At 41.9% G+C, this 576716-nt stretch overlaps 4 protein-coding genes, 1 long non-coding RNA gene and 2 pseudogenes across 26 annotated transcripts; 2 read left to right on the top strand and 5 right to left on the bottom strand.

Annotated features, from left to right (window-relative positions):
* Nucleotides 1-33901: 33901 nt before the first annotated feature.
* MTFR2 (mitochondrial fission regulator 2) lies at nucleotides 33902-48916 on the bottom strand. 3 transcript variants are annotated; one of them, XM_037843331.1, is made up of 8 exons: nucleotides 48782-48916; nucleotides 48295-48411; nucleotides 45289-45393; nucleotides 44729-44841; nucleotides 43792-44015; nucleotides 42035-42404; nucleotides 36341-36515; nucleotides 33902-34760 (listed from the first exon to the last, which is right to left on the bottom strand). In XM_037843331.1, exons 2-8 carry the CDS (start codon nucleotides 48355-48357, stop codon nucleotides 34728-34730), a joined length of 1083 nt encoding a protein of 360 aa, XP_037699259.1. In that variant the 5' UTR covers nucleotides 48358-48411; nucleotides 48782-48916; the 3' UTR covers nucleotides 33902-34727. The 3 variants fall into 3 exon arrangements, with proteins under 3 accessions (XP_037699259.1, XP_037699260.1, XP_037699261.1); XM_037843332.1 differs by lacking the exon at nucleotides 48782-48916 and adding an exon at nucleotides 48626-48643; XM_037843333.1 differs by lacking the exon at nucleotides 48782-48916 and having other exon boundaries at nucleotides 42035-42206; nucleotides 48295-48544.
* A 7879-nt stretch (nucleotides 48917-56795) lies between these two features.
* On the bottom strand, nucleotides 56796-87604 carry BCLAF1 (BCL2 associated transcription factor 1). 6 transcript variants are annotated; one of them, XM_037842591.1, is made up of 15 exons: nucleotides 87481-87601; nucleotides 86740-86858; nucleotides 81566-81669; nucleotides 78887-79000; nucleotides 76973-77881; nucleotides 75051-75713; nucleotides 74735-74904; nucleotides 72188-72293; nucleotides 71024-71108; nucleotides 68472-68647; nucleotides 67174-67354; nucleotides 66065-66211; nucleotides 59628-59840; nucleotides 59378-59468; nucleotides 56796-57155 (listed from the first exon to the last, which is right to left on the bottom strand). In XM_037842591.1, exons 4-14 carry the CDS (start codon nucleotides 78988-78990, stop codon nucleotides 59463-59465), a joined length of 2760 nt encoding a protein of 919 aa, XP_037698519.1. In that variant the 5' UTR covers nucleotides 78991-79000; nucleotides 81566-81669; nucleotides 86740-86858; nucleotides 87481-87601; the 3' UTR covers nucleotides 56796-57155; nucleotides 59378-59462. The 6 variants fall into 6 exon arrangements, with proteins under 6 accessions (XP_037698519.1, XP_037698518.1, XP_037698521.1 ...); XM_037842590.1 differs by lacking the exon at nucleotides 86740-86858 and having other exon boundaries at nucleotides 87481-87604; XM_037842593.1 differs by lacking the exon at nucleotides 86740-86858 and having other exon boundaries at nucleotides 76973-77875; nucleotides 87481-87604.
* A 49690-nt stretch (nucleotides 87605-137294) lies between these two features.
* On the bottom strand, nucleotides 137295-312043 carry MAP7 (microtubule associated protein 7). Of its 11 annotated transcripts, none has more exons than XM_037842480.1 (19): nucleotides 295369-295684; nucleotides 294875-295033; nucleotides 203599-203700; nucleotides 191915-191992; nucleotides 176554-176717; nucleotides 175416-175533; nucleotides 171737-171847; nucleotides 166549-166662; nucleotides 161799-161950; nucleotides 157655-157764; nucleotides 157033-157316; nucleotides 155037-155208; nucleotides 153853-154024; nucleotides 153545-153646; nucleotides 152733-152783; nucleotides 152574-152631; nucleotides 150356-150458; nucleotides 139056-139276; nucleotides 137295-137461 (listed from the first exon to the last, which is right to left on the bottom strand). In XM_037842480.1, exons 2-19 carry the CDS (start codon nucleotides 295005-295007, stop codon nucleotides 137451-137453), a joined length of 2256 nt encoding a protein of 751 aa, XP_037698408.1. In that variant the 5' UTR covers nucleotides 295008-295033; nucleotides 295369-295684; the 3' UTR covers nucleotides 137295-137450. The 11 variants fall into 11 exon arrangements, with proteins under 11 accessions (XP_037698408.1, XP_037698401.1, XP_037698399.1 ...); XM_037842473.1 differs by having other exon boundaries at nucleotides 294875-294994; nucleotides 295369-295497; XM_037842471.1 differs by having other exon boundaries at nucleotides 294875-295011; nucleotides 295369-295493.
* Nucleotides 259201-262434, top strand: LOC119539190. The gene is made up of 3 exons (XR_005217808.1): nucleotides 259201-259245; nucleotides 261830-262041; nucleotides 262298-262434. It is a non-coding gene; the product is annotated as an uncharacterized LOC119539190 (long non-coding RNA).
* A 5147-nt stretch (nucleotides 312044-317190) lies between the features above and the next one.
* On the bottom strand, nucleotides 317191-533909 carry MAP3K5 (mitogen-activated protein kinase kinase kinase 5). Of its 5 annotated transcripts, none has more exons than XM_037843556.1 (30): nucleotides 533059-533908; nucleotides 466681-466820; nucleotides 452915-452938; nucleotides 447589-447782; nucleotides 446641-446809; nucleotides 445352-445458; nucleotides 443350-443520; nucleotides 420569-420681; nucleotides 412759-412918; nucleotides 409944-410097; nucleotides 399646-399753; nucleotides 392080-392129; nucleotides 389083-389178; nucleotides 386258-386339; nucleotides 371416-371549; nucleotides 364184-364311; nucleotides 363627-363763; nucleotides 362587-362692; nucleotides 353988-354145; nucleotides 352743-352920; nucleotides 351985-352005; nucleotides 343608-343788; nucleotides 343347-343515; nucleotides 339868-340053; nucleotides 336618-336723; nucleotides 326879-327122; nucleotides 321622-321734; nucleotides 320630-320742; nucleotides 319014-319090; nucleotides 317191-318369 (listed from the first exon to the last, which is right to left on the bottom strand). In XM_037843556.1, exons 1-30 carry the CDS (start codon nucleotides 533483-533485, stop codon nucleotides 318309-318311), a joined length of 4107 nt encoding a protein of 1368 aa, XP_037699484.1. In that variant the 5' UTR covers nucleotides 533486-533908; the 3' UTR covers nucleotides 317191-318308. The 5 variants fall into 5 exon arrangements, with proteins under 5 accessions (XP_037699484.1, XP_037699486.1, XP_037699489.1 ...); XM_037843558.1 differs by having other exon boundaries at nucleotides 343608-343785; nucleotides 533059-533907; XM_037843561.1 differs by lacking the exon at nucleotides 533059-533908 and adding an exon at nucleotides 490607-493468.
* On the top strand, nucleotides 335640-336492 carry LOC119539572 (annotated as a pseudogene).
* On the bottom strand, nucleotides 518834-520009 carry LOC119539568 (annotated as a pseudogene).
* Nucleotides 533910-576716: the final 42807 nt, after the last annotated feature.

Raw genomic sequence — 576716 nt, 5'->3', positions numbered from 1 at the left:
ACAAGACCAATTAATGGACATTAAGCATGACTGTGTTTATAGGTAGCCAGCTGGCCATAAACTAATCCTTACATTATGAACCAAATACTGTTAAAAACCATCATGGAGAGAAGAGAGTGTGCCTGGGGTACCAAAGGGTGCACTGATCAGAGCAGGGACAAATAAAGAGACTGTCTCTTGATTTTAAAGTAAGTACTCCTCACCCTCTCCAGAAAGAACTAGTCTGGTAAACCTTTCCTAGAGTTGATGTCAATAGAACCCTGTCTAGAGATGAGATTTAGTTCCATAACAAAACTTAATAATCTGTCATGTTTTCACAAATTCCACTCAAATCCTACAAATCCAAGCCATAGGAGTTGTCAGTAGCCCATGTAAGAATCAGATCCTTTCTGAGAGCAGAGGCAAGAGAACTCCAAGGTCATTTTCTTAAATAGATCACCCTAAAGTAGATTCGGTTCTCTAACGTTTTCCAAATTGTTTTAAACCTGTGAGCCAAAAGACGTCCATTAAATGTTCCCTGTGGGAAAAAAAAACGGCTTCACAGTAAAAGAAGTTCAAGAACTGATGCATTAAACCAAAAGGATCTCCCCTGAATGCTTCTCAGAGCTTGACGATGCAGCACCCAGCATTTCCCCATCACTGGCTGCAGACTCTGTTTTCTGGTACCCCAAATGCTACCTGGGGGACCTAGTGTTTCAAGGAACATGGTTTATGTTTTCCATCACAGTTTATGAGCAGACCCTTCTGAGTGGAGCAGTAAGGATGATTCTCCTGAAGGACTTGGGGTCCAAAGACCTCTAGATCATCTCCCATCCAACTGGAAATGAGGCCTCTGGAAGCGCCACACATTTGCTTCCTTACAGTATTCCTAGAGGTCCTCTAGGACACACACATCCAAGAAAAGATGGCGGGAAATCCCAGTTCTCAGTTTTGAAAGAGACCAAGGGAATAGCAGATGAGTCTGTTATTTCATCCTGGCTACAAACACGTCAGAGTACACAAAACCTGTTCCTGCTCTTCTCCCCAGAAGTATTTATATGAGCATTTTTAAAGTTGTAAGCAAAGCAGGCCTAATGGGCAAAATTTAGGAACCATTTTTGGAGAATCAGGCTTTACTTGTCAATGGGCTTTCATTTTCTCAGAAACGGACTCAATCCACATTTGATGAAAAGTAACTTGTAAATGAAAACAAAATGCCTATCGTGTTTTATGACTGTATAAGCGAAAATTATACTCTATAATTACAGAGAAACTTTAAAGGGTTGACCTGGTTGGCATGGGGAACAACAAAAAGTTGTGATAGATCTTTCAAAATGTAGGTTATATGACATGCTAGGAAATATTTCCTAGCTGCTACTGACTTCAGTTACTAAAAATATATTAATCATCCCATAAATATCTTAACAAAATTATCTCTTTGCAATAGTTGATTTCTTTATCTTCAACTCTAATAGGAAGGTTAAGGGTTGTTGTACATTTTCTTCACTCTATTTGTGTTTTTGAGCAGCAGGTCTCTAGTGATTAGTATGATTTAGTGAATGTTCGGCCCCAAGAAGAGTCTACGTAAGTGACGAGCAGCCAAGCACAGGCCATAGCCCCATGGTGACTGAGCAAGCAATCACTGCTCAGACAGTGACGTCCCGGGAGCACCAGTGCCAGCCTTGGAGCAGGATGAGATGAAAAGGGGCTTCAGTGGGGGCAGGTGGACCCCATATCAAGTGTATATCCAAGGGCCTCTACCTGCTGAGAGTTTGGGGGTGTTCCAATTTGCTAGAGCTGCGACTTTGTGAAATATCAGAAATGGGTTGGCTTTTATAAGGGGATTTATTAGGTTACAAATTTACAGTTCTAAGGCCATAAACATGTCCATACTAAGGCATCAACAAGAGGATACCTTCATTGAAGAAAGGCCAATGGCATCCAGAAAACCTCTGTCAGCTGGGAAGGCACATGGCTGGCGAGTGCTGATCCTTTGCTCCCAGGTTGTGTTTCAAAATGGCTTTCTCCAAAATATCTCTGGGCTCCTCTGACTCACCTCCTGTGCATCCTTGCTTCTTTCTCCCAGGGCATTTCTCTCTAAGCATCTGTGGGTCCTCTCTTAGCTTCTCTGGGGCAAACTTGGGGCTTCATCTCTTAGCTTAGCATCTCCAAATGTCCTTCTGCCTGCATCTCCAAGCATCGGGGTCTGTGTCAGCTCTTGAGCTCTCTTAAGTGCTCCAGTGAACCAATCAACACCCACCCTGAATGGGCAGGGTCCACACCTCCATGGAAATAACCCAATCAAAGTTCTCACCCACAGTTGGGTGAGTCACATCTCCATGGAAACACTCAATCAAAAGTTCCACCCTAATCAAGACTAATAAGTCTGCCCCCCCCACACACAAGATTGCATGAAAGAACATGGCTTTTGTGGGGACATAATAGATTCAAACTAGCACAGGGGGTATGTCTGTGTGTCAAGGAAAGGGACCTTGAAATTGCATGGGGGATAGAACTGACCTTGACTGTCTAAAATGTCCATGCACATTAATGACATTTCACTTGGGCTTGCAAGCAAACCATGGGGCAAGCAAACCATGGGGCAAGCAATTCCTGGGTGTGGTTGTTGATTCTTCATAATAATCAGAGCTATGTTTTAGGTACACTTAAAAAACAAAATTTTACCCATGGTTAATAAAGGCTCTGACCTTATAGATGTCAAGTATATCATTAAGCTTTGTCCATATAAATCAATTCACTTGTAAGAAGCCTCATGTTTATCGGAAGCATATTATATAAGCATATACATATTGTATTGCTATATGTGTATATGTGTAATATATCACATGACTTTACTGAAAGGAAGCAAGAATCATGTGAAACACTGTGACTTCTATGCTGTGAGACTAAGAAGTAAACAAAATTTTTAGAAAAGCTATTACCTTTTTGTGATAATTTTACAGAGTATTAATTAACTTTTTTTTAATCTCAGAGAACACAATTCTGGCCTATGGTTTGACTCCTGGTTCCACTTGTTGGATGAGTGTGAACTGTGGGCAAGTTATATAATCTCTCTGAGGCTTAATTTCATTTCTGAAATGGTGACAGTACAACCCATTTTGCGAATCTGTAGTGTACATTCAAGCTAATGTGTATGAAGTGCCTGGCACGTTATTGCCACGCAGTAAATAGTGGGTACAATTGACCAAAAGCAGTGGTGCTGTGTTCCACCTGTTACAATGGATGATTCAGTTCTTCTAACTCCAACGAGACTGTCAAGGAAGACAGGGGAGAAGGAAAGGAAATGACGAGGGGAGCGAGCTTACCTTGGTTTTTGTTTAGGGAAAATAACATATAAAGAAGAATAACCAAGATGAAGCCAGATCGCTCCCCCTCTTGCCAGTCCTCACCCCCCACCCGCCGGCCCCTCCGCTCACAACCACTCACACTCACGCACACACATCCCCAGATCCGCCCACTGAGGCATATGGGGGTGGACGCTGGAGGCTTGAGACAGGGCCATTGTTCTTCATTTTCAGAAAGAAAGTCTGGGAAATCTGGAGAATCTCACAGGAAAGAGGATCCCACCTGATGACAGTGAGTCGGGTTCAGATTTGACCATTTTACTCTCATCATTGTTGATGTTCCAGATGCTTCGATCCATTCGGCGTTAAGCACCGCATTCTGTTAGGCGATGGGATCTAGCGGTGACTGCTCTCGCTGCGCTTTCACCGAAGATGAGCACCTGGAAGGAGTCTAATAAGGAACCAGGAGACGGAGGAGTGCTACGGGACAGCGAGTGCCGGGGCGGGGAGGGGTCAGGGAAGCCCTCCTGCAGGAAGTGAGGCCCAAGTTGAGGCCTAAGTGACGAGTAGGAGCTCCTGCAGTGGGACGAGGAGAAGAAGGGAGGAAGAATGCTCCAGAAACAGCAAACAGCCCCTGAGACTGGGTGTGAAAAAAACTGAAATTATTTTTTAGTGTTTGTTGTGGATCGGATTATGCCCCCCCCCAAAAGGTATGTTCAAGTCCAAATCCCGGCATTGGTGAATGTGACCTTATTTGGGAATCAGGTCTTTGCAGACACAGTCAAGTTAAGATGAGGCCACCTGGATTAGGGTGAGCCCTAAATGCAATCCGACAGGTGCCCCATGAGATCAGGAAAATGTGGCCACAGGGAGAAGACGCCCACTGAGGCAGAGGCTGCCGCGATGCAGCCACAGCCAAGGGCTTCCCGGGCCACCAGGAGCTGGGAGAGGCCAGCGGGCCACCTCCCCAGGAGCCTTGGAAGGGAGCATGGCCCTGTGGCACCTGATTGCAGACTTCTGGTATCCAGAAGAGTGAAAGAATAAATTTCTTTGTTTTAAGCCACCCAGTTTATCATACTTTGCTATAGAAGCTCTAGAAAACTAAGACAGGCCTCGAAGGAGTTTTTAGGTATTTGTGCTGACAGTTAGGAGACGTTAAAGAGATATGGGAAAAGGTTCACGAGGTCCCAGATGGGATACAGAGACCAGGAGGCCTTGGAAAGGAGGGTGGGCTTGTCGCCACTGGGAAGGAAGGTGGGCCTGTCACCTTTGTAATAGGAGGAAGGGGGTGGACAGGAGGGACGTAGCCATGTTTGTGTATTCGGTGGCAGAAAGTTTCAAGAACTCTCATCTGGTGCCTCTTCCTCTGGGTAAAAGACAATGCAAAGACATGAGCTGGAGTGGAGGGGGAGGTGGTGGAGGAGAAAGGGTGAGGGAGAGAAAGGAAGTCAGCAGAGTCACTGTGGAGCACGGGGACAGGTTTGACTAAGGGGACGTCAATGAGCAAGGGGCAGCAGCCATGTTAGAGATCATGAGTTTATGGCAGCATCAGTCGAAACACGACATGATGTCTCCAGCAGCTCTCAGCCACCAGACGAAGGCAGAATCAGATCCTTCCAAGTGCTGGGTCTTGCCAAGAGAGAAGGCACAAAGCAAAAAGGCGGGGGAGTTGATTAGCATTGTAATTTAAGCTAAGTGGAAAAGACAAGACCCTTTGGGGTTAGAAGACAGTGGAGAGGTAAAGAAACTTCCAGAGACTTTCCTTCACTTGGGGAGAAGGAAGAAAACCAGAGATAACTGGAAAGTTAGGGTCCATGTTCCTAGAGAGTGGCAAGTATGAATTTTTACTCTACAGGGCTAGCAGTTTGATGTGATGGCAAGATGCAGGAAGCTTGGTCACGGGAGCCAGTGGCCTCAGGAGTGTGGAGAAAAAGGTTATTATAGACAAGGAACAAAAGGGACCAGCCGGAGGATGATTATCCACATCCCGGCTGATGTCCCACAGGCAGGGCTTGGGTTGAGAAGCCTGGACCCTCTCCAGGAGAGAGAAAAGAATGTCCAGTGATGGCAGAGAAGGAGAGGGGATGCTTCATGGCAGGAGCCTCAAGAAGGGTTTTAGGGGCATTTTTGGGGGATCCCTCAATGAAGGTAGAGGATTGGTGGTCTAGATGTGGCAGTAAGATGTGAGGAAGGCACTGAACCCACCTCCCAACATTGACATGAAGGGCAGCTGGTCACAAGCAACCTCCACGTGAAAAGCTTCTGTAAAACGGGATCCTTGGGGGACGGTTTTCTGTTAAAGCATGGACAATACAAGAATATCCTGTGCAGAGATGCAGGGTATAAAGGATGTGATTATACTGATTTGGAAAATGTGCTCTAGAGAACATACTAGAAGGTCTGGGAGGGAGGGCTATGGAAGGTGAAGATTGGATCAGAGCAACATGAACAGTGGACATGGGCAAGGATAACTGAATTAGTCCCAACATCCCCCTTGTGGATGGCAGAGACATCTCCAAGCCTGAGGAGGAGGGAGAGATGCTGAGCTTGTAGACGACGCAACCCTTGGTCTGAATGACTGTGATGCCCCTAGGAAGGTTCTGGGCTTGAGGCAACTCACACACAGGTACCCAGAGAGTGGTGGTCAGAGGCACTGCCTCGGAGAGCCTGGGCAGGAAGGGGCGGCAGGAGAGACCGTTAAGGGACCACTAACGACTGGGCAATGTTGGCCCACAATCCAAGGCCAGCAGCACTACAGTTAGGCCGTGTGAAGTCCGACTTCTCAGTCCTTCTCCCTGTGTCCCCAGAGCTCGAGCCCAGGTGGTTTGCCGTAATAGAACTTTCCATTCCTAGGAGAATCTGAGAGGCATGATAAGTCTGGAAACTGGAAAGAAATCCGCCCCTGCCTAACCAGATGAGCCATTCCTTAATAATGGAGAGGGCAAGGCAGCAGCAAAGACCACGAGTGGGTCACCAAAAGGTAAACAACTTTTGATAAATGCTTCTAGATACACACTGGAAGTGCTGGCACTTCCTTTGTAAGGTATGAATCAAGCAACATGCAGGCTTTAATCCAAGTTCAGAGTCCTGGGTCCAGTTCCAGGCCACACTCGTTTCAGGGAGAAAAAGAGGCCCCACTCAAGCGCTCCCCTATCTGCTCAGAGTGGCCCCAGAAAGCCACGGAGAACTTGAATGAGAAGAGCTCATTTTGACAGCCATTCATGTACAGTGATTTCCTATTAACACTTAATACAAGAGACAATTCTTAGAATTTGAGAATTTGCTAGAAAATAAAATATTTCTTTTTCCCTGAAATTGACCTTTCTGTCCAGACGCCTTCAAGACTTCCTGGAAATTTTAGTAGGATTTCCAGAGAGTTTAATAAAGATTTTCAAATGCAACCACATCTTCTGCTAACTTTATATGCAGAGGCCTACTTTCTCCGGAAATCACAGGGCATCTAATCCACTTATCTCTAGAAACAAAATGACAATATGGTCATTTTCTCACCAACCATATGCCCAATTTCAACCAGAGTTTGATTTCCAAATTGAAACCCAAGTCATCAGTCATTGTGCTTAAGCATGCCAACATACTGACATTATCCCAAGTCCATTGGGGTAGTCCATGGCTTGATTACTGAAACTCCTCAAAGACCTTTCACCAAAAGAATTAAATATTCTGGCGGGTTGCTCAGTTCCCCTCTCTAAACAAATTAGCAGTTGCAATTAACAGGCTGTCATACGCCAACGCAGTGATCGCTGGCTGGAATTGATGGGGAGGGAGCCTGGAGGAACGGGTGCCTGCAGATCACCTGGACATGAAATCTGGCTCAGCCAGTTACGAGCTGTTTCTCATGGGCTGCTTTCCTAATCTCTCTGTGCCTCAGTTACACCAGTGGGGTGGTAATGGTACCCTCCTGGGGTGTCATGAGCATCAAGTCAGTTAGAACAGAGCCAGTCATATGCTAATTGCTCCATACAACTTTAAATTTATAAAAGGGCACATGAACAGAAAACATGAAAAGATTCCCCCTTGACCTCCTGCCCTCGCTCAGAGCTGAAGGAAGGAAGGTCACTGCAGCACATGTCCAGGACACGTATGGCGCCACATGGGCTTAGGGACGGTTTTGCTCCTGGGGTAGGTGTTGCAAAATGTTGTCATAACTTTGGAGTTGGTGCCTCCAGTCAGGCCTTCTCTGGGACTGTCAGATTCATCTCGTCAAGCCCAGAATACATCACAGTGTCCAGCAGGTACTAGGTCCTCCATAAATGATTGCTCAACCAAACGGAACCTCAGACAAAATAGTTATGGAGGCCTTACGCTAAGAACATCAAGAAGGAGACAGGGGACAAAGAGCAGGGAAATCCAGGAGGGGCCAACCAAGGTATGAGCTGACCCCTGGAAGGAGGCTGTGGCTCCAGCACCTCTTTCCTGTCTCTTCTGCCCTGTTGTGCTCTCACTTATAATTTGTCTGCACTGGTAAAGCCTGCTGACAACAAAGCTGCTTAGAACAAAGCCCCAGCATTTCCTGGGAATAAATAAGGCCGACTTCCAATACCTTGGTGAGCTGAGAACAAAAACAACAAATATACTTGGAAAAGAGACCCAAGTGGGATATGGACAGCAACTGTAAAGAAAAACAGAACCCACTCTGTCTTCATGAGGACTTTTCTGCTTCCAGTGGCTGACTCATTATAAAAAGCTCCAAGCAAAATTACCTCATGCCTATTTTTTTTTTTTTTTTTTTGGATCTCCAGAACTCTGGCAGCTTAATGCTGCAATTTTTCATTTTCCAGTCATGTAAACAACAGGTTGAGGAAGAATAATCAGCAGTGACATGTACAACGTATAGGAGGAAGAATGAGAAAAGTCACTTCCTAACTAGACTCAGTGGGATTCAAGTGCCAGGGAGTCTACAGTCTTCGGTCAACTGATGAAAATAAGAACATGTAGGGAATTATAATATCGTATCAAAACATAACCAGAAATAATCTGGGCATAGAAACACCAGAAGCTTACCCTCCCCTCACCCAACAACATGAGATAATTTTCTCTACTTCTGTACGTTTTACGATAGTGCACACAGATTAATCAAAACTGCAATATAACCAAAACTGTATTGTACGAAGACCTCCCCAAAGCTTCTCTATAGACTGTCTGCATGTCTCACGTACTCCCGAATTCATTGCAATCTGACTTTCTCTCTTTAAAATACTCCTTACTCCTTAAAGTTCCTCCCAAATTCAGGGGACATTTTGCATTCTTACCAGACATGATTCCTGAAAATTCTGTCGTCATTGGCCACTGTCTCTTCCTTTGAACTTTCTTCTTTCCTGGGACATTGTTGCTCCTATTTTTCTTCATGGCTCTTCTGGCCATTCCTTTGTGGATTGACCAACCACCCCAGTTTGTCTGGGACTGTCCTGGTTTTAGCACTGAAAATGCAATGTCCCCAGAAACCCCGTAGTTCTGAGCAAACTGAAACAGTCACTCTAAACCTTCTCCTTGGCAGGCTTCGCATCATCCACTTGCTCTAAAACTTCAGTATCCCAAGGGCTCCATCCTTGGCTCTCTGTCCTTATCATCCTCACATTCTCCTTGCTGACTTCGTCCAACTTGAGACTTCGTAACTATTGATATATTTGTAGGATGGTTACCAAGTCCATATCTTCTCCAAACCCCAACTGCCAATATATCTTAGCATATCAAGTCAAAACACATCTTCTCTAATAATAAGCAAAATCTGCTTATTATTATCATCTATTTACAAACTTGGCAAATGACACTACTACCCATTCCCCCTCCATCTAGTCACTCAAACCAAAACAAAGCTGGAAGTCATCCTTAATCCTTTCTTCTCCCTAACCCCTAATTCTACCTTCTAGATGTCCATTCCCTCTTCTCCAGTTCTCACATACAGCCTTTGTTCAGGCTTCATAATTCCCCATCTGAAATGTCCCAATCTTCTCTGCCAATCCAATGGTCTTTCTAAAATGCTAACCTAATTAACCTTTTTGCCATCATTTAATGGTTTCCCATGTGGCTTTTCAAGATATGTTTTAGTTTCCTAGGCTGCTTAAAGCAATGCCATGAAATGGTTCAGCTCAAGCAATGGAAATTTATTCACTTATGGTTCGAGTCCAGGGATATGTCCAAACCAAGGCATCATTAAGGCGATGCTTTCTTCCTAAAGACTGACTGTTAGTGATCCTTGGCTTCTCTGTCACATGGGAAGGCACATGGTGGTGTCTGCTGGTCTCTCCCTTCTCTCCCAGGTTTAATTGATTTAAGCTTCTTGTTCCCATGGCGTGCACTCTTGCTCGCACTCTCTCTCTCTCTCTCTCTCTCTCTCTCTCTCTCTTCCACCCTGCTCTTTCTTTCTCTCCATTCTGTTTATGAAGGACTCCAATAATAGGATTAAGACCCATCCTGATTGAGGTGGGTCACACTCTAACTAAAGTAGCCTTATCACAAGATCCTATTTACAGTGGGTTCACACCCACAGGAATGGATTAGATTTAAGAATATGTTCTTCTGGAGCACATAGAGCTCCAAACCTCCACAGGGTAAAATTCAGCTCCTTGGTTTAGAATATTTAGACACCAAGATCCTCCTACTCTAAACCCTGCCTATCTTTGCAGCATCCTCTCCACCCACTATCCCCTTGCCCCCATCCCCATGGCTTTGGGCCAGTTGTCCCAAATATTTGCAGGTCTCTGAAGCACACATGCTATTTCCCACCAACGAGCCTCTCACATGCAAGGCCCTCCCCTGGAAACACACACTCCTCACTTACTCTTTCTGGATCTTTCCAATTTAGATAATGATACCTTCTGCCTGGCTTGGCTGCCCCTCCAGACAACCATAGCTCCCTCTATCATAGCAATCCTCAATATTCACTACTGAACCCTAAGCAACTTGAGAATATAATCCATGAGCTATTTGCTGAAATAGTGATTGAACAGTGATGCTCAATATATGCTTGCTGAATGGAAGAATGAATGAAAAAAACAACCCATGGGCCAACCATTTAACACCTGGGAACCAGATGGATTGGCTGTAAGTGATTTCACGAGCTTTATTCCTTCAAGCTGATGTTTCCACATTATCCACACATTTTAGAAGCTGCAGAAGTTTCCAGAGTAGTGAGAATGGAAGCAAGATTCTCGCTGAGGGAAAACAGGTATGTGAGAGAACTTAGTTAAAAATATGCATGACTTTGTAAGTGTGTTGTGGAAAGGATTTTTTCAAAAACGCCTTCAGCTGTTGAATGAATAAAGTAATCATTGCTTGAGTGTTGTTGACCCTCTGGCCGCTGAGGAAGTAAGTGCACACTGGGAAATGTTCCGTAGATAAAGAGTAATCAGACAGTCCTCCCAGGAGCTCAGTATGTGTTTGGAGAGGTATATTCATTCCTGTTGCTGCTGTAACCAAACACTTTGGGGCTGAAGTGAACAGAAATTTATTCTCTTACGGTTCTGGAACCTGGAAGTCTGAAATCAAGGTGTCGAAAGGACCATGCTCTCCCCGTTGGCTCTAAGAATCCCTCCTGGCCTCTTCCAGCATCTGGAAACCCCAGCACTCCTTGGCTTATGGCAGCATCACTCCAACCTCAGCCTCCGTCTTCACATGGCCATCTGTGCTCTGTGACTGTGTGTCAGTTCCCCTTCCTCTTCCCTTGTAAAGGTTAGGACCTGCCCTCATCTCATGTGACCTCCTCTTATTAACCGACTCCATCTGTAAAGACCCTCTTTCCAAGTAAGGTCACATTCGTAACACCCCATAAGACCAGGGGTTAAGACTTCAACATATCTTTTTGGGGGACAAAATTAACCCATAACCCCAGAGAATGGCAGACAGCTGACCCCTGGGGCAGGACAAGCTCCCAGAACATCTGGCAAAGGTAACAAGCCCAGGAGATGCCAAGGCAAGTCCACAGAGGCAGAGACGAGGCCGGAACTTTAAGGCAGAAAGTTCATGTTTCCTTATGCTTGTTTAATGTTTTTTTTCAGTTTTTCACCTTATTTCCTTGGAGGCTCAAGATGGCCCTGTCCGGTGGTGGGGTAGGAATTACTGTCCCCATTCGATAGCCAAGGCCTCAGGAGCCCGGCAGCACTGAACTGCCTGCCCAGGTCCCACAGGAGGGAAGAAATGGAGCTGGTCTAGGCTTCAGATTCTAGTTTGGTTCTCTTTCCCCTCAGCAGAGGCCTCTCTGATTGGAGCCATGCCCATGAAAACGGAAAAGCAGAGCCAGGGAAGAAGGGAGGCAGGCCTGGCCACCCGAGCCAGCAGGGCTGGGGTTTGGGGCCCTGGGAGAAACCAAGTCCCACATCCCGGGAGCCCCCTCAGCCAAAGGGGAGGCGAGTGGTCCCAGGCCGAGCAGGGGCGGCAGCATAGAAAGGAGACCTGAGCCAGACCCTCAGCTTCCCGGGGGCCCGGGGTCGCCCGTTTAACCCCACCTGGCAGAGTGAAAATGGAGTTGGTCATTAATGCCCAACTTTGCAGGTTAGTTGAACTCTGCGAATTTACCTTTGTATTTTTCCTGGTCAAAAAAAGGTTAAATTTCAATATTAGGTCTCAACCTAAACTCTGTAGTGTGGTTAGAAGGACAAATAAGCACGGATGTCTCAGCATCTTGGTAAGCAGTGGAGAGCTCACAAATATGAAGCACGGTGAGTATTATTTTAAAAAGGCCCCTTTGTCATCAATAGCAAAGTGGACACGGGGCTGGGGAATCCAAGAACCTCACTCAGTGGGGAATTCTTGCTTTGTTATTTTAGAATAAAACTTCCAACAAAATCAGCACTACTCTGTTAAATTTTCTCATATAAAATTTTATCCTGCCCAAGAGTCTAGGTTATTCTGACATCTTCCAGATAATTGGAGAGCAAGTCAACAAAATCAAAGCCTCTGGCCTCTGAAGACGCCGCAGGTGTCTAAAATCCCATTTTATGTACGTATCACAGCAGAAATACACACACCCACGAATGGACGAGTGAGGCCAGAAGCGATGTGGTCGGGAAATATGAAGGAGAGAGGCTCCTGATTGCTGGCAACCGTGTGAACTGTGTGCCACCAAGAAGATCCGTGTGAGTAATTGCTGGGAAATGTAATGATGGCACTTCGGACGCACACAGAAGCGAAGGAGGCACGGCCTCTGCCTCGCATTCCGCAACAGGAAAGAGAAAGAGAAAGGAAGGAGTCAGAAGAGAGGGCTCCACAGAAAGGGCACAACTTACCTTCCGTGCCAGAAGTGAGCTCAGGTGGGAGAGCAGTTTAGAGCCTTTGAAACGGCCCCCTTAGGGCAAAGGCTTCACTAGAACTTTCCACACACACCAGCGCCACATGGAAAAGAGAACTGGCCGCCTCCCTCGTTTCTGCTCTCTGAATTCTGCTTACATGACTTGGTAAGGATGCGTTAATTTGCAGGTAAATCCTTTGTTCCCTTTATAACACTGAAAGTTGTCATCACCTGTAAGGAAAAAAAATTGTTTTCTCAAGCTTCAAAAGACCAGCAACCTGTTTCATTTACATTCAGTGGTTCAACAAACTTTGAAAGGTAGTGCCACTAGCAAAAGACTTCCAGAAGATGGAGAAGGGATCGAGAGCCAGGTTAGCCAGACAGCTGGTGGGCCTCCTTGCCTCCCACCTCCTGCTGCCCAGTGGCAGCACCAGGCAAGTTCCCAGCTACTGGGCCTTCAGCCTGGGACATCCAGAGAATGGGGCAGATGACGGCAATCACTCCTGACCGCTGTCCCCCCAGAGAGACACACACGATACACGTGCATGCATATACACGCACACACACGTGCATGTGCACACACGCATGCACGCATGCTCACACGTACACGCATGCACGCCTGCCCAGACACACATGCACATATACGCACCTGCGCGCTCGCACGTGCACACATGCAAATTCACATAACGTGCGTACACCAGTGTACTCACATCCACATGCACAAGGCAGAAGCACACATGCACACACACGTGCATGCACACACACACACATGCACACCTACTCACACGTACGTACATGCATGCACACATGCCCAGACACACATGTACATATATGCACCTGAGCATTCGTACATGCACACATGCAAGCTCACATAATGTGCATACACCAGTGTACTCACATCCACATGCACAAAGCAGAAGCACACATGCACACACACGTGCATGCACACGCTCCTGGAACTGGAACCACCCATGCCTTTGGGGTCCTGGTAAGAGGTGAAGAACTCTGCCCTGGAGGAAGGAGGCAGCATTAACCTAAGGGGCTCCCAAATTTTGGCAGCTAATCAGTGGCAAGTTATACGGGGAGCAGAGTGGGAACCCACCACAAATGCTGATGCTAACAGAGAGTCACTGGCCCGAGGTGCCACTGAATCAAACGGCCAGAAATATGAATCTTTCCCAGGCCTCACTGAGGTTCTCAGACAGCCTGCCTGGGAGTCCAGTAATGTGGTCATGACAATGATGGTGGCAGTGGTGTTGGTGACAATAGCAGCTGGCATTTATTAAGAACTGACCAAGGCACTGTTTTACATGCTGCCCTGCATGGGTACTCACAATGACCCATCGGGTGAGTACTATTATATCTCTCCATTTTCCAGATGAGAAAACTGAGGACCAATGCGGTCGCAGTTGACTCGTCTGGGCGGGGGAGGTGGCGGCCGGTTACCAAATCCTAGGCTCTCAGGATTGCTCGGAGGGTACCGGCGGCGGGGGCTCTTTCCCGGAGGCGAGGGCGAGGCGGGGGACTGGGCCCGGTCCCCGGCGTAGGCGTGCAAGTATGGAGGGCGGCGAGAAAGGAACAAGCGGGACACGGTTCTTTTAGGGTGAAGAAGCCAAGAGAGTTTATTAAGGGAGAGTACAAGCTTATATCGGGCGTTTAGAGGGCGGGGTAGCTGTAGAGGTTAAAGGCTTGGATTGGTTCTGAGAGGGCGCGGAGGTTGATTGAAAAGGGGCGAGAGTTGCTCCGGTAACGGTGTCTGGCAACAATGTATGCGCACTGGTGGTGATGGGAGTTGCACTGGCAACGGGGAGTGTCCGGGCAAGATAAGGGGGTGGGGAAAAGGCGGTTCCCTCTGGCAAGCCTCCCCTAACAGTGGTATTTTGGGTGAGGAAATGGGGCCTGCCTCCGGCCTCACTTTCCCAGGCCCGGGGGGCTGTGGAGGGCGCTGTCGCCCGTGCCCACCACCCTCCCCAGGGGCTGATCAGGTCCCCCAGCCCAGGCCCGCCAAGTTGAAGCACGTAATCAGTGTCCCACAGACCAAAGGGTTGAGTCATTGTCAGTATCAATAAAACCAGGCTAGAAGGTTCCAGAGCCTGGGGGTGCTCCTCGAAGACCCCCTCAGCTGGAAGATCACAACACAGGCCAGTGTCTAATGACAACCAGGCCCTGCGTCGTCGGCATGTATGTGGAAGGCTACACAGGCCCTTTGTTGGGGGTTGGATTATGTCCCCCCAAAAAGCTATGTTGAAATCCTAATCCCCAGTACCTGTGAAGGGGACCTTATTGGTAAATAGGTTTGTTACAGATGGAGTCAGTTAAGACGAAGTCACACTGGAGTAGGGTGAGCCCTGAATCCAGCACGACTGGTATCCTCATGAGAAGAAAGTTTGGACATAGAGACAAGTAGGTTATGGGACAAAAATGTAGGGCGTGTGACTGGAGCACTGCAGCCACAAGCCAAGGCGCACCAAGGATGGCTGGAAAACACTGGAAGGAAGGAAGAGGCAAGGAAGGAGCCTGTCCTAGGTATCGAGGGAGCGTGGTCCAGCCACCACCTTGACTCCAGACTTCTCGTCTCCAGACTGGGCAGAAGACATTTCTGTTGTTTGAAGCCCCACCCCCAGGGAACTAAGAGCTCTTTGGAATTAGAAAGCCCACCTCCAGGAATTTATTACACCAGTGTACATGTAGACAGTTATTCGCTGGTGCATGGTTGTGGTTTGTGCAGGAAATAACCCACATTCCCATCACAGGTAACTGGTTAAATAAATTGCAGTGTGTCCACCAGGGCTGAGTCTGCAGAGCTGTCTTCTTTGACCAGCACCCACCCTGGGCAGAGGCAGCTGCAGGACGCCGCTCAGCAAGTGGGCAGCTCGTGGGCAAGAAGGAGATGGCACCAGTTGCTGTAAGTGGGAGCAGTCGGAGGCAGGTGCATGCACCCGCCACACACTGCTGGGGTGGACCTGTGGCCTCTCTATGGGGCACCCCGCAGGGACCAGAAAGAATGAGGCGCTACAGACCTCCACACCATCGCCAGAGCATCTCAGAGGGCCCTACGCAGAACCGGTAGTCGTGGTTGCCTCTGAAAGGGAAACTGGGGCTTGAGGGATGTGCTGTTCTCGTATAAGTCTTCTGCTGTGGTTGCATTTTTTACCTGTACCTGTGCATTTTTACATGTACCTGTGATCCGAGCCTACTTAAAAATTTCAAATTTGAAATTAAGTGTTTTAAATAAATAAGTGAAAATAAAATGGTCATTATTGCTCAGTCACAAAAGCTTAGAAAACAGTTTTTTAAAAATCTAAATGGCCAACAATTTGGGGAATGGGAGGTGTGTAAGAGGCTGTCTCTTTGGGGGAATGCTGCCCAATTATTAAACATCGGGGATGGGAGCTCTTTGGGCGTAATGTTACCGGAAGAGCAAAACACCAAACTGCCTGTGGAGCACCAGTGCAGCCACAGGACAGGAAGAGAATAATCTTCTCTTAGCGGCTGGAAGGATTGTTTCTCCTAAAGTTGGGGGGGGGGGCTCTGGTTGAAAAGATGGTTCTGTAAGCCCCTTAGGGCAGGAACTGAGCCCCTGGGGAGCTCCTCCAAATCCCCAGAAAAATGGGCTGCAGTTCCTACGGTGACTGCATGCGTTCCTCATAGTCCATGTAGGAAAGCGGGGTTATGCCATGATGTACACAAGGGAGGAAGGAATGAAATAAACCATGGTAAATTGCTACATAATCATGTTGGCAAGGGGTTCCCATAATTTTTTTTATCTTACAATTTTGGTGATATGATTTTATTGCCACTGTTTTTTAAAAAATCGACAATGAGATGTACACATACAGACTCACTGAGACACAGCTCCTTTCCAGTCACTCACCCTGGGTCAGGGGCTAGGAGTGGATGCAGGGGAGGGGCAGTCGGGGAGCAGCGGGCAGGAAGGAGCAACTGAGAAGCGGAAACAGCAGGTATGGTCTCTCATTTTTGGAAGACTCCTTCCCCTAGAAATGCATCTCAAATAGATAACCGATGCTGATGGAGAAATTATGTTTCAGTACAGAGCAAACAACAGGTCTTTTCAGGTTCTGTCTGTCCCATAGGCAGCTGTAAGACCAGTTTCCTCAGAAGTACATTGGGTTACGGGGTTCAATTACTGTCTGGTCACAATTGATATCGAGGTAGATGGATAACCAGGAGCTGATGATATTTTATAAACCATATTTTTAATTCTTTTACATCTTGTACTCTTGCACACCCATTCATCCTTCACAGCTCAGCCTAGAGCCCATGGGATTTACAGCCAATGGTGGAGACCCAAGCTAACTGAGAGAAAATTTGGTGACTTCCCTCATTTCTGCAGCTCTCTGGGCCTCAGAACCCCTGTCTGTAAAATGGGGATGATAACAATATCATTATAACAATATTTGACATTATTTTGAGCATTAAATGAGTTAAAATATGGAAAGCCCTTGGCATTTTAAAGCCCTGTGTAACTTTATCTTATCCAAAGTTTACAAAGCTAATGCTATTTCAGAAAATACAGGGAAAAACTCTGCATAATATAGGTGGCTGAAAAACACAATTTTGGATATCACATTATGTTATAGTATTAGCAGATTTTCTTTTAATACACAAAACTAAAGAGAAATTGTCTCCTGGCCTTTATGTTATTTCCAGAGGCTAAATTTAACCCTCTGTTATTTCAAAGCTCCTTAAAAAATAAAAAGCGAAATAAATCAATGAAAGACTTTTGAAAGAGAGTTTAACCAAAGAAGAAGGAAATGTCACTCTTCAAAATGTGGCAATGCTACAGTTTGTTTTTAATGAAACCTTCAGCAATGACTTGCTGAAAACGATAAATTCCACGTAGCCAAATGGTACCATTTCCTCCTTATTCTTTAACTGATTTTTCTAGGTAATAGTTTTGTTTCTACATTTACCTTTCTTTGATTCTGTTGAATATAAGTACATTCGTGATATTAAATGATAAACTGCTGTGTTGTTGGAATTGCTATTATCAGTGTAAATAGACTTTTATTAACCAATTTCAAGTGAATATTCTCAATGAAACACAACTGCAGGCCCAAACCAGGTCCTGAGGCCACCAGGCTGCAGCCAGCCTGTCCGTGTGGGGGTCTGCAGCCACACTCCCCATCACTCTGTCCCTGACAAGCAACTGGCTACAGGTGTCCAGGCTGGAAGCGACCTTCAAGGCCTCGGTGGCGGGGAGCTCAGGGCCCCACGCTAGCCCTCTCCCTCCGCGGGGCCTCGGCCGGGTTCCTTTCCCTCCCACCGCGAGCCTGGGGCTTTCATCGGCAGCAGGGCATAAGATCAGTCCCTCTTCCATGTGAAGACAATGACCATGTCTCCCATAAATCTTCTCTTCCAAGTTAAATATATCTAATTATATCAACTCTTCCTTGTAAAATATGATGCCCTGACTCCATCACCTTCCAGGTGGGCTTCTTGGGTGTCCCTGTGGGGACCACTTGCCCCAGATGAAGATGCTATTCCCAGCATCCTCTAAGCTGTTCAGCGGGCAAAGGAGCTCCTCCTACGAGCAGATGCGATCTCAATCATTGTAACCTAAGTTGTTTGGGGGCTGGGGAGGTATTTGTTTGGGAATCCTCATCTCATTCCAGGCACTTAATGAGCCTGTTGGAATTTTCATGGTCACACAAATTAATGTCCCTTTAAAAAGTTCAGAAAACAACTTCACATTTTTATTTAGATTCAGCATCCTTATCTTCCTCAAGGCCAAAGAGAGAAGAAGTACATGTGTCTTACCATAAAGTATTTTTAAGAAGTAAACCACAAATCTCTACAGAGATCAGGAGATGTCTGAAAACCTCTCTGCAGTCAAAGCTAAGATGATTCTTGATCTTCAAAATGTGTTAGCTAAGTGTCCACGAGGAAATGGGTTAACTAGGTCCTGTACTGACTGGATAGATCGCAAGTAAGAAAACTGTTTTAGCTAAACTTTGATAATCATAAGCCAGACGAAGCAAAAACTGGAGTTTGGAGTGAATTTGGAAGTCCCCTGGGGCATTTCAGGACAAAGCCTGCAAATGGGCCCTGGTGGGCATTTGAGGGCCAGGCCTTGTCCCGGTACCAGGGACACAGTGTGACGCAGTCTGTGCACACATTGTGGGTATGTGTGTGGTAGCGGGATTTACCTATCAATGAATCAATAAAAGCAAGAATACAGATATTCATGGTTCACCCTCATTTTCCATCAAAAACAGCAAACTGGTATACATATGGTCTTAAAGCCGTAACTATGAAATAGAAATGTTTCATGGCTCATCGTCTTACTGAAGTTCTAGGAATTAATTTGGCACAAGAAAATATTTCAGGTCTTCAGATAAAATAAATCAAAGAATGGAAATGTCACCTTAGCCTCGTCCACTTAACTAACGAGAGGTAAGCCACTTTTAGTCATTTGTGTGTCTACAGGTAAGAAAAGGAGAGTGATGTGGCCTTAAAACACACACATGTTTTGTAGCCTATAAAGATTTAGTTATAAGGTTTTCCCAGAGTCTTCATTTTAATTAATAAATAAATGCGGGATACTGATTACGTGCTTCAACCTGGCGGGCCTGGGCCGGGGGACCGGATCCACCCCTGGGGAGGGTAGTGGGTACGGGTGACAGCGCCCTCCACAGCACCCCGGGCCTGAGAAGGTGAGGCCGGAGGCAGGCCCCAATTCCTCACCCAAAACCAACCGTTGGAGGAAGCTTGCCGGGTAAGACCGCCTCCCTCGTCTAACCACTCAACCCCTCCGTTACAATGCAACGTCCCCTACTGCCAGTGCGCATGCACCAATCATTGTGCAACACCCAACAACCAACCTCCGCGCCCTCTCAGAACCAATCCAAGCCTTTAACCTCTACAGCTACCCCGCCCTCTAGACCACCCGTTATAAGCTTGTACTCTCCCCTAATAAACTCTCTTGGTTTCTTCACCCTAAAAGAACCGTGTCCCGCCTGTTCCTTTCTCGCCGCCCTCCATACTTTGCACGCCTCCCGCCGGGGACCTGGCCAAGTCCCCCGCCTCGCCCTCGCCTCCGGGAAAGAGCCCCCGCCGCCGGTACCCTCGGAGCAATCCTGAGAGCCTAGGATTTAGCAACCGGCCGCCACCCTCCCCCAGACGAGTCAACTGCGACCGCAAATAAATAAATAAATAAATAAATGGAAACAGAGGCCAAAGCCTTGGCTAATATTAAACAATAAATTAGAGGCTTTGCAAGGACAAGCTCTCCAGCTGCCCTATGTCTATGGCTCTTTGTAGTCACCACAGTGTCTTCCTGTGACTTCTAGAAAGAGGAAAAGGAGATGAACAACTTTAATATGCTTTTCCTAAAACTCTAGATCTGAAATCAGGTTGAAAGGGCTAAAGATGGAATACTTATAAAATAAGGCTCGCACTAAAAACAGTGAAACTAACACTTGGCACAGCATATAGTAGGTTAAATGTTCAAAAAAATGACTGGTGGAATTTAACAAAGTAGTGTTTTCATTCACTTCAGATGGATCTCACCAGTGTCAATAATTCAGGAGATTAGGGGTTCCAGCAACAGGCACATGCCACTCAAGTAAGGGAAATTCACGTCTGTGATGCTTTACCTCCCTTCTGTTCTTGTAGTGACTAAATTTGCTCATAATGGTCAGTTTGAGTGGAAAATAACAGATGGATGTAAAAGTCCTGTGTACACTTAAGGAATACAGGAAAACACATGTATTTATGATGCAATGATTCAGTCAAAACCAGCCTGCTTTAACCTCGAAAGTCAAGCATGTTTTCATCTTCATCCCAAATCTTAAACTCCATCGTCTGTTAAAATCTATCATTTTAAAACTTGGATCTGAAAACACCTATCTAGCAACATCAATCACAAAATATTCTGATGATTTTAAAGTCCTATGACGGATTTACTGAACACTTCTACCAGAAATTCTGTATTTAAAATGAGAATTGTCTTCCCAAAAAGTCATCCTGGGTAACACATTCAGTGCAGCCACTGCTCAAAATATTTTTGGAACTAGTCTTTAGAACATGCCTTCAAGCTCGATTACAGCCTCACAAGAAAATCACTCGAATGACTTCAAGTCACACTTCATTTGTGACCAATCGTGATATCGCCCAGCTCGACTGCCCCCTCATTCATCAGGTTTGGCATTTATTTGGCTATTTCCAAAACCCAAATTCATCCTCAAAGGAGAAACGCTTACTCTCACTGAAGTCATTTTTCAAAGACTTGGAGCCCATCCTTGGGCAGCTCATACTGAGACACGGGCAGAACCAGAGCTGGTGGCAAGGGAGACATGCTGGGCAGGGCGGAGCCCCCTCCCCAGTCTGTGCCTGGGGTCAGGCCAGGGCGGCCAGGGGTGGAGGCTGGCAGATGTGGCAGGAGAGGCACCACCAAGCATGAGGGTTTGGAGTCCGCGAAGGCTGAGAGCAACCGTCCTGGGTTTAAATACAGCTCTGGAACCTTCTAGCTGTGTGAATTGGAGCAGTGAATGTACATTATCCTTTATGTGCTTGGAGGGTTTGTGGCTAACTAATAGATGCAGTTTTGCCTAACCACATTTACATCGAGTGTATGTTCTGTCACATTTGTCGACACAGGACATACAGGGTAATAGCATCGCAGGTTCTAGGGTCAGACAGGCCTGGGTTCAAATCCCAGCTCTGAAACGGGGTGGCACTTGGCCTCAGGAAAGTTACTTGAGCTCCGTAACTCCATTTCCTTCAAGTGTAAAGTGGGGATAATATCTCTCTTGAGTTGTTGTGATGAAATGAAATAACCTCCATACTCAGCACTGTCCTCACTACATTGCACTGCAGGGCTCCCTAACTTGGGGCTCTGGTGGCTGTCTGGATGTAGGAGGAAGTGAGATGAGTAAGACACGGCTCCTACCCTCAAGTGCTCAAAAGAGCTCTTTGGAGTTGGGGAAAGACAGACCCGGAAGCAATTATAATTGTAATAAATCCAAAAGCACAAAGAAGTTCCTGGGTCCATGTGAAAATAAGTGTAAAAAACTCACACTTGCTGGGGGGAGAGAGGGAGGGTCTGGAAAGGCTTCCGAGAGAACATGCTTGAAGTTACAAGCAGGGATTCCCACAGTTGGCAACGGTTTACGCCAAAGGACAGTCATGCCGGCTCAGCGCTTCGGGGAGCTGGAAGCCAGGGGTGGCTTTTGCAGCATGGGAGTCACTTCTACTCTCAGAAGGGAGCGGCTGCTTAGCAACTAAGAGCTCAGACTCTGCGACCGGACTGGCCAGACTGGGGTCCTGGCTTATCGGGAGGGTTGAACTATGCCCCCCGAAAAGACACTTTCAAGTCTGAACCCCCAGTCCTAGGAGCGGGCCCTTACTTGGGAATAGGGTCTTTCCAGATGGAATCAAGTTAAGCTCCGCTTCTGCTGGAGGAGCGTGGGGCCTGGTCTAATGTGAGTGATGTTCCTAGAAGAAGAAAAGAGAGACGGACAGACAGATGGAGGACAGGCATGGGAAGACAGAAGCGGAGACTGAGCGATGTGCCAGAAGCCAAGGAGCTCCTGGGCCACCCGCAGCTGGAAGAGGCCCAGAAGGAGCCGCCCCTGGGACCCGTGGGGGGTGCCCGGCCCTGCCCACACCTTCATTTGGGATTTTCTGTCCTCCTGACCTGTGAAACAACAAACTTCCGTTGTTTGAAGTCCCTCGGTTTGTGGGACTTTGTTCCAGCAGCCCAAAGAGACTCAGACACTAGAGGCCTGACTTTGGGCATGTAGTTAACCTCTTCCTCAGTTTTCCTCATCTGTAAAAAGGGAGTGTGATGTATCTACCCCGTAAGGTTATTATCGTGAGGATTTAACAAACGAATGTTTGGCAAGTGCAGGGGCTAGCACATCTTAATCCACATCGGTAGATGTTAGCTCTTGGGATTAATTGTCACATCTTTATAGGCAGGAGCGTGAGCTGGTTTCCAGGGAAGGAGGGCTGCAGAAGCAGGCAGGCAGGCATGGGCCCCATAGCTACCCACTGTTTAGGGCAAGGCTGAAACCTGGAAGGGAGCAGGAACCTCAGTGAGGGGCCCCAGGCAGGAACCCAGGTCAAGACTGAACCCACGGTGACCCGGCGTACTTGGACTCTGTGTAGTTCTGGTCATCCTGGCTCCTGGGCCACACCCAGGGATCCACACCCCCATGGATGGGTCTGAAACCACTAATAGCCCATAGGGTTAGTTCTGGATGCTGCTCAGCTCAGCTGCGGGAAGATGCTGGGCAGACACACATGGCTGATGCGCAGGGGCCACCACTCTGAAGGCAGGCCATAAAAGCCACCTCCGAAATTTCTTAAGCAATTACAACATCTCTGGGAACATTTGCATGGATCAGTGAAGGTATACCTAAAAAAATATACGCCCACTTAAAACAGGGCTCTTCCACACAAGAATATACCAACCTTAACTCGGATACAAGCAAAAGCTGTAATCATATTATTCAAAAGAAGGCTGGTGCTTTTCCCTCATAGTGGGAGAAATAGTTGCATTCAAGCTACAGAATTTGTGAGAATCCCACTGCAATCTATAGATTTAATAATTAAGCAATTCTATCCTTGCTTTTTTATCATTGATTTTTATATTTACTATTTGTTGGGAAAAGAGATTAGCTTGAACATGAGTCTCTCAGATCCATCAAGAATATGGCTACTTATTATCCATGAATACAGTCCAAAATAAGCTACTTTTGCAAGTTGTGCTGCTTGCAATACAACTTCCAAATTTTTGATATCCAAATGTGATCCCAGGTTAGCGTCAACATCAGCCTGTCAGCTCTCCTGTGTTATACTGTTCTCTTGTGGCGAAAACGGAAAACTGCAGCCTGAAGGATTTTAGTTGTCCCCCCACCCCCACCACAAACCCCTTTCAATTTCCGGCTGTTCCTTTTTTTTTTTTTTAATTCATTTTTATTGAGATATATCCACATACCATGCAGTCATACAAAACAAAGCGTACATTCAGTTGTTTACAGTACCATTATATGGTTGTGCATTCATCACCAAAATTAATTCTTGACATCTTCATTATCACACACAAAAATAAGAATAAAAATTAAAGTGACAAAGAACAATTAAAGTAAAAAAAGAACACTGAGTGCCCCACCGCCACCATTCTTCTACTCATCCATCCATAAACTAGACAAAGGGAAGTGTGCTCCATATGGCTTTCCCAATCACATTGTCACCCCTCAGAAGCTACATTTTTGTACAATCGTCTTCAAGATTCATGGGTTCTGGGTTGTAGTTTGATAGTTTCAGGTATTTACTGCTAGCTACTCCAATTCACTAGAACCTAAAAAGGGTTGTCTATATTGTGTGTAAGAGTGCCCACCAGAGTGACCTCTCAGCTCCTTTTGGAATCTCTCTGCCAGGGAAGCTTATTTCATTTCCTTTCACATCCCCCTTTTGGTCAAGAAGATGTTCTCCGTCCCACGATGCTGGGTCTGGATTCCTCCCTGGGAAGCATATTCCACGTTGCCAGGGAGATTCACTCCCCTGGGTGTCAGATCCCACGTAGGGGGGAGGACAATGAGTTCACTCTCCAAGTTGGCTTAGCTAGAGAGAGAGGGCCACATCTGAGCAACAAAGAGGCATTCGGGAGGAGGCTCTTAGGCACAATTATAGGCAGGCCTAGCCTCTCCTTTGCAGCAACAGTCTTGCCAAGGGCAAGTCCTGTGATAGAGGGCTCAGCCCATCAAACCACCAGTCCCCTATGTCTGTGAGCACATCAGCAACCATCGAGGTGGGGAAGCCCAATACCCCTGCCTTCTCCACCAGCTCCTCAACGGGGCACTGCATATTTTTTTCATTTTTTTTAATTTTTTTTTTAAACTATATCAAAAAAAATTTTCTTTTAAATACAATAAAAAAACATTTCAAACAAACCGTAACAAGTGAGTAAGAAAAAGACAACTAACCTAAGATAACTACTTTACTTCCAACATGTTCCTACTCTACCCCAAGAAAATAACCTAACATAGCAACATTTCTGTGAACTTGTTCCTACCATATCCATCAGAAATTAACAGACCATAGTCATTCCTGGGCATTCCCAGAGTATTAAATTTACCCATGATCACTTATCTATTCTTATTGGGTTATCATTCCCCCTTCCTTAATTGCTCTCTACCTCTAGTACCCCTACATTCTACATTATAAACCATTTGTTTTACATTTTTCAATGTTCACATTAGTAGTAGCATAAAATATTTCTCTTTTTGTGCCTGGCTTATTTTGCTCAGCATTATGTCTTCAAGGTTCATCCCTGTTGTCATATGTTTCAAGACATCGTTCCTTCTTACAATATTCCATCATGTGTATACACCACATTTTATTTATCCACTCATCTGTTGCAGGACATTTGGGTTGTTTCCATCTCTTGGCAATTGTGAATAATGCTGCTATGAACATTGGCGTGCAGCTATCTGTTCATGCCACTGCTTTCAGATCATCTGAGTATATACTGAGAAGTGCAATCACTGCATCGAAGGGTAACTCTGTATCTAGTTTTCTAAGGAAGTGCCAGACTGACTTCCAGAGTGGCTGAACCATTATACAGTCCCACCAACAATGAATAAGAGTTCCAATTTCTCCACATCCTCTCCAGCATTTGTAGTTTCCTGTTTGTTTAATGGCAGCCATTCTAATCGGTGTGAGATGGTATCTCATTGTGGTCTTAATTTGCATCTCTCTAATAGCTAGTGAAGCTGAACATTTTTTCATGTGTTTCTTGGCCATTTGTATTTCCTCTTCAGAGAAGTGTCTTTTCATATCTTTTGCCCATTTTATAATTGGGCTGTCTGAACTATCATCATTGAGTTGTAGGATTTCTTTATATATGCAAGATATCAGTCTTTTGTCAGATACATGGTTTCCAAAAATTTTTTCCCATTGTTGGCTGCCTCTTCACCTTTTTTGACAAATTCCTTTCAGGTACAGCAACTTCTAAGCTTGAGGATTTCCCATTTATGTATTTTTTCTTTTGCTGCTTGTGCTTCAGATGTAAGGTCTAGGAAGTGGCCACCTAATACAAGATCTTGAAGATGTTTCCCTACATTGTCTTCTAGGAGTTTTATGGTACTGTCTTTTATATTGAGAGCTTTGATCCACTTTGAGTTAATTTTTGTGTAGGGTGTGAGGTAGGAGTCCTCTTTCATTCTTTTGGTTATGGATATCCAACTCTCCCAGCCCCATTTGTTGAAAAGACTGTTATATCCCAGTTCAGTGGCTTTGGGGGCCTTATCAAAGATCAGTCAGCCATAGATCTGGGAGACTATCTCTAAATTCTCAATTTGATTCCATTGATCAATATATCTATCTTTGTGCCAGAACCATGTCGTTTTGACAACTGTGGCTTTATAATAAGCTTCAAAGTCAAGGAGTGTAAGTCCTCCCTCTTCATTTCTCTTTTTTAGAGTGTCTTTAGCAATTCAAGTCTTCTTCCCTTTCCAAATAAATTTGATAACTAGCTTTTCCAAGTCTGCAAAGTAGGTTGTTGGAATTTTGATTGGGATTGCATTGAATCTATAGATGAGTTTGGGTAGAATTGACCTCTTAATGACATTTAGCCTTCCTATCCATGAACATGGAATATTTTTCCGTCTTTTAAGGTCCCTTCTATTTTTCAGTAGAGTTATGTAGTTTTCTTTGTACAGGTCTTTTACATCTTTGGTTAAGTTTATTCCTACGTACCTGATTTTTTTAGTTGCTATTGAAAACAGTATCTTTTTCTTGAGTGTCTCTTCAATTTGTTCATTCCTAGCATATAGAAACATTACTGACTTATGTGCCTTAATCGTGTATCCTGCTACTTTGTTAAATTTGTTTATCAGCTCTAGTAGCTCTATTGTTGATTTCTCGGGGTTTTCCAGATATAAGATCATATCATCTGCAAACAATGACAGTTTTACTTCTTCCTTTCCAATTTGGATGCCTTTTATTTCTTTGTCTTGCTGGATTGCCCTGGCTAGCACTTCCAGCACAATATTGAATAACAGTGGTGATAGTGGGTATCCTTGTCTTGTTCCTGATCTTAGAGGGAAGGCTTTCAGTCTCTCACCATTGAGTTTTTTAACGTCTTTGGATTTGATTTGCAAGTATTTTGCTGAGAATTTTTGCATCTATATTCATTAGGGAGATGGGCCTGTAGTTTTCCTTTTTTGTAGCATCTTTGCCTGGTTTTGGTATTAGATTGATGTTAGCTTCATAAAATGAGTTAGGTAGTGTTCCATTTTCTTTGATGTTTTGAAAGAGTTTAAGTAAGACTGGTGTCAATTCTTTTTGGAAAGTTTGGTAGAATTCCCCTGTGAAACCATCTGGCCCTGGGCATTTATTTGTGGGAAGTTTTTTGATGACTGATTGGATCTCTTTGCTTGTGATTGGTTGGTTGAGGTCTTCTATTTCTTCTCTGCTCAGTCTAGGTTGTTCATATGTTTCCAGGAAATTGTCCATTTCCTCTACATGATCCCGTTTGTTGGCATACAGTTGTTCATAGTATCCTCTTATAATTTTTTTAATTTCATTGCTATCCACAGTAATGTCACCTTTCTCATTCATTATTTTGTTATATGGGTCTTCTCTCTTTTTGATTTTGTCAGTCTAGCTAGGGGCTTGTCAATCTTGTTCACCTTCTCAAAGAATCAACTTTTGGTGTTATTTATGCTATTGTTTTTTTGTTCTTATGTCATTTATCCTTGCTTTAATCCTTGTTATTTCTTTTATTCTACTTGGTTTAGGATTGGTTTGCTGTTCATTTTCTAGCTTCTTCAATTGCTCCATTAGTTCTTTGATTTTAGGTCTTTCTTCCTTATTAATGTATGCATTTAGTGCTATAAATTTCCCCCTTGGTACCGCTTTTGCTGCATCCTATAGGTTTTGGTATGTTGTGTTCTCACTTTCATTCATCTCTATATATTTAGCAATTTCTCTTGCTATTTATTCTTTAACCCATTGATTGTTTAGGAGTATGTTGTTTAACCTCCAGGTATTTGTGAATTTTCTAAGTCTTTGACGGTTATTGACTTCTACTTGTATTCCATTGTGGTCAGAGAATGTGCTTTGAATAATTTCAATTTTTTTAAATTTATTGAGGCTTGTTTTATGTCCCAGCATATGATCTATTCTGGAGAAAGTTCCATGAACACTAAAGAAGAATGTGTATCCTGGAGATTTTGGATGTAATGTTCTATATATGTCTGCTAAATCCAATTCATTTATCAGATTGTTTAGGTTTTCAGTTTCCTTATTGGTCTTCTGTCTGGTTGATCTATCTACAGGAGAGAGTGATGTGTTGAAGTCTCCCACAATTATTGTGGAAACATCCATTGCTTCCTTTAGTTTTGCCAGTGTTTGTCTCTTGTATTTGGTGGCACCATGATTGGCTACATAAACATTTATGATTGTTATTTCTTCTTGTTGAATTGCCCCTTTTATTAGTATGTAGTGGCCTTCTTTGTCTCTCATAACATCCTTGCATTTAAAGTCTATTTTATCTGAGATTAATATTGCTACTCCTGCTTTCTTTTGGCTGTAGCTTGCATGAAATACTTTTTTCCATCCTTTCACTTTCAATTTCTTTGTGTCCCTGTGTCTAAGATGAGTCTCTTGTAGGCAACATATTGATGGTTCTTTTTTTTTTTTTTTTTTTTTTTTTTTTTTGATCCATTCTGCCAACCTGTATCTTTTGATTGGGGAGTTTAATCCATTTACATTCAATGTTATCACTGTGAAGGCATTTCTTGAATCAGCCATCTTATCCTTTGGTTTATGTTTGTCAGATATATTTTTTCCCTGTTCCTCTTAATGTCCTTTAATGTACCCATACTGAATCTCTCTAGTACTGAAACTTTCTCCATCTCTCTCTCTCCTTTCTTTGTTTCTCTGTCTGTAGGGCTCCCTTTAGTATCTCAAGTAGGGCAGGTCTCTTGTTAGCAAATTCTCTCAGCATTTGTCTGTGAAAAATTTAAGCTCTCCCTCAAATTTGAAGGAGAGCTTTGCTGGATAGAGAATTCTTGGTTGGCAGTTTTTCTCTCTCAGAATTTTAAATATGTCATGCCACTGCCTTCTCACCTCCATGGTGGCTGCTGAGTAGTCACTACTTAGTCTTATGCTGTTTCCTTTGTATGTGGTAAATTGCTTTTCTCTTCCTGCTTTCAGAACTTGCTCCTTCTCTTCCATGTTAGAAAGTGTGATCAGAATATGTCTTGGAGTGGGTTTATTTGGATTTATTCTATTTGGAGTTCGCTGGGCATTTATGATTTGTGTATTTATGTTGTTTAGAAGATTTGGGAAGTTTTCCCCAACAATTTCTTTGAATACTCTTCCTAGACCTTTACCCTTCTCTTCCTCTTCTGGAACACCAAGGAGTCTTATATTTGAACGTTTATATTATCTATCATATCCCTGAGGTCCATTTCGATTTTTTCTATTTTTTTCCCCATTCTTTCTTTTGTTTTTTCATTTTCTGTCCTGTTGTCCTCTAGGTCACTGATTCACTGTTCATTTTCCTCTAGTCTTGTACTATGAGTATCCAGAATCTTTTTAATTTGGTCAACAATTTCTTTTATTTCTATAAGATCATCTATTTCTTTTTACTCTTGCAATTTCTTCTTTATGCTCTTCTAGGGTCTTCTTCATGTCCTTTATATCCTGTGCCATGCTCTCGTTCATCTTTAGTTCTTTCATTAATTGCTCTAAGTACTGTGTCTCCTCTGATATTTTGATTTGGGTGTTTGGGCTTGGGTTACCCATATTGTCTGGTTTCTTCATACGCTTTAAAATTTTCTGTTGCTTTTTGCCTCTTGCCATTTGCTTAACTTGATAGGTTTCTTTTAGGGTATGTAGACTGATTCAAACCCTTATCTCTAATTTGTCAGATCTACAGCTTCGTGGAGTATGCTTTGTCTAAATAACCAGCAGGTGGCATCTGTGAGCCACCTAGTCCCCTCAAGCCAGTTCTCCCCCACTTTGTCTTTGTGGTGAGTAGGGGTATGAGTCTTGTGGGGTCCAATTGTTGCACCAAGCTTGCGTGTGTAGTTGGTGTTGCCCGCCCTGCATATGGGGCGTGTGTCTGAGTGGTTAGGGAGGGTGGGAAGCTTTAATAATCAAAGCTCCCAGGTGTTCCTGGAGATTTAAAGCTGTTTCAAAAGTCTAATCCTTCAGTTCAGTCTTGCCACAGTTTGTCTCTGCCGCTGACCCACAAGTCCTTGCTATTGGTATATGTTCTCTGGAACTTATGAGTGGGCCCCTCTTCCAAGCCATGCCCTCCTAGGTCCTCTGCTGACAGACGACTGTGCTATATCACAGGTGAGCGCTGTCCCCCAAGGGAGGTTCTGGGCTGCAGGACTGTGTAGGGGTGTTCCCAGTCTTCTGAAAGATGGTTGCATGGGGCGTGTTAATTTCCCCCTTTTCACACAGCTCCCCCTTCCCAGCTCTGGGACAATTAGCTGAGGGTGCAGGAAAGGCTCTTGTCCATGCCTGATATTATGGTGTGTGCGTGTGTTGTTGGAAACACTTCCCTTCACACTGGGTTGTTTGGGGCAGCTCTGGGCTGTGGCGCTGGTGCCGGGCAGGAGTGTTCCCAGTCCACTGGGAAGATGGCTATGAGGATGCCCCCCTTTTCTTGGGAAGTTGTGTTGTTTAGCGAATTTTCTCAGCCACTGGGCTTATTGCTTTGTGTCTCAGAGCTCTCTTAGCTCTGTTCTTGTCTGGTGCCAAATTGCAAGTCTTTGAGGCTTTCTGTAACAAGCTTTTTAATTGTTTAGAAAAAGATTAAAAAAAAAAAAAAAAAAAGAAGGGCCCTCCTTGCAGATCTAATGGGCTATTGAAATGCTAAGAAACAAGATTAGGGCCATTAAGGAACAATCAAGAAAGCAGAGAAACTGGCTCTTGAGACAAGGAAACTCCTCTGGATTTGCATATGAGCCTGACTCTGTTTGAGCCCTGCCCTTCTCCATTCTATGTTCACCAGAACTCCAAAAAGTCTGTTTTTATTTTAGGGTGTTTTTTTGTTTTTTGCTGTTTTTGCTCCTCTCCACTGGGCTGACTGCTCCCGGATTCTCCAGTGTCTGGTCTCAGTCTATCTATGTTTGGAGTTTGGATCAGCCGTCTGAGTTTTCAATAAAAGCCGCAACTGCAGTTCTACCTCCTCATTCCCAGCACCAACGGCCCTCCTCCCACGGGATTGAGCCTGGCGGGGAGGGGCACGGGTCCCCTGGCCGTGAGAACTTACAGATTTTGTTGATCTCAGCTGTTCCACATGTTCGTGAGTGTTGTATGAAGTATGCCCAAAGTCAAATTGCTCTCCGATGTCTGGTCCACGCAGTTCCTGGCTTTCTACCTACTGCCCTGGAGGAGTAACTAAAACCTACACCTCACCACTCTGCCATCTTGCCCCGCCCCTCTGGCTATGTTCTTTTAATGTGTGAGCTGCATTAAATACTTTCTGGAATAAGGTAACATCCAAATAAATATATAAACAAATTTATAAGATGGGCAGTGTTGCCTGGAAGTTACGAACATGGGCTGAAGGAAACCCATCTGCCTGGGTTCAAGCCCCAGCTCTGCTACTTACCAGCTGTGAAAACCAGGGTTAGCTCAGTAAGCTCCCACTGCCTCTCTCCTCATCTGTAAAATGGGATGACGATAGTACCTACTTCTGAGTGTGGTAAGAAGTAAGTGAGCCAGAATGGGACAAGCACTACAGCAGCTGCTCGTGATCAATGCTATCTAAAATGGCATTGCTGTTACCTACTGCTACACGTAAGAGATGAAGTACAGCCCACTCCCAAGTCCTCAAGGACCCTCAGACACGCTTTCCCACTGTGTCCAGCCCAAGACCACATCTCCCCAGTAAGAATGCTTAGCACCAAGTACAGAAGCTGAAATTGCCAGTGAGCTGAGGTGTGATTACACCTCTTTTCACAGAGCCAGTCATTCGTGAAAGGCTCATGCTGAACAACTGGCTCCCAGTTTGGCCCCTCGTATTATAAGTGACGAGCTGAGGCCCAGATAAGTCATGTCAGAGAGAATTGTTCTCCTAGCACATTTCCAGCACTTCTTCCATTGGTCTGTCCCCACGGCCACGTGATGTGACAACTGATTAATGCTTCGAGTCTTTGTGAACATAAGTCATTTCCATGATGAGAAATGGATAAAGCTGTGACTCGACAACCAGATGCTCCTGGGGTAGGGACGGCAAGCAAGCCCAAGGCACGGAAACCTGAAGAGAACAGATCTTTGGAGACAGTTTTCCTACTCCTCCCCCACCCTGTGTTTTCAAGAAGCTAGGTATAAGAGACAGCTTGGTGGAAGGATGAAAAATAGCGATGGGTACTGGGAATTCAGGACAATTCATATCACTGGAGCTAAGGGCAATGTTGGACAGCCTGTGTAACTCAAGGCAAGCTGTTATGTCTAAGGGTCTGCGAGGTCTCCGGAGCCCAGTGCCTGTCACAACTGTGACACACCACCAGGGCCCTTGCTCACGACTAGCGGCCCCCTCTGGAAACTGCCCTTGGCTGGAGAAGGCTGCCCTGTACAGTGAGGCACCGCCCGGTGGCAGGCACCGCACTGAGGGAGTAAAACCAGTGCCCGAGCGCCCTGCGGGCCTGCTGAGGCCCTCAAAGAGGTCATCACAGCCCACCTTCCCCTGTGCCCTTCCCTTGCACACTGTCCCCTAAGTGCCATCTCAGCCCTGCTTTCCACAACCCCGCCTGTGACAGCCCTTTCTGATATAAAACTCGCCTGCCTCACTCCCCACCCCAACCCACGTGTTGTTTACAATAACTGAAAACAAGTTCAACTGTATACTTAATCTCCCCAGAGTAGGGTACATGCTTAATACCCAGCAAAACTTATTTTAAAAAATCCTCTTTTCCCATCTAAATTATCCTCCATGTAAATAGCTGCTTCTCCCCCAACCTAGTTTTTATTTTCTGTAAATTTCATAATTTAAGCACAAATACTTTCTCATTGTAAACACAAGGCCTTCCATTCCAATACCCTCACCCCTAACAGTCCCATGCCACCAGAAGTGACCACTATTTTCAATTTAGAGTCTGCTCAAGATTCTGACATGCTCCTAGAAAGACGTCTGCCCTTCCTAACCTGGAAGCCACTGCTGTCATCTGAAATCTCCACCAATCAAGAGGTTGAACAGCATTAACTTATGCAGTCTGAATAATAAAACTAATTATTTTCATTTTCCAAATAAGATGGTATTAGAATGCTTTGTCAAATGCTATTGTTCAAACACTGTAATTAGCTTATGGGGATTAACTAACAGGCAATCTGGAAGGAGAACACAACTTAATTGAGGCGTCTGAGAAGGAGGGAGAAGAGGAAGGGTTCTTTCTAAGGTCAGTGTGAGAATCAGTGTTTTAGAATCAAGAAAAGAAGCTACCATTTTTATAACTTGCGAGAAAATAGTTTTCAGCATTCCCAGGATAGAGGATCTGGTGTTAGGCCATTTACACGTAGCTTAGTGATGAAAGCCAAAGCGGAACCCTGTCCCTCAGGAGTCTGCATCAAACGGTCCCAGGGGCCACCCTGCCTATGGGGAGGCTCTGTAAGAGGTCCTAGGGCTTAAGGTCAAGTCTCGCAGGACCCCAGGAGACACTTCTGAATAAAGAAACTATAAAACTGAAAATGCAAGACTACCTTGGGGGTTGAAAAGCAGTTATTTCAGGGGGAAAAGAACACTTATTACAAGACGAGACAAGGAAGGGCCAGGTAAGGGGAAAATAAGGTGGGAGGTGGGGAGGAACAACAAATAAAAGCAGCAAAAACAAACTACACAACATAAGATGCATCAACAAACCAGTGCAGAAGGAACGGCAGGCCGGCAGCGCCAATGCCCCACTGCACTTGCTGCACCCTTACAAGTGCTTTGGGCCCCAGCAAGAGAAAACCCAGGAGGTGTTTTCCTCAGACAAGTCTGGAGAGCTCCTGCTGGTTCGCAGCCCTGAGACGCTGGGGTTCCCTCTCGGGGTGACTTGAAGCCTTCCCCTCATGGTCACAGGACCAGGCCATCAGTCCTTGGTCACATTAACAGGATAACTGGCCCGCTGGGATTTTTATGAAAGAGGAACGTCTGACAAAGTGGGGGGCTGCCGAGTCCACTGAAATGGCCTCTGCAAACATCAAAGGGCCTCAGGGGACAATCAGATTTCCTTATCACTTTAGTACAAGGGCCAGGAGGGCAAAATACACAAACTTGTGTGTGCTACATTGCAGGACCCAAAAAACTCTATCTACAGAACTTTCTCTAAAACAGAAAAGGTTCAGATTTTATCAGTGAAGTAGTGGGGAGCAAACATGAATTTCAGTCACTGCAAAACACAACCAAGCTCAAAATGCACATTTATTTCACACTCCCTTTACAAAGGAATGGAGGATAAAATAATGAGGCATATGCATTTACATAACAAATGTAGGCCACTTCCAGACCTGAACAGTCAAAACCAGCTTCTAAGAATAAGAACATTTACCTCAGGAAGAGTTTTTAGGCGGCTCAACCTATAATGCTTCAAGCTAGGACTATCTTAATGAAGAAATTATAATTTTATCTTATTTGAAAAGTTGCTGGAAGCCAAGTAAACCAGATCACTACTTATTTTTAAAAGATGCAAGCCTCTTTGGAAGTCATAATTGATTTTATTAAAGAACCCAAACATATGGCATTTGCTGAAGAGTACAATACAGACCTAGTTGACATCAATTCCTTAATCCATTAAGGAATCCTGTTACTCATGGTGAGATCCTACTGTTCCCTAAGGAGAAACATTAAGCCATTTAATATTAAGCTGTTAGGAAAATCATTCAAACTGTGCATTCAGCTTTCAATAACATTTACACACATGGGAAAAAAATCCATACTTAAAAAAAAAAACCCCAAACCCAGTAGCCAGGTAGCTGTTGGATCTTCCAAAACCAGAGACAAACCAGAGACAAGTATTCTTAAAATCCATCAGGGCTCTTCAGACCTCTGCACTAACAGATCCCAGGATGGAGACTTAAGTTAACTGTTCAAAGATGACCGTGAGAAGGCAGGGAGGACCTCTGGTGCAGCCCTGTGGTGTAGTCACAGCCCAGCAGTGTAGACACGGCTTCCGCTGGTGACAGGTGGGATGGTGCCTTTGATATCGGTCAGTTCTTCCTTAAGTTCACTGTCCTGACTGTGAAATGTGATGTCCAAACTGAAATAAAGCAAATGTTTAACATGGAAGTCAACTGAGTGTAAAGAGATCATTGCAAGACAACTGCCAGGCGACGCTCTAGTTGAATTCACTCAACTTTACTCATTTGAGAGTCTGCCTTGTGCAAGGCACTGGGCTCAGAGCTGAGCAGGAGGGTGTGAGCAACACCCCAGCCCCAGAGACAGGGCCCCTGGTCAACTGCATCCCTAGAGGTGCAGCCCTAAGTGAGGTGCTGGCAAAAGACACAGAAGAGGATAAATCTCCCTCAGATGCTCGCAGCAGGCTGGAGAGAAGGTGCTCAGAGGCTCGCAGCAGACTAGAGGGCAGCACACAGTGACTGCACAGCGACACCGTGCTTAGCTACCGTCATGGGGGAGCAGCACATCCCACCTGAGTGGTGCCTGGGCTAAGTGAGGGCTTGCAAACGGCCTCGAATTCTAACAAACCAAGTTCTAGCCTCTGCTCTGCTGCTCAGCTGTGGGCAGACCAAGCACTATGAGGCTCGTTTTCCTCATGAGTGAAGAAGCAAATATTCATCTACTTTCCTTTAGGAAGGTGCTGTGAAGATCAAATGAGATGAGTAAAAAAGTGCTGTGCAAAGTTAAAATTTTCTACACATAAATTAAACTGTTATTTTAGACACATTTGTGTTTTTTGATGGAAATAGTTCTACAATAAACTATATACTTCATTCCCTTCTTAAATAGAATATGCTCTGAGTCAAACATAATAAACACCAGGTTTGTACTGTATACACACACACACACACACACAAGGGTAACCTCAGGCACTGCTAACGTAAGGCCATTCCCTCCCATAGGCTCTGTGTCACCACCTCAGTTAAAACTTTTCGGTTTCCTCCCTTGCTAATGTCTGTCCCTCCTCAGTCTGTCTGACTTCAGATGCCCTCCCTCTTCCTCACTGGTCCTCTTTTCCACACTCCTCTTTCCAGAGCATTGTTCTCACTTACTACTTCAGCTGTACCGTGAGATGGGAAAACCACCCACCTCCCATTAGAATTATGTCTAAATTAAAGAAAAGAGGCTTCAAGTAATGGGCAATCTTAAGGACCAAGTGTTTGAAATACAATGTTCTTTTAAGTATCCAATAAACATTTCATTGAAGACAATTATCTCATTTGTTGTTTTAAAAGCACAGTTAACACTGCAATTAATAAAATAATTCAAAGTCTTATATGTGACTGAGAAAAAATATCAGAGGATTCACATTAAACTCAGACTAGACTGATCATCACGCCATCCTTCCCAAGTTCTCCAAAGTTTCAGATGCTCAGTTTGTATTCAGACAAGACATTAAGTAAGCGCCTGTCCATAACAAATGATTTATGAACTTAAGCACGCTCATTTTTCAAATCACGTGCTGTATTTCAAAAGACCTCACAATAGGCTAAAAGCTATAATGAGTATGTAAGTTAAAACAACAGAAACCCTAGCGGCACTGACAAACAGATGTACAGCCCATTCGGCAGAAGTGCCTGAAGAGAACCTGAAGGCAAGCTCTCTCAGGAACGACACACTCGGAAAAAAGAGAAAGGTAAACTTCACATTATTACAGCTCACCCTTGACGTTTCTGGACTAGAAAATGGAGAAGACTCCCAAGGCCTATTTTCTTTCTCGAAGGAATCATCTTCTTGGAAGGCAAATTTCTTTTTCAGGGCATGGGATATTAAAGACATGGGGTCCCAGTGTGAGCTGTGCCTTCTCCTCTTATGAATGGGTCTGCCTCCAGGTGACCTATTTATTTTATAAAGTTGAGTCAATTAAAACACTGATGTAATTTAAGCTCCTGCTCCTTGATGATAAATAAAGCAAGGAACAAGCATATTACCATCTAATTAGACTGCAAGAAGGGTGGCATTTTTGCCATGGAGTAAAGAACCTGGAAGACACAATGAATTAGGAACCAGAAAACCAAGAAATTACCTGGGGGTGCTCCGCCATAACCTGGTAATAACCTGGGATTTGTCAAACATCACTGGGCTGAAGATTTTTAATTTTAATTTTCTAATTTTACAGTGGGTAGGAAAATTTACAGAAATATTTAAGAATTTAAAAAGGACTATAGAATTCATGAAAAGAAAACGATTAGGATAATCCTTCATTTGTTGGGTAATTCACTTGCTCAACCTTTGCTGAATGCCTACTCATGTACCAGGCTCCATTCAAAGTGTTGTGGACACAGCAGTGCCCTGCTCCCATGGAACATTCCGGTGGCAGATCATAAACAGACAAGTAAGCAAGATAATTTTGGATAGTGATAAGGGCTGGGAATTAAATAAAATCCAGGGGGTGTGACGGTGACTAGGGACAACAGCACTTTTGGTAAGACCTTGAGGAAAAAGCCTCTTTAAGATGACATCTGATGGGAACCTAAATGACTAGAACTCAGTTTTAGAGTAAACGGCTGATGGATGCCCCAGGAAGAAGCTTGGCATGTGTGAGGAAAGGAAAAAGAAAAACCAGTACAGCTGGAGTGCAGATAGCAAAATGGGAAGCGGGATGCAAGGAGGTCAGAGAGAGAAGTGAGGCCACATTGTGGAGGGACATAGGGCTTTACCCTAAGGGCAGAGGGAAACTGAAAGGTCTCCAGCAGGGGCCAGAGGTGAGCTGACTTCAGCTTGTAAGGGATCACTCTGGCTGCCCTCTGTTGAACACATAAGGGGCAAGAAGGAAACAGAGATGCCCATTACGGGGCTAGACAGGGAGAGGACCAGATGGGAGGCGGAAGTGGCCCAGGCACAGGCGGTGATTGCAAGGGCAGGCAGGTTTGAGTCACCTGCCGATGGAAAGAAAGGGGTAGAAAGGAAAAGAAAAACCAAGGATGGTCCTAACATTTGGAGAGAGCAGCAGGGTGACTGCCGGTGTTGCCATTTACTGAGATGAGAAAGGCTTGGGGAAGAATGGGTTTTCTGAGCGTGGAGGAAGGGGACAGTTAGGAAGGAAGAGTTCTCTGCTAGATGTGTAACCCTGAGGGCCTGGGTGGCAGGAAAGTGAAGATGCCACGTGGGCATTTGGATTTACATGCCTGGGCTCAGAGAGGCCAGGACTAGGAAAATAAAGGTGGGCATCATTGGTATATGGTGGGTACTGAAAGCCATAGGGCAAGATAAGCTCAGCAGAGGAAATGCTGTGGATAGAGAGGAGAAGGGCACTGAGGCCTGAGCCTGGAATTGCCAATATTTAGGGGGCAGCCCAGCAGGAGGAGCTAGCAGAGGCCCAGGAGTGGCCACGGAGATAAGAAGAAACCCCAGAGTGTGGTTCCAAAAGGCAAGTGAAGGAAGTGTCTGAGCAGAAGGGAGTCACATACGGTATCACAGGTGGCCAAGCGGTTGAGTAAGATGAGAAATAAGAATTGACCATTGAGTTCAGCAACATGGAGGTCACTGATGACCTCGACAGAACAGTTTTTGATGGTGTGATAGGGACAGAAATCAAGTTACAGTGGAGTGAAGACAGTGAGAAATGGAAACACAGTCACTATAGGTGACTCTGGGAATTTTTATCTGGAAGGAGAACAGAAAAACAGAGCAATAGCTGAGGACATACATGCTTTGAAAATGAGAATACTCAGGTGTGAGGAGAATAAAGTCAAGAAGCAAAAACTGATGATGCAGACTAAAGAAGGGATAATTTTAGGTGAAATCCTCAAGAGGATAACAGAAGGGGAAGGAGTGAGTGAGGAGAAAGCCTGGAAAAGACCAGGAAAAATTTGTCCACAGTAACAAGAAGGGAGTCAAAGAAGACGGGGGGTGAAGAGGTGAGGGTTCTCATGTGATTTCTCAGTAACATACTGTGATGGTTAGGTTCATGTGTCAACATGGCCAGGTGATGGTACCCAGGTGTCTGGTCAAGCAAACACTGGCCTAACCGTTACTGCAAGGTTTATTAAATGATCAGTCAGTTGGCTGCGCTGTGACTGATTACATCAACAAAGTGCATGTTTTCCACAACAAGAGAATGCAATCAGCTGGATTTAATCCAATCAGTTGAAGACTTTTAAGCAAGACAGATAGAGGACCTTCACTTCTTCAGCTAACCAGCGAAGCATTTCCTGAGGAGTTCATTGAACATGTTCATCGAAGTTGCCACCTCATTCCTGAGGAGTTCATCAAACACATTCATCGAAGTTGCCCGTTCGCTGTCTGAGGAGTTCATTGAACATCTTCATTGGAGTTGCCAGTTTGCTGCCTGCCCTACAGAATTTGGACTCATGAATACCCACAGTTGCGTGAGACACTTTTATAAAATCTTATATTTATAGATATCTTATTGATTCTGTTTCCCTAGAGAACCCTAATACACATACAAAACAAGCTTAGGCGTTGAGGCATAAGAGAATAGGCAGATGGAGATGGGGGGCCTACTGGCTTTTAGCTGTTTCCCCAGTGACGCCAACAGTCACAGAGTCACCGTTTTACATGGGCAGGGCCCCAGGACACCAATGAGATACCCAGGTGGGGCCAAGTGTGTGCCTACAGCTGCAAGATTTCTCTCTGTACAAGCAGCCTCATCCAAGGACCAAATTCAACCTCATTAATGATGCAATGACTCATCTTTCCTAACACTACTACACAGGAAATCTAGTTAGACTCACCAAAACCCACAATGAGGATTTCCAGGAAAACAGACAGATCCCTTGTGAAACCTACTAAAATGAGAATAAAGAAATGAAAACGATATATACCAGAAGGACAAACAGATAGCAAGAAACAGAAGACAAAAGTCGCAACAAATGTTGGGAACTGGAAAGCCGATGAGAGCAGGAGACGGGATGAAGTCCAAGTCCACATCCTACATGGCACACTCCTCCCCTGCCCTCTTGCCCCACCCAACTCCCGAGCTAACAACCTAGCCTACATCCTCTACGTAATCCTCAACCACCCCGACCAAGAAGGAACTGAAGGACTTCTTTCTGGGAAAACGTTCTAACTCCAAAAAAAAAAATGGGTTCTAGTTTGCTAATGCTGCCTTTTCACAAAACATCAGAAATGGATTGGCTTTTATAAAGAGGGTTTATTTGGTTACACAGTTACAGTCTTAAGGCCATAAAATGTCCAAGATAACGCATCAGCAATCGGGTACCTTCACTGGAGGATGGCCAATGGCATTCGGAAAACCTCTGTTAGCTGGGAAGGCACGTGGCTGGCGTCTGCTCCAAGTTCTGGTTTCAAAATGTTCCTCTTTAGGCCGCAGGTCCTCCTCAAAAGGTCACTCTCAGTTGCTCTTGGGGTGTTTGTCCTTTCTTAGCTTCTCCAGAGCAAGAGTCTGCTTTCAATAGCCGTCTTCAAACTGTCTCTCATCTGCAGCTCCTCTCTCAGCTCCTGTGCATTCTTCAAAGTGTCCCTCTTGGCTGTAGCAAGCTCACTCCTTCTATCTGAGCTTCTTTAGTGCTCCAGTAAACTAATTAAGGCCCATGCTGAATAGGCAGGGCCACAGCTCCATGGAAACTATCCAATGAAAGATCTCACCCACAGTTGAGTGATCACATCTCCATGGAAACATTCAATCAAAAGTCTCCAACCCAAACAACACCAATAGGTTTCCTGCCCACACAAAATAATGGCGTTTTGGGGGACACAATACATCCAAACTAGCACAGATTAACAACTACCAAAATATGGAGTCCACTCAACAAAACGGCCAGGTCCTCTACCCCACCACTAAACCAGGAAGCCCACCAGTTGATCAGCCCATCTCACATGAACAACCTGCAGTCTGCTGCTCCTTGCCTCACTCCTGAATATGAGTGTACAGCCAAGAATTACCAGTTACTTAAGTTGTCTCCCAAGTCCAAAGATAGTGACTAAATCAACAAGAGGCCAAAAAAAAAAAAAAAAAACTTGGGGTAAAGTGATAGTTCAGGTGAGATAAAAAAAAAAAAAAAAAAAAAAAAAGGTGCAAAAAAAGGAACATTCAGGGAAAAAGAAATGACTCTTAGAAATTAAAAATATGATATCAGGGGAAAAATGCAATATAAGAGTTGGAAGGTAGATCAAAGAATTTTCCCAAAAAGAACAATAAAAAGGCAAAGAGAAAGAAAGAGTAAAGGAGAGATATGAAGATTAGAGAAGATAATTCTGGTATTCAAACTCCTAATAGGAGTCCCAGAGAGAGAGAACAGAGGGAAGATGGGAGAAAATTATCAAAGAAATTTTTCCTAACAATTTCCAAAAATAAAGGACATGAAACTCTAGTTTGATTAAGCCCACAAGTGCCCAGCCCAAGAAACAAAACAGAACTCTCCATGGCACATTATTATGAAATTTCAGATCACCAGAACTAAAGAAAAGGTCTTAAATGTTTCAAGAATAAAGAAACAGATTTCATACAAAGTACCAGGAATCAGAATGGCATCAACTTTGCAACAGAAACCCTGGAAGCTACAGATCAGTGAAACAATGTCTTCATTTTTCCTGCTGAAGAAAAGTGATTTTCTGTCTATTATGTACCCAGCCAAACTAGCAATCAAGTGTGAGAAAAAAATAGTAACATTTCAGACATTCAAGGTCTTAAAAATAATCTACCTGTTATGCACCTCCTCTCAAGAAGCTGCAGGAAGAGGGTACAGCAAGTGGGTGACACAGCACAGAAGGAAGGGTAGAGAATGCCCAGGAGACACTGAAGGGAACCTTGGGCTGTAGGTAATGCAGCAGCTTTAAGAGCAACAGGAGAGCTTGGAGGAGGAGGAGAAGGGTTCATGGAGGGCAATTCCCAAGAAATGGAAAAAGCAGAACTCATAGAGGCAATTAACTTCAGTAAAAAGTAAAATTATTCAAGAAACAAATGTAATCATGGTATATGGAATGGCCTAGCTTATTTTAATAAGAATGTAATTTCTGAATTCTGAATACTGATTTAACTCAAGATTATGATTTAACTCTCTCAGGAAGATGTAGCGAGATGTGTGTTGTGTGTTGGGGGCAGGGGGAGTGGGGGGTGGGGGATAAATTGTCCCAGAGAACATATTCCCAATCTTCTACAATGGGACATAAATATAATTAAAATTTCAAGAAATAGCATGAGAAGTATATTGTTAAAAATATGGAGATGAGACACCAGAAGGGACAGTCAAATATAAGTTAGAAGTGATTATCTTTGGGAGGGTCCTTCAGGGATGAGAGGAATAAGAGAGAAGATTCATATTACTGTATGATTTTTTTCTGAAAGATGCACATATATTACTTTAATAAATACAATTTTTTAAAACATCATTGATAAAATTTCTGTTCATTTCTCAAATTATGACAACATACCGTTCAATAGCACGAAGCTTAACCTTATTCATGTCCTTTAGAACATCCAACATGTTGGGAACATCTTTGTTTCTCTGGCTTTTTGAAGGATGGTTGTAACTGGTGTTCCTGGCACCTGGGTGCTGTTTTTTCATTCCAGCTGCTGAATTATCTGAGTCATAAATATTAGCTCCTGGTTGTATAGAAGGAGGAGGACATGAAGCCTGCAAAGAAGACAGCTGAGGAGGAAGCAGTGGAGGAAGAGGAGGGGGAGGAGGGGGAGCAGGACACACTGAACTTGGAAACTGATCTGGTTTGACTCTCAGTTGAGCAGTCCCGGACGACAGCATTTGGCCCAAACGACTAGACCTGTCATTCAAATCAAAGGAGCCTAAAAACAAAGCAGCTTGTTGAAAATCCTGCAAAATTCTCTCCAACATAACATATACATAGGACTTATTAGAACCAAAACAGGAAAAACTTCTGTAATGCTACTAAAATAATGATATGGTGGCCAGGAAGGACAAGCAAATTCCCTCCTGCTTAGTAATTTCTGTAAGAGTCAAGCCAAATAGCAAATTCACTTATAATCCAATTAGGAATTCTCAGTATAGGCCCTTAAAAATTGGGGAAGAGGAGAGGGGTCTGTGCCTTTTAAAGAGGGGAAAAAAAGTGCTTTTTCATTAATATACATACAATCTAAATTTCATCCTCCATTTAAAAAAAGCTAAAACATGATCAACAACTTGTAGTTAGAAACACTCAAACTGGTATATCCACTGTATGATGACATTGTAAAAACACCCAAGCATTTATTTTCCTGGCAAAAGCCTGAGATGAGTATAGATTTGCTCCAAAAGGGTTCTGTATAAACATGATTGCTAAAAAAATTAATTATATATGTGTGTATATGTACGTATATCACTGTATTTATTATATTACATACATTATATATTATAAATATGTTATATATTATAAATATATTATAAATATGTGTATATTATATAAATTATGTGTTTACATGTATATATAGGTGCACATATGTATGTATATATGCCTACACACACACTCCACATACACACATTACATAATGTATTTTTAAAGTAATCATATTTAAACACAGCCCTTTTAAGGAGCAATTCTGTTGTGAAAAGTACTCAGTACCCACCTCACTTTACATTTACACATGCACACACATATATGCACACATATACATACGTTGTATGGGTATGTGTGTGTGCACGTGTGCATTGTTTAAAGCAATTTACATCTCCAAAAATTTAGAAAAGGATCATCTGGAAACCTCATTCACCTGAACTTGGTGGAAATGTAGTAGCAATAACTTTAAACAACAAATATATGAGGTTTCAAACCTACACTCTTCTTTCAAACAAATGTATTCTTACTCTTTAATTTTCAATGCTTTTCTGAAGAGTTAGAAAAGCTTATAGAAGACAAGAGGTTTTTAATACAACAAATAATTTTTTAATAAATATTTTTTTAAAAACACAAAATTTAACACAAAATTACAATCTTCGGCACTACAGCTATCTCATCTTTAAACTAAAGTCATCCCTCTCACTAGAAATTTCTTGACTTACTCTGAATAAAAAACAGACATCATAATTTTATATACACAACCTTCTTTTATATTTAATGTCATTCACAAGATATATTAGCATTCAAAGTTCTTATTCAGAGCAGTACTGATTTAAATACTAGAAGAGTATCATCTAATTGCAACAAAATTCCAACATTTAACTTGCCAGAATTTGTACCGTTTTTCAGTTCCTGCATTTCCACAATCGCGGCAATCTGGGAGCGAAGAAAGGCGAGCTCATCTTCAAGAGCAGCTATTTTTTTTATCGCAGCTTCACTTACAGGCTCATCATTTTCCAATCGTTTGTCACATCTCAGAGCAGGGGGCGACGGATCCCAAAATGGTTGCAAAGGAGGGAAAAACTCAGCGTTCTCCTCCCCTTCATTTTTCCATACACTATTTCTGGGGTGGCAGGAAAGAAGAAACAGAAGGCAGGGAGGAAAGGTTCAGTCAAAAGAGCAATAAATTCTTTCTGAAAAGCGAGACACCAAACAAAACCAGAGCAGCTCTCTTCCCCCATGCTCGTCTCTAGACCCACAGGGGAAGCACATCTCATTTACCTCTAAGTCTCTGTGTCTGGAACAGAATGTCAGTCACCCTTAGCAGGTGGCCAGTCACTGGGCATGATACATAAAAAATTGGGGCAGAATATTTGAATAATTGGCATCCTTCATTTTCTGGCCATGCCAGAAGATACTACTTACTATGCTTGCACCTGTATCTGAATATACTAACACGTTAGTACCCCCAGGAGTAATACATCCCAAATCGTGCAACATATTGAACATCACTGCATGTTACACAGTAAGTGCTATATAAGCTTTGGCTAAATATATAAGTAAAGAAATCTAGTATCCAGTATTAGAAACAGTTTTCTCCTAAAAATGAACAATGTTGCTCTGAAATCCTTTAATATCTTTCCTTCCTAAACCTGGTGCTGCTTACTTAGATTTAAATGTGCATGAAGAAAAACCGGCTAACAAACTGAAGATATTAGTAGGAAACAGGAGAGAGATACAAAATGAGAGCTCAACCAGCAAGAACAAACTTCCACACATGCAAAAACTCAGCTTATAGCTTCCACCCCACTTCCCCAGGTAAGCACACAAAATTACCGAAATCTGAGGTAATGGGCTTCTTCTTCATTTGCCACAAACAAAATATCAGCAAAAGATGGAACTGTAGATCCACAGTTCTCAGAGTCTACAGAGTTCAAGAACCGGATCAACTGAAGGAAAAAGGAAAAAGAGTCATACCTCTGCAAGGGGTGGGGGTGGGGTCGGGAACATGTGCCTGGTGGAAAGGAAATAAGTTAACATCCAAAAGTGAAAAGGAAAAAGGACAGCCAATAGAAAAACATGCGCAAACCAGCAAGAATAAATACGGGTGGAAAATGTTATTCCAGAGTCGAAGCACATAGCAATAGTCTCTCCTCTGATTAATCTCTCTATCACAAACACAAACTAGAAGAATGTTCCGTCTATCTTTGCATGTAATTATTTAAATGATTTAATGTAAGTATTTAAAGAAACGAACACAAAAACATAAGGGAAGTGACTTGTTTCCATGGGTAAACTAAATGATTTTTTCCCCCATGGGCTCTACCCTACATCCCTAGGAGTGGCTAGGATTCTTTTAAACAAAGTATTCACACAATGCATGTTGACTGGCTTACCTCAAAATTAGGCCTCGGACAAGGCTCTAAAGGAAGAATTTTCCCAATAATGCGAACAATACTTCGAGCTGATCCATATTCTTTATTTTCCCAAACTGGAAAAATCTATTTAAACATAAACACTGTTTAAAATATACTCTGATTAAGCATATTTATATATCTCTGAAAAAAGCCATACTTGGAAAAGTAGAAAGACACAGATGAAACTAATTTTAACAATGTCTTTCATTTAACTCAATATGTATATAATATCATTTCAACATATAATCAATTTTTTTTAGTTAATGAGATTATCTGACTTTTTTTTCATATGAAATCTTTGAAATCAAGTGTGTATTTCACACCTACAGCAGAACTCACTTTAGCCATCTCAAGTGTTTAAAAGCCACAAGTGACCAGAGGCTACCACACTGGACAGTGCAGCCTTAGTGACACAGATCCCAGACCTGACACGGGATCTCTGGCAGCAAGGCCTGAACACTTGCATTTAACGTGTTCCACAGACCGTCCAGATGTGCACATCTGCAGAGAACCACAGGCCAAGAGGCTTCCGTGTGGTGAGGGCAGCCCTGCTCAGCTGTCTGTAGTCACAGAATGCTTGGTGACCATGATGGTACCTGCGTATCTTGCGCTGCAATTTCCCTCCTGATAAATGGCCTGTCCTTCTAACTCTGTAGTGAATTAAAACCAACAGGGGCTTTTCACTTTGTCATGCTGCCTCAGCATCTCCAACCCTGACGTTAGTAACATAAAGGCTCTGCATTGTCACGCTGCCTCAGCATCTCCGATCTGACGTTAGGTCCTCCATAACCACCCCTGATACCTGCTCATACGAGAAAACCAGCTTCTCCCTCTCCTCCCCATGACCTACCTGGTTCTGCACCCCTGCAAAAGCCAAATACAAATTCCTCAATCCCCACTCTTGCTTGACCAACTGCTACAGCCCCATCCCACTGCAAAGGCTCAGTCCCAGGTTCCCTGTAACCTTTGCTCCCCACCTGCTCAGCTGAGTGGGTCCTCCTGACATTTTTCCTGTGTGACCCTGCAAGACCTGCTGCTTATCTCTGTTCTAGAACCTGTGAGCACTAATCAACCCTCCTTTCATCCATCTCTGGGGTCACCCATCCTTGCCAAACCTGACTCTCCATATAAAGATCCTTACAACTCACTCTCTCATTCCTTCATTGCCACTGACCCTCTTTACTATTTTTAAAATTTTGCCTCCCTTCCTCTATTCCTGGTCCAGCACCCTCATTTTGACTATACTGACTTCCCCACCAAGTATGGTTTTTCAGTTAATTACCTCAGTGATACACTCATTGCCACTCAAAAATGATTCATCTTTTTGATATTATGCTTTCCTATATTGCTAATAGATAAACCACAATTACTTTTAGCTAGAGAGAAAAAAAATTCATAAACCAGCAATATTTAGAAAGACCACAAACCCATGCTGACTTCAGCTGGGCCACAGAGACCCCCGCATTCAGGTCGTGCTCTCCACTGCATGGCAAACACAACTTCCAGTCTCCCAAAGCCCCAACACCACATCTCCCATTACCTGCAAGTGTTCTTGGCTCTGCTCTTGAAAATACCAAAGACCCAATTTGGCGTACCTCAACTTCACTACTCACCCCTCGAGACCCCTCTCCCCACCTCTCACTTGGCTTCCATCTCTAAGGAAGGAATGCCCCAAGACTTAAAGACATGCCCAGCTGCATTCTCCAGGGCACTGCTCAACCTCTCTCTCTCTCTCTCTCTCATTTGTGTCTTCAATTTCTTTCTGTGAACGTCTTCCCTGATGCGGACAAATATACTTAAATTAGCTGTCATTGAAAAGAAAATATTTCAATCCTGTTGCCACTTCAAGCCAATGGCCTCTACCAGTTTCTCTTCACTAGCAAACTTTCCAAAAGAGGGTTACAGGCCCCCCTTCCCTATCCTCCCAGGCATTCTTCAAACTACTACAATCTGGTCCCCATCTCCACCTACAGTCACTGTTAAAGCACAGGTAACCTAATTAATGATAAGCAAACCTTCAACTGCTGCTGTTTCATTCTCTTCTGTCTTACTAATTCTGATATTCAAAATGCTCCAATGACATCTAAGGTTCTATCTTCCATTATGCCACCAATTCCCATGGCTTCACTTATCAAAGCAATGCAGATCACCTGAATCTCTACCTAAGTCCAAACGTCTGCAGGATATTTCTACTTATATTTTCTAACAGCACCTGTAGCTCCTCTTATCTCCCTACTCAAACTAGTTCCCCACACTGACTTACCTATTATATTAACCACACTATCACTCTTGAACTTTCTGAGTTCAAAATCTTGGAATTATCCTTAACAACCCTCTTCTAATTTCCCCCAAATGGAAATGATTTGCCCATTCTGTAAGTCCTCATACTATTTATTAGTCTTTCTTATATTCAGCCTTGTATTATAGTTATTGTAATGTTTCTTAGTCCTCCTAATATATTCTAAGTGAGGCCAAGAACCATGTATTACTCCTCTGTATTGCCTTCAGAACCCATGCATGTTGTCTCAGATGTAGTAGATGCTCAAGAAGGAGATTAGTTAGATTTGCTTACAATCCACAGACCCAAATTATCCTCTCCTTCAGATTTATTCTGAATTTATTGAGCTTTACATTGCTATCGTACATCCAAATATCAAAATTTTTATAAATTACCTCAAATAAAACTGATAAACAATCAGTTTATCTATGTGAGAAATAGAATTCTCTGGAGGTCATAGTCTATATTTTTCTTCTTTTCTATCTTCTTGGTCTTTGACGTATCAGTGATAGGCAAATAGGTTCTTAACAATATTATCCCTTCTTTAATTCAAATTATCAAAGCTATACTATTGCAAACAAGGCCTCGCTCCACCTAAAGAGAAGTAACACTTTTGCCTTAAATGAAATGATTACGTTTAATATTATCAAATGAGACCCCAAGAACAAATACAACAGGTTCACTCAAGTCCATGAAAAGACATTTACCTGGTCTATGGGGACACCAAAATATTCCAGCATCTCCCTTAAGATAGTCACTAAGACAGACATTGATGAAGCTAATACAGAAGCAAATTCAAGGAAGCATTATCGGTTTCTTGATGCCTTTGGGAAGAAGTTTAGAAATTACTCTTGAAGTCAAGTAAACTGTCACATAAATTGTATTAAATATCCTGGAAGCGTCCTTTCAGGGCACAGCACACCATCAACTAATCTCTCCTGGCCAGAACTGGCAGGAAGGAAGGCGGGAGGGGAGGGAAGGGAGACGCGGAGAGGCTGGGAGGGGGAGGCGGGAGGGCTCGAGCGCGCTTCGACTTACTGGCTAAATTGCATCAAAACCTCACCGGCTGCTTGAGCCTCAGAAGGGGTCTAACCGGGGAACAGTGTATCACGGATGTCCGCTTTTAGCCGAGGCTGGGGAGCGGCGGGCCCCACCTCCCCGCAGAAGCGGCGGGCGACGGGTGCCGGGGCTCACCTTCCCGCAGGGCCCAGCCCCGCGGCCGCCGGTCCGCTCTTCCGCCTCGTAGGCGCCGTGCCTCGGCCTCCAGCCGCCGGCCGTGGCGGCGTCCCCCAGGATCCCCGGCCTGGCCCGGTTTCCCTCAGTGAGCCACCCGGCCTCTGGACGTGCCCGCGACCCCCGCAGCCGGAACTTGGGCCCACCGGGGCGAAAATCAAACTCCGCGGGCCGTGACCCGGAACCGATCTCATTGGACAAGGCTGAAAGCCGCCGCTTGGGATTGGCCGTCGGGTATTGCGGTTGACGGGCCCACGAAGTTGCTGATTTGTCCCCCTCCCGCAAGGGAGCGGGTCTTCCATGAAACAGCCAATGGAAGCCAGTAGGCACCTGGTGGAGGCGGGGAGGGTAGGCGGGGATTAGGCGGGGCGGGACAGGAGAGTGGCGGGCTGTGGTTGGGCGCGGCAGGGCGGGACACTCAGCCGGAGGGAGGGACTTGGGCGGGGCGGGGAGGGCAGGAGGTCGGAGGGCAGGGCTGGGGCGGGGCAGAGGCGAAAGCGGACGCGGTCCTCAGGGGTGTGGCCAGTTTCCTGAGCCCCGCGCACCGCCCCGCCACTAGCCGGCGGAGGCCGCTCTCCAAGACCGCCCCGCCGCAGAGGCATTTGTTCGATCTCTCAGGTCAGGACGAGCAGAGGCTAAGACTGCCCTCGAGGGCTTTGCAGCTGACCAGTTGGGGATCATCGGTTCGCGCACCAGGCGCTCCCCGTACCCGGACTAACAAACGTGGGCCGGACCCTGCCGAGGCCTAGCCGATGGCGGTAAAGTGGTAAATCAAGGCTGGCGATGTCCCAGTGTGCAACTCTGATTTGAGGTCACATCCTGGTTTTATGGGAGACGATAGCTTCCCTTCTGATATTTCTGTGAGAATTCTGCCAGTTGCTGACCCGTTACATAGTAATAAATGTTGGGTTTTTTTCAACTTTTTCTCTACCGTTCACGTCATTTATCCATTCATTCAACCAGTATTGTCTACTGTGTGCCAGCGATTGCTACACCCTCCATGAATACCTTGAAACCTTCCCGTGAGAGTAATCCTTCTGAGATCCTTTTTCCACCTTATATGGTGACTACAGCATTCACAATTTGATAATATCTCTAAGATTTGACACTGATAGTTTTCTGTTGCTCATTTTTATGTGAAATTTCTCTGAATTTCTAGAATGAGGCAGAGTTCAGGAAAGCTTGACTTCACAGAGCTAGTTTTTCTGTTGTTTTTGAAGTGTTCAGAAATAAGATGGCTTGTCCTCTAGGTTTCTAACCATGCTCCCCTCCCCCAGCTCGAACTAGGCTCTCCCCTTCACCTGTTGTTTCTATACCACTGTTTGATTCCCCTTCCAGCATTTTCTCATTGTGGAAGTCTGTTCCTAGAAAGGAGTCTTGGCAGATCAGTTTTGAGAGTTCATAGGGGTAATTACCCCAGCACTCAGTTCTTAACTTTGGAATTTAGAGAAGACAAACCCCTTTACAGATTCCAGCTGCTTTCCAGTGAACACCTGATGACTAATTTGGGATTCTCCCATTCTCAGGTCTGTAAGAATCTGCCTCCAATGGGGGTGGGGTGGGGGGAATGTTTCGGTTCTTTTTTATTCTAATTTTTATTTTATTTTTTGGAGTAATGAAAATGTTCAAAGATTGTGGTGATCAATGCACAACTATGAACTGATTGTACATTTTGAAGGGTAGTATGTTATGTGATTATATCTCAATAAAATTGCATTTTAAAAAAAAAGAATCTGCCTCAATTTTTCTTCTTACTTGCACAAAACCCAACAGCATATAGGTTGGTGATCTGTTGCTATCCGGTATTTTGGGGTTCGTGGAATTAGCTTGTCACCTAGTTTCACTGCCAAGTTCTATGCCAGCTGCCATCTTTCCAGAACCAACTTTATTGTAGTTAAATACTATATTCTGGATTACCCAAGACCAGGAGGAATTCTGTTCCATTCATCTTTGCACAACCCATGCTAGGCACAAGGGCTTAACTACATGGTTTTTGAAGAAATGAATGGAGAAAGGCTGAGGGCTGGTATGGACAAAGATCACAAAGACGTCTACTCAAGCTTCCCAACTGCCAGCGTTTTTCGTTACCCTTGTAGCACAAGCCTAAATATTAGGTGAACTAAAATGGCTAGAATTACCTTAAGAAATGGGTCAGAATTCACTATAACAATTCACCAAAGCAGGCAAGAGCTGCTCCAACCTTGGAGAACCATAAAACTCATGTAAGGATGCTCTCCAGCCTGGGGTCCATGTGCCCATAAACCTCATTTTCTTAAGCTCTACATTTTTAAGAAAATATTCCTTTCTCCTTTATGTGCTATCTATGCTTCAGGCCCCTCTGGGGCCCAGTAATGCAATACTTAAGCCCAACAGTGCTACTTTATAACATTACACACCGATAGAGGTGCTTTATAGCTTTACAATTATTTACTCAAAAATTTTAAATATTGTTTGAGAGGATCTCATGAAGAGCAAGATTTTCCGTGATACTAAAGTCATGCTTCTAATTAAATTCTCCTGAAAAATTCCTTTTTTAACTGACAATAAAAAAGACTAAGTAATGAACAACAGAGTTGAGAGACCTACTACAAGTGTATCTATCAACTATTTACATTGTAGTGCTGTAATATTAAAGTTACAAAATCTAACTCAAATGAAATGTTTATAGCTTTCTGAAAGTAGGACTTTATTTGAACCTTTAAATGATAAATTTATGTAAGCAGTTATAATCATTTTTAGAAGATTTATATGACTGATAGATTCTATAATCTATTTCCAGACACATCTGCATGTTCACAAGTAAGAATGCCTTGACTCTTGTGACTCACTTAAAAAATAACTGGTTCAAACCTAAAGAACAAAGATAAAGGGTGTCCACTGTGACTATTTCCACTTCTGGATCATCAAGTGAGTCCAGTTAACAATGGCTCTCCTAATATACCCAATTCTTTACATTGTTAGCAATAACGAGCCCAAATAATTTTCAGTATTGTCACTGCCCAAGCAGCACAAATAAAAACAATTCTACTTCATAAAAACTCCAAGTAACTTATTTTAATTACCTTGCAGCTAACAGCAAATTTGTTATCCACGCATTTAGCATAAAGGAAATGACATAAGGTCTTAAAAGTTTTAACACTGTATTATCGCTTTTTTAAAATTTATATTCTGATAGGAATGAACAGCTAGAATTTTTAAATAAACTACCCCTAGTTGGTAACATCCAGTTAACAAATCAACCACATGAGAGTGATTTGGTACTTCATCATGAATTAAGACATAATCAAGAGCTCCAGAAAAAGATTTAGCAATCGGGTAGCACAGCATTCCTGCCAAGTAGATACCCAGATTCTGCATACTTCCATAGCAAAAAACTTGCTATTCACAAGCAGCCTGTTCTACTTACAAATATTATCTGATTATATTGAGCTAATAAAAATCTACAGGACTTCCAGGAAGATGGCGGATGAGGAGAGACAGCAAAATAATTCTCCTTTGTGAAAAACACTTGATAAAGGACAGAAAGTGCTCCAGAACAGCAGTTCCAGGGTTCCACCGGCTGGGCAAGACTTCTACGCCACATAGTGAGTACACAGCAGCCAAGAGACTGCATTTAAGACCAGTGAGTGTTTCCCGGGAAACGGGAAGTTGGAGCCAGGTGACGAGTGCGGACAAGAGTAGCCGTTCAGGCCCTGGGCACCCTCCTCAGCACTTGGCTGGGGTGATAACCTTTGCACACCTGTGGCCAACAGCCTCCGTGCCGTGGACTGGTGGTTGGAGCAGGCAGACAAGCGTGGAAGGGACAGTTTTCCACGCCCCGTGCAGCCTATCTTAGCAGTTGGCTGGGGAGATAACCCTTCACAGTCCTGTGGCTGCTGAGCTGTGGACTGTCCACTGAGCACGAAGACAGCAGCTTTCCAAGCCCCATCTCTGCAGTGGGCTGGGGAGATAAACTTTCACAGCCCTGTGGCCGAGAGCTCCCTTGAAGGAATTCAGGATTCACTGGACTTGTGACAGCAACCACTCTTTCTCCACGGAAGCCCACGGTGTGCACAGCCTAGAGGCATGTAAAAGACCTCTACACAGAAAATTATATTAACTTTACTAAAAGAAATAAAAGGGGATCTAAAGAGATGGAAAGATACTCCATGTTCATGGATAGGAAAACTAAAATGTTCTTTTAAGATGTATACCCTACCCAAACTAATCTTCAGATTCAATGCAATTCCAATCAAAATTCCAAAAACCTACTTTGCAGACTTGGAAAAGCTAGTTATCAAATTTATCTGGAAGGGAAAAAGGCCTCAAATAGCTAAAAAAAAAAAACCTAAAAAAGAAAAACAAAGTGGGAGGACTTATACTTCCTCACTTTGAAGCCAACTATAAAACCACAATAGTCAAAACAGCACAACATTGGCACAAAGACAGACATATTGATAATGGAATTGAACTGAGAATTTGGAAATAGACCCCCAGATCTATGGTCAACTGAATTTTGATAATGCCCCCAACTGGGATAGAACAGTCTCTTCAACAAACGGGGCTGGGAGAACTGGATATCCATATCCAAAATAATTAAAGAGGACCCCTACCTCACAGCCTATACAAAAATTAACTCAAAGTAGATCAAAGACCTCAATATAAGAGACAGTACCATAAAACTCCTGGAAGATAATGTAGGGAAACATCTGCAAGACCCAGTATTAGGAGGTAGCTTCTAAGACCTTATACCCAAAGCACAAGCAACAGAAGAAAAAATAGATAAATGGGAACTCCTCAAAATCAAAAGCTTCTGTACCTCAAAGGAATTTGTCAAAAAGGTAGAGGCAGCCAACACAATGAGAGAAAATATCTGGAAATCATGTATCTGATAAAAGACTGATATCTTGCATATATAAACAAATCCTACAACTCAATGACAATAGTACAAACAGCTCAATGATAAAATGGGCAAAAGATATGAAGATACTTCTCTGAAAAGGAAATACAAATGGCTAAAAAACACAAGAAAAAATGTTCACCTTCACTAACTATTAGGGACATTCAAATCAAAACAACGAGATATCATCTTACACCTAATAAGAATGGCTGCCATTAAACAAACAGGAAACTACAAATGCTGGAGAGGATGTAGAGAAACTGGAATTCTTATCATTGCTGGTGGAGCTGTATAATGGTCCAGCCACTCTGGAAGACAGTTTGGCAGTTCCTCAGAAAAACTTCTTGGCATATACCCAGATTTGAAAGCAGTGACACGAACAGATTATTTGCACACTGATGCTCATAGTGACATGGTTCACAATTGCCAAGAGATAGAAACAATCCAAATGTCCTTCAACAGATGCAAAGATGAACAAAATGTGGTATATACATACATATGATAGAATACTACGCAGCAGTAAGAAGGAACAAGGTCATGAAACATGACAATGTGGATGAACCTTGAAGACATAATGCTGAGTGAAATAAGCCAGACACAAAAGAAGAGCTACTGTATGTTACCACTAATGTGAACTCTGTGAAAAATGTAAAATAAATCTTAAAATGTAGAATATAGGGGATACCTAGTGAAGGGGAAACGATAACCTAGTACGTGCAGATATGATAATAAGGGTGAACTTAATGGTATGGGAATGGTCAGGTGTGACTATGGTTTAATAGTTATTACATAAGTATCCGTGATACACTTGAAGGCAAACATGTTCATAAATGGTTGTTTAAAAGCATTTAACCCACAGAGTAGCATTGCAAACCTAAATAAGTGTTAGCATGATACAAGGTATGACACTGATGCAAAGCGTTAACAGAGTGGTATATGGAAAACCTATCCATTACATATCATAGACTATATTTTATAGGAATATCTTACCAACACTACACTAATACTTAGGGATGAACAATTAGCAGCTGATAAGAGCTCTGGGATGTTTAATGTTATAATTGTTTCAAGTTGAGAGTGATGATGATTGTAGTGAAGATCATGTAAGAAACTGACCGTTTATCTTGGGATAGAATTAAGTGAAATTAGGAACACACTACTTAACAAATCAGGTCCTCAGCTTGATGCTTGTTCTTGTGGAACTTAGGGCTGTAAATGGGAGGTTGAGCCTTCCTATAATTAGGCCTAAAATGCACCTCCAGGGAACCTCTTTTGTTGCTCAGATGTGGCCCTCTCTAAGCCCAATTCAGCAAATACATTTATTAACCTCCACGCCATGAAGGACATGACTCTCAGGGGAATGAGTCTCCCTGGTGATGTGGGACATGACTTCCAGAAATCAGTCTGGCCCCGGCAGCAAGGGACTGAAAATGCCTACATGACCAAAGGGGGAAAAAGAAAGGTAATAAGCTGAGGTTTCAGTGGCTGAGAGATCCCAAGGAGTCGAGAGGCTATCATGGAGGTTTCTCTTACGCAAACTGCAGCTAAACATCCCGAATGGCCACAGTGTGCCATGCCCTTACCAAAAGCAGTCCCCAAATACCTATGTCCCTACCTGCGGTTCTATAAAGATTCATTCACTGAGTTTTATCTGTCAGAAACTTAAATCTACCAGTGTTCTTATGCCAGACAAGTCCTAAAACCCAGAGGTAATAGCCTCTTTAAGAAAACAATCATGTGCAGCCCCCTTCCCCATAGTGTCGACACCCCCTTTCAATAGAAACATTAGGATGCTCACTGCCTAGAAAACCCTGAAGATAGCTAAAGACATTAAGTGAGAGGGAAGAGGTAACTACAAACAAGGTAAGAATGAACAAAGGTTCAATCCCTAAAGGTTCTCGAATCAGATAATGGAATACAACTAACTTCCACACATTCCTGGATCCTAAGAAATCAATGAAAAATAACAAGACATATTCATTTAAGAGTCCATTAAAATTGTCTCTCTTGAAGTCTACCTCAATAAAATGAAATCTTAGATCCCTCACATTCAGATTGTATGTTTTAACTGTTTGAAAACCCTAAATATTTATAACAGATAATATCCTATAATTTACTTAAGGTATGCATCAAATCTACTGCACAGAGACCAAGTCTAGCCAAATACAAACCCATGACAATTAAGTTCTCTTCTCTATTTGCCTTCCCTATTAAGCAACTTCATAAATTCTCTAGTTCTCCTTCTGAATGTGAAGGGGTACCATTCTATCCTGAAACTTAGGGTATATTTGAAAGGGATTCCATTTGCAATGTTTGAATGGCAAACTTGAAGCAGAGAAGAAAATAGCAAAAGCAACTACGGAACCACCCACCACCCACCCCCAATTAAATAAATGTCCCTAACAAATAAGACGGCACACTTGCTTGTAGGAAACATGTACATATCAACAAAATTACCCACTATATTTAAGATATCAATAGTTTATATGCATTGAGTTTTGATTTCTCTAATGAAGTTTTATTTCAAGGGATAATTTTTCATACGCATGAATGAAAATGTTTCAATATGTCTTAGCACACAAGTTTCTGTGAAAGTGCTTTGTTTAAAGTTAAGGCAATGGCCCATTTTATATTTGAAATAACTTATAAGAGTGGCCTGGTTAAGAATTACACTAGATCTTACTCAAAATGCAAAGGATAACTTAAGGCAAATCTTTTTAATTATTAACTGGCTACTATATTTTTAGAAAGGAAGAGAATTAATGCTGCTTCTCCATCATTATATAATGGCTGACAAGTTGCCATATTAACCCAGTAACACAAGTTGATCTAGAAATCTGGAATTCCTGTATTCTTTAATAATTTCATAAACCCACCAATGTAAAACTCCCCACTTTCCCATGGGAAACAAGAGTAATAAACTTAAATAGGGGTTTGAGGAATTTTATAAAGCATTTATCAACCCCAAAAAGCCACACCACACCAGGAAGTTCCACAACAGATGGGTTGATATTGCTAAATCTAGAACAGGATGCAGAAGTTAGCTGTACAGAACAGACACAGGAATAGTCTCAAAATTATGTAAACAAACAGCAGTTATTACCACTTATGACATTTTATTGGCATTTGACAATTTACAAGGATCCCTGTTGCATTATACATCACACTAAGAGTTGTTTAGCCATCTACATTCATTCTTAACGGGCAATATTTTTTCTCAAATTGTAATTTCATTCCCAACATTGATTTTAACTCTGACAAAGGGGAATAATAGTAATTCCATAAAGTAGACAGCAATTAAAAAAACATATTTTGATTTTATATTAAAATTCCTAGGATGTGAGATGGTATACACACCTAATAACTGAGTCATGGCCTCCTTCAACAGCTTTCTTAGTCCTTTCTGGAAATATCCTTTGGTTCATTTTTATTTCCCTTCACTAGGCAAAAGGAAGTCTGTCAACGCAGGTATCAAAGAGTTAGTACTTCTGGCACTTATAAACGGGTATATCCTCAACAAGAGGAACCATTCAGCTTTTATAGCATGTCATTAGGTGTGGAGTTAAACCAATTTAAAAAAATATACATGGGCTACTTTTTATAACCTTAGTTCTGAAAAAGCTAATACCCACCAACAGTATTCAGCTGCAGAGTTCTAACAATCACTCTGTCCTCTGTATTCTGGTATAGTACTCTTTCCTTAATTTTGTTTAAGAAAATAAAAGTGAGCAAATCATGTACATACTTAGGTTACAGCAATGTTTTTGCACTTAAAATATGACCTGCCCCTGGGACTTAAGTAGCTTTACTCCCATTCCCTTTTAAATAATTTCTCATCAAATTCCTTCTTCCTACTGTCTTAAGTGGAAAAAACAAACTACACATTTATAGCTGTGTGCAGAGATTTAGTATCTACCCAAGTAGTAACTGGCAACTGTTAAAATAAAAGCTAAATTTTTCTGCATAAAATAAAATGTTTATGAAAATTCTGCTCTGTTGTAGTTACTGATCAAATCCATAAGAGACTGCTTTAACATATATGTATGTTCTCAATAGGAGACTACTAGTTACATCCTGATTAATGCAACACATACTTGCATTGACATATTATTTCCTTTGCTTTAAAAATTTCAGAATGACAAAATAAGGGAAATCATGCAACATTAAAGATCTAAAGGGCATAAAAATATCACATATATTGAGTTTTGGGTTTTGTTCATTAACTCTTAGCATACAGTCCTACAATTTTGGAGTTAGAAGCACTATAAATGTAGAAAAGCAAGGATGAATGAGCCATATACTTATGATCTTTAAAAAGTTTACATGAAAAGAATAAGCATTTCCTTTTAATGTAAACATAGGCAACTAATTTGATTGCTGAATTAACATGAAATTTCACTAGTTTTTTATATATGCTCAGAAGCACACAGATTGAACACTGAAATTTACTACCTCAGGTTTTCATTTCTTTAAAAGCTATCAACATAAACACAAAAGTTAATTCACGTTTGAAAGATTACCTAAAGAACAGAACCCTTGGGAAGGAAAAGAAAAACCATTTACAAACTGCAACTGGAACAGGGAAAAAAATAAAAACCAAGATAGATCAATGCTGCCACAAACTTCCCACCAAAATTTTTTTATTGGTGACATTAGAAAAACAAGTTATTTAAAATACTAGTACTATGAATAGTTATGTTGCCACTGCCTAATTTTTCTCATGGTGAGACTACAAACTAATGTTTTTAACTGCCAAAAAGCCCAAATAAATATGTAAGATATAAATCTGTACATCTTTTTAATGTATCAAACTATTCTGCAGGCTATTCCAACTCCACACCCACAAGATTACAGGTTTTGTTCTGTTTTGGTTTTTTAATACTAAGATGTTTGGTAGGAATGCGGTTTTATTTGCATTATTTTTGCATGCCAGTTTCTTCTCTCAAAGAAGAGCTGAAGTCTAGACCATGACCAAAATTTTCAAATTAAGAATGGAAAGAAAACAATGGATTTTGAACCCAAATAGGAAAGACTCTTAAGAATGTTTTTTAATAGGTCACCTCACTTCTTACTTTCAGTGTATCAAAAAAAAAAAAAAAAAAAAAAGTCCTCAAGTCCTCAAACTTTCCAATCTAACTTTTATTATTTTGTACATTTTCACTAATGGCAAAGCATTTTTTTTTTTAATTCTTAAACACTTGTTGAAGTGTTAAACCAGCTTAGTTTAACAAAGTTACAACTTTTCTGTGGTACTTCAAAAATTAGTCACCCTGTGGTGTAGTGTGTCTGAATTAAGAAAAATGTTAAACAGCTGTATACAGTTAAAATAATTAGTGTGGTCTCTATAAACAACTTCTGTTTAGAGATCTGTATGTAGAGCTAAGGCTTACTTTAGAGTAAAACACTGACAAACAGGGAGGGAAAAGAATCAAAATTTTCACAGAGCTGTACTTGACCATAGCTGAGAGACAAAGCAGAATTACAATGCTTGTAACAAAAAAGCGGAAAAGTTTTTTTTTTTTCAAGTTGATAGTTACAAATATGGTACGTAACAATTTTCTACTTTATTTCAGTACAATTTTCAACATACAGTCTGCTATTTTTCAAGATATTTAACGACTTAAAACAAAATTTCTACAGACTACTTGCAAACAGTAAAATTTAAGTAAAATGCTTACATTCTTATTTGAAAACAAAACTCAGGTTAAAAAAAAAATAGTGGGTGCAAGTTCTGCTCTCTGTTGCAATCTTACTTCAGATTCATTATTCCTAAAAAACAGAGAAAATAAAGATTAAAACACATGTGGAGAATGAAAAGGAACCATAATAATGACTGTTCTTAAAAACTAAATCATTAACTAATTTGCCCTCCAAACCCACATTGAAGAAAATCGTTCTTCAAGTCACTAACAAGTTGAAAGTTTCTACCTTTTCTTCTTTGCGTCTGTCCTTCTTGTCTTCATTATTTTCCATGGGCTCTTCTTCATCTTCAACAATCCCATCCCCTTGGTATTTGTCATGAGTCCACTTTGGACTGCTACCTGATTTTTTGAAGTTAAAGCGCCCTCTGCCACGTTGAAAAGTACCACGACCTCTTCCTCTTTTGGCCCAATAATCCACACCATCATCTCTGTCATCATGCTACAGAAAGGTTAAAAAACAATTATCAATGAAATGACTTTCCTGTAAGGAAGACGATTACTTTTCCAATCTTAAGTCATGTATTAATCTTCAGAAGATTGGGTACAAGACATTGACAATGTTTCAAAAATATAAAACATAACCAATGAAACTAGACTTTCCAACAAAAATATATTCCAATGAAGGCTACCCAGACAAATCTTTGGAGAACCTTGACTGCTATATTACCCACTGATTTCCAGAGTTCTGGCCTTTTTGTTTCTCACTTATATTTTCATACAAGTTCACTTGTTTACAATGAGATAAAAGGACCAATTATTGTTCCCTACAAAACTGCCTTAATCATAATGTTACAAAAACTCTTCAAAGATATCACTACAACATTATCAATAACATGTACTAAATAAACTAGGTGGTGTTTGAATTATACTCTACATATAAAGATTAAAAATGCTACCACAGAGATTCAAATCTAGATCAATATGTATTAACAACTCCTCCTTCTGGGTGAGGGATTCTTATATGCCAAATCACAATGCCCTGGTCCCTAACACCTCAACTCTTCTTTCTTCACCAACCTGAGGTACTGCAACTATCACATTCCAACCTTAATATTTCATTAACTGTATCCAAATACAGATGTTCCCCATAGCATACAAATTGTTCCATTAATAAAACAATCGGCTAAACTCAGCAGTATTTGACTTTGTGGATGAGTAGACATAAGCAATATAACCCAAAATCCTGAACTCAAATAAAGCCAAGGGTCTTCTATTTGTAATAACTGCTCTCCACTTCAAACTTAACCTCCCAAGTTTGTCACCCAAATAATGGAAAAATGAGGCAAACTGATACAACTGTAAGAGACAACTGGCATAATGCAAACAAAATGTTGCAAAACCTATGGAGTACCAGTATTTACCAATTGCTCAAGAGTTACTTAAAACTTTCTTTCAAATTATACTACCTTTTCAATACAAAGAATGTGCCTTTATGAATATTCATTTCGTACAGATGACCTCCTTCCTTAGTTGAAATACCTCAATTACACTCATAATCAATACTCTATGAAAGAACACTTTACCAACTTCTAATAATCTATTTTTACCAAACCAATTAAAGATCACTAGGTATGTATGACTTCATAATCAAATAAAGAACTCAAGAACTATCCAAAGTATAAACTTCAATACATCACAAAGAGTTTAAAGGAAACCCCTAAAGATGTTGTCACAAACACTGGGGCTGGCGGTTTGATGTGCCAAGCCCTCTATCACGGGACTTGCCCTTATGAAACTCATTACTGCAAAGGAGAGGCTAACCTTGCATACAATTGTGCCTAAGAGTCTCCCCCGAGTACCTCTTGGTTGCTCAGATGTGGCCCTCTCTCTCTAACTGAGCCACCTCGGCAGGTAAACTCACTGCCCTCCCCACTACGTGGGACCCACTGCCCACCCCCCTACATGGGACCCGACTCCCAGGGATGTAAAGCTCCCTGGCAACGCAGGATATGACTCCTGGGGATGAATCTGGACCTGGCATCATGGGATTGAGAATATCTTCTTGACCAAAAGGGGAATGCAAAATGAGACGAAATAGTTTCAGTGGCTAAAGAGATTCCAAATGGAGTAGAGAGGTCACTCTGGTGGACAATCTTACACACTATACAGATAACATCTCCTAGGTTTTAATGTACTGGAATAGCTAGAAGTAAATAACTGAAACTATCAAACTGCAACCCAGTAGTCTGGACTCCTGAAGACAACTGTATAATAATGTAGATTACAAGGGGTGACAGTGTGATTGTGAAAACCTTGTGGATCACACTCCCTTTATCAAGTGTATGGATGGATGAGTAGAAAAATGGGGACAAAAACTAAATGAAAAATAGAGTGGGATGAGGAGATGGTTTGGGTGTTCTTTTTTTACTTTCGTTTTTTATTCTTATTCTGATTCTTTCCGACGTAAGGAAAATGTTCAGAAATACATTGTGATGATGAATGCATAACTATATGATCATACTGTGAACGGTTGACTGTATACCATGGATGACTGTATGGTATGTGAATATGTTTCAATAAAACTGAATTAAAAAAAAAAAAAAAACAATCTGCCACTCAAAATGATGCCCACGCAATTACGTAATGTCAGACTCCTGGCACTAGCCAACCCAACTCTATTTAAAATTTTTGATTTTCTCTGTTGCACTGCAACCCAGTAGCTTTGATTCTTGAAAACGACTGTATAACTATGTAGCTTAAACAGTGTGACTGTGTGTGAAAACCTTGCAGCTCACACTCCCTTTCCACTGTATGGACAGATGAGTAGAAAAATGGCGACAAAAATTAAATGAATTATGGGGAGGGGTGGGATGTTTTGGGTGTTCTTTTTTACTTGTACTCCTGTTTTTGTTTTTTTTTTTTGGAGTAACGAAAATGTTTAAAAATTGTGGTGATGAATGCACAACTAAAGATGGTACTGTGAACAATGAGTGTACACTATGGATAATTGTAGGGTATGTGAACATATCTCAATAAAACTGAATTTTTTAAAAAAAGCAAACAATGTTTCACCATCCCTGGACTGATATAATAAGATAAGCTGGAAAGTAAAAAAATTCTGCGGTTTTCTGTTTGTGGTATTTACCACGGTATGCCATAGATTTGGGGGAAGAGGCAAACATATTCTGGAGTCAGAGACATGAGTTTAAATCCTAACTCCACCACTTACAGGAACTCTCTGACCTCGGGCAACCTCACCAGGAATTTGGTTCCTGGTTTTGAAAAAGGGAGATAGCCTTGAGGAAACATTAAAAAAAAAAAAAATCTGTAAATAAAGTGCCTGGTCCGATCAGCATCTGTCAGGCAAGCATTCCACAAATGTTGGCAGTAATAACAGTACTTCCATCATGACCACTATGGGGGAGGCACTACCTGAAGACTTCACATGTAGTTACCCATCTAATCCTCAAGCCCCTGCGAAATGGATATCATTACTACTTCCATTTTATAACTGAACTAAGGCACAGAGAAATTCAGTAACTTGCCCAAGGCCACAAGAGCTAGTCCTTCGAAGTACTCTTCACGACTGTGATCACCCAAGAATATATTCTCCAGATACCCTGGAGGCAGAAACACCACCACACCAGGCAGCTGAGAGCAGAGCAGCAAATACAGACTAGAATTAAACCAGCTACTGGTAAAGAAAACAGGAGCTAGGAGAGTAAACTGTGTTTTTCAGAGTGTGTCCTGGCAGCAGCAAGATTTTTTATGCTAAACACATGAACTCTTAATACTGAAGTTCTTACTCCCAAGATGTGAGTCTCGTTACAATACAAAAAAATTTAAAATTTCACAGATGGTAAGGTAAGTATTATACACAGCCAAGAATATGTTAAAGGAGTTCATACTGGAACCTATATGTTTCTCAATCTTATCTCCTCTCCACAGAACAATCAGGTTGCCAAAGGATCAGTCTGAAACGCTAATCCCAGACACCCTTTACCGAGGGGGATTTTTCTTTTCCTTAGAGGACAACATCAACTCAACCCTGAAAACCTGCCAACTTCAGTATTCTCCCACTTACTCCAACTCTTCATACTCACCCCCCTCCATGAAATTTCAGTTTTAAATAAGACTAGTATCTTTCCTGGAACATTACTGAAAACAATACCCTACGTTTGCATAAATCTAACTTTAGAGATGGAAAATTTAAGAAATGAAGGCAGTAAATATTACTGCTTTTCAGTACAGGAGGAATAACAGTAAACTGCTTACGAATATTGGCACTGGAGGCCAACGTATGGGTTCGAATCCAGGTCTACTTCTACTCCGACCTATTAACTTTGACCAAGCTACTCAATCTTTGTACCTCAGTTTCTCATTGAAAAAGTAGACTAGACTACTCAAAAGCATTAAATAAGTGAGTAAATGTAAAACACTTAGAATGGTGCCTTGTATAGTAAATGCTTAATAAATGTGTTAATTATTATTACTATGTATTAATGTTTCTGTGATATGGACAAATTTAATTTTCCTTCCTGGTCAATTATTCTGAAAGAACCTAGGGTAATGTCTAGTTTTCAACCGCATTTACTCTGAATTACATTTTTATGTTTCCATTGTCAACACTAGCTGTCTGAAAAGTCAAAAGATTCTTTACAAAAAAATGCAAAATCTTTCAAATTCAAATATCCATGCAAAAAAAAAAAAAAAAAAGGTAATTGCAATTTTGAATCACTCATAATTAAGAACCCAATAATTAATTTTGGGAATTGGTTAAGAAAAAAATTAATGTATTAATTTTACTTCTAGTGAACATCAGTCTATGACTTGCATGTATACGTTTTATAGAGAGCAAGATTTTTAAATACAGCCCTTAATAGCAACATAAAAAATGTTACTGCTATTCAGAAGTGGCAAAATTGCTAAAATAACACACTGTTCTTGGTCAGCGAAACTACCACCTAATTAAAATCCAACATAAAATGAGTATCTCTCAATGTACGTTAGAAGCTACGATATCAGATTCTTAAAAACTGCCACAGAAAAATGAACATCTGGACTGAATTAAATATTTGTAGAATATTAAAGTGGTAAACAGTTGATTACTGTCTCCTTATTCACCCCTCATGCCTCTCAACTTGTACCTTTCCCAACTGGTCAATTTGTCTGGCATTTTTACTATCCTTCACTTTTTACCCCACCCCACCTTTGAAACTGCTGGCCTTTTAATCTCTTCTGACTAGCAGATCCTGTAACAGTTTTAATTATGACCTCTAAGATGACAGCCTCTATATTTTTTGTCTTCTCTAGACCTCATCTCCACCTGATTTCCCACAGGCACTTTAAGTTCAGCCTGTCCAAAACAGAACTTATCTTTCCCCTCCAGTGGGCTTCCCTATCTTAAGATTAAGATATCTCCTAATCACTCTCTGTTTTGTAGGAGTGCACCATTTCCTTCTTTAGGAATCCATCATAGGTACTTAGAATGTTTCTTTAGCCATTACTATAAGCCAAGAACTGTAATCATTGTCATTTTTTCTTTCCATCTTTAGTACCTTGCATAAATAATAGCCTCTGAAATAAATTCTTCAATCAAGGTAGATAGATCTTTTAAACCCTTCCTGTAACTGAGTCAAATGCACCTTTCACTTTCCAATTCAAGTGACTCAGACAGGCATAAACCTTTCCTCAAAGAAGCATGCCCTGAGCAAACATTATGCTCAACACACTCTGTAAAAATTCTTAATTTAATTTTTTCGGACCTCTTGATCATTTAAGTACCAGAAGAGAGGGTACTTACTTTAATTTCAAAAATTTCTTTTTAGAACAAGTATATTGCCCATTTTCCACACAAATCAGAGATCTGCTTCAAAAAACAGCTCCACCTTTTAATTAATTTAGCAAATACGCCACAATCTTTCACGTTTATTCAAACGTATTCATAAAAAGCTGAGTGGAAGACACCATTCTGTAAAACCAGTATTATTTTCCTCCTTGTTTCCATATAACCAGGAAACTCTGTCTGAAATACAACTTTCCTGAAAAGCTACAACAAAAATGAATGCTTCTGGTAATAGTGTGGTATTTTCTTCAGTCAGTGTCTATAATACAGGACACTTTTCCCCTTGCCAAACTGCAGAAAATGTCAATCCTCACATAGAAAATCCTTCGGAATCCACCACCCTCTAGCTTTATCCCTTGGAAATCTATTTCACAGGGTAAAGCATCTCCACCAAAAGGAAGCATCAAATCATTCTATCTAGCAATCTTTCCATAATATAAATTTTCATCTACCTTTTACTCCAATGGAAATTGGCAGCTTCCCTGAGATTCTGAATTACAAGTAACATGATTTAAACAAACAGATGTGATGATAGAAGACAAATCAAAAGTTTCTATTCCTGTGACTGTCTTATAGACAGATATGAAACATATATAAAACACTATTACAATATAATGTTTTCTAAATGAGGCTATCAAATCAGGTATACTTTTAGCTTACCCTGATCAGCCTATAAGTGATGTCATGATAGTATACAAACAGGGCTAAAGGGACCCACATTTTCAAAACTTTAAATCATCTGGGTAATGAATTTTAAAAAAGGTTCCCCATTCTGGTGAAATCTTCACATAGTGGTGGATATCTATACTTAAACGTATTTACCCAGTATGCTTTGAGAATTAATGCAAACCAAATAAACACAGATTTCTAACACCCACCAAGAAGTACTTCTTGCTCTTTGGGGTATATTCTGGATCCCATTCCTCTTCCTTCGGTCTCTTTTGAAAAGTAGTATTTGAGTTGTTTGGACCAGTATTTGTCCCAGCAAAAACTCCTCTGGCTCTTCCTCTGCCTCTAATTCGAAACTGATTAACATTAACAAAGCTGTTTAGTAATGCAATCAAAAGGTACTTAGTTACATGCAAACTATAATTTTACTGCAGTAACAAAAAAACATATTCCCTAATTTTTCCTAAGTCTCAATTTCACAGCCACTGCAGATGGAAAAGGACGGCCATTTTTTATCATAGGCAAAAAAATTCTGCCTGACAGCTGAATAGGTTAAGAAGAAATGCCATCAACCTAGTGTTAGAATACTCCACTTTCATGACATGAGCTTATTTTTTTCTTTTAATAATCAGTTTGTTTTGTTTTCTTTTACTAATCAAAAGAGTTGCCTAATTCCTTTGAATTATCACAGGAGTCCCAAGTGTTCCACCACACCTGTCACCAAGTCAAGATCTTCTCTTTCCCAAATGATCTAAACAACCCTACTGATACTCAACTAAATCCTCACTTAAGGTAGGAATCTGAATCTAGAAACTAAAGAGGCAAAAAGATGCAGTACTATTAAGTCATTAAACTATTTACAGTAACAACTTTATGGAAACATAGGAATAGTGTGTGTGTGCTACAGAGAGTAAGAAAATAAATACATGAATTTCTATGATTAATATATAAATACGTATATACAAGGACTTGAAGAAAATAAACAAAAACAGCTGTAATACAGAAACAAATGCTACTTTTTTAATCAATTGAAGATAACTTCCCTTAATTCTTCAACAGGGGTCTTTTTAAGGACAATGCATAGTTACTAATTCCAAAGTCAAAAATAGTAATATCTAGTTTATACAAATGCTTCACAATCTAAAAATGCCGTTTCTTAATGAAGCTGATACATCAAACATCATTTGTTCTGACTTTAGAAGTAATGACTCTCAAAACAGACAATGTCTAAACCATATATTTGACTAGCTCCTTTTCTTATGTACAGCACTCTAAGGTAAAGTACTAGCAAGTGACCAAAGACAATTTCATAACTTACAAAGGTTCCTCGTGGTCGACTAACACCTGAAAAGCCTGAATATTCTTTCAGTTCATGGTGCGTTTTAAATTCTTCTTCTCTTTCTTTCTTACTTTCCTTTTCTTCTCGAGAACTGGGAGAAGAAGGTGATGCTGAAGAGGACGAAGATCGAGAATGATCTTGGTCTCTACTTTTATGTTTACTGCAAAATAAAGGAAACAAAACACTATGGGCTATTTTTTAAAAGATAAAGACCCTGTTGAATCTTATAATAAAAAGAATATTTTCCATATATAAAAAACTATCCCTATTAAAATTACTACATAAGTAAAATAATAGGGTGTTAAACTTTGACAGTCTGTTTCCATTCTCCTCCAATATCTGCTTTACATTGCTACTGAAAAACATGCTATGGCCAGTCAGTTAGAACTAGCATTCTGTGAACTTCAAGAAAAAGGTTCAGTTCTTCAACAGATTTAAATTAACTTTTTATTGAATTTTTTTTTATTTAAAGGAAAGGAAAAGAAGAGTCGGGAAAAGAAAGATTGTTCTCAAGGCCAAGTTTCAAAATGACTGCAGTTTGCATACCGGGGGTGAGAACAGCTGGTATGGTCTGGGCCATAACACCATTATAAAAATGAAAAGCATTTAACATTACAAATACCAGTTATAAAGAAACACAAGTAAAATCCACCATTTACCTAATGAATAGCAAGAAGAACAATTATTGCTAAGAGTACTTTGTATTCCTATTATTTACGTGGCTCTATGATGATCAAATATACATGATTCTAACACCACACCCAGAAAGGCCATACCTGCAATAACTCTTACCACTGCTAACAGTATCCATGGAAACATTACTTGCAAGTCTAATGCACATTTGCTATTTCATAAACATTAGTCCTTCCTCCCCCCATCTCTCCCATGTTAAACCACTAGGTATCAGTTTAAAATTCTTGTACTCTGGGTGTTATGAGTTGAAAAAGTGCGGAATCAAGCATAACGAACCAAAGTTCTTACACAAACTGTTTCTAGAAATGCACTGCATTGAAGTCCAACCTCCTGATGTAGCCTGGATAATAGGACACATTAATTTGTCATTTTTTTTTTCAGTGTTAGCTTGCTATTCCAAAGTTTTTGTCCTCATCCACCATAAGCCGTGTAAAAGACAAATACATTTTTGCTGTAAAACAAATAATTTTAATTGTTTAAATTTAAACATTCGATTACACAGTCAAAATTGAAAGCAATTAAGCTGACAATTATTAAAGGCTAATTAGAAGCTAAATCCTAACTCAGACAGTTGTAACAATTACCTGTCATCTTTGTAAGGTTTGTACTCCTTGTAATCTTTTGGAGTTTTTTCCTGCTTTCTTGATCCACTGGATTCCCTGGAGCCCTTGGAATCCCCCCGTTCTTTACTTCTTTCTTTTCTACGACGATCAATGTCATGTCGAAGATCAGCAGAATCACACCTTAATTTTTTATCTCCCTATAAAAAGAAAGACGTAAAATATACATTTCAGGAGAGAAATAAGAAAAAAATAGACATATACAGCCAAATTTTATGCCAGTTTCAAAACCAGCATTTTAGTATCAGAAAAGAATGGATCATAATATACTACTTCTATAACTTAAGTCTTTGCTAAAAAGCATTCTTCATGTGTTTTCACTAAACATTTGTGTACTCAAGAGCAGTGGGCCTGGGGAAGTTACCAAAACCAACTACCATGAGAATCATATAAGTTTCTGTTCAAAACAATGCATAATGAACTTCTGTACAGTAAAATGATACAATTTCTTTTCCCACTCAGCACATTCTTACTAATTATTATCCCCTTGTCCTTTCACAACTGGCTTATTTTCTTTAAAAGTTCAAATAGCTGAACAATGACAGATGTTATAGTCTATAGTTGTGTAGCCGTTCTGCTTATGAAATTAAGGGGCCCTAAAGTAATGCTTCTCATTACTTAAGCCTCATTATCATCAAGCACTTCCCAAATAAGTAGATCAACCCAATAAAAGACACTTCCAGAATATTCTGTAATTTCCATAACATGCAAGTGGAATATAATCAATGAAACCCACTGAGGTTGAAAAGGGGTAAACAAAGCCAGAAAGATATTATTCCCAATCCTGTACTCAGTATTTGGGCCATATACTGCCCTTTTTCAATTCAGGTATTGCAACGGACATTAGTTTAACTGGGTCACAATTCACCTCCTTCTTGTTCCATTGCTTTTTCAAATACTATATAATTTAGGAAGATGGAAAGAGGCATCTAGGAATGAAGAAAAATCATACATCAGTAAGATGCTAAGCAACGTGGACATCCTTGCTAGTATTCAACAATAAGTATTTTACTTTGGAAGCTCTAGCTATAATATTCATAAGCGTCCATAAAATTGCAAGTATATATCTCCAAATGATATCAACTACTCATCTATGTGCTCCCAAGGTAACAAAGAAAAAAACTAATCAAGAGCAAAAAACTTCCCATTCAAACAGGTATCACCAAGCCCACAAGCAATGCAATAACAAGGGAAAGTACTCTGTAGACTTCAAACTATTATACATTTTAATCACATATTAATAAATGTACATTAATTATTCACTCAGATCACAAGATGAAGAATAAAAAGGAGTTAATTCTCCTGCCCATCCAATAATTATCATTCTTCTCTCTCCTTCCTGATCAAAATCTGGTCGGAATAATGAGAAGGAGTGGTGCAAAAAAACTCACTGTCAGAGCACAAGGATAGAAGAAATTGTTGGAAAAACAGAAGTAACCAACATTCAACCCAAGGTATTTAAACTAAAAGCCAAAAAATGTGTTTATGTCTCAGTATCCTTGTAAGCTCCTAGATTCCATATCTAATAGGTTAATAACATGCCCTATTAAGTAACTGGTACTGTTAATAACAGCTTCTAGTGCTAAAATGCCATGTGTTTTACATAATAGCCCATATTCAACCAATGTGCAAAACAGATGTGTCTGTTCTCATTTTTCTGATTAGAAAACCAAGATTCAAGAAGCTAATTATCTTCAGGATATCATATACACAGTAATCAGTGACACCTCCAACTGGAAGCAAGCAATACTTCCAAGTCCCCTAATTTCTTTAACGTAAGAGACAGTTCCTCTCTTTCTACCTTTCCCCCCTTATTTCTAGCTTTATAGACTCTTCATTGCCTATCCTAGGTGACTAGTCCACCCAGAAAATGTCTACTTAATAGAATCGGTGGATCAGAGTTCTCTCTAACCACTGAATTCCATTTTCTCCAACCCTTCCCTATCCAGAATCCTGCACAGGTTCATTCTCAAGAAAGGCCTTCTTCCCCACAAGGCCACATGTATTTCAGTAACGACAAATAGCTTTTCTCCCAAAGTTCATTTGTAAGTCGGTTCTCAGAACACAGAATGCTTTTTTTCTCTGTTGAGACCAAAAATACCTAGCAACGTGGGGATTGCTATTTGTTCTGTGAAGAATCTAGATATATTAGGCACACATAAATCAAGTAACATTTATTCCGGGTCATTCTGTGTCACCTCAAAACTGTATAGAAACCCCAATATAGTTTTTACCTTTGCTATTACCATACCATTTTCTTTTATCTATCCACTGATTCTTCACCCTTTTCTCACTACTAACTTCTTCCTTTCACTACATTTTCAAAAAGGACTCTTAGTTTAATTTTATGTAGTATCAGTTTGATTTCTTCTAAGAAGGAATTCTAACTGTACACTGCCACATATATATATAATCCATTTACAAGTTAAAAACAGAAGACAGAACATTTTCACTTGATAAACTATATTTATTACAAAATAATTAAGCTGAACAAAAATGTGTATTCAAAAACATACCTTTTGATTTTCTTCTTTAAAAACTCTCTCTTCTCCTGCTAAACGGGTATGCTTCCTCAGGGCACTTGGAGAGATGTCAATTCTCCTAGAAGTAAATAAAGTGTATTTGTGGTCAAATTAACTTCATGGTTCCAAAAAATTCACAGTACTGTCCATTACTGTACTATACTACACCTATACGAGGCAGTTATTTCTCTCTCAATAGACGAATAACTTCGCACAGACTAACCTAATTCCTAATAGACAATGAGGAAAACAAAAATATATCCACTATGAATTAAAATGCCAGATGGAGTTTAATCATCTAAAATGGAAATATATCTTCATGTTTTAATTAAACCGAATATTATCATTCTTTAATTAAACCGAATATTATCATTCTTAATTGTCAGTCATCATGCAACTAAAATACATCAACATTCTCACTGAACAGGTATGCACAAGACTCCTTGGTAGAGTTCAAACATTTTTACGTATTCAGTGGATCTCTGTTCTTTTCCCTGTGCCTTCCCCCTTGCCTTCCCTTGCCTCTTTAAGACAGTGACAGTATCAGTTGTAACTGGACAGGGCTTCTTTAGCATCACCACCAAAGTCACCTCTTGCTGCATCCAACTTTCCACCTGCTGCAAGGTGGGAAACAGCTGCCATTTACTAAGCACCCACTAAGTACCAAGCACTGGGTTAGATACCTTACAAACAGTATTACTGTCACAACCACCCTGCAAAGTGGGAATTATCCTGAATTTGTAGATGAAAAAACTAATGTGCAGAGATTAAATAACTTGTTCTTCACACCACAATGAAGTGATATAACTTGGAAGATATGAACACAATTGTCCATTTTCAACATTCAAGCTTTTTTCATGAAAAATTTAACAAACAAACTTTCTGGAAGTAAATTCAAATTCAAGGGTTAATTCTATTCCAAAATGAACTGGTAACTACTGAATTCCATACTGTAGAGTGATGAGTTCAGTTCTATAAACCATTTGAAACCAAGTTAACTGAAAATTAAGAAATAGAGTTACAAAATCTGCAAACAGGATATATATTTATTATTTATTCAAGGATTAAACCAAAAATAAGAGCAGAGTTCTACTGTATCAGGATTTGGAAGCATACTCCTAGAACATCACCAACCCACAGAAGTCAGGGTGCACACACCTGTGGATCTCAGGGCTCTTTTGCCGGGCACTATGCTCTTCAGTGGCTTTCTGATACGAAGTGAACCTCTCGTTTAGGGTCATTCCAGCTGATTTGAAGTATTGCTCTGTTGATTTAGGAGAAATACTGCCCAATTAGCTATCTATTTTAAGACAGGTTTTCACTTGTGACAGAAGGGCATGTAGCAGGTAAAAGGAAAATAGAAATACTCAAGAAACCTAGCAGAAGAGAATAAAGTGTTATGAAGAACCCCTACCCGTTCCCTTTTAACTTCTTGTACCTCAACAGGTAGTACTTGCAAAAGAAAACTGCGAAGTTCCTCACAAGTCTCTGTAATATACATACAATCCAAACACAACAAATAGATTAAATCAAGAGTCTCTAATCCCATTTCACTGATGCACTACTTCCTCAGACAAAAAAAAATATGAATTTCCTCAAACTTTGTCCATATAAACCAATGAAGTTACTTCAAGTCATCATTTGCAGAAAACAAAAATTACTGAAATAATTATGAAGCTGGTGTGAGTAAACTAATAAAATTATTTCATCAGGAACTATGTTGACATAATCAACAGATAATGGATATAAGAAATTACTACCATCTCAATTGGAAAGATATTATTTTAGTCAATTAACATTAATTATTCCAAAACATCTGGCATCTTGGCAAACCTGACAGCACATTTTATATTGTCTTGCCTTTCTTTAAACAATTTTAAAATTAGTAATCAATACTGATTAGTTTTTAAACCAGTTTAAGAGGTATGCCATAAATGTAAAGAAAAACGTATAAAGTCATGAGCTATGAAATGTTACATCATGAAGGAAGCTATCTGCTTAACAGGTCAACATACATCTGTGTCAACTTACCGCCCAATATCCAGCATATGTCTCATAACCAATCATTAAAACTTGAAACAGCCACTACAAGGGTAGTGCCTCAATCATAATTCCATGAAACCCAGGAATTTGAGCTAGCAACTCAGTTTTTATGCCATTTTTGCCAGGAAGACAGAAGATTCAACTTTGCCTGTATCTTTCAACAGCTATTTTACTTTGAAACATGGATTTTGCCATTTCAAAACATATTCCAGGACCTAGTTACAATGAAAAAGAAAACATCACTGGGCATTTTCAGCTCTATATAAAGTAAGAGCTGTTCAGTTCGGTTGCACAATACCAATAATGAAACATAACTACAGTTCTTTTAAAAAAGGAAAAAAGAAAAGGAAAAAGGAAAAATGTTATCAAAACCTGATGTCAAAATCCAGCAACAATAAATTGTAAAACGTGGAGACAGGTCAAAAAAAAGGTGAAAAAAGAAAAAATGTTAATGTTTCATGTTTTATGTACCACAATATAGTCATAAACTGGTTCTCATATCTAGTTACTTGCCAAATAGCAAAATTCTTACGTTACCATGTTCAAATAATTACACAGTCAGAGAAATTTATTATCTACTCACTGTTTTGGAAATATCACGTGCATAAAGAATTGCTGGTGACAAGTTTCAGCTATCATAATAAGTTACTCACATGTCAAAAGACAAACTTGCAAAAAAAAAAAAAAAAAAAGTTTTTAAAACCAACAGTCACGTAGGTTCCCCAGAAGGAACCAATTTCACTGTAAGCCGCCTTTTAAACACAAAAAGAAAGTAACAAAAAAACAAAAACAAAACTTGACCTAATTGCCCAAAAAGTCATACCCTAGAACCTCTGAAAAATATTAGTAACTTTGAAACTAGAATTACATATTGGTGGAAATAAAAAAATTATTACTTTAATTGAAATGAATACCCTTATCTTTAAGGATCTAAAATTTCATCATTAGCAACTATAATCAAGTTAAAGTATAATCTAATCAACCACTATCATCTAATCACTAATTATCTAATATAGTTTTAAATATCTTGCAATTTTTCCCCCTTAAAAATCCTGATAAATTTTAAAGTACATTAATATATATCTTGGTTTATTTATCTTCATTAAAAAAAACTAAATACTAGAACAAATTAAGCAGCAGAAAAACAAAATGGAAGATTAATGGTGTTTTCCACCAGTTTCAGGTTTCTTTAAAAGTTAAAAAGAAACTCTTAGTAATATTCAGTAACAACACTGCCTCACTTTGTTATTAATCTATGCAAAAAATACACTAACACAAGTCATAAGCAGGTGATAAAAGATAATCCGTGTTATTCTGTACTTCAGATGCAGTATAATCTGGATATAGCTGATAATGACATTTCAAAAGGACTTTCAGCATTAACAAATCTACCTCATGTTTTATCATGGTATTGATTTCTATGGTTATGTTTTAACTAGCATTTCAATTGCCTTTCATTAAAACCTCTGGGAGTCTCCATGCTAAGCAACACTGATTTCTCTTGTCATGGAACTGCATTTTTCCGATTTTTAATGGTATTGATATAGACATGCTAGCCCTGAGACACATTAATTATGAAGCACAGCTATTAGTTTTTAATCAAGACATTTTTTTTATCTGCAGGAGAAATTTAACAGACAATACTAAACATACTAAACATACCTTTAACATGATGAACCAAGGACACAATGTGTTGAATAAATGACTCTGAAGTGCTTTTGCTGGCCTGTGGCAACTTAATGTGGTCAAAGATGGATCGGAATTCTTGCTCCTTCTTGACAGAATGGACTAGTGTACTAGCAAGTAGCCTGTCTTTAGTCAAGGAAGCAGGTCTGGAAGATATTGATAAAAACACACAAACAAAACATACCAATGACTTGAGTACCAAAATGATAAATGTGTTCAGAGAAGATGATAATTAACTGGAATGTTAACTAACCACCCACAAAGTATCCACCAGGCAACAAGGTGGAATTACCTGTTGGAATCATCAAGAGGAACAGGTGCCATTTTGAGTTTGACTTCAGGACGATGAGAATCACTGGCTATCATTTTGATCCTAAGTGGGCTCTCCTCACGGAAGGTAGACTTTTCTCGGGCATCCAGATTCTTGTGTAGAGGGGGACTGTAATCAAAGAGGTCTTTGAGCTTTTCAGACTTTACCTGCTCAGGTGACTGAGTTTCTTTCTTTACTGTTATTCTCTCAGAATTTTTGTCGTCTTCCTTGTGCTTATCTTTTGTAGTACTAGGCCTTTCTACTACATATCCAGTCTCTTTAAGTTTATAATTTTTTTCTTCTCTAAATCCATCACTTTCTCTATTGCCTTTCAGTGAAACTTTAGACTTGTACTTGGATCCTTCCTCCTCAGCATTCCGGTGAGATGTAGTAGCAAAATTTTTACCCTGATCTGCAAGAACTGACTTCCTGAACTGTCTATAATCCTCTGTCTCCTCTGTGTCATCCCCTTCTGAATCAAACTTTTGTTTTCCAGACTCTTTATCACTGAAGTAATCTAGAGCTTCCTGATCTTCCCATTCACCCTCTGTCCTCCCTTTTTCTGATCCTTTCTCCTTTGGGGCCTCTTTATCCCTGGTATTACCCCTATCAAGCAGGAATACTCTAGACTCTTCATCTGTGAACCTGTGAATAAGCAAAGAAGAGGACGGTAACTCTGGATTGCATTCACTGTAGATCACCTCTATACTTAAATGTGTAGCTCAATACTAGAGGGCCAGCAATAAAAGAAAAATTCCTACTGAAAAGTTCAAGACTCTACTTTTAAAAATCATTAAAACCATACATGTACCACACTTATGTACTGACATTAAAAATAAATTTACATGTCAATACTTCCTGAAATTTATAAAGGATGGTCATCCTCAAAAACCTTTTCTATCTAGTTAAGAGCCCACAATTCTGCACTAACAAATCCAAATTTTAAGAGAGCATCTACAACCCACGGCACAGCCAAAGTTTAATTTTTAGGCAAAAAAAAACACTTACAGGAAATACACATATCTATCAAAATTTTTCTTATAATTATACTAAAAACTTCAGACTATTTCATTCAATCTATTAATATATACAGAAGTTCACAAAAGTGGATAACAATGCAGTTGATGATAATAGGTATTTAATACTCTCACAAAACAGGTCAGGACTTATGTAACTTCACTCTGGAAAATAATTTCTGGCAATATTAAGTTAAGTACTGGTTCATGTTAAAATTAATTCTAGGTTGTACAGTACCCTATACCATAAATAGCACACTTTCTCTACACTCACTTATAAAACAATTGCACTACATTAGAAATCAATTCTCATTAAGTTTTTTAGCCAACTCTTTGCAATGCTTGAAATCAAAATTTACAAGAAGTATCTCTTTTAAAATGCCATGATTAGAGTCACATGAGAAATACCCATTATCTTTTCAATCAGGCAGAATTTATTAAAAATTGATAGCTGGACTGTTTATAACACCACACAAATAAAGACCGTGTACTATTGCATTATTTATAGAACTCACATCTGTGGTGAAGAATAAATAAGCTTTTAATGCTCAGCACAAAATTACTCGCAGAGTTTTCACAGTTTTACCCTATATTAACCTTTAGTTATGCTTTATATACTCAATTTCTCATATTTTTCATTCTAGACTGGCTGAAAATGGCTAAAATTAAAAGGTGGAAAATAATTTTAAAACACATACTTCCAAGGACTGCCAAATGTGACTAAAAATCAGATTGGAATTATCTTATTAAAAAGGAAGCCAGGAATTAACACCAGTACTTTTAAAATACCACACACTGCAATTTAAAGTCTTAGAAATCCAAAGAGAATTCAAAGACTCTAAATTCTAAATGTAATGTTACAATCTAATTCTCTACTTTAGGTCTTACCTTTTTAAGAACTTTCCAGTCTTTGCAGTTTCCTGATCTCCACCATCAGGATAAAATGAGGACCGCCCCCTGGTCTCATCTCTCGGAGCATTCTGTGGTGTGATTGTCTTCGCAGGGCTTCTCCGTGACGGGATGTGATGAATTGGACTATTCTGAGAAGGACTGTATCGACTTGACCCGTTTCCTACAGAACCAGACCCAGACCTCTCCGGACTATGCTGAATGGAATGTGAATGCTGGGAGGGGGTGTTTTTTGCAGAGTGGACTGTACTAAGCATGGGGGCATCAGAGCAAGACGAACTCTGACTAGGTGGCGTGGCAATAGGTGAAGGACTATGGGGTGACCGGGGACTGTTATCATAAGCTGAAAGGCCAGGCCAAATATCACCAGATGTGGCTGATTTATTAAACTCATCAATAGATTCAGATGGGTCATGTTCAAATGTATCTTTCGGTTCCTCCTGTGATTTATTTTTCAAAGGACTCTCTTCTTGGGGCTCCCCTTCAGCTTTTTTGGTCTGTTTTTCCTGAGACCCACGTCTTTTAGAGACAGGTGACTTGCTATATGGGGATGAAGAACGAGAAGAGGAGGATCTTGGAGACCTAGAGGATCTATATGAGCGGCGAGATCTGCTTCGGGATCTCTGAGAAGAAACAGATCTTCTTTTTGGACTTCTGGAGCGTGAACGACCTCGTCTAGGACTCCTAGAGTGTCTTCGATTCCAGACTGGTCTATAACCACCTCGATGATATCTACCTCCTCCTCCTTGATAATACCCTCTGCCCCTTCCTCTGTACCCATAAGGGCGCCTCATTCCTCTATTATTTCTGTAATCTCGACGATAATCTCTAGAATAAATACGATCTCTACTACGAGATCTTGAATATGTCCTGGAACGAGACCTAGAACTAAAAACGAAATAAATATCAATGCAAGAAAAATAAGCAATTCCATCCTACCATGCTAAACACCTCTGGTTTAATAAAACATGTAAGTAAACTGTCAAAGCTGAAAATGTATATTTAAAAACCCCTCACTTACACAAAAAGTTTATTGTTCCCAATCAGAAAAGCCTCATTTCTAAGGTAATTAGTAAGAGAGTAAATTAAAGGCCTTATGAGTGAAGGCAGAGAGAACAGGAAAAAAAGTGAACATATCCAACAGGATATATTAGTAAATTACAGTACATCTACACAGGCACTAAAAGTGATAGTGTAAAAGAACATTTAATGGCATGGAGGAATGGTCATCATGTTTTATTAAATGGGGGAAAAAAGTTACAAAATACTATGTACAGTAAAATACCATTGATTAAATACACATACACTTAAAAATAGGCCTAGAAAAGGAATACAGAAAAAGCATAAACTAGTGTTAATTCTTAATATGATTATGTTCACTTTTATTTTCATTTTTTTTGATTTTTATCTTCTGTGCTAAGTACATATTACTATTTGACGTAAAACAACCCAAATTAATTAATCATTTTTATACAAAAAACAAAGAATAAAATTGAGACCCCAGAATCAGAAATCAAGAATGAGAAACTGCAAAACAATATGCAGATATTGTTTACTGCCCCAAAATTCTTAGGTCATCCAATTTCATCCCTTAATCCACAGATAAAAGCAAGGAAGGTCACCATGTATTAACAGGGTATAATAATGTGAGATCTGGAGTCAGACTAACTGGATTCAAATCCAAGCTCTGCCATTTTTACTAGCTTGCAACTTAGGCAATTCTCAATTTCTCCAGCTCTAGAATGAGGAGAATAACGATCCATTTCACAGGGTTCTTTGAGAATAAAACAACAGTATATTAATGGGTTGAACACTGTGTCTTATATAGTAGGTACTCAAACATTATCTGATAGGATTATCATTATTAAAAGAACTAAAAGCACACTAAGTCACCTGTATCTCTTCTTTCTCGAGTGTGATCTTGATCTTGATCGAGAACTAGACTGTGATCTAGACTTTGATCTTGAAGAATGTGATCTAGAATTGGAGCGACCCATTTCTTTACTCCTGGTCAAATGGAAGGGTAAAAAATGGTTAAAATCATAGTACAATTGAAGTACATTCACATGGGTTTTTAACTAACTTTCAGATAAAAATTGAATTTTACAAAACAGCTTCTTTCTCAAAGGATACTATTCATCATTATCATCCTTTTCAAATGAGTATTCAGAAGACAATTATCCCTGACTAAAATTGAATTTTCACCTGCGTAACAGGTACTGTATTTTGAAGACACAACAGAAGATTTCTATGGACTGCCCCACCTATGTGCCTCAATCCAAAAAGGCAGCAGCTGCAGAAGCCAGAAAGAGCAATGAAACCAGACTGCAGCAGCAGTATGTTAGATGTTATTCCATGCCCAATACAAATGCCTACCTCTCCTGTAAAAAAGATAAATAATATCAGAGTTTTACAGTTAAGGAACCTGAAACAAAGAAAACACAAGTGGCATAATGCTAAAGAAAAATAAACCTACCAGGCTGTCATGGTAAGTGCTTTATGGCCTTGAAATGGGACTAAAGTGGCCACTCCATGTATGCAATACTGCCTGGAGTGGTGCTGGATACTCTCTTGGGAGAATAAAGGTCACTAAGCTCTGAACAGCTGGAGCCCAATGCTCTCTTATACAGGAACAATGGCTCTGCCCTCAGTAGTCATGACTGCAGAAGAAAAATGGACTCATGTGACAATGCCTAGTTCACACTGTAGCTTTCTGGTGAGAAGATGAAAAGGTATAAAAGGTAAAGACATTGGAGATTACTGCATGAAAGAGATAATAAAACTATTATAAGAAAAAAGAAAATCTGGGCACCAGTATATTAACTATTTGAAACACTCCATAGGATCTAATGCCATCCATAATTAGACCTCCCTGGGCACAGAAATCAGCAACAGTCAGGACTAATTTATTTATAAGAACTACTTTTTACGCAGTTAAAAGTATTCCAAATATAGTCTCAAAATGATTCATAAGACTATACAGTCTTAACCTACCAAATTTATTTCTGCTACATATATAACTATTTCCAAACTTCCACTAACTTTACTACTCAAAATTAGATGCTCTAAAAATCATCTTACTAAATTTCTAACAGTCTCCAAGTTCCACATATTTAAACCATGTCTCCTACCATCAAGTATTTTTGAAGGCACTTATTTTACATACCTAGACTTTGCGCATTATTATGAAATAATACTTGGAGATACTAAGAGGAGTTGAGTTATAGGAGAAGCAATGAAAGCGTCTGCATATTTATTTCCTCCTCAAAGAACATAAAAGACAAATTCAAGAGATTTCAGATAAATATTTATTTCATAAAAAAAAAACACCAGTCCTCTAACAGTCAGTGACCTTTGTTTTCTACTCTCACTCGTCTTCTCAATCCCAAGTAAGCAAGAAATACATGAAGACAGAAGTAAAATATAGGTCCAGGGTTCAAAAAATGTGGAATAAGAATTCAGCAGAACATATGAATTTAGCATCAATACAAGAGAGATTTGGTATCCGGCAGAACACAAGACAAATCTGGTTTGGCAATCTACATCACTTTATTTTAACAATACAATGAAATTGGTAAAATATCACATTTCCAGTCTGTAAAACAGGGAAATCTGGACCACTGAGAATTGTGACACTTTAAGTGCTATTTGATTTCAAAATACTGTCCCTCCCACACTCTTTACAGAACATACATTTGTACTTTCCATTCTTTATACTTTGATTTATGTCAAGAATTAGATTTTTTCCAACTCTTAGTCACACTATAAGAAATAAAAAAACCAGGGCTGCAAATGATTTTAGAGACCCAGCAAAATGGAAAAAGTCATTTTCACTGTTAACTAACCAGTAAGTAAAAGAAACACTTGCAAGTTAAGAGTTAAAGAGGCTTAGCAATGCATATATCTATATGGTTAGAATCTCTGTTTTAACTTAGGTCTTAAGTCTTTTTGAAGGTAATTCCTGATAGGCGATTCAGGAATTTTCTAGGTTTCTCCAGTCCTGAATATCTTGGTTGGGATGGAATAAAAAATGAAGATTTTAAGAGATTCTTGGTTAAGATAACAAACTCTCAAGATTGCAGGCCACCCAATCAGGTACTTTTGACAACATTACCTGAGTAATATTACACATGGTATTAGAAACTATAAACCATTCACGAGACTGAAAACTCGGACAGTACCTTTTGTCTTTTTTTGTTCACTGATATATTCCAAAGATAAATAGCACAGTTTGTAGTACATGGGCAAAATGGGTGTTGAATAACTATTGACTAAATGATTTCCCCAGAACCTGGATTTTTTTTTAAGCAGCCAAGTATGTTCTAAGTCATTTAATAGATGCATTTATAGAAGTAGAAAAAGGAGATCAGGACCTAAAAGCAGAAGAAATGAGACTCTTTCCGAAAACTAACCTTTAAAATCTGGCTTACTTCATATAGGCCACCAAAACAAAACAAAACAAAAAACATTTAGACCACTCATTTTTGTTCATTTAATTTGAATCATCAGGTCAGTAATCACATTTTCTCAAATAGGCTGAAAAAGAAAACAAGAAAAATAAATGTTATTTACCTTGCGCTTTACAAAGAACTGAACAGTCCAGCGAAGTCTTTGAGATACCGTCAAATCCTTCTCGGAGACAATGTTCTGAGAAACTAAACTCTAAATCCAAATTCCTAGCAAAGATAAAAAAGTATGATTTATGGTAAATTAAATATTCACTGTTTACAAAGCATACTGGGCACTGCAATAAACTCTAACAAAGGCACTTAAAAGAAGGGGGGGTGATTTCCTAATTTTTAACTATAAAAGCCTAAGAAACACAATCTTTTTTTTTTTAATCATGAAACTGACAGCACTTTAACGTTCATTTAAAAGCTGAATTCTAGTTTTAGCAACTTAGACTTTAGAAAATGAAAAAATAATGCTGTCACCCTATCAGAAAATTCCAAAGTGGCTAACATGCCAGCCACCTCAGTATATCAAAACATAGCCTATAATTTGTAGTTAATGCTCATAAGTTATAATGTATAACTTTTTTTATTTTAATGCTCTGCTACTTAGTCCTCTGGAATTTCCTTTCATACAGTCTAGTTTCAGCTGAATAGATTTTTTTAATTCAAAGCAGCCATCACAGTAACTCTGAACTCTGTGCCTAAACTACTTTGATACACACACAGATGTTCAAATAAAAGAACAGCAAATGAAACATTTTTTGGAAGCCAATACTTATCCAAGAGTAATTTACCATTACTAAGCAAATTTCAATTTTGTACAATATTAAAGTTATCAATACTGAAAAGTTCAGCCTTACGAATACTGTTCCATAATTATCAATTATGTGCAAAGAAGGGTCAAAAATCATCAGGGTAACAGAAAGGAAACTAAACAAATTCAAGACTGATATATGCCTACATTCAAGGAACTTATAAGCCTACTTGAATGAAACAATATAAATAAGAAAATCTATGAATCTTATCAAGTAACGGTCAAATAAAAAAAAATGGCAGTAAGACTGAAAATGCAAAGTAGAAGAAATGACAAGATTTAAGGATGGTGCCCCCTAAATAGCTATCTATGGCCCTATATGTTGGGAGATTTAAGTGGAGATGTGAAGTTCAAGCTAGGGAGGAAGATTAGAGACCTAGTAATTAAGGGAAACACACTGTAACAAAAAGTATGAAAAACTAAAGGCCAGACAGACTTGGGTACAGAAACTAAATGAATTCTACAAGCATACTCCTTTAGTTTTAAAAATATCAAAATTCTGAAGTGGGCACTCTTAACTGGTGTCTTACGAACTCCATTCTGACCTACAAGTTCAATACTACTGATTTACTGCTGGCAGCAGTACAAGGCTCACTTTGGCTAACACATCCCCCAAACAATTCTAAAAGGTTAATTTTACTTCCTATATATCCAAAGAACCAACTGCCAAGTCCCTACCTGTTCCAAGTCAAGTTTTTTTGAAGTTCCAAGAAAACAGATACTAGAAATAGCAAACTGACAGAGATGGGGCCGAAAGCTTTTAGACTAGTAGATATGTATTCATGTTCACCGGTTAAAAATATATTTCATTCAGGTGTCCTCATGAAGAACACAAATGAACATATGTGAAGTGACATGCGACAGTCATTATCAAAGACTGTGTGACTGGCTCAGCTAATTAAAAAAACAAAACTGAAAATCTATGTACAAAACAAACTGGGCTAGATGTTTGGGGAGGCGTGACTGTGTGAGAGGTTCCTGCCCTCCCAAAAATGGAGAGGAGCAGAAATAAGCAACAAATCATATAAACTTCTAAATAACAACCATACACCAAGAACCAAGAACCATGCTAGGTGTCTTCCCATAAGCCACATACTAACCCATCTTTCAAATAATGAAAAACTCAGTGTGTTAATACACATGCGTTTACTGTGTGCTCATTACGTGCCAGGCACTATTATTCTAGTATTGGGAATAGAGCATTTAAGTGAGAAATAAGCTCCCTACTACCATGGAGTGCATGTTCTAGCAGGAGGAAGAGAGAAAACAAACAAAAAAATAGCAAACAGTGACAAGTACCATGATAGGAGAGGGGGTAAAAACATAACGCTCTGTGTGAGGAAGATGTGGGGACAGACTGCTTAGATGGGTCCTTGGGCCTTTAAGGAGTTAACATTTAAGCTAAGGATAAGAGTCCTCACAAAGATCCAAGGGGGGAAGGGGCCATTCTAGGCAAAGGACACAAACTGGCAGAAAGGCCAGTAAGGCTGAGGGAATGTGACCAAGGAACTGGAGGTTGGGACAAGGTGGAAGAGGTAGCAATGGACCCAGTCAGATAACAACCAGTAGGCCAGAGTGAGGAGTCTAGACTTTATTTTAACTGCAATAGGAAGCCCCTGTAGGGTTTGATTTACATTTTACGAAGATGACTGCTGTGTTGAGGATGGATAACACGCAAAGAGGAAAGCAGGAAAACAAATTAGAAGGTTGAAGTTAAATATAATGGTTGCCTGGATAAGGCGGTAGCATCAAAAGTGGAAAAACAGAGGCAAATCCAGGATCTGATTTGGAAGTGAGGTCAACAGGACTTGCTCATAGATTGTTGGAGATGTGAGCAGAGTTTTGAGCTCAAGCATCTGGCTGCAAAATGATCAATGCTTTGATGAGTTGGAGAAGTCTAGGTAAAGGGAGAATTTGGGGGAGAAAAAAAATGTGTTTGAGCCTTGTTTAAACCAAAACTTGACTGTGGTCTCCTCACTCCAACTCTGAACTCTCTACAATACTCTTAACAGGTGCCTTATGTGGCCACAACTCAAACACAAAATTCAAAATGCCAAATGTTCTGCCCTTTATTACAACCAAGATCACTCATTAACAGATTCTACTTGTAAACAAATAAAGGGAATAAATCATCTTATGCATCATTATCCAAATGATTCACCAACCGGTGAGGAATACAAGAAGGTAAATAGATCAAAGATTAAAAAATAAATAAATTCCTTAAGTATCTTAACATATCCTATCTCATGGAAAAATATGTAACAGAGAAAACACAAGTGATGCCAAGAGCAAAGAAAATTGGACTCAACAAAATACCCAAGATGAAGCCCCAAAAGACTCTCTAGGTTACTACTTCACACACAGCAGATTCAGGGAGTTCTGGCTCCAGATTTTTGTGATCAAATTATTGCCATTTTAAATAGTAATAATCCTTAAGATAATATCCTTTGACTACTACTCCAGTAGGATAAGTTCACCTCCTGGGTCAACCATTAATTAGCTGTCCAACACTGGACAAGTTACATTAATCTCTTTTAGCTTCAATTTCCTGAGGTTAAAGTTCCTGAGTACTACTTTACTCACAGGTTTAAGGTTAAATGAATTAACGAACGTAAACAGCTTAGCTTAATGTCTGGCAGGAGGTATGCACTCAATAATTGTTAGCTATCATTGGTAACCCCGGTTTGTGAGTCTTTTTGCAGGTTATTCATCAAATTTTGCTCCAAATGATTCTTCTACTTAAGATTACTCCTAATATTTGTGACATAACATTTATTAGCATTATATAAAAGTCCTTCAAGAAATGCTTAATAACAAAACGTCTGGAATTTTGCTTTAAAATACTTCAGGAAAAAAGTAGACAACTGAGATTAAACAAAATTGGTTAACTGATAATTACTAATCCTAGATGATGAGAAAATATGAGTTCACCAAACTATTCTACTTTTCTCTGAGATTTTCCATAATTAAAAGTTAAAAAATAAGAAAAAAAAAACAAAAAAAAAGAGTCCTGGTCACAAACTTTTGTTTCATAATCCAGTTTGTTCTCACTCTGTGAAAAGAAGCACTTAACTGAGTACCCAGGATACCCACTTCTAGACCACGTAGTGCCACTCCCTGGTTTATTTGGCCTTAAGCAAGTTTTCTACCTTTTTGGCCTAAATAAATAAATAAATAAAGCAGCGAACTAGCCATTCCTTCAGAATTTTATTCAAGGATCAAAATGAAAGTATTTGAAACCAGTTTTAAAACCCAGAACATCGCACTAATGTACACTAGTATTATTACCTACTATATGAAGATGGGTTGTTTTTTAATCTTGGATAGTCAAATAAAATATTAAACGTTTACGACTCTGATATAACACTAATGAACGTTGCTTAAGAAGCTGGATGTGAAAAACCAATTCATATCCCACAAGCATAACCTAAACATTTACACATCTACTCAGATGTTAGGTCTTCTTGATTCCCTCATCTACTTCTTTGTTAATGAATCATTATAAGACTACCCAGAATCCAGCTAGTGTTCAATGATGATCTCCAAAGACAGCTTCTAGAAACTCTCAATCCAATGTTCTGTAGACCTGAAAAGACCTCCATTTCTACAAGTCATCTCATCATAGAATCAATCTAGTACATCTTGCTACCTAGCTAAGACTTGCAATAAATTCAAATAAACAGGAGCCTATCAAAAGCTAAGTTCTTTTTATAGCTCTATCTCCAAGTTCCAAAATACTACTGTTCTTCCAAGTCAAGAAAGGACTCTACCTAAATGTCTCCTCTATCATTATCTTAATCATCAGACTTAGGAGGGATTCCAGTGCTCACCACAATGTAAAGGTCAAAACTAAATGTTACAAGCCATCAGCAGGAAACCATTTGATCTCTCCCATCAATTTATCCTGAATTGGCTAGGGTCACAAAAATGCAAATAAACTTCCAGCTGTTCTTCCTGTGTAAAAGGTTGTTTATCGTCCAAAGATACCCCAACCACTCCAATTAAGAGTCCAATCAGAATGAGAATTCGAATAACGGACGACAAACTTTTCGTTTCGCCTTTTTAATACCCCCACCCAAAATTTAAAAATCGCTGCTGCAGTGGGATATAAGTTTGAAGTAGCTCATTTTTTTAAATTGCTTTTGGCCACATTTGCTTTCAGCTTTAGTCTTAATTTTTTCAATTCTAAAACTCTAAAATAAAGGTTTGGTGTAAAAAGAAGTTGCAGGTATTACTGCTTGATCCTTAAGAAAGTAATCTCGAAAATAAATAAACCGAACTTATGTATTTAAAAGAGAGTAAGGTCCCTAACCTCAACTTCCACCCAGTTAACACTTGTGACACGAGGTAATGGGCTTGAATCACACGCCGAGGACAGGCCTTCGTTGTGCGCGGGCTGCCCTTCCGCCCGGGTGTGGCAGGCCGCCCCCGGACCCATCAGCTAAGACCCGGTCCCACGCTAAGAAACACACACCAACCTCCGAAGTCGGGAGGGCACGTTCGCTTCAGAAGAGTGGGTTGCCAACAAGGACCTGAGAATATCAACACCGGAGAAAACTCCCCCACGGCACCGGCGGCCCGAGGAAGCACCAGGGCCCTAAGACCGAGCAGAAAAACAAAAATGCAGACGGCGGCCTAAAACTGGGGAGGAGTTTGAAGGGTCCGCCTCTGCTTATCAACGCCCCAAGCAGGCCCCATCCAAGCGAAGGACGCGGAGAACGGTCGCGACTGCAGCCAATGCGAGGCGGACACAAGTTGCACCGCGGGCGGGCGCGAGGGCGCGAGGGCGCGCGGGAGAGAGGGCCCGCGGGCGGGGCGGGCGGGGCGGAGGGGCGCGCGTGCGCAGGGAGGGCGTCGGGGGAGGAGGGGCCCGCGGGGCAGGCGGGCGCGCGGGCGCGGGGATCCGAGCTGTGGCAATGGGGGAAGGGCCGAAGGAAGACGACGTGCGCACGCGCACAGGCTGGCCTCGCGGGCTTCGGGGCTCGGGCCAGGTTCGCGGCCGTGCGTACCGTTCGCACGGCTCACCCCAGCCCCCCACCTTCCCGCGTAGCGCCTCAAAAACCTGTGGGAAGCCGACTGTGAACCGCATAACTAAAAGCGCAACGTACCCAACTTAGCTGTCACCGCCAGCCCGTCACCACCCACACAATAATCAACAATATTCACCCGTCCTCGATATTTACTGCAACTTCAGTGATCTGATGCCGCGCGAGGACTACCTGATAACGCCGGGGAGCCGCTCCGAGGCCTCAGCTTCGTTGTAACTACACAGCGGCCATTTCCCGACTCAAGAACGGGAGGAAAACCATAGAGAAGACTTCGACGCGCTAGCTCGGTCCGTCACTTCCGGTTGGGGGCGTGGCCTCCGCTGCTGCTAAATATATGGGCGGGCTCCGCCCACCCTCCTGCCCCTTGACCGGCTCCCCGGCAGTTGGGGCGTTGTTGCCCGAGGCTTTCTGGGAAGTCGCGTGCCTAGTCTCGCGTGAAGATCCGATGGCACCGCCCTTTGGGGCCCCCCCTCCCTCCACACGACCCCGGTGTGGGGCGGTGGTGTTGCAAGGCGGTTCGGGTCTCTTTGGAGGCACTTTTCGGACTTCCCTGTCCTCCTAGTTTCTGCTGCGTTGAGCGTGTAGTGTCCATCCTTTTTGTGCGACCCACTCAAACCGGGCCAAACAAAAAGACAACCCCGCCCGAAGGCGGCATTGTGGCCCCAGCCCGCATCTGCCTGCGCGGGGTCGGCGGAGTGTCTGGTTCTTGGAAGCGTAACGGGAGACGAGGAAATGCCTCCTTTGCTGTGAATTAAAATGCGCCATACGGGCTTCGAGAATACAAAAATGGCCACGATGTAAATCTGTTTTCTGAACTGCTTCTGAGCACCTCATCGCTGCGTGACGGGCGTCCACCCCTCCGGACTCCCAAAGTGCTTAGGCTGGGTCGGTGGTTGGCGTCGTGGGTTGCTTTTTTCCCCTGCCTGTTTGTTAAAACGTTACGTTAGCGATTTTGGAGCATGGGCCTAGCCATAAAAATAAAGAAGAGCACTAAGCAGTCAAGCTTTCAGCCTGTATGGTCATTTGAGCCGGCCGAAGCACAACTTGGCCTGCCAGAATTATAAATCAGAGTATAAAAAGGCAAACCAACTTGGATTGGGATAGAATTTCAAATAATAGCAGTGGCGCATTTTCTATTAACACTTCTCTGACGGTCAGTATCTTTCTTAGAGTTTGATACCGTTTACTACTTTGATTTTCAGGGACATGAACGACCTTAAAAGCTGTCAAAGGATTTCAAAGTTGTAATTAGCAACCAGTCCTTTGTCAATCAGTAAATGTATTCTTGGGTCCTAATTATGTATTTAACTGTGGATTCTCTCAATCCAGTTTACCAACTCAACTAGAAGTTCCTTATTTTCTTTTTATGAGATGAACACTTCTTTTTTTTTTACTGCACAGTCTTTCCCCTCATCCCATCGCTAACGTCAGAATGTAGAAACAGGAATCGTTCTGTTTTGTTCACAGGTGTGTCCTGAGCATCTAGTAGGATCTTAGTTATTTGTTGAATGAATGTGCTCTATTTTTTAAAAAGAGAGAGAAAAAACCCCGTTAATCATTGACAGCACAGTGCAGTGCCTCTAATTCTGCAAGTATGGGTAGGAGGTGGGTGGGGAGAAGGGGGACTACCAGTGCTAACAGCCCTTATCTATTTATTCAAAATATTCAGAAGTCAGATTGGATGCTTTTCAGGGTAAGATACCATCTTAAGTCTTTCTCTACAATTCTATTGCACATGTACTGAAAATGAAGTCATCTGTCTGACAAGGTGCAGCTGATTGTGACATTAAGCTGAGGTCTAAACAAAGGAGGAGACATGTTGAATCAAACCCTTTAATAAATGATCCCCTATGGAAAAGCCGTCCAGACTTTTCTTGAACTAGGTCCATTCAGTATATAATACTTGCCTTTACTGGCCTCCAGAATTGGAGGTCCTTGAATTTAGGTCATGTTTTTTGCCTCTCATAGCACAGTCACTGCATTGTCCTTTTGTTTCACAACCTGAAGCTCCACCATTTCAGCTTCACTCCTTGTAATGAAACTTTTGTCCTATTAAAATAAAATAATATTGCAAAGAGCATAGGAAAAATATCAAAAGCCCACTTGACAAATGGGCAATGAATGAAAGTAGAAAATTATCCCCCAAAGAAATACAAATGGAGGACAAATGACCAACCTTAAGAATAATAAGATAAATATATGCAAAAACAATGCTGAGATAGTATTTTCCACCTAATAAATTAGTAAACTAATTTTAACTGTTAGAGTCATTGACAGTTTCCTGGGAACACACTTATAAAACTTTCCATGGAGGTTTTTGTTTTTTGTTTGTTTTGTTTTGTTTGTTCAAGATAATTGAAAGAGAAAAGAGAAAACAGGAGAAGACGTATCTGAAAAGGACAAGAACATGGGAATGAGAATGAAACTGGGAGGCTGAACTACCACTCTTCTGGTTTTGTTTGTTTTGTCTTGTTTGTTTTAGGTGGAACAACATCCAAACAATCTTCCTATTTGGGGCAACAGGAGTTGAAGTGGGTTTTGGAGTCTCCCGCTTCCCAGCCCCTGATAATAGTGGCACTGACACCCCAACAGCGGTGGTGAGAAGTTAGCCAAGGAAATGTGGTCATCACGGGTTCCCTAACTATACTTGCTGGAGCAGACATTGGTTGCAGGCCCTGCTGCCTGGCCTCCTTGCTGCCTGTCCTTCCCCAGGCTTTGCGTTGATTCTTTGAGCTAGCTGATAGCCTTCCAGGAGATTTCTGTTCTGAGTGAGTTCACCAGAGTTGGTTTCTGTTGCTTGCAAACAAGACCCTGAACTTTGTGTCACACTTTTAAATAGAGGCAGTTCCTGTTTGTGAGGACAGTTTTCCCACTGGTCTGGCATTTTTCCAGATCTGTACCAATGAAATTAACGTTGTACCTTGCCTAATCTAATTCAAACCAACTGGGTTTTCTTTTGTTTTTTCCCTCTTTCTACCCCCCTTTTGCCAGTTAAGAATTCAGAAGTTTTTATTTTTCAAGGTTTAATTGCCAAAATTATTTATTCAGGAAATATTTATTGCAGTGTTGTTCTAGGAAACTGCTTTAAATCTCTCAATTTGGAGAAAAATTAAAACTATCAAAATGTGACTGTTAATTATTCTTTTTAAGTCTCACCAAGATTAATTTCCATCTTTCTCAGGAAGATTATTGCAACAAATGGAACATGTATTACTTGCAAAGTTTTCACTTAGAATCTTTGCCCAAAAATTGTGCCACCTTACTGTTTAATATATCCATTAAAAAGCAGAGAGGAAAACCTACCTGAAAGGAGATAACGGGGTTATGATTAGCTTCATCATCAGGAATCATTTCTTCCTTAAAAGAGGTTGTGAGGAACACAACAGACAGGAACAGAACACTTCCCCCTTTAAAGCAGTTACCCAGTTGCAGATGAATACTGCATTATCTACATTTTTATATTTTATCTATTTTTGTCTGCCCTGTGGTGATTTGAAGCTGTATGTACCCCAGAAAAAGATGTTCTTAAATCTAATCCATTCCTGTGGGTGTGAACCCATTGTGAGTAGGATCTTTTGATGAGGCTACTTCAGTTAAAGTGTGACCCACCTCCTCCTATAACTGGAGTCCTTTATAAACATAAGAGAGAAAGAGAGAGAGAGAGAAAGCCACAGAAGCAAGAAGCTGAAATCAAAGAAACCTGAAAGAAAAGAAGGGAGACCGGCAGATGCCGACATGTGCCTTGCCACGTGCAGAGGCACTGGCAGCCTGTCTTCGTTAAGCCAACCCATTTCATGGTATCTGCTTTAAGCAGCCTAGGAAACTAAAACAACCCCCTAAAAAATCTAAACATTCAGTTCTATGAACAAAGAGTTTATCTCACAAGCAGAGGACCAAAACCACACAAGCAATATGGTAATATCCAAAAGTGGCAAAGCATTGCATTGTGGGAAAAGGGGTGCAATAACACTTTACATTCCAGATCTCTTGGTGTGCTGAAATGTCCGCCTTTTCAATTGCTTGGAAAGAACTAAGAGGCCTTTCCCAGAGAAGGAGTCACCCTTGATGTCAACAAGAAGTCTCTACTGGTTTTTCTCAAGATGCACCTCTTGAAAATAACCGGGGCTCCTAAGTAATTGAGCCCCACTGTACACTTACTGAGGCACAATCTGTGGGGGAAACAAACACTCTGAAGTTTGAGATCCATTGATTATTGAGTACCTGTAAGATTCCAGATATTACGGGCTAGAAAGCAGAATTAAGATGTCTTTTTTGCTTCTCTGGGAGAGCTCAAAATCTAGCAAGTTTAGGGTGTAACTCCCATAATAGAGGGAACAAAAAGGCATCTAAATGGGAGCAGGTGTCAGTGGTGAAAGAATCAGTGGGATTCACTGATTGAAGAAATCCACGTGGAGCAGGTGCCACGTGCAGGTGCCAAGCCAGGGGCTTGGGCCGGGGCAGTGTTACAGACTGCCACAAACGCTGCTCCCAGGGAGGCTGCCACGCTGTGAGGGGGGTGGACAGAACACACGTAAACAGACACAGCTTAGTCTGATACCAGTTAGGAAATGATGCAGAAAGAAAGGGGGGACTTACTGTAGAGAAGGTGCTTCATCAGGGAAAGCCTGTGTGAGGAGATGACATTTCAGGAAGACCTGAAAGATAAGGAACGGGGAAAATAAAGGAAGATCAGTCCAGGGAGTGACCTGTGAAAACTCCTGGGAGCAGAAAAGAACGTTTTATGTTTCTGGAGTGGAAAGAACGACACTGTGCACAATGAACCAGGAGGAAAGTGGTTCGAGGGCAGGTCGTGCTGAGCCTCTAAACGACATAAGGGGTTTGGATTTCACTCCAAAGGCAAGGAAAAGTCATTGAATGTCTTAATCAAGGGTATGACATGAGCTGCAGTATTGGAAAAACATCATTCAGGCTGCTATGTGAGAAATGGATTGACAATGGCCAGGGGGACCAGTTAGGAGATGTTTTAGTTGAGATAACAATGATCACAAGAAAGGATCATGGTAAATATATTTAGGAAATGGGATTAACAGGTCTTGCTGATAGATTGGATTAGGAATTTAGGAAAAGGGAGAAAATAATGTGGAAATCTAAGTTTTTGCCTTGATTGGGTGGATTTTGATTCATTATAAAAATGAGGAATATTGGAGATGAGAGTAGGAAAAGTGAAGGGAACAGGTTGGGACAGAGAAAGAAAATCAAGAATTCTATTTTGCATACATTAGGTTTGGGAAATGTGTGAAATATACATAGGGAAGCAAGGTATGAAGTTGACTCTGTCAACCAACAGTTCAGAGGAAAGTTCTGGCCTGGAGATAAAACACAGAAGTCATTCGTATAAAGATGATATTTAAAGGCATAGGATGAAAAATACAGAGAAATAAGAGAAGACTCAGCACTGAACCATAAAGAATTCCATTTAGAGATTTATTTTCAAAGGAGGAGCAACCAGATGAAGAAACTGAGAAAGAGCAGTCAGTGAAGTAGGAAATCAGTGACTTATATATTAGTTATCTGTTGCTGTGTAACTAACAACTCCAAACTTTAGCAGCCCAGAACAAACTCATTTATTGTCTTGCAGTTTCTGAGGGGCAGGAGTCTGGGAGTGGCTTCTCTGGGTGGTTCTGGCTTAGGGTCCTTGTGCTGGTTTGGATGTATTATGTCCCCCAAAATGCCATTTTCTTTGATAAAGTCTTGTGTGGGCAGGAAAGTATTGGTGTTGATTGTGTTGGAGACTTTTGATTGAATGTTTCTGTGGAGATGTGATCACTCAAGTGTGGTCGAGAACTCTCATTGGATAATTTCCATGGAGGTGTGGCCCCACCATTTGGCGTGGGCCTTGAGTAGTTTACTGGAGCACTACATAAGCTCAGACCAAGGAGCAAGCTTGCTACAGCCAAGAGGGACACTTTGCAGAATGCCCAGGAGCTTAGAGAGGAGCTGCAGATGAGAGACAGTTTGAAGATGGTCGCTGAAAATGAACTTTTGCTCTGGAGAAGCTAAGAGAGAAAAAACTCCCCAAGAGCAACTAAGAGTTACATTTTTGAGAAGCTGCAGCCTAGAGAGGAACATCCTGGGAGAAAGCCATTTTGAAACCAGAACTCTGGAGCAGACGCCAGCCACGTGCCTTCCCAGCTAACAGAGGTTTTCCGGACGCCATTGGCTGATTGTTGATGACTTACCTTGGACACTTTATGGCCTTAATACTATAACTTTGTAACCAAATAAATCCGCTTTATAAAAGCCAGTCCATTTCTGGTGTTTTGCATTCCGGCAGCGTTAGCAAACCAGAACCATTCCTCATGAAGTTGCAGTCAAGCTGTCAGCTGGGACTGAGGTCATCTGAAGGCCACCAAGATTCACTCCACCCACATTCATGTGGTTGTTGGCAGGCCTTAGTTCCTCTTTGGCTGTTGCCTTGGACATCAGGTGCCTCACAACATGGACCTCTTCCTTGGAGGCCTGAGGGTCTCCATGACATCGTATCTAGCTTCCGCCAGAGCTAATGATCCAAGAAAGGGAAAGAAAGCCCAAGACATAGCTGCAGTCTTTCATAACCTAATCTCGCACCACCTCTGTGGTGTCATAAAGATCACACAGACCAACTCCTGGCAGTGTGGAAGGGAACTGCACAGCGCTGTGAACACCAGGAGGCCATCTCGGGCCATCTTGGGGGCTGGCTACCACAGCAAGGGAGACAAGTATTTCAGGTGTGTGAGGTGAAAAAGAACAAAGGCAAATAATATCCATTGGATTTTGCAGCATTGACGTTGTTGATGACTTTAGCAAGAGTCTCAGTGGAGCAATGGGTGCAGAAACCAGGCTTTAGCGAGTCAAAGAGTGACCAGAGAGCAAGGAAGTGGAGACTGCTTGCATGTAGAAGTTTGGCTAAGAAGAGGAGCCAAAAAAAAATGAGCTGGAAGTTGCAAGGAGATGTGGGGTTAAGGGAGTTTTCTCTTTTTCCTTTTTGATGAAAGATAATAGAGCCCATTTATTTGATGTTGGGAATGAAGCAATAAGAAGAAACCTATGACACAGGACAAAAAGTAGCTGTTTGCAATCCTGAAGCCTTTGGGAAGACCAAAGGGTATGAGATCCTGTGCAAATGACAGGCTTGGCCTTCAGTAGGAACAGAGACAGTGTAATCTTTATTACAGGAGGGAAAGAAAGAGTACAGACAGAGTTACAGAAAGCTTTGAGGGTTTGGTGGTGGGAAAACAAAGATCAAGCCTGAACACTTTTATTTTCTCAAGGATACAGGAGGGACAACAGTAAGTGAGGGTGAAGAAAGCAGTGTAGAGTACTTAAAGACAAGTGAAACCAATATCCAGAAGCACAAGAGAGAAAGCCAACTTCAGAAACAGTATATGATGTCCACTTCAAGTGCCATATAAGTTTGGAATCAGGATTTTAAAATGAAATGAGACTTTGGATAAGGATGGCTGTTTGAACCCATTATTCATATCCTCTTTCTGCAGAGAGTCAATTAACATGACAAACTTCTGATCTTATATAAAGACAAATAGAACAAAAGCAGAACATCTATAGACAAGAGCGTTTACCAATTATGGAAACTGAGATTAGTTAACTGAAATCTTGTTGAAATGTCTGTTTCCCTTACTAAGATGTAAGCTTCGTTGAGGGCAGGAATTTTTTTTCTTTTTTATTCTTATTCCCCAGTGCCTAAAAGAATTTGGCACTTTGAGGCTCTCAGTAAATGCTTGTTGAAGTTTGAGTGAATGAAAGCCTATGAAAGGGTTACAAAATAGAGAGTCAAACTGTTGGGTGTCTAATAAAGCTTGTAGAATGTCCAAAGGTAAAATTAATACAACCCTCTATATAAATTCATACAGCTTATACTGGAAAGGACAAGCCATTTCCAAAAATGGCTACAATTTTTATCATGGCCTGGATTTATTTCAAGATTCTCAATAATTTTAAAACCTGAACTAAGAATTATTCCCCTTCCCCACATTTGCTCCTTACACCCCTTTAATTTCATGAGGCAAGATTCAGGCCTTTATCTCAGGCAGCATGTGGCCAAATGTCTGGAGGAGCAGGTGGGCCCCGTGTGGCACAGGTAATTTATTTTCTATCTTAAGAAAAATTTGCAGAATACAAGATTGAAATACAGACTCATGATTTAACCCTCGATTTCATCTAGTTTTCAAAATTCCATCACCTTTTTTGGAAGTAACACAATTGTTTATCTCTGGAAAACCAGAGAGCAGGTGCCTCCCATGCAGGTAATCCATATGTTTATAACCGAGCTTGTCTCCCACAGAGATCAGGGTGTCTAACTTGCTTCCCCTCCCGCACCTCTAATCCCACTATATGTTCCTTCAGTGACTAATTTCTCTTAACTCCTCTGGATGTGATTGATATGAAGTCAGAAAACACTGCTTTGGGAATATATTTAGCAATTATGCTTATAAGCAAAGAACCGATCAAAAGATGACCTTTCAAATTACTCAGCAGCTGTAACCCTTTGTAAGCTACAGCACTGGTTGTACCTATATTTCAACAGTTTGGAAAAATGATGGTTGAGCTCAAAAGGCCTGGATTTTTCCCTTGCAGCTAAAGAACACTTGTTCACTTATGGGTTGGTATGAGAATGGCCGTATCTGAAGGCCAGCCTGTATTCAGGGGTTTTCATCATGTTTGTTTCACTCCTTGTCCTCATCAACATCCACATCAATGTTGTAATAGACTGGAGCAAAAGGTATGGGCCTGCTCCTAAGAAGACAAAGGTTTTGCAGCTACTCGGCTACAAGTTTTTCAAGAAAACAACTCATCTTCAGAATAAAAATAGTATAAGCTCAAGTCCCAGTGAAAATTACAAAGACATAACATACAATAACAAATCCTCTTTGAAAAGCTGATGAAATCATGTTTGTCTCTTTTAGTTTATCTATTAGTAAATCCAAGAAAGACTGCTAGAAGTAAAGGACATTTATCTCATTTGAAAAGAATGATCTGTATATATGCGTAGAAGCAAGACAAAAAGAATAAACTACCAAATGATAACATGTTCATAGTTGGACAATCCTATTATAGTCGAATTTTAAAATTTTTCTTCCATTGCTTTTCTGTATTTTCTAACATTTCTATGGTAAGTATAACATATATAATAGGAAAAAAAAACTTTAAAAAAATTAGACCATTGAAATTTTATTGGAATGTTGTAAAGATAATTATCATGGATTGAATTATGTCCCCCAAAAAGATATGTTGAAGTCCTTACCCCTAGTAACTCAGAATGTGACCTTATTTGGAAATAGGGGCATTGCAGATGGAATTAAGATGAGGTCAGACTGGAGAAGGGTGGCCCTTGATCCAATCTGGCTGGTGTCCTTATGAGAGGACACACAGGAGAGGAGACCTGAGAGGACGAAGGCAGAGGCTGGGGTGACACAGCCACAAGCCACGGGAGATCAAGGAATGCCGCGACCAGAAGCTGGAAGAGCCAAGTTTCAGAGGGAGTGACCCTTGACTCTCGATTTCAGACCTCCAGTCTCCAGAACAGCGAAGGGATGCTTTTCTGTTGTTTTAAGACACGAGTTTGTGGTAATTTATTATTGAAGCCATAGGAGACTGTTACAACCATGAGGAACTGAGAAATAAGGAGAGAGATTTTTTAAATGTGGTTCTTAAAAATAGGTGTCAAAAATGTCACTTGACAAAGAAGAATAAAATTTCCATCACTAAATTGCATTCTTGAAAAGCCTGATTCTGGATCTCTGCAAGGGGAATATTAGCTTTGAGAGAGAATATTCTGGTTACTTTGTTTTCTTTTTTTCTCTAGCATGCCCAACTATTATTGCAAAGGTGTCTATTTCTTCCCTTCAGTTTTGCCAGTGTTTGCCTTGTGCATTTTGGGGTCACCATGGTTAGGAACATGAGTATGTATGATTATTTCTTCTTGGTCTGTTTCCCCTTTTATTAATGTATGATGTCCTTCTTTGTCTCTTTTAACAGCTTTTGACTTTAAGTCTATTTTGCCTGATATTAGTATAGCTACCCCTGCTCTTTTTTGGTTACTATTTGCATGGAATATCTATATCCATCTTTTCACAGTCAACCTGTTTTTGTCTTTGTGTCTAAGTGAGTCTCTTGTAAACAACATATAGTTGGATCATGGTTTTTTATCCATTCTGCTAATACATGTCTTTTGATTGGGGAGTTTAATCCATTAACACTCAGTGTTACGACTGTCAAGGCAGTACTTACTTCAGTAAATTTGCCCTTTGGTTTTTATAAGTCATACTTTTTTGTTTTTTTGGCTTGCCTCTCTTTCTTTATTGCAAACTCTTTTTCTGTATAGTTGATCTTTTGTGATGTATCTGACTGATCCCTTTCTCGTTTCTGTTTCTTTATATTTTTTAAAATACTTTCTTCGTGGTTACCCTGGGTTTCTATTTACATAACCTACATCTAAGCCTACTAATTTGAAAAGATATCAGTTTAGCTTCAATAGCTTACACACTGACTGTTCCCATAACCTTCTGTTTCCCCTTTTTATGTTGTTTTGCCTCATTTTATTTTTATTTTGCATGTCCATTATCAGAAAATATGCCTGTGCTAGTTTGAATATATTATGTACCCCAGAAAAGCTTCCATTCTTTTAATCCAATCTTGCGGGGGTAGACCTATTGTGGGTGGGATCTTTTCATTAGGTTGTTTCCATGGACATGTGACCCCACCCATTCAAAGTGGGTCTTAATCCCCTTGCTGGAGTACTCTATGAGATGAGAAAAGGCGGAGACATTTTGAAGAGAGCTTAGAGATGCTTAGAAAGCAAACATCCTGGGAGAAGCAAGAAGGACTCACAGGAGAAGTCAAGACAGAAGCCCAAAGACATTTTGGAGAAAGCCACAGAAACTAGAAGCTAAACCCAGGAGAGGACAAGCAGACTCTGGCCATGTGCCTTCCCATGTGACAGAGGAACCCCAGATGCCACCAGACTTTCTTCAGAGAAGGTATCGTCCTGTTGATGACTTAATTGGGACATTTTCATGGCCTTAGAACTGTAAATTTGTGAACTAATAAACCCCCATTGTAAAAGCCAATCCATTTCTGGTATATTGCATTCCAGCAGCTTTAGCAAACCAAAACAGTGCCTTTTTTTAATTCAACTGTACTCTGACTCTTAAAGGAATTACAGAGTAGAGTTCTATTTTGAGGATTGTGCCAGTTTGAAACTGATAAATACCCCAGGAAAGACAATGTTCTTTAATGCAGTCTTCTGGGGGCAGACTTATTATGAGTGGGACATTTTGATTAGATTGTTTCCCTGGAGATGTAACCCACCCAATTGAGGGTGGGACATTTTGATTAGGTTATTTCCATGGAGATGTAACCCTACACATTCAAGATGGGTCTTAGTTAGTTCACTGGAGTCCTTAACAGAGCTGACGGAGACCCAGATGTTTGGAGACACTGAGAGAGACAGTTTGGGGAGAAAATACATATTCCAACATTTGTCCCCAGGAAAGGCTAAGAGACAAGCTAAGAGAGAAAATGCCCAGAAGTATTTTGGGCCATTGAGCCAGATGTTAGAGATGCTAAGCTAAGAGAGGAAGCCCAGAGTTTGCCCCAGAGAAGATAAAAGAGAACCCATAAACACTTAAAGACAAGGCCACTGGAATCAGAAGCTGAAAGCAACATGAACTGGGAGCAAAGGACCAGCTGTTGCCAGCCACATGACTCCCCAGCTGACAGAGGTGCACCAGACACCATTGCCTTTCCTCAGTGTGTCAGTTTAGATGCATTATGTCCCACAAAACACATGTTCTTTGATGCAATCTTGTGGGGGCAGACATATTAGTGTTGATTAGGTTGGAATCTTCTGATTGAGTGTTTGCATAGAGATGTGACCCACCCAACTGTGAGTGACACCCTGGATTGGGGTGTGACCTCTTTATTGAATGTTTTCATGGAAATGTGTCCCCACCCATTTAGGGTGGGTGTTAATTGGATCAGTGGAGTCATATAAAGGAGTTCACAGACAGAAAGGCAAGAGAGCAACTGAGAGTGACATTTTGAAGTGGAGCTGCAGCTAAGAGAGGACAAAATGCCCTAAGAGCAACATTTTTGGGGAATGCCATTTTGGAATGCAATCTGGGAGCAAGGAGATGTCAGCCATGTGCCTTCCCAGCTAACAGAGGTTTTCCAGATGCCAATGGCCATCCTTCAGTGAAGGTACCTATTGTTGAGCCTTACCCTGGACAATTTACGGCCTTCAGACTATATCTTTGTAGCCAAATAAACCCCCTTCATAAAAGCCAATCCATTTCTGGTATTTTGCATAATGGCAGCATTAGCAAACCGGAACACACAGTGAAGAAATCCTCTTATTGATGCCTTAGTATGGACATTTTTATGGCCTTAGACCTGTACATTTGTAACTTAATAAATCCCCTTTACAAAAGTCAATCCATTTCTGGTATTTTGTATTCCAGCAGCTTTAGCAAACCAAAACAAGGATACAGGTATTTTGGGTTTTGAATTTACCCTTTAAGTTACCCTTACTAATGATCTTCATTTCTTCACACTATCCCAAGCCACTCTCTCCTGTCTTTTCTTTTCAACCTGCAGAACTCCCTTAAGTAATTCTTATAGGGCAAATCTCTTGTTGATGAACTCTCTTAGTTTCTGTTTATCTGTGACTTTTAAAAATCTCCCTCATTTTTTTTAAAAACTATAATTTTACTTAAATGTATTCACACACCATACAATCCATCCAAAGTGTACAATCTATGGTTAACAGTATCATCACATAGTTGTGCATTCTTCACCATAATCAATTTTAGAACATTTGTATTACTACAGAAAAAGAAATAAAAAGACTAAAGAAAACCTCAAACATCCCATGCCCCTAATCCCCCCATTATTGACCCCTAGTATTGCTCTCTGCCCAATTTTAAGACTTACAGTAAAGGTAGTTTAGCTAAGACAGTGTAATATTGTCAGAGACAGAAATACAGATTGTGGAACAGAATAAAACATCCAGGAGTAGATCCAAACATGCAGTGGAAGCTTTTTTCTCTTTCCACAGTCCAAGGCAGCTGTAGTAGGTTGGTGGATATTTGCTTCATGCAGTGATTCTGGGGCCTAAACTTCTCCCATCTTGTGGCTGCCTCGTCTCCTAAGGTCCATGGATAGACTTCAAGCCTGTCAGGAGGCTTGCATGGGAAAAATTACTTCAGGGTTAACTGCAAACCGAAACTTACCATTTCCTTTAACTATGGATGCAGGCAAAGCCACAGAAGTATTTAGCAATACTTTTAACTTTGTAACAAATAGAAATCAGATTTTTTTTTTATCAGATTAATGTTGTTGCAGGTCTCTTGAAAAATCGTTTCCACTCAGTCCGCTTTCTGAATGGCAGTAACTAGACCCGCCTCTAGATCTTGTTTAATATCATTTTAAAATAACAGAAAAGGCTGTAATAGACAGCCTTTAGGGTGGGCCAGTGTTTTGGTGTGCTAAAGCTAACGAAATGCAATATACCACAAGTGGGTTGGCGTTTACAACGGGGATCTATAAACTTACAAGCTACAATTCTTAGGCCATGAAAATGTCCAAATCAAGGCATCAAAACGTGATACTTTCGGGATCCCTGAAGATTGGCTACCAGCCATCCTCAGCTCCTCTGTCACATGGGCAGGCATGTGGTGATGTCTGCTGGTCTCTCCCTTCTCTCCCCGGTTTCGTTGCTTCCAGCTTCTGTCTTCAGTGGCTTCCTCTGTGTTTCTGTGGTTTCTCTCTTTTCTGTGTGTCTTCTCTCAGCTTCTCTGGCTTTTCTCTCTGAGCTTCTCTCCGTGTTTTTCAGTTTGCTACAGTTGGCTGGAATGCAATATACCAGAAATGCGTTGGCTGTAATAATGGGGATTTATTAGTTCACAAATTCACAGTTCTAAGGCCATGACAGTGTCCCAGTGAAGGCATCAACAAGGCGATACCGTCTCTGTGGAAAGGCCACCGGCCTCCGGGGTTCTCGTCAGACAGCAAGGCACATGGCCAGCTCTCCTGGCCCTTTGCTCCCTCAGGGCGTGTTTTCTCTCCAAAATTCTCTGGGTGTCTCTCTCTCTGAGCTCTCTGGGCTTTTTCTGCTTCCTTTATCCTCTCATAAAGGACTCCAGTAAAGGATTAAAACCCACCTTGAATGAGGTGAGTCACATCTCAATTGAAACAACCTAATCAGAACGTCCCACCCATAACAGGTCTGCACCCAGGAATGGATTAAAAGAACATGGCACTTTCTGGGGTACCTAACAGCTGCAAACCAGCACTCTGTGTTTTTCCCTTTCAGCAAGTCTATGTGCATCTCTGAATTTCATCTCTTATATAGGACTCTGGTGAGAGGATTAACTGACATAACCTAATCAAAAGTTCCCACCCACCACAGGTCTGTACCCACAGGCATGGATTAGCTTTAAGAACATGATCTTGACTGATGTCCATAAAACCTCTAAACCATCACAGCCAGTAATCCCAGATTTCATGCCCTTGTAATCCCCTTTCCTTGAAACTGGGCTGATGTGCTGATTCACTTCTGATGAATAGAATATGGCTGAAATAATGGGATGTCACTTCTGAAGTTAGGTTACAGGAATTGGGTGGATTCTGAGCTCCCACTGGGAGTCATCTCTCACCCATGGCACTGGGGAGTTGTGTGCACAGGCAGACTGGTTAACGGCTTATAAACCCCTGTGTGTGTAGAAGAGACCATAAAGCAGTCAGGATTTTCCACGCTTTGTCCGAGGACTTCGAGAGGCATATTCGGAGGCAGCCAAGGCCTCTAATCTGAAATCCCTTTGCAGTGGGACAAGGGGCATGGCTTGGGAAATGGTCTGTTGTGTCAATTCTAAGGCATGTTTTGGGGGAAGTTTGGGGGGTGAAAGTGGCAACTCGGTTCCTGTCTGTATTAAAGACTCTCAGCAACTTATCTGCCCCTTTTCCTTGTCCTCTTCAACAAATCTTTATTGGGGTGTGCATCAAAATGCTATACCCACCATACTATTCCTATTTTACATGGGAGGTCTAAAGGAGACCTGTATGGTCCTCCAATAGGCTCATGTCATGCCTAGAAGACCATAAAAATCCATGTAAGGAGAGATAAAGGACCCTCAACTTTTAGGGGTCTTAGAGGCCTCTTTGTTCTCACTCTCCTCTATATTGTCATACTTTTTACTCTGGGTATTGAGAGAGCCAATATCTCTCTCTCTCAGTTTCTCTCTGTGTGTCTATCTGTCTGTCTGTCTGTCTCTCTCTCTCTCTCTCTTTCAGTTCCAGCATGCTCTTTTTTTTTCCTTATAAGTTGTAGGTTTACATAAAAATCATTCATAAAGTACAAAGTTCCCATATACCACCCTATCCTCTCCCACTTACATGTAGGGGGACCCTGGTGGTCATGGGTAAGTAATTTACCATAGAGGCCTGGAGGGTTGTGGAGTACATTATGTAATTTGGAGTCCTTGGCCACCCCTGAATTTTATGTGGGCCTCTGTGTCTTCTCAGAACAATAGCTGATTAACTTACAGCAATTTTCACTGCTCTCACTGGGTCCTGTGCTCCTTTTTGGGGGAGTGATAGGGACCCTTGCCCCCCTCTTTCTCTGCTAAGGCAGGGAGCTGAATGAAGTGGTCTACAGGGAGCTGGCCCATGCCTCTCTGCAAGTCCCCAGGCCTTTAATGGATCTGCGATTTGGTGTGGGTAATGTAGGTAACACCCAACAGACACAGAGGGTAGCTGTGCCCAGCAGCACCAATGAATGATGGCAAGCAGTGGAGCCTTCCCAAATGGTGCCAGTCACATGGGACAGCATGTGAGCAAGCCAAGAGCAGTCCCACGCCCTTCCCACCTGGCTACCATTGCCGTCGGTCAGCATCAAATCCCCGGGCTTGCTGCACCAATTGTTGGGGATGTTATGTGGAAGTTCTTTGGGTGATGAGACACTAACATTGATAGTCAGACAGCCAAGAATCATGAAAGGACAGCTTTATTAGCTCGAGAGGCCTGGAAGGGGCAGAGGGGAGAATGAGGGCAGTGGGGGTGGGGTGGGGCTTACCTAACCTGGGCTCCCGTGGGGTCAGTGGAGGAGTGGGAGCAGGGGATGAGTCCTGGGCCCCCAGCTGTATTGTGACCCAGAGGGGAGGAGTGGATGGGGGAGTTTGGCAGCTTCAAACAATGTGGTGTGAAGGGCAGAAAAAGCAAGGGCCATTTGGGGAAGCGGAGGGCAGCTCTTATCCAAACCGTGTGTTGGTACAGGCCTTGCTAGTTGTGGTTACACCCAGGGCAGGACTCTCTGGGGAGGTTGCCCAAAAGGGGAACTTGTGACTAGGCCAGACAAGATGACAAGGCACCAAATGTAATTTATTTTATGTCATTACAAGAAGATTGGGAAAACTTATACTTCCCTTGAGCCTTTGTGCCGCACGCCCAGACACACTGCTGGATCTCAGACCTGATTATCCCTGGGGCTGAATATCCTTGTGCAGATGATAATCTCCATAGCTACATGGCAATCGGTCATAAACAGAGGCCATTCTGGAAGTTCCTTGGCAAAACAGCCCTTGTCCCCACTGCCCTCGTCCTTTGGAACACCCAGCCCTTTGTTACCCTGCCCTCGGCGACTTGGGGCCTCAGCACCATCTCCCTACTCGCCCAGCAGGGTTATGCAAGGATCCTGCTCAGTTTCATAATGTTGAACAATCAGACTTCACTCAACAAATAGTTATTGATAAATTGTTCCATGGTTGCCTTGGAATAAATGAATGTTGTACATTTATGACAGGTGTTAAAAGAAATAATACAAAATAGAGTTACTGTGCTAAGAGATTTAATGAGGAGCTGGAGGTCTTCCTGGAGGTGACTCTGATGCAGGACTCAGCCCGAGATCAGAAACTGCCTCAAGCAACAATGTTCCTTGAAACCCCAAGGATGTCTGGACCATAAAACAAACCACAGGATAAAGAACTCAGTAAACTATCTAACCTGAAGGACAATTAGAGTCCCCAAATATCCACCAAGCACAGACAACATGTCTAATCTTCTTTTCCTTTAAAAATCCTTGCCTGGAAATGCCAAGTCAGAACATGATTTGGGTTGCTGCCTGAATCTCTGCTCCCCAAATTGCAATTCTAAGACCTGAAATAAATGCCTTTGTTGTCTTACAGTTTGTTATTTCTTGGTTGACACTGGTAAACAATAAGAAATGAACTGTTTCCTTGAAACACAGAGGAGCATATCAAGTAGCTTCTAAAATCTCTATTTCATTGAAACATCACTCTTTGTTATCACATATATCAGAAAAAAAATATAAGGGAATGTGTAAATGATTACCCCAGTTCTATTGAAGAAACATCTAGTTTTCAAGAGCTCTTCTTTGAGAGGATCCAATTGGCCCCTGGGGAAGATCTTCCCAGGAACAGTATTTTGCCTTTGTGCCAGGTGATCTAAACCCTCCCTTCTGTCAATAGTTTAAAACAACACACTGGTGAGTTGCATTTGTGCAGTATTTTAAATGCAATTTCTCTCCAGTGCAGTGGCATGAACGGTGACACTGCCCTCCTCTTTCTCTGGAGGTTCTAATTCATCCCAGGTGTTGCTAATAGAGCAGTGGTTCTCAAAATGGGGTCCTTGGAGCAGCAGCACCAGCCTCATCCACAGACTTGCTAGAAAATTCTTAGGCTTCACCCCAGAACTACTAAATCAGTATCATTAGGGTGGGGCTAGCAATTCACGGTTTTCCAAACCCTCCAGGTGATTCTAATGTACACTCGAGTTTGAGAATCCCCTTGACAGGCCCATTTCCCATTGGTCAGATGACCCCCAAATGCTCCTTCATGCGATAGGCTGGGGCTGTTATTCCACAGAGTAGTCTGAAGACCGGGTTCAATCGGGGAAATATGGTGAGTCTGGGCAATGGAAAAACACTAATGCTTTGTGTGGCAGTTGTGTGTGTCCTTAAGTAATAACTCAAAATTGAGTTGGAAGCCACTCTCTGCTTCCAGTACATATTACATACAGCATACTATCCTCTTTATAAAATTATAAACACCTAAAATGAAAATAGACTTTTAAGAATACATATAGGTGAGAGATAAAGCTGTATAAAAAGAAAGCAACTGATTGATGAATGCCTGATTCTGGATGGTGGTACCTGAGGTGAAGGGAGGCAGGTAAAGGATAGGGAAGAACACACAGGTAATGAAAGCTATTGTCCTAGCTTTTGTAATGAGCAGTGGGTTCATGGAACTTCATAAAACAAAGATGGATGGATGGGTAGATGGATGAATGGACGGGAAAATGGATGGGTGGGTGAATGGTTGGATGGTGTGCCAGTTTGAATAGATTGTGTCCCCCGTTATCTTTGATGTAATCTTGTGTGGGCAGACATTATCAGTGTTGATTAGATTGTAATTCTTTGAGTGTTTCTTTGGAATGAGCCCCACCCAGCTGTGGGTGATGACTCTGATTGGATAGTTTCCATGGAGGTGTTGCTCCACCCATTCAGGGTGGGTCTAAGTTGATCAGTGGAGCCATATAAATGAGCTGACATAACAGAAGAAAGTCAGTGCAGCTGTGAGTGATGTTTTGAAGAGGTGCTATAGCCAAGAGGGACACTTTGAAAAAAGCACAGGTGCTGCAGATGAGAGACAGTTTGAAGACAGCCGTTGAAAGCAGACTCTTGCTCCAGAGAAGCTAAGAGAGGACAAATACCCCAAGTGCAACTACGAGTGACATTTTTGAGAAACTGCAGCCTAGAGAGGAACATCCTGGGAGAAAGCCATTTTGAAACCAGAACTTTGGAGCAGACACCAGCCACGTGCCTTCCCAGCTAACAGAGGCTTTCTGGACACCATTGGCCATCCTCCAGTGAAGGTACCCAATTGCTGATGTGTTACCTTGGACACTTTATGGCCTTAAGACTGTAACTGTGTAACCAAATAAACCCCCTGTTACAAAAGCCAATCCATCTCTGGTGTTTTGCATTCTGGCAGCATTAGCAAACTAGAACAGATGGATAGATGGATGAGTGGATGGCTGGGTGGCTGGGTTGATGGATGGATGAATGGATGGATGGATGGATGATTGGGTCAATGGATGGCTGGGTGGATAGATGGGTGGATGGGTGGATGGATGGATGGATGGGTCAATGGACAGATGAATGGATGATTGGGTCAATGGATGGCTGGGTGGATAGATGATATATGGACAGATTGATCATTGGACATTCATGGGCCAATGGTAACAGTGAATTATGACCAAGGATTGTGTGGACTTTGTTGTCTGATGAAACACTGAACAGAAAAGAACAAACCATAACAAAAGCAGTAGCCAGTACCTAACCCAGAACAATAAGAAAAGAAGGTGGCTTTGATTTTGCAGAGTTAAGAGAAACAAGTAAACCCGCTTAGCCACAATGTGATTAAAACTCAAATTTAAAGTGATGTCTGAGGGTAGGGGAAAGGAAGATAACTTTCTGCTGTGAGTGATAAGAGTTCTGGTGTCAGAGACCCTCCAGTGTCGGGACAAATGGTTTTGGTAAAAACAGGCCCCAACAAGGAAGAAAAGAAACTGGACTGGGCCAGAAACATGTCAATTCTCTTCATTAGGACTAAGAAATGTCACTGGCTCTTTCCTACAACCCTCTGCGTGTCCTATGTGCAGCACATTCATGTCTGTCTGCTTCCTACAGGGCGTGGTTCACTCATTTCAAAGGAATCCTATTGCTGTTAGGTCCCCAGCCAAAGAGCCCCTCCAGGTGGTTGTGTACCTGCTTGGATTGAGTGGACCCCATCTGAGTATCAGAGCCCAGACTCTGGAGCTCAGGGAGAACAAAAGCTCATGAGGATTATTTCTGCTAGAAGTTAAGGAATTCTGTGAGGGCAGAACAGCTGGGCGGGCCAATCCCTGCACGGTACACCCGGGCAACAGGCCTTGGGAAGGCAGGTGTCTGCTCGGCTGAAGGTGGCTCGCTGCCTCCACCTCCTGGAGATTTGGGAGAATACACAATGGTGCTGTCGGTTAGGTGGTTTTTTTTCCTTATAATCCCGTATCACCATTGTCATCACTGTAAATAGGTATCGGGATAAAAACATCCAAAATCCTATTATGTAAAGATCTTGTAGCCTGCGGGCTTTAAAATACCACATTCTTTTTTCATGTCATTATTTTTTCTTAAATCTAGGGAAAGAGACACCAGACTGCCTGGCATCTCTTTGTGCTCACAAAACATATCCAGGCTAGAACAGGTATTCTTGTCATCAAGAGGTAATTCCATTTTCAACCAAGGACCAATTCAAAAGTTGCCTTTTTTCTCCCACTTATGCAGGACTCTGTGGAACTTTGTATTTCAGACACCTTTTAAATAACCCACCATCCATTCACGATAAACACTCTTAGTAGTTTAGTCCTAGAAGGGAACTTCCTTTATCTGATGATTAAAAAAAAGAAAAAACCTACAGCCAACATTATTCTTCACTGTGAAATGCTGAAATGTTGAAAACTCTCTGAGAGGCCAGGAACATGCCTGCCATCACCACTGAGATTGTACCCCAAAACACATGGCAAGAAAAGGGGCAAAAGGTATAAGTATTGGAAAGAACTAAAGAAAATTGCCATTTTTCAGAGATTATCTGACTCTATACGTGGAGCAAATTTTTTTAAGATGCAACTAAATTATTAGAACTAGTAAGAGAGTCTAGCAAGATTGCTGATACAAAGTAAATTTTTAAAAAATGAATTGTATTTCTATTTACCAGCAACTAATGGTTACAAAATGAAATCTTAAAAAGATAATGTTTACAATAATATCAAGAGATAACAAATACATATATGACTATAGAGAATATATAACTATAAAGAATAAATATATTTTCTAATTATAAATATATAAAAATGAATATGTATGAAGAATATAAAGAAAATGTGCAAGACCTTCAGATAGAAAACTAAAATATTAATATTGAGAGAAACTTAAAAAAAAGAGTCAATAAATGAGGAGCTATCCCACTTGTATGGATCAAAAGAATCAATATTTTAATGGACCAATTCTCTTCATATTTGTCTCTAGATTCAATGCAAACCCAAACAAATTCCCGTAATTTTTTTTTTGAAACAGAATGTGCCAGCTTGGATATATTGTGTCCCCCAGAAAAGCCGTGTTCTTTGATGCAGTGTTGTGGGGGGCAGACATAGTAGTGTTGATTAAGTTGGAATCATTGGTTTAAGTCATTTCCATGGAGATGTGACCCACCCAACTGTAGGTGACAGCTCTGATTAGATCATTTCCATGGAGGCACGGCCCCACCCATTCAGCGTGGGCCTTGATTAGTTTATTAGAGCTTTATATAAGCTCAGACAGGAGTTTGCTGCTGCAACTTAACAGACTTTTTTTTGTTCTTTTTTGTTTTTTTTTATTTTTTTTATTTTGAAATAAATTCAAAGTTATAGGAACAGTTGCAAAAACAATACCAGCCCCATACACAGAATTCCATCATACCCTGACCCCCCCCCGATAGCCCAATCCACCAACTTTAACATGCAGTCACATCGCTATTTCTTTCCCTCCCTCCCTCCCTCCCTCCCTATCTATCATCCATCATCTATTGCTCTGTCTTCTGAACATATGAGAACTAGCTGCACACACCCTTGAACAAACACTATAATTCACATATACACTTCCCATGAACAAGAACATTCTTTTATGCAATCCCATTAAGCGCAGCTAAGAAGTACAAGAGATTCAACAATGATACAAAGCTTACATTCTATATTTCCTTTTCCTTATGTCTCAACTGTGTCCCTTTGAGCCTCCTGACCTCCAACCCCTAATCCCATCCAAGTTCATCCTTGGCATTCAATTGTCATCTATTTAGACTGTCTTTTTTTTTTTTTTTTTCACTTGTGGAAACATATATACAGCCTAAATCTTCCCATTCCACCCCCTCCCTAGCCTTCCATTAGTGGGATTAATCACATTTAGAATGTTGTAATGCTCTTTCCCACCATCCATTACTAGAAATTTCCCTTCACCTCAAACAGCAACCCTACACTCATTTCTTAACTCCCCATTGCCCCTTCCCCCATTTGTCTTAACCCAAACTCTACTTTTCATCTCTATGGTTATATTCTCTGATAGTTTCTTTGTGTTTACTGTGGGGCTTAAAATTAACCTCTTAAATCCATAACAATCTTGTTTTTCTTTGATACCACCTTCATTTCAATAAGACACATAAACTATGTTCCTATACTCCTCCATTCCCCCACCTTTATATAGTTGTCTAAAATTACATATTTTACATTGAGTTCAAAACCACTAATTTGTCATTAGAGTTTGTGTATTTTATATCGTGTAGGAAAAAATAGTGGAGTTACAGTTCAAAAATTGACTTCTATTTGTATTCCATTGTGGTTGGAGAATGTGCTTTGAGTATATTCAATATATATTTTTTTAAATTTCTTGAGGCTTGTTTTATGTCCCAGCTTATGGTCCCTTCTGGAGAAAGATCCGTGATCACTAGAGAAAAATGAGTGTCCTGGTGATTTGGGATGTAAGGTACTATATATGTCAGTTAAAATTCTCTGTATCTCTTTCTCCTTTCTTTGTTTCTCTGTTGGTAGGGCTCCCATTAGAATCTGAAGTAGGGCAGGTCTTTTATTGGCAAAGTCTCTCAGTATTTGTTTGTCTGTGAAAAATTTAAGCTCTCCCTCAAATTTGAAGGAGAGTTTTGCTGGATAAAGTATTCTTCGTTGGAAATTTTTCTCTCTCAGAATTTTAAATATGTCATGCCACTGCCTTCTCGCCTCCATGGTGGCCGCTGAGGAGTCACAACTTAGTCTTATGTTGTTTCCTTTATATGTGGTGAATTGCTTTTCTCTTGCTGCTTTCAGAACTTGCTCCTTCTCTTCAGTATTTGAGAGTCTGATCAGAATATGTCTTGGAGTGGGTTTATTTGGATTTATTCTATTTGGAGTTCGCTGGGCATTTATGCTTTGTGTATTTATATTGTGTAGAAGGTTGGGGAAGTTTTCCCCAACAATTTCTTTGAATACTCTTTGTAGACCTTTACCCTTCTCTTCCCCTTCTGGGACACCAATGAGTCTTAAATTTGGACATTTTATTTTATCTATCGTATCCCTGAGATCTATTTTGATTTTTTCAATTTTTTTCTCCATTCTTTCTTTTGTTCTTTCATTTTCTGTTCTGTGGACTTCTAGGACACTGAGATGTTGTTCAACTTCCTCTAATCTTGTATTGTGAGTATCCAGAGTCTTTTTAATTTGGCCAGCAGTTTCTTTTATTTCCATAAGATCTTCTATTTTTTTATTTACTCTTGCAATGTCTTCTTTATGCTCTTTTAGGGTCTTCTTTATGTCGCTTATATCCTGGGCCATGGTCTTCTTGATGTCCTTTAAATCCTTTGCCATGTTTTCATTCCTTGATTGTAGTTCTTTGATTAATTCTGCCAAGTACTGAGTCTCTTCTGATACCTTGATTTGTGTGTTTGGAGTTGGATTCTCCATATCATCTGGTTTTATCATATGCATTAAGATTTTCTGTTGTTTTTGGCCTCTTGGCATTTGCTTTGCCTGATAGGGTTCTTTCAAGTTGTGAAAAAGAAGATACCAATCTAATTTTTCAGATACACAGTTTGGTGACGTACACTTTCTCTAACTAACCAGCAGATGGCATCTGTGAGTCATCTATACCCCTCAAGTCAGTTCTCAACCTTGTCCCTGTGGTGTGGGGGAATGATTCTTGTGGGGTTCAGTTGGAGAACTCAGATTGGGTGTGTTGCTGGAGCCATCTGCCCTGAATGTGGGGCATGTGTCCGGGTGGCCAGGAAGGAAGGGCAGCTTTAATATTCAAACCCCCCAGGTTCCCGGAGTTTCAAGGCTGCTGCAAGAGTCTAAGCCTTCATTTCATTTCAGCCCCAGACCCTCTCTCTCACTGTCCCACAAACAACCAGATTTGGCATAGTGTCCCTGGGTTCTCCGAGCGGGTCCCCCCTCCCAGCAGCGATCCTTCAGGAGCTTCGCCGAGGGAATGCTGTGCTACATCACAAGTGCATACTGTCCCTCAAGGGAAGCCCCAGTCCTCTGGGCAGTGCAGGAGCACCCTCAGCCTGATGCAAAGATAGCATCTCAACCCCCTCCTCCTCGCACAGTTCCTCCTTCCCAGCTCTGGGACAACTGGCTGGGCTCTGGGCTGTGGGCATGGCCCCGGGCAGGAGTTTATCCAGCCCTCCGGGGAGCCAGCTGTGGGCCGTGGGGTTTCTTTCAGCTTCCGGCTCTCCCCTCCATTCCCTTGGCACCGAGGGTATCTGCAGCGGACTATCCTCCAGGCCAGACACTGAGAGGCCAGCCCAGCCCCCTCTTGCTATGTTTTACTGTGTGGTTCCCACTCCTGCAATTACAGCTGCTCCTGGGTTTTTCCCTTTTTTTTTTTTTTTAAAAGAGCCAGTCGGTCTCCAAACACCAAGCCCTGGATTCCCCCTCACTGTGCCGTGTGCTGGGTCTTCCAGCCAGCTTACTCACTCATTTCAGAATGCAGACTCCCGGTTTCACCAAGTATATGGTCCCTGTGATACTAGCAGACCTCGTCCAGCTGGTGAACCGCTGTAACCGGTATTCTGGGTCACTTTCTGGTTTTTATCAGTGTTTTTCATGGAGGTGTTTTTTTGCCCTGTCTCATCTAGCCGCCATCTTAGTTTCTCCCCCAACAGAGACATTTTGAAGATGGCTGTTGAAGGCAGAGTTTTGCTGACTCTTTGGAGCCCAGAGTTTGCCCTGAGAAGCTGACACAGAGACATTTTGGAGAATGCCATTTTGAAATGCACCCTGGGAGCTAGCAGATGCCAGCCACGTGCCTTCCCAGCTAACAGATGTTTTCTGGACGCCAGTGGCCTTTGTCCAGTGAAGGTACCCCATTGTTGATGCCTTACCTTGAACACTTTATGGCCTTAAGACTGTAACTTTGTAACCAAAGAAACCCCCTTTGTAAAAGCCAGTCCATTTCTGGTATTTTGCATTCTGGCAGCATCAGCAAACTGAAACACAGAGTCTCAAGTTTTTATGGAAATACACAGGACTAAGACCCACTTGGTGAAGAGTGAGGACCTGCTCTAGCTGAAAGTCACGGCCAGGTGGTTTTCGCTCAAGGATAGACCAAGACTATAGGACACAAAGAGAACCAAGAAACAGACAAGGATAAATGGACATTTGATTTATGACAAAAGTTGTCATTGCAGAGGAGTTGGGAAGGGCAGTTTTTCAACAAATGGAGCTGGGCAATTGGTTATCCAGAAGGAAACATTAAATTAGATCACCACCAAAAATTAAATCTCCAGTGTGTTCTAAAGTCTTCATGTGAAGGGCACAATGATAAATATTTTCAAAGACCACAGAGGAGGATATCTTTGTGACCTAATATTGGGAAAGATTTCTTAAGATGCACACAAAACTCACCAAGCATAAAGGAAGAAATTGCTAACTTGTACAACATTAAAATTAAGAACTTTTGGTCGTTAAAAAACATCATTAAGAGAGTGAAATTGCAAGTTCCACCTTGGGAGAAGATATTTACAATACACATAACCAAAAAAGGATCACTCCAGACCATATTAAAAATGCTTACCAACAATCAGAAGAAGATGAAACCCAAAAGAAGAATGGGCAAGGGACATGAATATTCAAATGGTCAATAAATACTAGGAAAAATTGTTCAGCCTCCTTAGTAACCAAGGAGATGCGAGGAGACAGCAGTCTACACCCACAGGAATGGAGAAAATAAAAAAGGGTAACAAGACTAATGTGGGGTGAGAATGTGTAGCCACAGGAGCTCTTTGTTGGTTGGAGTATAAATTGGTGCATTTACTTTAGAGAATATCTTGGCATTGCCAACTAAATTTGAATATTTGCATTCCTGTCACCAAGTAATTCCACTTCCGGTATGTAAATGTGTGTATGTTTGCACCAAGACACATGTTTGAGAATGTGTGTAGTAGCAATAGATGTATAATGGCCCCAAACTGTAAACAACCCAAATCTCCATAAAGAAATGATATGCACATTGCAGTGTATTCATACAGTGGAATTCTATAGAGCATCAAAAATAAATAAACTGTAGCTACACACAGTACATTGCAGAATCTTAAAACCTTAATGTCGATCAAAAGACACCCGGCACAAAGAACACACACTATACAATTCCATTTATATAAATTACAAAGACAGCAAAACCACAGTACAGTATTTAGGGCTGGATACTTGGCATAAAAAGTTTATTTAAAAGCATGAAGAGAGCAAAAAAGTGATTGCATTAAAGTAAGGATAGCGGTGAGTTTGGCAGAAGATATAGTTTCTGACTGGAAAGGGCTTGGAGGGGCTTTCTGGGGTTCTGCTAACGTTCTGTCTGACCTGGGAGGTATTTACATGGCTGTAGGATTTTAAAGAATTCCTTACACTCTAATTTATAATCGACGCCATTCTCTTAAATATGATATTGCAGCGTGCGTCCTCCTGCACCCCACATCCTACGGGGTGCAGAACCCAGCCCATGTGACCGTGGGTTTGGGGGTCTTTCAGATCCACAGCACTAAGGAAATATAAGGCCCCGAGGTGAGGCCGAGCTGCTGGGCTGCCTCCTCGGCCTGTTCGGATCTTAGTGCCTGACCCACCCGGTCCCAGAGGGAGTGACAACTGCTAAGTGACAAAGCAAAAGGCTTTTTGTGTCCTGTATGATCATTCCCTGACCAGAGGAGAACAAAATGTTTAAATTTTTTAAACCATAGAGTTTGAGTCTTCAGTGAACAAAAGTTTGGATTTCCTTTCAAGGTGAAATGTATTATATCTTATTCACTCCATAATGACACTCACTTTCTTTTTGAAATTTTAAAAATTAGTTTGGTGGCAAGATAATACTTGTGAATTTTGAAAATGTTTAGAGATGCCAGATGACACGAAGCAGGACTTTTGCTGTCTGGAATACAATTTACCATTTACATTAACTAAAAATAAGTTTTTTTAATTAATCTGCAGAAAGTTTTTAAGTTATTCATTTGTGAAAAGGTATAAAAATGGAGGGATAAATAGTGGATAAATGACACAGTGCCTCTAGCTACAATCAATAAATATTAACTGCATGGTATAAAAGAGCTTGATAAAATCTGAGGAAGAGGAGAAGGAGGAGAAGGAGAAGCAGAAGGAGAGGGAGAGGGAAAAGAAATGGTTGCAGGACATAAGCAAGGACACAGGACATTTGAAATAACCCTCAGAAAGCAACTCATAGCTCAGCTATGGCCACCTCCCAGCCGCTGGGAAATACCAGCAGCCCTGCTGGACTGGCTTCGGGGACGCTGGTGTCCTAGTGATGACGAGAAGAGAAGTGTGCTTATTTAAAAGTCTTCTGGGTCCTCCGAATAGACCAGCTCTCCTCTTTGGAAGCCCCACATATTTCCATACCACGTGGCTTGAAACAGCCCATATTACCTGATCCAATTGTGAAGGCCTGATTGTTTTGCATTCAGGCTGAAAGCTTGAATAACACATTTTAGTCCACTTATTTTCTCTCTTTTCCACCCTGCCCTTTGTTGTACATTTCCTGAGAGGATAAATCCCAGCACAGAAGGAGCCACAACAAGGGCATTTAGTCCTTTACAAAGATTAGATGCAGTGCTCAGAAAATGCCCAGGGATAAAATGAAGGTTAGAAAGGATTTCTTTGAGGGCTGTGTTTCCTGTAATCCCATTTTCTGTGGCCTGGGGTAGGATTAGAGTTGGAAGGGAGGGAGAGAGGGAGGTTTCAGAGAGAGGGAAAAGTGGGGCAGGGACCAGTGTGTGGCTGCATTTTCCACCAAATCGCTCTGCCAGTCTGCGGGGAGGAGAATTTCAGGTCCATGGAGCTGTAACGTTAAAATACCATTAAGTCGGTGGAACTTTCTAGTACAAGTTATCTTCCCTTAGGGAAGCTAGGTTTTATTTTATTCCTTTTTTGTGCCAGGCATTTTATTATGTTAGAGGAAAATCTTCTATACCTATTCTCTTAAAACACACATGTTTTTTTGGGTTTAGAAGAAACACCTTCACTCTTTAATCACCATCTTTCTTTTAATTTGGAGGTCTAAGTAAACTGATGATGGCAGCAGGGAGTAGCAGGGAAAAAGTAGCCTTCAGAGGGTGGCACGTGCGGCCTCCAATCCCAGCTCCGACCGTGTGATTTGTGTAGTTCCTTAATTTTTTTCTGCACCTTGGTTTCTTCATTGTTAAAATGGTCACTGGCTGTACTAATGTCTGCCTTGCAAGAATTGTGAGAATTCAATGAGAAATGCAAGCAAGCAAGCAAGCCAGGAGCCTGGCTTGTGTTAGTTGCCACACTCAACAGGTTTCACCTTTGGATACTAATGTCCTTACATGTATCCATTAATTTTTAAAAAACTTTTTATTTTGAAATACTTTCAAATTTATAGGACCATTACAAAAAATGATACAAACCCCATACATAAAATTCCAACATGCCCTTATTTGCCAGATACCCAGCTCCACCGATTTTAACATTTTGCCACATTTGGCTTATCATTCTATCTATCAGTCCATCTCTCTGTCCATCTATCTGTCTATGTATCAATCCATTTTCTGAACACCCGGGTGTAGGTTATATACATCACTCCTTGAACAGGTCGTACTGCCATGTACATTTCCTTAGACCAAGGATAGTCACTTATGTACGCACTTTAAGTGCAGTTATCAAATTCAAGAAATTTAACATTGACATAAAGCTTACAACCTATATTCCAGTCTTTTTCATATGTTCCAGCATTGCCCTTTTGAGCTTCTTCTCCTTGTTAGATCCCTATGGGATCATATATTACATTTAATTGTCATTGTCACTTTAGTTCTTTTTTTTCAAATTGTAAGAACATATATACAACATAATATTTCCTGTCTCAACCACTCCTACATATATCATTAAGTGGAATTCATCACATTCACAATGTCGTGGTACCCTAACCACCTTCCATTACTAAAACACTCCCATCTCCCCAACAGAAACCCTACACCCATTATGCATTTTTAATATTTTAAACTGCAAATTTTAATGAGATATTCACTGTGCCAGTTTGTATATATTATGTCCCCCAGAAAAAGCCATATTATTTAATGCAATCTTGTGAGGACAGATTTTAATCTTTCGAGTGTTTCCATGGAGATGTGACTCAATCAACAGTGGGCTAGACCTTTGATTAAATTATCACCATGGAGATATGGACCCCGCCCATTCAGGGTGAGTCTTAATTAAATAACCAGAGTCCTATAAGAGAGAGACATTTTGGAGAAGCCCATTGAAAAGCTGATACTTGGAGACGTGGACAGAAGGACATTTGGAGATGCTAAGCTAAGAGATACTAGCCCAGAGTTTGCCCTGGAGAGGTAACAGAGGAACCCCAGATACTTAGAGAGAAACGCCCTGGGAGAAAGAAGCAAGGACCCACAGGAGCTAAGAGACAGGAGCAAAGACAGAAGCTCAGAGACAGATTGGAGAAAGCCATTTTGAAACACAACCCTGGAGCAAAGAATCAGCAGACACCAGCCACATGTCTTCCCAGCTAACAGAGGTTTTCTGGATGCCATCAGCTCTTCTTCAGAGAAGCCATACTTGTGTTGATGCTTTAATTTGGACATTTTCATGGCATTCTGACTGTAAATTTGTAACCAAATAAACCTCCTTTATAAAAGGTAATCCATTTCTGGTATTTTGCATAACAGCAGCATTAGCAAACCGGGGCATTCACATACTATATAATCCATCCAAAGTATACAATCACTGTCTCACAGTATCCCATTCTGCATTAACCCCCCATTCCCCCTGCTGCCTGCCCCTGGCAGCCTGAACCTTAATTTCTATTTCTATGAGCTTGCATACTCTCCAATATTTTCTTTGCAGTCATCATGTGGCTTAAATTTAACATCCTAAATCTATAACAATTTAATTTACTTTGATACTAACTTAACTTCAATAGTATAAGCAAAGTATGTTCCTATACCCCTCCAACCCCTACCCTTATGTAGTTTTTGTCATAAATTACATGTTTATACATTATAAGTCCAGAACCACTGTTTTATTATTGTATTTTATGCATCTGCCTTTTAGATCCTGTAGGAAGTAAAAAGTGGAGTTATAAACCAAAAATGCAATAGTACTGGCATTTATATTTACCCATTTCATTACCCTTACTAGAGATCTTTATTTCTTTATGTGGCTTCAATCTGTTGTCTAGTGTCCTTTCTTCTCAACCTGCAGAACTCTCTTTAACATCTCCTTTAGGGCAAGTCTAGTGGTGATGAACTCCCTCAGCTTTTGTTTATCTGGGAATGTCTTAATCCCTCCCTCATTTTTGTTTTTTTGTTTTTTATCTTCATTTTATTGAGATATATTCACATACCATGCAGTCATACAAAACAAATCGTACATTTGATTGTTCACAGTACCATTACATAGTTGTACATTCATCACCTAAATCAATCCCTGACACCTTCATTAGCACACACACAAAAATAACAAGAATAATAGTTAAAGTGAAAAAGAGCAATTGAAGTAAAAAAGAACACTGGGTACCTTTGTCTGTTTGTTTCCTTCCCCTATTTTTCTACTCATCCATCCATAAACTAGACAAAGTGGAGTGTGGTCCTTATGGCTTTCCCAATCCCATTGTCACCCCTCATAAGCTACATTTTTATACAACTGTCTTCGAGATTCATGGGTTCTGGGTTGTAGTTTGATAGTTTCAGGTATCCACCACCAGCTACCCCAATTCTTTAGAACCTAAAAAGGGTTGTCTAAAGTGTGCGTAAGAGTGCCCACCAGAGTGACCTCTCAGCTCCTTTTGGAATCTCTCTGCCACTGAAGCTTATTTCATTCCTCCCTCATTTTTGAAAGATTGATTTGCCAGATATAGAATGCATGGTTGGCAATTTTTTGTGGATAGCACTTTAAATGTGTCATCCCACTGCCCTCTTGCCTCCATGGTTTCTGATGAGAAACCAGCATGTAATCATACTGAGGCTCCCTTGTACACGACACATTGCTTCTCTCTTGTGGCTTTCAGAACTCTCTCTTGGGCATTTGACAGTTTGATTATCAGATGGTATGGTGTGGGTGTATTTGGGTTTATCCTCTTTGGAGTTTGTTGAGCATCTTAGCTGTGTCTTACATTAAATTTGGGCAGTTTTCAGCCACTATTTCTTTGAATATTCTCTCTGTTATTTTCTCTCTTCTCCTTCTGGGATTCCCATAAGACGTATATTGGTACACTTGATGGTGTCCCACAGGTTCCTCAGGCTCTGTTCATGTTTCTTCATTTCTTCTTCTTTCTGCTTCTCAGACTGGATGCTTTCAATTATCTTGCCTCCAAGGTCACTGATTCTTCCTTCTGCCAGATGCCAGATTCACTTTGCTGTTGAACCCCTCTAGGGAATTTATCTATCTATCTATCTATCTATCTATCTATCTATCTATATGTATGTATGTATATTTTTATTGAGATGTTCACAAACCATACAACTATCCAAAGATCTAAAGTGTACAATCAGTTGCCCATGGTACCATCATACAGCTATGCATACATCAACAAAATTAATTTTTTTCAATTTTTAGAATATTTTCACTGCTCCAGAAAAGAAATAAAGACAAAAAAAGGAAACTCAGATCCTTCTATACCTCTAGCCATGCCCCCTCCATTATTGATTCATAGTTTTGGTATAGTATATTTGTTACTGTTGATGAAAGAATGTTAAAATACTACAAACTGTAGTATATAGTTTGCAATAGGTATATATATTTTTCCTTTATGCCTCTCTATTATTAACTTCTAGTTATAGTGTCATACATTTGTTCTAGTTCATGAGAGAGATTTCTAATATTTGTACAATTAATCACAGACATTGTCCACCACAAGATTCATTGTTTTATACAGTCCCATCTTTTAACCTCCAACTTTCCTTCTGGTGACATGCATGACTCTGAACTTACCCTTTCCACCACCTTCACACACCATTCATCACTGTCAGTTATTCTCACAATGTGCTACCATCACCTCTGTCCATTTCCAAACATTTAAGTTCACCCTAGTCAAACATTCTGCTCATAATAAGCAACCGCTCCCCATTCTTTAGCCTCATTCTATATCCTGGTAACATATTTCATGTCTATGAGTTTACATATTATAACTAGTTCATATCAGTGAGACCCTGCAATATTTGCTTTTATGTGTCTGTCTTATTTCACTCAATATAGTGTATTCAAGTTTTCTTCATCAACCCATTTCTTTTAAGATGGTTTTGTTCACACACCATACATTGTCTTAAGTAAACAATCGTTGGTTCCCTGTATAGTCAGATATTTATGTGTTCAGCACCATCGCCACTATCTATATAAGGACATCTCCATTTCTTCCACAAAGACAGAGGAAGAGTCAAAGAAGGCAGAGAGGCAAAAGAAAAAGAAAGGAGAAAGAGAAAAAACAAACAAAAAAAACAAAACAAAACTTGATAGCTAGAAAGTGACAAAAGGAAAGATAGCAGTAACTCAAAGTAGAATCAAGAGTCAGACAACATCATCAGTGCCAGGAGTCCCATACCCTTCCCCTATTCCCCACCCCACCCTCATATGCATTTAGCTTTGGTATATTGCTTCGTTATATTAAAGGAAGCATGATACATTTCCATAAATTATAGTCTCTAGTTTGCATTGATTGTATTTTCCCTCCAATCCCACCCTATTTTAACACCTTGCAATGTTGGCATTCATTTATTCTACCTCATGTAAAAACATATTTGTACCTTTTATTATAATCGTTGAGCACTCTAGGTTTCTCTGACTTACACAGTCCCAGTTTTTATCCTTCGTCTTTTGTTCTGGTGTCCCACATGGTTCCAACCTTCCTCTTTCAACCATATTCACAATCATCTTTGTTCAGTGTACTTACATTGCTGTGCTTCTATCTCCAAAAATTGTTTTCCAAACCTCTCACTCCTGTCTTTTCCTTTCTGTCTGCAGTGCTTCCTTTAATGTTTGCTATAGAGCAGGTGTCTTGCTCATAAACTCTGTCATTGTCTGTTTGTCAGAGAATATTTTAAGCTCTCCCTCATGTTTGAAGGATAGTTTTGCCAGATATAGGATTCTTGGTTGGTGGTTTTTCTGTTTCAGTATCTTAAATATATTACCCCACTTCCTTCTTGTCTCCATGGTTTCTATTGAGAAATCCACACATGGTCTTATCAAGCTTCCTTTGCATGTGATGGATAGCTTTTCTCTTGCTGCTTTCAGGATTCTCTCTTTATCTTTGATGCTGATAATCTAATTATTAAGTGTCTTGGCGTAGGCCTATTCAGATCTATTCTGTTTGGGGTATGCTGTGCTTCTTGGATCCATAATTTTATGTCTTTCATAAGAGACAGGAAATTTTCATTGATTATTTCCTCTATTATTGCTTCTGCCCCTTTTCCCTTCTCTTCTTCTTCTGGGACACCAATGATACATAAATTCTTGCTTTTTGTTTTGTCCTTAAGTTCCCAGAGGCATTGCTCATATTTTTCCATTCTTTTCTCTGTATCTTCTTTTGTGTGCAGACTTTCAGATGCCTTGTTCTCCATTTCCTGAGTGTTTTCTTCTGCCTCTTGAGATCTGCTGTTGTATGTCTCCATTGTGCCTTTCATCTCTTGTGTTGTGCCTTTCATTTCCATAGATTCTGCCAGTTGGTTTTTCGAACTTTCAATTTCTACCTTATGTTCACCCAGTGTTTCCATTATACAGTTCAGCTCTTTTGCCATATCTTCCCTAAACTCTTTGAATTGACTTATTATTAGCTGTTTCAATTCCTGTATCTCAGTTGAAACGTAAATTTGTTCCTTTGTGTCATAACTTCATTTTCCTTAGTGCAAGTTGTAGTTTTCTGTTGTCTAGGCATGGATTCCTTGGTTACCCCAGTCAGGTTTTCCCAGACCAGAATGGGCTCAGGTCCCAGAATGAAGAAATATTCAGTATCAGGGTATGTATTAGAAAATTGGTATACCCTGTGATGCCTCAGGTCACTGTGCTTTTCCGCCCAGCAGGTGGCACCTGTCAGCCTGCAACCCCAGACTGGTGTAAGGAGGTGTGGCCCATGGCTGTTTTCCCCCAGGCTCTGGGGTCTAGTTCTAAATGGAAGGTGGGTAGTAGAGCTGGGTCCCACCCCTTTCCTCTTAGAGAAGATAGACCCCCTAGGGAGAGTCATTAGCATTTCAATGGTCTCTCTCTGCTTGTGCTATCTCCACCCTTGACTGGGTCAGAGCAGTGGGGACACTGAGCCGAAACAGGGACAGAAGTTCCCCTTCAGGCCAGTCTGCGGCCACCCTCTGGCTCTCCAAGGTCAGTCATCACCCAAAGCCTCTGTCTGCTTGTTGGAGATTCATAGCACATAGTGAGCAGTCCACACTTGCTAATTAAAACCCCAGTTGGAGCTCAGATGAGCTATATTTGCTTCCTGGAAGAGAGCTGCTCTCTAGCACCATGAGGCTTTGCAGCTCGGGCTTTGGGGGGAGGGGGTCTCTTGGCTTGGATTCACAGTTTTTACTTACAGATTTTATGCTGCAATCTCAGGCATTCCTCCCAATTTAGGTTGGTGTATGATGAGTGGACAGTCATGTTTGTCCCCCTGCAGTTATTCCGGATTATTTACTAGTTGTTCCTGTTTTTTTATTAGTTGTTCCAGGGGGACTAACTAGCTTCCACTCCTCTCTATGCCGCCATCTTAGATCCTCTCTAGGGAATTTTTAACTTCTATTACTATGGTTTTCAGCTCTTTTTTATTCCTTTTCATAATTTCCATATCTCTATTGATATTCTCTTTATAAATTCTCCTGATTTCCTTTATTTCTTTGTCTGTTTTCCTTTGGCTTTTTGAGCATAATTAGGACCATTATTTCAAAGTCTTTGTCGGGTATGTCCCAGGTTCAGTCCTCCTCATTGATAGTTTCTAATGCCGTTACATTCTCCTTTGCCTGGGCCATCACTTCCTGCTTCTTTGCATATCGTGTAAGCTTTTGTTGAAACCTGGACATTTTAATATTTTAATGTGTTTTTGCTGTAATTTAGATTCGGAGCTGTAGGATCCTTAAGCCTATGTTGAGCTGATGTTATGACAGAGCTTTCCTTGAATGCCAAGAGCTAACAAAAATTTTTTAAAAATTGATAAAGAAAAAAGAAAATACCTTTCCCGGTCTTTGTCGATTGACCTGTGTAAGTGCTCTCCTTCAGGGCTTATCCATACAATGAGTTTAAAGAATAGCTGGAGGACAAAGCATAGGGGCCACCCTGATCCTTTCTGCAAGTGTCTTGTCTTAGGCACATGTGTGTGGCCCTAGCAATTCCCCTGTTTATATGGATATAAACGCCCCCTCTTCCCTAGGAAACAGTTTCTTCACACTCTCAGGAACTGCACAATATTTCTTACAGCCAGCAATCCCTTGCCCCAGGCAGCACGACTTGTCTGCTCTCACACAGCATACTGTAGGAGAGCTCTTTGAGCTGCCTTCTACATGCAGGGCAAGTTCTGGGATGGCAAGCCTGTGATGGGTGTCCTGGTTCAGTCCCTCAGGTCATCACTGGAGAAACTGGGCCAGACATACATGCTCCCAGTATGTGCACGAGGGTTACTCTTCTCCCTCCAGAACCAGGACCAGGGACCTGCACTGGGAGATGGGCCAGCTCTGTGTGGAGCCAGTGAGAGGGTGGGGGAGGGGCCAGCCAGGGTGCCACGAGATCCTACCACTTTTCAGAAGGCTTTTTCTGGGTTCAACACTTGCCCTGTTTCTGCAAGTCTTTGTTCTCTGGAGCTTTGAGAAAGACGTTTCTGCCAGCTCTGCTGGTTGTTCCAGTTCTTGCTGATTGTTGCTTGGCCACTAATTTTTCTATCAAGAGTTTCTCATCTACTGAGTATTGACCTTTTGAAGGACAGAGCATGTATTTTTTGACATATATATCTATTTTTAATATGAATCTTGAGAAACAAAGAAGAAAATAGCACAAGATTGGCCAAGTTAGAAACCTCATTTAGAGATTAAAGGAGAGAGCATTTGGTGGCACATTTGTGACAACGTTTTATCTGAAAGTGATTTCTGTTTTCAAGAATCTCTGCTGTTTACGAGAATAGAATACATCTCAATGTTAAAATTGCAGCAAATATGTCTTAATTGAGTGCCCTGAATGGGTGTGGAATGTCTAATTAGACCCCACAGGTATCAGAGACGCCCACCAGATTGTGAAATGTCTGCTCATCAGAGAATTTCCTTCTACTCTCTGAGAATGTTTGCCAATGGAGAAATATTTTATTGGGCCCACATCTCACTATAAAATTCATCTCACCATCAGTTTCTAAAGAAAACAGGAAAGGGAGTAAGAGTGAGCAGGAAGAGGCACAAATCTGCTGAGAAACTGTCCTCCTTCCTGGCCTCTCTCAAAGCTCTCACAGCCACCTCCCCTGGGCAGGCTGAATTCCAGATAAATTGAGGAGCGATATCTCCATGGGAACAGCATTGAGAGAACAAGATGGAGAATGAAGTTAATATTTATAGTCCATGGCTGCAGATTTTATGTGCTGGCTTTATTCATTATGTTTTCTAAGAGCTTTGATGTGTACTGGAGGGTAAATATCAGCAGTCCCTTAGTTCCCAAATCCATTTTTCCAGCCCTTCTCCGACCTACTCCTAAAACGTCAAGCCGTAGTAGGGAATGTTAGGTACAGAGTTCATTTGGGCTGTGTTTGGTGGACAGAGCACAGGTTTTGGGGCCATGGTGACGTGGGTTCAAATCCCAGCTCTGGTCCTAAATGAGGAATCATATACTTACCTCCACAACCTGTTGAGGGGATTCAAAATGATGCACAGACAGTGCCGGAGCATGGCACACAGTGGGCCCTTAACAAATGGTGGCTGTTACGCACATTGTGGCTAACTAGCTTAAATGGTTCTTATCACATTTACAGAAAAATAAAGCAGGGATAAGGAAGAGAAGGAAAACTCCCATTCTCCAGCAGAGATCAATGTCATCAGTAGAACTTGTATCTAGAATTGGAAGAAAATATTTTATAATTCAACCTCTGGACTTTGCAGGCCTAAGAGGCACTGTTTTCCTGGTCTTATTTGCCTGCTATGTTCTTTGTAGCCATCTTGTCAAAGTGCCAGCACCTTTTCTAGTTTACTGTGATGGCGAAGCTGTCAGACAGACTGATGTCGCTGGTCATGAGAGCCAAGGGCTCAGAGGATACACACACCCACACACAAAAGCCTCTGCTGGCAAAGCCCATTTGTTTTGTCATGGCAACCCCTTGTCATTTCCATCTGGCGAGTGAGCAGTGACATCGTTATCAGTGGGGAGCAGGGCGCCGGCTGCAGGAGCACAGAAAATTATATTTCTGAGTTGGATGGTCATGGCGTGGATACAAATGCTCAGCATAAGACACTTAGACTTCACACAAACAGACACCATCTTTGATAAGGAAAGACTGGGTTTGAAAATTTGACTGCAGAGCAATTCCTGTTGGGAGGGGTTCATGAGAGGGAGGTATGAAGCTCCCCCGGTTTGCAGACAGCTCTGTGGGGATTGGTGAGACTGCCCTTGACTGTCGCCTTCTGGGGGTTCTTGTAAGACTTGGCCTGGGGGCATGTGCTGACCAGGTGGTGGAGACAAACGGAAAGGTGGGTGGGAGACAGACCGGCTCCCAGAGAGGGGGCTCCAGAGCCTGAGGATGTGGCCTGTTGTCCAAGCAGTGTCCTTCTGAAAGGTAAAGGGGCTCGATCCACGCTGATCCCAGGAGAGTGAGTGAATGGGGACTGTCCCAGGCAAACGAGGAGGTGCAGTCACTGCCCATTAGTCACAGAAGCTCCATTTCCTGGTTCCTTCATAAGAGAGCAGCTCTGACATTTTAGCCTTGGAAGTGCTGCCAAATAGCAAATCATGGCTAAGAGGGGGACCCTGGTCACCTGCACACGTGTCACCTCTAACAAATCCGCCCTGGCCAAGGCTTAACATATATTGACCCCAGCAAGAAAGAGGCATTTCCCTACCTGCTTGATTCCAAGAATCTCCTGGGACAACTGGTAAACCATAGGCTCTCAGGCCTGCCTCCACCACCTCACCAAATGAATCACAGTTTCCAGCAAAGCCACCTGGACACGTGTCTGATGGAGGCTCAGTGCTGAAAGGAGGTTGAACAGTAGCCCAGTGCCAGAGTTGTGGGAAGGGGAAGCAGGGGCCTGGAATGGGACCCTCTGTGTTTGCAGCCCCACCCGGCCCCTGCCACAAACCAAGACATGGCCCAAGCCAGGCGCTGAGCTCCCTGCGCCTCCTGGCTGTGTGGAGAGGCTGGCGCGATGTCTATAAAGTGATTTGTGCCCTGACTCTGCCTGGAGTGAGACTCCAATAGACGGAGGCCATCGTCCCTGCTTGACCTGCTCAAGTTCGAAGGCCATTTACACATGGCTGAGACTGGGGTCCCCTCAGCTCTGTCACAACTATCAGCACATCTTCTCTGCCAGTGGCAGGCAGGAGACTCAGAGAGAATTACAACTTGCCAGTATGTGGTTTTTAACTTTTTATTTTGAATAATTTCTAATTCATTGAAAAATTACAGGAATAACACAAAAACTCTGGAAACCCTTCACCCAGATTCCCCAATTGTTAGCTTCTTACACATCTGACTCTCATTGGTGCTCTCTCTCCCTCTCTTTTCCTATATAATTTTCTACATATGTATAAATTATATATACATTATATATGTGTGTGTACATAGGTACGTATCATGCGTACATTTAATATCCCCACCCCCCCCCCCACCAAGCCATGTAAGAGTTACAGACATGTGCCCACCACCCCATGGTAGTGGAGTACGTGGTTTCTACCAAGACGCTCTCCCACTTAATGAGAGGACAAGTGTGAACATGAGGAAATTTACATAGATACATTACTGCCAAGTAACACAGACCCCATCTGTTTTGCCTATTGTTCCAAAAATATCTTTATAGACAAAGCAGCCAACCCAGGAGCACAGGCAGCATTTCATTCTTCTGTGTGAGTGTGTAGGCATGGTTTTTTGGTTCTGTTTTTAAATTCTTCTTCAACCTGGAAATGTTTGTCTTTCCTTGTCTTTTATGACCTTAACACTTTTGAAGATTACAGGCCAATTATTCTGTAGAACAACCCTCCGTTTCACTTTGGCTGAGGTTTTCCCATAATTGGATTCAGGTTATGCATTTCTTTTTTGGGGGAAAATCCCAGAAATGATGCTGTGTTCCTCTTGTGGTATGCAGTCAGGTGGGACACGAGTTCTACCTGCCCTGTCACTGGCGATATGAATATTTATCAGTAAGGAGGCTGTCTGCCAAGTTTCACACTGTACAGTTATTATTTTTTCCATTGTAACTATTCTAGTTGGCTAATGCTGCTGGAATGCAAAATGCCACAAATACATTGGCTTTCATAAAGGGATTTATTTCGTTACAGAGTTACAGTCTTAAGGCCGTAAGACCTGGGAGTCATGTCTCATGTAGTGGGGAGGGCAGTGAGTTTACCTGCAATGTTGGCTTACAGACAGAGGCCATATCTGAGCAACGAAAGAGGTTCTCTGGGGGTGACTCTTAGGGACAGTTGTAAGTAGGCTCAGCTTTTCCCTTGAAGTAACAAGCTTCATAAGAGCAAGCCCCAAGATCGAGGGATTGGCCTACTACAATGGCAGTCTCCAATGCTTGCAAGAATATCAGAAATTCCCCAGGTGGGGAAGTTTAATATTTCCAATTATTCCCCAGTCCCTCAAGGGGGCTGTGCAAATACTTTTTATTCTCTGCCCACGAGGCTTCAAGCTAACCTTTACAAACCACCCAGATCTCACCCCCATTCAAGGTTCCATGTAATTATGGTATTAAAGTAAACTGACCATACAAGGTACATTATGTAGCATGCTACAGAAAATATAGATTTTCCACAAACTAAACATCCTTTCCTTTGGTGTCACACAGAAGTTGAAGTTTTAGAACACAGTCAATATCATCCTTTTCCCTTTAGTCTAGTTTACCTTAGTCCTAACCATGTCCATTTTGTTCATATCTCTAATTAAATTCTGATCTCTTTTTCAGCTTCTTTAACATATGCTGAATGGGTTAATGCTAACATTCATAGCTACCAAACTCTGGCTCTGAGTCTCAGGTGTCACACAGATACCCAAATTTCCAGGTTATAAACCAACAGCTCAGCATCTCAGAAATTAGAGGTAACCATTACAACTCATGAATAGATGTGGCTGCTGTAAGAGCTTACAATCTGGGAACCTTTACCATAAGCCTTCCCCTGATAACCTATGCTCTCAGATTCAGTTCTCAGAGTTTGCACATTATAGTTAGTGCATATTAGTGAGGTGTTATGTTTGTCTTTTCAATTCTGACTTATTTCACTCAACATACTGTCCTCAAGGTCTATTCAACTAGCTGTATACCTCACAACTTCATTTCTTCTTGCCACCACTCAATATTCCATTGTACATATACATCACAGTTCACCATTTCGTTTATCAGCTGATGTACTCTTAGCCTACCTCCATCCACTGTGAATTGCGAATATTGCCACCATAAACACCAGTGTGCAATGTCCATTCATGTCTCTGCTCTCAGTTCTTCCAAGTATATACTCAATAACAGGGTTGCAGGACCATATGGCAACCCCATAGTTAGCTTCCTGTAGAACCACCCCACCGCCCTCCAGCAAGGCTCTGCCCATTCTACTTCCCTATCAAGAGAATAGGTACATCCCTCTCTCCACATTTTCTCCAGCATTTATATCCCTGTTTTATTTTTTTAAAGTTTTATTCACATATTATACAATCCATTCTAAGTAAACAATCAATGATTCCCAGTATAATCACATAATTATGCATTTACCACCACAATCTATATGATGACATTTCCATTTCTTCTGCAAATAAAGAGGAAAAGGAGAAAAAACAAAGAATAAAAATAAAACATAAAAATAAAAATAAAAATAAAATACAATACAGTGAAAAGGTCAGACAACACCACCACCACCAAGAATCCCATATCACTCCCTGTGCTAGTTTGAAAGTATTATGTCCCCCGGAAAAAGCCATAATCTTTGATGCAGTCTTGTGGGACAGACGTTCTGGTGCTGATTAGATTTGCATGGAAATGTGTCCCACCCAACTGTAGGTGATAACTCTGATGAGATATTCCCATAGAGGCCTGGCCCCACCCATTTAGGGTGGGCCTTGATCAGTGGAGCCATATAAATGAGCTGACAAAGAGAAGGAACTCAGTGCAGCTGTGAGTGATGTTTGAAGAGGAGCTACAGCCAAGAGGGACATTTTGAAGAAAGCACAGGAACTGCAGATGAGAGACAGTTTGAAGACAGCCATTGAAAGCAGACTCTTGCTCCAGGGAAGCTAAGAGAGGACAAATACCCCAAGTGCAACTAAGAGTGACATTTTTGAGGAACTGCAGCCTAGAGAGGAACGTCCTGAGAGAAAGCCATTTTGAAACCAGAATTTTGGAGCAGATGCCAGCCGTGTGCCTTCCCAGCTAACAGAGGTTTTCCGGATACCATTGGCCATCCTCCAGTGAAGATACCCGATTGCTGATGTGTTACCTTGGACACTTCATGGCCTTAAGACTGTAACTGTGTAACCAAATAAACCCCCTTTCATAAAAGCCAATCCGTCTCTGGTGTTTTGCGTTCCGGCAGCATTAGCAAACTAGAACACTCCCTTATATCCCCCCTCTTATAGACATTTAGCTTTGGTATATTGCCTTTGTTAACAATTAATGGAAGCATCTTACAATGTTACCACTAAAGATAGACTCTAGTTTGCATTGACTGTATTTTTTCCCCTTTGCCATCCAATTTTAAACACCTTCAATGTTGACATTCATTTGTTCTCCCTCTTTTAAAAACATTCTTATATTTGTATATTTAATCACTATCATTGACCACTCTAGGTTTTGCTAAGTTGTACAATCCCAGTCTTTATCTTCTGTCTTTCCTTCTGGTGTCATACATGCCTCTAGTCTTCCACTCTCAACCATACTCATATACTCATCTTTGTTCAGAGTACTTACAATATTGTACTACTATCACACAGTATTAAACTTTCCATTTCTGGATCTACACAATCAGTCCTGTTGAGCCTTATGTACTCCTTCAGCATCAAATGCCCATTTTCTAACTTCTATCTCCTGACAACCTGTGTTCTCAACTTTAACTCATCAACGTTAGTTCATATTAGTGAGACCATACAGTATCCTTCCTTTTGTTTCTGGCTAATTTCACTCAATGCAATGTCTACTGTCTACCATTTTGTCTGTCATATCTTATTTTTATTTTCTCTCTCTCTCTCTTTTTACTCTTACTGGTAGTCTTCATTTCTACTCTCTTCTCCAAACCCCTCTCTCCTGTCTTTTCCCACCTGCCTGTAGTGCTCCCTTTAGTATTTCTTGTAGAGCAGGTCTCTTGTTCACAAACTCTCTCAGTGTCTGTTTGTCTGAAAATATTTTAAACTCTCCCTCATTTTTGAAGGACAGTTTTGCCAGATAAAGAATCCTTGGTTGGTAGTTTTTCTCTTTCAGTTTATCATGCCAATGCCTTCTTGCCTCCATGGTTTCTGCTGAGAAATCTGCACATAATTATCAAGTTTCCTTTGCATGTGATGTATCTTCTTTCTCCTGCTGCTTTCAGAATTCTGTCTCTGACATTTGATAATCTGATTATTATGTGTCTTGGGGCAGATCTATTTGGATCTATTCTGTTTGGGGTTTGCTGCACTTCTTGGGTCTGCAATTTTATGTCTTTCATAAGAGATGGGAAATTTTCAGTGATTATTTTCTCCATTATTCTTTCTGCCCCCTTTCCCTTCTCTTCTCCTTCTGGGACACCCATGACATGTATATTCATGTGTTTCATGTTGTCATTTAATTCCCTGAGGCCCTGTTCATATTTTTCCATTCTTTTCCCTCTCTGTTCTTCTCCTTCTTCTTTTGGTAGGATTTGAGATATTCTGTCCTCTAGTTCCTGAATCCTTTCTTCTGCCTCTTCAAATATGCTATTGTATGTCTCCATTGTGTTTTTCATCTCTTCTATTGTGCTGTTCATTCCCATAAGTTCTGCAGATTTTTTTTACAAACTCTCAAGTTCTTCCTTATGTTTGCCCAATGTCTTCTTTGTATCCTCATGTCTTTTGCCATATCTTCCCTCAACTCATTGATTTGATTTTTGAATTGATTTAGCATATTTGTTTGAAGATCTTTAATTAGTTGTTTCAACTCCTGTATCTCATTTGAAACGTAAGCTTGCTCCTCTGACTGGGCCATATCTTCATTTTTTTCAGGTGTGATTCATAATTTTTTGTTGTCTAGGCATCTGGTTTCCTTGATTACCCCAGTCAGATTTTCTCATACCAAATGGGCCCTGGTCTCAGAAGGAGGCTGTATTCAGTATCAGGTTTCCCTAAGGACGAGACCCAGAAAGCTGTCCGAGTTTTCTGTGAGGCCTCTAGCTGCTGTGCTTTTCCTATCCTGCCCAGAAGGTGGTGCTTGTCAGCCCGCAGCTCCGCACTGGTGTAAAGAGGTGTGTTGCCTTTAATTCTCAGTAGACCCTGTTCCTGCCAGGGGCTGAAAGTGTCAGAAGCCAAGTTTAAACTGTTTCTATTGTCCCCCCCCCCACCCCCAGACCCTAGGGTCTGAGTTCTCTGAGGGAGGGCAGCCACTTGAACTGGGCCCCACCTCCCGCTTTTCTTAGGGAAAATAAGCCCTTTAGGGATTTATCTCCTACACTTGATTTCTTCCTTTGACTCTCTATCTTAATTCCATCCTTGCCTGGGTCAGCACTGATAACTGAAAATGCCTGCGTCTTTCTCTAATGAGCTACTTAGATTGAGAGAAATTAAAAAAAGGAAAAAAGAAAGAAATCCCCTTTTCAGAGCAAGTCCCCAGTCCCCCAGTTACCAGTCAAGAACCAGAGTTGATTCCCTGTTCTATGTGCCCCTTTTCTTGGGACACAGCCCCTTTTCAGTATTCTGAGCTCAGCTGACTCCAAAATCCTCTGTTTTTATTTATTCATGAATTCTTTTTCATCAGCCCCACCTCCTCTCTGCTGGGAGGAACCTCTGGGTTCCTTTCCTGTTTCCTCCAGGTTTATCTGTGTTTGTAGCTTGTATTCAGTAGTCCAAATTCATTAATTTAAGCTGCAGTTGGAGCTTGGTTGAGCTACCTTCCCTTCCTCCTAGTAGACTACTTTTTCCCACAGGGAAGTCTTCCAACTCAGCCTGCTGTGCCAGTGGGGGAGGGGTGTCAGCACCATCCTTTGGGGGACTTTACTTACAGTTCTTATGCTATCTCAGCCATTCCACTGATTCCATACTGGTGTATAATGTTTGTCCTGTCACAGATGTCCCCTAACATTGTTCCAGACTATTTACTAGTTGCTCCTGGCTATATGCTAGTTGTTCCAGAGGATTAATTAAATTCCACACCTACCTATGGCACCATCTTTCCCTGCCTCCCCCATCCTTTTCAAATAAGCTTTTTATTATGAGATTACTGTAAATTCATGGACAGTTGTAAGAAAATAATGTAGAGAGCTCCCTTTACCCATTTCCCCCAAAGGTAGCATCTTCCAAAAACAAAGTTCAGCACCACAACTGGGATCTTGACTTTGATACAATCAAGATACAGACCATTTTTATCATCACAAGCATCCCTTGTGTTGTCCTTTTTTAGTTTGTTTCATAGATGTTCACCAAAATCCTTTAATGTGTAGTAGAATCCTTTTGATACTAACTTTAAAGTTGTTCTTAATTTATTGTAGTTCTCTTTCATGATTTTTAAATTCAAACCCCAACTGTTCCAATATTAGCTAATGTCCTTGAGCAAGTGAATTACCCCTTTGTGCCTCAGTTTTCTCAACCCACAAAATTAGGATAGTAGTACATATCTTCTAGTGCTGTAGAACAGGTTAGATACACACTAATCCCTATAAAGCATTTAGAACAGTGGCTGGAACTTGGGTAGTTGACAATCAGCTATCACTATTTCTAATATTCCTTCCTCTTTCCTTCTCCATCTTCTCTTCTTTTCCAGTGCAGCTCTCTAAAACACAACTACATGGGCAATATTCAAAACTTTCTTAGATATTGTCTTAATAAAGCTATTCTTTCTGAAACTATGCATTCCTGAATCTGCAGCTTATGGGCTGGCATACGCCTGGTGAAATTCATCCCTATTGTATGTCTACCATGAACACACTCTAAAGCAGAACTTCCCTTGCATTTTCAAAGATTAATATGAGTGATGTCAGCAAAAATGGTGGATAAAAACCTCTGAAAATTCACCCCTTATTAAAAGCAACAACAACAAAAAGGCAAAATTTGTCAGAATCAACTTTTTCAGAATTCTAGAAATTAACCAAAGGTTTGCAGCAACCTATGGAGAACTTATGCAAGAAAAATGGCCAATCTTGGCAAGAACAGTGAGCTTCATAGCATTTTTAACTTACCCAATTCCATCTCTTCTCCCAGCTCGGCAGTAGCCTTGAAAATAACAGTCCACATTCCTAGGACTGGAGAGAACAGATGGGCCTCATTTCCAAAGAGTTGTCATTATTTGATCTGTCTGGTGATTCCCTTGAAGGTCTAACTAGAAAGGCTTGCTTTATCGATCACTCAGTCCTAAAAGCCTCCTCCCAGGGAGTCATCTGCTGAGTATACTTCCCTGGGCAAAGTGTTTTCATGGCATGGCTGCCTGAGTTGATGGATAAAAGTTGGGGCAAACAATGGACCCACTAAAAAGTTTAAAATGAAAAGCTGAGTAATGAGATGCGCAAAGGGGCTTCAAATAGCTCCAACCTATTCCTGAGACTCTAGAGGGCCATGCAAGCTTAGGACAGTGCTTGCACTCAGGAAAGAACGGATAAGGCCCTAAGCTTTCACCTCTGGCTGACCTTGAGGCCACATGAAAACTTTTACACACTGGTTCAGAACAGAATTATCTACAATAGCCAAAATGTAGAAACAACCCAATGTCCATCAACTGATGAATGGATAAAGAAATTTTGGTCTATCCATATTTGTTGGTTTGGAGCTGTTACATACCTCCACAAAAGGCCATGCTCTTTTAATCCATTTTTGTGGATGAAGACCTATTGTAGGTGAGCCCTTTTGGTTAGGTTGTTTCCATGGAGAGGTGACTCACCCAATTCAAGGTCGGTCTTAATCCTTTACTGGAGTCCTTGAAGAGAACTCTTGGAGAGAGGTGAGAAACACCCAGAGACATTTTGGAGACAGTTATTGAAACCAGAATCAGGAGAGGAGGACTGGCAGATATCATAATGTACCTTCCCATGTGATAGAGGACCCCTGGACACCAGCAGCCTTTCCTCAGAGAGGGTATCTTTCTCTTGATGCCTTAATTTGGACAGTTTCATGGGATTAGAAATGTAAATTTGTAACCTAATAAAACTGCATTGAAAAGTCAACCCTTTTTTTGGTATATTGGATTCTGGCATCCTTAGGAAACTGAAACACCACACAATGGAATATTATTCAGCTATAAAAAGGAACAAAGCTGTGATCCATGCTACAAAACGGATGAACCTTGAAAACATAGTAAGTGCAAGAAGCCAGTCACAAAAGACCACATGTTGTACCATTCCATTTATACAAATGTACAGAGACAGGAAGTAGATCAGTGGTTGCCAGGGACTAGGGAGAAAAGGATAATGGAAAGCAGCTGCTGAAACGTACAGGGTTTCTTTTTGGAGTGAAGAAATGTTCTGAAATTTGATAGTGGTGATGGGTGTACAATCCGTGAATCTACTAAAAACCACTGAATTGAGTCAGGGTTGGAAATTAAAATTTGTTATTCATCTGCATTTAAGTGGGAAACAAATGTGGATGAGGTCTCTGTGCAATGCTATTAGAGCTGAAAGGGAAGATGGTGAAGGGCAAAAGTACATGGCTGGGTTGGGCTGGAAGGAGAAGGCAGGCACGGTGAAGGAGACAGTAAGGGTGGAGGAGCTGGGACACTGACTGATAGGGCCACAGAAGCTGTGAAGGATACTGTGCACTGACTTCTCTTTCTGACTTCTTGGCCCCAAGTGTTCAGTGAGGCATTGAAGGATGTGAGCAAATGACAAGCAAGATATTTCCGAGTGAAAACTTAGGTATTTGGGAGCAAAAGCAGGATGGGTTGTGTATGTGTGTGGTGTTTCTTGAAAGTAAGGTCGTTTTTAAAAACTGCTTTCTGTAATCTGATCCACTAGCTATTTCAGCATGCCTTTTAATGTTCTATGTCCAAAACAGATGAGGGCCATGGTTGAACAATTTCCATTCATTAAAAAAAAGAGGAATACAGAAGAAGGGAGAATTTATTGGTGCCTGTTAAAATGCTGCACAGTAATACACTTTAGTATACACTGTAGGGTGTAATTTAAATTGAACCTCATCCTAGGGGTGAGTTAGACAGCATCTGAAGCACCCCGTTCAAGTGGCTAGGCAGAGGTTTTAAATACCACCATCTAAATCTACAGCAGAGTATCAGTCAGTACAGGGATGTTTTTATTGGTGAGTGGAGTTTGAAAGGTGAAAGAGTTTTACAGGCAACACACTTGAATGAGGTGTGAGAATCGGCAAATTCTGCAAACTCATGCCTTTTGATTTTAATTTCTCAGGTCCACAGCTGTGTTTGCTCCTGCTGGCCCCCTTCTTTCCAGCCAGTTAAGGACTGCTGCCTGATCTAACCCGGTTACCCAGTTCCGCCTTAGGATACCAGTGCGGCTGCTTCCCCGTGAATCTTTGGGTCAAGGCGTTTATGGGACTGCCTGTGAGCAGGGAGGGAACTTCCCCAAGCCCTCCAGAGGGTCTGCTTGCTCATAAACACTTGCTTATGTGAGAGAATTCCGTTGGAGATTTGCTTTTATTGGAACATCCCACTAGAGAGCGAGACCTGCAGGAGACACTTGACCTTGCCTTCCCTGTCAGCACGGGAGGCTCCCTACCTGCCGAGTCCATGGCTGGCCAGGGACTGAACTGGTCTGGCCACCTGCCATGGTGAGGGAAGGAGACTAGAGGCCCACGTGCCCTCATCCTATGGTGAGGGTCACACTCGATCCCCGAGTACTCCCCTTGGTGTGGTGCCATTCTGCGGACACCCCAGGCCAGAAGGTGGTGGACGGCAAGCCACCGGCCATTTTCAAGGTGACAGGCAGCCTCTAGCTGTGTCGTCCTGAATGCAACTTAGTTGAGAATTTTACACCTCTTCTAAATAAAACTTTATTATTAGCGGGCTTTTGGTCTTTGTTAATAATTGCACAAGTTTAAAAAACAATCCTTGAAAAAGGAAACGTTAGCCAAGATAGCCCTAGTGCTCTAAATTTTAAATAAACCTATTCTACAGGCTGATTCCACAGGGGAAGCTGGGGAAATGTCACCGAGGCAAAAGGAAGGGCAGGTTGAAAGCTCAAGGCTCAGCCTAAGTTATAATTTGTGAGAAACCTACAAGTAAAACTATGCCAAGCACATTTTATTTGGTATTTCATGCTAGGTAGACTGAAATAAATAAAACAGCTTTTTTGTTTGTTTGTTTCTTGGAACACTTTTTTTTTTTTTTAATATAGTGACTATATTTTTAAAATACATGGACAACTGAAAATGGGAAAACCCCCAAATTAATGTTTTAACAAATTATAGCTGTTACTGAAGACCACACACATGGGTTTGAAAGAGACAGTCCCAATGGATGAATAGGCGAAAAGTCTCCCATTCAATCTAGTAGATTAGCCAGTCCCTCTTTCAATAAAACAACACACTGTAGGGGCAGACGTTTACCTTTTTCAACACTTCATATAAAAACCTGTGTTCCTTCTCCTTCAACAGTTATTAGTAGTCTCTAAAATGGTAAAACAAAGCTGAATTTATAATAGCAAATAAAAGTGCACGTTCGTACAGCTAAGCTCAGCAGCAAAAGTGAAGGATAAGAATGAAAAATGGAAAGCTGATGGACTGGACTGTGTCCCATGTGCAAAACAGAGTCAACATTCCATCATTTCTTCATTGCTCTTAAACGAGCAAAATCAAATTCTTTTTTTATTTAAAGAAATATTAAGTCTTTATTTCCTCCCGCATAATTTGTGATCAAGTAAGGCAAAGATAAGTCCCACCATCGCTAGGGACAGCAGCAATATACAGACTTCAGAAATAACCCTGGATCATCAGTAACATTCTCTCATAGTTACATAAGAAGCAATGCGATCTAATAAACCAAATTTGCAATGTTGTCACATTTTTCTAATTTATTTGATTAGTTCATCTGGAAAAACTTTATAAATACACCATTTAAGTGGACAGTAAATTATTTCCTGCTCTGAAAAAATAATGTTTTTTTCCTCACATTTTAAAACTTTTTAGTATGCTTTTGCAAAACGAGATGCAAGAATGTAATGACAATTGAGTTTGCAGAATGTCCATGTACAAGTTGCATTTATAAGAACCTGGTAATCTACCTACAATTTGTCTCTACAAATAGAGCTCTTTGCAATAATATTTAAACAAATAGGCTTAATTTAAACACCTCCCTTATTCACTCTACTTGTAGAGCAAAGAGGTACTTACTTTTCAAGTATTATATTGTAAAAGGTACATATTTTTATTTTGCCAATTTTACATGTTAACTTTTAAGACCAAAATATCTACATGAAACATGCCTAGTCAGCCCATTTCTTTTATAGCCAAATGCTCTTATCTTTTAAAGAATGCAGAAAAATATTGATTTGCTAAGAAGGAGCACACTGGAAAAAGCCATTTTAAAGTACTGAAGAATAAGGAGCATTTTTTTTTTTTCTATTGATGAAAATTACTAGAAAAGCTATCCAGTCTGTTGTCTTTAGCTGGTTTTAATAAAGTCTTTTCAAAATCATGTTCAAGAAATCTTTAGAAAACTGGAGGGGGGGATGCTCCTTTATAGCATAGAAGGATTTCCATTATTCGTAGAAATTCTTATTAAATCTCAGCTTTGGTTCTTCAGAAGAAATGCTCATATAACTTCTATATTAGGGGACAGAAAAAAAGAACACATTAATATGACATTTATCAAACATCTCATTATAATATCTCACATTTTTAAGCTTGGTCACGCTTTCATATACATTGTCTTACCTAAGCAGAGGCAATTAATCAGGGTTCATGGTCTTCTATAGTCAAATGAATTCTACCAATAAAACATCTTCTTTACTTCAACTTAGGAGATCTTATTTACTTTTCTAAACTGCATGCATCAAGAGTATTGTTTTCTTTATGGTTAGGGAATATTCATTGTCTTGTATGTGTAACACCCAATGTTTAGGGCTCTAAAAATGTGCTGAGGTTAAATAATGCTTGATACACAGTCACAACCCCAAAAGAACCCTGATACCACCCAAGGTCATAGGCACTGGCCTGTGCTTCCAGAGAAGAAAAGGACAACAATGACAATGCAGTAACAGAAGACACAAATCTGGAATCCGTGACATGACAAAGCAGGAAGCTGTACCACGAGAATTTCCACCAACATTGGAGTCATGGATTGTTCCCAAAAGCTTAATCAGAACGTCAGACCTCAAAGAGATGTTATGGCTTCCTTCCATAACCTAGAAAAGTGGGGTTCACTAAAATCACACTCCTAAGGTCAAGAGGTTAGAGGAGGAAAAATGGCTAACTTCATTTGGATGGATGCCTCCACACTGGCATCTCCAACCGGTTCAGTGGAAAATACCTGTTACAGGTTCACAGATGGGAAGTAAACTGCAAAACAAGTTGACCACAAGTGATTCTACACCGACCCCATGTTCAGCACCGTGGCTTAGGGCAGCTCTATTCCTGACAGGATGGAGAGAGATGTTGGCCAACATGGGACAGCCATCTGCTGGCAAGAGAAGCCCACAGGATCCACAGGGGCTTGAAAAGAGATGTTGCTGGGTGACCTCCTGCATCCTCAGCTCTGTGAGGGGACTGCCTGCTATGACACGACTGCTGAGTCTGTAATATTTGATGCTGCTCCTTATTTCTTTGGGTCCTGTAAAATGACTGTCCTTTTTGTACAAAGACTTCAGGTGAACTTTAGGTCCCAGTTTAGAGAGCCCAAGTGTACTAGAGAGCCCAAGGGACGGAGCATTCTTGGCTTAGTCTGATACTGGTGACGGTACATCAATCATAACTGTCCATCATCTGATGTCACCTTTAAAAAGGACAATCATCCAGGCTGTTTAAACCCAAAACAAGAGAAAAATGTTGAGAGAATATGATGGCAGTCTTCAAATATCTCAAGAGCTGAGAAAAGGGGAAAAACTCCAAAACCTTTTCCCCGGGGGAAGAACTCAGCTCGATGGTCTTACAATGGTGGGGCGGTGGGGCAGCCTTGTCTTTACATGAAGCACCTGCTGACAGTGACAGCGGCCGGGCAATGCGAGGGCTGCGCTAGAAGTTTTCCAGTCCAACCTGAAATCCAATTTCTATCCTCCAAACACAATCATTCCCTGTGGCTTATTTGGCCCCTCAGATTCCCCCCAGACACACTGCACAAGGGAACAGTTCGTTTGCTCTTTTGGGGTTGTATGTTTCCGACAATTACAGAAGTAATCTGCTAATTACAGATTACGCTTACCTGCTGTCTGCTGTGTTTGAACACCATCTACCTGAGGCAGGGGCCCAAGGGTCCCGTCATCATCAAAGGCCAAAATTGGATTCAAAGGAATTTCGGGGTTCTCGGTGGTGACATCTAATCTGGATGGTTTAGAGCCAATGGGTAAATTTATAATTTCTTCAAAATTTTCATTCTGAATAGACACTCCGTTTTCATTTGGCTGTTTTTCCAAATTAAGCATGCTGGAGAATTTTCAAAATTAAAATTAAAATGAGTTACTGTTAAAACTGGAAGACATATTCTTAGAACAACCAAAAACTGTTTTATAATAAATAATTTTACAACGCTACAATCAAAATGTCAGACTGATTGATCAAATCATTACTACCAAAACTGGTGAATTCTAACACATTTGTATTTTAACTTCTTATTTAAAAAATAAAATTCAAATGGAGTTGAGAGGTCACTCTGGTGGATGTTCTTACGCACTATATAGATAACACTTTTTAGGTTTTAATGTATTGTGATAGTTAGAAATAAATACCTGAAACTATTATCCCCCCCAAAACAAACAAAAAACAAAAAGAAACATCTTTTTTTCTTTTTTTTTAACAAAATTTATCAAAGAGAACACTTTATTAATTAGAACAGATCATCATCATCATTAACAACTTTACAAATTTAACAATTTCTACTGCAGGCATTTTCACACTTAATTGTCTAATAAAGAACAGCTCTTATGAGGACCTTCAATTCAAAGATGAGGGGCTTATGATTTGGAGGCTGGGGCATGATTTGTACAAAGTCACACAATTACTGAATGAAAGGGCAAAACCCTTGATCTTGGATTTTTCTCTCTAGACCATTTCATACACTCCTTGGCTACTGAAATGCCAGCCATTCCTGGGTATCACTTGCTGCCTAAAATACTTGCACAGTTCCATATGTAAACTGTTCAACACCAACGTTCTTACCTTCTCCCCTTCAATCTGCCTCCATCCCCACCTTGATGCTCAATGATTAATTAATGCCTAGTTATCTTGGATTTATTTTTAAGGTACATTTAACTGGCCATCAAATCCTCAATTTTCTGTATAGTATCGCTTACATTTTTTAGTCTTTTTACAATCTCCCTAAACAAAAGGACAACCATCAGTGCAGCAAAGCAATAAGTAGGCATGGAATGATGCTAGGTTAACTCTGCTGTCCATTTTATTTGCTTGCAGCAAACATATGTGGAAGTTTCATATTTGTTCAGGCTTCAACTCATATATCAAAAGGGACCCTGTATGTAGAAAAGGTAATTGACAAAATCCAGCACCGCCTCTTGATAAAAACATTCAGAAAACTAGGAATGGAAGGGAATGTCTTCAACATGAAAAACCCACAGCTAACATCATACTCAATGGTGAAAGCTTTCACCACTGTTACTCAACATTCTACTGAAAGTTCTAGCCAGACAAATTAGGCAGGAAAAGGAAATAAAAGACATCCAGACTGGAAAGAAAGAAGCAAAACATTCCCTATTTGCAGATGATACAATACTACATATAGAAACCCTGAAAAATCTACAACAGAGCCGCTAGAGCTAATAAATGACTTCAGCAAAGTGGTGGGAAATGAAATTAACACACAAACATCAGGTGATGTTTCTGTATACTACCAATGAACAATCTGAAGAGGGAATCAAGAAAAAAATTCCACTTCTAATAGTAACTAAAGGAATGAAATATATAAAAATAAATTTAACTAAGGATGTAAAGGACTTATACACAGAAAACTATAAAACGCTGCTGAGAGAAATTAAGGAAGACCTAAATAAAGGGAAGGACATTCTATATTCATGAATTGGAAGACTGAATATTGTAAAGATGTCACTTCTACCCAAAATTATTTGCAGTCCTTCTTTGCAGAAATAGAAAAGCTAATCATCAAATTCATATGGAAGGTCGGGGACCCTGAATAGTCAAAACCATCATAAAAAGATTAACTAAGTTGGAGGACTCACACTTCCTGATTTTTAAACTTATTACAAAGTACCATCAGAACAGTGTGGTACTGGCACAAGGACAGACGTATAGATCAATGAGAGCTCAGAAATAAACCCTCACATCTATGGCCAATGAAGTTTTGACAAGGTGCCAGTCCACTCAAAGGGAAAGTATAGTCTCCTCAACAAATGGTGCTTAGAAAACTGGACATTCACCTGCAAAAGAATGAAAGTAAACCCCCACCTCATGCCATATACAAAAAATTAATTTAAAATGCATCAAGACCTAAATAGAAAAAATAAAACAATAAAACTCCCTAAGAAAACATAGGGGAACATCTTCAGGACCTTGTATTAGGCAATGGAGTTTTAGACTTTATACCAAAAGCACAAAGAACAAAAGAAACACTAAATTTGACTTCATCAAAATTAAAAACTTTTGTGCATCACAGGACTTTATCAAGAAAGTGAAAAGCAAACTTACAGAATGGGAGAAAAATATTTGGAAACCATTTATCTGATAAGGGTTTCATATCCAGAATACATAAAGAACTCCTACAACTCAACAACAAAAAGACAAACAACCCAATTTAAAAAGGGGTAAAGGACTTGAATAGATATTTCTCCACAGAACATATATAAATGGCCAATAAGCATATGAAAAGATGCTCAACACCATTGGCCTTTAATGAAATGCAAATCATAACCACAATGACATGCTACTCCACACTCACTGGAATGGCTATTTACGGAAAAAAAAAAAGAAAAAAAAAAAAAAGGAAAACAGCAAGTGTTGGTGAGGGTGTGGAGAAATAGGAGCCCTTGGGCATTGTTGGTGGGAATGTAAAATGGTGCAGCCACTGTGGACAACAGTTTGGCAGTTCCTCAAAAAGTTAAGTATAGAATTCTCACATGGCCTGTCAATCCCACTTCTATGTATATAACCCAAAGAACTGAAAGCAGGAACTCAAGCCTATTTGCACATGCAGCATTATTTACAAAAGCCAAAAGGTTGAGGCAACTCAACACACAGTCGAATATTACTCAGATATGAAAAGGAGTTCTGATGCAAGCTACAACGTGGATGAACCTCGAAGACATCATGTTGAATGAAATAAACCAGACACAAAAGGACAATCATTGTATAATCTCATGTATATAAAATAAATAGAATATGCAAATTCATATTTAGAATTTAGAGTACAGGTTGCCAGGGGCCGGGTGGGGGTGGGATAATGTGCAGGGAATGGGAAGTTAATGTCTAATTGATTCAAGTTTCTGTTTAGGATGATTGAAAATTTTGGGTAATAGATGGCGGTGATGGTAGCACAACACTGTAAATGTAAGTACCACCACTGAACTGTATTCTTCACAGTCATTAAAATGGGAAGTTTTAAAGTTGTATATATGTTACCACAATAAAAGTTAAAAAAAAAAAACAAAAACCGCAGAACTGTATAACACAAAGAGTGAGCCCTAATATAAACTATGGATTCTAGTTAATAATATAATTATAATAATATTGGTTCATCAGTTGTAACAAATGGACTACACAAACACAAAATGTTAATAACAGGGCAAACTGTGCGTGCGTGTGTGTGTGGGGGGGTGGACTGGGATATGGCACTCGGTATTTTCTACATATTTCCGTTAAAAAAAAAAGTGACCCTGTCTGACAAAATTCTAGAGTTAAAACGTTCAAATGGAAAATGAAAGCGGCCACAAATATGAGGCAAAAGATCTGAAGGTTTTAATTTCTCATTCCTGGTGACTATAAAGGGGGTGTTCAGCTAGAGGGGGGGCCAACAGGAGAAGCAGGGACCAGAAAATCGGCTCCCCCCCGCACTGGCAGCACTGACCCTGAGCAGCTTCTTCTGTATTTGTATGCCTCCTTCCCAAATGGAAAATAAGCCTACAGTAAATCCAATCTTCCCACTCTTTTTTTTTAATTTTTTCCGAATAGTCTCCTTTTTTCTCCCAAGGAAACAGTTTACTTACCCTATGCAGTGAGAAAAACTGACCGCATGGTGCACCTTCTAAAGCAGGTCTGATTACAATTTTTTGTACACTTGTCAATTATTAACTATCCTCTTCTAGAAAGAGAGTTGATGCCTGTCTGAAGTATCTCACAAAGCCTTGCAGGGTATGCTGAAAACGTCACTTGTAAGAATGCTCTGAAAAGGGATGCACACACAATACATTTCCTCAGAGGAAGTGATGCTCTTCTGCTCGTTCCCCGAGGAGGGGAGAGGGGCCTGGGCATCACGATGGTGTGCGTGAGAAAGGCCGCATGCACACATGTGCACACACGCTCACAGCTCACACGTGCACACACACGCCTGACACCTGCCACTCTAGGTGCCTGGACGGCCACTCCCCTCCCCTGTCCTTCCTCAGAATGAACGGGCTCTCGGTAACCAGGGAAACAGTTTTAAGTCTCAATCCAAGAGACTCTAAGGAGAAATGCTGCCGGCGTGCAGCCCCAGCCCTCTTCCTTGGCGCCCTCAGCCTGCTGCACCAACAGGTCATCAGGGCGGCGGCTGCGCCCGGGCTGGAGTCAACTGGAGGAATAACGGCAACCTGTGCTTTGGACTAACCGGTTCATAAGTGTTCAGGGGAGATGTGGCCGCAGACACTACAAACCTGAAACTGGAGGGAGTCCCCGGCCTCAGGTTTTATGGGTCTGTGTGGCCCTCAGCAGGGCACCGGGTTTGGACTCTCCTTCTTTGGCCACTCTCCAGAGGCTGAAAGCTCATGCAAGCCTAGCGAGGATGGCGTATTTTACATGGTCAGTCCGGAGCACACATGGGGACTGGGGTTGGGACGTGGTGGGAATCTGAGAGTCCACGGAGCTTATCATAGCCAGGACCTTATTTTTCCTTGATGTTTACTCTCATGTAATAACAAGTAACTTAAATCAAAAGGGATATATCGCTTTCTGTTTGCATGATGGGGGTTTGGGAGTGTTAGATTTAATTTTGGGAAAACAAAGATAAACTCAGAAGATTTGAAGGAAAAAAGACTTGGTCAAACATCAAATTTACTACAAATCTCTTATCTAGGAAAAGAGGCCCATTCTATTGTTCATAGGCCCCCGAGGACCATGACAAGGACATGTTTTTTGGGTTATTAGGAGAATCAGGAGAGTGAGAGAGTGGACTGTATACCCAGCTGAGCTTTCCAGCCTCTAGGATAGGAATGTATCAGGATAACCGGAGACACATAAAATATTTCTCTCCTTTCTCCTTCTGATGTCCTCCCCAACTCATACACGCTTGCATGCAATTACATTATGGTTACTCGCATAATTATCTTCTCCTTTGTTTCCTATGGTAAACAAGTTTCCACACATGAATAAACACGCCCCTCCATTCTATGGGAGCTGCCCCTGAAAAAGCTGCTCCCTCGAGAACTAAACCTGGCTTCTGGAGTAATAGGGACTCACTCAGGTTCACAAATTTTTTTACTTCCTTAAAAAGCTGGCAGGACACTGAGAGCTCACATGCTCTACTCTGTACCGACAGTGGGAACCAGTCAGGCGGACATGAGTTGGGGAAGGAGAACATCTTCTTTCAGCCTCTAGACGATCCCACAGAGGCAGAGGGCTGGAGAAGCTGGGGCCCTCGGGGTTGGAAGTAAGACTCAGGGTGCTCGTGGCTGAGGGCTTCTCTGAGAACAGGGATCTGGCCTTTGCTGCGAGGAAACGCAGCGTCAAGAGGACACTGACCCCTGGCTGCCGTGGGGCAGTTTGTGGGCGCACCTCTGAGGGCAGAAAGGGGGCGCGAAGGTGACCCAGCTCACAGAACTCATTTGCTTTTCCGGGAGAGAAGGCACCTGAGACGTGGGAAAAATGAAACTTCTCCCAGTGTGAGTGAAGAAGGATCTTCATTCCCAGGAGTGGAGCTGTCTGGTGAAAGCAGACCCGGCCGCAGTGCTTGTGGCATTTGCCACGGTGGATTCCACAGGGCGTATCAGCCACATCCGGTTCTTCAGAAGGGAGCCTGGGGACATCCTATCAGCGATTTAATTCACTGGTGGAAACTGCTCTAACCTGGGCGCAGAGGAGGGATTTAATAAAGATGCGGACTGATTCAGAGGATCGAGGAAAGCGTAACTAAACATGAGGCACAGAGGTAAAAACACTGACTTCGGCAGGTGATCTCAAGATTGACTTGGAGTAAACTGGAGCATCAATGGATGTAACTTATTTGTAACTTTAAAGTCTTTAACAGGATTGCAGACATAAAACCATTTAAAAATGCAAGTCCCCAATGAATCAAAGGGAATGTTTATTCAAGCACAGGAAACGGACTTAGGGATGGGTATCGGAAGTAGGTGCCCATGGGTCCTTCTCTAGCTGGAAGCACGTAAGTGCTGAGAGCTCCAGGCATCAGTGCTAGGATTAATTTATAATAATCTGGAAGACATGCGGGATGGAAAACTAAAGTATGCAGGTAATGTTCCTTCTGGAAAATGCAAGTCCTAAGACTAATACCTTGAGGACAGCGGAGAACACTGTGCAAGGAGGGACGGTAGGCAACGTGAAGCAGAGAGTCTGGAAAACTGTCCTTTAAAAGTGAGAACTATGGGTCACCAGGGAGGCAAGAGACCATGGAATCACTGTGCGCCAGTTTGACCGTTATGGATCCCAGGACAGCCATGTTCTTCTAATCCAATCTTATGGGTGCAGACTATTGTGGGTGGGGTTTTTTGATTAAGTTGTTTCCAGGGAGATGTGACCCTACCCATTCAGGTTGGGTCTTGATTAGTTTACTGGAGTCCTTTAAGAGAGCTCACAGAGAGAAGGGGCTCAGAGAAGCTGAGAGCGCCATTCTGGAGAGAAGCTAAAATACGTAATCCAGAGTTTGCCCCCAGGAGAAGCTAAGAGCCAACACAAACCCAGAGGCTTGAAGATGCAGACAGGAAGATGTTTGGAGATGATTAGCTAAGAGATGAAGCCCAGAGTTTGCCCCAGAGAAGCTAAGTGAGAACCCACAGTCACTTAAAGAGAAGGCCACTGGAATCAGAAGCTGACACAGGTGTTCCAGATGCCACAGCCTTTCTTCAGTGAAGGTATCCTCTTGTTGATGCCTTAGTTTGCACACTTTTATGGCCTTAGAACTGTAAACTTGTAACTTAATAAATCCCCTTTATAAAGGCCAATCCATTTCTGGCATTTTGCATAACAGCAGCTTTAGTAAACCACAACATGCTGAACTGTCACACTGAACTGTTTCCTGGTGACACTGACACCATATGGGAGGGAGGGAGGGAGGGAGGGAAGGAAGGAAGGAAGGAAAGGACACCAATAAATTGCTAAGCATAAGATTTTGGGATACCAGAAGCAACAGAAATGCATTTTTCTACACCATCACTCTACTGCTAATGCCCAAGCCTGTGTCTCTTCTGGAGACTGCACTTTGAGAAGGAGAAAGATAACATCTAATACTTGTAAGGTATGCAGCTGTTTTCAGAGCTTTTTGCAGACACTATTTCATTGGACCCCCCGATACCTTGTGGCGGAATGCTATTTTCATGTTCAGATGAAGCAACTGAGGCTTAAGGAGGTTATCCCAGAGTCCCTGAGCTTCTCAGAGGTAAAGCCAGGGATCAGTCTAGGACTTTGGTTCTAAAGCTGCCTTTCTCCCACCCTGCACTCGTGCTGAAGAACCTCTAGGAAACAGGACTAAAATGCTCAAAGAGCTGGAGTGGGTGCTTGTGAAAGGTGAGATAAATGGGTCGGTTACTGATTTATTGTCTCTCAGGTCCAAATCCAGCCTTCACTGCTGCTCTGGGAAACTCGATCTGGGTCCTTTAAATATGTCTTCTTTGTCACCTGGCAGGGTCATAAGCTTTGTCAGCAGAGGCTGCTGGAGAGACGCTGAGGGAGAAAACAGTTTTGCTTCCTGGTTCCCTGCAGCGTGCGCGGGGCTTCCTCTTGTTGGAATAAGTACAACAAACTGCATAATGAGGTGCTTTTATTCCTCTTAGGGCTACCTTGTGGCTTCACAATTAGAACCCAGAGTGGTCACAGACCAGGTTTTAGATCAAACTTTCCACACCCTTCATCATTTTGTATCTATTCCTCTCTGCGTTCACCTTCTAAATGGAAGATTCCTAATATGCTCACTCTGTCAACCTGAGTCTGGCGAAGATGTGATGCATCATGAAAACACAGACTGTTTCCAGACTGGTCTGGACACATTCAAGGAGGACACATTTATAAATAATTAAGGGAAGCCGAGTTGCTTTGTGTGAATCATGCAATGGGGACAAACTTAACATCACATTAAACAGTCCCCACAGGCCAGTGTTTCTCAGAAATGAATGTTTCCCACACTAGGGTTCTTTACATGAATTTTAAAAAAACTTGTTTCACCCTGATAAAAATTTTTTTTAAGTCAACAGAATACTCTGATCATGATGTGGTGAGTTTTGCGACATGATTTTTTTTTTTTTTTTTTTTCTGTTAAATTTTTTTTTTTTAATCATCATTTTATTGAGATATATTCACATACCACGCAGTCATACAAAACAAATTGTACTTTCGATTGTTTACAGTACCATTACATAGTTGTACATTCATCACCTAAATCAATCCCTGACACCTTCATTAGCACACACACAAAAATAACAAGAATAATAATTAGAGTGAAAAAGAGCAATTGAAGTAAAAAAGAACACTAGGTACCTTTGTCTGTTTGTTTGCTTCCCCTACTTTTCTACACATCCATCCATAAACTAGACAAAGTGGAGTTTGGTCCTTATGGCATTCCCAATCCCACTGTCACCCCTCATAAGCTACATTTTTATACAACTGTCTTCGAGATTCATGGGTTCTGGGTTGTAGTTTAATAGTTTCAGGTATCCACCACCAGCTACCCCAATTCTTTAGAACCTAAAAAAGGTTGCGACATGATTTTATTCCTCAATTTTGAATGTGGGTTCCAGAGCATATTGACGTCATGTGGTACCAGCTGATCCGACAAGGACTAATGACAAATGAACAGGATCAACTGGCCAAATAAATAATGGTAGTGCCAAGGGCCATCAGGCTACACTGTATGAAAAGAGGTTTGAGGTTTTAAAGTTGTCTCAATAGAGAAAAGCCTGGGGTGAAATGAACCATCAGGGACCCACAGAGTCATAAGCATCCCTAGTGCAAAAGGGGACAAAGAGTGGCAAGTGTGTACTGTAGACTAAATTTCAGACAAATATCATTCTTCAAAATAAATGACTTTTGTTTAATTTGAATGTGCTTGGTCTCTCCGTTTTATCTATGCTTAAACAGTTGTGATCTGTTGGTTTGGCTTTATAGATGAATAAGAGCTACAGAAGTCTTGAGCCCCATTTTATGCTTGTACATCTAAGTAAAAGTAAATCAAGTTAGATCTGCTAGAATTTTTTTCTCCCCTTTACAGTGGTTTTAATATGCTAGGGTCTTCCTAATAGCATATCCTGATGCTTGTATTTGATACTATTCTGGCTCTGCCTCTACTGGTAGGAGAAAGAGAAGATGCAGTCTGTGCTTAGCGCTGCCTTGATGATTTGACAGGGATCACCCTCCCTTTGTGACAAGAGACGATTTATTCTTTAGGTAAAGATGGATATGTTTGCACCTATAGCCTCTGTGAACCATTTTCACATCTTTTATAAAGCAAGTATTCGTATGCCTCCTCTGATGGTCAAAGAAAAATCCTAAGATATGCAAAGGTTGACTTTCAGGATTTGAACTGGTAGTTTTTAAACTTCTTTTAGAATTTCAATTTCCAAATATTTTTTCTCAATAAATACATGATTTAAATATACCTGACAGATGGATGAACTAAAAGGCCCAAAAAATAATTTTCTCTTGTAAACACAGAAATATGCATCCTGGATTTAAATAATACAGAAAGGTACAGATGCAAGTTATAGGACTACACTTTTGAAAAATTACAACTTGTTATTTTTCTATATGCAGGGGAGGCTAAAAGAGAATAGGATTCTATTTTAATTCTATATAATTTTTATATATAATTCTAGATTACTTATATCCTGTTACATAGCAAAATTATGCTTCAGGTTCCTATCTAACGATTAATTCCTTGGTAATTTCACCATTGAAAAGAGTCAGCGAATGAATAAATTAATTTTATTGATCAGACAGACTTATCAGGAGGTTAATAAGCTGTGGTTTGTGTTGCTGTTCCTCTCATAACAACAGGGTCCCATGGTACTTATTATTTTTTCCTCAAAACCTCTGAAGCCAACGAATTGAATATTGTATATTACAGCAGTTGGGAATGAATTTTTTTGGGAAAATCAAGTCATAACTAAAACTAAGAGAAAATATAATTTAATTCATATCTTAGGTAATTATGACAGATTTATTCAACATAAATAAGAACTTATTAAGATCTCTCTCAGGAAAATTATCCTTTTTGTCTTATACTAGGCCAAAAAGTAAAAATGAAAAACAAAATCCATAGTCATAGAAAGCTACCAATAGTTGGATGACTTATCTTTGAATTGCTGCCAATTATATTATAAAATGTTAAATTGTATGTTTTTATAAGAAATAACATTAATTTGAGGACCTTCAAGTCTCCAGTGATAGCAGCAACTCTAGTATTATAGATAGGGAAACATAAAATAATTATGTAAATTTCAAATTTTTTTTTTTTTTCAAAAAAAGTCATTGCTAAAGTCTTGGAGCATTATTAAAAATATTCCCACACGTTCCCCATGACTCAGTTTTTAACTACAGGCTATGACTACCTTTATTTTCATATTTGAAAAAGCTCTTCTGATGTTGTTGATACAAAGCTAGTGAAGAAAAAGGCACTCTTTCTTCCACCCACATTCCTTTGCTGACTGTTGTTAGCAATTGATTCTTTAGTCAGAAGCCCGGCTGCTAATGATATTCCATAAGAAATACTGGCGTCTACATTACTTTTATTACAGGACACACCTGAGGCCCACCGTGACCTTACGTTGGCTAAAATACAATTGGTATATACCAGGAAAGGGCACAGATATGGGCCAGGTCAGGTTAAACACACACAAAGAAAACTAACAGATCACTCCCTGTAATTTTCTTAAATAGTCCCACTAAAACCTCACCATCATTTTTACAGACTCAAGAAAAAAATTATTTTCCCCTTTTCTCAGAGAACAGAATTACTAGCTCTGCCAAAAATTAATGAACTTCAATGAAAAAAAAAATCTTAATGTTAAAACTCCGGAATTCCTTCAGGCCCAGAAAACCTCGCAGGCTGGAGGGGTGAGGGGTCCGAGGAGGACTCCTTTGTCCCCCGTGTTAGGGAAAAGGCCCCGCTGCTTCACTCACCTCTCCATGGCCACTGTGGATTGTTGTGAGGTGAGCCCAAGTGGGCTGGACGCTGGTTCTCCCTTTCCTGGAGAGTCTGTCGAGCACGGAAGGGCAGATACCGCTAGACACGGCCAAGGAGATGGAACAGAGGGTTACTAGTATTATACTATCGAGCCCAAGCCCCCAGAGTCAGAATGCCTCGGTTTATGTTCCAGCTCTGCCACCTACCAGCTGTGTGACCTCAGGCAGGTCACTGAAAGTTTCCAAGCCTCACCTTCCTCGGTATCCACATTTGCCTGCACTAAATCAACTCTGAACAAAAGTATGCAACGTTCAACCAAAGTGACGAATGGAACAGCAGTAAATGCACTTGATCAGGTTGACAGGGAACATCTCTACTTAAGGACACAGAACAAATCACCATGGGATATCCAAAGCTACAAAAAATGTTTTTTAAAACTCAGTTCGGTTCTCGTTCCACTTAGAACAATGAGGATTTCCTGAGTGGATGGCACCTCGCTTGCCAACTCAGTGCCCAGGATTAGCGTCAGCTGACGATACTGATGACTCACTCTAAAATCAGGGACAGTTACTTACAGGCTTATAGGTCTTCACAGAGGTCAGAGTTTCAGGAAAAATGGTAGTAGCTTATGGTTTGAACCCAATGTGACAGAGTAACTGAAACAATTTCAAGGAGTTTTATTTCACAAGCTGGCACAAATTCAATAAAACTGCCAGAGGTTTCACCTTCCCTCTTCTCTCTGCTCATTTTTGGTTGAAGTACAAAGAATACTAAAAGAACTGGTAGGGAAATAGCAGGAAGAGGAAAGATGAAAAATGACAAGGAGGCTGGCCATGCACACACTACAGAATCAGCTCCTCAAATCACCCCAAGGTGGTACGATTTACATCTTAAGTGACCATGCTGACAACTCACAGTGGTTATGCCTCTATCTACTGCAACATTCTTGGAGATGGCATGCCAAAAATGCAACCACCAGGACTACTGGCCAAAGAAATATAATTAGGGCATCTTTAAGACAGCATGAGCACCCCATTATAAAGGAATTGGGATATACCAGAAGTTAGAATAGCTTCTACTGAAACAAAACCAAACCCCATATTTTGATAATATTTTACATTTGAAACCACCCCCCCCCCCACTTTTTTTAAACAGGTAATGTTCTTTCACATAAATACTATGGTTTGATCTTTATTCCAGCCCTGTGAGGTGCTCTAGTCTTTTTGTTTTTTGTTTTTTGTTTTAACAGGAAAAGAAACTGAAGTAGCTCTGATCCCTTCTGATCCTACTGCAGATGAGGAAAGCGGAAGACTGAATGACAAGCGATCGACTCAACCACCCGCAAACACGACCAGCATTTGAGCCCATCCCTTGACCTGCAGGCTCCCCAGGGGAGGGTCCCTGCCTGCTTGTTTGCACTGGCACAGAGAAGAGGCTCCAAAAATGCTGTCTATTCTAAGAGAAAGCACCCTCTACCTCCCAAGGCTGCAGTGAGGATTAAACAAGAAAATGCACAAAAGATGTACCCAACATCAAAGGAGACACTTAGTAAATATTAATTGAATCAGAGTACTAAACTTTACTTCTATTTAGCCAAAATTTGGTTTTAAATAATTAAGAAATCAATAATCTCTGCCCAAAGCCTGTAGTATATTAACAACTTTCTAAGGGAATTTCAACAGATTCTTAATTTTAATGCTATTCTTATATCAGAACTAAATGAAATAAAGTTTAGATCCTGTTTTCAGAACTGCCACAAGTACAAGGTGTCAAAATGCAGAAATTTAAAGTCTTCAAGACAAATATAAATATGTGTTATTTTAGCAGATAGTACATGGTGAATGAAACTTAATTTTAAAAACTCAAAGGAAACTCCTAATCCCATGTATATATACATATGTGTATGTTTATACATATATATGCATACACGGATACATACAAATATACATATCTACACAGAAATATATACATAAATATATGCACACAAATATATATATCTGATATAAAGTGATTTAAGATATTAAGCACTCCATTAGAGTATAACGAGGAGCTGAAAAATCACTTGCCAGGGATGTTAGGAAGACACACACCTAAGCTTCTGGGGTCTATGAACAGCTTTTTTTTTTTAAAATCAGTCAATGAATATCTTGACCTCTAGAGAATCACTTCAAAATTTTTATGTTTTGATTGACTTGACATCACGGAAATAAATACCTGTTTCTTCGGTGAGGGTTCCTTTAGCTACATCTCCATTTCTCTGGTCAACAGTTTTCTGCCAAAAAAAATTTTTTAAATTTACAATTTGAGTTATCACCAAAAGTAAAGAAAACAAAAAACTCCACATGCCTTAATAGGAAATGGCCATCTCAGTACCTTCTCTGCAGCTTCTGTTCTCCTGGTTCTTTTCATGATCTCTTCAAGTCGCTACAAGAAAGGAAGAATTTGGCAAAAGAATCAGATACGGGAAGAAAGCCAGTCTGGCCCATTCTACCAGTGAAGCAAAGAGCAGAGGATTAAAAAGTAACTATTATTTTGGGAAAGTGTCATACCCACGGATGTGTCTTAACCGGCTCAAGCCACACAAAGCGGAAGCATGGAGAGGGATTTCTTTGGAGGAGAGTATCAGTGCTGAGAGCCACTCCAGTTTATCTGGAATGGCTGCAACACATTTGCGTTCTGATGGGCTGAGCTTGCCCTGGTTGAACGTCTCCCCCACGTTCTGGAACGTCAGAACACGCCCCTGTTTGAAAAAGGGTCTTTGCAGATGGAGTCCAGTCAAGATGAGGTCACTCTGGATTACACTGAGCCCTCAATCCTACATGACTGGTGTCCTTGTTTAGGAAGAGGGCAAACTGGACACAGAGGGAAGATGGCCGTGTGGAGACGGAGGTGGAGAATGAAGTGAGGCACCATGAGCCAACGAGCGCCTGGGCCTTCAGGAGCTGGGAGAAGCCAGGAAAGGGTCTTCCCTGGGAACTTTAGAGGGATGTGGCCCCACTGACCCCTTGATTTTGGACTCCAGCCTCCAGGATTGTGAGAGAATAAACTTCTGTTTGAGCCCCCACCCCCTCTGCGGTAGGACTTTGCTGGGCAGCCCCAGGAAAGCAGCACTGAGCGGCTCTCTCTCCTTGGACTGCGTCCAGTCCCCGCGCTGAGGGCCCCAGCTTCTGCCGCGGTGCAGCTACCTTCTTCCTCTCCAGGCGCTCCTGCTCCTCCTTCTGGAAATGCTTCTCTCGTTCCTGCCGGGCCCTCTCCGCTTCTTCCCGGACACGAGCTTCTTCTTCTTTCTAAAAACGAAAGCTTGGCAGCTGCTCCAGCAAATGGGCAGCTTCTCCTGAGCTCTCAGGGGCCCCGGAGGAGGAGCCCGGATGGCGGGTGGAGAGGGCGAGGCAGTGAGAGCTCAGAGCCCGGACACCCCGGGTGCTCGGCCTCCCTGCGAGGGCGAGGGCGAGGGCGAGGGCGCGGGCTGCCCCTGCTCCCGGGGCCCCGGTACCTGCTTGCGGGCGCGCTCCGCCTCCTCCCGCTCGCGCCGGGCCCCGGTCTCCGCCAGCCGCCGCAGCTGCTCCTCCTGCTCCCTGGCCTGCTCGGCTTCCAGCCGCTGGGCCTCTTCCTCCCGGCGGCTCCTCTCCTCCGCCGCCCTTCGAGCCAGCTCCTCTTTCTTTTGTCTGTTTGGAGACACGCGGGAGGGTTATGAAGCGAGGCCGGAGCTGGGGGAGGCGCGCGGGCAGTCTGCTGGAAAGGCCGGGCAGGAAAGCTGCTCGTGCGGGGCCGCTCAGCCTCCTGGCGGGACACGTGCGGGCCGTCTGTCCCTCCCCTCCCTTCCCTGGCCCCGGGGACACCTGTGGGCGACTGAAGCAAAGCGCAACCACTGCTATTTCAAAGAGAGCTTTCTTCTTTAAAGGATCTGCTATGTAAGTATTTTCAAAGGCAGAGAATGGTTTAATCCAAAAATGTGACATTTTAGGAACGAATCTGAAGCCAAAATAAAGAGGAAATCTTTGCAAATGAATAAATAAAGGACAGAACGTTCTGTCCACCACGAGGGCGTGCATCCTCAGCTGCTTTCCCAGGACAGGAGATGCACAGGCCACCCCTGTTGGGAGCGGGACGGGGAGCACCGAGGGCTTCCTTCCCCAGGGGAGCAGCCACCCGACAGCAGCCTCGAGACCCCAGAAGGCGCCGGCAAGCAGATGGCCCCTGGCGTAGTGTCCGGTGGGCGCCCAGGTAGCCTGGACATCTCTCCCACCGCCTGAGGGAAATTCAGTCCGGGACACAGACACCATGAGCGCTTAGTGTGAGGTTTAAGATGAACATCACTAGAAAGACGAGGAAGCATGGAGATTGGAGATACATTAAAGTAGAAAAAACAGGCTGCACAACCGTCCCTCTCTTGTGGTTCTGAGTCTGTAAATACAGACGGTACAGGGCAACTAAAAGGAGCGCCCGAACTGTACACGTCTATTAAAAACTGCTGAGATTATGGACACTTTTTTTTCTTTAAACCTTCCTCCATTCATGCCGTGGTGTTGTCATTACAAAAAGAAAATGGGATTTTGAAAAACCGCTTGGAGGACCACCACCCAGAAGCAGTTCTGAATTGGCCCACCCACTGGCCCTGCCCACCTGCCCATGGCGGCCCTCCCCCCCCGGAGGCGTCAGGTTCCCGAGGGCCTTTACCTCTCCAGCTCCTCCCGCTCCCGCTCCTCCTTCTCCCGCTGCTCCCGAGCCAGCCGTCTCTTCTCAGCCAGCAGCCGCGTGGCCTCCTCCGGGTCGGTGGTGCCCGCGGATGTCTTGGGAGAAGGGCCGGGCGCCACAGCGGGTGGCGGGGTGGGGGCTGTGGCCGGAGAAGCTGGACAGACAGGTACAGGGAGAAAAGCAGCTGGGAACAAGAGGCAAAGAGCACTGCAAGAGCCTGCCGCGCACCCCAGGCCGAGGAGCCGTCATTCTCAGAGAAAGGGAATGTCTGCGGCTCTGTGTTCTCACACTTTCTCTGTATTCCATCTGTAGCTGAGCAACAGACAACAAAAAGCGACACATGTCAGGCCAACATCCCGATGAGGTCACGCTCTGTCACCGAGGCTCCTTTTTAGCCCAGTTCCAGCATCTACCGGCTGTGTGCTGAGTGAGCGCAGAGCTCCGCCTTGGGCTCTGCGGGAAGTTACACGCGGAGCAAAAAGGAGACGAGCTCCGCCCTCTGTCTTCATTACATTTTAAAAGTTCCTGCTCTTCAGTAACTGTATGTTCCTAGGGCAGGGAAGCCCTTCTACAACCATCCTCAGCATCTGTGCCAGGGGCCCAGGTTCCCGCTGGGGAGATGATACCCAAGCAAGAGGCTGACAGGTCTAGGATAGGAGGGACCTGGGGCCTCTGCACATCGCGGTGAGTCCTGATGCCAAGATGCAAGAGGGGGGCAGAAGTTCCTGACCTTATTCAAATTTAGGACAACGACCCAGAGAGTGGGTGCAGCAGGGACCCCACAAAGAAACACTTCTGACCTCTGACTGCACGAGACCCTCTTGTCAAACTGACCTTTCACCTTCTGCTCTCCCAGAGTTTTCTTTACCTTCATGCCACTCTTCAGCCCTTCTCTTCTCCCTCTTTCCTTGTAAACAACACTGGGCTCTTCCATGCTCTGACAACACTCACATCTGTCCTGAATCATCTATTCTTTCTTTGCCCCTACCTCTATCTTCAAATGAAGTCTGAAGGAGAAAACTCCTGAATGAAGACAATTTTCAGCAAGGAATATTGGATTCCTAATTTCCGCTGATTTTAAACGTCTAAACAGCATCTGGTTAGCATGGCAGAGATGAGGTCCACTGGGCCTTTTGGAAAACATTCAGAGCTCCATCAAGCATGTAGGCTAATAAGCCAGTAAACTCTATGTGTGGAAACAGGGTTGCTGGATTTAACAGACTGTCCTGTGTTTTATCTGGCAACCGGACCTAAGAATCAACTGGCAAGCTTAGGATCCTTGGGGCCTGGGATCCACTCCACAGGGTCTGATTCGGTAGGTCACAGGTAGGGCCCAGGGATCTGTATTTTGAAAAGTCACAAAGTTGCCGCAGCTTCCTCCTTATTCTCTCTCCTAGATCGCTCCCTCTGGGGGAATCCAGCATGGCCAGCACACAGGCTATGAGGACATCAAGCAACCCACAGCAGGGCCCACAGCCAACAGCCTGTGAGGGAGCCTCCTCCACACCCCCAGCTCCCACTGAAGCCTGAGATGACGGCAGCCCCGGGGGCAGCTCACCTGCAACACTACGGGGTGCCCTGAGCCAGAACCGCCCAGCAGAGCTGTTCCCAAATTCCTGTGATGAAATAAATGCTTGTTCTTGTTTTACACCAAGCTTTGGGGTAATTTGTTAAACAGCAAAAATAATGGATGCGACAGGTGATTCTGCTGCAGGGCTCTGAACAGCAAAACACTCAACTCAGCCAATAAAAGGACTCAGAAACCATGCTTGAATAAACATGCAGTCGCCCCAAAAATCGGTGTTTGGATGTATGAGTCTACTGTCTTTATACTTAAGAAAATTATACCCAAAATTAGCCTCACAGTAAAATTTCCAAGTCCCCAAAACGGAAAAAAAAATGCCGAGTAAAAGCAGCGCAGGGAGCAAGTGCTCCTCCCAAACCACCCGCATCCCCTCCCTGACCAGCTACATCTTACCCAGGGCGGCCTCTGGTTCCAGCGGTGTCCCCTCCTCAGCAGAAGCTTCTTCCACCCTCCCTAGAGGAGCTCTGCCCTTGAGGGTGGGCTCACCAGCCACCCCCTCAGGTCCCTTCTCCAGGTCTTTCTTCTCAGGCTCCCCTCTGGCTTCTCTCTTGACTGGGCGGATGTTGCCGGGGGACGGGGGCTGGCCCCGTGCAGGGGCGGCCTTGGCCGAGCTGGGGGTCGGGGAGGAGACTGGTCTGGGCGTGCCGGGCAGGTGAGGAAAGGACTTGGACGGCAGCCTGGGCAGAGACGAGCAGCGTGTCGAGAAGGGCCCATGCCCGATGTGGCCGGCCGGACCCTGCCCGCTTCCCTTGACCCCACCGTGGGCCCAGAGCACCAATGGATGGAAAAGAAATGAAGACATGCAGCTGGGCGTGCTGGTCTTTCACAGGTAAATGCAGGCATAAGTTCACTGCAGAGGCCCTTCCACTTTTCTTTCTCCCTTCCTTTAAGGGGGGAAATGCTATCGGCCAGGCCAAAGTTAAACAGAGGGGGAGAGCAGTTCCTTCCCAGAGGACAGAGGCTGTCTGTCCTTCCCCAGCCCAGAATGAGCCAGCTGCCTCCATTTTCCACTTACCAAAGCCGGGAGGAGCCTGGGGCCCTTGCTTTGGGATGAGCTGGAGATGGAGCCCTTCTGATGCCCGACGTGAGGTGGAAGGGGACATTCTCCCTCTCTCTCTTATAACCCTGAGTCCAGAGAAACACAATAATTAGATTTTTCCATGAGCGAGGCAACTGCAGGGGGCTGCAATCTATCTAATGCCTCGGTGGAAAATTTCTAACTTGGTCACATAAACCAGACCAACCCAACAAAAGGCTCTTGCTAGCTTAAAGTGGAATATTATAGGTGAATTAACACAATGCCAACATTAAAAATAAGTTTCTGGGTGTGTGATTTGGAGTTATATTTGTTAAAAACAAAAAAAGAAAGAAAGAAAATTTGACACACTGTTAGAAAGGACCTATACTCGCCATCTAATATTACCTGGAGCAAAATATCTCCTAGTCTGGTCCACCCCACGCAAATGTCAAAATAAACTATCACTTTCAGGCTTTATTCTTCCCTTTTAATTAAAACACATATTTATCTCTTACTTTCTTTAGGATTTTTTTTCATCCCATACCTGTCTCCCCTCTCCTTTTTAAAAATGTACGTGTCTGCTATCAGACTATATTAATTCACTGTTTTCTTCATATTGATGATACAGAAACAGGTCTTTGCTCACCTAGTGTCCTCTTGCCCTTGACAAAAAGCCAGGTTCAAGGTGAGGAATTTTACCTGTCTTCACTCTTCTTCACCTACGGTGCAACTAAAACCTGAGGGTGGGTCAAAACATCAGCTCTCCTTTGACTGCCAGCAAAGAATTCAGCCAGAGAGATGACACTTTTCCCAGGTTGAAACGAGCAAAGGAAAACCCAGAGAAAGGGTTCTGATATTCTCCAATCACTCAAGAAAAGAGAATGCACAGGGTAAAACAGACTCATTCCAAGTATCTGAAACTTTCCTACCTCGTTCCTTTAAGGTAAGGGATGGGAAAGTAAAATTGCTGGGGACACCTCTGTGGACCCCCCAAGTCAGTCCTTCATTCTCTGGGGCCTGTGAAGGAAACCTGAATGCAGGGGTGCAAGGGAAGGGGCAGAATGCTATGCCACTTCAGGGTAAACATGCTGGTAGTGTGCCTTTCCTTTCCTCCTTTCCTTACCTGCTCAAGCATCAACTCCCTATTCCTTCCCTCCCCTTTCGTTGCCCTAAGAGTCCCTTCCAATTGCTTCCATCTTCCTTAGTCGTATCCTGGATGATGGACTGGGCTAGAGGTGGGGGAAAAACATCTAAGAGTCAACTAACACTCAATGTCTTCCTGGATTTTCTAAAGGGAACAACTGAAGAAGGGGACAGGAATGAGCTTTACAAATGTGAGCCAGCCGCAGGACGGCCTGGCCTGCAAAGGCAGGAGGTGGGCCTCGGAGGGCAGCTGCATCTGCAGCTGCAACCATCCTTTGGGGCCTCCCTGGCAGGTGCCCAGGGTGGCAGTTATGTCTCCGGCAGATCAGTCCCCAGGGTAAAATGCACACGGTGCTCCCCAAGGAAGGGTTGGGCAAGGCACCTGAAGTGGCATCCCCCTCCCCCCCAAAAAAAAACCCAGTTTATTTCTGTTGCAGTCAGATCCAGGAGAGATCTGTATGGGAAAATAAATCAGGAAGGGCAATTTGTTATGTGGGGGCTTAGGAACAATTTCATCCTCTGTATATTGATAACAGAGGAATCAGAGAATGAACCTACATAGAAAGTACACAACCCTCGGACAGGCATCTTTTTATTAAAGCACTATTGAGACAATTACTTCTTTTTCTCCTAAAGTTGACCTCCCTTTAATCACCTGGGGGCAGGGGGAGCAGGGGAGGAGGAGCTTGGAGAAATGCTTCATAAGTGAGAAAATTGCCTCCATTCTCAGTTTCTTAGGTTTTCTGGACCCTTTACTCTCATGCTGGTTTATTCTGGATGTGGCTTTTTACATTTGGAGACAACACCCTCCCAGGCAGGTGGGATTTTTTTTTTTTTTTTTTTAAACCACCTTAAATCTTTTAAATTTCCTTTCACTGGTCTCGGTACCCAAACACCCATTTGGGGACCACACAGGTGAAGGGTGCTCCTGACTCCCCGACCTGAGCTAACAGCCAGTGGTCTATCCGTTCATTTATCTTTCCCTTCACCACTTCCCACGAGGCTGGGGGGGCAAGGGGGGGGCATGCACAGCAACCTGCCCACGCCAGGGACCGGGACTGTATTCTGGAGCTCACCCAACCTCAGAGAGGGGCAACGGCATCCCACTGCCACTGGTGAGACAGATAACCCAAGACGGTCTCAGGCCTTGGAGGGGTCCCGCACTCAAAACCAAGCACCACCTACCAGCAAGAGGATGATTTTAGTTTTCCAACTAGAGGTAAGGTTTAGAGCACATAAATATCCCCCAGAGAGATGACACACTGACAGATCCTCCACGGCAGTGCTGACCAACAGAATCTTCTGCAATGATGGAGACGGTCTATGCTTTCCAATATGGTAGCCATTAGCCACATGGGGCTATGCGAATTTAGATCTAAATTAATTGTAAGTAAATAAAATGGAATATTCAGTTCTTTAGTCTCACTAAACATATTTCAAGTGCTCAATAGTGGCCGTTTGAATTTAAATCTAAATTAATTAAGGATTCAGTTCGTTGGTCTCACTGCATTCTGAGAGCTCCCGGAACTGGACATACAGCGCCAGGGTATAAAATACCCCTGGACTCACTTTCGGGCAGTAGTTATCTGGCTAAGCCTTTGGGTGTCAAGAGGTGAAAAGAATGCCAACAGACAACATCAGGAAAGAGAAAGGCAGAGAAAAAGAAAATATGGGAGGAAAGTGGAGGCTTAGAACACATGATGACAAATCTGTCTCATTTAATCTGTTTGCCAAAGGTTGGCCTCATCCCTCATGGAGGGCTAATTTTTGTTTTTGGCTACAACAAGAAATTTTGCTTTAGTAAATGTTCTTCTCCCCTCCCCGATTAGTATCCAGTGTTTGGGGCTAATGCTGTTCTGTTTATTGCTTTTTGGCCACAGCCGGGATCTCTCCTGCCGGCACGCTAACAAACTGAATCTCCACAGACATCAAAGGGACTTGCACCTTTGGCTTAAAGGGCAGGAGGTCTGACTCAATCATGAATTAAATGCTGATTCCTGAAAGCCTGAAGGGGCTTGAAAGAAAATTGCCTGTAGGCAAAATCATCAAACTTTCACAACCCTCGAATTATCCTCAAAGGTTTAAGCAAAATCCTTTTAAGTGTCCATCAGATTTAAAATCTCAATTGCACCAGGAAGTGAAGACTTAAAAATATGGTTCCCGCCTTTCATTAAACAGCTCATAGTACTGTCGCGGGAGAGAGGCAGTGAGAGCTGGTGGACTGCGAGTCCCATAAAACCAAAGTACAATGTCTTAGGACCACAGAATGACATCTGTATCTTTCAACAGATACAAAATAATCACACAGTTTAAAGCAAAGAAGAAAGATCCCACGAGACATCCAAGCTTCCTCATTAAATTTATAGCATGGTGAAAACTCACATTAGCTCAGCCACCTTGCCAACTACAACAAGTCAAATTATATTCTCAGCTTAGCAAAATGTGAGTTTATAACATAGCCCAATAGCCTTTCAAGAATTAAATACTTAGCAAATAACTAGTATTTTCAAAATACTTTTTCACTATATTTAAGCTCTTGGCAGGGATTGGCTAAACAGGATAACTGTTCTTGAATGTGCTTGTTAGTGAACCATGTTTAGATGTCACCCAGCTTCTCGACAAGGTTGGAATCAAAGTGCCGAGTCGGCAGTCAGGCCCCTTTCCCCTACAAAGGTCCCTTGGTTTTCTTAATTTCAAAAATAAAAGTTTCTGGCATTGCATTTATTCGTATGGAGGCTCCATAAGACAGTCAGCCACTCACACATGCTTGAACAAAGAGCAAACGGCCCTCTTCAATTCAAATGTTTGGAGGGAGCAAAAGCCCCACGTGGAGAGAAAGTGAGGGGACGCCCCGCCGCTGGCCTGACGCCGGCTGGTGCCCGGGGGTGCGGACAGCACGGCCTCCCACGCAAACCCACGCCCGCCTTGGTGCGGCGTCCACTCTGCACAGTGGCTGCACCTGCTCCCAGGTGTGCCGGCAGCGCACATTGCCACTCACCGCCGTGCCAGGGTTGTTCCTCCTGCGTGCAGAGCCCTCAGGGGCGGTCGCAAAGAGTCGGGGTCGCTCCAGGGGGTTTCTAGAGTGTGCAGCTTTGTAGGGCATGATGTTGATGGGGCTGCAAGATGCTGAACGAGGACAAATGGGGATAACTAGGGTGCAGGTGATTGTTTTACACGCAAGAGTGCCAGAGGAGCAGTTGGAGGAGAGCCAAAAGCAGGTTCAGGAAGAGGAGCAAAGCAGAAATAGAGAGAAAAGTAGGGAGAAGATGTTATTACCTAGAAGCTCCCAGAACCATCATACTCAACTCTCCTCAGTGTCCTACAAGTTTTGATGTGTCCAAAAGGAAGGCATGTTCAGGCTGGAATACATTGTTAGCTATTTGGTTCTTAAAACACAGATTGAAGCTATAGATGGAATCCAGTGACAATGGAGAGCAGATAATGGCTTTATATTCCTATAACCGGATGGTTCTGGTAAAGTGCTACATTAAAGATAAAGGTAATTTTATATAAGGACTGGTTTATAATCAGATTTTTGCTAATTAGTTTTAAGATGGAGCAGGAAAGCAAGGAAGTGAGCAAGCAAGCAAGCAAGCGAAGATATACTAAAACTATTGCAGGAGTCAAGTTCAACAGCCAGTGGGGGAGAAAAGCAACTGAATTTCTAAAATGTTGAATGACCAAGTCTTACCAGGTGTTAAGACTTGTTACAAATATAACAATTTTCAGGACATAAAAAAATATCTGCACATTTCATCTATTTAAAGGCAAATCAAATGCATGCTTCTGGATTTTCCCAAATGCCAAGGCATCTGATGGTTCATAAGCAACAGCAACAGAAAATATGGGGAGATAGGTCATAACTCTTTAAAATGGTGACGAGAACATAAAAATGTTAGAAATGCAAAAATAAGGTTGAATCATGAATAGCTTTTGCAGTCTTACTTAAGATGAAATATTTTCTTTCAATTTTTTTAAAAATACAAAGTTGCTGACCATCCACTTTCAAAGGAACAGCAATTTTGAGTAGCAATGTCTTGAAAGGAATTCACGTAACACTGCACAGTATCAAAAGTGACGGGCCTAAGGTTCCATGGTTCATGTCTGAATCTCATCCAGAAATCTTGCTTTCCAAGCAAAAAATAAAAAAACTCTTAAACATGACTACTGATGAGAATCCTATGTATTCGGTTTGGACCATGTTATAAAGTGATTTTACCCAATTCTACTCATTGTAGGAACCCTTCAAAGAGACTCTCACACCAGCTGAATGTATTACTAAATTAAAATTAAATAAATTAATAAATAAAAATCTCCAGAGTTAACAAGGCAAATTTGTGGTAATCTTTATATCAGAATTATAGACGCTTAAAAATATTCAATTATTTTGGTTTAATCTACAGACAGGAGGCGGGTCAGTCCACATCTTTATTAATGTGCTCTCTTTCGTTAAATGCCCCATAGTATCTCCTGGTTGTCACTGAACAGTCAAGACAGTGATGAGAACAGAAGCTGCACTGTGTTTCCCATCATCTATACATCTCCTATTTCTTCAGGAGAAAAGTCACTTTGCTTTCCCTCAGTTCTCTTTACAAGAATGTGTCTTACTTGGGAATTGATAAAAATTTCGACCTCAATGGTGAGGGAAGGTTCGTTTGTACGGTGAGGAAGGGGAAATGACTTGAAAATCATCTCTTCTCAGATGCTACCACAAGGCACCTGCATTTTCCAGGCAGGGAGCATAATTCAAAGCCCTTCCAGGCCAACCAAGGGCCTGACATCCTGGCACCTGGCACCTGAGCAGGCTTAACTCCAGCAGGTACATGGGTCTAGGGCACGTCCAAGGGTCACGAATCTCTAGAAAACAGGCCAGTGCCCAGGCCTTCAGTCAGACACTGGAAAAGGAACGCAGACCAGAAATAAGATTTCTTCTTCTTCTAGTGGAAAAACAAATTCAAGAGGTGTCTGAGGTGCAGTTTCCGAGGCCATCTGGACCTGGGTCCTTCTCATCACGCCTCCCTGTTCATCCTTTATTCTGGTGCCAAGGCCAGACCAAAAAGGGACAGAAACAGCCTCAAAGCAACTTGAATGTGCTCTATCGAAAAATCCTCAGATTTAATCATTCAGCGAGCACCTTCTGGCTAAGACAAACATTATACATTCTTTCTAAGGGTACTAAGTTTCATGGAAGACGTTATCTGTTCCGAACAGCAACTCCTATTGAAACCTGAAAACTTTAAATCAACTATTCTAATAATTTTGCCCTCCTGAAGAAAGAATAAGGGTGATATATAGTTATTATTTCTTTTCCAAAGTGCCCCTTCACCCCAAAGTTTAATTAAACACGAAAATCCATTCATGGAAATTCTCTGAGATGGTCTTTCATGATACCTATATTTCCTCCTGTTCTTGGTAGCAAGTGCCCATGAAGTTATCTCTTTCAAGATGTTTTCTATGAAATAGTTGCAGAAGAAAGATCACGCAGGTCAGCTGGCTGGAGTGCAGCACAGAGAATAACGGAAAAAAGGCACAATGGAGTAATACTCTGTGCAGGTTCCATTCTAAGCCTTTTACACGTATTAACTCATTTAATCCTGGGCTCTAATGAACACATGCATTTTAAGTGTTCTGAAAAAATGGACATGGAAAAGTCAACCCCAAGCAGGGGCAGCAAATGAGAGGGCTGAGGCTCTGATTTCCACCCTCAGCTGCTCCCACTGTGTGCTCGGGGATTTGCAATCACCCACAGCCCTAGGGGGAAGGAGGGCTGATTCCACCCACTGCCATAACCCAGGCTTCAGGTGTGGGTCACTATCTTGCCAATGTCAAGGGACAACACTAAAATGGGGAGACAAGAAAGAAAAATCAAGGGGAGTAGATGGAAAAATAAAAGGGAGGGGAGGGAAAAATAAAAGTGATGGAAACAGTGTTTCTGACAGGATAACTGGAAGAGATGTTTACATATACAATTCCACATGGATTTTTTTTTAAAAAAAATCAAGAATTTGGGTCCATTAAGCATAAGCTGTACCAATGCAAGAGTAACCACGATCTCGAGAACATATTAATAAAACTGGCAACTCAAAGATGTGCATTGGCTCACACTAAAATGAATTATAGGAATGTATCAAGCTCTGAAAAGAATAATGGAAAGCTGTGAAGCACAGAAGAGCCAGTCAGCAGATGAAAAGCACCTTGATTGAGCATATCAGTGAAGAAGGCAGAGAGGAAGACGGGCAAGAAGAATGGGTGGAAAATGAGGAGATGGTGTTGGAAAAGACTAGAGGAAGAGTGAAAGAATTAAGAAGAGTTAGTGATGACAGAAATAGGAAAGAAAGACAATTTTCTAGCTGTGAGGCAGTCCCTTTTAGCACAAAACAACATACAATGTGGAGATCCAGAAGCAAAACTCAACTATATAGATCCTAAGAACTGAAAAGCAATTTTGCAGGTCCTTCAATGAGCTGAATATGAAAACATTCTTGACTTGTATTAAAGTAATAAATTTGTGGGCATAAAAAATAAATTATTTTCAAATAACCCATACTTCTCCTTCCAGAAAAGCCTCAGATGCAATAAGGAACAGCTCTGAGGACAGGAGAGTCACTTTACAGAAAACATATGGAATCCTGTGGTCCAGTTAGTTAACTGCCCAACTGTCTACAAGGCATTGGCCAGGGAACTGAGGATCAAGGGTAAGTACGTCTAGGATCTGGGCCACTGCCTTTCCAGGAGGCTCAACTGTCACCACACTTGTTTTCCAAGAGTGGGTGGTGGGGATACCCCCACCTGCTAATGTGAGAATTAGAGTTAATCCTCATGAGCTCATGGGCATTGTAGATGAAAGACACCAGAAAACCACCAGGAATGATTTGTAAGGAGGGTTGATGAACCTGCTTGCAGAGGCAAAGCATTTTTAAAAGGGACTTCAGTGGCAGGCACTTTCCTAACTGCCAAAGATGAAGGCTGGTGGACAGGTCACGGAGATATCCCAACTGTGCCCAGAAATATTTGGGAAACATGAATCAGTTTACTACGTGAGAGCTGGTACCAAAAACCTGGAATGTACCCTTCTTTCCAACTACATACAGGCTCTAGGAGAACTTCTCATTAAATTAATTGGCTCATTGAGGCATGTTTTGCATTTTAAACAAGTTGAGGATTTATAGCTAATTATAATAACCAGTACTTGGCAGGTTTTACACATTTGCAAAGAATTTAACAAATAACACTATAATTAGCCTTCTCTGCACTTTTGGCGATTGGGAAGGGTAGTATTCCTCGATTACATATAAAAGACTGGCACAGAAGCAGAAGAGGCAAGAAACTCTATGCTTCAATAACAGGATTGTGCTCTGATTTTATTCCCAAGTCCACACACTGTTATTAAATACAAAATTATTTCTATCTCTGACCATCTGCTCAGAAGGGCAGTAGGGAAGGGATACTTTTCTCTGGAAACGTTAGGAACAGACAGAAGCACCTGATGCCATCCGATCCCGGGGAGCTGCATGCTTTGTCTGCCTGGCGTCTGGAGTCCAGATAAGATGCTACAGGCTCAGAAAAGGAAACAACACCAGGGGCCTGAAACTGACACCAGCAGACACCTTTCCAGAGCCACTCCACCCAGAGCAGAGAGGCACACGTCAGGAAGAACCCGAAGCGTGAGCGGATGGGTGCTGGCTGCTCAGAAACACTTTGGAGGGGCTGCGTTTCCTCCCCAGGGGAGTCCCGCTTTGGCCTTTTACCTGCGTCTCCAGACAGCGCGGCTGTGCTTTTACTTCTGGCCAGGAAGGAGTGTGTGGGCGTCAGGAGTCTGTGAACGACGCTGCTCTCCCAGGGGCTGAGCTGCAGGCGGCGAGCTAGATGTCACCATAAGCAAGATGTTAGAAGCATTCCTCCCAGGGGCTGGAGCGAGCCGGGCATCACCGGGCACCACACCTAGCGCTCTCTGGGTGCAGTGGGCAGCCTCCAGGCTCTCCAGGGAGGAGCCCGGCCCACGGGGAGCAGCTACTCCATATGCGGATGCTCTTGGAAATGCTGAGCTTGTGGCTGGCTCTAATCGGTTCTAAGACCTACATTTTGTTACCCTCCTGTGGTGGCACACAGGTCTGGCATGAACACTGCTGACCCCAGGCACACCGAGCTGAAGGACAATGGACAGTAGCCAGGAAAGGGCTTGGATAATTCACACCAGCAGAGGCTTGGGCAAGTTAGGGGAAGACTGGATTTATATAACAGATAGAACAGGTCCCCATTACATTGTGTTTGATCTCCAATTGGGGGGTTGGGGCGGGAGGAGGGGGATTAACTATAATACAAGGAGAGAGGTCTCGTGAAGTTTTGTATGGAATTTCCTTTCTGACTCTTCCATTCAGCAAGCCAAGGTTCTGACAGCTCCCTGTTTGGCAACGTAAAAATTTTCACTGAGGAGCCAAAAGGCTAAGGCTGAAGCAAGATCAAATTAAACAGAAAAGCCAGAATCCGATATAAACATAATTCTTGAAATTACTAGTGGGTACCTGAAGAATCTAAAAAACAAATTTAAAACCATGCAATGAAGGATGGTCCTAAATTATATCAAGACTAGGCAGGATCACTGTTAGGAAATGCACGCCAATTATAAATTAATTACTTTGCTTATATCATTGGTTTCCAGTGATGGCCTGTGAAAATACACAAGGACATCTAAATATCAGGTGAGACTCTTGCAATACCTACAAATATTATTAGCATAAAGTGATCACACATCTCTATTTTAGAACACACACTCAAGTCACATATGTTTATATTTTAAAGGAATGGCGTTTAAATTCTAGACTCTCTAGGGTTAAATTAAATCTTATCTGGCATTCAGACACTACTAAAAAGATCTGTTCTAGAAACTTCTTTAACAGTTACAAGGTTAGTAGACTGAATCATGGGATAAGTGCTATTACAAACTATAGTGTGTCAGTGTGTATGTGCACTTGTGTATGTGAAACACCAACAGAAAACACTGAACCTAAAATTAGAATACATTCACAGAATAAAAGCATCCAAACAAACAGTGATTAGGGTTAATTGAAGATCTCCAACAGAACTCGATTTTCAGAAGAAGAGAAAGGGAAGAAGGAGATGACTGCTTCCTTCTCGTACACTCTGTGGCATGGCTGTGGTCTAGGACTTCAGAGATGGGTCATTATTGCAAATGTAAGTTTCTTTTTTTGTTCTAGAGTAAGAAGTTCAATTACTTTATTTCTGTGGGTTTTCAAGGCATTAACCAATGAATTTGCTTCAAATGAAGATCTTTAAAGACCCACTTTAACTTGTGCTTAAAACAAAGCCAAAGAGATTTGTTACAGAAATCCCGAAACTATGAATGAAAGATTTCACCATGTAAAACATGGTTCCAATCTACTGCATTCACAGCTATGCCTGGAACAAGACAGAGCAGCAGAGCAGGTCTCTTACATTAGATGACTTTTCAGAAAAGGTTAGTAAAGGAGTTATTTTTTTTTTTTTTCTATTTTTATTTTTTTAACCCACCACCTAGAGGGGTCTGAGTTTTAGATCATAAGCTCCTGAAGGAAGAGAGGAAAATTTTCACGGAGCAAATCTACGGTACTGATCCTATGTAAGTACTTAACAGTGAGATTCCCATAGAGGCCATCTAGCTCAGGGAAGGTGAACTCACTGGCTTCCAAGGTCACACAGGTGAACATAAGCAGCATGGGCAGCCCGGGGTCCAGGCAGGAAAGTGCTAGTTAGGTCCAGGTAACGGGCGCCAAGCAGAAACGCAGGCAGGTGGTACCAGGCCCTAATTTTTCATGAGAAGTGGGCATTCTAAATGTTATAGGAGACTGTCCATTGTTTAAATGTTGGCAGTTAATTCAAATTAAAACAAAACAAAACCACTGCTGTTTGCCAAACAGGACATTATCTGTGAGCAGAATTCAGGGTGTGGTCCACCACTATGTCTTCTGATCTAGATTCTAGGAAAAACTGTATTGCCTGATTTTAAGCCAAGGGTAGGCAACTTCATGCTTGCTTTTTTCAAACTCTTCTTCTTCCTCAAAAAACAAAACGTTGATTAAGCTTAAAAAGAATAAAAAATATATGCTTTTAATGCAATTATTTCTAGTGGCAACATTCTCTGCTGCAGCAATTAACAGAAATCTCTAGTAGCCAGAGGTCTCCTTTGACCTGGGTCATCTTATCAGTCTGTGCGACACTATGTTCAGTGAAGCAATCAACATGTTTCAAAACTGGGAGGGCGCAGAGCTAAGGACACTGGTCACTGGCTCTGAAGGCCCAGCAATCCCTCTTTCCCTGCTAGACCACAAGGGCGTGGGAGCCGGGTCCTCAGGGAGGGCCTGCGGAAGCACAGTTTGGGGAAGTGGCTATTGGGAATTAGCATGGGAATACTTCAACAGCATGTTTAACAGAAAGTAAATATGGATTTACTTTGAAGGAGCACAGACCAATACTTAGTTCCCAGATGGACACAGCCCTGAGTGCGACCCTTTCCGTCTGCGATCTTATCAGTGTCCCTGCTGCCTCTGTGTGGGGACTGTGTCGCCAGACAGAGCCCTACCCCCTGGCCGCCCCGCTTCCTCATTTCCCCCCAGCCCTGTCTGCTGATCAATCGATTCTGTCTCATGAAAACCTGCATAGGTGGCATTCATTCTTCCTTACACATCTTTTACGGACTCTTTGTCTCTCAGGAATCGGGGGCACTTGCTCCAAACATAACATATATCTTGGGGGAAGAGCTCAATGTTTTAAACACCCAGTAGAGCTGTACAGATGCCTTCCAGCTGAATGTCAGCCCTGATGGTATCCAAGGCTTAATTTAACACTGTCTTTAAGGTCTGTGCTGTAGGGCTGAGAAGCCTCAAACAATTAGGTAGTGACATAGGAATCTCTAGATATTGACTACAGGGACCCCCTAATTTAATAACTGGAGAAAAGTGCTTTCTAACTAGATAACAGAGATAACTAACTTTTAAAAACAGATAGCAGCAAAGAAAATTATTGTCCCATCACGCCAGGCTACAGGCAATTTCCTAGGCCTGTGCTGCGAATCAAAGGGCAGTTTCCTGGCCCCAGCTGTGAACTGGTCATTGGCCTTCCCTGGACCCTGGTATCCTAACTCCCCACTTCTAACTCCCCCCTAAAGAGGAATGAATGTGGGGAATCAGAGCCAATCCCAGGAACAACGCCCATGAAGGGATGTTCCGACAATGCGGCGTAGCAACAACAGGGGCCGCGGCTGGGGGGTTGTTCTTGGCCCTCTGCTGCCACGATGAAGTCAGGCCCAGCACCTCGGAGGGCTCTATGGACCCTGCTGGAGCAGGTGATCCAGCCAACAGATTCCGCCCGGTTCCAAGAGCCTATCACCTTCACAACATCCAATCAGACACTATCGTGCGGGATCCACAAAATGCCTTCAAATTTCTGATTTCCAAGGACATTCAGGATGGTCATTCCACTGAAGCATGGCCAGGATGTTCCACTCCCGCACCCTTACCCCAAGTTCAGCTACGGGAACACAGGAGGCAGTAAGCAAGGTTCAACTTAAAATACTGCAAAATCCTAATTGCAGCTTGTCTCAGGTCCTGATCTACAGAAGTAGGAAATTAAAGTGCTGATAGGTGACCAATTCAGAAGAAAAGATGAATAGACATTTGAAAGAATAACTTACATGTGCTATATCTTACATTATATTAAGGGAATGGGTTTGAAATAAAAGCCATTTATAGAAAGGCATTTTAATTCATAGTTCTTTTCTCTAACATGTGAAAGTCACCCTAACTTGATTACATGTCTAATATTGATTTTGAAGAAATGATTTAAGCAAATTAGATTTTTAAAAAAGGAATGGTTTTGGTCAAAAGGCAAGAATAGAATAGTAAATTGCTCAAACATTCAGCGCTTTAAGAGGTTAGTTATGAAATAACATTAACACATATAATATTGTACATTACAGTGGCACCGTAACAACTTTAATACAATATAAAATACACAAATACACATACACACATACAAGCATGCACACATTACATACTTTTTAGAGACTATAAACACTGAAACTTTCCCAGTTGGTTTCTTAATAAAGAACTCAAAGTAACCACAACTTGTTACCTTTAAAGACTGTGTTTTCATATTGCACAATAATTCTTTGGTTTCTTATTTAAAATTGTCTTAGGTATATAGAAAACAAGTAGCTTGTCTTAAAAGCTTGTTTTTTCCTTCTATCATATATAAATATGCAAAATAAAATTTTCACTTTATAAATAAACTCAACATTCATGTACTGTAAATCCATGGAGTAATTAAAACTCAAAATTCAAATAAATTGTTAATTGTCAGACTATGATTGTTAAGCTTGTCACAAGGCTGTGATGATGAGGAGGACATTCTTGAAGTTGGTCAAATCCCTTAAGAGCAAATGAATGGACACCAAAAACCAATCACACACAAGAAATGCAGTTAGAAAGGTGCGGTTAAATGAGAAATAAATTGGCAAAATGAAATCTACCAACATGAATCATTTAGAAAAGTTTTTTTTTTTTTAGAAAGTCACAGCCCGGAATTCCCAAAGTCACAGAAAATGTGCTGGAAGTCAAATAAATGTTCGTGACAAAGATTATTTGCATTTTGGCGGATAAGTGGGTGATTTCTGGAGCTGTAAAATCTACTAAAAACTTGAGAGAAGCACCGCTTTCATCACTGCTAAATGCAATCACTCAGCCAAGTTCTAAAATGAGAAACGTTCTTGTCGCAAGGAAAATGTTGCTCAGCCGTTTATTGCTTTTTTACTCTGAAGTTTTTTTCTTCCTATTTAAGAAACGTAGGGAAAGCAACTTCAGATGCTTATTTTTATCTGTAAACATCCAGAAAAAAAAGCATTAAGTAAAGAACAGAACACTTTTTTTTTCCTTTGGACTGTACCTCTATCTGGAGAATTTAGTAAAGTTGCAGATGAAGAGGAGAGCCGCTTGCTAATGACGGGATCGACATGTTTCGAAAGATTCATGGTGGAAACTGAGCGCCTGTCTGGATCTAAAACAAATGGAGATAATGCTAATTGACAGCCAGCATGCAGCATTGCAATTTCCTAGTTCATGATGAGAAGAAAAACTAGGATTGGAGGCTTTCAGCTCTAGGACTAGATTGTACATAATAGCACAGTTTTCTAAGTGGACATTTTAAAGGTGACTTAAAAGTTGAAAATAAAATTCATTTTATTTTTTAAATGGGGCAAAGCGAATACTCAGTTCACCAGTTTATCAGCCAGGGAAATTCAAAGATATTGTTATGATGCAACAAAAGAATGAAGACAAAAGGACAATCAGGTAAAGTAGCTAAAGCCCTGAAAGTCAAAACAAAGAGAGGGCAGTGAACCCTTTGTAACTTTCCAAAATAGGAACCCTGGGGTGCTGGTAACATAGAATGCATACTTAGCCGGGAAAAAGGAAAGAGGGGTCTTTTTTCGAATTTGCTGGTACTTTTGCCTGCCGAGTCTTTTTATCTGGGACATTTCAATGTAGAAGAGAAGATTAAAAGAAAAACAAAAAGCACTGTAGGTGTGGAAAGATGGCCACCGAGCATTTCTTTTTTCAAAAGTCCACTAACCATCACACTTCTGTGTGTATAACACAGTGCTTAGTGTGGTTTACAAATGTAGCATCAACCCACAAACTCGCTCAGTAAAACTGGTAGTGATATAAATAAAACCAGAGAACATTGTACATTTATGAACAATATTATTGTCTTGTGACCAGTCAGGTAATTTTAGGCTTTTTAGAAAAAGTCTGAAACTTCATGTATTTAGTGAGAAAGGAAATTCTAGCCACATACAAGGCAAAACTCAGCCTGCCAGTCTGTCGGTACAGTGCACCTGAGCAGCAGCCGTGCACAGCAGCACAAGCCAGGTTCCCCCAACAAAACTGCATATAGCAAAAGTCTAAAAATCTAATTATGTCTAATGAGGAGGCAGGTGGATGCTCTGTTAAGGGTTGTGCCATATTCTTTGTTTTTTACAGTGAGCACCTTCTAAAACTAAAATAAAAAATATTCCTTGTGGTTGATGCTTTCAAAACCCAGTTCCCATTGATTTAACTAATTCTGATGATAAAAGTTTTGTGGTGAACTTTTTCCTACAGAATAACAGTTTTCTTTTTTATTGTCAGTGTACTGGATATAAACAAGCCTTCCATCCATACCTGACATTCGTATCTTCTACTGGGACCCATTTCTACCGTTGAAGCACTTTTATTTAAAAAACAACAACAACAACAAAAAAAAAACACCTCTGTGGCTCACACTGACAATGAACCAAAGGCTTTAAGGGCAATGCCAACATCAAGAAAAGACATACGGTAAAATATCAAAAGGAACACCTTGATGATGAAATACAAGGCACAAAGGAACAGGAAGGAGAATGAAATTTATCTCTAAGTGATTTCATAGCAATACACTTTCCGATACTGCTTTGGTTGGGAAAAATTGTGTCTACCGGCAGATCCATCCTCGGGGAGATTTGTAATGGGTTATTATAAAACATTTAGCTCTACTTCAAAGAAAGTGCAAGAGAGCTAGACTAGGTCTTCTCAGCCCTAAAAACGGTGGTGAACAGTAAAACACCCAACTCTGTTACAGATGGATAAAATTATGGAGGTTTAACATACACTTATTATATTATTTAAAGGATTTATGAAGAATCAGTTCTAAAGGTATTGAGGTTTTCAGATGTGCCAGCAGTTGGATAAGACTTTAATCTGAATGCATTTTAGGATCTGTCCGTTGGTCAGCAAACCTTGAGTGTCCACAATGAGCCAGGCACTGCCCTGAAGTAAGGGGATTCAAAATGAATAAGACTGTATTCAAAATGAATAAGCCGGTTCCTGCTCTTGAGATTGTTGTAGATAATTTTCTGGGCTTTAAGAACTTGGATAAATTCCAATTATTTTCAGAAAAACTTCTCTTTTCTGGCAGAACTTCCTTTAATTCACTACCCTGTAAAAAGCTCACAAATATAACACTTGTTTTTCTTGCTCTAAGAAGCAATAATAAAAAAACTTTAAACTTTGAGTGCAGATACAAAGAATGAAGGCCAAGCAGCTTTATGTCTCCTCAAACATGTTTGAAAATCTATAATGGTATATCTGCCATACATGTGTAAAAATATGAAGTCAAGTAAGAGAAAAATATGATTTATGAAAATATATACCATGATAGCTTTTCTGCATGGAGAGTATATGCAAAACTATCCCTAGAATGACATGTCACACGTAAATGATCCTTATGATCACAGATTTGATATGTGCCCCACCAAATAGAAGTGGATCATGAACAGACAAGAGAAAAAAAAAAGTGCTTTCAAATTTTGGTCATTCTCAGACAAATAACAGTTGTGATATGCTTTCAGATTTTTAAAAATAGCACGGTTATAGAAGATAAACCGAATGTTAGGAATAAAAAAAAATAGAACAAAAAAACAAAACCCATAGTTATTTACATCAAAGCTAAAGTGGCAACAGCAACATTGATTGGGGGAAAAACAAACAAACTGGATATATTTTGAGCCCAGGTAATTTATTAACATTTTAAAAAAGGCTTTATCCAAAAAGATCACTTAAAGGGAAAGCAAGTACGGTACATGCAGTTATTTATTTCAACACCTTTAAGTCACCTGAATCACACTGTCACACTCAAGAAAACCTGTGCCAGGTACAAGATCTAGTCTATGCACCAGGATACCAAGCATGCCTTGTGTCTACGGAGGTGACGGCTTGGCTAGTGACGCGCTGGCCCTAGGTCTCCAGTGCTAGCTACAGGCCAGGCAACCAGCAACCCCAGGGATGTCTGTACCAGGTTTTATAGTATCTCCAAAAGCTGTGAAGGGGTGGTCCGGGCCTGCTAAATTGAGAAAGGTGAATGATGATTCAACAAAACCACCTGGGGACAGAATGTAACACAATGATTTTTCAAAGTAAATTAAAAAAAAAAAAGTTACTAGACTCGCAAAATGAAAAAGAACTGATATGCTATGTACAATTCAAAGTGTTTTGAATTTACAGTACAAAAATCAAGCCTCTCCTAAGTCCAAATTTTAGTAAGATTTTGTCCATTCAAAAAGGAAAGAGCTCTGCTATCTCCTACTATTTCTAGCTTGCAGAGTATTAGTGTTGTATACATGTTAGGGTTCAGAATATGTAAAATCCTAGTATCAATTTCCATCAGTCAATACTACTGTGACTCTTCCAGAGAAAATGATAAAGCTGGTTAACTTATTCCATAATCCTGAAACCTTTGTGCAAATGAATTACTTCAAATAATACAGAGTTGAAACTAGCATGTCTGTTTGGAGACACTGCCTTGATTTTTTCTCTCTTGAAAGGACTTTTGTGACCAACGAGAAAAGCAGCCTGCTTAAGGGGAAGAAAGAACCTTCTCTTCTTACTTCCATCATGCTCTTATTCTTCAACACTGGGAGTGTACATTTAATTGCACTTAGTTATTTCAGCAGGATTCCTGTTTTGCAAAAACAGACTTAGAAAAAGAAGCAACTGCACTTTTACTGCCAGGGAGAAGAGGCTGACTCTGAGCAGGGTCACTGTCTGTTTACCTGGGCCGCGGAGGCTGGGGCTCCCATGGAGAGGGCCTCCCCAGGACCACCGGTTCTGCTTCTGCCTTGGCTTCTGGCCCCTTTCCATCGTACGCCGAACCACAGCTTCGTGGCGTTCCTTCGAAGGAAGCGAGGAGCGGAAGATTAGATTCAACCTGGTTGTTCGGGACTTCTACATTTTAAGGCCAAGTGGAGTGAGGGGTTATACTTAAACACTGGCCCTATTTCTCCTAATCTATTTCCTAACCTCCCAGACCTCAAACACCTTATCTCTAAGTGGGAATAAGATCAACCTAGCAGGGTCCTAGGAACGACTGGGTCCCTGCTCAGAGGGGCTGGGATGGCCTGCAGCCATTTGCACAGGACCCACATCACCGGCACTGGGGGCGGTGATGCTTCCACAACTCACAGAACCAGAGGGGGGTGTGATGCACTGGCTTGTGCCCCACGCAAACCCCCGTCTCAGGGATGGGAAGGCATCTGTAAACAGGATCTTTGAAGACGTGAAACCGAATGAGGGTGGGCCTCAGCCCACTACGAATGAAGTTCTCATCAGCAGAGAAAATTTGGACTGCATGCTGGACTTCCACCCTCCAAAACTGTGAGACGGCAAATTCGTGTTGTTTAAGCCAACTAGGCATGTACTTTGTTACAGCGTCCCGGCCAACGCGAGCCCAGTGCAGGTCCAAGCTCAGCCAGAGGCTTAAGAAATGTGGTACGGTACTTAAGGATGGAATTTGGAGTCTGAGCATGTAGAAATTCCAACCACCTCACTTATGGAGTTGTATGACCTTGTGCAACTTAAGCATTCAAGAGTCTAAGTTTCCATGTTTTCAAAAACTGATATGTAACACTTATAGGGTGAGTCAGGGTTAAGTGAGATAATCCAGGTGAAAATGTTCATGAATGGTAAAGCCCTGCAGAAATCGAATTACTCGGCGTGGTCTTAATGTATCAGTACAGACCGCCTGAACCTAAATAAATTACAGGTCTGGACGTTTCTGATGCAGTGAAAACCGTCATCCGCACTCTATCACCCTCCTGCACCCTGCAGCCCTGGAAAGGGCGCCTTTGGGCAAAGCTGACTCGCTGCGCCCCAACTCAGAGGCCCCCCCCGACCCTCGCCAGGGCGCCCTACTTTGTCCTCCTCGAGCCTCTGCCTCCGCTTCTCCTCCACGGCCGCCCGCCGGCGCTCCTCCCGCAGCCGCTGCTCCTCCAGCTTCCTCCTCCGCTCCTCCAGGTGCTTCTCGTAGTGCTGCCGGGCGCGCTCCTCTCTCTCCAGCCAGACGGTCTCCCTCGCGGCTGCGGAAGGAGAGCGCGGGAGATCAGACGCCCGATGGCGAGACTGCAGCAGCCGGCCGCGGGCAACCCCGACGTGGGGTTCTCAGGTTTTGTCTTAACCCAGTGTGGCCTTCTCTTCCTCAAATTTCCGGGGAAAAAATTACAATCGCTTTTTAGCATAACTATGCTAATATATCAAACATACACTTTGGTGTATTATTGTTCTAGAATAGTACAGGATTACATTCCCTGGACGCAATTCTGATATTAATATGATGCCCTCAAAACTGCATTGTTTGCAAAATGTGCTACACATCCATACAATGCTGTATTATTCAGCCTTAAAAAGGAATGAAGTGCTGATTCACTTGGAAGAACCCTGAAAATAGTATGCTAAGGGCAAGAAGCCAGATACAAAAGGACGGATGCTGTACTATTCCGCTTAGGTGAAATCTGTAGGATAAGCAAAGTTGTAGCAACAGAAATCCCATCAGAAGCCACCAGGGGCTGGAGGGAGGAGAAGTGGGGAGTTATTAGTTAATGGGAGCAGAGCTTCTGTTTGGGGTGATGAAAATGTTTTTTGAAATAGCGGTGATGATTATACAACACTGAATGCAATTAATGCCAATGAATTTTACACTAAGAAAATGGTTAAAATGGCAAAGTGTATGTTATATATATTTTACCAAAATGAAATTAGAAATAAATAACAGTGTCATCTACCTTTCTCTTTGGGTTCATTAGTATTTGTCTTGCTTTTTTAAAAATGTGATATCCTCTAGATCAAAACTCTGTGAGAAATTTGTTTCAACATAGTGATTTTCTGTAAGTATTAAAAGCATTTGGGAGGGTAAGGGGCAAGATGGCAGCACAGAGAAGAGTGGAGTTTAGTTAGCCCCCTAGAGCAACTAATAAACAACCAGGAACAACTAGTAAATGATCTGGAACAAGTGCTGGGACAACCATGACTGTCCACACATTGTGTGCCAGCCTGGATTGGGAGGAATGCCTGAGATCACAGCATAAAATCTGTAAGTAGAAACTGTGGAACCATGCTGGGAGCCCCCTCCCCCCATGGCAGGCTGAGCTGCAAAACCTTGCTGTGGGAGAAAGCAGCAGTCCCGGAGTGAGTGAATATAGCCCAGTCTAGCTCCAACTGGGGTTTTAATTAACAAATGTGGACTGCTGACTACAAGCTACAAACACAGACAAACTCACTAACAAGCAGACAGAGGCTTTTCATGACAACTGACCTTAAAGAGCCAGAAAACTCCTGTGTCCCAGAAAAGGGAGCCCAGAAGACCAAGTACTATTTCTGGCTGATTGGCAAAACTGGGGGGCTGTGGACTGGCTCTGAAAGGTAGCTTTCTTTCCCTTTTTCTCTCTCTCAACCTGAGTGGCTCAGTGGAGAGAGCCTCAGCCATTTTCAGTTCACAGTGCTCTGACCCAGACAGGGGTGGAGAAAACAGAGTCAGAGAGACAAAGAACAATTTGAATGCAGAAGATAACTCCCTATGAGGTGTATCTTCCCTAAGAGGAAGGAGGTGGGGCCCAGCTCTACTGCCGCCTTCCCTTCAGAACTCAGACCCCAGAACCTGGGGGAAAACAGCCAAAACAGAAACTAAAAGGGCCATACTGCCTTACACCTGTCAGGATTGACTGGCTGACAGGGACCACCTGCTGGGCAGGTTAGGAAAAGCACAGCGGCTCGAGACCTCACAGGAAACTCTGTCAATCTCTAAGACACACCCACAGGGAGACTTGAAACTGAATATAACCCCATTCTGAGATCTGAACCCATTCTGGTTTGGGAAAATCTGATTGGGGTAACTGGGGAAGCCAGATGCCTAGACAACAGAGGACTACAAACTACACTGGGAAGAGCAGAGATATGGCCCAGTCAAAGGAACAGACTTACACCTCAATCAGGATACAGCTGAGATACTGTTTCACTTTACTGAAACAATCAATAAAAGATTTTCAAAGAAATATGCTAAATCAAATAAAAAACCAAATCAATGATTTCAGGGAAGATATGGCAAAAGAGATAAAGGATATAAAGAAAACACTAGATGAACATAAGGTAGAAATCAAAAGTTTGAAACAACTGGAAGAATCTATGGAAATGAAAGGTACAACATAAGAGATGAAAAACACAATGAAGATATACAAGAGCAGATCTCAAGAGGCAGAAGAAAACACTCAGGAACTGGAGAACAAGACACCTGAAATCCTGCCTACAAAAGAACAGATAGAGAAAAGAATGGAAAAATATGAGCAATATCTCCAGGAACTCAATGACAACATGAAGCACACAAATGTATGTGTCATGGGTGTCCCAGAAGGAGAAGAGAAGGGAAAAGGGGCAGAAACAATAATAGAGGAAATAATCAATGAAAATTTCCCATCTCCTACGAAAGACATAAAATTACAGATCCAAGAAGCACAGCATACCCCAAACAGAATAGACCTGAATAGACCTATGGCAAGACACTTAACAATGAGATTATCAAACACCAAAGACAAAGAGAGAATCCTGAAAACAGCAAGAGAAAAGCAATCCATCACATACAAAGGAAGCTTGATAAGACCATGTGTGGATTTCTCAGTGGAAACCATGGAGGCAAGAAGGAAGTGGTATGATATATTTAAGATACTGAAAGAGAAAAAACACCAACCAAGAATCCTGTATCCAGCAAGACTGTCCTTTAAATATGAGGGAGAGTTTAAAATATTCTCTGACAAACAGACAACGAGAGAATTTGTGAACAAGATACCTGCTCTACAGGAATTACTAAAGGGAGCACTACAGACAGATAGGAAAAGATAGGAGTGAGAGGTTTGGAACACAATTTTGGGTGATGGTAGCACAGCAATGTAAGTATACTCAACATAGTTGACTGTGAATATGGTTGAAAGAGGAAGGTTAGGAGCATGTGCGACACCAGAAGGAAAGAAGAAAGATAAAGACTGGGACTGCATAACTCAGTGAAACCTAGAGTGCTCAACAATTGTGATAAAATGTATAAATGTTTTTACATGAGGGAGAACAAATGAATGTCACCCTTGCAAAGTGTTAAAAATAGGGTGGTACTGGGGGAAAAATACAATCAATGCCAACTAGAGACTCTAGTTAACAGAAACATTGTATTATGCTTCCTTTAACATAACAAAGGCAACATACCAAAGCTAAATGCCTATAAGAGAGGGACATAAGGGAGGGGTATGGGAGTCTTGGCAATGGTGATGTTGTCTGACTCTTTTATCTACTTCAGTTTAATTCTATCTTTCCTTTTATTGGTTTTTAGCTGTCATTTCTTTTTCTCTTTCTTTTTCTTTTGTCTCACTACCTTCTTTGACTCTTCCTCCTTCTTGGTGGAAGAAATGGAGATGTCCCGATATAGACAGTGGTGATGGTGGTGAATGCATAAATATGTGATTATACAGGGAACCATCAATTATTTACTTAAAACAGAAAGTATGGTGTGTGAACAAAGCCGTCTTAAAAAAGAAACGGGTTGATGAAGAAACCTTGAGGGCACTATATTGAGTGAAATAAGTCAGATATAAAAGGACAAATATTATATGGTTTCACTGATATGAACTAGTTATAATATGTAAACTCATAGGCATGAACTATAAGTTATCAGGATATAGAACGAGGCTAAGAAATGGGGAGCAATTGCTTATTATGAGCAGAATGTTTAACTAGATTGAACTTAAGTGTTTGGAAATCGACAGAGGTGATGGTAGCACGTTATTGTGAGAATAACTAACAGTGCTGAATGGTGTGTATGTGGTAGAAAGGAGAAGCTTTGAGTCACATATGTGACCAGAAGGAAAGGTGGAGGCTAAAATATGGGAATGTATAAAACAGTGAATCTTGTGGTGGACAATGTCTGTGATAAACTGTATAGCTATTAGAAATCTTGTTCATGAACTAGAACAAATGTATGAAAATAGAACTAGAAGTTATTAATAGAGGGGTATATAGGGAAAATATGCCTATTGAAAACTATGTACTACAGTTAGTAGTATTTTAACATTCTTTCATCAACAGTAACACATGTACTATACCAATACTATGAGTCAATAATGGAGGGGGGGTGGTTAGGGGTATGGGAGGATTTGAGTTTTCTTTTTTGTCTTAATTTCTTTTCTGGAGTAATGAAAATGTCCTAAAAATTGAAAAAAAATTAATTGTGGTGATGGATGCACAGCTGTATGACGGTACCGTGGGAAACTGATTTTGTACTTTGGATCTTTGGATGACTGTATGCTAAGTGAACAATCTCAATAAAATTAAATTTAAGAAAAAAAAGGATTTGGGAGAAGATAATTAGCTGATCAGATGCCTCACATATACATAATACTGTGTCAGCTAAGCAATGTGAGGGAATAATAAGCAGCAAACCCTGAGTCTGGAGAAGATTCAGTTCAGTTAGGAAGACTTAAAAATATGAAAAGTTGAATGAAAATATATAATTCAAAGACTATTGTTCAATGATGGAATGTTTCTTCTTTATAGATACATGTTCCTGCTTCATCCTAAGGGGAAATATACCCCACAAAACTATTTTTAAAAATATGATGCTTCCTTCATCTGTGATAACTAATATCATCTTTAATATGTTAGGCCTAACACTGGTTGGCCAAAATGTCTAAACAAAATTTAGAACATAAATCTTGAGGATACTACAAGGCATGCATATAGATTAAAATGTTACTTTTTAAGGTGAAAACTAGAAATTCTGAACATTTCCGTTTTCTCTAAATGCTCTGTAAATTCTCAGAACCCAAGTTCCAAATTTACTTCAAGAAAAAGCACATAGTACGTGTTCAATAAATATTTACTGAATAAGTGAATATATAAAAACAAAAACAACACCTTAAGAACCCATGTTAAATAAAAGTAACCAGCACAGGCAATTACACAAATGGGAAAGAAGAGAACATGGCTGTATCTGTAAAGCAATCCTATGAGACACTCCAAATTCTTTGTCTTTATATTATAAGAAATACCACTCCAATCCTTCCTTACTGTAAAAGTGCTGAATGTTGACCATTTTAGCTGATGGATGCCCTTACATGTCACCAGAGGCAATGCCTTTCCTAAAGAATAAAATGAAGCAAGCAAACTCTGAGAACTTACTATGCAGTCAAATCATGGCATATGGATTACATGAATACAGACTACAGTATTAAAGATTTACAGACACACACAAAAAAGAGAAAAATAACGGTTTCACTGGCAGAAAGGAAGTTAAATCCCATTCAAGCTACTAACAATTAAAAGGGTCAATACCATTGTTAATGCAGAGAAAGTGAAATGATCCTAAACTAACTGTTCATACTAATGGCCTTGACACAAACTAATTTTCTGTACAACGAAGACGGAGAGCATAATTCTGACACTTTCTTAAGAGACGCTTACTTTGCCCACACACTCACATACACAAAGCACCTTCTGGTTCTAGGTGCGCACGCCTCACTGGCAGGCTTTTAAGGATACTACAGATTTCAATTCATTAATTCACTTTAAAAAGGTGGACTTACAATGGTAACCTTTGTCAAAACTTCAACAGTACAAAATATTAAAAGATTAAAAAGTGACGCGGCCTCGTAGGATACCCACGCGTGGTGTCTCCTGGCCCGGGGCGCCTTCCCAGCCTGCTTTCTCCCCTTTACAGTGGAGTGACTGAGGAGCTGGGGCAGCAGTTTATACCCATGGAAGCCAAGGACTACCCTCCAGGGCCTTCCCTGCACACGGGCTGAGGGACTGTTGAGATCAGAAAGCCGTCGGCCCAGGATGTCTCATCTCCAGGGCTGGCTGAGGAGTGTGCAGCCTCGGCTAAAGTAAATGGACTGCTGTGCAAACACATGGAGCAAGGACTGTCCTTGGGATCACCTGCTGCTGCCTCAACCCTAACCCACTTTGACTCCTCACAGTGTCGCCCTCCTCCCCTCCTGGCTGTCACCCCCAGCCCCTCCCTGCTGGACCAGGAGCACAAACATCCCTCTAGCACTGCTGCCCCTTATCTCGGAAAACTCGGGCTGCTCCAGGACCTCCCCCGTCATCTCTTTCGCCACCACCAACGCCACGGCGAGGTGTATTCAGCTCTTGCCAGGTGCTGACACCAGGTGATTTACAGGCATCATCCTGACGGCTGCTCCATGAGGTAGACCTGCTATTAAACGTCTTTTATTATGCGATGTCTGAGACACAGAGGAGTGAAGTAACCTGACCAATGTCTCGAAACCAGTGGTGGGCTGGGATTCAAACGCTGACCTGTCTGCCCTACAGTCAGCCAGGACACTAAGCGGCCCACCGGGGAGCCCCTCCCAGTGACGAACGCGCCTCTACACTGGGACAGGCCATCGGATGGGGGATCCTCATCTTCTGAAGTCGCTCTTGGCTCTATCACCATCTGTTCCCAATCCCCCCTTACTCTTCAGATCCTCAGGTCTTTTTATCTTCAGCCTTAAAGGTAAAGTAAATTTGGGAGAAATAAATAGTGGTTGGTAAGTGGCAATGACTCATTTTGTTTTAAGGCTTCAGCCTCTGAGTTACCTAATCCATGCAGCAACAAGCATCTGTTCTCTCTAGCCCTGAGCTGACTCACGATACAGCTGCTCTGGGGTGTGCTAACGTGCCCGTTCCTCCCACGGACGTGTTCGCAGACCCCTTAGCTGTTTATAACCTCTGACAGCCTTATGAGCTTTGTGTACACTTTATTCACTAAGTGAGAACTTTGGGAGACATACGTGGAGATTGACCACATGTGTGTTAATGTTTTATTCTTTAGAAATGTGGATTAAAAAGACTGCTTCCCTAGAGCTCTTTTTTTTTTTTTTTTGTGGACAGTCTATAAAAACAAAACAAAACAAAACAAAACAAAAAACTCTGGTAAAAAAAACCAGTGACTCTCCTAATGAAATAATGTGAAGTGGGAAATCAGGGGACATTTCACTTAGAACTCCAAGCAGGGTCACCACACCATTGACTGTTTACTAATTAGTCTTAATTTGGCTATCAACATTTTTGAGGTAGACAGAGAAAACTCTCAAATGTAATTTAATTGAAGTTGAACAAACATTTAAGAATATAATCCTCTGTAGAGTATCTTATTCTTTCTAAAATTTTGCATTATGATAGATCTCTTGTACTGCTTTGAAATTAGCTACAGAGTCCAATATGGATGAATTGAATTATAGATTTTATAAGCCCAAATTTTTCTTGCTGAGTTATGTCAATCAATCATAGCATCCTTTGATAATCTCTCATGATTTTATAGAATCCAGGAAAGCCCCTACTTGGGAATGAGATACTACCCATATAAAAAATTTGGTCAAAGAGAAAAACTAAATTATTAAATGTTTATTGAATGTCCACTATCTGCCAAGGCACTTACACAAGTATTAAGTCTAGTCAGCATTTCAAACTTAACCCGTATCACCTCCGAAAGGGTGCTGTGGACTGAACACGCCCCACGGGGACCTGTCCTGTGGGTGTGAACCCATCTGTAAACGGGGAGGCCAAGCCGAGTCGGGGTGGCCCTAACCTAAGGTGAGTGGAGTCCTCGGGAGCAGAGAGCATTTGGGCACAGGGGAGGAGGAGAGACGGAAGGAAACAGACTGCCACGGGATGGAGCAGAGATTGGGTGACACTGGCAGCCACCACCGGGTCGCTGGGGACTTCAGAGAAAGCAGAGTCCTTCCAACACCTCGATTTTGCATTTCTATCCCCAAAACTTAGAAAACAAATTCCTGTTCTTTCAGCCAATCAGACTGTGGTATTTGTTACAGCTGACCCGGCAAACTCAAGACAAAGGGAAGTCCCGCATGTCCCCAAATGTAGAGGACTATTTGTCTGCTAAGCACTGCTTAAATATTCTGTTGGATCTTCTCGTTAGCACACTGTTGGACTAATAATTTTATGACACAGATGAAGAGGAAGCAGATTTAATGCACAATTATTCTATAGATTACTTCTGTATTCCTTTCATCTATCTGAGAAAATGACTACGAATTGAAGACCATCCCACTGACCTAGTGTAAGGACAGGTCTTACCCGATAATTTGGTAATATCTTAACTGATTTGAACACACTGCACTGAGCTCTACTTGAATAAAAATGCCTGGACTTAGCACTCATTCAGCACCCAACAAATAATTGTTAGTGACTTTGTGCCAGGTACTGTTTGTTCTAGGCACTGGGGCTACAGAAATGAAAAAGACAAACGTCCTCTCTCTGATGGGGCTTACAAGCTAAAGCAGACAGACAGACAAAACAAATAAGCAAAATATATACAACTCGCTATTGAAAGCACTTAAAGAGAAAAAGAAAGCAAGGAAGGGGGACAGTGAGAGCTGTGCTGGAGGAGATGCAAATCTGAGTAAGGCGGATGAGGCGATGCATTGAAACAAAGACTTGAAGGAGGTGGGTGAGCTCTGGGAGAGCGAGGGAAGCCATTCCAGGTGGGGGGCGGCAAGGCTGAAGGCCCATACAGGGTCTCCTAGGGCTGCTGTAAGGAATCACCACACACTGGGTGGCTTAAAACACCTGACATTTATTTCCTCGCAGTTCTGGAGGGTGGAAGTTCAAAATCACGGTGCTGGCAGGCCACGCCCCCTCTGAAGGCTCCGGGGGAAGAGCCTCCTGGCCTTGTCCGGCTTCTGGTGGCCGTGGGCAATCACTCCTGGGCCTGTGGTGGCTTCAGTCCAGTCTCTGCCCCCAGTTGCACGTGGCCGTGTTCTCTGGGTATCTGGGTCTGTCCATGGTCAAGTTGCCCTCTTCTTAAAAGGACACCACCGACTAAGGTCCACTGTCATGAATTTCAGACAGAAACTATTTGTTCCAGTTTGCAAATGCTGCTGGAATGCAAAATACCAGAAATGCATTGGCTTTTATAAAGGGGGTTTATTTGGTTACAAAGTTACAGTCTTAAGGCCATAAAGTGTCCAAGGTAAGGCATTGACAATCGGGTACCTTCACTGGAGAAAGGCCATTGGTGTCCGGAAAACCTCTGTTAGCTCAGAAGGCAAGTGGCTGGCATCTGCTTGCTCCCAAGGTGGTGTTTTGAAAAGGCGTTCTCCAAAATGTTGCTCTTGGGTGTTCTGTCCTCTCTTAGCTGCAGATGCTCTTCAAAGTGTCACACTCAGTTGCTCTGAGGCCCTTCTGTCTGTGAACTCCTTTATATGGCTCCAGTGATCCAATTAACACCCACTCTGAATGGGTAGGGTAACAGCTCCATGGAAATTACCCAATCAAAGGTTTCACTCAGTTGACTGAGTCACATCTCCATGGAAACAATCAAAGAATTCCAATCTAATCAACACTAATACTTCTGTTCCCAAAAGACTGCATCAAAGAATATGGCTTTTTCTGGGGGATATAATACATACAAACTGGCACACTATTCAACTCAGTATAGCCCTGAATCAGGAACCAGGGTAAGGGTGGGGGGTGACAGCGGGGGTGAGGGTGGGGGTGACAGTGGGGGTGAGGGTGAGGGCGAAGGCTGCAGCAAGGATGACGGTGGGGGTGAGGGTGGGGGTGAGGATGAGGGTGAGGGCGAGGGCTGTGGCGAGGGTGAGGGTGAGGGTGGGGGGAAGGAGCAGGAAGGAGGCTGTGGGGCTGGAGCAGGGTGGGCGAGGGAGAGAGCACCTGGGTGGGAGAGCTGCAGGCTGCTGTAGGATTCTAACTTCTACTCTGAGTGAGACGGAAGCCACCAGAAGGCTCGGAGCAGGACGTGTTTTCGCTGGATCACTCTGGCCACTGTGTTGAGAACAGACTATGGGAAGAAGGGGGTTTGGGGGAGGCCAGTCGGGGCCCAGTGCAACCCCTGGGGGAGGGGCTCCGGGGCTGGGGCCCAGGTGGTAGCAGTGGTGGCTGTGAGCCGGGGCTATATTCTGGAATCTATTTTGATGGTAGAGTTGAGAGTATTTGCTGAAGGATTACACATGGGTTGTGTGAAAAAAAATTTTTTTTTCTAAAACGTTTTAAATTATTTTTTGTTTGTTTTTTACCTGACTTCCTCACTTGGAATATAAGTTCCAGTAGGTTAGAAAATTCATCTTTCACACCTCAGTGTCTCCAGTATCTTTGGCACAATAGGACCACACACTAAATATCAGTTGAGGGAATAAATGAATTAAAATAACACAAAATACTTTTAAAAAAAGAAAAAAAATAACACAAGAGTTTTAAAAATATGGGGGTTTAGCTTTCCTTTAAACTATTTAGAGTCAAAATTGACCCTATCTCATACATACCATAGGCACTAATTCTTTTAATGGTTTTTTAAGAGAAATTAGTAACCGAGATTTACCCCAAGTTCCTGCAGACAGACTGACTTCTGATGAACTCAAAGGTGGATGACTGATCGATGCCACACAATCTTCTCATAAAACATGACAGAGCCTGCGTGTCACTGACATTCGCTGTGCTGTTGGGTGTCAACTGGAGAGGGAACCAGCACCCACACAGCCACTCCGATGAGGGAGCAGAATGGACTCAGCTACGTGCCCAGCTCCTGACACTCCATGAAATCCATCGCCCGGGTCTAACGCTGCGGGACCTCTCTCTACTTGGCAGCAGATCCTGGTGATCCAGCACATGCTGAAAACATGCTCAGATAGCCAATACGGCAGAAAGAATAAAGGGTCCATTTACTATCTAGTTCATTTTTCTAGATTTAAACTAAATCATAACGTATTTTAAAAATAAAATAAATGAAATTCTCTAATTTTCTTACATTAGCGATTATCACAGGCTGGCACAATAAAAAGTACAACCACTGCTGATTTGCTATTAAATGAGATAAAAATAGTAAAGTGTTTAAAGTATTGCTTGACCCATAGTTAGGGCTCAATAAATTTATTCACTATCTATTGATACTATTAAAATTTCAATAAAGACTAGAGTAAGGAAAGTCAGCAAATATTTATTAAGGATCTGTTTTATACCTAGCACTGTGCCATCGTGCATTGGGATACAAAGAATTTGAAAGCATGCTCATTTCCTTTAGAAGCTTAAGATATAGGTAACCCGGGAGCGCTATAAAATTATACCAAAAAATTCAATAGAGTATAAAATAGCATTAGAAAATGAGCTAAAAGATGATAGTCATGCAAAATATAATATATAGTGAGTGACAGATTTTCTGATGAGAAAGGGCATAACGACCAGTAGGGCTGTGCAGAGACGCACTGGCCTTTTAACACAAGGAACAGCTGGGAGGGGGTTTCAGTGATTCAGAAACACGTTTGTCAAGGCTTGGGCCAGGGTGATGGCAGTGGCAGCAACGATAAAGGCATGCATCTGAAGACAGAGTTGGCTAGACTTTGTGATGAAATGGATTTGGGGATAGAGACAGTGTCAACCTCCACCCCACACTGGGATAGGGTGGCGGGAGGCCCAGCTGGAGGACGAGGTTGGGTCCAGGCTGATCACTGGAGCTCTGGGCAGCCCACAAAAATGAAGGAGGCCAAGGGTGGGTCAAGCCAAGGAAGAAGGAATGTTTTATTCCATAAAAGATCCAATAGCTAAGACTGGAAACCAGAAAGAACCAGAGTCTCCGACAGTAGCAGAAAGATAAAAAATGGCTGAAAGGATTCATTCTTTTGGGCCAAAAGTGTATTGGGACAATTGACTGGGATACAGAAATTACCTGGAGACATTAGCTCCGGAGTAAAAAATGATGAATGAATGAATGAATGAATGAATCTAGTTGTATAGAAGGTGGGTTTCAGAAAATAGGGAAACATCTACTACCCAATGAGTAGCTGGAAATGTGGAATCCATATCATCAAAATAGAAGTGAGATTTGAAGGTACAAGAATAAAGAACTTTTTTTTTTTTTTTTTTTTTTTTGCTTAAAGAAAAGAAAAGTTAAAGCTTAGAAGAAAGAGGATGAAAGAGATGCAAAAATTAGGAGAGAGGAGTTTGAAGGAATGGCCTGAATAGGATCAAATGTAATGGAGCAGTTCAGGAGACCCTTCATGTATGAAAGCCTTTATGGCAGAAAAATAATGGCTTCAGAGTATTTGGACCCAACCAAACTGCCGAACAGTTCTACAGATCAATAACTGTGCCTGGCTTCATGTGACAAATGAGGGACAATGTAGAAAGAGCAGGCCAGATGACATAATCCTACTATCACAATCATTAAAGCATGACTCAGAGATTAAACTCACAGAAAGCTTTTAATAGGCCCTTCCCACTTGCAAAGCAGTACAAACATGCCACGCCACCACAAACAAAACAATCAGACCTTTATTCTCCTTCTTCCAACCCTGCCTTTTTTAAAAATGGGGATTAAAAAAAAATCTTGAATGATTTCAAGTTAACTTCAACCTACATCCTACAGTGAATAAGCAATCTCACTGGTCAATCACTTTATATGTTGCTTTCTGGAATTTATGGAATGTTTTCCAATTTTTTTTACTTGAAAAGCTTTAAAGTTTGAAAGCCCAGTAAAAGCTGATATTACTTCGTTCAATTAAGAACAGTCTGACGATTTCTAGGAAGTGACAGCCATTCTTTGAACATCCCCCCGCCATCGCAGCTTTTGTAAAATACTGGTGGTTGGTCCGGTGTGCCCCTTGAGGTTATTTTATTACTGAAGATTTTTTTTAGAAATCACCCTTAGGTAATACAAGGCACAGCTTAAATTAGATTCTGGATTTTAGAGGGCTTTCACAAATGTACACATGCACACACATTTGCATGGATGTTTATTCATGTATTTTTACGTGTACATTTTTAAACCTAGGAAAATAAGATTCAAAGGAGCCTTCAAAGGCTGGGTTCCTCCTCTGATGGTTAAATGGAAAAAAGAGGCAAAAAGGCACTGCTTTAAAATTTAAAGAGAAAAATTAATGCAAAGGAAAAAATGAGAATTTAGATTGCTGTATTTCATTAAAATTATGATTTTCAATAACATAAAAGGGATGAGATCAGAATTATGAAAAACTGATATTTAACATGGCAGGGGATAGGAAGAAAGAAGACTATATATATTATATGCTGACTCACCAAAAAACATAAACTTGTGATAATAGAGTAAACTTGTGAAAATGCAATGGTGAGAAATCTCCTTGGCCCTGTAAGAACCTCAAGAGCCCGCGGGGTCTCCTAGCCCCAGCCCTCCCCCGCGGACCTCGCGTCCTTCCTGAACAGCCCCTGGCTCGCCTTCGTCCTCGAGGAGCAAGCGCAGGTGGCGGCTGCTTTCCCTCGATGCCCGCCACGGCCCCACCGCGGCCCACTCCGGCCTGCACCGGCACTGCTGCCTGCTCACCGGCCTCCCGCCGACCGCAGCCCCGGAGGCGCGGGCCCCACCTCACTCGTCCTTCATCATCTTTTAAACTCAAGACCTGGCAAACGGAGTTCTGAATTGAACGAACGATTCGTATCCTGTGGCCAAGTGCTCTGCCGTCCCTGCGAACCGAAATACGGGGCCACAGCCTAGAAAACCAGCCTGGCCGCTCCACATGCAAAGCACAAATGCAGTTTTCAGGGAGAATGTGCAGGCCCAGAGCTATGTTTTATGACTTTATAGCAGGAGGCCAAATCATTTTTGTCTGACAGTGACATTTAAGCTTCTCACAAAAAAAAACTGCTATTGCCTGGGTTTGAAAGATAAACTCAAATGGAAAGGTATGAGTTAATACGTAAAAGCGAATTCATAATGGATTTAGAACATAAAGGAGTCGTTTCCTGACCCTCCACTACTACTTCTGTGCAAGCACATATGAATTTACAGAGTAAATTACAAGACACTTTTAATAGTGTAAGATCCAATCCAACTGGGTCTGGGAGTGGAGGGGCACAAGGTCTGAAAACAGTGCAAATAACAGCGACGGCAGAACAGAGGCCAGTTTCTTCCTGAGGCTCAGCTTGAGCCTCCTCCTGCTTCGGTAGATCTGCCTCTCCCCTCTTTCTGAGCTTCGTCCACTTGTCAAACCAACCCTAGCTAGGGAGCAGCGGGCACAGTTTGCGGAAGGAAGACCTCCAGACTGCGGAGGGCTCTGGGAAAGGCGATCCTGTGGCCACAGACCACCCAGCCTCCGTCGAGAACCCACCTGCCTGCAGGACACCTTTCGGGCCACCTGTCAGGGAAAGGGAACTTCAGCCCTGGTGGGAACTCCAGGCAGAGGAAATTAGTGCTTGTTCACTCCCAGCAAGTCACTGAAAGTTGTGTGTAAGAAAGCCTCAGCGGCAAAAGAAACCTCATGGGCCATTGTGGGCGAGGGATACAAACGGGCCTGCTAGAAAAGAGGGTAAATAATGTCCATGGATGGTTGATAACCAGCTTGGCTCCACATACCATGAAATCCCACAAGCTTAGGTTCTTGAATAACTATAATCAAAGGGGTCGAATATAAGTGCTGGGCTCTGCAACTGAAACATTAGATTTTGCAAAAGGCAGTAGCTTTGGAAAAGCTGGGACCTGGGGAAAGATTTCAGTAACCTAAGCAAGCCTGAGTTTGGAAGTACCTAAACACTCTGGAAACACTGAGACATGCCAACCAAGCATTTTCTCTTTCCAAGGTGGGTAAAGAGAGGACCCTGCTCTAGCAGCTTTGCACAGATGGACATCAAAGAGCAGCTGACACCAGGGTCCTCTCTCCAAGTTCTAGAAGACAGCGACTGTTCAACCTTTGACTGTCCCAGGCCCCAGCTCTCCAGGTGACTGTGTGCAAATACTGTGGCTGCCAACCTTTCTAAGGGAACGAGAGAAAATGAGACACATCAGCACCCAGCCCTGCACCTTTCCTGATGGCATGTCAGTACCATCTGTCTATAAACTCAGCAGCTGCGTCGTTATTAACACGGAAGGCAGTACGTGCCTGGGCAGCGGGTTGTCTCATAATTTCACATAGAAAAGAACCAGATGGCCCCTGGTCCATGCAGTTTTCAAGTTGTAAAATGAAACCTGCTGAGCCACTAGCCCTCCACTGACATTCACCACCACTCCCCCACCCCGTGCCACACAGAACTGCAATTGAAATGTCTTAAAAAGCAAAAACGATCCCAGGCTGGAGGCTCTTGCTGCTAACTTAGTGTTTCTTTCTGATTCACGATCCACTGCAGCAAACCCCATTACAGGAGGAAGCTATTGGTAAGGTGATGTGCCCTGGCTCAGGGTTCAACGTCCATCATCCCAGAGGCGAGAAAGCAAATGAAGGAGCGGGCGAGCCGGGGTCTGGGTTACCTAGCTGCTTCTCGCGCTCCTCGCGGCGCTCCCGGGCCAGCCGCTGTCGGTCGTCAACCCGCAGCACAGGCGCAGGGTCTGAAACAGGAGATCAGAAACAGAACCGTGAGAGGAAGGCGGGCTTTAACTTATGACTACGCGCAGTGATACGCAGCCTTCTGGCCAGGAAATCTGCTGGATGGAGTATTATTACTGACAGCAATTCGTACACAGGACTAGCCTTGCCGTGATATGACTGATGACTACACTTCTGAGAATTTCCAAGCATTTTTCTCTATTTAAAAACATTCTGGTAGCTGTAGACTTTTGACTATGTTTTTTTATTTATTTTTATGAAATCAGTAACAGGTTTACAGAAAAATCATGCAGAAAGTACAGAGTTCCCATGTCCCGCCTCCCCACAGCTTTCCCTGTTAATATTTTCTTAGTGTAGTACCTTTGTTACAATTGATGAAGCGATATTATTATAATTATATTAACTACAGCCCATAGTTTCCATTAGGCTTCATCTTTATGTTGTATAGCTCTATGTTTTGTTTTGCTTTATTTTAGCTTTTATTGTGTTAATATATATACAACATAAAACTTCCCATTTTAACCACTTTCAAATATACAATTCAGTGGTGCTAATTAACATTCATGATGTTGTGCTATTTGGCTATTTTTCACCAAACAATATAAATGGTGTTTTTCCTCAGCCACTGAACCTATTCTATTTTTATGCTTAAAAAAGACTGGTCCTTAACAATGAGTAGAGTCCTAGCTAACCGCACTGACACTGGATAGAGGTTTACTGGCTGGAGGCCGGCGGCTAGTGCCCGGCTTTGGGGTCAGAGGTGAGTTCGCTTCCTGATTGCTCACTCACTCACTATGTAAATTTGCCAAGTTATCTACCCACCTTTCCAAGTCTTGAGCTATGAAATGGGTTTTATTACCTGTAAAATGAGGATAAAAAGCAGGCCCTCCTTCCCATCATTGTAAGGATCACATTAGAACAATGCTTATAACAGGGTCCCTGCAGGACCATTTGTGCACGTGGCACAGGCTGAACGTCCACTCTGCACCAGGCACTGTTCTAGTACAGAAAAGACAGAAGGAAAAAAGAAAAGAGAAAAATCTCTGCCCTCATGGAGTTTACATTCTGTTAGGAAACTGTAATAAACAGGATAAACCACTAAAATATATAGAATTTTTTTAAAAAAGAAAAAATATATAGGATGTTAGAGATAAATGCTAAGGTGAACAACAGAACAATAAAGGGGCCTGTGGAATGTAAGGAAGAGGGTACTTAACATTTCAGATGGGGAGAGGGTTGGGAAGTTTTCCGTGACAGAACCTCTCCCGTGTGGACCCGGGGACAGTGAGGGAGCAGCTGTGTGGATACTCCAGGAGACGGAAGGCAAGTGCAAAGCGCCCTGAGGTGGGTGAGTCTCATATATTCACGAAACAAAGGGGAGAATCTAGGAACTGCAGCAGAGTGAGATCAGTGAGGGACAAGGCCAGAGAGGAGAGTCAGGGCATGGGGGCTCACTGGTGATGGTGAGGACTGAAAATGGGCATGTGGCATCCCAGGCATTTCAGTAAGGGCTGCCTGTAGGGGTTTTTGGCTGTTGTCTGTTTTTTGGTGAAAGGAAATGATATTCATAGCAAAATGGTATTTTGAAGAAAGGAAGAACTGAGAACAAAAGTCAAAAAGAAATTAGAAGTTCATGAATTAGAAGACTAAACATTGTCAAGATATCAATTCTACATGTAATTCCAATCAAAATTCCAACAGCCTTCTTTGCAGAAATGGAAAAGTCAATCATCAAATCCCTATAGAAGGGTAAGGGGATCTGAAAAGCCAAAAATATCTGGAAAAAGAACAAAGTTGGAGGACTCACACGTCCTGATTTAAACACTGCATGTAAAAACTTTTATGCATAACAAAGATACAATAATCAAAACAGAATGGTACTGGTACAAGGACAGACATGTAGATCAATGGAATCAAATTATGAATTCAGAAATAACCCCTCATATCTATGGCCAACTAATTTTCGACAAGGTGGCAAAGACCACTCAATTGGGAAAGAACAGTTTCTTCAACAAATGGTGCTGGGAAAACTGGGTTTCCATTTGCAAAAAAAAGAAAGAGGACCCCTACCTCACACCAGATGCAAAAATTAACTCAAAATAGATCAAAGGCTTAAATATAAGAGCCAAAACTATAAAACTCCTAGAAGAAAACACAGGGAAAGACCTTCAGGACCATGTGAGGCAGCAGTTTCTTAGTCTTTACACCAAAAGCATGAGCAACAAAAACAACAAAGCCAGATAAACAGACGTCATCAAAATTAAAAACTTCCATGTATCAAGGAGAGAGAGAGAAGATTGTGGCATAGAGAGGAGTGGAAGTTGGTCCCCCTGGAACAACTAATAAACAACCAGGGACAACAAGTAAATAATCTGGAATAACTGCTGGGGGACAAACATGACTATCTACTCATCATACACCAACCTGGATTGGGAGGAATGCCTGAGATCACAGCATAGAATCTGTAAGTAAAAACTGCGGACCTGCACTGAGAGCCCTCCCCCCACGGCAGCCCGAACTGCAAAGCCTAGCTGTGCTAGAGAGCAGCACTCTCTGAACAAGCGAATATACCTCAGTCCAGCTCCAACTGGAGTTCTGATTAACAAACGTGGACTCCTCAATGCAAAATACTAATCCCCAACAAGCAGACAGAGGCTTTTAGTGACAACTGACCTTAAAGAGCTGGCAGACTTCTCTGTGCCAGAATGGGGAGCCCAGAGGACTGGGTGCTATCTCTGGCTGGCAGGTGAAGCTGGGGGGACCGTGGACTGGCCCTGAAGGGGGGCTTTCTGTCCCTTTTTTTCTCTCTCAACTGGGGCGGCTCAGTGGAGAAAGCCACAGCCATTTTCACTTTGCAACTTTCTGATCCAGACAAGGGTGGAGACAGCAGAGTCAGAGAGACAAAGAACCTATTTAAATGCAGATGATAACTCCATAGGGGGTGCATCTTCCCTAAGAGGAAGGAGGTGGTGCCCAGCCCTACTACCAGCCTCCCATTCAGAACCAGACTCCAGAGCTTGGGGGAAAACAGCTAAAACAGAAACTAAGGACTAAGGGGGCCACACCTCCTTACATTAGTCAGGAGCGACAGGCTGACAGGCACCACCTGCTGGGCAGGTTAGGAAAAGCATAGCGGCTTGAGGTCTCACAGGGTGTGTCAATCTTCTAAGACACACCCTCAGGGAGACCTGATACTGAATATTGCCCCCTTCTGAGATCTGAGCCTGTTCTGGTCTGGAATACCTGATTAGGGTAACCAAGGAAACCAGATGCCTAGACAACAGAAAACTACAACCTACACTAAGAAAAATGAAGGTATGGCCCAGTCAAAGAAACAAGCTTACACTTCAACCGAGATACATGAATTGAAACAACTAATGCTAAATCAATTCAAAAAGTTTAGGGAAGATATGGCAAAACAGATGAAGTGTATAATGAAAACACTGGGAGAATATAAGGTAGAAATCGAAAGTTTGACAAACAACTCGCAGAATTTGTGGAAATGAAAGACACAAGAGATGAAAGACACAATGGAGACATACAAGAGCAGATCTCAAGAGGCAGAAGAAAACACTCAGGAACTGGAGAACAAGACACCTGAAATCCTACACACAAAAGAACAGAGAAAAGAATGGGAAAATATGAGCAATGTCTCGGGGAACTGAATGACAACATGAAATGCATAAATATACGTGTCATGGGCATCCCAGAAGGAGAAGAGAAGGAAAAGAGGCAGAAGCAATAATAGAGGAAATAATCAATGAAAATTTCCCCTCTCTTATGAAAGACATAAAATTACAGATCCAAGACATTTGATAATCAGATTATCAAACGTCAAAGACAAAGAGAGAATCCTGAAAGCAGCAAGAGAAAAGTGATCCATCATGTACAAAGGAAGCTTGATAAGACTATGTGTAGGTTTCTCAATAGAAACCATGGAGGCAAGAAGGAAGTGGTGTGATATATTTAAGATACTGAAAGAGGAAAACCACTAACCAAGAATCCTATATCTGGCAAAACCGTCCTTCAAATATGAGGGAGAGTTTAAAATATTTTCTGACAAACAGACAATGACAGAGTTTGTGAACAAGATACCTGCTCTACAGGAAATACTAAAGGGAGCACTACAGACAGATAGGAAAAGACAAGTGGGAGGTTCAGAACACAATCTTGGGTGATGGTAGCACAGCAATGTAAGTACACTGAACAAAGATGACTGTGAGTATGGTTGAAAGAGGAAGGTTAGGAGCATGTGGGACACCAGAAGGAAAGAGGAAAGATAAAGATTGGGACTGTATAAATCAGTGAAACCTAGGGTACTCAATGACTGTGATAAAATGGAATGTATGGGGTGTGAACAAAACCTTCTTAAAAAAAATGGGTTGATGAAGAAACCTTGAGGACACTATATTGAGTGAAATAAGTCAGACACACAAGGACAAATATTGCAGGGTCTCACTGATATGAATTAATTATAATACATAAACTAATAGACATGAAATATAAGTTACCAGGATATAGAATGAGGCTACAGAATGGGGAGTGGTTGCTTATTATGAGCAGAATGTTCAACTAGGGTGAACTTAAGTGTTTGAAAATGGACAGAGGTGATGGTAGTGCTTTGTGAGAATAACAGTGCTGAATGTGTGTGAATGTGGTGGAAAGGGGAAGCTCAGAGTCATGTATGACACCAGAAAGAATGTTCGAGGTTAAAAGATGGGAATGTATAAAACAGTGAATCCTGTGGTGGGCAATGTCTGTGATTAACTGTACAAATATTAGAAATCTCTTTCATGAACTAGAACAAATGTATGACACTATAACTGGAAGTTAATAATAGAGGGGTATACAGGGAGAAAAGTATACCTATTGCAATCCATATACTCCTGTTAGTAGTATTTTAACCTTCTTTCATCAACAGTAACAAATGTACTATACCAATACTATAAGTCAATAATGGAGGGGGGGGTGGTTAGGGGTATGGGAGGATTTAAGTTTCCCCCCACCTTTTTTTTTTTTCATCTTTATTTGTTTTCTGGAGTAATGAAAATGTTCCAAAAATTAAAAAAAAATAATTGTGGTGGTGGATGCACAGCTGTGTGATGGTACCGTGGGCAATTGATTGTACACTTTGGATCTTTGGATAATTGTATGGAATCTCAATATAAAAATAAAAAAAAACTTTTTTGCATCAAAGGACTTAAGAAAGTAAAAGCACAATCTACAGAATGGGAGAAAATATCTGGAACCCACATATCTGATAAGAGTTTAATTTCCAGAATAAATAAAGAACCCCTACAACTCAACAACAACAAAAACAATTTAATTTAAAAATGGGCAAAAAATTTGAAATACAAATAGCCAATAAGCACATGAAAGGATACTCAACATCATTAGACATTAGGGAAATGCAAATCAAAACCACATGGAGATACCATTTCACGTCCACTGGAATGGCTACTTTAAAAAAAAAAGGGAAAATAAGTGTTAGAGAAGATGTGGAGAAACAGGAACACTAGTTCATTGTTGGGGGGAATGTGAAATGGTGCAGCCACTGTGGAACACAGTTGGGCAGTTCCTCAGAAAGCTAAGTAGAGAATTACCATACGACTTGGCAATTCCACTTGTAGGTATACACCCCAAAGAATTGAAAGCAGGGACTCAAACAGATATTTGCACATCAATGTGCATAGCAGCAATATTCACAATTGCCAAATGGTGGAAGCAACCCAAGTGTCCATCAACAGATGATGGAAAAACAAAATGTGGAGTATATGTACAATGGAATATTATTCAGCCATAAAAAGGAATGAAGTTCTGACACAAGCAACAATGCAGATGAACCCTGAAGACATCATGTTGAGTGAAATAAGCCAGACACAAAGGACAAACACTACATGATATCACTGATATGAAATAAGAAGAATACATAAATTTAAAGTCAGAAACTAGATAACAGGTTACTTGGGGTCGGGTCAGGATAGGGAATGGGGAGTTAATGCTTAATTGGTACAGAGTTTCTCCTTGGGGTGATGGAGAAGTTTTGGTGCTGGGTGATGCAGATGGCGGCACAACTTTGTGAATGTAATCAAGCACTGAATTGTATATTTGAAAGTGGAAAAAATGGGAAATTTTAGGTTGCATATAAGAAAAACAAACACCATAGAACTGTACAACATAAAGAGTGAACCCTAATGTAAAACCATGGTCTCTAGTTAATAGTGTAATTACAATAATAATGTGTCATCAATCGATTACAAAGGTACCACACTAATGTACAATGTTCATAATTGGGAAAACTGTTATGTGTGGGCACATGAGAACTCACTTTCTGGATGATTTTTCTGCAAACCTACAACTGCTTCAAAAAAAAATTAGAAGAAACACTTTTAACAATTACTTATCTCTTAAATAATTTTAAGAGATAATTTAAATTATTTATCCCCCTTAAATAATATGAGGTTTACTAACTCAAAAACTTTGACTATAAAACTTTTAAATTAAATTTATTTATAAGAGCCACATAACCACATTACAGAAAGTTTGTAAAACAGAAGGTTTAATTACTTTAAAAATATCATTTATAAATTCTGATGACAGACAATATATCAAACGAAGTATGTGACATTTCTCTCCTACTTAGCAGTGCAAGAGGTGGCATGGTTTTCCACGATTTCTATGCCAACATCTCATATGAAAACTATGTTCTTCATATGTGACAATCTACATCCTGCCCAGCAACACAATATCTAAGAAACAAAGGTGCACAGAATACTGCACAAACATGTCAATCAAACCACCAGACACGAGACCAGTGTATAAGACTGCAGTGGCTTCCACTGGCCTTCCTGAGATCAGTGATGAAATGACAACCACGATTCACTGGGAATTCAAGTTGAGGAATTAAAGAGTTAGTGCAACATTTATAAAGTATGAGATGGATAAAGTATATCACCGATGGTGATATATCACTGATAGTGATATACTAGATGATTTTGGTTTATGAACCTGGCACTAAAAATACTGAGTTGCAGAGTGAAAGAGTTATTCAGTTAACAATTCCACTTTTATCCTTGTGATTATGTCAACATGGAGTCACTCTGGTGCTGGAATGTCACTGACACCTGTGTCTGATGAGGACGGCAGTGGGCACTTGGGCCCTCTCTGGGAGGGGCAGGCTCGGTATCCTTTCCCCTTGAATCTGGGCCCCAGCCTCACCTGGGAGGGGCCTGGAAGCTTCCACCTGGTCTCTTCCAGCTCTCTGGTGCACAGAGGAGGTCCGACCACCTTGCTGGAGAGACCCATGGGGAAAGGAGACTACAGGGAAAGGAGAAGGAACGCAGGACCGTGTCCTGCCACTCCCAGGTTGTACACATGAGGGGGTCCGCCAGGAACCCCAGAGGGGCCCAGAGGCAGCTGTTCCTACAGAGTGACCCAGCCAATGCCAGACGGAGCAGAGGAGTCATGAGAGATAATAAAGCGGCTGCTGTTTTAATCCACCAAGTCCGGGAGTAGATGGATATGCAGCAACTGAAAACCACAACAACACCTAACAGTTTTCTATTTTTTTTTTTTTTACCAGAGAGAGAGCAGGTCTGAGGTTTGAAGCCTCAGACACAAATGCATCCAGCCAGAGTTTAAGAAAATGATTTTGTTTCATGGTACTTAATTTTTATAATTATCTTAGTTTGATGTATAAAAATTCCATTTATCTTGGTGTTGATAGTTTCCTTTAAAACTACATGTATTTGAGTAGAAAAATTGAGTTACTTTAAAGAAAGTAGTTTAACTGTTCAGGTTGTCCAGGGAAAAGGCAAAAATAACAAAGGTGGTATTTGCATGGTTAAAGTTTGTGATAAAAAGGTCCCTAATTAAAACAAAAGACCTGTGGATTGTAAAGGAGAAATAACCCCCGTGGTGAAAAGCAGCGCATTTCAGCTCTGAGCTGCCAGCAGCCCCCTCTCCCACTGCACCCAGGGCTCTCTACACTGGAACATCAGCTCCACGGGGCCAAAGTCTCATCTGTTTTGTTTGCTGCTGTATTCCCAACGCCCAGCACTGTGCCTGACAGAAACAAGACTGTTCAGTAAGTATTTGTTGAATGAATGAATGAGTCAATGAGCAAAGAACCTGAGCTAACTTTCAGTGCCCTTAAACTCTCATTAACATGAACCAGGAGAGCAAAGTAAAAACAATCTTTTATCTGTTAAGATACTTAAAAAAATTAAATGCTAGCTGTCTTTTTTAGTAAGTAAAAAGTAATCACATGTGTCTTTAAAGACATTTTCAAAAAGGAAAAAATACAGTTGGATAATACCTAGTAATTAGTGAACTTCCCATAACTTTGTCTCCCTCTCATTTCCATCTCCATGCCACTTTCCCTGAAACAAAGTTAAGGTACAGAAAACAATTTAACATCACGTACATTCCATCTGGCTTCTCAATAGATCTATTGTTATTAGAATAAAATTACCAACTTTCAGAAGGAAAAAGGTATTAAGAGAAAGAGAATTTTGATGGAAGTAAACTCCGCATTCAACCCCATACCTATGATGATTAAAAAGCAGGGTGACTATTGCTCAAGGGGTACAGTTTATAAGGAGTGATGAAAACTTGGGGTAACGGACATTGATGACGGTAGCACAATATTGTGTATGTAATTAATACTGTTGAATTGTACCCTTGAAAGTGGTTAAAATTTTGAGTTGTATATATGTCACTACAATAAAAAGTTAAAAATAAAAGTATGCTGGCCATCCAAACTGGGGCACTTTTACGAGTGAAAGGGAGTGGTATCAATACCAAGCTGGGATGACATGCACAACCCAGACTGTTCTTCACAAACCCGAAAGTGTGGTTCTTCTACTCAAGAGTGACCCCTGCAACCAGGAAAATCAATGCACATTGACAGGGGTTTTGTTAAGAACTCACTAGACCTTGACATATCTGAATAACTATTGCTCATATGACAAATAACTTCTGTTATAAGGTTTTGCATTTCACAAACCACTTTCACATATATTACCATTTTATTCTTCCCCTTAGCCTTATGAGATAGTCAACAGCTCATTCATTTAATGACAAGTTAGGTCTCCATATGAGAAAACCGGGGCAAACAGGTATGACTGACAAAGACTGCAGTTAAGTGTCTGAGCTGAGGCCTAAGGCCAGATCCCTATCTTAATTCTGTTTGACACACCCTGGCACCTCTAGGGTCATTAGGAGGGCATGATGTATTTAGTCAGAGAAGGGCCGGAAGGCTCCAAGCTGGGAATTTATCTGTGAGGGAACATCCTTGGTGAACAGTAAGGCAGGAGGATGCTTTAGTGGCTCTTTTACAACTTGTGGTGGGGGGTAGCAAAGGGATAGGAATAAGAGGGATTTTTAATTAATTTGAGTTTCTGCTTTTCTCAGGCACGTACAGTTCATGAAAAAATGCATTTTTATCTTTTAATTAGGTCAAACCTCTAAATGGATCGGAGGCAGCTGGTAGAGTTCAGAACCACTATCGCCCTTTTCTGCAGGAGATGTAGACTGGCCTGAACTCTGCAAACTGCCTCCTTTGGTCTGGGTTCAAGTACTCATAGTTGAACAATAACATGAGACAAAATGTGCCCATACTTAGAAAACACTGTGAGGTGTGGATGGGTGCTCTCTAAAGCAAATATATGTTCTGGAGCTTCTAGTGAGTTTCAAGTATCAGAAGGTAAAGGAGGGAAGAAGGAAACTTAGCTACGGTTCACTGTGCTAAAAGGCATACTGAGAAATCACCTGACCAGGATGCTCACGTTTGACTAGGGCAGTACTCAAAATATCCCCAAATACGGCAGGTACTGTTTTTCCTTTTTAAGTTCTAGAGAAGGAGAATCAACAGACTCCTTTAGACAGATGTTCCCATGAGTCATATCCCATAAAATTAAAAGGTTTTCCTCAAGCCTACCCCTCCAACATGTCATCACATGCATCATCTTTAGAAGAGACTTAGGAAGATGACCTGATGGTCCTTGAAATAAGAGTCTCTTATGGTCTTGTGCTTATCTTAATATATAGGAAAGCAGACATATGGATGCTCAGAAGATTAATTGAAATGAAATGTCTCCTCAGTTAACTTGCCTTTAGCCCTACAAACCAAACAGCTCTGTAAAGAGGTGGCCAGCTGGGATGCTGAAGATTTCCTGGCCTCTGTGCTCCCCATGCACAGTGTGGACATTTTCTCATTACACTGTTCATGTACCCGTTTACTCCACACACTGTGGACTGAGGGGTGGGGTCATACCTTAGTGTGATATCCCTAGTACCCACATAGTGATATGCAGATACTAGGGGGAATCATGACCTCAAAGAATAAACTGCCTGGTAAAGACTGATAGAAATTAGAAGGAATGGTTGATGGGGAGAAATCCAGGGGAACTGTAGTACAAACAATTGAGCTATGTTCAAAGCAAGTGGGGTTTCCATGTGGAAGAACTTCTTCTCCCGTAAGAATCATCACCTGGGTGTAAAGAACAATGATAAGCTCCACGAGGCAGGCGCCATGCTGTTTTGCTCAAACGGTGCCCTTCACAGTCCCAGCCACAAAAGAGGAACTCAACAAATACTGGGTGAGTGAATGAAAAGACGAGCTTCCTAGATGAGTCAATCCCAGACTAATTCACCCTTTGCTGAAACTGCACCTCACTTCTCACTCACGGCGCTCCTGCAATTCTTGCCTCAGCATTTGTTATTCTTTCTTCTAACTGACAAGCTAGATGGCTTTGTCTGTTTAAGACCTTTCCACATGAAAAAAAAAATTACACAACTAAGCATAATGGGGAATGTTCCCCACAAGGCTCCACCCAGTTATCTCCCATCTTTATTCTCACCGAGTCACTGGTCTTCAGTAACTGGGGGCTGGGATGAGGCATGAAGGAGGCCTCCGAGGGCTCCTGGGGTGACCACTTGGTTCACCTGTATCTTCCTGTGATTCTCACCATCGTCCTATACCTTAGTCTCTCCCAAGGACTACGCAGGGCTTGCTGGTACCTGGTAGCAACTGCACCATCTGTTCGATTGTTTGTATTATATTTACAGACTGTTTACTGCTTTGTATCACTGAGTAAGAACAGACCATGAATCACAGCCTATTAAATAAAATGTGTAGGTGGACAATCATGGCAGGGGATAGAGAACAAAAACATAATTCCATACCAGCTTTGCTGTGTAAAGATTGCTAAAAAATGGTTTTTGAAAAAGTCACAAAAGATATGCAATAATGCTGGATATACAGGTACAAAAAGCTGTGTCATAGCTATCATCTCAAACAGAATGGTAAAATTATTAGCTTTTATTCACTGCTTTACAGTAAACATATGCCACCTCATCGATTATCAAAGCAATCCTGACCCGTAAACAAGGTATGTATCTAAATCTCTGTTTTGAAGAGAGAAAATTAAGATTTTAAGAGGTGCTCTGACTTAAACTCAGACGAGCCAGTGTGGGAGTGAGCCGGAGGCAGGCCCAGACCCAGGCTCTCCTCCATGCCAGCATTGTTTGATCTGTCATTCGTCAGCTGGCCTGTACGCTTTTGGGAGAAGCCTCATTTTCCCAAAGCCAGTGCAGTGTACCATACCTGGTTTATTTCCTGAGTGGTTGCCATTTTGTCCTGAAATAGCAGAAGAGGGGCGGTTGGAGCCTGTACTTTTCTTATCTTGCACTTTGTAGCTGTCAGGCGCTACACAAATGAGACAAAAAAAGAAAGTTTTAGTTTCGTACAGTTTATCTAGAACCATTCACCTGTTCAACAAGTCCTGTTAACCTTTGTATCATGAGATTAGAAAGGTGAAGTCATTACAACCTCTGCCCTTAAGGAGCATACAGTGCGAATGAGGTCCTCTTCAGATGGAGGCCACCAAATCCAATGTCCTCAGCTCAAAAGGTGACCAACCCTGTAGCGGTGGTGTGTTCGAGTGTCTGCAAACGTCATTTACCCTAGCTGTCCCACCAGTTTACAAATCCAGAAACCATGTGCAAGTGCAACTGGAACCTAAGGTATTTGGTCTTCTAAGAATGAAGTTCATGCATTAGTCACTAAACTATTCAAAGAACGTAATGCAGTAAGTCATCCAAAGGGAGTGAACTGGGAGATAGAATTTACTGGGTGGTGCTGCAATTTGCTTTACTGTTCTGAAATTCAAATGCAAAAAAATAAATCTCAAACTGAAGATTCTGGTTTGTCTATGTCTGACTGTTACTGGATCCATTCTAGCTGCATGTCAAAAGTCTAACTGTCCACTTTATCCTCATCCTACAAATAATTATCTGGATCTCAGGAATTCATTCCTAGATCAGAAGATCCTGTAAATCATACTGATAACAAGACAAATTTAAAATGCTTTTTAAAAATTGTCAAGTTGCTTAGTCCAAGGTTAAATTCTGTCATTTTCTTAGCATTAGTCTGGATATTTATCTAAAGTTTTTGGGCTGTCTTTCAGCTTTTATATGAGTATTTCCCTCTCACCACGATAAGAATTCACCTTTCTCCAATAACCTCTTTGGGCAACACAATCTCATGATAAAAGCAGGGATATATTCTCAATTAAACCTGGGTTTAAACCTGAGCCTTGCTGCTTACTAGTTGACTGATCTTAAGAACTTTACTTAACTTCTCTGAAGTGGACACAGGGGGGTGATAGTGCCTAACTCCCAGGGTTGTTGGGAAGATTAAATGTAAAGATCTATGTCAGGAATCTACCATATGCGAAAGGAAATATACAAATGGCAACAAGCACATGGAAGGATGCTCAATATCATTAGTCATTCAGGAAATGCAAATCAAAACCACAATAGATGCCACCTCACACCCACCAGAATGGCGATTAATAAAAAAGTAGAAAAGAAATGTTGGTACAGATGCAGAGAAATAAGAATCTTAGTACATTGTTGGTGGGAATGTAAAATGATGCAGCAGTTGTGAAAATAGTTCGGCAGTTCCTCAAAAAATTAAACACAGAACTACCACATGACCCAGCAATCACACTTCTGGGTATATACTCAAAAGAATTGAAAGCAAGGACTAAAACAGATACTTGTATATCAATGCTTATAGCAGCATTATTCTCGATAGCCAAAAAGTGGAAGCAATTCAAATGTCCATCAGTAGACGAATGGATAAATAAAAAGAAACATACAATGGAATATTATTTAATCCCAAAAAGGAATGGAGTTCTGATACATGCTATAATGTAGATGAATCTTGAAGACATCATGCTGAGTGAAGTAAGTCAGATAGAAAGGGATAGATATTCTATGATTCCACTTATATGAAAGAGCCAGAATATTCAAATTCATAGTGAGAGAAAGTAGACTACAGTTGGGGAAGGGAGGGAGAATGGGAAGCTAATGCACAATGGTGGAGGGTTTCTGTTTGAGGTGATGGGAAAGTTCTGGTGATGGAAAGTGGTGTGGATGTGATTAATCCACTGAGCTGTGGGCTTGGGAGTGGTTGAGATGGGAAAGTTCATGTCGTGTATGTGCTTCCACAATTTAGAGAGAGAGACTAAAGAGACAATAACAACTAAATGCATTACATGGTCCTGGGCTGGATACAATAATAGAGGAAAAAAGACCCAAAGGACATTACTGGGACATGTGAACAAACTGGCACATAGGCTATAAGTTTTATATCAATGTTAAATTTCTTGAACTTGAAAACTGTATAGAAGGTGGTTACATAAGTGCATATCCTTGTTCTTAGGAAAAGTACATGCCAAGTATTAAGTGTTCAAGGAGCATGGAACCTACTCTCAAGTGTTTATAAAATAGAAGATGGATAGATAGATGGATAGATAGAATGATAGGGCAAATGTGGCAAAACGTTAAAAGTTGGTGGATCTGGGTGTCTGGGTTGTGGGTATGTTGGAGTTCTCTGTCGGAATTTTGTATTATGTCTATAACTGTCCTATAAATTTGAAAATATTTCAAAATTAAAAGTTTATAAATAAATGAATGAATGCATCCACCATAGGGCTTGGCACCCAGCAGGGCTTTCACAAACATTCAGCCCTTTTCATCTCGGCTCTTATACTCTTTCCAGAGGTCCTGTGCAGCAAAGCTGCATGTCTAGAAGGGAAGAGCGGGCTTTGGAGTCAGCAGACCTCTGACTTTTTGGGCCCAGGACTTAACTTCTCTAAGTCTCAATTTCTCCACCTCTTATTAGGGAAAACACTTATTTTCAAAATTGTGAAAATTGAGATAATGTACAGATAATATCACAGCAAGACTCAATAAATGGTAGAAAGTATTTTCTGTTCTCTCTACTACCTACACAAATGTGGGAAACTGGGGCTCTACTTCCTGGGGATCTGCTCACCCAGCACAAACAGGAAAAGGACACCTGTGTAACCTGGGGACAGCAGCCTTACTACTGGCTCCCGGGATTAAAGTAAGCAACTGACCGGGAGGTGGGGCAGAGGTGACCACCTGCTTCCAGGCGGACGAGGAGTTTCCAGGTTGGGTGTGGGTGCACCTCCTGGCCTGCAGGTAGGCTTGACTTACTGGGATGGTTTTTAGGGCCCACCTGGTTTGGGAAGAGCTACTCATCAGTCTGTCTGGGGCTTGGAGAGATGACAGCTTTCTGAGCATGATAAAGAGCCTTTCAACTTATCATCACATCACATCACACTAAGTAAATACGAGCTTTAGAAAGAAAACACACACACACACAAACCCTCAGTCATAATAATGGGAAAATAAAACCTTGAGTTTGTTTGGTGTTTTGTTTTTTGTTTGTTTTTTTTTTTTATTTAATCAAAGTGCAGGGAATTTTACTGCTTGAGCATAGAATGAAAACAGAAATTTATTCAAGATTTCCAAAATCTAAAAGTCTGGAAACCCAAAGTAACATGTACCTAGGCAGATGGGATCTCACTTTACCATTATTTTAATTTACCGTTTTTTAAACATCATTTTCAATGACTGGATTTCCAGTATTTTTTATTTGAATCTCTTTTCTTTCATTTTTTTAGGAAAGAAAACTAAGCCATCTACCATGATGTTCAATAATTCTTCATTAGCCTTATAAAATCTTTATTGATCTTCCCATTAGCTTGAAAGCTTTATCCCATTAGTGTCCCATGAGCTGGAATGGACCCAGGAGGAAGGACACAGACGGGCAGCCTGTGGTCAGCAGCCTGTGGTCAGCAGCCTGCAGTCGGGGCTCCGCCTCTCTCAGGGACTTGGAAACCCAACAGAGAGGAGAAGCAGCTGGCACTTGCAGCCTTCATCTGGTAAAAACCCTGCAGCTCCAGGAAGTCCACAACGATTCAGGGCATTAGAAGGTTGTTCCCTGCCCTGACTTCCCATAAAGCTCAAGGGGTTCTCGCCACCTGGCTTCTATTTTTGGCTGTGTGCTCTGGTTGAAGAGTCTTCTCTCAACTGGCCAAATGAACTGGGCAATGACCTGTTTTATAAAAATGCTTGCTCTAATAAGACATCTGTGGTTACAAACTGAGTCTAAATCTCAGTGAATGATACATGGATCGACAGCAATGAGGATAATGTGTTTCAGTCCCTATTTTTAACACAAGGTGGAAGTTGGACCAGGAAACAGTAAAAGGTCAGCTCTTAATTCTGAGCTCTTTGCACTCTGCGCATTGACAGCTCCCAGGCTCCACACACAGTGACCTAGAGCACAGAACTAGAAGTTAAAGCATGTGAAACTGCCAGTTGTTTAGTAAAAAAAAGATTGTACACTAGCAATTTCCTATGTTTCACTATCATAGTTTCAATCTACCTGTGCAGAAAAGAGCTAACAGAGCAGGCCTGAGACTGCTACCCTAAGAAAGGCCTGCTCAAGAGGTTGGCCGTGGCTGGCATCTGTGGGGACCTGGACCTGGGGAGGGTCCCCACCATTCCCTCGCCAATGACTGTGGCTCATGGCACCTAAATTGTCTGTAAAAATGATATGTTTTATGCTGAACACCTGCTTTCCTTCTGGGAGTCTTGAATGCTGGTCTCTGCCAGGTAGTGGCCCCCAATAAACACCCCGGACCCCGAGGCTCTCACGGGCCTCCCGGGTAGACAGCACTGGGCACGTGTTGTCAACAGTCACTGCTGGGATGAAGTGGGTGCTCTGTGACTCCACCGGGAGGGGACTCGGGAAGCTTGCACCTGGTGTCCCCCAGACTTCGCCCCAGGCACCATTTCCCTTTGCTGATTTTACTTTGTGTCCTTTCACTGTAATAAATCTCACTCATGATAATGACTATATGTTGAGTCCTGTGAGTTCTCCAAGCAAGAGGTGATCTTGGGGACCCCCAATATGCTACTCAAATTGCTTATTTGAAAATTTGGCTGCAGAATACTGTTACAGCCACTGAAGAATATTAGTGTTTTAAAAAAAGATTATAGACTAGCTTCCTGGTAATCCAGAGTGTTCTACCTACAGTGTCCCACTTTTTAATACTTCTGCACATCCATTTGTGTATTTATTGATGTTCTAACATCTATAACAGGGGCATTATAACATTTTAATCATATATCTATTATTTATCCAGTGTTAATTATGAAATTTGCATTGGAACAAGAGGAAATAAAACAATTTCATAACTCTCAATGACATTTCTGGTTATTCCACATCATGGAGCATTTCTCTATAGTTTAAATCTTTATGATTATATTTGAAATTATGTAGAAAAGATCAGAGCATGTGGGATTTAGTGTCAGACAAACCTGGATTTAATTTCCAGCTTTAACTCCAAGTTCCTGTATAATTTTGGGAAAGTTACTTTAACTCTGAGTCTCAGTTTCCCCACCTGTCTCATGGAGATGATCAGGGTTGTTCTAATGCTTACATGACAAATACCTACCATGGAGCTTAGCATGTAGCAAGCTTCCTTCTTTGTTTTACAAAGTCGTATGGAAAGGGTAAATCTAAATGCCCAACCCATTCTTTAGATATTTCATGTATTTAATTCTTGTTTTTACCAGCAGGATTTCAAAGCAAGAGGCTGTGGGTTCTTTTAGATGTAGGGAGTAAAATGAGGGAATTCCCTATTAGGACTGACTATAAACATCCATACGTAATAACACTATTTTCCTATGACAGGGTGTCTATGTTTATGAAATTAAATGACTATCAGTCATAATAACCAGAGACTTCAGAAATACATAAAAATAGGTTTAACAGCTTAATGAGCAAGGAAACATTGCACCAATTAAAATTCTGACCTACAATTTCAAAGGCTGAATAGGGCACATGGGAGGCAACGAAAGGTCGTGAACGTGTTAGATTTCATACCTTGTAGGTGGAGTTCTGAAATTTGAGCAGTCTTCTTATATTCAAGCATTACACATTTTTTAAAATGGGGCTTGTTTTCTATTCCTTTTAAGCCACAATCTTTCAATTCATTGGAATGAAAATAAGTCCCACCGATTCCCACAGGACATCACGGACGAGGGTTGAACATGGGCTTGGCCCAGTGTGCTCCTGCAAAGGGAAGAGTGTCCAGCAGAGTACCCGGCTCCTGGTGTTTGGGCTGATGATTCCTTTCCAGGCTCATAACCCTGTGGTTCCTAGCAAAAAAGGAACTCAGAAAGCTGTGAGCTATTCCCTTGCTTCAGATCTCTGCGCTAAAGCACCTTCGGCCTTGATCTATCCATTGTAAAGAGGGGACAACTCCTACCTGATGGAATCCCAGAAGGAGCAGATGCTGCCTATGACAACCTAAAGCAACACAATTTTCACTTGCAAATCTCCAAAAGGAGTGAGCTCCAAGAAAGCTAGCCTCAGAAGAGACCGAAGAATGGGGGTAGTGTAAAAACACACTGGGTTATGGGTAAAAATCGGCCCCTTGGGGAAGAAGCAGATCGGAAACACAATTTCAGCCAATTCTTCAAACTTGGGGTCAATGAGATGAAGATAAGCTGTGAGGGGAGCCTTCTGTGGTTCCTCTGGCTGGGAAAAGTAGAGGCTGGATTGGGATTTTTCTCTACTTTTTAGAGAAACCAGCTGTTCTGCCTTCACCCTCGTAGGAGGTTTCCCATCATTTCTCAGGGACAGAACAGCATCCCTGTTTTTTTTTTTTTTTTTTTTTTTTTCTCTCTTTCAAACTTGAAGTTTTATTATATCTAATATAAATTTAAAACAAATCTCTTTTTTTCAAATATTTATAAGCATTTATAAAAGTCTTTTATTTATTTTTTTTTATTTTTTATTTTTTTTTCATTTTTATTGAGATTGTTCAGATACCATACAATTATCCAAAGATCCAAAGTGTACAATCACTTGCCCCTGGGTACCCTCATACAGCTGTGCATCCATCACACTTAATTTTTGTTCAATTTTTAGAAACTTTTCATTACTCTAGACAAGAAATAAAGTGAAAGATGAAAAAAGAAAAAAAGAAAAGGAAACTCTAATCCTCCCCTATCCCTAACCAACCTCCCTCAATTGTTGACTCCTAGTATTGATATAGTACGTTTGTTACTGTTTATGAAAAAATGTTGAAATACTACTAACTGTAGTATATAGTTTGTAATAGGTATATAGTTCTTTCCTATATGCCCCTCTATTATTAACTTCTAATTGTATTGTCATACATTTGTTCTGGTTCATGAAGTGATTTCTAGTATTTGTACAGTTGATCATGGACATTACCCACCATAAAGAATCAGACAATACCACCAATGTCAAGTATCTAACATGCCTCCCCTATCCCCCCCTCTTATCTGCATTCACCTTAGTATATCACCTTTGTTACATTAAAGGAAGCACAATACAATGATTCTATTAGTTACAGTCTCTAGTTTATGCTGATTGCATCCCTCCCCCAATGCCTCCCCATTTTTAACACCTTGCAAGGTTGACATTTGCTTGTTCTCCCTCGTAAAACAACATATTTGTACATTTTATCACAATTGTTGAATACTCTAGATTTCACCAAGTTATACAGTCCCAGTCATTATCTTTCCTCCTTTCTTGTGGTGTCTCACGTGCTCCCCATCTTCCTCTCTCAACCGTATTCATAGTTACCTTTGTTTAGTGTACTTACATTGTTGTGCTACCATCTCCCAAAATTGTGTTCCAAACCACACACTCCTGTCTTCTATCACCCTGTAGTGCTCCCTTTAGTATTTCCTGTAGGGCAGGTATCTTGTTCACAAAGTCTCTCATTGTCTGTTTGTCAGAAAATATTTTGAGCTCTCCCTCATATTTGAAGGACAGCTTTGCTGGATACAGGATTCTTGGTTGGTGGTTTTTCTCTTTCAGTATCTTAAACATATCACACCACTTCCTTCTTGCCTCCATGGTTTCTACTGAGAGATCTGCACATAGTCTTATTAAGCTTCCTTTGTATGTAATGGATTGCTTTTCTCTTGCTGCTTTCAGGATTCTCTCTTTGTCTTTGACATTTGATAATCTGATTATTAAGTGTCTTGACGTAGGCCTATTCATATCTCTTCTGTTTGGAGTACGCTGCGCTTCTTGGATCTGTAATTTTATGTCTTTCTTAAGAGATGGGAAATTTTCATTAATTATTTCCTCTATTATTGCTTCTGCCCCCTTTCCCCTCTCTTCTCCTTCTGGGACACCAATGATACGTACATTATTGTACTTTGTTTCATCTTTGAGTTCCCGGAGACGTTGCTCATATTTTTTCATTCTTTTCTCCATCTGCTCCTTTGTGTGTAGGCTTTCAGGTGTTTTGCTCTCCAGTTCCTGAGTGTTTTCTTCTGCCTCTTGAGATCTGTTGTTGTGTTTCCATTGTGTCTTTCATCTCTTGTGTTGTGCCTTTCATTTCCATAGATTCTACCAGTAGGTTTTTTGAACTTTTGATTTCTGCCATATACAGGTCCAGTGCTTCCTTTACAGCCTCTATCTCTTTTGCAATATCTTCTCTAAACTTTTTGAATTGATTTAGCATTAGTTGTTTAAATTCCTGTATCTCAGTTGAAGTGTACGTTTGTTCCTTTGACTGGGCCAGAACTTTGTTTTTCTTAGTGTAGGTTGTAATTTTCTGTTGTCTAGTCATGGTTTCCTTCTTTATCCAAATCAGGTTTTCCCAGACCAGAACAGAGGGAAGAAATATTCAGTATCTGGTTTCCCTGCGGGTGTGTCTTAGAAAATTGCTCCACCCTTTGATGCCTCGGGTCACTGTGCTTTTCTGCCCAGCAGGTGATGCCTGTTAGCCTATAATTCTTGACTGGTGTGAGGAGGTATGGCCGTGTTCCCCCAGGCTCTGGGGTCTGGTTCTGAATGGAAAGGGCCCCACCCCTTTCCTCCTAGAGAAGACAGACCCCTCAGGTGGAGGTCATTAGCATTTAATGGTCTCGCTCTCTGCTTGTGCTGTCTCCGCCCTTCCCCGAGTCACAGCCCTGGAAACTTAAAATGACTGGGGCTTTCTCCACTGAGCCGAAAAAGAAACAGATAGTCCCCTTCAGACCCAGTCAAGGCGACCCTCCGGCTCTCCCAGGTCAGTCGTCACCCAAAGCCTCTGTCTGTTTTTTGGGGCTGCGTACCTGTAGTGAGCAGTTCACACTCGCTACTTAAAACCCCAGTTGGAGCTCGCTTGCTGGGAGAGAGCTTCTCTCTGGCACCACGCGGCTCCGCAGCTCGGGCTATGAGGGAGGGGGTCTCCCGACCTGGTTCCGCAGGTTTTACTTACAGATTTTATGCTGTGTTCTCGGGCATTCCTCCCAATTCAGGTTGGTGTATGATGAGTGGATGGTCTTGTTTGTCCCCCCGCAGTTATTCTGGATTATTTACTAGTTGTTTCTGGTTTTTTGTAGTTGTTCCAGGGGGACTGCTTAGCTTCCACTCCTCTCTATGCCGCCATCTTGCCCCTCCTCTCTCCATCCCTGTTGTTTTTATCTTATAAATCAGCTTTCAGAACTCTAAGGTCTGTGGAAAGTGAAAGAAGTCAAAGAGGACCACATAATGTCGGAACGCATCTATACCGTGTCCAGGATAGACAAACCGACAGAGCTAGAAAGCGATCGGCAGTTGCCAGGGGCTGAGGAAAGGTGGGTGGGAGGTGGGAGGAATGACTGCTAATGGGTGTGGGTTTTCATTTCTGGGTGATAAAAATGTTCTAAAATCAATCATGGTGATGACTGCACAACTCTACACCAAAAAACCACTGAATTGTACACTTTAAATGGGCAAAACCTATGGTATGAGAATTATATCTCAATAATGCTATTTAGAAAACAAAAAAACAAGCAAATAACTATGGTCACCCATAAATTATCCCAGAGGAACTTTTTTCAAGTCTTCATCTTCCTCCAAAATATATTCTTCATTTCATGTAACTAATCATTCCCTCCTGGACGCTCATTTTTATGTTGATGCATCACCTCAGTTTCCTTCCTACTCTCATTTCCTCAGCAGCACCTAATAGGTGGGATCACTCATGCTAGGTAGGAGTAATAAGTGAATGATGACCTCCTTCTCCCACCTATTATTCCTTCTCTTGCCCCCTAATTCTAGGTTATGTCTCCAAACTGTGTTTTGGAGCTTGTGATCCTACCACCCCTCACTGATCCCAAACTCCTCACCCCAGTAATCGCTCCTCTCCTCAGAAAACTTATCTCCTCTGTGGCTTGAAGCACTGCTTGTAAGCCAGTTCAAGTCTGCAGTTACAAATATGTTCTCAACTGAGTCCTAGCCTTCCACCTCTAGGGCCTACATGCTCAGGCTACCATGCAACAGGATATCAAAAGCTGAGCCAACTGGCCCCACAGAATAAGCTGATGCCTGACGTCGGCGTCTGTGTTGCTATCAATGGAACCACCATGCCCTCAGCTCAGAAACGTTAAATAACTTTTTCAACAAACATGTGCAGGGACCCCCACGGGTCAGCCACGGTGCTATGCACTACGAAGACGAAGATCACAGGACACAGCACCTGCCTTCAAGACACTGATCATCCTCTGGAGGAGACATTATGCAAATACATGAAATTGCAAATAGACCACTGCAATTTTTAAAAATCCAGGGACCACAGAGGATTAATAACCAAATAAATGACACGGATAGTACATATTATAGGGATTCAGAATCAAGAGAAGTTGCTAGAGGGGGAGCATAGTGATAGAAAGCGTCATTGGATGAGGAGTTTGAAAGGTGATGTGCTAGACTGAGTCATGCTTCCCACAAAGACATGTTCAAGTCCCAGGTCCTATGGGGTGGACTCCTTTTTAAATAGGGCCTTCGAAGACCCTATTTAGAGGAGGCCAGATTGAATCAGGGTGGGCCCTTGTCCACATGCCTGGAAGCAGAGGAAACTTGGATGCAGTTAGTGAAAGCCAGAGGAGACACCTACTGCCACGTGATGGAGCCGAGATGCATCCAGAAGCCGAAGGACACCAAGGACTGCGGCGAGCCAGCACCAGAACGCGACAGATTCCAGAAGGAAGCATGGCCTGTCAAGACCCTGATGTTGGACTTCCAGCTTCCCAAACTGAGACAGTAAATTCCTATTGTTTACGCGAACTGGTGTGTGGTATTTGTCATGGCAGTCCCGGCAAACAAAGACAGATGCAGAGAATCCAGATGAGTGGAGACTGACATGGAGGACACTCCTGGCTGGGGCATGGCAGGAGCAAAACCACCATGGCAGGGAAAGCTGAGCGCTCATCGGGGGATGGCTGAGTCAGAACAGTGGGTTTAAGAAGGCAGACAGCTGAGAATAAGGTAAGGGAAACAGCCTGAGCTCCAGGTTTCCTTGAATTCCAGAGGTTTGGACTTTACCCTCAGGCAGCAGAAAGTCACTGAAGTTTATCAATCGAAACTTTAAGCTGTGAGCGATTTTAGTTTCAGTGGATTCTGCACAAATGAAAAGTGAAGCCTTGTAAGCCTGCTGGAAATGCACTTTTTTTTAAAAGAGAGATTATTATCTTAAAAAAAAAAAGAACTGGGACTAAACTCAGACATCTTAAGAACTCTGCTTACTGTATAAGTTAGTAATTATTCAGATTTTCCCATTTAACATGTACCTTAAATTCACCAAGAAATCACTACTTGACTATCAAGGGATGAAGAAATATGGTGACCCTTATGCCTAAAGCTGAAGAAACCAGAAGAAGGGGAAGAGAGGCTTTTAGAGGCCTTAATCCAATATGGCTGGAGTCCTTATAAGCAAAGGATATTGGACATAGGAGAGGGCATGGGTGAAACAAGAAGCTGGAAGCCAGTGGAGCCCGGAAGAGAAAGAAGTTGCCGCCATGTGCACTGGCATGTGATGGAAAAGCAAGGAACCCCCCAAAGCTTGCAGGCCGGTCAGACGATACTGACCCCGGGAAGCAGTGGGCCTTCTAGTCTGAAATGTGAGTCAATAAATTCCTGTTTTTAAGCCAACCCATTGCACAGCATTTGTTTTGGCACCTGAGAAACTAAAACACAGGTAACAGGGTCATGGCAATTTAAGCAGCTGAGATGCTGAAAATGGTGCTGAGAACCTCAAAGTCTAATTTGTCCATCCATACCAGAATAAATCTACTTTAGGGTATGGTGCTATATTATCTAGCGTCATTTAATCTAACTGACATTCTGACACAGCAAAAAGAATAATTAGCCATTTATTTAACATCTGGTTGCTCATTTCTTATTGCAAAAACAAATGTAATGCAACAGGACCATCTGATAATAATATGGATCTGAGTTAATATACACACCATCCTCCTTTTTTGCTGCTGACAAAAACAATTCCATAAAGACTGACTTTTTTTTTTTTTTTTTATTCCAAGCACTCCACATAGAGCTACAAGTCATAACTTGGTGGCCACATCATATTTACATTAGAGAGTGTTAAGACATGAAATTTGGGGGAAACTTATTGAGCCATCATGTGGCAACAGTGCAGAAAGTCACCTTCTGATTTCTCCATTTATTTATAATTTTAAATAATGAAAAATTTATGACAGTGATAGAAAATGGTATTCTGCCAAAAGACAAAGACATTTGTTCCACACTGAGATAATACAAATCCAACACAAAGCCATTGATTTTATGAATACAATCCAACACTGTGTATAGTTATGTGACACATGGGGACAGAATCCACTGCAGGCATTGCTTCTCATTTTCAAAACTGATACTGAGAATGGAACAGGCATGTAGGTATTTGTTTGTTAATAATTTACAATCCATCATCTTCCAATAAGATTGAGGACGTTGCATGAAACTGCCAAAGTCTACTGTAACTTCATGAGTGGATGAAAATATGTGCAAAACTATAGCTTTTTCTTAAAAATCCCCCAATATTTTGTCTGCTAAACTGTGGATGATAGATATAAATATCATTTAAATAATAGCAAAAGATAATTCTATTAAAACAAGTTGCCAAAATCTTCTGAAGGGGTAGGGAGTGGCTGCTGCCTTGCTTTCCAAGAGCTGATGTCTATGCAGAACCACCACTGCTGGGCGTAAGGAGCCATAATTCCAAGTGAAGCTCCAGTTCCAGTAAAGGGAACGAGAGGCCATTCTCCTTTGATAATTGCCCAGGTGCAGATCTAGGACAATTTCCCACTTAACAAGAACAACAAGGGCCGGGACCCCTCCTCCTTGGGGTCTCCATACCTGTGGCTGGTGTGTTACCCAGCACACATGTGCCATCGGATAAACGCTTGGGGGGTGGGCAAGAGAAGGGGATGGGGTGCCCTGTGGTAAACTCTGGCAAAAGTATTAGAGACAGGATGCTAAGTAAAAAGCAAAAGGAATACCTGTCCTCATTTTTGATGGCTGCTAAGATTGTAGAGAAAAGATGACCAGAGTTATCAGATCATGAAGTCGTGTTCACTCCATGTCAGGAAAGGAATATTGGATGTGGATAAGGAAGATTTTTAAAATCACATCAGGCAAGACTCAAAATCAAATGAATGTCTTCACAGACATATAACAGAAAGGTCTGCCCAGTATCACTTATACTGAGTATCTCAGGAATTAGGGAGACAGACCCCTAATACAACAGAATATTGCCTCTACCGCATAGACAAGGCGTGAGAACATGTCTACTGACCACTTTGGGGACTGCAAAACAGGCAGTTCATCTTTGAGAGATGCATAAACCCTTTTCCAAAGCAATTAAATAAATTCATTGATAATCTGTTTATAAAAACCCAAAGAAACATCCATCTTAGCTAAACATAAAGAAAAGCATATTGCAGGACAACGCATGTTCTGTACATTTTGTGGGATCGACTGAGAATCCTACGAAGCTGTTTTGTTTACCATGAAAAGCAGATCCTCAATTCACGTTACAATGTCCTCCTGATGCATTCAGCTGACAGGAAAAACATTACACACCTTAAATTCAACTGAAAAGTCTTTTATCTTAAAAACAAACAAAAAACCCTTCCTTCAACCAGACGACAACACTATAAATAGAACAGAAAATCTGTCTCTTCCACCCGCATTAATACAAATCGGATTAAAAGGCAAGCCTTTTTATCCCCGTGGGTGCCTTGCTTCCCGGGGCCCCAGTGCTGCTACACAAATTATCCCTGCCCCACAAGACAAGTCACACTTGGGACGAAGCAAAGTCCGGGGCAAAGTACACAAAAGGGGGAAAACACTTAACCATATGAAAATTGGCTTCCCAGTTACACGGAGAAACGGTAAACCACAGACATCGTAGTCACCCATCTCAATTTCAACAGCTGGAGGTGGAGTTTAGTAAATTAGAACCAATTCCATTAAACTCACTATGTAATTAAAAGAACCTATTTAAATAACTCTGAATAGAAACATAATTAGAACTCAATTTTATTATGCTCTGCTAAATTAAAGTAACCAGTGGAAAGGTTTGTTTGTTTTTTTTAAACATTTAACAGGATAATAATGCACTTTAAGGAAAACCAAAATGGCTAATGCTAGTATTTTACTAAGTGATTGGTACTGGCTACAGAATAGAAAAACTTCCATAATTAAATGCAGAATAAAATTATCAAAGTAGAAAATGTCCAGTTCTTAGAAATAATCCCCAAAAAACAGTAGATTCAGCTTTAAATTTCAGTTTTGCAAAGAAATGTGAATATAATTTTAATCCAATGAATATTAGTCAACTGAATGAGTTTAACAAGTTAAATAAACATACTTATTGCTATAGAATAGCAGTTGTCAGTCACTCCTCCTTGTAGAAAATAATAGTAAAAATGCTTAACTTTAAATTTTCTTCTGTAAAATTTGTAAAATTCAATAGCAATTAGTGGTGAACAGGGAAAGGTTAAGTTTATCCCAATTCATTTCAGGTAACCACAGATGATTTAACTGTCTTAAAGGCTGTTTAAAATTTCTGGCCAAGTCAGGCTCACTGAGCAGTCCCGAGCCAAGGTCATTTCCACACCTGCAACCTAATTCTTTTATCTAGCTCATGGAACACCAGCCTCACTATCTAAATCCATTCCAGTGTTCATAGTCCAGCTCAAGTCTCTCTCTCACGAAAGCTTTTCTAGCAATTTGTACCCCATCACATTTCTTTCTCTGACTCCTGTATCCCTCAAGTCTCCCTCCACCGCTCAGCATTTGATTTCATTCTATCTTACATTATTCTTAGAGTGTAAGCTTCCAAAATTTCTAAATACTGGTAGTCTCAGGAGAGGCAAGACAAAAAAAAAAATGTGTTCTATAGTCAAAAGCAACTAGGGAAATTATTGATGTAATATTTCTTCCCTGGACATTCATACTGTGAGTTTGCACAGGGAAGGCTCTGTGGCATTCCACACTGATTTCCCAATAAATGTCCATGTGCTGGTTTGAATGTATTATGTCCCCCAGAAAAAGCCATATTCTTTTGATGCAATCTTGTGGGGCAGACATACTAGTGGGGATTAAGTTGGAATGTTTGGATTGGGTTATTTGCATGCAAATGTGCCCCACCCAACTGCAGGTGATAACTCTAATGAGATATTTCCATGGAGGCATGGCCCCAGCCATTCAGGGTGGGGCCTTGATCAGTGGAGCCATATAAATGAGCTGGCAAACAGAAGGAACTCAGTGCACTGCAGCTGTGAGTGACATTTTGAAGAGGAGCTACAGCCAATAGGGACATTTAGAAGAAAACACAGGAGCTGCAGATAAGAGATATTTTGAAGACGGCTGTTGAAAGCAGACTCTTGCTCTGGAGACGCTAAGAGAGGGCAAATACCCCAAGTGCAACTAAGAGTGACATTTTTGAGGAACTGCAGCCTAGAGAGGAACGTCCTGGGAGAAAGCCATTTTAAAACCAGAACTTTGGAGCAGACGCCAGCCACGTGCCTTCCCAGCTAACAGAGGTTTTCCGGACACCATTGGCCATCCTCCAGTGAAGGTGCCCGATTGCCGATGTGTTACCTTGGACACTTTATGCCTTAAGACTGTAACTGTGTAACCAAATAAACCTCCTTTTATAAAAGCCAATCCATCTCTGGTGTTTTGCATTCTGGCAGCATTAGCAAACTAGAACAGCCCATTTTCTCGGTTTCTTTTCTCACAGAAGCCTGATTGGCCATGGGACACAGTTCTGCCCAATTAGTTGAAAACTGAAGCTTTCAAGTGTGGTTTGTGGGAAAGGTCCTTAAAGAGGAAGCTAACTCAGGTGGCATGAGCCTGTTTGCTCTTCACTGCTTTTATTCTTGCCTGGAATGCAGACGTGATGCTTGAGGCAGAGCATCCATATTGTAACCAGGAGGATATTGTGAGGACAAGGCCAAGAGAAAAGCAAAGACCTGGCCTTGATATCTTTGAGTCCCAGCAACCACTCCTTCCATGTTTCCTGAAGGTTAAAAAAGGAAATCTCCTAATTCATTTAAATCCTTGTTTTTTTGAGTTCAATATTCCAGTGGCTTTGGAACGGCCATTTTTCTGCAACATCAAATTTCTAAAGGAACAAAATCAGTCACAACACAAGAATGAAACCAAATCTTAGAAGCCATATAAAGTTCACAAGGGGAGATACAAGCTGTAGACCTTTTTGCTGAAAGACTCAAAGCTTGGATACAGAAGAACTAAATTATCTTCTCTATCAACTATTCCATAAATATATCACCAGAGTAGGTATTACTTATTTCCTTGCTAATAAAAAGAAATGAAAGCAAACTTTGCAATTGATTAGTTAGCTTAATTGTATTTTTCAAAAACAACACATTGTTTTTTCTAATTATGGAAAGACTATAAGGCGTACAATTCTATCACCTACATAATCCATTTACTCTTTTTATCTTAAAAAAAGTCTATCATATGATTAGGAAAATCAAATAGTACATAAAGGTGCAAAATGAAAAGCAAAAGTCCCTGACTTTCTACATAATTCTATGTACATATATATCTGCTTTCTGTTTATTTAAAATATCATGCTATGTAGTCTTCTGTCCTTCCCTTTTCTCACTGGATAATTTATCTTAGTCTACTTTTTGAGTTTCTTCTTTAAGTGCACCAAATTTCATCATTTTCAATATGTGGCTCCAATGATCAGGTCTTCCCGACTCATCCCTCTCACTTCCAGTTCTCTATTAAATCTCTCTGTGTGTGTGACATCAGGGCCCTGACTATTATTTACTATGTCAACACTGGCACCTCATCTTGGTACCGTAATCTCTTCTATTTTAGACCTCTCTACTTCTGTCAGTCTGGACTCCCCAGAAGGCGCTAACCACTTCTGAGGGAGAGGACTACAAAGGAAACCCCAAGGAGGTTTGACTTTCCTGGGAGATAGGATAACAGAGAACAAAAGCAGGCATGGACCCTGCAAGGAGCCATGACGTCAGGACTGAATCAGAAGCAGAAAAGTGAGGTTGGATCCTGTGGACACATCACATCACCACTCCTCCTCGGTTCCCATTTGCAAGCCAAGCCCGCTGGGGGAGCCTCATGGGCTGGGCCGAGCTGGACTGCTTCTCTAGCACCTTCTCCACCTAGGAAATGGAGCAGCTCAGCAAAAGGGTGGAGGAACACCTCCCGGACACCTCTGTGCCTGCTTCAAAGCCAGGATCACGAGGCTCGCGAGCCACGCAGGGCCGAGGAGAGCAGAGTGCTGGAGCTGCTGCTTGCTCCGACAGCAGCCGGGGTGAGATAGTGGCCAATGCAGCCGGTGAAGCTGCACGGACAGGGACAGCAAAGCCTCCCACCTCGTGGCTCTGCACAGACGCTCTGCAGAACTCAAACTGCCAGTTACTCTCAGGGGCACATGACTTGCGGTCTGAAAATATATTAAGTAATTATGACAATAATTCTGGAGTGCAAAGAAATGTGACTGAGCAAGGACTTCAGTAGGATCCCAGTAACACCCAGAAACTCCAGACCTGGCCAGGAAAAAGGATTTATACCACAAAGCATCCCTCCAGCCGTATGGAGGGAAGAAACAGTGAGACTTACGGCACGCTGCTCTGGTCTCTTCTTCATTATTTTTTTTACCAGACTTGCTGTTTTATTTGACTTCTTCAATCAAGTTGCCACACTCAATACATCCTCAAATAGGGGATTCTCAAAATTTGGAACCTATCAAATACCTAAACATAGTAAAAAACCAAAATAAAACAAAGGAAAGGATCCCAGTCTGAAGACAGCAAAACAGGAGAGCAGTTTGACAGAGTCCTGCTGACTCTCCAAAGCACAAAGCCGACTGTGGAAGTGTCAGGACCCGGGTAACGGTTTGAGGCCAGTGGAAAGGCTCCTGCAGGCCGACTTGTGGGAGGGGCCCATGAACAAACACGAGGCTATGGGGTCCATAGATGGCAGGTGGAATATTTATTTCCAGTAAGCATGTTCACTTAAAGCAGGCTACATCCATGTCAAGCAAGAGAATCCAATTACCAATTCCAAATCTGCCTAAGCCATAGGGCCTATGGGGTCATGGAGAGCTAAACCCAAACTAAGCTGATAATCCGACCCCTTTCAGAGGAAAGGACTCTGGGAATGCATGTTAAAGGACTGTAGTTCTCACTTTACACCCTCCATTTGCAGTAGAAGCAGCCAGAAGGAAGGAGAGGGAAATTGAGATGGTAAACCCATATAGATAGCTTCTCCCAGAAGGAAAAAAAGAAAAAGTCCACATGCCTAGAGGGAAGGAGGGGAAGCACAGGGCTGTGAGCTGGTTAGCCGTGGCTCCCCGCCACCAAAGGGGCTCCGCTGGGAGCAGCCTGTTAGTGTCACAGCAGTATGTTTTCTTTTTATTGTACAAATGACCAAGCCCAGGACATCTTGAAACTTTTGTGTGTTATTCTACCTCCTTTGTTTTATGGCATTAAAAACCATAGAAAAGTTTCAAAAGGTGTGAACTCTCCATAGACAGTAAGGCAGGGAGAGGCTGTGGTCCTGAGTTGCCCCCAAGTGTCAAGGAAGGAGAAAAATTACAGTGAGTGAGGACAGGGGTAGGGAGAAGGGGTTGGGAGATAAAGAAAATACGCTTTTGAAACAGTAGAACATGAACGACTTGAGGGTCGATAATTGTGGCATTACTCTAGAGTAGATGTTTAATAAATCTACTTAACATAGATTTATTGAATGAATAACAACATGTTTTCCATAGAGTCTATGATAACATTACTACAAAGTAGGTTAAATAGTCTTGTCTTTTGTAGATTAACTGTTGCACATGCAATACTGCTTTAATTTTTATCAAAAAACCAATTTATAAATGAACTTCTGGAACCCAGTACATATACTACAGGGAATACCTCATAGAACATTTGCTTTTTTTTTTTTTTTTTTTTAATAATACCACAGTCTAGCAAATATGTCAGTAAGACGCAAAGTTAATCAAGTTAGTTGAGTAACGAAGTTCATTTAATAAATAGGAGTAATTAATCATTTAGGCTGTAAAATATCTTGTCCTAGAAAGAATCATACATATGTTCCCCCATTTACTATCTCTGGATGAACTATTAAATTTTCTTTAGGGAAGATATTCTGGAAGTCTAAACTTGACTTTGTAACAGATATGCAGTAGCAAAAATATGGTAACTACTGATGCCTGCAATATATTTATATTTTTCTGATGTCTAAAGACGACTTTTCTCATCCAAAAACACTGTGGGCAAGCACTGATTGTGCATCAAAGCCTTCTCTGAGGAGCAGGAAAGATTCAAGGAGTGGCTAATGCCATCTCACCAGCAGGACTTATGCTTCACACAAAGAAGCATTTACCTTCTCCTTCTATACATCACCAAATTGACTGTAGGGGATCTTAGTCATAAAAAAAAAAATCTGATTAAAATAATATGTTGACGTGGGCATTGAAAGTGGTCAAATTAATACATGACCACATTAAAAAATGATAATCTAGGTCTTTGCATTGGGTAACCAGTCACATACAATCCTTTGTTGCGTCAGCCTCAGCTATATGGTGCCAGTGGCATGAAGGTACAATTTGACTCTTTGCGGGGTTAGAAATACATACAAATGGCATCACTACCGCCATCATCGTCAAGGGTGATTTAAAAAATCACCCATCTGTGCATGTACTGTGCTGGGCGAGACTCAGTGGGTTAAATGGGTGAAATGAGTAAACTTCTGGAGCCCTCTTGGATGTCTGAAATTTCCCCTGCATAAGTGGTAAGGGTAATTATTTCAATAACAAAGAAACACGTTTTGCAATGACACATTTTGTTGTCAGAAACATTATTGCATATGGCAGAAATAATATAGGAGGCATGTTCTAGGCATATTACCTTCAGTCTCAGCAAAGATCCCCCTCCCTGCCCCTTTCCTTCCTCCCTCACGATCTAAGCTCTGTGGTTGATGACGGAGGTGTCCCTGCTTCCCATCAGGGTGCATCTTCCACCATGCCTTCCTGACTCCTGGGTATCAGAACCAGGTAAGTGCACTGTCCACCCACAAGATCCCACACCAGGGAGCACCAAGCACTGGCTTCTTGTCACTGGCCAGGGCTGGGCAGGTGGCAGCTGCCCTAACTCCACCCCCAGAGCCTTTGGCCCATTCCATGGAGTTGCCCAGAAGCCAAAGAGTGATGTTCCTGAGAAGTGAGTTAGCTGACATATCACTGCATTGTATTATTCTTCCCCTGGAGGATAGCCAGCACCATCTCAGTTAGCAGTTCCCCAGACTCACCACTACTTACAGGGATCAATACTAGCACTGCCCAGGCTGGGATTATAAAAATACCAGTATTGATCTGACTTAATGTTGCTTGGAGGTTAACGAGCTAAGACTGCACATAAAAATGAGTTTTGTCTACATTTTTAGGGATACAGACAGAATTCACAAGGTCGTTTCTTCAGGGCCCATAAAGAGGCATCAGCTGGCAACATCTTTAAGTTTCCACGATTTGGACGTTATTTTAACAATATACTTCCCAATAATCAAGAAACATTGATTATAAATTTTTATATTTTGGTTGTAGATTTTTCTAAGCCTTTTTAGATGATGTAAAACCATGCTTCACATTCTAAATAGAAATGTCTAGTTTAGTATTTGCTGCTTCTAAAAACTCACCCTACCCTTGCCCAGCAGGCTTCCAGTCTACTCTCTCATCTGGTATCAGATTACCTCAATAGGAGAGAACAGCTGCTTGGGGCAAAGCAAATGAAAGCAATAATTCAACAACGCCAACACACCACGGAGAACAATCACTAGTGACACCGTGCAATCGAGAAACCTGGACTGCTCACTGTGAAGTCCAGGCTTGCACAGGGAAATAAGAGCAGAACCACTGCAGAGAAAGAAACAGTGTCAGCATCAACACTGCCCAGCGCCAGTGGGAGCCCAGGCAAAGGGGCAGGGAGAGAGGGAGAGACGGAGAGAGGGAGAGAGGGAGAGAGGGAGAGAGGGAGAGAGAGAGAAACAGGTCATTAAAAGATAAGGGGTGGAAGCAGATGGCTGGTGCTCTAAAGAGGAAGCAGGAGGTGGGGTGGGGCGCATCAGCGAAAGCAGGAAGGCATTTACAGGTCAGTTGCAGGGAAAAAAGAGAAGGGGAACGAAGCATCAGCTTTCAATCACCCCAAGTAGAAAAGCTGTCAACTTCTTTAAAAAAATAAAGGATTGTATCTTTTCTTTTTTAACACGTTTTGTTAAAATACAGAATTTTTCTTTACTTATTGTAAGGAGGGAGTTATCCACTAGATTATATCTTTACTGCTTCTCAGTTTTAGAATGTGGAAAGAAAACTCTCAGCTCCACAATACGAAAGAATTAAGATCCAAGAATCAATACAATGGTGAACAGAGGGCACAGGTCTGACGACACAAAACTCGCCAAATGTAGAAGGAAAGTCCAGGTTTAAGATGAAATTACTTTATCATAAAAATATAAATTTTAAAATCTTATTTTAGTGATCATTTTGCTTTTGGATTTTTACAGCATAAGAAGCACGTGGCACATTTTATTACTTCATCTTCATTTTTTTCCTAATGTACACCATCAAAATCACTCATCTGCCATCCCACGTACTTATGGTGCTGTGCTTGTGTCACAAAAAACAAACGTAGTCTTATATTTGACTCCAGGAATTAATAACATAAAGCAGAAAGTATTGATGAAATTAAATAGAGCTACAGTTCATGCTTCTCTCACCATATGAGTGGTGTTTTCATAACTGTTTCCTTAGTATGTCTTAATAGTTTTGTATTTTGGGTCACGGTGTCCTCTACTTTTTGAGATCACGGATATCTTTGCATATCTCAGGGAAACCAGTGGCTCCTTATCCCTGAAAAACTGCACAGGTCATTTCAGAGTCTCCAGACGCACCACCCTAGTCCCTCTGGGGACTAGGACCCCACCCCCACCCCCTGCCAGGACAGAAGATGCTTTGAAGGATGGTAAGTTCCCAATTTCTTGCCATGAATTTTGTAATCAAAGCTAAAACTTTAAAAACTTGATACTTGAAGCCCTTCTGTTTCCAGCAGGCTTCTCATTTGAGGGTTTGTATGAAAATCACCCACCGAGTTTTAACGGAGACGCCAGGTCTCATCCAGTCCTGCTGAAGGGCAATCTTGGGGACAAGGCTGTGCTGGGGTACTTTTAAATAGCTCCCTAGAGGCTTATGGCAGCCATCCCTAGTTTAGAATCACTCCATTACAGAATCTAAGCTAGCATTGATCTCCCACATGCTTAAGTGATTTTCACATTTTTTAATGCTCAGCAAAAACGATAAGTCCGAGTCTCCTGGACTCATGGTTAGGAGGAATTGGTGGGCGTTAGCCTGCTGCTAGACCAGAGCCTTTGATCCGTCTATGCAGCTCCTAAGGGCACCCCAAGGCCTTCCACAGAAAGGCTGAACCTCTTCTGTGCCTTGAACTCCTTTAGCAATCTGGAAAAGCCAAGCTGGATCACTTCCCAAAATGGGAATTTTAAATGCACAAATTAAAATACAAAGGATAACAAAGAAAATAGAACTATAGTGGAATTATATTTAAAAATAATTATCAAGATATTAAAATATTTGTAATGCAGAAATATATGTGCTTCTTTATTAACCCATAAAGCAGTGAAATATAAGGGCAAGTCTAATGAATGCCATAATTTCAATGTAGTAATTGGTTTCAGCCGTCTTTTGAGAAATCTGAAGCAATTTCATGGGATATGAAAATACCTGACTTCTATTGATGTAATACCAAAGTCTATTTGTTACCTGCATTTGTAACTGAAGGAAACGCTCAATTTCAATTTGAGGTTAATGAAAATAAAAATGCAATTAATTTCCACATGTAAATTAATAAACTCTGGGTTAGGAACCCTTATTGAAGAGAATATGCAGACATGGAGAGTTTTAAGAGCATCAATTTGCAGATTCTTTCCTAAAATCTTTCCACCTGCTTTCATAAGGAAGGTACACCCCTTACACATTCTGAATTTTACTGTAGATCATTGTGTAGTGGATAAAAACCTCTAACGTGCCCCCAGAGAGACAACTAGAGAATGCACTGCTCCTGCAGAGGAACCCCTGGGAGCAGGGAGAGAGACAGTTGGGGAGCACAGCCTTGTTTTATGCAAGTGACAGGCTTCTGCTTTGCTTGCCTATCTTAATGGGTAACTATCACAAGGAACAAATGAACAAACTTACTGAATTAAAAAATGAAGTCATAGTTTTTCAGTCATGAAATTACAAGTAGAATACGGCTGATTGTGAAATAAGTAGGATTTTTTTTTCATAAAATGAGTGTGATAAATCTGCAGCCTCAAGGTTTTGATAAAAATGTATTTAAAGCACATATACACTATGCAATTTTCTAAAATTATATCCTTTGAAATGGGAAACTATTTTAAACTAACTAATTCTGGACATCAACTTCTAAACCTGTAAAGGAGTATAGTTTCTTGAATTTCTTCTAGAGTAAAAATTAAAACCAAAGATTCCTGTTTCTTTTTTTCTGAGTTTCTCTTTCACTTTTTTAATACACTAGAAACAGGGGATAAGACAAATGTGCTTTAATATTATTTAAATTCAAATTTATACTTTATAATACATCTTTAATGTATTTTAAGCTGTAATACTTAAGACAAAATCCAAAGCCTCAAAGATTAGCTGAACAAGTATAATTATTTTAGGAACAAAAACAAAAACAAAAATAGAAAAAAAAAAATGGAAACAAACAAACCAACCTTAAATACTTGGTGCTTTAAGAAAATTGAAAAAATACTATTCCTTCAATATCAATGTATATTGAAAGTTCATCATCCCGAACTTTCTTAAGCAACAACTTTCATATGGCAGTGGGAAAGTATAAAAATACTAAATCCTGACTTCTTCCAAAAAGCAAGCAAGCCAGCCCAAGCAGTCTGAATTCAGAAGCTGCTTTAAGACGTTTGAAGGAACTAGCAGGTCCTGGGAATTACGTGATGATGCACTGGGGCCCGTAGTAGAAAAACTTTATATATGAGCCTGACCCACAACCAGGTCCACTGGGTAGCCTTGTTATTTAACCTGCTATAAATAAAATTCTTTAAGGAATATGGATGCTTATAAAGGATTCTCACCCTCCAAAATGGTGTTACAGCGCTGCCAGACAGATACAAGATCCAGAATGAAAAATGAGAAAAAGTAACAAAGCAACCCTTCCATCAGTTGCTGAGAAAGGAAAACGGAACTGTTAATATTTTATTAGCTTTGAAAAAGCTTCATGGAATGTTAGAATGACTCTAAGAGCCCTTCTCCATCCGTCTGTCTGTCCACTACTCTATACTGTGTTAAGTACTGGACAGACAATGGTGGGCAGAAGCAGACACGGTCCCTGCCCACGGGGACTTACAGGCTACAGGGACGTAGACATTTGCTACATGATCACCCGATCACATTGCAGTCAATTTAAACTGGGATACACACTTTGAGAGGGAGGGACACAGTTCTGAGAAGCATACAACAAAGGAAAATGAACAAATGCTACTGTTTAAAGTTGCATATGTGGCTTCTCTCACCGATGCAATGCAGGACCGCAACTCTAAGAAGAAAAATACTGTAACTGAAACGGCAATTTAGAATCCAAGATTTATTTCCAAGGAGACTTCCTTTAATTTGTTTTTAAATAACAATTTCACATCTACCATATCATAAATTTAGATTTTTTTAATGGAATGTAATTCCACAATGGAAACTATCTCAGTAAACTATTAAGAATTCAATTCTTCAGTGTAAAATTAATATCCTAAAAGTAGAATTCTTAGTATCATGTTTAAAAGGCTTTTACAAAATATACAACACTTTCTTGGAAAGCACCTAAATTCTCTGGGAAAAGGAGACAGATAAATAGTATAAATCTATGTCCTGATTTTTGAAGATTATGCAAAACTAACAAGCATGGAGGTAAATGAATATAGGAAAAAAAAAACTTCCTATTTTTCTCATGGGTATAATTTCAAAACATTGTGATGCCAGCTGTTGGCTGTAAAACCTGTGTAAAATATTCAGCGTATTTCAATAAGGCTTAAAAATTAATGAACATCCTATGTTATTAATTTATAATAAATCGATTTTGTTTTAGAGTTTTCAAATGCACTGCTTAAGATTCCACCCCAATGGCAATTAAGTGGAGATAGCCCTTAAATTCCCTGATATGCCTTCTGAAAAACCTAAGGAATGCCCAGTGAGTTTATGGACTCTGAAAACAGGCAGGCTGTCTCTTTACTGTCTGCAATTGGTGAGGGGCTTCTTCTTATTAGAATAGGTATTGGAATAAAGAGATTTCCACCCATTAGCCACATATAAGAGAAAAATCTTAAAATTCTGAATATTTTAGCCATCAGGATTCTCTTCCTTGCTTTCCTGCAGGATAAAATTCAAATTCATTTGGTTTTCTTATTCTTTATGTCTATGTGGAAATACTAGGTCAAAAATTATAGCCAAATTTGGTCAAATGATGTGAACTTCTTTTCAAGGCAGCTTGTTTGAATGCTATAAAGAAACAGCTGCAAAGTATTCTGCCAAATTCAAAATGTACAGTAATAAAGTATATTTATTATTTGTACTTAGGTGAAAATTTCTCTCAATAAATACATACAATTAAAATTAAGTGGTCTTTTTGTCTCTTTTTTGGATATGGGTTAGGTTTTGTTTGTTTGTGAGTTTTGAAACTAGAAATGGTCTCTGTGAAAAATATAAGCAAAGCTATTGCTTCTCAAGGCTACATCTTGCTTATTTGCCTGGCAGCCTCGTGGTCCTTCCCTGCCCACCCAGGCCCGAGGCACTTCCCAAGCTCTGGAGGCTCCAACAACAGGTATCTAGTGGGGTGTAAAAAATCAAAAGCAACTTTAGCATCCAACAATAGTGGATGGGGGATCGTGAAGTAAAGGATGGTTTATTTCTTCCTTGGATCGTTAACGCATTAGGGTGATGGGGTTGTGAGTGATTTTTCTTTCCTCTTTGGCCAAATGTTTTGTATTGTTATGTTATACTTGATAATTTAAAAATAAACAAAATTTTTAAGAAGCATGTTTACAAAAACATGATTGAAAAATGAACAGATACTTTTGTCACTAGAAGTTGGTTAACTTTTGTAATTCTGCCCCTAAAAATAGTTTACTATCACAGAACACAAAAGGAAACACATCTGCTCTGCTGCTTGTCATATCTGCCGACATTTGGAAAGACTGCCTGCTTTCTTCTAGGTAGGCACGCCCCTACCCCGCAATACAAGCCGAAAGTACAGATTTAAATTGTCCTGGGTTGTGGATCCCACCTGGGGGTCTGCTCTGGAATTGCCTTCCCTGTGACCGTGACAGCACCATCCCAACGCAAAATCCAAGATCTAGTTTAGGATCCTTTTTTAAAAAATTAACTGCTCTAACCTGGAGCACAATTAATTTAAAAGTTCCTGAGGAACACACCCTTCTCTAGACCCAATGAGGAGACATTTTCATTGTATATATTCCAAATTTTACGCTCCCATGTAATGGGATTTCAGTCAGCTCAGTTGCTATTGGTCACTGATGGCATAATTTAAATGAAAAGTTTAAAATGCTACCCGAAGTTGACATGATTAAGAGCTATTTTAGCACAGGGACCCCATCTTATTCCTAACACCTGCTGTACACCTTTTAAAATATTTGAGAAAATGCTTAAATATTTCAGAAAATATTTAAGGAATATTTAAGAAAGCCCCAAGCTCTAATGTTTGATAACTAAGACAACTCTCACATATGTAGAGATACAATTCTTGGATGTAAACAGCTTTTGCTTAATTATTGAGAATTATTTCTAAATTTGAATCCAACTACAATTCCTGAATGACATACTTGTTTTATTTTTTACCTTCACCCTGACTATGGGCTAGTATTGATAGCATTTAATTATAAAAACATCATACGTAAATGCTTACATTATATATTTCAATTGTGTTTGCCTGTCAGAAAAGTAAAACACAAAATCTAAATATTAAAGGCAATAAATCTCAATAAAAATCTCTGACTCACTTCTTTCTAACTGCTGTGTTACAGAAAAAACATGAAAACTTTGCATTGTTAATATTAGAGTCAGGTAAGTTGAAAGCTTAAATATTAACTTTCGCCTTCTTGGTCCTTCATCATACGTCCCTTGCTGCGCAGGCAATGTTATTTCATCCTGTCTCCAATAAGATACTAAGAATGTATTAAACAGCCTTACGGATTATGATAGAGAAATGGATGATGGCATTATCTTTTTAAATAAAACAGGCTCCGTAGAAAAGTGCCTCCAAATTGAGAATTTTGATGCTTTAAGGGATTGTGTGGACATTCTGAAGTGGGGCTATGGGTAAACACATCCCTGTAAACATAGTGGAATTTATCCACACACTTGTAGGATTTTCTCTCTAATTACTATTAAGAGTTTAAAATTTGGGTGAAAATTTCCTTGGGTATGAAAAAGCATAAAGGTTCCTGTTTATGCTACATACTCATATGCTAGTTGTTCATGCCTGGATTCTCACATACTAAAAACTCAACCTAGGTTTTGAAGACTAATCATTTTGATACTGGCCTATAATTCAACTGAGATTTATGCATTCACGTTACCTTGAGATTCTGATAAGAAAAATAAATTACAATGTTAAGACAGTACATTGATGCTTACAATTCACTACTTAAGTTTCCGTTCAGAGAATATGTACTAGACACTGATTCTGTGAGGAGGGACTGGTGGCTTTAAAATATGCTTTTCATCTTAGACTGTACATGCTATGTCTCTGAATTTAAGCAGCTTTAGGTCACGTGGCAGTATGTGTTCTTACTCTGATGCCCTCCTTATTGCTTGGTTTAAGTTTTTCCCGTTCTCTTATTCTATTTGTAGAATATGCAGCCGATTTTATTTTTAAACTTGAGCAGTTCTGGCTGGGCAGCACAGAAGCTTCACCAGCCATACACATTTCCTAGAAAGAGAATTCTGAACTTCTGTCTTTGATAGGTCCCAGCCAGTGCTCTTCCCTTGTATATATCTAATTATTTTGCTGTGTAGGGGTAAATTAAACTTCATTTGACTTAACATTCTTTGAGATCTCAGGAGGTTTAAGTGAGTGAATGATGGCATTTCAAAACTATGCATATTGATTCTTGTTTCAAAGATCATCCTAAACTAAATATCATAAGGTTCAGAAAAATAAAAGTTATAGAAAATCAGAAGACCATTTTCTTTGGTGAAAACGTCTACCAGAATTTTATACAAAGTAAAAGTGCCAAACAATGTATTTTAGAAGTTTGGTCCCATAACATTTAACAGACAAATTTATTTCCAAAGATATTTAAAGAGAATACGAATATTAACCACAAAAACAATTGCCATTTATGGAATATCTACTATTTTCCAGACACTGCAGTAGATGCTACATCTCATTCGATTTACTCCTCACAATAAACCTCCATGTTAAGTCACACTCTCCCACTGGATAGAGATGGAAGCTGAGGCTCAAATAATTTAGTAATTTGCCCAACATAAGTGGCTATATTGTGATTAAAATCCACATTTGACTCTGAAAACCTATTATCTTAACTACTGTGCTACAGTGTTTTCTCAAAAAAATATATTTCAGATCTGACGTTTAAAATATCTACCAACTGGTCTTTTCACAGTTTTGGTGTTTTTGCTTTGTTATACTAACAAACTTCTGACAAATATATATATAAAGTCATAAAGCTTTTAAATTCCTATTTAAGGGAACAACTTGGATTGGTTTTTAGTTGATACTCATCATACATACAATACGGTAAACGTTAAGTAATGGTGCATAATTTGTGCTGTAGGCTATAAATCATTTTCTTGTGTATACACTCACTTGATCGCCTTAACCTGATCAAGGCAGGAATTATGGTTGCCATTTTACCGAGGAGAAGAGGACACAAGTATTGGGGCTGTCTGCTTTTTGCTGAGTGCCTTGATTAACACGATTTTTAGCTTTTAAAGGTATGCCAACATGAAGTTCCTGGCCCAGGGGCCTGAGCGTGCCCGGAGAAGCCATCTCCCTTGAGCGTGCAAAGGGCACGTCCGTGAAGGCGCCAAGCAGCGAGCTGGCCTCGCACAAGACTCCAAGGAGAGAGATGCTGCCTGGGCTTCCAACCTGGCACTTTATCAGGAAAGTATCTGTCTAGAGCAACTAATTTAACTATTTTAATGGAGAAAGCAAACTTTTTGGCTTTCTGTTCTGCTTGGAACATTGTATATTATCTACAATAACAGAAGGCGATGTTTCCTGCTGACTTTTCCTCTTCTTCCAACAGTCGAGACAAGCTAGGAGTGGTTTTTTCGGCCACAGACATAATTATCATGTTCTACTGCAGCGGGCTTCTTGCTTTTTGTATACAGCAGTGTCTTTGTTTTTGCCATTTTGTGTGAGTTTCATCAAGGGATAAATGCTCCCCACCCCCTGCCTTAATGTCCCTATCGAAGACGAGGGATGGAGTCATTCATTCATTCATTCATTCATTCATTCAACACACTGATTAGGTGCCCTGTCTAGGTTCTGGTGACGCAGCAGTGAACGGAAGAGGCTCAGTCCCCTGCCCTCATGGAGCTCACATTCCTGTGAGGGACAGCACACAGTAAACACAGGAGCATCGGGTAGTGATGAGAGCTAAGGCGAGACAACGTGATGGAGAGCAGGTGTTGCTGAGCGGGGGGCTCCTATGCCGCTATCCTGTTACTCCCAAGCAGGCTCTGCTCCATGGCTGGGTGCTGGGTGGAGGCCCTGTGGGCACAGCTCGCTCTGCAGCTCCACCTCAAAGTTAAGGTTATTCACTGAAAACTTCAATTTATAGACACACAAAGCTTCTGAGTTTTCTACTTTTGCAGGGTCAACTCAATACCAAATTAAAAGATGAAAATTGGAGAAGACCAAAATCTAGCATCTTATAAAAGTGTTGTATTTTTAAGCCAATTATCCAGGATTTTTAGGCCAATTATCTGGATTAAAAAAAAAAAAAACTTTCTCCCTCAATTATAAATGTACCTATTGGATATTTATCTAATCTACTTACTGATTAACATGTATTTCATTAGAATTGAGCAATATTTTTGTGTTTAAATAATTTACTATGAAACCCTGGGCTTATGCATCAACTACTTCTTACCCTAAAACTTGAATACTCTCTGTAAATATGCTTTCTGCATAAAGATATGTCTCCACAAAACAGACTACTAAGTATAAAAAGAATTTGAAAGTGAGTTAACTGAACAATACATGTAATGATGACACTTGCTATTTCTGGAAAACCAGGGATAAGGTGAGGCATTTTGCATGCCTCTTTAATGAACACAGAATCTTGCAAATTAGCAAGTATTCCCATTGTACAGTGATGATACTGACACACTTGTCAACTAGAAATCAACCAGTAAATGTCAGAGCTAAAAGGTAAATCAGATCCAACTCCAAAGACATTTCTAATATGCCTCTGTGACTCTATGTTTTATGATCATAAAATACCAACAGCAAACCACTTATTCACACTGTAGTCCATCTCCTAATCATTACTGGACACAGACAACTAAACACAATGCATATTTCTTCCTTAGATCACATATGTTTTTTATAATTAAACTTTTCAAATATTGTTATCTATGACAATGAAAAGATATACACTATTTAAAAAGGGCACATAATTTAATGAACAAAGTATCTTTATGACTCTTAAAAATTAAACTTGATAAAACATCTGCATAAAGAAACTTCTAGAGAAGAAAACAAGATGGTAAAATTATCTCTGTGAAATGCCGTACATAAGAAGAAGCCACTGCCCATGGCTTTCTGTGTAAAGCCCCATTGTGACTCTCTGCTTCCAGGCCACAGACACGCACACATTCTGGTGCGAAAAGAAACAAGCGGAAATTGCAGCCAATGTTTCTGATAAAATGCAAAACTAAACTAAAAAAAACCAAGAGGTAGGCAAGAGAAGTGTGACCTTTCTTATTAACAGGTAAAAACAACAGCTTTCCCTCTAAATAGAAAAGCACTCATTTTTCAAAGATCTTCTTGATCTGCTCCTGATACAAATATTAAAAGCACTAATAAATCATCAATAAATTATGTGCTTAAAATTTTCTTTGGACAACAGCATGATAATTGTGTGTGTAGCTTGCTACTGTCTAGACCCTTTCTTTAAGGAGACTTTAGATGTTATTAGGGTTTTCATTATGTTTCTTGCCAAAAGAAAAAAGTAGGAACATAGAAAATGGAGGTTTTTGCCTTTGATTTCCATAGAAGCCATCATGGGACTCCTAGACATGAACAGAGGCATATAAATCTACTATCTATAGAATGTAACAAACATCATCTTCTTTGGTAAAAATTCACATTCCCTTTTCAAAGAAAATTAAAACTGATACTCTATTCAAAAATTTCCTACTCTGTACCCCACCGGTTACAAGTGCTAAGATGTCAAAACTGGTTTGAAGTTTTCCTGGTTCCTGTATTTCCTTATTAAAAGCTTCAAAACACCCCAGGACTTACAGCCCAGCTTAGTGTCTTCCATCCTAAAGTCGTCTCTCTTGAATGTGCTGCAGCATATCTGCATGTCTCCCCTTCTTGCTTTGAGTCCCTCAGGCAGGCAAAGACCAAATCATCAGCGAAAGGCCGGTTTAGCCTCCCTGAGAATCATCTCCCGCCCAGCTTGAGTTCACCCAGGGGAAAGCAAAAGGGTGAGGAGACACACAATCCTAAGCCACCCTTTTCAGATAGTAACCTTGTTCACTGAACCAAGTAAAACCAAGAAAGGCTTCTGTTCAAAAGGGTCAGTGAAGCTCAAATGCATGTGGCTGGGAGTGGGGAGCCTTTCCTGGTGAAGGCGTCGTAGCAAAACAGCAGCTCAAGCTCAGGGTTCTTTCGGAAGCTCCGACACGCACCAAACACACGTTAAAAACGTAATTGCTTATCAAGTCATCTAAATGTTATTTCCTATTTTTCCAGACTCTTCTTTTTCCTTTTTAGTGTCCAGATACATGAAAAATGACATTTAAAACCCTGACGGTTATCGCTGATTTTTGTTCCTGTATCAAAAACAAAAAAAAATGTGATCATTGAGAATCAGTCAAGCAGGGAGAGCTCTGTTCTTTTTCTCCCCCATGGTTGAGAACAGAGAAGGAGCCACGGAGAAACGACATCATGTGAAGTTTAGTTGCCCTGTTTGGAAGGTCCAAAAGACTGACCTGCTTGAGCAAGTTTTGAAAAATTCTAAATCTCTTCAAACAGGAGATGGAGAATCAACGAATATAATACTAAAATTTTAGAAATTATTCCTAGGTAAGTATAGGTCCTCAGAATTTATATTTTTTAGACAGCGGTTAATTGCACTGTAAATTTTAAAGTCAGCATTTCTGTCACTCTTTTACCTTAGGCTTCACTTTAAAAGGGCTCTTTGTTTGGGTGCATGGGGGGGGGGACTGAGGGGAAAGCCCATGTCAAATCTTTGCTTTCCCTTTTGGAATTTTGAAACATATGAGTTAGGGGCCAGAGTGCTTTGATTAAAACCAATTAACTTGATGAGTTTTGGTGAGCAATGGATTCAATTTGGAAAAGGAAATGTGATTTTTAGGAGAAGATCATATCTCTAAAAATCACATCTTTCAAGCTTCTCTGACTAGCCTCTCTGGGTAGTTGGACCTGATCCAAAAAAAAAGATTGGACACACACGATTTCTAAGAACTCTTAGGGGCAAGTACCTAACCTTTTCAATGCCCTTGAGACCAAAGACCACTTAGCAGGAGCTGGTGGATGCCAGCTGTGGTCAAACCTATCCCAGTCACCTCCCGGGACCAACATCACAGCTGCTAAGTACCAGGCACCCTCTCCAAGCAGCCCGGAGACAGAAGCTTCCATCTTCAAAAGCAGCCTGTGTCAACAGAGATTGCGTGTCTCCTGCAGAGCTTCCCAACTTTGCCACTATTAGCATTTTGGACCAGATAATTCTTTGTTGTGGGTGGCGGAGAAGGGGACTGTAATGTGCACTAGCAGATGTTCAGAAGCATGCCTGGTCTCTACCACTAGACACCAGCAGCCCCACCCCCTGGATGTGGGAACCGAAAATATCTCTGGACGTGAACAAATGCCCTTTGTGGGGGCAAAATCACCCCTCATCCAAAATGAGCACTCTGGTGACTCCAAATCAGTGGTGACCTCTCCTTGCTTCCTCCCAAGGCAGGGCTGCAAGTGCTGTCGACTGCTTCCCTCTTCTATTTGTTCCAGTGGACCTTAATGATCCTAAGGGGATATGGGGAATGGGGATAACCGGATGGGAAAGGCAGGTCAGAGTTTGCGAAGCTGGGCCTGGACGTCATGAACCAAGCCACATATGCTTCTGCGTGCTCAGTTTTGGGACGACGGCTGGGATGCAATTAGCACTTAAATATTGACTGACTGACTGAAGAAGTAGAAGAACCCCATCCCACTCAGTTGAGCAACATAATTCGTGAAGCATCATAAGAACTAACCAAGGGAATATGCTGGCTGTTAATTTCAGGAACTTTTGAGTCATGTTATTAAAATATCAACTTGTTCTCATAATTCTACACCTGTATATTCAGTAAGGTGCCATTAATGTTAGAACTGATACCCTATTTGCTCTGACAGCTCATTTAAACAGAACTGTGCTGGTTTGAATGTATTATGTACCCCAGAAAAAGCCATATTCTTTGATGCAATCTTGTGGGGCAGACATATTAGTGGGGATTAAGTTGGAAGTTTGGATTAGGTTGTTTGCATGGAAATATGCCCCACTCAACTGTAGGTGATAACTCTGATGAGATAGTTCCGTGGAGGCATGGCGCCACCCATTCAGAGTGGGCCTTGATCAGTGGGGCCATATAAATGAGCTGACAAACAGAAAGAACTCAGTACAGCTGTGAGTGACATTTTGAAGAGGAGCTACAGCCAAGAGGGACACTTTGGAGAAAGCACAGGAGCTGCACATGAGAGACAATTTGAAGACGGCTGCTGAAAGCAGACTCTTGCTCTGGAGAAGCTGAGAGAGGACAAATACCCCAAGTGCAACTAAGAGCAACAGTTTTGAGGAACTGCAGCCTAGAGAGGAACGTTCTGGGAGAAACTATTTTGAACCCAGAACTTAGAGCAGACGCCAGCCACGTGCCTTCCCAGCTAACAGAGGTTTTCCGGACACCATTGGCCATCCTCCAGTGAAGGTACCCGATTGCTGATGTGTTACCTTGGACACTTTATGCCTTAAGACTGTAACTGTGTAACCAAATAAAGCCCCTTTATAAAAACCAATCCATCTCTGGTGTTTTGCATTCCAGCAGCATTAGCAAACTAGAACAAGACCTTAGCCATGGACCATGAATTCATCAAACAAACAAAAAAATAACCCCTTTCAGCAGATTACAACAGCTTTCCTCTCTCCCCCAGAATTTATGAACTCACACTTCATACTCAGTGGACTTGGCTATTTCCCAGTTCACCTCGTTGGAAGCAACTAGTTTTGAGGGGTCAGGTGGCCACGCTAAGAGCCTCCAAACTGTCCTGTGGGCTCCCAAGTCCCGACATCCACAAGCAGGCATCAAGGCAGCTGCGAGATGTTTCCAGAAGGCAAATCTGATCACATGACTTCCCGAACGGTCTCACTTCTTTGGAGGAGTCCAGCACTCTGGCATGAACCCGGGCTGCCCCTCCGCCCTCAGCCTGGCCGTGTGGCCGCTCGCTCCACCCTGAGCTGCATAGCTCAGAGGCCGGCACTGCCCTGGGCCCAGCTCTCCTCCCAGCAGACACGATCTGCCACACTCCTTGGGGGTTGCCTTTCCCCTTATGGGCTCACCCCCACAAGCCCTCCACGTCTCCACTTTCCTCCGACCCCTTCCGGATGCCTCCCACGGGCTCCGCAGTGCCCACTGTCCACTGTGGTTGCCCTCCTGTGTGGCCCTCACTGAGTGCAATACTGGGCTGTGGGCAGGAGAGAGACAGGCTGGTGGGGAAACAATCTGCGTTTTGAGGTAAGAAATAATAAAACGATGGTGTAAATGCATCCTGTTCCGTGTCGGACACTGTTCTAAGGTGTCCACACCTAGGAACTGGTTTAATCTCACCGGGACCCTGTGGTCGTGCCAGTTTTCCAGGCGAGGAGATGAGGCAGGGAGGTGGGATTACCTACAGCTTGCAGAGCTGTAAGGGCAGGCTCTCGCCCCTCCAGTGGGCTCCAGGCCCTGTCGGCTCCCCGCACCCGGGAAGCCTTCGGCCAGGGCCGCCCACCGATGGGAAACGGCTGGCACCACAAGGAGAAGGCAGGCAGGGAAACAGGGCAGGGCATTGTGTGCAGACAGCACTCTACTCTTCCCTCAGGAACAACGGTTTCCAACTAAACGGGGGTGCATTCAGCCAGCTAAACAGCTGGGTGCTGACAAGAGAAGAAAGAGAAGAAAGAAAGGGTTTCACATCTGATGAGTGGCTCAAGGCAACTTCTTCATCCGAGTGCATGGAGCAGGGGGCACCTGCATCTACGCAGCGTCCCCAACTGTGCGTTGCCCAGTGGCCGGCTCGGAAAGGGGCTCGGCCCTAATGCACGTCATTCCTGCTGTTTCCTCAAGGCTAAGGCCTCAGCCCATCACTGCATTTTTGGCTTCCCTTTCAGTAAACAGATAAACTATATCTGTGCATGCTGATGTTGGGAGGATGAGGGCCGAATGACAACTTATAATTCGGATTTAAAGGAATGGAAATCACTTTAAATACAGTATATTTTTACGGGTAATATATATATCCAATACAAACATTGACCCCTGCAGTAAACTATGGACTACAGTTAATAATAAAATGACAGTAATATTCTTTTTATCACTTGTAACAATGGTCTGACGCTAGTGCAAGGTGTTCACAGTAGGGGGTGGATGGGAACTCTGTATTTTCTTTATTTTTCCATAAACCCACAACTTCTCTGACTAAAAAAAAGTAAGATAGACATAAATCCTGAGAAAGTAAGGGGGAATAAAAACTTGTTTATTAAGTGTACATTACATAATAGCCTATGAATTATAAGGTGACCCTGAGCAGTGTGTGGAGGCCCCTGAGGAGCCCTGCCCTCCCTTTGGCTCATTCACTCCCATTCATGGACCCCTGCTTTCCTCAGTGTCACCCCAAAACCACTCTCAGGCTGAGACAGACCCTCAGCTCTTCCCCTATCCTGAAGGCGCCCTGTTATCCTCACATGCGCACAACACCTGGGCCTGAGACGGTCAGCTGGGGAGAAGCTTGCATCCTTCAATAGTCTCTTCCCTTCCTCCTGCTCTCTCTCTCTATTTCTCTCTCTCTGTCTCTCATCAGATCTGCTCAATTGTTAACCCTGCTCTTTCTTGTTCTTTCTTCTTTCCAATTTTCCTCTCTTAAATTCTGGCCAACAGATAAACTAGTTCTTATAAAACAGGAACTTTTAAGCTGCAGCAAGATTTATGTGAGATGTCTGTTCATGTTTGTGCTTGTTTATAACAAAGCTGTATTCCACAGAAAACTGTGTGATCCTGCATTGCTGGTTTTACATTCCTGAGGAAACACCCCGAGATGGGAGGTCTGCATATGTCCAATGGGGAAGATATAAATGAATAAATGAACACTTTAATTATCATTCTTGTTATTTCTGTGTGTGTGCTAATGAAGGTGTCAGGGACTGATTTAGGTGATGAATGTACAACTATGTAATGGTACTGTGAACAATCGAATGTATGATTTGTTTTGTATGACTGCATGGTATGTGAATATATCTCAATAAAATGAAGATAAAAAAAATAAATGAATAAATGAAGATCTAGTTGTGCCAACAGATAACTGAAAGCACATGGAAAGGATAGGCCATTCTCCTGAAAAAGATATTGCCAGATTTGATTAGCACAAATATCAAAATGGTGCAGTTTAAATCCTTGGTGTTTGGTTGAATTGAAAGTTTATCCAATATAAAATATTTGGAACTTGGTTACTGCTATTTTATGAAGAAAATGCTGAAAACCGATTTCACTGAATTTATGTTTTATTTATAATTATGAAAAAGTAAAAACAGATTTATTTTATGAAGTGTTTTTTTTTTTTTTTTGCTGAAATTTTTAAAAGCTAAAAACAAAAATAAACAAACAAAAAACAAAAAACAACCCCACAGAGATAGTATAGATAATTAAAAGAACCAGTTCCTTCGGCTCTATCTACTGCACATTAATGGTGATGTCAATAGGTCTTACTGGAAGGTATCTAAACTGCTTCCAATCCCAATGCTAACCTAGGACTATTTCACATATTACACTTTCCAGAACCTGTTCTTAATGTTTATTCTTGATTTCCAATTTCAAGTATAGCTTTGGGAAGGTAATTTGTTTCTAATGTTTACAATATATCTAGCACTCTGTTTTTTTCTCCTTCCCAACAGCTGTTCTATTTGATTCTCTTTTTACTTTCACTATTTCCTTTGCTAAAAGAGTTCCAGAGGCCAAAATCTTTTAAGAGGCTGGAAAAGGAAGATGTCTCTTTTTCAGTCTCAATTTTAGAGTACCTTGGACAGTGACAAAAGCTACAAACACTTCAGGAAAACTTACTCAATTCAGTTAAAAGCAGGCTCCACACACAATTGTTTTCTTTAGAGGAGTAGGTGCAACGTACTTTTCTGTTTCTCAAAATCCACATTTACATTATGCTGGAATCTTTCAAGAGCACCCCAAATTGCAGAAACAATTTTCCTTCATGTCTAAACTTCATAGCAATGGCCAAAATTGTATTTTTTTTTTACCAAATGACCAAGAAATATTTTTATTTTATACTTCAATACTTTTTCACTATGCTTAAAATCAAACCTTTTCAATCTTCTGACTCTGACCACAAGCACTCACCGGGGATAACTGGCTTTCCCATGGCACCTCCTGTGAGACACATTAATTTAGGGATAAATACGATGTGGTTATTAAAAATGTTTAGTCTTTAAGCAAAAGTTCTTAGTAAACATTTTAGCAAAATTAGGTTGCTAAGTCTGGATTATTGGGATTGAAACTTCTAGAAAGGGTCAATTGTTTCTTTTGAAGGAAAGACAATTTCTGCCAAATTACTACCTCTCCAGACATTTTTTATGACTTCTCAAAAGTTTCAGTGTTTACTTCCATGTAGGAAACTTGTTACCAAATATTATCTCAAATCTCCATCTTTTGTTGTCAACACCGACAAATTAATTACAATGTACTTCAGTGGGGATTTTCCTGAGAAAAATGGAAAAGATTAATGGGAGAGCATGAGAGCTGGAGACCGGAGTTAGATCAGAAATTAAAATAGAATAAGGAACTTGGCCTAGTTTCAAAAGGGACACCTGCTATTTCCTCGAACCAGATCAATGAGCTCTTCCAGGTATTTGTCTTCAGAATTTGGGGCCAAAACACCATTTTGAACTAAAATATACTGTGTCAATATGTAAGAAAGTCTTGTACAAAACACCTTAAATCCTTTACTAAAACAACATGTTTCCTTTTCTGTGTATTCCAGACTACAAACATCTCCTTTCTCTCCCACCCCTGGCCCTAGATGTTACTCTGACCCCAGCGTGCCCTAGCCAGTCACAGCACGCTGGGAGGGCGCAGGGGCAGTGAAATGCTTCCTCTGCTGCTCGTTTACCTTCTAACCTAATTTACATGCATGACCAGACCATAAGAGATTTATGGCACTGTAGCCCATCACTAGGCAACAGTGGCATTCAATTAGTGCAGGGTTTCCTCCTAACACATAGAATAGGTCTTAGCAGCCTGCATGCCATGTTGACCAAACAACTGGGGCTCCAACCAGCAGCAGCCCTAGCCTCCACCTTCAGCCCCCAAAACTGGTCTCACCACCACCAGTCTTTCCCCTTCAATTCCTATAAATAGTCAGATTAGATTTCCTAAAAAAAAAAACAGCTCTGTCACCTAACAATCTCCTGCTTCAACACCTACAAGGTCTCCCTACCTGTCTCCAGAGTTAAGGTCAGAGCAGTGTGTGTTCATCTACTTTTCCAGAGTTATTTCCCACCCCCCACCCCCCACCCCCAGAAAAATCTTAAGCTTTTATGGAATGGAAGCATTTGCTGTTCTTTTAACATGCCTCATGATTTCCTGCACTTTTCTTTTTTCTCTCTCTTTTTTGGCTGGTCCCTGCTCTTCTTTCCACCTGGAATGTCTCCTCAGTCATCGCTGTGAATTTCTCCAAGTGTTTCAAGGTCAAGCCAAATGCCCTCATCCTCCACAAAGTCCACTTGATTCTCCCAACAGAAGTGCATGCCCTCTGTGTGTGCCACACATGCTTTGATTCTCCTTCTCTAACAGCATTACTACAGCAGAGGAAGGTTCCAGACTCATCCTTCTATCCCTGTGGACAGGCCATGCTCAAAAAGCACCCGAATGGTGATGAGCTGGCCTCTGGGACCGATCAGAGGGGCTGCTGTGGCCCGGCCGTCGGTCACCTGAGAGTCTTCCCCCGTGGACTGACCACTTCCTCTGGCCGCTCCTGCTTCCCTCAGAGTTGGAACACAACAGGCGAGGTTGACTGGTACCCTACCAGTTCCAGGCCCCTTCTCCCTGCCTGTGCTTTCCTCGGGACCCCAAATCCCCCCAGTGCAATCCCCACCCAGTCCTGTCCTCCTGTAAATACTCATATTCCAAAATGATCTTGACAGCAATTTTATGTTTCAAAATAGAAGCTTTCTGGTAAAAATCAATTTTTCCTATGCTGGGAGTGGCCAGTAACTGCTTTTAGAATATCTGCAATTTGAAAGAGGATGCTTACTAACCTAATTACATTTCTAATAAATGGAACTCCAGATAGAGGAATTTAAAAAGAGAATTCCAAGCAGCACAGGGGATGCTGCTATTACAGGCCCTGAGTCTCACCCCTACCTGCTTGGCTTTTGTGTAGCTCTGGTCCCGACCTTGGGGCTCCAGCTCCATTCTTCAGTGTGCGCGTCGGTCTCACCCCTCAACAAGAGGGCAAGGGTTGCCTCCGACGCCCTCAGCTCCAATTCCTGAATCTTGCCTCTTCCCTCATAATATCAGGCTGGTCACAAACCACAGCGTTTAGAAAGCAAGGAAATATAAGGAAAACAAAGTCTCCAGAATCCCACATACGCAAGGCTAAACACTGTGTTGGGGACTGAATCGTGTCCCCACAAAAGGCATATTCAGGGCCCAAGCCTCTGGTCCTGCAGGTGTGAACCCATCTGTAAACAGGATCTCTGAAGATGTTACTATTAGTTAAGGTGAAACCAAACTGAATGCGGGTGGACCTTAATCCAATATAGCTGAAGTCCTTATAAGAAAAGGAAATCGGACACAGAAAGAGAAGTCCCGGGAGCAGTCAGAAGCCAGAGTCAACAGAACCTGGAAGAGAAAGGAGAAGACACTGCCACGTGCATTGCTATGTGATGGAAAAGCCAAGGACCAAGAACTGTCAGTCTCCGGGGAGAAAGCATTGCCTTCCAGATACCTCGATTTTGGACTTCTCCTAGCCTCAAAATGATGAGCCAACAAACTTTCTGTTAACTCAATCCATTGAACGGTATTTGTTTTAGCAGCTAGGAAATTAAAACACACTGCTAATATTTTGGAACACTTTTTTCCATATGTAGTCTATGTACATTCCAAAGATTATTATAAATTATATAAGCAATAAATATCATGTGAAGAAAAATTAAAAATACTAATAAACACAAACCATTTAAAACAAGCTCCAATCCCAAAATTCAGACTTAAACATTGAAAATATTTTAGTATCTATTCTTGAAGATTTTTTCAAAGCATACATAAGTATGTGTTATAATATGTACAATACTTTAATACCATCATGTAATCTAGTTTATATTCTGGACATCTTCCAGTGTCAGCAAATATGCTTCTAAAACACTTTCATTATTGGCTGCATGATCTTAACTATATGGAGAGTCCATAATTTATGTAGCAGATTCCCTAAATTTAGGTGGCTTCCAGAAAAATTTTTCAATTTTATAAAGGAGGCTGCCTGTAGAGTAGTACAAATCTTAGCAACATCTGAAGGATAAACTTCTAAAGTAGGAATATTTTAAAAGACTTTTATATATTTTACCAAAGAGAGCTCTTTTCACTGCATCCTCACTGATTGTGGTGATTTGCTCACTAGTTCATTTGTTATTTACCAAGGGCCGGCTGTCTGCCAGGCACCGTTCTTCTAAAGTCTTATATCCAGTGGATGTAGATAGATAATATATGAGAAAACAAATTAAATAAGATCCATGTTATGAATAAAACAAATCTGGGGGTGGTGAGTAGAAGCCAGTGATTCCAGAAGCCACGCAAGAAGTGTTTCAGACAGAGGAGCGAGAAGTGCAGAAGCCCAGAGCAGACGACATGTTTTAAGAAGATGAAAAGAAAGTTAGCTGGGTTAAACGTGGTGAGAAAGGAGAGCAGGGCTCCTGGTCCAGAGCAAGGGCTTCATGCTAAAATTAAGGAGACGCCACTGGCAGGTGAAAAGCTTTAAGCTCACGAGTGCAGGACCCAGTGTGTAGTTTTAAAAGGTCTTTCTGGTTGCTGAGTGGAGGGTAAGTGGAGCAGCTATAGAAGCAGTGAGACCAGTTCAGTCATTTATTCACAATCTGGGGAGAGCAGAAATGGTTTGCAAGAACAGCAGTGGAGCAGGATATTAGATAGGTGGGATGGGTGGGATATAAGTTGGAGGACTTATGGCCTGAACGTGAGGATGACGGAAAGGAATGAATCAAATGTGAGCCCGTCGGCATTTCCTTAAGCATCTGAGACAGAGAAGACAGGTTTGAGGAAGAGGACCACAACTTCCTCCCATTTTGAAGGTGTTTCAGAAAGGCAAAATCTTTGCCAATGTGAGATGTACAGATGCTATCATACTGTTTTTCTAAATTTTATGTAGTTTAAATTATTCTGTGACTACTGTTCTCTTACTGCACTTCAATTTAAAAATTTAATAACTACTTTCCACGACAAGAAAAGCTCTTCATAATGTACCAAATATACTTACTTAGCTAGTTTCATCTTTTGGCACATTCAAGTTATTCCAGTTTTTCACTGTACCATCATACATGCTAAATAAAATAAAACGGTCACCTGAATTGGGCGTTGGTGGGAGGGACCCCTTTCCAAAAAAGGATGGGAGTTGCAGGAGCTTTCCGAGAAAAGGGGACATACTCTACAGAACTGCACTTAAGCAGGTGATTAACCAGCTTCAGTCCAAGAGATAGCTTATGGAAATGGGCACGCATACCGTATCAATCAGAGTCTGCTCCCCACTTTATAAGACCCCCAGTACATAAAATGGAAACGTCAGCCAGTCAGAACAGTTTCTGCTTGCTTCCCCTTTGCCCTATATAAGCTTCCCCTTTCCAGTCTGGGTGCTGCCTGATTCATGAATCATAAAACTGCTCAAATAATCTCCCATAAATAAAATCTTTTCTAATATATTTTTTAACATACGTAAAGGTTTAATTGTAAATTAGATTGTAAGGGAATTACTAGATCAGAGGTAAGAAGAGTTTTAAAACTCTGATACATAGCACCAAAACTAATTTCCTGATTTACCCTCCAACATGTGTGAGAGGCACCACTATCTGCTGTGCATATTCTCATTAAAAATAACAACAAAACTCAGTAGCATTTGTAAAAGGTTGTAAACATAAATGACATAATTTAACCTACAAGGACAGTAACATTTCTGGAAAATGTATTAGCATTTTAACCTAAACTTTCCCAATAGTATTTTAGGACCTTTAACAGAAGAATTCCTTTTGATAATAGGCAAGTGGAATAATCTCTCAATTTACAGTTATTACTACTGAAGACAGATCAAGCTCCTTGAATTCTTGTTGATGCTCAAATTTTCTTTTAAATATTCTAATTAATACACTCTTATAGCCCATCAGCCTATGTTGAAGCTCCTGGGATTTAAATACCCTACCATAAAGCTAATGTGCCAAAAGTTTTAGTATTTAATATAAATAAAGTTGGTTTAGTTAATTCATCTGCTTTGCACTACCAAAGGGACCTTGCTCTGCTTCTGCCCCTACAGTGATGCAGAAGGGCATTTATAGGTGGAAGCCCCCAGCCACCACTGGTGATTTAGTTTTAAATTGTTAAAATTAAATAAAGTTAAAAATTCAGTTCCTCAGTTGCAATAGTTACATTTTTGCGAACTTAATAACCTCCGGTGGCTAGCAGCTACCATACTGAACAGCACAGATATAAAGCAATTCTATCTTTGAAGATGTTTCAATTTATCTCCTAGAAAATGAGACTGACATATATAATTTCTAAAGCAGATTCTAGATCTAAAGTACAGTGATTTTGTGGCTTTGAAATTCCTTTTTAGGAACTCTTCAGATTCCCTGAAAGATTTATGAAAACATTATATACATAATATCTTCAATTCAGAATTTCAGAATTCAATTTCAGAATTTCACAATTCAGAATTCAATTTCAGAATTTCAGAATTCAATTTCAGAATTTCGGAATTCAATTTCAATTTAGAATTTCAGAAATGGGGGTTTCTTTAAAATCATTTTTTATTTATTTCCTAATTTCCACATTAAAAAAAAAAAAAAGCTGAAGTTGCAGGCACAAGAGATTTGGTCAAGTTCTTTTAACGAGTGAGTGGATGAGCAGAATCAGAACTTACAACTCCCGACCTACAATTCCAATCCAATGCTATTTCACTCCACAGAGGAGAAAAGGAACCCGTTACATTCAAAACAAAAGCCGCAGAGCATATGTGGCTATGTTTGGCTTGCGTCCGTGTGTTCACACATCTATTTCCTAGCTCTGTTTGCAGTGAGAGCATAGAGGCAGTGACATTCCAGGAGCAATGAACATGGCTAATGCCCAGATCATGTTTTAAAAATCTCATTCTACTAAATAGAACCAGGGCTCCTCAGAGAAATGGCTGATTCCAAGGCTGGATCAAGGAAGAAAGTAGAAGGTGAGTCAGTGCCAGAAAGTAAGGACCTGCATAAACAACGATGGGGAGATGTCAAAAGGGCATGGCAGCCAGCTTGAAAGGGATCCTACTGGCCAAATATGGGACAACTGGAACATCAAAAAAAGAGAGAAAAAAATTATAACACACAGATTAAAATGAATATCCCCAAGTCCACACTGATATAAATACGTAAGTCAGAGAGACGAGAACACTCTTTCTTGTAGTAGAGAGCCAACAAACAAACGTAGAAGAAAGGATGAATTAGAAAAGTGCTATTTGGCAACCAACATGATACTACTCAATTAAGGCAAGAATCATTAATTGATGCTAAAACAAATGGGTTGAATATATGAGGAAGAACAGAATATTTACATAATCTTAATGTATCTCCTCCCAAAGTACTTATTAATTACAAAGCAAAAATTAGTAACTTGATAGTAGAGATTTCAACAGAATGGTCAAGGTTAATATCACCAGGATTGGAGCAAACCAGCCACACGTGCCTCCTATGCAACATGCCAAGAACAGAACATTCCTTCTGTAGCATTCCAGCCCAAAGCAGATAACCTGAATCCAATCACAAGAAAACATAAGGCAAACCCATACTGAGGGACATCCTACAAAATAACTAGCCTGATGCTGCAGAAACGTCAACCTCATGAAGTACGAGGCTTGCGAAAGATGTTAAAGATTAGAGATTAAAGAGAACTTATAAGTGAATACAGTGCATGACCTGGCATTTCCTTTGTCTAGAAAGGACATCATTGGGACAAATGGTGAAAACTGAATAAGATATGTATATTAGATAACAGTATTGAATTGGTGCTCATTTCCTAATTTTCATAAATGTAGTATAGTTATATAAGAGATCATCCTTGTTTTTAAGCAGAGAAAGAGAGAAAGCTAAAGAAAGAAAGAGAAAGCAAAAGAGGGGAAGAAATAATTAACAAATCTAGTAAAATGTTAACATTTGGAGAATCTGGGTGAAGGGTACATGGGAGTTCTTTGTACTATTCTTGAAACATTTTAACTTTTCTGTTCATCTGCTACTATGTGAAAATGAAAAAAAAATTTAAAAACCAAGGCCATTGAATCCCTTTTCATTACTGATATTAAAAAATGAATGCATACAAATGGCCAATAAGCATATGAAAAGATGCTGATCATCATTCCTGCATTAGGGAAATGCAACTCAAAACCACAATGTGATACTTCACTCCTACAAGGATGCTTATTGTTTAAAAAACAGAAAATAACAAGTGCTGGCCAGGATGCTAGGACACTGTAACTCTTATACATTGTTGGGGGGATGGGAAAGTGGTGCAGCAGCTGTGGAAAACAGTTTGGAGGTTCTTCAGAAAGTTAGCTATCCAATTATCACATGTCTTGGGAATTCCACTTCGAGGTATATACCCCAAAGAACTGAAAACAGGTACTTGAACAGATACTTTCACACCAATGTTAATAGCAGCGGTATTCACAATAGCCAAAAAGGTGCAAACAACCCACGAGTCCACCAACAGATGAATACGGATAAACAAATGTGGTCTATCCATACCATAGAATATTATTCATCCATAAAAAGGAATGAAGTTCTGATAAATGCTACAACATGGATGAACCTTGCAAACATTATGCTAAGAGAAATAAGCAGACATAAAAGGACAAATATTGTGACTACACTTACAGGAAATATCTAGAGTAAGCAAATTCATAGAGACAGAAAGTACACGGCAGGTTACCAGGGGCTGGAGGTAGGGGAGAATGGGGAGTTATTGTTTAAGGGGTACAGAATTTGTTTGGGGTGATGAAAAAGTTTTGGTTAGGGATGGTGGTGACAGCCACATGACATTGTGAATGTAATGAATGCCACTGAATTTTACAATTAAAATGGTAAAAATAGGAAATCTTGTGTTCTATATGTTACAACAAAAATGTAAGAAAATGAATGCAGCTTTTGACACCTTTATACTCACAGAAACATTAATTAAAATGGGGAAAAATGAATATTGAACATGTAAAATTCTAAAAAAATTTTTCTAAAAATGTACTATAACATTTTCTCCAAATTAAAAGTAAAAGATGTAAAAGGAAAATAAGCTTATCTATTTCTCCTTTCCAATAACAACTGTCTTGCTATAAATGTCAGAGGAAATATAAAAATCTGCACCTTTACATAGTGGCCCACCTTCAGATATTTTTAACATTTTCTTTTTTCAGCAGAAAAAATAATTTGACTTGACCAGATAGGGAAAATCTATCAGATGCCTAATTTTAAACTGGGCAAAATACATATGAAAACTAAGCAAAAATAGCAATTCTGGGGTGAAATTAGCTGACCCAGATGGGAAAGAGAAACAGAATCTGCCACATTTGGAGCAGCAGGGAAACTGGGGAAAACCAGGGAACAATTTCCCAACACCGTGCATCAACTGACCTGAGATTCTTACTCTCAGCTCAAGCTGAGCATGGAAAGCTCCGTCCCTGGTAAGGGCAGCCTTGGCTTTCCAGGAACAGGTGCCACTTCCCATTTAGCAGCTCAAGTCAACCTAAAAGCTGGCACTGTTGTCAGCACAAAAAAAAGAAATGATTCTCATATTTTCCCCCTATAGTAAAATAAATGCTAACTATTCTCTTATTAAATAGCAAAATATAATAATTTTGAATTATTTTGAATTACTTTAGTTTGACCCTAACATAACTTAGCCTGTTATGATTGTCAGAACCATTTGTAAATGAAGAAAAAATTTTACTTCTCCCCATTTCCTCCTCTTTCCCCAAATGGCCATTCTAGTATCATATAGACATGCAAATTTAATGCTTTTTTTTCACCACCTAAATTAACAAATTGTTAGACAATGGACTGAATTCCTCAGCTTTTGTTACCAATATATTGTACAAAAAACATCTGGATTGAGAAGGCATGTTCTTAATCTATCAGGTTATGTTTGGGTATATATTACTTGAATAGAGATATGTTTATAACTACAAATACTGAAAAATAAAGAACTCTAACAAGGTTAACTGATTCTTTTTTTTTTAATTTTTTTTATTTTACCATATTTTTAAATTGTAGAATATAACATGTATACATGTAAGTGATAACTTCCCAAGTGAAATTTAACAAGTAGTTAGAGAATAAATTTTAAAGACTATTATAGGTTACAGTTCCAGAGTTTCAATTATTTTTTTCCTTATTGTGAAATATAACCTATATACAAAAAAGGTAATATTTTTCAAAGTATGCTTTAACAAGTAGTTATATAGGAAATTTCCAAAGTTGTTATGAGTTATAGTACCATAGTTTCAGTTATTTCCTTATTGTGAAATATAACACATACAGAAAACGGCGATAGCTTTCAAATTACAATTTAACAAGTAGCTATAGAACAAATTCCAAAGGATACTATATGTTACAGTTCTACCACCTCAGTTCTTTCCTTCTAGCTATTCTAATACCTCAGCACCTAAGAAACAAATTATATAAAGATTCAGTATTCATAATCCTTTGTTAAATTCCACCTTGTCTGTTGCAACCACTTCCTCTAGTTTAATCACTTTTTCAATCTTCAGGGATGTCTAGGCACCCAAAAGCTTATACTATGGGGCAGGATTTATTAAGAGAGGGCTCTTTGTGATGCTTCCCCAAAAAGAAGGCTCTGATATTAAATGCATTTGGAAATGCTACAAATTGTGTATCCTCTTTTGGGAAATTATAACACATATAACTATATGGAATGTCCTGAGGGATTGTGTGCTAAACAAGCAATTTAATATGAGTCTCCCAAACTTACGTGACCAATGACTTTTGTTGTTGCAATATTTATGAATCTGGGATAGTCCTAGAATCCACTCTAGGAGTGTCTTCCAGTATGTTCATGGATTATATTATTGCAGGTGATTCTCTTAAAGGGACACACAATATTGTTTCAACATGACATCTCTCATAAAATGAACACACTGTAGCAGTAACTTCTCTTTGTCCATCAAATGTAGGGAAACAAGCAAACTGATTGGAAATCAAATTTAGAGGCTCACCTGACTGCTTTAGTAGAGGGTAACTAGATTTGATGACTTAATGGTCAGTCCCACTGTAGTTTTTTGGTTAATGCTTTAAAATCTAATTCCATAATGCACTTTTACCGATGTCAAAAATAGATCTCAAACTCCATTAGTAGGCTCCACAAGTCTGAAGCGGATGAACTTTATTTCCTCTTCCTAGAAGCCTGTGAAACATCAAGCATATCTAATGGACCAATTAAGGTGCTAAACCTACACAGCCTGCTCCCTGCTGCAGCTAAACAAAGCCTTGCAGGAACAATGCAACTGACTGCAAATGAAAATCTTCTCTCTAAACCCAGCATGTAACAGAAAATGGGGCAGCTAACTGCTCAGTTTGGTCAATGGGAACTCACCAAAAGTATTCAAAAACCAAGGAGTTATTCCCAGGGATGAATCTGGACCCAACACTGTGGGACTGAAAACATCTTCTTGACCAAAAGGGGGATGTGAAATGAAAAGAAATAAAGTTTCAGTGGCTGAGAGATTCCAAATGGAGTTGAGAGGTCACTCTGGTGGACATTCCTACGCACTATATAGATAACCCTTTTCAGTTTTTAATGCATTGGAATAGCTAGAAGGAAATACCTGAAACTATCAAACTGCAATCCAGTAGCCTTGACTCTTGAAGATGATTGTATAGCAATGTAGCTTACAGGGCTGACAGTGTGATTGTGAAGACCTTGTGGATCACACTCCCTTTATCCAGTGGATGGATGGATGAGTAGAAAAATGGGGACAAAAACTAAATGAAAAATAGGGTGGGATGGGGGGATGATTTGGGTGTTCTTTTTTTACTTTTATTTTTTATTCTTATTCTGATTATTTCTGGTGTAAGAAAGATGTTCAAAAATAGATTGGGGTGATGAATGCACAACTATGTGATGGTACTGTGAACAGCTGACTGTACACCATGGATGATTGTATGGTATGTGAATATATCTCAGTAAAAGTGAATTTTAAAAATAGGAGGGGGTGATTTGGGTGTCCTTTTTTACTTTTATATTTTATTCTTATTTTTACTTTTTCTGGTACAAGGAAAATGTTCAAAAAATAGATTGGGGTGATGAATGCACAACTATATGACGGTACTGTGAACCGATTGTACACTTTGGATGATCGTATGGTATGTGACTATATCTCAATAAAATTGAATTTAAAAAACAAAACAAAACAAAAAAAGCCCCTAGGAGTCATGTATTTGGTGAGGGGCGGGGGATGGGGAGTGGGCGGGCGGGGAGAAAAGGGAAAAACGCCCCTCGCGAACCCTCTACTAGAAGGCAGGTGCCAGGACCGAGGCCCCGCAGGACGGCGCCCCCGGGAGGAGGAGGCGCGGCCGGCAGGGCTCAGGCTCCTTCACAGCCCTTCTGGTCTCTGAATAATACCAGTGTCTTCACTTCGCTTTCCTCAAATTGAATCCTCTGCACATAATTTCACTAACAGCCGCCGTCTGGGGAGCATCTGTAGCCGCCCTCAGTTCTGATCTTCATAGGCAGAAGAAACACCGACAGAAATAGCCCCGCCACCTGCGAGCCGCGCGGGGACCCGGCTGGGCTGCGGGCTCAGCTCCCGCCGACGGGGAGGCCGCGGGGGGCAGGCCGGGCGCAGCGGGGTGCGCGCTGCGGGGGCAGGGGCTGCCTGGACCGCCAAGGGCTCCCCCAAGTCAAGGCCCTGTAATGGGGAGGGTTCCGAAGTCACCACTCCCAAACCAAGAACAGCAACAACAGAAGATTTAAACAATGAAGGAAAAAAAAACAACCACCACCACAAAACAACAGTAACTGGCAAATGCTAACATGGAAACGCATCTATCATACATGTGACCAGAAAAAGGTAAGTGTATTCTACTTACAAAATGATAAGAAGACAAGCACTCCAATAGTAATCAGAAGAAATAAACATGTAATTCAGAAAAGAAAGAAAAATGCTAGTGAGTATATGGGGAAATGCTCAACCTTTACTGGTAACCAAGGGAATGGAGACTAAAACAAAAAACCGTCTTGTTTTTTTTTTGCCTTTAAAATTGAAATGAATTTCAAAAAGAGGATATCATCATAAAAAGAAAAAAAAAAGTGGAAGTAGCCCAATTTTTAAAAAGTGGTTTGGTTAAATTAATTATAGAATATCCATAGAATATTTATTTATGTGTAGCTATTAAGCTGTTTTAGAAGAATGTTTCATACCATGGAAAATGCTTCTGAGATGAACCACATATACAATGAGATGTCAAGTTCATAAAAAAACAACAAAACACACAACATACAAAGTTTTTAAAGGCCAGAAGAGTATATACCTAACAGTTAACGAGGCTATATACACATGGTGGGATTACAGATGATTTTTAAAAAGTTTAATCCTTCTGTTTTCTAAATGTCTCACCGCTAATATCTATTGCTTTCCTCATCAGAAAAGTGCACGTTATATTTAAAATATTTGGCAGTGACCAGGTAGGGATGCCCAAAGGCTATTTCTGTTGCTGATTTCCTGACCTCCAGTTGTCAGTGAAGACAGAAATGGCGTCTGAGGGAGGAGCACTAGTGTGGGCACTCGCTTCACATGCTGACGGGGCAGCGGGACACTTATTCCGGGAAAAAGGCCCCAGAAAACCTCGCAGGAAAACCAAGGCAAGCCTTATGGGAAAAGGGCAGCTTACACTTTACACTTTACTTTCACATTTTGTTTATATTTAGATAATTATAACTTATTTACAAAAGGCAAATTTCTCCAACTGTAATTTCATTTCAAACTCAGTTTTTCAATTTTACGTAGCTTCTAGATAATTTTCCAGTATAAGCTTTTCCAGTTTGGGGAAAACCAGATGCTAAAGTATTAACCTCCTTCTCATTTTTATTCATTTTATAAAGTTAGAAGATGGTGATGACACTATTTTGGCAGTCTTTGTAGAAGGATTTTCTTTTTCTTTTTTGTTTTAATCATCAAATGTAGCAAAAGCAATCTATATGTTTCTACATTTAAGTTATTTTATGAAGAGGATGTGCTCCAAGAAAAAAATGATTAAAACAAGCATAAAATCCTACGCTTGCTTTTAAAATATAAAATAAGAGTGCCCCTTCCATTCACCTACAAATATTTATTAAATTCTTGTTATGCACAATAGGCATTTCTTAATGAAGTTCTTACAGGCTATGAAGAACAGCTAACAATACATTATAGGAAAACTCATGCAGTCTATAGTTAAAAACTTTTAAATTTTAGGCAAGACCTTTGCCAGTCCCCACACAGAAAACGCTTAGCTTCGGGACCCCTCTTTTCTGCAGTGACCTTTCAGGTTTCTGGCTCAATGGGACCGGGAGACTAGCAGGTGCTTCCACAAAGGCCGTTTCTCTACTTTCCAAGGGTGGACAAATTGGATCTTTTCTTATAAAATTTTAGGATGTATCTCCCACTCATAAAAAAATAAGTAATGCAGGCTGAACTGGCAGGTCAGGAACTGCATAAATTCACTTGTTTCCTGAAAAGCAACTTGTTGAGTCTTCAACTAGAAAAAGTCATGTTTTTCTATGTTGATATTAGCCAGAAAATATCTGATCATCTTTCCTTTTATCACCACCATTAATAGTTCCTTCCTTTTCCTTTCCATTCTCACCTGAGTCTATAATCTCATTTTACTTCACACTACTTATTTTATTTGTCAACAATAGACTTTCAAGAATCCTTGGGTCAACAGTGCTCTGTGACATTAAGTTTCTGAGATGGAGGACCCTGAAGATGTTGCTGACAGACCTCAGGACATTCTCCAGCCTTCTCCCCTGGATGGAGGTCAGTGCTCTGGGGAACCGACTTACAAAGGGCCAGTGCTCTCCCTGGGAATGCAAAGGCAGAGCTGGAGTGGAGAGGGCCTCCCAGTGGAGAGGAGCACTCTGGTTTCAAAATTAAAGGAGAAGAATAAATGATGAACAGCGGTAGGTGTAGGGAAGGAAGAGTTCATCAGAAGGGGCAAGAAAAATTGAAACACTGAAACAGAAGACCACGAAGAATTTAAGATTGTTATGAGAACTATGGATATCAAGATAAAGAGAAGCTGATCTCTAATTAAAGTAAATGGTAATATTTTGTCATTTGTCCTTAAGTCTCAGGAGTTCCAAATTTACTTCACAGAAACATACGACTTAAAGCTAAATAAGCGATACCCTTAGCTAAAAAACGTACGCTCTTAACCAAAAGTCTGATAGAGTATAGTACTCTCTGCCAATATAGTTTTTTTAGCCTGAAAATCTTTAAAGCTATTTCCCACATCATAGTTGTAAAAACCTAGTCAGAGTTACCACAGCAACAACAAAACCCATCATAGGAAAAAAAAGAGACTGCACGACATCAAACTTGTGGAAACATCAGTTCAGCCGGAGATTCACGAGACACTTTTGAGCTGGATTCAGCCAACAAAATGCACAATTCCACTTCCAGATATATTTGTTTTCATAAGCTGGCACAAAAAGGACTTAGGGAGCTAGTAAGGAATAAAAATCCTTCTAAAAACAGGGACTCAAGCAGATATTTGCACACTGATGTTCAATATGGTATTATTCACAATTATCAAAGATAGAAGCCACCCAAGTGTCCGCCAAATGATGAATGGATAAAGAATATGTGGTATATAATAGAGTACTATTCACCCATAAAAAGGAATGAAGTTCTGACACATGCAATAACATGGATGAACCTTGAAGACATTAGGTTGAGTGAAATAAGCCAGACACAAAAGGACAGATATCATAGGATCTCACTGCTATGAACTAATTATAACAACCAAATTCATCGAGTTAGAATCTAGAATATAGCTTACCAGTAGACAGACTGGGGTTAGAGAAAGGAAAGTTCATGCTTAACTTATACAGAATTCTATTTAGGTTGATAGTAAAGGTTTGGAAATGGATGGTGGTGATGGTAGCACATTATCGTGAGTGTGATCAACAGCACTGAACTATATAGGTGAATGTGGTTAAAAGGGAAAACTTTAAGATGTAAATATTACTAGAATAAAAATTAAAAGATGAAACATATGACTATACAACACAGTGAACTCTACTGCAGATGTACAGTTAATAGTACAAGTGTAAGAGTGTTCTTTCATGATTTATAACAAACGTATTATACTAATACAAGGTGTAAATAATAGGGTGGTATATGGGAAAAAATACACCTAATGTAAATTATGGATGATAGATAGTACAATTTTAATAATCTTTCATCAATTGTAACAAAGGTAATTACTGTTAAAAAAATAGTAAAATTATAAAAAAGTGCTGTCATCAATAGCAACAAATGTTCCACACAAATGCAATGTGTTGGTAGTAGGGTGGTAAATAGGCATCCTGTACTTTACACATGATTGTTTATAAACCCACAATTTCTCTAATAAAAAAAATTTTTTTTTTGAATCCTTTATCTAGACAGAAAAGCACAATAACCATTAAACCATTGATAATCACAGCTGTATTTATTCATCCTATAGTTACAAAGTTCTGCTTTCAAGACAGAAGTGGTGCAGGCAACCTAAAGAGCCAAGAATACAAAATCACTGTGAAGATTCAAAAACATCCCACTCAAAAACCAACAGGAGGAAGTATGGGGAGACAGAAGAAGATGGCAGCATAGAGAGGAGTGGAAGCTAAATTGTCCCCCTGGAACAACTAATAAACAACCAGGAAGAACTAGTAAATAATCTGGAATAACTGCGGGGGGACAAACATGACCGTCCACTCATCATACACCAGCCTGAATTGGGAGGAATGCCCAAGATCTCAGCATAAAATCTGTAAGTAAAAACTGCAGATCCAAGCCGGGAGCCCCTCCCCCCATGGTCTGAACTGTAAAGCCTCCTGGTGCTAGAGAGCAGCTCTCTCCCAGCAAGCGAATATAGCACAGCTGAGCTCCAACCGGGGTGTTAATTAACAAGCGTGCACTGCTCAATACAAGATATGAATCCCCAAAAAGCAGACAGAGGCTTTTGGTGACGACTGACCTCAGAGAACCAGAGGGAGGCCATGGACTGGCCCTGAAGGGGGCTTTCTGTCCCTTTTTCAGCTCAGTGGAGAGAGCCTCAGCCATTTTCAGCTCCCAGTGCTCTGACCCAGATAAGGGTAGAGATGGCACAGGCGGAGACCATTCAAATGCTAATGACCTCTCCCTAGGGAGGTCTATCTTCCCTAAGAGAAAAGAGGCAGGGTTCAGCTCTATTACCCACCTTCCATTCAGAACCAGACCCCAGAGCCTGGGGGAAAACAGCCACGGGCCACACCTCCTTACACCAGTCTGGAGCTATAGGCTGACAGGTGCCATGTGCTGGGTAGAAAAGCACAGGGACTTGAGGCCTCACAGGGTGCACCAATTTTCTAAGACACCCTCAGGGAAACCAGATACTGTATATTTCTTCCTTCTGGGACCCAAGCCCATTCTGGTCTGGGAAAACCTGATTGGGGTAACCAAGGAAACTAGATGCCTAGACAACAGAAAACTACAACCTACACTAAGAAAAACGAAGTTATGGCCAAGTCAAAGGAACAAACTTACACTGCAACTGAGATATAGGAATTTAAACAACTAATACTAAATCAATTCAAAAAGTTTAGGGAAGATCCAGCAAAAGAGATAATGCGTATAACGAAAACACTGGGCGTACATAAGGTAGAAATCGAAAGTTTGAAAAAACAACTGTCAGAATCTATGGAAATGAAAGACACAACACAAGAGATGAAAGACACAATGGAAAGATACAACAGCAGATCTCAAGAGACAGAAGAAAACACTCAGGAACTGGAGAATGAGGCACCTGAAAGCCTACACACAAAAGAACAGATAGGGAAAAGAATGGAAAAATACGAGCAACGTCTCTGGGAACTTAAGGACAAAATGAAAAGCAGGAATGTATGTGCCATTGGTGTCCCAGAAGGTGAAGAGAAGGGAAAAGGGGCAGAAGCAATAATAGAGGAAATAATCAATGAAAATTTCCCATCTCTTATGAAAGACATAAAATTATGGATCCAAGAAGCACAGCATACCCCAAAGAGAATAGATCTGAATAGGCCTATGCAAGACACTTAATAATCAGATTATCAAACTTCAAAGATAGAGAATCCCAAAAGCAGCAAGAGAAAAGTGATCCATTACATACAAAGGAAGCTTCATAAGACTATGTGCGGATTTCTCAATAAACCATGGAGGCAAGAAGGAAGTGGTGTGATATAGTTAAGATACTGAAAGAGAAAAACCACCAACCAAGAATCCTATATCCAGCAAAACTGTCCTTCAAATCTGAGGGAGAGCTTAAAATATTCTCTGACAAACAGAAATGACAGTTTGTGAACAAGATACCTGTGCTACAGGAAACACTAAAGGAAGCACTGCAGACAGATAGGAAAATACAGGAGTGAGAGGTCTGGAACACAATTTTGGGAGATAGTAGCACAGCAATGTAAGTACACTGAACAAAGATGACTGTGAGTATGGTTGAAAGAGGAAGGTTAGGACCATGTGTGACACCAAAAGGAAAGAGGAAAGATAAAGACTGAGACTATATAACTCAGTGAAACCTAGGGTGCTCAATGATTGTAATATAACATACAAATATGTTTTTACATGAGGTAGAACAAATGAATGTCAACATTGCAAGGAGTTAAAAATGGGTTGGGATTGGGCAGAAAATGCAATCAATGCAAACTAGAGACTATAATTAACAGAAATGTTGTATTATGCTTTCTTTAATATAACAAAGGCAATATACCAAAGCTAAATGCATATGGTGGTGGGGGCGGGGAGGTGAGGAATAAGGGAAGGGTATGGGACCTCTGGCACTGGTGATGTTGTCTGACTCTTTATTCTACTTTAGATTAATGCTGTCTTTCCTTTTGTTGCTTTCTAGATGTCATGTTTGTTTGTTTTTTTCTCTCTGTCTCTCTTTCTTTTTTTCTTTTTATTTTGTCTCTCTGCCTTCTTTGACTGTTCCTCCTTCTTTGTGGAAGAAATGGAGATGTCCTTAAATAGACAGTGGCAATGGTGCTGAATGCATAAATACGTAACTATAAAGGGAACCAACGATTGGTTACTTAGGATGGAATGTATGGTGTGTGAACCAAACTGTCTTAAAAAAAAATGGGTCAATGAAGAAAACTTGAGGGCACTATATTGAGTGAAATAAGTCAGACACACAAAGACAAATATTGCAGGGTCTCACTGATATGAACTAATTATAATATGTAAACTCATAGACATGAAGTATAAGTCACCAGGATATAGAATGAGGCTAAAGAATGGGGAGCGGTTGCTTATTATGAGCAGAATGTTCAACTAGAGTGAACTTAAATGTTTGGAAATGGACAGAGGTGATGGCAGCACGTTGTGAGAATAACTAACTGTGCTGAATGGTGCGTGAAGGTGGTGGAAAGGGTAAGTTCAGGGTCACATATGTCACCAGAAGAAAGCTGGAGGTTAAAAGATGGGAATGTATAAAACAGTGAATCTTGTGGTGGATGATGTCTGTGATTAACTGTTCAAATATTAGAAATCTCTCTTCACGAACTAGAACAAATGTATGACACTATAACTAGAAGTTAACAGTAGAGGGGCATATAGGAAAAAAAATACACCTATTGCAAACTATATACTACAGTTAGTAGTATTATAACATTCTTTTCATCAACAGTGACAAATGTACTATACCAAAACTATGAATCAATAATGGAGGGGGGGTGGTTAGGGGTATAGGGGGATTTGAGTTTCCTTTTTTTGTCTTTATTTCTTTTCTGAAGTAATGCAAATGCTCTAAAAATTGAAAAAAAAAATTAATTGTGGTGATGGATGCACAGCTGTATGATTGGTACCATGGGCAACTGATTGTACACTTTGGATCTTCGGATAGTTGTATGGTATGTGAACAATCTAATAAAAAAAAAGATCTACATAGTACTCAAAAACAAACAAACAAACAAAAAACCAACAGGAGGATTTCTTAAGTGGTTAAAAAAATTCCAATAGTATAATTTAGGCATGTGAAAGAAAATATCCAAAGAAAAGCTACTTTGATTATCCTTTTAGTTGCTAAATGGTGTCATTTAAGATACAGTGTCACCTCAATTAATGAAATGGTACATCTTTGGACATGGTAAAAGGCAAACATGGCCAGTTCCAGGAAAAAGGGAAGTCAGTCACAGGCCATTTCCATGGTTCTCAAACGTCATCACCCTACTTTTAGACACTCAGTACCCCCTTTTCTCAATAATTGCCCCACATCCAAAACACCAAGCAATCTGAAAAGTTTTTTTTTTCCCACCCTTAATGATCAATTTGGTTATAATTCAGTGTTATTAAGAACAGCATGGATTGTTTCTCTTAGATATTTGTATTTTACTTCTCTGACACTAAAGCAAAAACTGAAGTGAATCCAGACACTGCAAACGGCATGTCTTTTCGGATGTGAGCCTGAATTTGTCCTTTCAGGTAAGTGGTAAGCAGAAGCGATGTACGGCCCTTGCTCTCTCCCTGGAAGGTAAGCTGAGCTCGTGCTGGGGGCTCACTCCCCTCAGCACTGCTTTCAGGGCCTGGAGCCCCTTCCTGCTCCACTCCTGGTCTCCTCCACCTGCAGACCCTCCCCTACGTCCTCTCTGAGCACTTGCCTTATCCCCTTCCCTTCTCCCCATCACAAGCCTCTTCTGGATGCAGATTTTAAGCTGCAAAGAATTCTGGCATTTCTGTAGCTAGGGCTGTTGTGATGTTCTTGTAACTTAATTATTTTCTGAAGTCCTAGAATTCACCTCTCCCCTGCTCTCATTTTTGTCACTCATAATGAAAATTCTCATAGACTACTGAATGTGCAGGGAGTATTTTTAAGATGAAGTCTTTAAAATTATAGGTAAGAGTCTACAATTTAAACAGATTTCCTTCCTTGTGCTTCATGTTAGGTTGAACAACATGAATTACTATTTTAGGTCAAAAAGGGTCAAATATGGCAATTCCATACAGTTCAACCTAATACCTGACCCAATTTATGCCAATGATTTCAGGTGCCAGGGCAAGCTGTTTGTGCAAGGACTGATGACAGCCAGCAAGCCTCTTGTTCTGGGACGAGGCTGTTTATGACTAGTGACCTGGATTTCACAGCCTGAGATGCCTGAATCCCATCCATTAAGTGACATCACCCAATTTGTCATGACAATGACTTCAGACATTGGGTAGCTGTGACTCACACAGCAGCATAGCTGAAGAAAACAACCAGGTGAGCAAACTGTGTAAGTCCTGTGCAAATTTAGCATCACCAACAAGCAAGGGACAAAACTGAAAACTAAAACCAATATTAAAAGTAGAGCTTTAATATATCTTTCCTCTCTTATTTTCTCTTAAAAATCAATTTTTATTATGGAAATCTAACATCCATTTAGTGGGTTACATTGGATGGAAATCCTAGATTTAAATACCCAAATTGAACCAGAAAGCAAATACATGAAAATGATGCTCCTGTAATCTTCCCCCAGATGACTAGCTGGCTTTGTTTCACTTTGGATTCTGGTCTGAAAGAATGGCTTTAACGGGAAACAGCAGAATAATTACACTGTAAATGTACTCATTGTACACAATAAATAATCGCCACAGAGAGCTTCTACATTATTAATCATCTACATTCTCAGCATTCAACCGAGCTGTTAGGGAAATTGGCAAAAAAAAAAAAAAAAAAAAAAAAAAAAAAATCTTCTCTGTTCCACTCCCCCAGCTATGAGTTTATATTCCAACAGGGGATGGTTAAGACATAAAAACAAACAGCTATAATGCAAGTCATCCTGGAATCTGTGTAATATAGGTGGTAAAGGCAACATACATGCAATCCCTTCCTTCAGCGTCTCTGGATGCAGAATTAAGAAATAAGCCAGGAGTTACTCCTAGGGTCCTCACAAATATGAAGCTTGTTTGAGCTGGAAGCTTGTATTCCTCTTTCTTTAAACTGCTGGAACCACGTACCACCCCATCCAATCTTCTAATGAACTAAGGAAAAAAGAGAAACTGTCTCTCAAGTAAGTATCATTTGTTGCAAATAAGCAAATATGAATTTTAAATGTACATAAATGTAATCCTAATTCCACTGGGTCTCTTTCTTTGGGAGTGTGCGAAAAGGCATTTACATTTCTCTGTATCTGAGTCTGTTCATTTGGAAAATGGAAGATTCATTCCCATAACTTGGCTAGGGTTCAGTAGGGCTGAGGGGAAATCATTAGATGAATAATGGATTTAATCCACTTGGGAATTACAGTATAAAGAACAATATCCACATAAGAACTGTAAAATAAAACACAGCAAAAGTAAGGAAAATAAAAATTACATATCTTAATCTTGCAAGAAATTTTCCCAAAAACCAAAAAGAGAAAAAGAAGAAATGACAAATGATATTTTCATTCAAAATATCCTGAGGAACAAAGACAGCAGCTTACCCCAAAAGCAGCTATTGCACTACCAAATAAATCACTACTGGCTATCTACTTGAAAGGAAGAAACACCACTAGTCAGAGGTAGTGTACCAACCATTTACAAAACTTTGTTTTGTAAAATTCAGGGATCACACTATCTTCTAGAACCAAAAATTCTGTTAAAGATTGAAATTACTACTTTGAATAAAATCATTCAAAGCCTGAACTATTGTATGTAATAGTGCTACATACAATAGTGGCCTGCCCCACCTCGATGGTTGCTAATGTGCTCACAGACATAGGGGACTGGTGGTTTGATGGGTTGAGCCCTCTACCACAGGACTTGCCCTTGGGAAGACTGTTGGTGCAAAGGAGAGGCTAGGCCTGCCTATAATTGTGCCTAAGAGCCTTCTTCCGCAGGCCTCTTTGTTGCTCAGATGTGGCCCTCTCTCTCTAGCTAAGCCAACTTGGCAGGTGAAATCACTGCCCTCCTCCCCTACATGGGATTAGACACCCAGAGGAGTGACTCTCCCTGGCAATGTGGAATATGATTCCCAGGGAGGAATGTAGACCAGGCAGGATGGAGAACATCTTTTTGACCAAAAGGGAGAAATGAAATGAAATGTAATAACCTACAGCGGCAGAGAGATTCCAAAAGGAGCTGAGAGGTCACTCTGGTGGGCACTCTCATGCACAATATAGACAACCCTTTTTAGGTTCTAGTGAATTGGAGTAGCTAGCAGTAAATACCTGAAACTATCAAACTACAACCCAGAACCCATGAATCCTGAAGATGATTGTATAAAAATGTAGCTTATGAGGGGTGACAATGGGATTGGGAAAGCCTGATGAACCACACTCCCCTTTGTCCAGTGTATGGATGGATGAGTAGAAAAATGGGGGAAGGAAACAAACAAACAGACAGACAAAGGCACCCAGTGTTCTTTTTTACTTTAATTGCTCTTTTTCACTTTAATTATTATTCTTGTTATTTTTGTGTGTGTGGTAATGAAGGTGTCAGGGACTGATTTTGGTGATGAATGTACAACTATGTAATGGTACTGTGAACAATCTAATGTACGATTTATTTTGTACGGCTGTGTGGTATGTGAATATTTCTCAGTACAATGAATAAAAAAAATTTATAAAAAAAAAAAAAGCAATCTGAATGCAATCTTTACCTTCATTGTTTCTTAAAACATTTGAACAAGGGACCTCACCTTTAAAAGTCACAATTCTACAATAACTGTCTTCAAGAAAGTTTCTTTGGCAAACTTATCCCTATGAAACAAATAGAAAAACCATGGCAAGAGCACCATATCACTCTTCGGGATGCGGTAACTTTTCAGAACTCTGAAACCTGTGGGCCAAGGGCTTTGCTGCAGAGGCATGCTCTTTCCTGTCTCCCCCACGTGTGGTTTTATTTCCCTATGAGTCTAAAAATGGCCTTGGAGTCCATCTAACATCCCACAGCATTCTACAGCAAGGCAATAAAAGTTGAAACCCAGCTCTACTACTTTACCATGAGGTTGTTATTTTAACTTTTTCAGCTTCGGATTCCACATTTGTACAGTGGGGTGATACAATCTACCCACCTTTCAGGTTGTAACTAATTAAAATCTTTAGGGTCCTTACTACCTTACCACTTGTTATTTGTACAGTATAAGAACCACGTCTTTCTTTTAAGAGGCAGAATTCCACGGCATTGAAGATAACTGGAGATAGCCATCTTAGCATAATAGGTAATCAATATTGGTTGGGTTGAATCACCACAACCAACCATGTGGGGGTGGGCTCCTTCAGGCTTGCAGCCTTCCTAGAAATAGATTGTTACTTAGGAAACAGAAAAGGGAAGCGTGACCACGTGCCACAACAAAGGCTGCATTCAGAGGGTGTGAAATGCAGTAACTAAAACTGAATCCTGACATATTTAGTAAGATTTGATGGCAGTTGTATTACTGAGTCTTTTTTATTGTGAAAACTGAATTGATGTGCTCAGTTAAAAGTTATTTTAGCAGTTACATTTTATTTGTATTGTCCTTGGGGTAAGCTATATGGTTTTCTGGGGAGAAATATCACTGAGCACGTAAACATCTCTGCAAAGAAAAATCCATTGTTAAAAAATCCTTAAATAGTTACTCCCCTCTCTCTAGCAGTTATCATGAACACTGAGGCTTCAACTAATCCAGAGAGTCCCTTCATTCTTGGGTCATATTTACACGAGATGAAGGCGTCAAACTAGAGAAAGGCGGTCAGTTAAGAGATAAATCAGGTCCCCACGGGTTGGGGTCAGGAGGCTCGGGGAAGTGGGAACTGATGCTGGATGGGGATGGGGTTTCTGTTTGGGGCGAAGGAAGTCTTGGTAATGGAAGGTGGTGATGGTAGCACAACATTGTATTCACAACTGTGAACTGAATTGTACACTAAAAGTGGTTAAAATAGGAAATTTTATGTTGTATATATGTTACTGCAATAAAAACTCAAGAGGGAGAAGAGAGGAGAGAGAGAGAGAGGAAGAGGGGGAGGGGAAGAGGAAGGGGAGAGGGGGAGAAGGGGAGAGGGGAGAGAGGGAGAGAGGGGGGTGGGCAAGAGAGAGTGTGAATCTGTTTCCATTCTTACTGGTGGATCTTTGAAACAAAGCTGGAGACCACTTCACCCTGTTGTGTCAGTTCAGCGGGCAGAGAGATTTCCTTGAGAGGCTTTGGATCCAGTAATGCGGAGCACAAGCATCTCTGTCAGGATTGCTCCCGGTGTCCACACACTAAGGGTGCACCCCCCACCCCCATACACACACCAACAGAGAGGAGCGAGAGAAAGCATGAAGTCATGACAGCTCATTCCTTAAAGCCAAGGCCATCACCAAAGCTTCACATACGGGGGCACCGGCCTGCTCAAAATCCAAAAGCCTTCAGCACAGCGAGTCTATTTGGCTTTTGAAATTGCATTGACCTTGTTCACCTTTATCATTATTGCCTGTCCTACACCCATACTCAACTTCTTCTACCATCCCTGGGTCTCGAAGGCCATAAAAGCTGGAGCGTGTAGAAAATTAAACTTAAGTTTCTCCCAAGGAGAGAAGGAAGGCATTATTTAGGCACATGGCCCAAGTTACTCCAGAAAAGTGGTTTCTAAACTCTTTATGTCACAGCCTTCTGTAAGAGAAGCTGGTGGGCTCTGAACCCTCTCAGAAAAATGCAGACGCAAATGACTGTGTGTGGACCATTTCAATTTGGTCATAGCCCACCTAAGCTCATTCTTGAACTGCAAGTCCTCCAGGTTCTGGGTTTAAATATATAGACTTATTTTCGTAACCAATGAGAAGTGTGATATGTAGAGCTGTTTTATTTTTTATTTTAAAAATGTATTCCTGATAAGTATATTGACTTTTCTTTGAAGGTTCTTTCTACTGGGATTTTTTTCTAGGTTTATATGTCTATGGTGTGAAAAAGGACAAGCATTGGGATATCACCCATAGATACCTACAAAATCTATTTGTTAGAAAAATGACATTTTCAAGTTTATATTACAGTTATCTATAAGGACCTAAGATCTTAAAATTTTTCCCTTGAATTTTATTCATACCGATACCTCAAAACCAGGAGGAATTAAATATTGGAAAAACAAAAATACTGATAAGAAAGCTGACATAAAGTACTAAAAGTCTTCTCAAAATAAAGGCAGTTTAAAAAGTCTTGGCAGGTAGAGGACTAAATTTGTAAGGAATGTAGGAATGTTTCAGCCTGAGGAACAATTAAGATATTTAATAAGTTATAACTGCTTAAATGTCTATTATGCTACAAATTATAAAGGACACATCTTATGTCCATATATTATTGACAGATACACTTCTTTTGTCACATGAATATACTGGCTTCATCTCTCCCCACCCTGGGTGAGGGGAGGGGGGATAGGGGTTGGAGAGAAGGAAATTAATGGCTAGTGAAAAAGGGTTCTTTTTTCCCCTCAAGGGGATAAAAGATATCCAAGATAAATAAGGGATGCTTGAAACCATTTAGAATATCAAAGGTAATGTTTGAATCAATTTAGGAAAGATTTTGCAGCTTCTGGTGCAGGTGCATGTTTATTTATTTGCACAATTTAGTTGGAGAATCTCACTGAGTTGAATGTAGTGGGGCAGGATGGAAGTTCTGCATTATCTCCTCCCAGGTGCAAAACGTAAAATGCAAACCTGCCAGTTAGTACATGTCTTGAAACATAATGTAGAACTTCAATGAAATTTAAAACTGCTCTGTGAAAGACACTGCTAAGAGAATGGAAGGACAAGCAACAGACTGGGAGAAAATACAGAACATCTATCTGACAAATGATTTATATTAAAAATATAAAAAGAACTCTTAAAACTCAATAAGAAGACAAACAGCCCAATTATAAAATGGGCCAAAGACAGGAACAGACAGCTCAGCAAAGAAGATACACAGAAGGAATGTAGACAAAAGATGCTCAACATCATATATCATTAGGGAATTGCAAATTAAAACGAGACACCACTACACACCTACTAGAGGGGCTAAAATCCAAAAAACTGACAACACCAATTGCTGCAGAGGATGTCGAGCAACAAGACTCTCCTTCATTGCTAGTGGGAATGCAAAAAGGTCCGGACACCGTAGAAGACAGTCTGGCAGTGTTACAAAGCCAAAAAAGGCTTACCACGCATCCAGCAATCCCACTGCTTTGTATTTATTTATGCAAATGAAAACTTACACAAAAAATCCTGCACATGAATGTTTATAGCAGGGTGCTGGTTTGAATGTATTATGTCTCCTAGAAAAAGCCATATTCTCTTTGATGCAATCTTGTGGGGCAGACGTTTTAGTGCTGATTAGATTGGAATCCTTTCAGTGTTTCCATGGAGATGTGACCCCCCAAATGTAGGTGATAACTGTGATGAGATAATTTCCATGGAGGCGTGGCCCCACCCATCCAGCATGGGCCTTGATTACTGGAGCACTATATAAGCTCAGACAGAAGGAGTGAGCTTGCTACAGCCAAGAGGGACATTTTGAAGAATGCACAGAAGTTAAGAGAGTAGCTGCAGATGAGAGACAATTTGAAGACGGGCACTGAAAGCAGACTTTTGCTCTGGAGAAGCTAAGAGACAACAAACACCCCAAGAGCAACTGAGAGTAACATTTTTGAGGAACTGCAGCCTAAAGAGGAACATCCTGGGAGAAAGCCATTTTGAAACCAGAACTTTGGAGCAGACGCCAGCCACGTGACTTCCCAGCTAACAGAGGTTTTCTGGACACCATTGGCCATTCTCCAGTGAAGGTACCCAATTGCTGATGTGTTATCTTGGACACTTTATGGCCTTAAGACTGTAACTGTGTAACCAAATAAACCCACTTTTATAAAAGCCAATCCATCTCTGGCCTTTTGCATTCTGGCAGCATTAGCAAACTAGAACAAGCAGCTTTACTCACAATTGCCAAAATTTGGAAACAACCAAGATGTCCAAATGGACTAACAAACTGTGGTACATCCCTACAATGGAGCATTATTCAGCAACAATAAGAAATGAACTCCCAAGCTATGAGAAGACATGGAGGAACTTTAAATGCACCTTGCCAAGAAGGCAGTCTGAAAGGGCTACACATCGTACGATCGAGCCCAACTACACGACATTCTGGAAAAGGCAAACTATAATGACAGTAAAAGATCAGTGGCGCTGGCCCCTGAAAGGGGCTCATGGAGAGGGAGGGAAGGATGATTAGGTAGAGCACAGGACATTTTCAGGGCAGTGAAACTATTTGGTGAGATACTGTAATGGTGGGTACCTGATGTTATGCATTTGTCAAAACCCACAGAACTGTACCATCCAGTGAACCCTGATGTAAGCTGTGGCGTTGAGTTACTAATAATGCACCACTAATGGTTCATCATTTGTAACAAATGTACCACACTAATGCAAGATGTCAATAGTAAGAGAAACTGTTGGGGGAAGGGGAATATATACTTGCTGTGCAATTTTTCTGCAAGGCTCAAACTGCCCTAAAAAATAAAGTCTATTAAAAAAATCCATAAGGTACACATAAGCACACACATGAATATATGCTGAGAAAGAGCATAATATACACTTGCTTACAAACCTGTAATACTTTGACCCCAGTACTCCACATTCATCCCACCTCCTGCTGGGCCCCTTCGCCATCTGACTTTGCCACTCCTCACAGCAGCAGGTGGGGTCTATTTTCGTAGTCCTTGCATCTGAGCTCCCCGTGACATGCTTTGAGCAAGAGAGCATGGCAGGCGTGACCCTGCCCCTTCGACATGAAATGCCAGCCTGTCTCTAAGGGTGGCACTAGGAGGAACTGGAGACCCTGGGAGTGAGGGCGGCCCCCAGCCGACCTAAATGTCACATCTGTTAGAGAATCAGAAATAGACAAAGGACCTTTTGAATGTCTTCCTGGATTCACAGCTCTAAAAGCAGATTCACTAAAAACTGGTATAACAAATGAAGAGAGGGCAAAACCCTCCAAAATACATTGCTAATTACTCAGGAGCCGGTCAGTGAAGACCAAGTTATCTCCTAAAAAGAGCTTAAACTTTTGGAGTATTATACCAGCAGCTAACAGAGAGTGGATGTTTATTCTTTGTAAGGCAGTGCAGTGCACTGGGGACTTGGATTGCACATCCCACTGTCCCCGAACACCCATTCAGGCCCTCCCCACTGTACAGCAGCCCTGGAGTTTGGATGGATCATCTTGTCAATGGGTGGCCTCAGACGACACACCAGTGCACCCCCATTCTTCTCGCCTTGTAACATCTCCAAGAGTAGTTAATATGCTTTTTGCAGAGACTCTGTCAAAAGCAGAACACTTCCAGTTGTGTCAGCAAACCAAACCAAGTTGATTTAAATCATAAAGGGGATTTACAGGCATTCGTAACCAACTTCAGTCTGATCTGGACATTCAGTAAGTCAACAGGGTGGTGGTTGCGTGTTGTACTTCGGTGATGGTGATTTTCTCTGCAAAGCTTTGCCCTCGGGCTGGCCGTTCTCATGACAGTCCCTTTTGTGGCTGGCAACCTAGAGGTGACTTGTTTCCTGCACTTCTGCAGGGAGTGAGGGTCCAGCAGCCCCCTACAGACACATCATTAAATGAGCCAATAAGTCTCATTTACTGTTGAAGCACATGTGATTGGATTTTCTAAGGCCAGGATGGCACTACATAGATTGTAAGGAAGGTGGTGCTTCACTGGTGTGCTCACTTTCATTTAATCATGAGACAGCCTCACGAGGCAGGTACTATCACCACCGTTTTATAGATTTTGAGGAAAGCAAGGCTCAGAGGTCATGGAACTGGCCTAAAACAATGGTCAGAGCTAGAATTCCACGACTGATACCCTTGATCTTGACTCAACTACCTAACCTTCCATACACAGAAAAGGGACTAAGCAGGATTAAGAAATCTTTGTCTCTAAAGGGCTAAGAGCCTAAATATTTTAGGCTATTTGGAACTACGTAAGTCTCTGTTGCAAGGTCTTCTTTGTGTTTCTGCTTTTAAAACTCTATTAAAAAAAAAAAAATCACTATTAGCTGTTGGGCAGTACAGAGAAAGGGGATGCCAGCAGATCTGGCTGCAGGCTGCAGTTTGCCAAACTCGGACGCATCACTGAGATTTACTTCCGTGGTGAATGCAGAACGACCGCAGGTTTCCTTGGTTTAGTAAATAAACCTGCAACCTTTACAGGAAAGTTGTGAAACAAACACAGAAAGTGGCAAGGAGGGCAAGCTCATGGCAGCTGAGGCCTCCCAGCTCCTGTGGATTCCTGGAATCTTGGGGAGGAGAGGGGACTTGCTCTCTACTCTCAGGACAAAAATTGGGTGAAAGATGCTGTTCTGGTTTGCTAATGCTGCTGTTATGCAAAATACCAGAAATGGATTGGCTTTTATAAAGGGGGTTTATTTGGTTACAAATCCACAGTCTGAAGGCCATGAAAAATGTTCAGATTAAAGCATCAACATGAGTATACCTTCACCGAAGGAAGGCCAATGGCGTCCGGAAAACCTCTCTTAGCTGGGAAGCAAGTGGCTGGAGTCTACTGGTCCCTGGTTGGGGTTGCAGCTCCTCTCTTAGGTCCTGTGCATTCAAATTGTTGCTCTTAGAGCATTTTGTCCTCTGTTAGCTTCTCTGGAGCAAACTCTGGGCTAGCATCTCCAGTGTCAGCAAAAGTCTGCTCCCAGCGGCCATCTCCAAAATATCTCTCTGAGTCCTTCTTCTGCTCTGAGGTCCTTCTGTTTGTGATCTCTTTTATAGGACTCCAGTGATTAAATCAAGACACACCCTAAATGGGCGGGGTCCATAGCTCCATGGAGATAATCCAATCAAACATGTCACTCAGTTGATTGGGTCACATCTCCATGAAAACACTCAATCAAAGGATTCCAACTTAATCAACACTAATACATCAGCCCCCAAAAGACTGCATTAAAGAACATGGTGTTTTGGGGGACACGATACATCCAAACTGGCACAGATGCCATCCACAAGGACTGTTATCAGTAGGATAACAGATTCTGTCATGCCACAGAAGAGAAACAGAAATCTACCTCTGGGGTTATTGCTTTTTTTTTTTTTTAATAGACCAATCTCTTTAATGAATATAGATGCAAAAATCCGCAACAAAATACTCACAAGTCAAATCAGCAGCACATTAAAAGAATTCTTTTTTACCTTTATTTTTTATTCTCATTTTTATTCTTTCTGGTGTAAGGAAAATGCTCAAAAATAGATTGGGAAAAAAATAGACTGGGGTGATGAATGCACATCCATACAACGATACTGCGAACAGCTGATTGTACACCATGGATGACTATATGCTATGTGACTATATCTCAATAAAACTGAATTTAAAAAAAAATCATGGCTCTTCTGGGGTCCATAACAGTTTCAAACCACACATTCCACTCCCTGGACTGCTGAAAGACATGTTCTTTCCAAATCAAAAAATTTACTCATACCATTACAATATAGATAAGTACAAAAATCTTGACATTCTCCTCCAGCTGTGGACCTGTGAAACTCAGAACAAGTTATCTGCTGCCAACATACAAAGGAAGGACAGTCATAGGATAAACATTCCCACTGCCATAGGGAGAAATTGAAAGGAAAACAGGGTTCACAGGACCAAAACATTTCCTAAAACCCACAGGGCAAACTTCATCAGATTTCAAAGTTTGAGAGTCATTTACAGAATGACATTTCACTCTCGGAGTTTGAGAGAATGTCAGTCCCATCCTTTCCAAAAGCTTATGCAGCAGCCTTGCTTTCTCCAAATGCTGATGTGATTGCTCCAACATATCCAAGTATCTGGGAGACCATCTTCTTCTCAGCCCCACCCTCCTCAAGCATCAGGGCACCACCTAGACTCTGTATCTCTGGGGCAAAGGCTCTTCCTTCTCTGAACAGTGGGGTGGTGGTCAGGTTCTCCCCAATCTCTGGGGAATGTGCCTCATCCTCTCTGAGGTGTGGGATGACAGCACTCTTCTTGAGCATCGAGGCAGAAGGCCTGCTTTCTGCCTTCAGGACAAACATGATCACTCTTTTCAATTGCATGGATAGGTCCACTCTCCTGGACTGAGATTTCTTGGCTCCCAACCTTAGCTTCCATGGTTTTGCCTTTGAAATCATCCTCTCAGTTTGTCCCTTCTCTATCCCCTCCAGCCCATACTGGCAGTGGTTCCGTTTATACAGATCTCACAAAAAAATTTTTGGCTTGGCATGCAGCATACAAACCAACAGACAACAGGACTTTCCACAAATCCTTTTTGGATAACTCCATCTCCAATCCTGGCTTGTACTGAAATGGCTGACTGGTTCTAGGTTTTGTTAAATCCTCACATGGCACACTATTCTCTGGGGTCTTACTTTCTGGAAGCCCAGTATTTTCCAGACCATCAATTTCTGGTTTCTTTGTACTCAAGAGTTCAGTACTCAGCTTATCTCTTTCCTCTCACATTTTATTATAAGCTGCAGGGAGAAGTCAGGCTGCATTTTCAACATTTAGTTTGGAGATCTCTTCAGCTAAGAATCCCAGTTCATCACTTTCAAATTCTGCCTTCCCTCCAACACCAGGACTCAATTTTGCCAAATTCTCTGCCACTTTAAAACAAGGATCACCTTTCTTCCAGTTTGCAATGACTCATTCATCATTGCTGTTTAAGGTCTCATCAGAAGTATCGTTAGAGTCTATATTTCTACAAACAGTCTATTCAAAGCAATCTAGGCCTTTTCTATCAAGCTCATTATAATTCTTCCAGAATCTTCCCCTTATGTATTTAAACAGTCATTCAAACATGTTTAGTATTTGCAAACTTGGCAGCACCCCATTTCTCTGGTACCAAAATCTGTTCTGGTTTCTAAGGCTACCATTACGCAAAATACCAGAAATGGATTAGCTTTTATAAAGGATATTTATTAGGTTACAAATAACCTAAGTTATAAGACCATAAAAGTATCCAAACTAAGGCATCAACAAGAGGATAACTTCACTGAAGAAAGGCCCATGGCATCCTGAATACCTCTGTCAGCTGGGAAGGCACGTGGCCAGTGTCTGCTGGTCCTTTGCTCCCTGGCTGTGTTTCAAAGTGACTCTCTTCAAAAGTCTCTGGGCTTCCATCTTCGCTCCTCTCTCTCAGCTCCAGTGCGTTCTTGTTTCCTTCTCCCAGGGCATTCCTCTCTAAGCACCTGGGGGTTCTCTCTTAGCTTTTCTGGGGGCAAACTCCGGGCTTCATCTCTTAGCTTAACATCTCCAAATGTCCTTCTGCCTGCATCTCCAAGCATCTCCAAGTGTCAGCATCAGTGCCTGTGTTGGATCCTGAGTTCTTAAAGTATTCCAGTGAACCAATCAAGACTCACCCTGAATGGACAGGGTCCACACCTCCATCGAAATAACCCAATGTTTCCAACCTAGTCAACAGACTAATAAGTTTGCTCCCACAAGTTGCATTAAAGAACATGGCTTTTGTGGGGGACTTAATAGATTCAAACTTGCCATCCTTCATTCAAATATAAGCCTTCCTAGTTTTGCGAACAGTACCTGACACATAGTACATGCTTTTAAAAATGTGCTGGATACACAGATGAATATTTCCAGAGCTCTAGTGATTCTAATTTCCTTCTCTGGATATCCACTCTTTGTCACTATCTGCCTTAAAGTGTGTCAATCATTGTCTTAGTCAATGCAGAGTACAATAGACCTACCATCTCTGAATGAAGGCATTCTGCTTATGTTAATAGAGCCCATAATGTCACTAATTTTTTTTTTCTTCACAGTTAGGAATTATGTTAGTATGCAACTCTTTTGGGAAGAATCCAGGTGTCCACTGCAAAGAAGAATTCTTCTGTTGTTCTTCTTCTTCATTTTTTTTTTTTAATTTTCAACCATACTTAAATTTGTGTTGTTCCAAAGCACACTAGGTGGTATGCACAGCATAGAAATGTATTTCCTTATATGTATTACCAGGAGGCTTCCATAGAACATGCATAGAATTGAGGGTTTTTAATCATCTCATCAGAACCCTTTTAAATACTGCATTAAGGGACAAAAAAAAAAAAAAGTGCTTTTCACTTGAAATACCAATGATATGCATTGATTATAGTTTTTTAGGAAATATTTTATTTTAAAATCAAAGAATGAGGAATACATGGCCTCTCATCCTTTCACTAGTTAAGTCTTACTCTACCCAAATCTCCTTTGTCAAAATATGGTTACAGTTAAAACTAAAAAATGAAGACTTTTCAACTTATTTTCACCTAGCCTGCCACATATTACTGATAGTTTTAATCGAGTATAAAGCAGTCGCTCTCCAGCTTGGTCGTGGAATCCATCCTCAATCTTCGCGTGCTCCTCATGATTCCTCAGCTTCTCTCGGGAGGAAAGGCCCCTTTCCTTCCCTTTGCTTCTCCCTTCCCTCCTCAGCTTCCCCCCAGCAGTCTTCTCCCGACCCCTGGGACAGAGGTCCCGGCGCCACCACCCATCGCCTGGGAGAAGGATGGCCGGGGCGCGCAGGGAGAGGGGCTGGGATGAGCGGCCCTGAGGGTGAGGGAGAGGCTGCGTGAAGCCCACCGCGAGCGCAGTGACAACCGGAGAGAAGGGGCTCCGGAGCGAGCTCCCAGTGCTCCGAGTGCCCCGAGTGCCCAGGCTGCGTGCGCGGGGTTTTCCCAGCCTCCGCCACCTTTCTCTGGTTGCCCTCGCCTCTCTCCAACCCGCTGCCCCCCATCCCCGCGCTTTTGTTTTGTTTTATACCAAGGGATGGGAGTGGTAAAATAAAGGATATTTTCTCTCATGCTGAACTGGTTTTTGCGGGTCTGCAGAGGAACTGCAAGCAGGGTTGGAGCTTTAAAGAGAAGACATTCAAAGACCAAAGAACCTTCCAAAGACTAAGGGCTCAGCTGTGTCTGTTGTAGCCTCAGGTCAGACTGGAGTCTGGCGGCTCAGACTGACCATGAGGTGCCATGTCTTTCTCAAGAGACTTCGATGGGATCCTCATGGCTGGGAGTTTAGCAGAAGACAGTGCATGAGACAAAGCAGAAAGTTGCCAATAAGAGAAATGGTTGAAACAAAGAAAAAACAACAGAAACCTATAAAATAGGACCAAAGTTGCAAAATACTGAGAGTAATGTTTAAGAGTGTAGACTGGGGTTTGAGTCTATCATCTCCTGCTGTGTGATCCTGAGCAAGTCACTTAACTTCTCTGAGACTCAATTTAATTATCTGTAAAGATAATTTAACAGTGCTCTCTATCCATCATAGGGTTAGCGTGAGGATCAAAACAAAATGTTCTACACAAAGAACCTGGTACGTGGAAAGTGCTCAGTAAATGTTGACAATTGTTATTAAACTATATTCCAATAAAATTTCCAAGCTTCTCAGCTTTCACTAGCATCCCAGGCTAGGAAAACTGTTTATGACCTCCTATACTGTTACTTTAAATGAAATTTTCCTTCTCAGTTCTTCCTTTACGGAACATACTGTTGATATTTGACTTGTTATTCTAATTAATCCTAATATTAAGTGCACATGAGGAAGGATCTACCTAGCTGTTGCTAGAGTGGCCTCAAGATTTAGTAAAAATCCCTTCATTGATCTTGAGTACTTCAGAACTAACTGAATAAATTAAACTCTTTCTAGCTTCTATAATAGTGTTAGAGATATCACCCTCCTTTAAAAATAAGAAAGCTAAAGTAGCAAAGTACTGGTGGTTGTATTACTAAAGGCTTCTAGCCCACTTCCAGAGGTAACTGAATGGGGAGAAGCAAACTGGATTAACAGATTCTTTAAAAGCAGGTTTTTCAATATCTTCTTGGGCTTATTGGTAATTGCATACATCCAATCAAACATTATTCTAGACTTTTGTTTTAAGAACAGTATAAACTTGCACAGAAAAAGACTCAAAGAAAACACATCAAATGTCAGCAGGGTTTCCCTCAGAATGATATGACTATTGGTGAGTTTAGTCTCTTTGAATATATTTTTTTGGTATTTACAAACATTCTAAAAAATAATCACGAGATAATTGAAGAAAGAAAATTTAGAAAGGAAGAGAATATTATCTCCAACGCAGTACTGATAAACTAAAAAACTTCCTTTACTCTTTTGCACATTGAAATGGTTCCCCATGTCTGACATTTTTAAGATGCAGTAAATTGGTGCCAAAGGAGCAGAACAGGAACTGGTCAGTGTGAGACTTTGGGGACCAGCTTTCTGAGTCCAGATCCCTCTCTGCAAAGCGGGAAGGACGTGGTTTGTGAAATTCCCTTCATTCTGATATCCCACCACAGGGAGCAGAACAAGTCTTGTTGTCTGACAGGTCTGAATGCTGGCTCACCAGTTACTGGCTGTGCTATTTTTGACTAGTTACTTTACCTCATGGAGTGTTAGGATGCTAATGTGTAAAATGGGCTTAAATATCTCCTCAAAGACTGGTGTGAGAATTAATTGAGGACACATGGACAAGTGCTCCTCAGGCTTCTCCCACAGCAAATGATCTGTTCCTGGTGGAGATTCTTATTTCTATCAGTAATCTAATTCTATAAAGCTGGAAATGGAAGCATGTTCACGTCCTCCTTTCTGTCCTGGTCCCTTTAATCTTATTTATCATTTATTTTACCCCAGCTATTTATCCAACTTGTTGTCCAAATGTCTTTTATGTGAAGCAAGCAAGATACAGAACAATCAAATCATAGCGCAACTTTGTGTTCATCACACTTATCCTTCCAGAATACAGAAAGCAAACAGATCTGCCAGGGCTTGTTCACATGCAGCTCTCTAAGGCTCTGGAGGGAATATCCACTGGATCCCCCTCCTTTATGCACCCGAACATCAGAGTGGCCGGAAGAGGACCGTAGGCTGGGAGTCGGGCTATGGTAGAAGGCAAGATCCTTCTGGAGAATTCAGAGAGCCAGAGGCGGCCACGGCTTCCTGGACCCACCCTGCCTGGGCACGGCGGTGGGGTCTGCCTCCAGCTTCCAAAGCAAGAACCAGAAATGCTGAGATGCTGTTTGTGCCTTTTTTACCAGCACTGAGTTAGGTTTACAGAATTCTGTTATGTAGCAGGGGTCCAAGTGTGGTTTAAGAGAAGTTCAGCTCTATCAGGGCTGTTAAGACATCATTAGACGCCGTTTTTTAAGCCACCCCACCCCATCCATTTGCAACAGACCCCCTCACAGCCTTGGCACCATGCGGCAGCAAATGAAGAACTTCCTGCTTAGTGGCTTTGCACAACACACACACACACACACACACACACACACTGCAGAATTCCTTAAAGTGGGGCTCTGTGTGCAGTATACATACACCCAAAAGTGCTGCCTGGTCTCATAAGTGTACCACATTCCTTTCTTGGTGGCTCATAATAGCAAGTCCTGTATAAAGAAATGTCTGTTTCACCCAGTATTTCCCAAGCTGATCTGAACTGGAAAGCTCTTTTGTTGGCACACCCACTGAATCCTCTGTGGAACACCAGTTTGGGAAACAACTTGAATGGCGCCACTGGTGGAGCATAGCGCAGCCAAGCATCACCAGGAAAGGAGCCTCATGGGGTGGAGGGGACCCACTGCGGACGCTGCTTGCAAAAGCTCCAAAATTTGGGGAAGGAGACTTTGCAGGGGCTTGAGGGTCCTGAATCAATGGGCTAAGGCAACGACCAAGGTAATTTTAAATTATATCACAATTATACTTGGTGACAGGATTATGCTAAGTAGGGCTTCCCTCCCAGGAATTCAGAATATACCCTAGTAATTGATATAGACAGGATGCAAACAATACTGAGTTTTTGGTTTGTTTGTTTTTTTTTCCTTTCAGGAAAGTAACTTTCTTTTACCAGGGAAATAAGGCAATCCCACAATTTATCATGACATGTGGCTGAGCTGAAAGCGTAACTGAGGTCTTCAGACTGGTGGTCTACAAGGCTGAGCTTCCTTTGGTTACTAAAATAGCCTCCACAATAATAAAAGAAAACCCCCAGTCCAAGGCAGCTAACTCCCTACCTTTTAATTATTCATGTTAATGCCTTGCATTTGTAGAGCTTATACTTTACACATGCTAATCAGGCCCCAGGATTACATGAATAATGGAAAACCACAAATAATTACCAAATCTGATTTTAAGCAATGTTTTCAACACAGGTTCTCCCCAGAAATCTACCCGTACCCACCTCCCTCCTTCCCCCTCCACGTATGCTCTTGATCTCGGGAGGAACTTCTATATAAAGATTTTATCAAAAGATGAACTTAACTTCTACAGTATATACTTTGCTTTTTCTTGGCCAACCTAACAGTAGTGATGCTGAATAACCAAAAGGAAGAAGCAATAAGAAGGAAAATGCACAAGGCTCCAGCACCTAACGGGATAACCAGCACTCGCTGGCTGCTCTGTTAGGGCGGGAACCTGAAAACGGGCTTTAAGGCCAAGCTGCCCCCTCCCTGGAGAGGGTGGTCACGGCCCTTTCCAGCTGCCCAGGGACTCGCATGCCTGCCCCAAACGGTGAGCTTTAATCAGATTAGGATCCAGCAGTTTCCCTTGCCCTCCTCTAGGGGGGAAATCACCTAAATAACATTGATGTTCTCATTATTTTAAAAACTCCACATTTGCCAAAGTCCAATTTTGCTACTTAAAGCTAAATACTATTTTGGACCTATTCAGGTGGCAAAAATCAAAATGACATACCCTATCAGGTCTGAGTGAGGATATGGGGAAAGGGGGGCCCTCATACACTGCAGGTGGAAGTTTGCTGATGCAACAGTTTTGGAGAGCAATTTGGCATGTGAAAACGCAACATACCCCTCTAGGCATATATGCAGAGAAACTTGCATGTGTGCCCAAGATGAAGTCCATGAAAGTTACTGCAGTATGATTTTTTAGTAGCAACAAGGCAAAAAAAAAAAAAAAAAAAAAAAGGAAAACAAAACTGTAATCAACTTCTCCAATCAGCAGTTGGGGAATGGTAAATAAATTGGGGTAAAGTCACGTTACAGACTTCCAGGCAGCAGTTAAAATAAACTATATCTATATATATCACCTTGGATAGGTATTTTAAAAATTGAGTGGGGGTTGAGCAAAGTTGCAAATGGATATATTAATACACCATTTATATAAGTTTTAAAAGCACAGATGACATATCATTTACAGAGATTTACTTGTAGTAGGAGAGTAGAAATGACTGGAAGGGAACACATGCTCTCATGTTCGTGGTTATCCCAGGAGGGGAGAGGGGAGAGGGTGGAAGGAGGTGAGACTGGAGGGAGACATAGGAAACCATGGCATTAACCATTAGAGTTTATTATATTACATTCCCATAAATATTATATATTTTAATATAAAATATCTAAATATTTTAAATGGTCTGATTTCTGGGTAAATGTGCATTTATTATGTTGGCTCTCTGCCTTTCTATGTATCTTATTAAACAAAAGATTTGTAAAACATTGTAAATTATAAGCCCCATTTTAAGGCCAAAATAAATGACAAAATAGTGGACGTGTAAGGTGAAAATGGGTTGGGCCATCAGGCATAAAGTAATATCTCTGTTACTAGTTTGAAGGACAAAGTTTTACATTTTAGTGCCCCCATTAGGGTGTGGTTGATGTAAAAGTGCTGTTTGGCTCACAATGCTATTATAAAAGTAATCGTTAAGGATAACGAGTCCCAGTAAAAATATCTGTTGTCGTTATCCAGTCATTAGGCATCTGAGATTACTGTCAAGTTATGAAATGTCAAAAATTAGAAGAAAAAAATCTTTATAGTTTTACACTAAATCCAATAATCCACACAAATGAGTCATAATTGGCAAGCAGGAAAAACAAGCAATATTTAAATGTAGTCCATGTCACCATAATATCTTTTCCACTGTGGGAAAAAACCATCATTAGGACAGTTCCTTAAAGTGTATATTAGCATAATTTTTTCTTCTTCAGAAAACCTTTTATGGACATGCTGATGTAATAAAACAAAAGGGATTGATAAAGAATACATTAACAATGTATATAAGCCTTGAAAATAACTGTGTTTTCCGTGGAATTAGTAAAAGGGAACAAAGGAACAACTTAGTCTTATTTAATGTTTTGTTAAAAAAACATTCTTAGGGTAAATTGCCAGTTTTAAGTTGTCCCATGAAACTTTTTTTTAATAGAACAACCTCATTTCAACAATCTTGGCACTGATACATGTACTACAGGCACAGGCCCTGGACACAGGCGGGGAGAAGTGTGCGGGTGCGAGGTGGCTGTGGGAAAGGAAGACACCTGTGCCGAGCCCATGGGGACCATCTCAGGACACTTGTCACCGCTGTAGAGCCCGGCATTAGGCATCAGTGAGGACGAACCTGCGAAATGACTGGAAATCCCAGTCCTTTACACAAACACTCCTGAGGTGCCCGCGGGGAGAGATGTGGGGAAAGAAGGCACTGGGGTGGGTTCTTGGAGGATCCACAGCATGGTGCCTGGGGATTGGGAGTCCCAGTGCCTTCAGGAGGCAGGCCCCAGCCTCCCTCTATGGGAGGGGCTTCCTTCACGCAGGGTAAGACCAATGCTGGAGTAAATCCGCGCCGAGGTGGGGGAGTGGGGCAGTATTTCAGGCTTAGGTATGATGGAGGGTCGGTCTGGACGGAAGGCCCAAAGGGAGACATCACTGCCAGTCTCCACTCAGCGAGCCCAGCTCTGGCCCCATGGAAGGCAGGAAAGAAGGCAAGAGTTCAGAAAGGGAGGTAGTCATCTGTCCCAGGCCAGCACGGCTTCTTTAAAATTGCCTCATGGACCAGGTACAGCTTTCTTTTAACTTTCTTCAAGTCTCCATAGCTTAGAAGTCTCAGCAGAGATGTTGGTTTCTTAGAACTCTTAAAACAAAGCCATGTAACTAAGAAATCTTTGCAAATCATATTTGCTACCACTTTGAAATTCCCCGACGAGTGCCGGGCCAGTTACAAAGGCTTTACACCTTATCCCCCTGAAGTCTCAACAGCCCTCTGGGACCTTGTCGCCATTATCCCTGACTCACAGATGTGACAGGGGTGGCACGGGAATATCATGTGCCTCCCTGAACCCAGGGTTCACTGCCAGGCAGCCTGGCACCAGAGCCTAAGTTATTAACCAACACCCCAGGGTGCCTCCAAGAGACCAGACGATGCTGGGTCAATGTGAGCAGCCTTAATTCAACACCGACATGGACATACACCCTGATTTAAAATTCCACAGGGATTCCTAGGATGTGGAAACCAAGCCTGCCCATTTTACCAGTCAGAAAAAGTGGCTTTCACCAGGGACCACTCTACCAAAGACTGTGTAAGTCCTGAAGCATCACCGCAACTCCAGGCAGGATATCATCATCAGTCTCAGGACAAGGAAAATACTTTTTCTCGATCTGTTAACTCACAGAGACCAAGCGTCCTGAATGCTAGCACCGACACATGGGCCACCCTAATTGTCCCAGGCCTTGGGTTGATCCAGGATGCCTGCTCTTCTCCGATCAATGTCTTAGCAAATGAACTCTGCACCAGGACCATGTGGGAGGCAACAGATACGGCTGGCCCAGGATGAACCACCAGTCTCATCCAGGATGGCGTTCTCATTTCTTCTCTGTTTTACTTTCAGACCAAAGCACCACAGTAAGGATTTTAAAGAATCTATGCTGGAGGAAAACGGAAATTTCATATGAACTATCGTCACTTAAGTTTACCTAATCTCAGAAGAAACCGAGTCTAGGACTCTGGGAATGACCAAGGAGGTCACCACTGTAATGATTTTCACAGTCATGTTAGAGGAAAGGAGTTCAAGGAGCATTAAAAGTCCGGAATCAAAGCTTTGCTTCTGAACACATTACCTGAAACCCTCGTCTTTAACCTTATTCTCCTTGAGTAGCGTTGAGATCAGCAGTTACATGAACTCTCTTAGCAAGCATCTATGGCAGTAGTGATCCACAAGAAGTGATGGGGAGATCCTCAAACATAGCCTGTGCATTCAACTTGCTTTTCTCTTATCTATAATTCTCCACCAAAGCATCACGTCACTGACCACAGAGCTATAGTTATCCTTTGGAAGAAACAAACTCAGGGTTTAGTTAAATACACTATTGGTGGCCAATGGTCCTTTTACATCTCACCCTCTGCCTTCTTCAAAATCACAACAAGTGGAAACAGAAGTTTCCCATTCTTCTCATTCCTGCTGTTGCATTTCAGTTAGAATAATACCTGATATCTGTCTTCCCATTTATTTCTCATTCTATTCAAAACAGTAAATTATGACTTCAAGCTAATTTAACACACCCTCAATATTTACAGCAAAGTGGCAGGAAATGCAAGATGTAAGAACGAAGTAGAGTGAGATGGAGAGTGTACCAAGGAGGATGTAAGTTGACTAGAAGAACTGGTCAATGGCAGTGAGGGCTCAGCTGAAATAGAGAGAACATGGAGGTAGAGGAGACCCATGGAGCATGATTTTAGGGCTCTTCACAGAAATACTCATCAGTCCCAAAGGAGAAATAAGAGGCTACCAGAGGATGCGCAGAGTTGCAGGCAGGCCTGGGTGTTATGACAAATGCATCACTGAAATGGTTTCCATGGGCTCCTCTTACAAAAAGGCAGGTGAGCTGGAAGAGGACTACCAGGCGTGGGTGCATGGCGGGTCCAGGAGCCTGGAGGCTTGCAGAAGAGAAAGGGCTGGGAAGGTGTGGGACTGTACGGCAGGCAGGGAGATGAGCTCACGTATGCGGAAGCATCCAGCACATTTCTAGTACAGGGTAGGCACAAAATCCGTGTCTGCTTGAATCTGAAGTCTGTGGGTGCTCGGGGGAATTTCTGAGTCTGTGGTGTTGTAAGCGGGGTGGTGACAAGTCCCAACATAGATCAAGCAGTGAATGACTGTGTGCAGCTGAAGGGAAGGCCAAGCAGCATCAAAGTACACGTCATGTGGAGGAAAGATGGCTTTGAAATCAATCGGATTGTGAGAAAATGTGAAGTTGTTTGAAGACTGGAAGTGTTTACTGTAGGGACGGTCTGTAGTTGCATTCATACGTAACGTGACCTGAATTGAAACAGTGTTCTCAACTACTAGATAGGGAAGTCCATAACTTCCTAAGGTTGTAGACTGTAGACGCAACAGAAGTCTCTAGACTTCCCACAGAGGAAGGAATATAGACTATAGGAAGTCTATAATGTCCTATAGAAGAACCTATAGGATAGTGAATAAAACCACGTGGAGGTTAGGAAAAGGATTTATAACTGTAGTGTCACAGACGAATCACAGGTAACAAACTCATGAAGTGTAAACGTGATTCCCCAAGCAAGCCCAGGGTGGACACCCAGAGCCGAGGGTTTGAATCCTGATGTCTTGGTTGCTACATTGCGTCTTTAGACTGCTGACTGAAGGCCTGCACCAGGAACCAGCTACCCAAAGAACCTGTTTTTCTGGGCCTGAAAAAATAAGCTGATGCAGAGACAGAAGTATAAAAGAGAAGCATAAAAGGAAATTTCTGAGGGTGGCTAATGACATGCATAGAACGAGGGGGGGACCCAAGGGCATTTGATCACGTACACACCGGACTTTGCCAAATGAGCGGCAACTCCAGCTCCCTTCCCTAGTTGTTTCCTGATCCATGGAGCAGAAGGCTGGAGGGGGAGATCCTACCAGTCAAAGGACTTGGGAATTTAAATCATTGAGGGTTTGTTTCTTATCCAACTTCCCTCAGCTTACAGCTTATACTTTAGTCAAGAGAGTGAATTTCAATTGTTCAAAAGAAAGGAAATACCTAATAATACTTCAAACATGGCTGTATTAGTTTTCCAGTTCTGTCATTAAAGTATCACAAACTGAGTGGCTTAAAATCACAGCAATTTTTTCGATCCTGGGTTTCATCACCAAAAAAGTAATCACGGCAATTTTGTTTATTGTCTCACAGCTGTGGAAGTTCGAAGTCTGAAATGAAGGTGTCAGCAGGGCCCTGCTCCCTCTGAAACCTGTAGGGGCGAGTCTTTCCTTGCCTCTTGCAGTTTGAGTGTTGAACGACAATCCTTGGCTTTTCTCAGCTGTAGATGCAGCACTTTGGTCTCGGTCTCCATCTGTATGACCTTCTCCCCATGGGTCGTCTGTCTGCTTTTTATAAGGACACCAGTCATACTGGAATAGGTGTCCCCTCTATTCCAGTGTGACCTCATCTTAACTAATTCCACTGGCAATGACCCTATTTCCAACTATTTCTGAAGTACTCAGGTTAGGGCATCAACATATTTTTGGGGGTCACAATTCAACCCCTTTCAATGGCCACGATGAGTGTACACCACAGACTCAAACTGAACAGTCCATCATGTGCTCAAGCAGTTCAAGGAAAGATGATGATAGAAGATGCTTCTCGAATGCTCCGGCGCTGGAAGCAGATCCAAGTAAGTCACGGCAGGATTCCCCAGACTCTCCTAGCCAAAAGGTCCTAACTGAAAGTTAACTAATGGACTTCGACTGCAGGAAGTCTAGCACACAAAGGTTTTTAATACAAAAGTCACTGTCGTATACCTGGCAGAGTGACGGCCGATCTGGTTTCTCTAGGCCTTTGCCAGATTCAGAAAGAAGCCCTGGACCCTGGCACATTAACAGCCTGCAGAGCCAGCCTCACACAGCTCTGCTCCTTCCTGCCCTCCGGCCAGCAGTGCCAACGCAGTGGCTCTGACCAGTCATCCATTCGAGAACAGACTTGTGTTTCTGCATCTCGCTTGGCACCTTGACATCCCCTCCTTCCAGTTCCATAGGATGGCTCCATGGGGAAAGAGAAAGATTTCTACTAAAAAATTAAAGACCAAAGTTTCTAGGGTTATTAATTTTTAACATAAAACATTATTGGATGAATTCCTGTCCACTTCTTATCTAAGGGGCCATACCAGTTCTCATAACATATTTAAGGAGACTCTACTCTTTCCCAGGTCTGGATTAGGTGCTGGGACATGGTTTGACTGTGGCAAACCCTCTCACTCTTGGTTGATTTGGGCAAATGGACATTAAATGACTACTCAGCAAACAAACTCTTCACAATTCAATCGGAGCAACAAAGGACAAGTACATGATTCTCTGAGAGCCTAGAACTTGGGACCTCGCTTGGTCTGTGTTCTAGTTTGCTAGTGCTGCAGAATGCAAAACACCAGAGATGGATAGGCTTTTATAAAATGGGGGTTTATTTCGCTACACAGTTACAGTCTTAAGGCCACAAAGCGTCCAAGGCAACACATCAGCAACCGGGCACCTTCACCGGAGGATGGCCAATGGCCTCCGGAAAACCTCTGCTAGCTAGGAAGGCAGCTGGCATCTGCTCCAAAGCTCCGGCCTCAAAACGGCTTTCTCCCAGGACGTTCCTTTCTAGCAAGCTTGCTTCTCTTCAAAACATCACTCCCAGCTGCACTCTCTTCCCCCCCCCCCCCCGAGTCAGCTTATTTATATAGCTCCACCGATCAAGGCCCAACCTGAATGGGCAGGGCCACGCCTCCATGGGAACATCTCATCAAAATTATCACCGACAGCTGGGTGGGGCACACTCCAAGCAAATCCAACCAGCACCAAGACTTGTGCCCCACACAAGACTACAAAGATAATGGCATTTGGGGGACACAATACACTCAAACCGGCACAGTCTGGGAACGTCCTTAAGGAAAGGACATTTAAACTGCAGAAGCAGGAGTTGATCAGGTTAAGAGAAGTGGGGGGAGAAGATGTAGGAACACACACCAGGGATGAATGGGACAGTATCTACTGCATCAGGATACAAATATACACCGGCATATTTGTTGAAAAACAGTGGATATGACATGGTGCTTATAATACAAGTATAAATATAAAAAGATATATAAATATAAATATATATATAAATATATGATGCTTTCACCAAATGTTTCAGCACTATTACTGACTAGTGAAACAAACAAGACTACCAAAGAGAAATAAAAGGTGCACAAATAAAAGATAGAAAATAACCATACTCAGAATAAAGAGCTTTAATGCTGAAAACCAACATATGAGAAAATAAAAATGGTCTGCATAAAGCTGGCAGCCCCAAATATGAGCATCTATAACTTAAACCACTAGTGGAAACTTGCCTATAGCCTAGGACATTTCTGTTAAAAAGCAACACACACACACACACTCCCTTCAGGAGGAAAGAACAATAAAACTGCAAAATTTAGAGAAAAAAATAATTCCATCTTGACTGGTTTCCAAGAAGGCAGAGAACGGTAGCTATGGTTCCCAGCCTAAGCAGATCAGAAATTTTCCATTAATGCCAAAGACTAAAAGGCTCACTGCCCTAATCATATTTGAAGCAGCAGTGAGTGAGGTAATCTAACATATGGAAATTTGTTTCCTTCATTTAACACAACAAAATTACAGGGTGCTGCGATGAGTAACTGCTGTGACACCTAGTACATCTGATCTGGCCCCATGGGCCTATTGTGGGGAAGTGATTAAAAAAGGTGGGACATTAGGGGAAATACCTCCATCGTGAAGAGACAGCGTGGTGGCCATTTCCCCAACAGAACAAACAGGTCAGTATCTGTTGTCAGAAAACCTGGGGCATTTGGTTCCAAACGACCATTATTATAACTAACACTGTGTGAGCTCCGGCTATTTCCATATCCTCTCTCCTCCTCACCAACACCCCTTTTACACAAGAACTGAGAGACGGAAGGCTTACAGGACAATTTCCAATTTCCATGTGTGTACTCCTTCTATGACATCACACCATCTCTCACACCAAACTTGGTCTAAATTTCTAATAACCTTGGCATTCTTGGACCTACCTGTCAATCTGGTTAAACTTGTCCTATTGTCTTCTTCTCCTACCATAAAAATTGACAATCCTGCCACGTCCAGTCCTAAATGCCTATAGTTCTATCTGAGGGCTCAGAGGCAACAATTTGTAAGAGGATGCCTTTGCTTGAAGCTTCGTTTTTACTTGGTTTTTATGCTAAAACATTTGGGAAGGTTTTAGAAGGGAATGATAAGAGATTCTAACCCCCAACTCCCACTGCAAGCCACCCCACAATGATGGACTGGATTCCTGACCTTGAAATTAATCCTTTTAGGGTACAGAGGTGGTGCCAGCTTCCTGGGTTTAGGGTGACAGGTCAATAGCCTGTGACTACCATATTGGGCCTGCATCTTTAAGGACGAATCTAGCCCCAAGAACCATATATATTCAAGATCAAAACTGTGACAGTAATTCTCCTTGGGCTACACTCCTAATCTGCATTCCCTTCCACACTGGATCCAGGATTGTAAATTCTTTGGAATTTGGACAGAATCTATTAGAATTTTCTCACCAACTAACCATAGGCAGGAAGAGAGCCTGAAAAACAGAACTTCTATATTAGAGAGAGCATACAATACTCAACAGTGCACTGGTAAATATTTCAAACACAATGTTCTATGTCCACTGGGGTACACTTTGGACCTTCGCATCTGGGTCTGGGGTACGATGTGGTATGAGACACCTTTTGATATTGGCAAATCTACAGCACAACACATAAAGGGCCCAACATAAACTGGGCTCTAAATTTCTAGAAGGTCTGAGAACCAAGGACTCTCCCAACAGAATCACCTTTGCGGCTGTCACTAAAGGCAAAGCATGACTGAGGTGACTGTTAAGTGCCTAATAAGTGACTAGCAAGTGGCCTGGAAAATTGTTGGTAACAAAATTAAATTAAATTTAAAGTTGTTCCTTGAGACACATTGATCTTAGCAAAAATGGATACTAATTCAAGCTCAGATGATAACCTTTCAATAAATAATGTCTAAGATTTATCACCTTGGAGATTCTAAGCAAATAACAAGTTTTATATGGCAAACAAATTCCATGATATATTGTACCTCACTATATAGAGAATTTGGTTATGCACAGATTAAATTGTGTTCCTCTTGGACACAGTAGGGCAATTTCTACTTCTAAAACACAGAAGGCCAGGAAAACAGTCATCTTCACTTACAACAAATATTTAAAGAAAATCCAATGAGCACAAGACATACACTAGATGCTGTGATCCTCATAGTTAGCAATCCCTATTCCTTTTATCTTTATATCAATACTGTGACTAAAACATTATTAGGGTCCCTTCAGCAAATAAGTTACTCCAATAGATTTAACGTCAAGATTTCCTTCTCGTAAGAGAGCTCTTTCTTATTTTTTGTTCTTCTAAAATGTCTTTTGTCTCACTAGCTATTAAATTTTACTCCTAAAACATTTTGCCTTGTCCTGAAATGGGACAAAAAAGGACACTGGGAATATACACTGGTCCAAGTCCTACAGAACAAAAGAAACAAGGAAATGTGTGAGAATGGTTCCTGAGTGGAATTCACATTTCATTACATCAGATTACTCTGAAAACAAAGAGCCATGGCTTACGGAGAGGACGTTATAGTTGCTAGCTCTTCTGTCACCTATCCAACCGGAATATGGATGGGAAATGGCAGATTATATTCGACTTGGAAACCTTAACTGGCAGAAATCCTACCTTTACAGTGAACAAGCCAAAAAAAGAGATGACACTGCAGTCTCCATAAATATACATTTTAACAAAATGGGTGGAAAAGGCATAGTTTCTCAGAATCACTGTGCCATGACTTCAAGGAGAAATTGTATTCGATCACAACCTACCCTGCAATTAACTAACGAAAGGGGCAGAAGGCATTATTAACCCTGATGTTAAAAAAGTCATCAAACTGATAACACCTTGTAAACATATACCTTCATTTTTCCACCTAAGAAAATTCTGAATAATATGATGCGAAACAAAATCAAAACAGAACAGAATCCCTGATACGCTATGTATCAGATAAATGCAGTGTCACAGAGGGTAAAATGATTAACTGATCCGAATTTACACATCCAAACGTAGTACCGCCTCTTTCATAGTAGGTTCCTATCAACATTTTTTAGAATTCCTGTGTCAGAAAGACCTTAGGAGCTGGTGAAAGCTACATTTTGAATGTTGAGCTGCCTTAGTCCAGAAAGGCTCCATGCACTCTGCAAGGTACTGGGTAGAGCAAGGAGCTGTCCTGGCCCTTAAGAAGCTTCCAGACTAGGGAAGGACATGGATGTGCACATAGATCGTCTCCTTATACTAAGACAGTGTCAGGACACAGGTGGGTACAGGACTGAGGTGTTGAAGGAGCACAGTGAGGCTACTGCTGGGGCACTGCCCCCAGGAAGCGGGGCTGGGAGTGAGCGAGGGGCTTTCTAGGAGATGACACTGAAGCTAGATCTGGAGCAGCTGACACGTGGCCTGAGTCGAGAGGCTGGGTCAGAGTTATCCAGACGCAGAGGAAACATGGAGAAAGTGGAGGGAACACCATGAGAAGGACACAGAGCCACTGCTCACATGAGGGAGCAGGGGAATCCAAGTGGTTGGTGCTGCTGGACCCAAGTTCAAAGTGGCGCATGGCAGGAAAAGATTGGCGAGGGAGCCCAGGACCGATTAAGGAGCTGGGACTTGTTCTTTAGGTCAGGGGTTACAAATGCCAATGACTAATGCAGTGGAAATCACTGAGGCAGGCGAGGTGATGCACATTCCGGAAGAGGGGTGGGGAACATGGTAAACTGGGGTAACCAGGACCCATATCAGGTGGCAACTACTGCTGCCAAAGAAATATCATTGGAGTGTGGCCACGTCTTCCAATTTTTCGAAGGAAGTAGAAACCCAGATTGTTGTGTAATAACTGTCAGTTTCTAAATACTGTTTTTTTGTTTGTTTGTTTGTTTATTTGTCAAGTTAGGAGCCAAATAAATATACTTGTAGACCAAATAGGCTCAAAGATGCCTGCTGATACCTCGGTATCACGTAAAGTGATACCACTGAGAGATATTAAAACACAGGTGCCGTGGCAGAACTTCCCATTAGGATTGTCTTAGTGGCAAACCATCAAGGATCAATGGGAAGAGGCAAGACTGAAAATGGGGAGATTATGACCAGTCTAGTGGGTGATTACTTAGTCTTTTGAGGGGGATGAAAATTTTGACAAAATCAAGTAAAATCACTTAGAACCAAGTCTCATGAGTAAATTTAGTATTGGAGCTGGATATCAGTCAGGTTTTACATAAAATACAAGACAGGAGAATAAAGTCAATGAGATGATTGCTTTAGATGGTTCACGTAGTGGGTCAGAAGGTCATGACAAAAGAGAAACTGTAACGTGTGGTGCAGTGGTCACATTTCTCACAGACATGGAGACTCCAGAAGTGCCCATTTGTAAGAAAACACTGCATGGATGTCTAGAGTCTACAACTAAATTTAAAAGAAACGTCTCCATCCATGCCCTTGGGACCGGTGATGGTTAATTTTACGTGTTAACTTGGCTAGGCGATGGTGTCCAATTGTTTGGTCAAATGTTAGTCTAGATATTGCTTTGGATGTATTTTGCAGATGTGATTAGTACCTACAATCGGTTGACTTTAAGTAAAGGAGATGAACCTAGAAAATGTGGGCGGGCCTCATCCAATCAGCTGAAGGTGTTAAGAGCAAAAACAAGTTTCCCAAAGAAGAAAAAAATTCTGCCTCTAGACTACAGTGTCAACTCCTGCCTGAGTTTCCAGCCTGCCGCACCTCCCCCATGTGAAACTTAATAAATACTTTAATAAAGAGATAGTTTAATCTAAAATAAATACCTGAATAAATAGTTTAGATGGAAATACAGACAGACAGATAGATATACAATATATAGATATATACCTGGATCCTGCTGGCTGATCCAACACATAGATGTACATCTAGAACCCTGATGATACAGGACTGTGTGCGTGTCCAGTCTTGGCTTGCATTTGGGGAGGACACAAGATGGGATCCTACATCCCTCAACCCTTTGCTCCAGTTTGAAAACTTGAGGGTGACAGTCCCATACTCGCACATATCTGACATTTCTGCCATCCCATTTTCTCTTCCCCTTCCTCTGATTTGTTTACACTCTTGCATTATTTCTGCACATCTTCCCCTGCCACGTGTAAATTCTCCTGAGAGCAGAAGCCTGACAATTACCCATTTGCATCACTGCCACAGGGCCCCAGCACAGACTGAGCAGCTAGCAAATTCTGGTTTAGGGGATAATGCCATATTACTTAATAATCACAAGGTGCTCAGCAAAATTCATATAAGGCAGGTTTGCCAGGAAAGCTACCCAAGGGCGTTTAGTTACTGCTGTATCTGAACAATTTTCTAAGCCAGGCCTGACGTCAGCATTACACCAAGGCTCGGGGTTCTGCAGTAAAACAGCAACTGAACAAGTCCAGCTGGCCTCCAATCACTGAATGCTACATAACAAGAAAAATTTACATTCCCAATGATTGCATGGGAGAGTAACCATTTCTTCAAGAATGTATCTAGTCTATCAGCTAAGCAATCTCCTTGTCACCCCACCAGGGAACTCTGAAGCCACCAGTTGGGAGTCTACATGGATTCCCGCTGGGTTCATCGTGACAGCTACCCAACCCCCAGGTACTTGGGAAGAGATAGCTTGTCACTAAAACACCCTAGGTAAGCCAGGGCCATCCTGGACAGAAGCTTTCAGCTTCCTGAGTTAAGAGAGCAAACCTCTTTATTCCTGATGACAACAGAAAAAAAAGTACTTGGCATGAAAACAATGTTTGGACATGGCTGGCTGATTAGACAATGGAGTAGTCGAAAAGGAAACAGGGTTTCTGATCACTTATTTTAATAGTATGCAAATGAAAGATAACCTGTTATGCCATCTTGCTAGGTTGCTTTGAAAATAATAATTTAGAAAAGAGGAGTCCATTAAGAGTTGCAAAAGATAGTGCGGGCAGCAGGTGACTGGTGGGAATACTATTCAGAGCAGGCAATCAGGGTTAGGTGGAAAAGACAATATGAACTTGTAAATCCAGGTTAGCACGCGCCCTCAGTGCACAGTGTCTGCTCCATGATGCCCTTCTCTATATCCACATTCCTTTCTCCACCTCCAGCACCCGAAGTGATGAGGATGGGCCAAGCAGAGAGGACACACGTCCAGAAGGTCACAGCTCATAGACGGGAACTGTGCTGTCCAATAAGACAGCCACTAGCCACATGTGGTCATTAACATTTAAATGGAATAAAAATGTAAAACTCGTTTCTCAGTTGTACCAGCCACAGTTCAGGTGCTCCTAGCCCATGTGGCTAGCATCCACCCATCACACACTACAAATACAGAACATTCCATCATCACAGGAAGTCCTACCGGACAGCGCTGGACTAGAAAGTGACCACTCCTGCTCAGAGACCTGGTGAGAAATTCAGAATCAAAGCCAACAGTTTTATTCTTTAAGGCTATGTTGAGGAGATACCAAGGGCTACGTATATATACACATACACACACACACTTATTTATTATATATTTTTAAATGTGTCCATAAGTAAGTGACATTTGGGGATATACAGAAAGTTTGGGCTCTTATCAGCACAGGATATTTTTTTCCCAGTCTTTTTGTCTTCTCTTGGGTTTTTTTGTTTGTTTGTTTATTTTGGTGTGGGGAGTGGTAGAAAAAGAAAAATGTAGGGGGTCAGAAACCCCTTGATTTAAGACTCTCTTATACAAGAAGTTGCATAAATTGCCAAAAAATATATATTTTTAGAAGTATCCACTTTCCCCCGTTTCTCTTCCTTTCACGTACGATACTGAAAGGCAACAGCAAGGAAGAAAGATAGAAACAGGAATTTGAGAAAATTACCAAGAACAAAATGTATGGTTATCCTAAATTACTGTTCCAGGACACCCAAATAAAAAGTGCCACAAATCAAGAAGAATGCTTCCAAAAATACACGTGGGCACAATTCAACAAATCCATGCTAATTTAGAAAGTCACCCATTCCTAGCGGGCCAAATAATTTTGCCACTAACAATTTAAAGTACTGAGTCTTCATCAAGAACAACACATTCCGGTCCACCAACTCAGGAGCAAAGAAGGGTACCCATTAGCCGTCTTCATATACCGTTAGATTCCCAAGGTCATTTGGTTCCCAGACAGAAGCCTTGTTGAAAGTAAATAAAAATCAACTACAGTAAGAAGATTCTACTTATTAGAACTTCCCCGTACACAGCTTTTAAAAAATAAACTTCTGGAATTAAAGTAGACAGCTTCAATTCTATTCTATAAAACCAAAAAAATCCATTCAAGAACCAGGAAAAAGAAACCAGAATTTCTCCAACATCAGATTCTATTTAAACACTCATTCTCCATTGCTTAAATATTTGCTTGCTATGTTGCCACGCTGCCTCTCTGTAGCACACTAAGGAAAGTTTGATATCTCAGTGGGAGGACAATTTGAATGCAAGCTAAAATGTAATCCGCACATAAAAACCACAGAACTTGCAGCCGCCTGCTTGACAGACGAACAGCTTAGATATTTCTGGGAAGGGGACTGCAAGAATTAGGGTACTGGAAAACTTAAAACGCAAGCCTTAAAGCTCTTCTTCAAAAACGCCCGATGTTGCCACCTCTGCCTTATAATTAAAGCCCTGGGCGGGCGGCTGTGGGGTGGGGCTGCCTTGACTGGTGCCTGGGGACCCCAGCTGCCACATCTCATCCTTATGAGAACAGCAGAAGCATCGGATCCCCCTTTTCTGCACCTTGCACGTTTCAACCTCTGTGCCCAGGCTCAGGAGCACAGTTCCCATCAGAGGTTATAAAACCTCAGGTCCCTGATTTTGTCCTAACCATCATCTTCCACACTTTCCCTCCTCTCCCTGCTCTCAGCATTTCCAAACAGTAAAGGAAAGGCTTATGTCACTTCATCTAAACAATGCTTTTAAAGAAGAAACTCATTTCATTAAACATAAAGCCTCCCGCCGCCCTTCAGGAAGGTGGAGAGATGTCCCTTTAAGCCTCGACAAGCCCTCCTTGCTCCTCCTGATGGGGACTGTATGGCGAGCGTGAAAATTAGTGATGTCTAGGCCAAGAAGGCAGGTGGGGTCAAGAAGGTGGAGGGTCTGAAAGCAACCCAATCTGCAGACATTGCTCCCCTCTCATGCACACACGATCCTGCAGGGTGTGTCAACGCCCACTGGCAAACAGTACTAGGAGGTGCTGAGCGCTCTACACAGGACGCATGACAAATAGTTTGTGGCAGGTGCTAGAGGCAGCATGGGGAACAGCGGGGCCGCAAGGGGTAGAGCTAATGCATACCTTTCGTTCTTCTGGCATTTCCATTCCTCTGCTGTTCGTCCTCCTCATTAATGGTGAATAAGCCAAGGGGCATCGGCCTTGCACTGGTCTTCTTCAGTCTCTCTTGCCGGGTAGCTGCAGCTGATCCAGGCATACCGCTGCTATTTGGTTTTGTTGTTACTTATTATTGTAATATTAAAAATATAGGCTTATGTAATTGCAGCTCCCAGGAAGCTGCTAGTCCCGAAGCCGCAGGTTCATTTGAGCACTTGTAATAGATCCTCTATGGGTAAACAGTGGGCAGACAGCTGACAGCTACCACCGGCCACTTGGCAACTGCTGTCCCCCCACCTAGCAGCAACCCCCCACCTCCCTAGCGAGCCCCCTCCCACTTACTCCCCACAGGCACATGCGCTCACTCTTGCACACATACACACAAGCTCTCGCTCACTCACTCCTTCCAGAGAAGCCCCGGTGAAAGGCACGCAGGCTCAGCTGTTCCCGCCCCGCCTAACCTGTGCCATCAGATCCCAGCTTCTCTCTCCTGCTGCGGCACCTTTCCCAGGGCTTCTCCCTGCAAATACTCAGCACACCACGCAAGCGGGAAAGCCGGGGCCTGCTGACAGCTCTGACATGCCCTAGTCCAGGAGGGCTGCGCTCCTCTCCCCAGCTGGGAGGCTGCCCGGGGACTCGGAGGCAAAGGGGCCATGCGGGGCAGCTCCGTCTTCCCCTGGGCGGCGGCGGCAGGATGGGAGGAGACAGCCGCGCTGCTTGCACAGGCGGCCACAGCAGGGAGGCAGGGCTCCCGGCAAGAAGGCTTTCTTTTGGTCGGGTTTTCTATCCTAGCAGTGTCTGCGCGTCCCTGGATGGACGTGGCCGTGGCTGGTATCCCTGGGCTCACTTCGAGCTCAGCCATGGAGCCCAGTTCCCTGAGCATCTCTCCTGCCTGGAGCCCTCACTGGCACAGATTTGCAGCTGCGGTCCTGAGGGGTGTGGGACCCCCCAGTGCAGGCAGGCAGCAGGGGAGCCAGGCCTGTGCCCAGGAGACGGCGGGTGGGCAAGCCAGGCTGAAAGGATGGATGCCAGCGAGCGAGAACTGTGCCTTGATGACATTCCACCACTCCACCCAGCCCCCCTGCCTCGGGCAGCACCCAGCCTTTCACAACCCTGGGCCCTACGTGAGTGCGTGTTCAGGCTGTTTTCTCTAAGGCACACAATCGTGAGATTATTGTTTTCTCACGAAATAAGCTGTCCCACTTTGAGAGTCCCCATTTCTAGGCTGCTTAGAATTCATGCTACGTGGGAAAAAATTAAATTTACAATTAATTTACAACTGAATTTACAAAAAATGCTAAATTTAAAAAAAATCTGTTGTTTTGGTTTTGCATTTTAATTACCATCATGTCTGCTTAGAAAGTCAAAAGCAAATATCCCTCCTCCAGACCACGCCCCTGCTTTCTCTCAATTCTTAGACATACTTAAGAGGGGACCTCAGATGCTCTAAGGCAAGTCAAATATCCTGAGATTTATTTGAGCTTTTCTCAAATAAAGCTTTTGTGTGGAACAGTAACTTTGGATCCGCTAAATAAGTATCAGATACATTTATCATGCACTTAATTCCTCTGGGCACCTCTGTGGTCTGTATGAAATGGGGGTGATGACATCATTTACCTTACAGGGTTGGGGTGAAGACTGAATGAGTGTGGAGCCAGCAGTAAGAGGCGCTTAATAAATGCCAACTGCTGTTATTAAATTTTATGACATGCTTGTTGTAACTGGTCGTTTTTTGCTCTGTAATTATTTTCAAGGTGTTTCCAGCCCAAATATCAACTCCATCAGAGAATACTTCTGTTTTTATCTACTCACATTGCCAGACCCAGGGCTGGGGATATTCTAAACTGTCAGCGCGCACACACACAGAGGCTCTGTTCACACTGATGCATCCAACACTTTTATTTCGTGACCATAAAAGTGGATAAGAGCACAGCCCATGAGTGAACCAAGACCATCCCCTTGCAAAGAGAAATCTGCCTTAATCAGCAGGAAACATACCTCCAATTTTCCTTTCTAGAAACCTAGTGGGCTTTATGAAAACATTGAAATGGAAAAAGCCTGAGTTTTACTATTTGAGGACCTTTGGGAAAACACAAATGATTCCTGCTGGACTGAAGGGCTATCTACTGGTAAATGGCAAGTTCTATAGAGAGCTAAGTTATTTCATTTCAGTGGACCTGAGAGGTGTCACTATTCTTTTCCATCTCTCTACATGAGAGATGATTAAGTCTTCAAAACTACCAGACTTCAATAATCTTTTAAATAAGTAATGCATCTCCTCAAGGTAAGCCACAGTTTGTTTCTAGTAGGAGTTAGAGAAATCCATCTTTAATGCACCTTAAAAACCTCATGTGGTTTGAAATGACAAAGCCAGCCCAGGGTGACAGCCCCCAAGAGACAAAGGAACCCAGATGGTTCTTTGCCACTCCCGTTCTTGAAGCGAAAGGGCGCCTTCGTTTCCCAGAGTGATGTCACCCACCCAGGGCTTCCGTGGCCAGAAGGCACAGTGCTGTGCCACCTTGCAGCCCTGCACACAGCTTCTAGTGGGCTTGGCACACAGGAAGACTGACCCTCTGAATGGCTGGTAAAAGGCAGGTTCGCTTTGATCTCATTTTACTACCTTCTGCTAACAGGCATATAAGAGAAACAGCAAACACTGCTCTAGCAGCAAGGGTGCCACAGCCAATGAGAACCAGGTCCCTACCGTGCCTTTTACAACACTTCTATAGCTCTTCGCTGCACGTTGAGCTCTTCACCGTGCCAGCAGGCTCCATGTTCCCACGTCTGCTCTGCTACCCATTTTACACCCTGTGGGCTTGCTGCCCTGAATGTGAGCTTTCTTTAAAGAACTCAGCTTTCTTTAAAACCCCTTCCTAAACTTTAGGGATCACTAGGCAAGTCGCAAACATTATGAAATGCCACGTTTGACTTTAACCTGTTACGTATGGTGGAGAGCCTGCAGGCTCCCCTGTTCATTACGCTCACTGGCAAAATTTCATTAACGTGCATTACGTGAACTTCTTCTGAATTCCCTGACAGAGTTAAAATATGCATAGAAGTTCCCCTCTCTGAATACTGAAACTCTTGTTAGGCTAGAAATCCAATTTTATAGATTCAAAATGAGATGGAGAAATCAATCACTGGGTTCAAAGAGATTCACACAGGTGCCAGGGACTGTGTCTCTAAGTCACCTAATTCTTTGCTGCTCTGTGCCAGCAGTCAAGTGTTTGATTTAATTTTTGAGCCATGCTGTTAGAAAAACAATAAGAGATTGTGGTTCCTTGTTCTCACTTTAGGATGTGGTAAATTCATAGCCAGGAAGCAAGATGGGGTGCTCTGGGGGATGATGGAGGGAAGCAGAGGCCAATCCTCATAATGTTCTTCCACAAACAAAGGCAACGGGGGCACTGAAGGGTTTTAATGACTAAATGCATGTTCTAGGGCAGCCAGTCTGACAGGTGGCGGAGGAGGGACGGGAAGGGAGAAAGAGTGAGACTTGCGCCACCAGTTACATAACGCCTTAGTCCAGGCGGGGAGAGAGGATCTAAGGTGAGGGTGCGGGAACAGAAGGCAAAAGCAGGACGAAGAGAACCCGTCACGTGTTTTTTTTTCCCAGTAGCTCCACTTGGCGGTGTGAGACTTATTTCAGGGATGTGGGGAAGGTCCTGCAGAGATCCAGAAGGAAGCTGGAGGAGTGGGCAGTGGAAAGGAAAGGTCTCTGGTAAACGCCCTGCCACCCTTGTTAGCATTTTTATTAATGGTTTATAGGGAAACAGAGGCTTTATATTTGCAGATAAAACAAAGCTGAGAAATGGAGATAGTAAGGTCCAAAATGATTCCAACAGTTAGAAATCTTGGGCTATATCTAAAAGATTAACTTAACAGGGATAAATATGAACACCTCAAATTATAAAAAGCTCAACCCAAGACCCAAGCTGAAACAAAGACAAGGAGGAGGGCACTTGAACAATTACCTCAATATACATCATCAGCATTAAAACCCCTGCAGCAGGGGCCCTACCAGCAGACGCCCACCAAGTTGAATAAGGAACAAGCTTTCTCTATTTTCTGGTTCTCACACCACACGGTTCTGAGCCAGACATTTCAAATGGAGTGAGGACAAATTAGAACACATTCAGAAGACAGCAACCTTGGACTTATCATAAAGGTTCCGGACCATGACACACAGTCATAGGAAAGAAGACACATTTCCTCAGGAGAAAGTAAGACCAGACTCACAAGGAAGGAAACAACTGAATTAAAGGTTAAAGTAAGGAAGGATTTTTAAAATAGTTCTGGAAGGCAGAACTAAGTCAGTGAAGTTACCAGAATGTAATGAGCTGCACTTTCCACGACCGCAGACACCAGTGCCTAACCCCGATCAGGGAAGAGGCTGTCGGGATTAATGCACTGTGTCCACAGGTTTTCAGGTCTCCACAGTCTCTTCTGATCCTGAGAGCCCGTGGCCTGGAGTGTCCAGTGTCCGGACAACCAAGTTCTACCCTCAGGGGAAAATGTGCCAGCAGAGACACACGGCAAGGGCGAGACTTGGGGAGCCCTTCCCCTTGCTGCCACTGTACCCCTGTACTTTATACCTCGCGTGGCTTCATTTTGCGGGCAACGCTGCAGTTCTAGTGTTTTACTCACTGGTGCCTCCCAGAGGTTTTAGAGTTAAAAGCTAAATCATGGAGTGTATAGAACTTTCCACTGGGTTTTCTGACTGGGGGCGCCATGCTCCTCTGAAGGCTGCCTCTGAGTCTTGCAGGGCTCCCTGTTTCTCCCACCCACCCACCCACCCACCACTGAATGAACAGCAACCACCTGGAGACCTAGAGGGTGAGGAGAATAGGATACACAGCTTTTCCTCAGGGAGAGAATTTATTACTGGTGGATCGATTAATTATGGGTAGATTACTGTGGCTCTGTGACTTGAGATAAGATCTAAAGGTTTACCAGTGAACTGCGATGACCAAAAGAACAGTAAACAAACACCTTTTATTACTTTACAGGCATTTTAAGGGCAGGGATTGCCATAAATGTTCAGGCCGGTTGAGAAACAGACAGGCCAAGAGATATGTATTCAACTTTCATTTCAGAACGCACTGAGACTTTCCCCAATCTCCTTGCTACTTTGCCTCTCCTCCCTTCTGTTGCCCAAAACTTCCAGAAAATAAAACTAACATCAATTAGATTTTTTAATGGAAAAGATTTAATATCCTCTGTTTTTAACTTAAAAATCAGACAAATTAATTTTCAATTTTATCTCTTTAAAAAATAATTTAAGTGATTTGCTCGATTCTGGGGGAAACCCTTGACTTTCTTTGTGGGGGTCAGCGACACTGGAGAGAGACACCCCCATTCCCACATTCAAGTCAGCGGCTGTGAAGGAAAGCACGCTGGGCAAAGGGCAAAGGCCTGTAGCTCACTGATCCTAATCTCTAGGAGGCTGGATACTACTGACCCAAATCATTTTCCAATATGGCCATGCTCTATTTAAATAATGCCCACACAGCTGGGGCCAGGATATCTCAGACTACACCTATTAAATCCCCCTTTAGTTTCACTAATGATCTCCTATTGAAAATCCAATACCGGTCAGCTTAAAAGCATTATGAAATAAATCATTTTATCATCATGAGAACTAAGCAGTCTGGATGGCTCAATGTTAAATGGTTTAGGAAGTACAGAGGAGGATATTAAAAAACAAAAAATCCTTCTCTTTTCATGAAGTAATTCCACTGTCTAAATGACAAGAAACTAAAGTTTGGGAGATGTCTGAGGGCAGTGGGGGGTGGGTAAGACATGTTTTTCATAAGAAGATAAAGGTTTGAGATATGAACCTCATATGAAGGTTTGAGATACTAAATTTTATATATTTATTAATTTTTTGACTAGAAAGGAAAGCATATATACAATTCTCTGGGATATTCTGAAATCAATCGAGAAGAATTAGGGGAAGAAGGGCCTGATAGAAATGCCAAACTATCAGTTCTGGCAGATAAGCTTGCGGGTCGGTCATTTTCACTCAGTCAAAGCTCACACAGAAAAGGACAAACCATCCACGGTCATTGTCAGCAACCAGTGGGAACACCAAAAGCCTTAAGCTAAACCATACCACTAAGACACAAGTATACATAGGAATGGCAGAAGCTCTTAAATTTGCAACTGCAATCCATAAATTATATTCTCATAGTTGACAACTTGAGGTGCAGCTGGCCTCGCAGGGGATGCACCTGAAATGCCAAACCCATGTGCTTCCCTGTAAGGCATCGCTGACTTACAGGATTAGGGTTTTTTTTTTTTTTCATCCAAAGGCATTTGCTCTCCCAGAGATGGCCTGGGCTCAAAATCGCTCCACCCAACACTTTTCACTTTATTTCCCCCCTAGTTTTGGTTTACTTTTCTATTTTTATTAAATGTAATTTTATTGAGATATATTCATTCATCATACAATCCATCCAAAGTATAAAATCAATGGCTCATTGTATCATCACATAGTTGTGCATTAAAGAAAACCAAAACATCCCATACCCCTTAGCCCCACCCCCCATCATTGATCCTTAGCATTGATGCAGTACCTTTCTTTCTGTTGACAAAAGAATATGAAGATATTACTGTTAACTCTAGCCCACAGTTTATAATAGGGGCGGTTTTTCTCATATACCACTCTATTATTAACTCCTTGTAATAGTTTCAGACATTTGTTCTGGTTCATGGAAGATATTTTTTGTATTTGTACTGTTAATCACAGTCATTGTCCACCACAAGATTTACTAGTTGTACATTTCCAAGTTTTAACTTCTGGCTTTCTTTCTTCACTTTATTTTTTTTTAAATGCAATTTTACTGAGATATAATCACATAACATACAACCATTCAAAGGGTACAATCAGCTGTTCACAGTATCGTCATATAGTTGTGCTTTCATCACCACAAAGTTTGAACATTTTCATTACTCCCAAAAATAAAAATTAAAATAAAAAAGAACATCCAAAACACCCCATTCCCCTCCTCCCCTCATTGTTCATTTTTCATTTTGTTTTACTATTTTCTTTCTACTCTAGACCCATCTCTTCTATTTCTATTTTGGTGCCTAATATTCTCTCTGGGACTAATGCAAACTCACTTTAAAAAGCAGATGGATAGATGGTTCTATACCCACAATGAGGGCATCTCCACAGCCACCACTGTGAAAGAAAGAAATTTCTGGGTTTATTCTAGTGTAAAATATGTTAGCACATAATAATGCTATCATTTTACTTTTCATAATCCAATTATATTTTCATTGAAGAGTAATATACATTTTAATATTTCAAGGATGCCATAAAGAATATTTGTTTAATCAATTACCCTAGTTGCAACTATGGTCACTAAGTTGAACCAGAAGGTATCATTCTTTTAGGGATGAGCGTGTTAGAGACACGCACACACACAGCTCTGTAAATGGACCTCTGCAAAAAGAAAGTTTCTTTAAAATTTGTAACTTCAATGATTAAGTAAGACAGTTTACTGATATTTTCCATTTCATTCATCTGTTTGGTTTGAAGAAACTCAGACTGCCCCTTGCTTCTAGGGAAAGCCTGGGGAGGGCAGGATGGATGAGCTCCTTCTAGTTCTCTTGTATTCACAGATTCAGTGACCTGACAGTGACCTATTGAAAGTCAAAATGAGAGCAATTGGGAATGGAAGTCCATCTTTATAGTTTAAAATGCAATGACTTCTGCAGCAATAGTATTTTTGGGAAGAACTTAACATGTCTTATTAATATGATAAAATACTTAAAAAAAAAAAACTTTTGGATACCATGAAAAATGAAAGAAGATAAAGCTCAGAAGGGCCTGTGGGGGTTTACCATCACATAGCACAGTCTCAGCACCTCACAGGTGGGTGTGAGCCACCTCTAGCTGGCAGGTGAACAGCAACTGTCTACTCAGCTTTGACGATGCTTCTTATACCTGACCTAGGCATATACAGCTAGGTCTGAATCAGCATTATATTCTGATTCCCTTATTATAGGCACCTTACAACTATAAATAAAACTTTGCTTAGGGGAGAAATTGAGCATTCCAGGCTATGGCCCTAGTTTCACGGCAATGTAGTAGTGATCCCTAATAATCGTGGACACAATAATTAAATGCTTAGTGCTCCCCTGTATTGGGCACTGTTCTCGGTACTTTCCATCTGTCAACTCATTTGATCCTCACGGCCACTCTGTGAGGGTATTATCACTATCCCTGTTGTAACAGCAGAGAAACCAAGGAAGAGAGCACTTAAGTGACTTGCCTGGGATCACACGGCTAGAAAGTGGCAGAGCCGAGATTGGACCCGAGTCCTGGCACAAAACCACAGTTTCATATTATTTCTAAATAACTGGGCAGTCTTAATTTTAAAGCAAGACTACACAGGCTCAACTTCAGTACAAATCTTGAAACATCAAAACATCAATTCTCTTCCTCAGGGACTATCTCGTGCAATATCTCCTTCTACACTACTCGTATCCCCTCTTACACTTCTCATATCCCCTCCTACACTTCTCGAGTTGGTCCTGGGTTTTATGCTTAGGCAGACACCAGCCGCAAGGAAGGGGGAAGAAAACAGGAAACTGGTTCTGCCAAAGGGAGGTCCTCACCAAAGCAGCTTCAAATCACCACAAACGGCCCCAGGGACTCCCACTAACAGGCACAAATGCAACTCGGAAGTGCCTCTAGAAGTTTTGACACATGGAGTCAGAGATATTGAGGCGATATTCAAGGACCAAAGTAAGAATAATCCTGCTGAAAAAAATGCAAAGTGCAAAGGGCAAAGGGTGCCAGCACGTGCCTCAGGGTCCAGGAGCATCCAGCCAGGAGAAAGAAGAGGGCGAAGGAAAGAAACATCAGCCCAAATGGGCGTCATGCCGTGTCAAACATCTAGAGACAGAACAAAAGGCACGAGGAACTTCTCCAGGGCCAGGAAACTAGGGATTACTGGTAATGGGTCATCAGGAAATCTCCAGAAGTTTATCATTCTCCAAGAAAAACTTTATTATCTACTCCAAAGTGAACTTTCCTTGCTTTGAGGGGAGGTGGGAGCGGAGGGCAGGGTGGCAGCTAACAAAGTGGAGAAAAGAAAGCTGATTATCTGATGTTTTGTCTAACCACACATATTCATACACAGAAGTATATAGATGTGTATGCACATACGTGTGGGTGTATTTGGCTATTCTGGTATACTCATATATCAGTATTCATACCTATTTTTCCTTCTAAGGAAAATATTTTTTTCTAAGAAACAAGTTGCGTAAACAGCAATAGCTGTTAGGATTTTCCATGTGGTTCCCATAAACAAGGCACACTTGACACCTCCACAGTAAACCCACCAAGGTGGTCAAATGGAAGAGTTCCAAATAGGACATGGAAGGAAACTAGCAGTTCTCAACTTGACTGCACATTGGAAGCACCTGGGGGAGTTTTAGAACTACTTGCCATCTGGCTCATACACCTAGAGATTCTCAGGTAATTGTCTAGGGTGTGGCTGGGCACCCAGATATATGAAAGGTCCCCTAGTGACCTCAACACTCTGCCAAGACTGTCAACCAATGATGCTACAGCACGTGAGCTCAGAGACTGTTTCACCAACACAACCTAATGTCCAAGGAACGAGCTGTATTTCAATGAACCGCAGGCTGTGGGTGAGGGCATCACCCACACTAATTTAACCCATCTGCACCGCGGGAAGCAGCGACCAGGTCCTGTTTGGGGAGTTTGCCACCCTGGGTAGTCAAGCCAGGAGCTTGTGAGAACCAGAAGCCTGGATTAAAATCTTGAGAAGCAGGCAAGTTTTTGCTACAGGAACAAGACTTACGGCCAATTATTATGGATGTTATCGCCACCCAAGCATGCTTTGTGTTTGGGGGACAGACAGAGAGTAGGAGCCTTTTCTGGGATCTCACCCCGGAATTTAAACTTACCCTTGAACACAGCTCCTTTTCAACTTTCACCATAGTGTCAAGGATGCAAGTTTTATCCTTTGGAGGTTACGTCATAGTAAAGGATGGTTCTCTACCTGAACGTCAATTCCAAAGAGGAAGCTTTTGTAACCATTAAAAAAAAAAGAAAAAATTACCACAGAAATCTCAATACTCTAAGCTTTATTAAACACATTGTTTCTCCATTCACACTGGCAAAGTCCAGCTCATATACACCAAATGCTTTTCTCTCAGCTTCTCTTCTGCTTGGCTTTGCATCCCCAGGCTCTCTGCTGACTGGCCAGGGGCAGAATCCTCTTTGCCAATCTCTCACAATCTATTTTTCACAGCTATTTCTGGAGGAGCTTCAAGGATGGGGAATTATTGAATGCAAGTAGTTAATTCTTGATGTCAGTATATAACTCTTCAAATCAAAATTTAAGGTGGTACCTAATAAAAGAATATCTTATAGGTTCTTCCTCAACTGGCTATTTCTCAAATAAAAAAAGACACTAAGGAGGATAATAGGTAATGAATAGAGGAAAACGATCAAATGTAGTCCACTCAAGGTTGTAAACAATTGCAATTCAGAGCACTGAATATAGCTGAGGTATTAAAGAGGGGGAAAGCACCAACCTGCTGGAGAATTAGACAAATTTTGAAAACAGATCTTGTAGAAGAATAAGCCTAAATACTATATACATTTTTGCATACAGAATCTTAGATCATGATCAATGATTAGATATCCAGTGACAGATCATGAAGATGTTAACAAAGCTAAGTACACATCAGTAACTGCGAAACGATGCTAAGTGCTCACATTGACAATTTAAATGGTGCCAGTAAGGAATTAATAATCAGGACAACAGACAAGCTATATGGCCAGTATTTCTAGCTTCCTAACTGAAAAAAATGTTATTTCCAAATTTTGGAAAGCCAAATCTCAAGGAAGTAGAAGATAGCTACTAAAGAAGATGAGAGAACGTGCATTGGCATGGATATGTGAATACAAACTTGTGTTCATAATCAACTTCAGAATGTGATGCTACATAAAATAAATTTTTAAGGGGAGAAAACAGAATGAGAGAGAATAAAGAAGCAGATATTAGAGCCAATGAAAACTTCTAGTATATCTGGGCTCTGGGATCAACACTACCTGCAGAGGTTTTTCTAGCCCGGTGACCATTGCTTAGCATCAAAAAGTCATTATTTTACTTTGAGGTGATCATCTTGTTGTACTCAAAGAACATGGAGGAATGGCTAATTTTTTAAAAAAAACACAAACTGACAATATCAATTATTGATAAGGAAGCAGAACAACTAGAATTCGCATATGCTGCTTGTAGGAACACAAACTTGTACAGCCGCTTTGGAAAAGGCTGGCAGTTTCTTACAGTAAAACATAGACTTACACAGGGACCAGCAATCCCATGCCTAGGTGTTTACCCTAGATAAATGAAAACTATGGTTATACAAAAACCTGTGTGTAAATGTTTACAGCAACATTATTCATAATTTCCAAAAACTGGAAATAATCCAAATGACTTTCAATGAGTGGATGGATAAATGACTGCGGCATATCCATACAATAGCAAACTACTTATCAATAAAAGGAAAACACTATTGACACACACAACAACATGGGTGAATCTCAGATGCATTAGGCTGTGTGAAAGAATGCACTCTCAAAAAGTTATATACCATATGATGTCATTTTTATGACATTCTGGAAAAGGCAAATCTAAAAGAATGGCAAATAGATCACTGGCTGCCAGTGGACAGGGGTAGGGGGAGAGGTTGACTACAAAGGGGCAGCAAGAGGGAATTTTTGTGGGTAAAGGAACCTGTACTGGATCCTGACTAGTTGTGTACGTTTGTTAAAACTCAAAGGACTGTACACCAAAACAAACAAACAAAAAGTGTAAATTTTTTGTGTGTAAATTTAAAAAATGTATTTTAAAAGGGGAGGAAAAAATCCCTTTGCCTGTTTGAGGATTTGTAACTTTTTTTCTTTTACCAGCAAACTTTGTGGAAAGGCCTTTTAATTGGCCATTTTTACTCCCTAGGTGCTCATCTACTACTCTGGGGGCACCCCCACTCTTGCCCCAACAAGTGACGTTCCTGTTCTGGAGGTGGTCAGTGCCCACCCGGAGAGCAGACTCTGCCAGTCTTGGAGTCCTTGACTCTTCGTCCCTCTCTGTTGGCAGGGATGGCCCTGCTCCATCCGGCTGTTCCTCTCTCTCTGGCTTCTCCACCTGCCCCCCTGGCTGGCTCTCCCTCCTTCTGCCCTCATCACCGCCCTGGCTTCAAACGTGACTCCCTTGTGGAGGGAGTTCCAGAGTGCCAGCCTCTCTTTTTTCTCCTTCAGTTCCCTAGTTCCAGTTACCTATGGGCCATTTCTTCCTTCAGGTCTCTCTGGTTCCTCAAATCTCCATGCCTAAAACAGAGTTTTTTTCTATTTCTCCCACGAAAAGGTCCTCCTCATGAATACTTTCGTGCCACCCTTAAACCAATGAGCCAAACTCAACATGCAGAATAATCTTCTTCCCTGCAATCATTTGGTACATATCCTGGAGAATCCTGAATGAATGATTTCCTTCCCATTCCCACTACCATTGTTGAGACCCAGTGCATGCCTGGATGACTCCAGTAACCTCAAATCTGGTCTGTACATCCCTGAGCTCTTCCTTCTTCAATCCACCCTCTAGTCCACCCTGCTACTTCAAAATGAGGACAAGCTAGGAGAAAACCTATCACTTCATCAATCTCCAGAGAAGGGCTGACTTGTCTGTCTGGCTAGGCAGACAGTCCTCAGGAACTCTCACACCCCATGTGTGCCCTCCCCAAAGCAGCACAGATCAAGAGAAGACAATGACCTTTCCAGAATGAGGGACTAAGAAGAGGTACAGCTGACCTATTCTAGAACCTGCAATCAAGTTTTCAAGGTCCGTGGGCACAGAATTATCTGATTGAGTGTGCTTTAATTCAGATACGTTATTCTCAAGAATTATCAACAGTCCCACACTGCCCACAGAGCAAGGCACTAACCGCTCTGGCTGGTCTTCAGCCCTCCACAATTTGGCCTCAATGTACCATTCCTAACTGGACTTCTAGAGCTCTTTCTTTTTGTACCTCAAACATTGGTCAAATTGAACAAAATTTTGTTTTTTTCCACCTCTGTGTCTTTGCTTAGTTTTCTCCCTCTACTCCATCCAACTTTATATATCATTTACCTAGTTTTTTCTAAAGTTTAACTTGTGTTAGACCCATCCTGTCCTCCCTGATGACTGCAGCTGGAAGTAATTTTCTCTACTGAACTCCTCATAACTTACAATTGTTTGTAGGTTTTGTCCTCCTTGCTAAATCTCAGGATCATGTCTTTGTCAATCCCCTCATCAACCCAAGGCTTACTATCTAGAAGGTACACATTTCTTGGTCAAATTATTCTGAGTCTCAAGATTCGCATTTCTTACATCAATATAATGAGACTTGAAGTTAAAAAAATAACCCTCTTCAAATGATGATCTTTCACTCACCAGGAGACAAAGATGTTAGAATTGTTTTTAGAGGACATGCCAGTGTAAATTAATGTTTCACACACGTGTCTAATGACATCAGATAAAGGCATGCTGAGGAGCACGACTGCCTCATCTAATAATAATACTTCCCCCTTCCTTAGCAAAATGCAAAGCTAACAGCCAGCCACAGTAGGATGGGCAAAAGCTGCTCCACCACCAGACCAAAGCATCACTAGCTTTTAAGTCCTGAATTTCATAAGGAACAAGCTTAACACCAAAGTGCAGTCAGAGCCCCTGCCTTATAATTTTTAGTTGCAGATATTTGTAGACCCCTGGAGGCTAGTGCAACCTTAGTGATCACTTTTTAAAATTTGGAGAAAGGCAGCAAAGGGATGTGACCAGGGCTGGGAAGGGAGCCTGGGTCATGAGCCTCCAAAAGAGAGGAGAAGCCCAGCCGGGTTCTCAGTCACTTCCCCAAAATGGTGTCAGCAGAATCTGCAGATTTCAAGTATAAACTCCCTCCCCTGTGCATGCAGTGTGGGCTCGTGAATTAATCAAAAGCAGCTTTAGATTTGCTTTTAATTTAGAAGGCTTTTTAAAACGAGGTTATCAAACTGGGAAATTAGCTCTGTACATCTGCTTTCCACAACTTTTGAGCATAAAATTAAAGACAGAAAGCTTGGGCAGAGGCAGTTTTGTGCCCATCACCGATTTATGGACTACTCAAAGTAACAAACTGAAAAAGGACTTGACGCCCTCTACTGGTGAAATCGAAAAATTGTTTCCAAGTCAATTTTTTTTTCAATTCTCACTTATGTTTAGCTATGGAAAAAAAAAATTATACTGAAAGAACTATTCATCCTCGAGAAAAATAAAAATTTTCACCACAAGAAATGTGATTTCATGACCTTGCATAGAAGATAAATACATAAATGACATATCAAGATTTTTAAATGTTGGCTTTATAAATTACCTTCCAATATTCCTAACAAATGTTTCATTTTACAGGTGGTATACTACTGATTTTTAATCCATCCATACACATACAATACATATGCTATATACATACATATATACATATATATACATTACAGGTGTTATTTTTATAATAACCTGAAATTCTAATCTAAATTGCCCTAAAATTAAACCACAGTCTTTGTACAGGGACATAAAAACCAGAAGAGACATTTAAGAACGGTTTCTGCCTCATAATACCCAGATCTAAAAAGGTAATGAAATGTAGTCCTCAACAAATGTTGCAATTTGAGGTGGCAATTTTCACCTCTTGATGGTAATAAAACACAAGTCTCTGCTCCCCTCTTCCCTTCCATTCCCACAAAAGAAACACCTCCATATAAACCTGTCATCATTTTAAAAATAATGACTTGCAGCATTTGGATGTGTGAAACATGAAAAATATACAAAGAATAAAATAAATTGAAGTCACATGTTCAGATACATGTCATGCTTTAAATATACAGAATCTCTTAAGTTGTTAAAATTCAAGAAATCCTCACTTCTTTCAAGATTATGAACCATCATAGAAAAGACATGACTTCTCTCAAAATAGTGTTACCTAGATTCAAAAATATATACTTGCACCTTCCTTATTTCTTTGGCACCTGCTGACAAGGTGCTTCTCAGAGCTAAAAGCATTAATAGTAATCTAGGACTAGAAAAATTAAAAAAGATAGGAAAAAGATGTGGGACCAGAAATAAGCTAAATTAAATCATAAGGTACAATTATTCAAAAGACAATATATAAAATTTGTCCCTTGAAAATTGAAGTTTCTAGGCAAAAATGTGGAAACATTGTTTTCTTTGACGAGGAGCGTAGCCAGTTTAATTACACTTCATAAAAGAAAATATTTCACTGACAGCCATATGGTTTCTTTGTACATTAATTGTTAAAAGCATGACCAGTTCATTCTTTAGCTTGCTCAGGCAGTGAATATGCTACAGTTTATGTTCATTTCTATCTGAACAAGTTGGTCACATAGATTCTAGAAAGTGTTTATTTGGCATTAATCAACATGTATTAACTCACTAGAACAATTTGTTTCAGAAGCAGTTACTTTGTGGGGGTCAGGCACAGAAACCATTTACATTTACCACTGAGGAGGCTCCTCTCCAGCTGCCCTCACCTGGGGATGCCAACTCTCCCCACCCATTAAGTTCCCTAAAACAATTACAAAAGCACCTCCTGTTAGCCACCCCTTCCGCACCCAACTAAAATAATCATCTACCCATCTTCCAAACACATTAAGACAAAATAAACCACCCTCCAGGAAGTAGCCTGGTTTCAAAGCAAACAAGCTCAGGACACCTTGTCAGTCTTAACCTCAGGTATTTTGGCTGACGGGGTTAAGTCACTAGACTTTAGGTGCCCAAAGCCCTCCTAGCAATAACTGGCTCATATCTGCAAATGCTCTTGTACCTCTCTCCTTAAAATAAGCGTGCCACCTAAATCAATATCTCTTGTCTGTCTGTGTGTGTGTGTGTGTGTAGGGGGATTCTTACGTTTAGAAAACAACATCGGATTGTGTGTGTGTAAGCAGAGAACAAACTGTGATTTAATTTCTTTTTAAAATAAGAAACTGCCTCACCGCCCCCATCCCAAGCGTAGGAAAGTACAGCAATCAGTTTACCGTCCCAGAATAGAAGAAAAGAAGAGGGGATTAGGAGGGGCGGATTTGCAAGCTAGTCCCTCAAGAAACAAACCATCACGACGGAAAAAAACGGGCTCCTATAATAGAGTCGGATTCCAGAGGGGAGGAAAGGAGAACCACGGCCTGGAGTATTAGGAAGAGCTTTCTAACACTTAGAGAAGGGGGGTGGGACACGGTGGGGAGGGCTTGCGGCTCATCGTGAGAAGCGGTGCCTGTCCCTGAGTGTGTGTGGTGTTGTTGGTGTGTGTTGTTGGTGGTGTGTGTTGTTGGTGATGTGTGTGCGTGTGGGGGGTGTCCTCAATTCCCGGCTGCAGAGGCGACGTTCCCACTCGGGTGATGCGCGCCCTTAAAACATCAAGTCTGAGGGCCCCACGGATCCACGGACCTGGGCCCGACGAGTCAGCACCCCGCTGCGATCGGCCCTGACCTCCCGAGCCCCGACCCTCGTCCCTCGCGGTGGGTGGTCCCCGCGCACCCACGGCCAGGAGCCGGAGCGCGGAGCTGCGCCCACCGCGCGGGGCGACCCCGGGAGAAGCCCCCGACCCCGGCCGCGCCCAGGGAGGCGGAAGGGACGCGCAGAAGCAGCCGAGGCGGCCGCACGCACCTGGCCGAGGTTTCCTGGCCAGGTGTTTGCTTTGGAGCCCTCGAGTCCCCCCGCCCCTCGACCGACGGAGGCCACCCTCCGCAGCTGGGAGAGCGCAGCCGGCGCCCCCCTCGCCTCCTCGGCCCTCGCTGGGCGCCGAGGGGCCACCTGTCGCGGGGCGGTCGGGGTGGCGCAGGCCGGCCGGGAACCCCGCACCTCGTCCGGCCGGAGGCGGCGGCGGAGGGCGCCAGGCCGCGGGGAGGAGGCCCCGGCGCCCCGCGAGCCCACCCGCGCCGCCCGCCCCGCCGCGCAGTCACCTGTGTCGCTCGGGTCGCCGTGGCCCGCGCCGGCGCCGCCTGCTCGCAGCTCCGCCATGGTGCCCGGCTGACGCGCCGGCCGCCCCGCCCGCCCCTCGCCGCGCTCCCGCCGGCCCCCGCGCACTCAGGTGAGCGCGGCCGGGGGGCGGGGCCGGGGCGGGCCGGGGGCGGGGCCTGCGAGGGCGCCCCCTGGCGGCCAGGTGCGGCGTGGCGGCCGCTCGCGCGGAAGCCGCCGGCCCGGCCCTTCCCTAGCCAGGGACTCGCCCGGAGGCTGCGGCCTCGGCCGCCGACCCCTGCCCGCGCCCTTGGCCGGGGAAGGGGTCGGTAGGGCTGGGGGCCGCAGGGACGTGGCACGAGGGGCCGCCCCAGGTGAGACGAGGGCCGCGAGCAGGTCGGCGTCGGCCTCGCGGGGGCTGGAGTGCAGGGTGACAGTGCCGTGTGGAGAGCCGAAGGGCACGGCTGGAGTCCACGCGGCGCTGCGGCTCGGCGAGCGTTTGTAGGAAGCGACCCGTCTTCCCCCCGGGCCTGCGTATGTGATGCGCCCCGGGACACACAAGGCAGCGAAACTGGTGCGGACTGCTCGGTTTCTCTTTGGTAGCCACCTTGCGACTTCTGGCTTGCGCAGGAAGGCCAGAGGAAAAAGGCAACACCTTTTTTTTTTTTTTTTTTTTTTTTTAATTTTAAAGAAACAGATTTATTAAGGAGAAACCAATTTCTGCTCCAACAAGCAAATAAGTGATAAACAACAAAATGTTGAGGAAAAGAAAAAGTAGCCTGTATAGATGGAAACGTACCTAACAAAACGTTGCAGCGAGCAGTGCTGCCTGGTTGCACAGACGTGCACTCACTCCCCCGGCTTCGGTGGGCTTCATAGGGCCGCAGGGGCTCAAGAGCTTGAAACCTCCTCGAGAACTTCAGCAGAATGTCCTGCCCGCCCAAGAGTGTCTGAGGGGCGGGCGCTGGATTCCTGGCTGGGGCGGCAGTTCTCCCGTTCTTGCATGCACAACCTGTCCACTCTGAGCCCAGTACGAAGCCTGTTTTGATTTGGTTCACTGGTTCCCCAGCTGACCAGGCTGAAATTTTGACTAAGGGACACTTCTCCCCTATGGCGGTGGATTTATCCTTGGGGCCTCCTCTGCTGTGAAATGGGGAAACTGAGCTGTTAGCTGATTTCCTAAATCACATTTGTACCAGACGTCCCATCAATAAAAATAAAGCTCCAGGTGCAAGGAGGTAGTGTTAGATTTCAGCTGGGCCTCAGGAGACATCTTTTTTATTACATGAAGTCATCAGAGTTTAAGAGCTTTTCTGCTAACAGCAGAAAGACTCTCCTAACTGACTTTAAAGGGTTCACTTCTCTGGAAGATCTGGAAAAGGAAGGCTATTCATTGTCAACCGTTTGACCGAAACTACATAAGTAAACCATCGAGTTTTATTTGACCAAAAATAAAGTAAAATAATAAAATTAATAAAATAGAATAAAATACATCTGCTTTTTTTGTTTACATCTGTTTTGTGTCCTTCTCTCTTCCCCCATTCTTCTGATAACTTATGTTTCAGTCTGCCACAAGTTAAACAAAAATAAATACAATAAGAACTACACCAAAACCCTGTGCTTCTGCCCTATAAGATTAGGAGTTCCAAACTGAAGCTGTGCCTGTAGCAGGGCGGGCTGTGCCATGGACATGTGGAGAACGATGGCATCTGTTAGATGCCAAACACCGTTGAGTGGTACCTCACGTACTTGACTTGGAACATGGAAGCCATCTGTCCTGATCTCCCACAGCCATCTCAAAATCTCTCTGCAACTTTCTGGTGTCTCCCGATGCCATCTGCTCCCTTCCTGCCTCCTTTGCAACAACAACCCTTCCTATGGGTTGAATTGTGTCCCCCCAAAGATGTTATTATAGTCCTGACCCCCAGGACTTGTAGATGTGCCCTTACTTGGCAATAGGGTCTTTGCAGCCTATTCAAGTTAGAGGAGGGTGACCTGACTCACAGTGGCTCCTGATCCAACAGGACTGGTGTTTTCATGAAGAAGAGGACAGACCCAGGGAGGACAAGGCCATGTGACAATGGATGCGGCGATCGCGGTGATGCCTCTACCAGCCAAGGAACTCCACGGATGGCTGGCAAACGCCAGAAGCCAGAAGAGGGGAGAGAGAGGTCTCCCCTAGTGTTTCCCATGGAGCGCGGCCCTGCCCACACCTTGATTTCAGACTTCCAGCTTCCAGAACTGTGAGAGAGTAAATTTCTGTTGTCTAAAGCCACTCTTCCGGGTACTTTTTATAGTAGCCCTAGCAAACAAATACACCACACCCCTCTCTTCTTCTTACCCCAGAATGCTTCATCTGGGGCCTCTTCCCCAGCAAACACCTTCATGTCTCTTTGATTCTGAAACTTTCTCCCTTGACTGCCCACCCTCTCAAATCTATGGTGACACTTCTATTTTCTGTTCACCAAAGGTGATAAAAATGTGGACTCCTGTTTGCCAATATTGCCTTCTTACCCTTCTTTAGCCGCCTATACTGTTTCTTGCCTCTCTATTAAAACACTCCTTCTGTGGCCGCAAACTCAACTTACCTGTTGTTTTCTAATCTCCATTCCCCTAGACTTCCCACTCCACTCAGTCCTGCTGACCGTCTGCCTCCTCATTCTGCTTCCACCACTGGCCTGATTCTGCTCGTTCCAGGGGCAGGTCCTTCCTTCTCCTCCCAGCCACCCCCAAAACCTCCATCTTTTAAATCCTTTAGGCCTCAGACGTCCGGTCTCCACGCTCACTCTCCCAGCCCTCATTTACCATCAACTCCATCCAGGTGACCCCCTAAACCTGGAGTATTATTCCCCGCCTCTGTCCTGACTTCCACCAACACATTCCCAATCCTCTCTGCACATGAATTCAAACTCAAAATGTCCCAAACCGGCTCCCCTCCACTCGTTTCTGAATTCTCCACTCACACAGGCTTAACCTGGGTTCTTTCCTCTCCCTGGTCGCCACTCTCACAGCTCGCAGAGCTTGCCAATTGTTGTTTTAATGCCTCCCTTTCAATTCCTCCCACTCTGACTCATCCTAGACTTCCATTCGCATCCCAAACACTCTCTGAACTGCTCTGCCCGGTTTCTGCTCCATTTTACCCTAAACAACATCACCAGATTAATCTAAAACACAACTTCTTTACTCCCTCCCTGGCTCAAAACCCTCTAGTGGATTTCCTAATTCTTCATCATTAAACCTTAACTGTATCCCCCGTCTCAGCCCTCTCACCAACAAACCGAGCTCTCTCCCACTTTCCCCGCTTTTCACCTCTATAACTCCAATTCTGGCCCATGTGTGGCCCACTCTCTCCAGGACACTTGCGGATCCCTCCTTCCTGCCTTCGTTCCTGGCATTCTCTGCCCAAAATGACTTCCCTGGTCCTGCCTGCCCTCAAAGGCCCAGGCTGAGTTCTGTCCCCTCCACGAAGCGTGTCCCACCTGCCCTGGCTCCCAGGCAGCCTGGCTCCAGCACCACTCCAGGGTTGCCAGGCTGGCTGCTCGGGCAGTCCTCAACACAGACTGGGTGGATTTATCACGGCAAATTTGTCTCTTCTGTCTGCAATGAATTGGCTGCTGGCAGGGACTTGGTCTTCTATTTCTCTCTGAGTTACTCTGCTGATGGGTAGCAGGTGTCCTTGGTGGCCTGCCTTCCAGATCAGACCAGTCTGGGTTCCCCGCGGGCCCCTCCCTGTCTCTCTCAAGCTGCCTCACACACCCCAGGCCCTCCAGGGTTAACAGGGACTCCTCATTGCCAAACTGTTTTCTCTTGGGTCCCAGGAATGAAGGAAACAAAGTAGGCAGTGACAGAATTTGGAGAAAGAGATCAAAATAAGGTTAAAAGGAAACATTGGATCTACTTTTCCCAGCAAATTCCTGTTTTGTTTCTCTTCCAAGCTTGCTGCCATCCCTCTGCATAACTGTTCTGCGGCAGACAGCCTTTCCTTGCTTTTCTCGGGACCACCTGCCCGTCTCCACCAGCGTTTCTAGATCCCTCCGGCCATTAGGTGCACCGGCAGCCCTGACCACGCGGGCTGCTGTTTCAGCTTTGTCTCGAGTCTGCCTCTGAGGCTGAACTTCTGGGCAAGGGCTGTGTCTTGTTCCTGAGCCACAGCATGTGGTACCCAGTAGGTATTTAATAAATGCTTTTGAGTGACTACCAACTGCGGGCAGCACCTGGGTATTAACTCTGTGTTAAGCACTGCACTCAGCATCTCACCTGTGTTATCTTATTCAAATCTTACAACCCCATTGCTTTCCCTATTTCACAGATGAGAAAACTGAGGCCTGGGGAGGTTAATTCATGTGCCCAAAGTCACAGGTGAGTGATAGTTTTGCTTCAGGCCTGTGGCTGACCTCTTGCTACACTAGGTGAAAGGTGAATGGTAACCATGTTAGCCCCACCTCTAGGCAAAGAGACATGCTCCCTTTACCTCTCCAGGTGTCATGTGGAATAAGGCGGTGGGGCCAGATTGTGTTCATTTACCTGTGGAGCTTTAAAGAAAAGGGAAGTCTGGGTTCTACCCCAGACCAATAAAAACCGTTTCTCTGAGGTTGGTCTCTTGAATGTGAAGCTGGGTTGAGAATCCCTGGCCCAGACTGATGAGAAATGTCGTGCAAACCGTCAGGAACCTGGAGCTGTAGTGCAGCTGCCTTCTTCTGTGACTGAGACCCCAAATTCTGACAAAAGCTTAAGGGTGCCGGCCTGGGAATGTTGTTGGCACAGTGCAGGGAGAGAGGAACACGTGCCCACAAAGATAGGGCAGGGGAACCAGCCCAAGGAAAGATGGTGTCTTCCAAGAGTTATTTGTGGAAGAAGCATAGCCTGATCCCATAGACCATCTAAAAGAAGCATTTAACCATGAGAGTTGGTGAGACAAGCTGTGGGTGAACAGAGAGCTTACCCTCTGTTTCAGTGTAAGTCAAATGGCAAATTTAATTTATACTTGCACCCTTCAAAGTCCAAGGCCGGATGCAAGAGGCCACTGTCTATCTTTGGGACTAGGGTATAAAAAAGATGCAGCTATGTCGTTGCTGCAAGGATCAAATGAGAAAATATCAGTGAGAAAGTCTGTGTACTCAACGTGATGTGAAATAATATTACACTGTGTTTTTCACAGAGAAATACATATGGCCTCTGTCGGAGCAAGTAAAGTTATACACAAGCAAGCTCTAATGGTGTTGTTTCTCTCCTGCATAATAAACAGATTCCTCTGTATTCAAGGAATTCATTCATTTTATTCATCCATCTAGCAGCTTCAGATTTCATTATTTATATGGGCAGGCTCATAAAAATACATTTATCTTAAAATGTTAAAAATCACCCCCAAATATGAGAATTAAAAGCAATGGGATAGAAAATGCAGTGTGCTTCATTAGGAGGTGGTCTGCAGACTCTTTAAGATACGCAAGAGTCATTCAAGATAACTCGGGGCCTTGAGGAAAATATGCGACTTTCGTTTATTCTTTTCTTTTCTTCATCCTCTCTTACATCTCTGTTGCCCTGAGGAACAATCTGGATATCAGTTGTTCTTAGATTTCTCAAATAGAAGACAGATTCTATTTAATGTCACAGCTGAAAAATCGACTAGCAATTTGAAACAGTAGCTCATCTACTTGGACAGAACAAAATAGGAATTCTTTAGGATTTATCAAAACAGTGTGTTGAGAGTCTTTTTACTTTTTAGAGTAAATCGACACAATGGGATAGCTTTAGAACAAGCTAACATTACTATGATTCAGGCATGTGCAACTGGTACAGTTCAGTAGTACATAAATGACTCAAACAAACATACTATGGACCAGAAACTTAAGTTACAAATACAGTCAATATTACAATTAATTAATACAGATAAGTAAGTAAAATCCACTGGTCTTGGATTCTGCACACTTAAAAAAAAACACAAAAAACAAAAAACAAAAACCCAGCTTTATACAATAATTGAAAATCTGCATTTCTACTCAGATTATTAGGGCCTATGACAAACAATAACATCTAAGACGTCATGGTCACCTGGTTTTGTTCCAGTGATGCACAATCATATGAAACGTTACATCCATTTCGGGTGAAATAAACATGTGGCTGAAGTGCAATAGCTGCTGAATTAAAAATATTTCCAAGTACAAAATGTATAGACTGAAATGATCCTAAACATTCTTATGAATTACAGAAATAAAAGCAGTTAGGAAGTTTCAGTGTGTTTTGTCTGTTTTTGTTAACATAAGTAAACAAATACTGGATTTAAAGTGCAGCATCTCTCTCCCTTCCCTTTGATTCTCCGTCCCGCAAGAAGTTCCGTGTTGATTTGGAGAATCCCCACCGAAGACTGGAAACAGTCAGAACCGTTTGTCCCGGAAGTCGGTGATGGCCTTCCACAGTGAGCACAGCATCCCTCCCCTGTTGGCAGACACGAGAACACGGGAAGAGAACATTTCACTGGAAACATTGCTCTCGAAATGGAAGAGGGACTTGGCTTTCAGCTGCTGGGGTCAGAACCTGAAGGTCCCCACAGCTTATCAGTGTTCATGTATTCTTTTTGTATATTTTTCCTCAACATTGTTCCATTCCTTCCCTTGCCACTTCCACAAACTACCAGCTCCCAAAGCATTTTGAAATGTGCTTTCAAAAGCACATTTCAACATTTTTTGAAAGGGGTGGCTGTGAGGACTAGTTACGTATATGCTTGACCTGACAGAGAAAACCAATTACTATAATAAATTATATCTGACTGTATTGGGTTTGGGATGGCAAATCAGCACCTCATCCTAAGAGTCCTGCTAAGCAGGGGATGATCATGAACTCAGGGCATTTGTTTAAGGCATTTTAGAATCTCCGCTCAAGAAAATTCAAGAAAATTCTTCCGGTTGACCTGCACTTACTAATACAGAAATCTTGGTTATCAGAGCACTCACTAAGAGCCTGGTCCAACGACCCTAGTTTACTAGGAGCAGCTGGGCCCATTGATCTCCCCGCACACCCAGCCAGGGCAGGAACCCAGCGCTCCTTCCATCCCCACAACGTAACAGAGAGAAACGTGGTACCTTAGCCGCAGGCATTTTAAATCATCGCGTGTAACATAGTAGAGAACATCCACTAGTGTATAATCCTCAGCCAGAAACTGTGGAGAAAGCAAAATAAACACAAAAGCAAGATGTCAGGTAACCCTTCAATAAATAGCAAACCCTGTCCATAATGTAAGCAATGCTGATAATTAAAAATGAATCCAAAAGGAAACCTAAAAAAAAACAGAATCTTCTGGAATTATTAGGGGAAAGAGCCCCCATTACAAAATAATTAGAGGGAAAAGGTGCCATAGAGTTTCAAGTACATAAAGTAAAGATCACAAGTGACCCAGAATTCTGAATGGTGTGCTAATGACCAGGTGAAGACTCACTCGTAGTTACATTTGCTGCTCAGAAGCAAACGTTTGTATTTAAGAGGTTTGGTGCTCTGTAGCTTTGTTTTTCTCAAGTGATAAAAAGTGTTCCTGGAAATGTATTGCTTTCACTAATTTCCAAACTTATTTTTCACAGGTAAGAAAAAGTAATTTTCTGTAATTCACTATAAAATCAAAGTCCTGACATTTAAACTGAAGCTTCTAATTTCAAATCTAATAAAAAGAGCAATGATTTGGTGGATCATCAATTACTACTTCTTAATTGTGATTTGATTCTAAGTTAGAAGCATAAACATTTTGGAGAACTTGACTGGATACATCATTTTCCATAGGTAAGAAAATTGCTTAAATTTATTTAGCAGTAAATTGTGAAAAGCAGATTTCTAAAGAGATACTAAATTTTATATAGTAGTCTAACAAAGAGCAAGACATTTTATTCTTAGTTATTTTTAATTTAAATACAAAACCGAGATCAATATAATATCATTATCTTAAGGTTCCCTTTCTTTATAAAGTATTAAAAAATATAACTTCTTAATGTGTGTGTGTAAATATATGTATGGATATCTACATACATGTACTCTTAAAACATAAACAAGTGCTATTCATGGTGATTACTCAAGTCTATAAGAAGCAGAGAGGAATTAGGTTATTGTAATATGATCTACATAGAAACTGCTTTTTACTGACGTAAGTTCACCAATTAGATCCATTTTCTTAAGTAACGATAAATAGCCTTTGCTTGGTCAGGTCTAATAATGTTGCGAGAGAATTAAAAAGTTAACAGACAACTGAATTAGAAATGGAAGAACCTTTTTTGTTAGTTCTATCTCAGTTTTTTTCCACTCTTCCTTATTTTCAGCTGAAAAACACAGAAACCCTGAGGGGCTCTAAACCACAAAGCTGTGACTCCCCCCACTCCCACCCCACCGAGGCGCACACACATTTGGGTTAGTTTTCCCTACGTGTTCCCTTAGACTTCGGCTCATTCGTCACCTTCTCAGAGAACCTTCTGGACCGTCCCCTCCCTGTCTCCTAACACCTGATAACCTGTCCTTCGTAGAACATGTTGGTCTATCATTACACGGTGACCTGTGGAATTACGCGATTGTCGTCTTCCTGCCTAGACTGAAAGCTTCAGGAGGGCAGGCTGGGTCTGCTTTGCCCGACCCCTGGGCTGAGCATGTGCCTGGTGCCCAGGAGGCACGTGATGCTACAAGATGAAGGGAAGGCAGGTGCCCCACAGACATCTGTCTTTACCCGGCTTATAGTGTCTTCGTCAGCTCCGTTTTCTTTCAGCCAGTCCGTAAGTTCAGAATCTTCAGTATTTGAGCCCGGAGAACTTAGGTGACTCACAGGTAATACAGGAATATCTAGAACAGAATTTGGGGGTAGGGAGTTGTGCATTCTTAGTTTCACCTCACACAGCATACAAGAACCCTCATGGCCAAGAGATATTTATTTATTTATACTTTCAAAGATTTTGCGCCATCAGAATAATTAATAGGCACAAATGAGATTGGCAGTAAAGTAATAATAAAACTCTTAAAGACTAGTTAGTCTGAGCCTTCTAGTCCCAAGTGGAAGCAATAATGAACTGATGCTCCCATTTTATACTTTCAGCTTTACAGGTTTTTATCAGAATAAACTTGGTTTGCTGAAATTGGATTTTGTGTTTTCATGCAACAAAGACAGGCATGCTTAGCAGAAAACCATATAATTATAATAATCTCTTTTCCCACTATTTGCAAAAATTTGAAATAGCCACGAACAAAATCACTATGGATACTATTTTCCTTTGAACTGAAATAAGGTTCTCTAAAAACTGTCTTTCACCCTCAATTTCCTACAGAACAGATTTCTTCAAAGTTCCAACCTATGACTTTTTATTACTGTATCTTTAATTTATTGAGGACTCTTCAAATTATATGAAGGGAGAAACACCAATACACAGCATTCAAAGGCATCTTTAAAAAAATAAAGAATAAAGAAGTGGCAAGTCCTGTTTCCCTTAATAATATATAATCTGAGGAAAAGATGGCTATGAATCATCTCTTTTTATTGCATTTATAAGAAATGATGGCTTGCTACAGTTTAAGAACTGAAAAATTTTTCAAAGCAATTCCTGCTTATCATTGTGGTACAAGTGACAGATGTTGACTAAGCCACAAAATCAAGCTGCCTGCTGGCTTCCTCAGCTTTTGGTGGCAGCCTTGTTGAACAGAATTACTTTACAATTTTCTGCTAGTCACCTATTGGTTGGGTTTTAAGCTTCAGGTGCTTGATTTCTTGGTCTTTTTCTTCAATAGCTTGATGAAGGAGCGCTTGTAATTCTTTCTCTTTCCGAACCAATTCTTCCAGTAGTCTGTAGAAGAAAATCATATTGGTGGATGGGATATTAGAGAAAGAGCAAACACAGAGCAGCCTTTTAGACATGAGCTTCTCCAAACCTAATGAGCACACAGCTCCCTGGGATTTTGTCAAAATGCATAATCTGATTCTGTAGGTCTGGGGTGTGGTCTGAGATTCCATGTTTCTAACCAGCTCCCAGATGACGGTGACAGTTCTCACACCCCATGTTCACTAGCAAAACTTGAGACAACTCTGTGTTTCCAGAAAAGAATTCAAAACCTTCAACCCAAATTGTCTGCCACCATCTTCAGAGATGTTACTCTACTGCATATCTGTACAGCCATATATAGCAAGAATATAAATACGGGATGTCAGCAGAGCCAACTTTTACATGTTTGCCTTTCATCAATAAATTTTGGTGAATATGGACAGTATAATGATCAATGCAAAGCAGAAATTCAGTCACTCTTCTTAAACTTCAAAGATGTGAGAAACAGAGAGCTCTAAACGAGGCAGCCTACAGTCCCCAGCATACAGCAAATGCTCAATAAATGTCAATGGCTGTTGCTGTGAAGCGGATAAAAGGATGATGCCTTCCTGGGGTGCTTGGCTCCACCTGGCATTCGGTGTGTTTCTCTAGAGAAATACGGAGAAACTAGGGCATTATCTACACCACTAAAGGTTCACTGTACATCCGGAAGCCAACCGCTAACCTGCTCACCATTTCCAACATTTTCTCTGACAAAACATTCCAAAGTATGAAAAGAGATGCTATAATTTTCTAGAAAAGAATCTGTGATTAACTTGGGCTTAGAAGGATAACAACTTAAAATGCAAATGATCAACAGGACCATGAAAACACATCTCTGCACACCTGCTGTCGGGTGAAGTGTGTCCCCCAAGGCCTGAGACCGAGTCCCGTGAACGGGACCTTATTTGGAAATGGGGTCTCCGAAGCTGTGACTGGTGAAAATGAGGCCACGCTGGAATAGGTGAGCCCTGGGGCAGGGACTGGGGTCCTTAGGAAAAGGGGAGAACTCGACCAGACAGAGGAGAAGGCCACGTGGCCACCGAGGCAGGGAGCGCCCTGGATTGCAGGTGAGCTGCTATCGAAAGCCAGGAGAGAGGCAGGGGGTGGATTCTTCCCCACAGGCCCTGCCCACCCCTGAGATTTCAGACCTCAGGCCTCCAGGAATGTGAGGGAATAAGTTTCCTTTGTTTTAAGACTCCCCCCACCCCAGTTTTTGGCACTTTGTTAGAGCAACCACAGGAAACGCAGACACTGCCCTACGGCTCTCGGGGAGCTGTTTTGTTTCATTTTCCGAATACTGATCAATCTAACTCAGGACCAGGTTCCATTCTGGAAGCTTCTGCTCCAGTGGACGTGTCCTAAAGGCAGCACGGGGTAACTGAAATGAGAGACCTGGGCTTGAATCCCAGCCTGGCCACGCCCTTCCTGGGTTAGCCCCAGTCAATCTGCTCACCTTCTCTGGGCCTCAGTTCCCTCCTTTGTAAAGAGGAGTAATAAAACTTCCTGAAAGGCCTCCTGGGCACCTGCCATGAGGCAGCACGGGGAGGTGCTAGCCCAGCACCTGGCCTTGAAGGAGGAGCTGCTGCTCCCTGCAGCAGCCTCGGGCCCTGGAAGACAGCCTCCACCCAGGGCTCACGGGGGGCCCTTCCCTGAACCCCGGGTCCACTCCTTTCCTACAGGACCTGCAGAGGCGAGGCCCTTGGGTGGGAGACAGGGTCACCTTGGGCGCAGAGGTGGGACGAAAGTGGAACACCATGAGAGGCAGAGAGGGCGGAGAGAGGAAGGCAGGTACAGAGACGGGGCAGGGCCCCTGGGGCACAGTCAGGTGTGTAGCAGCATGAACCGGGAGCAGGAGTGAGAAGCAGAGTCTTCGAGGGCGGCTTTTATCTACTCCAACATAACTGACCTCAAGGAATGGAGGGATGCTCAGGAGAGATTACAGATTTTTAAGTTGGAAATTTTTGGTCTGGTCTCCACTTTCGTCTTCCTGGCTAATTTGCATGTAGGGAATCATGATGCATATTCTTATTGTTTTCTCGAAGGACTTAGTGAGATGTTCTAGAATTTGATTTACATTTCTCTAGATACTATCTCTATTTCCTTTTTACTTTAAAAGCTAGAACTTAACGTTGGAAGCACAGTATTGATGGGCCACCTCGTGTGCCCCAAAGCCAGCTCTCCAGATTACTCCTTTAAGGCCACGTCCAGTGCATCCGTTTTATTTTTGCCTTGTGTTCAGTTAGCAGGGAAATCCTTTGAGGTCAAGGCATGTGCTTGCCTCTCTGTTCCAGAAAAGTTAGGCTGGGATCTGGCATAGGATCAGGTTTCTAACCCGGATGGGCAGGGCTTGGGGGTGGGTTGGAGGGTAATTCCAGAATTGCAGGATAGAGGAACTGGATCCCCAGTCAGCTCTTCCTGAGTTAGGTTTTAATAACGTCCCGGTGTCACCTTGTGTAAAGTGAATTTCCAGAACGTTTTATGTAAGCATCTATTTAAATACAAGTAAAACATACATTCTAAAGCCAATTTTGATACTTTCTGCCATTTAGAGTGATTGATTTTTTAATAATTGGGAGCTAGAAAAGCTGATTTGCCTTCATCGGTGATCATCCTAAATATAAGCTTAAGATTTTACATATGAGAGCTACGACCTTTCCTAAAAACACTAGCATTTCCTCATTTCTTCTAAGTTCATTTTTTAATATATGTGCTTTTATATTTCGAGTCATGTTCATCTGAAAATTGCAAGGACCACTATGGCTATGCCTGAGCTCTTAATTCAGTTGCTTACTTCTTGCGCTAAGCAGCTGCTCTTCCTTCAAATAATGCATGAAGTGACTGGCAGGCCTCCTTTCAGCTTTCTGGGCATGGTGGAGGGGCAGTGAGAGATATTACTGGAGAAAAGGGAGACTGATAATCCCATAGATTTCACAGACTCAAATGTAAATATGTAGAGAAAAAAGATAAATGCATGTGCTCTTATGAAAAATGAAACTATGTACTAAGGTAATAAAGAAATGGGCCAAACCTTAGTCTTTTCAGCAGAGATGGGCAGATTTGGGAGGCAGGCCCTTGGCTAGGAGCACGAGACCTCAGGAGAGAGGTGAAGGGAAGTGAGTGGCCGGGTGTGATAAGCTGAATTGTGTACCCCAAGGGAAGACATTTTCTTAATCTTAATGCACACTCCTACAGGTGTGAACTCATGTTCACTTCTTGAAGATGTTATTTTTAGCTCAAGTGTGGCCCAACTGAGTCAAAGTGGGCCTTAGCCCAGACTACTGGAGTCCTTTATAAGCAGAAGAAATTCACACACAGACAGTCGGAGAAGCCATAAATCAGTGGAAACTGCAAGAGCAGACAAGGAGAGAGGTGGCTGTGTGACAGGAGGCAGAGACGCAAGCCAAGGAACCCCAAGGATTGCTGCAAGTCACCCCAGAACGCTTCCTCCTCTGGGGAGTAAGCACGGCCTTGCAGACACCTTGGATTTGGACTTCTGGCCTCTGAAATAGTGAGCTAATGAATGCTCATTGTTGAAGCCCTCCCACGTGTCGCATTTGTCATAGTAGCCTGGCAAACTAAAGACTGGGGTGGAGCAGACACTGGGGGGGCAGGTGGTGCAAGACTGGGGGACAGACGGCAGAATCAGGGTGGTAGCCATGAGGCCAATTGAACGGGCTAATGAGAGAAGCAACAGGAAGACGTACTCAGGCTGGTCCCCCTGACACAAGCCAGGGTGTGTCGACAGAAGGTTTAGGGCCAGAGAAGCAGACAGATCAGCTGTCAGGTTCAGAAAGCAGCTTTATTGTCTGTCCAATTCTGACTGGAAGCCACAGGTAGGGGTTGGTTGTACCAAAACAGTCACAAATGAATTTTCTCCTCCAGAGACCAAAGAAGTCCAAGCAACAACTCCACTCAGGGCCGGACAACAGAGAGCAAACTAAAGAAAAGAGACGACAAAAGTCAGCATCTGTGATGGATGGAGTGTAGTGATTTGAATACCGCTTGAGAAGAGGAGAGAACGGGGGACATGAAGAGACAGGGGTAGTTTCAGAAGACAAAAGACTGGAAATCCTGTCTAGTCAGTAGAGACAGCCAGTAAGAAGCTGGGTTTCAGGGGACAAGAGTGGGATATGGAAGTCAGAGAGCCCCTTTCCCTTAATTAAGAAAGATATCTATGAGCAAGTCATAGAAGATATATATGGATTTACTTAATCATGCAACCAAAATTCATGTTTCTGAATCTAAGCTTGGTGTTCAAGCTTAACTTTACAACTCTAAACTTAGGACTGGAAATAAAATGTTTTTTATCTTCCTGGTGCTCAACAAAGATTTTCAATTAAAGCTTTTACATATATGTACAACTAATATTGATTCACTCCAAATAACAACAAAAAACAACCCAAATGCAAATAAACCAAAGTTTTCACTGCAAACCCAGAATCATAAAGTCAATTGCCTCCATATCATCTGTAGCCAGCACAGGAAGCTATAAATCATAAAGTTTCAGACCTTGAACTGTGCAACATCTGTGAAGAACAGGAAATATTTACTGTTCATTTAATAATCTGATTATGAGGGTTCCATGCTACCAAATTCTCAACGACAAATTAAACTCCAGCATATTAAGATTAAAATAAGCTCAAAACTGCAGGTCAACTGGTCATCTTTCAATGTTCCAAAACGCAACACTTCAGCACCATTAGTTTTATCCCCTGAAGCAGAGATCTTCTTTTCTTGAAAGTACGTGATATTCCAAACCATCGGCTTTCAGGAACACAGACTCTGTTCTTCTAGCTATCTCTCAGAAGGTACATGCCACTCTGAGTCTGTTTCCAAGATACTATATGAGGTTACAACTAAGCTACTCTGAAATCTCGGTGTGCTTGGAGATAAAGCAATGATCAAAGAAATGGGGCTGAAGAGGTCCGAAATGGCAAATGCAGAAAGTGCTAGACAAAAGAGACTTAGACACATCTTTTATGAACAAATGCATTGAGTCAAGTTTAAACGAATGGGATAAAAGAATCATTTTGCATTTTCTGGGGACTGGACTTTTAAAGTAGACCCAAAATAGGCTTTATAAAAGTAAGGAAAGAGTAAACCAGCCATGTCAGAGTGGGACTTACCTATTCGTTTCTATTTTCATCCGTCCAAGCTGTACATTCAGCGATCGGTGAGCAGTCTGGGAATCATGGGATACAGTAGAACTGAGTGTGCTCACCCCCGATGTGGCCACAGCATCTTCGACGACGACGTGGGGTCTTTGGATGGTCTGGTTTGAAGGTTGATCCTTGTGGTCGTCTTCTACATCCAAGTCCTCTTGGTCTGCAGCATCACTCTCAGATGCAAGGCTAAAATGTGGCCTCAGCTCTGGAAGACGCCAAATCAATGAGTGTTAATAAAAGTTCACGAATCACCTTAATTTCTTGGGATGTGACTATTATTCCCCACCTGTGCTTTCACAATACATGTCCCCCAAACTGTTTTCCCAAAAGTGAGGATGGATTTCTGCGCATTTGTTCAGACTTGTTCTTCCAGTGGCTTTGCAAAATCTACAAGGTACCAGAGCTATGGACGACGAGCCACCTGCCACCGTGACAGAGCCACTACTGGCAGGGTCACCGGACACCTGCTGGCCACCAAGTCCTCTAGGTAACTTTCTGTCCTCACCATACTTGACCTCTGAATTGTGTTTTCCTTGAAATCTTTGGCCATTGCATCTCCTCTGAAACTTTTTGTCTACTCCTCACTCCTTGAAAGCTGGGACCTGGGATTCCATCCTTCACTTTTTCTGTGTTTCTGTTACTCTCCACGGATGAGCTCTTTTGAATCTATGAAGGGCATGCCCTCCTTATGTGTGGATCACTGCCCCTCTCACTACAGCCCACATCCTTTACTGCCAATACCTCCCAGAGAGCCCCGTTGGGCAGGCACCTCAAATTCAACAACCGAAACTCATCACAAAAACCAAAGAGCCCTTTTCCCGGGCCAGGTTCAAGTGGCAATGGTTGCTTTCATCTCTTAAGGCTCCTCAAACAGACTTTACCTCTTCTCTGCTCTCTGCTTTGTTTCTTTTCTCCTTCTCAAATCCTACTCCCTTCGTCTCCCAACTCATACACTGTAGGCCTTTGTGCTTCGTGAGCCCAGAACCTAGTACAGGGGCAAAGACCTAGCAGGCACCCCCCAAAATGCTGGCTGAGCAGAAGAGTCATCCTAACAGGATATTTTACATTTAGAAGAGACCAAATTAATGAAAACATATCTTACTTTAAAAGCGACTTAGAAAATTTAATTCTAGGTTAAATTAGAACATAACAACAGGCCATTTTATATTCTCTTAAATTGTTCTTAAATTTCTTTTTAAGTCTCTAAACTGAAAATTTTTAAACAATCCAGAAATTTTGTAGTCCTGCTGAACATAATCTCATTTTCTGGAAGGGAAAACAACTATATAATTTTTTTTTTTTTTTTTTTTTTTGCAATTTACTATTATATTTGAATCTCCCCTCCTTGCATTTAAAATGATATTATGTATGTAAAAATGACTAAAAAATCTCCTAAATACTTTGAATAAAGCAGAAAATTGTACATTAATAAAGTACTTTGTTATTTTGGTCTTTCAAGGAAGATCCCTGAGTATACATCATTGAATTAGATGTTGTAAAAATGTGGCAATGAAATAGAACTTCTGGTTCTTATACTCAAGGAGGTAACAATCCAAAGGAGAACTAGGGCCAATATTCAGAAAAGTCCTAAGAATATGCTCAAAGAAAACATAGAGATATACCCATATGGAATTGTAAGTACAAATTAGTATAACTAAAAATATTGTAGATGCCCTCAGTTATTGACCTAGCTACACGCACACGTAGTTATCAGTCACACGTACATATACTAAGAGTGCTAAGGAGTAAATGAAGTGCATTTGCAAGACTAAATCCCATGGTGGTTTACTCAATGATGGATTTATGGAAGCAGAAAGTTCTGAGCAGGGCTCCAGAGGAGGGGACGACCCCAGCTTGGTGGAGAAAAGGGAAGAGGTATTTGACAGAAGGAATCTTGTACGGTGGCCCAGAGCCACGTGGGAAGACTGAGAAGGAGAGTGGATGGTCAGGAGAGAGCCAAGGGGCAGGAGAAAGGCAGGGACTTAGGACGCTGGGGTAACTGGAGCTGGTGTGTGGTCCCCAGACAGCAGACTGTGATCGGACAATGATCCTGCACCCCACGAAGGGGTTCCTTTCCAGAGGGAAAGAACTAGAGCAAGCTTCTTAGAACACTGGGTACATTCGATGTTGAGTAAGATCAATATGTGCGTCGGTGTAGCATGTGACAGCCACGTTAAGCTCCGCACGTGGCAGGGAATGCTGCTCATTTCACATGAGCGTGTACATGGGGCATGGGAGTGATTCGGTTTAAGCTCAACTCGGTAAAATCAAATGCTCTACCAGCTTTAAGAATGATTACTAATAAACAAAGCACATCTATAAGTTCTGCTGTGGTGTTCTCTCTGCTAAGCCTTTCTCCAACTAGACAACCCAGGTCAGACTGTACAAAAGGAGCAACAACCATATTTAATGTTGCCAGTGATATAAAGGCTGATTCTTGATGATGAGTGAGAAAAGAGCCTGAGAAAATAAGTACTTAGTGTACAGCACTCTCTGTTCTATGTGCTCTTTTTCAGGAGGAGGAAGACCAAATGCTTTCTTTTTTTTAAGTTTTTTGTTTTGAAATACTTTTAAAATAACAGAAAAGTTGCAAAATTAGTACAGAGAGTTCCTAATACTCTTCAGCAAGCTTGTCTCAAACTTAACATCTCACAGATCTTTGGCACTGTTATCAAAACTAGGAAATTAGCATTGATACACTATATTAACTAATCTACAGACTATATTTGAATTTTACCAGTTTTCTCACCAGTGTCCTTTGTTTCATCCAGGATCCAATCCAGGATACAACATTGCACTTAGTTGTCATGTATCCTTAGTGTCTTCCAATCTGTGACAGTTCCTTAGCATTTCTGTGTTCCTCGAATTACTTTGATGCTTTTGAAGAGTACTGGCCAAATATTTTGTGGTATGTCCCTCATTTTTGGATTGCCTGAAGTCTTCTCTAGATTTGGTTGAGGGTGCATTTTTGGCAAGAATACAGAAGAAGTGATAACGTGTCCTCCCCAGTTTGTCATATGATGGGGTATAAGGGGTGTCTGCCAGGTTCCCCCACCATGTTGCCACTTTCCCTCTGTAATTAGTGAATATCTTGTAGGGACATACTTTGCAAATATTATTTTGCCTACTAATTTTAGCAGCCATCAATGGTTCTTTCCTGCAACAGAAATTACTGTTTGCAGTAGTTTTGCCTAAGAGTTTTCTAATTTCCTCATTCCTTGTACACTTATTAATTGGAATTCTACTGCAACAAAAATCTGTCCTTCTCTCTACATATTTCTTTACTGAATTATTTATATCAGTATAGATTCATGGGTATTTATCTTATTTTACAGGTTATAATCCAGTACCTCACTTTTATCTTCATGCTCAAATTGTTCTGCTCAGGCTTTTGGAAACTCGAAGTTGGCCCTGATATCCTTTCAACCAGCCTCCATCCTTTGTGAAAATTTCCTTACTTTCTGGCACCACAAGATGTAGCAGAATCATCTTGTATTTTCCCATTCCGGGCCTGGAATCGGCTATTTCTCCAAGGAGCCCCGGTTCCTTTTAGTGGCGGATCATGTTTAGAAACTACAATATGGTCCTCTTAGCAGACGGAGCTAAGGCTGCACTAACCAAGGGAGGCTCTCAAACTTGTTTTCTTTAGTATGTTTGAGATTTGGCAGGTTAATTGTTACGTTTTATCATTTGCAGGAATTTTTATCAGGGAAATTTGAGAACACAGGCATTTTAATGTTGTTTCTTTCTATCTTAATTGTGTAGCAAAATCTTTAGGGACACTTGGAAATTTGATGGAACCAACGAATGACTGAAATGAAATTATCTTGTTCATGTATTTCATCATTTGTATATTAGTGTAAACTTCCCCATTCTAAGGGGAATACCAAAAAATACTGTCTTCATGTAATTCTTCTCTAACATGTCTACTTTCTCTTTTTTTAAAATGCTTTCAAACAGTAACGATTGTCAACAGAAACTCCTAGTGATCTTAAAGAAAATCAACCAATTTTGTAGTTGGGGAAAAAATAACTTTCCTTAGCAAATACTTTCCATTATGAAGTAGAACGTGCTTACTCCTTGTGGTTTGAAGCCGTAGGTACCCCAGATAAACATGTTCTTATAATTTAATCCATTCCTGTGGGTGCAAACCTATCGTAAGTAGGATCTTTCATTGAGGTAACTTCAGTTAAGGTGTGACCCACCTCAATCAGGATGGGTCTTAATCCCATTACTGCAGTCCTTCATAAGAGAATGAAATTCAGACCAAGGGGAAGCCATAGATGGAGCAGCCAGAAGCCAAACATCAATGGAACCCCCAAGAGAAGAGAGAGACCGAGAGAGGCAGCCATGTGACAAACCAAGGACCGAGCATCGCCAGCAGCCAGCCCCAGAACCTCACAGTCCTAGGGGAGAAAGCCTCGCCTTGATGACACCTTGATTTGGACTTTTTTTTAGCCTTACAACTGTAAGCAAATAAATTCCCATTGTTTACCCCGAAACATTTCATGGTATTTGCTTGAGCAACACAGGAAACGAAAACACTCCTGTCAGGGCACACGGATGGAACAAGCAGGGCTGAAACCCTCCTGTGGGGAGAGCCTCTGGGCCACTCTCCCGTCGCGCTCCATCAACTGGACAGACATCTACCAACAGTGTGGCCACTGACTTTTCTTTTTGAGCTTCTGATTAGGGAAGAAGTTTAAATTTACAGAAACGCTGTAAAGATAGTACAGAGCATCCCCATATACTCCTACCCAGTGTCCCGTAATGTAAACTTCTTACCTCTGGTGTACTTGGTAAAACTAAGAAATTACTGCTGGGACCATATTATTAACTGTACTATGGACCTCATTCGGATGTCACCAGTTTTCCACTAATGTCCTTTTTCTGTTCTAGGATACAATCCAGGATCCTTCACTGCATTTAGACAATCAGTTTTAAAAGAGAGACTAAAAAATAATAATAATTAAAATAATAATAATAATCCCTCACCTCTGCTCATCACCCCCATCCCAGCCCCCTGTAACATCCCTCTGGGTGTCTTCTTGGGGTCACCCCCACGGTCAGCAGAATGAGGTCCTGGATGAACTGTCCCCTGGAAGAGCTGGTGCTCGGGACGCTGTATCCAGCTCACGCTTCCCACAAGGCTGTGAAGACCAGGAAGGTTCGAGACTATGTCTGGGGGGTGAGGTTCGGGATCGTCTTTGTGCTCTTTTCATGGGTGGAGATCTTCCCAGGCGTCCTCACCTCCTGCCTCCCTTTCCACCAGGAGATCACAGTGGGCTCTGGCTGTGGCCGCTCTTGCCCTCCGCCAAGGGAGCCCACCTACATGGCCGCACATTGGTCCATCCGTCCCTGCCCTGCCCTGAGAAGGAGACAGACGCGTACCTGGTGCAGGCCGACCAGTGCACCTGTGAGGTGGTGCTCAGCTTCCGGAAGCGGGGCCTCGACACTGCCACCTTGGCCACTGGGCAGGCCACCACTGAGTGCTAGGGTGCACTGGCCGGCAGGCAGTGGACCTTCTCTCTGCAGGACCTGAGGCCTGCGTGCCCACCTATCAGGTGCCCTCTACCTGGAGGGCCAGGTACCCCGCTGGGGGCCACCCATTGCATACCGGGCAGGGGTTCTGCATGACATGGAGGATGAGTGCTGGTCAGAGACTGAGGTAGCCCCTGGCCACCAGCCTGGCCCTGGGAGCAGCCTCTGGGCCGCCGCTGGAGCCTGCTGGTGTGGGGGGTACCTCACACTCCCTAAAGGTTCCGAGGGGGAAGAAGGCTGCACCCGTGGACGTGGACAGCTGGCGTCTGCAGACTCCGGCTCAGGCTTCCCTGTGCCCCGCTTTCACAAACCTGACCACATTCACCAGTACAAAACAAACAACCCGGATACCCTCACAAGGCCTTGGGAAGATCCCGTCAAGTACTCCGAAGGGCAGGAAAGAGTGAACATAGCCAGGTGGGCTTTTGGTTTCAAGCACAGTTGGAGGCGAGGAGCCCTGGCCCCAAACCTAGCAAAGGTGGAAGGGTGAGAAAGGTAATAATGGACCAGCCTGCTTCGGGTACATCGTGGGGGCGTCCCTGGGCATCGCCCCAGCAGCAAATGCCCTGCTCCTCCGGCTATGGCAGAACGGCCGTTCTGAGGGGCCCCTGGGCTGCAGGTCTGTCCTGCCTGCAGCAGCTGCCCGGGCTCTGCCCCTCGCAGCCTCTACTGTCCTAATAATACATAAAAGTGAAAAAAAAATTAATGGACAGATCATTTCTATGCTATTGAAATTATTTCAAATATAATCCCGCTGTCTTTTCCTCGTGTGGGCAGCCTTAATTTCAGTCGTTGCCCGTTTAATCCCGGCCTGTCTATCCTTTTCACGGATCCACACCCCGTTCCCTTGCAGCCTCGTGTCTTTGGAGCAGATCACTCCTCTACGGCACATTCCTTACACACGGCCTCACCCCGTGAGAAGTCATCTGCGTGGAAGTTGTCAACTTCCTCAGAGTGGGAGCTCCTTCGGCTCAGGTCCAGCTGTTAAACATGTGCTTCAAAGTCTCTCTAGAATTGTTTTTTTCCCTAAGTCATGCAAATTTTCACCCCAATTTGTTATCGTCAGGTGAAACTCATCTACTTATCCAACCAATATTTCTCAGGGTCTGCTGTATGCCAGGCACGGGACAAAACCAAACGCCCTCTGGGCTTCCCCTCCAGGGCAGGAAACACCCACTGAACAAGAAAACCAACGCAGCTGCAGACTGTGATAAGGTCGCCACTGGGAAAAATCATTTCCACTGGGAGAGAATAATGGTGGTGGGGGGCGGGGAGGGCTTTTTTAGATTTGGCAGCAGACTGGGACGCCCTGAGGAGCATCTTTTGAACCCAGACCTGAAGAACGCAAAGGTGCAGCCACGGGAAAGGAGGGTGACGGGCGCAGTGGCCCCTGGGAGAGGGGACAGTGTGCTCAGGTTTATTAGAACGTTTACTTATATTTCCTTTGTTTTACAGAAGAAAGGAATTAACTAAAGTTTACTAATGTTTACCGTATGGATTGACACTTCACTCTCAAGTCAAACGAGGTATTCTGAGAGAAGAGAGAGAACTAATTCCACAGCTTGGAAGGACTGACATAAAAGTTTGTGGTCCCATTTACAAATAACTTGAATGTTAAAAAACTTCATATTGGTCTTACCCTTCTAAATGCCTGTTTTAGAATGCTTTAGAATATATGTACAAGCAGAACATGTTTCTAATTTACATATTAACACATCTAAATTGAAATCTTGCTGTATTATGGTGGCTTGGAGAAAAACATGTTGTTAAATTAATCCATTCCTGTGGGTATAGACCCTTTGTAAATAACATCTCTTCAAGAAGTCACTTCAGTTAGGTGTGGTCCTAATGAATGAGGTTGGGTTTTGATCTGGAGGACCGAAATCCTTTATAAGAAAGTCAGACACAGAGAGCGAAGCCAAGCGAGCAGCCAGAAGCTGGACGCCAATGGAGCTGAGAAGCCAGGAGAGGTCACCATGTGCACTGCCATGTGACAGAAAAGCCAAGGTCCAAGGATCACCAACAGCCAGCCCCAGAACACTTCAGTCTTCTGGGAGAAAGCATCACTTTGAGGACACCTCTATCTTGGACATCCCCATCCTCAAAATCGTAAGCCAACAAATTTCCATTGTTAAAGCCAATCCATTGCATGGTACTTGCTTCAGCAGCCAGGGAAACTAAAATACATCTGGTGGAAGAGATTTTTTTATTGATGGGTAGACTATCAAAACTCTTTGGAGGTTTTGCCTGCAAGTATGAATTCAGTCCTCACTCCCTAAGGTCTTGTTTAATCAACACTACTTTTGTATCCCTCGGCCAACATCACTGGGGAGCTGTCTAGACCTGTGATTTCCAAACTGGGCTGTGCATCAGAATGACCTGGGGCCTGAATTCAAATCAGACTCCTGGGCTTTATCCCTAGCAAATTCTTACTCATTACAGCTGCCAAGTGGCTCAGAAAGCTGCAATTTTAAGAGCCCCTTCCATGACTAGAGGCATGGACTGCCTTGGGAACCACTGGTAAGGATGACAGAGGAATGCTTTGTGAGCACTGACATCTGCATATTAAAACACATATTTCTTTGGGTCACTCTGTAAAGACCAGGAATCAGGTCTTCTTCACTGATTGTCTTGGTTTCCTAGGGCTGCTATAACAAAGTCCACAATCTGGGTGGCTTCAAACAATGGACACTTATTCCCCACAGTGCTGGAGGTCAGACGTCTGAAATCACGGTGACCGTAAGGTCACGTGTGCTCTGAAGTCTGCAGGGTTCTGGCAGTGGTTAGCTGGCAATCCACAGCACACCTTCACCTCTGCCTCCAACACATGGCTGTCTTCACTGTCTGTCTGTCCTCCTCTTCTTATAAGGACACCAGTCACATCAGGTTAGGGCTCATCTGTCCCAGTGTGGCCTCACCTTAACAAATCACATCTTCAAAGGCCCCAGGTCCAAATAGGGTTCCATTCTCAGGGCCAGAGGTTAGGATTTGAACATGTTTGGGGGACATGATTCAATCTGTAACCCTCATGGTTGATGTTCTGCATGTGGACCACTACTCAGACTGTATGCCCTCACTAATGTTTATTTGGTGGCCTTGAGAAGCTTAAAAAAGACGAGGCTAATGTGGTCTTAAAAGCAGCAAGGAGAGAAAAAACTCAGGCGAACTTAAGATTTCTGGAATGGCGGGCACAGGTTTGGTTGCTGGAGAGATTGTGGTGGCTGCGCTACCCTATTTTGATCAAGGTTCTGCAGCACCTGGTGTGTGGGAAGCAGCTGTGGCGCTGGTGGAGGAGAAAACTCGCAGGAACCATCCTACAAAGAACTACTTGAGCTACTTCACAGCCCTGGATTATTCTGCTTTTGAAACCGATATAACGAGAAATGAATTTGAAAGACTGCTGCCCAGCAACCAATTGAATTACTCAGTATGAAACAATATGAGCTTCCAGCTCCTTCCTCAGGTCAGAAAAATGATATTACTGCATGTCAAGAATGTGTAAACAATTCTACAGCCCAGTTAGAGCATCAGGCTGTTCGAATTGAGAATCTGGAGTTAATGTCACAGCATGGGTGCAATGCCTGGAAAGTATATAATGAAAATCTAGTTCATATGATTGACTGTGCCCAGAAAGAGCTCCAGAAGTTAAGGAAACACATACAAGATTTAAATTGGCAGCAAAAGAACATGCAACTAACAGTTGGATCTAAATTGAGAGAAATGGAGTCAACTTGAGTATCCCTGGTAGTAAGAATTATGAGACTGAATGGACTATTGTACAACTGGAAAATGAAATCTATCAAATTAAGCAGCAACATGGAGAGGCAAACAAAGAAAGCATCAGGCAAGACTTCTGGAAAGAAAAATCAATTTGGGTTGAAAGGAGGAAAAGTTGGACTTTCACAGAATTTCAAACATTTGAACTGTTTCTGAATTCTGAAGGAAAACAGCCTCTTATGGAAACCATTGGTGGTAAATGTTTAGAAACCATTGAATGTGTGGATTGTTGTATTAATTTCATTTGCACATTTTAGCAAAATAAAAATTTTCAACTTGGGAAAAAAAAAAACAGCAGCAAGGAGACATCATGTATGACAGAAGAACAGTAATCTCAAATGCCAACTGCTAAATATTTGCAGAGCAATTCCGTATTTCTGACCTGGAACCAGAATGGTGATAGCCGTCTGCACCGCCTTCCGGATGATACTGTCTAATGCAAACATCCAGTGTGGCTTGATGTTGTGATTCCGAAGGACTTTATTGACCTGGAGAACGACAGCAGCATTTAGTCTGCCTTAATTTTTAATTGCAAACAAACCAGAATTTTGGTAAATTTAATTTCATTAAATCTGAGCATTTGGATGAAGTTCTGGCCATAGAAATAGCTAGATGGGGTCTTCCCATTGAACTGTAAAGAATGTCTTTATATCCCTGACAAACATGCGAAAACTTGCCACTTCAAACTGAAGTTCAGTGAGCCCTACAGGGGCAAAGAAGCTACATCATTTAAATGCAAAGTGTTTAAAGGTTTAGGGGAACGTTTCTTCCGTGGGACTCACTGAGGGTTTGCAGCTTCCAGCTTTCATGATATTTAAAACATGGATTGTAGAGCTGGTATAGGAGGAAGAAAGAGTCTAAGGAGCTTTAAATAAAAGTAAATGCTCCTCTCAAATGTGATGACTCTGGCGTTGACATGACTGAGTGCATCAGCTTAGCCTGGCAACCTGGAAAAGCAGAGCAGGGGGAAAGAGTAGGGGTGTGCTCTCGCAGACCCCACGGTGTGTGCCTTGTCCTCCCCTGGCTTGTTCACACCCTTGTAAGCAGGGCATGTTATGTTCCAGAAAGGCTGCTCACCTCAAAAACCTCTGGGGCAAGGATTTATTTTTTCAAATTCCTAATACTATTTCACATATTTAAGTAGACACTGAAAGAGACATGCACATTACCTTTTTTAAAGCAAACTTTTGTCATAAGGCTGAGACAGGCTTATTTAAAATTTGGATTAATTTGACTCATTGCTAGTAGGCATGGCCTCTAATTAAAAAGAGGCCCTGGTTAGAGACTGTGGAGGGAGATGGGAAATAGATGAGCTCCCGGCACCAGGTCAGGAGCTGCAGTCTGCTGGAGGTGGGCTCGCTGCAACCCTGCACTGGGAGCTTCAGTCTGCTGGCTCAGTTCCTGGCCTGGATCCATCTTTATCAGAATTCCCCAGTTTATAAGGGAGTCAGTAGGGGGGAATTCCTCACAGGAATTGCTCCCAAGGGAGTGAACCATTGCTAAGCTCCCCCTTGTTCTAGGAAATCGTTTCAAATTGGATCTTGTGCCAGTTTGAATGTATTGTGTCCCCCAAACACCATTATCTTTGCTGTAGTCTTGTGGGGAAGACATTTTGGTGCTGATTAGATTTGCTTGGAATGTGCCCCACCCAGCTGTGGGTGATGACTCTGATGAGATATTCCCATGGAGGCATGGCCCCGCCCATTCAGGATGGGCCTTGATCAGTGGAGCCATATAAATGAGCTGACTCAAAGAGAAGGAACTCAGTGCAGCTGTGAGTGACGTTTTGAAGAGGAGCAAGCTTGCTAGAGAGGAACGTCCTGGGAGAAAGCCATTTTGAAACCAGAACTTTGGAGCAGACGCCAGTCACGTGCCTTCCCAGCTAACAGTGGTTTTCCAGACACCATTGGCCATCCTCCAGTGAAGATACCTGATTGCTGATGTGTTACCTTGGACAATTTATGGCCTTAAGACTGTAACTGTGTAACCAAATAAACCCCCTTTATAAAAGCCAATCCATCTCTGGTGTTTGCATTCTGCAGCATTAGCAAACTAGAACAGATCTGTTCTGGAATCTTTGTTTCTCTGGACGATTTGCCTGCTTTTTTGAGTAATGTGGGGTGAAACATTTTTCCCTAAACTGGAAAATTCCTCTCAAGAGCCAGGCATGCAAGCTGGAAGGGGGGGTTCCTCTGTAGTAATTCCCAAGCCTCATAGTTCTTCATTTAATAGTGTATTATGTAGGACCCCTCCTCTGGGTTCATTCCCATCCTGGACCATGAGTGAGCAGGAGCAGGTGTGTATGTATGTGTATGTGTGTGTGTCTCTGTGTGTAAAGTTGCTAAAGTCATGATGATGAAGAGTGACCCAGCACACGATTTCATAAGCCCTCAGTTTGAATTCCACTGGCCCATTTGCTTTCCAACCTCTAGGCTGGAAGCCAAATGTGTGGGAAAGGACAAATTAGCTAAACCATTTCCTTCTACCTGCAGGTGGTTGGGTTTCCCAGCTGCCATGTAAGTTCCTGCAGCATGGAGCACTCACTGAGCATCTGCTCTCGTTTCTGTGACCCTAATCAAGCCAGGAGTCTGCTCCCGTCCTCCCGCAAAGCACAGAGGCCAAGTGGCTTCCACCAGGTGTCAGCCACATCAACGGAAGGATCATAATTTGGTTACAAAATCAGGGATCGAGTGGTGCTCCAAATACGACTGACAAGACCTCGTTTTCACAGGAGTAATAGTGCGTTACAGGCGAATTGACTCTTGTAGTTTAAACACAGTTATGCAAAGTGCTTCTGTGTTCACAGCCCAGGCACCCAGAAAAACCAACTATTTCAGTCTCCTGCACCCCAGAAAGGCCTGGGCGTGGCTTAGGGTTTTTTTTTTTTTTTGTTCCACAGACAAGTTTTATCCAAGAACACAGATGGGTTTTTATCAGGCTTTAGGAAGACTGGCTTCTAGTTGGTGTTGCTTAGCAACTCCATTTTAGAGAGAATTTTCAGCAATCTCTCATCAGGTCGTGCAGATTAATTTTCATTCAGTGATGCTCAGTACTTTGAAGTCTACTGTTGGATAGGAAATGGTGAATATTTATAAAGCAAACATGTTTTCAAAAATGGTCTGGTGGGCAGTAAAGAAACACTGAAGGAAAAAAAAAAAGATTTTTTTTTAGCAGTGACCAATCCAATCTGTTACTACATTTTCCTGCTGGGCACTAGATGGCGCTTCTCACATGGAATTAGAAAGTGTGTGTGTGCTTGCGTGTGCATCGTGTGTGTGTGTGTGTGTGTGTGTGTGTGTGTGTGTGTGTGATGTTGCTAAAGTCATGACAATGAATAGTGACCCACGCTTGATTTCATAAGAACAAAGTTCAGCCACGGGAGACGTTTGCGAGTTTTGCTATTTTCCAGGATGATTCAGTTTTATGTGCGTCTAGCTCTAAAGAATGCAAACACACAAAATACCAAATGCAATTCTTGGAAGCGCACACATGGGGAAATAACCCTCATTTCTCATGATAGAGGATGCGGTTTGTTGAAATGGTTGAATAAAGAAAAGATGAAAGAGCTTAAGTTTTATCCCGATTTTTCTGTCTAATCAGAGCTTGAGTTTGAGGCAGAAAGTTCTACTCACAGCATCCTGAAAGCCAAAGAGGACCACCTGGACTTGATTGATGCCGTGGCTGTCGAAGTCCAGCTCCAGCTTCAGCTTGGACAGCGTGGTGGCTATGATCTTCCGGTCCGTGGATCTCACAAATTCGCGGAGGCTGGCGATGAGGGTGGTGATGTGTTCCCATTTGAGTTTAGGTTCTTCAGCCCCCTGAGGAAAAAAACCACAAGTCCTAAGTCAATCTGTGCCTGATGCAATCAGCCATGGCTGTACCGTGCCCGCAGCCCTTTCGGAGAAGAAGTGGGCTTCAGTATGCCCCTGCCAAAGAAACAATATAGTTCTCCCCACCCCCAGTAGATCATCAGGCTTTGGGGGTCGGGGCAGTTGCCCCTTAGCTTGGCCAACAGCCGTGATGTGGGCAAATGGGCAAAGCTCTGAGCCTACACACCGGCTGCGGCAACGATTCTTGCCCTAGGAAATTTTAATTGGGAACAAAAGAGGGAATCAGGCAAGAAGCCAAAGTACCTTGAGTTCAACGTCTACCCAGAGAGAGAAATCATAAGATGGGGGCATGAGTACGTTCAGTCAAAAGGAAGGAAGCAGAAAAGATAGAGTTGAGGATGACAACTGGCAGGGGGAGGGAAGTGGACAGAAGGATTTCAGCCCACCAAGGCGGCGAATGGTGACCCAGCCAGAGGGAAGATGTGCAAACACCAGGAACCGGAGTCCTTGGAGTCCCAGTCTGGTTTCAGTCTGTGAGCTCGTCTAGGCTCCAGGGCTGGAATTCCTTGGGAGCCCACTCCCCTCACAGCTGTGTGTGCCCACCTATGGCACATGCCATTAAAGTGTGTCAACTCCTTGCAACCCAAAGGCCCCAACTCAAACTGCATCCTTGAAACTCTCCTTTACCCAATAAGGACATAAGTAGTTATAAGAATGAGCCAATGGACTATGTTTACTGATTAAACATATAATACAACAATTAGAAATTCCCTCTCCCAATTTGAATTTTTTACGTTGAGCATGGGACATGACATACTATAAGGAAATTTAGTAGGATGTTATTTATCCTCATTTAACTTTAAGAAACAAATGGGATTTTTATTGTGCTCACTTCTATCTCATATGGCACATTTTCTCACTGCATCATTAAAACTAAATACCTCAGTTGGGCTTTGAAAGCTACAATTTCTAGGATGCTATTAAACTAAAAGAGAAATGCATCATAGAGTTCTTTATTGCAATATATTTTCATCCAGGAAGCTTCCTATTATGCTTGTGCTTCCATGAGAAAAGATTATATTGAAAAACTTAAAAGCCATCAGGAAGGGAATATTTTAAATTCAGACTGAGGACAATTATAAACTTTGTTTTATTTTTTTTTTCCTACCAAAAACTAAATTACACCCAAAGCAAAGAATCACAGGCAAAATCAAAACAACATGAAAATATGTTCAAGAAGGAAAAATGTGAGTTATTCAGAAATTGGAAGCTTATCAGTGAAAAATCAGCTACATGTTTGCCAACTGTTTAAACAGCAAACATTTTGTGTGTTTTTTCTTTGTCATTAACTTTGTTTTCACAACAGAAAAACCTGTCGCTTCTGGCTTCAGATGTGTGTGTCATTGTCCTACAAAAGAATGCTCTCCACCCTGGGAAATTCTTCTATCCAGGCTATTCCATCCATCTATGTAATTGTCACATGTCAGTCCTAAACCCTATCTCGGTGTTAACTCATTCGTGAGCCGTCAACAGTGAGATCTTCAGCATCAAGAGCACCTGTTGAGTATCAGAAACTAGCAATTGGCAGGGAAACTTCCCGCAGGCTTCACTGTACAAGCCAGAGATCCTTCTGGAAATGAGTTCTCTGTTCTTTAGCCTCTAAACTTCCTCAACAAGGATGTGTGATTTCAGAATGACATTAAGAGATCAAAAGGCTTCTACGGGCTGGTTTGGGGACCGGACTGACCCTCTAGGTTCTGGTTTTGTTGTACAGGGCCTGCCTGAATGTAAAGGCACATCATAAAATATTTCATAGACTGGAAAGCACTATTTCTGGTTGTAGGGGAAGAAAGAGATATTAGATACCGATGCTCAACAAGTGTTTGCTGAGCGAATGAATGACTCCAGTGGCTGCCCGACTGCTTGACAACTGACACCCATCCTCTCCTCACCTGTCCCGCCACATTCTCAGCCCCAAAGCACCACAGAGGAAGGACAGGCAGGAGCGAAGCTAGGGGTTCCCGACTGCCCTCTCTGCTCCTGGGTGGCCCACCCTTGCTGGGCAGCGCCCCCGGCTCTCCCTTGCCCCAGGCACCTCCCTCACTTGCGCCAGAGTAACTGCTCCAGCAGCTGGCTGCAGGACTGGGGTCAGGGGTTCCCGGAGTGTGGGTGGAACTCAGGTCAGTGCTTCCTGTGCCCAGAGACCCTCCTGGCCCCCAGGTGGCATGTCGGCTGCTCCCATGGGGTCCACCCAGGGGCCACTGGGGAATTCCCGATGAGACAGAATCCAACCTCAGGCTCAACAAGGCGCAGAGCAGCTTATGGGGGCTCTCAACGCAAAGATCAGCCAGGCTATATGGTAAAACGAGAGAGAGAGAGCGCTTCAGTCCACTTCCCTCTCAGGAACAGCGGAGAAGAGGCGCCTCGCCGAGTCCCCTGCTGCCCCCCATTCCTTGGCAGCTGTTTTCCCAGGACAGAAAGCAGGGAAGAACCATATTCATGCAGATGACCCCAAAAGACAGAAGGAAGCCGTGGCCGGTTGGGGGCACAGCCAGCCCAGTCCCTGCTGCCCCAAGAACCGAAGAAGGAGGATAATGAACATCGTGCCGGGACCAGGCGTGTCTGGAGGAAGTCACGTGGGCAGGACGCCTGGGCCACTGCCCCAGCTGTGGCCGTCACCAGCTCAGTGCTGGGGAAAGGAGACCCTGTTTTCACCGGGCAGGGCTGGGGGATGATCCCCACTTGGATCTGAGAATGGGATCCCCGTGCACTTTCCCAGGGAGCAGGTGCTTCCCTGACCAGCTTTGTGGTTTTCTCACCGCACCCATGGCCTTCTGACACACTGCACAAGTTGAGTATTAGGCTCGTCATCTACAGCCCATCACCCTCCATCAGAACGAGTTCCACCAGCACAGAGATCTCTATTCTATTCGCTGATGTTTCCAGAATGCACGGAGGAGTGACTCACCTGCATCAGGGCTCAATGTGTTTATCAATCGAATGAGTAAACACACAAATGAAGGGGCAAAGAGGCTTGTAGGGACTAGCGGAACTTCCCCAACACGAAAAATTTGTTTCTGACTTAAACAAAGCTTATATTCAAAAAACGCAGTCTCTAAGTTAGGGACTTGCCTCTTTCTTCTGGGGTGGGTTTGCTTTATGCTCATGAACTTTGCAGCTTCCTCATGTCTCCACGTGGTCTGCTACAATTCAAGGGGCTTATGGCGCCAGTAAAATCCACCTGCTTTGGCAAATGAAACATCTACAGTGAGAGGCTTTACCTGAGCCAGAGATTCCATCAGGTTTCTCACGACCTTGTCTTGGTCTTCTGTTAGGATCCTGTGGAGAGTGGCTCGCCGCTCGCTGTCCTTTCTCAGCAGAAAGAAGCCGGAATCCTTTTCTTCGGGGGAGGGTGGGGCGCTGTGATCCTCGAAGTTTTCATCTGGGATGCTGAAATGATCGATGCGCGTGAGTCACAATTCCCTCCATAAAACGATGTACCCACAACCTCCCTCTTCCACCCAAATAAGTCAGGTCTTTACCCCAAGAAGAGAGTGCGCATTCCTTTGATGTCTTTCTCGCAGCAGGATTTGGGTCTCATCTTGAAAGAGAACGGGTCCGCCTTGAGCTCGGTGTCGGGCGAGACGGAGCCGTACTCGCTGCTGCTGCTCGTGTCCTCCACCACGACGGGCACCGGCAGGGAGATGCTGCGGAGGTACTCTGCTGGGGCAGGAGAGACACGACACGGCGCTCACACCGCGGGAGCCACCTCACGCCAACTGGGTCACGATTATGCAAAAGATGCAACATAGCGAGGGTGGGCAGGGATGTGAAAGTGGGACCCCGCGCATTGCTGGTGGGAACAGCCGGGCAGCTCCTCAGAAAGTTACACACAGAATCACCACGTGACCTGTGATCCCACTCCTAGCCATTTACCCCGAGGAGCTGAAAGCAGGGCCTTCAACAACTATTTGCACACCAATGTGCACAGCAGCGTTATTCACAGTTGCCAAAAGGCGGAAGCAATCCGTGTCCATCGATCATGAATGGTGAAACGACATGAGGTATATGCACGCCATGGACTATCATTCAGCCATAAAAAGGAAGGAAGTTCATGGCATGGGTGAGCCTTGAAAACCTTATGCTGAGGGAAATCAGACAGACACAGAAGGACAGATACTGAATGGCTCCACCTGGATGAAACACCCCGAGTAGGCAGAGTCATAGAGACCTCAATAGATGAGGTTACCAGGGGCCATGCAGAAGGGGAGTGGGGAGTTACTATGTGAAGGGAGCAGGGCTTCCGTCTGGAGTGATGAAGAAGTCCTGGTCATGGATGGTGAAGATGCAGGCACAACACTGTTAATGCGATTAAAGCCACTGAACCGTACACTTAAGATGGTTCAACTGGCACACTTTATTCTGCATATGTCGACATGATAAAAAAAAGATTGGCAAAAAATAATGCACCAATTGCAAGACAGCAATAATATTTGTCAACTGTCTCGTTGCCGTAAGTGGCACGATTACACTTCACGAGAGGCGGGTCCCCGACTGTGATGGCCCCCGTCTGCTGGCTCAGCAGATCCCCTGCGGGGGGTCGGAGGAAAGGGCACCCAGGCCTGGGACATCCCAGGAGTGTGAAACCAGGTAGCAAGCCCCAGGCTCGGTGGGTCCTGGGCTCCAGCCCCTCGTTTTTATTAACGACCTGGGACTTTGAGAAGCTCATTTACTTCCTCAGGGCCTCGTTTTTCACCTCTATAGAGCAAAGGATGAAATTCATGGTTTCATCCCCAGTCCTCAGAGCCTTGGGGACCCCCCTCAGCATCTTGGGGCCACTGCAGAGGACATGAGTGAGGAGGATGCTGAGTCCAGGCCACAGGGTCCACCTTGATTTTAAGTCATTTTTGCCAGAAGCATCTTTGCCCAACAAGGGACCCAATATTCCTGCACTAGAGAAGGCAGATGTAAAATTACAAAAAGGGGGATCTGTTCCTGCCACCCCTTTTTTAACCTAACTCCTCTTGGGCTGGGGTGAATCAGCAATTGCCCCAGGCTCAAAGGCAGGATTCCCAGTGGGCTCCCACCCTGCTCCCTGGGACTGCAGACCCCAACCCCAAACCATTAAGGGGGCCAGGAACTCTGACTGGACAGTTGGTGGAGTTGCAGATGTGCTCCCCTCACGATGCGGATTTGGGTAAGCTCTTTCCTCTCTTCCTTCCCTCCCACTATCTTTAGACTCTACGCCTTAAGGTTCCAAGTGATATGCATGTATATATCTAAATAGTTTAAAATTACATGCCTGTATATTATATATGCTATTTATAATTAGAAGAAAATATACCATAATATTAATGATAGTAATTTCTAGAAGTCATTTGTAATAATTATGATTTCCTTATCTTCTTTCAAAATCTCTTCAATAACCAAGAATTACTTTTATAAACAAATGATAGGTTATGGGAAATATTTTCACAAGCAAATACTCAATCAGTAGAAACATCACATAACCAAGAACTTGAGTTATCTAATGGCACGCTGAGGAATAATCCAGACAATGAAAAAAAAATCCCGTCCTATGGCAGGAAGTGACAGGCCTGTGGAGATGCAGGCCCCGGCAGCTGTGGCCACTGGGACGCCCTCCCACGTGCAGGGCCTGGGAAGGCTTTCCCACCCGAGCACAGGAGTGCCCTGCATCATGTGGCCTTGGGGGAGGACCCATCCACCCGCTGGTTGTATCAAAGATACCCGGCAAGGCCGTTCTTTTTTCTATCCCACTTGGAGGCCAGGGGAAGAGAGTAGGTTTTCAGGGGCTCGAGCCTCGGTTTGCCCTGGAAGGAGGCAGAGGGAAACATGCACAGCGCCCAGGGACACTGGATCCCTGGGAAAACGTCCTTACTTTGAGTAAGGGGCAAGTCACCCCAGAATGGATGGCTCGGTCTACGAAGTGGGGACAAGGGGAAGCCAAGAAGAGTTGCTCTGTGTCTACCAATTCAGTACCACAATGTCCCATTTAAGTATATAAAGACCAAATGTCCACCCTGAAGACTGGAGGCAGGGGAAAGCGCCTGGGATGCACGTTTACCAAATTCCCATGACTGGAATCCCTTTTTTCTGGAGCAGCCTGGGGGCCTAGTGTCTCCTGGCCCTCATTTTAAGAAATGCTGCCATATCAGAGAGCAGATGTGGCCTCTTCCTTGCTGGTAACAGTAAGGTCATCTGAAAGGAGAAATGTTTTACCAGGGTTGCCAAACAAGGAGCTGCTATGAGAGCACATTTTCTGGGGTGCATTAGGGTCTGTGGTGTGCTGTTTGGCTTTAGAGATGGTACAAGCCGTGTTAAGGGTGAGCAGTCTTCCAACTGGGCAAAGCAGCTGCTGAGCCTGGCCTGCTGAGGGCTCCGAGGCTTGAGAGCAAGATTTTCATTGTCAGTGAGAGGTCAAGCCCCTAAAGTTCAAATAATGCTGGCGGCAAAAGAGCTGAAGAGGTTGACTTTCTCTGGGCCTGCTGGAGTAGCCATTCACCCTTGAAAGGAAGGGACAAAAGTCCTGCCCGCAGGGCAGCTCACTGCTGATCCGAGTCTCGGTGAAGGCCTTGCAGTTTACAGACGGGTGATGCCCTTAAAATGCAGGTCACATTCAGAAGTGGAAGTGGGCATTTCAAAGGCGGGATGGACGGTTCTTGGGAATACACAGATTAAGTTTTATCTGGAGGCTAACAGCTGAGGGTCTCCTACCACACATGCATGGGTGTGTGCACGCATGTGTGCAATTAAGAAGTAGAGAGTTAAGGACCTGAATTTTGATGCTTTCTGGTTTTTTGGTTGCATGATGTGCTTGGCTTGCCCAGTAACAAGAAGGCCTGTGTCACAGTGACCTGCAGATTTTAGGGTTGCTATGGATACCAGCAGTCTAAGAGGAGGTCTAATGAGGTAAAACAGTATATGCTTCCGGATGGAAGCCAGTGCCTGTGTCACAGCTTCTCCAGGGAACGCAGGACTCACAGGTGCTGGGAAGGTCCTGTGTGAACAGCAGTAAACACCCTCTCCCTGACTGCAAATCAGCAAACCTGGTTCTAGCTGGAGGCCCCTTCTCTCTTAGGCCAACCCATGCATCCGTTCACCCCACATGTATTTTATGAGCATTTACTATCTGCTGGGTGGCCAACAGGAAGGAATCAATAATGAACCGAGGTTTCCAGTTAAAGAGAATGGATGGACAAATGTACTCTCTATAGACTAAGACAGAGGAGAATATGGGCTGAAGGGAAAGTTTTCCTTAGGGGGGAAGGGGATTATTTCACAGTTCAGTTTGGGAAATGAAGAAGGCGACTGGCTGTGGGTCTGGAGCTCGGAGGAGGAGGAGGGCTGGAGATTCAGACTCAGTAGCCCTCCACCTACGGAGGACAGTTAAAGCAGAGGATGGCACAGGCAGGGAGAGATGAGGAGGGCCCGGGACCCAGGCCTCAAGGACACCACTGTCTAGAGGAGAAGAGCAGGACGAGGAGGCAGCAAAGGAGAATGACCGCGAGGTAGGAGGACCACAAGGAGAACGGGGTGTCATGGAAGCCCACAGAGGAGACGAGACAGAGGGACCAGCTGGGCCAAAAGCCGCTGAGAAGCAGAGTAAATTGAGAAGAGGGTTTGTTGGGTTTCACTAAATGCCCAGAGCAGATTCAGTGAGCTAGAGGAAGGGTGGACACCGGAAGAGGGGAAGACCAGGAGACACCATCCATTGCATCGTGGAGCCATGATGGGGAGCAGAAATTGGGGTGCTGGCCCATGAGGTGACACAGTGTCAGGGAAAGATGCGTTCATGTCTCTGGAGCCTGTGCACACGGGAGGGCCTGGAGAAGCGACGGGAGGTGGCAGGGGTGCAGGTGCAGGGCCTGAAGGGCAATGGCCTTCCATAGGACACGGGGGCTTTCCCTTCTGGAAGGGGTGGAAGAGGGAGAAAAGGGGACCCAGGCTGGCAGCTTTATACATTTGTGGTGGAAACAGGATCAAATCCACTCCTGGTCTTTCTAGCTTCTCATGTTGCAAAAGATTTCCAGGCAAATCGGAAAGCCTGGTGCCCTTCCGTGGTGGTTCTGACTGTAAATGGGGAGAAGCTCAAGTAGAATTCTTTCCAGAAGAGTGTGCTGACAGTTTCTGGATGGCACGAGGCCACGGGCCCCTCTGGGATCAGGGTCTTGGGAACCCAGAGAGCCAAGAGCAGGATTTCTGGTCCCTGCAGCCTGAATGCCAATGTCCTGCCAACTATTTGCAAAGCCCTCGGCCCCAGGGCTGGCCCATGCAAAGCCCAAAAGTGGCGGGATGGAAACCTTGTAGTTTGCCCTCTCTGAGGATGGGAAGTGGCAAAGCAGTGTCTCTAGAGATGTGATTCCCATCACTCCATTTTAGGGGTCCATGGGAAGGGCTGTGAATCTGGAATTCCCAAAGAGGCCATGGGGAGGGAAGGATGGGGAGGGGCAGAGGCTCGTCCGTGGTCCCCAGGTCGCCGGGCGCTCCTGTCTGCGGTAGGAAGATGGCACTAAGTGCAGGGAACTGGACACATCCCTGCTTTGGGAAAGTGTGTGTGTGGGGGGGAGCGGGGGGAGGATTCCTAGCTTGCTTTGGTCACCATGAGGGTGGTCTCAAATCTTAAAAGTGATTCCTGGGCCCCAGGGACCCTCGTGGGCCTCCTTCTCCAGGGCAGTCTGGGGCCAAAGCCCAGTCCCAGCACCGCGTCTCCTGCCTCTTGTCTCCCACCTCCTGTCACCCAAGCCTCAGACAATGGCCCAGCACGTCGGCGAGTCTAAGAGTCATCAGGCTGTTGACTGAAGAGTAGAGGCTCCTGGGTCCCATCCCTAGACTCTGGGGTTTTTACCAGCATCCCCAGGACCCATGAGGCTGGACCCAGGCCTGTGTTGGTCACTGATGTACCCCTGGTGCCCAGTGCTTGGTATGGCTTGGGAAATTGGGTTGCGTAAACCATCCTTCACGCAGCTGTCAGAAGCACCTGCCAACAGTCGACAGTCCAGCGTGGTAGCCCCTAGCTATTTAAATTTTAGTTTAAATGAAATTAAAATAAAAATTCAGGCCTTTGATCACCATAGCCATGCTTCGAGCGATGACTAGCCTCACATAGTTAGTGGCTACCACACTGGACGATGCAGACACAGGGCATTTCCATGCGTGCAGGACGTTGTATTGGATAGTGCTGGTCTGTACTACCGCAGCTGGAGCTCTCCCCTGGCTCCCCTGCCTCTCCCCTAACTCCTTGGGACAGCACGTAAGGGGCCCCTTGAGATCTGTGCCCCCACCACCCCCAGCATGTTAAGCGCTGAGGCTGCTGAGCCACCACAGGTCCCAGGATGCATCGGAGGGTTTCCCACATCCTGACACGGACTCATGCCAGGACTGGCAGCACCTGGCTCCCCACTTCCCACAGCCCGGTAAACTCGCAGCCATCCTGACCCACCAGGTGCCGCCCCACAGCAAAGGCTTCCTCGAACCCACTTCTCAGACTGACATCAATCATTCTCTGCCCCTGTGCCGCTCCCTCCGGGCAGACTAAATCATACCACAGTGTAGCTGATTTTTTGTTAACCTGTGTATCTCCCCTATAAGAATGACAGCTCCTTAAAGTCAGCTCCTAAAAGCTCTACTTTTACCATCCTTAAACATTTAGGGTCTAGCACATTTCCTATGCATACAGTAAGTGCACAATAAACGTTTACTGGATTAAATGAATTAGTCAATCCTCCAGGTCTGTGCCTGGGGATTGGGAGGGGAGCCCAGAACGAGCCTGTTGTGCTTCTCTCTCTAAAGGGGAAGGGGGTCCCCTCAGTGCCTTCCCACCCGCCTCTTGGGAGGCCTGGGCACCGTCCTTGTAGGGGTCGCAGAGGCCAGCCAGTGGCCTGACTTCTGGGCAGCAGCAGGGGTACGGCCTGTAAGGACGAGTTGGGGAAATCTGTCGGATGCTCGCCTGTACCCAGGAGGCAAGTCAGACCAGGCCTCAGTTCCTGGTTTGAATTACTAGGGCCATGAAGTTCTCTGTGACCCCAAGAACAAGCCCTCCCTCGGAGGAGGGACTCGTCACCAGGCATGTCCCCTGTGTCACGGTACCTTCAGCTGAGGATTCTGACAGGCTAGTCGGGCAGGGAGTTGGGGGTTGCCTGTTCTTTCCAGGCCCAAACCAACGTCTCAGGGAGGGGGCAGAGCAGGGATGACAGGTCGTGGGGAGGTATAAAGAGATGCAGAGCACCCAGGAGGCCTGGCTGAGGTTCTGAGGGAGGAGCGGCAGTGGGGGCCCTTCGGGAAAGGCGGGGGGACCCGTGGGCTGTGGTCAGCAGTTCTGAAGCAGCCGGTGAGCCATGGCAGACAAGAGCCAGCCAAGGGGGCCGGAAAAAATAGCAACAGTGACCACCTAGGAGGTGCATGTGGGCAGGGCCTTTGACCCACGTGACCTCAGTGAACCTTCACAACGACCCTCCGAGCAGGTGGTCGAACTGTACCTGCAGGACAGGGGCGGTGACCGAGGGAAAGTGACCTTCAAGGCCACCCAGCCAACAGGTGACCCCAGCTCTGACCCCAACACCATCCTCTCAGCTGCTCTGTCAAACCAAGTCACATCTTTTAAGTGGGGTTAGATTCTCAAGTCAGAGCAGAGTCCAAATTACTCTGCAGTCACCCTGAGCACGGAAGGTAAGGGACTTGCGGGGGTCACGATGACCCCAAGCTCAGCAGTTTTACCTCCCCCATCGCGCGCTCTGAGGCATACCCTCACTCAGAAGACTTGGAGGCAGAATTTCCTGCTTAAAGGATCACTTTCCTGCTTGCCCTCTCTCTGGCTCTGTCTTCCCACGTGTGTACAGATGAGTGCATGCGAGTTAAACGTGCGTGTGATAGGAATCTGTTTTCCGCAAGTAAAACACAGCCTCCGAGGAGGGATGAAAGTACTGTGGCTTGAGCTTCTGGGTGAGGCTCTGGGCTCTTCTGGGTTATTATTTTACATGGCTCTCAGAACCAAATCTGTGAATTAAAAGCAAGATGAAGTAGGTGCTAAACCAGCCAGATGAAACAAGAAACTCGCTGCATATCACACAACTAGAAGTGGCTCAGCTGGGATCAGAACTGACTTCTGCATATGTGGGGCCCATTTTCTGACCCCCAAGCAGACCGATCAGAAGGCAGAGGACACTGCAGGACCCACCCCAAAAAGTCAAGGCTACCCAGAGGAGGAAAGGGCCTCTCCTCTCCTCTCCTCTCAGAATGGAAGGAGGAGAACCGGAGGGGCTGTGCCCAGGACACCCCGTTAGTGGGCCTCTACTCTGGGCTGAGTGGCTTTGAGGCACCCGGGGAACCTGCAGGAACCCGCCCCGGCCCGTGGAAACACATACACAAGGGACGGTAAGGCCCCTGCAGTGTTTGATCAACAACTCACCCAACTCAGGAGAGCCCCAAACTGTGTCCCTCTTTTTGTTACTCTTTGAAATGCATTAGCTGATCAAATTTTCCTTCCTAGTTATGGTCTGCAAAGACCAATGTTAAAAAGCAAAACCACAACTACTCCTAGTCAACTAAAAACAGAGATAACATACAACTCCAAGAGGAAAGAGGAAGCTGTCTGGCACTGGAATTTTTCACAAGAAATCTGGTAAGAGACCGACTGGCTCCCAGATAAAAAAGTATGAACTCCTCTCAAATTGAAGATTTCAAAATGAACAGTCACCACCTCACATTCAGGGAGAAACAGTGTAAGCCTCCTTCCTGGGGGAGAAAGGCAAGTGGTTTCTGGAGGAATGAGCTCAGCCAGGCCTCTGGCTGCAAATATCCTTACTACCCAGAACGGCTGCCCCGGAAGCAAGCAGAGGATGGAGCTATTGATGGGAAGTCTAGAGCCTTTGGCTCCACAGACACAGGTAAAAACAAACTCACCGTTTGATCCAGCTGAGAGAGCTGTGGAAAGAAAAGCAAACAGTAGCATAAGCACATGGGAGGTTTGTTGTTAAGCTGAGAATTCAGCACAAGGCGAAAGTTTGAAATGCAATCAATGTCCTTTCCAAACATTCAATCTGCCTGTCCTCATCCAGTGGCAGCCTCGAAGATGCCAAGAACAAATGGAGCATCTATTTTTTACCCCTTTCTGAAAAGAGTTATGGAAATTCTGGCAAAAAGACCACTTACTTACATATTTGCATTGCTATTTTATTTATAGCTGACAATCTTATCTTTCTTTTCTTTGTTTGTTAATTATTCACAGAGATATTGTCTAAGAGGCAGCAGGTATTTTCTACTGCCTAAAATTTAAAAAAGCATGTTATCTCGGTGGCTTGGAAGTTTAATAGCTCTGGGAAACTCTCATAGCCTGTTAGTGGTAGTTTTAGGTTTCGGCTCTAAAAGGCTCTGCTTCACCCCTTTCACACTTTAACTCACACTGACAAGGCTAGAATGCTACAGAGGCTGACACATTTAGCTGCCTGCTAACCATACGATGGAAGATTATTATGTATGGGGTCCCAACCCAAAACGGCTCCCTGCTACCAGAATGGAATGCCTGAGAACACTGTGCTAAAATTTATATCCATTTCCAGTGATACATGTAAGCAGATAAAATTAGTTCAACTTCTGGAAAAACCCTGCATCTTAAAAGCTCGGGATTTAGCGACTCTGACCCATTCCATGCAATCACATACCTGAAAGCTTAGGCTGCGTCTTTTTCTTTTTGCTGGAAACTTTTAAGAATTCATCAAGAAGCAGGTCATTGGCACAGGCTCTCTTGACGGGGTCTGGTTCAAAACACTTCAGGATGAAGGCCTTGGCCTCTGCCGACATGGACTCGGGGATCTCGGGGTGGACTTTAAACATCCCCACCTACGACGTGAATGCACAGAGAACAAGGGGTCTTCTGAGAGAGACCCTGCAAGCCTACCTCTGGAGCCCCGGCTTCCATGGCACAACAAGAGCCAAAATCAGATGCAACGAGCTCCCGGCCCTTCTCCAAGCGAGAGAGGATGTGTTTCCTTCAGGTTACGGGACGTTTACCGAGTGCTTTTTTGACTTCACCAATGAGCAGGCAGAGTCCTTAGCTTACAAAAGTAGCCAGCTTTAGAACCCACGAGCACATTAGCACTGCTACACACAAGAGAGATCTGTAAAGGAGACACGGGGTTGCTCACAGCAGCTGCGTGCCAGGCACTATTCTAGGCTTTTCCATTTCTGAAGCTCATCGAATCCTCCCAACAACCCATATTCTCCCTGTTACACCAGTGAGGGAGACGACACTCAGAAAGGGTGGTTATGAAAAGGCAGATCTGGGAGCTGAACATTTTGTTTCCCTTAAAGTCTATGTTCTTTCCCCCATGACTTGATTCATGAATACTTTCCCCGCCTCAAATCGCCTACCTTAAAAGAGACACTCAAAAGTACTTTCAAATTAAATAAATGGTGTTTTTATAACAATTAGAATTTTCTCCACCTTGTGGCCCTTCTAAAATCTGTTTTTTCTTAAATAATGTTTTCATGTTATTTAGTACAGAGAAAAATTTCTAAGGAAATCTTTTTTATTGTTATACAGCTATATAAGTTTATCATTCTATAAATAATAATATGTAAATTTCATAATAATTACTTAGACGTTATTGTGTGTTGGGCGCTATGTGCTTTTGCACATCGTATTTCTTATGAGCCTCACCAAACTCCTCTAGCCAGGAATTATATTTATACCCATTTCACAGGTGAGGAAGTTGAGGAACAGGGAGGTCAGGTAATTTGCCCCAAATCATCAAACAGCTGCACGATGCTGGAGTCTGGATACAGTCTCTGCCAGCTCATCTCCCTAAGGTGGTACCTCCCCATGCAGGATGCGACAGGCACAGACAGAACCCCCAGCAGCTAGCAAAGGCTTTCTATGTTTGTTTCCAAGGTACGGGGAAGGTGACCTTGAACATGGCTGCCTGTGGCTCTCCCAGCTCGTAGAAGGGCGGTTTCCCGGTGGCCATCTCGATGATCGTGCAGCCCAGAGACCAGATGTCAGCTGCCTTCCCGTAGCCTCGGGGGCCTTTGTCTATTATTTCTGGTGCCATGTACTGAAGGGTACCTGGAGAGAATTCCAACACGTTTTCACTTCAAAAAGAGGAAAAAGATGGTTCCCTAACAATGGTTTCAATTTCTCTCTTTTTATGCAAGACAACTTATAAAGCTTGACTCAGGTCTTACTATCTCATCTTTTTTGAGTTCCAGTTTCTCAGCTGTGAATGAAAGCTGAAAGAGCAGTTTTTATAAGGGATTTTGTCAGTGACATAAAAACGAGTTTACCAATATTATCTGGTCATAAATGGATGCTTTCTCATTTCCTATCTAGGATGATATAACTGAAACACCATTTCATTGGGACCTCTCAAAGACTTCCAACAACAGCAGAGAATATAAACAAACACTTTTCATGTTTGGTTCTTCAAATAAATAAAGACTCCTAGATATTTACTTCTAATTTTTCCAGGATAAACCTAGTTCCTTCGACCATTTTTGATTTAATGCTTGCTGTCCATTTAGGTTTCTTCAACTTTCTGCTTTCACAAAACAGCACAGAATAGTTACATCTGGCTAAATATACTTTAGAAATAGAGAAAAAAAAATAGTAGGTTATCCCACACATTCCCATATGGCCAAGAAAGTAGATAAAGTTGTAGGAACTCATATACAGACTATCCAAATATTGCACTCCACACACACAACAGGATCCCATCTTGGTGGAAAAATTAGCATAACCTTCATAAATTGGAGATTGCAAAGGAACACGAAAATAGGATTCTTTTTCGTGACTATTCACATAGAGGCATATATTGAATATTGTTAGTGGGTGGGATTATGGGTATTTATGTTCAATTACTTGTTTGTATTTTTTAACTTTTATGTAATGAGCATGCATTGCTCTGGCAATAAAAAATCAAACAAAAAAATTACAACACTAAGTATCTGCAAGTTAGAAGGGTCTCCTTTTAAAAACTGTGATTCATTTTAAGCTACTTATGCATCCTGGGTTTATTTCAGTGAATTTTCACTTTTGTGCACTGAGGTGGAGGATTTTTAGTATATTTCAACTAATCCTCCATTACTGGCCATTGGGGATGTCACAATTAATCTCCCAAGAGTTGGTCATGAGTTATTCTCATTTTTTAAGAGCACAGGCCAGGAATAATTGGGTGAAAATTAATTAAAGACCAAAATAATAAAATCCTGAAAATAGTAAAGCTGCCCCATGTTTCAGCAAGGTTAGTGATGATCAAAAAATCAATTACTAGTGATATCCATATTAGGGCAAGCATCACTGTGATCAAACAAACTTGCTTTCTGCTAAATAGGGACTACTTCATTTATTTGGGGTCCAAATTATCTGGACCTACTATTGACAGTGTGTGAGGGGAAAGGGGGCAACTGTCATTGTGTTAGTCAGTCTGTATTGCCGAGATGGTGATTTGTCCCCTAAAATCAATGCCACCCCTTCCAAAGAGCAGTCTTGTCATTGGGAACTGACAACTCAGCCAAAGACCACACTTCCCAGCTCCCTTTCCTTTCAGGTGTTATCTTGCCAATGGAATGTCAGTGGAAGCAACATGCTGAGATTTTTAAAGAAGTGCCTTCTCTGCTGTCTTCTTTATCAGCTGAGTACAGAGGATCTCAAGGACCTAGGGGACGGTGCTGCCACCACCCAGAAGACAGAGGAAGCCTCAGTTCCTGAACCCCTTATGTGGAGAAAAGCTTCCTGCAGACCTGGAACCACCTGCATTAGACTGTGAGAGAAATGATCTGGGGGTTGTTTGTTACAGCAACCAGTGTTATCCTAACTAATACAGTCTGATTCTCAAAGAACAAATTCTTTGATTCATTTACAAATGTTATCATTTTTATGTTTTCTAAAGTATCAATTTCTGCTATATTTGTATCTATATTATTATAATACCTTCTTTCTGATTTCCTTAAATTGTACTATTTGTATATTTCTAAATTCCTGGATTGAATGTTTGGTTCTTCTGTTTTCATTCTTATTTCTTAATCATGAAATCCTAAAGATTCTTCAAGTCATTAATCAAAACAAGGTAAATCATGCTCAATATTATTAATCATTAAGGAGATGAAAATCAAAACCTCGGTGAGGTACCATTTCATACCCACTAGGATAAATATAATAAATTAAAAAGTTAAAAAAAGAAAAAAACATAAAATAATAAGTGATAGCAAGGCTATGGAGAAATTGGAACCCTGCATTACTGATGGGAATGAGAAATGATTCTGCCACTGTGGAAAAGAGTTTGGCAGTTCCTCAAGAAGTTAAACATAGAATTACCAAATGACCCAGCAATTCCACTCTGAGGTACATTAACAGAACTGAAAACAGGGACTCAGCAAATTTATGTCCATGCTTGTTCACAGCAGCTATCTTCTCAAGAGCCAGAAGGTGGAAACAGCCACATAAATGCATGAACAAATTGTGGTATATCAATACAGTGGAATACTATACACCTGTGAAAATGAATGAAGTACTTACATATGCTACAACATGGAGGCACCTCAAAAACATTATGCTAAGGGATGGAAGCCAGGCACAAAAGGTCACAAATTGTAACAATTTCATTTAAATGAAATCTCCAGACTAGAGAAATCCATAGAGACAGAAGCAGCTTGGTGGTTGCCAGGCACTGGGGGAGGAAAGGGGACTGGGGAGTAAGTGTTTAATGGGCACTGGGTTTCCTTTGGGGATGAGGAAAATGTTTTGGAACCAGACAAAGGCAGTGGGTGTACAACCCTGTGACTATACCAAATGCCACAGAACCGTTCACTTTAAAATGGTTAATTTTATGTTATGTCAATTTCACTGCAAATGACCCGGCAAATCCATTCTGAGGTACATTAACAGTTCTGTTAATTTGGTAATTCTATGTGGTGAAACTGACATAACATAAAATTATGGTTCTTCTGTCTATTTAAAAAAAAGAAAATGATTTAAAAAGTCATTTTGATTGTTTCTGGTATACTTTATTCTGTAAGTCAAATGTACAAGACCCCTGCCTGTGCGCCTGTGGTTCACGGGACCATCAAAAGATCATAGGCCATAGGTCATACATCAGGTGACATCAACACAGACAACTCGTCAGTCAGGAGGTGAAGAAGAACAGAGTGGAAAGGAGAGGGAATTTCAGAGGCTGCGTGACTCAAATCGCTGAAGTGTGTGGTCTGATGCAAGGATTAAAGGGGGAGCCAAGAGCCCTGCATTCTCGTTCTGTCCTGGTCCCTCCAGAAAACACTCAACTGCAGCTCCTTACTTGGCCCCGAGTCTGGATTTGCATTTCTAATGCCCCTGAGAGTGATTTCCCAGAGTACAGCAATGAATCAGGAGTGGCAGCAGGAGCATTTTGCCATCTCTCCTTGCTTCTGATATATCCCTACGAATTGCATAATCAGCAAGCAGGAACCCATCCCAGAGGTGATGCAGCAGGAGCATTTTGCCATCTCTCCTTGCTTCTGATATATCCCTACGAATTGCATAATCAGCAAGCAGGAACCCATCCCAGAGGTGATACTGGATTCACTTCAAATCCAAGAGAGCTATGTCAGTATTTTCCGATTCATAACCAAAGTGACAGACATTCTGATAAATACAGACACTTTTTATGAATGCTTCATGCATGATTTATAGGTGAAAACTGCTCGCATGAATCCCCTTAACACCTAGGCTAGAAACTGGCTGTTGTTTATAATAATAATTAAAAATATAATATTTCTGTCAGGCATGGTCATCCTGCCAGGCTTATCCTCGGGATCTCATCACAACACAGCAGTCGTTCAGCTAACACGCAACGGCAACGGCACGGGTCTGCTCTCAGCTTCAGTCCTCCTGTTGGAGGAAAGCAGTTCACTTGGCCAAGGATAAGGCAGGCACGCACCCCAAGAATTCACCCACCCTTAGTAGAAACTGTCACTTCCTCTTCACTTTTACCTTCTCCCAGGTGATAACTTTTTCCTTTTTATGATTTAAACACAATCAAACGGTCTTTTAGAAAATATATGTTAAAGCCTACCGCCCTCTCTTTGGTTGTCTCTGGTTCTAAAATAAAATCGATGAGAGAATTTAAGTTGTATTAACACCTGAGCAGGAATTATAACTGATCAAAAGTATAGTGAATTTTAGAAATTGGACAATGCAAGTTAGGTCTTAATAAATCATGCAACATTTTTATCCATCAGATAATATTTCAAAGAGCTTTAACTACCATTTGCATTTATCTTCCAGAGAGCAGATGCCAAAAAACCCAAGTTTAGTTCATATCTACTCCTCTCTTTACCCCACAAACACGTGATATACGATATTTTACATAAAAAGATTGGTGGAGCTGGATAATGAAGATGCAAACCAATCTGAACATCAGCCAAAGAAAAACATATAAGAATATTAACTCTAAAACCCATCGCTCATATACATTGCATTCCAAAGTTTAAAAAAATAAATTACTTTAAAATAATCTACCCTAGAATTTCTTTGCCCCTGCAGGCACCCAAGAAGTCTGTACAGCATAGTGGTGAAAAGCTTACATTTTGATATCACGCTCCATTTATTCATTCGTTCACCAGATCTACTCTGGGCCTTACGATGGGACTGCTGAGGAGAAAGCAGTAGAGCAAATAGAAATCCCTGGGCTCTCGAAGCATGCATTTTTGCACAGGAGGCAGAAAATAAACTAAAAGCATAATAAATAAGTAAATTATATGATACAATCGATCCTCATTATTTGCAGATTCCATATTTATGAATTTGCCTATACGCTAAAATGAAGCTGGGGTTCCAAAATCAATACCCACAGCCCTTGCGTGGTTATCTGTGGACATGCGAAGCACTACCTGATGTGCAGTTCCCAGCTAAGGTCAAGCAATGTGACGTCCTGCCTTTGTGTTGGTCATACTAGAAACCAGTGTCCTTTTTGCAGCCTATTCGGTGCCATGTTTTCCACATGTTTAGGTTTTTGTTGGTGATATCGCTGTTTAAAACGGTCCAAGTGTAGTGCTGAAGTGCCATCTAGCCCGCCTAAGCACAAGGAGGCTGGGGTGTGCCTTAAGGGAAAATTCGTGTTCACTACGCCTCGTTCAGGCCTGGGTTTCTGTGCTGCTGGCAGTGAGTTCAACGTTAACGAACCAACAACATATTTAAGGAAGGCGTCTCTAAACAGAGACACATGAAACAAGGCTGGGCAGTGACCGGTTGATGAAGGTGCTAGGACCCGAAGCGGCAGGAACCTAAGCCTGTATTTCCCCAGGAGCAAAGGTTCCGTGTTTGCTAATTTACGGTTCACAACAACTTCGTAGAATATAACTAACACAAATAATGGAATCGGCTGCACGATGGAAAGTGATTGTTATGATACAACCGAGAAGTTAGGATTTAAGGACTGACGATGATTACTGAATCATTATACAGATTTTCCTTTTTACTTTCTGGTGTATTGGAGTAGATAGGGGGAAATATCTGAAACCTGAAAGCTGCCCTGATCTCTGATAATGATTGTAGAGCCTTTATCTTGTGCCCTTGTGACTGTAAAAACCTTGTGACTAACCTTCACTTGTACCCATTGATCCAGTTTTTCTACTTCAGAGTCTTATGATCACTAAAGACAGACAGCCCCTAATGTTTATTAATGAAGGGCCTTGGGCCAGCCCAGAACTAACCCACCCCAAGTGCAGAGTTATCTTGACAACTGAAGCTGGATTTAACCAAAATGGGCCTGCCTGACATGCGTAGTAGTTTAGACTTTAACCTACAAGTCACCTATACCTCATTATAATACTAAAAATCACGCCCATCATCATAATAAGGCTGCCATTTTCTTACATACGTTCTGTGACTAAGCATGTAGTCAATCTGTGCATGCTCAACAATTAGATCACTTCTAATTATATCATCTGGGGCCATCGTACTCTTTATCCTAAAACCTGCCCATCTTTTGATGCTATAAAACCATCAGAATTTCTGCTGTTTGGAGAGACAGATTTTGGACCGATAGGTCATCTGCTCTCCTGCTTCACACCTGGCAATAAAACTCCTCTCTTTGAAACCCTGTGTCTCAGGAATTGGTCATTTGAGCACATCAGGCAAAAGAACCCACTGCCTTGGTCCAGTGACAACGATCCCCTCAAAAAACAAAACAGAGCAGAGCAGGGGGTGCTGCCCTTGTAGGTGGGCAGTCGTGGCCGTCCTCGCTGGGAGGACGACACCTGGAGGAGGTGGGGAGGCTGGGGGTGCCGGGAGCTGGGGGATGGCCGAGCAGGGGACCAAGCCTGGGGCAGGGAAGGACACGCAGGCGTCCCGGGAGCCTGGAGCAGAGGCAGCAAGGGCGGTAGCGTTTACTCGGAAAGAACCTGGAAGCCAAGGGGGGCTCAGAGACAGGGCTGGGTTTGTGTTCTTGAAGGAGGGCTCAGGCTGCTGTGCCGGGAATGGACAGCAGGGGGCGAGGTGGGAGCCCGGAGTGACGCCCTGAGGACGAGGGTGGGGGGTGCTCAAGGAGTGGGTGAGTGGCCCAAGTTTGGACCAAGTTGAAGCACGAGCCAGAGGGCTTCCGCGATGGCTGGGGCTGGAGGGCGAGAAAGAGGGGGTGCCGCAGACAGCTCTAGGTTCCGAGGCGCCATTCACCGAGACAGGACAGGGACGGGTGTGGGTGGAACAGGTTTGGGGATAAGATCATGAATTCCACTTGGCATGTTAAGTCTAGTTTGAATCTCGGCTCTATCGCTTACCAGCTCTGTGATCTTGGGAAAGTTACCGAATCGCTTTGAACCTTAATTTTCTCACCCTCAGCTGGGAGACTGATACCTAAAGCTTTGGGAGGATGGATGGGTTTCAATGAAATAACACGTGGAAAGCACTTAGTGCAGAGTCATGTATGCAGTAAGCACTCCATAAGTGGTGGTGCCTGCTGCCTCCTCCCTCGCCACCTAGTGGGTGCGGTGAGGAACCTGGGGGTGACTGGGGAAGGACATCAGAATCCTGGTCACAAACATCACTCCCAAGACAGGCCAGAGGGAGAAGTTCAAGGCAAGGGCTCTGAGGGGGACAGGTTGATGGGAACGGCTTGGTGCTGGCTGGTGGTGAGGGGAGCACAACCTGTGAGTGTAATTATAACCCCCGGATTGTACACTTGATAGGGGTTAACACAGGAATCTTTATGTTGTATATATGTTACCACAATAAAAAATTATAAGATTGGTGGGAGCTAAGGAATTCACAGCATGCCCAAAGAACGTGTGTTCAAGTGAAGATTTTCCTCAGAAGTTACTGATTCTTGGCAGCATCTAAGATGCCTCTTGCCAAGCTGAGAGCATATGAGGAAAGAAATGTAAAGATCTTTGAAATTTTGAGTGGCTTGGAATTTATTTGGTTGGAAAAAATACATTATACATGCGTTTAATTCCATGCCCTGAGATGCCCATTGCCGGGGGCAGGAGGGGGTCCTCAAAGAAAACAGGGAATTTCTCTCTCCTACTTTCCCCTTCTAGGCTCCCAGAGCAGATCCTGCGGTGAGGTGGAAAGGAAGCTGGATCTGGGGAAGATGGTCAGAGCAGAGAGCCAAGGAGAGGGCAAAAATCCAAGGGGGCGTGGTCCCTTCTCTCCCAGCAACCTTCTTGCCAGTCAAATGAGGTGCCAGCACCCACCTCACGGGACTCAGAAATGGGTTTCAATGAAACAACACATGGAAAGCACTTAGTGCAGAGTAACGTATGCAGTAAGCACTCCATAAGCAGTGGGAAATGGAGCTGCCTTGCCAGTTTGCTTTACATTAGATCAAAGGTTACTCATTAGCCTTTTTTTTTGGCTAAATTTCTCTCTCTAATAGTAACAACTGGAGTGGTAGGAACTGGAAGGGAGACAAGTTTGAGGATCTGGGCGCCCTCCCCATGACCACTGACCATCGCGGGCCGTCACTGCTCTGCCTGAGCCTCAGTTTCCTCTTGTCTACTGTTACCGCTCGCTTGGGCTCCACCTTCCCAGAACTTTGCACCAGAGGCAGCTCCGTGGCTGCATTGCCTAAGTTCTCAAGCAAGTGCTCTCCCCACCCTACTTCTGTGGGGGTGAGTCACTTCCTCCTTCTGAATGGAAATGGGCAGGGGTTGTTTACGCTGCAGAGGAGGGGAAGAGGCTCCAGGCAGAGGAAGGAGGGGACGGGTCCCACGGAAAGCACCAGTCCAGTCGGAGTAAGAAGCCCAGAGAGGCTGGGCTAAGGAAACACTAAAAACAACAAGAACAACAACAAATTTTGCCTTGTCTTAGGCCAACCAAGAGAGAAGTAATGACATAAGAGGAAACACTGAGTTTTTTAAAACCTTGAGTAGCTTTAAGGAGATGGTGCAAGTCACATAAATGCAAACAAAGGGTCAGTTTAAATTCCGAATAACAATTTTCAGGGAACATCAACAGGTCTCTCTCTCACACCATGCTCAAACTTGGCAATTACTTCTTTAATTACAAAAAGCCGTATCATGGCTGAGAAGGCCTACCAGTGAAAGTTTCTGTGCATGGGTTTATGCCAGCGAGCCTCTTGGACGTCCCGAAGTCAGAGATCTTGAGAACTCCGCTGTAGGTATTAATCAACACGTTGTCCCCCTGGAGGGCAGAAGATTATTTGATCAAACACGTCCTTTCTTTCAGGACTCTCGTTGGTTGCAAGTCCAATAAGAAAAGGTGTCCGGAGGACAAACCAGGCCCTAACTCTGCACTCTTCACTCATTGCTTATTTCAACAGTGAATTCTTGTTCACAAATTCTCACTCACAATTTGCTACTCAAGTCACAAGGTCAAACAAGTTAGAGCTTAATGCAGTTCATAGATAGGTTGGGATCTGACACTGTGCCTTAGTGAAATTACAATATTTGTAACTTCCCAACCGCTTTATTTTTCTATGCCGGGTTACTTCTTTCCTTGGGATGCCTAGAGAATATAGCTATACGTACTGCAGATAAACGGCCATTTGGATTGATTTTAGGGTGGTCACATTAACTATTTTCAATAGCCCGGCCTTTGTAAAAAATTCGTTTTAGTTCTGGATTTCCTCTTTTACACAGAATCTAACAGAGTTATCTGATTTCATTTTGATCCAAGAGTACATGATGCTTGTGAGAAAGGAGATTCTATTTTTCCTTCCAGCCATTCACTCATTGATTCAATAAGTGTTTAATGAGTAGCTACTACGGGCAAGGTTACAAAGAGATCCTGTGAGCAACTCAGGAGCAGGGCCTGCGCCCCGTTCCCCTTGGTTCTGCTGCACTCTCACCCCTAAAAACACCTAACAGGGTGCCAGGCACACTGTGCGGGCTTAACCTTTGTTAGCTGAACTGATGTGAACTGAATCATGGTTCAGGAGCTTACCCCTCGAGGAGAAGAGAGAAGACATGAACACAAAGAACTGACTCAGGGTAGAGTGAGTCTTCTCTGTTTCTGCTGTTTCCGTTTTCAAGGAGTACTCACAACCCAGTACTCTTGCAAATAAAACAATTACCCACCAAGGAAATCAGGGAAATGAATCCTAGTGAGTCTTTACCTTTATATCCCGGTGAACTATCTGATTGTCGTGGAGGTATTTTAATCCTTCGAGTATTTGCTTGGTATAAAAGCCAATTGTTTGCTCATTGTCTTTTAATGGACCCCATTTGGAACGGAGGAGAGCAGAAAGACTTCCTGTAAAGTAGGTGAGAAAGAGTGGATAAAATCCCATCCAAATAGAGCTCTTTAAGCACATTAACAACGTAACATTAATTTAAAGCAGTATTTAATGGTTATTCACAGCGGTTCCAGGCAGTGCACGAGACCCGTGGGGTTCAAACATGGACAAGAAAGCATCCGTGCTCTGAAGACGCAATTTATCAAATACAGTAGAAGGGAAGGGCCACTCAATTGCTAACCTTAACCCAAGTTATGATTACGGACATCAAATGGTTTTGAAGTTTTTTATTATGTCTTACACATACTGCAAGGTAATACTTTCTCTTTCAATTTAGACAAATAAATACTTGTGATCTGGTAGATTCCATTCAATTTTACTCCTCTTCAAGGCCCTAGAAATTTTTTATTTTTTTAAAGAAAGAAAACATCTCCTACCTCCTGGGACCTGCTCCATGAAGATTTTAATGAAGCCATTTTCACTGAAAGAGCCCAGATACTGGACAATATTTTTGTGCTTCAGATGTTTATGCAATGCTATTTCTTCATGGAGAGGCTGGGAGTATCTGAAAGATATGCAAATGTTGGTGAGCTATTTATGTAGCCAGGCTTTATTTTAGCATATAAATTTAAGCAATACAGACTTAAAATGTTAGCTAAATATATGCCCATGCAAAAAAAGAACAAATGAAAGCTGACTTTCTAAGGTCTTTCTTTCTCATAAGATAAATTCTATGAAGTGGAGGCTGTGGTAGGGTTGGAGGGAAAATGTTTCAGGAAATGTTTTAAGCTCTTTGTATATATTAACTCATTTGTCACAAAGGACCCTATGAGGAAAGGGTATAGTAAGGACTTTGACCTCTAAATTTGGCCTTTGTCTGGCCCAGGGTGGGGGTTCCCGGGCCAGAGACCAACCCTGTGATGAGAGGGCTGGGCTCTGAGCCGGGTGATATTGGCCTGACTGGAGGGGAAGGGCGGGGGGCTGAGCTCAGCCAGTGGGCGCTGATTCCACCAGCCACGCTGGGCGAGGAGATCCCCCATAAAGACTCCAGACACCGGGAGCTTCTCTGGTTGGTGACGCACGTCACTGTGCTCAGAGGGGGCCATGTCCTGATGCCTCCAGAGAGGACACCAGAAGATTTGAGTTTGGGGACCCTCCCAGACCTGGTCCCATGCATCTCTTCTTTTGGCACTTTCTGATCTGTATCCTTCTTTGCTATAATAAACCTTCCTAAGTCCTATGAGTCGTTCCAATTATCAAAACTGAGGGGGTGGTGGGAACCTCCAAACTTGCAGCCAGTGCCTGAAGGGGGCAGCCCCTGGGCACAGCGCCCTTAGCCTGTGACGTCTGGCAATGACCACATGGACACACCAGCGAGGCGCAGGGTGAGGAGAGAAAGAAGATGGCGGGCGGCAAAACTGCCTGCTGACTACTACTAGGATCCCATTTTACAAGTGAGGAAATGGATTCAAGGAGGGTCTGACTAAACCCGCCCAAGACCACAGAGCTAGTAAGTGACAAAGTCGAACCCCGAGGAATCAATACCATCCACACAGCTTTCTGTCCACATTAACGGCACTTTTTATCTCACTGTTCTCATCAATACAACCTCACTTTCCCAGGCGACTCTTGCCCAGGAAGATGAAAATTGCAAGTTACTTTAATGTTCATTCCAGAACTTCCTGAAAGACCCGTCAACTCTTCAACAGAAAACAGAAAGCCATTTACACCCCAAGTCTCTTTGAGCCTTGCTTCAAAATCCTCACCAATTCTATGTATTTCATTATGATTTTTACCCAATTCTAACCATATCTCCACCTGAAAGACCAGCTTTAAACCAGGCTTCAAAATCATGTACTTGGTATATGTTGCTGAATCAAATTATAAAAGTATTTTATGGTTCTGGAACAGACCCAACAACACTTTGGATGATTATGTGAAGTACTGTAAAGCTTGTAGACTCTTAACAATCCTGAATTCAATGTGGCTGTAATATAATAATCATGTAACTAAACACAGTGGTGTGTCAGCAGTGATAAACAGAGACTCAGAGCCACCCCCTGGCGTTTAGGAAGTCTGCTTGCTGTTATGGAATGGAGGTTTCGGGTGTGAAAGTCACTACCTACTTATATAAACCTGCTAACTCATTGCTGCTTCGGCCTGACATGCAGGAAATGTGCACATCTTACACTGGCAGGTCTGTATCAGCAAATGGATTTTTTAATACCAATAACAAATATTAGAATTGCTTAGTATTGAATAATACTATTTTCATGAAGCCATATTCTCTACCGAATCCTATTAGATTTTATTCTTTTCTTCTTTCAGGGTATGCTATAGAGCTAAAGCAATTGGCAAGTTATAATAATCCAAATTCATTTGACTTAAATGACCTCATATAACCCATTAAACATGACTCAGAAAGCAGCCAGTGAAAAAAATGAATTGTATTTTAGATCTCTGACATTTTATTTGTCATCAGAATTTCTCCAGGAACCACAAAGGGCAGGTATTAAACAGATCCCCCTCAGATAGGAACAGTGATTTCCATTTTTATAACTGCTTGAATGAGACAACCTGTGAAATACCAATATCTAGTCTCCCAGTGAGATACTTAGGTAATGTCTCTCAACTATAAAGGCCTTTAAAAGTTACTTTTCCATGGGATTTCAAACACTTTACACTGCATCATGGAGACTCTTGATGGTGTAAGTTAGTGCCTAATATTGTGCCTATTCTAAAGATTTAGGAGATCAAGTTGATTTAGTAATCTGAAGCAAGCGATTAACTCAGTTTATTTTGAACACAAAGGTTCCCACCTCTTGACGTTTTTTGGAAATTCAAATCATGACTGCTTAAATTTAGGATCCTGGAGAAGTAAATATCCCTCCCTCAGCCTCAATGATTTAGACCAAGGATCGCTCAAAATTTGCAATTAGTCAGGTCTCACTCTAGCTAAGAATAAGATCTCTTTTCCGATATGGAAATTATTGGGAACACCCAGCAATTTTCACTAAGGTTAAGTGCCTGGTACTGAATAAGCATGAAATTATAATTTGTTCAGGTTAATAAGTAACGCTTTTTCATGGGAATTACAAGCAAATCATATTTCTTCTCAATTAGCTATAAAAATGCAAATAAGAAATGGTGTAATAGAAGACATCTATATATGGCTTTGAAAAATCTCTTAATCCACAGTATCTCCAGAGCAGCCCCTCCAAGTCAGTTCTCCACTTATAGCCGCCTAGGCCAGTGGTTCTCAAGCTTGACTGCACACTTGCACTCCAGGAGGGCTCTTAAAAACTCAGACCCCACCTCAGAATATTTGGAGGTGGGGCCTGAGCATCAGTATGTCTAAAAGTTGCCCATCAATTCCAATATATGGCTGACTGGAGAAAATCTGATTTAAATAGTTCAGGGGTGTGTACAATGTCCGAGGAGGAAGCCAACCTGAGGTGAACAACTTGTTGGGGAGCGAGTAAGAGGGTGTCCTTAAAATCCACCACCTCACTCTTACAACCACTCTGATCCTGGTAACGTGTCTTTCCAATGTGAAGGAAACACAGAAGAAACTGTTTCTGCTGCTGTGATCCTTCCCTACAGATGGTAATGTGCATTAGTTATATATAATTAATATTATATTATACATAAAGTTTATACATATAATTAATATATAATATGTATATATGCATGTATTACATATTATATGTATGCAATATGTATGGTCCTGGGTCATGCATTTTTCACATCCATCAAACTACTTTAGCACTTATCCTTTGTCACTGCTGTCATTTTAATGGAACATCTAAGCTTCTCCAGATGGGAACACCTTTGTTTGCTATGCCTTCCCCAAAACAATGTGATAGAATTCACTGTGATCTCTTTATACAAGTACCAGAAAGATGCACTGTACCAGCTGATGAAGGTAAGGGCTTGCCAGCCGAGTGCTTTCAAACAACCCACATTAGGCCAACTGCACTGCTGCAGGATGGGGCTGAAAACGTTTCGATGGTGCTGGTGTGTGTTGTGGGTATCCTGTGGCAGTTTAATCAACTTCAGCTACAAAGGTCATTTTAAAAGCGATCTTCTCCCAAGTGTCTTTTTAAATTCATCTGCTGGTGGAAGGGGAGGGGATGTGCCTAATGGTCAACAAATTTGGCCGCAGCAATTTGATAGCGGTGAGAGCATTAAATTTTACATTTTCTCAAAATCTACTCAATATTTATGACTTTGGAACCTATAGGAATGTTTTTTTAAAAATGTAAACATGACAACTTTATAAACATCATTATATGCATTCAATGAAAAATTTCTATCATCGCTTCAAAAGAATCCATCGGATGTCTCATGAATTAACAAAGAGAAAACTCTGAAACCAGGCCACAAAAGACGTAAACTTGAAACTATACATGTGGCTAGACAGCCACAGCGGGTGGCCTTCTTAGTATCTATTTTCACCCTTTCTGATTTTGCTTTGAGAAATGAAATGACCAGCCAGAAAGAACAGGGCTCCGAGCCTTCCGCAGTTAGGGATGGCTATTTTTGGCTCATGAAATAGAGGTGGATGTAGGCTAGACATTTCTGGGATGCTTTCCTTTTTCTTCTGCCTGCCTGGAATGCAAATACGGAGGCTGGAGGCAGGGCAGCCACTGCTGAAGTCACGCACTAAGGATGGACAGACAGACAGGTGGCTGGGACCTGGGACACTGGTTGTATGGGAGGGGGTGTTGTGTTTAGCTGGGGGCAGTCAGAGAAGTCCTTTCTGAGGACTTGGCATTTGAATTGAGAACTAAATGCTGAACCTCGGCAGTCCTGCCAAGACCTGGGGATGGGGGTGGGGGTGAGCCTCAGTGTGCCTTACGGACAGAAAGATGGCGATGTGGCCAGGCAGGAGGAGGGGGTGAAGATGGTGGCAGATCGCCTGTGGCTTTGGTGATTGGGGTCAGGGATCTGGATTTTATGCTGGTTGCTATAAGAATCAATTGTCGGGATTAAGCAGGAGGGACACGATGTGATTTTGCTGCAGAATATCTCCCTGGCTTCTCTGAGAAGGAAGGACTGGCAGGGTGGGGAGTGAAAGCAGAGAGCAGTTAGGAGGCAGTTGCAGGAAGAAGTTTGGGTGAGAGACCTGGGAGCTTAGACTGGGTTTGTGGCAGAGGTGATGGAAAGAGTAGAAAGGTTCCTGATCTACTACAGAGGCTGAGAGGGCAGGAATTCCTGATGGAGTGAATGCGGAGTGCGAGAGAAGGGGAGGAATCCAGACGAAGCCCAGGGTTTCACCAGAACCACTGCATGGACAAGGTGGCACTAACTGATGCAGAAAAAAACTGAGGTAGGGTATGTTTGTAGGTAAACATCCAGAGTTCACTTTTGGCCGTTGGTATGGATTGAATTGTGTCCCCCAAAAAGATATGTTGACATCTATGCCAGTTTGTATATTTACATCCCCCAGAAAAAGCCATATTCTTTAATGCATTCTTGTGGGGGCAGACATATTAGTGTGGATTGGGTTGGAACCTATTGGTTCAATGTCGATGTGATGCAGCCAACTGTAGATGATAAGTCTGATTGGATAATTTCCATGGAGGCATGGCCCCACCCATTGAGCGTGGGCCTTGTTTAATTTTCTGGAGCACTATACAAGCTCAGACAGAAGGAGCTCATAGAGAGCTGGAGCTGAGACAGATATTTTGAAGATGGCCTTTGGAAGCTGATGTAGAAATTTTGGAGAATGACATTTTGAAATGCAAGCAGGACTCCAGAGCAGATGCCAGCCATGTGCCTTCACAGCTAACAGAGGTTTTCCGGATGCCAATGGCCTTTCTCCAGTGAAGATACCCTCTGTTGATGGACACTTTATGGCCTGAAGACTATAACTGTGTAATCAAATAAACCCCCTTTTATAAAAGCCAATCCATTTATGGTGTTTTACATTCCAGCAGCATTAGCAAACTAGAACAACATCCTAACCTGTGAGCGTGACCCTATTTGGAAACAGGGTCTTTGAAGAAGTAATCAAGTTAAGAGAAGGTCCTACTGGGTTTGGACAGGAGCTAATCCGGCATGAGTGACATCCTTGTAAGAAGAGGAGAAGCAGCACAGGGACACAGATGCAGAGGGAAGGAGGCCGCGTGAGGCAGAGGCAGAGACTGAAGTGATGCAGGGACAAGCCAGGGAGCCTCCAGTGTGGCTGGTCACCAACAGAAGCTGACAGAGGCCAGGAAGGGTTCTCCCTGGAGCCTGCAGAGGGAGCATCTTACTTGTGGACTTCCAGCCTCCAGAACTGTGAGAGAAATCATTTCTGTTGTTTGAAGCCACCAACTTTGTGGTGCTTTGATACAGAAGCCCTAAGAAATGAATTCAGCCACATTAAGCTTGAGATGCCCTTCAGACTTACAAGTGAAGATATTGGGTTGACAGAGGACTCCCTCAGTTCAACCATGGTCAAAGGCAAGTGGACTCAAGAGCAGCTGAAAGGGGCCTGTGACTTAGCTCAGAAATAAAGTTTGGCCAAATAAGGACCATGTGACAACTCAATCCAATCTTCTCTCCTTCAGATTCTGAGTACACTACCCATAGCAAATGTCCATGGTTGACTTCGGGAGCAGTATCTACAGAGAGAAGACATAAGAGAAGCCAAGAGGCAGCAGAAATCCTGAGGCTGAGAGAATGGTTAGTTGGAGAAGCAGCCAAGGCTGGGACAGCAGATGATCCTGCTACTCGAGGTGATGGTTACTCTGTGTGCAACCAAATGGTTATTCGGTCAAACACTATGTCCAGGTGCTGTTGTAAAGACATTTTGTGGATGTGGTCTACATCTACAGTCATTGACTTTAAGTAAAGGGGATCACCCTCAATGATGTGGGAGAACCGCACCTGATCAGCTGAAGACCTTAAGAGCCAAAACTGAGAAGAAATTCTGCCTTAATACTGGAGCATACAAATCCTGCTGAGCTGCCAGCCTGCCCTACAAACTTCAGTCTCAAGACTTCAACATCCACTCTTACCAGAACTTTCAGCATCCCCTATAGGTGTCTGATTTGCCAGCCTCCACAATCATGAGCCAATTCCTTAAAATAAATCCATATAGCTATATCTAAATCTGTATCTATATCTATAGTATATCCATTTGTAACCACAGATCTACATCTATATCCATATCTATCTATCTAATCCAAATCTATATATATGATAGAAAGAGACAGATATAGAATGATATAGATTTAGACACACACTCTCCCTCAGTTGCTTCTCTTTCTCTGGAGAGCCCTAACTCAAACACTGGAGCACACAGTTCCCTGAACAACTTTCCTGTTTCTAGAATCTGTTCCTTTTTCCACCAGGCCTCACCACCTGTGGCCCCGACCACTGCTGAGAGTGCTGGTTCCCCATCCATCCTAACAATAAAGCCACTAAGATCCGCCATAACCTCAGCCCCACACACGGCAGCCACCCCGCCCATGTTCCATCAGGGATGTTCTCCTTTCCCAGCAGGGTCTTGCACCCGGACCACCGACTGATGCAGCAGCTAAACCCCAGGGAGCACCGGTTCAGACGATGGTGTTTTTAGCCAGATTCATGAATTAGAATCCCACCGAAATATTTTCAAAAATGCTAGTAACAACCCAAAGTCCTTTAGAAGAGAGCTTTCGCTCGCCAGTTATCATACCTGCTATCCCTCTCAGGGATTTCCTTAATGGCAATTCTGACCTGGTTGCTCAGGTCACGGCCTGCGTAGACGACCCCATAGGTGCCTTTTCCCAAAACGACTCTGTCACCGTTTTCATCATATTCGTAGTCATACTACAAAAGGAAAAACAGAGAGAGAAGACTGAAACGTAAGTTGCACTCTAAATTTCAAAGATCAATGTTTTCAAAGAGCATTCTTCCTTTATTACCAAATGGCTTTAACAAGTGAAATAGTAAGATGACGTTCAAGAAACAGCTTTAAGAACTAAAAACAGACCCTCTCAACATAAACAGACTGTGTGCATGTGTTTTCACAGCTGCTATGAATCCAGTGGAAGCTATGTATTTAAATCCATAAAACAGGTCTCTGAAAGCCTACATTGGTTCTTTTGCCCAGCAAAACCTGTTTTTCATTGATTCTAGGCATACACTTGCTTGGCATCAACATCTATCACATCTAACTCAACTTTCTTTCATTTTTTTCAGCTTTTCGTGTCAAAGTATCTCACACCTTCCTAGGGAAAAGAAATCCACTGAAAGTACTTGGGTAAGAAGAGAACTTTGATGTCCTCCAAATGACAATGATAAAGTAACGATTATTTTTACTTCAGCCGCAAGTCCCTATGACCAAAAACCATTTTAAAAAGTGAAAAAATAGAGGAAAAAATATTCTCTGATGTAAAACAGCCTCAAACCCCCAACCATGAAGTATACCAGTCAGTCATGGAAAACCGGAACAGAGTGACAGGGGCACGGACCAAGAGGTACCATCTGGAAGGCCACATCCTTTGTCTGGGACCAGAACTACAGGATTGAGAGTCATCGAATGATCAAGACAAATCCCTGCAGAAAGCCACAGTAAAACTGCACACCAGCAAGCGAGAACCTAAGAACGAGCTCCTGCTCTTGCCCATGTTTTTTTTCTTTTTGTATTGTAAGGTTTTTAATTAAGTAAACTAGTTACACATATGTAAAATGATTAACTTGTTATGAGGCATTGACTATTTTTTCTTTTAGTTACTCTATGAAGGTTTTATGTTTTGGGGTACATTGATTATATGCCCAACCAAACCTATATACTATTGATTCGTACACTTGTTAAGCTGAATTGCTTGACTTAATCCTGCATTCATCACTAACACCTAATTGCCTTAAAATTTAAGTAACCAAAAATATTATTTAAAATGATTATATCAGTCAAATGATCATTACATATTTTTTTTTTTCCTGAAGCTTAACACTCATTATATTTTAGTATATTGTTTTGGGTTGGCTATTAAGCCAATTCAGCACTACAACCCCTTTTATCATTATTATTTAGTGAATTTGCTAGAATGTAGAATGTTCAGAAAAAAATAGCTGGAAAAAAAGCGGTGTGGTGAGAAAATTTGTTCCAAAGAGATTCTCTGCATTTTCTGCATAGTAATAACTTCACAGTGATACTTTTTAATTAAATTCTGTATTCAAACACCACAAAGGGTATGTGGTTGCTTGTGAAGTAATCTATTTTCTGTGTTTATAACAAAAACTTTGCCTAATGTTTTTTTAATATTCATTTTATTGAGATATATTCACATACCACACAGTCATACAAAACGTATTGTACATTCGATTGTTCACAGTACCATTACATAGTTGTACATTCATCACCAAAATCAATCCCTGACACCTTCATTACCACACACACACAAATAACAAGAATAATAATTGAAGTGAAAAAGAGCAATTAAAGCAAAAAAGAACACTGGGTGCCTTTGTCTGTTTGTTTCTTTGTTTCCTTCCCCCATTTTTCTACTCATCCATCAACAAACTAGACAAAGGGGAATGTGGTCCTTATGGCTTTCCCAATCCCACTGTCACCCCTCAAAAGCTACATTTTTATACAATTGTCTTCAAGATTCATGGGTTCTGGGTTGTAGTTTGATAGTTTCAGTTATCTACCACCAGCTACCCCAATTCATTAGAACCTAAAAAGGGTTGTCTAAAGTGTGCGTAAGAGTGCCCACCAGAGTGACCTCTCGGCTCCTTTTGGAATCTCTCTGCCACTGAAGCTTATTTCATTTCCTTTCACATCCCCCTTTTGGTCAAGAAGATGTTCTCATCCCATGATGCCGGGTCTACATTGCTCTCTGGGAGTCATATTCCATGTTGCCAGGGAGATTCACTCCCCTGGGTATCAGATCCCACGTAGAAGGGAGGGCAGTGATTTCACTTTCAAGTTGGCTTAGCCAGAGAGAGAGGGCCACATCTGAGCAACAAAGAGGCATTCAGGAGGAGGCTCTTAGACACAATTATAGGGAGGCCTAGCCTCTCCTTTGTAGCAACAGTCTTCCCAAGGGCAAGTCCTGTGGTAGAGGGCTCAACCCATCAAACCACCAGTCCCTACGTCTGTGCCTTGCCCATGTTTTATCGGAGTGTAAAACCGGCAGCCCGGAGCTAGATTCAACTCAGAAAAGGGTTTGAGTTGTCCACTAAGAGAATTGATTTTCAACTTTTCTAAGCCAGGAAGTTTAACATTAATTAAATAATCCGCAATGGGGACAACAATCATGGGCTTTATGCTCACTGAGAAAACAGCCTTCTGAAAGCAGAAACTTATAAAACTACAAAGAGAAACAGACAAATATAAACTACAATAGTTTTTGTCATAACGCTTTTAGAAACTGATGTATCTGGCAGACAAATTTAAAATAGAGACCCTAAGAGCACAATTGACAAGTTTCATATAACATACATATAGAGAGCCTTGAACCCAGATAAAAATTCCTTTCAGGTATACCTGAAAAATATGTAATAACCGATCAATATTATGCCACAAAGAATGCTTCACAAATCTTAAAGAACTAATATTACAAAGACCATACTTATGAACCATAAGATAGCCAAAATATATATTTGAAAACTACCTTACTGTAAAATAATCAATGGATTAGAAAGGAAAAGACTGTAGAAATATGGAGCATTTAAATGGAATGGCAAGGATAGCGTTATGCATCAAACACTGCAGATGCAGACTTATGTAGATGAGAAATTTCATGGCCCAAAAGCATTGAACAGAAAACAAAGAAGAATTGAAAATGAACAAGTAGTCAAGTCAAGGAAATATGCAAATAATAATATACTGCTGGGAGGACTTACACTCCCTGACTTTGAAGCTTATTATAAAGCCACAGTTGCCAAAACAGCATGGTACTGGCACAAAGATAGACATATAGATCAATGGAATCGAATTGAGAATTCAGAGATAGACCCTCAGATCTATGGCCGACTGATCTTTGATAAGGCCCCCAAAGTCACTGAACTGAGTCATAATGGTCTTTTCAACAAATGGGGCTGGGAGAGTTGGATATCCATATCCAAAAGAATGAAAGAGGACCCCTACCTCACCCCCTACACAAAAATTAACTCAAAATGGACCAAAGATCTCAATATAAAAGAAAGTACCATAAAACTCCTAGAAGATAATGTAGGAAAACATCTTCAAGACCTTGTATTAGGTGGCCACTTCCTAGACTTTACACCCAAAGCACAAGCAACAAAAGAGAAAATAGATAAATGGGAACTCCTCAAGCTTAGAAGTTTCTGCACCTCAAAGGAATTTCTCAAAAAAGTAAAGAGGCAGCCAACTCAATGGGAAAAAATTTTTGGAAACCATGTATCTGACAAAAGACTGATATCTTGCATATATAAAGAAATCCTACAACTCAATGACAATAGTACAGTCGGCCCAATTGTAAAATGGGCAAAAGATATGAAAAGACAGTTCTCTGAAGAGGAAATACAAATGGCCAAGAAACACATGAAAAAATGTTCAGCTTCACTAGCTATTAGAGAGATGCAAATTAAGACCACAATGAGATACCATCTCACACCGATTAGAATGGCTGCCATTAAACAAGCAGGAAACTACAAATGCTGGAGGGGATGTGGAGAAACTGGAACTCTTATTCATTGTTAGTGGGACTGTATAATGGTTCAGCCATTCTGGAAGTCAGTCTGGCAGTTCCTTAGAAAACTAGATATAGAGTTACCATTCGATCCAGCGATTGCACTTCTCGGTATATACCCGGAAGATCGGAAAGCAGTGACACGAACAGATATCTGCACGCCAATGTTCATAGCAGCATTATTCACAATTGCCAAGAGATGGAAACAACCCAAATGTCCTTCAACAGATGAGTGGATAAATAAAATGTGGTATATACACACGATGGAATACTACGCGGCAGTAAGAAGGAACGATCTGGTTGAAACATATGACAACATGGATGAACCTTGAAGACATAATGCTGAGCGAAATAAGCCAGGCACAAAAAGAGAAATATTATATGCTACCACTAATGTGAACTTTGAAAAATGTAAAGCAAATGGTTTATAATGTAGAATGTAGGGGAACTAGCAATAGAGAGCAATTAAGGAAGGGGGAACAATAATCCAAGAAGAACAGATAAGCTATTTAATGTTCTGGGGATGCCCAGGAATGACTATGGTCTGTTAATTTCTGATGGATATAGTAGGAGCAAGTTCACAGAAATGTTGCTATATTAGGTAACTTTCTAGGGGTAAAGTAGGAACATGTTGGAAGTTAAGCAGTTATCTTAGGTTAGTTGTCTTTTTCTTACTCCCTTGTTATGGTCTCTTTGAAATGTTCTTTTATTGTATGTTTGTTTTCTTTTTAACTTTTTTTTCATACAGTTGATTTAAAAAAGAAGGGAAAGTTAAAAAAAAAAAAAAGAAAAACAAGGAAAAAAAGATGTAGTGCCCCCTTGAGGAGCCTGTGGAGAATGCAGGGGTATTCGCCTACCCCACCTCCATGGTTGCTAACATGACCACAGACATAGGGAACTGGTGGTTTGATGGGTTGAGCCCTCTACCATAGGTTTTACCCTTGGGAAGACGGTTGCTGCAAAGGAGAGGCTAGGCCTCCCTATGGTTGTGCCTAAGAGCCTCCTCCCGAATGCCTCTTTGTTGCTCAGATGTGGCCCTCTCTCTCTGGCTAAGCCAACTTGAAAGGTGAAATCACTGCCCTCCCCCCTACGTGGGATCAGACACCCAGGGGAGTGAATCTCCCTGGCAACGTGGAATATGACTCCCGGGGAGGAATGTAGACCTGGCATCGTGGGACGGAGAACATCTTCTTGACCAAAAGGGGGATGTGAAAGGAAATGAAATAAGCTTCAGTGGCAGAGAGATTCCAAAAGGAGCCGAGAGGTCGCTCTGGTGGGCACTCTTACGCACACTTTAGACAACCCTTTTTAGGTTCTAAAGAATTGGGGTAGCTGGTGGTGGATACCTGAAACTATCAAACTACAACCCAGAACCCATGAATCTCGAAGACAGTTGTATAAAAATGTAGCTTATGAGGGGTGACAATGGGATTGGGAAAGCCATAAGGACCACACTCCACTTTGTCTAGTTTATGGATGGATGAGTAGAAAAATAGGGGAAGGAAACAAACAGACAAAGGTACCCAGTGTTCTTTTTTACTTCAATTGCTCTTTTTCACTCTAATTATTATTCTTGTTATTTTTGTGTGTGTGCTAATGAAGGTGTCAGGGATTGATTTAGGTGATGAATGTACAACTATGTAATGGTACTGTGAACAATCGAAAGTACGATTTGTTTTGTATGACTGCGTGGTATGTGAATATATCTCAATAAAATGAAGATAAAAAAAAAATATATTGCTATTCAAAGACAGTAGAAGGGAGACCTCTGGTTTTGGCAACATGGTAGACTATGTACCTGAAAACCTTCTTGATAAAAATTTCTAGATTAAAAAAACATATGTTTGTTTAGATATATTTTAAAATACCTAGCCAGGCTCGCAAAAGAGTAAAAACTGCCAGGGGCTAGAAATAAAAGAAGAGGAAAAGTAAAGCTAGAGGGGTGATCCAAGAACCTATGTTCCTGCAGCCCAAGGGGTGGAGTAGAGGGCAGGGTTTTCAGTTTCATTAATCTGGGGCAGGGGTCAGCAAATGTTTTCTGTAAAGGGCTAGACAGGGAATATTTTTGGCTACACAGGCTGCAGCTATTCAATCCTGCCATTTTAGCGTGAAAACAGCCATAGCTGATACATATTGGAATACGTTCTGTTCCAATAAAGCATTATCTGCTAGAGCAAGTCGTAGGCCGGATTGAGTCCTTAGGCCATAGCTTGTCCACCCTCATCTAGGGCTGGGGTCTAAACACCCCAAGAGGACACGACAGGAGGCCCTGTGTCTACCAGGGGGAAGTGGAACCCGCAAAACCAGGACCCTCAAAGGACTACAACTTGGTGAAAAGATAGATTAGAGTCAGCCCTCTGCACTAGGAAACAAAAAGAAAGCTTGTCTGTCCTAAACTGAGCTCGGGGTGGACAAAAACAAGTATTTCTGAATATTTTCAACCACAGACTGATCCTCATGCCAGGAACTTTGTTTGTAGAATAATTAAGGGAAAGGCTACTCATGGCAGGGTCACCTGGAAATGTGATTTTTACTGAGCTCTCTAGAGTGGTAGGCTCCCACCTTTTGATAGTATCTGTAAAAAGTGTTTGCGCCCGTACCTCCTATGTGAATAAATTATACCATATTTATTTATTTCATATTTTATAAACCTACTCAAGCTATGAAATATTTAAATGGTTGAGATGATAATATATATATACATAAAAGTTATGAGATTCTGCGAACTCTCTGGGATACACCACTCAACTTTAGAGACCAGTGGCCATAGACGACAGCGGTGGAGTGAGGATGTGTCCTAACCAGCTCCAGGTTATTTGTTTCCAAGCCTTAATAGAAGGAGATTAAATGGGGTGAAATTATGGCCAATCCCATGCCAGAGCAGGGGTGAGCAATGTCCTCTCCCTCATGGGCCCTTTTCTGGCTCAGGATAGAGGTTGAGCTCTGGAAGGCAGGTGTCTGCTTCTCTGACAGCAACATGGGGCCTCCATCTCCAGGTTGCGCCAACATATATCAACCCAGTGGTACGTCATGGAATACTCTGGATGCCTAATACGAGGCTGAAGACCGTCCTAGTCCAGAGCAGATGGCCAGGCACATTTCTGGGGTGAGAGAGAAGCAAGTGGGGGTCATCAGCAACACCTGTGGATAGTGACCTCCCCAGACTAGGAGATCAAGCCGAGATCTAGCAAAGAGACAGGAAGCAGAGTCCAAATGCCAAACGAAGGCGCCAAAGTCTCCATCCCCCATTCTGATGGCCCTCGCTTCTGCAATGCTGCAGCACCAATCTGGGATTCAGCCAACTGGGACCCCGGCCAGCCAGATGTGGGGCAGGGACCATGGTTCAAGAACCAGTGTGCCCCATACCCTGAACCTAGTACCACCACCACCCTACCCAATTCTCAGTACCTGACGTCATTTGACTGTCACATAAGCCTGTGTCATGGGAAGGAAGGTCTATGGTTTCCTCCAATTTATAAATGATCGGAAACACCCTTTCCAATGAAAAATACGTCAGAGTTCTGGTTTAAACCCGGCGCATAAGATTCCAGATTTTGTGTTCTTTCCACTATCCAAGGCTGTAGGCAAACCTTTTATAGCTTGAGGGCTTATAAGGTGAATAAGTTATAAGTTTTGAGAACTGAGTGCAAAAATGCTTTCCCTGAATTCTATGCAGTTTTCCTGTGCTGAAACATCACTTTCTGCATAAGGCTCACCTAGAAGTCCGTGAAAGCAGTATGAAAAACAAATTTAATTGACTTTAATGCATAAACACGAAGAGTGCCTTTTCTATGTGAAGAATAAGTAGTATAATTTTTCATTTATATGGTTCTGCTTCCAAACACCAGTGCTGTAAGGGTGGCCCCGTGCATTGTCCATGTCCCCGAACATCCACTTGCTCCTTCAAGCAGACATTGGGAGGCTGCCTTAGCCTCCACTTCCATCCTACCCCACCCCACACCCCCCATGTTGAACTGATCACCAAATCCTGCCAGGTTCATCTCAGCGTCTCACAAACCCATTTACCTCTCTATCTTCACTGCTAGTATCTCAGATCAGTCCCTCTTCACTGTGCTTCTGTACTAAGCTACAGCCTCTTAACTGGTCCCCTTGCCTCTAATTGCCTGTTTCCCAACTCTTTCTCCATAAGCTAACAAAGTACAAAGTTCCAGAGTGAGCGATCCATGCCTCTGCTTTATTGGTTTCTCATCGGCTCAGCATAAAACCACACTCCTGGTACCGACATGCCCTTTGGGATTGTATCACTGGATCTTATCAGGAAAGGCAGCTTTCCTGAACCGTCCACTTGGCCCTCTGCTGGTCCCAGGCCCTCTGCACCACTCTGGCAGGGACTCAACACTCTGCCTTGTCTCACCCATCAGCTTGTCTGCACCTCCCTCCTGGCTCGAGCTGTTTGAGAACAGGGATTTTATCCTTAATGATCTATCCATAGTCTTAACAGTATCTAGCTTATTGTAGATGCTCAGTAATTACTTGCTTAACTAATTAATCAGGCTATAGAAAATGTGATGAGAACCTTTATTTTACCAGGTGCCAAAACAAAGCATTTAAAGTAAGTTTATTTTTTGGTTGAGAGGAGTATTGTTGCAGGGATATCATTCTTTTTTAAAAGATTATTTGTTAGGTATAGAAGTTAATTCCTGTTGAACTAAGGGATCACAGTAAACATGCAAATACCTTTAAATAAGACCAATGTAATTTAAATAAAACCATCAGCATGGGTAATTGCTTCTTGCAATTCGTTTTTATTTCTTATTTCTATTCTTGTAAATAATAGGTATAAATTGAAAGGGCAGGTTTGAGGAGAAGCTGAACGGTGCCCAGGAGACAAGCCTGGCCTAATATTACTACCGAGAATTACCCACATGATGGCCAGAAAAAGGAGACAGACAATGGCCAAAGGCAGGCAGGTTCTGTTAAAAGCCAAATATGGAGAAAAGGGGGGAAACAAGGAAGGGTTATAAAATCTAGAAGGTTAAGACCAGACTGCTTGTATATTTTGCATTCCATTTCTATGGCAATAGGTTAGCAAATCAGGTTGTTGCTAAGGGAAGTAGCAACTGCATTCTGAAGCAATGATGGAAATACTTCTAGAATCATCTCTCTATTGTTGCCTGCCCAGAACAACCTCAACTGGTGCAGGGAAGAGAATCAGTGTAGGAAGACGATCCTGACAAGGCCAACAACCAAGTGGCTGCTTTGCTTAATCCTTGCACTGTCCATACACCAGAGTAAAATTCCACCACCTTGTAAATGTCCCACCTTCCTCTGGTACCTAATTACCCAGGCGAGTAGCAGCCGAAAGGCCCAAGTAGGACTTTTGTTAATGCGTCTGTCTGTATCGGCTTCTTTATACGTCGGTGCTGCACGGAATGCCAAGCACACTGCAGGAAGAAATGTCTCTCCTTAGGTCTCTCCTTCCTAAGACATTTACTCAAATGTCATCTTCTCAATGAGCCTCTCCTGACTTCCCAATCTGAAACCCATAACTGCGTAAACCCTTCCCTGCTTTATTTTTCTCCTCAATGCTTATCACTAACACACAATATATATTTTTTACTTTGCCTTGTGTACTGTGACTCTTATTAGACAATAAGCTTAATGGGGGCAGAGATTTTTCTCTACTGTGTTCATTGCTGTGTCCCCAGCACCTAGAGTAGAGCCTAGCACATGGTAGGCGTTCAATAAATATTTGTTGACAGAAGGAATAGCAAACTGATACACCACGTAACATGGTAAGTGGTATACTCTGTCAGACAGTGAGGCAACGGTGGGAGCTCAGCGTCAGACTGTGCAAAAAGAGAAATAGGATGTTAAATAATAACCACGCAGTTTGCTACTTGATGATTCCAAACTGACTTAAATCAATTCTAAGCCAAACTGATTGTTCGTTAATGTTTGTGAGGCAAATCGCCAGAAAAGAAATGGTAAGGTGTTTCATCATCCCGCAGATTTTTGAGCCAAAGGAAAAAACACTCCTTTTATTTTGTTCCTCTCCCCACTGCGCCCCAAAAGGGATCGACTCTCTTTGTGCACACTGGGCATTTTGCATAAACAGCTCCCAAGGCCTGCTGCTCCAAATGTCCTGGGCTGTGTCCCCCACATGCCCATCTTGATAAGAAAGTGAGGTACAAGGCTGCAGAGGAGAAGGAAGGGAAGGAGGGAGGAAGAGAGAAAGAAAGCAACAGAGAGACAGAGAGAAAGACCACGAATGCATGTTTGGGATAGGGGAAGAGGGAGGCACAATGAATTTCTTATTCACCAAGGAACCTCAGTGGTTTTTATCTATTTTTTTTTTTCAAGGAAATACAGGTGTGATGAGAAAAGGATGGTCAACGACGGCCTTGTTATGGTATGAAGCTTGATTATGGTAGTCATTCTTTCACTGACTTGACATTGATTCAACAGTCCTCTTCTACATCCTCCTCCCCACCAGTTGGAGATATTGTTTAATCAGCTGTGGGTCTGCCTTTTGATTCAAACTGCAAAGTGTTGTGTTTGCACTCTTTTTGCTTAGATGTTTGGCACCTTGCAAAACTATAACGCAAAGGGCAATAAAACCACGGTCCTATTTTGGGATGCTAATCCCACTGCGGGCTGATGAATTACAATGCAATGTGAGTGGACAAAAATGCTATGAAAGCAGCGAAGACTGAGGAGGCATAAAAGAAAATGGCACTTGAGCTGGAGCTTGAAAAATAAGGACACAGTCTCCAGGTGGAAAAGCAGAGAAGGCATGTGGAGCTGGGTCTGCAAGTCAGGCCCCGAGGCAGGGAAGTGTGGGCATCTGAGAAACAGAGAGGGGCTCAGCACTGCTTGGTGAAGGGTGGAAGGGAAAGGTTACACCAGAGTCAAAGGGTGAGGAACTGTGGATGGTGCGGAGAGCTTCTACAAAGAGCAACCCAAGGTTTCCAGTGAGCGGAGTCACAGGGTTATACATGTTTGAGAGGTCTCTCAGGTGATGACAGAAACAGGTACTGACACCAGGGGGAGGCCAGGTGATGTGGGAGATGACGCAGGCCTGCGACCAGGGGAGTGGCAGAAAGGACATGCGAAGGGGCTGTAGGAAACCCAGGTCGAGGGGGACAGGACACGGCTGGAGCCGAGGTTCCTCGGAGGTGTCTAGCTTGGGTTCCTGGGTAGATGTGCTGGCTCTTAGCCCAAGCAGAACAACAGGGACCACAACTGCTGAGTATAAAAACCCTGATGGCTAACTGTAATCAACTGTTCAATAATACGAAATTCCTTAAGATATGGGTTCACAACTCTTCCATGTCAAAAGGCCACCATGAGTCAAAATAACTGCCTTGAATCAAAAGAAGTTGTTTCTCTTTCTGCTTAAAAACAGAAGACTTTCTCTGAAAGAAATGTGGAGCTATATTTGAAATAACTTAGCAGTTTGTATTCATCTTGAAAAATTATGATGTCAGAGCTGGAAAAGGACGTTGCAGATCTTCTTACTCAGCTCTCATTTCAGGAGTGGAATCATGCTCACCCTGAGGGAGTACGAACTATGCCCAAAGTGACAAAACCAGTTGTTGGCAAAGTCTGAAGAGAACCCAGGGCTCCTGACCCCAGCACTGGAGCTTCACTGACCCAGTGTCATCAGCTGGAGGAGGGGGTCTGACCCTTACCTTGAATCCCACCCCCCACAATCTTATTGCTTCAGAGAAACCTTAACTTGGGCTTCTGATAAGATTTTTAAATGCCAGAAAGTCTAGGGATGGGCGTCCCATTTGTAGTTCTAGAACCACATTCACCTCTAATGTCTGCTGAATGTTGACACCACCCCAAGGGAAGTTAGAAGCGTTAAAGGGCATATCCTGATCATATGACCTTTCCAACATTTTTATTTGTTGGGGCCAATGCATCCAAAGGCTTCAGAAGTAATTCATACATGCAATGAAATGATTTTAATTCTATCCCCAACTGAGGGAGAGATCAGAATATTCCTACTCTGCATACAAATCTCAATAATTGTGCAGAGAAGACCTCTACAGCAACTCTTCTTGTTTACACTGTAAAGAATGGAAAGTGGGAGAATTATTTGGGGCATGTCATCTAGGGGCTGAAGTTTATTTTGAGTACATTTTGTGGTGATGAAATGAAAGAATGTTTTAGAAAACTGAAAACAATTTTGAGCATGCTAAAAGTATCTAAGAAGTATAACAGTGTATACAATGGAGAGTTATAAATAATGCAAATATTTAAGTTAAGCCTTAATAACGCAATATTGTAAAGGTGGCCTGGCTACAAAGGGACATTGAGACTGAGAGAGACAGAGCCCAAGAGTCCACTGCCCAGACATAACCATATCCATTCTTCAACACCATGTCAGCAGAACACTCAGAGAACACAACAGCAGTATCACCAGCTGCAGCCTAATGGCAAACCAACCCAAACCCTTCAAACTAGTAAACCCGAATTCGTCATATAGGCTACATAGTTCTTTGGGAACACTGCAGAAGCCACTCTGGGTCACAGATTTTAAATTATTCTGATGAATCCTGGTTTGATGACTAGCGTTTATATTGTGCACACTCTTTGTTTTCATGAGGTCAGCAGATCTACGAATACCCTCTGGATGTTCCTGGGAAGGAATCTTAGTGGTTCCCTCCTTTCCAGCTGGTAAGTGGTCACAGTGTTTGCTGCAGAAATGCCTAACCAGGAAGGGTTTCCCACACAGCCCGCCCCGTTCACTGCTGCAGCATCCTGATCCTGGATCCTCTTGATCACCCCTTGAAAAATGATCTCCCCACTCCCTTCATATTATAGGACACTTACACATGAGGCTTAGGAAAATTAGCTGCCCAATTCATCCCAAATTCTAAGGTAATTCAAGCTGGGGTGTGCTGTGCATGTGGGTAAAGTAGTTCCTGGAGCAGGTTCTCCAAACTGTTGAGTCAACCAATGACAATGACTGACCTTGTCTCTAAGGTGATTGCCATGGCCTGGCTCTGCTGGGCGTGTTTCTGGAAAGATGGATTCAGTTCCTCGAAGGAGGATTGGAAATAATGGATAGATATCACTGGGTTTTTGTTTTTTTTTTAAAGGCCAGCAAATTATGATATTTCAAAAGAACTTTATGGATTTTACTAGTCTATCCCTTCATAATTTTCTACTGCTGATAGAACGGTTTTATTTTTATTATCTATGTTAACTTTTACCCTTGGGGTTGCAGTCAATCAAGTGATACTAAATTGAACACAAATAAAAAGAGAAAGATAATTTGTCCTAGTCCAGAGCACTGAGGTAAGAGTTGAAAGATCCAGATCCTAACACAATCAGTTGAATAAGAAAATATAAAATTGTAAAATGTAAAACATATACAAATAAGAAGTACTGTATACTCTTACTCTTACTGATGGCAAGCTAATGCATGGGGACATTTTCCCCCCAAATTAGGTCAATCACCTTTTCATTAGTGAAAGAGCGTTAGGCTTCCATAGGAACGTCAAAGCTACACAACTGCTAGATAAATACAGGTCTTCACCAGAGACAGAGGTCCTGACTAGTTATTATATTTAAATATTTTCTCAATTGTGACCCTACCGATCCAATTTTTATTTTAGGGCATGAAATGCTATTATCAAAGTGATCTAATAATAAGTACACCCACCATGCTGCTGCTGATAGCGTCTTCTATTTGATGTTAACATTGAGAAAGTCATTTTCCATTTTGCTTGGCTTCAGAACTCTGTTCCAAGTCAAACAGTGGGGAGTGCTTAGAGAAAACCATGGCCTGCTGTGATGTTTAGATGAGTGTGGTGATTTGAAGTGGTATGCCCCCCAGAAAACATGTTCTAAAGTTAGGCCATTCCTGTGGGTGTAAACCCATTGAAAAGAACCTTCCGAGGAGGCTACTTCAGTTAAGGTGTGGCCCTTAACTGGGTCTTAATCCTATTACTGGAGTCATTTATGAACAGAGGGGAAAAAAAACAAAACACAACATGGAAGCAAGAAGCTAAGAGCAATGAAACCTCAAAGAGAAGGGAGAAACCAGCAGATGCTGCCATGTGCCTTGCCATGTGGCAGAGAAGCCCAGGATCGCCAGCCGCTGGTCCTCGGGAAGCAAGCAATGCCTTGATGATGCCTTGATTTGGACATTTTCCTGGTCTCAAACTCTAAGCTAATAAATCCCCATTGTTCACGTTGAACCATGTCATGGTATTTGCTTTAAACAGCCTAGGAAACTAAAATAGGGAGTGTCACCCTTCAGATCTGGAAGCCACTGGAGCAACCACTCTGGAGTGAGGACCCTGCCACACAGGCCCTGACCCCCGCTGTGGGGAGGCTCCTTCATGTACAGGACACCATTCGGGTCAATGTGGGAGCTAAAATGGGCCTGATCGCAGAGGTGGTATCCATACAGCACCGAGTCTGTGAGGCATCCACAGAAAGAGCAGGAGGAGCAGGACAGAATCTGGGGTGATCTTCTGTGACTCTTTCATTGTTTCGGGTTCTCAGTGTAGCACACGTTCACGGGGACCATGGAGAGTTTCACAATCCAGAATTTTCACTGAGCTTTGCTTGCCCAAATCACACATTTCTCAGAGCAGAACATAAAATGTGTAGCAGCACTGTGGTTTTGGGGTAATCAACCCTCACAGACCGTCAGATAAATAAAACACGAAAACCCCGTACTCTCGAAGACCTCTCCAATGTTCGCTCTTTAGCCCTTTTCGCCAAGGGAAATCCAGAAGTACCTTTCAGCATTGAGGGAAAGCTTCCAGACTGTTGCTGAACCCCACTCTCCACCACCACTCTCTCACCCCACACGCACACACACCTGCCCCGATAAGGTGTGTGTGCTGTGAAATGTCGTGAAATAAACAGCCAAAGCTAAGGCATTACCTCCAAGGAGTCCCCTTCACACTCCCCGTCCTCCGTGCCTCTCCCCTTGTCTTCGGTGATCGTGTTCACCATTTCAAAAAACCTACAAGGGAAGTTGGTAAGAGGTCACTCAACACATGCAGCATTCAGTATCGGCCAGTACATTCCAAAGTGACTTCAGGGCACAACACTGTAAGCGAAGGGTATCTAAATTCAAGCAATAGACAGCTTATCAGAGTCAGAGTGAAAAATAGGATCTTTGAAAAAGAAAACAGTTGGGAGGATTTGCTAGAAATTTCCAACTCACTTCAAATAATCTAATGTAATGTAGAGGTAGAACGGTGAGGCTGGACAGGGGAGTAGGAATGACAAGAACATGACTTGCGTATCGGGCCAGGGTTATTAGTAGCTGTGTGGCCCTGGGCAAGCTCCTCTGCCTCTCTGAGCCTCACCCCTCAATTACAAAATGGTGAACACGTACCTGCTGCAGAGGGACACCTGTCAAGGGCTTAGCATGGTGCTCCTGTTAAATATGAGCTGCTATTGTTTTGCTGTTCTTAATATTATGATTTACAATGGGACACAACAAGAATACTGATATTCTGGAACAGCGTCTCTAAAACTGGAGGTGACTTTTTGGGACACTGTTGGCCACGCCAACATTTGATGTCAGTTACTGCTTCCAAGCACCTCAGTCTCATACACACGAGGTCCCATAAACAGTCTGGGAAATACTGATGTGATTGAGGAAAGGCTGGCTTATACTTTGGCACCAGAAGTCACCTCTCTTTTGGTGACAAACATTGTTTCCTCAAGAACACTCCTTGTAAAGTTTCTTTATGGAGGCCATTTGACAGCCAGGAAAAATAATTACAGTGAGAAACTAACTTGGCCCCTGCAACACTAGCTGTGGCTAGTCCCTTCAGAGGGCATGCCAACGGTGCACAGACAGAAAGGACAGGGAGCACGGAGAGCAGGGGCTGAAGATCTCACAGGAGATCATCCTGAGTAACGTCAGCCCAAAGGAGGAGCACATCATGGCGCAACAAGAAAAGTTTACATAACAAAACTTGGAAGCCTCATCCCTATCTCTGTCCCTCTTTTTATTCACCCCACCATCTACTCATCCACCCACCCATCCATCCATCCATCCATCTATCCATCCTTCCATCACACATCCATCATCCATCCAGCAGCTTGTCCATCTGTCCGTACGTCCATCCACCAGTGCAATAAATACTCATTGAGTGTCTACAAAGATCAGAAACTGTTCTGGCCGTTAGGGATATGACAATGAATAAAATTAAAAAAAAAGTCTGTTTTGGAGTTTGGGGTCTATGGAGTTTATATGTGGCACTCACTTCCTCACCCTTCCTTTTTCTCTACTGACTTCTTGGAGGTCAAAGACAAGGAAAACAAACATTCCCGAGCCTCAATGGATAAAAGTAGGCTCTCATGCAGATTAAGTATCTTGATAATTTAGAGACCAAACAAGTTCTACCAAGAGGAGGAAGAAAGTGAGTCACTTAAAAAAAAATCTGGCTTTGAAGACTGGCTTTACCATCTGGGGTAAACATTTCCATCAGCCACTGGAGCACAATTTTTCAACATGAACATCTCTAAGCAAAATATAATGCATAACAGTGGAATGGGAGCACGGAATAGTTTTTAGGATCTTGGATTCTGGAGTTACATGTACCTGGTTTGAATCCCAGATTTTACGTGTATCAGTTAGATCTTTAGGTTAGTTAAACTCTCCAAGACTTTATTTTTATTTTTTTTTTTTTTACTTTTAAATGAAGTTACTAATGCTACCTATCTATAGGGTTTCTCTGAAGAGTAAAAGAGATACTAGTCTGGAATGAGCATGCCACAAATTTTAGCAATGAGTATTATAGAAACACATCAGCCTTGAGAATTTAAGTGTAAATAAACAGACCATATATATGCTAGGAGTCCTTATTTCCAAATATTTTTATCATGTATTTTATGACAGTAAAGATACACTCTAACCCACAACTGTAGATGAAGCCAAACATTTTTTTTGCATCAAGATAAAAATGATTATATCTTGTAGCTAGCATATTAGAGTCACTTCTGATGGGGTCAAATAGTAATTATATGAATAAGAACAACTCCAGAACAAATTTAAATCCACGCTGGCTTTTTCCTACACTTCGTTGCTAAATTGTCACACTCTTCTCTAGTTATGTCAGTCACCGTGTCCTGTGGGAACATGAAGTTTTCAATTATTGGCCCAAGAGCCAGGTCCCTAGGGAGATTAACACCCACATGTAATGCAGTCCATAGGGTTTGGGATTCTCTCTCTTTTACTGTTGTAAATCAGTTCATCAACTCCTAACCCAGACTGTCTTCCCACCAGAAAGTCTGATCTAATTGGCTAGGGGCGGGGGAGGGGAGAGACCCAGGATTTTTTTAAAGCTTACCAGTGATTCTAATATGAGCCAGGATTAAGAACCACTGCTGCAGATAATGGTAGGTTCTTCAAAAGAATTCAAGAATGATAATATTGGTAATCACAAATTATAATAAGTGAGCACTTTAAAAATGAGATGTCCTATCTGAAAATCAGTAAGTCTCAGTTAGTGTTCTGTCTGTGCAAAATAAATTATGACTAAGAAAAAGCCGGATTTATTAAACAAAGCCCCTCATATTCTCCGAGTGTTAAACATACCACATAATGATAAAATATTAGCCCAAATAAAATATTTACATAACCACACAGCAATTAACTCTTTTCAGGAGCTACATGTTCACTCGTTAATTAAAAATAATGATCAGGTAAGAACAGTCTTTTTCACACACAAACAATGACTAATACGTACTTTTTGCAATGAAGTTCTGTACAGAAATAGATTTGGAAATCATCAGAATTATGAAGTACATAAAGGAAGCAGCATCGTTCCTCAAATTTAGAAATACTGAAACAAACAAACAAAAAAGCATTATTCAGGGAAATGCCAAGATGTCTATGGATTTGTAACGAAAAGTAAGTACTTTTTATAATCAAGCACAATTATATCTGTGCTAATTATAACACCTGAAAAAGTGATATTCCCTGTGCCACGAGATGAAACTTGTTTAATATGCTGAGAATTGTCCTCCTCCTCCTGGAGTGCCAGCTCCGCGTCTATCTATCTAACTCACTGTGGGAAAGGCACCGCGGCCACCGTGCTGATCTGTGTGCCAAGAAGACAGGCAGAGATGTCGACCGGCTGACTGCCCTGGATGCTGGTGCTCCGGGATTTGTAAAAGAGGGACATGTTTCCAAAACGAGGAAGGGGATTTGTGGTGGCAGTAAAAACACCTCATTAGATGGAGAGATTTCAGAGGACTGAAGAAAAGTCCTTGGTTGAATTGAATTGAACAGGTGGTTTATTTTACAGTGACATGGAACAATTTAGAGTCCACCGGCCAGGCTATGCCATTGTGTGTAACGGACCGGACAATAAATAGTTTAGGCTCTGCTGGCCAAACTACTCAAGTCTGCCTTAGACAAGACACGAACGTGGTTGTGTTCCAATAAAACGTTATTTACAAAAACTGCGCCAGATCTGCCTGCGGGGCAAGTGTGCTGACCCCTATGTTATGTCCTTGCACCTGCTGTTCCTTCATTTTGGAATGCACAGACATTTTTTACTTTTTAAAGAAATTCTATTTAAGGCCCAGCTTAGACCTTACCATCTCTCCGTTCCCTACTTATGCCTTAGACGGAAAGACTTCCTCTTGCACCTATGTTGGAACATACTTCCATCAAGGCTCATCGCGTACTGTTCTTATTGTTAAACATCTCTTCCCCCACTGGGCAGTGAGCTCCGTGCCAGCAGAGTTCCTGGTGCAGGCATTGTGTGTCCTCAGCAGTATTCTTAATGCCAGTTAGGACCCAGCTGGTGCTCAATAAATGCCTGCTGACTTGAGCTGAGTAAGTTCTGAGATGCTGCAAAAACACTGCTGACCTAGTTGGATGTTCTTCTATAGTTTATCATCTCTTCTTTACTGAGGAGGAAGGCAGGGAAAGTTAACTAACCCTCTTTGAAGTCAAAGACTAGATATCAAGTTTCCCAACACATAATCCGGCAAGAGCCACATGGAGGCATTCTATGTGAAAGTCATAAATCCCAACAAACGCTAAGTGGTGGCGCCAGTCCTAATTAAAGAAATTAATTTATTGGAAAGTAGATATGCTAAAATGAGATTTATATTTACCATGCTCTCCTAAATGGATTGCTTTAAAATGTAGCAATAAATAGTGAGTGCTTTGCAAATGATTGGGTTTTAAAAATTTAATATTAAGAGAGGACAGCTTTATTTGAGAAGGCATCGATTGGAAAGATATATAATGAGTCACTCCATAATCTTGCTTGTTTCTGTTCACATCATTCATGAGGTAACAGGTGGTTTTCCCAGGCAAATGACAATTATCAATGACTCAGAGCTCTACCAGTTCATGCTCCAACAAAACCAACTCCTATTATTCCAAGAGCAACAGGATATTGCATAATTGACCTGCAGAGATCTTTTGTTTTCTCTCATTTCTATTATGTGGGGATGAATAGTAGCAAACACAACTAATTTAATTTGAAATTTGCAAGAGTTGGTTTAGCATGAGCTTAGGTAGAACAAATATTCAAGCTCTTAATCATTGGCTCCTGATCCTGAAAAATAATTTTATTTCTAAACCCCAGGAAATGGCATTTCCTGAGTCACTGGCATTATGATGGCAACATCAGAACTGAACGGAACTGAGGCAGACCACCATTTACTCTCAAGAACATGGCCTAGACAGTGACCTCAGGGAAAGGTAACTAAAAAATTAATGAATTCCCTATGAGGTCACCTTATTCATACCAGCTACAGGACAAAACCTGGGAGATGAAATATGTATTTTGGATCCATCCGAGGAGAGATTACTTCCTGGTATACTAAAAGACCTGAAAACCACCCTAAAACATAAACCAGCATCTCAACCAGCTCACCTCTTTTTTTAAAAAATTAATTTTATTGAGATTGTTCATGAACCATACAATTATCCAAAGATCCAAAGTGCACAATTGCCCACGGTATCATCATACAGCTGTGCATCCATCACCATACTTAATTTTTTTCAATTTTTAGAACAATTTCATTACTCCAGAAAAGAAATAAAGACAAAAAGAGAAAACTCAAATCCCCCATACCCCTAATCACCCCCCTTCTTTATTGACTCATAGTATTGGTAGAGTACTTTAGTTACTATTGACGAAAGAATGTTAAAATACTACTAACTGTAGTACATAGTTTGCAATAGACACATATTTTTCCCTATATACCCCTCTATTGTTAACTTCTAGTTATAATGTCATACATTTGACACTTCATGAAAGAGATTTCTAATATTTGTACAGTTAATCACAGACATTGTCCACCATAAGATCAGTGTTTTATACATTCTCATCTTTTAACCTCCAACTTTCCTTCTGGTGACATACGTGACTCTGAGCTTCCCTTTCTACCACAGACACACACCATTCAGCACTGTTAGTTATTCAACCAGCTCACTTTTCCCCACCTCTGGATTCTAGCCCAGGGTTCACACTGACCCCTCAGTCATCATATTTTAAGTAAGTGACAAGCTCAAAGACAGTTTGACCAACAGTGAAAGCTCTGTTGCAAATCTTTTCATTATGGGGACAATGTGGCCAAAGAAGGCTGGACATTCCCACCAACAGAAGGGTTCTTAAAGTTCTCTGCATTCTTAAAATCATGGCTAAACACCCTTTCCAAGCCATGGATGTCCCAGAAATGTATCTTCGAAGGAAACAAAATGTACCAAGGAAACTTACCTCACTCCCCTGATAGAAGCAGCACTAAAATTCCACTCATGTATACCTTTCTAGAACACAGGAGAACAACAACAAAGTTTGTTGAGTCATACAAATGGAAAATAACATAAAATAACAATAATAACCTTGTTTTATTATTCTTTAATAAAACACACAGAGTAATTTTTCCTAGTGTATGATTCCTCATGAACAAATTACCTGGATGCAAACTCCAGTTCAAGGCACAAGGGCTTAATAAGTCCTGTCTTTCAATGTGTCCTGAGAATAGAACAGCTTCCAGAAAAGCCTAGGAGAATTAGTCTCATTAAATTCTAATGCTTGGTTTTTAGCAGATTAACCTAATAACGGTTCTGCATTAATATTTTAGGAAAAAAAAACACCCAGTGATCAAGGTAATTAAATTATTATAGTCAAGCAATATTTGTTTTCCGAGAAACAAAAACATTTATTTAAATTAAATTTTTGCAAGGTTTTAAAGAGAGTTGTTTAGGTTTGAATTACCCTAGTTAAATCTAGCTAAAATGCTAGCCCAATTTCTTCAGAAATCAATAGCTCAAGTATGTAGCTGAGCCTGCACACGTGTATACTGTCCATCAATATATACAATATGCAGTGTGTTGTTCCCTAATTTATGCAAAATTAAGCATATAATCAGTTAAGCATTTCATCAAGTTTGAACATTAAAAACTTGATTGCCATATGGTAAACACAGGTGATCTGCAGGCCACTGATGGAAAAATGTGGGAATATATTTCCTGAGTTTATTACTAAAACTGTTTAAAATTAATATTAAGTTCATATGCATACCTCAATTAAATAAATTACAAGATGGATCACATTCCTTACAAAAATATATCTGATCACAATAAAGAATTAATAGCATAAATATTTTATATAGAAATAAAGTAGCTGATTCTTGTGTCCTGGTTTAGCAAGTAGATTCATAGCAAATTCACACCGAATTCAATTCTGCAAATGTGAAACAGCCAGAAAAACAAGCTCTTATTACCTGTCCCCTTAAAACCTCACCAAGAGACTGAGATCTTAGCTGGGCAAGTGAAATGGGTAATGAAAGCTTGGAACTCTCCACATGGCCAAAGCAACTCAAATAGCCACAATTTATGTCCACAGCCCCTAGCTCTTTGCTAGGATCATGCAACTTAAAATAACAATAGAACCTCTCACCCTTGAAGGAGATTTGCTAAAATTCTAGTTTCCATGCACATCAATCAGGTCACAGAGATGTGTCCTAGATTAACACAAGGAAGTGTGCAGCACATGAAGCTGGGGGAGGGCAGCGGCCGTAGGCAGGTGCTGGAGAACCTGGCTCTTCAGAGCAGAGTACCGAGGGAGTCAGAGTAAAGGGGGAGCCTGCAGCCTCAGCTGCTAATTTGCAAAGTGGCTTCTAAATCCTTTTGGCCCCAGGTGAACTTCTAAACCGAGGTCCCCAGGAGCTACAGCTGGTACCTCCACATGCTTGCAGATCATGCAGCCTTGCCAGCTTCCTAAGGCCGTCTCCAGGAGCAGGGCATAGGGCTGAGATAGCTGGCAGAGCACAAAGTGCCAACCAGCAACCAAAGTCAGCAGCTGGCAAACACCCACGAGACAGTGCCAGGAAAATCCATCTTCCAGCAGCCCCATTCTCGGAGCAGCCAAGGAGAGATTTCCCAGACTGACTGGGCTGAGCAGGTAGGGAAGGAGTGGGGCATTTGCAGGGTGCTAGGTTCCCGAGGGGCTGCCAGAATGCCCCATTACCATGGCATGTATGCAATAGGGGACGAGAGGATCCCCTCCCCTGTCCCTTGCTAGTAGGACTCACCACACGGAGGCACTGCTGAGCTACAAAGCCCACAGGTGACCAACTGCTGGGGCCTGTCTGGGGATCAGGAGCAAAGGAAAGGCGCGGGCAGAGCTCAAGTGAGCACTGGTCCAGCCCAAAGCCAAGGCTCAGCCTAATTTAATCAGAGGAGGCACCATCGTCTCGAATAAGCTGGGGCTAGGTTCGGGACAGGCTACCGAACACTGAGCTAAGGTCAATACTGAGCCACCCGGGCAGATGTGTTGGTGACCCAGGCAACAGGCACCCGCGTCCGGCTCCCTTGCCAACGAAAACCAAAAGTGGTCCAGGCTCAGGCGGCTGTGCAGGGGAGGGGAAAGCAGATCAGTCTGCATCAGCCAGGGCCGGGGAGCATTTGGGCCCGGAGCACGGGGCAACTCTTGGTGCCGAGGGAGGGCCTGACCCTCCCCGTTTGGGTGCCGTCGTGCCGGGGATCTCTGCCATGAGAGGGAAACCAAGAGCATTCGAGAGGCACCAACTCAGAATCCTGACACTGCCAAGCCACCAAAATCACCCCCGCAACGGACCCACCTCTGGCTTTCTCGTAATAGGAGGTGACAGCATTTCCGTATTAGCTAAGCCACTTCTATTTGGGGTTTTGTAGCTGAAAGCATCCCTGATGGATGGGAGCATTGTATCACCGGAATCTAGAATCTGGGGTTAACATGCCCCCATCGTAAATTCCCTGGGTGTTCTCCAAGTGGCATCCGGCTGGCTGGGAGAAGAGGGGAGGCAGCGCCTAGTTTCGGCTGCGCCCTGTCCCCTGCCCCTCCTCCTTGGGCTGGTGCAGACAGCTCTGGCCATCCCTCTCTGGGGGCCCCTGAACTGTGAGCTGGGCTTTAGCAGTCACCCTGGTAAGATACGACACAGGCCCTGGGGGGTGGGGTGGGGGGCTCAAAATCCAAACCCCTCTGAAGGGGAACTCCAACTAGGAACACTTAAAACATCTTGCAAATAACTTCTCTCTTCCTCAGTCTGTACACATGCAGATTTCTAAAGGGACTAACTTATTTTAAGGGGCAAGTAGCCACTGAACAAAAGAAGAACTTTTAAGAGGTGGGGATGTCACATAATTTTGCTGCTAAATGTCAAGTAACTCCCTAGGAGCCCCTGAAATCTTGGGAATCAGTATAATGAGTTCTAAATATTGGACATGGCAGTGTAAAGCATATTACTGTTCTTTCCATGCTTCATAATGAAAATACTAAGAGAGGGAGCAAAGAAATAAATATCAGAAATGGAAAGCAACATTCACTGTGGTTCCACTAACTTTAATAAAAATTTAAATGGTATTCTATGACAAAAGCAATCCATTTCATATTTATCATAAGATGTATCAAAGCTGTTATGTTATTTAATTATAGGGATTACAGTTTCTTTAACATCATAATAATGAAGTTTTCTTATTTTTACTGTTTGTCCTTATTCCACTTTTACCACTTCTGTTAAAAAAAAAAGAAAAGAAAGGTGAATACACTATGGATAGAACAAGGGGTTGCAGAGATTGCCATCCATTCAAAATGGATGTTGATTAATTTAAGAAAGCTGATGCTCTTGAGTAAGGGGAATTTTTAGCACTAAAGATCACGGGAAGTGGGGCACTGCAAATGTAACTCTCCTCAATCAAAGGATGGTGAAAATGGAAGCTGGACAATTCACAGCCTGAATCACTCATTTATATCCTAATATATTTATTTCCTTTAGCATAATATAAAAATTATCTCTGCAATTGTCACAAACTGTAAGAGATTCAGTGAAAGGCTTACTCTGTTGAATGAAAAACCTCCAGGAAGGAGGAGATAATGACAACCCCCTGCAAAAAGTACTTGTTTCTGGAACATCTCTGGCTTACTTTTTTTTCATTCTCTGTTTTCCAAATACCCCTGGCTCTCAGCTCATTCTCCCAGCCTTGCTAATCGCTAACTCCTTTAGCCCATTCGGCTTCCGAGTGTCCTTGGATAACCTTGCTCTTTCCAATCAAGCCATCTTCTTCCCTTAGTTTTTGAGTTTTCAACTGGAAGACTGCTATACTTCTTCAGCTTGTAGACCATATATGCATATGCTTTAAAACAACGTAAATAAGATGCCGTGCAATTTTAAACGAGGTCAATAAGATGTACAGAGAGAGCTGTGCTGATTATACTCCATTTCGTCTCTGGACAACTACACTTGGAGTCAGGCCATCAGCTCCAACTAAACAAGTCCAAAATGAAATTCCTCAACACCTCAAGTTTTCCTTTTGACGACCCTACCAGTGCTACTGATGAAATCCAAATTTAAGTCCCAAACACTCATTCCTCCCTTTTAATTCCTCTCCCCAATTAGTGAGTCATAAATTTTTCCTTCTGAATGACCGCCCCCTTCCAGTCACAATCTCACCCTCCCCGTCCCAGGCCTTGCCTGCCTTGTGCCCGGCTCCTCTAACAGCCTCCTCGGTGACACTCCAGATTCCCAGACCTCAGAACGCCAACGTTCAGGCCAGATCAATCCTACAGGTCTAAAAGCCACCACTGGCAGAACATGGTGCTAAACGATTTGCATTAATTATCTCATTTGAGCCTCACAACAATTCTGTAAAGGGACATTCTTCTCATTTTACATGTGAGGGAGCTGAGGCAGGGGAGTTTGAGTGCCCAGTCCCAAACCAAGCACTGGATAAAGTCAGCCTTCACACTGACGCGGCTGGATGCCGACGCTGTGTTCCTAAATATTACTTTATTCGGCCTTCAAGTCACTTCTCGGATTTAAAGACACTTCAGTGGCCCTGCTTCCCACCGACACGTCTAAATTCTCCTTCCAGGCTCGTGACGCCCTCCATGGTTTTGTATCAGCCTGCCACTCCAGCCACAGCCCCACCACACTCAACAATTCTCCTCATGGCTCCCCAACATCCCAAGCTCTCAATCACATTGGTGCCTCTGAGAATTCTGCCTTAACCTCATAACCTGGATTGTTTTCCGTTTCACGTTTCTCTCTTCGAGTCCTACTTCCTTCATGAATCCTCCCTAAGGACTCCACAAATCCTAGCCTTCCTCTTCTCGGAACTTCACAGCCCAAGAGCCCATATAATCGCACACACTCCCAAGGCCCACAGAACCCACAAAACGCCCGTGGAATGATTTGCTCTGCTGCTCTCTCAACAGTCTTTTCCTTGGGTGTGACACGACGGTGCAGGAGGGGTTTCTTTAACTTCCGGGTTAGAAATGCTGTTCATAGGGCAGCTGGACCACTGGCTGCTTTCAAGATTTTTCACTTTGCACAAAGTGAGTATCATGGAAAGCTAAGCCTTAGCTGAAAGTCTGTCATTAAAGTCCGTTATCAAGGAAGTTTTCTGTTATGAATAAGTCAGTATAAGTGATTTTCTCAAGTCTTTATAACTGGCACTCCAAAGAGTGAAAAAACATCAGGTTCCTGAATACAAATCCTGGCATGTGTAATTTGGGGCTTGTCGAGTGGGCATCCTTAGATACCACAACACCCGTTAGTGGAGGGCCTCTAGAGTTCTGCTGCAGCCACCCCAGAAGTGTTTTGTATAAGTGGCAGCTAGGGCAATGTTCCACAAACCAAGAGGAAGATCACAGTTTTTGAAAGCTGCTACTAGGCATTCCTTGTTGCCATCACATAGCTCTAGTGTTTGGAATGGATTGTCTTCTCTGTGCATATTATGCAATTCTGTGTTAACAACTGGAGTTACATCTGCTAAAATACTGTTACAAGACTTTACAGGACCAACTTTCTCAATCATATAAAAACTTAAAATACAAACAAAAATGTCTTCAGGGTATCGTTCAGTCTCTAGCTGCTCACTTTAAGCATAAGAACTGGACTTTGCTAGAAACTGTGGCCCAGGAAAAGGTGACTTCCTGCCACTCCAGTGGAGGTCATAGGGCCTGGCAACTGTGGGGTCCCCACAGTTGAGGACCCTTCCCAGATGACCTGGACATAACAAAGCCCTGGATGCGCTTCCTGCTGGATTACTGGCATGCAGTGTTGATTCTCCCGTGGAACTTCCCAAGGTGGTGGCTCCCACATTTGGTGCTGAGACTGTATTAAGTAGACCTGACGTGCAGACTAGGAATCTGCATTCTAACCAGCTCCATCTGTGGCTCTAAAGCTGGTGTTCCAGGGAACTGCACTCTGAAAAACACCATCCCCAGGAGCTGGCTGAGCTCAAAGTCAAGGATGCACGACTCTTCTCCAGCTACTACAATTGAGAACTTAGTGTTCCAACAGCCCTATTAAACCTTGGCTGCACACCAGAATCACACATAAATCTTCATGGAAAGGCACGTGCCCAAGCTCCACTCTAAGTATTAAAGATTTCAATTTAGTAGGTCTGGTGGGGCCAAAGGCTCCACAGATGGTTTTGATGCACAGCCAGGTTTGTGCCCTAATATAACACTGACAACCATCCAAATGATCACTCCCATGTTGTCTAAAGAGCTAAGCAGGATTAGATTCCTGGGGTTTGAAAGCTAGGGCTTAGACCTTGTGAGTCCATGTAATATGTATGCCATAGTGATTTTATTATTTTTGTTGTTACCATTGTTAAAATATATTGAGCATTTATTACATGCCAGTCTCTGTGCAAAGCATTTGATGTGTTATGTTATTTCATTCAGTCTTCAGATGGGTATTTATTATTATTATTTTCCCATTCTACGGACAAGGGCACTGCAGCCTGAGTAGGCCAAGTTGCCAAAGGCAATGACAGGATTTGTACAAGGTCTCTTGACTCAAAGCCCTCATTTTTAAGAATCACAAATCCTTTACCCTAATTCCTGTTCCCCTTTCCTGCTCCAATTTTCCCTTATTGTCATCCAACATATCTCTTTATTTTACCTCTCTGCTTCTTATCTCCCCGAGTAGAAGGTAAGCACCATGAGGGCAGGAATTCTGTTGATTCGGTACCCAGCTGTTCCCCCGTACCTAACCAGTGCCTGGCAGAGAGGGCCTGTTCAATAATTATTTGCTGAGCACATGAACAGTGTTTAATGCATTTTATAAGGGTGTTTTGAAAAAGAATTACAAGAAAAACATTAATGAACTACATTGTAATAAAACCTCTCATGTCTGTGGTTTATCCCATGGACTGGAGTCAAGTCCTCATGAGTTTCTTTCTCTTTTTAAAAAAATAAGGTGATTTGTGCATGAATTAAAACTGATGAAATACAGAATACAGAAGTGGAAAGGTCTATCAACTGAGTGTTTAGAATCCTTCTGAAGGCAAGACTTTTTGTTCCGTGCATAGCACCTTGTGTTAGTGGCTAATCTGAGATTTTGCAGCTCCTTAGCTAACCAGAGAGATGTAACCGTAACTGTAAAGGTATCAGTGTGACCCTAGAAGTGGTGTTATTCTGACAGGTTTAAGACACATACCTTTTAAATCATATATTTTAAATATCAGTTCATTGGTACATAATTTAATTTATAATATAAACTTCTAATACACCAGAAAAATATTCCAAATGGTGGTACTTTGGATGGTTATGCCATCCATAATCAAAATCCCAATAGTTCAATTTTATTTTGTTTAATAAATGAAAGTCATAACTCAAATTAAACAAATTTCATACTACAGAATGTATTTATGCCAAAATAAATACAAAGTCAAATGATTTTTTTTTTCTTAGCTAATGTAGATGTTTGCTAGAATATGTAAATACTAGAAGGGTGGAAAGTCCTTCCTTACCAAGGAAGGCTCTTGTCTTCATAATCGCTTAATTTACCTTGTCATCAGGAAGCACATGCCAAATTGATATCGTCTTTTCCTCGACTTCATTGTTGATAGACAAATAAGAAGGCTGATAGATTTTGGTTGGTTCTAATATTAATACCTTGAAGACATAAGGCAAAGAAACTTATATTAGTGACTTAACATTTAAACCACATCCAGCTGCTGTAACAACAGGCACCCAAGCGGAGATTAACTGATGAGGCTCTGGGCCTGGGGCTGGAGTAAAACCATTTTAACTTCTGATCACTGCCATTCCTATGAGTCCTTTTAGCATTTTATGGTCTTTTGTAGTTATTATAATGTCCACTAATAAATCACTTTTTATTGCTAAAGAAATTGGAAATATATTTTTGAAGCCCAAATATTGGTTTGGCTATTACCAAGGAATCTACCAACAATACTTTTTAAAAAGCTTATTCTTTATCATGTAAAACATAATCTGTTTTTATAAATATAAAGTGTCAGAGAAAGGCAGAAACGTGGTAAAACAAACAATTCTGCACATAGACAAGAAAAAGCAAGACTCCCTAGATAGATTGTCATGTACTTATTTTTGGTTTTCTGCTATCACGCGTTTTAATAAAGACTGAATTAAGCAACATGGTTTTCATATCCACGTAAATGGATTTAGAAATGACTTTTGGCTATTATTGAAAAAGTTTTATATATAAACCAAAGAAATGAACATAGCTATATGAAATAATAAATGTTTGGGCACTGCCTTCAAGATAAAACTGGCATCTTCAACAGTGATCCATTTAGGCTTGTGAGAGAAAAAGAGAGAAAAATAAAACTCCCTCCTATTTTGGAGATATATGACAGGTATTCTAGGAGTGAGTTGAGAACCTTCATCAAAAGATTGTATGGTACATTATATTATTACAACATGTCATAGGAGGAGCAAATAACAAAACAGCACAAATGCCCTGATTCCAAAGGTGCTGCATTTAGTATCTGGTTGTTAAAACAGCTAGAAGTACCTATGTAGCCCAAATTTTCTATGCAGATTTAAGTAGCAATGCTTTTATTTTTAAAAGCTAATACTTAGCCATCACAGAAACTGGAACAGTTCTTTCTACTCTCCGCTGCTTAAAACTCAAGAAAATTACCTTTTAGAACTAATCTTAAATCAAACTTTCCTAAATAAAAATAAAACTGGTAAAAAAAATCATTCTGAAGTTGCAGCCTTATAATATGTCAGAGTTAAGAGTGCACCCTAAGCAAGAAGGCACAAGAATCCGACCTAGAAAATTGATTGCTGACTGTAAACCGCAAACCGAATGTATTTACTCTAACTATATCATACCAGTAAATTTATTTAAGTTGTTACAGAGAACTAGGAAAAGGGGACTAGAAAATCAAGCTTTATTTTTTGTCTATATAAAACTTCAGGGGTTCAAAACCTTCTTGACCTGGCTCTAGGCATGAAAACAAGGTAGGATACATCACTAAGAAACACACAATAAGAATCCAAAAGGAAGCATCTTCTGATCCAAGAATTGACTCACCAGGCGAAATAAGGCCCAAATCTCAAGCAACAGAGAGTTAAGTGGTACTGATAAATAATGAAAATCAATTTTAAAGCCAAATTTTGCAAAAAATGGTGCCTTCAAATCTAAGTACCCCATTGATTATGAATTAAAATGAATAATAAGGAAAAAATGATTAGTTTTCCCAAAAAGCATCCTAGCCTCTATCCTGATAAATGAGAATTTTTCTAATTCCCTAGTCATGTGGGTGCACTATTTAATGTTAGAAAATCACAGCACGAGATATCTCCTATCTTCTTAAACTATGTCTTTATTGTCATCTCAAATATTTATATTAGGTAAAATCTGAACTATGTGTTCCCATCCTGAGAGCGGGAATAAAACAAGGTTGCCATGATAGCTGTCTGAAGTATTTTAAGCCCTTTGATCTGCCCTTGGACGGGGCAGGAGGAACGTCCAGCATGCTTTTCAGAGGTCACAGGGAGTCAGAACAACAAGGAAAGGGAGGCAATGTAAGAAAACTATGAAGCTCGATACAGATCAGTTAAGAGTGCAATATTCCTGCCTTTAATTGCTAGTCTTTAGTATTGGCCAATATGACAATGAACTGCTAACTTCACGTATCTGAAGCTGGAAGAAAGACAGCCAGGTCTATAAAGTATACTGCAGAGTTGATACTCATTAGAGTTACATGTTTGAGCTTCTACATTGTCTTCAAAAACACTACACTCTTGCTCTCTCATGATATTACAGGATGGGGTGATTATTGCCAAAGTTTTCAATGTAGGAAGGAAAGAAAATATATAAAGAAGAAAGGTAAGGAAAAATAATAAGGCAAACTGAGCCCAAATAATGATAAATGATATTTCCCAAACAATCTTCTGTCTCCTTTATTTTGCATGGTGTCATGGTTATTTCTTGGAGGAATGAGAAAGGATGTGGTAGTGAGATAAATGGAAAGAAATGAGCCAGTATCTCCTAATATAGGCCATTCTGGTTTTCAGACAGATCCGGTTCAAAAGTAGGGCAATGTCATCACCCCAATCACCCCATGGGAAATGCTACCCAAAGTTCATGATGAGCTGCAGCAGATAAGGCAGGACCACAGTCACTAGAGTTTTTTTTCTTTTGCTGTGTCATGGAGCACAGGTGGCAAATTCCAGTGATTTCAAAGGGGTGGGCCTGGTGGGAAAGGTAAATGAGTGAAGAGGGATGGATAGGACTGCAATAAACATCCCAAATGGCAGCAGGCACTTGCCTAAGTGCCAGCCAGTCCCTTCAATTTTTCAAGAGTAGTTGAAAATCTGGATTTTTATGTGAACTTTCCTTATTTTTTATTTGATTTTTTATCAACTTTGTTTTCCAGTTGAAATACTCCATCTTTTCATCCATTTTGTCTATTTTTCCTCTATTTTCTTTAATATAGTAATCATAGTTATTAGAAGTCCTTATCTGCCAATTCCAATATGTGGGTCACCTCTGGGTCTGCCTCTACTGGCTATTTTAGCTCTTCATTATCAGTCACTTTGTCCTGCTTAGAATATCTAGTAATCATTATTACCAGAAATCTGAATAGCACATTGTAGAGGATTTAGATTCTAACTTTCCAGGGTGTTGAGCATTTTTCCTGGTCAGCAGTTATATTACCAGGGTATTACCATGATCCTGTTAAGGTGTTTCATTTAGGTTTTGTTAGGGTGGCTCCACTTTAGTTTTGCCCTTACCCCTAGTGTGCTGGGTTGAATCTGTTATGTACCTGATAAAAGACTATGTTCTTTTAATCTACTCTTGTGGGGGCAGGTATATTGTAGTTGGGATCTTTTGATTAGGATGTTTCCATGGAGATGTGACCGTGCCCATTCAAGGTGGGCCTTAATTAGTTTACTGGAGTCCTCAAGAGAGCCCAGGGAGAGAGCAAGAGAGAGAGGGCTCAGAGCCAACACAGACCCAGATGCAAAGATATTTGGAGATGCTAAGCTAAAAGATGAAGCCCAGAGTTTGCCCATGAGAAGCTAAAAGAGGACCCCCAGATGCTTAGAGAGAAACACCCTGGGAGGAACAAGCAAAGAAACATAGGAGCTGAGAGAGAGAAACTAAGACAGAAGCCCAGAGATATTTTGGAGAAAGTGATGGAAGCAAGAAGCTAACTCCTTGAGAGGCCCAGCAGACTCTGGCCATGTGCCTTGTCATGTGACAAAGGAACCCCAGATGCCACTGGACTTTCCTCAGAGAAGGTATCTGCCTCTTGATGACTTAATTTGAACATTTTCATAGCCTTAGAACTGTAAAATTTGCAACCTAAGAAATCTCCTTTATAAAAGCCAATCCATTTCTGGTATATTGCATTTCAGTAGCTTTAGCGAACTGGAACACCTAGGGAATGGGCTTTCCTCAATTTCCAGTAAACACTTGGCATGTTCACCAACGTCTCTTCACTCTAGCTGGGCCCAAAGTCCAACATCTTCTCCACACTGTGCAAGCTGTGGAATCTCCACTCAGCTCTCCGCCTCTCAAGAGTGGCTTCCTGGAGTTGGCCTGGGGCACAAGGAAAATACCCAGGCAGAATTCTGGGATTCACTCTTGATGGCTCCTCCTTCTCCAACACCCAGCCCCTGATATTGCAGGTGACTTTGGGTCCAAAATACTGACCTCTGGTCTCTCTGCCCAGGGGGAATGCCCCTGCTGCTAGGGCCACACCTCTGTACCCCTTCCTGCCAGGAAGATGCCCTCAGGGGAGAGCAAGTGAGTGAATGTGGGGCTCAACTCAAGGACCTCCCCATCTCAAGAAGTGCAGCCCTGGGATGAGGGCTGTTTAATGCCTGCATTAGAGTTGTTTTATATTTTTTGTCCAGATTTTACTGTTATTTATAGCAAGAGAGTAAGTCTAATATCATTTACTCCTTCACAGCCCACACTGAAAGTCCAACTCTCTTTATTTTTAAATGTTGGAAATGAATCCTTTTTTTTTCCCACTGATTTGTCTTTTAAACATTCAACCTTAATCATATGTACAACTTCACACACAATAAAAGAAATACTAACTGAAACTATCCCAATATACCATTTTTCACCTATCAGTTTAGCAAAAGTACAAGTCTGATGATGACCACTACGGGGAAACAGTTGGTCTCCTATGTTGCTAGAATGTTGATTGATTCAATCCTTATGGAGGGCAACGTGGCAATACCAATCAATCCACTTCTGGAATTTATTCTACAGATACATATGTGCATGTGCAAAACCACCTATGTTCAAGGTTACTCAGTACAGCATTATTTATAACAAAATGTTGGCAACAACTTAAATGTCTACCAATATATTATGTTAAACAATTATGTAAGTTCACTCATCAAAATGTAAGTTAAATAAATAACAGTATAGTAACACAATGGAATACGATACAGTTGGAAAAAATGATGGGGAGGCCCCACCCTGATCAAGGTGGCAGAATGTAAAATTTCAGGGCTCTGTCCTTCCACAGAAGCTTTGAACAACCAGCAAGAATTGGCAGAAACATCTTTCTCACAGATACAGAAATAAAGAACTACAGTAACAGAACAAACATCGAATCAAGAAAAGGCTGCTTCCAAGCAGTAGAATCTCCTGTCACCCTGGCTGGCCCCTCCCCCAACTCACATGGGCTCTTTGTGGAGCCGGCCATGCTCCCAGTGTGGATCCCTCAAACCAGTTCTGAGGGGGGGCAGAGAAACCCTCATGCACATACTGGGAGCGTGTATGTCTGCAATCAGCCCGGTGGTGGATGGAGGGACTCGCCATCCCAGACCTGTCCTGCATGTAAAAGACAGCTCAGAGAGCTCTCCTAGGGAATGCTGTGGGAGAGAAACAAGTCATGCTGCCTGGGGCACGGGATTGCTGGCTGTGGGATAAACAGCCAGTGCCCAGGACCATGGGGCAAATGTTTCCTAGGGAAGAGGGGACATTCCTATCCACATAAACACAGGAATTCCCAGGGCCCAAAACACGTGCTCAAGACAAGACACATGTGCAGAAAGGGTCAGAGAGGCCTCACACTTTGCCCTGGAGCTATTTTCTTAACTCATTATAGGGCTAAGCCCTAGCACAGGACAATCTGCAAAGACTGGGAAAGGTGTTTTCTTTTTCTCCTTCTTTCTTTTCTTTTTTTCTAATTAGCTCCTGGCATTCAAGGCAAGCTCTGTCATAACACTAGCTGGATACAAGCTTAAGGAACAGATGCCTCAGAGTCCAAATTCCAGTGATAACACATTAAAATGTAAAATGTCCAGGTTTCAAAAAAAGGTTACAAAACACACAAAGAAACAGGGTGCAATGGTCCAGGCAAAAGAGAAGATTATCACCAATGAGGAGGATCAGACCCGGGACATACAACACAAAGACTTTAAAAATGGTCCTAAATATGCTCAAAGAGATAAAGAAAAACATCATCAAAAAGCTAAAAGAGATCAGGAAAACACAGAAGAATACAAAGAGGATATTAATAGAGAGATGGAAATTATGAAAAGAAACCAAAAAGAGCTGAAGACCACAGAGACAGAAATTTAAAATCTCCCAGAGGGGTTCAACAGCAGACTGGAACTGGGAGAAGAAAGCATCAGAGAACTTGAAGGTAAGACAATTAAAACTTCCAGTATGAGGAGCAGAAAGAGGAAAGAATGAAGAAAACTGGACAGAGGCTGAGGAACATTTGGGACACCAGCAAGTGAACTAATATATGCACCGTGGGAGTCCCACAAGGAAAAAAGAGAGAGAAAGGGGCAAAGAGAGTATTTAAAAAAATAATGGCTGGAATATACACATCCAAGATGCTCAATGAACTCTAAACAGGCTAAACCCAAACAGACCCACATTGTGCTATGTTATAATCAAACTGTCGAACTCCAAAGATAAAGAAATAGTCTGAAAGCTACAAGAGAGAAGTGACGTGTCATACACGACGGAACCTCAATAAGATCAAATGTTGATTTCTCATCGGAAACCACGGAGGCAAGAAGCAGTGGGAAGACATATTTAAAGTGCTGACAGCAAAAAAAACTGCAAACCAAGAATTCTACATCTGGCAAAACTGTCTTTCAAAATTAAGAGAGCAATTAAGACATTCCCAGATAAATAAAGCTGAGGGAATTTGTCACAATTAGACTGGCCTGATAGGAAGCTAAAGGGAGTTCTCCAGGTTGAAGGGAAAGGACAAGAGACAATCGATCCAAGCCACATGAAGAAATAAAGATCTTTGGTGAATGTAGTGACATGGATAAATATAAGTGCCAGTGCTATTGTATTTTTAGTTTGTAACCCTGCTTTTTACTTCCTACAGGATCTAAAAGGCAAATACATAAATGAGTTTGGACTCATAATGTGTAAACATGTAATTTGTGACAATAACTACATAAAGGTTGGGGACAGAGGGGAAAGGGAAGGGAAGGGAAGTAAAGGAAAGGCAAAGAAAGGAAAGGGGCAACTAAAGAGACCATGACAATTAGATGCAATACATGATCCTGGATGGATCTAAGAAGGGAGGGAAAAGGCTCAAAGGGACAATATTGGGACATACGAAAAAATGGAATATAGATTGTAAGCTTTATCTCAGTGTTACATTTCTTGAACTTGATAACTGCACTTAAGGTGGTTATGTAAGTGACTATCCTTGTTCTTAGGAAATGTACAAGGCAGTATTAAGTGTTCAAGGAGCAGGATACTTGCAACCAAAACTCCAGTGTTCAGAAAATGGATTGTTAAATAGATACACCAAGAGATGAATGGATGGACAGATGGACCGACAGAGAGACAGACTAGATAGATAAATGATAGATTGATACAGCAAATGTGGCAAAATGTTAAAATTGGTGGATCTGGGTATCTGTGGGGATTGTAGGGGTATTTTGGAGTTCTCTGTATGGGTTTTATATTGTTTTTATAACTGTCCTGAGAGTTTGAAAGTATTTAAAAATAAAAAGTCTAAAACAATGTAAGCACACCTGGAAAAAAACATGACAGGAGGCCTGTCTCTCAGCTCCTCCTCCACGGGACCACTTCCCTGTTCCCAGAACACACTGGTCCCAGGTTTTTGGGCCCAGGCTTCCTGGACATCAATCTGAAATCTAGGGAAGGAAGTACCGTGATACAGCAAGGTGGATTTACGTTTTACATCTATTTGAGTAATTCATTTTGGAAAAAAAAAAAACTATCAAAATTACTTTGAATAGACACAACTACAGGTCCCAGTATGTGAGGAAAATCGGGTTTTGGATGAAACCTACTGGACTTAAATTAAAACTTAGCTCATTATTTAGGACATCAGGACTAGAAGTTGCAATAATTACCTAAATATGTTACCTTCTATGTTGATGTAAAATATCCTCATATTGTTTTTTTTTTTACAGTACCTTTGCAATTTCTAAAATTCTTGATCAAATGCATAAATACAAGAAAACATTCAAGTAGTCAAACCTAAACCAATTTCCATTACATTGGAACTTCCTAGTAGAAATACATTTGATATGCCAGATTTTCTGGGAGTCACACAAGAAGAAATAACTATAAGACTATCCAATTTAAGAAGAGCTAGAAAAACGCAGTTTTATACTCTGCTTAACAACAAAAAGCAATTAGAGTATCTTACCCTACTTTTGAATTCTGATGTGGGAGTAGTCTTTAGAGAAGAGTAGGAGAACACTTCATTTTAGTCTTGTCACAAAAAGACAGCCCCAAAATAAGCCACAAAGTTCCAAGAAGGAGATGGATTGCTGAGAAAAACTAGCTAAATCATAAATATGTTTACAAGACTACACACATAGAACTCATTCACTCATTCTGTCTTCTAAATCCTGCATGATATTTAAAACACAACTGGACCATTCCAAGGCTCTATTAGAAAATCAGTGATTTTATCTCTGTGGGATAAATTTCGTTTCTATAAGTAGGGTTGCTTTTCAACTTTACCAGGTACTGACAAATTACATTCTTATTGTTCTTTTTTAAAATTAAAGGATGTAGAAAAATATAATAAACACCTATGTGCCTATCACCCACAAATAGCAAAGTGTTGAGATAATTTCTTTGAAATTTATAAAAAATATGTGTTGCACATGAAGTTGAAGTTTCCCATGGCCTCCAGCACAGTCCTATTATCTGCCTTGCTAGAGGAGTCTCCCAAAAGATTCAGCAATTCCCATAACCAGCGACCTATAAAAGGGCCTGCATCCCCATTCCTTTGCCAGATACTGTAAAACTTTAAATTTTTCCAGTGCAATGGACAAAAAAAAAGTAGCCCCACTTTAATTTGCACTACCCCATGAGGTTAATTATCTTTTCATATGATTTTCCCATTTTACTATTTTTTTCTTGCCTTATCAATTTTTGGCACATTAGGCAAATTAATCATTTTGGGGTCACATATGCATTAAAGATTTTTACCCTGTCTAGCAGCTTTCTGTTTGGTTTGTTTATGGTGTTTTTTACCAAATAAAAATTTCAATTTTTTTAAATGAAATCAAATTGGTAAGTATTTTCCTTAGGGCTTACAGGTCCCTTTCTTGTTTAAGGAAGTCCTTTTTCACCTGAAGGTTACACCTGGATTCTCCTAATTTCTCTCTAAATTGTAGTTTTATCTTTTATATTAATCAATTTACATTATAACAAATTCATATTAAAATATTTTTACTACATTTTAAATAACTAAGATAAGTGGTTTCCATTTACAGCCAGTTTTCTGGTCTACAATCAGCTCACAATTGGCGCTCAATGTTCTCTAGCAACATCTTTACTTTCGCTCAACGTACCAGCTGATGACAAGCTGCCGGCTCATTCTAACACGGGTATTTTCCTAGTCTGTACATTTCTGAGCTAGAAAATAAAGGGAGGTGTTTTAGTTTGCAAGGTTCTTCAATTAAAGACCCCATTGAGCTTAAGGCTTCATTTGGAAACAAGAGGAGAGAACCAGCAGTGGGTTTCATTAAATGGAGAAGAGCCTATCAGCAAGAACACAAAAGATTTTACAACTGACAATTGTTACCACGTCTGAGTATGGAAGATTGAGACTAGAGGGCTCTGACGGGGAAATTTAGGTCCCCCTTTGATGTGGGAAGAAATTCATACACGTGGTGAGTTGGCAGTAAATCTTGAATTGGATGCCCAGTCTTCTTGAGACGGTCCTCTGGGAACTGCCAGAATGGAGACAGCTCCCACTGAGAAGATGAGCAATATATTTATGTGTGTGTGTGTGCATGTGCATATTATACATTTAAATATATATATTTAAGGTCTGCTAAAGACCAGCCAAAACTAATTGCAGACCAGAACCCATAAGTCATTATTTCTTGTGGTCTAAAAGCATCATAAACGTTGATTGGGGATTCTCCATTTAACTCTGACCCTCATGGGTAATGAGACGCACTGGCAAGGCTGGTGACCTGACACTTCAGTGGTGATGACACTGGTGAGATGCCATCACAGCTGCAACACTGGTTAAAAGCATCCAACCTGGCTCAAAAAGCCAACTTGCCTTACTGAGCCAACCCAGAGGCAGGCTTTCCACTGCTTGGGAAGCACACGGCACCACGTGTCAAAAGAAACTGCAGACATTCCACGGCAAAAATAGAAAAATGGCTCTCATTTCTCTGATTTTGAGAAGTTATTTTTAAAAGTGAGCTAGGGCATACGGATTTGTAGAAAATTAGTTTCCCACATGACTGTCATCTTAGGACATGAAAATCAGAACACCAAGACTGTTACATTCCTAGTGCAGGATGCTCTTTAGTCAAAGAAGCAAAATGAGAAGCGTGCTTAGGTTCAAGGAGCCACTCACCGGAAACCGGACCACAGTGACCTCCGTCTTCGTGGCCTCCACCAGGAAATCCATCCAGAAGTCCACGAGCTCCTGCTTGGCCACAGGCTGGTCTGCAGTGAGCTTCACAAAATGCTTGTATATCAAAATTGTCTCTACAATAGACTTGAGGTACCTAAGAATCAAAAGATATAACAGTCACTTTTAGAACCTCCTGTTCCCAGGTTTTCTTTCCCTAATTGAATTTAAATCTTGCAACAAATTTTTTTTGTTGTTTGTCACGTACCGTGTATTTTCACATGTTAACTCATTTAAATTTCACAAAACTTCAGTAAGGTAGACAGCTATCCCCATTTTAGAGAGAAGAAAACTGAGGCTCAGAGACCTTATGTGATTTGGACTAGGACTGTACATCTCCTTAAAATTGACTTCTAAAATAATGCCTATAGTCCCTTCAAGGAAGTGGTTAATGCATTTGTTTTGTAAACATGCTTCCTTAAGGAAGCATTCCTAAGTAGACCCTTTATAAGAGATGGATATTTTGCTCTGAAGCACCTTGGCTTATACAAATATCCAAAACCTAGTAAGACAGATGGAGCCTCGAAGGACAAAGGAAGAACAATGAGCAGCAGGATAATTGTGTGAGATTATGGATAGGCAAGCACTTTGTGAACTGTAAGCATGGAATTTAATATTCCATAAACATTAAGTTAATGGAAACTTGAAGCACCGTTTTGCAGCTATTACTGTCGCATAATATGACGTCTGCTTCCTTGTTAACAGAAGCCAGTGACAATGCAGTTCCCTGAACCCCAAAGCTCTGTGCATCAGAAGGAGCCGAGTAGACAGGGCTGGGTGTGAGGCACGCGTTGTTGCTTCCTTTACTACGATCGCTGGCCGAATGCCCACCGAGTCCGGGATCCTCAGCGTTGCCCTGTCCCCAGGTTCTGCACAGTGCAGTGGAGACAGGAATGTAAGGTTTTCTAATGCCATGAAATAAACATCAACTGAGGAGTAGCTAAATAGGCATGCGACTAAAGAGGCCACACAATCAATGTCAACAGAGAGAAGACCACAGAGCCACGACAGGAAAGAAGGGATGTGGGTGTGAGCTGGGTTTCAGGCCAGGCCCGACTAGCAGCGGACGTGATGTCTGAGTGGTCCCCAGGAGGACAGGGGCACCGGGAGGGACACTCTGAGCTGGGCCTGAAGTCGCAGTGTGGCAGGTCCAACACGTCTGGAGAGATGACCTGAGGTGAGGCACGAGCGGGGGCGGGACTGGCTAAGGGCTCACCTTGTCGGCCAAGCCACAGGGACGGACTTTATCCCTTGGGCTGTGAGGAGGCCTGAAACACTGAAGATTTCCGTCTCTCAGTGGAAGTGGGTGGTCAGGCCTGCATTTCAGAGAGCACCTCGGGTGATGTGGGGAGGATTTGCTAACAGAGCCCTGAAGGTGAGGACCTTGTTGAAACCAGAGGGCCTAACCGGGTGGGGTAGGTTTCTCTGAAAAAAATGAGCCTTGGGGGCCTTTCTCTATGTCATGGCTAACTTTTAAAAATATATGTATTTTTAAAATTAAGGTAAAATATGTATAGCATAAAATTTACCATTTTCACCATTTTTTAGCAAACAATTCAGTGCTATTAATTACAGTCACAGCGTGGTGCTGCCATCACCACCAACCATCACCAAAACTTTTCTATCACTCCAAACAGAAACTCTGCACCCTATTCTCTCCCCCCTCCAGCCCCTGCTAACCATATTCTAGTTTCTGACTCAACGAATTTGCTTATTCTAATTATTTCACATCAGTGAGATCAAACAACATTTGTCCTCTTGTGTTTGGCTTATTTCACTCCACAAGATGTCTTCAAGGTTCACCCATGTTGTCGCATATATCAGATCTTCATTCCATTTAGAACTGAATAATATTCTATTGTGTGTATATCCCACATTTTTTTAACCATTGTTGATGGACACTCGGGTTGTTTCCACCTTTTGGTGGGAATACTGCTGCTATGAACACGGGTTTACAAGTATATGTTTGATTTCCTGTGTTTAATTATTTGGGGTATATACATAGGAGTAGGATTGCCAAGTCACATGGTAATTTTGTTTAACTTTTTAAGGAAACTAGGATTAACTTCTTAAAGTCTTTACAGCTAATAGTCAAACATAACACATGATGCATAATAAAATTGGTATTGTTTTCTAAGACGGGCCTAAATGCACATGGAATTTTTTTCATCTCTCCAATTACTGAGTAATGATGAAACTTGGTTCCATTCCAACAACAATCAGAAATTAGAAAAACAGACATGTAGAGGAAACACTCAAATGTCAGTTAAGTCCTAAGTAAAAACGAAGCAAAAATCAAAATTCCAAAACCAGAATTCCAAAACTCAGATTAGATCATGGAAACACAGGGCATGTGTCTGCAGCCCCTTCCCCGCCCCCAGGCTGCCATGGAAATGTGGCCTCAGGCCCCGATGGGTGAATCTGTTGCTTCTATTTGCAGATGTAACACGCAGGGCCTCGGCAGCAGTCACCTGGGTGACCCTGGCGTGGCGAGTGGGCTGGTCAGCAGGATAGAAAGGCTAACTGTGGCTGGCAGGCAGCACCCACCTCCAAAGTCCTCAGAAGCTAGGTTCGAAGTATTTTCTTTTCTTTCTAAACATGGCATTTTCCTCTAGCTTCTGCATTGTATTCCATAAGTAAATAACATAATCTAATCGTCAGTTCAGTGAATAGAACACAATATGAGAACAAGTGATGGGAGCAGTTTATTAAAAATAACTGCTGTATAAATGTGTAATGCAACAAAGTATTACCGTACCAGGCTGGGGTCTTCAGCTTAAAGAGCTTTTCAGATGCCTGAATGACTCTTGTGTGGTCATTGGCCAGGACACTGGCCCCTAGAAAAAATCCAACTTCCCAGTAGCTCTGGAGTTTTTCCAAGTTCCCCTTTTTACCAAGAAGGCTGCTTAGCTTCACCCCTGAAAGTAGAAAAGTAAATACAATGTTACAAACACACAGAGGGCAGGCAGAGCCCAGGACTTACTAAACTTTCATTTTCTCCTTTCAGATTAAAATGGCCATATTAATTTTCTGATCATAAGGCTTTAAAACTTATTGCAAAAAAAAAAAAAAATCACAAACACACACAAAATAAAAGACAGAGTAATCAGAACAGTTCCTCTGGAATCTACCCAATAGTTTGCAAACCCAGTAATAAGTGTCACTGTCTCTTTGATGTACATCGTTCCAGAATTTTTATGTATGCCTGTATATGCGTAAATTAAAAGGTGACTGTTTCGCATCCTCCTTTTGGTTAACAAGATGTTCTCAATCCCACTGTGAAAACCCTGTGGATAGCACTCTCTTTATCTAGTGTATGGATGGATGAGTAGAAAAATGGGGACAGAAACTAAATGAAAAATAGGGTAGGATGGGGGGGGATGGTTTGGGTGTTCTTTTTTACTTTTATTTTTAATTATCATTTTGATTCTTTCTGGTGTAAGGAAAATGTTCAAAAATAGATTGGTGTTATGAATGCATAACTATATGCTGCTACTGTGAACAGCTGACTGTACACCATGGATGATTGTATGGTATGTAAATATATTTCAATAAAACTGAATTAATTTTTAAAGAAAGGTGATCGTGCTATACATGCTGTTGTGAAACCTCTCTCTTTGTCTTATATCATAGATTCTTGAGTAACTTGGAATAGAACTCTTCTTATGTGTTCTATATGTTGAAATTCTATCAGTTGAAGTATAAATGTATACAGTGTACATATTTTGCGAGTAAAATGCTACAAAATTAATCAAAATTTTATATACAAAAAACAATTATTATACCCTCATAAATTTAAAGAAATAAGGAAACATACCAAGAAATAACACTGTCTTGCTTATCGCCGCTTTATAGTAAGCATTGAAATCAGGTAATGTCAATCCTCCAACTTTGTTCATTTTCAACATTGTTCTGACTTTTCTAGGTTCTCTGCATTTTCATAAAAATTTTAGTTTTTACTTTGCCTTATAGCATTTTTACATTTTGTAAGTATTTGTTTGCTCACAAAGGATATGTCCTTGTGGAATTTTTAACGCACTGACATTCATAACACTCAACTCTCAGGAAAACTATCTGAGATTTGGAAATAAGGCAAAAAGTTGGGGACAAGTCATTTCATATCACACATAGGCAAAGGCCAACCAAAGACTATCTAGGGAAAATGTAATTAGTTCATCTGACTATTAACCGTTTATTAAGCACCCCAGACTTAGAGAAGTTACTTGTTAGATTTTGTTCTAACAAGTTTGTTAGAACTTTTGTTCTAACAAGAGAAGTTACTTTGTAGATTTTTGTTCAATAATGATGCAAAGAATTTCTGTCTGGTGGAACACATAACACAACCCCTAAGATTTATGGCCTTTTAGACATATGCCAGTTTTTCTTCTTTAATCTAACTCAGAAATCTTATCCTAACATTTCCTCATGAATACCCTTGCTTCTTAAATGGTCTTTGAACTGGTCATATCATCCCACTGGTTTCCACGTAAATTGAGTTAAACAAAAAACTTTATACATATTCATTTTATATTTGCCTGAGAATTATGAGTTTACCTCTTTGAAAAGTATACTTTTAACAAAACAAAATAATCTTTTGAAACTTTTAGATTATTTTTAATCATACAATTCCATTGAGGTCATGAGGTTTTCAGGAAAAAGTCCATTTTGGCAGGATAAATTAAAAAGAGAACAGCTTTGCAACCTTGAAATGTCATGAGATGAAAAAATCCCAAATGTGTGTGCAATAACATCCATGATCATCTATCCGAAAATAATATATAATATAACAAGTATTAAGGAAAAAAGAAAGTGCTTGAGGACAATGAGATGCCAGAAACCGGTTGCATCTTGTATACTTGCTTAATGATTTCCTTATGATAAAGTCCTAAAAGTGGGCTCGTTAGAAGCCAAAGATGTGTCCGTTCTAAGTGTTGATACATTTTACCAAACTGTCCTTAGGAAACGCTGCACCAATTTATGCTCCCACCAATGGCATCTGACAATAATTTCTTGCTCACACCCTTCCCTGTTTGGGTACTGTATGTCTATCCATCTTTATCAATCTGAAGGAGAAAAAGGGAACTAATTGCCTTTTTTAACCACTGAATTTGATAACTTTCCATGTGTTTGTATTTCTTTCACTAATTGACTTTTATGTTCTTTGCACATGATGCATGAAAATTCTTTCTACCAGAAGATATTAATCTTTATACAGCTCTAATTCTCAGTATTTAGGAGTTCCTTTTCTCTCTCTTCAAAGGAAAAGAGGAACAAACATCTTAGTACATAAAATGTGTACCATACTTAAGATTACTTCCCTAGGAAGGATTCTCAGATGTATCACCTGAAATGCAGCTGCAATCATTTTTAAGGCTCTTAATCCAAAGGGCCAAATTGTTCAAGTGCCATCACCAATGTCCAATTACACCTTTTTTGCCAAGTCCTGACCAGTGTAACATTTTTATCTTTAAAAAATTTGGGGGTAAATTTAAAAGTAATGAATAATATGTCATTGTGGTTTTAACTACCATTTCTGTGATTCAATTTTCTGTTGACACAAGGTTGAACCTCTTTAAGTTTTGACAATGCTCTGATTAGGATTGGTTGACTTCTAAGTATTTACTATAGTTTAATAATTTACCTTCAACCATAGCTTTATCGCCTTGTAGTAGATATTACACTCAAGGCTATTTGAATGAAGACAGGCAGCAAAAGGAGCCTCCACTGAACATTTACTAATTGCCTAGCACTGGGGAAGGCACATGCTCACTTTCTCAATCCATGTAGGTTATCTCCCTCGGCTGTGAGAAAAACAAAGGCCAGAGAGGTTTAGAAGCTCGTTTAAGGTCGTGGAGCTCGTAAGTGATAGAGACTGAACTCTTATCTTTGTAATTTTCCTTTATGAAGAATTTCACACATACATAAACTTCGAAATACAACCACAATGAATATGTTCAACCATGAATATGTTCAACAAATGTTAACATCTTGCTGTTTCTTCATATCCCTGAATATTTTTGCCATACTGTTACAGGTATCATAACATTTCTCCCTGAAATTCTGCAACATATAACTCAGAAATATGGGGATGTTCTCCAGCATCTCTTATTCCATTGTTGCATCTAACAAAAATAATAATACCTTAATATTATCTAACATTCAGTCCTGAATCAAATCCCCTAATTGTTCCTAAAACATTCCTATACCTTTAAAAAAAAAGAAAAACAGTATGAAGGAGCACTCATTGTATTTGGTTTCTAATGTCTCTACATCTTTTTTAACCTAACCAATCCTCCCACACTTTTTTCTTTAATGACACTGACATTTTGGAGAGACTGGGAAGGCTGTCTTGTAGAATGTTCTCACCTTCTGGAGCTGTCTGATGAATTCATAGTGGTGTTTGATAACTTATTTCTCAGTAAATACCCTGTGATTCCTATTAACTGGACATTAGATAGGAAGAGTAACTAAGACTCAAGTTGAACATCCTCTGAGAGGATATTTCACAGAAGCTACCGTGCACTTAGTCTGCGTCACATCAGAAGGCACGTAGCCGTCCACAATTAGTGACGCTGAGCGGGACACTGAAAGCCAGGTCCCTCCACTGTACAGGTACTGAACATCTACTTCCTTTGTGACGAAAAAGCAGTCTGTGGGTTGGCACGTTGGTACCGTAAAATATGCAGTTAAAAAAACCCTACATATTTACTAAGAGTTTTAGCTCTAATTGATGAGCCTCACCACAATCAATGATTTCAGAGTAATTATCATTAGCAGCTTCATCATCATCTTTCTACTTAATTAGGCAGCATTCTTTTGAAGAATATATTTTCTTGAAGGATACATTTTGTAGGTAGCATTCTTGAAGAAGCACTTTACCTCATTTTGATGGTTAAGTTCATGTGGCAACTTGGCTGGGTTATGGTGTCCAGTTGTTTGGTTAAGCAAGCACTGGCCTGATTGTTACCATGAGGGTATGTGGTGGACTTCAATCATTAGTCAACTGACTGCATCTATGTCTGACTACATCTACAGTCAGCCAAGGAGATTGCCTTCAGCAATGAGAGAAGTCTCATCCGATCATGTGAAGGCCTTAAAGGGAGAATTGAAGATTGCAGCAGTCAGAAAGGAGAATTTCTCTCTCTACTTCAGCCAGCCAGCTTCTCTGGGGAATTCATCAAAACTTTCATCAGAGTTCCCAACTTGCAACCTGCCCTGTGGAATTTGGACTTGCCCATCCCTGTGGTCATGTGAGCCAATTCCTCTAATAAATCTCATAATGTTTACATATATATGTGTGTTTCTGTGCTGTCAGTTCTGTTTCTCTGGAGTACGCTGATTAATACATTCATTAGTTGGATGAAATCCAACAGTTCCTCCAAAAAAAGGGAGTAAAAGTCTTTCCCTATAATTTCCAATTTGCCAAGAAGTTGGTCACCCTCACAGGTGACAAATGAGTTGTTTTGTGGTTGGTGATGGATTTTGGTTTGGTTTTGATACTATTCTTGATTATCATGGATTTTTATATTCAGTAATGTACACTTCATACTAAGTAATTTCTTGATGCTCCCTGAAGATTGGATTTGAATAGTGGTTTGTCTCAGTTCCAAACCCATTGTTCTACAACGTTATTATTATTGCTGGGGACTCAAACCTTGACCCCCATCAAATGCCTCACAGAAAATCCCATAGAAGATTTAAGAATAATTTTTTAACATTTAAGTTTGAACATTAATTTTAAGGCTCAAAACCTGAAAATGGGAAAAAGTTGAAAATTTTTCAACTTGTGTGTTTTAAAATCCTAGTTCTACGCAGTCTAAATATCTATGATTGTTTAAAAGACTGAGAAAGTAAAGCACAGATCCATGAAGCAATTAGTTATGACGTTGAACAAACCCAGAACTAGAATTGAGTCTCTGGGCAACAGATCATGATGTCCAAGAAAAGAAACATTTCTTACACTGGAGATCCAAAACTTAAGATAATACTTTTAGAAAGCTTTGGATTTAGTACTCATCTTTTGACCATTTTGATTTTAATTGTTTATAACTTATAAATAAATCAAAATTTCAAAATTTATCTAATGAAGAGATTTCAAAGAGAAAAGTCTGATTACTAGAAGAACTCAGTAATTCACAATGATTTGTATGTTTGCAAGGGGACAAGAAGAGGAATGGGAGAAGACATAATTATGGAAAACCTGATTACAGCATTTATAAAAATAATGCAATTATAGATATTTAAAATATGCCAGGTGTTATTAATTAGGCTTATTTATTCTATACTGTTAACTAACATTATGTTATACTATTCATTTATTTAGCCAACTTATTTTTCCTTAAAATCTATTTGGTCCCATCTTGTCAACTAAAAATCAACTGTAGATCAACCTATGTTGATTAGCACAATTTATGATTGAGTAGAATCTAAATTTGTGAGTTTTAACTGCCTCTTCATTATAGAAGGACATAAAATTCAGAGCATATATCATAGTATTTTAGAAGCCTAAAACTCTTACAGTAGCTAAAAATTCATTGTCCAGTCATATTTTAGGTCTATGTGTGTTTTGCAATTTCCAAAATTTTAAATTCAATTTTGCATATTTTGACATGCTAGTTCAACACGTATCAAGAATTGAGTTCTTTTTGAATCTAACTCAAAATATGTTTTCTTTACAAAGTTATACTAATCACATTTCCTCAAATCTAAGTGTGCTGGAAATCATAATCCACCTTGAACCTAAAAACGGTCATTTAGAATACGTACATTTACAAACCACTACATTACTGCTTTACCTACACATGCAAATCAACCTCATTTCCTCTGAACATGTGGAAGCGACAACCAAAGTTAACCTCTTGCTTGAGAATGGAGCACTGATACAGCTGGAATTTTAGCTGGTGCAGAGTTTTAAAATCAAACTTAGATGTATAAATTTTATTATAATTTTAATTTCTGAAAAGCAGAAGTTGCAAGGTATTTTCTCTGATTTCATTCAACAACAGAAAAAAAAAATATTTCAAACAGAGCTTTGTGCCTTGAATACCACTGCAACCCATCAATGGCAAATGTTTTATCATTCTTTTTAGTCTGGTACTTTTTCAATGTACTTAATACTCAAACTTGACTGCCCTTCTAAAGATTTCCAGAATATTCCATATGGATATTTTACAAGTCCTTCTAAGTAATGTAAAAAAAAGTCTAGATTGACTTTTCTGTAAGGAAGATTAAATAAAGCATTCTCCAGTTTAAAATCTTAAAGGAAAAAGTCCTCTACAATTCATAACATTACTAAGATCAATTGTTTCCCCAAGAAAAATATGGCTGAATGCCTCTATGTCTGTAGTGGTAGCTCCTACATGGGTGGGAAAGTCTCTGAAGTGGGGTAGACACTCTGGTGAGCAAATCTGATTGCCACAGACACTAGGTGTGATGGTTAGGTTCATGTGTCAAATGGTCTGGTGATGGTGCCCAGGTGCCTGGTCAAGCAAGCACTGGCCTAACTGTTGCTGCAAGGACATTTGTGGCTGCTTAATAAACCGGAAGGCTGGTTTATTAAGTCATCAGTCAATTGACTGCATCTGTGGCTGATTACATCAATGAAGGACAGTCCTTCTGCAATGAGAGAATTCAATCAGCTGGATTTAATCCAATCAGCTGAAGACTTTTAAGGGATAAGAGAGAGACCTTTCTCTTCCTCTTCAGTCAGCTAGCCTCTCTTGTGGCTGACCTTCATCGGAGTTGCCAGCTTGCTGCCTGCCCTGCAGAATTTGGACTGATGCATACTACCTTAAGAAATGTGGACTTGTGCATCCCCACAGTTGTGTGAGATGCTTTTATAAAATCTCATATTTACCAATATCTCCTGTTGGTTCTGTTTACCTAGAGAACCCTAACTAATACACTAGACCAGTGTCTAGAATCAGTTATCAAAGTCAGAACTGAGAAAATCACATAAAATTTGTTCACTAAGATGCTCTCATTTCTTTAAATTCCAAGAAGGGTCAGAAGATGAGACAGCATCTACAGATAAGGGACAAAAGCACATTCTATGAATGGTCATAATTCAAGATGGCCTCCCCGAGACCGGTTACAACCAAGACTGCATCTGCTTGATGGGCTGGGCTGGGTCTTTGTGAGGCTCCTATTAAACAAGGGAGCAGCTGTGCATGGGAAACAAAAAAGAACAGAGAAGATTTTTACAAAGCACCAGCAAAGTACAATCATTTTACAATAGGAAATGTTTCTGACGTTCCACAAAACACCAACCTGATTTGGGAGTTGGGGGCTGAGACCATATCTTCAGTATTACTTTAAGCTGGAACAATAAACATGATCTAGGGGATCTCAGAAACAGGTATAATAAGTTAAAAACTGAATTACATCCTAATTTCAGGCTTCTATATAATAGTATGAAACACTAAACAAGGAGAAGAGACTTTTTTTCTTTTTAATTTTTCAGGATGTCAGATGAGATGAAGAGCAAAGGAGTCTACTCATCTATCGATAGTTCTTATACTCTGCACACACTGGGTCCAGTTTCACATAAAATATCAAGCTGTAATTACCAACTTTCCGGAGCTCAAAGGAAGATTCAAACTGGTGCCCAGCTGCCAGGAGGAGGACCGCGTAATTAATTCCTGACTGTAGTGTTGGCTCAGACTCAAATGCCTTTTTGAACCTATAAAAAACCAAAGGTACAAGTTTACTTTCTCAATCACAATACCCTGGATATGCAATCGCTTCTGTTTGCATAACTCCAATGCCCGAGCAAGTAAAAATATTCCACTGGCCTTCACCCCAGAATCGAGTGTGCTATTAGGATTTAATGCTTAAGTAACTGCACGTCCTCACCTCCTTGCTCTGCAGCATTCCACTGCTTAACTCACTCTACACTTTTAAAAATCCTATCTTCAACAGTCTATCGGAAATGTGTGTGTATGTGTGTGCATAAGCACTGAACACTTAAAAATGAGAACCCTATACATATTAAAAGAAGTGCTTCTTAAAAAGCCTTAAAAGCATACCAAGATCAAGGAGGATCATCTAGATAACATACTGAAATGATCAGTGCCATGAGTGTGATACAGAAACAAACTAAAGAATGTCAATCACGGTAAGGAATGAAGAAAAGCAGAGATTGTGCCTGTGCATACTAATTTGGGCTCAAAGGGAATAAGAACCCTTCTCTGAATATTTAGAGAACTAAATGTCAACCTTTGAACATGACTGAACAGTTGAAAAGGTTTCAGGATTTGTACTTCCACTGTATTTTCAAGGAAAGCTTCCTAGCTTCTGTTTTAAGGGTTTCTTCAGATACATCATTAAACAGGCAACAGAGACCTTCCAGGCAAATTCATTTGGAAGCATGAAGAAGAAAATAAAATAAACGTCCTGGAATGAACTGAAACTGCCCAAGACAAACACATTGAAATTGAAATCTTCATTTTTAAAATTCAGAGTGAAGAAAATGTAAGGACTAAATACCTAAGGAATGCCCATTTGGTGATACCAAAACAAACAAACAAGAAAAAATCTATGTAAGGGAAAATGCATTACCATACCAAGATGAAGGCATTTCTACTTAAATTTTAACTGTGAAAATAGAAAGGTAGGAACAGTAAAAGTGATGAGCACATTAGTGTATATTGTATTACATTCTTGGCTTTTATATATACTTGAAATATTTCATAATTTTAAAGTAAGCTAAACTAAAAAAAAGAAGTAAAGTTTTACTGAATGTTGAGGATCATGTTCCCTTTTTTAAATAGAGCAAATATCTCTGAATGGAATAAAACAAATATAGTCAGTATTAACCTTAATTAGGTGGTTCTTATAGTTATATGCTTGTGAATTTAAAAAAATCTTTCAACTGTATCACTCTAGGTTTGATTAAAATGCATTTTTATCTCAACAGAAGTACAAGTGTTTCCCATCTCTAAAATGGAAAAACTGTACCCAGGTTGCAGACTTCAAAAGCCAGTCATATCAAAGAAAGGCATGATTTATAAGTCTTCGACTTCTACAAGTATCAAAGATCTTTGACATTGTTCAAAGGCAAATAAAGAGGCCCAGTAAAGAAGGTTTAGGAGAAGAAAGAATTCACACACCTTCCTTTCAACCAGGAAGGGCCTAATATTCCATGTCAAGATGTGCAATATTTTTCAACTAAAAGATTCTTTCATTTTCCCTGAAACCAAAGAATATAGCATATCTCTCTTAAAGATATAAAAGAGAAGATGCAAATAAGCAAGACACACCCAAATCAATGAATAAATATCGACTGAGTACCTCCTATGAACCAAAACCAATCAAAATTAAAAAGTGGACTTGCATACTCTTTTTTTTTTTTAAATTCAGTTTTATTGAAATACATTCACACACCATACAATCATCCATGATATACAATCCACTGTCCACAGTATGATAACATAGTTATGCGTTCATCACCACAATCTATCTCTGAACATTTTCCTTACACCAGAAAGAACCAGAACAAGAATAAAAAATAAAAGTGAAAAAAAACACCCAAATCATCCCCCCATCCCACCCCATTTGTCCTTTAGTTTTTATCCCCATTCCTCCACTTTCCATACACTAGATAAAGGGGGTGTGATCCACAAGGTCTTCACAATCACACTGTCACCCCTTGTAATCTACATTATTATATAATTGTCTTCAGGAGTCCAGACTGCTGGGTTGGAGTTTGGTAGTTTCAGGTATTTACTTCTAGCTATCCAATACATTAAAGCCTAAGAGGTGTTATCTATATAGTGCATAAGAATGTCCACCAGAGTGACCTCTCGACTCCATTTGGAATCTCTCAGCCACTGAAACCATTTCGTCTCATTTTGCATCCCCCTTTTGGTCAAGAAGATGCTCTCAGTCCCACGATGCCGGGTCCACATTCATCCCCGGGAGTCATACTCTGCGTTGCCAGGGAGATTTACACCCCTGGGAGTTGGGTCCCATGTAGGGGGGAGGGCAGCGAGTTCACCTGTGGATGGCTCAGTTAGAGAGAGAGAGGGCCACATCTGAGCAACAAAGAGGTACTCAGGGGGAGACTCTTAGGCACCATTACATACAACTTTAGACTCTCCTTTGTGGTAATGAGCTTCATAAGGGCAAGTCCCATGCTGGAGGGTTCAGCACATCAAACCGCCAGTCCCAATGTTTGTGACAGCATACGCTAGGGGATCAGCATCTCAAAGTTTAGAGATATCCCTTACAATTCAGGGATAGAGTTAACTGCTGCAAGAGCTTACAATCTAGGGACTATTACAATTATTGTGTCCACATTAGGCTATGTTCTAAGATTCAATTCTGAGTTTACACATTGTAGTTGGACTTGGATACTCTTAATCTGTTTTTCTGTTACCAGAAACAATATATATTTCTGTATTTTAACTTAAATATATACCAGTAAAAATTAATAATTCAAAATTTTCTAGGGCTCACATCACTCCATGGCAGTAAGTTGGGTATTAAGAAAAAAGACTGAACATTTTCTGGATACTAAATAAGTACCGTATTTCTTGGTAGAAATTTGTCAGTATCTATTAAACTTGTAAAATTAAAAAAAAAAAAAAAAAAACTCCACGCAAACCCTTTCACACAGAAATTACAAATTTGTACTAAGATAAAACATTAAACATGTAATCAGAAATTTAGATACAAAGACATTAACTACAAGATGAAAAACTACCCTAAATTTCCAAAAACATTATAAGTGTAATATTGAATAAAATATATTCCAAATGTTGGAAAGCTATGTAGCCAATGATGTTGTAAAAGAATACTCATTGTCAGGGAGAAACTTCTGTTTCCAAATAGGATATAGTAGTTTACTTGGAAGCAGCCATCACTCCTACAACAACTAAAAAAAAAGGATACATTTCAAAAACAGGATACATTTCTATATTTTTATAGACATTGGAAATTTATGAAAACAACAAAAAATTATTTAAATAAAATTCCCAAGAGGGAAGAACCCTTCTAAGATGAGATGAATTACCGCTGTCCTCCACGCTGATTCCGAGCATAAAATTAGGCTTGGGCTTGGCATTGCCAGAGAAATTCAGCCTATTTGAAACTCTACCAGGGAAAAGAGAAACGAATGGATTTTGATATTTGCATGGGTTGGCATCACAGAATGAGTTCGGGAGGTGCCCCAAACATGTAGCCAGTTTTCCCCACAGAACATCTATTGAGTGCTGGGTGGTAGGGGAGGCTGTGGATGGGCAGGACTGGGCTGGGAGAGCAGAGAGAAATCTTGCTGCTTGGCAGAGCTTAGCAGTGAAGCCCCATTAGAGGAAGAAGCTGCAATGGATATACAGCAGTCTCCTCTTTAAGGAATCTGCCAAATTTTGGTGCTTTATCATGTGGGATATTAAAGAGCTAAACTCCAAAACTCCAGAAAGCTGGTACAACTTTCACACAGTACTTAAGGGCTAAAGAGACAGAGAACTGCCAGGCTCTTAATCAAAAGCTCTGGAGGGTCACATCCAAGAAGCGGAGACAAAACAGAGACAGATTCGGTCAACTAAAACTGAAACCCAGACCCAAACCAACTCAATTCCTGGTCAGGGAGGAAAGGTAGAGCTTTCTGTGAGAGAATATAAAATCCTCTTCAGTTTCAACAATTCTTAAATACAAAATGTCTGGCATATGATTAAGAATTATGGGATATGTGAAGAGCCAGGAAAATGTGACCAATAAACAAGAGCAAAGACAGACAAGAAGAGGTGACTCACATGTAATTCAGATGGTGGCATTTGTAGACAAGGACTTTAAAATAATTATTATAAATATGGTAAATAAAACAGAGAAAAAGATGGATGAACAGATAGACAATCTAACCAGAGCCAGAATCTAAAAAATAATCGAATAATCTAGAACTAAAATATACAATATCTAAGAACTAACTATAAAATGTAAACTCAAAGACATGAAATATAAGGTACCAAGATATAGGATGAGGCTTAAGAATGGGGAGCGGTTGCTTAGTATGAGCAGAATGTTCAACTAGGATGAACTTAAATGTTTGGAAATGAACAGAGGTGTCGGTAACAAGATGTGAGAATAACTAACAGTGCCGAATGGCACGTGAATGAGGTGGAAAGGCAAAGCTCAGAGTCATATATGTCACCAGAAGGAAAGTTAGAGATCAAAAGATGGGAATGTATAAAACTGAATCCTATAGTGGGCAATGTCCATGATTAACTGTACAAATATTAGAAATCTCTTCCATGAACCAGAACAAATGTATGACAATACAACTAGAAGTTAATAATAGAGGGGCATATAGGGAAGAAATATATACCTATTGCAAACTATATACTACAGTTAGTAGTATTTCAACATTCTTTCATAAACAGTAACAAATGTACTATACCAACAGTGCAAGTCAACAACTGAGGGGGGTTGGTTAGGGATATGGGAGGATTTGAGTTTCTTTTTCTTTCTTTCTTTTTTTTTTTTTTTCATCCTTCACTTTATTTCTTGTCTGGAGTAATGAAAAGTTTCTAAAAATTGAACAAAAATTAAGTGTGGTGATGGATGCACAGCTGTATGAGGGTACCAGGGGCAACTGATTGTACACTTTGGATCTTTGGATAATTATATGGTATCTGAACAATCCCACTAAAAATTAAAAAATATATATACAATATCTGAAGATGAGAATTCATTGTAAGGTTTAAAAGCAGATTATTAAAGCAGGGTTGGTGAACTCAAAAACAAGTCAACAGAAAGTATCTAAACTGAAGCAGAGAGGAAAAAACACAATCACACATAAGAGACATGTGGGACAAAATTAAATGGTCTAACTTATGCATTACTGTAGCTGCATAAAGAGAAGAGAGAGAATATGGAATACAAGAAATATGTGAAGACATTATAATAGATAAAAATGTTCCAAAACAGATGAAAAACGTCAACCCACAATTCAAAAAGCTCAGCAAACCTAAAGCAGGATAAAATAAAATAATCATAGTCTACATGCTGGAATAAAAGACAGAGAAAAATCATAAAATCAACCAGAGGAAAAAGATACATTCTTTTCAAAGGAGCAATAAACTGATAGCTGATTTTGCAGTGCAAACTATGGAAATCAAAAAAACAATGGAATGATGTAAGCTTTAGAGTGATAAAGGTGGGGGAAAACTCAAGGTGAAAAAAGTATGTTTTCTGATAAGCAAAAATTGGGAGAATTTGTTGCCAGCAGATCCACGCTACAAAAAATAAAAATAAGTCTTCTTTAGGTCAAAGGAAAATGATCTCCAGATGAAAGTACTTAACTACAGAAAGGAAGTGCATCAGAAGGGGTAAATATGTGACTAGATACAAAAGATACTAACTGTTTATAAGCTATGGACTACTTAAACTGCAGTAAGTCTCTTTCCTTGTTCAGGAAGTGGTAAAGTACAAGTTTAAGGTAGAATTCAAGGATGATTACACTCTCTAGGAACTACTAAAAGAATAATATAAAAAGTATTACTAAAAACTAATAGAGGAGCAAATGTAATAACAAAAAAAACCAAAAGATTAATAGAAAATAAGGCAGGAATAGAGAAATAAAGGAAAACAAAAAGCATGAGACAAACAAGAAAAAACATAACTCCAACTATCAATTAGCACATTAAACATAAAAGACCTAAAAACTCCAATAAAAGTGATTTGTCAGATTAGATTTAGCAACAATAAAAAAGACTCTACTATATGGACTTACAAGAGACACACTTTAAATAGAAGGATATAAATAGGTTGAAAGTGAAAGGATGTCTAAAGATGTGTCATGCAAACACTAACCAAAAAAAAATCTGGTGTAACTATATATTAATATCAGACAAAACTGACTTTAAAGCAAAAAGTATTATAAATGATAAAAAGAGACATTTCACAATGATAAAGGAGTAAATTCAAGAGGAAAACTTAATAATCCTCAATGTACCTATTAACATAGCTTCAAAATATATAAAAAAAATTGACAGAACTAAAAAGATAAATCAACAATGATAGTTGGAGATTTAAGAACACTTCTCTCAGTAATGCTAGAACCAGCAGACAAAAAATACTAGCGAGGAAATAGAAAGTTGAACAACATGATTAAACAAGTTGACCTAACTGACTTTGTGGAAAACAGCCCTCAATAACTGTGGGCCCTGTTCTAGGCCATGAAGCACTTCTCAACACATTTCAAAGGAACTGAAATTATAAAAATAAAGTGTGTTCTCTCACTACAACAGACTTACAACAGAGAACATTAAAGATTCGTTTGAAAATTTGGCAACCCATTTCTGAATCACCCATGGGTTCAAAAAGAAATCATGCTGAACATGAGAAGGTATTTGAAACGAATCATATTAAAAGTTCAATATATCAAAATTTCTGGAATAAAGAACAATTAAAATGCATATATTGGAAAAGGAACAAGGTTGGAAAATCAATGTTCTAAGCTTCCATCTAGAAAAAGAACAGCATATTAACCCCAGACAAAGCAGAAGGAAGATATAATAAAGGAAAGAGCAGAAATAGATGAAATAGAAAGCAGATGAGTAATAGAGAAAATCAATAGTGCAGAACTTGGTTTTTTGAAAATAAAATTGATAAACCCTTAGTAAGACTGCTTATCAAAAAGAGAGATACAAATCACTACTATACTATCAAGAGCAAAATCACTACTATGATATACAAATCACTACTGTGCTATCAGGGCACACCCTATTGTTATTATAAAGAAAGTAAAATGATACTTGAACAACTTTATGGCAATAAATATGACAACTGAGGAAAGGGAAACATTGTTTGAAAATCACATATTAGCATGACACAAGAAAAAATGGAAAGTCTGTAGTGTTCTGCACCTATCACAATCCCTGCCAATCTCACCTGATACTGAATCTCAGGATGTCACTCATCCACAGGCTTTGCACACTGCAGGTGAGCACAAACACTGGCTGAATGAAGGGAGGATGCTCTCACGTCTTACCAAGAACCAGGCTGAGAAATGTGGTAAATATAGTAGCTAATGGAAGAGACTAAGAATCCAGTCACTTATATCCTTGGTTCAAGTCCTGACTTTGATAAAACCATATGACCAGAAAACTACATCCTTAAACCACATTAAATTAGTGAATTGCATATGACCTTCACTGAATTATATTTTAATGTTATTGGAATTACTTCAAAAAAATATTAAGTATATTGTTTTTATATCTTTCACCATCGCCTACATCGGGTCTTACAAGAGAAATTCCTTTAGTTTATTGCTAGGGAGAGTTTAGTTTCCTCTGAAGAAGTGATACATGATACTTTTCTTTTGTCATTCTTCTATGAAGCCACCCAGTGGCTTGAAACTCCATCATAGTGACCATGCTGATCCTCATTTTTTGCTGTATTTGTATTCTCTATCTTCTTGCTCCTCATCTCCACATATATTTTATCATTTGTACTTTTTAGATTCAAACTTTATAAAAATAAACATAGATGTTAAAATAATGAAACTATTCTGGATCCGTTTTAGCTGAAGATACTGTATCAGTCAGCTTAGGGTTAGTCGTGCTACGTAACAAACAGCCTGCCAGTCCCAGCGGCCTGCAACTCCTGTCCATGTCCTCATGCTGTGTGGGCTGGCTCAGCTCTGCTCCGCAATGCCCTCTCTGTGGCACTGGGCCTGAAGGAGCAGCCTTAGCCGAGAAATGGCCAAGGAATAAGTATACATGGCACAACCACAAGAAGGCACCAAAAGCTTCTGCCCAGAACGCATATCAAGCAAGACATGTGGCCAAGCCTGAGGTCATGTGATGGGAATATATAATCTTCCTATGGGGAGGGCAGTGAATATTTTTAACAATGATAACAGTATATATAGTACAGATGATATTCTCCACTGGAGAAAGCTGTGATTAACACCAAATAGACACTAAGAAACAATAATAGTAGCTCCCTCCCATTATTATGCACCTACCAGGTACAAGGCATTGTTCCAGGCACTTCAGCAAAAATATTTTGAATTTCAACAACTCTTTAAGGTAGGGGGATTCTATCGAGTTGACTAATAATGAAACTGAAGCACAGAAAAATTAAGTCATGTAGCTTAGAAGTGGCTGAGCTGGAACTTGAGCTAGTTCTGCAGAATTTTCAAAGCCTGTGCCCTCTTCTCCGTCACATTCCGCTCACCCTGCGATGTATAGTAAAATGTTGTTTAGTGCTTTCATTTCTTTCTCTCTCTCTTTCTCTCAGAGTGAAAGAGGCTGAGTGAAGCAGGAAAAATCAAGATGAGAAAATAAAAACAGAGATAAAATTTATGGATAAAGTTTGCATTCTTTATACAACAGAAACAGGTACGATATATGCTAGGAAGGAATAGTGTTTTTCATAAAATAGACTGGATCTGCCTCATCAGGATAAAGACTGATATTTCAAACAGTAGCTTTGGCAATACTGACGGAATGCACCATAAAAATGCACCAAAGAAGATTTATGTCCTTAAAAACTTTACAGTAGACTAGCAAGAAGATAAATGAAAATGAAAAATATAAAGTACTCACCTAAAGAAATCTTTAAGCAATGATTAATAGTGCAGAACTATAAAGGTAGAGAAATAAAATTATTAGATGCAAGTGAAGGCAAATCAAAGAAGATTTCATGAAGGAAAAACATCTTAAGGAGGAACTAGACATTCACCTCTTAAGAGAAATCTGGTGGCTATATTTGAGTAAGGTTATGAAGTTATTTCCACTTCTTGGTTTTTTTTTTTTCTATTTCAGTATTTGTTGAGAGGGCTAAATAATTTTCAATCTTCAATTCATCATTACATTTCAAGGATACAAACTTCTCATTCAATCTTTCAAAGCAATAGATTTTTGTCCAAAGATCACCTTATTACTAGCACTGTATGTGTCACCTGATTAGGAACTAGCTTTAAAAGCAGTGATGACACAAACACTGAGGACTGACGGTTAGTATGCTGAGCCCTCTGTCTTGGGGCTTGCCCTTATGAAGCTTGTTACTGCAAAGGAAAGGCTAAACCTGCTTGTAATTGTGCCTAAGAGTCTCACCCTGAGTATCTCTTTGTTGTTCAGATGTGGCCCTCTCTCTCTCCAGCTCAGCCAGCTTGGCAGGTGATCTCACTGCTCTCCCCACTGTGTGGGACGTGACTCCCAGGGGTGTAAATCTCCCTGGCAATGCAGGATATGACTCCTGGGGATGAATCTGGACCTGGCACTGTGGGATTGAGAACATCTTCTTGACCAAAAGGGGGATGCAAAATGAAACAAAATAAAGTTTCAATGGCTGAGAGATTTCAAATGGAGTCAAGAGGTCACTCTGGTGGGCACTCTTACACACCATATAGATAACCCTTTTTAGAATTTAATGTATTGGAATAGTTAGAAGTAAACACCTGAAACCATCAAACTCCAACCCAGTAGCCTTGACTCTTGAAGACGATTGTATAACAATGTAGCTTACAAGGGCTGACAGTATCATTGTGAAAACCTTGTGGATTATACTCCCTTTATCCAGTGGATGGATGAGTAGAAAATGAGGACAAAAACTAAATGAAAAATGGGGTGTGACGGGGGGGATGATTTGGGTGTTCTTTTTTACTTTTATTTTTTATTCTTATTTCTGTTCTTTCTGGTGTAAGGAAAATGTTCAAAAATAGATTGGGGTGATGAATGCACAGCTATATGATGAGACTATGAACAGTTGATTGTACACCATGGATGATTCTATGGTATGTGACCTAAATAAAACTGAATTTTAAAAAAAGTAGTGATGACAAAGTGAGCGATAACGTCTTCATAATAAAGCCTTTGTTCACTTTCTGCATCTGCACTGAGATGTTCAACAAAAATCAAGAATAAAGGAAATACTATTGAATTGTTTTTTTCTAGCTAAAAGGTATTTACTTTCCATCAAAGAAGAAACTGAGCTCCAGCCCTTTCTAATTACTGCCATTTTTCCTTGTTTGTGATATAACAGCTGTGATTTTCTGTGAGACACACAAGTAATTAAATTAGAATTTCGTGGTGCTTTACATCTCTAGGGGTATTTCTGAAATTATCACTCATAAAAGGACTCAGGGCACAGCAGGACAGCATGAGAAGGAAAGGAGTTTCAAAGCACGCTGATGATTTGATCTGGAAATGAGAGAAAACCCTCTCTTAAAATCAGACTATTTATTTGTATACATTGCTTATTATAACAGAAAACTCAGAAAGAAAATTGAACTCACCCCAAATTCTAACTATCTTCTTCTAGTCATTTAGCTATGCATGCTTTTATCCGCAAACAATAGAAAATAATGCTATTCTCATAACCTGCTTTTTTATTTGACATGATATTATGAGGTGTGTTTATTATTAAACATTTTTCAAAATCATAATTTTGAATGAATGATAGTCCATCAGAGAGAGATGTCACCCTCTGTTTAACAATTTCTCTATTATTGGACATTTAGGTTTCTTCCAATTTTCGTTAACCATAAAATTCAATGTAGAGAACATTCTTATAAATACATCTTTGTTTCCATGTATGCTCTCTCTTTAGAATAGTTCCCAAATGGCATAACTGAATCAAAGAGCTGAATTATTTCAAGGCTCTTGATGCATAATGCCAAATTGCTTTCCAGAAAGGTCTTCTGAATTTACATTCCCAAGAGCAGTATAGAAGAGTGACTTTTTTCATTACATCCATGCCAAAATAGAATATTCTCATCTCTTCTCATCTTTGCCAATTGATAACTAAAAAAAAAGTATATCTCAGGGTTTTAATTTGCACTTATTTGACTATTCCTGAGGGTGAAGTTTTCATATGTTTATGACAAGTCTCCATTTATCCTTCTAAGAACACCCAGTTCTCTCAAATTAAATTGAAACACCCATATTCTAAGAAGGCACAAAAGATGGGTGGAAAGTTCTGGAGGGAAGCAGACGGGGGACAGGGGATGGACTCAACCTTTGAGGATATGAAGAACAGAAAAGATTCCACTTACCCTTAGTAAGACTGCTCATCAAAAAAAGAGAGAGATACAAATCACTATTATGCTATCAAAAGGCAGAGACAGCAAAATATGGGGAAAATCTAAACATCTAATAAAAGGGAATAATCGTATTAATTAAAGGAATAATCATATTAATTAATTATGGTTAATTTACTCAACAAAATGGATCCACTAAAGCAGAATCTGCAGGGGCAAAGAAATCTGCATTGTTGGAAAGCTCCCCCAGATGATTCTGATGTTCAGCCAGGCTGGGAAACTTGCTTTAGTTCACTGAGTGAAATCACCAATTCTTCCATATTCTTCCTTTTCATTATCATGCCTGGAGAACATCTAGTTCGCTCACTCACCCCTATGATAACTGGATTACATAAAGCCAGGCTTAGTTACTCTCCTCAGGTGCTCGGTTTTGTTAGCCACAGTAAGGAAATCTCCACAGGGACATATTTAATATTATCATTCGTGGACCTTGACTTGGTGATGCTATAAGAGAGCTTCACCCAATCTCACATCCACATCTATCATCCGCCGAATGCAGAAGTGAATCAAGATCAAAGCATGGGAATGTGTCCCAGGGCACTTGCTTACAAAGCAGCTGTGGGCACACTACATTTTGCCCAAGATCCCAGGTCATCGTGGCCTGTCGGTCCCTCAAGAGCCATCAGCATCTGGCACCAGTGAGCTGGGTTTCAGGCTGAACTACTGAGAACTCCTCAGGCTTTGTATTCTAAAAATAAAATCACCCCCAAGTTGGAAATTCATAAAGGGACCAAACCAAAATGAGGTCTACAGAATGATGGTGGAAGGAGAGTGGTAGAAATGGAAACAGCACTGATAAAGGTATCTTGATGCCAACAAAAAGGAGAAGGACTAATCTCGCAAAAGGAGAACAGACATTGGTCTTTGTTTGCATGTTGATTGGTTTGCTACATAACTCTTCCAAAGTAAAGCCAACTCCATTAATAATGCAAAACCCAAATCTTTATTAGGCACACATTACTGTTTGAATAGCATTGTCATTGACGTAAAAGAAAATTACTTGATAAGACGAGGCTCTCAGTTCTTTCCCAAGTTACTATGGAAAAATGAACACATTAATATGCCAAAAACAAACTTCATGCTTTTAATTTCCTGGCTATGGAACTTTTTGGCATTACAACGGGAGAGACGTGATTATGTTAATATAGCCCAAGCGTCGAATTTCCTTTCAAAGTTCTGAAAATGACCCCAAACCTCCCCTCAAGAATGAGAACTCCCTCTCCTCCAAACCCAAATATGATTTCAGGCAATCCTCGCCTGTCCCAGGAACCCCCACGAAAGCCCTGATATGAAATGCAAACAAGGCCTGGGAAAAGCTATGCAGACTCTGTACCTTGTCCCTCGGCGGCGAAAATGTTCAGCTTGACGCAGAAAGAAAAGGATGGGAACCCTTAAGAATATTTTCAGAAAAGGGAAATTTAGTCTAATCAATGTCCACTTTGTACTTGGTTAAATTTAGCAAATATGTAAGGAAATAAGAAATTTTTTTTACATATTATACACTAAGAATTCAACACAAAGCACGTGCTAACTCCCAGGACTTTAATGTGCATGGCCTCATTTAAATCCTCACAGCAGACCATCCACCTTCCTGAGAGGATTCTTCTAAACCAGTTGTAATAATCCTGTCCTCTTGGCTAGTGATGTGCTTGGCACTGGGCTGATAACAAAGTGCCAGCAATGTAGAGAAGTGCAAGGAAAACCTGGCGAGCGTCTTTTAAGAGAGTGTCTTCTCAGTCCCAAGAAAAAGATGCAGGAAAAGATGGCCACCTTTTCCTCTTAGACTAGGCCAACACCGGGAACAGCCACGGGCCCTGGCAAGCCCAGAAAGACCAGCCCGGGGCAGAGCCACCCACGTCACCTGAGGGGAAGGACGTGGGCTGACACTTTCCAGCTACTGACTCAAGCCAGGCTAGTGCTAGCCCTACGTCTGGACTTCATGTTACGGGAAATACACCTGCTTATTGTTTAGGCCCGTGGGAGTAAGGTGCTCTGCTACGTGTGGGATGCTAAGGGCATCCTAACCATTCTAGTGGATAATTCTTGTTTTGTAAATAAGAAATCTGAATTTCCTAAATACTGAGTTGAGTCAACATTGAATCCTACGGCTTCCCCATGTTCATGTACTTTCAACTCAACCAGACAGACATTTCTGGAAATGTCTGTGCCTGGAAACTGCAAGAGTAGTGGTAAAAAGATTGCTGGATCTGAAAAAAAGGTTAGGTGTGGAATTTTATTTTAATCCGAGGACATCAAGAAATTTACCTAAGATCCTTGAGCTTCGATTTCCTCAACTGTGAAAGAGTCAGGCATATGTCAGCCTTTCCTCCTTCACAAAAGTCTTGTAAGCCTCAAACAATTAATAACATTAAAAAAATTAAAAAAAAAAAACTTACGTGAACTCTAAAGTTTAAGGGCCTGATTATTCGTTCTATCTATGTGAACAAATACTTCAAGTAACAAAATGTTCTGAACAAGTCACGTGGGACATGAACTCAGCATAACCATCTCATGGCTATTTCTTTTTAGATTAGGACAAAAAATAAATTGTGGAGATAATCTTGGCAATTAGAACTTTCCATGGCCCTCCAAGCTCTCCATGGTGATCTGTCCATAATATTTCCTTGGACCATCTCCAGTTGTTACATCAGACACTGCAGAAACTCGGCGGCCTCTGTTTAGGTTAGACGTCCAGGCTCTTAGACATAATATCTTATACTTTACAACTGGACATCCTCCCGGCTGCCCACTCTCCCCTTCGTCCATCTTGCTCTTTCTCCTACAGCCACCCCAGCCATCCTCCAACCAGCCTGTAGGACAGGAATCACTGCTGTCTACTTAACTTGTTTAAAACTTTATACTGAAAAGCTATGATCAAAGGACGTACAATGTTTTTAACAAACCAAAAGCTAAAAAAGCAGTTTTATTCCCTGAAGATGCAAAAGGCATTTTTTCATATCTTAACCTGAACTACAGAAATTTAAATATAGGAAAGACAGGATTATTTCAACTATCCCCAAGAGCTTCGATGAACTAATGAGCTAAGGAAATGACCATGAAAAGCACCAAATGTTAGAGCTACTCTTGATTTAAATCAGCAGGATGTATTCATTCAAACCATTCACCCAGATAAGAGTCAACAACCAAAGTTTGTTCTAAGAACATATAGTTCTGCAAACTTAAAAAAAACACAACTAAACCATAAAACTTTTCCCCCCACACATTCTGAACCCCCAAGAAATGGTCTCAGCAAATAGGCTTGCATTCGACAGGGTCTCCCTAGGCTGTAAAAGGGTGCCATGGAAACAGAACTTGTACCATATGCTATGCTCCGAAGTAGTAAAACATTCTCCCTCTCTTACAAGGAAGGGACATTTAATTTATTAAATGTTAAAAGGCGGGGGATGGTAGAAACAGGGACCACAATCCATTCTAATCACAAGAGTTTGGGGCCCTTGTTCTGTTGAGTTCAAGCTCTTGTCCTTCAACTTTCCATGGCCAGTTGGTCACTGCTTATCCAAGCCAACAAAAAATTATTTCGGCCAGAGAAAGAGTCGCTTCTGAAGCCTGAAGACTGATAACCGGCCATGACAAGGACACGCTGTGTCCCAGCAGGAGGCAAGTGAGAACACAGAGTTCAGCTGAAACATCCCTTTGGGACTCTTGGCCCCCGGAAGATTTTGTAATTCTGGGTGCATCTAGGCCTATGCCAGATACCCTAAGAGACATCCTTTACATAGCACCTTGATGGGATCACTGTCTTCTCAGCGCTAACAGAAAGGGAGGTTAGGAAGGATACCATCACAAATGAGTGTGTGTTTGCACTCCTGTCAAAGTTGGACCAAAACAGTAAGAAATGCCGAAGGAGTTTTATAACTGTGAGGGCTTGAAAAAACGTCCACATTAAAAGAGGAGGGAAAAACATTCTCTTATTGTCTCCTGGAGCAAATGAGTGTAAGAACAATGATGGCGGCTTATGGATGGGTGGTCCACAGTAAAATGGACATTCTAGCATTATGACCCAAGTCAGTGAGCGCCCGACTCCTAAGGAGCTGCCCAGTCAAAGGCTTTGGACTCCAACAGCCTTCCCTGTTCTTATAGAAACTGGATGAGCAGCTTAAAATTAAACCATGAAAGCTCAGACATCTTCAAGCTGACCTGAAGACCTTGAAAACAAAGCTCTTTTGAGAGACAGTTAATGTTCCTAGGCTAAATGGGAACTTAAAAAAAAGAAAAGGAACCAGAACCTGGAAGTACAGAAAGTTAAAACAAACACAAAAGCAGTTGAAAACACTCTGATCCTTAACTGAACTCTGTGTGATATTGAAATCTCAGAGTAGTCTAAATTGTTTTGTTTTCAAGTGGGGAAAAACTTCTATTTTATTCCTGAGCACGAAGCACACTAATTTCATAGGAGCTGTTATTTGAATTCATTGACCATGCAAACTGGGCTTTGCAGAATTCCCCACGCGGTTCAGTACCACTGCCAAATCAAAGCATTTCTACATGGCACGATGCTTTCCAAATATCACAGTCTAATTCTCCTACTATTAAGAATACAGAAATAAAAAGGCTGCAAACTTAACATTTCTCCTTTATAATAGCAGAAAAAAAAATGATTACAGGGAACTAAAATTCTGTGTCACAGTATGAATTTAGAAAAATCTAGGAAATTTAGAATTTAGAAAAATCTAGGAAATCACTGTCCCCAAGCTTTCCCCCTTGGTTATAATCCATTATTCCACATTAGTCCTCTTCTAAACTGCTAAAATGATATATGATTTACTAAAAATGTAAACTAAAAATTGTTACTAAAAAAGATTTACTAAAATGATATAAGATTTACTAAAAACTGATAGATGACTTATCACTAATAGTTAAAACTACTGTTTTACAACTTTAAAATTTTATGGCTATCACTGAAGAATTCTCAAATTAAGAACTTCCTTTAATATTTTTTAGCAGCGAATATTTAAGGAATACTAAAATGTACAAGAGAATAATATAAGCAATACCTCAATGCACCCACCACTCAGCTTAAGACACAAAATGTTTTCAATATACTTGAAAATACTCCGTGATTCCTTTCTGCTCCTTCTTCCCCACAGGTACCCATTATACAGAATTTGGAGCTTATCATTTATCACTTCCATTCATGCATCCATGCTTTGACTAAATATGTGTGATTGTTATTAAACTTTTTATAAATGATACCATACTCTGTGCATCCTTTGGTCATTAGCTTATTTTCCTACTTTTTTCTTAGATTTGTTTATCTTGATACTTATAGCTGTTAAGTACAATAATGAATCAACTATCCTTAGGCGTATCTTAATCAAGAGTTTCTCTAGGCTATATAACCAGGAGTAGATTAGGGTAAGCCGTCAGCTTTCCTTAATAGTGCCATATTTCTTTAGGAGGAAAATTTATACCACAACCTGCAAGAGACTAGGGTTCCCACTTCTCCGACATCTTTGCCAACAAGTGAGATTGTCAGATACATAAATTTTTGTTAATCCGAATGATGTAAAATTGTACCTCATTTTAACTTGTAGGTTAAGTAGCATTTTATATGTTTCTAACATATGTTTATTGGCCATTTGTGTCTTCTCTTTTTCGAATAGCCTGATCATATCCTATGCCCATTTTCTATATTTTGTTCTCAAAGATTTTTAGGAGTTCTTTATTTACACTGAATACTAATCCTTTATTGGCCATATTCTCTGCTCCCTGTGTGTGGTTTATGTTTTTTATTTTGTTGATGTTATCTTTTATATTTATCCACTTCCAGCACACTACATTCCAAGTTTTCAACTGGTGTCACTTCCCTTCAGCCTAAAGATTTCCCTTCATTATTTTTTTTTTTTTTTCATTTTTATTGAGATTGTTCAGATACCATACAATTATCCAAAGATCCAAAGTGTACAATCACTTGCCCCTGGGTACCCTCATACAGCTGTGCATCCATCACCACACTGAATTTTTGTTCAATTTTTAGAAACTTTTCATTACTCCAGACAAGAAATAAAGTGAAAGATGAAAAAAGAAAAAAAGAAAAGGAAACTCTAAACCTCCCCTATCCCTAACCAACCCCCCTCAATTGTTGACTCCTATTATTGATATAGTACGTTTATTACTGTTTATGAAAAAATGTTGAAATACTACTAACTGTAGTATATAGTTTGTAATAGGTATATAGTTCTTCCCTATATGCCCCTCTATTATTAACTTCTAATTGTATTGTCATACATTTGTTCTGGTTCATGAAGTGATTTCTAGTATTTGTACAGTTGATCATGGACATTGCCCACCATAGGATTCAGTTTTATACATTTCCATCTTTTGACCTCCAACTTTCCTTCTGGTGACATATATGACTCTGAGCTTCCCCTTTCCACCTCATTCACACACCATTCGGCGCTGTTAGTTATTCTCACATCTTGCTACCAACACCCCTGTTCATTTCCAAACATTTAAGTTCATCCTAATTGAACATTCTGCTCATACTAAGCAAGAGCATCTACATTTCTTCCACAAGGCAGGAGGGAGAGTCAAAGAAGGTAGAGAGGCAAAAGAAAGAGGAAACAAAAAAAAAAAAATGACAGCTAGGAAGCAGCAAAAGGAAAAATAACCTTAAATCAAAGTAGAATAAAGAATCAGACAATACCACCAATGTCAAGTGTCTAACATGCCTCCCCTATCCCCCCCTCGTATCTGCATTCACCTTGGTATATCACCTTTGTTACATTAAAGGAAGCATAATACAATGATTCTATTAGTTACAGTCTCTAGTTTATGCTGATTGCATCCCTCCCCCAATGCCTCCCCATTTTTAACACCTTGCAAGGTTGACATTTGCTTGTTCTCCCTCGTAAAAGAACATATTTGTACATTTTATCACAATTGTTGAATACTCTAGATTTCACCAAGTTACACAGTCCCAGTCATTATCTTTCCTCCTTTCTTGTGGTGTCTCACATGCTCCCCATCTTTCTCTCTCAACCGTATTCATAGTTACCTTTGTTCAGTGTACTTACATTGTTGTGCTACCATCTCCCACAATTGTGTTCCAAACCCTGCACTCCTATCTTCTATCACCCTGTAGTGCTCCCTTTAGTATTTCCTGTAGGGCAGGTGTCTTGTTCACAAAGTCTCTCATTGTCTGTTTGTCAGAAAATATTTTGAGCTCTCCCTCATATTTGAAGGACAGCTTTGCTGGATACAGGATTCTTGGTTGGTGGTTTTTCTCTTTCAGTATCTTAAATATATCACACCACTTCCTTCTTGCCTCCATGGTTTCTGCTGAGAGATCCGCACATAGACTTATTAAGCTTCCTTTGTATGTAATGGATTGCTTTTCTCTTGCTGCTTTCAGGATTCTCTCTTTGTCTTTGACATTTGATAATCTGATTATTAAGTGTCTTGGCGTAGGCCTATTCATATCTCTTCTGTTTGGAGTATGCTGCGCTTCTTGGATCTGTAATTTTATGTCTTTTATAAGAGATGGGAAATTTTCATTGATTATTTCCTCTATAATTGCTTCTGCCCCCTTTCCCTTCTCTTCTCCTTCTGGGACACCAATGATACGTACATTATTGTACTTTGTTTCATCCTTGAGTTCCCGGAGACGTTGCTCATATTTTTTCATTCTTTTCTCCATCTGCTCCTTTGCATGTAGGCTTTCAGGTATTTTGTTCTCCAGTTCCTGGGTGTTTTCTTCTGCCTCTTGAGATCTGCTGTTGTATGTTTCCATTGTGTCTTTCATTTCTTGTGTTGTGCCTTTCATTTCCATAGATTCTACTAGTAGGTTTTTTGAACTTTTGATTTCTGCCATATACATGTCCAGTGCTTCCTTTACAGCCTCTATCTCTTTTGCGATATCTTCTCTAAACTTTTTGAATTGATTTAGCATTAGTTGTTTAAATTCCTGTATCTCAGTGGAAGTGTACGTTTGTTCCTTTGACTGGGCCATAACTTTTTTTTTCTTAGTGTAGGTTGTAATTTTCTGTTGTCTAGGCATGGTTTCCTTGGTTATCCAAATCAAGTTTTCCCAGACCAGAACAGTCTCAGGTCCCAGAGGGAAGAAATATTCAGTATCTGGTTTCCCTGAGGGTGTGTCTTAGAAAATTGCTCCACCCTTTGATGCCTCGGGTCACTGTGCTTTTCTGCCCAGCAGGTGACGCCTGTTAGCTTATAATTCTTGACTGGTGTGAGGAGGTGTGGCCGTGTTCCCCCAGGCTCTGGGGTCTGGTTCTGAATGGAAAGGGCCCCACCCCTTTCCTCCTAGAGAAGACAGACCCCCCAGGTGGAGTTCATTAGCATTTCAATGGTCTCGCTCTCTGCTTGTGCTGTCTCCGCCCTTCCCCGAGTCACAGCCCTGGAAACTTAAAATGACTGGGGCTTTCTCCACTGAGCCGAAAAAGAAACAGATATCCCCTTCAGACCCAGTCAAGGAGACCCTCCGGCTCTCCCAGGTCAGTTGTCACCCAAAGTCTCTGTCTGTTTTTTGGGGCTGCATACCTGTAGTGAGCAGTTCACACTCGCTACTTAAAACCCCAGTTGGAGCTCAGCTGAGCTGCGTTCACTTGCTGGGAGAGAGCTTCTCTGTGGCACCACAAGGCTCCGCAGCTCGGGCTATGGGGGAGGGGGTCTCCTGACCTGGTTCCGCAGGTTTTACTTACAGATTTTATGCTGTGTTCTGGGGCATTCCTCCCAATTCAGGTTGGTGTATGATGAATGGACGGTCTCATTTGTCCCCCCGCAGTTATTCTGGATTATTTACTAGTTGTTTCTGGTTTTTTGTAGTTGTTCCAGGGGGACTACTTAGCTTCCACTCCTCTCTACGCTGCCATCTTGCCCCATGTCCTTCATTATTTTTTGAAGTGAAGGTGTGCAGGCAACAAATTACCTCAGTTTTGTTCACCTAATTTGTCTTTATTTTATCACCATTTTTTTGAAAGATATGTTCACTGGATACAGAATTCTAGGTTGGCTGCTTTTTTCTTTCAGGACTTTAAAGATGTCATTATACTGTCTTTTGGTGTCTTTCTGATGAGAAGCCAGCACCTGCTCTTTCCCCTGTACGTAACGGATTTTCCTCCTTCAGGCTGCATTTACAACATTTTCTTTATTTTTATTTTTCAGCAATTTTACTATGTTGTGCCAAGGTATCATTTTCTTTGCATTTATCCTGCTTGGAGTTTGCTGAGCTTCCTAGACCTGTGGGTTGTTGAATTAGATCAAATTTGGATAATATCTGGTCACTAATTCTTCTAATATTTTTCCTGCTACATTGTCTCTCTCTTTTTCTTCTGTGACTCCAATTACTAGTATATTAGACCTTTTAATACTATGCATAGCTCGAGACTATTCATTTCTTTCTCATCCTTTTCTTTTCCTCTGCTTCAATTTGAATAATTTCTAATAACCTGTTTTCAAGTCTACAAGTTTATTGATCTTTTCTTATATTATGTCTTATCTTCCTTCAAGCCCATCTGAAGAAACTTTTATTTCAGACATTGTATTTTTCGATTCTAGAATTTCCATTTGGTTCTTTTATAGTTTCCATATTTCCCTACAGTTCCTCATATCTCCACCCATTACATCCATCTTTAACATACATTACATTCATCTTTAACATTACATCTGTCTTTAACATATTTATCATTGTTACTTTAATGCCCTCATCTGATAATTCCAAAATCTGTGCGGCTGTGGGCCTATTTCTATTGACTAGATTTTTTTTTCTTGATTGCAGATTACACTTTCCTATTTCTTCACTAAGCTTTTAGCACTCCCTCAGTCCTGGGATACAGATTTTATTCCTAAGGCTTGGCTCTTCTGGCACTTCAGTGGAAAGTTCAGAGTGTTTATAAAATTCCTCCAAGTTGGTGAGGTTCAAACTCCAAACTCTGTCTCCCCTGCAGTGGACAGCTGCTGAACTCTCTACTCAGCTCTTGTAACTTCCAGCTGCTGCTTCACCCCCGGAATCCCTGGGGTTTCACCCCTCACATACATATTTCATGGGTCAGCCAAAAACTAGAGGGGAATTTATACACAGATTTTGGGCCTCCTCCACTCTGGCAGCCTCTCAAACTTGGGTTCTGCCTGCCCTCTGCTTCCACGGGAAAAACCATTTAAATGAGGGTCTTTCCCAATGTAGTACCTTTCATCAAGGGGTCAAAAGCTCTGCAGGTTCTGACCATTTTTACATTTTTAGTCCCTCCTAGGTGCCTTCAAACTTTTTTTTTTTTCTTTTTTTTTTTTTTTTTTTGGTGTTTTTCTGTAGTTTAGTATTGTTATTGGCAGGAGGGTTGGTGCAACAGAAGCCGCTCTGCCATTCCCAAAAGCCAGAACCTAGACAAGCAGAAGTAAATTTTAGTGCAAATTTCCCAAGCTTTCCTTTTATGGTAAATGCTATTTTTAAGCTCTTTTTAAAGAAACGCTTTGCCATCTCAAGTTCAAAAACACAGTTTGTGTATTTTATTCCAAAAGTAATTTTTTCATATTTAGGTCTAATTTTAATTCACTTGGATTTTGTTTTTTTATGCATGGTGTGAAGCAGAGACCCAATTTTGTTTTATTTTTCTAAGCACATAAACAAATTCTACCAGTACCACTATTGAATAGTTTTTCCCCTCTGGTTCATGGGGCTCACTCTCTCATAGATCTCATCTCTCTTAAATTTCAGTCTGTTTTGGCCTCTGTCTTCTGTTCCAATGCTTTATATGTCTATATCCACACCCGTACCCCAACATCTTAACTATCCTAGCTTTATGATAAGTCTTGTTATTTGGTAGCCCAAGTACCCCACCTTGTTCTTCTCCAGAATGGCTTTGCCTATTCTTGGCCCTTTATTCTTTCAAAGAAATTTTAGAATCAGTTTCTCAAGTTACATGAAAATCTCTCCTGGGAAGAATAAACATCTTTAAAATATCGTCTTCTCATCCACAAATTTGGTATATTTTTCCATTCATCAGGTCTTCATTAATGTCTTTCTATAAACATCTATAAATTTCTCCACAAAATTAAATTTTCTTATTGTATTTTTGTTATTATATCATACATATGGTTTCAAATATCTTTTTAAAAATTTATTTTATCAGATTATCTTTTCATTCAATTTACTCCAATTTGCTGTGCCATATTAAATGAATTCCATCAAAATTATTTACCAAAGCTATAGAATATGCCATAGTTCATAGCACACAATCAAAAGGATAATAATATTTTAACGCCCTCATTTGCAAAGCATGTTTTAAATCATGAATTTATTGAGTATCTTGCCATATCAGGAATACTTACCAATAGGCTCCATGGTCTCTACTTTCAGTGTCTGTGAAATGAGAGTCCAAAAACATATCTTTGTAGATTCGGCCCACTAGGCAGTATGTATCTGAAGCAACTTGCCCTTCACTTTGCACCAGGGGAATCATAATATCAAGAGCTTTTTCTCTATCTCCAGGGAGATTTCTCCTAAGGGAAAGGAAGAAAATACCTTTGTTTCAATAAAAATTACAGAAATAATAGGCCAATCATCATCTTAAAACTTTATTTAATACATTGATGCACATTAGTGAAGTTTGGCAGGATAAATGTAGCAATCAGATTTTGTAATTCTCTGCAGACCTCTGTCCTAAGCCGATTTTTTGGTCCTCCTGCATGTCTACTGCGTCTAATGGGGTGTCCTTTGAGGTGCTCTTCTGATCTAGCGATGGATGTGAGCTCATCCACCACAGTCCTCCCAGTTCCCCTCACAGCCAAATGCAGGTTCATGTTGGTGCCATGAGCTTAGGATTCTGCTGACAGTCACATAACTCTGTGAATATACTAAAAACCACTGAATCGTATACTCTAAATCAGTGAATTGTATAGTATGTGAATCATATTTCAAAAAAGCTGTTATTAAAAAAAGTTATAATTTTTATTCTCAACTATTACTTTATATCTTTCTGTACATGAAGTTCATTTTTACCCTTTGTACTAAATAGCCTAAGTTTTGAATAACGCTCCATAGAAACATGCCTATCATTTCATTATATTCTATCTCAGGAAAGGTACAGCCCAAATATTAGATGAAGGAAAATTACAAGAGCTTCTTATGGACTTTCACTTTTCATTTTTAAATAAAACACATTCCACTTCACTTTTCAGAAATGATTTATTTGGAACCCGGTTGGAGCAGGTAATTTCCAGCAGGCTCATCTAAGTCTGTCAAGTCTAAAGAAAAAAATGGTTAATAAATGGGAAGATCAAATATGCTTTCACTACATTTATTGATAAAGTTAGCAAATTCTACACTGTGTGTAGATAAAGAAGGAAAGAAACAATCTCTGGTTGAGTAACACGCTGACATTCTTCTTAGACAGAAGAGCAGAGCCTATGATGAAGAAAGCAGAGTTCAGCATCAGCTGGAGCTGGGCTGGAGCTTCAGTTTTAGGGACATGCCCACTATGGACCCTGAAGAAAAGTTACTCAACCTTTTCTAACTTCATCTGTAAAATAAGGATGATCGAGCCTCCCCTGACACACGATAAGGGCATAATCCAGAGCACAATCCCTCCCTCTTTCTTTTCTTCATTCCCTCCAGCTGTCATGATACGTGCAGTCAACCCTCCCACCGCGGAAGAGAACAGCCGCACAACTGGCCAAGCTGTGGACGGTGCCCACTCCAGGCCTTCTGTGGGGTCTTCGGGCTGCAAGCGGCACCACGGGGCGCCATGAGTGCCACGTGACGCCGTGCGTCAGACAGAAGGCCCAGAGGCAGGCCTTGGGGAGGGCAGGGGCCGGCGGTCCTAGCACATTCAGGAGCTCACGGTCCACAGAGGTCCGATTCTCATCAGGTGCGTTCAGAGTGGTCCTGGAGAAAATATTCCCCACTTACGAATGTGTTTGTTCACCTGGACATAACTACCCTCACTCTACTTCAGTTAATTTTTGTGTGAATAACCTTTCAACATTGAGTATATTTGCTTAAAGATAACTTCATGATCACATGATCTTAAAAATTCTAAAAAATACCAATGGCAAATACAAGTCTCAACAGAGAAGAAAAAGTATTGTAAGAATTTAAATATACAAATAGTGAAGGACCAATCTGTTGACCAAAAAAAAAAAAAAAAAACAAAAGAAAACAGAAAGAACCAGAACGCACGCTTCTCATATTCTAAATAGTTTAGGCAGATAGGCCCATCTTTCCTTTTAAAGGAGATGGCTGCAGAGCTATAGTAAAAACACCTCCTATACACGGTCTGCAGGTAGAACAGTGATACGTTGGAGCATTGTGGAAGGAACGTTTTCTTCTTACCTATTCAGTGCGAAGGCATAATGAAACTTCACATGGTGATGGGAGGCCAAATCAAAGGTTGGCAGTTTCTCTAAAGTCTCTACCAGCTGCACAATAGAATCGTAGTCCTTTCAAACAAGAGCAGAATAGGAAAGAGTTAAACTATTAGGAGAAAGTGCTGACAATGTAATGCCTTTTGACAACCAGATATCTGAAGTTAGAATCCATGGAGCACTTTGATGAAACTAGAACTCAGAAGAAATTTATTTTTTCTCATAAAGGATTTGGAGTATATAGATAAAAACATTAGAAACATAGAGTTAACATATCTGATGCAAACACACACAAACACTGGCTTGACAATGCCACCCTGTCTAAATACAGAGGTTTGTTTCTCCCGTGGAGTCAGATTCCTGGCTTGCAGGGGCCTATACCAATTACTTTCTGGGAAAAAATTTCCACAATTTCCAGGACGTGGAACAACTGATAGACCTTCTGTTCAATTGAATGAACTCCTGTTACAAGTAACAAAAGTGTTGCACGTCAACATGCGACCCAGCTCCCGATGCTCTAGCCGTGGGATCCCACGAGCCCCTGCAGGTAGCCTCCGTGAATCTCTCCTGCCCACAGGAAGCTTTGCACAGACCCAGAAGGCGGGATCTGGCCAGAGAAAACCAGGAGTCACTTAACCAACGTAGAGAAGATTTTATTCTACTAACTATAAATTCTAAATGTTAAGATGTCACAACAAATGATACATAACACGTTAGCGTGTTTCATACTATATATTTTTAAAGTTACTCTGTTTATAATTAATTTTCTATAAAAATGCAATTTACATTATATAATAAAATGTTGCTACTTTGACAGTTGCATATTTCTTGCTCTGGCTAATTAGATCCAGCACTACCAATTTCAAGCAACACAATTTCAAGGAGTAGAGTGTATATCCAGAATGCTCTAAAACTTCCTGCCATTTGCCAAAATAAAGCCTCATAAAATGAAAGTGGTTGATGGGATGAATGTATGTGATGCAGTTATATGAGCAGTTTTCTTCTTTTTGTTGTTTTGGAGAAAAAAAGTAAGACCATCCATTTGAGAATTTCACAATCACTGATGATTAACTCATACAAGTTCTTTTATATCCATCATAAAATTATGGGATGGAAAGCTGGGCCAGTCGATAAAAAAAAAAAATCACATGTAGGAACATGAATTATGTATTCGCTAAAAAAGAGTTTTGACATGAACTTTCCCCTATTCCTCCAACACGCTACACAACAGAGATTTTACTTTAAGCACCTTCTTACCTGAATATCTCTGTAGGAAATTAATAGATTGATGACAATATCTGCTGTCAAGACTTCAATATTATCAACTCGCTGCCGAATCCTTGCCAATTCGGTTGCCAGTTCTTTACCGGAATACAAATTACGAGCTTTCCTGATATCATTGAGTATGGATTCCCGGAAATACTGGCTGGTGAGAAAACACACATTTCAAAGTGTTAATGCTTGCCTCTAGCTAGAAAGGATTTCAATGGAAAGCAATAATTTTACAGGGAAACCGACGATATTTGCAGCATTAGTCGCTTTCAATTCATTAAATAGAATAAACACGTCATCTATCTAGAGTTATTGGGAAGTTTGTAAGTTTGTGTCTTGTTTCAGAAAGAATCCAAGGTAGCAGTGCTTCACATCAACGAACTTTCCAAGAAACTGCAACTTAACACTTAAAATGGCCAAACTTTAGTTTACATTTTACTGTTTTGAGTAGAAATTGTTCTAAATCAATGAGATATGCCAGAGTTTTGAACATAATACAACCTTTACTTCCTTACTGAGCATAATCATTGGTTAACATAAACGATTGCTCTTAACTAAAATATAAGAGGGTCCTTGGCAAGTTTTGCGGAGTCCTTGCCCTGACCCTACAGTCCCTGGATCTTTACTCTGACAATGACCCTATACTCACTTTGCGTAGATATATATTTGTATACATTTTTGGCCCTACCATTACTATAAAGCAGTTAGCATTCACTCTTTTTGCTGCTACCAAGTTGCTTTCCTGTGAGTATAGTTGAATGAAATGTAACATGGGATGATGCAGTATTTATTTTATCTACTTAGAGGGTACTATACCTTATTTTCTGGTTCTTAACAGGGCACTGGATATCTAAGGACATCTACAAAGATGTCCAAACAAATGACATTGTTGCAATGGTCATGCTCATCACCAAATGGCTCATTACACGTTACCTGGAACTTGCTTGTGCCACCTTCAGAAGTTGAATAAAACGATCCACAAGAGGTAAGCAGATGGGTCCAAGAAGCAGCTCAAAATTGGGTTGCATCAGCTCTGTCAAGCCCTTCATGAAGCTGCTATCACAGCAGTAGACTTTGTTATGTGGCGTTATCATGTACGGGACAAATATGTAGTTCCCGGTGCACATCTGCAGACAGAGGATACGCCAGAGGGTGAGCTCACCAGAGACTCTGCACAGATGATATCCGCCTCTTACTCTAGTGGCTCCTTTTAAATAATATGTCTGCACGCGAAGGTGCGGAGCAAAACCTCATTTCTTATTTATGACCTATGAAAATGGAAATTTCCTCCAATTTCCTTAATTGCTTACCTCAAAGAATTAAGACTTACAGATGATACAAAAAAGTATGCAATGGTTTTTTCCATCAATTAAATATTTATTCAACACTGGCACTACAATATATGCTGTAAGAAAAACAAAGGAGCTTAAAACACAGTCTTTAGCCTTCAGGGAACTTCACATCTAGTCAGAGCTTAAATGTATAAAAATAATAAGCGCTACCACGCATTAAGGGCTTCCCACATGATGGGCAATACAGTAAGTGACACCAGAATTAAGCTGGTCCCCTCCGATGGCTCTGGCAGTCTATACCCTCAGTTATTAAAACCAGAGACCAAAATGCAATCCTTGACTCTTCCATTACCTTTATCTCCCATATCCAAGCAAAGTCTTGTCTATTCTACCTCCAAAATGTATCTCCTATTTGCCTATTTCCCTCCATCCCCTCTGTTGTTGGCAGTGAAGTCCATGCCACCAGCATGGCTGGCCTGATCCTTGCAGATGGGTTTTACCTGGTCTCCCTGCTTCCCCTCTGGGCCTCTGACCCATTCTCTACCCAGCCAAGTGACCTACAGCAGATCAGCTCCTTAAACCTGATCACTTGCTCTTGGGATGGAGGCAAAACACATCAACGGAGCCTCCCAGAGCCAGAATGGTCCAAACACCTCCCCTCTCTCTGAGCTCACCCAGCATAGGCCATGCTCCCCCCACCCATGGCACTCTAGGCACAGTGAGCTTCTGTCACTTCCGAAAGGGTGTGGCGAGAACCCCAGTGCAAGTAACAGCAGAGCCAGGAGGAAGAGAGGGGAAATCGGACAGGACATGCCCGACTGAGCTAATTGAACCGGTGCTCAGGGCTCAGGGAGGGGATGACATGCAAAGCGAAAGATTTTAAATCATATATTCCGGGCAATGGAGAATCGGGGGAAGATTCAGAGCAAGAAAGAAAACACAGTCAATGCTGTGCATTTGGGCAGTCTGGGCAGAGAGAAACCAGATTTGAGGAAATGAAGCAGGAAGCTACGGAGGATGTCAGGCTGGCAGCGGAAGCAAAGGAGACTCGCCCTCGACGTTTACTGGAGGGTCAGCGGGCCTGGAAGCTGACTGTGGATCCTGAGAGGGAAGGAGAAGGATGTGTCAAAGTGATGCCACGGGCTTCCCCGAGGGCCACCTGGAAAAGGAGCGGCTGTGTTAGGTGAGAGCGGGGATGCGGAAGGCAGGACCAGGTGGGTGGAGGGAGCAAAACATCCCCTTGTAGAGAGGCTGGGATTGGGGGGGAAGCAGGGCGCCTCCGTGAGGGTGTCCAGAAGAGGGTGGAAACATGTGCCTGGAATGTAGGTGAGTTTCAAGCTAAAAGTACAGATGCAGGAATTACCTGATATGGTTGAATCCAAGGAAATGGGAGATGCCTCCCCAAGAAAAACCACAGAGGAAGAAAGAATCCGAGGGCTGAGAACCAGCCCAAGGTGCATGGGAGACCCCAGTTATCACTGCTGTGGCAGCCCAGGGAGCCCAATTCACATCGGCGTCATGGAGAGCAGGACAGAACTCCTCTTGCCTTAGAGCAAACGATGAGGGCAAACTGACACCACTTGCGTGTGGCAAGGGACGGTCCTGTGTGTAACAACCCGCTGGGGAAGGCGCAAGCGCCTCCATTTTCTTGGTGAGGAAGCAGGCGAGGCTGAGGGAGGTGCCGGGGGCTCCAGCCCAGGGACGGTGACTCCAGGGGGCAGGCCCTAACCACTGGGGGCTTCCATAGCCTCCACCTCGGTCGCCTCCGCCCTATCTTCCCCACAGCCGATGGACAGGAGGGGCCTGATGCCCTTGTGCCCAGATGACACTGTTTATGAACATGTTCTCCTTTGAGGCACCTGCTGTCTATCAGCTAATGAAGCAGAAATGGAACCTGACTTCCAGGTACAGTAAGAGAAGAACCTCAAGAGGCTGAGATTTGATTTTAAATCCAGTGCATTAAATTATCCCCTTCTCTGATCTGGAGGAACAGTCAAGAAGAAGGAAAATGAACTTGTCCTGCTTCTAAAATGTTTCCTAGGTCCCACGGCATGTCCACTTCATTTCTTCCTCTTACCCAAGCCACTGTCTAAGCAGGAAAGAAAAGTACAGCTATCAAGAGGTTGCTTTCCAAAGTTTCTAGAGCTTACACTATGAGAGGGTTGTAAAAGAGCATAAGAATCAAAGACTCCATTTTAGATAAGCACCATAACTCCAAATTCAGAAGAAAATACTCTGAATCTTCCAGGTCACAAAATGAGAACAAACAGAGGAGAAGCCAATACCCGAGAACGGTGCTATTTGGGTTTTAGATTATGGTTCTCCCGCTGCGGGATAACCTTCTGTGTCCTAGAAGCCTGAATATCACATGTGCTTGGACTTTATAAGACATGAGATCCCATCCATGATGATGGAAAGCCTGGGAGCTGGGGAGCCCCACATCCGTGCGACGCTCCTTCGGGAGAGAACGACTATGTGTGTGTGCTGAGCAGTGGAAGGGTGAATGGGGAAGATGATCTTACAAGAATCTGAGAAAAGCATATTCCTGAAGCCATTTTCTCCAAAGCCCATGGGATAACCCACAGAATCCCGACTGAAAATATCCAAGGACACGAAGGGTTTCCCTAAGTTCCTGCCCTCACTGCAGGTTCTGTAATCTCTCCCCTATGTTCCTGAGGCAATAGATTTTTTTTTCCCAATTTCCCACTGCTGATGTCAGAACAAAAGGGGAAGGAGAGGCGCTGCAGGAGGTCCCGGGATGCAGTGAGGCCTGAGCTCGGGGATGGGCCCTGCAGGTGGCCGAGAAAGGTGTGAGGGCTGCTTGGGTGGGGGTGAAGGTTTTAAAAGACACCAACTGCTGAGAAAACCACTTTTGCAAAATGATGAAAACTAATGATGCGGAACATTTATTTCCCAAGTTGGCCAGCATACAACTTAGAAATGCTCTTACTGCAGACTTTCTGTTGGCAGACTGCTAGTGAGGGCAGAGTTTGAAATAACTGAAAAGAAAATCCAAAGCAAGTAAGAACAACCACTGTGCAATCAAGAACAGATACCTCCTGCACAACAAATGCCTTTTACTAATAAGGAAATAATTCTTATTAGTAAGGTAGTAATTCTTATTAGTAATCTGCTTTTAGAAAGAGAAATAGCGCTTTTCCTTAAATTGCAAAACTCTAAGTTATGGTCATAAAAAAGACTGATGCCTCTGGCCCGTGCTTGTTTTCGTGGCTATAAAAACTGACAATTCAAAATCTGGTCTGATACTACCCAATTATCTTCATTATTTCAAAAAATAATGCTGATTCAGTGTGTGTGGAAAATGAATGGAGCTTCTGGGGAGAAATGTTCTCAGCATTCCAATAGATTTATTTACATGCTCAAAATATGCAACTTTTTAGGACACCTGGGATTTTCTCAAGTCAATGGCCACCGTTATGGGATGACTTGTGTCCCCCAAATATAGGCTGAAGTTCTAACCCCCAGCCCCTTGGAATGTGAACTTATTTGGAAAGGGGGTCGTTACAGGTGGAAGTCATTAAATTAAGATGAGCTCATACTGGGGGAATTAGAGGGTGTCCTTAGAGGAGAAGATACAGAGAGACCCAGGGAGAAGGCCATGCGAGAGTGCAGGAGACAGAGAACTGGAGGGAGGTGTCTACGAGCCAGGGAGTGCCAAGGCAGCCCGGCAAGCACCAGAAGCCAGACGGAGGCTGGGAACGGATTCTCTCGTCCAGCCTTCGGGGGGCATGGCCCTGCCGACACCTTGATTTTGGACTTCCAGCCTCCAGAATTTGGGGACAATACATTTCTGTTCCAGGTGCCCCCGTCCCACTCCCCAGTGTGTGGTGCTGTGCTGTGGCAGCCCCAAGAGGCCGAGGTCCCCCCTCGTGCATTATCCTGTCCTCATCAACCTGCTCCCCAACTCGTCCGCACCATCGCCGCAAGACTGGCTCTGTCCTGTCACTCAGGTCACAGGCCCTGCCACTTCCTCTGGAACGCCTTCCCGAACCCCTGGAGTAACAGCCCCACTGGTCAGCACATTGCCCTGCATCGGTTTTCTCATTCATTTCCTTGCTGATTAGTTGGTTGGCTGGTGAGTTCACTGACTCCTCCCCGAGCCAGAGCCTGGTGCAGCAGATACAAATGCAGCCTTCCCACAACACCCAGCTCACGGCCTGGCACACCGTACAGGTTCGTCAGGATTTGTTCAATAAAATTGGTGACACTGAGCTGAAGTGTGAAGCAATCATGGCTCATTTCCTGTGCGATGCGAAGGATAAGGGTTTATAAGGGCAACATTATTTATGCTGCAATAGTCTCAGTCCTGGGGAAATCTTCAGTTCACAAAATGTTTTTGTTTCTGAGCCAAGAAAGACTGTCAATTGTCTTTTTCATCTCATCGTCTTAAATTGGATTATGTGCAGATTTTACGTAGTATATTATTTCCACTCTAATTTGCAGATATATGTTTTTTAAAGTTTTAAATATTGACTTACTTTCTAAAATGAAAAATACAACCATTGGCTTGACAAGGCTGTGTCTACTGTATAAGTTTTCTCACGCAGGCTTTTAAAACTTTATTTTTTTTATTTCTCAATTTTTAACTTTTATATTAATTCTGTGTGGAAGGCAGAAATTCTTTAATGTGGTATAGATAAAGATTGACTGTTACAGAAATGTATGTGTGTATATATATACTACAGGTATAAGGATTTTTTTTTCCAAAAAACATAACTACGTAGAAAAAAAGCAAGGTATCAGTGTCATCTCCCATTACTGTTAATAAGTCTCATCATAATGGAATATTTGGATAAAATAACCATATTTATATTGACATATCAGAAACTCTAAACAGAAATAAGAGAGAGAGGAATTAATTTGTGGCAATTAAAAAATACCAGAGATTAGTTGATAGAAAAAGAAACTTCAAAAAAATGTTTGGAAGATTTAAGTAGAATACTCACAGTATTTTTCTGACAAATGATTTCCTGAAAAACAAGAAAAAAAAAAAGTAAAGCAGCAGTTAGTACAAAATCAATCAATTCAGTAGCATTTATTGAACGATTTTAAATTCATTTAGACAAGAATTTTATTCGCAATTAGAAATTGCAGAGAGTAGAGTAAGTTCTTGCATCTGAGAAGTTTTACTTTCTAATGGAGCAGACAGGCAAACACAAAAGCGTTACCTGTGGTTTAAGGAAAACAGCACAAACTTGTAAAATCTGTACACGGAATCATCTAAAAAATCCTTTCTGCAGAATATTTATGCTGCACAACTACCTGATGGGCATGAACTGCTTGGGAAAAGGTTAAAATGAGTCTGCCTCCCCAAAACCTGCCCTCACTCTCAAGGGGGGCTCCCTGGGAGCCTGGAGGCAGCGGGGCCTCTCGCGGGGTCCGTGTGCACACAGGGGGCTAGGGCAGCTCAGCGGGCCGGGGGCATGGGGACCGAGCCCAGGACCGGGGGGCCGCTCCTGATCATGGGCATCATGCTCCCCTGCAGTGGCAGGTGCACAGTGCACCCCGATCCGAGCTAGCTGTCATCGTCATCCTTATTCTTAGAGAGCCACGAGGTGGGGGGGCAACCTAGGAAAGGTGGGAAATGGGGGCCTCCTGAGGTTGGGGAAACACAGTTTCAAAAAAAGGGACAGCCTACTAGAAAAGATGGCTGTGTGTTGTCATGGAAACAGGGGATGGAAGGCATCTGTAGCCTCCAGGGCTGAGCAGAGGAGCCAGGCCTGGGGAGGCCAGAGAGCAGCAAGGGGGGGCCCTGCCCACTGCACACCAAGGCAACAAGGGGGGCAAGGGGACCAGTGGGGCCAGCACAGGCTCTGCTTAGAGCAGGGACATAAGATTTTCTAAACATTTCAGGATAACAGACAAGTAAACAAAATACAGAGGAAGGAATTGTGCTGGCTAATTCTGACAGCCACACAAAATACTAAGTGATGCTCTTCTATAACTCACACATCTAACTGAAAAAAAAGGACATGCTGACAGGCCGGCCATCTGCAACTGGATGCACGTGCTTGCATACACAGCCTGGATTGGGTCAAAGCGAGATGGACGGGGGTGGGCATCTTTGGTTCTACAGGGAAAGGTCTTAGCATGGGGCAAGGTTGGGGGGCGGATTCTGGGAGCAGAGCAGAGAAGGTGGGAGTCAAGATGAGCCATGGAAGAAGGACCCCTAACCAAAAGCAACACTGGTGGGTGGGGACCAGGCTAGCAAACAGGAAACACAGAACCTTGTATAGGGGACAATAAAATAAATGCTCTCCCCGGCTAAAGAAGACAGGTAACCTGGGGAGGTATATAGAGAGGATGAGAAAGGGATTTGAAAAAGATCTTGAATTTAATCAGTGGGTTAAGGCATTCAGGTGGCAGCCATCAGTGTAGATGGAAGGAGGATCCGAGAGGCTGTTCAAGGGTCCTGGGGCACAGTCACAAGAACGTGGGCATCACGGACAGCCGGGGGACAGGGTGGAGGAAGGCTGAAAGTGGCTTTTCCTCCAGGTGTCCCACAGAGTGTTAATGCACATTACACACATACACACCCATGCACACACACACGCACACACTCACACACCCCCGTAGAGGTTCATGGCAAATAAAATAGGAAAATATTGGATAATCACAAAGCCAGGAAAACATACACCAAATTTCCGGAGCTTGATTTGTGTGACAATCTCCAGAGTAGCCAGCTGCACCCCTGAAAACACTGCTGTCCTTGGTGGGAATGTCCTTTTCTCTCCCCTCCAAACAGCAAGGAAATGCCCTCTCTCTTTCTTTTGCCCCAGACCATCCTGCGTGCATGCATAAGTCTCTTGCCTGCCTTCAGCGACACCCCTCCTCCAACAGGGGTAGATAACGTCCTTATTTTTGCCATCACTAATGCTGGTTCAGACTCCGTGACAGCGTGTCATATGTTAAATAGCAAACTGCCGTTCATCCAATTCCCCCATTCGAAGTCTTGAGCTCCTTGGGTGCAAGAGCCAGGGTTGGTCCACACTCAGTTCGTACTGAAGTACGAATTAGGGTAAATATGTGGGGGTCCCGGCTCTGCTCCCAGCTAGCCAAGCCTGGATCGAGTGACTGCTGGCCCTCCCAGCTCTGCATTCTGGGCTTGATTTGGGGTCCAAGGTCTATCAGAGTGGAGCTGAATCAGACAGCGTGCTTGTGTCCCTGAGGACAGATGTCCTCACATTCCCCTATCACCCCCTTCCGATGCACTGGGCACAGAAACGGAAGGGCAGGCTTCTGTGGTCAGGATGCAGGAGCTGAAATAACCCCACCACGGCTGTTCAACTGTCCAACTGCCCGGAGAACCATAATAACCCTCATACGTGACCCCCTCCTTCTCAGATAATGCACGCATTGTCACAAATTAAGAAACTGTATTAAAATCACTCCTATAACAATTGACTGAATCCTTATAGTATTGCTTGTATTTTGTAGACATTAAATAGACACAAATTGTTCTTTTGAAGGAGACAGTTTATTCATAGTTTATGATATAACCTTAAAGAAAGCATCACCTCTTTTAAAAAAAGAAGCACTATTTTGTGCATTTTAACTCTACAAATAAAGATCCATAAAGACCTCAAAAGGTATCTAACTACTATGGTAAAATAATGATATTACAATTCGTACTAAACTCATTGAAGAAAGAAAAGGTAGGGGAGGAAGAGGAATAAATTTAACACACAATTTCTATATCTCACATTGCATCATGGAAAATTCTCATTTAAAGAACTATAAAAGAGGTAAAATCAACATAAACTCAAGTCCTTATCAGTGAATGTTTCTGAAGATGCAATACCCCACTACAACTCACACTTGTCTGATCTTTGGGGATTTGGGGTCAATGCACCCTCTGGCTATACCAGAAACATAAAAAAAAAAAATGCTTTTTCTATTTCCCAGTTTCTTTTAATAACCAAAAAGGGAAGCAGAACAGAGGCAATCTAGTCTAGATCTCATTCAAAGAGCAGGCAAAGGCAGCCTGTGACAGCTATTTGGGACAATAGCTCTTTGCAGAGGTCATCTTAAGGATAAATACGTAGAGCGTCTCCAAAACCGGAAGGTTTCTGTGCCTAAAGTTTGAGTAATTACAGCCAGGGGAAGGAAGTGGGAACAGCTGGTGTGGGGCTGTCCACTCAAATCCAACCCGGGGTCGAGGCTTCCTGAAAACAGAAGAGAAAGGAGCAGGCAGAGCTCTTGGCCAGGGAAAGAGGCGCAGGCCCCTGGCTGGGGGCCTTCAGAGCCTCCCCTCTGAGCCCTCCTCCCACCCCAGTGCACCCTGAAGGGTCTTCTGTTAAAGTAGGGAAAAGATGGGTACTTCCCCTTCTCTCCAAACCCACCCCGTCCCTAAATTCAGTGCTTCCCAGCTAAACAAGAAAGTGGCTGATGGGCCACTGGGAACATTCCGGGCCTCCCGGAGCAGGTGCAACCCAGCCTCTGCCTGCTGCTAAAACAGGAGGAGCAAGCCAACACAGGTAACACAGGTGTGCACAGAACCAGCCTGTCTTTACAGGTATGAAACTAAACACATCGGTGTTTGCATGCTACACCTACCCAAAAGGTAAAGAATTAAAAACAAACATACAAACCATGCAACACTTGCTATTCTAACAAAAATTCTGAAAAACCCCATCTTTACAGGACATATAAAATCTGTGGACAGATGTAGAGGGAAATGTACCTGATGTCAAGTCAAAAGATCCAGGGCTTATTTCCTGCACTGCTTCCTATGAGCTGTGATCCCAACAGCAACATATCTCCCTGGGCTTGTTTCTCATCTCTAAAGAAAATATTTCCCACTTGTCCAATCTGGATGGTAAGTACCTAATTTATCTATTTCATTGGGTTGTTTGTAAAGACCAAATGGAGTAAGTTTATAAAAGCACTTTAAAACAATACACACTATGAGGGATTGATATTAGCAAAGCACTAACCCCCAACTAAATTCCTACATCACCCCAGCTCGAGGCATTTTGCCACCGTGCTGTTCAACAATCGTGGTAAGGACATTTCTTCTCTTGAATATGAGCAACTGTCAGTTAAAACAACCTGTGCCAAAAATCAGGTCAAATTATACCAAAAGCTGGAAAGTAGTCCTAAAGGAAAATTTCAGATCTCCTCTTCTTCCCTGTTAATTATGTTCCAGATTTAAATAAATACATCTTGGTGGGGGGGCCTCTGCTATCAGTAGATACATGTCTTTAAACTGTGCGGGGGTGCTGATGAGCGGCATTTTATACATATAGCATTTGACATGGCTTCTTAACACTAACTTCTCCTCATAAAGTGGTGCTATTACTATAATCAGCCTCCTCTTCTTTGCCACCAACTAGTCCTTACGGCGACACCTAATTGGACCATCTCATTCAACAGCAGGTATTTCTTATTTTAAAAACTGTAGTTTTGAGATGTTACCAGTATAATGATGAATTTCTGTACAGTAAATTACATTTTACCCATAAATTTCAAAAATAATTTCAAGGATGCATTCCAAAAGACCCCAAATGGAATGATGGGTTGGAGAGCCTCAAAGATCAACTTTCACCAAAAGGATCACTTATTTTATAATGAACCTAAGGAAAGAGAATTTGGCAAGGCGTTCCCCACATGGGTGGGAGTGGCAGGCTCTCAACCCCCCGTGTTGTGTGTTCGGAGGCTTTCCTTCTGGCTCCTTCAGGCAGTGAGTCTCAAGAGAAGACGTGGCTCCAACCAGCCACCTGATGGAGCCGAGACGTCCCCCTCCCTTTGACAAAGTGGTGGCAGGAGGCTGGGGGCAGGAGGGTCAAAGGTGAATCAGGGGTGCTTTATCCAGCCTAGGATAATTCCTGAGAAGATGAATGTTGCTACTAACTGACATCAAAGAAAACAGGATTCTGCTGTCACAAGCCCTTTCAACAACCTCAGGGATTCTACAACTGGGAAATCAATTCCTGCTACCTAAATTGTTAATCCTGTTTGGAAGTTCAAGACTTTTAGAGAAAATTTTCATAAAGCCAGACTTACATGTATTCCTGACCTGCTCTTCCCCAAAATCACCTTTCTTCCCCCAATTGAGATAGAATGTTTATAGCTCAGATGGAAGTTAATAATAAGTAAACTAAAGGAACTAATTTCTTAAGTAAACTAAAAGAACAACAGTTTCCTCTTTCAACAGAAAGAAGAGTCTTTCCATGAAATAATAATAAAAAGTGTATGTGACAGCAGTGTTGCACCCAGGAGGTAACCAAGGGCCATAGTTAATAACCCAACAGTTGGTTAAAAAGTAAGCTAGAGGTGGTGGATACCTGAAACTATTAAACTACAACCCAGAACCCATGAATCTCGAAGACAGTTGTATAAAAATGTAGCTTATGAGGGGTGACAGTGGGATTGGGAATGCCATAAGGACCAAACTCCACTTTGTCTAGTTTATGGATCGATGTGTAGAAAAGTAGGGGAAGCAAACAAACAGACAAAGGTACCTAGTGTTCTTTTTTACTTCAATTGCTCTTTTTCACTCTAATTATTATTCTTGTTATTTTTGTGTGTGTGCTAATGAAGGTGTCAGGGATTGATTTAGGTGATGAATGTACAACTATGTAATGGTACTGTAAACAATCGAAAGTACAATTTGTTTTGTATGACTGCGTGGTATGTGAATATATCTCAATAAAATGATGATTAAAAAAAAAAATAATAAAATAAAATAAAATAAAAAAAAAAAAAAAAAAAAAAAAATTTAAGCTAGAGACTTGCCGGAATGTTCAGAGGCAGCACTGTCAAGAGCAGGGTCAATGTTTCCAGTTCACGAATTGTTAGACTACTTAGGATCCTACTTGCAGCTGACTTGTTTTTCCCTAATATTTACTGAATGTGCACTTTGTACCAATGACTTACTCAAGTGCTATGTAGCATGCTGAAAAGAACCCAGCAAAATTCATTGTTAAACTAGAAGAATTAAAATTATCTGGAAAAATAAAAACTAATTTCATGCACATCTCAAGCTAAAACTAATTTCATCCTAGTTATTTACCTTAGTAAGGGAGGCAAAACTTTAAGAAAAGGAAGTAGTTGTCCAAGGGCAAAAAGGAACACTGTGGAATCTGAGTAGATTTGCCAAATACAGGTAAGAATTCAATTTAAGTTTGAAGTATTTGTAACAAAAATTTCCTTGACATCCTCACCAATTTGCTGTAAACTGATAAACACTCTACAAAATTGATAACATGGACACCATGGCTCTTTTCAAAAGTGTAACCCTTTGCTTCAAATGGAGATGGCTGAGTGCCAGAAAAACAGACTTCATGTCCAATTCCACACGCCTAAGCCTGAAAGCAACTGAGTCTCCCTGAACCTACAGATAAAAGATCAGGGGCCTGGTTCCAGGGGACTGCTTGCATGGGCAGCGGTAGTTAGTTACTGCTGCACATGTTTGGAAACTCTTGGAGCAATGCCTCTTTCCCACACGGAACGCTGGAATACCGTATTTGTTCCAGAAGTGGGCGGGAAAGGCCACATGTGCCAATGGCCCATATCCAGCACAGACCATAATAGCACTTCTATTTACTTTAATGTTAATTAAATAAAAGATTAGGGTCCAGAAGACCACAAAGACTATTATGGATTGAATCCTGCCTCAGCAAAAGACATGATGGAGCCCTAACCTGTGGTCCTGTGAGCGTGAACTTATTTGTAAACCGAGGCTTTGAAGATGCTATTAGTTAAGACGAGGCCAAAGTGGATCGGGGGGAGGGAGGGCTTAATCCAAGGACTGGAGTCCTTATAAACAGGGGAAATGTGGACACATTCAGCAGGAGACAGACAGGGAGACGGACAGACATAAGATGGAGGCAGAGATGGAGTGGGGGGTGAGCCAGTGCCGCCACCAGAACCCTACAAACTTCAGAGGAAGCACGGCCCTACTGGCACCTTGAATTTGGACCTCCAGCCTCCCAAACTGTGAAACAATAAATTCCTGTTATTTAATCTACTTGGTCTGTGTTATTCTGCTACAGCAGCCCTGGCAAACCAAGACAATGACTAAGACGTTAATTTGGGATACATTAGAAGACCAGGTATTGTCATCTTGTTTGACATCACCATGTGACAAAGCACATCATCTCACACCAAATAAGAGGTTCCACATGTTGTAAAATTCTCTTGGCACACATGCGTCAAGTCTCTTTTAAGATTACCAAGTTCTTAAGAAGGGAGATGTACTATTTCATATACAGACACCGACAACAAATAATGGCGTGCTGCATATATAGAGCTTTACATTTTTCAAAATTCATTTTCCAAAATAATTTTCCTCCTTTGAGCCCCAACAACCTGAATGGAAACAGTATGGGTCTCACCATTCTCACGTGGTGGCTGAAGCAGGGCTTACGCAAGGATTGAGGAAGGAACAGGAATGTCAGAGAGAGACTCAACTCAGTTCCCTTGATGGCCACTCTAGTCCTAGGTCATTCATTGTGCTGTCCAAATTTCCATCATAAATTTTATCCAAAATGTCATGACAATTTTTCCAATTTGAACTTTTCAAAATGAGAAGGAATGTGAACACTTAAACCTAGTCATCTGCTCAGAGAAGCCTAGACAAGGTGTTCTCACTCAAGTAGCTATTAAATTGTTGGGGCTTGAATCATGTCCCCCAAAAAAGACATATTCAGGTCCCAACCCCTGGTCCAGTGGGTGGGAGCCCATTTGTAAACAGGACCCTTGAAGATGTGATTAGTTAAGGTGCCCAAACTGAATGAGGGGGGGCCTTGATCCAACATGGCTGAAGTCCTTGTAAGCAAAGAAACCTGGACACGGAGAGAGAAGCCCAGGGAGCAGCCAGAAGCTAGACATCTACAGAACCAGGAAAGAAAGGAGAAGACACCGCCATGTGCATTGCCGTGGGACAGAAAAGCCAAGGACCAAGGATCGCCAGCAGCCAGCCCCAGGATGCCAGTGTTCAGAGAGAAAGTATCTCCTTGCTGACCCCTCAATTTTAGACTCCCCCTAACCTCAAAACCATGAGTCCCTAAATTCCATTGTATGGTTATTTGTCTCCGCAGCTAGGAAAATAAAACATAAGTGTACATAAAGAATCAATTGAATTAAAGTCAATAGTAGGTGTACAGAAAAATAATACTTCAGTTAAAAATCAGCAGAGAAGTCTAATTCATTTACTGGGCTTAGAGATTCACTCCCCTCATGTTCAAAATGCTAAAGACTGCTCTTTGAAGAGCTAATTCAATGATGGTGTTATAAATTTTCGTTTGTACACATAAGAGATCATGCTAGGTAGATCCCAATCTAGAAATTACTAGATACATTCAGGCAGAATAAGAGTCTCAGCCATATATACAAATGTACCATATCCAGTGAGATAGTGACGGCGTCACCGTGCAGGTAGATTGTAGTAGAAAATGGTCTATTGAGGAAAATCAAACCTGTGAAGTGACTTTTCAAGCAATGGTTAGAGAAATACAGGACTAAATTTCTTGAACAAGGAATAATCTAACATAATCATTTCATTTCAACACAAGCTGAATCAACACTAACTGATGTGCATATCAGTCTTTAGAGAAACATTTATTGTGTAATGGATAAAATGAGAATAACGCCTATTTAAGTGCAGAAAAAGAGAAAGATCGAAATGCATCCCAGGCTTTCTAACAACAACTAGCACATTTGGAAAAAGAAACTAAAACATTTTGGAATTCAAATGCCCAAAATGCATGTAAATTATCCAGATGGATACAGAGAATAAAAATCATATAGCAAACTCTGTCTTGAAAAAAAGGTTAATCATGAAATAAATCAGGTATATAAAAATATAAAAATTATCAAATACCCACATATCTGCCTCCTAGCTTGAGAAATATGATAATACGGATCCATCTGAAAGCCCCTGCCTTTCCCTCCCAGTCTATTCCACTAACATCCTGGAAGAGAGAACTATTCTGAATTTGTTCATGAGCCCCATGCCTGCTTTTGTTCTTTCATACCCCACAGATGTGAATAAAAGCACTGCCTGCATGTGATTCCATTTTGGATAGATGGTATCTTACTGTCCCCATGTGCACAGGGTCAAATAGTGTCCCCCAAAATTTCTTTCCAGACTTCTGGCCTCCAGAACCGTAAGACAGTAACTGTTGTTTTAAACCCACCCAGTTTGTGGTGCATCATTAGGGCAGCCCTAGGACACAACGACGAAGACAGATTTTGATATCTATACCTGAATTTTTAGTACTTGAATAAAGTAGTTGCTTAAAATGGCCAACAATGTCTAAAATATGCCACTTTATCTTATAAATGATATCTGCTTGTCATTTAACAACTGTTATGTGCCAGGGACTAAGAATTGCCTTACCGCTTGTGCCAGTTTGAATGTATTATGTCCCCCCAAACGCCATTATCTTTGATGTAATCTTGTGTGGGAAGAACTATCAGTGTTAATTAGATTGTAATTCTTTGAGTGTTTCCATGGAGAGATGCCCCACCCAACTGTGGGTGATGACTCTGATTGGATAATTTCCATGGAGATGTTGGCCCGCTCATTCAGGGTGGGTATGAATTAAATTACTGGAGCACTATATAAGATCAGACAGAAGGAGCAAGCTAATACAGCCAAGAGGGACACTTTGAAGAATGCACAGAAGCTGAGAGAGTAGCTGCAGATGAAAGACAGTTTGAAGACAGCCGTTGAAAGCAGACTCTTGCACCAGAGAAGCTAAGGGAGGACAAACACCCCAAGAGCAATTAAGAGGGATGGTTTTGAGGAACTGCAGCCTAGAGAGGAACGTCCTGGGAGAAAGCCATTTTGAAACCAGAACTTTGGAGCAGACACCAGCCACGAGCCTTCCCAGCTAACAGAGACTTTCCGGATACCATTGGCCATCCTCCAGTGAAGGTACCCTTTGTTAATGGACACTTTATGGCCTTAAAACTGTAACTGTGTAACTAAATAAACCCCCTTTTATAAAAGCCAATCCATTTCTGGTATTTTGCATTCTGGCAGCATTAGCAAACTAGAACAGATTTTGGTACCAGAGAAGTGCGGTGCTGCTGTGTTTGCAAATACCAAACATGCTGAAACAGCTTTTTAAATGGATAAGGGGAAGTTTCTGGAAGAATTGTGAGGAGCTTGATAGAAAAGGCCTAAATTGCTTTGAAGAGTGTTTGTGGAAATATGGACTCTAAAGATACTTCTGATGAGACCTTGAACAGAAATGATGAATGTGTTGTTGCAAACTGGAAGAAAGGCGATCCTTGTTTTAAAATGGGAGGGAATTTGGCAAAATTGAGTCCTGATGTCAGATGGAAGGAAGAATTTGAAAGCGACAACCTGGAATACTTAGCTGAGGAGATCTCCAGACTATGTGTGGAGGATGTACCCTGGCTTCTCCTTGCAGCTTATAGAAAAATGCGAGCGGAGAGAGAGAAACTTAGAACTGAACTCGGGTTCAAAGAAACCAGAAGCTGATGGCTTGGAAAATTACGCGCTTCCAGGGGATGGAATCCCAGAAGCTACAGCCCAACGTGAGGATATAACCAAACATGGAACCCAGCCACCATTTCTGTACAAGCCAAGATTAGAAAAGGAGTTAAGAAGACAGGATTTGTGGAAAGTCCTATTGTCTGATGGCTTTGACCCCTGTGTGCTGCATGCGAAGCCAACAGAATTTTTGCGAGATCTTTACAGACAGAGCCGTTGCCGGTCTGGACTGGAGGAGACAGACAAGGAACAAATTGAAGGAAAAATTTCTTCAAAGACAGAGCCATGGAGGTTGAGGTCTGGAGTCAAGAGGCCTCGGGCTGGGAGAGCGGAGCAGCCCACATGCGTGGAAAGGGTGAGTTTGCCCTGGAGGTCGAGGGTGGGCCTTCCACCTCAATGCGCTGGAAGAGTTTTGCCACCCCAGGTCCCAAAGAGGGTGGAGCACATTCCCAGGGAATTGGGGAGAGCCTGGCTGCCACCACACTGTTCTGAAGGGGTTGAGCGTGTGCCCCGGAGATGGAAGGGAATCCGGGTGCTGTCCCGATGTTTGAGGAGGGTGGGGCCGAGAAGGTGGTCTCCCCAATGTGTGGATAGGTTGGAGCACTCACCCAAGCGTTCGGAAAGGAAAGGGCTGTCGCAAAGGCTTTTAGGACAGGTTAGACTCCCGCTCCCTCAAGCCCCAGGGATGCAATGTCATTCTGTAAATGACTCTCAGACTTTGAAATCTAATGGAGTTTGCCCTGCAGGTTTTGGAACTGTTTTGATCCAGTTAACCCTGTTTTCCTTACTGTTTCTCCTTATGGCAATGGGAATGTTTATCCTATGAATGTCCCTCCTTTGCATATTGGAAGCACATAACATGTTCTAAGTTCACAGATCCACAGGTAAATGAGAATTACGCCTTAGGACCGACCGTGCCTATAATTGATTTTGATGGAATCTTATTGTTACTGAAATGATTTAAGTTTCTGTGATATTGTTGTGGGATGAATGTATTTTGTATATGGAAAGATAATGTCATTTTGGGGTCTAGGGGGTGGAATGTGCCAGTTTGAATGTATTATGTCCCCCCAAACGCCATTATCTTTGATGTAATCTTGTGTGGGCAGACCTATCAGTATTAATTAGATTGTAATTCTTTGAGTGTTTCCATGGAGAGATGCCCCACCCAACTGTGGGTGATGACTCTGATTGGATAATTCCCATGGAGGTGTTGGCCCGCCCATTCAGGGTGGGTATGAATTAAATTACTGGAGCACTATATAAGATCAGACAGAAGGAGCAAGCTACAGCCAAGAGGGACACTTTGAAGAATGCACAGAAGCTGAGAGAGTAGCTGCAGATGAAAGACAGTTTGAAGACCCGGCCGTTGAAAGCAGACTCTTGCTCCAGAGAAGCTAAGGGAGGACAAACACCCCAAGAGCAACTAAGAGGGACAGTTTTGAGGAACTGCAGCCTGGAGAGGAACGTCCTGGGAGAAGGCCATTTTGAAAACTTTGGAGCAGATGCCAGCCATGAGCCTTCCCAACTAACAGAGACTTTCCAGATACCATTGACCATCCTCCAGTGAAGGTACCCTTTGTTGACTTCATGGCCTTAAGACTGTAACTTTGTAACTAAATAAACCCCATTTTATAAAAGCCAATCCATGCCTGGTGTTTTGCATTCCGGCAGCATTAGCAAACTAGAACACCGCTATATACACTATCACATTTAATTCTTAAAACTGTCCTACAAGGTCCATTATTCTCCGACCACTTTATGAAATGGCAAACTGAGGCTCAAACAAATTCAACCATTTGCCCAAGGTGATGTCACTAGTAAAACTTGTGTGTGGGTCTGCCTGATTCCAAGACCTGTCCCCCTCAACCATGAACCTTTATTGCTGATTACTTCTAGTTAGAGATAAAATGGGTGTTCCTACTAAGTATGTTCATTTAGAAAAACCCTCAACCAAACCTCCTCCAACTATCTTGTCAACCATATCTCATCTCATGCAACATCCATTCTTTCTTTCTTTTCCTTTCTCCTTCCATTAACTTGGGCTTTTACCATTCCCTTCTTTAGCCTGTTCCTAGCTGGGCAGCTGTGGTGTCTGGCTGCAGAGGGCAGAGATATCTGCGGTCAGAAGTATTCAGTCTAACAATTCCCCCTGAGTCCTAGAAGTTTCTTGCCCTCTGATATGGAGAAAAGTCTCTTTGTATGTGTTCAGCTTTTTACTGTGGTAACATATATACAACTCAAATTTTCCCACTTTAACAACTCAAGGTGTTAATTACATTCACAATGTTGTGCTACCACCACCACTGGACATTTCTGAAATTTTTCATCACCCCAAACAGAAACTCCGTATCGATGAAGCAATAGCTCCCCATTCCTTGCTACCTCCCCACCCCTGCCATGTGTGTGTGTTATTTCTGTTGCCATTAATTATAGGTGTAACTTCTGTTTCTACCACTACCAAAAGAAAGGAAAACTGCATTGTAATAAGGCAGAACCAAGCTATTTATAAATGATGTAAGGATTAGCCAAACAAAAGAAAACACATGGTGCTAGCTGTAAGTTCCACAGAGGAGTTAGATGGTATCAGGCTCAGTGTGCGTTTCGGTAAACTGTTGGATGCTTTTCAAGGAATCACCCAGTGTAAAATCACCTGGCCTTGAAAAAGCATTTTAGGTGACCTTTTTGGTGGAGGAAATATCTTCATATCAGCAAATTCCTATTAACAGAGATCATGAAATTGGGGCAGGTTGAAATTTTGCAGAAAAATACCATAAGTTTTTACTCCCCGTGTCCTACTATAAATGAAATCATACCCCAGTGAAAGAGGATGGGAATTTTCTAGTGAACATTTCCCCACAAAGAAAGAGGACTTTCAGGAAGAAGTGTACCCCTTACTTGGAGGCAGGTGTGTCCATGAAACCCCAATGGTGACACAGCCAACCATACCTGATGCCATCTCCTTTTCCTTCCCCAGCGTCTGTGCTGATGACACCATCTCCTCAGCCGCGACTCTAAATGGGACTCAGAACTCAACACTAAGGTTGTGCCTGTATATCATCAAATTTCTCCACTGACTGCTCGATAAGCCTCACAACTTAGCTAGTAGTTGTTGCATCATTATCAGACTGGCAAAAACATCCTTTCATAAACAAGCTTCTTAAAATGGGGGTAGGGGGGATAGCCCGGTACCCCTTGCAAGGCTAGTGCCTGAATGAAACACTGAGCAAGCCGCTGAGATACCTTCAGGGACTGCAGGGAGTCTGAGTTGGTGTCACAGTAGAGGATGATGTTGTTAGCCATGCTGAAACTCTCTCGCACCCCAAGGTGGTAGAACAGGGAGGGCTGCCGGAAGGCGTCGCTCATCTCCACCACGGCGATGTCTGTGAACAGAAAACAGACGCCCCGCGGGCACCTCACAATCACAGCCAGCAAGCACAGGGGAGTTGCAGTAACTTAGTACTCAAAGAGGAAAGAGGAAATGGCAGGGATTTTCCCCTCTTCATTTGTCACTGAATTTTGAATTTGCAGTTCTACCCACAAGTGGTGTGTATATGTGTGTATAAATATACATACAGCAAGCCTGCATTTTTTAAACTGTGAAAGGGATCCTATAATTACTGGAAACCCAGGGGGGTCAGCACTGGTGGGAAGTACCAGCTAAATGTTCTGTTAAGTTTCAATATGAAAATAAGGTAACAAAGGTTTCAAATTTCAAAGACTTTAAAAAGCAGATCCACAGAAAATAGCAATGAGTAATAAATGTAAAATGAGATTTGTTTTTAGAAAACAAATAGGTACATTTATGCATTAATCCAGAGGTGGGTTTTAGAATTAATTAAGTAATGAATAAAATCCAGCAAGACCCTAGCAAATATGATCAAGAAAGAAAGAGAGCAAAAGTATAGACAATTAAGAAGGGGAAGAGAATACAGATGCAAGTTCTTCCAAAGCTCAAAGATGATCAATACCAAGTCAGCATAAAGTCGTACCAAAATTTGACAATAATGTCACAAAAATGAAACTGAGAATGGTCTCAAACTCCTTTACGCATGAAGACAAAAATATGATAGAGAAACTAACAAAATGCAGCAAGCATATACCATAAGAACACTAGGTCGTGAGTTTAAAATTTATCTCAGGAGTACAAGGATGGATCAATGGGAAAAAATCATCAGCATCTCCACAGAAGCCCTAAATGCATTAATCAAAATTTAAAATTCATTTCTAATTAAAATTAATTACAAACTAAAACTATAAGGGCACCACCTTAGCATAAAGAATAATATCTATTTCACAGCGACTGCCAACTCTGTGCTTATAGGCACCCCCATGAATATCGGGAACAAGGTGATCAATCATTCCCACTACATTACAATAGCTTTATGGAAAGCCTAACCAGTGCGTTGAGACTTCCAAAAAGTAAGGAGGTATAATTCCAAAAAATAAAATACACAATGATCATTTCTTGTGGACGTATGGTTCTCAACAGAAAACCCCAATAAAATAAGCTGAATCACTACTGGAAATAACAATGAAATTTAGAAAGGAGTCAAGATGCGAAACTATTATGAAAACCAAGAGCTTCCTTTATAATCACAGTAAGCATCTGGAAAAGTATAATGGTAAACAAGATCCCATTCATGCCTACAACGAAAATCTTAACATACCTTATAACAAATTTAACAGAGGATGCTAATTTGTTGAAATTATGCACAATATGTGACAGATGAAAGGTTAATACATTTATAAATTGTCTCTTATTGGCCAATTTAAAACAAAGAAACAACAAACACCCATAAAAATATTATAACCAAAATGGTAAATAAACATGTGAAGAAATATTCTAGAGCTCGCTACTAATCAACGCGTATCAAACCAACTATAAAGTACCCATTTTTTATTGCATAACGAGTGGTCAGAAATATTTAAAAGTGCCCAGTGAAGACACAGAGAAATGAGGCTCATGCCTGCAGTGGGGCAGTGCAAATTTTCTTGGAGCACACCCTTTGATCCAATAATTCCATTCCTAGGAATTTATCCTGAAAAAAGTCTTACAAATGTGGACAGTTACCTCTATGTCCACTGGAATTTTTTTTTACAATAAAAAATGGAAACTGCCTAAACATCCATAGGTACTTATTATACCTATTATTTATCTAGTTATTATATTTACCATTATATATTACAGTAAATCCAAATAGCATATTATGTAACCACTAAACACTATATTGTAGAAGAATATTTAGCAACAGGGGTAAATTCAAGCTATAATAAGTAAAAAAAAAAAAAGATTAAAATATAACACATTATAAATATAATATATACATTATAATGCATACCTTATAGGTATATATGTACATGAGAGTGAAAAAAATGTCTGAAAAGTTGAACACCAAAAGGTAAACCACAGTTACAGCTATGTGTTGAGATTATGATGACTTTATTTTTCTTCTCCATGCCATCTATATTTCCCACATTTTTTATTATGAGCATTGATGACTTCTATAATTTGGAAACCCACCAAAATATAACAAAAGCGATATTCAAGACCTGAGTGACTGGAAGGGAAGCCACCGTGCGGCACATAAGGAATAATGCAGACTGCCAGGCAGCCGTCCGGGCAAAGTCGGCCTTATCGAAAGCACATGAGATTTGATTTCACATTCTGTGAAAGAGCAACAACTCGGATGAAATAGAGGCTAAAGATGCAGAAGACTTATTTAAGCCATGAAAGGGAAAGACAGGTCAAAGGAGGGTCAAAAGATGTTTTTTTCCAAGGCTAAAAATGACTTAGAGACTCTTTAATACAAACAAAGAGTTTTCTTTTGGGGTCCTTCACATTTCTACATCAAAAACCAACACATGAAGAAAATGAGTCAGTGCAGCCCACCCACACGCCCCATCTGTCTCCTGCACCCACACTGCTTCTTCCTCCCACAGATGCCAGCCATTCACAGCCAGTCACACAGCTTTGAAATCGAGAGACAGCCTAAGATGGGGTTGAAAGAAACCAAATTCAACGGTTGCTGATGAAAAAAAAAAGAGAGAGAGAAGTAAGCAAAGAAAAATACTAGCTAAGTTAAAGTAATGACAAGAGGGGGGATAATGGATTGTTTCCAGAGAACACACTCTTGGACTTTGATGCTAAAATAAAATAAAAACACTGCAGAAGGTTTTCAGATACAGAGAGAAACTAGACATTTAAAATAAATGGTATAAGCCAAATAATGTACAGTATATTCATTCGATCTGAACATCCAAGCAGGAACAGATCCTTTTTTGGAAGCTATACTGAACATCAAAACAATGCTTATCTGCATAATTATAAAATACAGCAATGCAGTATGAAAAAAAAAAAGAGAGAGAAGTAAGCAAAGAAAAACACTAGATTGACTATTTTTTCTATTTCAAATTGAGGTGAGTGATTTGTCCTAATATGTTTTTATTCTTTTTAAAAATTTCTGAAATTTCCATACAGTAGATTTGGTGGTTTGGAGCTGTATATATCCCAGAAAACCACGTTCTTAATCTTAATCCATTCCTGTGAGTGTGAACTCATTGTAAGTAGGTAAGTAGGACCTTTTGATGAGGTGACTCCGGTTAAGGTGTGGCCCACCTCACTCAGGATGGGTCTTACTCCTACTCTCAGAGCCCTTTATAAGCAGAATGAAATTCAGACAGATAGAAACCCATGGGAAGCAAGAAGCTGAAGGTCAACAGAACCTGGAAGGGAAGTGAGAGGCCAGGAGAGGCTGCCATATCCTTTGCAAAGCCAAGGACCAAGGATCACCTGCAGCCAGCCCCAGAACACCACAGTCTTCGGGAAGAAAGCATCGCCTTGATGATGTCTTGATTTGGATTTCTCTAGCCTCAAAACATGAGGCAATAAATTCCCAATGTTTAAGCCAACCCACTGCATGGTATTTGCTTTAGCAACGAGGTAACTAAAACAGAATTCACTTTTTGTGGTGTACAGTTCAACAAATTTTGAGAAATGCATAACTACCACCACAGCCAGAGAACAGAACAGTTTCATCATCCCTAAAACTTCCCTCAGGCTGTCCCTTTGTGGCCAACACTCCCTCCAACTCCAACCCCTGAAGCCATTTGATGTGTTTACTGTCTGTAGAGTTTTGCCTTTTCCAGAATGTCATATAAATGGAATCATAAAGTATGTAATCTTTTGGGTCTGGCATCTATCACTTAACAAAACTCATCTGAAAGTCCAGAATTCATCTACAGATGTCCATTCACAGACTGAAGGACATTTGGGTTGTATTCCATTTGGGCATCTATGAAAAAAGCTGCTATAAATATCTTTGTACAAATCTTTTTATGGAAATATGCTTTCACTTATCTTGCGTCAACACTGAGGAGGAGGATTATTGGGTCATAAGGTAAGTGTATATTTAACTTATAAGAAAGTGCCAAACTATTTTCCAAAGTGACGGTGCCATTTGGCATCCTCACCAGCAGTATACAAGAGTCCCAGTTGTCCAGCAAGTCCTTGGCAGCACTTGGAAATGTCAGGTTTTTTTTTAAAGCCACCTAATGTGCTTAAAAATTAGTTGAGTCTCATTGTGCTTTTAATTTGCATTTACCTTATGATTAATGAAGTTGAGCACCTCTCCATATGCTTATTTGCTGTCTTTATGCCTTCTTTGGTGAAATGTTCAAAGCTTTGCTGATTTTTTTTTTAATTGTTGAATTTGTTTTCTGATTGTTGAGTTTTGAGAGTTCTTTATGTTTGGGGGATATTAGTTCTTTGTCAAATGTGTGATTTGCAAACACTTTCTCATGGTCTGTGTCTTGTCTTTTCATCCACTTAACAGTATCTCAAGAAGAGCAGAAATTTTTAACTTGAAGCCCAGTTTGTCAATTTTTTCTTTTATGGATTGTGTGTTTTTGGTGCAGTATCTAAAAACACATTTGCCTAACCAAAGATCACAAAAATTTCCTCCTATGTTTTCTTCTAGAAATTTTAGAAATTTACATTTTACATTTAGGTCTATGGTTCATTTTGAGTTCATTTTTGTATATGGTGTGAGGTATGGGTCAAAGTATCCATTTTTGCATATGGACATCCAATTGTCTCAGCACCATTTATTTTAAAGGCTCTTCTTTCTCCATTGAATTGCCTCAGCATCTTTTGTCAAACATTAATTGACTACATTTGTGTGGCTCATTTCTAGAGTCTCCATTCTGTTCCATTGGTCTATGTGTTGACCTTCTGCCAATACTGCACTGTTTTGACTACTATAGCTGCATTGGTAGGTATGGAAACCAGGTAGCGTGAGTCCTCCAACTTTATACTTCTTCAAAATTGTTTTGTTTATTCTAGATAGTCTAATTGTTGTATAAACTTCCCATAAATGTTTAAATCAGCTGATAGCTAACTTATATCAGTCTATAGCTATAAAAAATGTTGCCACGATTTTGATCAGGGTTGTGTTGCATCTATATATCATTTTGAGGAGAACTGACATCTTAACAATGGTGAGAGTTTCAATTCCAAGAACACGGCACACCTCTCCATTTAATTAGGTTTTCTTTGAGTTCTTTCATCAGTGCTTTGTCATTTTCAATTTATAGATCCTGCATATATTTTGTTAAGTTTGTACCTAAGTATTTCAGTTTTGGGGTTCCACTGTAAATGGTGCTGTATTTTAAATTCTAAATACCCATTGCTTATTGCCAGGCCATAAAAAACAACTGATTTTTGTGTATGGACCTTGCATCCTGAGGCCTTACTAGGCTTTTTTTTTTGAAGATTATTTGGGATTTTCTAAATGGCCAGTCATGTCTTCGTCAATTGGAAAAGGTTTATTTCTTCCTTTCCAATCTGTATGCTGATTTTTTTTTCTTGCTTTGTCGTACCCACTAGGACTTTCAGTAACATGGCATTCTTAAAAATAGTAATATTTCGCTATCTAACTAAAGAAAACACTATCTTAGTTCTACCTTCTGACTCTCTCTGACACTGTCTTAGTTTCCTGGCTATGAAGATAAATACCATACAATGTGTTGGCTTAACAACAGTAGTTTATTGGCTCACAGTTTAAGAGGCTAGAAGGCAACCTTCCTCCCAGGGGTGGGTATCTTCTGGTTGGCAATCCTTGGGTTCCTTGCCTTTTCTGTCACAAGGAGATGTCCTCTCTTTTCTCTTCCAGGTTCTGTTGACTTCCAGCTTCTTGCTGCCTCTCCTCCATATGGCTTTTTCTTCATAAAGCCTCCAAAAAGGATCAAGGGCTGTGCCGGTTTGTTTATATTATGTCCCCCAGAAATAGCCACATTCTTTGATGCAATTTTGTGGGGGCAGAGTTATTAATTTTTTTGATTAGGGTGTGACCTCTTGATTGAATGTTTCCATGGAGATTTGACCCTGCCCTCTTGGGGTGGGGCTTGATTAGTTCACTTGAGTATTTAAGAGTGTCAGGAGCCAACACAGGTGTTTGGAAATGTGGACAGAAGGACATTTGGAGATGCTAAGCTAAGAGATGAAGTCCAGAGTTTGCCCTGTAGAAGCTAAAAGAGGAGCCCCAGATGCTTAGAGAGGAATGCTCTGGGAGAAAGAAGCAAGGATGCACAAGAGCTGAGAGAGAGAGGAGCTAAGACAAAAGCCCAGAGACATTTTGGAGAAAGCCATTTGGAAAGCAGGACCCCAGAGCAGATGCCAGCCACGTGCCTTCCCAGCTAACAGAGATTTTCCAGACACCATTGGCCTTTCTTCAGTGAAGGTATCTTCTTGCTGATGCCTTAATTTGGACACTTCTATGGCCTTAGAACTGTAAATTTGTAACCTAATAAATCCCCTTTATAAAAGCCCATCCATTTCTGGTATTTTGCATAAGGCAGCATTAGCAAACTGGAACAAGGCCCAACCTCATTGAGTTTGCACCACATCTTAACTAAAAATAACATTTTTAAATGATCCTTTTTACAATGGGTTCACACACACAGGAATGGGTTAAGATTAAGAACATGGGATTTTTGGGGTGATATATAACTCATTCTGCCCCACATGCTTTTCAGAAGTAGTAAACAAGTGAAAATGATCTGCCTTTTGACATGATCTAAGACTTGTTAAGCATGCAAAAGATGATATAATAAATTAAATACTTGATTCCCCACAATTCTCAAACCCCACCTGTGTGAGGCAGAGTTTATCCACTTCATTTCACAAACACATATTCAATGTTTATGATGTGTCAGGCACTGTGTACTTGTCAAATATTAACTCACTTAATTTTCATAATCCCCTGTTGTGGAAGGTAACACAATTATTTCAGGAAACTGAGGCCAAGAAGGTCTGAATAGTCTGCCCAAGATCAGCTAGAAGGTGGTGGTACCAGGATTTGAACCCAGGACATCTTGCTTCAAAACCTAATTCCTAAATAAGCCACACCTTGCACTTGAGAGATGGAGGTTCACAAATCAGAATACAAGTGAGACGTGAAAATGGATTTAGGATCCAAAGCATAATTCTCTTGTCATATGTATCATGAGTAAATGTACTTCATAATTGTTTTATTGAGTTCTTCTGGTAATACTGCAAGTAATACTGCCTCATTTAAAACTTTAAGACAGTCATTTAAAAGTATAGACAAATGGAAATGGCTGAAGTTGTGGGAAGAAAAAAGTATAGACAAAGACACAAAAATCTCTAGCAATCTTTCCTAAGGTATAGTTTCTGTTACCTTGTTCTAAATGAGTTAATGATAAATGGAATATAAAATTAGTTTTACCAGAGGTTTATTAAAGCATAATTCATTTTTAGGGCAATAACATCTAACTGTTATGCCTAATTGTATTTCGGTCATCAAATGGAAGTGGTTCACGGTCTGCGTTTCTTTTTTTAATTCAATTTTTCCATCAGAATACAGTATGTTCGTGACTAAATATTTCACTTGAGTTCTTGCTGCATGTGAAAAGGAGAGTTACTTTTTTATCTAGTCAGTCATTTTCCTTAGACATCAAATCACTAATCGCAAAGCAAGAGCCCAAGTATCTATCTGGCTTGTCATGTAGTCCACAAGGAGCCCCAAAATTCCACAGTCAATGAACACTTCATAAGTCATCACAGAGAACTACCCTACCAACCAGATACAATCCTTAGCGCCAATGTAATTCAAGAAATACCTGAGCGCCTATTGCGCCTATTATATAAAAGGCTATCCATTATCTGCAACCCTTTAGGAAAGTTAAAAGAAAAACAATTAAGCAGTTCTCTGCCTTCTCTTGTGAGACAGAAGTACCCATGGGAGGAAGGAGAAGGGCCGAATGCTCAGGCCAGAGGACGTGGTGGGGCAGACGCTGGGGCCTCTGGAGGTGAAGCAGCAGCCCCCTGGGATGGGGACACGGACCATCACCAAGAACAGACAAGAATCAGAGGCCCTGACACATCCAGGAGGTGGGAGGAGAAGCCTAGGAGAGGCAGGACGCTTGTGGGTTGGTCAGTCAAGAAGGCAGAAAACCATGGCAGAAGGTTTTCTGCCCAGCGGGATGATTCTCAATGGGTGAGCCGAGAGCCAACCCCAAAGAGCTGACTCAGACCCAAATGCTTCTCCATTCTCTGATTCTTAGGGGAAGTATAACCTGCGTGCCATCGATTTTTTTCTCCACTTTTATGAATGAACACAGACTATTTACAACTCATCTACTATGTGAAAATTACTGAAATGTTATTCAAGTCCTAAAAGTAGAACTGTAGTCTCCTGAAGACTCTAATTCAGTTTTCTCAAGTCTGGTGGCCAGAGTGCTGGGAAACTGAAAATCTATCTTGTAGCTAGGATTGTTGACATGTCATCACTGTTGTTTGACTTGGTCATGATTTGTTCATTCTTGGTATCCATTGCTGTTCATTTAGCTTCATCAAGACACTTTAGTTTCTTGTATATTACTGGGGTCAGCCTTCTGTGTATAATGAAGCATATTTGTGTCGATGGTACTTTTTGGCCCATGATTTCTGCATCACAAAACTCTCATTAATGTATGCATGGTTGTTCAAATATGAATCAGTCAGATATTGCTAAACAAAGGTATACATAATCTCCCCAGCCTAGACCAAATTTGCTTGTTTGGTGACATTTCATTATTACACTGAGGTGGTTTTGTTTGTCTGTTTTAACTCTACGTGACCACAGGGACATTTTGCACCTCCAGAGGATAGCTTTAAAAAGGGTAGTGAGCCCTTGCACTTAGAAAAGGAGAGGGCAGAGGAAAAGGGAGAAGACAGGAGAGCAGAAAGAGGCAAGGGATGGGGAGGTGGAAGCGGGAAGAGAAGCAGGAAGAGGAGGGGGCAGAGGCAGGCCTGGTGCTATCAGAACTAAAGCCCCCTGTGTCCACGAGGCAGCTGCAAGAATCCAGCCAAAAGGCTCCAACTTTAGAGAACATGAAGGGGCAGAGCCACACTTATAGATGGTGCAGATCCCAAAACAACAGTACCCAGAACCACAGCTCTACAGGGAGGAGAGAGCCCCAGGAAGGATGCCAGAGGGGAAAAGCTGGAAAGGAACCCATCTCCCAGCCCCAGGCGCTGAGCTAGCCGTGATGAATGTACATGTGACCAACTATTTGCTGACTTTCAGGGTTTGGATCCCAGGTTAGGCCTCTGGATGGACTACGGACTACCTGGACCAACAGCTTACACTCTCTGAGCTTTAATTTCCTCAGTGTAAACTGGGGATAATAATACAGGTATTTGAAGCCCAAAGGCTTTGTACGGATTACATGAGTGTGAGCAAGGCTCAGTAAACTCTCGTATGGAGCTGTCACAAGAACTGTTTGCAGGAAGCCCTCTGAGCTATTTAGCATAAATATGCTATTGGAGACAATGCTAATATTTAACTTAATACCCCCCGATGAAGCCTCACAGGATTCTCCCATAGAATTGATGTTGGAGTCAAATCACAAAAGCATAGAAAGCCAAAGTAAAACATTTTGACTTGATTCTATAGTCAGTGGTGACCACCCATGTCCCTGCGTTTTGAGAAAGGCTGAGTGGGAAGATAAACCAAGACAGACAGTGGCTGGGAGACCAGTTAGGAAGACAGTGCAGCCACCCAGGGGAGGGTGCACCCCCAAACTAGCACAGGGACAATGTGGGAGGAAAACCCACAGGCCTTAGGATTGGTGGGAAGAAGGCAATCAGAGAAAGACTTAAAGATGATTCTGCTTTAAACCTGGATTATTAAAGATGGCACAGAAGGGAGGAGGAACAGGTTTGTTTGCTTTTTGTAGAAACTATGAGTTTAGATTGGGGCATATTAAAAGTTGTGTTGTGTGCATGTGTGGGTGTGCATGCACATGTGTGGCTGTGTGGGTGTTGGTACATGTGTGTGGCTGTGTGGGTGTGAGTGCATGTGCGTGGCAGTGTGGTTTGTGTACACATGTGTGGCTATAAGGTGTGCATGCACGTCTGTGGGTATGTGTGAATATCAAACTGACAGTGGTCAATATCCTCCTGAATCTCAGCAGATAAGTCAGTTTCCAAGGAGAAATTTAAGAGCCATAGGGATGGGCAACAGTTGAAGCAATGAGTGGCGATGAGACTGTCAAAACAGTATAGAAAGAAACAAAAAGGCACCTACAACCCAGGAATTTCACTCCTCATTATAGACCCAATAGAACCAAGTGTATGCTCACCAAAAGACATGGAAGGAACATTCAGCACTGTTTGTAAGCCATAAACAATGAAGAAATAAATAAAGTGCTTCTCTTAGATGATAGATACTACAGAGCAATGAGAATGAAAAAACTACAACCACCTGTGACAACACGGTGAATCTCGCAAGCATAGTGCTAAGAAAGAATCCAGATACAAAAGCGTAGATACTGTACGACACTGTTTAAATGACCTTCAAAAAGATGGTGTTGAAGGTCAGAATGGTGGTTACTTCTGGGGGAGCAGGATGTGGCTGGACGGGACTCGGGGGAGTCGTCTGGAGAGCTGGTAAAGTTCCGCTTCTCCACCCGGGGCTGGTTCCTCACGCATGTTCACTGATCTCCGGACAATAATTTTGCCAAGAAAACTAAATGGAGACTGTTCTAGTTTCCCATGGCCGCTGTAAAAAAGTATCACAAACTGGGTGGCTTAAAACAACAGAAACTCATTCTCTCTCGGTTCTGGGGGCCAGAAGTCTGAAATTAAGGCCTCGACAGGGCCCTGCTCCCTCGAAGCCTCTGGAAGGGAACCCTCCTGCCCTCTTCCACTGCTGGCAGCATCCTTCTGTGGCTCGTGGCTGCATCCTTCCGTGGCTCGTGGCTGCATCCTTCCGTGGCTCGTGGCTGCATCCTTCCGTGGCTCGTGGCTGCATCCTTCCCCGCTGCCTGCACCCGCACCCTCCTCCGTATGCGTCAAGTCGCCCTCTGCCCCCTCTTAGGACGCAGGGTGTCATTCAGGGCCCACCCGGATAATCCAGGATGAGCTCCTCGTCTAAAGATCCAAAACCACTTCTGCCAAAGACCCCTTTTCCAAAAGAGATCACAGGAGTATCTTTTGGTTTTGCAGCCTACAGGACTCTAAAGAAGCCCCTGATAAGGAAGTGAGTCCAAAAGGTGCTGAATAAGGGGTGATAGCAGGGAGGTGATGAGTGCAGACTATTCTCCAGAAAATTTGCAAAGAAAGCAAGAAGGTTCACTTTTACCAAGGGCCATGCTAGCAATGCTTGCATTTGTTTTAGTTTCCTGGATTCTAAAGCAAATACCATGCAGTGGTGGCTTAAACAACAGTCTTTACTGGCTCACAGTTTGGAGGCGAGGAGAAGTCTGAAAACAAGGCATAATCAAGGTGGTGCTTTCTCCCAGGAGACTGTGGCGTTCTGGGCTGGCTGCCGGTGGTTTCTGATCCTTGGATTTTCTGTCACATGGCAATGCATATGGCGGCCTCTTCTGACTTCTCCCTTCGCTTCTGGATTCCGTGGGCATTCAGTGTCCAGCTGTTCCCTCTGGCTTTCTCTCTCTCTTCCTCCCCTATAAGTCAGTCCTGAAACTGACTTACAGGTCAGTTAGGTCACACCCTACATCCTGTTTACAATGGGTTCACATCCACAGGAATGGATTAAGTTGAAGAACGTGTTTTTCTGGGGTATGTAGCTCTAAGCCATCACACCATTCAATAAGGAAGCTATGAGATCAGACAATACTTTATTAGGATTGCACAAAATAAAGGTTTTTAGTTTTAAGATGATGTGTTTAGTTTTAGGGCGAGGTGGGAAAATTAAGGTTTAAAAGGAGGGCTAATTAATGGAGACGATCTGTATATTCTCAGATGAGACAGATGGGCTGGGATCGAAGGCAGAGGGGGAAAGCCAGCCTTGGGACAAAGGAGGGCGACTTAAAGGGCAAAAAGAAAGGAAATATGAAAAGGCAAAGTCCAGTAAATAATGAAGTGGAAGGAAGAATAGCAGAGGCTTCCTCTCAGCTGGTCTCTCTTCTCGGACAGAGATCTGGGGTGCTGGTGGCTGGCAGGGAGGAGCCAGCCTACTGGGACACAGGAACAAGCCAGCATCCTGTGGACACCCCTGACGAATGCATGAGGGTAATTCTACTTCTGCTCTTGTAGCTAATGTGACCCCAATACATTTCCTTTTCACTTAAAGGAATCTACCTCAGCGTTTCTGTCATTTATGATAGTAACAATGCTAATAGAGCAACAGAAGCAAGATCTGAACCCAGGCCTTCTAAGCACCAAAAATCATCTATTTTTTTTTAAACTCCTGTCTGTCCATGATGAAGGTAAAGGATGTATGATGGAAAGAGAAAAGATTTAGAATCGATTTCACTTTATTCTGCTAAGTGACCACAGACTAAAGCCTTAACCAGACACTAAAATCTCAACCTCACAAATGAATATTCTTGGTCACGAGATGGACTGGGCAAAAAAAGAATTTCACTCTCCTATTAGAGAAGAGTTTCAAGCACTCAGCATCTTGACGGTGGTCTAGCAAGTGTTATCAAGGGAGCCCTGAAAATACTGTAACTAGGTTCAGCCATAGGTGGATCCTTCATTTCTGTCCATAAGAAAAGTAGATAAATCACAATTTATATCTTCTAGTGCACGGCAAATACTTTACGAAGGGATATTCTCCCGGTCACAGGCACAGCGGTTCCTAAATAATTGTGCTTATTAAGAAAATACAGCCATGACCTACATCAAAAAGTGTTATTTACTTTCCAAGTTAAAACAGGGACTAGTTTATATCTTAAGAATTTATTTTTTCAATGTTATGCTACTAGCAACAGAAATCTGGTCAACAATGTACACAGAATATGGAATTTACATAAAGGAGATGTCAAAATTATCCCTAAGGTTTATTAAGTGATGGGAAGGGCTGCATGTTAAAAGCAGAAGAGGGACATGAGACTGTCCTGACAGCAAAATATCTATATCACCATTGCAAACGATTTTTCTCCATGAAGCTATCATATTCCCTGAAGGTATACTGGGTTTAAGAGTCTATAATCATAAAATTAGATCTCTATAAACTCATTTTATGCAATAGGTTTCAGGCCTTATATAATCTATTTTCATTAGAAAGAGCTACTCAGAAAATTCTGGATCAGGCTTTGAGAAATTGCTCTAGTTTTTATCATGGCTGAGGCACATGCCACTTTTTTTTTTTTTTTTTTTTGACTCTCCTAGTTAATTTTAATTTAATCGTCAAAGTCTGTCTTCATTCAGCTTCAGTGTCACCCAGAGACGCCCTTTGTAACTGTGAGAACCTTACAAAAGGGTCCCCCCCCCCCAACCCCAACCACTAATCCGCTCCGTTTCACGGGCGCTTGCTTCTATGGAGCAAGAATTGATGGGCGGCTGCTTTGGAAGAAGATCTGCTCATTCCTCGAGGACGTGGGCTCTTGCACCTGTGACACCTCACAGAGAGGGCAGGAGGTGTCCAGGGCACAGCTGGACGTTACCGAGTGGCGTTCTCTAGCAAAATCAGCCGTGGCAATCCCATTCTGGTTCGTGGTTGTTCCAGTTAGGGGGTGACTGTGCTCACCCTGGCTAGGGAACTCTATGGAATTTGTGGATGTTGGGTCTACACTAATCTCTATGAAAGCAGGACAATACAGGGGCCATCAGCAAAATCCAGACTCTGGAAAAGTCTCCAGGCAAAATGACCCGGTTTCTTCAACAAACATCTCATGGGGTGGAGGGAGAAATGAAGGAGAAATTGGATATTAAAGGAGACTTCAGGGGCATAGTCAATTAGTCAATTGCAAAGCAGGGATATTTCGATCCCGTTGATAACAAACTTTAGTAAAAAATCATGACATTTGTAAGAAAACTGAAAAATTGAAAATGGGCAGAATACTTGATGATATTAAGAAAGTAACTACAAGTGTGGTAAGATACTGTGATAGGAGCCCAGATCTTTTAGAGATCAAAACAGAGCACAGGAAGTTAATCCTATGTTAAAAATAATAATAGAAAAATAATGAACTGCTGGCAAAAAAAAAGTCTAGCTCCACATAATATATGTATTCATCATCAAAAAGAGTGTTATTTCTGCTCCAATAAGGAATATCATCAAGCAATAAACACTATACTGTTCTTGCTGTAGAAAAAGTATAGGTGGTAAAATAAATAAAATCCAGCATACACAGTTCTTTTTTGGCAGTTACTCTCCCTGGTGAGCAGGCCAGTTTGGGGTTTTCATTTCCCTTTTGGCATGTATGGCATCATTTCTTGGACTCAGAAACCCAACTGGTTCTAAGACGGGGTGGCAGAGCGCCAGGGAGCTCCATGGTGCTCCTGGATCGGAAGAGGCAACGGAAACCTCTTAGAATCAGGACTCATAACTGTCCTAACAGCCACAAGTGTTTTCTTTCTGTCTCCTCTGTCAAGCATGCATTCAACACCAAGTAAAGAACTTGCCTCCAGTCAAAATGCGCACTCATTTCTGTTCAAATTTCCACATCTTCTTCTAAGAGCACACATAATTCTGTTCGCACAACAGATGTGTCAACATGATTCTTTCGGTCCTGAGTTCACACCACCAGTGTGTCTTGATAGGGCATTTGGGTTCAACAATTCATTTGGGGGTGAGGGGGCAAGTGAAGGACAATGTATTAGAGAAAACGGGCAGGATTCATCTATTCACTGTTCAATAATCTTTTTATTGCTGACAGCCTTGAGTACTGACCTTGCCCACAGTCGGACAGACTATAATGAAATAGTTTGACTTCCTGTCTCTGGTTTCTTCCAAATAAAATTGAATCTGTTAGTCTTAAGGAGTTCACTTACTCTCCAGGGAAGTTAAGAGGTTTTGTTTGTTTGTTTGTTTGTGGATTTATTTGTTTTGTTTTTTTTGGCTTGGTTTTTAATGTGGCTGATTAAGATGATTATGAAAAGGGATGTGTCGCTGTATCCAAAAGGCCAGCCACACAGGGATGGGGACAGGGAGAAGACCCCTTGCAGCCCCCCATGGGGGGAAACGGGATCAGCTTGCCCAACAGGGAGTCCCCTTGCAGCTTCCAGGCCCCAAGGGCTGGCATCCCGCCTCCCTGTGGGGAGACCCCACTTTCCTGGCCTCTGCTTTGCCCGGTCCCACCAGCTCTCCCACACCCATTTATTTACCAAGCCTTGACTGCCTATGCCATGCACGGTCCTGAGAAGGGGTCAAGGACATGGGCCCAGCCCTTCCACCAGCTTATCACCCTCCAGCGTGACCCCCCAGGTATGCAAGCTGCAGACGTCCAAGGTCAAATGAACCGTGCTAACACTGCAGGGGAGCACAGAGCAAGGAGGGCTCACTCCTATGGGCTGTCAGGGAAGGCTCTGCAGCGGCAGCAGGAAAGGCATTTCCAGCTGCTCGGTGACTGCATCACTCAGGAGCTTCTTTCCACCAGAAAAACGGCTCCAACACCAAGGGTGGACACGGGCACCCCCACCCTGCGAATGAGAAACCGGATCATCCCCGCGTCTGCTCTTCCCACAGGAGGTTGACAGGAGTGAAACATGTTGCTCGATCATTTTGGGGGGAACTGTTTTCAGCAAAGGCTTTTCATTATAGGAGGAGAGAGACTGTTTTTCTAGAGCCTTTACGCATTCTAGCACATACTTCTAAACACCTCCCCTGCCCTTCTCACCACGCAGTCGGATGCCAGCATTATCTGTCTCCCCTACTCGCGTGGTGCTGGGGGGCTCCAGCTCTCTCCCTTTCTAGGCTCCCCCCTCTCGCAGCCCTGTTGCTGTGGGCCTGCTGCTCTGTGCACCAGGGGGTGCCAAATGGTTTCACAGAAAACCCCTGCAGAGGCCTCTGATGGAAAGGAGGCAACTTTCAACTCACACTGCTGAAGTAGAAGAGACAAATGAACAAACCGAACAAACAAACAAAAAATCTATGGGAAATGCCTCTGACTAACAGAAATAAGTCTTCCAGGTAGTGCTCAGCCCAAAAGAGAAGTCCCCCAAATATCCCACTACATCAGTGTTCAGATGCAGCCAGAAGCACAAAACATAGGTCTGCCAAAGTCATCCACAAAATTTTGAGGACACCTGTGTATCTCCCGGATTTTCAGCATTTGTTTCTAAGTGTGCGCAAACAATCAGAAACAGAAAAGCTAAAGAACTGAAAATTCAGGTGGCACGTATACCTGTGGCAAAGCAAACCGCCCTCAGAGACTGGACACAACCTGTGGCACCTCAGTCCTGGCACGCCTCGTGACCAGCTCAACCAACGATCACCCAGCCCCTACTGTGCGCCAGGCCCCAGGAACAGGGGTTGGTCCAGCAGAGACCCAGGTCCTGCCCTCGTGAAGCTTTCGATACAGTGGGAGAGCACACCAGCAAAGAGTGTCACAAATGCAAATGCACAGGTGGCAAGTGCACTGACACGACCGCGAGGCATGCTGAAAGGTACGACAGAGAGAACCAAAGAGCTGGTGCGGCCCCTGGCAAAGGGGTGCCTGGGCTGACTCCTGCAGGGGGCAGCGGGCAGGGCAGGGTGGAGCCGGCTGGCATCGGGCCGCCTGGGCCTGCACGGCGGACCTGGAGCCACCTCCCCATCTGTGGGAAGAGAATGGCGATGGCAGCTCTCCCAGCAAGGGCCACCAGCAATGAGCCCTGGCCTGGGTGTGGGAGGAACCTCCACACTTCATCCCCACTGTTCATGGAGAAGTCCTTGCACACATCCTGTTTGATGCATGCAGGAGATGTGGAACCTGCCAACTTTCATTCTCTCAACAGCCCCCTTTGCTGCCTGCAAAAATCTCTAGTAAAGGGCACCTTCAAATGAGGTCCCCAAGAAACATGGAAACAACCAGCATTGGCAGTCACTATTCTGGAGTTCCAGGGAGTTAGACCAAGGCAACTTGTAAGCCCTGCAGAAGGTGCTGGAAGGGCCGCCTCCCACACTGCCAGGCTTGCTGGGATAGTCCCACTGTCACTCGTAGTAGCAGCCTCATCACTCGCAAATTGTCCTTGTTTGGGACGGTAATGAATACGGGTGCTCAGAAGCTCCCACTCCAAGCCCCTTTCCTGCAGGAGGCCTGCAGCTGCCCCCAAACACCCCCAGAACCCTAATACCGGGGCCGCCCCACTGAGCTGGGTCCCAGGGCTCTTACAGGGCCAAGGTTTCAGTCCTGGAGTTGCTCAAAGTACTTTCGGCCAGGACCTGCTTTCTCCAAATCTCCCAAGCCCCAAGCACTGGGCATGGAGGAGAATCAGACCATGCTGCAACCCCAGCCCCCACTCCTCCCAGCAAAAGGCATTTCATTTTGTCTGGATTTTTTCACATTTCTTTGGTCATTTTCTTTGTTTTCGCCTTTTTACCTCGCCCTGAGAGGGCTGCTCTCTGCCCTCTCTGGCTTCTGCTGTCAGCTCACCACGCCTCACTGCAAATACCCACACGGGGCTCAAGTTTCTGTCCCACATCAACGAGCCCAAGCTGGTTCCCAGTGAAGATCTCGTGTCCCCTGAGCCCTGGACTAAACATTCCCAATGCTCTTTGGGAACTGGTTTAAACCAGGTAGCTAAATCTGAAAGACTATATTCTCCCCAGCCATTTCTACCCTGGCTGATTTTTTTAAGCACCAGAATGAAGCCATGGGAAAAAAAGACAAGACAAGAAAAGAACAATGACCTGATATTTCATCACCCATAATACCGCCACTCTTAACCTAGATGCAATCTCTATCAGAATTCCTAAGTAAGTTTTTATGATAGCTTGCTTTTAGGAAAGTATTGCACTATGATCTTCTGCTACTCCAGATCCTCCTGCTGTGCATACTTTCACAGACAAAGCCGACTTCTGAAAAAGAGCCTGAGTGTTGAAAAGAAAGGAATAATTTTCTGCCACTTATTTGGATCCCAGCACTCGAAGAAGTTATATACATATATTTTTTTTACTTTTAGAAATGAGAGTTAAATTAAAATAGTGAATTATTATTATTTTTTAAATCTTGGAGCCACTATTTAATTCCTCAGATTGAATTCCCAGTGACTCCCATCACATCTCATTATAACTAAAATGTACATGCATTTGCTTTTTTATCAGTAAGATGGACAATCTCTTCCTAGCAAAGTGGCCATACAAACAAGTGCTAAACAATTTACAGGTTGCCAACCTCCTCCCAAATATAGTATATCTGGTCCTCAGTTTCAAAGAAATACATTATTGGATATATTAAAGTAACCTATTAATATTTATCATTTATATTTATATATAAATATAATAAATTTATTGGACATATTAAAGTAACCTATTAATATTTATCATTTATATTTATATATAAATATAATAAATTAATATTTATTAATATTTATACTAAGCCTTTTGGAGAATTTCCTCCTACTTTCTCATATGCAATATTCTGTAGGTGTTATTCCACTTATCACCATTTCTAATTGATAACTTTACAGCTGGGGAAGCCTGAATAAGATGCTCATGATGTGCTGTGGAATCAGGAAATTCAACATCAGTGTTCACAGGGTCAGGTTAAGAGGGCTCCTGGTTACTAAGCCATGAAGCTCCCACAGACATCCTGAGAATGTGCCGGAAGGAGAGCTAGACTATGCCACTACAGCTTGGAACCAGGACAGCTCCCAGCCCAGTAGCACAAAGCAGCTGCCCCAACTTGCACAGCCCTCCCCAACCCCCACACCTGACAAATGAGGTGCAGCCACAAGGCCTTGTCGTTTAAGAATGGGTAGCATCCTCAGCTGCACATTGCAATAACTGCAAGTTCTGGAAAACACTCATGTCCATGTTCTTCCCCAGAGATCCTGACCCACTTGGTCTGGGGTGTGGCTTGGGCAGCAGGATGGTTAAAGGCTCCCCGGTGACTCAATTTCAGCCTAGGCTGAGAACCACTGATTTAAAAGGTGATTTAAACCTGCCCTATTCGCCCAAGGCAAAGACTGCTTATCGTAGCATTTTGACCCATCATTGTGTTCCTTAGAAATCTTGGCAACAAATAGCCCTTGCATCCTAATGGAAATAAATCACTTCTTATAATGCAGAATGGTGTGAGTAGTATTTGGATGGAGCCCAATTCCCCGTTCAGAATGCTGATACGGCAGCAGCTGGCTTATGCTCGGCAGTTATTAAATATTTTTATTTTTTGAGCAATTTAATTAGAGCTTTTGCATCTATTATGTATCTCATTTAGAAAACTTCCTTTCAACTCATTGAATAGATGGCCACTTTTCCTATTTTCTATATCAGATTATTAAAAATGTGAGAAACATAATTGTAATTGTGTATTTCATCAGTACACAAATTTTTGAAAGGAAAAACGGTTTCCCTACATTTTCAACTTCCCACTCTCAACACACAAATACACTTTTCAACACTGAAAGAATGCCAGTTTTGATGGCTTATTTTCTGTGTCACCTTGGCTAGGCAATGGTGCCCAGTTGTTTGGTCAAACTTCAGTCCAGATGTTGCCGTGAAGGCGTTTTGTAGATGTGACTTTACAAGAAAGGAGATTATCCTTGATCATGCAGATGGGTCTCATGCAATCAGTTGAAGGCCTTAAGAGCAAATTCTGAGGTTTCTTGGAGAAAAGGAAATTCTGCCTCAGGAGTACAAGATCTAGTCCTACTGAGGTTCCAGTCTGCTGGCTTCTCCTGCAGATTTCAAACTTCCCAGTCCCCATATTTGCATGAGCCAATTCCTTAAAATAAATCTCTTTAGATGGATAGATGATAGATGAAAGACATAGACATAGAGAGAGATATACTTGTATATATATATGTACACACACACACATGCACGCACACCCATATCCTGTTGGTTCTGTTTCCCTGCAGAACCCTGACTCATACGCGGATGCTACCTAGAAAAGAGCTTCCATCGGGGTTCACAGAGCTAAAGGAAAGACCAGCCAGCACCCCAACTCTGGCTGCTGTGGGGAGGGGGGCACTGGCTGCTCTCCCAACTTGCTGGCTCCTTCTCCCTTCTCTGAGCCGGGAGTACAGGGAGGCCTAGACTCTCAGCTCACTTACAGTCCTGATCATGAACGTCGCAGAACCCCGTTCCCAAGGTGGGCTTTGAAAGGAAAGCCCCTTTCCTCATCAGCCCGGCTCTTGCTGGCACTCTGGGTCTCCATTCTTCTGCAGGGTCACTGCATGTTCCCATTGTCCATCTGCCCAGCGCTTTCCAGATAGAGTTCCGCACAGAGAGAAGGGCACGCATACGTGAGAAAGAGTTCAAGTCTGCTCGTGCTATTAACAAAGATGTTGTCAATAAAAGCATGTATTATCTATAGCAGGGAATTTAATCAAGTCGGTGCAATCCAGGGATTTCCTAGGTACATTCCAAATCAGTATCTTAAAATCAGTCCAAAGCTCCATCTCCAAACCTTCTTCCCCAGTAACCCAGTTGATTCTGGGAAGTCTACTTTTGGGGCCAAAGTCCGTGGAACACAGCCTGGACGGAAGGTCAAGGGAAAAGTGAGGGGGCAGCTGCACGGGTCCAGGTGAGAGAGGAATGTGTCTGAACAAGGTGGCAGCAGTAAGGATGGTAAGATATGAATATGTTCAAGAAGCATTTTGGGAGATCGTCAGGTACTTAAAATGACTTAGTATCTAATTTCTTGGTCTTCAATAGATACTTAAATGGAGTACATAAATTCTTTGTCCTCAATAGATAAATAACAACCATGGTAATAACAACCATGGTAATTACAGCAGGTTTATTGCCCAATATCCAATTTATTAAGCTTTTCCCTAGGTCTATGGAATAGTTGCATGAGATAATAAAGGCATAAGAGAATCAAATGCAAGAAATCTCAGGAAATTTTGATTTGGCAGGAAAACACAAATTTGTTCCCTTGTGGGTCTATGAAAAAATATACACACAGAAGATAATCTAAACTATAATTTTAAGATACTTGACTATGAGCTATTAGTTACAACGTAGAGACGAAGTTCTGTTCCCTGTAGATACTTGCCCACCGGTCTACTTAGATTAAAATGACGAGGGAAGCACTGAACATCACAAAAAGAATACTGGACATAAAGTTGAAATCAGTACACATCCAAATAATTATCCTAGTAGAGAGTGAGAGCCCACCTACACAGAGAAAACTACCCAGGTTCTAATACTCAAGAAACAGAGAAAAAAATCTTTGTACAACCGCTATTTAAGAGAGAATTTTTTTTTAATAATTTGAGCATGCACAACAATACTCTTCTCTTTTTTGCAACAAAAAAAAGCAACGAGGAGTGGCAGGATTGGAAGGATGTGGTGAGGCCCCCATTGCTCCTCCCCCCAGTACCCCTCAGTACCCCAGCAGCCGTGGCTTGCACATCCCCCTACTCCAAGGATGGCAGCTCACTGCGGTTGGAAGGACTACAAACTCCTTTATATAAGTGCAACATCTGGCTCTGTAACTTCTACTTATTCGTCACTTCTACTTCTGCCTTTCACTTAAAAAAACAAATCTCTCTTCCTCCTAAAGCCGTCAGATATTTAAGACCAAAAATCTTGGTGTCCCTGACATTTTCTTCTCCTGGTTTCATAGGCCCTGGCCCTTCAAATGCCAACGGAGTTTCCAGCCCGTTAAAATGCTGGTTGCTCTCTGGAAAACTCTGGCCAAGGAGCGTGCATGCAGGCAGCTAACCACCACTAAGAGGCCTTTCTGGGAGGAGGCAAGGCAGCACTACTTGCACTGCGCAACTCCTAAAGGAACTTGCAGAACGGACTGGCCATCAAGATGGTACATGCTGAAAATGCAGGATAAAGGCAGGGAGTGGGGCACAGGCTTAGAGAGCAAGAGGTCATCCATGTCTTTTCCAAGACTGACAGGTTAAAAACAATGGACTGAACCAAAGATGTAGACAACCCAAATGCCCATCAACAGATGAATGCATAAACAAAATGTGGTCCAGCCATACAATGGAATATTATTCTGCCATAAAAAGGAATGACGTTCTGAGACATGCTACATACAACATGGATGAACCTTGAAGACATTACACTGCATGAAAAAAGCCAGACACAAAGGGACAAATACTGTAGGATCCCACTTACGTGAAGTATCTACAACAGGCAAATTGACAAAGACAGAAAGTAGATGAGAGGTGAGCAAGAGAGAGGGGAATGGGGCATTGTTGCTTAATGGGCACAGAGTTTCTGTTTTCGGTGAAGAAAATGTTTTGGAAATAGACAGTGGTGATGATTACACAACACTGTAAATGTAATTAATGATACTGAATTATAAAAACGGTTAAAATGGGGGGAAATTAAAAATAAAATTTAAAAACCAATGGACTGAAGAGTAAATGGGAGGTTATAAAGTACAGACCGTGAGTGCAGGCCTATGTTCTCAAACTTTACTATGTATATGAATTATCAGGGGATCCTGTCATTCAGTTTCAGGGGAGGGTAGGAACAAGACCCTGCTTTTCTCAAAAGGGCCCAGGTGAGGCCCCTGCTGCTGGCCCAGGGGCCACACCTCAAGTAGCAAGAGCAGAGACTATTATCAAGGGCAAGCCAAGCACCAGCCGAGGTGTAAATCCATGAACAAGGTAGAAGAACTACTTTAAGAAGCATTGAGGTAAACTTGAGCCAACATGGCAAATGATGCTATTTTTTAAAAAGTCTATCAGATAGATATTTGGTGGCTCTTTGGAGGCAAAAACATCTATATCCATGATTTCAAAATGTCAAGTCTCTCGAAGAAGCACATTTCCATTTGCTGTCCCAAAGTGAGAAATCCTAAATGAAGTGGGATCCCTGCATCACCTGTCGGGCTGTGAAGGTGTGCACGTAGGCACAGCGTGTGCCATGCTCACCTATTTCACATGTTTGCCCAGTTGTCTTAGCACACCTTACTGCGTCTGACATGGATATCATAGCTGATAAGCTTCTTGAAGGGTATTCAAATGAAGGAGGGGCTTGGGAAGATTTTATTATTTACCACTACTATAAACTCACATGTGGACTTTGTCACTATCCATAATGAAATCCTCACATACATCTATCAATGTGCACAGACACTCAAATATGCACTTATTTAGAAAAAGAACTGAGGGAGAAATTTTTCTTTCAAAAAAAATGGAGCTATATATATATATTATTTTTTTAACAAAACATACGCAAAGGAAAAGGGTATAGCAAATGAAATTTGAGAAAACATGGAAAAGACTGCCTGGTAACCAGAAGGTCAGTTTTTTTTGATGAAGATGAAATTAAATTAAAGAATTTATTTTGACACTTGGCATAATAAATACCTTAGAGATTGAGAACTAAAAACTAAAGGAAAATTTAATGAAGTTAAAAGTAGAAGTAAGCGTTTGGTAGAAATGGTGGTTAAAGACCAGAGAACTGCTTCCAAGAAATGGGTGTGGGATACTTTAAACAGCTTTAAATAGACTGAAACTAATTAAGACCCTTGGCCACCTGTGTGTGTGTGCGCACACACACACACACACACACACACATATACATATATGCATAATTAAGGAGGGAACATCTGGCCAGTAGATGAGGTTTTAACCAATATCTTTCAGACACAGTTATAAGCAAATTGCCGACCTTAGTTAAGAAATAAAAGTGGAACAATAAAGAAAAGTATATAATATGATTGAAAAGTAGTAAAATAACAAAACTGACTTAAGTCCTGGGGTCCCACGTTTGGGTCAAAGTTAAGATCACGAGAGAGAATGCAGCCACTCTGAGAAGCTGGCTGGCAGGTGCTGCTGTATAGTACAAACCTGGACTTCAATGTCTCAAGGCCATTTTCATGCCCACAGCTAGATGACCCCACACCTGAAATGCTCTTTATGTCCTGGAGAGGGCCCCCAATCTTCCAAAAGGCCAAGCACGAAGGGCACCTCTTATTAGATGTCCAACCAACAGCACAAAAGTTTGCAATGACCATGAACCTGGAATCTGTGATGTTTATTCGTCTCGTCCAACAGAACACGAACTGAAGCTGGAACACATCTAATTCATCTGGCTCCAGGTCAGCCGACGTGGATGTCTTCTGGGGTCTTGCTGAGTGGCTGGGGGGTGGGGGGCAGAATGGAGCACGCTGGAGTCAGGGGCCGCAGATGCAGGAGGCAGCAGGGGGCTGGCGCTGGCTGAGCACCCTCCGACCTGTTTTGAAGCGAGTGCTGGCTTTGAGGCTGCCCGGGACTTGCAGCTGGATTGGTAAACCTGCCTAATGCTCCTCCCTTCAAATTCTTCAAATTCATCCTGCCCAGACGTATAACCACACAAACCAGTGGTCATGATAGAAACACCAAGAGGCAAGCACTGTGGTCACACTCTCCACATCCCATAGATGGGTGAAATTCGGCCCACTACCCTTCCTTTTTGCTATTAGCCACTGAATGCAGAATGGTTCCAGAACATTTCCCCTGGACCCCTGAGTGACAGTAAACACCTCCTCTTCTGCCTGTTCTCATCAGTTAGGTGTTGCCAGGGACGAATGAGGCCCTGGTTCTCCTCAAAGCCAAATGGGGCCGGCTGTGATCACCCTCCTGTACTTAAGTATTTTTGTCATTAAAATACTTTTTCAAATTACCTCTTTGCCAAGATCATGTGGCTTGTTTAGATTTGGCAGGTTCTGCTTTTAAAAAGTATTTCTGAATCTAGACTAAAAAGTTAAGTTTGTCCATGTGTGTGCATGTGTTTCTCAATTTCTTCAGTTTCAATTGGTGGGGAAAAGTTCTTAAACTTGTCAAAACCTTGTCATCCTCACACACTTCATTTTCTTCCTCTTTCTAAAGGATGTAGTTCCAAGTTGTAGTCATGACATGTGTTTACACAATTTTCTCCAACTTCTAAAGATCAACTACTAAAGGCAAAACTTTCCACTAATCTTCTTACTTAGTATTTCAGGGATGTTAAAAGTTCTGGATTTTTCTGACGTCACTTGCCAATGTTGCTTGTCAGGATGACTAAACAGAATTTGCTTCTCTCCTCTGGGACCTGCTGGGTTAAATTTTCTCATGCCTTCTAATCCTGATGTATGAGATTTGTCTTTTTTTTCCCGTTCTTTTGACTGCTTGGTCCTTCCACAGCAGCACTCCTAGTTTTCAAGCACTCTGCAGAAATCTGCTCTTGATCTTAGCTTTCCTTGGGCTCAGCTGCTCCTTTGGCTTATGATTCTGTCATTTTCCCTTTTGAGTAGGTCATCAGAGGGCCTGTAATCCTGAAACTCCCACACAGATTCGGTGTTTATTTTGGAATTGCAGCAATATCTTTCTGTAGCTTTAATCACTGATTAGTAAGAGGATCTGACTTCAGATTGCATTACTGTAGCCCATGGGAATTTGAGAGAGTTGGAGTTGACCGGCATTAAAGAAAAACACTAAAAAACACGAGTGGACTGTTAGACATCAATTACAAGTCTACTACTGATTTTCACAAAAGAAAAAGACCTGTTTAGTTCTTTCTTCTATCCAGTGAAAACAGAAATACCAAAACGTAGGAGTCTGCTTGCAGCATTGCCTGCAGGTGCTTTATTTAACCCACCTTCCCCACCTTACTCGCTGATCAGACAGGAATGTTTTATGAACTTTAGAAAATGTGACCTCAGCCTAGAGGCAAAGCTGTGAGCGTTGCTCAGGAAGAAGACAGCACATTGTTACGGGTTTTGTTTTCTGGCACGGAGTATTATTTCCAAAACCAGACTGCTGAAGAAGGGATGTGGTTATACAGAAAGTAGATTTGGGTTTGCATTCTTGTAATCTAACCCACCAAACATGGAAAATCTCAAAAACACGCAGACTTGAAAGAACCGGGCTAAGCCACTCCTACTTTCGGAAGGTTCCCGCCCTAGAAATGTAGGTGAACTTGCAGTTTGATTGTGCCTCGATGGAGCCCCAATGCCCAGTGACCATGGTAGGGTAGCACGTGGAATCTGGCTAAACTCATGGAGGTAACTCCGGGGTTATTTTACATCTGAATTCACTTTTCATTCTATTATCCTTTTCTCAGCATGCTTCATACTTTCAAAGAAAGGTTTTCAAGTTCATTCCCTCAGTTCCTTCTTTCCTCTCTCTTCCTCCCTCTCTCCCTCATTCATTCAAGTTTTCAACAATCAATTAGCACCTGTCCTGACCCAGGCCTGCTTTGAGGCACCAGGACTACTGGGGTGATCAGGTTCCTGCTGGGAAAGGCTTACAATCTAGAGGGGGCATGGAAATCCAAACAAATCTCCCATGATGACAAGGCTGTGTTAGAAACAGGGCAGCGTGGAGGAAGCAATGAGGGGAGGCAGGAGGGTGGGAGAGGGGGTGGCCAGGTGGGTGTGCATGACATTGCAGCTGGGTTCTGAAGGGCGATTTCACCTGAGGAAGATGCGTAAGGGCCATTTAAACAGAGGAAATAATGCAAAGGCACGGAGTTGTGAAAGCAGAGAGGTAGGTGTGGCTGGGGGACAGTGGCGGGAAGCCAGGGCGGCAGGGCTCAGGCTGCAGAGGGCCCAGGGATGGGCTCTGGATGTCCGCCTGGAACCCGCTCCGCCCAGATCTCCCGTGGTTGTCCCCTCATGTCCCTCAAGCCCTGTACAAATACCACTCCTCAGAACTCCAGCCACCCATCCACAGACCCCCACCTCCAGCCCCCTCGGTCTGCAATGCTGTGAGTTTCTTCCTGGCACTTACCCAACCGGGAGTCATGTGTGTTGACTGGTTTGCTTGTTTGGGCTCATTCTCCCATCAGAAAAGAACTTCCGTGCAGGCGGGGTCTTGGCTTTATCCACGGCCACAGCCCCAGCCCTGGAACATACTAGGCTCAAGAGCAAATGGATGACGGGTGCTTGGCCTGCTTCTGAATTAAGTCTTCTATTACTTGACTTGCTTAGGCTTCATGAAAGCAGCTCCCCTGGCCTGCTCACATTTCCCAAGGCCTTAGTGCTTTCCTTGTGCTCTCTTCTCCAGGAAACGTGCACCACCTTGTTTCCTGGGGAAGGGGCAAGGCAGGGTGGACTGGACATGCTGAGGGTGGCCTGGCCTCTGCTGAGCACCAGGGAGCCCTCCCAGTCCTGCTAAGGGCACGGAAAGGGCAGTACTGGAGCGGGCAAGCTGAAAGCCCCGAGGGCCCTGCAGGAAGAAGTAAGACGGCACCACGGCAAGGCAGGTAGGGAGCTGAATGCAGTCTGTGGAAGGTTCTGGAAGAAGAGGATCAAAACTCACCTATTCAAAGGATAAGCAATTGTTTCTATGCGTCAGGAGGCTTCATGGGGATTCTTACTGGAAGATTTTTCCCTCCGGGGTATCACAAGGTTGCAGCTCCCAAACTGAATAAACCCAGAGAGAGAGAGCCTCACCTCACAGGCGTGCAGCCTTACAGCAATGCTGAAAATCAGAGTCTATTGTCACCCCTGAATAGATTTCAAGGTTATATTTTTATAATACTGAAGCATTTTATGTCTCATGCACATTAGCTCTAGAACTACAGTGAATCGATCCCACTTCTTCTATGATTATGAAAGTCACTATCCTGCTTGTATTTGTACATCTGACCTTTCTTCTCTAAGTATATTATTCATGCCGATTAATTTCAATCTGTTTATAATTACATACTTTTCCAAATTTCTGGAATTATCTTCAAATCCAATCCACTAATTGATTTCATGTTCACCTCTCACCACTTATAAATCATTAACAAAAATGCAAATGATGCTGAATCAAGGGCTAATCCAATGACATTTATCTAAATAATCCCCCACTCCAGGTGCCACTTCCCGGACGATGGCAACTGTATACTTTAAAAATTGCTTCTGGAAAATTAATCCAGTTTCTAATGTTAACCATAGGTAGGCAAGTCGCTTCAAATCTTTGCGCCTCGGTTTCTTCATCTAGAAGGTGAAATTAGATTAGCCGTTCTCTATTATCCTAGACGTCAAACAATCATTGGCTCATTTATCTCTGCAGCACTGACAAGACTTATTTTACTCTGCTTTTTGGCACTATTTGCAATAAGCAGTTGCCTTGGTCATTTAATAAAGATCCCCCTTTACGTTTCCACGGAATTGATGAGGGAAATGGCGTGTGTGGCACACACACTTTGTGCTGGGGCTGCACTCAGAACTTATCACACAGATCTCATTTAATTCTCACAACCCCAGGACAGCGGGCATTGGGACCCTAGTTTCAGAGGTGAGACACTGAGGAATGCAGTCACAGGAGCAGGTAAGGGCCCAAGCCTGCTGGACCCGAAACTTTGCTCTTATCAAGTAGGTTATTCTGCCTCAAATTCGAGGTGGCCTAAGGGGTGAGGAGCTGCCTGGGGCCCAAACTCAGAACAGGCACCCACACGTCATTGGGAGGAGTCAAAACTCAGCTGCCTGTTTCCTGATGCATTCCCTCAGGGCGCTGCACCAAACTGGTGAGGCAAAGTGTTCTACTGAAGGGTTTGGGGGGATTGGGGGGATTTGACCACACTTATGGCATTGCCAGCCTGGCTTCGGGGAGTGTTTGCCCCCGCCAGCTGGCAGAGTTCCCATCACAGCTAGTGAACTCTGAAACCGAAAAATATGCTACTGCACTGGGGTCACTAGTGTCCCCCCCAAATTCATGTCCAGTCAGAAATTCAGAAGGTGACCTTATTTGGAAATAGGGTCATGGCTGACGTAATTGGCTAACATGAGGTCATCCATCTTAACAGGGAGCAGGGTGGGCCGAACCCCATGTGGCTGTTGTCCTTATAAGAAGAGGAGAAGCAGCACAGAGACAGGGCCTCCGGGGGAAGACGCCACGTGACGACGGAGGCAGGGCCTGGAGTGAGGTCGCCGCAAGCCAAGGGATGCCAGGGAGCCAGAGGCAGGCCTGGAACAGATCCTGCCCCACAAACCTCATCTCAGGAGGACGCGAGAATGAGAAGTGAGATTCCACGGTAAGTTTACGCCGTAGTACAACAGATGGTAAGTCCCACGTGGGCAAGAAACGTGTCTTTAAAAGCTCTCCACCCTTCTGGGGCCCAGCTCAGTGCCAACCACACAGTGTGTGCTCAATAACTATCTGGAGGTGTAGCGAGTAAGTGAAAGAACAAAGGAGCAGAGTCCCCGTGAGACGACAACACAAAACTCGGATCTGTTCTTCCATGGGGCCTTGTCCCCTGCCTGGGAGGCCGTGAGCTTGTCCGCTTGCAGTCACGGGAACTCGCCGAATATTCCAGGATGGATGGAAATCGAGTGCTTTAGAGGACAAGCCCAGCCCCTGTGGCCATAAGACTCTGCAGCCTTGGGTGCCTCACAGGCCTCCAGTAGGAAATAACAGGGAGGACGAGGGCCACCCTCGGCCCTTACACAGATTTAGACAAGCGAATGTTTTTTACTCAGGTTTTCGGTCACCTGTGGGGAGCAACATGAGTGACATATTTCTGAGGCATCCTGCAGGACCCACAAATGCAGTGTCCAAAGCATACCTGCATTTAAGTCTCGTTCTTAAAAGGGGAGTCTGCGTTTAAATAAATCTGAGTTGTCAACCTACTGGGTGAAAATAGAGGCCCATATTGCTTTTCTCCTCAGACCACTGGAACTCCCAGCCCTCTCTTACCGTGACACTTTACCAACCCAGCCAGAGGGAGACACCCTGGGGGCGGGGACCACCGTTCTGCCATGGAGACCCTCTGCGTGTGGCTCCAGGGATGGGGAGCAAGGAGCAGGGGTCTCTCTTGGCCTCAGCAGGTTATAAATTACCCCAAAGGGAAGGTCTGTGGCAGTGGGGGAACACTGCCATAGGCTGATTCACCCCATCCCCAAATCTAACAGAATTAGAAAGCATTTTGGCAATCTTAAGATACTATAAAAAGCAAGGCAACTTATTGGATAATGATGTGCAAAAAAATTATCTGAAAATGCTTTATTCTTGGGTTGGGTGAAAAAATATCTACTAAATGCTCATTTGCTCTTCTACCAAGATTCTACTATGTTTGTTTAGGCACCTGTGCTAGGTCTGAGTGAAAAACAAAGGCCTCAGGTAGCTTAGAATCATGCATGATGCTAAGGCCTGTCTGGGAGACCCAAGGCCACAAGAGAGGAGAAGAAACTGCGATGGAAGGGATGGTCCTTGAGCCTAAGCAGATGGGGAGTCACATGGAGGCTCTGAAGTAAAGGCAGGACGTGGCCTGCTGAGATGGAAAGGGCACATCAGCCAGCAAAACATGGGAGCAAACACAGATGCAGGAAAGGGGAGGGTGCCTATCAGAACAGAAGGAATATTAGAAAATACCGTTTGAAGGCAGATTTTAGCCCTCTCCTGCCCTGCGCTTAGCCTGTAGAAAATGGGGACCCATCAGAGGTGTGGCCTCAGCAGATTAACCTGTCCAGTGGGGTGCTACGGAAGAAACTCCAGGCGCCAGGCCGGAGGGGAGCCAAACTGCAGGTGGAGACACCACAAGGAAGGGCCTCATTAGCACAGTGGATGTGCAAGGGCGCAAACGGGGTGAGGCAAGTTTCTGAGGTCCACTGACAAGACTTGGGGTTCTCTGGATGTGGGGGAAACCACCACTCCATTTGCTCCATTGCTCGGGCCCGAGATCTGAGGGCTATCCTTGGGCCCTCCCTTTCTTCCTGAGCCCCACATCCACTCAGCCACCATGTCCTGCCAACTCTCTCTCTTGTGGAATCCTTTTACCTCTCTCCACCCATACGTCCATCTAGCCCCTTAACTCATCCCTCTCCATGCCAAAATCCTAAGCTGATAATGGCATCCTCGCATGGAAAACCAATGAGTGTGCAGGGAAAGGTGTAGCACCCTCAACTTCAGCCTCCAGTGCCCTGATGAACTCCGCTCCCATCTCCTCACCAGCCTCGCCGAGCTCCCCTCGGCCCTTTGCTCCTTGCTCCTCAACAGCTTCCTCCCAGATTCTCATGCCCAACCTCACTCTCCCCTCCACGCGAGAAACGCCTCCTCACCCCCTCACCGTGGCCCTCGCACAGGGCAGCCCACGCCCAGAGCCCTCTCTACTTCCCTTTGAGCCCTTCACTTGTAACTAAATACTTGAAAATCTACTCGAGACTGACTGTCTCCCTGGACAAGCTCCCCCAAAGCTGTGTGGCTTCCTGCATATGGACACAGAAGGCACGCCTCAGAGGACGCATGACTAAGGAGTGTGGAGTCCAAGATGACGCTGGGGTTTCCAGTCTGGGCAACTGAAAGAAAATACCATCATCCACAGGCATAGGGATGCAGGTCTCAGGGGGGAGATGATGAGTTAAATTTGAGGTGGGAAAAGATGTTTAGCAGATGTTTGGAAGCGTGGAAATGTTACTGAGGAGGAAAGAGTGGGCTGGAAACACATGACTGAAAACCATTTTCATGGGGCTGGGCCTGGGGGCAAGTCAGGGTGCAAGGAAAAGAGCTCCCTGAGGGTCCCACTCCCCAGCCAGACTAGATGCTCTTCAAGGATCTGGCCATGTTGGAACCATCTTTTTATCCCTTGTTCCCTGAGCACAAGAGATGGAGACTTTGAGAAAAAGGGAGGACTCCATCCTGGTATGTGTGATAGAAAAGCTAAGGGGAATAAAAGACAAAGACCGTTCTGTTGGATGCTTGACGTTCTGGCTGAGCCATCAGAAGACAGTTTCTGTTGGGCAATCGTGAGAAGCATGGTTCAGAGAACCAGAACCACTTCTTCAGGAATCCTAGCAGACAGTGTCAGCCTCCAGGGGCCCAGGGTCTGGTACACGTGGGAAGGTCTCGTTTTCCTCCTCTGCCTTGCCAACAAGAGTTGCTCCAAGATCCCTCCCAGAGGTACTCCGTCAAGCCCCCTCTGCTTTCATCACATCAGCGAGAAAACCTGAGGACATGCAGATTTCCGCACCAAGGCCAACAGGTAGGAAGGTCTGGGCCTGCTTTGGTTCTAGACTATGAGAGCCTTTCAGCCCAGGAAGGAGCTTGGGGGGTCCGGCTTGGCTCGCTGAAGTTTAAAGTTGGGGTCTGGGGCCAGAGCATCATCCAGCAATCAAGGGAAGCTTTGCCTTGCTTATTTGCTCTTCATATACACACTTCTAGGACCTTTCAAAAAAATAAGTTCTAGGGCAGAACTGTGGTATTACTAGCTAAATGCGCTATAATGGCATCTCAACTCAACACAACGTACAGGAGGACAGTCTCCCTATGCTCTTCCCGTGGGCCAATAGGCCAAAGAGGTGCGTCAGTAATGGGAAGCAAGAACTCTCACAAGATGCACCTGTCTGGTGAGCAACATAAATTTGTGACCTGTGTTTATAAGCAACTGTTAACAAGATTCTCTTTTGCTACTGGGCTCACATATTAGAGAATTGAGAAGTTCTGTAGACAGATTCAACAGAGAACTCCTTTTATAAACTTCTGGGACTTTTTGTACCTTGCCATATCTAAATATACTTTAGATATAAAAAAAGGGAACATAAAAACAAAACCATTTATAGTGGTAAAATGGTAAGGTGCATGTTATATAAAAGTATTAGAACTAAAAAAAAAAAAAATCTTTCTGTTATTTTCACGCAGGCACCCAAAGTCACACTTTTGTTAAAATATCTTTAGTACAATGGGTTCTTTAGAAGTTTGGGAACAGATAATATCTTGATGGTGCTTTCAATTAAATACACCGCAAATTAGTATTATTATATCATACCAATCTTTAAAGTTAAATCATCTTCATGCATTTTAAAAGTAAGTTTCTTTGCCCCTGCAAAGTTGATTCTTACATAATATTCCAGAGCACTACAAAGTCACTATAGAACGGAGCCCTGCGGTTTTTCAAAGTCATTTTTTTTAATTCATTTTTTTGAGATATATTCACATACCATACAATCATCCAAAGTGTACAATCAATTGTTCACGGTAACATCATGTAGTTGTGCATTCATCACTCCAATCTATTTTTTGAACATTTTCCTTGTACCAGAAAAAGCAAAAAAAAAGAATAAAAAATAAAAGTAAAAAAGAACACTCAAATAATGCACACACACACACACCCCATTTTTCATTTAGGTTTTTTGTCACCATTTTTCTACACATCCATCCATACACTGGATAAAGGGAGCATGATCCACAAGGTTTTCACAATCACACTGTCACCCCTTGTAAGCTAAACTGTTATACAATCGTCTTCAAGAGTCAAGGCTACTGGGTTGGCGGTTGATAGTTTCAGGTATTTACTTCCAATTATTACAATACATTAAAACCTAAAAAGGGATATCTATATAGTGCATAAGAATGTCCACCAGAGTGACCTCTTGACTCCATTTGAAATCTCTCAGCCACTGAAACTTTATTTTGTTTCATTTCTCTTCCCTCTGTTGGTCAAGAAGATGTTTTCAATCCCACAATGCTGGGTTCCGGCTCATCCCCAGGAGTCATATCCTGCATTGACAGAGAGATTTACACCCCTGGGAGTCAGATCCCATATAGCGGGGAGGGCAGTGAGTTCACCTGCTGACTTGGCTTAGCTAGAGAGAGAGAGGGGGCCACATCTGAGCAACAAAGAGGCACTCAGGGGGAGACACTTAGGCACAGTTAGAAGCAGGTTTAGCCTCTCCTTTGCAGTAATGAGCTTCATAAGGGCAAGTCCCATGATAGAGGGTCAAACTCATTTTTAATATTTTGATTAATTTTTATCCTTTATGATGTTCCCACTACAGATTTAAAAATAAAGTCTTAGAATTTTAAATAAGATGAAAACTGAAATGAAAATGAAAATGAAAAAGTCTCTGAATTTACACTGCTTGATAGCCCCCTACAACACTCTTCCAGGACTCCAGACTAATAATAATTTTTTGTTTCCCTTAAAAAAAAATTAAGCCATAGACTCCTCCTACCCACTCAACCATATCCAATATTGGCATATCAAATGATTTCTGCAGTTTGGGCAGTTAATGTAGATCCACTGATTTTAGAAGCAAATCACTTTTACTGCTCCCTTACTGGTGCTTTAGAAAGAGAGATCAGCAGGAAGCAATTGGCAAATTCATAAGCTGAGGCTTTGTTTATACTTTAATAATTCATAAATAATCCGTTACGAAGGTTAAGTGTATTCCACCCTGATTAAAGCTGCTAGTCTCTCGGAGTAAATAAACATGCGTTTTGGGTTCTTGTGCATCTTGCATTCACAACCGGAACCCCATTTCTGCCTCTGCTTCCATGTGCTAAACCGTTACTAAGGGTAGGTTTTTGAAAGTAAACTCTTATCCTATCCAGCCTCATTTAATCAGCTGTTCAATAGCTACTCACTGAGGAAATACTATGCACCAGGCACTCAGCCAAGCCACAGGGGCCAAGATGAGTAAGTAGTTGATGCATGAAAGTGCCATATTTCCCACTGCTGACAGCAGGCAGGGGTCAGTAATAGAAACCCACATTTTAACCTCAAGAATAACATGGCCATAAGATAATCTTTAAAGAAGTAAGTTTCCTAATACAACCTTTATACTAAAACTCAATATAAAGTAAGCTATCATTTAGGGGGAGTAAAGAAAAAATTATCCCCTCTTTTCAGAGAAGAGGTTCTGTCTACTATGATCTTGAGGAAATCCACTGAATTTTAAGGGAGAATTGAAAATAAGCTAAAATAATATTTTTACATGTGTTTTAAGTTACTTAGGCAGGGAACTTTTAAACTCTTAACCTAATTTATTACATATCTGAAAGTGCCAGGTAACTGCAGTAAGCCAGGCGAGTGGGTTACAATCGCTGCCTAACGTCTGAACCCAGCTGCTCATGAAGACACCAGGGACAGAAGGACAGAATTCACAGAAGACTATTCAATTAGGCTTCCCTTGGCTTGTGGCAGGACCATACGGTACTTTTTAATGAAGCCAATTAGGATATTCCAATTGCAATAAGTTGACAAGAACATGCAATCTCACCCTTAAGCAGGAGCAAAATAAAGTCAGCAGTCAATAACATGTGTAATTGTCATCAGCCAATAGATTTTTTTTTCCTCCAGAAACAACGAAGGACTTAAGGGCAGTTACAACTTAGTAAACCCTGTATTAGATTTCAGTGTGCATGTCATTTTACATATTGATTAGCTTTCCTTTTTAATCACAAGCTATAACTAGAACAAAAGCCAAAAGTTCTGAATAAAGCCCTTACATGAGGTATTGCTTATCAAAGTGATCAAACCATTAGCTGACTTCTGGGTCAATGAATTTAATTAATGGCCCTGCTTGTTCATTTATTCAGCAACATTCACTGTGACGTGTGAGCACTAGGGACACAAAAATGAAGAAAACTGGACCAAACCTCAAAAAACTAACCGTCTCCACCAGGACAGATGCCAAGGATGCCCCCAGGAAGCCAGGGAAGGCAATTCCGGGCAGGAGGAAGGAATGGGCATAGGAAACTGCTCCCACTTCCCACATCTTTGCTTCCATCAACTATTTTCTCAATAAATCTATGGAATGTGAAAGGGGAGAATGGAAAAGCAAACATAGAACAACACTTGGGCAGAAGACTGGAGAGCTCCCAGAGCTTGCTTTATCAGGACAAGGACGAGCGGTCCGAAGCTGGGGACCTCACAGGGCTGGCAGGAGGGGCTGGCACAGCCAAGGAGTGAGCCAACAGGTTTAGTTCGCTCCTGGAGGTGCTCGGGACCCCCAGGCCACCCCGGATTCCTCGCAGGGAACTGCAGGATGGAAAACCATTTTATAGCAATCCCTTAGCGCAAAGGAGACGCGATGGAGAAGGAAGGTGAGCAGACCGAGCCCCCAAAGGCCCACCTGAGTGCAGAAACAGCCCCAGGTTCAGGCAGGTGGGAGGCATTTGGGGAGAAGCTTGAAGTCTGCTAAGCAGCCAGCAGGTCATCCAAAAATGAAAGATTACTAGAATGTCTTTGATCAGCAACAAAATGTTATCAAGGAGACAAAAGAACTTAAAACTGAACTCCTCGATCTTTTTCAATTTAAAATCAATGGCCTTCAAGTCACACAAAGACTGATCCCACATCAGTTGGGAGCTAGGGACCAAAATAAAGGAAATCCAATATCACGACCAGCTGGACAACAATGGGAGGAGAGAAACAGGAGGAAAGGGGAAGGGGGTGGGATGGGAATGAGAGAAACAGCTCCTGACTTGGAATGCTGAAAGCTGGAGACGTTTCATTTCCCAGGTAGAAGAGCCAATACTTTTTCCAAATACCGACAGTAGATCTGACGGGACACACAGGCAAGAACGGTCCACGCGTGTTGGCACACGGCCCTCGGGTGTGCTGTGGGCAAGAAGTTGGCTCAGGCTCCACATTTGTTCAGCCGTCCACACACAGAACCAGGAATAAAACGACGAGTGTGTGAGGTGAGGGGAGAGGGGGTTTTCAGATCCAGAGAAGTACAAAAAAGAAAGGAGAACTTCTGGTTGAGTTCCTAAAGCCCAGTGGAATTAAAAAGGGGGAAACACCAGGGGGAATTACGCAAGGGAAAGTCCCACCCTCTTCCCCTTTGTCTTTATCTCTCTGGAAACTTGAATGCTGGCTGCAAACCCTTCGAGGGATAAACAGGTTGCCTGCAGATTAAACCAGTCCGAGAACCACATGCCTGATGTTCTCGGACCTTGGGGAAGGCCTCTCCCCCTTCCTCCCAGCCTAAGGGTCCTGTCTCTTCATCACCTGGCCCTCTGCTCCGCTAGAGGACAAAGCAACAAACCCTGCCCGGGTCCAAGCCTGCGGTGGGGTCGTGCCTCCTGGATGCTTCTAAAGAGGCAACAATCCCCCTTTGTTTGCATAACCTTTCAGAGAAGATGAAGTCTTTGATGTATACACAGGATTTTCCCAAAATCGTTCACAGCCTTTGCCACTTCACAGTCAGGCCAGGGTAAGTCTTTGGCTGCCAGGTCGCTGTTCAACCATCTAAACCCTGTATGCTCAAATATGTCAGGAAACCAGGTGAGCATTAGGGCAGATGGCCTTCCGGCCGGACAGCACACAAGTCTCAGGTCAGTCTCCATAGAAAATGAAAACTTAGAGAGGAAAGGGTAATTTTCTGTGTGTTGTGGTTGAATGGTGGACCCCCCAAAAGATACGTCCACATGCAAATCCCTGAAACCTGTGAGTGCCACCTGATTTTGAAAACGTTCTTTGCAGGATGTAGATATGAGATGGTCCTTCATTACGAAGCTGGGTCCTAAACCCCATGACAAGTGTCCTTGAACGAGAGAGAAGAGAAGACACACACATCAGAGGAGAAGGCTGTGTGCAGACGAAGGCAGAGACGGGGGTGAAGCAGCCACAAGCCAAGGAAACCGGGAAAGCTGGCAGCCACCCGAAGCCCGAAGAGGCAAGGAAGTTTCCTCTGCTAGAACCTACAGGTTCTAGGAATGTGTCCCTGCAGACACCTGACTTCAGATTTCCAGCCTCCTAAACTGTGAGAGAACACATTTTGTTATTTTAAACCACTCAGTGTGTAGAAATCTGTTGCAGCAGCCCCAGGAAACTGGCAACCCTGTGCAAAGCTATTCTTGCTGAATCTATTCGGGTACCTTCCATTTTGAGTTTGAATTGTTTCTTTCTCAAAATCGATGACTACACTCCAGACCCAGGCTTCAGTGTCCTTCTATGCTGCAGCTACCAGACAGAGGCAAAGCAGGGTAGAGGGCCTGCCCATGAGTGCACCCGGGGCCACCTACAAAGTATACAAGGACTTTCAGACACTGGTAGATGCTTCCAAAGAGTCACTATCAATTCTCAGCCCCTGCATGTACATGCCACCACCTCCCCTTTGAGTCTGGGCTGGCCCCATGACGGCTCTGGCCAACACAGTGCAAGCAAAAGTGATGGATGAGACCAAAACTTCAGAGAACCCTCAGCTGCCACTTCCTTCCCCCTGGAATACTCACAGGAAGCTCCCTCTCAGCTGCAGATACCGTATGAGAAGTCCCACCTATCTGTGGGGAGCGGTCGTGTGGAGAACTGAGGTGCCCCAGACAGCCCACCCCCACTGCCTGCCATGGGGCTGAGCCTTCTTGGATATCCCAGCCCAATCTCGCCCCCAGACGACTGGAGACCCCACCAACTTCATGTGGGACAGAAGAACCACCAGCTGAACCCAGACAACCCCCTCAGCTGTGACAGAAAACACAGTTGTTGTTTTAAGTCACTAAGTTTTGTGTGGCTTTCTTTTCTGTTCAGCAGAAAAATGAAACACAGATCTTTGAAAATTATAAGTCAGCACCATTCAATATATAATGATGGCCAAGCACTTACTTTTCATATATATTTTCTCAGTTAATCCTCAAAACAATGCTAAAATGTAGGCTTTCTCATCGCAGAGAGGAGATAAAAGAGGTAGAAGTGAAACTCAAAGCCAACTTCCTAGGCTTAAGTGATGTGTTCCTCCCACAACACTTCAGAAACTGGGCTAAGGGAGCCTGTGGAGAAAATAACGCTCCGTGATCATCAAGTCTGTCTGCTCCGGGGACCACTATGATCACGTTTGCTCCCAGGATCGCGTCCCTCCACCATCCAGCCAGGAATGCCCGATAGCATAACAGAAATTAGTCATCATCATTAGATTCTGCCCCAAAATCAAATGCATGAGGCAATTTGGCAATGCAAAAGCAGATGTGCAAGCCTCTTGGTAGAAGCACGCTTCATACGGGGTGCTGGATCGAACAGCCTTTAGGGTCCTTTTAATTCTGATGGTCTACAACCTTCCAGGCCCTGTACAACTTTCCTTACAGGCTTTATCTCATTTAACCTTCCCAATAAGGCCACCGAGCCGTTACTGCTTTGGTCTTCCTTTTATAGATGAGAAAACTGAGGCTCAGAAGAGAATGAACTCAGCACCAGTGAGTGGTGGGACCCAGACTGAAAGCAAGAGGTCTCCCAGAGCACAGTCCAAGCAGGAGCATGAAGCCACATGGCTTCCATTTCTCCTCTGGGAAGACATGATTTTTTTTTTCTAGTCCTTTGCGCACTGGAGATGTAAATCACCAGTGTGGCCATGATTATCTCGCCCACATTGCAGAAGCGGTTCCTCTCCCTGCAATGCCATCCCAGCTCCAACACAGGTCATGAAGTGGGCAAGAATCTATGGGGTACAGCATGAAACCGTGGGGGGTGCTGGCTCCAAGTCCCCTCGAGCCCTACCCCAGGAGCAGCCAGCCTGGCTGCATAAACACCTCACCTGCAAATCCACACCAATAGCGCTCCGGGCTGTTTCTATCGGAGCTGAAGCTCGAGGCTCCCTCTCAGAAGGCATAACCTGTGGGGTCACTCTGTAATTTAAAACCAAAAATAGCCGGCACCACTGACCTCACAGCCAAGTAGGGCACGCCTGGGTCCCCGCCTGGTCCAAACTCACATACCTGCTTTCCCTCAAATCCACCAGTGGGAATGAACAGGGCGAGAGGCTGTCTGAGGTCTTGACTTTTCCCTTCATTCACAGACATAACTGCCAACAACTGGGCTTGAGGGTACTAGGTACTAGGATATCTTCCCGAACAAAACTGGACAGGTCAGAATTTATACTTACAGATAGAGTTCATTAAAAGATTTACAGGACTCGGGCAAGATGGCAGCATAGAGAGGAGTGGAAGCTAAGTAGTTCCCCTGGAACAACTACAAAAAACCAGAAACAACTAGTAAATAATCCAGAATAACTGCGGGGGGACAAACGAGACCATCCATTCATCATACACCAATCTGAATTGGGAGGAATGCCCGAGAACACAGCATAAAATCTGTAAGTAAAACCTGCGGAACCAGGTCGGGAGACCCCCCTCCCCCATAGCCTGAGCTGCAGAGCCGCGTGGTGCCAGAGAGAAGCTCTGTCCCAGCAAGCAAATATAGCTCAGCTGAGCTCCAACTGGGGTTTTAAGTAGCGAGTGTGAACTGCTCACTACAGGTACGCATCCCCCAAAAACAGACAGAGGCTTTGGGTGACGACTGACCTGGGAGAGCAGGAGGGTCGCCTTGGACTGGGTCTGAAGGGGACTATCTGTTTCTTTTTCAGCTCAGTGGAGAAAGCCCCAGTCATTTTCAGTTTCCAGGGCTTTGACTCGGGGAAAGGTGGAGACAGCACAAGCAGAGAGTGAGACCATTGAAATGCTAATGACCTCCACCCGAGGGGTCTGTCTTCTCTAGGAGGAAAGGGGTGGGGCCCTTTCCATTCAGAACCAGACCCCAGAGCCTGGGGGAACACGGCCATACCTCCTCACACCAGTCAAGAATTATAGGCTGACAGGCGTCACCTGCTGGGCAGAAAAGCACAGTGACCCGAGGCATCAAAGGGTGGAGCAATTTTCTAAGACACACCCTCAGGGAAACCAGATACTGAATATTTCTTCCTTCTGGGACCTGAGCCTGTTCTGGTCTGGGAAAACCTGATTTGGACAACCAAGGAAACCATGCCTAGACAACAGAAAATTACAACCTACACTAAGAAAAACAAAGTTACGGCCCAGTCAAAGGAACAAACGTACACTTCAACTGAAATACAGGAATTTAAACAACTAATGCTAAATCAATTCAAAAAGTTTAGAGAAGATATTGCAAAAGAGATAGAGGCTGTAAAGGAAGAACTGGACATGTATACAGCAGAAATCAAAAGTTCAAAAAACCTACTAGTAGAATCTATGGAAATGAAAGGCACAACACAAGAGATGAAAGACACAATGGAAACATACAACAGCAGATCTCAAGAGGCAGAAGAAAACACTCAGGAACTGGAGAACAAAACACCTGAAAGCCTACATGCAAAGGAGCAGATGGAGAAAAGAATGAAAAAATATGAGCAACGTCTCCGGGAACTCAGGGATGAAACAAAGTACAATAATGTACGTATCATTGGTGTCCCAGAAGGAGAAGAGAAGGGAAAGGGGGCAGAAGCAATAATAGAGGAAATAATTAATGAAAATTTCCCATCTGTTATGAAAGACATAAAATTACAGATCCAAGAAGCGCAGCGTACTCCAAACAGAAGAGATATGAATAGGCCTACGCCAAGACACTTAATAATCAGATTATCAAATGTCAAAGACAAAGAGAGAATCCTGAAAGCAGCAAGAGAAAAGCAATCCATTACATACAAAGGAAGCTTAATAAGACTATGTGCGGATCTGTCAGCAGAAACCATGGAGGCAAGAAGGAAGTGGTGTGATATATTTAAGATACTGAAAGAGAAAAACCACCAACCAAGAATCCTGTATCCAGCAAAGCTGTCCTTCAAATATGAGGGAGAGCTCAAAATATTTTCTGACAGACAGACAATGAGAGACTTTGTAAACAAGACACATGCCCTACAGGAAATACTAAAGGGAGCACTACAGGGTGATAGAAGACAGGACTGCATGGTTTGGAACACAATTTTGGGAGATGGTAGCACAACAATGGAAGTACACTGAACAAAGATAACTATGAATACGGTTGAGAGAGGAAGATGGGGAGCATGTGAGACACCACAAGAAAGGAGGAAAGATAACGACTGGGACTGTGTAACTTGGTGAAATCTAGAGTATTCAACAATTGTGATAAAATGTACAAATATGTTCTTTTACGAGGGAGAGCAAGCAAATGTCAACCTTGCAAGGTGTTAAAAATGGGGAGGCATTGGGGGAGGGATGCAATCAGCATAAACTAGAGACTGTAACTAATAGAATCATTGTATTATGCTTCCTTTAATGTAACAAAGGTGATATACCAAGGTGAATGCAGATAAGAGGGGGGGATGGGGGAGGCATGTTAGACACTTGACATTGGTGGTATTTTCTGATTCTTTATTCTACTTTGATTTAAGGTTATTTTTCCTTTTGCTGCTTCCTAGCTGTCATTTTTTTGTTTTCTCTTTCTTTTGCCTCTCTACCCTCTTTGACTCTCCCTCCTGCCTTGTGGAAGAAATGTAGATGCTCTTGCTTAGTATGAGCAGAATGTTGAATTAGGATGAACTTAAATGTTTGGAAATGAACAGGGGTGTTGGTAGCAAGATGTGAGAATAACCAACAGTGCCGAATGGTGTGTGAATGAGGAGGAAAGGGGAAGCTCAGAGTCATATATGTCACCAGAAGGAAAGTTGGAGGTCAAAAGATGGGAATGTATAAAACTGAATCCTAGGGTGGGCAATGTCCATGATCAACTGTACAAATACTAGAAATCACTTCATGAACCAGAACAAATGTATGACAATACAATTAGAAGTTAATAATAGAGGGGCATATAGGGAAGAACTATATACCTATTACAAACTAAATACTACAGTTAGTAGTATTTCAACATTTTTTCATAAACAGTAACAAACGTACTATATCAATCCTAGGAGTCAACAATTGAGGGGGGTTGGTTAGGGATAGGGGAGGTTTAGAGTTTCCTTTCCTTTTTTTCTTTTTTCATCTTTCACTTTATTTCTTGTCTGGAGTAATGAAAAGTTTCTAAAAATTGAACAAAAATTAAGTGTGATGGATGCACAGCTGTATGAGGGTACCCGGGGGCAAGTGATTGTACACTTTGGATCTCTGGATAATTGTATGGTATCTGAACAATCTCAATAAAAATGAAAAAAAAAAAAAAAAGTTATGAAAAAAAAAAAAAAAAAAAGATTTACAGAGCAAAGAACATGTCATCTCCCAGGGTAACGTAACATTTCAGAGAAGGTTTCATATTAGACCAACCTAAGACTACTACAGTGGGCAATTTAAACCTATAAACTCCATTTCTTAATGCTAAAGGCAGAGTTCTGCAAAATCCAGAGTGCTAAAAACCACACACCCTGGAAATACCCACAGGTAGAGGTCATGCTTAGAAAGAGCATGGATGAGTAAGCATGTTATGAGGAAATTAACTTTTCAATATTTTTTCCTTATAAAAAATTGTATTTTCTATATTTTGCATAAGAGAAAGCCACAAGGCACAAGTTTATTACCACAATAATGCATTCAGAAAATATTTTGACTTTCCACATTTAAATTTTTAAGTTTTGGGTAATAAGCAGACAAAGGTAAGTAGTGACACCTCATTTATTATGAATTCAGACTCTGCTAACTTCCATAATTCTGATAAGTGCAGAAACCACAGGAAGAAAAGAAGGAAGGAAGGGAGGGTGAAAGAAAGGGAAAAAGGACAGATGGATGGAAAGAAAGACAACCAATCCATCCAAAGCTGTAATAAATGAAAATAAATGCCCCAAAACCTGAAAACTTTGCAATCTATGTTATAATCAGTTTAATAGCCAATAAGGAAGAAACAAAAGTTGAGTCCAGATGTCATGAAAGCCAAGAAATGCAAGAAAGGAAAACATTTTAATGAGAAAGGAAAGATACTGGGGACAATTAAAAATAGGAGGAAGACCCAGCAGCCTTTTTTTGCAGAAATTAACAAGCTTATCCTAAAGTTCATATAGAATGTAAGGGGACCAAAACAATCAAAGCAATCTTGAAAAAGAAGAAGAAAGTTGGAAGACTCACATGTCCTGATTTCAAAACTTATGACAATATGGTACTGGCAGAAGGATAAATGTATAGATCAATGGGAAAGAACAGAGAATGTTGGAAAAACCTACACATTTATGGTCAGTTGATTTTCAACAAGGGTGCCAAGACAATCCATATTGGGACAACTGGATATCGACATGCACAAGAATGAAACTGGACCCCTATCTCACACCATATACAAAAGTTAACTCAAAATAGATCAACAACCTAAACGTAAGAACAAAGACCATAAAACTGTTAGAAGAAAACATACGAGTAAATCTTCATGATTTTGGTTTCATTAGAAGGAAACATAGGGGTAACTCTCTCATGACTTTGGTTTCTTAAGTATAACATCAAAAGCACAAACAACAGAAGAAAAAAATAGATAAATCAAAATACAACAAATTAGAACCTTTTGTGTTTCAAAGGCCCCATATCAAGAAAATAAACATAACTCACAAAATGGGATACATGATTTGCAAATCATATACCAATAATGGACTTGTATCCAGAATATATTAAAAACTATTACAACTCATACATAAAAAGGCAAATTGAAAAATGGGCAAAGGATCTGCATAGATAATTCTCCAAATAACATGCACAAATGGCCAATAAACACTTGAAAAGATGCACAACATCTTTAGCCCATAGGGAAATGCAAATCAAAATCATGAGGTCACACTACAAATCCACCAGGACAGCTGTAACAATAATAATAACAATAATAATAATAATAATAATAATAATAAAACAGATAATAACAAGTGTTGACATGGATGTGGATAAAACAAAACCATCTTACATTGTTGGTGGGACTGGAAAATGATACAGTCACTTTAGAAAATTGTTTGGCAAGTCTTCAACTGTTAAACAGAGATCTTCCACATGATCCAGCAACTCCACTCCTAGATATACATCCAAGAGAAATGAAAACATAAATCCACCCAACACATGCACACAAATGTTCATTGCAGCATTATTCATAACAGCTAAAAAGTAGGAATAGCCTAAGTGTCCATCAACTGATGAATGGATAAACAAAATGTGATATATCCATCCAATGGAATGTTATTCTGCCAAAAAAAGGAATGAAGCACTGATACATTCTGTAGTATGGATGAACCTGGAAAGCATTATGCTGAGTGAAAGAAGCCAGACACAAAACACCATATTTTACATTTTATATTATTTGTTCATTTATATGATATGTCCAGAATGGGGAAATCCATAGAAACAGAAAGCAGATTAGTGGTTTCTTCCTGGGGGGATGAAAATGTTAAGGAATTAGATATTGGTGATGGTTGCACAATTTTGTGAATCTACTAAAAACCACTGAATTGTATGCACTTTAAAGGGTAGATTTCATGGTATGTGAATTATACCTCAATTTTCAAAATCAGTTTTTAAAAATGGCAGAAAAGAAGTATACAGAAATGGGGTAGGGCAACATTAAACAGAAAAATGAACAGTGGGGCATGGAAGCCTGAAGACGCCACCTGGGCCCTCGGCAGTCAGGTCATGTCACATTCACCCTCTGTCCCCAACATCTGGCACTTGAGATGCCACAACACCAAAAAGAATCAATGAATGAAAACTCAGAAGTATGTATGAGCTAGCTCAGTACTTTGCACCAAGCAATCACCAGGGCAGAGACTGTGCTTGGTTTCATATACTCTTGCATATCTCTGGCACCCAATATTTCCTCATACATAGTAGGCCCTTGATAAATAGATGTTGAATGTAAGAATGAATGAAAGAGAGACAGGGAGAGTTTTGGCACAAAGAGCTGCTGCACATTGCTGTGCTGCAGGAAAGGGAAAGTAACTAATGCCTGTTCCTAAGTTTGCCTCTTCCCCCAAGGGAAGGTAAGAGCATGTGGGGGCATCTTCCCCTCCAAGGATGGGGGGGGGCATTTGGTTAAAGGGGAAGCTCAGCCCCTCTCATGGGTTTCTACTATAGTGTTATAGACAGTACAATAACTGATATCTATAGCAGCAACTCTGAGCAAAACTGAAAAGGTTAAATTATCTTCAGCATAAGAGAGGGAGAACATGATTTATAAAAATAATGAGGTAGCTCAGACCACACCATGACCAAATATTAAGTGCTATTTAAGTAAATATTATGTTTATAAATTTCACTTATCCATAAACTGTTTCCTTCAACTATAGTACACTGAAATACAGCATACATTACTTCCCCTACATCATCCAACAAAATAAATTCAAGATGGATGAAGGAGTCAAATGCAAAAAGAAAGTTACTGCAAAGGAGAAGTTAGGCCTCCCTATAATTGTGCCTAAGAGCCTCCTCCCGAATGCCTCTTTGTTGCTCAGATGTGGCCTCTCTCTCTCTAGCTAAGCCAACTTGACAGGTGAAATCACTGCCCTCCCCTCTACGTGGGATCAGACACCCAGGGGAGTGAATCTCCCTGGCAAAGTGGAATATGACTCCCGGGGAGGAATGTAAACCCAGCATCATGGGATGGAGAACATCTTCTTGACCAAAAGAGGGATGTGAAAGGAAATGAAATAAGCTACAGTGGCAGAGAGATTCCAAAAGGAGCTGAAAGTGCACTCTGGTGGGCACTCTTATGCACAATTTAGACAACCCTTTTTAGGTTCTAATGAATTGGAATAGCTAGCAGTAAATACCTGAAACTATCAAAGTACAACCCAGAACCCATGAATCTTGAAGACGACTGTATAAAAATGTAGCTTATGAGGGGTGACAATGTGATTGGGAAAGCCATATGGATCACACTCCCCTTTGTCTAGTTTATGGATAGATGAGTAGAAAAATGGGGGAAGGAAAAAACAAACAAACAAAGGCACCCAGTGTTCTTTTTTACTTTAATTGCTCTTTTTCACTTTAATTATTATTCTTGTTATTTTTGTGTGTGTGGTAATGAAGGTGTCAGGGATTGATTTTGGTGATGAACGCACTACTATGTAATGGTACTGTGAACAATCAAATGTATGCTTTGTTTTGTATGACTGCATGGTATGTGAATATATCTCAATAAAATGAATTTAAAAAAAAGAAAGTCTATTAAACTATACAGAAGAAAATATAGATGAATAATTCTCAAATCTATGTATGAAGCAAGAACCTGAATTTAAAAGCACAAGAATTAACAAAAACTAACAGTTTTGACTAATTAAAAATGTATCTAACAATGTGTACCAGTTTGAATGTTTTATGTCCCCCCAAACGCCATTACTTTTGATGCAATCTTGTGTGGGCAGACGTGTTAGTGTTGATTAGATTGTAATTCTTTGATTGAGTGTTTCCATGAAGATGTGACCCACTCCACTGTAAGTGATAAGTCTGATTAGATAATTTCCATGGAGATGTGGTCCCACCCATTCAGCGTGGGCCTTGATTAGTTTACTAGGGCACTATATAAGCTCAGACAGAGGGAGCAAGCTTGCTACAGCCAAGAGGGACACTTTGAGGAATGCGCAGGAGCTGAGTGAGGAGCTGCAGCTTACAGAGACATTTTGGAGATGGCTTTTGAAAGCAGACTTTTGCTCTGGAGAAGCTAAGAGAAGACAAATGCCCCAAGAGTACCTGAGAGTGACATTTTGAGGAGCAGCTGCAGCTAAGAGAGGACAAAACGCCCCAAGAGCAACACTGGAGAATGCTGTTTTGAAACGCAACCTGCAAGCAAGCAGACACCAGCCATGTGCCTTCTCAGCTAACAGAGTTTTCCAGACACCACTGGCCATCCTTCAGTGAAGGTACCCTATTGTAGATGCCTTACCTTGGACACTTACCTTAAGACTATCACTTTGTAACCAAATAAACTCCCTTTATAAAAGCCAATCCATCTCTGGCATTTTGCAAAAAGGCAGCATTAGCAAACCGGAACACAAAGTAACTAACAAAATTACATCTAAAAATGTAACTAACAAAATCATAATAAATAACAAACTAAGGAAAAAATGTAACAAACTCAAAAAAAAAAACAAAGGATTGATATTCTTTATATATACACACACACACACACAAATCAAAAAGAACAAGCAAAGACACAAACAGACACTCCATTGACTATTTTAAAGGAATCAAGAACATGTTTCTGGTTTTGAAAACAGGTTGCAACTTAAGGAGATGTTAAGAACAAGGGGGAGAACCCATTTCCACAGAGAAATGAGTGTAAGATACCTGTGAGCCAGCAAGGTGGTGTATACAGCAGGCATTAAATCTACAGATCTGGGGGTGGGGACCTGTCTGGGCTGGAGAGACATACCGGGGAGTCATCTGACCCAAAAAAGGCATTTTAATTCCAATTTCATAGGAACAAAAGAAATGAAACCCAGCCAGTTCCCCCATAGTGCCCCTAGAAAATGGCACAATTAAACCTTTCCTGCCCTAATTGTTTTATTACTATTACCATGATTATTGCTATTATCAAAGGAGATTCCCTACTATCTCGACAACCCAGTGTTCAAAAATTCATTCTCTTTGGAAATGCTCATTTAGCATTTTAGAAAAGACAAGTTTCAACTGAAAGCTGACTGCCAAAATAGGTTTTCAAAATATGCTGGCCTCTATTCTCCATTGATTTATACATACATATATATATATGTATAAGAATCCATAGTCCTTAGTAGAGTATTCCTTAATTATAGGAAATGTTTCTAAGCAAAGGGGAAATGAGTATCTTCCCCTTCCGGCCGTGCTTACTCAGGCACAGAGCTGCCCTCCTCCTCGTGGCCTTCCCCAGGCACACTGGGCAAGCCTGGCACCTCTCCGTATGCAGCAGAAATAAAAGAATGGAAAACAGGGACTCAAACAGACATTTATAAGCCGAGGCTTGTAGCGGCATTACTCACAACAGGCAAAAGGTGGTAGCAACCACAGTGCTCACGAAATTATGAATGGACAAACAAAATGTGGTCTAGCCACAGCACAGAACGTTATTCAACCACAAAAAGGTATGAAGTTCTGGTGACTGCTGCAGCGTGGATGAAACCTGGAGGCATCAGGCTGAGAGAAACAAGCCAGACACAGAAAGACAGGTATTGTATCATCTCGCTTACAGGAGATGCCTAGAAGCAAACTTCACTGGGACAGGTGGTGGTTTACCAGGGGCCGGGGTGGGGTGGGCAGGATGAGGGGGGTCTGCTTCATGAGTGAGGCGTTTCTGTCTGAGGTGATGGAAAAGCTGGGGTAGTGGATATTGACAATGGTGGCACAATACTGTGTATGTAACTAACACTACTGGATTGCGCACTTCAAAGTGGTTAAAATGGGAAATTCTGGGTTGTATATTTGTTATTACAATAAGTTTAAAAAAAGAAAGTCAGGGTGAGGGAAGTTGGTTCCAATACATGCCATAAAAACAATAGTAATTATTCAGAGAATATTTCAGGGGGTCCTTTTTGGAATGGTCAAACAGACAAAGCCTGCAAATGAAGGCATGTGCCTGGTAGCAAGAGGCCCTCCAAGTGAATCTAGGGTTTATTTCAACAAATAATCAGCACAGAGCTCCACTGGGAACCTGTGCTGGTCTGAATCTGTTATGGACCCCATAGAAAGACTATGTTATTTTAATCCAGTCTTGTGGGGGCAGATCTATTTTGGGTGGGATCTTTCGATTAGGAGATGTGACCCTGCCCATTCAGGGTGGGTCTTGATTAGTTTACTGGAGTCCTTAAGAGATGGACAGAGAGAGAGGGAGACCTCAGAGCTGACACAGACAGAAACACTTAGAGAGAAAATGCCCAGAGACATTTTGGAGACAGCCACTGAAACCAGAACCAGGAGAGAAGCTAAGAGATGAAATCCAGAGTTTGCCCCAGGTGATGATAAGAGAGAAACAAGCAAGGATGCACAGGAGCTGAGAGAGAGAAGCTAAGAAAGAGAAGCTAAGAAAGAAGCCCAGAGACATTTTGGAGAAAGCAGCAGAAACCAGCAGCTAAACCCTGGAGAGGCCCAGCACACTCAGGCCCTGTGCCTTCCCATATGACAGAGGAACCCAGATGCCAGCAGCCTTTCTTCAGAGAAGGTATCATCCTACTGATACCTTAACTGGGACATTTTTATGGCTTTAGAACTGTAGATCTGTGAACTAACAACCCCCAATTGTAAAAGCCAGTCCATTTCTGGTATTTTGCATTTTGGCAACTTTAGCAAACTAGAACAGAACCTAAGCTGAAGAAAACCTAAAAAGGGATCAGAGTTTTGAAAAAATGTGTTTCCACAGTAAGTTTAAAAAGTGAGATGACATTGAGTAAAAAGATCTTTAAGAAAAAAAAAAAATTCTGCCTTTTGTAAGCAGCCAGTTTTATGAGCTATGAAGTGTTTGGGAGGCTGAGGAAACAATAAAAGCACTTTTGTTTCCTGTCGGATTCCTTGAATTCAAATGCCTGGGAATCCAGTCCCTAGAGGCAGATGAATGAAAACCTTACCTGGCCTGGGATGTCCCTTCCTGAGCAAGCCCTCCAGTCCTGAAAACTGTATCCAACCAGCAAAGAATCCTCAATGTAGGCTGGGTCGCTGTGGATTTGAATGTATCTAAGGTGCAGAGTCTCATAAGGAAAAGCCACTCTATTTCTGGCCAGTTAAAAAGAACAAGAAACAAAGTCCATTCACAAAGAGTCAGGACCCAGAAGTTCTTTCCGGAAGAGAGTGGTTGGAATTTGTGTTCCATGTTCCCAAAGAAGCAACGTTGACTAACACCTGGGCCGCAAGGTCACTGGCCTGATCACGTCTCGGAGACGTTGTGGGGTTGGCACGATCAGGCAATGACCGGGTCCGGGGGCAGCACGGGCGGTGTCCAGCGAGTGCCTTCTTCTCTCACCAACCTTTCTTTACAAAACACTCCTTATTATAGGCCTCCCCTCTCTGACCCACTCTCAAAGTCTGAACCTGCTCTGGAAACAGTCAGCAGGGGCTTCAGAATTTCCAAATCTAGTTAGTGCTCTTGAAACACTCAACATGACTGACCTTCTGGCAAGCCCTCTTTAGGCCACTTTCAAATCTCTGTGCTCATTCTCTCCCTTATAGGCCCATGTTTTATTCCAACCCCAACTTTGTGGGGAGACTCATTTATTCCCAGGATTTAAAATTCCTGGCACAAAATATGTGCTCAATCGATGGCAGCCATCACTCTCATCCTTCAAAGCCCAATTCTAACATTGCCTCCTCTCTGAAGGCTTCACCAACTTCCTCCACACTTCTTCCTCCCCCAGAAGAATCCCTTGTCATCTATGTTCTCAAAGCACTTTATACAAACCTCCAGCATAACAATTAAGCACAATATATTCAAGTTCTATGTTTATAGGCTAGACTCCCATGCCAGACTGGGAGCCCCTCCAGGGAAGGGTAGATGCCATCACTGAATTCTATTTTGGAGGCATCTTAAAGCACTTCCTATACGTTAGACAGATGTATGGAAAAACAAGGGGGTGTCAAGATCCATAAAATGTGGTCTTTGCTATCAAGGAGCTTAACTCACAAGTAAGCTGGAAAGGGGGACATCAAATAACTAACATCTGTGGGGAAAAGTGCTACGCCCAGTCATCCAATAGATCGATGTGTCCAAATGTCTATTGGCATTTGTCATCCAATAGAGCGATGTGTCCAAATGAGCCAAGAACTAAAGCAGGTACTAGAGATACAAGATAAACAAGACAGACAAGGAGAAGAGGCGTGGAATTATAAGTTCATGATCCTTTCCAGTACCTGAAACTGCTCCTTCTGGGTCAGACTTTCTAACTAAGGCTTTCTCATTATCCTGTAACATTTGACTTGGCTTTTTCAGTTTCTCCTTCTTAGTTATTTAACCTATAATGCAAAAATTATGCAGCAACAGCTCTTTTATATACCCACCAAAGAACCAAGTATGCTTTGAACACCAAATCTTGAACGTAAATCAAGATTTATTTAACAGCTTTTAAAGGATTAGCTTAAAAGGTAATATAAAGGGGCAATAAGAAATACACAGAACTTAAAGAGAGAAGAAAAAGGGAAATATTTCCATGATTATTCTTAGCTTAAATGACAATAAAAAATGCCAAGCTCAAGATCATAAACAACTATACAATATTTTGAAATCAGGAAGGAATTTCCCTGTTGATTTCACATGAGGTACATATTATGGCTTGAAAGTTCAGTAATGCTTTGTTCTGTGGCTACATAGGACAATTACAAATTTGTTTATTTTTTTATTTTGATAGTTAACAGTAATATCTTAACACTCTCTCATCATCTTCAACAAATGCACCACACCAATGCCAAGCATAAACACAAAAAGGGAAAGGGGTTTGGGGTTTTTCCCTTTGGGGTAATGAAAATGTCCTAAAATTGACTGTGGTGATGAATGCACAACTCTGTGACCACACCGTGAGCCACTGATTGCACGTTTTGGATGGACTGCGTGGTGTGTGAATATATATCAAAAAAAAAAAAACAACTGTTTAAAAACATAGCTATCTAGCTAGAGATAAATTAATGTAAATTAAAAAATAGGTCCTTAGAAATTCATACAGTCCAGAATGTAAAAGGGGACTAAATTGATTTTACCACTCTTTTTAGGATATTACCATTTTATCTTCCTCAAACTTATGGGTTGAGATTTAGAAGGTCAAATAGTAATTTAGAGCTCTATAATAGGACATCATTAGTGTTTAAGAGATAAATTTCTTTGATCATGTTATCTACCTAACTGACCATATATCAAGCAAAAGAGCTCAATCTAAAAATGTCCATATGGTAATTTCACTACTCATAAAAAATATATTGAAAAATATGTACAGGTGCTCTACTAATCCACGGATCTAGAGAACCATATATTCAATAAATCTTATTTGCTTTCTCTGATTGATTTAGAATCATCTTATCTTGCTTTTTTCTGCAGCTATACTAGAAATTTGCAGTTTTTCTCCTAAAAAACACAATGATGTTCTTATAAACTGCAATCTCTGATTTGTTTATCAGCCTGCTTCAAGGAAATCTATGTGTTTAATATGCTTGCTGGCAGAGTGGCCCATACCAAATGGTTGTTTAATCCAAATATCTGAGCAGCACGCTGAGCTGAAGCTTCTGGAGAGAATATGGCCAAACAGCCAAGACCACTGGGTAGTCGAAGAGAAGACGACACATCCTGAGCTCCGCAGTCTGATGAGGGGCAAGGACAGCTGACAACTGGATATGGAATGTCACCAGACATCACTGGTCCTAAACCCTGCTTTTGTCTGCTATTGCCACAAATACATTGCGAACGCCATCCCCTTATACTCAGCTTTAACCCTCAGTGCTTCATCTGGTCCTTTATGGGCAGAGGTTATTTGAAGTTCCTGAGGAATGCCGAAATTTCCATCCTCTTGCTTGATTTTTTCACAGTGACCAAGATCAGAAGTTGAATCCATCGATATTACAAACCCTGCCCTGACTTTCTGATTTCAGAAGCAACTCTACACTCTGCAACCCACGCAAAATTTTTCTTTACCATCTGGAATCCTTCAGGAGTTACTTCCTTGAGGTCACAATATGACTGTCTTTCTGTTGGCTTCTGTCTTCCGACAGTCAGAGTCTCCAGAAATCACTATCATTAACATCAGCAAGTGCAATTTCTTTGGTGGTTACATCAACACCAAATTCCATCTTCATAGCAACCAGTGGACAGTTCTTGGGCAACCAGAATTTTTCCAATATTTCAAAAATTGCCTGTGTAGCGTGACTCATGATATCCACTTCAGTTTGGCCTATAACAAGTCCAGCAAAGCAAAATTTTGCAGGAATTAGCTGTTCCTCAGACCATCGTGGTCATTACTGGCCCCACCAGTGCTTGGTGCCTCGGCTGTCACCATAACCCTGAGTGGGATGGGGACAGCGATGGCAGTAGGAACCGAGGCAGAAGTCTTCCTGGGCAGTGGATCCCAGCGTGCCCGCCAGCACCCGCGGAGAACACTGCAGCAGCTGCCGAACCCACCAATGACAAGTTTCAAAACTGTAATCCTCACACACTCAATATAAAGTTATTGGAAGCTGCAAACCAGACCAAGTCTCAGACCGAGATTTTGGCACTGAGACCAGGTAACTGGAAATTGGAAGCAGTTTAGAGCAGATCAGGGCCTATTCCAGTCTCCCCTCCTCGTATACTCTCAGGGAATCTCAAATTAAGTGTGGCTTATTAGTCAACACAACGTCACACCCCAACAAACGAACCAAGGAGAACAAACCAAAGAATGTGGAGTTTGGAAACAGAAAAATCAGGATTGCTTTCTACATCTGCCCCAGCCAACTTATTCCAATACACCTAATGACGTGGTCAGAGGAAAGCACAAACCTATGAAATAGCCATGAACTGGGAAAATTAAGGCCTGGCAACAAATGAACACCACAGTATCACTCTGCCTCAAGATTCCCAAGTAGTGTCATAACCTGGCAACAGATTTGTGTGAATAGCTTACTTGCTTCTGGCACCACTTGAGAATGGGGTCTGGCCCTTCCTGGGCGACTCCAGATTAGAAATGAGCTTATAGTTTGGAAGCAGGTAAGGAGAAAAAGGTAAGACCCTGGACAATCAACAGATTATCCATCAGGAAGAATATTCACTCTGTATTCAACAAGATGACACCATGCAGCCCTGTTTCTTGGGGATCAGCCAGCTGATAAATCCTATACAAAATGATGAGTCCTGGGCTCGATGGAGCTTGGAAATTGTGAACCAGCCCTTTTCTGTTACTTACCTAAATTTCAACAAGCAGTGAAAAAACCTGGTCAATGTTGCCAGTGAACCAAGGGCCCTACCAGGGAGAAATGGCAATAATGTAATTTTAGTACCTGGCACACAAGAGGTTCAGGTGAAATAGAAGAGGATCGCTCTTACAATATGATGGCTTTACCTTCTCAAAGATTTCATAAGTCGGCATCAAATTAGCCATAGTCAGAGACACATACAAACGTAATCATAATACTCCATAGGACCCTCAAGCTCAGTCACCCACAAGTTCTTTGGCTTGGAGTTGCCTGCCTTTTGTCTGCCTCCTGTTGCCTTAAACTAAGAGTCAACAATGGAGGAGCTGTGAACTCCTAAACTTCCCATGATCCAGCTAAGCCACTTCCTAATGAACACTGACAAATACCTACACATATTAGCACCTTTCAAATGCTCCTGCACTTTGCCTTCTTAATTAGTATCTTTGCAGCTAACTCATTTCTCCAAAGAAACTTTAAAAAGTGAACTTTGTAGAAAACACTATTTCATGAGAAGTAAGAATTTTTGTCATTTATACCTTGGTAGACATAAATTAATCAAAACTAACATTTATGTCTCAAGCATACCACTCATACCCTAAATAGACTAGTACATGCTAAGAAAATACTCCAAGAAATTAAATGTCAATCAAGTCTAAAGCATAAACAACTGAGCATCATGTCAACAACCCTACATTTCAGACTTTGGAAACAAAGCAGACCTGCAAGATGACATTCCAATAAACACAGTGGGCGGTCCCCAGTTAACCCACTCATGTATCGTCCATAATGATTAAATAGATTACATAGATTAAATACATAATGATTAAATCGTTTTTATAGGGGAAAGAAGAGTCTAGAACTCTGCTAAGAGTGTAGGCTAGTAGTTCCTTTCCGATTGTATTTCAGATTTACCAACTGCCAAGTATACTTTAAGCAAAGAAAATACTGGCAGCGCTCAGTTGCTTGGCAAGATAGTCAAGCCAACTATTTTTCTCATAACTCACGTGCAAGCTACAACATTGTTCCCTAATTCCGCTGGGTGAAGCCAAGCAACTTGTACCCAAACCCTGCTTTGCAACTAATAATGTATACATACACTAAGAGATACATTAAGTTTTAAGTCAGACGCTGCTGTAAACCTTTTCCTATACTGATTGTAAATAAGCAGTAAACCCTGGACAAGGTATCTGGAAAACTGACCAGCAGTTGGTTTTGAAAAGCTAAAACTCTCTACTATCCAGCACTAAAGATCCAAATTTTCACAGACTCAACCAAAACAAGTTTCCCAAGGCCAATTCCCCAAAACCTAGGAATTGCCTTGGTAAAGCTAAAATATGCCAAATGTACATATGTGAATCAAAAGTAATCAGAAATGTTTATTATGTAAAGTATACATTCATACATGTTGCTTAGAACCCTCGGAGGTCGCTGAGATCTCGACCACGGACATTTTTTATGCATATGATAACACAGATATTCTACACCAACAATATATCAAATTACAGGTCTGCCTTTATTATCTAAATGGCATTTTGTTTGGATTTTCATTCCAGCCCAGTCATTCCATAACTTGATAGTCAGGTTGACTACTTTCAGTCCATCGAGGACCACACACAGACATCATCAACAAGCAGATGACATAGTTTTATGATGAACTACAGGCCTGAAGGACACTACATTGAAATCACATTACTGGAATATTTCAGTGATCTGAAACAGTATAGATTCTATCACAAACTGAAAATATTAATGCAAGAGAATTGAAATACAGATCAAATTTCACTACCAGAAAAACAATATTTAAGGAAAGAGGCTCCAAGTGTTAGGCAATAACTTCACTTGTTTCCCTGAGAATCAGTATAATAAAATTCTTCTTGAGTAAAGAATTGGAATACCGTCTTGAAAGTCCAGTCAATGAAATTGTATCAATATTTATAGTAGACTGTAAAGGTTTTTACAAAAATATGGGAAGTCCTTTTGGATGATTTGCAACATAATACTGATTCCACATAAAAAATAAAGTGGGCAGCCTAACACACAGTTTACAGTTATATAAGATTTCTACCTTCAACACTTTTCATATCTGTTATAGCAGTCATAAACATTGTTCTCAAGGATACAGTTCAATGAAAATCACCTCTGTTATGAAGTTCTTTAAAAAATTCCCCTGGAATTTTCATCTATTATTCCTTTGAGCATCACCTTACACTTGGTTGGCTCCCCACATATATTTATCAAATTATTGAATTCAATGGGTAGACTGTAAGATCATAAAAGGCAAAATTTGCACTCTTTTAACCTACTTTAGCCTAATTCTGTGCAGACCACTGTCAACAAATGTCTACTGGAAGAGAAGACTGAAATCAAGATACTAAAAATAATTTAAACATTTTCAAGAACAAAATGCATAGTTTATACTCCCAAATGAAAAGATTTGGGCATTAGGTCCAAAACTTAGCTCTGCCCCTTAGTAGCTGAGACATCGGGACAGATGATAAACCTTTCAGAGTTTCTGTTTCCCACACAAAAAAATCAATTGACTAATCCTACCTGCCTCATAAAGTTGTCTTAAAGATTAAGAGCACCTGGCACATGGTACTACATGCTGTTTATCTGAGTATAATGCCTTAAATTACAAGACCTAAGCAATATATTAGCATGTGTGAATTTTATAGTAGTTTTCAGCCCTCTAAAATATCCTAGGTCTTTTTCCTCCAAAAAATAAACCTCTCTGGAGCCGTCCAGCCTACTGAGTTCCCATCAGGGATGCTAATAATTTGCTAGTATAAGAATGAGGTTGGGATTCCAGCCACAACAGGCCTCACGCTGGCATAATCACGAACAACTGGTCACCTAAAGCCTTTGCCAGCTTATTTCCTGACTTGGATCTGGCCACACAGCTCTTACATCATATCACATCCAAAACCAAGGGGACAGGCACCCTATTCGTCACCTTCATACCTGTTCCCTGACTGACGAGGATCCCTGAGTCAAACGAAGTCTTCTAGGACCTTCTCAGGACAAACACCATTTCAGATGACAGAGAGGCAGAGAAAGGAAAACAACAGGCCCTATGAAAGTGGGCTGGTTAAGAGCACTTGGGCCAACAAAAGGCACAAAGCCTTCTGAGAACTGAGAATGGCCAACAAATCCATCAGAAAAAGTGTAAAAGATTTGGAAATGGGCAAAAGAGAGTTGGGGCATCCTTTCAGCACCCCTTCGGGGGATTATATTTTTATTTTATAGGGGTGCACGCCCTTGATTGTCTTTCCAGTGATTAGGCCATTTTTTCAATGCTGTTGGGATAAAAATTAAGTTGTATAAACTGACAGTAATGCAAAAGATTCTTGTCCGTAGCAACAGAAATGAATACTGTATGGTAGGGATGCAATTGATTTCCATGCTGTAAAAAAGATGACTCCAAACATTATAGTTTATTGCCTTATAGACTATTAAGTCAACTTTGCATCTATCAGCAAAGTCATTTGGGCACTCCTGATTGTGTGTGTGTGTCTATTCTTCAAATTCTCCTTTGAACAGGTTTGAATATCATACTGTCTTCATCACTAATTAATGGGCTAATTAAATATTTGACACATGCCCACTACATATTTGTAGAGAGTCTGACTTAGCTTTTTAAAAATTAATAATTGAGTACCACCCATGAAGAACTGTCAGGAAAACTGATGACGTATAACAGGCCTTTAGTTGTATCCAGAATGATTTATTTCTTTAAAAGAGAAAGAGAGCTGAAACAAATAGGACAAAATGTTTAACAGCTATTCTATTTGGGTATTGGCTACATGAGCATCTGTTTTACTATTTTCTCTACTTTCTTGATGACTGAAATATTTCATAACAAGTTTTTTTAACGTTTTTTTAAAACGAATTCGTTGGGTGGGGAGAATGGAGAGTGCGGGTAACTCCTCCCGGTATCCTCCTTCAAGTCGGTTTTCCCAGGGAAGCAGTCGTACACTATAAGCTCTACAGCCCTGCAGATTTTCGCCTTCTTGTCTCTTAGTTCTCCAGTGCTGCTCCTTGCAGTAAGGGCAATTAATAAATGCTGACAGAATAGAATTACTGGGAATATGCTGTCACAGTAGGCGAAAGCCAATCAGACTCAGCAGCAAGAACTTCTCCGGGAACCAAGGAAAAGCGCCGTCCCCAAGCCGTAATGTAAACCCCCCAACCCCACCCCGGTCACTGCAGCAAAAGGCCCGGCTTGGCCTCTCACTTGTCTAACTACCCTGCCCAGACAACGGCGAAAGACGTGCTGGAGAAAGCCCAGATGACAGCTCCAGGAGAAGCAACCGATCCCCAGAACGCAGTCGAGGCTCTTGGCCCTGACGTTGGTGTTGACAGAGAAATGTCAAGATCAGCTTTCTCAATCCTCACTTAACATGTTAACAAGATAGCAGTGAAATTTCTCAACAAGAGACAACCCGAAGTCACAGCTCATCACCGAGACTCTCCCTCGTAAGAACGCCACCACCGCGGGCCGAGAAGCTGAAGCAGATTCTCTGACCTCTGAAAGGGTTTTCGCTGCAGGGGACAAGTGTGGTCTAGTGGGAAACACCCAGATTATTTGGTAGTCGGGAGACCGGAGTTCGACTTCTGCTTAACCATCAATTTTGACAGAGTCACTTGCCCTCTCCAAAGAGGGATTTCCTCAACTGTAAGAGACAGATAATTACACTGCCACATCCATTTGTTTCTTGGAGTTAGTAAGATGATAAAAAGTGCACCGAACAACATAAATTTATATTTTCATTCTGATCTGGCCATCCAAAGTCACCTCAGCCCCACTGGGACGAAATTATAAAGTAGAAAACACCGGGCTGGGATAGAAGCCATGGCCCCTGGCAGCAGGATCACCGCCCGCTCCTGGCTGTCCCAGCCCCAAGCTGATGCTTGTCACAATAATCATATTAGAAAACATGAATGTAACGTGAAGATGTATTTGAGATGTAACAGCCAGGGCTCACTTATTCTCCTTGCTGATTTTTTTTTTTTTTTTTTTTTAATAATAGTGGTAACCAATATTTTTTCCAAAAGAAAGGCTTCTCTGGCTCAGGCAAATACTTGAACCATGTTACACTGACAGATGGCCTGATACCCATTTCACTCCAGCACCTCACCAGGAGTTTCCATTCCTTAGGTCTCCGTAGGCCTAGACAAGTCTCAAAGTCTCAGAAACTACTGGTAAAATTCATTACAAGTCATTTTTGGAAACTTCCTGCACAAAGGAATATAACTTCCTTCCTGTATGAATCATATGCCAAAGGCAAGTGCTTTCCTCATTGTTGATTAACTACAGTAACAGAAAAAAGGCTTGCGTGTAAATGGAATGCTTACTGTTTCATTGTGCAACTTCTGTGGCATTTATGTCACACACATCTGCCTGCAGTGATGGGGATGCTCTCACCATTTAAATTCCCTCTCCTTCCTCCCATCTCTCCTAGGAAAATTACCACAATGTAGCTTGGGTTCTGTACCTTTTCATGTGGAGGTTTCCTTGCACTCACTTCTTAAACTTTTTGGAATAAACAAGCCTTTAAAAATCAGTTTGGTCCCCTACCCTTCCTACTTCTGTGATATTCCATCAGCATCTCTGGCCAGAGAGAAAAGCCAGCACATGAAAGGAACTCAAGAAACTAACGTATTAGAATCACCCACGGATTTTTAAATAATGTATAATTTTGCCTTGATTTCCTTTTCTTTTTCCTTTTACGCCACTAATAAAAGTCTTCAATTTAATTTCACTCCCAAAAAGTAAGCGTAACTTTCTTAAATAAAGGCAGTTTCCTCATGTAGCGATATCCAATTTACAGAAGGGTGGGACACCTTCAAGACAGAACTTTCCCAAAGCTGAGGGGCCTGAGGGGCCCGGGTCCTCCCTGGCACCCACACAGCCCCGGGTTCCTGCAGCCCTGCCCACTCCCACACACTTCCAACTCCCCTCTTGCCCTCGCTGGCAGGTTCTGCGGCCACAGAGAGAACCCCCTGAGGATGCGGATGGGACAAAATGCCCCATATGGCCATCTGGGCAGGGCTATCTTCACAGCTCACTAGGAGCCCACAGGCCCTGACCAGCAGTGCCCTTTCCTCCAGTTGACTATGTTCCCAGAGCAGGTGGGACAGGACCCCCTGGGGCACCCACTCCGGAAGGAGAAACAGCTGTACCTTGGGGTGGGAACCCCTGCACATTCTCCCACGGCTCCACAAGGAAGCTGCAAACCGTGTGATCCTGCAAACCCGAAACAGGAACTGGCCAGGCCTTTAACCAGGCCTCTGAATCCGGAAGCGGGGAGCAGGCTCTGCACCTCCAGAGGGGAACCGGCCTGTGGCCAGGCCGCGGGGTGAGCTCCTAAGCACGTGTCACTGCAGGTGGAACCAGCTCCAGCCACCAAGCGGTGGGCCTCTCAGGACCCGGGAAGCAGGGCCAGGCAGGACGTCTATAGCTGACTCTAGGGTAGGGCACGAGTGCTCTGGAAACGACTCTGTTTTTGTGCTTTGGAGTTTTCTTTTTAGTTTTACTTCTAGTGAACACTTTTGGAAAATTACAATTTTGCCTCCACTGACCACCTATCCAAGGAAGCAAGTGGAAGCACAGTGCTCTGTGTTTGGAGAGGAGTGGGGGACCCCAATGGCACCCCAGAACAAAGCGACAAGCCCCGAGAAAGACCACGCCAGGCCACTGCTGGGCTCTCCTTAAACCCCTTCCTACCTGGAGTTTTTCCTGATGAGCCTGCCTATGTTTGCTCTTTTGAGAGTTTTACTAAAACTTGCCTCTTGTGTGAAGCAGCAGAATGATTCAAGGGTGAAAAGAAGCTGGAAACTGGTTTAGATCAGAGGTTCCCAAACCCTGCTCTGTTGATTGACCTGAGAAAGTTTCCACCCGTCCACGGTGAAATGGGAAAAATGAATAATTAATTAGCAAGTTTTCATACTTTTTCATAGATCTCCCATTTGCAAACTGCTATTCTTTATTCTAAGGTTATGTCTCCCCTACTTTTTAAACTTAAAAGTATCTTTGCTTTTTAAGAAATCCTGGCAATGGATGCTGGTTGATGCATTTTCTCTTGTCTCTATCTATAATATCCTTCCTTGGAAAAAAGAAAACATTGACAATCAGTCCTCCTAATTTTTTTTTTTTTTAATTTTACTGCTCCACAGGAACCACTTCAGGAAATATAGATTTCACACCCTCCCTCAAAATATATGGGACAACACAGATGGAGGCCCCTCTGGAACTGCAAGTAGAAAATGCAGACGTGGAAGGAAGACTTTCAAGAATGTCACAGTTTGGGATAGATGGGATATGGGGGTTAGGATTTGCTAAGGAGCTTTGCAGGAGGCGAACACACCCAAGTCCAGAGAGGAGAGATGCCTCTCCAGAGAGCATGGCACAAATGGGCTGCCTTCATCAGGTGCTGAGCAAAGCGGAAAGAGGATGCAGATGAAAATCCAAAAGTTACTTCTTAACGTTTCACCCGGCATGAGGTTCCTTCCTGGTGCCCGCTGCTCCTACAGGGTGGAGGGCTAAGAGGCTGCGATGTGCGTGTGCAGGGCTCTGTGGAAGGCCCCGGTGGCATGATGGCCAGTTGGGGAAAGGTGAAGCTGGTGGCCAGGCTAATCCCTGGGTCTGCTGAGAGCAAGTGGGGGGGGGGGGGCAGTCCTGGAGCAATGGGTCTGGTATTCCATCAGCAGGAAACCCAGGGCCACCAACAGAGGCTTAGGAGGGAAAGGGGGTGCAAAGAGGTACAACTGCTCCTGGATCCCCTACTGGCATTGCCTCCACTGAGCACCCTTCTTCTCCCTGCAGCCTCAGCCTTCAATTCCTCCCTCTGTCCCCTCCCTCACCACAGCCCCCCTCCCCAGTCCAAGATGATGCATCTATATCAGTCCAAAATGCTATCAAAAGCAACATCAAAGCAAAAGCTGCTGATTCTGCCATGGGGCAAGGTGTACTCCAACTCCCAGCTTTAGGTTCCAGGAACTTACTTTCCTAGGGAAACCATGCTTAAAATGGTGAGTGGGCTCCATCCTTCATGTACACTGAGTTAACAAGGCTTTTTATAGGCTGGTTCCAGAATCTAATTGCCATCTATAAAACTGACGCTAATTAGGGAAGAGTCCGTTCCAGGTTCCACACATCAACCTTCAGTCATCTAACCCAACAAAGGAAGATAAGCTCTTTACACTTCGGTTTTCTCATCAGCAAAATGGGGGAATAATAAAGCCTGTTCTAGCTATATGTCACAGGAATAATGTTCATTAAAAATATATATATATCGAGATTCCCAACAGCTGGGATCCATCTGCCTCCACAAAGCAACCTGTAACCCTGAAATCTCAGTGTTGGTGGAATGTCACTGCCTACAACGTAGGGGGCAGGGAAGGGGTGATTTTACCTTGACTTGCCATCTCTTAGTGACAGTCCCTTGTAAACCTAAATAAGATGAATTTTCATAAAAGCATTGATAAAGCACAAGTTTCCCAAGTCAAAAAGAGTGAAAGAGAGAGTGACAAATGTGCTCAAGGAACAGACTAGAAATACAGTTCAGGAACCATCTGTAGTGGTTTGGAGCGCTATGTATCCCAGGAAAACACGTTCTTAAACTTAATCCATTCCTATGGGTGTGAACTCATTATAAATATGACCTTTTGATGAGGCTACTTCAGTTAAGGTGTGGCCCAGCCCAATCAGGATGGGTCTTAATCCCATTACTGGAGTCCTTGATAAGCAGAAGGAAATTCAGACACCCAGAGAGAAAGCCCTACAAAGAAGCCAGAAGTCAACGGAATCCAGAGAAGCCAGGAGAGGCTGCCATGCACTGCCATATGACAAAAAAGCCAAGGGCCAAGGATCGTTGGCAGCCAGACTCAGAACACCAGTCTTTGGACTTCTCCTAGCATCAGAACCGTGAGCCACTAAGTTTCTGTTGTTTAAGCCAACCCACTGCATGGTATTTGTTTTAGCAGCCAGGAACTAAAACACCATCAAACAGGGAAAAGCAATGAAAACCTTGAAATGCGACCTAGTGTTAAAAAAGCCACCAGTCCACAAACTGAGACCCAGCTGAGGTCCTCCTTGCTTGTCCTCAAGCTCAATTCAGGGTCATCTCCTTTGAGAAGCCACCCCCACCCCCCACCATGTCCCCTGAACCTGCCCCACTCTCAGCCTGACTTGAGAGGCCCTTTCCAACCCTGGGAGTCCAAGGCAGTCTGTGTATGCAAGCAGGCCATTAATATCTGAGGTGAGGAATGGCCTCTTTAGAATAACAGCAGTATCATTTTAAAGAACAGAATTTGAGAGGGGGCAATTTCCAATCCCAATCGTTCCAACCCTCCACTATTGCCTGAGATTTTAAATGATTTGCTCCTAATCAGAGAAGTAGCAGGTCCAGAATTCAGACCGTGAAACCCCCCCATTGTGATGCTCTGTCCCAGCAAATCATGCTGCCTGACCTTTGCAAATTCACAGAATTAAATGAGGGAATCTTAGCAATTCAGCTCAATACCCCCTTCGGTTCTGCCAACGGAGGACATGAAGGGCCTGGCTCGAAGCTGCACGGTTCCAGTGCAGAGTGGGGACTAAAACTCAGATCTGGCTTGCAGAGCAGTGTTCCTCCCACCATCTCCCAACGATTCGACTTTCAGGTGGGAGAGGGTGGGTGGAGAGCAAAGGTCAGCAGGGTGGCCGGCCGATTCAGAAGGCCTCCTGCTTCTCTACGGCCTGCAGGCTAAGCATCGTGTTCACAATTTTAAATGGCTGTGGAAAAAATCAAAAGAAGGTTTTTTGACACGAAAAATTATGTGACGTTCAAATGTCAGTATCCATAAATAAAGTTTTATTGGAACATGGCCACACTGATTTGTTCAGCAGCTGGCTGTGAGTGCGCCGGTTTATGGCAGAGTTGAGTGGCTGTGAGAGAGCACTTACGGCCTGCAAAAACTGAAATACTTACTATCTGACCCCTTACAGGAAAGTTTGCTGACTCCTAGCGGAAAGGAGCAAGCCATCTGCTAGAAGTCAGAAGAAAATAAATTCTACAGCCATCAAATTCTCTGTACCCGGTTTTAGAGAAACTGAGGGTTTGGGTGAAACCGATACTATCTTCGTACAGCCTCATTTTCATGCTGAACAAGACACTGCAGAGTGCGTGTCACCCAGGGACAGGGATTGAACTGGGGCCGGTGCAGGTTGAAGGCAGCCAGAGGACAGGACCAAGTTGGAGCAGGAACATGGGGCTCCCCAGAGCAGCCCCTCCCCACAATTCCACGTGACACCCAAAAGGCTCCTGGGGACCCCACCAGCTCTGGGCCACATCACTCCTTGTGGTTTCCCTAGATCCTGAGAATAAGTGCATCACATAAAGCCTGGGCTTTTAGGGCAGCCACCTGCAGTGGACCCCTGCACAGACCCCTTACTTTCTGTGCGTGTCAGGACAGGTTCTGGATCCTTTGGTTTCTCACCCAAGAAGGGTAAGAAGTACTTTGTTCACAGGTTTGTTTGGAGGATTAAGTGAGATGCCGGTTCAACTACCGGGTTCCCTTCTAATCTTCCCCTCTCCCTTTCCCGAAGGCAGTATTTGGAGAATAAATAGTAAGAGAGCCTTGTTAGGAAACTTTCTTTCAAATTAGCATAGGGCTGATGATGTTTTTGCAGAGGCCTATTAAAAAATACCCAATCAGGGCAATAAAAATAGGCTCTAGTAGGTAGTCAAATGCTTTTCTCCCTTATCTTCTGTTCTTTGAAGCTTCATGTGTGTCTTCCAAATTATAATTCAAAGATAAGAGTACTATAATTCTAGAAAAGTTATGTTTACGTAATTTTTACAGCAAGCCACCCAAAGACCCAAGCTTTAATAGATGACATTCATATTCAGCTATGAAGTTCAAGACTGGAAAAAATACCAGAAGCAGAAAGTCCCAGTTTATTTAGTCTGGCTTCCTTAACATGAAGTTCTTCTTGTTCTTAAAATATTCAGCTTTGGCTGAATTCCAAACCTGACATAAGCCTACTTCAGGTGTTTTAAAGAGATTGAATAGAATCTGAACTGAAAAAACAAGATTGGAATATAAAACCTTTTTATGTGAGCACAAACGCAAACCTTATTGTTTTGAAGCCACCATTAAATCAAATTTTCCCACCCACAGTTATAAAAATAAATCCGCATATACTCCCCATTTTGTGGGTAAAGGGTCCTAAAAGGCTCATTTCTATAGCATGGCATTATTTCCTCACATTTGCTAGCCCATAGGTAATTGCTTCAGTCACTAAAATCAGTGATAGGTTGAAAAAATATTTTTTCATGGATTATGCTACCAATTACTTTAATGGCCAATTTAATCTCAGTCATGAAGATAGTATATCAGCTTTAGACAATGTAAAATTATAAACTTTCCTGCTTGAAAAACACCCATCATGATAGATGGGGTCATAAAAGACAGATCCTACTTCTTTCACCCAAAACCCTAACAAGGATATCACACAAATTAGTGTAAACGACAAAGTTATTACTTTGGGAAGTAATTACCTCAAAGTTCAACTTGATAAGAGCTGGGAAATTGAAAGCACTAAAATCTGCTGGCGCAAAAACTACATGACCTGCGAATTCATTTAAACATGCTCTGCGAACATTATGTGACCATAATGTTTCTGCACACCCCAAACCGCAGACAAGGAGCCAGCGGGGAGAAGGAGGGCGTCATCTAAAAGGGTCACAGGTAGATGCACAAGGAAAACAGGGCCAAGCCCGACAGAAGCGAAAGCGAGACACTCAGCGGAGTGACTGGGGCAAAAGTCTCGCCCTTCCGAAAAACAGAATTTCTTCGCGACCAGCACATGGAGCCCAGCGCTACCACGCGGATCGTGGCCGGGCGCGTCGGGCTCTTGCACAAGTGCACGCCGGCTCTTGCACAAGCACAAGCGGCGGGCGCCCGGGGCAGTCGCGCAGCGCCGCTCGCTGTCCCCAAGGTGGGGCAAGAAGTCAGTCAGCAAGCAGGAAGCCCGCTTCCTGCCCAGCGGAAAATAAAAGCTGTCCGGGAGGACGGCGAGGGGAAACGTGGCCAGCGGCCGCGGAGCCCGGGAAGGGTGGCACACGCACCTGCATTGTAAAAGCGGTCCAGCACCGTGGTCTCCCCGAAGTCCAGTTTGCCAAAGTGCAGGGTCTCCAGCGTGGCGCCCACCGTCTCGCACGCCTCCCGCAGGCTCTGCAGGGCCTCGCTCTCGGCCACCACCAGCTGGCCCTGGCTCGCTTCGTTGATCACGTATGCCACCGAGGTGCGGCGACCGCCCGCGCCCCCGGGGTTGCCCCGGCTCCGGAGGGCGCCAGCGGCGGGACAGCCGGTGCCCGGGGAGGCGGCGCTCTCCACGTTCCAGAAGCTGCCCGCGGGCGGTGGCGGCGGGTCGTCCTCGCTCTCCGGGGCCGCTCCTCCCCGCCGGGCGCCGCCGCCCTCGGCCGGGACGCAGAAGTCCGAGGGGCCGAAGGGCGGCACGGAGAAGGTGATGCCCTCGCCCGCCTCGGCGCTCATGTTGCCGGGCGGAGCAGCCGCCGGGGCCGCGCCGTCCCCTGCCGCGCCGCCCCGTCCGGCCAGCCGCAGCTCAGGGCTGCTGCGCGCCCGCCGGGCTAGGGAACTGCCATCGCCGTCCCCGCCGCGCCGCCGCCGGCGCTCGGGCGCCCTGTCCCCCGGGGGGACGCCCCTCCTCGGCGCCTCCGTGGCCGCGCCGCCCGCCCGCCGCCGGGCTCAGAGGACCAGGGCGGGGAGCCGGGAGGGCTGGGCGCTCAGGGTACGGCGCCTCCTTGGCCCCGTGCCCCCCGGGCGTGGGTTCCAACGCGGGGCCCGCGGGTGCAGAGCTACCTGGAGAGCCCCGGGCGCGCGGGCGGGCTGGGTGCGCGGCGGCCCGGCCCTGCGGCCGCCCAAAGGACCCGCCTCCCTCCCCGGCGGCGGCCGCCCTGCATCGGCTCTATTTCCTCCTCCTCCCCTCGCCTCGCTGTCTTCCGATCGCCGCTCAGAGCGCCAGCCTCGCCGCCCCAGGCCCGCCGCCCACTCGTCGCGGCGCCGAAGTCCGGACGCCCCGGGGGAGGGCGCTGCTGGGAAGCCCGAAGCCCGACGAAGCCGAGCGCGCCGCCCGGACCTGGGCCGGACTCCAAGGTCCCCGCCGCCGCCAACCGGGCCCTGCCGGGGACGACTCGGGTAGGCAGATCCCCGAGCGCACGGGGCCGCAGGGTGGCGTAAAAAAGTCTCCCGGGCCACTCCCCGGGCCCTCCGAGCCGACCCCGGCGGCGCTGGCAACGTTGCCCGCGCCCACGGCGCCCCCCGCCGGCGCCCGGAGGACCTGCACCGCGCGCGGCGCTGGGGAGCCCCGGGGACCGCCTTAGGCCCGGCGGGAGGATGAGTTCACACGCGCCCCGGAGCCCCGGCCCAAACCCGAGGTCCGTGTTTCCGGGACGGTGGCGCGGCAGTGGCAGGTTAAATTTACCAGGTCAGTCCCTGGTACTCACTCTCCATTTTAAATTTTTCATTAGCATGTGCTCGTTATCACTAGAAAGTCGTTGATAAACTCCAACTGCTGAACGTCTTATTCTCCTTTAGGATCTTTAAGTTCCCCCACAAGCGCCAAATACTTATTTAGGAAAGATCTACTGACTCGGCAAATGATCATACGCAAGATGAAGGAGGGAAATTAGGTGACCTATTCTATTTCTTAATTTGCACCACAGAAAAATGCCTGGATTGTTAAAGAGCAACCAAAACAAAAAAAGCACCTACTTATTTGGGGAACAAAAACCGATGTGTAAGACAAAGGGTCTGTTCTGGGAGAACTTCTCCAGAATGCTGTGGCTGTTGAGAGAGTCAGGGAAGATAATGAAGTAATAGAGCAGGTTTTGGACTCCTCATCTCAGGAACTGAGATTGAAGCATAATGTCCTATGAAAAAGGCAGAAGAAAAATGTGGATTACATTGCAAGCCTGAAAAAAAGGTAGGACAAAACAGTTGAGTAGTCAAGAATAAAGTAAGGAAGGAAATAGGAGTTAGGAGAAACATCTAGAAGCTGCACAGTTGTAACCTCAACGAAGCAAAGTGACGTTAGATTTTTCTAAAGGCATGTAAAATGATAGAAGTAAATTTATATTAAAGAAACTATATACTTGATGTCAACTGGAATCTAAATGGTATACATTCAACTTTTGATACTTAGTGAACCAATGATCATACTAAAACAAAAGGCTGATGGGCTAATAACAGATATGTACCTTTTAAACAACTTGCAAAACTGCCATATTCCTGTGAGTTGATAATCTACGCCACATGACGGTGGCCAGGAATGCTAAACACTGTAAATTCATTGGGGCCATGTCTAATAAAGTCTGAAAAGGCTAATGTTGACTATGCACAATTTCACATAGTGCAAATTATAACTTAAATTTGGGGTTTGCAGTATAGTCAGGGGTGCCAAGCTGTGGGGACACGAGGTGCTGAGACTCAGCCCTAACTCAGCTTGCCAAGCCTGGATCGGGGTGTCGGTATGGAAAGGAAAACTTTTTTCTCATTGGACCATGCAGAGGGTATGCATTTTGCAATTTCTCTGTCTAGAAGGAGCACATTTTTCTAGTTCGGAAGGATAACTTATATGGTAGTGAGTGGTGGGGAAGAACAAAATTCTTGGCTTCCTGTCTTGGCTTTCTAGTTTGTTCTTAGAGAGGCAAAATTGAATTTTAAACCTCAAATGGGCAAGGGTCTCCTGGCTAGCTAGCCTTTATTCTGGGTGAAAGTTTGCTTTGCATCCTCAGCTCAGATTAACAATAATCCAATATAGCATTAGTTCTAAAAAGTATTTAAGGTCACTTATAAAATAGGATAAGAATAATTTTAAATTATCACAAGTCAACAAAGAAGCCAGTAAAAGAAGGACCAAGCATCTAGGATAAATTCATAGTTCAATTTATTGCTAAGCTTAGCTCTGGGCTTTTGGGCTGTCAGAATTAAATACACACACACACACACACAATTACACATAGTTACAGGAAGAGTCAAAACTTTTCCTGACATTGAATTTTAAAAAAACTTCATGACATCCAATTGTGTTTAAAGAACATTGGACAATACAGCAAAATTGAATGTGGATTTGTAAAAAATGCATGTGCTATTCAAAATTTATATTTAATATTTGAAAAGCCAGGAACATATTAAGTATTAATTCAATGAAGGCATTTCAGAAGGTATCTAAAAGGATATAATTCAGATATAATGCTTTCTTGTCACATTACCCTAATAAATATGAAGGGCCTAAGGGACTGTACTTCTCGTTCCAAACCCATAACTTGGCATTCTGCTTTGGGTAAAAAAGGAACCCAGGGAAATAGTCTATTCCTCAGACTCTACCACAAATAGCAGGCAACTCTAGAATCTTTTAACAAGGATTAGATCACTGGCAATAAAATATAGAACTATATCATAGCCCATGATATCTTTACCCTTTAGAAAGGCAAAGCAGCACAGTGGAAATGTTCTGGTCAGAATTATAGACTCACTGGGAGTCCACCTACCACCACTTGGAGATGGACTCGGGGCTCCTTTGAGAATAACTCCAGGAGGGGCAAAACATTTTCCTCATAAAGAGCTGAAGAGATTTCTGCTTCTGGATTATGTCAGATTAGATCGTTCTGATCAACCCTCTCACTGTATGTTCTAGTTTGCTAATGCTGCTGGGATGCAAAACACCAAAAATGGATCGGCTTTTATAAAGGGGGTTTATTTGGTTACACAATTACAGTCTTAAGGCCATAAAGTGTCCAAGGTAGCACATCAGCAATTGGGTACCGTCACTGGAGGATGGCCAATGGTGTCCAGAAAACCTCTGTTAGCTGGGAAGGCATGTGGCTGGCGTCTGCTCCAAAGTTCTGGTTTTAAAACAGCTTTCTCCCAGTATGTTCCTCTCTAGGCTGCAGTTCCTCAAAAATGTAACTCTTAGTTGCACTTGGGGTATCTGTCCCCTCTTAGCTTCTCCAGAGCAAGAGTGTGCTTTCAACGGCCGTCTTCAAAATGTCTCTCATCTGCAGCTCCTGTGCTTTCTTCAAAGTGTCCCTCTTGGCTGTAGCTCCTCTTCAGAATGTCACTCACAGCTGCACTGAGTTCCCTCTCTTTGAGTCAGCTCATTTATATGGCTCCACCAATCAAGGCCCACCCTGAATGGGCGGGGCCACACCTCCAGGGGAACTCCCATCAGAGTCATCACCCACAGCTGGGTGGGGCACATTCCAGGCAAATCTAATCAGCACCAAAACGTCTGCCCCACAAGACTACATCAAAGATAATGGTGTTTGGGGGACACAATACATTCAAACTGGCACACTGTAGAAAGCCAGACACAATTTAAAGTATATATACATGAAGACATCCAAGAACTCACAAGACAGTGAGGAAATGTCTGGCCAGATTCTGAAAGAGAGGACAGGGATCCACATTCTAGAAGAGAGGACAGAGATCCCGATTCTGGAAGAGAAGATGGGGATCTAAACTCTGGAAGAGAAGACAGGGATCCAGACTCTGGAAGAGATGACAGGGATCCAGATTCTGGAAGAGAGGACAGGAATCCAGATTCTGAAAGAGAAGACGGGGATCTAAACTCTGGAAGAGAGGACAGGGATCCAGGTTCCAGAAGAGAGGACAGGGATCTAGATTCCAGAAGAGAGGACAGGGATCCAGATCTGGAAGAGAGGACAGGAAGCCAGAGAGTGAGCCCATTCAGGGCTGTTTGGCACCTGGGTGTCTTTTGTGGCTCTGGATCAGGCAGCTGAGAGGCTGCATTTGATAGCATCAGGAAGGACAAAAGTAGGGACTACATACCCTGGAAGTGGGCTTGAACTAGAAGGAAAATGGCTCTTACATGGGCCCAACCCTACCTCCAGCCATCTGAGTAACCCACAACAAAAAAATCTCCGACCTTGCAATTGGATTAAGTTTTGTAATCAGCAAACAAAAATCACACCAGAGGATAATGACATCATCCCAGGTCACGAGTCACTCCTACAAACACCATGGATATTTGTGAATATGGCCAAACGCTTGCCTGCCTTGTGGAAGGGGAAATAGGAGCTGGAATAGGAATTCCAGTCCTGACTTCACCCTGTGCCTGGGTTTTCCCTCTGATCCACTCTCCACATGTACCTGCCATCTTGCTGCTATGGATTGAGTTGTGCCCCCCAAAAGATGGGTTCAAATCCCACCCCCAGTCTCACGAGTGTGATCCTCTCTGGAAGTAGGATCTTTGAAGATATTAATTAAGATGAGGCCAAATTGGATTAGGATGGGCCCTAATCCAATATTACTGGTGTCCTCCTAGGAGAGGACATTCAGACACAGAGAGAGAAGACGATCATGTGACGGGGACACAGATTGAATTATGCCGAAGCCAAAGAATGCCATGGATTGCCAGCAAGCCAACCCCAGAACATCAGAGGAAGGAGGCATGGCCCTGCCCACGTCTTGATTCAAATTTCTGGCCCCCAGAGCCGTGAGACAGTCAATTTCTGTTGTTTTAAGCCACCCAGTTTTGGGCACTTTGTCACACAGCCTTGACAAATGAAGATACTCACTTTCTATTTATCAGTTGGGTTTGGGACTCACAGAACTTTTAGAAGCTGGAAATCTAATTTAACCTCTCTGGGCCTGTTTCCTCATCCATAAAATAAAGTGTTGATTTAGACAAAATTGCGAGTCCTTTTAAGCTCTCATGTGCTATGTTGAAGTATTCGGTTGAGGGTAACAGTACTTACTCTGAATTGAAACGTGTAAAGAATGAAAAATACCACTGGGTAACCAAACTGTAGATAAGAGAACTTTCTCTTTATAGAAATATTCCAGCTAAAAACTGTGGAAGAAATGTCATAGTTAGAATATCACCATTTTGCAACTCTTAATTATGAATTTGGATCCAGGCGAGTTTGGATCCAGGCATCAATCATCTACGGTCACTGGTATCACTAAAAGAGAAATAATCAGATACCTTGTGCCTCCTCATGGAGGTACCACCATGTATAAAATAGTCTTCCAAAAACAGCAGAATCTGATGAAAGCCCTAGAACCCAGGGCCTAGATTCAACTACCAATTCCAGGAAATATAGATGACAGAGGAACAGGTTAACATAATCTGCAAATGTAATAACCATTTATTCAGTGAATACTCAACTGAATCTAAACTGTGGGAAACTCTACAAGACAAACAACTCATTTCTTCCACAAATAAACCGCAATTAAAAAGAGAGGGATAAAGGCCAGAGAGAGATGAAAGGGGAGACTTGAGATTTAAAGATGGTTAATTTTGTTAAGATATACTAATGGAATTGTGGGTGTGTTAAGAAAGGAGTCTTCATATTTCAGAGATTATATACTGAAGTACTTACAGATGAAAAGATGTCTGGGACCGGATTTAAAATAATATAGTAGGAGGTAGCGGAGGTATATGAGGGTGTAGATAAAAATTAGCCATGAGCTTATAATTTTTGATAATGGGTACATGGAGATTTCATTATACTACTATTGCTACTTTGGTATGTGTTTAAAATTTTCTATAATAAAAAGTTTAAATAAAATAAAATCATAGAAACATAAAAGAATATAAGATAATATTTTGGTCTGAAGAGTGTTTTCCCACTTTGACCACGAAGGAGCATTAGTGTACTCTGATGTAGACCATCTTGTTGTGAAGGGAGCTATAACTGAAACCCTTCCACTTGGAAATAAGGTAAGGTATAACCTCAAATAACTGAATGATTTGGCTTGTGGTTATTGGTATTAATAACTAATTCTATTATGTGTTGGTTGTTCCTACTGAGAGCCTAAAGTGTTCACTCTGAAAATCCAGCCATGTCTGGGGACATCTGGAAGACTCTGGGAGAGTCCATTAGGGGCTTTAGCATGTGGCTAGTAGGGAATCATTATGAGAGTGGGCAGGAGATGAAGTAGGACAGGCTAGAGTGACCCCATTTGCCCTGCAGTGTTGCCTGGACAAAGAGGGCCCTGCCCTGAGCTTCATGCACTAGAGGGTCCCAGCTCTGCCCTCTAGCCATGTCCCTCCTTCGCAGAATCAAAGGTATGTGCCCACACAAAGCCCCCCTCTTCTAAAATAGCCTCCAGGTACTAATACAAGTAGTTTCCCGGATGCTAAAATAAATGCCACTCCATGGTTTGGTTTAAACAATGGGAATTTATTGGCTCACAGTTTTGAGACTATGAGAAGTCCAAAATCGAGGCATCAGCAAGGTGATGTTTTCTCCCAGAAGACTGTGGCAATCGGGCTGGCTACTGGTGGCCCTTGGTCCTTGGCTTGTCTGTCATATGACACTGCACACGAAAGCATCTTCTCCTTTCTCTTCCGGGTTCTGTTGACTTCCAGCTTCTTGCTTCCCACGGATTTCTCCCTCTATGTCTAAATTTCATTCTTCTTATAAAGGACTCCAATAATCTGGATTAAAGCCCAAAATGATTGAGTTGGCTACACCTTAACTAAAAATAACATCTTTAAAAGGTCCTATTGACAATGGGTTCACACCTACAGGAATGGATTAAGATTAACAACATGTTTTTCTGGGGTACATAACCACATAAGCCAAGTCACCACAGTACCCTAGACCCAGAGGTTGTCTGCCCAGGCAGCCTCAGCCAATTTCCAGGATCTGTTTGAGGGGTGGGAGAGGGGGCAGTTCTAGGTGGGGTTTGGATGCTGGGATGTCTACATGAATGCCTATGAGATCCTGAGAGAGCTGGGGACGAGAAAAGAAGGGCACTCTCCCCTTGCCACCACATGGAATTCCAAAAAGTCTGAGAATTCCCTGTTTGAATCTCACCTTCCAGTTCATTATGCAAATATAGCTGTCAAGGTAGAAGGACAGAATAGATTTGTTTAATAGTACATTAACCTGATTAATAATTTAAAAATATTTAGATAAATGGTAGCTGGGCCTCCACTGGAACTCTCGCCAGAAGCCTGCCTCCTTTCTCTTTGCCCAAACCTCCCCATCTTTCATTGCCTCCCCAACCGCTACAAGTCCACCTTCAGACTTGAGCTGGAGTCCTGGGGAGAGGAGGTTATAAAACAAAAATAAGCAAATAGAAGCACTTTTTCACAAAACAAGAAAGTAAAAACAAGTCAATGTGTTCTGTGTGCCCCACAAGAAATGTATTTTTCTTCTTCAGCAGCCTGATGGCCAAAGTACAGACCAGCACGGACAGAAACAGCCCAAGGAGAGAAGGAAATGGGGTGTGCCTGATGACTTTACAGAAAAAGGCAGAATTTTTCCTGCCAGAAGCTCATAAAAGGAGTCTATTCTTATTTCGCTTGTCATGTCTTTTTTCCATAAGGAGCCAAGTGGTTAAACTGTTATAGAATTCTACTGATAATTTCCAAAATAACCCTGTACTCCCCAAATAGTCATCACCCAAGGGAACTCAGATTACAGACTGGGGAGAGAATATCTGCTGAAGTCAGTTCTTTACTCCCATTGTAACTGGTGCTAAATTCATTTTCTAATAGTAACATGGTCAAATGTGTCTTGGGCTATTTCTACTGGAAAATAATAATGGCAAGTGCCCATCATTGTGCTAACTGCTTTATATGCATATTTCATGTGCCCATTCTACCAGTCAGGGTAAAAAGAAGCAATACATGTGTCCCTGTCTGTGTATGAGTGTATGTGTGTGTGTGTGTGTGAAATATTTATTTTAAGGTATCAGCTCATGAGATTATGGGGGCCGGCAAGTCTGAAATCTGTAGGGCAGGCTGGGAATTCTAGTAAGAGTTGATGTTGAAGTCTTGAGTCCAAAATCCATAAGACAGTTCAGCAGGGTAGAAGCTCAGAGAGGAGTGGATGTTGTTTTGAGGCCAAATTTCTTCTTTCTCTATAAACCTCAGTTTCTTTGCTATTAAGGCCAGCAACGGACTGGTGAGGCCCACCCACATTACCTGAGGTAACCACCTTCACTCAGTCAACTGATCGTAGGTGCTCATCACATCTACAAAACAACCTGCATAGCAACGCCCAGGCTGGTGTTTGACCAAACAACTGGACACCATGGCCCACCCCAGCTGACACAGAAAATGAACCAACATGCCCATCTTTATAGACGAGGAGGCCCAGGGTAAAAAGCTGACACAATGCCACACAGGGGGTTAGTAATAAGGCCAGGGCTCCAGTCCAGAGCCTGTGCAATTCTCCACTGCTCCTTATGAAAATGACAAGATAATATCAGCTCATCAGAAAGCAGCAAACTGCCTGCTTTCCTGCTCTGGTGTGAGGACCTGCAACCACTTCAAAAGATTATTTAAATGTAACTTTAAAAGAAGGGTGATGGGAAGTTGAAACAGTCAATTTTGCCAAATTTGGCATTAAAATATCACATCTGAAAATCATTCTTACTTCTAATTCTGGAAGCTGTGGACAGTAGCTGCGATTTCAGACTCTTCCATCAGAAACTGGGGAGAGTGAACGCTTGGGGCACAGCCTGAGGCTGCAGGCAACGGGTGAGTGTTGTTAGTGCTTGCTTGATGCCTCTGTTTGTCTTGAGGTTTGCCATCCATTTCATAATTTATTTCTTTTAACACAAATATCATGTTTTGGACCTCTTTGCCCTACAAGAAAAACATATGTTTCTGGAAGATGAACCAGGTTGTTTTTTGTATATCCAAAGATAACATATTCCCTCCATCCACCTCAGCAAACTTCATCTTGAGTGCAGGTGAGTCACTGAGGACTTTTACACACAGAGAGACACCCCCACCCCCACTTCTACCCCACAGATGGGATTTAAATCAGTTCCAGAGCAAGACTCATTCATTGTGCCTATGGGATCTGATAAAGCAATTCTGTCGTCTAGAGATTTATTCTTGCTATTCTTGTCATCTTTAAGTGACTCGATAAATGCTTTAAAATGGACCATGTTACTGGAGTTCAGCTGCAAAAGTACTAGGCTCTATAACACATGTATGCTGTCATAAACTTTATACTGAGTAAAATTACTCTCCTCTGGCAAACATTGAGATCTGTCCTTCTACTATTCCTTTTGCAGAAGCCACTCATAAGTATGTTGGCATCACCAGTGTTTTTAACATAAGGGCTCTCCTTGAATTCCATTGTAAGCCATTTTAAAAATAATGCATTACTTATACAAGACTTCAAATATCAGTTCATATGTGATTTCGTCACATTAAGTATATGTTACATTGAATGAGCCCCCATCAAAGCTATGTTGAAATCCAATCTGTTAAAATATTTAGACAAATATATAATACTTTTACCTAAGTTTTTCACTTCAAGCTTAGCATTGTTGCCATATAACTCCTTCTTTCGAATCACCTTAATCTGGCAAATATTTAAGCCAAAGTATAAACAACAAGAGGGTCTAGGAAATGACTGAAGTAAAGCTAAGAAGTAAGAAAATAAAACATTTTCAGAGGAAAAATATTGCTATTTTATGATATACTATTTCCCTCAGATCAAGAAAAAGTCAAAACACTTAAAAATATTTTATAGACTATGTTGTTCAATACAGTAGCTACTGCCACATGTGGCCTCTTACATTTAAATTAACTAAAATTAAATAAAGTTTGGTTCCCCAGCCACACTAGCCACATTTCAAGTACCCGGTAGCCAGCTACAGCTAGTGGCTTTTCTGTTAGACAACACAGATATAGAACACTAGCATCATTGCAGAAAATTCTACTGGAAAGTGCTGTTACAGAAAGAAAGCTATTGTCCAGAATACTTCCATGGGTTTGAAGTCATTCATTTAACCCTGTATTAGGCTTTAGGTATTAAAAAAATGAATATGATCTGACAGTGGTTGGGCTCACTCCTATGTGGAAAGACAGATCTGTAGAGAGATTGAGCTGCAACAGAATATGTACAAAAAGAGCAGGAGTCAGAGCTATACCTGTTCAGGTGAATGGGAGGGAGTTCTAGGACCATCCAAAAGCATGTAAGAATGTACAAATATGTGAATTCTAGAAAACTGCCAGGTGTTCAAGAATGAATATTAGTAGAAGAGCAGTGGTTTTCTAGTTTTCTACTATGATACCACCACCACTTCTACCACTCTACTGTTATTGGTGGAACTAGTATACAACTACTTGTACTGCTACTATTAGTATATACACTGTATGTTAGTTTGAAGATGTATGTACCCCGGAAAAGTTCATGTTCTTTTATTCCATTCCTGTGGGACCTTTTGATTAGGTTTTTTCAGTTGAGGTCTGCCCAGGGTATGTCTTAATCCTGTTACTGGGGTCCTTTATAAGAGGATAAAACACATACAGATGCTAAGAGAAGTTCAAAGAAAAACCCCAGAGAAGCTAGGAGAGGCAGCCGCTGAAGCCAGAAGCTGAAGGCAACAAGACTCAGGAAAGAATGACCAGCAGACACTGGCTGTGTGCCTTCTCATGTGACGGAGCTGTCCCGGATGCCAACAGCCTGTCTTGAGTCCAGGTGTCATCCTGTTGATGCCTTGAGTTGGACACTGAAAACTGTAATTTAATAACTCCGCATTGTAAAAGCCAACCCATTTCTGGTATATTGCATTCCAGTAGCTTTAGTAAACTGAAACATACTGTGATATGGCAGTTGTTAAGAAACAAGTCTATACAAAACAGTGTTTTCGGGGTCTCCAGTAACCAGTCACACATCGGACACAAGTTCGGAATTGGAGGAAAAGTGAGATCGCAGTGAACATTGTAAGTTCCCCGGACCAGGGGTCTGGTGCCCCTCCCCACCCAGACCTCACAGACTGTCTTGCTGCCGGCTCCCTGAAAGGGGAAAGAAAAAAAAACAAAAAACAAAAAACCAAGAAACAGCAGTCTGCTGAGGGCAAGAAGCGGGGCTCAACCCAGCCTCAACTGCAGAATTAATTAACAAATTAATTAACCAATTTTTGGAGCTGGGGTTGCTAAAGAAGGGCTGGGCTCCAAGAAGGGGGGGCACATAAAACTGGGCACCCATTCCCAGGCTCCAAAAAAGCCATTTTTCCCCTTACATTTTGTCTCTTCTGGCTTCTCACTGATTCCTTATCTTTTTGCATTTCAATAACCCCCAGGAGGGGTGGAATCGAAGCTGTTGGAGAGTAATTATCAGACAATAGCACAAAGTACATCTTTAAACGCTCTATTCTGACACTGACAAAACTTCCAGGCTGGAAAAGACTTTTAAAAGGGACTCCTTTTTTTTTTCTATTTTTCTTTTTCTTGTTTTTCTTTTCTATTGTTTTAAATCTAAAAGTAACATATGTGGTTATTTTCTATCGGAAAGCCCAGGTTGAGGGACTAGGCTGGGCTTGGGGGGAGACAGAGTACCCACAGCATCTTTGAGTTCCGGATTCACTTCTGAAGAAGGTCTCCACCCCCGTCTTTAATTGGCAACTCAGGCTGACCAAGGAATCTAGCTGGAGATGCCCCAAAGAGGAGAGGGGAGAAGGGAATGGTGCCCCTGAGACACAACTGGAGTTCCAAGGATTGGGAGAGTGTGAGGGAGGTCCAGCTCAACTGGCAGTCCTCCTTCTGGGAACTCAGACCCCAGGGGCTGAAATTCAGATTCCTGCTTCAGTCAGCCACGCCCCCGACAGGATCAGAGTCACCAGGAGAACCAAAGTCTCTACACCTCCTTACACTGGTGGGGGAGCTGTGGGCTGGCCAGCGCCACCTACTGGACAGGAGAGGAAAAGCACCAATTCTAAAGGCCTCATAGGAGGGTCTCATTCTCAGGAAAACTCCATACCCTCCCAATGAGATCTGGGGCTCTCTAGACTGGGAAAATCTGACTGGGGTTGACCATATCTGAGGAGACCCTCTCACAAAAAGGCTACATAGAGGCAGGGCAAGAAACAGAAAAAACAAGAGGGGAAAAATTCTGATTGACTAAATAGAACCTAAGTTAGAGGTCTAGAATAAGCTGAACTGAATAACAGAGGCCAGAAACAAAGCCAACCAACAAGAAACCCCTAGGTAAAAGATAGCAAACAAGCTCCAGAGTAAACTAATCAAGAAAATCAGATGCCTAGACAACTTAAGATAACAAGCCATACCAGGAAACATGAAAATATGGACCAGCCAAAAGAAAAAACTAAATAGTCAACTGAGATACAGGAGTTGAGGCAAATAATGCTAAATAAATTCAATGAACTGAAGGAAGAAATAGTGAAAGAGATGAAGGATATAAAGAAGACCCTAGATGACCATAAAGAAGAATTCGTAAACTTGAAAAAACAAATGGCAGAACTCGTGGGAATGAAGGCCACAATGGAGGAGATGAAAAACACAATGAAGGGACACAACAGTAGATTTGAACAGGCAGAAGAAAGGATCAGTGAACTGGAAGAGAAGACATTTGAATTCATATACACAAAAGAACAGATGGTGAAAAAAGTGGAATAATACAAGCAGGGTCTTAGGGAGCTGAATGACAACACGAAACACACAAATATACATGTTATGGGTATCCCAGAAGGAGAACAGAGAGGAAAAGGGGTAGAAAGAGTAATAGAAGAAATATGCACTGAAAATTTCCCAACTCTTATAAAAGACAGAAAATTAGAGATTCAAGAAGTACAGCATACCCCAAATAGAACAGATCCCAACAGACTACTCCAAGACACTTACTGATCAGATTGTCCAATGTCAAAGACAAAGGAAGGATTCTGAAAGCAGCAAGAGAAAAGCAATCCATCACATACAAGGGAAGGTTGATAAGACTATGTACAGATTTCTCCACAGAAACCATGGAGGCAAGAAGACAGTGGCATGATATATTTAAGATACTGAAAGAGAAAAACTGCCAATCAAGAATTCTATATCAGCAAAACTTTCCTTCAAAAATGGAGAGATTAAAACATTTTCAGACAAACGGACACTGAGAGAATTTGTAAATAAGAGACCAGTGCTACAAGAAATACTAAAGGGAGTGCTACAGGCTGATAAGAAATGACAGGAGAGAGAGAGTTGGAGAAGAGTGCAGAAATGAAGATTATCAGGAACGGTAAAAGGAGAGAGAGAAAAAAATAAAATATGACATATAAATTCCAAAAGACAAAATGGTAGTAGAAAGTACTGCCCTTACAGTAATAACACTAAATGAAAATGGATTAAACTCCCCAATAAAAAAACACAGACTGGCAGAATGGATTAAAAAACAAGACCATCTATATGCTGTCTACAAGAAACTCACTTTAGACACAAGGACAAAAATAGATTGAAAGTGAAAGGTTGAAAAAAGATATTTCATGCAAACAACCAGAAAAAGGCGGAAGTAGCTATATTAATATCAGACAAATTAGACTCCAAAAGTAAAACAATCAAAAGAGACAAAGAAGGACACTATGTATTAACAAAAGGGTCAATTCATCAAGAAAACATAACAATCATAAATATTTATGCACCAAGCCAGAGTGCCCCAAAATTCATGAGGCAAACACTGAGATCACTGAAAGGAGATCACAATAATAGTTGGTGACTTCAATACACCGCTGTCATCAATGGATAGAACATCTAGACAGAGGATCACTAAAGAAACGGAGATGTTGAATTGTATGATAAATGAACTAGACTTGACAGACATTTATAGAACACTAAGTACAACAACAGCAGGATATACTTTTTTCTCAAGTGCTCATGAAACATTCTCTAGGATAGACCACATGTTGGGTCACAAAGCAAGTCTCAACAAATTTAAAAATATTCATGTTATACAAAACACTTTCTCAGACCATAATGGAATGAAGTTGGAAATAAATAAAAGGCAGAAGGTCATAAAATTCACAAACATATGGAGCCTAACAACACCCTCTTAGAAAACCAGTGGGTAAAGGAAGAAATTACAAGAGAAATTAGTAAATACCTCAAGGCAAATGACAATGAAAATACAACTTATCAAAACTTATGGGATGCAGCAAAGGCAGTACTGAGAGGGAAATTTATTGACCTAAATGCCTATATTAAAAGAGAAGAGAGAGCAAAAATTGAAGAGGTAACTGTTCACCTGGAGGAATTAGAGAAAGAAAGCAAACTAACCCCAAAGCAAATAGAAGGGAAGAAATAACAAAGATTAGAGCAGAAATAAATGAAATTGAGAACAGGAAAACAATAGAATCAACAAAACCGGAAGTTTGTTCTTTGAGAAAATCAATAAAATTGATGGACTGCTGGCTAGGCTAACAACAACAACAACAAAAAAAAGAGCAAGAGCAGATTCAAATACATGCAATCAGAAATAGGAAAGGAAATATAACTACTGACCCTGCAGAAATTAAGGAGATAATGAGAAGACACTATGAGCAACTATATGCTAATAAACTAGACAACTTACACGAAATGGACAACTTCCTGGAAAAGCATAAACAACCAATATTGACTCAGGAAGAAATAGACGACCTCAACAAACCAATCACAAAGAGATTGAGTCAGTCATCAAAAAGCTGCCAAAAAGGAAAAGCCTAGGACCAGATGGTTTCACATGTGAATTCTACTAAGCATTCAAGAAAGAATTAGTACCAATCCTGCTCAAACTGTTCAAAAAAATTGAAGAGGAGGGAAAGCTACCTAATTCATTCTATGAAGCCAACATCATCCTAATACCAAAATCAGACAAAGATACTACAAAAAAAGATAATTATAGACCAATTTCTTTAATGAATATAGATGCAAAAATCCTCAACAAAATACTTGCAAATCGAATCCAGCAACACATTAAAAGAATTATACACCACGACCAGGTGGGATTTATTCCAGGCATGCAAGGCTGGTTCAACACAAGAAAATCAATTAATGTAATACACCACATCAGTAAAGCAGAAGAAACATATGATCATCTCGATCGATGCAGAAAAGGCATTTGACAAAATTCAACATCCTTTCCTGATGAAAACATTTCAAAGTATAGGAATAGAAGGGAACTTTTTCAATATGATAAAGGCGATATATGAAAAACCCACAGCTGACATCATACTCAATGGGGAGAGACTGAAAGCTTTTCCTCTAAGATCAGGAACAAGATAGGGATGCCCACTATCACCATTGTTATTCAACATTGTGCTGGAAGTTCTAGCTAAAGCAATTAGTCAAGAAAAAGAAATAAAAGGCATCCAAATTGGAGAGGAAGAAGTAAAATTTTCACTCTTTGCAGATGACATGATTCTGTATGTAGAAAATCCAGAAAAATCTACAGCAAAGCTGAAAGAACTAGTCAATGAATACAGCAAAGTGGCAGGCTACAAGATCAACATGCAAAAATCTGCAGTATTCCTATACACAAGTAATGTGCAACAAGAGGAGGAAATCAAGAAAAAAATCCCATTTACAATAGCAACCAAAAGAATCAAGTATTTAGGAATAAACTTAACCAAGGACACAAAAGACCTTTACACAGAAAACTTAAGAAACTGCTAAAAGAAATTGAACAGGACCTAAAAAAATGGAAGAACATACCATGTTCATGGATTGGAAAACTAAATACAGTTAAGATGGCAATTTTACGTAAACTGATTTATAGATTCAATGCAATACCAATTCAAATCCCAACAACTTACTTTACAGAAATAAAAAAACCAATAACCAAATTTTTTTGGAAGGGCAAGGTACCCCGAATAGCCAAAAATATCTTGAGAAAGAGGAACAAAGTGGGAGGTCTCTACCCAACTTTGAAGCATATAACAAAGCTACAGTGCTCAAAACAGCATGGTACTGGCATAAGGACAGATATATCGACCAATAGAATTGAATTGAGTGTTCAGAAGTAGACCCTCGCATCTACAGACAATTGATCTTTGATAAGACAGTCAAGCAAAAACAACTGGGAAAGAGCAGCCTCTTCAATAAATGGTGTTTGGAGAACTGGATATCCATTTCCAAAAGAATGAAAGAGAATGCCTATCTCACACCTTATACAAACATTAACTCAAAATGGATCAAAGACCTAAACGTTAGCACCAAGACTCTTAGAAGAAAATGTAGGGCAACATCTTAAAGATCTTGTGATAGGAGGTGGTTTCTTAGACCTCACACCCAAGGCACGAGCAACCAAAGAACAAATAGACAAATGGGATCTCCTCAAAATTAAACACTTTTGTACATCAAAGGACTTTGTCAGAAAAGTAAAAAGGCAACCTACACAATGGGAGATGATATTTGGAAAGCACATATCAGATAAGGGTTTAATATCCCGAATATATAAAGGAATCCTACAACTCAATAACAGAAAGACAAACAATCCAATTAAAAAATGGGCAAAAGACATGGACAGACATTTTTCTGAAGAGGAAATACAAATGGCTCGCAAGCATATGAAAAAATGCTCAACTTCACTGGTTATAAGGAAATGCAAATCAAAACCACAATGAGACATTATCTCACACCTACCAGAATGGCCATTATCCAAAAAACAGAAAATGACAAGTGCTGGAGAGGATGTGGAGAAAGAGACACACTTATTTATTGCTGGTGGGAATGTAGAATGGTGCAACCACTCTCGAAGACAGTGTGGAGGTTCCTCAGGAAGCTAAGTATAGATGTGCCATATGACCCAGCTATTCCATTGCTAGGTATATACTCAAAGGAATTGAAGGTTAAGACACAAACGGACATTTGTAAACTGATGTTTATTGCAGCATTATTCACAATTGCCAAGAGATGGAAACAGCCCAAATGTCCATCAAAGGACGAGTGGATAAGCAAACTGTGGTATATACACATGATGGAATATTATGCAGCTGTAAGACAGAACAAAGACATGGATCATGTAATAATGTGGATGAACCTTGAGGACATTATGTTGAGTGAAGTTAGGCAGAAGCAAAAGGACAGATTCTGTATGGTCTCACTAATATGAACAGACATTAATGAACAAACTTTGGGAGTTAAAAGCTGACAACACAGGCGACCAGGAGATAGAAAGAGGGCAGAGATCAGCTATTTGATGCTGAAGGACTACAGAATGTTTAGGATTGATTGCATAGATCCAGAAATAGATAGCATAATACTGTGTGATGGTAGCACGGTATTGTAAGTACACCAAAGATGTCTGTGAGTAAAGCTGAAAGAGGTGGGATAGGAGAATGTATGACACCAGAGGTAAAGATAGATGATAAAGACTGGGACTGTATAACTTGGCAAAAATTGGAGTGGCCAATGACTGTTACTAAATATATAAATATAAAAATGTTTTTGCATGTGGGAGAGCAAATGAATGTCAAACATGTAGAGTATTGAAAAAGGGATGGTATTCAGGAAAAAACATAATCAAAGCAAACTGGAGTTTATGGTCAACAGTAACATTGTAATATACCTCCATTACATGTAGCAAAGGCAATATGCCAATGCTAAGTGTATATGAGAGGGGAATATAGGGGAGGAATATGGGATTCTTGGTAGTGGTGTTATTTTCTGTCCTTACTATTATATGGTATTGTATGACATGTTACTTTTCTTTTTATCATCTGTTTTATTATTGCTAAAAAAAAAAAAAAATTTTTTTTCTTGTAGTAATCAATATGTTCAAGTGCTGATTGTGGTGATAAATGTACAACTTTATGATGATACCATGAACAACTGATTGTATACTGTGGATAAATGTATGGTATGTGAATATAACTCTATAAAATTATAGGAAAAATATATATAGGAGTAAAAGTGTTGGAGAAAACATGGTGAGAAGGATGTACCTATCTACTGTTGATGAGCAAGTAGAATGGTGTAGCCTTTCTGAAGGTCAGTGTGGTGGTTCCACATAAGCTAAGTATGTGGGGGCCATAAGGTCCTACAACCTCATTATGGAGTATGTACTTGGAAGATCTGAGAGCAGAGACATGAATGGACGTTTGCACACTAGCGTTCATGGAGGCAGTAATCATGATTTGCAATGGGTGGAGGTGACCTAAGGGTACATAGACTGAGAAAGAGAATGGTGAACTATGGCGTATGCATACAATGGAATATTGAGCCACTACGAGAGGGAGTGAAGCTGTGGGACACACAACGAGGTGAATGGATCCTCTACACAGTATTTGAGTGAAGTATGCCAGATATAAAGGCAAACACTATAATGCCTCACTAATATGGACTAACTACAATGTGTAAACTCAAAATTGAATCTTAGAACATAGCCTAACATGGAAATGATTACTGTAATAGTCCCTAGATTGTAAGCTCTTATGGCAGTCAACTCTATTCCTGAATTGTAATGCCTATCTCTAAACTTTGAAATGCTGATCCCTTAGCGTATAACCTGATTGGTCTCTGGAACAATGAGTATCTCTGAGACACCTGAAACTCAGAGCTTGGCAGATATGAATGTCAGTATTAGCGCATACAGCAACTGTTAAAACAAAAAAAAAAAAAGCTGAAAAAGAGCCCAGACTTCAATTAGTGATATGAATGAAGCAGATCTGGTTAAGACTAGGGCAAACTGGGCCAAAGGGTAAAGGTCGAAACTGACTGTTTTAAAACTTGAACTTCCATGTGAGATCAAGGGAAGAGATGTCTATTTGGCGCAGGATCTATATTTTCTAAACAGTATAACTCTACAGTCGGTTTGTTCAGACACCACAATTACATGGAACTTTGACTAGGAAGTGAGATATGGTATGCTAGTATAGGTTAGAGTGAAATGGTGACATATCCCAGAGTAATTTGGGCAGAGAATAAAAAACATATTTACAGCACCCCCCCCCACCCTGAGGAGCTGGCAGAAGGTGCAGAAGTGTCGGACTTCCTCACCTGGACTGGTGTTGATGTTGTCACAAACATTGGGACTGGTGGTTTGCTGTGCCAAGCCTTCTATCGTAGGACTTGCCCTTATGAAACTCATTACTGCAAAGGAGAGGCTAAACTTGCATATAATTGTGCCTAAGAGTCTCCCCGAGTACATCTTTGTTGCTCAGATGTGGCCCTCTCTCTCTCTAAGTGAGCCACCTCGGCAGGTGAACTCACTGCCCTCCCCCCTACGTGGGACCTGACTCCTGGGGGTGTAAAGCTCCCTGGCAACGCAGGATATGACTCCTGGGGATGAATCTGGACCTGACATCGCAGGATTGAGAATATCTTCTTGACCAAAAGGGGGATGCAAAATGAGACAAAATAGTTTCAGTGGCTGAGAGATTTCAAATGGAGTCAAGAGGTCACTCTGGTGGACATTCTTATGCACTATATAGATAACACCTGTTAGGTTTTAATGTATTGGAATAGCTAGAAGTATATCTGAAACTATCAAACTCCAACCCGGTAGTCTGGACTCCTGAAGACAATTGTATAATAATGTAGATTACAAGGGGTGACAGTGTGATTGTGAAAACCTTGTGGATCACACTCCCTTTATCTAGTGTATGGATGGATGAGTAGAAAAATGGGGACAAAAACTGAATGAAAAATAGGGTGGGATGGGGAGGATGGTTTTGGTGTTCTTTTTTACTTGTTTTTTTTTCATTCTTAATTTTTGTGATGTAAGGAAAATGTTCAGAAATAGATTGTGGTGATGAATGCATAACCATATTAGTGTACTGTGTATGGTTGATTGTATACCACGGATGATTGTATGATATGTGAATATATTTCAATAAAACTGAATTTGATTAAAAAAAAAAGAAAAAGAAACAAGTCTAGAAACCAAGGCTGAATGAGAATTTGAAGAATCTTGATAGAAGATTAACTTCTTCCCGTGTTGGGGATTGAATCACGTCCCCCACAAAAATCATCCCTGGTCTTGCGGGTGTGTAGATAAGATCTCTTCAAGGTGTTACTTCAGTTAAGGTGCGGCCCCACTGAAACAGGTCAGGCTTTAATCTGGATGTCTGGAGTCCTTTACAAGCAGAATGAAAGTCAGGCAGAGAGAGAAGCCATGGGGAGCAGCCGGAAGCTGGAAGTCAGCTGAGCCTGGGAGAGAGAGGAGTGGGCTACACCATGTGCACTGCCACGTGAATGGGAAAACCAGGAAACTGCAAAGACTGCCGACCGTCCAGAGGATACTGACCCAGGGAGGAAGCAAGCCTCTGGCCTCTGAAACTGTGAGCCAGTAAATTCTTGTTGCTAAGCCCACCCATTGTGTGGAATTTGTTTTAGCAGCCAGTAAACTAAAACATCCCAGAAGAAAAAGAAATGCTCAAAGTTTTTAAGCAAGTGAGTAACATGAAGCAATCTATATTTTAGAAAGAAAATTCTGGCCTACTGAAGAAGTTTGGGCTTGTAGGTAAACCCAAGAGCAGGTTAAGAGGCTTGTGCAATTTTCCAAGCTTGGCCTAAGGTGGAAATGATCTCATTGCATCTTAAGTCTCATGGAATGGAAGTGATTTTTGATGGACTCTTTTACAACCCCTTTGAAAATCACGGTAGCCGTCTTTTGATTCCTCTTTCTGTTCTAATAGGTAAAAGCAATTTTAATACAGAGACAAATTATCCTGTTCGCATTTTTTGAAAGGAAGACCAAGACTCATCTACTTACTGTCATCTCACAAGGCTGCCTCGGGCCCCACCCACATACCCACCTCCTCCCAGACGGTCAACATGTTCACACATCACCTTCTCCTTCCCCCATCTACACTAAAATTCTCAACATTAAAGGCTTTCCAGTAGATAAACAAATCATGAGAAATATACACATAAGGCAACAGTAAGGGTTGTTGTGCAAATAGCAGAAACCAATACCGATTACCAAAAACCAAAAAACTGGTATCTTGCAAAGATCCTGGGGCTCACGGCATCAGTGAAGGCTCCAGTCCAGGCTCAGACAATGGGCAGGAAGCAGAGGCCAGGAGCTGTAGCCCAGGTCATGCCACACGGACATTGCGGTGTTGTCCCCAACAGAAATCAGAGACATTCTCCGTCACATTACAGTTGTTAAAGACGTAATCATCTAAATCAGGATTGCCGGTTTATGGCTAGTGAAGCAGAATAGAAAATCCAGAAACAGATCTGATTACATATGAAAATTTAGTATAAGATAAAAACAGCCTTTCAAATTTTTGGAAAAGATGGATTTTTTTTAAGCATAGCCATATGGAAAAAGATAAAATTGGATTTATTCCCCATACCATACACCAGGAAAATACCAAATGGATAAGAGATTTAATTGTAAAAATTAAAACAAAGGTTCAAAGGCAATTCAGTAGAGAAAGGACAGTCTTTCGTTGGGACAATCAGATATTCATATGCAAAAATAGGAACTCAATCTGTACCTCTCACCTTATACAAAATAACTCAAAATGGATCATATTTCTAATGTAAAACGTAAAACCATAAAAAGTTGTAGAAGAAAATGCAGAGGACAACCTTTGCAACTTTCAGTTAGGCAAACATTTCTTAGCTAAGACATCAAAGCATGATCCAGAAAAGAACAAGTGATAAACTGGGCTTTGTTAAAATTAAAAACTTATGTTCTTCAAAAGACAGTCTTAAGACAATGAAAAGACAAGCCAGAAACTGGAAGAAAATATTTGCAAATCACATAGCTGACAAAGAATTTATATCCATAATATATAAAGAGCTCCCAAAACTCAACAATAAGAAAAACCACCTGATAAAATGATGAGCAAAAAGATTTTAACAGCTATTTCACCAATGGCAAATAAGTACATGAAAGATACTTGAGGTCACTGGTCATTAGGGAAATGCAAATTAAAACCACAATGAGATACTACAATAAACCTATTAGCATGGCTGAGATTAAATAGCCGGACCATACCAAAAGTTGATGAGAATGTGGAGGAAACTGGAACTCTCATACATGGATGATGGGAACATAAATGGTACGACTTTGGAAACAGTTTGGCAGTTCCTTAAAAACTTGAACACACGCCCCGAGTATGATCCAAGGCATCTCACTCTTAGGTATTTACCCAAGAGAAATGAAAGCATATACATCCATAAAATGATATGCCCATTGCTGCTTTATTTATCATATCCAAAACCTGGAAACAGCCCAGATGCCCACCGTCAGGTGACTGAATAAACAAATCATGGGATGTATGTACAATCAAAAGAATGAACTATGACTACACATAACAATTAAGCTGAAAACAATTAAACTGAAAGAAGCCAGACATAAAAGAAAATATATATATTGTGTGAGTCTTTACACATTAAATTCTTTAAAATGAAAACTGATTGTGGTGACAGAAAGCAGAGTGGTTGCCTGGGGAGATTGTGAAAGGGTGGCAGGAAGGAGAGATTACAAAGGGCACTCGGAAACTTTTGGGGGTAATAGATATGTTCATTGTCTTGATTATTGCAGTGATTTCACTGGCACCAAAACTTATCTGTGTCAGAGGTCCCCAAGCCCACTCTCAGCTTCCATGATTCACTAGCAAGACTCGCCCTACAGTCATCATCATGACTAAGCTTTATCACAGCAAAAGGACCCAAAGGAAACTCAGCGAGGGGGAAGGCACATGGGAAAAGTCTGGGAGAAACCAGGTGTGAGCTTCTGGAAGTCCTTTCCCCATGGAGTCCCATAGCATGTGCTTAGTTCCTCCCACAACGAGGTGTGACAACTTTTGGGAAATGCTGTCCACCAGGGAAGCTAATTAAAGACTCAGTGCTCAGGATTTTTATTGGAGGCTGGTCACATGGGTATCCTCAGCCTAGCACAGATCAAAATTCCTGACTCCCAGGAGGAAAGTGGGTGTTCAGGATCAACCATATCGTTTGCAGGAACAGTTTAGGCACAACGAATCACTCTTATTAGGGAATGGTGAGAACCCACCCAAAATCCAAGTCCCCAGATGCCAGCCAAGGCCCAATATTGCCAGCAGGCCTTTTGAAGGAGGGCCGTCTCAGACCTGCTGGGTTAACACTTTTCTTCACATTAGCAAATTGCATGCTTTAAATATGTGCAGTTTACTGAATGTCAATTATACCTTAATAAAGCAGCTTTTACTTTTTAAATGGAATGACTTACCAATGCATACGACTACCTGGAAGAATCTCAAAAACATCAGCTCTGCAGAAGAAGCTAATAACAGAAGTGCACACACTGAATGAGTCCATTAACATCAATCTGTCGAAAGACAAGTATCATCTGCAGTGCCAGAAAGGAATTCAAATATCTGGGGCCAGGAGGTGAGGTGGGGGTCAACCGGGATGGGATATAATGGACTTTTCAGGGTATGGGAAGGTACTTTATCTTGATTCTGGTGGTGGTTTCATGGGTATATAATTTTGCCCAAACTCATTAAAATGCAACATTAAAATTTGTGCACTTTGTGCCAAAGTGTTGAACTTCCTCACTTGGGCTGTTGCTGATGTGCTCATAAGCATTGAGGACTGACGGTCTGGTATGCAGAGCCTCTATCTTGGGGCTTGCCCTGTGAGGCTTGTTGCTGCAAAGGAGAGGCTAAACTTGCTTATAACTGTGCCTAAGAGTCTCCCCTGAGTGTCTCTTTGTTGCTCAGATGTGGCCCCTCTCTCTAGCTAAGCCAACTCAGCAGGTGAACCCACTGCCCTCCCCCCTATGTTGGACCTGACTCCCAGGGGTGTAAATCTTCCTGGCAACGTGGGATATGACTCCCGGGGATGAATCTGGACCTGGCATCATGGGATTGAGAACATCTTCTTGACCAAAAGGGAGAAGCAGAATAAAACAAAGTTTTCAATGGCTGAGAGATTTCAAATGGAGTTGAGAGGTCACTCTGCTGGGCATTCTTATGCACTATATAGATATCTCTTTCTAGGTTTTAGTGAATTGGAATAGCTAGAAGTAAATACCTGAAACTATCAAACTCCAACCCAGTGGCCTTGATGCTTGAAGACGATTGTATAACAATGTAGCTTACAAGGGCTGACAGTATCATTGTGAAAACCTTGTGGATTACAATCCCTTTATCCAGTGGATGGATGAGTAGAAAATGGGGACAAAAACAAAATGAAAAATGGGGTGTGATGGGGCGGATGATTTGGGTGTTCTTTTTTACTTTCATTTTTTATTCTTATTTCTATTCTTTCTGGTGTTAAGGAAAATGTTCAAAAATAGATTGGGGTGATGAATGCACAGCTATATGATGGTACTGTGAACAGCTGATTGTACACCATGGATGATTGTATGGTATGTGAATATACTTCAATAAAACTGAATTTAAAAAATATTATGCATTTTGTATTACGCAAACTACACCTCAATAAAATGGAATTTTAAAAAAACAATAAAAAATGGTTACTTAGAGGGGGAAGGAAGAAATAGAATGGATAGGACAAGAATAGAATATGCCTTGCTTGGAAGCAACAAAATATTTTACATAGTTATAATACCAAATTAAAGTTAGAAAAGCAATCCATAAAAATATAAAATAAAATGAAGCTGATTAATCTAATGTGTATTCATTTAATGAATTCCTAGGGTTGTGTCAAAAGTACTCAGGAGCCAATTTTCTGTGGCCAAAGATGGGACAATTTGATCATCAGTAAGGGTAATAATTGTAACTGATTGAAATGCATCCAATGTTTTTAAATCCATTAATTAATAAGGAAAATACAAAAAAAAACTGGCTAAGATTGGATGATGTTAGTCAAGTAGGAAAATAAAGGTAAAGTATTAGACATTTGCCCTACTTTTTATATCCCACTGTATCTCAGGGTTTTCAGATAGTTGAGGAGGAAAAGTTTCTGTTCATTGGACTAATAAACATAGACAGTATGATGGAATTAGAATATTAACATTTTGCCACACCTAATGAATTAATGTCAATGGCTACTGATAAAAGAAAAAGAGGGAAAACACAGACATTACATATCTTTGGTGGACGAATATACCACCATCTTTGAAATAGTCATAAAAAAAATCCTGCTTGAATATGAACAGATTTCTAGATCCAACTAAATTAAATAGAGTTAAAGGAAGGTGTTAAACTATACAACAGGGATGCAACCAGCAAACTCTAGGCCCACACTCCAGTTTCTTGAACAAAAAGAAGGGACATGGAAGAAGACTTATTAAATAAACATCTTGGCTAAACTCATTATTTTGATCCTAATTTAGATCCTAATGCAAACACCCATTGAAACAAATAATGGCATTTATGATACGATTGGACATTGGGGAACTGACTATGCTATGAAGTTGTAAAACTCTTGTTAATTTTTAGCTCTACTAGTTGTATTGTGGTTATTTTTTTTAGGAAGTCCTTATTTTTAGAGATACTTAGTGCAGTATATATGGATGAAATGATATGATGTCTGGGATTTGCTTCAAAATAAAACAGGAAGGTAGAAGAAGTGTGTGGGAGTAGAGATGAAACAAGCTCATCTACAAGCTGATAATCATTTAGCTTGATGATAGGTATATGGGGGGTTATCAACACTAATATTTTGACTTCTGTACATGCTCAAAATTTTCCATGATAAAAACAGACAAAAATATAATCCAGAAAGATTTCTAAGAAAATGTAAGTAAATGGAAAGCTTTGCCTTAACTATGGATGGGAAAAGTGAATGCCTAAAATAAGTTAATTCACATCAACCTGAATTTGTAAATTCAACAGATCTGAAACTTTTGACAAGCAGGTCCTAAATTTTATATGAAAGTAAGTGACTGATAATAGTGAGGAGAGTTTTTGATGAAGCATAGTGAACTCACTTCTCAGGAATCAGGAGTTTTTAGAAAGCTCAGTGGGGCTTCCCAATGACCATGATTCTAGGGCCAAGATGGCCCTAGGGGCTAATGGCTTGCTGCCAGCAATGGACCAGGATGGAGGGAAGCAGGGGTGGGAGCCAACATGAGTACACATCAGAAAACAAAACCCTGTGAGAGAAATGTAAGTTGCAAAGGACAGGGATAATAGGTGCGTACGTTTCTGAAACCAACCAAACACTACCATGCATTACTGATGGAGAGATGTATGTGCAGTTAAGAATAGAAAACACGGACCAGAGAGATTCACAGTAATATCAGGAAATGTCTTATCTCCTAGGGAGGGAAGGAATCAAGTATGGAAAGGGGAAATCCACCATGATTATTCTTCTGATATCTTCCCTCAGATCAGAAAACACCATTTAACAATTGAGTCAATATTTACCATTTTTATGTATTTTATCAATAAGATAAATAGTACCAGTATGACTGAGTATTGACAATGTCACGTTCTGTTCTATTCACTCTGATGGGGGATGCTTTTTGTCTTTCACATGCCACTATGGATTGAAGGCCTTTTGTAGATTTGCTATATATTAACTGACTATAGTCACTGTTCTCTTTCTGATGTCAGATTGTCACAACTTTCATCAACGAAGCCTATTTAAAGTGAGTCCCTGTCTCCTTTTGACATGGCCACATTAATATTTGAAAGTTTCCTTGCTTCTGGCACAGGATGATATTTCAGGCTCGGCTTAGCCCTGCCCCATACATGGAATCAGGCACCCTTCTAGTGACCTGGTTCCTTTAAGTGGGTAACTGGGATCAGAAGCTTTACTCCAATGACCATGGTTGACAACTGGGTTCATTCCAGCTGGAGAGCTGTAACCTCTAGGGGACATTTTAGTGGATAGAGTTAGAATGGAAGAAACGGATGTACATACACATACACGTATACACATACATATACGTATACATTTACGTATACATATAGATATACAACATACATGAATTCCACTTTGAGCAGCGGAAAAACTTATACAATTTAGGGGTCTGTATAAGAATGTCTTTTCACTGCCATATAGCCCATTTTCGATGATAATGCATAGTTATAAGGTACGAGTTGTATGAGTTCTGCTTGGACAATTTGATCTTGTCTCCTATTACCTAATTTCTAAGTAATATTAGAATTGAAATACATCCATGTATTCAATTACAGTTTAGCTCTACTAAATCCTGGCCACATATTCAAGCTTATAAATTTACTTTGCTCCCTTTTCTGAGATACAAGTTTTTCTTCTTTTAAAACAGCAAAATGTTCCCCTACCAACTTTACATCATGCTTTTTATAAATCCAAATGATTCTCCCAGTTAGCAATATCTTAACCCAATACCAACCGCGGTCTTCAATTTTCCAGCAGAGATATCAAAAACTATTTTGGCATCTTGTAATTCCATATGAATAGCAAAGATTGATACATGCAAATTCAAGCCCTTGAGGTTATATAAAATCCTCTTTTGATGTAGGGGTCCAAATGTTACATACATATCTACTACCTTTATTTTAATTAAAGATAATCCTAATCTCTAGTATAGAATTCCAATCTATATGAGGCTTTTGAATAAATGTAAATATTTATTGTCTTAATAGTTCTAAAAGTCAACCAGGAATATTTTTTTAAACCAGATAATAACAATTAAATTGATCGCACACATCAGTAAATGTGTCATATACTACAAATTTAAACTTTACCCAGAATGTCAAAGTGGAAACTTCTCACTAGACTCAGGAGATTTTCAACACTCCTAGCTTTTGCTAGCACCAATTTACAAAATATACGAATATTTACACAGTTCAAGCAATATACATTTCATTTGAAACCCCATGCTTCCTGTCACATTTACCTAAACATAACTATTTTAGTGCCCAATTCCAAATTTGTGCACGCCAACATGCCATGCCCCAGATTCCATTTTGTATTTTTTTACTAAACTTATCACTACTGAGAAAACTGACAAAAAGATATTCTTTAAAAAGTAAGATAAAATTATAAATCTCCCAGATTTATTGTAAAATATTTTATCACCTTTAGATATTTAAAATGTATTTAATACAAAAATACCCAAATTTGGAATGTTTAAAAAAACTGAGATTCATAAATCATTCTTCTACTAAACAAAGAGGGTATTTGGTTCCATCCCCTCCTTTGTAAAACCAGATACTTGGCGATTAGATTAAGATTTTAAACTGCTGTATTTTTTCCCCTTTCTTTCTTTGAAGTCCCTTGCCTGTTTCCTATCTTTGAGGACCTTTTGAAGTCCCTATTCTTCCCTGTGGCCTGTTACATTTCTTTCTTATTTTTTTGAGCTTACAATTAATTTTGGGAAAAACAGATTGCTTTAAAAACAGTTTCATTAACACCATTTTTAGCTTCACACAAATACAGTCATGGTTACACTTTGTGGCTAAAAATTTCATGTAAAATATTCCACCTATAGTTCTTTATGTTTCATACATTTTACCAATCAAAGCATTCTGATGTCAATTAATGCATGTTTGGGGTACACAGTCTCAGATAATCATGCTTGAACCCTGAGATACCCCAATGCCATTTCTAACTTGATAGACTCATAATATGTTTGCATGATTATCAGTACTCCAAGCTCTTTTTGGATAGAACAGCTCCTTTTATCTGTAAAACAGATGTCCTCACACTTTAAACCAGAAACTTACATTTATGCATATTTAAAATCCAGCATCTAATTATGCCTCCTGCATCATGGGATTCTGTATTTCAAATACAGACAATTCCTTCACCTTTGTAGTCTAGGCTTGCTCTGATGCCCACTTTCTCATACGCTAAGGTTTAGTCAACGAGGAAGTTAATTTCAATGCACCTGGCCTCTCAGATGGGCGGTGTCTTTACTGCAGCCCTATAAACAGGAAATGTGGATGCAGTCTGTCCACAGAAGCCAGAAGAAAACAAGGCAGGTCACTTTGTGGCAGAGGCCCAGGTGCAAGCCAGGGAGCCCCAAGGGTTGCGCCAAAGTAGCACCAGGAAGCGAAGCGACAGGCCCCGGGAGAAAGCATGGCCTGTCAAAACCTTGGTTGGGACTTCTGGCCTCCAAAACCAAAAGACAATAAATTCCTGTTCTTCAAGCCAACCCACTGTGTGGTACGGTATTTGTCAGAGCAGCCCTAGCAAACTAAGACAGCCTGCATTGTCCCTGCCTCCTGGTATCCATGCCCTGGTATTGTCCCCTCCCCTTGAGTGTGGGTTTGACCTACAGGCTTGCTCCTGACAAACAGAGCACAGCACAGTGATGGGAGGCTACTTCTGAGGTGAGGGAAGCAAGAGACTGGGACTTCCATCTTGGGCATCCTCGTTTGCTCGCTCGCCTGCTCGCTCTGAAGGGCTCAGCTGCCATACGGTGACTGCTCTGTGGGGGGGGCATGTGGCAGGGATCTGAGGGAGGCCTCTGGCCATAGCCTGCCCTGACCTGAGTCCAGCCTTGGAAGCAGAACTTTCCCCAGCCAAGCCTTCCGCTGAACCCCCAGCCCCGGTCAACCTCTCGGTGGCAGTCTCATGCAGCCAGAGAAACTGTGAGATAATAAGTGGTTGTTATTTTCAGCTGCTATGTTTACGGGTAATTTGTTACTCAGCAACCAATAACTAACATAAGGATGGCAAGAATCAAATTGCTATTGTTTTTAGAGTCCCATGGGTACATTTGAAAGAAGTATAAAATATTTTTAAATTTCAAAATGACATTTTTTCAATAAACTTGAAATTACATCATTTGCAGCTCTTTACACTTACAATGAAGATATTTAAGGAGGCAACTTAAAATGTGTGTGGGAGTTCATAATTTTTACAAATTCTTTTAGGGAATATATGAGCAAAAATTTATTAAAGTTTTAAGAGAACTGGGAAACCCCTGTTGCTCGGTGATAGCGAAAGAGATTATGGGGGAAAACTAAGAGTAAAGTGGAAATGAGGGGGCTAAATTTCCTGCTGTGAAGAAGTAAGAAGTAAGTTTAGCGTTTGAGCCAAGCGAGAGAGCCTTTACCAGCTGAGCTCAAGCTTACACATGTCACCTCATTTAATCATGCTACAAGGCTTTGAGGGAGATACTATCATTATGGAGATTTGAGGGGGGGGGCAACTGATCACATCCCATGTTGTTTTGTTGAGTGGGGCCTGCAGAAGAGGCACCAGCTCTCCAGCCACTTGGAGAACGGAGGGGCTGTGACGACCCGTGCAGCATCACCTAACACACACTGATTAAAGGCTTGCGATGCTGTGCAAGGCTGAAAGGAAGAAGGAAATTATCCTCCCTTTTCTGGAACTCTTTCCCCTAAACTGCCATGTGCCATGTGTTGATCTACCTAGCATAATGCTTCACCCAAGTGGAAAGACCACGTACTTCAATTATTTACTTCCTGTCTAGCTCCATGGGAAAGAAAACTAGTTTTCAAAACAATGTGGGTTGACGAATATTTGCAAATAGAAGTCGTCATAACAGTTACAGAAACAAAAGAATTTAAATATTGCCTATCTTTACAGAACTGACATCAAGCCACGTCGGCCTACATTTAGTGAAATAGCCTTTCACAGTGTTGGAAAAGTTCAGAAGTTACAAAATTCTGAGGTTTAATGAATATTTAGATGAAAACTGTTTCTATCTCAATTGATACATACCAAATACCCTAAATGATGACAAAGACAGGTATTAGACAAGCATATTAGCACAACAGAGGGAGCCGTTTCGAACTGGTGCTGGAAGGATGGGAGTCTGAGGAGTGAGAGCTCTGGGATAAGATGGACAGAGGAAATGCCCCTCTTAATTGGGTCTTGAATGTCCTGGAAACTTCTCTCCGCTTGAGACCTGCTGGGAGGCCCATCAAGTGTGAATAGCAGACAGCAGCTCTACTCCTTAGCTCTCTTAGCTATGCACAACCTTAGAAAGTTACAAGTCAAAAAACCCTTAAAGATCAACCTAGAACGCTTTCCAAAAGCTTTTCTTCCATGAGCCCCAGAGGGGCCGCGATTTCATAAGCAGTCGATCAGAAGGTAATGACAATGTCAGAGACCCAGTGGAATGAGTTTATCCAACCCTGCTACAGTCTTCAAGTCCCCCCAGTTAGAAACCACGGATCGAGTCAAACTTTCCATTTTACAAAGGAAGAAACAAAAATCTAGGGAAAGTATGGAATTGAGAAGTAAAGGGCAAACTGAGATTAAATTCAGGATTCTTTGCCCACAGCCTATTTGCATTTAAAAAAGAAATCTTTGAGAAGCAATTTATAAATGCACAGGCAATGCATTTCTAGCAAACAAATTTCTGGTGGTCTTTAATTCTATTTCCATAGAAACTCCTAGCAAACCCAGACTCCTCTTGGAAAGCGAAGATCCTGGGAAAGGGTGTGCAAAGAGGGAAGGGGAGGGATAGGGGATGATAGGAAAATTTCATGTCCTCTATTCCTTGATTTTCCAATTCAACTCAAGGCATCAATTATTTATGGAGGATTTGCTCTATGCTGGGCATTCTTGAGGTGCTGGAGACACACAAATGAGACCCAGGCTTTACTTATGACACCCAAATTTCAGCTGAGGAGCTGGGTATATTTATCAATTTGTTTAATTGCTTGTGTATATTCTAGAAAACCCCGTGAAAGGGAAGGGATATTTTTACAATGGCAAAGTCACATATTGCTGGGCAAGAGGGGCTACAACTCAGAGCCTCTCAGATTTTTTCTTGTGGCTTGGATCATTGCAGTTTACCCCAGCTGGGCCCAGCCTCTGTCCTTCCCAGAGAGCATGCTATTTTTAGCTTAGACTGGATAATCTTCCTTGTCTCGCTTACTCTTTGCCAAGGTCCCAGCTGCTTCATGTTTGTTTGCTTCAATATTTTATTAACCTCCAATATGCATTTCAAAAAATTCCAAAATTTCCCAGTTTACCCTCTGCTGTATTACGAGAAGGTAAATGCCCAGCAATAGTTTGGGCATTTAATTAAATAAGTTTGCTCCAGCTGCAGTTACTCAACAACATTGACTGAATGCTTAAACATGTCAGGTCCTTGGGACATCCCAGTGAGCCCAACTGACAAAAATCCCTGCCCTCGTGGGACCGATAGTCTAGTGACGACATATAACAAAAATCCAAAACAACTGAAATTCAAACAAAATATACATTTTTACCTCATATAAAATAAGTCCAGATTTAGTCAGTCCATTGTCATCAGGATCTCAACGTCATCTTTATTTCTCCTTTCTCAGCCCTGTCTCTTTGCTTCGATCAGGAACATTCTGCATAAGATTGAATTATGTGTGGCTATGGAATGGTCTACACGGGATATTGTTTTTTTTAAATGATAGTATATGCATAGGGCTTAAAATTAAAAAGTGAAAAAAGTACACAGTGATGAGTCTTTTTTCCTTCTTGCCCTCTAGCGTCCCTATACTTACCAAAGGCAAACTCTGTGACCAGTTTCTCCTTGTGCTTCCTTCAGAGATATTCCATGAGTGTATGAGCAGGACATATACACACCTACACACAGAGTGTGATCCACAAACGGTGGCATATCACAAGCACTGTTCTGTGCTCTGCCTTTTTTCAGCCAACAACATACTTCTCTCGAGGAGGGGGACTGAAAGGTTCAAGGGTCTCGAGTGACAGGGAGACACACTTTCCACTTCATACTTCTTGGAATAATTTTTTTTAACACATGTGGTTATTACTTTTTCCCTTTAAAAAAACAAAGAAATTTCTGCATATTCTTAATATTTGGATGAAGACCTTAAAAACAAGTTGTAAGATATTAAAGAAAATCAATTCAAGGTCAATTTACTTCTCTTTTAATTTTCTAGCACCATTAACTTGCTACTTCTTGAGAAGTGTGATGTTCAGCAACATTTACTTGCTGAATTAAGCTTTGGATTGTGTTAAGCTGCCTAAAATGGAGTCACCACTGAAAGGAAATGTTCTGCTGCCTATGAAATGTAGAATCCAAGTTTGGGGATAAAGCTTGGCTACCACCTAGTGGTGTTATTTTGAACAAAAATAACTTCAATTATAAGCATATTATATGATTATATAACATAAGATATTATATAATATTAAAACAAGTCTTGGAGTGATAGAATATTAAGAGATGAAAAGGTCCAGAATCTGTCATACTCATTTTAAGGATGAGAAAACAGAGAACCAAAAATGGTAAAGCAAGTTGCCCAAAACACAAAACAGAGACTCATGACTCAGTCCACTGCTTTCTCCATTAGCAAATGCCTTAATAATAGTGACCTTACCAAAATTTTATTCACTAAATTTTGCACAACAAGGAGATGACCTGTATGATAACCCCCAAAAAGAGGGGAAATAAGAAAAATTACAATCTATGTATAACATATGCAAGCTCTTTTTGAATTTGGAAACGAAGTGTTACAGATGTGTTGGAATTCTGGGAAGAATTCAACCTTGGAGAATTTGAAAGAGGGTCCAAACCTGTGGCTTGTGGGATAAAAGGGCAGAGAATTCTCCTGCATCGGGGACAGCATTAAAGAGCATCCAGAAAAGGCAATGCAAGTGGGGAAAAAAGCCTGTTTCAGAAGAAATCTGCAAATTCATGCTAGGGAGATGAGTGAAGGGGATTTAGTTTCATTTTTTTAGCCTCTTAAAAGTTTTCTCTCTGAAGGGTAGTAGAGAATAATGGCCAATCTTAGCACACTGAATTTGGTCAACAGCACACATTTGCATTTTCAATTTACTTAAGAACATTAATTGCTCTTAGAGATGTTTTTAATGTGCTAGATTTTTTTTAACTTTTTTATTTTAAGCAATTTCTGACTTAAAGAAAAGTTGCAAAAATAGTTCAAGGAAGCCCCATATGACCTTCATGCAGATTCCCCAAATACTAATACTAACATTTTATCACACTTGCTTTATCCTTCATTCTCTCTCCCCTTCCCTCTCCCTCCCCCTCCCTGCCTCTCTCTCTGTGTGTCTCTGTGTATTTTAATGCTTGAGAGTAAATTGTACCCCTTTACCTCTAAGTAGCTCAGTGTATATATATTTCTCCAAAAGAAGAACCCTCTCTTGCATAACCATAGTACAATGATCAAAATCAGGAAATTCAGTGATACAAAACTATTATCTAATCTGCAAATCTTATTCAACTTCTGCCAATCATCCTCTAACATCCTCTATAGCAAAGGACAAGTAATTTCCAGTCCAGGACTCAACTCAGGGCCACACACTGCATCTAGCAATACCGTCCCTTGAGTGTCCTCGAAGTGACAGTGGTTCTTCAGTCTTTCTTTGTCCTTCATGACCTTGACATTTTTGAAGAGTACAAGTCAGTTATTCCGCAGAATGTCCTCATTATGGGTTTTTCTGATGTCTCCTCATGATCTGCACCTCTCGGGTTATACAGTTTGGGCCGAAATCCCACAGAAGCGGAGTTGTGTCCTAGCTGGCACATCATATTGGAAGTCACCCAAGGTCCCATTACTGGGGACGCCAGATGGCGTTTGCCGGGTTTCTTCACTGTGAATTGACTGTTTTTCTCTCTGTGACCAGTAAGTGTCTTGTGGGAGACACTTGGAGACTACTTAAATACCTTGTTTCTCTCATACTTTCTCCCACTAGTTTCAGCAGGCATTGATGACTCTTGTCTACAACAATTATTACTATGGTGATTGCCAAATCTTCTAATTTTAGCATTTCTTCTACTTTCATTAACAAAAGTTAACTGGAATAAGCAGGGTTCTCTAGAGAAACAAGACCAAAAGGAGATTATTATTTTATTCAAGGAATTGGTTATTTCAAAGAATTCAAGTATTTCTTATTTCAAGGAGTTGGTTCATGCAATTTGGGGGGCTGGCAAGTCCAAAATCCGTCGGGGAGGCTGGCAGGCTGGATACTCAGGCAGCAGCTGATACTGCAGTCTTGATGCACAATTTCTTCTGCTGGAGATTTCAGTTATTGCTCTTAAAGCCTCCAACTGGCTGGATGATGCCCACCCACATTTTCGAGATGAATTTCTTTACTTACAGCCACCTGAGTGCAGATGTTAACCACATCCATGAAAACTTTCACAGCAACACCTAGACTAGTGGTTGATTAAATAACTGGGAGCTATAGCCCAGCCAAGTTGACACATAAAATTAACTGTGATGCTATGGTGACTGCCAAATGATTATCTTCTAAATTTATCATTTCCTCTACTTTTATTAACTGGAATTCTATTGTTAAGAAAAAACTTTGCCTTCTTTCCCATTATTTATTTACTCATATTGGTATGGCCTCATAGATTGTTATTCAATAGATTATAATCTGTAACTATCAGTATTTTAATTGACCCATACTTGTCCAGGGAGAGTCCCCTCCACCAGGCTCCTGTGTTCCTTCGAGTCTCCATCCTTGTTTTGTGTGTGCTTCTTTACTTTCTGGCATAGAAAAATATTCCAGACTCTGCCATTACATTTTTCTAAAATTCAGTTTTATTGAGATATATTCACATACCATACAATGATCCATGGTGTACCATCAACTGTTCACGGTACCATCATATAGTTGTGTATTCATCACCCCAATCAATTTTTGAACATTTTCCTTACACCAGAAAGAATAAAAATAAGAATAAAAAATAAAATTAAAAAAGAACACCCAAATCATTCCATCCTCACCCCCATCCCACCCTAATTTTCATTTAGTTCCTGTCTCCATTTTTCTACTTATCCATCTATACCTGGATAAAGGGAGTGTGATCCACAATCACACCGTCACAGCATGTAAGCTACACAGTTACACAGTCGTCTTTAAGAATCAAGGCTACTGGGTTGAAGGTTGACAGTTCCATTCCTTCCAGCTATTCCAATGCACTAAAACCTAAAAAAGGATACCTATACAGTGCATAAGAATGCCCACCAGAGTGACCTCTTGACTCCATTTGAAATCTCTCAGCCACTGAAACTAATTTGTTTCATTTCCCTTCCCTCTTTTGGTCAACAAGATGTTCTCAATCCCACGATGCCAGGTCCAGGCTCATCCCTGGGAGTCATATCCTGCGTTGCCAGGGAGATTTACACCCCTGGGAGTCGGGTCCCACGTAGGGGGGGAGGGCAGTGAGTTCACCTGCCGAGTTTCTGCCATTAAATTTTAATACCCTTAAACACAATGAAAACTTTTCTTAAAGCTCTTAAAATAAGTATTTACTTGGCTCCAACTAATGTTGAATATTTCATTATGATTAAAACATTAAGTGGTCATACGAGGTGCATCTTTCCCAGGCCTGGCACAGTGGCTGCTCCTAGGATAGTTTGGGGGGGGGGCAGGTTATCAGCATCCATTTCTCACGGCCAGCTAGCTGCTTGGCCCTGTGGTCTTTCTCTGTTTCCATGATTCAAAGAACCCGAGCTCCCTGCTCTGCCTTTATTCAGCCTGGACAATGGAGTTTAAATTGGAATTTTATGTCAGTGTCTGCAAAGTGGAGTGACTGCAGTCTTCAAGTTGACAGTGAATCTGGAGCTCACTGGTGACTTTATGTCACCTTTGAAAACACAACACATGGAGGATTTAGTGAAGGGACATCAAAATGTGTCCCTTGTCTGTTTGGCCCAAGTGCAAAGGACACACAACAGACAGACAACGTGTCCCCCTCAAACAGAAACTCCTGGGATGATGGAAGTCAGTCTTATGTTCTGTATGTTTATACGCTAATAAAAATGGAGCCTATCGCTGGAATCCAGTTCTCAGAAATAACTCATAAAGTCAATGGTAAGAATTAGACATGAGCCTGGTGTCAGAGCCCGTGCTCTTGACCACTTTGTTGCGTGATAATTCAGTTCCGGTGCCTCCGGGTTCAGAACGAAGATGCCACGCAATTCTTGGGCTTCACACAAGGCGTCAACGTTACAGGATTGATAGCCCTCTTTAACTGTCCTGGGAACTCCAGCTTTCTTTCCCTAGAGTGTCTTCCTCAAGCCACAGTTGTTTGCTTTTCACTGCTAAAGTTCCCGCCAGACCTTCTCTGTGTTTTTTTTCTCTGTTGTGAGCTAGGCTATAGGTCCTAAATCTTCAGAGGATGAAGGACACTCATCCAGAGTAGCTCGTTAAAATGCAGATTTCTGGAACCCACACCCTGGGATTGTGAATGACTAGGCCTATGGAGTGCCCCAAGAATCTGCACTGTGAAAATTACCCGATGACATTCTGGTGCAGGGATCTGAAGTAGGAGGAACACGGCCTGGGCGGGGAGGCACCCAAGCCCCCTCTTGGGTTCACAGGGAGGGCAAGGAATCAGGGCTAGTGTGGGGTGTGGGGAGGGAGGCAAGGGCACTGTTCTGTCTGCTTCTACACATCGATGTTGCTCCTGCCAACTGTATAAATGAATGATTGGTTGATGTAGACCTATTTTTCGCATTAATAGTATGGCAGGATAATTTATTACGGTATTAATTTGTGTTCTTCTATAATTTCCCCCCTCCCCCATCCCAGCGGGGTCACCAGGCCTCAGGAGAACCACATTGGTGAGAGCCTAAAATCACTGGACAGAGTTTGGATGTGTCCATGAGGAGGGAGAGGCAAGAGTGAACGTGAGCTGGTGGTGAAAGGGCAGGCTGGTGGGCAGGCTCGCCACTGGGGAGGGTGACAGAGATCTGGTCCTGCTTCCTGCAGGGATGGTTTCCTGGGGTCCCCAGACAGGTGGGAGCTGGCAATGAAGACTGGGTCTGGGCTCATGCATGGTGCAGATCCATATCCTCCTGCCCATTCACACTGGCTCCAGGAGCTGTCCTCAGGGTACCCTGAGAGAGAATCAGAGACATATCCCCAGTGGCCAGGCGCTCTGTAGGGCCTGGAGATATATCGGGGAGCAAAACAATGATGCCAAACCCATGGACTTGACGTTCTAGTGTTGGACTCTGGTGGGACCGTAAGAGGGACAGAAAGCCCCAAACATGACAGGACCAAATTTTCTATTGGCTTAGGGGTGGGGTGGGGATGGGAAAACCTAAGTCGTGGGAAAAGATAAGGAAACGTGCATTTCTTTTTATTTTAATTCTATTTTATTGAGATATATTCACATATCATACAATCACAGTGTACCGTCAATTGTTCACAGCACCATTATATAGTTGTGCATTCATCACCACAATCAATTTTTGAACATTTTCATTACCCCACACAAAAAAGAATAAGAATTAAAGTAAAAAAGAACACCCAAAACATCTCATACCTCCCATCCCTTCCTATTATTATTCATTAACTTTTTGTCCTCATTTTTCTATTCATCTGTCCATACACTGTATAAAGGGAGTGGGAGCCACTAAGTTTTCACAATCACACAGTCACACAGTGTAAGCTACATAGTTATACAATCGTCTTCAAGAATAAAGGCTACTGGGTTGCAGTTCAACAGTTTCAGTTATTTCCCCCTAGTTATTCCAATACACTAAAAACTAAAAACGGGTATCTATATAGTGCATAAGAATAACCTCCAGAATGACCTCTCAACTCTATTTGAGATCTCTCAGCCACTGACACTTTATTTTGTTTCATTTCTCTTCCCCCTTTTGGTTAAGGCTTTCTCAATCCCACGATGCCAGGGCTAAGCTCATCCCCAGGAGTCACATCTCATGTTGCCAGGGAGATTTACACCCCCTGGAAGTCATGTCCCACGTAGGGGAGAGGGCAGTAAGTTTACCTGCAGAGTTGGCTTAGAGAGAGAGGCCAGAAATGTGCATTTCTTGCCTACTTGAGCTTGTACTAGCCAATTCTTACTTGTGACAATAGTAATGATTGTCTTTTCTTGCATGACTATAATGTGCCAGGCACTGTAATAGCTATTGCATTTTATTTCCTTCAAATTCCTAAGACCCCTGTTGAGTCATTTTCCCAGTGCAGGGCCCACTCACTTATCTGTCCACCCAAATATACACAGGAAGGTAGTGTGCAAACCTTCCCAACTTAAGCTGTATTCTCTTTATATTTTTAAAAGTTTTACTGTGGCAACATATACTTTTTCATTTTGACCATTCTTAAGTATTTTCATTTTAACCATTCTTAAGTGTACAATTCAGTGGACTTAATTACTTTTACAGTGTTGTGCTACCATCACCACCATTTATTGCTCAATCCTTTTCATCACTCCAAACAGAAACTCTGTGCACATTAAGCAATAACTCTTCATACCCCCCTCCCCACTGGCCCCTGGTAACCTCTAATCTACTCTGTGTCTCTGCGAATTTCCTTATTCTAGATATTCCCTACAAGTGGAATCATACAATGTTTGTCCTTTTGTGTCTGGCTAATTTCATGCAACATGACGTCTTCAAGATTCTTCCATGTAGTAGCAAGTATCAGAACTTCATTCCTTTTAACAGCTGAGTAATATTCTACATTATGGATGTACCACCTTTTGTTTATCCATTCACCTGCCGGTGGACAACTGGGTTGTTCCTACTTTTTGGCAAACCGTGAATAAGGTTGCTAGGGACATTGCCATACAAGTGCCTATCTGAATTTCTGTTTTCAATACTTCTGAATATGCATCTAGGAGTTGCATTGCTGGGTCATATGGTAATTTTATGTTCAACTCTTGAGGAACTACCAAACTGCTTTCCGCAGGGGCTGCACCATTTAACATTCCTAACCAACAGCACAGGACGGTTCTTATTTCTCCACGTCTCTCTTTTTTTTTGGTTATAGTCATCCTAGTGGGTGTGAAATGGTATCTCTTTGTGATTTTGATTTGCATTTCCCTCATGGCTAATGAGGTGGAGCATCTTTTCATGTGCTTGCTAGTTATTTGTATTTCTTCTTTGGAGAAATGTCAATTCAGACCCTTTGCCCATTTTTAAATTGGGTTGTTTGTCTTTTTGTTGCCAATGGATGCACAAAAGTTTTTAATTTTGATGAAGTCTAATTTATCTATTGTTTCTTTTGTTGCTCATTCTTTTTGTGTCATATCTAAGAATCCACTGCCAAATCCAAGGCCATGAACATTTTCTCCTATGTTTTCTTCTAAGAGTTTTATGGGTTAGTTCATATGTGTTAATTTTTTTTGTATTGTGTGAGTTAACAGTCCAACTTCATGCTTTTTTATGTGGAAATACAGTTGTCCCAGCACCATTTGCTGAAGAGACTCTTCTTTCCTCATTAAATGGTCTTGGCACCCTTTTCAAAAATAAATTGGCTATTGGTATGTGGGTTTGAGCTGTATTTTTAAACATGTATGGTTCCTATTAATCATCTCACTCAAATACTCATTCAACAAACAATGGTAGAAGACCTACTGTGTGGGAGGCACGGGGCTAAGTGCTAGAGATTGACAATGAATGAGGTCTCTTGGAAGAACTCAAGAGAAGAGGGGGTTAAAACAAGCATACACATAATCACAATCCTATTTCTCAACAATGTTGAGTAACAATGTTAAACCTTTTAGAAGCATGATTAAAAATCGGGTGGGGAGCATCGAGGAAGCTCTAAGCTGATACATTGCTGGCTGTGGGGCCCTCTATGCTACAAGGGCTGCCTAATGGGGCGGCAGCTGCAGGAAGAGTCTGCTTCTGGGGCTGTGAAACTCTGGGAGCATCGTCCTTTTAGGGGGGCTGGGACCTGCTACACTCTTCTGTTCCTGTCTCTTTTCCCTTTTCTCCTCATCATCCAGGTCCTTCTCGATGCTCAGTCAGGTCCTTACCATGCTGAGTTACTTAGTAATTCTGAGAAGGAAAGCAGAGAGAAGTGGGAAGGTTCAGATGGGATCTTGCCTTGAGAGAAGAGCCCTTTCAAGATCAAGACTGCCATCTAAGGAAGTCACATTTCATTAAGTACTCTAACAACTCCATATAGACAGGGGCTGACTAACTGCAGGTGCTTAGTTATAAATATAAGCTGATGGGCTGAAAAGTGAGCATATACAGGGAGGCTCAGCAGCCTCAGGGAACATGAGACATTCAAGCAGACACACCTGGAGTTTATCCTCAGAGCCGTGACTCTGGGCGTTCTACGCAACTTTTCCTGTTCTCCCCAAGTTCTCTTCCACAGATTGCCCAGTAAAGATAAAGATCAGGAAGGTGGTTGGAGCACTAAAAAATCTCAGATGAGAGACTGAATATGTCAATGGACAATGACAAGGAAATTCTGGCCCACTACCTGCAACAATCAGTCCAGGAAGCTGGCACTTAACGGCAAGCAGCTCAAGAAGTCAAACCACAACCCCTGCAACAATTGACTCAAAATAGTCAGGACTTGATCAATATCGGACAGCTTCCCCAATTTTTACCCCTGCCTTCAATTTAGGACCAACCAGAGAAAGCCAGATAAGCTCCCCTAAGCAATCCCATAGATGGCCCATAGCCTACCTCCAGGCTCCCCAGCCCAATAGCCTCTAATCAGGGCACACCTGCAGCCTTCTTTTTTCCCCATTATAAGGTGCCTCTCTTCTCGCCTGCCATTGAATCTCTGTCAAATGCAAGTGCTGGTGGCTGCCCTCATTGCTAGAGCAAACTCTGATTAAATAGCCTTTGTTTGTTCTCATTTGGGTGTTCTTTATTTCTACACACGAAGGCAGATGCTTCAGGGATCCACAGGCGTGACCTGCTCCTTTTACCAATCAGGAAACAGTTTTCTTTTTGAAACACCCTTCCCCCTTGGAAGCTCACCATCCTCCTCTTCCATCTTTGTGGGTCTCTCTCCCCTTCCCTGGCCCCTCTTCCTCCACCAAGACTTACATACTGGTGTTTCCCAAAGATTCTGTCTGACCCTCTCTTTTTTCATTCCACTATCTTCCTAAATGAAGGTAATAATTTCTATGGTTTAAACTATTTTCATATACAAGAACTCACCTGAGCTCACAACTGGTGTATCCAATAGCTCATAAGAAATTCACCCTCAACATGTTGAAACTGGAGCTCATTTTCAAGCGAGGTCCTCCTCCCATATTCCCTATTTCTAGTGAACAGTCCCTACATCCAGACACCTACGTCAGAAACCTGGCAGTCATTCTGACTCCACCTCTACGTGTAATATATGTACCAGATGCCTCAAAACCTCATCTGCCCTTTGCTCTCCAATCCTATTGCCATAATCTTGGTTCAACTGCTTATTATACTTTGCTTGAACTATTGCTAAAGACTTTTAACTGGCTTCCCCAGCTCCAATATCCATCTTCCAAATCAGTGCCGCCGGATCTTTCTAAAATGAAAACTTGATCACTTACCTTCTCCCTCTAGAAGACTTCCATGGCTTCCCACTGTTTAAACCACAGAAGTCCAATTCCCTTGGCGGGGCAACAGCCTCAGGGTGACACTTGGGTCCCTGCACCCAGTATGCTTCCCCATGCCCCTTGCTTCTGGCCAGGCTGGGTCTGGCAGCCTCCAGCCCCTATGGATCACGCTGTTCTAGGTCTCCTGGGTTGCTCCGGTTAATTTCTGCTCGGACATCTCCTTGTCTTTCATAGAGAAAACCATTCATCTGGGTACACTCACCACAAAGATTGCCTCCTTTCTGAAGCTTTTCCTGCTACTTACCCTTGCCAGCACTGAGAACCTCCTCTTTTAAATGTCCCCTTATATATTTCTCATAGCACTTACAGTACTTTGATTGCACTTACCCGATTACATGTCTTGCCTCTACATGTCTAATCTCTTGATGATACGGACCATATCTTACTGCCTTTGACTCCCAATGTCTAGCACAGTGCTTGGTGTATAGTTAAGGTAACCACAGGACTTGCTTTGTGCCTGTTAACCCAGCGTAATTATTAACGGCATGCTCTTTCACTCTCCAAAGTGTCTTACTTTGGCAGATAAACTATATAAATTATACCCACCACATAGAACATGCTCGGTAAATGTTTGCATAAATGAATTAACAAGCCTTGGATTTCCTTACTTAGCCCCAGCACCCCAGCACTTATTATACAATTTACATAGTAAGAATTTAAAAACAAAAAACGTGAGTTGTTTGTGATGATGCCTTTTTGCGTCTGACAAGTTTACATTGCTTCAAGCTACCTTGGGTAACAGAGCACTCAATGTCCCTTGGGACTCAATGCAGTTTTAGAATTTGCTGACGCTGGTCTCGTTTTGTCACGATCAGGAAAACTCCCTGATGCCGGTCTTTCAAAAGCTAGTGACCTGATAAAAAACAGGTATCGCCGCAGTGGCGGCTGAA

Source organism: Choloepus didactylus, chromosome 7 (assembly GCF_015220235.1).
Source record: "Choloepus didactylus isolate mChoDid1 chromosome 7, mChoDid1.pri, whole genome shotgun sequence".
Taxonomy (NCBI): Eukaryota; Metazoa; Chordata; class Mammalia; order Pilosa; family Megalonychidae; genus Choloepus; species Choloepus didactylus.
This window is presented reverse-complemented; position numbering and strand designations above follow the sequence as displayed.

Bases quoted from the DNA above. Each gene is read 5' to 3' on its own strand.
- MTFR2 (XM_037843331.1), bottom strand. From the start codon at position 48,357: ATGTCTGTCTTAGTGACTATCTTAAGGGAGATGCTGGAATATTTTGGT. The intron at 44,016-44,728 runs GTAATTTTGTGT...CTGCCACCCCAG, and splicing joins GCCCATTACCTCAGATTTCG to AAATAGTGTATGGAAAAATG. The intron at 34,761-36,340 runs GTGAGCTGTAAT...GCTTTATTTCAG, and splicing joins CTAGTCCAGAAACGTCAAGG to TTTGGACATCACATTTCACA.
- MAP3K5 (XM_037843556.1), bottom strand. From the start codon at position 533,485: ATGAGCGCCGAGGCGGGCGAGGGCATCACCTTCTCCGTGCCGCCCTTC. The intron at 445,459-446,640 runs GTAAGAAGGTGC...CTTGTTTGAAAG, and splicing joins TTTCCTACAGAGATATTCAG to GACTACGATTCTATTGTGCA. The intron at 320,743-321,621 runs GTGACTAGCAGA...ATTCTGTTCTAG, and splicing joins GCTTAAAACCCAACCAATAG to ATATTCCTGTATTACCTGTG.
- BCLAF1 (XM_037842590.1), bottom strand. From the start codon at position 78,990: ATGGGTCGCTCCAATTCTAGATCACATTCTTCAAGATCAAAGTCTAGA. The intron at 75,714-76,972 runs GTAAGACCTAAA...GCTTATTCACAG, and splicing joins ACTGGAAAGTTCTTAAAAAG to GTTCACAGATGAAGAGTCTA. The intron at 59,841-66,064 runs GTGGGTGTTAGA...ACCTTTCTGTAG, and splicing joins AGAGCAAGAAGTACTTCTTG to CATGATGACAGAGATGATGG.
- MAP7 (XM_037842480.1), bottom strand. From the start codon at position 295,007: ATGCCTGGATCAGCTGCAGCTACCCGGCAAGAGAGACTGAAGAAGACC. The intron at 157,765-161,798 runs GTGAGTGGCAAT...CTCTGGACTCAG, and splicing joins GGAACAACCCTGGCACGGCG to GGTTATAAGAGAGAGAGGGA. The intron at 139,277-150,355 runs GTGAGTGAAGCA...AAAATTCTCCAG, and splicing joins TCCACAGTGGCCATGGAGAG to CATGCTTAATTTGGAAAAAC.